Here is a 513,370-nt window from a genome sequence, read left to right as displayed (position 1 = left end):
TATCATTGATGGGCATTTGGGTTGGTTCCAAGTCTTTGCTATTGTAAACAGGGCTGCAATATATATACGTGTGCATGTGTCTTTATAGTAGAATGAATTATAATCCTTTGGGTATATACCCAGTAATGAGATTGCTGGGTCAAATGGTATTTCTGGTTCTAGATCCTGATGGACTATTATTTGGCCACAAAAAGGACGTATTGATTCATGCTACAATATGGACGAGCCTCAGAAACATCATGCTAAGTGAAAGAAGCTAGATGCAATAGGTCACATATTGTATGCTTTCATTTATATGAAATGTTCAGAATAAGTGATTCCATAGAGACAGAAAGCGTGTTAGTGGTTGCCACATCCTGGGGAGTGGGAGAAGAATGGAGAATGCCTGCTAGTGGATATGGGATATCCCTGTGGGGTGATGAAATGTCCTGGGGCTGGATGGAGGTGATGATTGTACAATATCACAAATGTGCTGGATGTCAGTGAATTGTACACTTTCAAAATGGTTAACAGTTAATATCACATTATGGGATTTTTATCCCAATAACATTAAATAAAAATAATAAGATCAAATTAAAATAAAAGTGAAGGGGCCAGGCTCAGTGGCTCACACCTGTAATCCCAGCACTTTGGGAGGCCAAGGCGGGTGGATCATGAGGTCAGGAGATCAAGACCATCCTGGCCAACATGGTGAAACTCCGTCTCTACTGAAAGTACAAAAATTAGCTGGCCGTGGTGGCACATGCCTGTAATCCCAGCTACTCGGGGGGTTGAGGCAGGAGAATCACTTGAACCAGGGAGTCAGAGATTGCAGTGAGCCGAGATCGCGCACTGCACTCCAGCCTGGCGACAGAGTGAGACTCTATCTCAAAAAAAAAAAAAATGGTGAAGGAATCACAACTGAGGTTTAGCAGACAGGTGGGAAATGGGGCAGAGCCAAATTGCCAAGGGTTTTAAATGCCATTGTTTTCGCCTTGTTAGTGATGAGGGGATCTTCGAACATCCAACCAAAGGAGGGATGTCAGCTCACATATGTGCATCAGTATCTCCTAGGGTTGCAAACAGGAGGGACTGGAAGCAGTTCAGTAGAGACGGTGAGACCCAGCAGGAGGCTGATGCCAGATGGGAGCGTTTAAAGGGAGAGTCCCAGAGGTGGGTGAATTACAGGCACATTTGACAAATGTGCACTGACGATTCCATAGGAATGAAGGCTTGCACCCAGAAAAAAGCCCTTCATGAAGCCTCAAGAAAGCAAGGTCCCTGCCTTAGGGGGGTCTTGGCAAGCTATTCATTGTGTCTCCCTAAAACCCTGGTTCCGGGTTCCTGGGGAGAAGAGATCAGGTACCTGAAGCCTGAGTCCTTTGCCTCAGTAGCCAGGCTGCTCTGGGAAGAGCCAAGACGAGTAGCAGCCAGGGTGTGTGTCCCAACATTAGCAGCTAACTCCAGGAGAAGTGTCCATCTCAGAGATTTCCACTCCCTCTGCGGCCGGCCTCCAGGTCTGTGCTTTAAAGATTTGTTTTAATTAGATCTGTCTCAGTCAGAGGCATTGAGAATTATCTCCACCTCAGCTTGCTCCTTTCCTTTGCTTCTTTCCTATTGACTTTCAGAAACTCTGCCAACTACATTAGGGCTTTGATTATTTTTTCATAAAAGAAAAACCAACGCAAGTTTTTAGAAGCAAGGAGCCTGCCCCTCTGGAGAGTCGAAAGGCGGATGCAGGGTAGGTCCTGGGCTGACGCATCTGATATTTTAGGACACCACTCCCAGCCTCCCACAAACTGGCCCTAACCCAAGTGTATCCTCAGCTTTGATCAGGACTGGAACTACTGGAGGTTCCTGGCATAGGCCAAATCTGAGGGTGGCAGGAACCAGAAACCAGGTACATCTGCCACCACACACCAGGCAGCTGCAGGGGGCACCAGGAAAAAGGATAGGGAGGTGGGCAGGGGCCTGGGACAGACTGGCTAGGGGTCAGAGGTAGCAGGGCAAGGCATTGGAGCATGACAGAGGGGGTCCTGGGGCTGCAAGCAAGCTGATCATTGCTAAAGTGAGCCCTATCTATCCATCAATCCACCAATGTACCCATCATCCGTCCATCAATTATCCACCCATCATTACTTTATCATTTCATGGACACTTCCAGCCATTCAACCATTCTTTTACCACGTCATTTCCACACATCTATCCAAATTACTATCTACCACATGCCCATGCTGTGCTGGTAACAGGGCCTTATCCTAGCAGGAGAACACCTTGGAAGATCAAAATACAAATAGTCTAGGACCATGGGATAAGAAGTTTCCAGGTGCCCAGAGGAGCTAAAAGATGCACAAACTTTGAGATCAGACAAAGACAGAAGAAGCCCAGAGTCTTAGAGGAAGTAGAGTTAGATTTCTCGCTCCTGAGGTGGGGCTGCAGGTCCTCACACAAGGTCAAACCTGGACCAGCAAAGAGTTCCCTGACATTGCATCCCAGAACAGGTGGTGAAAGCTCTCAAACCCCTCCTAGCTGGGCCCATCATTGATCCTCAACCCTTCACAGTTGCTGAGCTGCAGGTGGGATGAAGGCTGGAGTCCCGGCTGAGATGTGGTCAGACTTTGGGACAAGAGAGAGGCAGGGACTGAGGCTCAGGGGTGCCAGACTTGGAGTGCCGCCACCTTAATGGTGGTCAGTGCTGGAGCTTCATCCTCTGCAGCATCATGATGCTGGCTAGGGGCAACTCGGGGTTCAGAAGCTACTCACGTGCTCTGCTTGCGAGGGCCCTTCTTACTAACAGTGGAGGTAAGGCCAGCAGAAAGCCATGTCCAAGGTCTTATTTGCCCAGCTTGGGAGTCTTGGCCTCAATTTGCTTACGATTGAAGAAGTCAAAAACCGAGGAGGCCCTAAGTAGGTCCTTCCTGATTTCAATCTGTTCTTAACTCAGTATCCAGAGGGAAATGTCCTTCCAGAAGTGATGCAATGCTCAGAAGAGGGGCGACTCCCCAAGCTCCTCCGTGTACTCCAGGATAGTCTGAGTTCACGACAACTTGACAGAGTGCAGCCCGGGGGTCTGGCAGGGTGCGTAGGGTTGTGGGAGAAGCAGAGCCAGTGTAGAAAATGGAACCTGGGCTGAGCGCAGTGGCTCACACCTATAATCCCAGCACTTTGGGAGGCCAAGGTGGGCAGATCACGAGGTCCAGAGATCAAGACCAGCCTGGCCAACATGGTGAAACCCTGTCTCTACTAAAAATATGAAAAATTAGCCGGGTGTGGTGGCACACACCTGTAGTCTCAGCTACTCAGGAGGTTGAGCCAGGGGAATTGCTTGAACCAGGGAAGCGGAGGCTGCAGTGAGCAGAGATCGTGCCATTGCACTCCAGCCTGGGTGACAGCGGAAGACTCTGTCTCAAAAAATAAAATAATAAAATAAAATAAAATAGAAAATGGAACCTTGTATTGGATATGTTGCTTATTCAGAGCCATTTAGTTAGTGACCCAAACAGATGGAAACAGGAATCCTGACTCCAACCCCCTGCTCTGAGGTGCATTGTGCCACCTCCTGAGGATATATGTGAGCAGAGAGAAAACACAGAACTCTAGTGACTAGAAGGGAGTCCAGAGAGTGGGGCTGGGAGTCAGGTGGGTGGGGGCACCCACATCTCAGGCTTGAACAAGCCAGCAACCTCCATCTGGAAGGATGATGTATTCAGTATACTAATTTAGAGGTTTATCTGTTAGAGATTTACCAATAAATTCTATCTTTCCTTCCCTCTCGAGAATATTTGAAGCATCTTCTGTCCCCATATTCTCTCAAAACCAAGTGCATGGCAGCCATTCAATACCCCTTCGCGAATGCCACCCACGGTGTGGTCTTTAAATCAGCATCAAACTGAACACTTTGGCAGCTCCCTGCAGACCCCCTCCTGGCTTAGCAACTGCAGCAAAGAGAGCTTCCCTTCTCCCACAGTTCCAACACAACCGAATCTCATTGAGCCTCCTTGGATCACCTACCTGCCTGTTCCTGAGTGGCTCGTGGCCATAGGAAAGGAGCATACAAGAATCAGTGAGGGCTGAGCCTCAAGACCATCCCTGAAAGTGGGGGGAGATGTCACCCTAACTAATGTACTGAGAGAAGAGGGGGCAAAGTAAGGTGCTGTGGCCAGAAGAAAGGGGAGTGGGTGCAGGCAAAACTACCCGCTATGCCCCACAGAGGCGCACGGGTTTCAGGGTCCTGACCAAGCATCGGGAGCCCAGTGGAACTCGAGCCTCTGCCATCCTGGTTTGGTTCTGATAGAGTTCCATGAACCATCCCTGTCCTAAGTACAAAGCCCCAGAAGTGAGATCAGATAAAGCTTTAGGCGTGCTCAGAACCAAAAGGGAGCGAGGGAGAGAAAAGAGCTCCCAGATCCCTTGTGTGCCTCCTCTTTGAACAAAAACCTCAGAACCCATACAAGCCACCAGCTTACTCCCCACCAGCCAGAGGGCTGGCCACTGCCACCTACATTGCTGATGGGCAAGAAGAAACAGCCCTCCCCTTCCCAAAGAGAAGGAGTTGTTGCAATTCGGGAAGTCTCGGTGAAGCTATAAGAAAAGGTCACAGTGGAATAGATGATGGAGGTTGAAAGAATGCCCGTGTCTTTGGAGATTGGACCTGCAACACAGCCTTTTGATTTTCTTTTTAATCATCAGTCTCTAATTCTGGGACATAAAATTACAAGCTCATTGATAATGATCAGTGACTTACCGGAGAAAGCCCAGCGCTAATTAAGAGCAGAAAAAGCTGACACTGCTTTTCAACTTTCACCGAAGCCCAGCAATGAAATTACCTGGTTCTGCGGAGAAAATAACACCAGCAGGCATGGAGGGGGCCTGGGTTACCTGATTAACGTGTGCTTGGCCCAATTAATACACAGAGAGAATTCCTTTGAGTGTTAGCAGTTTGCAGGTAATTGGGGCATTGATGGACGCTGGGAAAAGCAGCCGAGCTCGTGCATGAACACAGAGCCTGTGTCTGCTGTTACATAAAGAGAGATTTGCAAAGTCCATAGACGACTCTCCCAGTAGCTGCCCAGGGGTCAAGAGTCAGTGTGTAGCCAGGGTCTCAGTCTTTGATAAGAGTCAAAGGTCAGAGCTCAGGGTTTGGTCAAGGTTAGAGATCAGTGTGTGGCCAGAGAGAGGTGAGTCTACATCCAGGATGGGGGACGGAGTTTTTCTGTGCCTGGGATGAGGGACTCAGGCTCGGTCTATCTCTCCCATCGTATCTTCTGTACCTCCCTGCCTGTCTTCTCATGCCGCAGCAGACTCTCTTCTCCTATGTGTTTCTCATCTCTTGGTGTAGCTTCTTTCCTCTGACTCCAGACATAAGAGGAGTTTGACATTGACCTCCCAGCCTTTGACTGTATAAAGAGACCGCTTAAGGCACTTTGAGTTAGAAGCTCAGACCGCTTGAGAGCTATGGCATCCCTGAAGCATGTCATGACCCTCCTTGGAGTCAATGCCAGGGAATGGCAGAAGGGCAGGTTGTATAGCTTCCACCGGGGAACTCCCTTCCCCAGTCCTGTAGCCCTGAGCACAGGCTACCAACAGGGCTCTTGGCTCCCAATGCTCCTTGTCAAGACACTGATGAGATCGACAGAGCTGCCTTTTGATCATGTCAATGGTTCAGCTCAGCCTAAGTGATGGACTCTTCAATGCCATCCTCATAGTGGTCTTCTCAGGACAGTTCTAGGGATTCATTCTAGGAAGGAGGACCTGGTGCTTTAAGCCAGACAAAATGCTAGGGAAGGAGTTGATGCTTTGCTCAGCACTCCTGATGCTCATTTTCTGGTGGAGTCTTCCTTGAGGTGCCCAGCCTGGAACTGAATGGGGTGCCACACACATCTTACACTAGCAGTAGGGTAACCAATTGTCCTGATTTGCATGGGACTGGGGAGTTTCCTGGGACAAGAGACTTTCAGTGCTAAAACTGGGAGAGTCCCAGGGAAATTAGGATGGTTGGTCACCCTAGATTCACGGGAATATTGGCTCATCTTATCCCTGGAGCCTTGGACAGGCTGGTGCTGAGGGTGTTGTCCTTCATTCTGTTGCTACCAAGGCTCACCAGTTTCAGCACCAGATGCTGGTGGTCTGGAGCCAGACACCATAAACATCTGTATCACTGCTTTCTCCTCTGAATCCACAGGATCAGAGATATCACCACAATGAGGAGAGAGTGGGAGGGAGAGAAATTCAGCTCCACAGGGTCTCTGAGAGGACTCACTGCAGAGCACCTGTAAGATACCCTCTGTGCACTTGCAGTTCACTAGGAGGAGCTGACCCCAGGGCTGCTGGAGTCCCTGCTCCATGAGTGGGAACTGATGCTTAATAAGAACCCAATTTTTACACTCTGCTGAAAAAGACCCAGGAAATATGAGGTACATTTATATTGCTTTCTTGCTTTAAAACACACATGCTGTCTTAGTCATCTCAGACTGCCATAACAAAATACCACAGACTAGGGAGGCTTAAGCAACAACAGACATTTATTTCTCACGGTTCTGGAGGCTGGAAAGTCCAAGATCAAGGTGTCAGCAGATTTGGATTTAATGAGGGCTCTTTTCCTGGCTTGCAGATGACTGACTTCTCACTGTGTCCTCAGATGGCAGGGGAGACAGACCACTGGCATTTCTTCCTACAAATACAATCACGTTCATTGGAGGTTAAGCTTCAACATATGGATTTTGGGAGGTCACAGACATTCAGTCCACAAAACACACACACACACACACACACACACACACACACACGACTCTCCTCAAATCCTAAGAGCAAGGCCAGGCAGGAATTACTGTCTCTACTTTGAATATAAAGTCACAGGCTCAGGAACCTTAAGGAACTTCCCCAAGGCCATTAATAATTACATGCTAATATTTTTTAAATATTTTTTTTTTGAGACAGAGTCTCGCTCTGATGCCCAGGCTGGAGTGCAGTGGTACGATCTCAGCTCACTGCAACCTCCACCTCCTGGGTTCAAGCAATTCTCCTGCCTCAGCCTCCAAGTAGCTGGGATTACAGGTGTGCACCACCACGCCCAGCTGGTTTTTGCATTTTTAGTAGAGATGGGGTTTCGCCATGTTGGCCAGGCTGGTCTCAAACTCCTGACCTCAGGTGAGGAGGCCTCCCAAAGTGCTAGGATTACAGGCATGAGCCACCGCACCAGGCCTTTTCTTATTATTTCTAAATTATCATGCTTGTAGCAGAGCCTGTCAACTTCCTACCTACATCTTCTCAGCTCTTGCCATTCCAGTCTCTGATGACTGTGTCCTGCTACAAGCACCTGGGCTCACCTCTCCCAGGTGCTGCCCTCAGCCATCACAGGTGGGAACTGGAGAATAAATACCACGGCTTCCTTGCCCCTCTGATATTTTACATGTTCTGTGCAGTCTTCTAGAGCTTCCCAGTGGGATGAACTGCCACTTCCCACGTGGTAACCTGATGAGTAACACACAGTTTGGCTCCCTTCCCTTCCCTGTGTCACCTCCCCTGTCCCCTATCTGAGCTCACCTCTTGGATAAACAGCTTGCACCCAAACCCTGTCTCAGTGTCTGCTTCTAGGGAATCACAAACTAAGACAATGTTTTTGAACAAAATTTGGAAATTATAAAATCCATACTCTGGTCGGGCGCAGTGGCTCATACCTGTAATCCCAGGACTTTGGGAGGCTGAGGTGAGTGGATCATGAGGTCAGGAGTTCGTGACCAGCCTGGCCAACAGGTGAAACTCTGTCTCTACTAAAAATACAAAAAATTATCCGGGCATGGTGGTGGGTGCCTGTAATCCCAGCTACTCAGGAGGCTGAGGTAGAGAATTGCTTGAACCCAGGAGGCGGAGGTTGCAGTGAGCCAAGATCGTGCCACTGCACTCCAGCCTGGGCAACAGAGCAAGATTCCATCTCAAAAAAAAAAAAAAATCCATACTCAATTCCACTCATAAAACATTTCAAGTGCTTGCCTACTATATACCAGTAGAGGATTAAATACCAGTACAGGATACCTAGTAAAGGATTAGAAATTAATAATAAGCAAGATAGACAATCTCTGACCTCATAAAGTTTATAGCCTAGAAGAAATAAAAAATCCTCTGTATCTTACTAACTAGAAATAATCATTGTTACTTTTTTCCATATATATATAAAATTCCAATCTTGCAATTATATACATGGACATACTTCTGGACATACTTACTAAACCTTTATCATACCAAATAGTTTTGAATCCAGTTTCTCATTACATTACAAGTATTTTTCCAGGTCTCTAATTACTCTTTTAAAACATTATTTGTAATGGCTATGAAATATTTTCGGATATGTACCACCATTTATTTAACCATTCCCCAATCGTTTCCAATGTTCCATGATTGCAGATAACATCACAATAAACCTTAAACAGTTTCCAGGCATGCTGTGGTATAATCAGATTAGCATTTTAGAAAAACCAGCTTGATATCTCTGGAGGCAGATTTGAGGCAGATGAAAGGAGAGAGACCAGTCAGAGCCATTCATAATATTTCAAGTCAGAGGCAGTGATGCCTAAATCAGGGTGGTGGTGGTGGTGGTACAGCAGGTGGAGGGGGATTTGGAAGTCAGGATAGGGCACCTGAGCAGCTTCTCCAGCTCCATTCACAATCTCTCATCATCACTTTGGAGCTTGTATGTTCTTTACTTGTCTCATTCGTCTTGACTTCCCTACTTAATTGGCAGTGCCTTTGTTACCAAGCAAAGGGGGCTCACTGCCTGATGCACTAGAAGTCAATACTATGACACCAGATTTTTGAGAAAAGAAAACCTTTTTATTGCAAGTGGACCAACAAGGAGACAGGAGTCCAGCTCAAATCTGTCTCCCTGGGCCAGCTTTAGGGCAGCAGTTTTGTTAGAAAAGGTTTAGGGAATGGATTCTAGGATTGGTGGGTGACTGGTGGAAGGAAATGGGAGGCTGGAAAGTCCTCTGGCATGCACAGTTATCTCTTCATACTACTTCCTGGATCGCACGTGCACATTCAGGGGGAGTAAGTATGAAGCATGCAGTGGAATTTGAGGTGGTGACATTAGCAAGCTCATTCTGCGCAAACTCCAGTCAGCCGTATTGGTTTTCACCGATTTCAGCCAGTTCTGTTATCCTGCAAGGGAAGGGAGTTTCAGCATTGCTGTAAGTTTTTTCTTTTCTTATCTGCAGTCCTGCAAATTCAAGGATATCCGTTAGTCACTGGTTTCTTACTCTTTGGGGCACAGTTCTGTTTCAGCTGTTAGGCAACTGGTTTTTCATCTGCTATCCTGTAAGCCCAAACATTTAGTCATTCGTTTCTCTAACCCTTTGGGGCACGGTTTCACCTTCAAAGGAAAAGCTTATCTTGCCCTCCCATCACCATAAGCCTCACTACAGGTCTAGACACATCATCCTGAGATGAAATGCCCTACTTCCTTTGGTAAAAATAATTCTGGAGACATAATTTGGCTTCTTTTTTTTTTTTTTTTTTTTTTTTTTTTTTTTTTTTTTTGGAGATGGAGTCTCACTCTGTCACCCAGGCTAGAGTGCAGTGGCATGATCTCAGCCCACTGCAAGCTCCGCCTCCCGGGTTCAAGCGATTCTCCTGCCTCAGCCTCCCGAGTAGCTGGGATTACAGGCACCCGCCACCACGGCCAGCTAATTTTTGTATTTTTACTAGGGACGGGGTTTCACCATGTTGACCAGGCCAGTCTTGAACTCCTGACCTCAGGTGACCCGCCCGCCTGGCCTCCCAAAGTGCTGGGATTACAGGCGTGAACCACTGCACCCGGCCTAGTTTATATTCTTAAACTAGCCTTTAGGACACAGAAATGATAGGAAGTCCACCAATTTGCCTGCTTGCAGGATTAGGAGTCATCCAAGGGAGCCTCATAAGGTGGTGAGTGGAGCTGGTCATTGGAGTAGGAAAGGACTTGATCTTTCATTGGACCCAGGATATGTCAATCACCTCCACTCTGCCAATGAGCCATGGTCTGGAGGATGCCCTGGCATTGGACCTAAGAGATGTCAATCATCTCCACTCTGCCAATGAGCCATGGTCTGGAGGATGCCCTGCAGGATATGTCAATCACCTCCACTCTGCCAATGATCCATGGTCTAGGGGATGCCCTGGGAGTCAGCAATGGAAATGTGGAGCTTGATGCTCCTGGAGCCACTGCCATCAAACTGACTCCAGGGTGGTGACAGTGGGCCAGGGCAAGAGCAGGCTTTCTAGAACCTTCCCAAGGGAGGCAACTGTGAGCTTCGGATAAGCATATAAAACCCAGACTGAGTAGAGATTTTCGGCCTCAGGGAGGCCAGGAGCTAAGGGGATTTTTGTCAAGAGCATTAAGTAGCAGTAAAGTGTAAGTTCAGCAAAGCCCAGAGCATCGAAGAATACCATTCATTTCCTGAGCGCCGACACGCAGCAGGCACTGTGCTGGGGGCTGGGGACACAGCGGTGAACGACAGAGGCATGCCCCTGCCCTCGTGGGGTTTACAGTCTATACAAGCAGGTTGACATGGAGAGAGGAGACCGGGGGGCAGGCACCTCCCTGTAAATGATCTCATGTCATTCCCTCGCAGCCGTCCTATGAAATAGTGCTATCATGGTTCCCATGTTACAGGTTCACAAGTTGAGGCTCAGAGAGGTTACGTTAACCAGCCCAATATCACAGCTGGTGAGTGATAGGGCCAGGATTTGAACCAAGATATAGCTAACTCCAGCTGTCTCCGCTGCCTTCTACTAGAATCATGGTTCTCCATTAGAGGCCATGTTTTCCCCCAGGGTAGTATTAGGTACAGCCTGGAGACATTTTTAGTTGTTCACAACTAGGGGAGGGGAGTGCTACTGTTTATCTAGTGGGTGGAGGCCCGGGATGCTGTCAAACAGCCTGCAATGTCCAGGACAGCCCCACGCAACAATGAATTACCAGACCCACGATGTCAATAGCACACAGGCTGGCAAACCCTGGACTACAATGTGAGCCATGAATACCCATGAGTGGGAGTTTGTGTCTCCCTGACCATTCTCAGAACCTGTCTGAATGCACAGCCAGTCAGACCAGTGGATCTGACTGCGATCCTCTGGATATGGTCAAGGCCAAGAGAAGCCAACTCCAGGCCCCAGGCCAGAACATGAGCCCAGGCAGACACAGAGAGGGCAGGCGCAGGATAAATGCCCCAGATGCCTGATAAGTAATGCCGGCGGGAGGGACAGGAGGTGGGGTGCCGAGAACAGCTTCCAGGGCAACTGCCCTCCTCCCACCCTCCCCACAAGATGCTTGTCCTCAGCAGCAGACGCACCAGCTCCTCGAAGGATACAAAATACAAGCAGAGCTTGGATCTGCTTGCTCTCCCTGGACAGCCCTGAACTAATATTTGTTTTAGCAAATGGCTGAGCTGTTCATCTTCTCTGGCAATAGGGATTTGTTTTCTTTTCAAAAACTCACTGGCATTCTAAGTCTAAGAAGCTGACCTCCAGAAGGCCAGAGTCTACGTTAAGGCTCAAAGCACAGTAGAGCACCCTCTGTGATGAAGAGGCAAGAGCAGAGGGACATGGAGGTGAAGCTGGCTGCGGTCCTACTGCGTGCCAGATTTTCTATGCATCATCTCATTCACAAGAGCCCTAAGAGAGAGAGGTTGATTTTTGTTGCTGTTGTTCCATTTTTGAGAGAAAACTTAAAGTAAGAGAGGGTGGACAACTTGTCCAAGGTCCCACAGCTTGTGAGGGATTTAAACACCCAGGTGTCTGATTCTAAAGCCCCCCACATCTGCAAGTCAATGCTGCATCAGCACTAGAGGCTTGTCAGCAGAGCAGAGACCTCATACCTCTCTTTGTTGGGACAGAGAAGCATCACTAGGGAGCAGGAAAGTGGAGAGCCAGGTCAGCAGAAGAGCCCCAACAGAGCCTGATCTGCCAGGACTCTTTATGGCACAAGTCAAAAAAAAGCAACTCAAACTGACCTAAGCAATATAAGAATGTATCAGCTCATGAACTTGGAAGTCCTTGAGGTAAGGCAGACTTCAGGATGGGTTGGATTTGGTCATTCGATAATCCCATCGAGGAGCTGGTGCCTTCTGCATCTCCCCTCTGCCTTCTCTAGTGTCAGCTTACCTCGTGGTGGCAAAGGGCTGCAGCAGCTCCAGGTCCCTTCTATATCCCAAACCTTTGAGAAAGAGGAGCTAGCCTTCTGTAGATCTCTCAGGCCCATGAGCAACCGTCTTTCCCATAACCCACCTCTCCTTAGAGTCAATGGTCTGATTTGGACCACAGGTCCATTCCTGAACCAATCTCCTCATCAGAAGGCCTGGCACCCACCAGCTTATGCCTGGGTTAGTAGAAGGAGACACTGTAGCAGGGAGAAACCAATCAGCTTCCTAATCTTAACCATCTTATTTCTAAAAAGAAATCAGAATCAATGCTTAGAACTAGGGTTGGGGTAGATAACTCAAAAATGACATGGCCTTTTCACATAACTGTTGCACCCACAAGCAAAGAATGGAGGAGCCGTCGGAGAGGGAACCACCTGGTCTACCACAAGCACCAAGTAAACCAGTTTCTGTTTGGAGTCAGGCTAGGGGATGGGCCAGTTGGCCAGTATATATATATATATATATATATATATATATACACATATACAGCGAGAGAGAGAGAGAGAAAGACTGTAGTGGATTATAATTCATAAAATAAAATAAGTATCCACAAGCTAATGCTGATATAATAAAAACATGAATAAATAAATAAATAGGAAAAAAAGGAAAGTTCTCCCTTACAACCTTACAATGAAATTCCAACTAATAAAAATAGAAGGAATGATGGAAATAGAAAATTACCATTTGGCAAACACCATAGTAATAATTGTTTCCATCAAGAATCATCCGGCCAGGCGAGGTAGCTCACGCCTGTAATCCCAGCACTTTGGGAGGTCAAGGCGGGCGGATCACCTGAGGTCAGGAGTTCAAGACCAGACTGGCCAAAATGGCAAAACCCGGTCTCTACTGAAAATACAAAAATTAGCCCACGTGGTGGTGTGCGCCTGCAGTCCCAGCTACTTGGGAGGCTGAGGCAGGAGAATTGCTTGAACCAGGGAGGCGGAGGTTGCAGTGAGCCAAGATTGCGCCATTCTACTCCAGCAATGGTGAGAGAGCAAGACTCTGTCTCAGAAAAAAAAAAAAAAAGCATCGTCCATGAATGCTAACATCAGTGGGAAAGTATATGAAGAGGGGCAGGATACTTACATAATCTCCAAGTATCAATGGAAAAATTGTAACTTGACAATGGAGAAACCTGGTAGACTTATTCTTATCAAATAATCAAAGTTAACATAAGCCATAAAGGGACATTCAATGTTAGGTTTCTCCTGATAGAAAGCACTGAGAAGGACATAAGATCACTTCTGTGGTCTTCTTGCCAAAAATGCATAGCCTGAATTCCTCACGAGGAAACACTATAGAAACCCAAACCAAGGAACATTGTACCAAACAGTTTGCCCGTATCCTTCAAAAGTGTCAAGGTCATGAATGACAAAGACTAATCAAAGGAAACTAAGGAGCTGTGACAACTAAAGGCAACGTAAGATCCTGAATTGTATTCTGGACCACAGTAAAGACATGAATGGAACCACTGGAAAAATTTGAATAAGGTCTACAGTTTATATAATAATACTGTATCAATCAGTGTTAATTGCCTGATTTTTATAATTGTATTGTGGTCGTGTATGATGTTAACATTTAGGGACTCTGGGTGAAAGGTTCATGGAAATATTGTGCTACTTTTGCAGTTTTTTTGTAAGTCTGGAATGGTTCTAAAATAAAAAGATTTTAAAAATTTAAAAATTAACTTTTCCCCAAATTATCAGAAATGTCCAATATTCAAACATATTTGCTATACAGTATCACAATTAAAAACTCCTCTATCACTCCCAGATGGTTAATAAAATGCTGTAACACCCTATTCCTTATGCTAGTGTCCTTTGGAGAAACCAGTTTTGGTCTGACAGGTATGAGAGTGAGATTGAAGGTCAGGACCGGGAGAAATGGAAGTTCTCCCCAAATCCCCAGAGATCTGGAGGCATGACATTTGTATTCCCCACCATATGTAGGATGGAGACTGAGCCCCCGTTTTTGCCAAATAAAGAACAGAGTGGCCCCATGGAAATGTGGAACTTGTATAGACCCAGGTGAGGAAAAAGTGCTAACATAAAGAATTGGTAGGACTTGGTGAGCAGGTGATATTGTAGGTGAGGAAGAGCCTGGCAGGGCTGTCCCCATCACCCATGAGCTGATGACTGAGCTGAGCTGACTTAGACAGAACTGCCACTTATGCAGAGAAGAAGAAACTGACTCAGTTTCATAGAAAGGGTTCAGTAAGCTGAACCCCTACTATAAGTCATTTACTGAAAAATAAGGACAAAAATAGGAAATTGTTTCATAAAAGAAGAGGAATAAGCCATGTTTCCTAGGATTCCGCAGAGGGAGGAGTTAGTACAAAAGGCGAATAGCAGAAAGGGGAAGGAGATCAGGGAAGATTGCAAGAAGGAAGTAGCATTTGGTCCAGAACTTGAAAAAAAAGATTCTGACAGATAGAAGGAAACACTAAGGTGGTCACTTCAGGTTCAAGAGACAGAAAATACACCTACCTGAAAAATAATCTCTCTCTCTCTCTTTCTTTCTTCTCCCACACCCCTCCCCCACCCCCCAGTCCAGGTATTCTTCTATTCCTTAAGGCAGAGAGACATTTCAGGAGGCTGCAAGGCAAAGGGCTGTGAGCCGAGACTCTCCCTCAGATGAGATCAGGAAAGCCCATTGCCTTTCTCCAGAAAATCCACTGTGGCAGCCAGGAGATAATTCCCAAGCCAACTAATATCCATCTCAGAGCAGATACCCTCAGGGACAATGAAAGCCTGTCCTTGGCCAGCTTCTCTGCAGCTCACCTCCAAGTCTCAAGCGCAGCTGGTTTGAGTGAGGGTCCCTGTAGGACGAAGCCAAAGTCCTGGAACCAAGGACTGAAGCCAGGACTCCTCACCCTGTCAGATTCCACCCACCCCCAATCCCCAGCTTCTCCCCAATGACTAAGAACCAAGGGCTGAGCTCTGACCTCCGCTCAGCCTTCCAGTAGGAAAGACCATGAAAGAGACAGGGACAAAGACAAAGACAGAACTGGGTGGGGGAGATAATGAGAGAGAGAGGACATGGAGGAGACAGGGAGAACCAGAGTGACCCAGGCAGAGCCAGAGGCATGGCAGCAGGGACAGAGAGCAGAGAAGAGCTACAGACTCTGACATATGGGGACAAAGACAGGGCCACCGATAAGGACAGAGATAGAGCAAGTGAGCAGAGGAGAGAGCAGGGGAGAGGAGGGTGAGGGAAGAGAGATGGAGGAGGAAGAGGGAGGGAAGCAGAGGGGAGAGGAGCAAGACAAGCAAGGTGATGGGGCAGAAACAGAATCAGACATCGAGGAAAAGACAAAAACTCTGAGAATGAAATAAAATGATGGGGGCCGGGGGATATTTTTTGAAAGAAGGGTGAAGTTAGACCAGGCAATCTGTAAATCTCTGTGTCCAAGCCAGTCTTTCTAGGACTTAAAAGGAGGGGAAAGAGGAGAAGACAAAAGAAAGTGTTAGAGAAAAGAGGAAAGAGGAAGGCAAGGGCTGAAGAGAATTAAGGAGGAAGAGAGGGAGGAGATGTCAAGAGAAGGAAGAGGCAAGAAGAGAGAGGAGAGGCCGGGCGCGTTGGCTCACTCCTGTAATCCCAACACTTTGGGAGGCCGAGGCGGGCGGATCACCTGAGGTCAGGAGTTCAAGACCAGCCTGGCCAACATGGCGAAACCCCCGTCTCTACTAAAAATACAAAAAAAAAAAAAAAAAAATTAGCTGGGCGTGGTGGCAGGTGCCTGTAATCCCAGCTACTCGGGAGGTTGAGACAGGAGAATCGCTCGAACCCAGAAGGCAGAGGTTGCGGTGAGCCAAGATTACACCACTGCACTCCAACCTGGGTAACAGAGTGAGACTCCATCTCAAAAAAAAAAAAAAAAAGCAAGGAGAATGTCAGTCCCACAGAGAGAAAGGGAGTGAGAGAGTGCAAGGTAGGGAGGTAATGATGTCCAATAGATGCCTTCAGGATCCCAGGCACTGGGATCTGCAATGAGCATTTTTCAGCGGCCACAGGCACTGCCTCCAAGGAGTTTGAGTCCCAGGTCCCCACATCACAGGTGGAGTGATGGGGTTTGTGGGCCCCTGCAGATGGATCTAGGGATCTGGCCGCTACGGAGGGGACCCCCGCCGGCTCTTCCAGGGACAGCAGAACGTGGTGGCTGGCTTCCTTTTCTGACTTCCTTCTGCAGCTTTTCCCCCACACAGTTCTGTCTAGCACTTATTATTTTTAAATGAAAATGTATCAAAATTAATTTTATTTTGAGAATTATCTGAGAATTTCACAGCCCCTCTTGGGAACATCGGTGGTATCCTAGGGGAGCTGCAAACAGAACTGGGAATCCTTCTGAGGCAGACATGTGCCATCTGCCAGCTCCAGAACTGCTGCCACTGCCAAGAGTCCATAGTGTGGGCCCCTGGGAGGGTAGGGGGCTCTGAGTGATGCAAACTTCCACCCAGAGATAACACTCGAAATGTGACTAGCCCAGACTGGCACTCAGCCTATGGCTGTAGCAGCTTCATCTGCTGCTTCATCTGTGGCCAGGGTCATAGTTCAGGCAGAGCCCACTCTCTGAGGTCAAATCATAGTGTCACAAAAATTCTGGAAAAGTCTCTTCCTGGCCCAGCCTTCATTGCCTCCCCATCATCCCACATAGCTCAGGGCCCATCAAGACTGGTGGCCAAACCTGCCCCTGATCAGGTTCACACCACCAACCCCTGCTTGCTCCCCCGAACCTCCCAGACAACTCCTCCTCCTTGTCCCTGCCTCTCCCACTGCCACCACCTCCTAGAAATTCTGTAGTTTTACAAAATCAGATTTTCCCATGTGGAGAGACAACTAAAGACACTGTCACCTACAGACGTTCAAAGAGGACTGTTGGCTGGGTGTGGTGGCTCACGCCTGTAATCCCAGCACTTTGGGAGGCCAAGGCAGGTGGATTACCTGAGGTCAGGAGTTCGAGACCAGCCTGACCAACATGGTGAAACCCCGTCTCTACTAAAAATACAAAAATTAGCCAGGTGTGATGGTGCATGCCTGTAATCCCAGCTACTCGGGAGGCTGAGGCAGGAGAATTGCTTGAACCTGGGAGGCGGAGGTTGCCGTGAGCCGAGATCGAGCCATTGCACTCCAGCCTGGGCAACAGAGGGAGATTCCACCTCAAAAAATACAAAAACACAAAAATACAAAAAAATTAGCCAGGCATAGTGGCACATGCCTGTAGTCCCAGCTACTTGGGAGGCTGAGGCAGGAGAATTGCTTGAACCAGGAGGCGGAGGTTGCAGTGGGCTGAGATCGTGCCATTGCACTCCAGCCTGGGCAACAAGAGTGAAACTCCATCTCAGGAAAAAAAAAAAAAAAAAAAGACTCTTGTCTTGGACTGCCCAGGGTGCTATGCATGAACAGTAGCTGAAAACAAGCAGGTTCAAGGGCAGATCAGCTCACCATGTGCAGGCTGCATCCTTCTACCCCTGACAGGACACTAACAGTGGACAGCTATCAAGTGCCAAGTTTGTGCCAGGTGCTGTGCAGAGCCCTTTGTATTCACCACCTCATCTGATCCTTGCAACAACTCTGGGAGGTAGATGCTATTCTACCATCTCCCTTTTACAGCATAGGAAGCTGCAGCTCAAGAAGATGCATAAACTATCCAGGTGGCAAAATAAGCCATACCACTGCTGACACTGGAGGGGTGCAAGCAGGGAATGGCAGTCACTTTTCAGAGACCAAAGAAGGAATCCAAGCATCAAATGGGGAGTTTAACTTGATAGATTCTGAGGTCTCACTCAGCCCAACCTTCTGTGAATCTATGACCGAACATATCCCAGGCAAAGGGAGAAAAGACGTGCAGAGCTGATCATTAGTTCTCACAAGGAGGAGAGTCTTTGTACAGAAACTAACCTTTGTATGTGTTTGGTTTTGAAAAGAAAACCCTCTGTGTGTAACCTGGAAGACCTGGACTCAGATAAAGCTATGTATGGCTGATCTGCTCTGTGTGAAATATCCGAGAAAATAGAGAGGGTTGGGGGCACAGAGGCAGAGAGGAAGAAGAAGTCAATGGAGCCAGGAGCCCAACAAAACAAAAATACCAGTGGAAGTTACTTACATCCGGGAACAACCAAGAGGTATTCGTGAGCAACAATTTCTAATACCTATATTATGTTATTTACCATGCTACTCTCCAAGAAACTTCTTCCGTTGCCCCAACCTTTAGTAAATCAGGCTTCACACACAGCCTTGACCCGCTGGTAGTCTGGGGAGTAAAGAAGTTGGGAAATGCCCAGTGAGGTAATGTGCTATGCAGAGAGGCAATGCAGAATAGATAAGGAACAGAACATTCAGAAAAGCCATAGGATTGGTCAAGAACTCAGCAGACAGGAGGCCAAGGTGGGAGAATCACTTGAAGCTGGGAGTTCAAGACCAGCCTGGGCAACATAGCGGTATCTGTCTCTACAGAGCAATTTTTTTTTAATTTAACTGGTCAAGATGGTGCATACATGTAGTTCCAGCTACTCAGGAGGCTGAGGCAGGTAGATTGTTTGAGCCCAGGAGTTTGAGACTGCAGTGACCTTTGATCACTGTACTCTAGCCTGGGTAGCAGAGAGAGACCCTGTCACCCCACAAAAAAAAAAAAAAAAAAGGAACTCAACAGTGGCAAGGCTTAGAAAGTGCATGGAAGAATCCTTGCAGTATTGAGAGAGATACCGAGTTTTCCATTGCACACGGGATGAATTTCTGGCCTCAAGATGCTAGACCACGCTGCAGATGACCTACCAATAGAAATCAATAATTTCTATTGATAATTAGCTGCCTAAATGAGTTCTTTTCATTTTCAGGAAATTCTTGACATAATGTTAGCATCTTCAGGTAGCCTCAAATGTGAAATGAAATTCTGGAAGTGAGCAGACCACAGCAGGGGAGATAATGGATCACATTTTCTAGATATCAGTTTCTATTAGTTGCAAGCAGAGGTTTATATTGCAAATGGGATTTGTCCATGAGGAGACAACATGCGGTGCAGTGAAATTGGGTTTTCTTTTTTTTTTTTTTTTTTTTTTTTTTTGATATAGAGTCTCACTCTGTTGCCCAGGCTGGAGTGCAGTGGCATGATCTTGGCTCACTGCAACCTCTGCCTCCCGGGCTCAAGCAATTCTCCTGCCTCAGCCTCCCAAGTAGCTGGGATTACAGGCACCCACCACTGCACCTGACTCATTTTTTGTTTTGTTTTGTTTTATATTTTTAGTAGAGACAGAGTTTCCCCATGTTGGCCAGGCTGGTCTTGAACTCCTGACCTCAAGTGACCACCCACCTAGGTCTCCCAAAGTGCTGGGATTACAGGCGTGAGTCACCATGCCCAGCCCCCACTGCAGTTAAGCTGAAGCGTAGTATTGACAGAGGCTTACAGAAAATAATCAGGCACTATTAGAGCAAAGACATTTGATTCATGCCGTTAGGTCCACTTTCCTCTGCCAGCAAGCGAGAGGAGAAGTGAAAACCTCCCTGGACTTTGCTGTCCTGCTCATTAGCACTATTCTACCTTAATGGCTTCCAACTCACAGGCCGTGGCACCATTGCAAAGGATCCTTGAATCCATATGTGTGCCAAGCTTTGTCTGCAACCTGCACAAACTGCATGCTTACAGATCAATGCACAACTGTGTTTCTAGTGGGTACAGATGCTTAAGAATTACTGAATTCAGCCAGGCATGGTGGCTCACACCTGTAATCCCAGCACTTTGGGAGGCCGAGGCAGGGGGATCACTTGAGGTCAGGAGTTCAAGACCAGCCTGGCCAACATGGTGAAACCCTGTCTCTACCAAAAATGTAAAAAATCAGCCAGTTGTGGTGGTGCATGCCTGTAATCTCAGCTACTACTAGGGAGGCTGAGGCTGGAGAACCGCTTGAACTCAGGAGGTGGAGGTTGCAGTGAGCCAAGATCAGGCCACTGCACTCCAGCCTGGGCGACAGAGCTACCGAATTCACGGTAGCTTTTTCAACATTGAGTATTTGCTCAGCCAATAAGTACTATGAACATTGCTGCTAACATGTGGAAATCCATAACATTTTTTAACATAACAAAGATTTTCTCATATCCTGAAAGATGACATCCAGCGCTGCATCCAGAGAGCCCTTTATTGCCAAAGGGAAATTTGATTTGGAAGAAACAAGACGAATGGAGTCTGCACAATTAGATGTGGTAGGCCATGAATAAACAGAACAGGTATGTCTGAATGGAAAAAACTCAAAATGTTTTTCCTCTTCTCTCACAACACAACAATCAACCCAGAAAACTTCTGTGACCAAAGGAGTAGGGGATTTTCCCCACACACCAAGCAAGCCATCGCTTCTGTAGTGGACACCAGCTGGGTGTCCTCCAATTCAATTCTGACACCATCTACCTGAAAGCACCATCAGATCCCACAGGTTTAGGGCTCAGTCCCCAAGACTTCCCCCCAATTCTGATGCCAATTGCCAGCCCTGGGTTGTTTTACCTATGCTTCTGACCAACTGGGATCCCACAGCCTCCTCCTTGCGTTTGATTAATTTGCTACAGCAGCTCGTAGAACTCCAGGAACACTGAATTCTGCATACTTGTTTATTGTACAAAGGATACAGATGAAGAGCTGCAACCATATGGGGGAAGGGGCGTGGAGCTTCCATGCCCTCCCTGGCTGGTGAAAGGAGGACGGGGGAAGGTCAGAGAGAGAGATTCTGTTTCTGAGGCCTAAAGTGCCCCACCATATAGCTAAAGACTGTAGTAAGGGCTATGGGAGTTATAAGCCAGGACCAGTAGGCAAAAACCAATCTATCTATCTATCTATCTATCTATCTATCTATCTATCATCTATAGCTATAGATATAATATCATGGCATAGGTGGAACAGTGGATGGGAGGTTAGCTTGGGGCATCAGTTGGGTTTTGCACAGATGGTTGGGTCTGAGTGAGCAAGAGAAGTTAAGGGTGAGGACCGATGGCTGTGGGTGAGACTGTGCATTGGTGGACATGAATGGGTATCCATAAGTGTGAATGGGTGTGATTGGTGTGAATGTATGTGAGTGGGTGTGAATGGGCTTGCATGGGTATGGGGCAGAGAGCGCTGCTCCCTCAGTTTTCCATCCATTCCTCCACACCTCCCAGCCACTCCTTGAAGTTAGACAGGAACTATAAGACTAGTTTGAGGTAATCAGCTATGGGCAAAAATGACTTGCGTCCCTTCTGGGCTAAAGCTTAGAAAAGCTGGTGTGTGGCCCTCTGGCTGTCTGTCCTGGTCCTGCAGTGACCAGCAACATTCTAGATGCAGAATATTATCACTTTAGGCCCCCGAGTGACTGTCAGTTTGACCCCCACTGCTAGCTGAGTTTGGACACATAGCCATGAATGAAAAGTAAACCTTAGCTGTATGAAACCCCTGAGGTTTCAGAGCTAACTTTTCTGCAGCATGACCTAACCCATTCCAGCTAATGCAATGGTGTCAGGAAGGATGACTGTCCAAGTCGTGAGGATACGCAGTGATACACGGGTATGGTTAGCCACTCATTAATTCATACAATTTATTCAACAGATGTTTATGTAGGAGGTACTGAGGAATTCATTAGTGAACAAAACAATCAAGAAGCTGGCCCTGCGGAGCTTGGATTCTAGTAGCGGACAGACAGACAATAAATAAAATTAATTGGATAGGCCAGGCATGGTAGCTCGCGCCTGTAATCCCAGCACTTTGGGAGGCCGAGGTGGGCAGATTACTTGAGGTCAGAAGTTCAAGACCCAGCCTGGCCAACATGGTGAAACCCCATCTCTTCTAAAAAATACAAAATTAGCCAGGCATGGTGGCACCTGCCTGTAATCCCAGCTACTTGGGAGGCTGAGGCAGAAGAATTGCTTGAACCTGGGAGGCAGAGGTTGCAGTGAGCTGAGATTGCACCACTGCACCCCAGCCTGGGCAACAGAGTGCGACTTCATCTCAAAAATAAATAAATAAATAAATAAATATTGGATAAATAGTATATTGGTGGATGATAAGTGTTATGGGAGAAAAAGGTGAAATATCTTCAATGTAACCCTGGCTAATAACAGTTGTATACTTAGGCCCCAATAGAGGTGGGCAAAAAGGACCCAAAACCTAACTCTGAGCTAAAGTTGTGGCTTCTCCCCTGGCCTACCCAGGAGAACCTCTGTACCTGTGTGAAACCCTGAGAGGAAAAAAGAAGGAGCCTTCAGGGGTCCTCAGTGCATTTTGCAGTCTGGCCTCTGAAGAGGAGTCAGTTCCGTTGAGTCATGAGGGGGCATCTGGGCCATATAAAATGTGGGCTGAGTAGAGGAAGGGCTGCTTTCTATCCAGAATGAATCTGCCATGGGTGACACGAATCTGCCTGGCACTTGGGACAGAGCAGTAAGCAATGAAATGAAAGTGTGCTGACTTTGGACCAGGTGCAGTGGCTCACGCCTATAATTCCAGCTACAGGAGGGAAGTGGGCACATCACAAAGTCAGGAGTTTGAGACCAGCCTGGCCAACGTGGCAAAACGCTGTCTCTACTAAAAACACAAAAATTAGCAAGGCATGGTGGCACGTGCCTGTAATCCCAGCTACTTGGGAGGCTGAGGCAGGAGAATTGCTTAAAACTGGGAGGCGGAGGTTGCAGTGAGTGGGGATCATGCCACTACACTCCAGCCTGGGCGACAAGAGCAAGACTCTGTCTCAAAAAAAAAAAAAAAAAAGAAAGAAAAGAAAAAAAAAGTGTGCTGACTTTGAACTGTGCCATTTTTTTCTTCCTAACTTTCTTCCCATTCCTAGACTTGGATGTCCATGTTTAGGGACTTAAATTCCTGGAGAGGGTATGATTCTGTTGTTTCTTCCCCTCTCTGCAGCCTGAGAGCACAGACTAGATGTCACCGTTTCCAGACTTTTATTTCATCTCTTCTAGGTAAAGATCTGCCAATTTGGTAACTAATGGCAGCATCTTCCTCCCCTTTCCAGCTCACCTTCTAGAACCTTATGCAGTAAATAAAAAGAATATTACTCAGCCTGGCTTAGCAGGAAAGCAGAAGGATGGGCGTATGGGGGGTTTCAGGATGACATTTGAAACCATGTGTCTCCTGCAGCACCAGACAGACTGTCTCAGACCCCTGGGAGGAAGATGTAACACAGACAGTCACTTGACCGTGCAAAAATTAAGTACGGTTCATTAAAACACAATATTTAGGTGTAGTAATTCTTCAGAAGCAGCTTTGAATAATTGAAGATGCATTTAATTTACTGTATTGCTCTGGTGTGAATACTAAGAGTGAGACAATAGCAATTTTTAAAGTTGAGTAAATATTGATTAATAAATTTTCAGCACAGAAGTTCCTTGTTACCAGACACATGGTTTAATTCTCTGTGCACAGGCCTTAGCTCATGCATGCTGACATTTGGCTAGTAAGTCTATTTTAAGCTCTGCCAGGCTCCCTGCTCTTATACTCACCACGTGCACCAGTTTCCAGCCTACCCACCAACCACAGACTTTGATCCCTACCTTTCTTTCATGATAGACCCTAAAAGCTCATAGAATCCATATTATTTCCAGATAATTTCTTAAATATCAACTTCATAGTAATAATATTAATGCAAAGAATGTATTAAACTTTTTAACGTAAAAGTTTACATTTTTCCCATATGCTGGGACAACTCCATAAAATAACTACTCTACCCTTCTTACTACAGAGACCTGGGTTGGTCCTAGGTCCAATCTCACTAATCAATAGCTTTGTGTCACACTAAATAAATGACCATGTACTGGCAATCTGGGAAATTCCAGTGCTTAAATAATGGCATCAGTGATAAAGAAAAATAGAAGCTAAAGAAATAACTCAGTGCACATGCATGAATAATAATTAGAATGAAAAAGCAATGGGACTATGTAAAACTTTTAAGAGGGCCCATGGAAAGAGTCCAGGACTTAGAATTTGGGGACCTGTGTTTGAAACTCAACTTTGTTACTTTGAGGGCAAAGGATATGAACAGACACTTCTCAAAAGAAGACATTTACGCAGCCAACAAACGCATGGAAAAAAGCTCAACATCACTGATCATCAGAAAAATGCAAATCAAAACCATAATGAGATACCATCTCACACCAGTCAGAATGGCGATTATTAAAGTCAGGAAACAATAGATGCTGGAGAGGCTATGGAGAAATAGGAATGCTTTTACACTGTTGGTGGGAATGTAAATTAGTTCAACTATTGTGGAAGGCAGTATGGCGATTCCTCAAGGATCTAGAATCAGAAATACCATTTGACCCAGCAATCCCATTATTGGATATATACCCAGAGGAATATAAATCATTCTACTATAAAGACACATACACACATATGTGTATTGCAGCACTATTTACAATAGCAAAGACATGGAACCAACCCAAAAGCCCATCAATGATACACTGGATAAAGAAAATATGGTACATATACACCACGGAATACTATGCAGCCATAAAAAACAATGAGATCACATCCTTTACAGGGACATGGATGAAGCTGGAAGCCATTATCCTCAGCAAACTAACACAGGAACAGGAAACCAAACACCATATGTTCTCACTCATAAGTGGGAGTTGAACATTGAGAACACATGGACACAGGGAGGGGAACATCACACACCACAGCCTGTTGGGGGGTGGGGAGTGAGGGGAGGGAACTTAGAGGACGGATCAATAGGTGTACCAGGGCACACGTATACCTATGTAACAAACCTGCACGTTCTGCACCTGTATCCCTTTTTTTTCTTTTAGGAAAAAAAAAAGAAATTCAAGTTTGTCACTTTGAGAGTAGACTTTTAATTACCAAGCACTTACTTGGCACTCTCACATGAATTAAGTTGGTTAATGTTTCTTTATCTTCTACCCTAGATGGGGCACTTCTGCTTTCATGCCTACATTTGATACTCAATATTCCAAAATGCTACACATTACTATATAATTATGTAGTGGCACATTCCAATATGACTATATAATAAATTATACAACATAATAGGAATAGACATCATAAATTATATATCATAATTTGTATGCTCCAACAGGATTTACAAAGCATTTGTCCATAAATTGTCTTACGTTTACATTGTGGATCTTCTCAACAACTCTTCAGTGGGTATCATCACCCACCTCTTTTTTTGTCAATGTGAAAGGAGAGTCTCAGAGAGCAGGTGCGGCTGCTCAGTGGTGGCCAGAAGACCAGGTCTACTGACCCTGACTCCAGAGGCCATGTGACCATAATGTCATTCATTGGTCTGTAGCCTCAGCACCAAGACCTTGGTTAACCTCTTACATTCTTTTTATGTCTTCCTAATACAAGTAAACAAGAATAATTGTCAGTGTACAAATACAAATTTTGAGCATCACAGATAAAGTAAAGCAAACTTCCCTTGACCATCACTTTTTATTTCAAGTTCTTTCCCCAAATATATCACTGACCTTAGTTTGGTAACTATGCTTCCAGAATTGTATGTATGTATGTATGTATGTATGTATGTATGTATGTATGTATGTATATACACATTTTTTAGTGTATAATACAATATTTGGAACACCCTATACTAAAGCAGTTATTTGTTACTTATCTGAAATTCACATTTAACTAGGTGACCGTATTTTTATTTGCCTAATCTGGCAACCCTTTCCTAAAGTATAGAGCCAGGCACTGCCAGGCTGGGTAACCAAAAAATTTACCTCACTCTCAAAATAGGGAATCTTTACCATTTCTGCCCAGAGACGTCATAATTACTATATAATAGTAACTTCTATGTGATTCCCTTTCTCCCCTTTTGTGGTACAATATTTTGGGTATATCTATGTTTTTTTTTCTCTACCACAGTTCACTGGGTATTCGTGGGGAAGAGCAATTGAGTTGAAATTGACAGGTCACTCGTTCATGAGGAGCAGCAGGCGACCTGAGGAAGAACCTGCTGCACATCACACAGACTGGACAGTCTGCTAGTTGCCTGCCCAAAATCCATTTGCCTTTTTTCTTTCCTGGTAGAATATCTTTAGTATTTGGGGTAGCAATGTACCCAGCTAAAAAAAATTTTTTTTGCTTCCAATGCAGATAGGGGTAGCCAATATCACACAAGCACAAGTCATTAAGTAGAACTCCCAGAAAGGCTGAGAAGGCAAAGAATCATGCGCTTTTGCTTTTCTCTGCTTTATTTCTTCTTCCTGAATGGAATGTAGATGTGATGGCCAGAGCTCCAAAAGCATCTTCAATCATAAGCAACCTTGAAAATGAAATCACTGCACTAAGGATGATGGGGCAGACAATAGATGGAACTTGGGTTCCTAGTGGTCATGGAGCTGCCATACTTGTTAAGGGCTGGTAGCCTCCAGCTCTCCTCTATGCGAAGGATCAATAATAAGGCTTCCTCTTATTTAAGCCATTGGTCTGAGTTTTCTGTCATGTTCAGCTACCACTAGTCTAAATTGACATATCCATCCTACCCCTGCTAATTTCAAATGCCTCCTTTATCATATATTGAATTCCCATGTATGATCTTTTGCTGGTTTCCCTGTTCTGGTTCATTTATCTATTTTTTTTTCCTGCACCAATACCACACTGTTTGATTATTAATGCCATATATTTTGGTGTTTAAAGCAGGGGTCCCTGACCCCCAGGCTGCAAACCAGTACCTGTCCATGGCCTGTTAGAAACCAGTCCACACAGCTGGAGGTGAGCAGCAGACTAGTGCACGTTGCCACCTGAGCTCCACCTCCTGTCAGATCAGCTGGGCATTACATTCTGACAGGCGCCCAAACCCTATTGTGAACTGTGTATGGGAAGGATCTAAGTTGTGAGCTCCTTATGAGAATCTCGCTAATGCCTGATGATCGGAGGTGGAACGCTTTCATCCGAAAACCATCTCCCCCACCCCCGTCCGTGGAAAAATTGTCTTCCACGAAACCGGTCCCTGGTGCCAAAAAGGTTGGGGATCGCTGGTCTAAAGGAGAAGATACTAGACATCACTGATGTCCTTTTTCAAATTTATCTTGTTTGTTCTTACACATCTGTTCCTTCGTATAAATTCTGGAATTTGCCTATGAAGTTCCATGAGGAATTTTGGTGACATTTTTATTGGGGTTATAGATAATTTAGAGTAAATTGGCTTATTTACAGTTGAGTGTTCCTATCTATGTAGATGGTATAATCTCTCCATTTATTTAGGTTGTTTTTGACATCTTTTGTTAAACATAATTACCTTGATAAAGATCTTTTGTGTTTCTTTTAGTTTTTTTCTATTTTATATTTTGTGGTTGCGATTTCCATTATAATTTGGAATTTTTATTACCTTTTCTAATTTATTACTGATAACCTATAGGAAATCTATTGATTTTTTATATTGAGTTTGTATTCTATCATCTTCTGAACTCTCATTGATTTTTCCAATTTTCCAGTTGATTCTCTGCCATATTCTAGGTACATAACCATATAGTTTTTTCTCTTTCTGGTATCTATGACTTTCACTTATTTTCTTTGTCTCATTTCATAGGCTAGAGGATTGTTTTTAAACCTATCACCCAGAGAGCTTTGTAACATACCAGTGCCTGAGCCCCACCCCCAGGAATTCTGACTCAGGTGCACTGAGATGGGATGCAGGCATATTGGTATTATTTTAGGACTCCCACATGATCCCAATAGACAAGCTGCTTTGAGGACCCCTGGACCAGGAGCTCAACCCCAGCATTGAGTAGGAGAGGCAATAGGCAGTATCTGCATCATGTTCCATATGTGCTAAGCACCTCAAAAACATTCAGTGTGACGTTTCCTAGGTCTCATGTAAATACCCATTACCAAATGCAGCACATTTTCTACTCTATCTAGTTCGAAGAGACTTTTTAAATAGGGAATGGAGTTTTCTTTTGTGCTTGTGTCTGACTTCTTGGCTGAAAGACACTTGATTTTAAGCTCTCTTTTATTTTTATAAAAGCATTTATGGTTATAGATTTTCCTCCGAATACCATTTTATCTATAACACAGAGTTTGCTCCCTAATGTTTTTTTAAATCAATATATAAAGAGATTTTAATTTTAATACATTTTGATTTCTTCTGTAACCCAAGAGTGGTTAGAAACACACATGGGATTTTCTAAACCTTTCAAGTAATAAGGTTTTTCAGTTATGTTTTTGTTATGAATATCTAATTCTATTGCATTTTGCATATGAAAATAGCCTGTTTGAATTCACCATATGAAAGTGGCTTGTTTCTGCCTTTTAGAACGTACTGTCATTTCCTTTGTGGCCCAACTTGAGCTGATTTTTAATCTAAAACATAATTACAAGTAATGTAGTTGAAAGCTATATTCTCTCTTAGGCACAAAACTACAAAATCAAACATTTTTATTCAAATTATCTTTTTTCTTAATTATTTTCATCTATTTAATGAGCCAATTTATGAGTGAAGAATAAGGCTTTGTCTATTTTTCCTTTCATTTCTGTTTTAACTTTATGTGTGGTTGCAGCTTTGGGCATTTCTCCTTGTATTTCTATCTGGTTTTGCTTTAATATTTCCATATCTATGCTGTTGGCATACAATGGTTCACAACTGTGATCATTACTTGATGGATTATTTCTTTTTACCTATAAACAGTGTTTCAGTTTGCCCTTTATAATGCTTTTCACCCTAAATTCCATTCTGCTTGGTGTTAATATTGCTATTCTAGATTTGTTTGTTAATATTTGTTTATATTTTTCACCCCTTTGTTTTCTTTTTTTTTTTTTAAGACAAAAAAAAGAAAACTTTTTTCTTTGTTGCCCAGGCTGGAGTGCAATCGTGTGGTCTCTGCTCACTGCAACCTCAGCCTCCTGGGTTCAAGAGATTCTCATGCCTCAGCCTCCCGAGTAGCTGGTATTATAGGCGCACACCACCATACATGGCTAATTTTTTGTACTTTTAGTAGAGACAGGGTTTCACCATGTTGGCCAGGCTGGTCTCGAACTCCCGACCTCGTGATCCACTTGCCTCAGCCTCCCAAAGTGCTGAGATTACAGGCATGAGCCACCGTGCTCAGACTCACCCCTTTATTTTCAACATTCCTCTGTCATTTTGTTTTAAGAGTTTCTTGTACAAATCACATATATCCAGATATTGGGTTTTTTACTCAGCTTAGAGTCTCTGTCTTTTAATAAGTAAATTTAACACATTATTATTGTTACTTGGACTTACACCAGCCAAGTGATTTTGTGTTTTTCATACTTTCTCACTGTTCTTGTTTTTCCCTTTCTGGCTTTGTTTGATTTGCTCAAACTTGCTTTCATTTTTCTTCTAAGTTTGAAATTTACATATTGTATTCATTCGCCCAATGTTTAGTCTTAGCTTTTTAACACTTCTACTTAGACTTGTTTTTTTTTTTTTTTTTTAATTTCTTCTTCTTTTTACAGCTCACTGGAGCCTCAAACTCCTGGGCTCAAGCAATCCTCCTACCTCAGCCTCCAGAATAGCTGAGACTACAGGAGTGTGCCACCATGCCAATTACTTTTTTAATTTTTTGTGGAGATAAGGGTCTCACTATGTTTGCCCAGGCCAATGTTATGTTTTGCTAACAGTATCCAATCTCAAGTCAGTATCTATAATCTTTGCCCAAACAAGACCAAAACCAACTCCCATTTATTTCCCTCTGCCTTCTTGTGTCACATTCATCACCACCACCTCCTTAGAATTTTTTTTTTTTTTCTGAGACAGACTCTCGCTCTGTCAGCCAGGCTGGAGTGCAGTGGCATGATCTTGGCTCACTGCAACCTCCATGTTCCAGGCTCAAGCAATTCTCCTGCCTCAGCCTCCTGAGTAGCTGGGATTACAGGCGTGTGCCACCACTTCCGGCTAATTTTTGTATTTTTAGTAGAGACGGGGTTTCACCATGTTGGCTGGGCTTGTCTCAAACTCCTGACCTCAGGTGATCCACCCACCTCAGCCTCCCAAAATGCTGGGATTACAGGTGTGAGCCACCGCGCCCAGCCCCACCTCCTTCGATTAAGCAATGTATTTAACTGGGTGTTGTCTGTGCTCATCGTTCCTTCTCACAGTTCAATGACTTTCGCTTGGATTCTTTCTGCAAGTTCTGGGAGATGATTGAGGAATCCTGATTTTTAAAAACCCAGAGGACTTGTGAGCATTGTGACAATTTCCCTGGGAAAAGACATAATTAATAAATTATACCTATTGTTACTTAAAGCATTGCAAGGTTCTGAAAATTCCATCAAGAAAAAAAAGCAAGAAGCCAAAAAGCAAAAAAGAAGAGGAAAATAAAAGCAAGAAGAGAAGGAAACATAATATCTATAAAATTCTTATAAGGAATCTGTGCCTGGGCCCAGAGAGTATGCTTGTTGGCTGTTCAGTGACTCTGTTAGTGAATACACAGAACTGGCCCCTCCATGCTCAGGTGAGAAAAGGAACAACTGTGATAAGATCATCACTTCCATCGTGTGTCCCCCAGGGAGCATAAAAGGAGGATGAGATCTACTCCCCATTATGAACCCACACTGAGTCTTGCCCAGCAAACTTGGCTATGAGCTGTCTTCATCTTGGGACCCTCTCGGATATTTGTTTGGGGACAAAAGAAATCTCACCATCGAAGGTGATAAACAATGTGGCGATAGCTGATTATTACTTAATATTAGAGAAAGGATCATTTTTCCTGCAAATGGTGCTGGAGCAATTGGATATCCATATGCAAAAATAGCAAACTTCAATTCATACCTTGCACCATGTATGCAAATTTACTCAAAATGGAGCATAGACATAAATATGAAACCTGAAACTGTGAAACTTACAGAGGAAATAGGAGAAAATCGTTGAGTTAGGCGAAGATTTCTTAGCTACAACCCAAAAGTACAACCTATACAAGAAAAAATTGTTAAATTGGATCTAATGGCTGGGTGCGGTGGCTCACGCCTGTAATCCCAGGACTTTGGGAGGCTGAGGCGGGTGGATCACGAGGTCAGGAGATGGAGACCATCCTGGCTAACACGGTGAAACCCCGTCTCCACTAAAAATACAAAAAAAAAAAAAAAAAATTCTCCGGGCGTGGTGGTGGGAGCCTGTAGTCCCAGCTACCCCGGAGGCTGAGGCAAGAGAATGGCGTGAGCCCGGGAGGCGGAGCTTGCAGTGAGCGGAGATCGCGCCACTGCACTCCAGCCTGGGCGACAGAGCGAGACTCCGTCTCAAAAAAAAAAAGAAAAAGAAAAAAAAAATTGGATTTAATGAAACCTAAAAATGTCTACTCTTTGAAAGACACTGAAAAAGCATGTAAAGACAAGCCACAGACTGAAAGAAAATATATGTAAATCATGTGTCCAGTGAAGGATGTTTATCAAGAATATGTAATGAACTCTCATTAAGAAGAAAAAAAAAAGAAACCTAAATAAAAGAAAAAGAAAAAGAAACTTCAATAAAAAGAAAATCAACAACTCAAATGATTGATTTCTATCTCTTGGTTTTCCAAAGCTTTCATCTATTTTTGTTGTTTAAGAATTAAAACAAGCTTATCCCAGAGAAGGAAGTCACCCTCAGTTTTGACAATCCTAAAACCTGGATGACATACTCCGGTAAATCTTTCAGTGATACAGTTCCTTGTATATTTTTAAATATTTTTTCACCTTTACTCTTGAATAGAAGGATACTAGGTTCTTAAATACAGAATCTAAGTTCAAATGATTTATTCATTCTTAGCTTTGAAGAAACTGCTTCTCTGCCTTGCAACCCTTGTTGATAATAAAAAGATAGACATCTTCTCAGTCTGATTCTCTTTTCTCTTTTTTTTTTTTTTTTGAGACGGAGTCTCACTCTGTCGCCCAGGCTAGAGTGCAGTGGCACAATCTCGGCTCACTGCAACCTCCACCTCCTGGATTCAAGCAATTTTCCTGCCTCAGCCTCCCAAGTAGCTGGGATTACAGGCATGTACCACCATGCCCAGTTAATTTTTGTATTTTTAGTAGAGACGGGGTTTCACCATGTTGGCCAGGCTGGTCTCGAACTTCTGACCTCAAGTGATCTGCCTGCCTCGGCCTCCCAAAGTGCTGGGATTACAGGCATGAGCCACCGCGCCCGGCTGATTCTCTTTTCTTTATAGAGAATTGTTGGTTGTTTTTTACTCTTTGGAAGTCTTTAGGATTTTTCTTGATCCTTGGTATTGTGAAATTTCACTACAATGTGTCCAATGGTCTTGCATTCATCCCATTTTGGTACTCAGTGGAGCTTTTCAGTCTGAGAACTCATATTTTTCTCCTATTCTGGGATTTTTTTACTTCTATCCTTATTTTGCATTTGTCCCCACTCTTCATTCTCTGTATTTGGGGTGCGGGGAGTGGATAGCTACTACCACTGGCTTCCCCAATAGCTATTCTCTCCTTTCTTCTTAGAAACAGAATACTGATTTTAGCAGGACACATTGCCATGAAGAATGTCTACTTCGAAGCTAACTGTGGCCACGTGTTTAAATTCTAGACAATGAGATCTAAGCAAAAGTGTTTTGCAGAATTCTGGGAAGCCTGCTTAAAGGGAGTTGAGTTAACTGGGCAGGTCTGGCTTTTCTCTTTTTCCCTGCCTGCAGCCATTAGGTGAGCTTCAAGAGCCCATGTGCTGGGCTGGCAAAGCAGGAAGACAGGAATCAGGGTCCTCAATGATACTTGTAGAGCCATACACCAGCTCTCCTTTCCTCTGTACTTTTCTTTGGTCGATAAGTAATCTCTATCTTGTTAAGCCACCATTTTTTGCATCCTATTATTCCTAAGTAATACTAATAATCCTTTAGAATCCTTCTGACGTTTTTATTATAGGAATGTTAGAAATTCTAAATTTATGCTACGTGCATCAGTCTTTTTTCCTATGTTTCTCTTGGTTGGTTCAGTGTTGCATTCTAAAGTTCTCAGTTCAGTCTTCTAAGTTACTAATTTACACTTCAGCTGAGGCCAATCTGCTCAACTTTCTATTTTGTCAGTTTCAATCGTGATTTTTTATTTCCAAGATATCAAGTTGATTTTTTTAATTATGATAAAACACACATAACACAAAATCACCACCTTAATTATTTTAAAAGTACAGTTCAGTAGCATTGAGTATGTTCACATGGTTGCAACCATCATCACCATCCATCTCCAGAACTTTTTCATCCTTTCAAACTGAAACTGTTTTCATTAAACACCAACTCTCCATTTTCCCCTCCCCCTGGGCTCTAGAAATCACCTTTCAACTTTCTATCAATTTGACCACTCTAGGTCACTTACATGAACAGAATCATAGAGTATGTGTCCTTTTGTGACTGACGTATTTCACATAGCATAATGTCTTCTTCAGGTTCCTCCATGTGATAGGATTTTCTTCCTTTTTAAGGCTGAACATTCTCTGGTAACATTCTCCTGGATGAAGATGGCATTTTGGTTTATCCACTCATCCATCAATGGACACTTGGGCTGCTTCTGCCTTTTTGCTATTGAGGATAATGCTGATATGAACGTGGGGGTAGCAGACTGATTCTTAGGGCAATCTCTTCTCATCTCCTTCTTTTTTTTTTTTTTCCTTTCACTTTAAGTTCTGGGATACTTGGGCAGAACATGCAGGTTTGTTACATAGCTATACTGTGCTATGGTGGTTTGCCGCACCTAACAACCCGTCACCTAGGTTTTAAGCCCTGCATGCATTAGGTATTTGACCTAATGCTCTCCCTCCCCTTGCCCCCCACCCACCAACAGGCCCTGGTGTGTGATATTTCCCTCCCTGTGTCCAATGTGTTCTCGTTGTTCAACTCCCACTTATGAGTGAGAACACGCAGTGTTTGGTTTTCTGTTCCTCTGTTAGTTTGCTGAGAATGATGGGTTCCAGCTTTATCCATGTCCCTGCAAAGAACATGAACTCATTCTTTTTATAGCTACATACTATTCCCTTCTCATCTCTTTCTAGGGATAATAACTACATGTACTCAAGGCCCTGCTCCACTTGCGTTTTTAATTTTGTTCTCAGATATAAGTTCATGTGTTGACTTTGATGTCCCTTTCACGGTGCTGGCTTCCCTCAAGTGTTGTTGGCTTCTGGGTGTATGCTCATCGTTGTTTGTAAGCTCATCTTTGTTTGTAAAAGTCTCTGTGCGCCAGGCTGGAGAAGTTACACTGATGTACACTAGCCTGAATATAGGAAGGGGTTGAATGTGCTACCCAGGCAGATACCTCAGCCTCTCTCTTGATTATGGCAGAGATGTGAGACATGTAGGAGAGAGGGGCATTAACTAACCTTCTGGGCACATGGGCTGTCTGGTTTTGCTGGGAGTTGTCAGCCACCCCAGATCCTAGTCTGCCTCTCTGACCCAAAAAACCACACTTATTGCTCCCTCTTTTTTTTTTTTTTTTTTTTTTTTTTTGAGACAGAGCCTTGCTCTGTCACCCAGGCTGGAGTGCAGTGGTGCGATCTTGGCTCACTGCAACCTCCACCTCCCAGGTTCAAGTGATTCACCTGCCTCAGCCTCCTGAGTAGCTGGGACTGCAGGCACCTGCCACCATGCCTGGCTAACTTTTTTGGATTTCTACTAAAGACAGGGTTTCGCCGTGTTAGCCAGGATGGTCTCGATCTCCTGACCTCGTGATCTGCCCACCTCGGCCTCCCAAAGTGCTAGGATTACAGGCGTGAGCCACCGTGCCCGAACTTGCTACTTCTTAAAACAAGACATTTCGTTGTTTGCTACCTGATAAAGGGGCGGCATCTCCCATCTGTGGCTCGATCAGGAGCATCAGGGTCCCATCTCATCCTGGCATCACAATCTCCAGGCCTGCCATGCCCTTGCCCCCTTGCCCATCTTTTGCATCCTTCCTCTCCTACAGATGATTTTTGACTGCAGTTTCCTTGCTTCATCTAAGGAGCTTCTTATAATTACTGTCCATCAACTGCCTCTCTCCTTCCTTCCCAGCATGGTAATGAGAACTTGTTACAATAATTATTTCTGTCACTCTCAGAAGTTAGGGCAGGAGGGGGAGGCTGCTGAATATACATTATCTGCTCTCTTGAACTGGTTGTCTAGTTGTTTTTAAAGTTTCTTATTCTCAAATCACCAGCGCAAATCCAACAGAGACTGTTATTTTGGGGAGGATCATAAAACACAGAACAGATAGTGCTGTGGCATTCACGCATCTGTCTCTGTGAAGCAAGCAGGAATTTTTTGGTGGCCAAATATTTTGACAAAAGCTTTGCAATTTCCTTCTTGTGCTCTCCCTAAGGAATAGTTAAGCCCAGAGATTCTGTGGATAGTGGTTGGCCTAAAAATGCAAATATTTCTTTGAGTAATGTGGGTTTATCCTGACCCCATCCATGTAATACCTGTGCAGCTAGAAGGAAAATTTTTCTTCTCTCATAATTACCGGTAGGCTTAGGAAACACGCCTTTCTGGGGACGATTCCTAGATAATCTTACCTGGGTTAGAAGCTGAGACTTTAGAGGAGGAGGCAGAAGATAAATAATATAGGAGAGGTAAACTTTTTCTCTATCTTTTTAGGTTTGGTGATTGGAGCTCTGTAAATTAAACTGACAAAAGACACATTCGCAAGAGAAGAGAAGAGTTTACTTACGCAAGCCTGAGTGTTCAGTGATGAGTAACTCAAAGTCGTGATTAGAATTTGGGGCTTAAATACCTAACCTAGTAGGGGAAAGGGAGGAGGGAGAAAAGGCTCCTATGGGAAATACAGATGGGCTTCTTTAGGAAATACATTTTTTTCAGGATAACAGGACATTTTTTGAAGAGTGTGGTGATGTCTTTCCATACAAATAAAGGTGGTCTTTCCATCTTCCTCAGGGCCATGAAACTCCCCCGGAGAAGGGATCTATGGTAGCTTCATTTACCAGAAGTTGCTGCTTTTAGTCAGATAAGGGAAGCTCTGAGGAGGCTTTTCTCTGCGTCTGTTGAACCTCAAATGTCTTCAGTTTAAAATAATCTTTATTCCAACTCTGGGCTTCTGAGTGGGTCCACACAGTAAGCTCATATGAGCTTTAGATGGTGGGAAGAGGGCTGGTGACCCTGAAAAAGAGAGGAAAAGAGAGAGGAAGGGGAAGAGGAACAGTGAAATGGATGAAGATTCTGGGGAGCCTGGCGAGACCCCTCAAATCTTGAGCAAGTCCCCCACACCCATGAATCATCTGTTGGGAGCACCCTTAGTGAAACCACTGCAGACTGGGTTTTTTATCCAAGATGGCAGGAGGCTGCACCCTCTAATGCCGAAAAGAACAGACTGAAGAATTAGGCCATCAGGAATTGTCCAGGATCATGAGGAAGACCCTCAGCTTTCGCAGGCTGTAACTTGGGAGGGTTGAACCAAGCTTACCTAAATTTCCAGGAGGCACAGAAGCCCCGTTTGAGAAGGGTAACATGTAAACGTCAAGCAGAGTCCGTCAGGGGTGTGAGCTTTGAGCTGAGTGCCCAGCAGACGGGACTCCAAGTCCCTTCTTTTCTGTGTCCCAGTCTCCCTGGGAACCTACTCCACCGGGAGCAACAGCCCTGATTCCAAATACCTTTAAAATGTCCTGGAAATGTTGTTTTTTTTTTTTTTTTAGCATCTAAATGATATGCCCCAGACTTCTTCTATTCCAACTGTTTCTTTTTTTTTTTTTTTTTTTTTTTTTGAGACCAAGTCTCGCTCTGTCACCCAAGCTGGAGTCCAGTGCCATGATCTCGGCTCACTGCAAGATCTCGGCTCACCACAGCCTCCGCCTCCCGGGTTCAAGCAATTCTCCTGGCTCAGCCTCCTGAGTAGCTGGGATTACAGGCACATGCCACCATGCCAGGCTAATTTTTGTATTTTTAGTAAAGCCAGTGTTTCACTATGTTGGCCAGGCTTGTCTTGAACTTCTGACCTCATGATCTGCCCACCTCAGCCTCCCAAAGTGCTGAGATTACAGGCATGAGCCACCGCGCCCAGCCTGTCACCTCTGTTCTATCTTCCAATTCTGTATTCCAAATTCCAAATTCTGCAGTTCAAACTCAAGTTCTGAATTCTAAGTTGTACCTTCTGGATTCTGTTACATGTCTGTCTCCTGCCCCTAAATCCTTCCTGGGTCCCATCCTTTTTCCCTGTCTTTTTGGATGGAATGTCTGGACATCCTCCTGACCTTGCCGATTTGAGGGGTTTTTTTTAGCAGTTCCAGGATTTTCCCCATCAGGAGGGACTTGGTTTAGACTAAACAGCAAGTGGGTGGCAGTGGCTCAGTGGAGATCAGGGAATTCCTGAGGACCTGGCTTGGCCTGACCTGACCTCCTTCCCTCCCATCCCACCTCTAACCACTGGACATACTTCCTTTTGTGCAATTAAGCTAAACCGAGGATTTCTGTGGTGATAGCTGGGGACTGAGAAATCTTAGGAAAAGATGTCAGCAGACCTAGAAGATTGCTATGTTTCATTCAGAGAAATTAGGAACTACTTCCAGCAGGGGGAAGGAGGGAGGAGGGGAAGGCAGGAAGGAGCTGAGCTGAGCTCTAAGTCCTCAGAATTTGTCATCCTTCAGTTCCCCGTTGTCTGAGCTAAGCATGGACCCTCAGAGTCCTCCCAGAGCCAAGAGAAAACCATGACAGTAGGACTGGGGTGCTCCTCTGTCCAGGGTTGCCCTGAGGGAGAAAGGGAAGAAGGTAGAAGTGTTGGGAGCATGACTGGAGAGGTGAGGTCTTCAAGAGGACCTCAAGAGGATCCTCAAGAGGATCCAAGACTCCACGTGTTGCCCGAGGGGAACTGTACAATAGACATTTCATCCCAAGCCCTCTTCCTGCAGGCAGCACTTCGGGTCTCCTCCCAAGACTGTGGGTCTTTATAGGACCAGAGATGATGCACAAGGTGGAGCTCTCCTATTTGGGAGGAGCCACGATCACCTCCTGGTTCTCCTGCTGGGACTTGCTGCTGGTACCTGCTGGCAGGACCCCAATTGTTCCCCTACTCCATCATGGTTCCTGGCTTCAGCTTGCATGTCCTCAGCTCATAAGATGTTGGGGTCCACGCTGGGCTATGGCTCATTCCAGAAGCTGAACTCAAGGAGCAATTGGTGTCTCCTGGACAACAGCATCCAGCTGCACTCCTTCCGGACCTCCAGGTACTCCTTGTCATGCAGTCCGCGAGGGCTGAGTAGCCACCTGAGAACCTCCACAGGTGCAGTGCCTGGTCCTGCTCCCTACAGCACGTGTTCCACTTGCCCATGAGGGAGCAGGGTAGTCCTCATCCTAGTGCAGTATGGACAGTGCTGCCTCCATCAGTGCCTACTATAGGCATCCGGGCACTCAGGCTTCTCACTGTGAAACTGGATCTTGTAGAGGTTGCTGGTCTCCTTCTTGGACAGCAGGGCAGAGTGGGCATCCTTCCAGGGATCCACTTTGTGAACAAAGAGGGAGCAGAACCAGTAGCCTTCGTTGTCCTTGGGATAGAAATGCAGCACAGCCGCAGCTGCAACATCCCCAGCACAGGCCTGGGCCTTCCAGTAGCCACTGTGACACTGCAGAGATGCTGCACAGCCACGAAGCCATGTTGGATCAGGGAAGGTTGCAGGAAGACCTCATGGTGTGTTTGAAGAGAATGTATATTCTGCTCTCACTGGGTGGAGTTGCACTAGGTTGGTGCAAAAGTAATTGCAGTTTTGGCCCATGAATTTTAAATCATTATAACTAGGTTCAAACACGTTTTTTTTACTTTTAATTTTTTAATTCAATAGGTTTTGGAGGGGGGGAACCGGTGGTGTTTGGTTACATTAATAAGCTCTTTAGTGGTGATTTCTGAGATTTTGGTGCATCCATCACCCAAGCAGTGTACACTGTACCCAATGTGCAGTCTTTTATCCCTCACCACCCCCGACCCTTTCCCCTGAGTCCCCAAAGTCCAATGTATCATTCTTACGCCTTTGTGTCCTCATAGCTTAGCTCCCACATATAAGTGAGAACATACAATGTTTGGTTTTCCATTCCTGAGTTACTTCACTTAAAATAATAGTCTCCAATTCCACCCAGGTTGCTGTGAATGCCATTAATTCATTCCTTTTTATGGCTAAGTAGTATTCCATTGTATGTATATACCACAGTTTCTTTATCCACTTGTTGACTGATGGGCATTTGAGTTGGTTCCACATTTTTGCAATTGCGAATTTTGCTGCTATAAACATGTGTGTACAAGTTTCTTTTTGGTATAATGACTTCTTTCCCTCTGGGTAGATACCCAGTAGTGGGATGGCTGGATCAAATGGTGGATCTACTTTTAGTTCTTTAAGGAATCTCCAAACAGTTTTTCATAGTGGCTGTACTAGTTTACATTCCCACCAACAGTGTAAAAGTGTTCCCTTTTCACTGCATCCATGCCAACATCCATTACTTTGATTTTTTTTATTATGGCCATTCTTGCAGGGGTAAGGTGATATCACATTGTGGTTTTGACTTGCACTTCCATTATAATTAGTGATGCTGAGCATTTTTCCATATGCTTGTTGGGGCCATTTGTTTATCTTCTTTTGAGAATTGTCTATTCATGTCCTTAGCCCACTTTTTGATGCAATTGTTTGTTTTTTTTTTCTTGCTGATTTGTTTGAGTTCATTGTAGATTCTGAATATTAGTCCTTTGCCTGATGTATAGATTGTGGAGATTTTCTCCCACTCTGTGGGTTGTCTGTTGACTCTGCTGATTATTCCTTTTGCTGTGAAGAAGCTTTTTAATTTAATTAAGCCCCATCTATTTATCTTTGTTTTTGTCACATTTGCTTTTGGGTTATTGGTCATGAAGTCTTTGCCTAAGCCAATGTCTAGAAGAGTTTTCCTGATACTATCTTCTAAAATCTTTATGGTTTCAGGTCTTAGATTTAAGCCCTTAATCCATCTCGAGTTGATTTTTGTATAAGATGAGAGATGAGGATCCAATTTCATTCTTCTACATGTGGCTTGCCAATTATCCCAGCACCATTTGTTGCATAAGGTGTCCTTTCCCCACTTTATGTTTTTGTTTGCTTTGTCAAAGATCATTTGGCTTTTTTTCTGGGTTCTGTATTCTGTTCCATTAGTCTATGTGCCTATTTTTATAATAGTACCATGCTGTTTTGGTGACTATGGCCTTATAGTATAGTTTGAAGTCGGGTAATGTGACGCCTCCAGATTTGTTCTTTTTGCTTAGTCTTGCTTTGGTTATGTGGGCTCTTTTTTGGTTCCATATGAATATTAGGATTGTTTTTTTCTAATTCTGTGAAGAATGATGATGGTATTTTGATGGGAACTGCATGGAATTTGTAGATTGCTTTTGGCAGTACGGTCATTTTCACAATATTGATTCTACCCATCCATGAGCATGAGATGTGTTTCCATTTGTTTGTGTCATCTATGATTTCTTTCAGCAATGTTTTGTGGTTTGTCTTGTAGAAGTCTTTCATGTCCTTGGTTAAGTATATTCCTAAGTATTATTTTTTGTAACTATTGTGAAAGGGGTTGAGTTCTTGATTTGATTCTCGGCTTGGTCACAGTTGGAATATAGCAGAGTTCCTGATTTGTGTACATTAATTTTGTAACCTGAAACTTTGCTGAATTCATTTACTAGTTCTAGGAGCTTTTTGATGAGTCTTTAGAGTTTTTCCAGGTATACGATCATATCATCAGCAAACAGCAACAGTTTGACTTCCTCTTTATCAATTTGGATGTCTTTTATTTTTCTCTCCTCTCTGATTGCTGTGGCTAGGACTTCCATTACTATGTTGAATGGAAGTGGAAAAAGTGAACATCCTTGTCTTCTTCCAGTTCTCGGGGGAGTGCTTTCAACTTTTCCTCATTTAGTATAATGTTCCTCATTTAGCCGTGAGTTTGTCATAGATGGCTCTTATTACCTTAAGGTATGTCTCTTCTATGCTGAATTTGCCAAGGGTTTCAATCATAAAGTGGTGCTAGATTTTGTCAAATATTTTTTCTGCATCTATTGAGATGATCATGTGATTTTTTTGTTTTTAATTCTGTTTATGTGGTGTATCACATTTATTGACTTGTGGGTGTTGTATCAGTCGGGGTTCTCTAGAGGAGCAGAAAAGTAGGATAGATGTATATATAAAGGGGAGTTTATTAAGGAGTATTGATTGGCTCACACAATCACAAGGTAAGGTCCCACAATAGGCCGTCTGCAAGGTGAGGAGCAAGGAAGCTAGTTCGAGTCCCAAAACCTCAAAAGTAGGGAAACTAACAGTGTAGCCTTCAGTCTGTGATTGAAGGTCCAAGAGTCCCAAAGCTGAAGAACTTGGAGTCTGATATTAGTGGGCAGGAAGCATCCAGCGTGGGAGAAAGATGTAGGCCAGAAGACTCAGCCAGTCTAGTCCTTCCATATTCCTCTGCCTGTTTTTATCCTAGCTGCACTGGCATCTGATTAGATGATGCTCACCCAAATTGAGGGTAAGTCTGCCTCTCCCAGTCCACTGACTCAGATGTTAATCTCCTTTGGCAACACCCTCAGGGCGCACCCAGGAACAATACTTTGCATCCTTCAATCCAATCAAGTTGACACTCAATATTAACCATCACAGATGTTAAACCATCCCTGCATCCCTGGTATGAAAGCCACATGAAACATATCTTTGTTAGTCAAAATAGGAACCATTACAAGCAACACATTTTTGTCAATGAGAAATAAGTTTGTTTATTCCTGTAGCGTAAAAAATCCTTGCTTCAGGATTGAAACGAACTCACGGAAAGCATTTTCTGCATCCTGCTGGTTGTGGAAGCCTTTTCCCTGCAAAAAATTGTCGAGATGCTTGAAAAAGTGGTAATCAATTGGCAAGAGGTCAGGTGAATATGGCAGGTGAGGCAAAACTCTGTAGCCCAATTTATTCAACTTTTGAAGTGTTGTTTGTGTAACAAGTGGTCGGATGTTGTCATGGAGAAGAGTTGGGCCCTTTCTGCTGACAAATGTTGGCTGTAGGTATTGCCGTTTTTAGTGCATCTCACCGATTCGCTGAGCATTCTTCTCAGATGTAATGGTTTTGCTGGGATTCGGAAAGCTGTTGTGGATCAGACTGGCAGCAGACCACCAAACAGTGACCATGACTTTTTTGGTGCAAGTTTGGCTTTTGGAAGTGCTTTGGAGCTTCTTCTCAGTCCAACCACTGAGCTGGTTATTGCCGGTTGTCATGTAAAATCCACTTTTAATCACACATCACAATCCGATCGAGAAATGGTTCATTGTTATTGCATAGAATAAGAGAAGATGATAGTTGAAAATGATTTTTTTTTTATTTTTGCTCAGTTCATGAGCTTATCGAGCTTTTTCACCTTTCCAATTTGCTTCAAATGCCAAACGACCATAGAACGGTCGACATTGAGTTCTTTGGCAACTTCTTGTGTAGTTGTAAGAGGATCAGCTTTGATGATTGCTCTCAATTGGTCATTGTCAACTTCCGATGGCAAGCCACTACACTCCTCATCTTCAAGGCTCTTGTCTCCTTTGCAAAACTTCTTGATCCACCACTGCACTGCCCGTTTGTTAGCAGTTCCTGGGCCAAATGTATTATTGATGTTGCGAGTTGTCTCCCCTGCTTTACGACCCATTTTGAAGTCAAATAAGAAAATCGCTTGAATTTGCTTTTTGTCTAACATCATTTCCATAGTCTAAAATAAACATAAAATAAACAGAATAAACAGCAAGTAATAAGTCATTAGAAAAAAAAATGAGAAATGCCCATTAAAGTGATGTATAACATAACACATTTATTTAAGAATGTATTCCAATATCAAAGAGCAAATTCCAACAATGCAAAAACCACAATTACTTTTGCACTCACAAAAGTAATTCACTAAATGTGAATTTAGTGAAATTGGCTCATGGTGTTCAAAACTTCTGTATCTTTATTGATTTTCTTAATTTTTCTATCAGTTATTGAGAAGTGAGAATTGAAACATCTAAGATTGTGGATTTGTCTATTTTTTCCATGAAATTACCTCAGTTTTTGCTTCAAGTATTTTAAGACTCTTATTAGATTCATAAAATTTTAGGATTATTATGTTCTCTTGATGAATTGATCCTTTTCCCATTACAAAATCATCTTCTTTACCCCTCATAATTTTTTTGGCTCTGAAATTTAATATAGACACATAAGTTTTCATTTAATTAATGTTAGCATGCTATATCTTTTTCCATCCTTTTATTTTTAATCTACTTGTGTATTTTATTTTTAAGGTGTGTTTTTTGTGGACAGTGTGTAATTAGGCCATGTTTTTTATTCAGTCTGAAATGTTTTAAATTGGGGTGTTTAGACCATTTACATTTAATGTGATTATTACTATGGCCAAGTTTAAATCTGTCATCTTACTATTTGTTTTCCATTTGTCCCATTTTTTTATTTTTTGCTCTTTTTCTGCCTTCATTTGGTTTAAGCAAGTATGTTTTATGATTTTATCTCCTTTGTTGGTTTATAAACCATCACTTTTTGTTTTGTTAATCATTTCATTAGTTTATTTTTTATATATGTATATATATATTTAACCTGTTATAGTCCACTTACAAGTGATATGATGCCATTTTAAGTATGGTATGGGAAACTTACGATAGCGTAGTTCCATTTATCCCCACCCAACTTTTGTGTTCATGTTATTATACATTTTCCTTTTGTATATGTTACAAACCCTGCAGTACATTGTTATTATTTTTAATTACACAAACATTATCTTTAAGGTTTAAGTGATAAGAAAATGTCATATATTTACATATGTAGTTACTATTTCTAGTGCTCTTTATTCTTTCGTGTAGATACTGATTTTCACTTGATATCATTTTCCTTCTGTCCAGAAGACTTCTTCTAACATTTCTTAGCATATGGGTCTGTTGGCAATGAATTTTTTTAACCTTTGATTTTGAAAGACATGTCTGTTAAGTATAGAATTCTAGTAGACAGTATTCATCTTTCAGTATTTTAATGATGTTTCTCTATTGTCCCCTTGTTTGCACTGTTTCTGGCAAGTCTACTGCCATCCTTAACTTTGTTCTCTGTATAGTAACATCTTTCTCTGTAGTTGCTTTTAAGATTCTCTCTTTATCATTGATTTTTAGCAATTCGATTGTCATGTACCTTGGTGTGGTGTTCTTTATGTTTCTTGTTCTTGGGATTTATTGAGGTTCTTGGATGTGAGTTTATAGTCTTAATCAAATTTGGACATTTTGTGACCATTATTCCTTAAAATATTTTTCTGCCCCACCCACTACTCTGCCTGTCTTTTCTTCTGGTGACTCCAATTACATGTATATAAAGCCACCTGAAATTGTCCCATAGTTCACTAATGCTATATTCATTTCTTTCTATTTTTTCTTCTGTGTGTTCATTTTTATAGTTTCTATTACTATGTCTTCAAGTTCAATAATTTTGTATTCTACAATGTTTAATCTGCCATTAATCCCATCCAATGTATTTTTCACTTCAACCATTATAGTTTTAATCTCTAAAAGTTTGACTTTGGCCTTTTTAAGTATCTCCCATATCTCTACTTATTATCATATGGAATACAGTTAAAATAACAAGTTAAATGTCTTAATCTGCCCATTCTAATATTTGTTGCTGTTCTGGATTGATGTCAAATGATTAATTTTTCTCCTCATTGTGGATAACATATTTCTGATTCTTGGCATGCCTGATAACTTCTTATTGGATGCCAGATTTTATAGATCTACCTTTTGGGGTGCTGGATATTTTTGTATTCCTATACATATTCTTAAACTATGTTTCTGTAATGCAGTTAAGTTACTTGGAAACAGAGATCCTTTCTGCTTTTGCTTTTAAAATCCTTTCTGCTTTTGCTTTTAAAATTTGTTAGGCAGGTTCTGTGCTCATTATTTCCACTAGTGAGGCAAGACCTATCTTAGTTCCATACTCCATGCCTTAAGAACCATGAGGTTTCAAATCTTTCTGGTAGAAACAGCTAGAGTGTGTTCTCAGCCCTGTGTGAACACTAGGCACTGTTACCTCTAACCTTTTTGAATGGACTTTCCCTGGCCCCAAGTAATTTTCTCACATGCAGGCCCTGATGAGTTCTGCACTGAGTTCTTGAGTGGGGCCCTCTGAAGCTCTCCAGAGTTCTCTCTGTGCAGCTGTCTCCTCTCCAGTATTCTATCTGCCCTGCTCTCCCAGACTCAGTCCATCTCCTCAGTTCAAGAACTCTCCTGGGCTTAGCCTTGGTGCTATGAACGGAATGTTTGTATTCCCCAAAATTCATATGTTGAAACCAATGTGATGATATTTGGGGATGGGTCCTTTGGGAAGTGTTTAGGTGTTGAGGGTAGAGCCCCCATGATGGGATTAGTGCCCACATAAGGAGAGATGTAAGAGGGCTTGCTTCCTCTCTGTGCTCTCTATCTACCATGTGAGGACACCATGAGAACTCAGCCACATGTAAACCAGGAAGAGGGCCCTCATCAGAACCCAACCATGCTGGCACCCTGGTCTCAGCCTTACAGACTTCAAACCTATAAGAAATAAATTCCTATTGTTCAAGCCACCCAGTCTATAGTATTCTGTTATAGCAGATTGAACTAAGACATTGGATCCCCGCTCCTTGTGCTGCATCCTGGAAACCCAAGTTTCTATCCATATGGATGGAAATAAAAGTAGGGAAATGCCGCAATTTATAGATATTTCAAAACATCATGTCATACACCATAAATACACACAAAAATAAAGTAGAAAAAATATTGGGGTAAGACAAGAGGTAGAGATGGGGTAAGGGATAAGCTCCAGGATATCAGGATATGATGCTAGAGAGATGGTCGGAGCCAAATTCAAAGGCCTATAAGGAGCCTGGATTCAATTCCAGAGGCAATGGGGAGCCACCAGAAGACTTTGAGCAGAATAGGCATCATCTGTTCTGGTCTGCTTGCATTGGCTAATAGTTATTGAGTGTCTATTATGAACCAAATCCATTTCCACATGCTTTATCCACATGCTATATCACATCATATAATTCACACAAACCCTACCAGGAAGGTTCTGTTATCTTCATTTCACTTACAGGGAGGAGGAGACACAGAAAGGTTAAGGGACTTGCCATGGGTGACAGCACATCACAGGTTCAGAGCCTGTGTCCTCTGCAACCACCACTCCAGCTATAGTATGGAGCTGGGCAGAGCAACACTAAAGGCAGGTAACCATCTGGGAGGAGGCACGAGGCCTGAACCAAGGCAGTGGTGTGGGGGTGGAGCAAGGGAACCATCAGAAGGAAAGACAGGATGCAGTCACCAAGTTGTTATTTATATGCTTGAGAGAGGAAAGGATTTGAAAAGAAAGGCTTTCAGAGGGTGCCATTCACTCAAATGGGGACCATTAGGAAGGGCAGGCAGGAGAAGGTGATGATTTCATCTGGCTGTGCTGGGTTCACATTCCCAGGGTCATCTGGAAAGAGCTGTCCGGAAGGTGAACAGGTAAAGGTCTGCAGCTCAGGGGAAGGGCCCGGGTAGGATTAGCATGTCATCTACAACCAGGTGTTAGTAATTGCCATAGGATAGATGAGGCCTCTTAAGAAGTGGTGGATGAGATGATTGGCTCTGGCAAAGGATCCAGCTGGGGACAGGAGCTAGAATTAGGGCTTGAGCCTCAGGACAAGTCATCCCTTCTTCCTGATGCCTAATCTCAGAAACTCCTAGGAACAACCTACAATGTGCACCGTGTAACGGTCCACCATGCCCCAAGCCTGGGAATACACCACACCACAGAAGAAGCAGCTAAGTAAGATGAAAAGTGTCAGGGCCGCTCTCCCTCTCCCCTCTCCCCTCTCCCCTCTCCCCTCTCCCCTCTCCCCTCTCCCCTCTCCCTTCTCCCCTCTCCCCTCTCCCTCTCCCTCTCCCTCTCCCTCTCCCTCTCCCTCTCTTTCCACGGTCTCCCTCTCATGCCGAGCCGAAGCTGGACTGTGCTGCTGCCATCTCGGCTCACTGCAACCTCCCTGCCTGATTCTCCTGCCTCACCCTGCCGAGTGCCTGCGATTGCAGGCGTGCGCCGCCACACCTGACTGGTTTTCGTATTTTTTTGGTGGAGACGGGGTTTCGCTGTGTTGGCCGGGCCGGTCTCCAGTTCCTAACCGCGAGTGATCCGCCAGCCTCGGCCTCCCGAGGTGCCGGGATTGCAGACGGAGTCTGGTTCACTCAGTGCTCAATGGCGCCCAGGCTGGAGTGCAGTGGCGTGATCTCGGCTCGCTACAACCTCCACCTCCCAGCAGCCTGCCTTGGCCTCCCAAAGTGCCGAGATTGCAGCCTCTGCCCGGCCGCCACCCCGTCTGGGAGGTGAGGAGCGTCTCCGCCTGGCCGCCCATCGTCTGGGACGTGAGGAGCCCCTTTGCCCGGCCGCGACCCCGTCTGAGAAGTGAGGAGCGTCTCCGCCCGGCCACCACCCCGTCTGGGAGGTGTGCCCAACAGCTCATTGAGAATGGGCCGGGATGACAATGGCGGTTTTGTGGAATAGAAAGGGGGGAAAGGTGGGGAAAAGATTGAGAAATCGGATGGTTGCTGTGTCTGTGTAGAAAGAAGTAGACATGGGAGACTTTTCATTTTGTTCTGTAGTAAGAAAAATTCTTCTGCCTTGGGATCCTGTTGATCTATGACCTTACCCCCAACCCTGTGCTCTCTCAAACATGTGCTGTGTCCACTCAGGGTTAAATGGATTAAGGGCGGTGCAAGATGTGCTTTGTTAAACAGATGCTTGAAGGCAGCATGCTCGTTAAGAGTCATCGCCACTCCCTAATCTCAAGTACCCAGGGACACAAACACTGCGGAAGGCCGCAGGGTCCTCTGCCTAGGAAAACCAGAGACCTTTGTTCACTTGTTTATCTGCCGACCTTCCCTCCACTATTGTCCCGTGACCCTGCCAAATCCCCCTCTGCGAGAAACACCCAAGAATGATCAATAAAAAAAATAAAAATTAAAAAAAAAAAAAAAAGAAAAGTGTCAGACCCAAGCGCAGTGGCTCACACCTGTAATCCCAGCACTTTGGGAAGACAAGGCAGGTGGATCACCTGAGGTCAGGAGTTCGAGACCAGCCTGGCCAACATGGTGAAACCCCATCTCTACTAAAAATACAAAAATTAGCCAGGCATGGTGGCATATGCCTGTAACCCCAGCTACTTGGGAGGCTGAGGCAGGAGAATTGCTTGAACCAGGGAGGCAGAGGTTGCAGTGAGCCAAGACCACACCATTGCACTCCAGCCTGGGCAACAAGAGCAAAACTCCATCTCAAAAAAAAAAAAAAAAGAGAAAACGAAAGAAAAGAAGAAAAGGAAAAGAAAAGAAAAAGAATAGGTAAAGAAAAGAAAAGGAGTCAGACTTCAGAGTCAGACAGACCTGAGCATGAATCACAGCTCCATCATTTACCAGTTGTGTGACTGTGAACAGATCATTTAGCTTCTCTAAGTCTTCATTTCCTTAACAACAACAAAAATGATGCAGCTAATAATGCCTACCCTGAAGAGTGTATGTGAGGATGAAATGAGAAAACGTATGGAAAGCACTACGTAGACACACAGTAGATATTCAGTAAGTGACCACGTAGCCATCTCTCCTGCAGTCCCAGCCGCTTACTTCTTCAGAGCACATTTGATGTCATTCTGGCCTTGGCAGAGCTCCCCTCTAGACCTTCTCCAACTCCTTCATTTGTGCTGATGGGAAGCAGGAAGGCTACAAACCACTTGGCAAAGAAGTCATCCTTAAAGAATTTAGCATGTTTAGTGGGAAATGTTTTAATCAGACAGTTGCAAGTTCCAAAACAGACTCCAACACTTGCTGGGTATGTGATCTTAAGCAAGTCATCCAACCTGTCTGAGCCTCAGTTTCCTGATCTGTAAATGGGGGTGATAACACCATCTCATAGGACTGGCCTAAGGATTGAATGAGATCCCAGATGCAAAACACCTGCCACAGAGTCTGACATATTGCAGGTGCCTAATCAATGTTAGTTACTACAACTTTCAGCTTTCTTTTTTTTTTTCCTCTGTCTCTCTCTGTCATCAGGCTGGAGTGCAGTGGTGCGATCTCAGCTCACTGCAGTCTCTGCCTCCCAGGTTCAAACAATTCTCCTGCCTCAGCCTCCCAAGTAGCTGGGACTACAGGCGCGTGCCACCATGCCCAGCTAATTTTTGTGTTTTTAGTAGAGACCAGGTTTCACCCTGTTGGCCAGGATGGTCTCGATCTCTTGACCTCATGATCCACCTGCCTCGGCCTCCCAAAGTGCTGGGATTACAGGCGTGAGCCACTGCGCCTGGCTACTTTCAGCTTTCTTTCTATTCTTTCTTCACTGAGACAAAGTCAGGAGTTACCTCCCCCTCCTCCTAAATCTGGAAGTCCAAATCACTATAAATCTCCTTCTAATGGAATGATCATAGTCTGCCTCCTCTGACCATTATTTCTGAGAAAATCTTGTCTTCCTTCTAGACAGGGAGCTGCCTGGGAAGCAGAGACCCACCTCTGCCCTCCCCACAGTGCCAGGTTCAACATGAGGTACGTAGTAAATGTGCACTGAATCAAAGGATGAATGAATGACTAAATGGATGACATTGCAGTTACATCAGAAGCCGTGAGTGAGAGAAAATTAATTTGCAGATGGAATTATTACATTGTGTACCCAATCTTGCAAAACAATGAGGCACTGCTTGTAGGAGTTTCAAACACTTTTTCAGAAATTTAATTGCTAGTTAATTTTCCTGCAAAACACAATAACCTCTATGCACTAAAGGAAATAAGACACAGCTCTGAAAACCTCATTAGGCTGTGCCTGAAACCACAGCGGCTTTTTCCAAGTTAAGAACCTGAGAATGCAAGCTGCCATAATTGGCACTGTCTTTGTTCAGATGCAGGATGCCTTTACTCTGATTCCCCCACTCCTCATATCCCACTGAGAGGGCACGGCTCCCGCCTGCGACTGCAGAAGTGAGGGTGGCCTGAACTGAGCCATCCTCAATCTCTTTCTCACTGTGTTCTCTTATGATCAGAGCTTAGTCTGTAGAGCTCAGTCTATGACCAGAATCAAGGCTCTCTCTGTGACCAGGAGGAAGGCTCAGTCCGTGACCATGATCAGAGCTCAGCCTGTGACCAAAATGAGGGCTCAGTCTGTGACCATGACTACAGCATGGTCTGAGGGCAGGATCCAGGCTCAGCCTCCATGCATAGCCACAGCTACAGTCACACATGCACACAGCTTCACCTGAAATTAGAAGTGGGCCAAAAGGACAGACATAACGTAAACAGCAGAGGTTTCCGCTACACCACTCAACAAATTATTGAATTGAATTCAATAAATGTTAGATGAATCCTCAGAGTTCCAAGATGTGGTAGGACGTGGGTAGAAGGGGAAGAATGGGAAGGAGATGTCATCAGCCCTGGTGAATAAGGGCCCAGAACTCAGATGTGCCAGAGTTAAATCCTGCCCTGACCCATTTAAGCAACTCTTGGCCAGGAAGCTGGAAGTCTCACCTTCAGCTTCACAGTAACCCACATAGAACTCAGAGAGCTCCAGACGGCCTGCCTGGAGATGTGTGCCCTCCAGCCAGATGCTGTCAGCTCCGGTAGCTGTCACCTGCTAGGATATCACTGCTAAGTGGGTTAGCATTTGCCAGCCATTCTGCTGATTAATGGTGTGTAAAGTGGCTGTCTCATGGTGGCTGGGTCACCGTGACTCAAGCTTGGGAAACGCTGCAGTAACAGCAGAGAGCTCATCTCATGGGCAGAGGTGGGACTCTGAGAGGGTTAAATCTCAGTTGCTACTGTTTGGGGCATCCATGAACTCTTCGCAGCAGGATGTCCATTGCCCGGTCTCCCCTCTCTGCTTCCTCCAGTGTCCCCTATGAAGGACACCTTTGAAATGAGGGATGAGATGTAATGAAGCTAGATACAAAATTAATCAAATATGACACGAGAATTGATGTGGAATGCAATCCCGTCAGCAGATGATTCACCTCCTTGGAGTGGAGTTGCTTGTTTACTGTTTGCAGCATTTCTGAAGGACTCGGGCAAAGAGCAACACCAGGGATTATTTTTCAGAAGAAGGACTACAGACACAGAACACAATCACCAAGGGCCAGGTGCGGTGGCTCACACCTGTAATCCCAGCACTTTGGGAGGCCGAGGTGGGTGGATCACATGAGGTTAGGAGTTCGAGACCAGCCTGGCCAACATTTTGTACTTTACCAAAAGTACAAAATTAGCCGGGCATGGTGGCGGGCGCCTGTAATCACAGCTGCTCCAGAGGCTGAGGGAGGAGAATCGCTTGAACCCAGGAGGCAGAGGTTGCAGTGAGCTGAGATCAAACCATTGGACTCCAGCCTGTGCAACAAGAGCAAAACTCTTTCAAAAAGGAAGGAAGGAAGGAAGGAAGGAGGAAAGAAGGAAGGAAGGAAGGAAGGAAGGAAGGAAGGAAGGAAGAAAGAGAAAGAAAGAAAGAAAGAAAGAAAGAAAGAAAGAAAGAAAGAGAAAGAAAGAAGAAAGAAAGAAAGAAGGAAAGAAGGAAGGAAGGAAGGAAGAGAAAGAGAAAACAGTCACTCAGGAGGGTGGGTCTAATATTTAAATGCACTGAGATTCTTATATGTTGATTTTTCTTGTTTTGATCTAATTATAAGAAATGTCTAGGCCGGGTGCGGTGGCTCACACCTGTAATCCCAGCACTTTGGGGGGCCAAGGCGGGTGGGTCACCTGAGGTTGGAAGTTCAAGACCAGCCTGACCAACATGGAGAAACCCCGTCTCTACTAAAAATACAAAACAATTAGTCGGGCATGGTGACACATGCCCATAATCTCAGCTACTCAGGAGGCTGAGGCAGGAGAATCACTTGGATCCGGGAGGCGGTGGTTGTGGTGAGCCGAGATCACACCACTGCACTGCAGCCTGGGCAACTCCATCTCAAAAAAAAAAAAAAAAAAGAAAGAAATGTCTAAAGATGACTTCAAAGAACTTGATTGCTATGTATTAGAGCAGAAGCCATTCATTTATTTGTTCATGCATTCAGCACTAAAACTAAGCACCTACTGTGTGCCTGACCCTGTACTACGCACAGAAGCAAGCCAACCAAAATAGTAATAGTCTGGCTTGGGCACAGTGGCTCATGCCTGTAATCCCATCCCTTTGGGAGGCCGAGACGGGTGGATCACCTGAAGTCAGGAGTTCGAGACTAGCCTGACCAACATGGTGAAACTCCTTCTCCACTAAAAATACAAAATTAGCCAGGCATAGTGGCATGCACCTGTAGTCCCAGCTACTCAGGAGGCCGAGGCAGGAGAATTGCTTGAACCCAGGAGACGGAGGTTGCAGTGAGCCAAGATTATGCCACTGCACTCCAGCCTGGGCAACAGAGTGAGACACCATCTCAAAAATAATAATAGTAAAAATAGTCATTGCAGTAACAGTAGCAGTTGTTGTTATTGTTGCAGTTGTTAGCTAATATTAATTGAAGATTTACCATGTGCTAGACTTTGGGCTAACCACTTTGTAACCACCATCTTATTTAAGTCTCACATAAACTATGAAGTAGCTGCTATGAGTGTCCCCATTTTACAGATGAGGAAACTGAGTCACAAAGCAGTGAAACAACCTTCCCAGAGTCAAGTAAGTAGTAAGTGGTAAAGTTCGTAGCACAGGGCCATTCAGATCTTCTCGCCTCGTGATTTAAATTTTGAACAGAATGACTAAAAGTTTCAAATATGGTTTGGAATTTATCCCCCAGGCGTGACTGAACAAGACTTCTTCTTGCACTGCCCTGGTCGTTTTTCATGCCAAGCCTGGATCTTCAGCCTTCCCTTCCATCCTTCAACACCCCCCACCTTGTGTCAGTACATCCTGCGTTGCTTAAGTTAGCCAGAGTGGGCTTCTGTTGCTTACACTCAAAGAAAATTAACTGGAACAAGTAGTGAACTCCCCATGATAGGAGTATAGGAGAGCGGAAGCTGCAAGGGCATGCAGTGGGCTACAAGGAAGGGATTCACATGTGAAATGGTATATCAGTTACATTCTCCAAGGTGGCTGCAAAGAGGCTTTTCCCACGTCCTCTTCTAACCTTGCCACTTCCCCATTGAGTGGTGAGATCAGTATCCTCTTCCCTTAAACCTAGAAATACTTTGTGGCTGTCTCAGCCAAAACAGCATGGCAGAAGTAACATTATGTAACCTCCAGTGCTATGTCGCAATTTTTTTTGTTTTGTTTTGTTTTTTGAGACGAAGTTTCGCTCTTGTTGCCCAGGCTGGAGTACAACGGCGCCATCTCGGCTCACTGCAACCTCCACCTCCTGGGCTCAAGTGATTCTCCTGCCTCAGCCTCCCAAGTAGCTGGGATTACAGGCGAGTGCCATCATGCCCGGCTACGTTTTGTATTTTTAGTAGAGACGGAGTTTCACAACGTTGGCCAAGCTGGTCTCCAGCTCCTGACCTCAGGTGATCCACCCACCTCAGCCTCCCAAAGTGCTGGGATTCCAGGTGTGACCCACCGCCCCCGGCTGGGATGCTTCCTCTTAAAACCCCATGGCTATGCTGTATACCATCCCAAACTAGCGCACGCAGAGCGATCACATGGGGAAGCCAAGTAGAGGCGCTCCGTCCATCTGGCTCTGTCTGATGGTCAGCTTCAGATGTTATATATCATATCAACCTCCAGATATAAGTGAAGACATCTCCAGATGACTCCAGCCCAAAGCTATCAAGTGACTCCCCCCGCCGCCAACACCTGCCTTCAAATCTTTCCAGCAGAGGCCCCAGACACTATGGGGCAGAGACACACCATCCCCACTGGGTCCTGTCCAAATTCCTAACCTACAGAATCTGTAAATGTAATAAAAATGGCTGCATGACACCCCTCAGTTTTGCAGCAATAGCGACTAGAACTGATGGATGAAGAGACCAGCCCAACCTAGAAACTGTTATCCCAGGAACTTCCCACAGGAACTACTCCTCACACCCACAAATATGCCGAGGCAGGGGTTCTCATTGCTGACAACTTCTCCACTCTGGGCAGCCTAAGGTTTCAGAGGCCAGAGTCTGGGTGACACATCAAGCCCAGGATCTGAAAAACTAAGCCCGTGTGCTCAGCAGACAACCCATCTGCTGGGACAAAGTTTCAGGTGTTAACTGGGAAAAAGCACCTTCTGGGGAAGTATCTCATTTAGAAACTAGAGGAACAAGAGGTGAATCATAAATCCCTCTGAAGGGTGCATCCTATTTGTTATTCAGGGAAGGATCATTTGTATCTAAGGAACATCAAACAAACCAACAGAGCCTCCCTTTTGGGCCAGGGAGAGACGGAGCAGGTGAAATAAACAGGGTATGCAAAAGTGATAGCATCAGGAAGTTATCTAGAGAGAAACAAAATGTCCTGAGCCAGCTGAGAATTTCATTAAAGTAAGTCTTCAGTAACGGCAATGCTCTGTTCTTGTCACCACTGCAATCTGGCCATCTCTCTCCTGAAAGCGGAATGGTGTTCATGCTGAGGACAAGGACAATCCAGATACTCTCTGTCTCTGTCGTGTGTGTGTGTTTGTGTGTATGTGTGTCCATCCCCAGACCTCTGTCACCGTGCCCTTGTCTGTGAGTTGTGGCTAAAAGGACAGACTCCTGAGTCGGGATGCCTGGGTCTAAATCCTATGTGGCCTTGGGAAAGTTACTCATCCCCTCTTGAACTCAGTTTTCCCATCTGTTAAAGAGAGAGAGAGAGAGAGAGAGAGAGAGAGAGAGAGAGAGAGAGAGAGAGAGAGAAGCAAGCCCTGGCAACATAGAGAGGCGTCATCTCTACAAAAATAAAATTTAAAAAATAGCCAGGCATGATGGCATGCATCAATAGTCCCAGCTACTTAGGAGGCGGAGGTGGGAGGATCACTTGATCCCAGGAGATCAAGGCTGCAGTGAGCTGTGATTGCACCACTGCACTACAGCCTGAGCAACAGAGCAAGGTCCTGTCTCAAAAATTAAAAAGAGAGAGAGAGAATGATAATAGTATCTACTTCGTAGGGTTGTTGTGGGATTTAATTAACTATTAGCACAGACCATGACATTCAAGGAATTTCGGTTTTATTGTTTTATCATTATTACTGAGTGATTTTCTGGGCCTGTATGGGTATCTTGGTTGAGGGGCCCCATGTATCCGTGTGTAGATATATCTCTGTTTCTGTATGACTGCCTTTCCTTCCTTCTCCACACTGAACAATTCCTCTTCTCTGGATGAACAGAGAGTTAGAAACCACCAAAATGCCGTGAAAGAACTAAGAAAAATATGAGCCCAACTGGTTTGTGGTAGGCCTGGTAAGAAATGCCAGTTTCTATAATTACCAACCTCAAAATTTCAGTGATTTAACTAACACACGGTGGTTTCTTGTTCCTATCACGACTTGAAACAAGATAAGACATTGTCCTGGGGTCGCTCCTCCAAGTAGGGATTCAGGGATTCAAGCTCCAGCTGTCTTAGAAAACCACCATTCAGGAAGCCTGGAGGGTTGAGTGGAATGTTTTTAGCTCAATCCTGGAAAAGACTTACATCAGTTCTGCCCATATTCCTCTGGTTAGAACTCAATGTGTGATGAACAATAACATTGACTTTGCCACAGAGAAATGTCACTTTCTGTTGGTAAAGAAAGGTAGCACCTATTAGGACTCAGACCCATTGTATTTAACATGCTGTTACTCCTGGGGTGGGAAGTGTTACTAAAAACCCTACTCTCCATCCACTTCTTCCTCTCTATCCTGCCCTAGACCAGGACACTATCCCCTCTTTCTAGAACTGCACAATATCTGCCCATTGTTCTCCCTGCCCCGTCTCCAGCCTTCTCTTTTCTAAAGCAGCTGATATCATTGGAATGTTGTGTCCTCTCCACATCTCATGTTGAAATGTGACCTCAAGTGTTGGAGGTGGGCATAGTGGGTGTTCGGATCATGGGGGCAGATCCCTCATGAATGGTTTTGTGCTGTTCTTGCAGTTATGAGTGACTTCTCTCTCTATGAATTCACATTAGATCTGGTTGTTGAAAAGAGCCCAACACCTCCTCCCTCTCTCTTGCTCCCTCTATCACCATGTAACACACTGGCTCCCCTTCGCCTTCCACCATGACTGTAAACTTCCTGAGGCCCTCACCAGGAGCATTTCCCAGCACTATGAGTGTACAACCTGCAGACCTGTGAGCCGAATAAACCTCTTCTCTTTATAATTTTCTTTAAGACGGAGTTTTGCTCTTGTTGCCCAGGCTGAAGTGCAATGGCATGATCTCAGCTCACAGCAAACTTTGACTCCTGGGTTCAAGCGATTCTCCTGCCTCAGCCTCCCGAGTAGCTGGGATTACAGGTGCCCACCACCCCATCTGGCTAATTTTTTGTATTTTTAGTGGGGCTTCACCATTTCTTTATAAATTACCCATTCTCAGGTATTCCTTTATAGCAATGCAAAGGGACTATAACAAAGCAGCCAAGTCAACTAAAATGGAGATGTGAGCCCTCCCTCTCATATACAATAGTTGGCTCTTAGAAGTAGAGTCAAACCCTTGAGCTTACAAGGCCTTTCCTGCCAACCCTCCTCCTGCTCATCTGTCTCCACTCTTCTCTTTGAACTCTGGGTTCCAATTCGACTTCAACAGTTCCTCAACTTCACTGTGCTATTCTCATCTCTGTGCCACATTTGGCGCCTCTGCCTGAAACACACCTTCCCTTCCCACCCACCTCTGGCTCCTCTAGCTGCATAATTCCTGCCCATTGTTCAAGCCTCACCTTGAAATTGGCTCCACAACCCCAAACTGGATTAAGTCTCCTCTTCTTCCCTCCCATAGCACTTTATCCTAAATTTCATCCCTCTTCATAGTTAAGCTACCTGGGATTCCCACTAAATTCCAAGCTCCAAGAGGACAAGCAATGTGTCTATAGCCCATTCACTGCTGTCTCCCCAGCAGCAATAACAGTGCCTAAGATATAGTGTCTCCCATGTCTTTTTGGTACCCAAACCAGGACTTTGCACACAGAAGAGGAAAAAGGAGGAATTGACTCATATTGACAAGTAACATAAAAAAATTATTTCTCACCTCCATCCATCAACTTCGACAGTACATGAAACCAGTCAGTATGTGAGTCAGAAATTAGGCAGAGGTGACGCTGGGATCCAGATTCAGTTGTGAGTTGTGTGGTGGGATCCGTTTCAGGCCCTGGGATTATCAAAGGCATCCCTGCGGAGCCATCCGCTCATTAAACAGACCGTAGGGAGAGTCAGGCATTTTCTTCAGAAATCCCACCCTCTGTGGTAGTTAATTAGTCTTAGCTTAAGGTAATTGGCTTTTCTCCTCAGGGCAATATTATCTGAGACCTAAACTAGCACCAGCTGCCCAGGAGCCAGCAGCCGCTCCAAGACTCCAGTGTCTTTCCAGAGGTAGGTGGGGAAGAAGCCGAAAGAGAGAGTTTCTTCAGATCACAGAGGGAAGAGAGATTGGGATTTCACAGAACATTTTCCAAAACATGAAGGGAAAGAAAGTCAAACAAAGCAATAGCTTGGCAACAGATGGTGAGCAATATCAGTTGGGAAAATCTCTTTTGGGGTTGAAAGGAAAAACTGCAGAGATGCCTCTATCAAGGGTGTCACTGACTCCCACCTGCCTGGGACGTCTTTATTTTCTAGCCTAAAATGTTTCATCTGAGGGAAGATCAAATCCAAAGAGCTGTCTCGCACCTTTCATCTGAACCAGCATGAACATGTCTCAGAAGGCACAGAAATGAAAGCTCAATAGAGTCTTAGCTCAGTCACCATTCAGGACCAACGTTAGGAAGCAGGGTGCTGGGGATGGGGTTGCTGGTTTCCATCATAGACACTTCAGAGCTGCACCATGAGTTTTGACAAGGGCAGAGGGTGGTCGGCCTCCTCATGGCAGGCCAGGATCGGGAGGACTATTGCCCAGACACAGATCCACATCACAGAAGTTACCAGAGGACAACCACAAACTGTCTCCACCTATGCAAGGTTTTCCCAAACCTCTGCCAAGCATGGGTCACCTAAGCCATATGACATCATGTACCTCTTCCTAAGATGTATTGAGAATGGCAAAACATCACTTCTGTGGTATGCATGAGAAAATACCAGACAAACCCAAGTTAAGTGATGATCTACAAAATAACTGGCCAGTTCTCTTCAAACTTATCAAGATCATGAAAGATAAAGACATAAGAACTGTCACAATGTGGGGGAAATTAAATAGCTGGGACTACTGTATTAGTCCACTCTCACACTGTTACAAAGAAATATCTGAGACTGGGTGATTTATAAAGAAAAGAGGTTAATTGGCTCATGGTTCTGCAGGCTGTACAGGAAGCATGGCTGGGGGGTCTCAAGAAACTTACAATATAGTAGAAGGTGAAGGGGAAACAGGCACATCTTCACATGGCCAGAGGAGGAGGAACAGAGAGGAGGAGGAGGTGCTGCACAGTTTTAAACAACCAGATCTCATGAGAACTCTATCACAAGAACAGCACCAAAGGGGGAAATCCACCCCATGATCCAATTACCTCCCACTAGGCCCACCTCAAACACTGGGGATTGCAATTCGACATGAGATTTGAGTGTAGACCTATCAATCAAACCATATCAACTAGTAAAGGCAATGTGGGATCTTGGATTAGATCTGGACAAGAAAAAGGACACTAGTGGGAAAACTGGCAAAATTCAAATAAGGTCTGTAGATTAGTCAAGAGTATCAAATCGATGTTAATTTTCTGGTTTCCATAATTGTCCTGCGGTTATGTAAGGTGTTAGCACTGGTGGAAGCAGAGTGAAGGGAATATAGGAAGCCCTGTACCATTTTTGCCACCCTTCTGTATGTCTAACATTACTTCCAAAAAAAAAGTAAATAAATCTGAGCACAAGCTTTTTGTAATGAAATAAATTTATTTTCAAAGGAAATTTGCAATCACTCTCCAACAAAGAAAAATCAGGAACATTAGCCAGTAAATAAAATTAACTGGTAAAAAATGAATACAGTGATTACCAGGAAATGAGGATTGGTCAAAGGATACAACATGTTAGTTAAATACGAGGAATGAGTTCAAGAGGTCTATTGTACAACATAGTGACCATAAGTATGTATTGTATTCTTGAAAATTATGCTAAGACAGTAGATTTTAAGTGTTCTTACCATAAAAAAATGGTAAGGATGTGAAGTAATGCGTATGTTAAATAACTCAATTTAGTCATTCCACCACATATACATTTCAAAACATCACATTGTACATGATAAATATATTTAGTTTTTATTTGTCCATTAAAAACAAATTAATTTTTTTTAATGAATCCAGTGAAAGCTAAGTACTACTGCCCACCGAAGGCTCTGAGTTCAAGGGAAAATTAGCAACTGCTAGAGAAGTGTTAAAATACATCAGCATCCAGCTGGGACTTTCTCCCTGATGGAATCAGAGGAGCAGTAGAGATTTGGAAAGTGAATCATTTTATCACTGCGTGATTCATTGTTCATTAGTATCTTTTCTGTGTACCTTTTAAAAATCGTCTCTGGTACCACCTAAAATCACATACCACTCTGGGAAAACACTGCTTTTTGAAACCTCATGGTGAGGTTTGAAGACTGTGGGGCTGTAGAACAAGAATCAGAACTTCTGCTGCAGTAAAGAGGCATCCTCAAAGTAATATCCCTATTGTGGGGAAACAACAGTTGTCATATACGGATGGTGAGAGTGTAAATTGGTTCAACAGTTTTGAACATACTCTTTGACCTGGTAATTTCTCCTTCCAGGTACTTGTCCTGCAATATAATTATGAGTCATTACAATATTGTTGTACAAGTTGAGCATCCCAAATCCAAAATCATCATTTAATGCTTCAAAATTCAAAACTTTTTGAGTACCAACATGACACTCAAAGGTAAATGCTCATTGAAATATTTCAGATTTCAGATTTCTGGATTAGGGATGCTCAACTAGTAAGTACATAATGCAAACATTCCAAAATCCAAAAAAATCTGAACTCCAAAACATTTCTGGTCCTAAGCATCAGATAAGGGATATTCAACCTATAATAGGAAAAGACAGAAGCAACCTACCCATCCATCAATAAGGAACATACTATAAGATGGAATATTATACAGCCATTAAAATTGAGAGACATGTACATGTACCAATACAGAGCAATTTCCAATACACATTATGTGAAGAAAGCAAGGTGCACAATATTGTATATATGTTCCCATACAGTTTAGAAAAAAAGTAAACATATATATTGTATCAGTTAGCAATTGCTACATGACAAACATCCCCAAAACTCAATGACATACAACAATAAGCATTATTTTCAGGCTCAAAGGTGTGCAGTCAGTTGGGACAGTTTTCTTTTTCTTCTACACTCCCACAGATAGGCTGGAGTGGCTCCAATCCACAGCTCTCATTCTTCTGGGATCAGCCAGCTAGCTAGGGCTTATTCCTCTCATGGTCATGGCAGAAGCACTAGAGGAGATTTCTACCAACTATATTTCAAATCTTTGTTCATGTCACACTGGTTCATATCCCATTAGCCAGAGTAAGTCATGGCCAAGTCCAATACCAATGGGGCCAGGGAGCATTTTCCTGGGAGGAAGAGAAGGAAAGTGGATATTTGCTGAACGGATATTTCTAAAAGTCCTAAAAATCATCTAAGTGAGATAGATAGATGGATGTATAAATACTTGAGATGTCACTCTTTGCACATATATATTGGACATATGGAAAGTCTCTAAGGAAGCGCACACAAGGAGTAATAATAGGTTGTATCTAGAGAGAAGAAGTGGGAGACAGGTAGGAAGGGAAGCTTATCTTTCATCATCTTTTTGTGAGATTTGATTTCTGGTATAATTTGCATATATCATGTTTTGCAAAAGAAAATCAAACACCACCTTTTCATCCACAAGGCATTTCCATATTGATTCTCTTCTTTGACACTCACACTGGAGTGAGGCATAAGGCAGGCAGAAGAGGGAGCTGACCCCACTTTGTGGATGAGAAGAAAACCAAGATCCAGCCAGGGAAGCCAACTTGCCATAGACCGGACAGCTAAAACAGGGCCAGGCCAGGGCTTGGACCCAGATCTGTCTTACACTGCAGACCCAAAGCGTCGCACAGCACCATGCGTCTTGCTGCATGGGCCACTGACCAGGGCAGGGTCCCCCTGTGGACCGCCATAGGGGTAAAACCCCTCAGGCCCAATGCACACCACAAGGGAGAGACTAAATGTGGACAGCCCTCAGAGATTGCTTTGTCCAACCAGGTCCTTTTTTTTTTTTTTTTTTTTTGAGACAGGGTCTCACTCTGTTGCCCAGGCTGGAGTACAGTAGCACGATCTCAGCTCACTGCAACCTCTGCCTCCTGGATTGAAGCAATCCTCCTGCCTCAGCTTCCCTAGTAGCTGGAACCACAGGTGCCCACCACCAAGCCTTGCTAATTTTTGTATTTTTTAGTAGAGACAAGGTTTCACCATGTTGGCCAGGCTGGTCTCGAACTCCTGACCTCAGGTGATCTGCCCGTCTCGGCCTCCCAAAGTGCTGGGATTACAGACAACCAGATCATTTTACAGATAGGCAAAGAAAGGCCAGAATCACAAAGCATGGCCCTTCCTCTCCCTGAATGTCCATCTCCCCATTGGCTCAGATAAGACCTTAACATCCACCTGAGAGGGTTGATGGAAGGAAAGCATTTTGCAGCCCAGGGAGTGTGAAGCATGATTTCAGGAACTGGCTTGCCCCACATTCATTCCCCACAGGACCGCCAGGAGGCAGCACCTTCTCCCTTTCTCTGGCTCAGGAATATGTAAACTGACCAACGCTAGAGCAGCTGGGTTCTCATGAGAGCCAAAGCACTGCTTTCAAGAAAAGCCAAAGGGCTTTGAGCCACTCATGCCTCAGAGAGCAGGTTGTTCTGCAATCGTGCATGTTAGTTTTGTAAGCAAATATGTCAGAGAATTGTTCTGCAGCGGATTTCATGCCTGAACCGGGATTGGGTTTATGTGGCCTCCTTTGCAGCTCAACACATAAATCGCTCCCTTACAAAAGCTCTGTCCCTGCGGGAAGGGCCTAGGTGGCTGCAGCACTAAAAACCTCCTCCTCCCTCTCCCACCCCAGATGGGTTTTCCTTGTGAGTCTCCTTCCCCACGGTGTCCCAGGAGGACAGCATCCTCTCTTGTCTGAGTGCCCTCCTCTCCCTTTGTCATCATCAGGCCCCACACCTGCTCAGAAGGCAGCAAAGAAGCAGGTAGGAGGAAACAAACCAAGGCACCAGATGCTGGTAAAGTAAGTGGGGCCCGTGGAGTCCCACTTAAGCCATTTTCAACTTTGCATCAAATGGAAATTTCTGCAAGCCGCACTGAAAGCTCCTACAATGACTAATGTCGCCAAGCAAGCTCTAGGAACGAATAGATGCTAATTATTTTGTGGAAGCCGAGACAAGTAGAGAATTTAAACAGAGGGCCTCACTAAGCAGATGGTGGGAAGTCTGAAGGCCCAGAAAGGCAGGCCTGCCCTGAGCACCGCCGCGCAATTGCTTAGCTCAGGGACCAGCTTGAAGTCCCTAGGTCGGCCAAGGTACCCCTCTGCCCAGCTCCCCATATGGCCTCCCAGCACTGGGCCCCCACTGGCTTTGCAGCTGGCCAAAGCTGGGCTTCTGGAGCTTCCTTCATAATGCAGGAAGGCCGGGAGGCTGGCATGAAGGTGAGCAACACCCAGGAGCTCATCAGGGAACCCCATCATTGACATCCCAGGGCTTTGGGAATAAGGTGTTTAATGCCACTTTTAAGCCTACCCCCTGCCCCCAGGAAGAAGAGGCACAGAAGAAGAGGTGTGTTTTCTTTTCCAAGATACACTGAAAAGGGCTTAAAACCAGAGAAGCAATGGGCTCAGCATCCCACCTTCCTCAGCCCAAACTGACCACAGGAATCCTGGCCGGGGCCTAGGTTCTCCCTCCCAGAAGTGATCCTCCCAGGCTAGGAGGTTGGAATCTGGCCATTTTCCACCCTAGCCCGCTGAACAACTGAACATGGCTAGCTTGTTCCTCTGTGGCCTCAGCCCAGGCCATTGTCTTCCTGGAATGCTCACCCTTAACCCTCTAATCACCTCCTACTGGACCTTCAGTATTCCCGGGTCACCTCCTCCCGACCCTCTCCTTGAGCCCCTCCCCTCCTGGCTGGGATCACCCAGTCCCCTGTGCTTGGCCTGCACTGCACTCGCTGCCCTGAAGTGTAAAGTGACTTTGAGTCCCTGGAGGACAGGGCCTGGCCTGGGGTCAGCATTCGGGAAACTACCTCCCTGGAGGTGAGCTGGCACCTGGAGAGCAAGGTCAGAGCCAGCCTCCCTCCAGATGGGAGCTAGCACGACCCCACACCCCACAGAGATAGTGGCAGCTCATTAAGAAGACGCAGGAGGTGGCAGGGAGCGGGGATGCTCTCAACTTCCCACTCCCTTTCATCTACTCAAGAGGCTTCGTCCCAAAGCAGTTGCAGAAGCCACAGAGAAGAGTGCTGCAGGGGCAAAGGAATTGCAAAAATCCCCAAGAACATGGAACCCACCCATCCTGCCCCCTGCAGGAGAGTTGGGGAAGGATAGCCAAAGGCAGAGCCAGACCAGGGCCACGTCCCCTGATTTCTAGTGCCAGGCCCTCTTGCCCACTCACAGACAAACTGACAATATTAATGGCAGAGGCACTCACATTAGGGCTCACTGTGTGCTTTACACGGGTTAACTCATTTAATCCTCTCATGTATATGGGAGTATATATATGCAGAATGTCACGACTGTTACAAAGACAGGTTGAGGCCAGATGGACCACCCCCCTGCCATCCCATATTCATATTTGTAACCCAAATGATACATATGAGGTCACAGCATCAATCCTCTCAATGCCTCAAGAGGCTAGAAACTATCACCATGAGTTGGTTATAAATAAGGAAACTGCGGCACAGAAGGGTTAGCTCATTTATCCAGGGTCACACAGCTCATAAGTTGCAGAGCTGGGATTTGAACTGTGGCTGCAGAGCCCACATGACTAAACAGGCATTCTTCCATCCACACCCTGACATGGAACAATGCCAGTGTACTCAGCTGATGCTTTGGGAGTCCTTACCCAACAGGACCTTCCTCGATCCAGAAGAGGATGCCCAAGAGTGGAGGTCAACTTTCTGGGGAAAGGACTAACTCCGATGTGTTTTCTGAATAGCACCCACTCGGTCATCTCTGTGGAGTATATATATTGACATATATCTCATATATATGTTAGACAGACAGACAGATAGATCAGCCATATCCATTATTTCTCATCACTAATCTATTGCCTGGTTCATTTCAAATGATTAAAGCATCCTGGGTTTTCCCTGCAAGTTGTGATACCTGGTGCAGAGAAAGCCCAGTGGACACTTCAAGGAAGAAGACCTGAATTCTGGTACTAACTCTGCTTATCTCATTAGCTGTGTGACCCTGGACAACATGGTGAACCTCTCTGAGCCAGTGCCTGATTACTCAGCAGTGTACGGAGATGTAATACCTTCCCTCCTATAGCACCATGCTAGGCACCAAAAACTGGGAGATGAGCAGAGCGTAGGCCCCATGCTGCTCCAAGGCTAGCAGCCAAGGGAGACAAGGACAAAAGCCATCACAGTGTCTGGCCAAAGTGAGGACACAAAGACAGGAGTGCTCAGACTGCATCAGAGGGGACAAGGAAAAGACATCATGAAGCTGGAGAACCCTGAATGGAGACTTGGAAGACAAGTTGGAGGTCTCCAGAGTGGAAGGGCTTGCAGGCAGGTAGGGCAGCCTAAGCAAGGCAGGCATGAGGCAGATGTGCATGGAGAAGGGGGAGTGGTTCTTAGGGGAGCTCTGGATATGAGGGGGTGGGATGGAGGACGGCAAGTGAGACGAGGGCTGCAAAGCCACTTTGTAACATGAGAGCTGGAAAGGCCCTTGGAGGACATCCACCCACAGGCTGCAAACTCACATACCTCCAGGGCTTAGGCAAGTGATAGCAATAAGTGAACTGGGCCAGGTGTGAGACAGTAGGAAGGGGTGGGGTGCATGGCAATTAGAAGGTAGGACCTGCCTAAAGGTACCCAATTTTTGACCTTCGTGAAACATGTCTGCAAGATGAATTTGAGCTTATAAACTCCTGCTCCATTCTGATCTTTTCACTATGCAGAATGCCATGACTGTTACAAAGACAGGTTGAGGCAGCTGAACCATCCCCCTACTATCCCATATTCATATTTGTAACCCAAATGACACATATGAAGTCACAGCATCAAGCCCCAAGACTGTTTCCCCTAGTTCCCTCCCTCTGTCTTCCTCTCTCAGTCTCAATTTCCACTGGGATCCTGGTCTCCAGCACAACACCCTGTTCTTCCCACACTTTCTGCTGTTGCCACTGAGCCAAGTCTGCTGCCCACTTCTCCACTGCCCCAGGCGCAGATCCCCCGGGATGCTCCCCTGTTCTTGCTCCATAATCGCCACTGCAGAGTGGCTGCAGACACGCTCCCTCACCACTAACTTCATACACCTAGATGGGCTCCCCAAGGGTTGCTTGGGCCCTTGGGAGTTATAGCTCTCTTTTTGACAATAGCAACTCTTCCCAGAGTAAACACAAGTTGCCATGGCGATTGGGTCAACAGGTAGCAAGGGAGGACTTTCAAGCAGCAGCCATTATGTTGTTTCTCAGAACAAGCCCTCCTCTGACTCCCAGGCCCCCTTTCTGAGCATTGTTTGCTCTGCTCCCTTTGTCCTGGGCCCCTTGCCATTTACATGGATAGAAGGAGCTGGGGCCCCAACCCAGGCTTGCTAAGCACATCCATAAATGCCTGTGTTCCCGTTGTCTTAGTCTGTTTTCTGTTGCTATTGCTATAACAGAATACCACAGACTGGGTGATTTATTTTTCTAAAAAAGAAGTTCATTTAGCTCATGGTTCTGGAGGCTGGGAAGTCCAAGTACACGGCACCAGCATCTTGTAGGGACCTTCATGCTTTGTCATAACAAGGCTGAAGTTATCACATGGCAAGAGGGCAAGAGCATGCCAGCTCAGGTCTCCATTCCTTTTCTTATAAAGCCTCCAGTCCCATCCCAGCAGCTTCACTCTGATGCCCTTATCTAATCCTAATTACCTCCCAAAGCTCCCACTCCTAATCAACATATGAATTTGGGGATTAAGTTTTCAACACATGAAATCTGGGGCACACATTCAAATCATAGCACCAGTCAAGGACAGTCTGCCGGCCCCTAGAGATCAATGGAGGTAAACATATCTGAGAGAGAGAGGTTGTCACCTCCACCCATCAGAGATACCCAAATCTCAGCTCCAGCCCAGATAAAACCTCTGCTATGTGTGTGCAATCCTAAACACACACACTCACAGTATGAAAAATTGAGGAAGGTGTTTAAAAATCACCCAAATCACCTCCTTTGAGAGGGAAAACACTATATACACTTCCCATGGTTTTTTTCTTACCCTTCTTTCTAAGATTATGTGGAGAAAGAGAAATAAACATATAGATTTAATGGTTGAAACATATGTACATGCAGTTGTATACCCTACTTTTTTGTTTGACATTATATCATAAGCATTTTCTTATTTCATTAGAATTCTTTACATCATTTTTGAATGATTCATAATAATTTACCAAATGGATATACTACACTCTACCATTGTCTTAATGGTGGGATATTAAGATTAGATCTAATTTAATGCTGTAACAAACATTATTGTCTCTATCTCTGATTATTTTCCTAGGCTGTATTTCTAGAAATGGAATTCCTAAGACAAAGAGTATAAATATTTTAAAGTTTTGATAACGCTTGCCAAATGCTCCCTAAAAAATTATTTTTCTATCATCTACATTTGAAAACTCCTGTCTTAGAACATCCTGTATACTATGCTGTTTAAAAAATTAAATATAGGTATATGTATACACATGTGAAATTGCAAGACTTCGATTTGCAATTAACATAAATTGAGAAGCACTGAATTTAAGTGCAATTTATATTAAAAGGATGTTCTTCACCTGGCCCTGGTCTTTAGGACAACAGGCCTCACGTTTGAAGTGCTGGTCAGCCCTGGATGGCAGTCCCTGCCAGTAATGAGTTAGAGAACCCATAGCCTTTACACCCCCCTGTTCTCTCTGACTTCTCCACTGCTGGCCGAGTCACTGACTGGGAGGTGGATAAATGGCTCTGTTGGCTGCCCTTGTTCCCAGAACCCACTTCCTAGCAATACAAGGGGCCCATTTGTCATTCTGCCACAGAGCTCAGCTCTGCCAGATATCTCATTCTGCCTCCCCTGCCAAGGACATGGTTCAGAAGGGCCAACTCAGATCTCAGGCTTTATGGAGCACTGGACAGAGCACCTGAGTGAGTACCGGGAGGTCCAATGTCTAACTGGCTGTGTGACCTTGGGCCAGCTATTGAGTCTCTCTGGGCCTGAGGGTCTTCAGCTGGACTCTACCATCTCCAAGGCACCCCACCCCCATCTCTCTGGGTCCCAGATGAGAAAATGGCCACTTTGGTCCTACTGATGGGCAGAGCCTGGCCACCTCCCTAAAGTCATCAATGAACAGAGCTGAAATAATATTCCAGGTCATGTAGAGGTAGGCAGTACCACATGGAGTTGGAGCAGAGACTGGAGACATTGGAAAGAATCAGGGAAGCTCCAAGACCATTCTCTATGTCCTGGCAGGATAAAGCCAAGTCTGGGGGAAAGTCAGCATGTGGAAAAGTGCAGCAAAAAAGGAAAGAGCTAGAAGACAGAGGCAGCTCCCAGCGCTGCCATGACCTGCTGGGCTCTGAGCGCCAGCCTGCTGTGGCTAACAGTGGCTCCCTACTGCCATGTGAAAGGCACATCTCCATCAGCTGTGGGTGAGAACAAAGCCCAGCCTGCTGTCTTTTCCATGGAAACCTGTGTTGCCAGATGTTCAATTCCTGTGGAATATATCCTGAGAAAAAGTAGGGAAAAGGTTCAGAGGATGGGAGGGGAAGTCCACAGATTTAAGAAATAGGAACAGTTGGTTTCAGACTCCAGGAAGGAGAAAAGGGGCTTTTGCTTTCTGTCTTTTCCCCTGTCCCTGAGTTTAAATGAAAGCGGCTGATTGATCAGCCGCCTCTCTTTAAAAGGAAGCAAACAAGGTGCTTTCAAGTTGTACGTGGGTGTGTCTCCACCGTCTTGACGCCAAGTGAAAAATGCAATTCTATTTATTTCATTGCTTTTAAATCTGACTAGGGATTTTATTTTGTTCTAGTAAATTGCCACTTGCAAGAGCCTCGGGTGCCAATGCAGTTCCTGGAAATGAGGGATAAGATTGAGCACAGAAGACTCAAAAATAACCGGGCGCTCCTCAGAGGGATCTGTGTCTTGGCAAGGAGGAAAATCACCCCAATGCTGCCTGTGATTCCAGACCCAGGGCTAGTCAGTGGGACCCAAGACCATGAACTCTGCTCACACTGCAGAAGATGCGGAGCAAGGGGCCTGGGTTTCTAGTCACCATGCTATCCAAGAGCTGCTCTGTAGACGTTTCAGGCCATTAGTACAAAAATAAATAAATAATGCAGGAGTCCCCAGTAGCTGGACGTTGGTGGAATGTTAAATACATTTGTGCTAGCCTCAGGAGTTTAGCTGTGCCCAAGCTGTGACCCTCACGCAGCTCCCAAGCAGAGAACATCGTGGCTCGCTGCCCAAAGAAGATGCACCCAGGACCTCTCAGCCAGGAAACCCCACCCCCTCTTCTGACACTGCCTCAGTCTCTTGCCTTGCCTTGCATCCCGATGAATATTTTACCATATGGGTTGGGCGATTGCTCTGAGGCTTTGTGAGTGCAGAGGGCAGAGGCAGCTGGAGAGGAGGAGAGGGAAGGGGTTCCTATTGGTGTAGACTCAGGGATGTTGACCTGCACAGCGGCTAAATCCGGCCTTTGTGCTAGTCCTCCAGGGCCCCCCCTCCTTCTTTTCTTGCAGCTATTCCTTTCCCCCATCCCACTTGGGGGTGTCCACCCCCTTCCCTTTTCCCCCAGGAGGTGATACCCCTCCCTGAAGGAATAATCTAATCTCAGCCCCCATCAGTCTCAGCTGTTGTCTTGCAAATTTTGCAGCCTCAGAGCTTGAAGGTTAGTGGCAATGAATTCTCCCTGGAGGAAGCAGAGAGGCCTCATTCACCTGAGTGCTTCTTCAGCTCACCATGTCCCTGGCTTTGGTTGTACATCTCCGGGGATGTGCACCTCATGGCCCCTAAAGGCAGCCCTGCCCAGCAAAGCTGGTGAGAAAATGTATTCATTAAACCCCCAAATGTTTCCTGCTGCCTATCAGTGCCAGGCACTGTGCTGGGAGCTGAGAGTATAGCAGTGAGTAAGGCAAGGGTTGTTTCTGGTACCATTAGAAGTAGACATTAAATAATTATATGAAAAAATTATGACTGTGGTAACTGCTACAGAGAATAGGATACTATGAGGATATATAAGAAGGAGGACTGGCCTCACTTAGAAGATCTGGAAAAGTTTCTCTAAGGAAATGATACTTAAGTTGAAAATTGAAGGGTTGGCAGAGATTGGCCAGGAGGAAGATAGAAGATTGTTCTGGGCAGAAGAAACTGCATGTGCAAAGGCCCTGAGGCTAGAGGCAGGGGGCATTGTGCATACAAGAAATTCCAAAGGATGACAGATGGAGTACAGTGAGCAAGGGACCAAGGAGTGCAAGATAAGCCTGTTGTAACCACCCAAGGGGTTCACCTTGCCCACTGCCTGGACAGAGCCAATTCATCAAGACAGAGGAATTGCAATAGAGAAAGAGTAATTCATGCAGAGCTGGCTGTGCAGGAGACCAGAGTTCTATTATTACTCAAATCAGTCTTCGGAGCATTCGGGGAGCAGAGTTTTTAAGGATAAGTTGGTGGGCGGGGAGAAGGAAGAGAGCCAGGACTGTTGATTGGTCAGAGGTGAAATCATAGGGAGTTGGAGCTGTCTTCTTGTGCTCAGTCAGTTCCCGGGTGGGGGCCACAAGATCAGATGAGCCAGTTTATTGATCTGGGTGGTACCAGCTGATCCATCAAGTGCAGGGTCGGCAAAACGTCTCAAGCACTGATCTTAGGAGCAGTTTAGGGAGGGTCAGAATCTTGTAGCCTCCAGCTGCATGACTCCAAAACCATAATCTCTAATCTTTGCTTATGTTTCTAATCTTGGCACATTTCTAATGTGACACTTGTTAGTCCTACAAAGACAGTCTAGTCCCCAGACCAGAAGGAGATCTGTTTTGGGAAAGGCTGTTACTGTCTTTGTTTAAACTGTAAACTATAAAGTTTCTCCCAAAGTTAGTTCAGCCTACGCCCAGGAATGAACAAGGACAGCTTGGAGGTTAGAAGCAAAACAGAGTCAGTTAAGATAGATTTCTTTCACCGTCTCAGTCATCATTTTGCATAGGCAGTTTCACTGTTACAAGTCAAGGGCCGCATGAGCAGGACCGTGGGGGTCACGTTAAAGATTTCTGCCTTTCTCCTAAGGGTAATGAAGTGGAATTGAAAAGTGTTCAGCAGGGGAGTGAGGCAAAAAGTTCTCCCCTACACAAATAAAAACCCCACTTTCTGTAAGTTACAGCGTTCAGCTCCATTTTACCTTTAGGGGTCACAGGATGATAACGACAACAATGGAAATTTGTCATAGTACGTGTTGGGTGCTGGCTACCACTGTGAGTGCTTTCTAGCGATAATCCTGTGAGATGGGTGCTGTCGTTGTCTCCATTTTACAGGACAGGTGCTGAGAGAGGGTGTAGCTTGCCCAAGATCTCACAACTAGCATGTAGTGGAACCAGGAAAGGAACCAAGGCAGTCAGTTTCCAGGGGCTGAGCTGGTAGCCACCAGGGTATTGACACAGGCAGCACCTGCTTTATTAAGATGGAGCTTCACACATTGGGAGACAGCAATCCTGCCTCTTCTTTGCCTGAAGGAAGAAAGGAAGGGGAAGGAGCATTAAATGAGCATCTGCTTTCCTTAAGTAATTTGCCCAAGGTTCTGCAGCTGGTCTGATTCCACAGCCTATGCCCTCTCCAATACATCAAATATTCTCAATTATTTTCTACTCAGTTCTCCCAACTAGTGGATTAGCTGTCCTTTCCAGCACTGTGTCATCAAGAAGTCTGACAAACACTGCCGTGTCTCATGGAAGTCGTCCCGGACAAAAGGGCTGTGGCAGGTGTGCACCAGAGAGCTCTTCATTCAGCCATCAAACAGGCTTATAGCCATCAAATGGGCCTCCATGTTTAACCCACCATGCTTATTCATCACATCGGGAATGCTTCTCCCTCTGGTCCTCAAGGAGATCATGCCCATTGTCAAGTGTTTTGCAAAAATCAAAATACAGCATGCAGAGTTATAGAAAGGGTCCCAAAGCAGAGATAGAAGAGATCAATTTGAGTCTACATTGCATAACTTAGCTGCGTGCTCCGGGGTAAATCCCATTTTCTTTCTGTTTCCTTGTCTGTAAAATGGGCATGTTATACTTCCCTGCCTATTTCCCAAGGCTGTTATGAAAGAGGGGGGAAAATAATAGTAAAGGAAAATGCCTTGAAAACCAGGAAATATTTTCTAGCTATGAGATTGTTTTAGAGTGTTTTCATGCTAGAATGGGCTAATAATTCTCTCAGGGAAATCCTTGGGTATGACTTTTTCTCAGGGAACCCACATTGGCTCCCTGGCTTCACTATTTTCTTTTTCCTTGCTCACAACTCAGCTGTTGAGCTGGAGGTTGTCATCTAACTCACTAGCTGTAGTCTTTCATCTACAATCTCCCTTTAGATTTCCATTCTAAATTATGGAATCTCACGGTGAGAAGAGACTCTACAGGTGAAATCATCTGGATTTCACCATGGGCCTCTATAATACACCTCCCTCACTGGCCACACAGAATTCCTGCTGCCCCATTGTGGTGGACATGATTGTCCTGGTGAAGTTTGGCCTAGTGCCAGTGCAGCCTCACGGCCACACCTATGGAAAATGAAGAAAGCCCATGCTTACAATTCCAACTAAGCTCAAAGAGGTCAGGAATTCACACTAAGGATGATAGAGCAGGACTGTCCATTGCCCCCTCAAGACAAGGGGGCTCCAGGGCACTGGGTTCATGCTGAGCCTCAATATTCCAGAAGCCTGGGCAGGTGCATGGGGGCGGGGGTAGGCCAGAAGGGAGACATTGGGGCCCCCTTTGGACCAATATCAGAAAGGCATGAAAGAGACAGCTGGTCTATAGAGTGAGTGACTAAGTCCAGCAGTGTCTGGATGTCTGCAAGGACCAGAAACAGATATTGGCAAGGAGATTCTCAGAATCTCTCAAGGAGGACCCAAATGCTGAAATTCAGGCTGGGATGCTACATTCACCAGCTGGAATATCACCAGGTATCCAGGATCAGAAGCACTTCCTGGTCACACACAGTCATCTTAGAGATGTACCTCAGCCCAGTGTCTGTGTTCAGGCCACCTTGCCTCCTCTTTACTGAGCCAAGCTTCCCCAAAGTTCTCCAGGAGAAAGTCTCTCCCTTGCAGATCTCCAGACCCAGGCGTCCTTCACAGGGCTGCCTTCCCTGAGTGACAGGGGCCTGCCTCAGCTGCCACCACTTAAACAGCTCCAGCGGAAGCCTCTCATAAGACTTGACCAAATGTGCTTTAAGGTGGAGATTACAAAAACAACCCACAACATACCAGCCCAGCAAACAGACATCCTGGGAATAACCAAATTGGTGGCTCCCAGCAGCTCTGCCCTCTCATTGCAGCCTGGGTCCCTGAATCCTCCCAGAACGAGGGTATATTCGTCTGTTTTTATACTCCTATAAAGAACTGCCTGAGACCGGGTAATTGATAAAGGAAAGAGGTTTGGTTGACTCACAGCTCATCATGTCTGGGGAGGCCTCAGGAAACTTACAATCATAGCTGGGGAGGCCTCAGAAAACTTACAATTATGGCAGAAGGTGAAGGGGAAGCAAGGTACCTTCTTCATAAGACAGCAGGGAGGAGAAATGCCAAGCAAAGGGGGAAGAGCCCCTTATAAAACCATCCGATCTCTTGAGAATTCACTATCGTGAGAACAGCACAGGGGAAACCACGCCCATGATCCAATTACCTCCACCTGGTCTCTCCCTTGACACATGGGGATTATGGGAATTGTGGGGATTGTAGTTCAAGATGAGATTTGGGTGGGGACACAAAGCCTGATCATATCATAGGGTAAATGGTAAAACTAGCCTTCTTGTTACAGCCATATAGCACAAAGTTTATGAGCCCTGTTGCTGGGTCAGGCTGCCTGGGTCCACAGGCCAACTCCCCCAGTCACTGGTTGTATGAAAGTGGGAAAGTTAATATCTCTGTGCCTCTGTTTCCTCATCTATAATATGGAGAACATAACAGTACTAGGGTTATTGTGAAGATAAATGGAGTTGATAAACGCAATGTGCTTAGGACAGCAGTTGGCCTAAGGTAGGCTCATGGAAGCGTTGGCTGTTCTTATTATACAAGAGTCTTGGGGAATGCCTTGGAGTGCAGTTTGGTTCTCCTGTTTTTATTGGGCCAAGCTTGACTATGTCTAGACCACGCGTTGCTGGCGTTACATTCCAAGTGTGCCTACTTACAGGATCGCATGGGATGCAGCTACAGAAACTGTGCTTGGCACAGCCATGATTCCTGCTCCCAGGGATGTCCCAGACCAAAGAAAGACAAAACTGCCTCCTCTCATATTTATCTGAAGAACCAGAGTAAGCACGTATCATTATTTGTTTTACAGTCGAGTTGAGTCAGACAAGAGAATACACATATATTTATTCTGAAAAAGGAACAGACTTCCTTGAAGGGTCCACCAGAGCCAGTAAAAAAGACTGATGTGTTAGGTATTTGGAAGAAGAAAGGAAGCTGGAGATTAAGTGCAGCAAGAGGCATTTTAATGTTCCTAGTAACTGATTTATAAATTCCTTGTTAAGGCTCTGCTCGCTTGATTCTTTGCCGTGAATATAGCATCACCATTTTTCCATTTTATAGTCTTGGCGGGAGATGGCCTTTTGCGGAGCTGCCACTTAAAGCACTTAACTGTGCCCCGGGGCATCTTGGGAAAAGGCTGATGGTAAGAGCCTGTCGTTGCCCCAGGGGAAGAGCTGTCCCCAGTGCAGTATGGGCTTAGACAGGCCCCTCCCTCTCTCGTTGGGCTCCAGCCCCTCCTCCTCCCCTGCTCTTCCCTTCCTCCCTTCCGCCTCTTCAGAGCTTACCTGCACTCCTGGGAGTCTGGAAACTGCTCCTGCAAACCCCCAGCCCTTGGCTTCTTCCTTGAATAACCAGAATTTCATTCCCATCTTTGGGAAATACCATTTCAGGCTGCTTAAGTTATGATTTAAAGCAGGATAAACCCAAGCCGATGACAACTTTTGGAGGGTTTTTCATTGATCATTTCTTCTGTTACTCTCTTGGCCTGAGTGATGACAAATGAATAGTTCTCCAGGATCCTTTTCTACAAGCAGCGCCTCCCTAAGCACGCTTCTTCTCAGAGTGGAGAGTGGAAGTTCAACTTCGAGGTCAGACAGACCTGGCTCCAACACTTACTCACAGATGGGAGCTTCTCCAAGTCTCAGCGTCCTCACCGGTAAAATGGGGACATGATTAACACCTGCCTCAAAAAGCTCTGATGTTATTCCATAACTTCTTGCAAGGAAGGCGAGGCCGGCAAGCCGGCTGTTACCATCATGGGTCACCTGGCTGAGTCCAAACAGGGCGTGTTAGCCCGAGCCCTTGGCGGAGACCCAGGCATCAGATCTGTAGCTCAGCGTGGCTCATGGTGAGGGTAGCAAGGGCCCCTGGGGGAGCCACCCACCTTGTGCTGGGCACTGAGTCAGTGACTGAACCCAGGCTGGGCACACAGAGGGCCTGCTTCTCCCACCTGAAGGCCAGCTGGTAAAGCAGAAGCACATGGATATTTGAGTCAAAAAGACCCAGGTTCTTATTAAAAACAAAAATAAATATAATAAAATCAAAATAAGAGAGTTGTCAGGGTGTGGTGGCCTGTAATCTCAGCATTTTTAGAGGCTGAGGCAAGACAATTGCTCGAGTCCAGGAGTTCAAGACTACCCTGGCCAACATAGCAAGACCCCATCTCTACTGTTGAAAAAATGAAAAATAAAAATAAAAGCCAGTCTCAACATTTCAGCATTACTTTTACCCCTCCCTTCCCCTCTCCTTTCCTCTCTTCTCCCTCCTCCCTTCCCCTCCCACCTCTCTCCCCGACTCTCACTCCCCTCAGTGCCCCAGCAAATAGAAGGGTCATAATATTATTGGGGTCATCAAATAAGATAATGGATATAAAGGGACTCTGTCAACTCTAAAGCACTTTATGAATATTCACTTTGATGGAAGAGTCCTCTGGGGATTTCTATGGTTGGGGGAGCCTGGTTGGCACTAAACAAGAAGAGCAAAACTCTCTCTTCCTGCTCTCGAGATGACAGCATTGGGGCCTCATCATATTAGAAAACAAAACCCAGGCTGGGAGGTGAGAACCAAATCCCAGTCACCACAGCAATTGGGCTGGTCAGCTGAGGTCACCCTGTCCTTTCACATTGGAATAAGATTGGCCCAAGCACTGAATCCTAAGATGTCTCTGAGTTCTCAGGGGCTCAAAGTCTGGGGATTACTTTCAACTCTGCATTGTAGCTTCAAATTCCGGCTGGCGTTCGTCTCAAAAGTAACAGCTAACATTTATTAAGCTGTTCAGAGTGCTTTGTGCGTATTAGACCATCCACTCCTCACAACCCCCTGTGAGGTAGAAATTATTAACCCCATTTAACAGATGATGGGAATGGGGCACAGAGAGGCGAAGTAACTTGCCCGAGGACACAGAGCTAGGACACTAACTATGGCAGCCAGGCACCAGCGCCCAAGCTCCTAACCTCCAGTGCCTCTATCTCATCACAATTTTTTTTTTTTTGAGACAGAATTTTACTCGTGTGACTCAGGCTGGGGTGCAGTGGAGTGATCTCAGCTCACTGCAACCTCCACCTCCCAGGTTCAAGCGATTCTCCTGCCTCAGCCTCCAGAGTAGCTGGAATTACAGGCATCTGCCACCACACCCGGCTAACTTTGTATTTTTAGTAGAGACGGGGTTTCACCATGTTGGCCAGGCTGGTCTTGAACTCCTAACCTCAGGTGATCCGCCCGCCTCAGCCTCCCAGGGTGCTGGGATTACAGGTGTGAGGCACCACGCCGGGCTTCATCACATTTTAACTCCCATGCGCTACTCCACTCCAACCTGGGCAACAGAGCGAGACTCGGTCTCAAAAAAAAAAAAGAAGCAACTCAAGTGTCCATCTTTATCCAATGAACGGATAAAGAAAATGTGGTTAATACATATGATGGGATATTATTGGATGTAATTAATTAATTACTTAATACTAATGGAATATTATTCACCCTCCATTCAGTGCACCTCCTCTCACTTTATTATGCCAAGCATTCAGTCCTAGCCCCGTCAGGACCCAGCGCTTGCCCTTTCAGGCCAAAGAGGCAAAAAATGGCATGACTGTGGCCTCTGCAGGAGTCCTCCATCCACATAGAGCCTGGTCTTGAAATTTCATTCTTCCCCTTCTCCCTCCCTGACCTTGTAAGTGGAAGATCAGGATTTATTTTCCCACTGAGATAGACTGTGCCCACCCCATCAGAGGTTCCTACAGTGGGATTTGGTGTGAAATGACACATTTTTTCACCCTTTTTCACAAGATATCATGTCTGTCTACAAAACTGTCTCTGGACTGGGCAAAATGGATTAAATCAATGGGGTGTGAGCAAACCAGTAAATAGTGTGGGAGGAAAATATTAGAACATTTATATTTTTATATAAAAATAAGAAATTAAACTATGTGTTAAATATTAACATAGTTTAGGAATGTACTAATATTCTGCAGATTGGTAATAGTATGATTTATAAATAAATGTGCCTGTTTTAAGACAGGGTGCTCAAAAATTATGAGCATTCTCTCATACAAAGATGGGGGAGCAACTAAAACGCTTGGTGACCATGGAACCAGGTGACAGTCCGGTTAGGTGACCATCAAGCTGGCAAACAGGTAATCTCAGAGAGAACTGACCAATCAGAAACCTGGTCTCTAGTGATCTGCCACAGAGCTCTACCTGCTGCCCTGAGCTGTTTGCAAAAGCTAATATTTTGGAGAATAGAAAAGTAAAATGGGTATTGCATTATTCTAAATTTTCTTTTTTCTTTTTTTATTTTTTTGAGACAGGGTCTTGCTCTGTCACCCAGGCTGGAATGCAATGGTGTAATCTCAGCTCCCTGAAACCGTCACCCCCTGAGCTCAAAAGATCCTCCCATCTCAGCTTTCTGAGTAGCCGGAACTACAGGCACCTACCACGATGCCCAGCTAGGTGTTTTATTTTTTGTAGTGACAGGGTCTCCTCGTGTTGCCCAGGCCGATCTCGAACTCCTGGGCTCAAGTGCTGGAATTACAGGCATGAGTCACCACCGTGCATGGCCTAGCCAAAGTTTTCTTGTCACATAATAACACTATATAATTGTCTATATATTCCAAAACCTCTAAGTTCTTTATTTTCTGCTTCACACAACTGAAACACCCTCTCCTTTTGAAAAAGAGTAAACAGAAAACATTCCAAAATACTAAGTGCTTATATTTAAGTGGTACGTATGTGAGAAATTTCTCTTCTTTTCTCTATTTTTCGTATTTTCCGTATGTGGATATATTGCAAAGAGCAAACGCAGGTATTTCTTTTGTTTTTCAGAATTTTTCCCGCCCTAAGCAAGTTGTGTTTTCATATACTCTGCCAAGAACCACACAGGAAACTGAGGCCCACAGGCCTTTATTTTTAAGGATATCAGCAAAAGAGGGCCCGGTGTGGTGGCTCATGCCTGTAATCCCAACACTTTGGGGGGCTGAGGTGGGAGGATTGCTTAAGCCCAGGAGTTCAAGACCAACCTGGGCAACATAGTGAGACTGCATCTCTACAAAAAATCCAAACATTAGCCAGGCGTGGTGGCACATGCCTGTGATCCCAGCTACTCTGGAGGCTGAGGTAGGAAGATCTCTTGCGCCCAGGAGGTAGAGGCTGCAGTGACTACACCACTGCACTCCAACCTGGGTAACAGAGCAAGACCTTGTCTCAAAAAACAAGGAGGAGGAGAGGGAGAGGGAGAGGGAGAAGGAGAAGGGAATATTGGCAGAAGTGGATAGCATGCCACTGGTTTGAGATGTTTCCTTCACATTCCAAAGAAAATGTCGGTGACAACATTTCACATTTGCCTTGCACTCTGCAATCTGCACACACCATCCCCCACGGTAAGCCCGGCTTGGGACTGAGCTTATCCGGCCCTGCCTGTCTGGGACATGGTGAGAGTGGTTAGGATTGTGGCTGTGCAGGCCATGCCATGAGGTTCAAATCCTGAGACCTGGCCAAGCCACCTAACTCCGTGCCTCCGTTTTGCCACCTGTAATGGGGTGTAATGATAATGGTGCTTGGCTCTCATGGTGTTCAAGGGTGGAATGAATTAATCCAGGCAAAGGTTTCAGAGCACTTCCTGTACTTAGTACATCTACCGAGGGATCTGCTGTAATGTTTATTTCCCATGAATCCCACACAGCTCACTCCCCCTTGTCATTTGTTCAAAGGTGCCCTCCTCTGAGAAGCCTTCCCTGACCATCCCATCCAACCCCCAACCCCACTGTACCCTGCCACCCTCTGGCCCCTACCCTGCTTGATTTTTCTTCATTGCACTTATGAGGTGTTCCCTGCTAAAGTGTAAGCCCCATGAGGGCAGAGACTTGATCTTCCCCATATTCTGAATAATCCCCAGTGCTTAGAATAGCACCTGGCCTATAGCAGCCACTCAGTAAATATCTGCTTGAATGAATGAGTACATTCCGTCTCTGTCCTCACATGAAACCTAATTTATAGGGATGGAAACAGATGCAGAGAGGTAAAGCGAAGTGTCTGGGGCACACAGCCAAGAAGTGACCCAGTGCAGCCTTGAAGCCAGGTCTTCTGACTCCAGGAGGACTCACCTTTCCCAATTAGCCTTCTCTGAAGGCCACTTGAGTCTCTCTGCTGGACCCACTCACTCTTCCCTGTCTCAGAACACTCATCTCTGCACTCCTTGCTCTGGCAACACTGAACACCCTGCAGTGTCTCAATCCTGTGACACCTCACTCACCTCACTCACCTCCAGGCCTTACCCATGTCATCTCCTCACCTGGAGCCCTCTCCCTGCTTCTCTTCACCTGGATACCAACTTCTAGTCATCCTGTGAATCTCAGCCTCTCAGAAGGCCCGTTCTTCCAGGAAGTCTTCCTGATTGACTGCCAGTCAGCCACCCCCTCTCTGTGTTCCCACAGACCACGTGTCAATCCGTATTTAATCCTCTTTACCTGCACTGCACCCCCATGTTCTAAGATCCATAAGGACAAAGAGAGACATTTAACTCACAAAACACCCCTGAACGATGGGTGTCATCACCCCCATTATGGGGGCTCAGCTTATCGGGCTCAGCCTGGGCTTTGGGTTCAAGCTAGTCTTACTCTAGAGCCAGAGGGGCCCCTCACTCATGCCATGCAGAGGCCCAGTGCCCACTTCTCCTCTGCACTCTTCACCCTCCACTGGGCACCCAGCAGGGGGGTTCTGGTGTGGGTCCTTCAGAACCACCCATCCTCTTGTCTAAGGGTCTCTCTTCTGCAGACCCCATGACTTGGGCCACACCTCCTCTGACTGACCCCATGGGACCTCCCCCTCAGCCCCTCCTCTGACTGACCCTGTGGGACCTCCCCCGCTGAGCCCCCAGGCTTCCAGTGCGTAACTCTACCCTTAATGTAGAGTCTCTCTCAGGACCACCCAGTTGGGCTTCCTCCCTAGGGCAGAACAGGCCCCCAAAATCCACACATCCTTTGCATCCCTGGACACTGCAAGTACGAGTCAGAGCCTCAGCCCCTCACCCTGACATTCAGGTCCTTGCCCACCTTTTCCTTCTTCCTCTTCTTTTCTACTCAAGCCTCAGCAAAATGAGAACAGGTCACAGCTACTAAGCAATTTTTGGCACTCCAGGCACTGCTCTGGCCTCCTTATGCATTTCAACCCATCGACTCTTCACAATACCCAGTGAGGGAGTTACAGCTTCTCTCCCCATTTTATAGATGGTCGCATAGCAAGGAAGGGGCAAGGCTGGGATTTGAACCCGGAGCCCAGAGGCTTATCTCCTCTACTACATGACCTACCTGGTGAAGCCCAACTACACTGCAGCCTCGCCCACCTCCCCTCATCTGACGATGCCATTCCTTCCGTCAGAATCTTCCCTCTTTGTCCTCCTTGGCTGGCTGGTTCCTCCTTGTCCTTCCAGGTTAAGTTCCTCCATGCTACTTGACAAAGCTCCCCGGTCCTGCTCAGTACCCCACACCCTTTGTACAGGCCTCTGGCATTTATTTCCCCTGTAGATTGCAAACTCCCTAAGGGCAGGGATGGTGCCCTCTGACATGGGCTCTGCGTCCCCAGCTCCTGAAGCCAGGCCTGGAAGGCAAGAGATGCTCAGTAAATATTTAGTGAATGAGCCGCTGAGTGAATGAGCAAAGGGGCCCGACTCTCGATTTTCCAATTTGGAAAGCTTGCTGCTCTCCAGGACAAAGACTTCACATCACTCATGGATATAAATCGACAGTTTCAAAGGCTTAATCCTTCCACACTTACTGCAAACCCATACACACATGAAAATAAATAAGTTTCTTTTCTAGGAGGAAAAAGAAAGCTTTTTCATGGCATCATAAAAACAACGGTTTATTTTTCATCTCCCAGAGTCTGTCTGGGTTTAGTTATGCTCTGGAGCCCGCGAAAGACTCTGAGCTAACACTTACTTGAAAAATTACTGTCTCCACGGCTGCCCAAGGCGCGTGGAAGGAGTAGAAATTTCTCTGTGTGTCCATCTGTGTGTGTCCAAGGGTTATCAATCAACCTCAGAATGGGGCCTGTGTGGGTGGGGTGGCTCTGTCATCCACAGTAAATGGCAAACAGATTTGGTGAAAGAGAGGACATGTAGGCAGGGGAGCTGGAAACGATGGAGAGGAAAAAACACGCATACATTTTCAAGATGCTTAAACCTATTATTAGGACCCAAGGAGTTCCAATGCCCTTAAAGTGGAGCAGTTGCAAGTCTATGCTGTCTTTTCCTGGGTCCGTCAATAACCACTAAACTCAGATGGAGATTCTAAGTGCATTCATTCATGCATGCACGCATGCATTCTGACATGGGCATTAATGCTGCCCCCATAATACTTGCCCCCTCTGCCTGCTGGGCACACCAGGGTGAATATTCTAGCCCCCTGTGCATTCAGCTGGGGAGCTAGAATAACTAGACTAACTCTGGCCAATAACTAACTCCGGTCAGTGAATTTGAGTGGAAATGATGAACGTCACTTCTGGGTTGGGGCATTGAATTGCCAGTGTGAGACCCTTGGGAGATCCATCCATATTGGAGTTGGTGGCCACTCTGCTGGCCTGGACTCGGAGTGACGAGATAAGGGGCAGCAGCACCAGCCACTAGGATGGATGTGGCATGAGTGAGAAAAAGTTGTGTCGCTGTAAGACAACAAAAGATCTGGGTGTTGTTGTTGCTTGTTACTGCAGCATAATCTAGCCTACCCAGACTAATACCAAGTAATCAACTGACCCCAAATCCAGAGGCCTTCAGCTTCAGTCCTGGTTCCTATGACATATTAGTAAAGCATTGTTGAGTAAGTCTCTGAGCTTGAGTCCCCCCAGCTGTAAAATGGGGATAACAGCAAAACCTTCCTCTCTGAGCATCTGCACCAAATGAAAAGCACTTCTGCTGTCCCTTTCCTGTACCTGGGTCCCTACCCCATCCTCTCCTTTCTACCCTGGAGTCTCCACAACAAGAGCAGTTCACAGTCCTGGCATGAGACAAACAAGAAAAAGAAACATCGGCTTCCTTCACCAAACACCAGCCCCAGAGCAGACACATGGCTACTGCATGTTTTCCACTGGAGGAACCCGTCACCCAGCCCAGCCCCAGAACTGACACCTACCGAACAGTTAGCCCCTCAGGAATGTGAGTTTTTTCAGTGTATAGGCCATGTATGTCTATGAAGCTTTGCAAAGAGAAAGAGGGGCAGCACGCTGTCTTCGTCAGCTCAAGCTGCCATAGCAAAATACCAAAGGCTAGGTGGCTTCAACAACAGACATTTATTTTGCACAATTCTAGAGGCTGGAAAATCCAAGATTAAGGTGCCAGCCAATTGCATCCCAGTGAGGGCTCTCTTCCTGGTTTGCAGACATTCCGTCCTCTTGTTGTATCCCCCCAAGGCAAGAGAGCCAGCTGTCTGGTGTCTCTTGTTATAAGAACATTAATCCTGTCACAGCAGATCTCCACTCACATGACCTCATCTAACCCTAATTATCTCCCAAAGGTCCCATCTCCAAATACCATCACATTAGGGGTTAGATTGCTGACAAACGAACTGGGGGCAGGAGGACACAATTCAGCCCATGCTAAATGCATAGCATGACTCATGAAATCTCTGAAACAATTACCATCTGCCCAGCACTTTACAGTTTACAATGCACCTCCCATACATCAACACATTGGATATCCGGAATCAGCCTGTGACGAAGGCCTTGTAGGTGAGGAGATAGAGACATATAAAATCTAAGCAGTGGGGCCCAAATTTACTCAGCAGGAGGTCAAAAACCCAGGATTCAAGCCCAGATCTTCTGCCTCCCAAGCACACTCTCCCTTCTTTACACTAAACTGCAAAACCTAATACGGCCATTATTCAAATAACCAGGGGCTGGGAGTGGGCCATGAACGACCTAGCAGATGAGTGAGGTGGGCATGACGGTTCAGTTCAAGGGCTCTGGACAGGCAGCCCTGAGTTCCAGTCCTGGCTCAGGCTGCTGCCTGTGTTCTGACCCTGGGCAAGTCATTTACCTCCAAGCTCAGTCCTCCACCTGTAACACTGAGGTCACCATTGTTCCTACCCTACAGGGTTGATATGGGGATTCAGTGAGATAAAGCATGAGCTAAGCACAGAGCCCAGCACAAAGAAAGTCCTTGTATTAGTCTGCTAGGGCTGCCTTGACAAAATACCACAGGCAGGGTGGCTGAAGCAACAGAAGTTTATTTTTCACAGTTCTGGAGGCTGGAAGTCCAAGGTGGAGGTGTCAGCAGGGTTGTTTCTTCTGAATGTCTCTCCCCTTGGCTTACAGATGACTGCCCTCCAGCCTCCTCTTCACCATGTCCTCACAGGTCTTTCCCCTATGTGAGCTCACGCCTGCTGTCTCTCCTCTTCTTTTTTTTTTTTTTTTTTTTGAGATAGAGTCTCGCTCTGTTGCCGAGACTGGAGGGCAGTCGTGCAATCTCGGCTCATGGCAACCTCCACCTCCCAGGTTCAAGTGATTCTCCTACCTCAGCCTCCCGAGTAGCTGGGATTACAGGCTTGCACCACCACACCCAGCTAATTTTTGTATTTTTAGTAGATACATGGTTTTGCCGTGTTGGCCAGGCTGGTCTCGAACTCCTGACCTCAGGTGATCTACTCACCTCAGCCTCTCAAAGTGCCAGGATAACAGGAATCTCCTCTTCTTATAAGGACACCAGTTGGATTGGATTAGGGACCACCCTCAAGGCCTCATTTTAACTTACTTAACTCTTAGAAAGCCCTATCTCCAAATGCAGTCACCTTCTGAGGTACTGGCAGTGAGGGCTTCAATGTATGAGTATTTGGGGGAGACGCAATTCATCTCATAAAGTATTCAGTGCCTATTCGCTCTTAGAGGGAGGACTAGAGCATAACTCTCTCTTTCTGTGTCTCCCATCACACTGCCAATGGCATTGCAAATTTGTCTACCCGCTTTGGGTGGACTGCGCTGCTATGCAGTATCTACTCAAGGTGAACATGCACATACCTTATGACCGGGCAACTCCACCCCCACCAGAAATGCATCCATGTGTTCACCCAAAGACAGCCACCCGAATGAATGTTCATTGCAGCCCTATCCATGATAGCCCCAAACTGGAAGACACCCAGACACTTAGAAACTGTTAAATGGATAAATAATGTGTGGTGTCATCACACAATGGAATACTCCACCCTGCCGTGAGAATGAAGAAACCACAGCAACCTGGGTGAACCTCACAGGTAGAAGGTTGAGCAAAAGAAGCTGCACACTGGCCGGGCGTGGTGGCTCACACCTGTAACCCCAGTGCTTTGATAGGCCAAGGAGGGTGGATCACCTGAGGTTGGGAGTTCAAGACTAGCCCGGCCAACATGGAGAAACCCCTTCTCTACTAAAAATACAAAATTAGCCGGGTGTGGTGGTGCATGCCTGTAATCCCAGCTACTCGGGAGGCTGAGGCAGGAGAATCGCTTGAACCCAGGAGGTGGAAGTTGCAGTGAGTCAAGATTGCAGAGCGCCATTGCACTCCAGCCTGAGCAACAAGAGAGAAACTCTGTAAAAAGAAAAAAAAAAAAAAAAAAAGGCTGCACAGAGAAGAGCAAATGCTTCTGATTCCATCTATATAAACAGGCAAAACTAAGGAGTGCATGGTGTTGAAATCAAGACAGTGTTTACCCTTGTGGGGTGGGGAGTGGATAGGGGTACAAGAGGCTTTCTGTGGTGCTGGAAATGCCCCATCTCTTTTTTTTTTTTTTTTTCCGAGCTGGAGTCTTGCTCTGTTGCCCAGGCTGGAGTGCAATGGCACAATCTTGGCTCACTGCAAATTCCACCTCCGGGGTTCAAGCGATTCTCCTACCTCAGTCTCCCAAGTAGCTGGGATTACAGGCACGTGTCACCATGCCTGGCTAATTTTTGTATTTTTGGTAGAGATGGGGTTTCACCATGTTGCCCAGGCTGGTCTCGAACTCCTGATCTCAGATGATCTGCCTGCCTCGGCCTCCCAAAGTGCTGGGATTACAGACATGAGCCACCGCGCCCGGCTGGTGCACCATCTCTTGATCTAGAACCTGGTTAAACTTGCATAAACTCTGTGAAAATGCATGGCGCTATACACTAAGGATTTGTGCAGAACTTTCTGCAAGTTATACTGGAATTAAAAGTGTTTCAGGGAGTGGGGGGTGGGAAGAGAGTAATACCTTCTTGGGGGGAAAATGTCTTGCTCTGAGAGACTCCTCAGTCCACCCAGGTAAAATCCATGGCTCTCCCCACTTCTGCCTTCTGACAGCTCCACCCAGACTTCTGCTCTGTCTAGCCCCAGTCCTCAGGCAGCCCAGCCCTGATCTTTGCTTGGTTTCCTGCAGCCGCCCACCCCCTGCCCTCCACGGCCCCAGAATGCAAATCTCCCACTTCCAGGAGCACAGCCCTTTCGCCTGTTCTCAATCAGTTCTCACCTGCCTGACCTGCTCGCCCTGGACAGAGTGGTTTGCTAGAGCAGGTTTGTGAATGGGAGCACCTTCTCAGTCCCAAGCCAGGAGGCAGATGGTGTGTCTCTGCCCCTCCCTGACCTCCTTTCTAATTTGTCGTATTGACACCTGTTCGTTGACCCCACTCCTCAGGAAAAAAAACAAAGCATTTTCTGCTGACCCAGATTCTACACCTTTGACGGTGAATAAGAAGTTGGACTTTTGCCTCCAGAGAATGAAGCTTTGCAAAATGCTAGCTCAAATCAGGTTAGAAAAAGAAAACAGGTCGGCTCAGGGTCGGGGGCTTCTCTTTGTGGAAAGAGTGCTGGCCAGAGGGACAGGAGGGAGAGGGGCTGGTTCCTGGGCAGCCTCAATAGGTAAGAACAGGAAAGACCCTTCAGCTCTTCTTGACCAGAGGTAACAAAGTGTTTTTCTATTTTGTTTTAAAAGGTTTATGGAGATATAATTTAACCACCATAAAATTCACCTTTCTTTTTTTTTTTTTTTTTTTGCGATGGAGTTTCACTCTTGTTGCCCAGGCTGGAGTGCAATGGCGTGATCTAGGCTCACTGCAACCACCACCTCCTGGGTTCAAGCAATTCTCCTGCCTCAGCCTCCCGAGTAGCTGGGATTACAGGCATGCACCACCACACCTGGCTAATTTTTTCATATTTTTAATACAGACAGGGTTTCTCCAAGTTGGTCGGGCTGGTCTCGAACTCCTGACCTCAGGTGATCTGCCCGCCTCAGCCTCCCAAAGTGCTGGGATTACAGGCATGAGCCACTGAGCCCGGCCTAAAATTCACCTTTCTAAGGGTTCAATTCAGTGATCATTGGTTTATTTACAGAGTTACACAGCCATCACACAACCTCATGTCAGAACCCCTCCATCACTCCCAACCATCACACAGTCTCATGTCAGAACCCCTCCATCACTCCCAACCATCACACAGTCTCATGTCAGAACCCCTCCATCACTCCTAACCATCACACAGTCTCATGTCAGAACCCCTCCATCACTCCCAACCATCACAGAGTCTCATGTCAGAACCCCTCCATCACTCCCAACCATCACACAGTCTCATGTCACAACCCCGCCATCACTCCCAACCATCACACAGTCTCATGTCACAACCCCGCCATCATTCCCAAAAGCAGCTCTGCCTACTCAATGGGCTGCTTTGGGAAAAACCACTGCACACGAACACTTTGCATGTGTTCAGTACTTTACAGTTGGCAAAGTGCTTTCCCATGGACTGTCTTAGTTAAGCCCCATTTCTAATATGATTACCCCCATTTTATAGATGAGGAAACCGAGGCTCTGAGAGGTTCAGTGACTTGCCCAAGGTAACAGAGCTAATAGGTAACAGAGCTTGGATTCAACTCAGGTCTGTCTGAAATCAAAGCCGTTGTTCTTAACTATTCTGCTTGTATTTCCACAGCCTGATAGCTACAGCGTAAGTGCTCTCACACTGTCTCATTCAGAATGAGATTTAGAGAACAGCGAAGGTTTGTAAGGCTCTATTCTAAATGCTTTACAGAGAGTAACTCATGTAATCCCCATAACTAACAATGTGTGGGGTTCTATTCTTGCCCTATTTTCTCAAGCTCAGAGAGGTCCGATATCTTGTTCAAGGTCACTCAGCAGAGCCCATAATCAAACCAGGGAGTCTGGTTCCAGAACCCGAGATCTTATCCCTCCCACTGTCGGTTTTATAATGCAAACAGTTCCAGAGCAGAAACTTAGTTTATCTTCGTTAAATTAAGTAGAGTTGTGTTCCCCGTCCTCTATCTCCCACGCCCCAGTTCTGAATTCATATTTCACCCCCTTCCTATGAGAACAACAAGCTCTTCCTTACAATCAGAACAAACTCTAATTACAAGGAAATATGGCCTGGATGGAGCCTCCCTCGCTCCAGGTAGCCTAAGTCCTAAGACCCTGGGTCCTATCTTCAGTGCTGCTTTGCATCACCAGGGAACTGGGTAGAAATGCATCATCTTGGCTTCACTCCATGCCTGCTAGGTTGGAATCTGTAGTTTGACAAGATCCCCAGATGATCTATGCGCTCATTAAAGTTGGAGAAACACAGCCCCAAGAGTTTATGCCCACAACACCGTCTCCAGCCCTCTCCTCATACCCTCACTACCACTTGGGCACACCTTCCTGGGGAGGCTCACCTGCTGAGCAACCACACCCCACCTGCAGGTGAGCACCTCCCAGGTCCTTCCTCGTGTGTCCCTTGTCCAGGCTTATCCCAGGGTTCCTCTCTTTTGCTTCTGGGAAAGTGCCATTTCCAGAGGTCTCAGCAGCCATGAGTCAAATTTTTTAATTTGCATTCAGAAGCCCAATTCAAACAGGAAGACATAGACCAAAATTTCCCCCAGTCCTCAAGCCTCCCTGTTGCTGACTCCGTTTGCTTTCATCAGCAGCACTACCTGCCTGGCTCCTGAGGGCATTTGACATTGTAAGTCCTGGTTTAACATTCCCTTTTGCATTCACCAAATAATTTACATTCCACAAAAAAAAAAAAAAAAACTGATTCCCACAAGATGCTTTGGGGTAAAGATATTCCAAGGTTAAGTGCATTTTGGGAAATAGTATTATTTCCTCTCTGGTAGATTACAAAGCATTTTAAAGGCCCTGAGAAGCCCTCAGTAAGAAAAAAAAATCCTAATTTACCCAGTGTTCCCTAAATTTATTGGTTTACAAAATCCCTATTCTCAAGTAATCTCTATAAATATTCAATGAATATAGTGTTGCTAGGAACTCATCTTAGGAAAAACTGCTGTGCTGCTGTGGGTAGAGTCATATTATCACTATATAAGGCTAGTGGGCCCCAGGAAATCTGCACTTTCTCACATTATCTACCTTTACCAGGTAATTTTGATGTAGAGGCACAGTGCATCAGAGCATGTATGACTCATGAAGTCACTGATGATTACCATTTGCCCAGTACTTTACCATTTACAAGACACATTCCCATATATCGTCACATTTAAAATGTTATCTTATTCAATTTGGGCTGCCATAATGAAATACCATGGCTTAAACTACAGACATTTAGTTCCACAGTTCTGAAGACTGGGAAGTCCAAGTTCAAGGTGCTGGCAGCTACACTGTCTGAGAAGGACCCACTTCCTAGCTTGCAGATGGCCATCTTTTCACTGTGTCCTCAAATGGCAGAGAAAGAGATAGTTCTGATGCTGCTTTCTCTTTCTAAAAGGGCACTAATCCCATTATGGGGGCTCCACCTTGATTACCTCATCTAAACCTAATTACCTCCCTAAGACTCCCACCACCAAATATCACATTAGAGTTAGGTTTTCAATATATGGATTTGGTGGGGACACAAGTCAGCCCATAATAGATGTGCAATTAACACCATAGAGAGTCTTTGTAGATGTATACCCTTCCTTGAACCAAAGGAACAGACCAGGCATTACATGTTTCTCTGCTGTCTTTTCATCATGGCTAAGCCAAGGCTTCTTCCTCTTTGCTCCATCCTCAACCAATATGGCAGCAGAGCCCATAGGGATGTAAGGCCCCCAACTGGCACCAAGCTGATAGGCTCCATGAGAGGGGTGCAAAGCCAGGCTTGAGAGTCTCGATGGCCTGTTCTTCTTGGAATAAGAACCCCTCAAGAGAAAAATGGAATATGCCCCATTATACTGATCACCAAAAATAGATCAAGTCTCCCTACAGTTGAACATAGTGGCTAGGAGAAGTAACCTTGGGCTGACTGCGTAACTCTCCAAGGCTTCATTTTCTCATCTATATAAATAATAGAGAGCTATGGTGAGGGCTAAATAAACTGACTTGATTAACAGCACTTATCATAGATCTTGGCACATAATGAATGCTTAATAAATGTTAAATGAAGATTACATTTTCCCATCTTGGCTGTCTTAGTCCATTTGAACTGCTGTAACAAACTACCATGGACTGGGTGGCTTATAAAAACAGATATTTATTTCTCACAGTTTGGAGGCTAGAAAGTTCAAGATCAAGGTGTCAGCAAATTCGGTGTCTGGTGAGGGCCCATTTCTTGGTTCATAGAGGGCCATCTTTTCTCTATGTCTTCACATGGTGGAAGGGGTTAACAAGCTTTCTTGGGTTTCCTTTACAAGAGCACCAATCCCATTCATGAGGGTTCTGTCCTAATCACCTCCCAAAGTCACCACTTCCTAATACCATCACCTTCGGGGGTTATAATTTCAACATATTAATTTTGAGGGGATAAAAACATTCAAACCATTTGATTATGCCTCTGGACCCCCGAAATTCATGTCCTTCTTACATGCAAAATATCTTCATTCCATCCCAATAACCCTAAAAGTTTTAACTCATACCAACATCAATTCAAAACCTAAAGTCCAAAGTCTCATTCGAATATCATCTAAATTAGATATGGGTGAAACTCAAGGTCCAATTCATCCTGAGGCAAATTCCCCTCCTTCTCTGAGTCTGTGAAATCAAAGTTAAATGCTTACAAAATACAATGGTGGTTTGGGCACAGGACAGACATTCCCATTCCAAAAGGGAGAAATAGTGAAGAAGGAAAGAGTGACAGGTCCCAAGCAAGTCCAAAACCTTAGGCTTGAGAAAAATCTTCTTTGGCTCAATGCTCTGCCCTCCGGGCCCACTGGTGTGGAAGTCTCATCCCTAAAGGCTTGCAGGGTAGAAGTTGGGCACCCAACTTCTAAAGCTGCCCTCACAGCTTTGCTGGATACAACCCCTGCCACAGCTCTCACAGGTTGGAGTTGCGTGCCTGTGGCTTTCCAGTGCTGGAATCACACACTGATGCCTCTACTGTTCTGGGGTCTCAGGGTGACCTTTCCACCTTGGTACTACTAGGCATTGCCCTACCAGCGGCCCTCTATAGTTTTCTGCCTGGGTGGCACACCCATGACTTCAGGTGGCTCCATTCTTAGAAATCTAGGTGAAGGTAGGCTTGCCCCCACAGCTCATGCACTCTGAGCACCACGCAGACACAGCCAAAGTCTGCTGCCTGTGCTTTCTGGATGGGCAGCCAAGCAGCAAAACCCTGGAATGCAGTGGAGTGGAGCCTGTGATATGAGGGATGCTACACAAAGCCTGCAGGGGTCCAGCAGGCACCTGCAGCCCGTCCTATGAAGTTGTTCTGATGATCTCTGGAGCACCTTGCTATGGAAGGGGTTCATTCTTCCATCGTCTTGAACAATAGCCCCTGGCTTCTGTTCAGATGGCTGACAAAACTCCATGTAAGATGTGGCCATTGGGCCACACCCTTAAAGTTCTTTAGGAACAGACCTTTTCATTCTTTACAATATGGAAAGGCTGAGAAGTTTCCAAATCTTTAAGTTTGGCTTTCTTTCTGATTAAGAATTCCATCTTTAAGTCATTTCTCTCTTTTTTCATTTTACTATAAGAAGTCAAGAGAAGCCAAGCTGCTCTTTCAACACTTTACTTAGATATTTCCTCAGCCAAATATCCAATTTCATTACTCACAAGTTCTACCTTCTACAAACTACTAAGACACAAACACAATTCAACTAACTTCCTTGCCACTTTGTAAAAAGGATGACCTTTCCTCCATTGTTCAATAACATCTTCCTCATTTCCATCTGATGCCTCATCAGAATGGCCTTTACCATCTGCTATGGTTTGAAAGTGTTCCCCAAAGTTCGTGTGTTGAAAATTTGATCTTCAATGCAGTAGTGCTGGGAAGTGGAGGCTAATGGGAGGTGTTTGGGCTATGGGACCACTGCCCTCATGAATGGATTAGAGGACTTTTATTATCCTGGAAGTGAGTTCCTCATAAAAGGATTAATTTGGCCCTTTCTTCTCTCTCTCTCTCTCTCTCTCTGTCATCTTTCACCATGGGACGACACGGCAAGAAGGCCCTTGCCAGATGTCAGCACCTTGATATTGAACTTCCCAGCTTCCAGAACTGTGAGAAATTCTCTTTTCTTCATAAGTTACTCTGGCATTTTATTGTAGCAGCACAGAATGGGCTTAGACACCATCCATATTTCTACCAGCATTCTTGATTACTTAGGTATTCTCTAAGAAGACTGAGACTTTCCCTACAGCTCCCCTCTTTTCTTTCTAAGCTCTTACCAGAATCACTCTTAATAGTCTCTTCACAGCAATGTAGGCTTTCTCTAGCATGCACCTTAAAACTCTTCTAGCCTTTCCACATTACCCTATTCCAAAGCTGCTTCCACAGTTTTAGGTATTTGATACAGCAGCACCCCCACTTCTCCGTACCAATTTCCTGTCTCAGTCTGTATGGGCTTCTATAATATGAACTAAAAACTCCATTAAAGCAAAGTCTGTGGGTATTTTGCTGACCCCAGTGTCCTAGAACCCAGCAAAGCCTTTCACATAGTAGACACTCAAATAAATACCTGTGAGTGAATGAACGAAGGTGTTCTCACAGCTGTCTGCCTTTGCCCACTCATACAATGGCTCACCCAGTACTGAAATTTACTGTTGAGCTCTCAGCCCCAGGAAGCCAGAGACTGTGTCTGTAATGTTCAGAAAATGTCTGAGGGACACAGCTCATGGCTAAAGAACAGAAAGGCCCTCATCATATTGACTGACTGAATGAACGAAGAGGAAATATAACTCTGCATACAGGCTTCAGAGTTAGATATGGGTGTTCTGGGAGTGACCTCGAGCAAGTTACTTAATCTCCCTATGCCCCAGTTTCTCATCTACAAAATGGGAATGATAAGACAGCTTTTACCCGTAGAGTTATTTTACGGATTATATTAACTAGCAGTTGTGAAACCCTTAACACAATGCCTGGCACAAAGTCATCACGTAACTGATGCCTAATAGTAACAGTTGTTGTTATTATTAGGCTCATTAATACTCGTCAAGAACAGGTGCTCAGAACAGGCTAGCATCCCTTTAGGCAATGAAGAGCATCAACTTCTGTTGAAGCTCTTGTTGAAGCATGAAATTTCCTTCCTTCCCTTTATGCAAAAAGACAAAAAGCATGTTCGATTTAGGCTCGAGCAAAGAGCTCTATATGAGACTACAGGAAGGTGAAAATGACTTCATTTTCATTCATCTTCCCTGGGCTTTTTCCTCTGAACTGGCAGCAGAGCTTTAAGCATTTGACATTGGCTTGTCCTGATTCATTACCCTGGCCATTTCCTGCACACCCTCCTCTGCCAGCTAAGTTGTAAAGCACGGCTCCAGATGGTCCCCATCAGAACTTGAGGGCTCACCACACAAATGGAAAGCACCTGGGTTGCCTCTCTGCTACTTCTTGCCTTGCAAAGCTATTTCCTTCCCTGATATGCTTTTTTGTCTGCCATCCCCAAGAAACACTACCAGCCCTCCATTGTCATGTGGAAATGACCTCCAGGTAATGGCTTTTAAAACACCAAATTGCATCAAGTACAAGGGATGCTGAGAGTCCCATCTTCAGCAAGGAATTTTCCCCTGTTTGGTTTGGCCATCCAGTGGAGCATTAGACAGCAGTTTAATCATTATTACCGGTGCTGCACTGCGACTCTCTGGAGAAGCACTAAACTGGAATGAAAAGGAACTGACATAATTAGTCTGACACAGTTCAATAGGGAACTATTACACCAAAGGTAATGAGCTCCCATGATATGTTAATGTTATTGTAAGAAATTATGCTGGTGCAACAAAGTGGCTTTGAGTTGGGGGCGGGGAGGAGGAGACAAGCTATTCCCAGGCAATACACCAATGCAAAACAAAACTTGAGAAGGCTTATAAAATGCCCTTTCCTTTGACCCTGAGGAGCTGTGGTCTCCTAGAGCTGAGAATCTGTTATCAAGACTACAGGATGCTGCAGAGGCCACATAGGCGACGCTGCTAGTGTCCATATGCATAAGTAGCTGGGTATTTCTGCAACTAGGGAAATTTAAAACTCAAGAAAATTGCTCTGAGCACTAATAACAAATCTCTTACAGTTGTTCAACCCTGCACAGCTCACAAAGTGTTTTCATGTCCCTTATTAGAAGCAAAGGGGTACAGTCAAAGGGCAAGAACCTTGCCACTTAAGAAATTGTGACCCTAGTCAAGTAATTTAACATCTATGGGCCTCAATTTTCTCATCTCTATAGTGGAAACAATAGTACCTACCTTGCAAGTTGAAATCATGCCCATAAAGCTTGCATTCTACAGCATGTGTGCAATAAGACATAGTTGGATTATGCTTATTAATTGTCTTTATATTGGGGCGATACTGACAAGGACCAACTCTGTGGGACATCAACATTCACTAGATCCTCCTGATTAACTTTCGGCCTCAGAAGAAGGAACGTGGGCAACATTGTGATGGTCCCAAGCCAGCAAATGTCAACATTTCCAAAATACGATTGACCATTTCCCAAACCCAAATAATCAACTAACCCCCATCTTTCATGTTAGTGGGTGTCCTGGCTAAAGTTGATATGACAGCTGAAGTGTGGACTTTTGTCTCATGTAATTTTTTTTTAATTTTATTATTATTATACTTTAAGTTTTAGGGTACACGTGCACAACATGCAGGTTTGTTACATGTGTATACATGTGCCATGTTGGTGTGCTGCACCCATTAACTCGTCATTTAGCATTAGGTATATCTCCTAATGCTATCCCTCCCCCCTTCCCCCACCCCACAACAGGCCCCGGTGTGTGATGTTCCCCTTCCTGTGTCCATGTGTTCTCATTGTTCAATTCCCACCTATGAGTGAGAACATGCGGTGTTTGGTTTTTTGTCCTTGCGACAGTTTGCTGAGAATGATGGTTTCCAGTTTCATCCATGTCCCTACAAAGGACATGAACTCATCATTTTTTATGGCTGCATAGTATTCCATGGTGTATATGTGCCATATTTGCTTAATCCAGTCTATCGTTGTTGGACATTTAGGTTGGTTCCAAGTCTTTGCTATTGTGAATAGTGCCGCTATAAACATACGTGTGCATGTCTCATGTTATTTTTAATCTGAGTTTTCTGAACATAAGGAGAAAAAAAGAGGAAATGAATGCCTGGGTCCCAATGGAAAGTAGTTGCTCTCTTCATGACTGTTCCATTTCTCCTTTCTCCTTTGATTCCCTTGCAAACTTAAAACAGTGTTAGAATTCACACAGGTACACAATTTATAGCTCACATATCAATTTCACATCCACTGCCTCATCCTCCCAAAACAATCCCAGTGAGCAGTAGGACAGACATTTTCATTGTTCCCATTTTACAGATGAGAAAATCAGGGCTCACTAAGTTAAGTTCCCCCAGGATCACACAGCAGAGGAAGGTGAGGTGGGACGTGAGCTTGAGCTTTGATGTCAATGCAAGGAACAAGAAGGTTCTGTCATGGGGCTGCTCTCCTTTCCAATCCACTTCCACTTCTGCAAACCTCAACGCCCCAACACAAGGCACTCTTGAGTAACTATCATAGCAGGGGCCCTTCTTTCCATCCTAGAAAGGGGTGTCCTTTGTCACTTGGGGGAGTGGGTAAATCAGAGGAATTGGCCGGATGGCCTCAGGCTGGAGAGTGGCCTCTAGTCTCTTATCCCCGGGGAAGGAAAAATCAGTGCCCAGCCCCATTATCTGGGGGAGTCCGCTCCACCCCGTCCCCCGCCAGCACTCTTCATCTTCTCAGACCAAACACACACTGAACCTGAGGGAGGTGTAGGCAGCTCCCTGGTGAGGAATTCGAGTAAGCACCAAAAAATTGTACAATAGAAGCCGGCCACATCTAGACCAGTGGCTCTCAAAGTGTGGTCCTCTAACTGGCAGGATCAGTGATACCAGGAGCCTCTTAGAAATGCCAGTTATCAGTTCCAATCCCGGACCTACGGAATTAGAAGCTCTGGGGTGGGGCCCAGCGGTCCATGTTTTTGCAAACCCTCCCAGTGATTCTGATGTGTGCTGATGTGTGAGGACCACTGCTCTGGCATCTCATCCTCACGTCACAGGGTGGAGAAACAGGAACTAGGTCTCACTAGGGACCCCTCTTCCTTCCCACTCTCCAGCTCACAGCCCCACTGCCTCTTCCACCTGCAGCCCCCTGGCCCCCACCTGGGTACCCCCACCCTTCCCTGGAGACTTTTCACCTTTCTAAACAGTACTGGAATCTCGCCTCTTGCCCTGCACTCTGCCCGCTCCATCTTCAGCCTGATATCATGGGACTTCCCCTGCTCTGTCCCAGAATGACTGGGACCTGTGGGCCGGGGTGGACCAGGCTTCAATTCCACGTCAGGCTCTCCCCACCAACCACAGCCATAACCAGTGTTTTCTCCTGATGACTTAAGGACAAACTCACCTTTCAACCAAAGAATCGAGTTTCCCTGGAGACATCATATTTTAGTTTACAAGAGAAGTGTGACTTCTTCCTGGTCATGTGACTGATCCTACACTTTGTGAAATAATGGCCTGCTCTTATCACATCAGAGCAGCATCTGCTGACTCCCTGTTCCTATTTTCACATCAAGGGGCCAGTACTTAACTGAAAGTGTCTCTGAGTCACCCAGGATGACCCTGACTCCCCATTTCTCCCCTGGTAGAGGAGGGGCACAATGCATCCCATCAATGGGTCACTCTCAGGATAAGGAGCAGGCCTGGGAAGAGCCAGCAACAGGGATGCTAGCACCACTCGACCTCACTGCCTCAGGGGGTGGAGGCCAAGCTTCATTCCTGCCCCCATCAGCACCCACTGGGGCTGGACCTTGTTGGACTGCCCCTGTCACCAGGAAGAGCTTGGTAAGCAGAAACAAGGACCCTAGGAGGGTGCTGGGTTCTACTTCCCTGAGTTTTCCTTAGGTAATCCACAGCACAAGGAATGCCTAGATTCATGGCCCCTAATTTCTGCTCCTCGTTGCCACACCATGATAGCATAGTTCGAGCTCCAGTGCCTCTGGGAGGAGGAGGCCTCCAGCCAGGATACAGCCCCTCTGGCAGACACAGCTCATGGAATTCCTGCCCAGAACTTCTCCCTCGCACAGTTGCCAACTGTACACACTGCAGGGCCTCCCCCAACCCCAGGCAGCCACCCACAAGCCCCAGGTGGAGCTGGTCCCTCATCAGTGGAGGTGGGGAAGCCCTGGCCATGTGCCGATGCCACCTGTGTGGGCAGCAGCATCACTCGTGTGAGGAGCATTGAGGTCAGGCCCTCCTTCCCACCTGTGAGCTGCTTGTCTGGGCCCTGCTCAACAGTCAGGTAATCCCATGAGCTCTCAAGGGACCCAGCAGAGGTTTTGTTCCCAACAGGCTCCCCATGGCCACCAGCAGGGGCACCTCCCAGGAAGCCCAGAGCTTGGACACAGGCAGATTGAGCGGGGCCCCCAGATACCACCTTGTCAGATGGCAGCTCTGACATTTCCCCACAGGCCCCCCCACCATGAGGCTCCTGATACTATCTCTTTCAAGCAGCAAATAACACAACAGTTAGGAGCCAAGGTGTCAGACTCATTTGACCCATGATCAAATCCCAGTCCCACCATTCCTATTTGAGCCTCTGGGAGGCTACTTCAGCTCTCTGGATCTCCATTTCCTCATTTGTTTGATAGGAATAACAGTAATACCTACTTCAGGGTCAATAGCTCACAGTACCTACTCACTTCAAACATTGAAATAAGGTTTTTATTTTTATTTTACTGTTGGCAGCAGCCATAGGATGGGAGGGTACACAAGTGAAAGTTACAAGAAGGGAACCTCACCCTTAAAACAGCCTGACCTGCATCCTGAGCTGTGTCCAGCAATGGAGAGGGGATAAGCTGAACAACCACACTCTCGAAAGCACCCTAATGGCCAAGGGAGTTTTTTCATGGCAGAGTCTGAGGCCTAAGCCATGGCAGGGTTTGATTTCTGCACCAATGATTCTTCTGCAGCTACCAGAGCAGGGCCACCTCAGGTAGGGGGCACTGGGACCTTGTATTTCCTTCAAAGGGCAAAAAGGCCTCCTTGTGCCCAGTGCATGACCAGGAGCCCTCATGCACAGAGACCCCCACGCTGAATTTCAGGCTGCGTCTACACAGCCAAAGCTAGACCAGTCCACAGCAGCCCCTTGCCCTGGGCTTTGCACAGCCTTAGAGCAGCCCCTTACCCCGCCCTAACCTCTCCAGGCTCTTGCCTTTAACCTCATGCCCTGTTTGACTTAAGGCTGTTTAGGGGCAAGTGATCAAGCTGGCTTAAGTAAAAGAAGGAGTTCAGAAAGAGCTAGCTCCAGGCATGGCCGTATCCAGGGTCTCAAATATGTATTATTCAACAAATATTTATCAGTACTTCTATGTTCCAGGCACTGTACTTGGCATACAAACCAAACACCTGCCCTCATGAAGACCAAGACTGCATAAGAATGTGCATTCTCACCTATGTCTTCCAGTGGGCACAGCCAGATGGCCCCTCTGGCCACAAGTGGCTGTAGCAGCAGCTCTTGAGATACTATCCTTCCAGGTTCAAATCCACCACAGAAGAGTGAGTCCCAACAAAAGTCCTTAAAACACTAATTAGACATCTAAGGGTCAAGCTCCCACTGCTGAAGCAATCACTGTGGCCAGGGAAATGGGATGTGGTGATTGGCTGGGGCCCTGGCCTCATGATTCATTCAGACCATTGAAATGAGGCTGGAGGACAATGTGGCCAAGGAAGGGAGTGAGTGCTGGGGAGCAACAGCAGATGTCTTCTCCATTCCCCCTGCCCAGGGTCTCCTTGCCTGAGGCTCATTCTCCTCTCCAAACGAGCTCCTCTGAGAAGCTGAGCAGGCTGCATTGTGCTCTCCTTTCTTCTCTGGTTTCCTCCCAAAAATAATAATAATAAAAATGTATACGGGTGTGCAAGCTACAGTTTACACACTAATTTCACATCCATTGTTTCACCCTCTCCAAATGATCCCTGTGAAATTGTAGGTGCTATAAACTGAAGGCTTGTGTCCCCCTAAAACTCATATGTTGGAGCCCTAACCCCCAATGGGATGGTATTTGGTGGTGGGGCCTTTGGAAAGTGATTACGGTTAAATGAGGTGATGAAGATGGCACCCTCATGATGGGATTGGTGTCCTTTTAAGGAGAGAGCTTCCTCACTCTCGCCTTCACCCTGCATGCACACAAAGAAAAGGCCAGGTGAGGATGCAGAAGGCAGCCATCTGCAAGCCTGGAAGAGAGCCCTCACCAGAACCCAGCCATGATGGCACCTTGATCTCAGCCTTCCAGCCTCCAGAGATGTGAGAAAATAAGTGTTTATTGTTGAAGCCACACGATCTGTGATATTTTGTTGGGGCAGCCTGAGCTGACTAAGACAATAAGGTAGGCTCTAACCTCTTCCTGTCCCAAGCCCCTCCAGGACTGTCTAGAAAGGCAACAGGGTTTTGAGAAAAGGCTTCTGTGCTATGTAACCTGGAGTAGGATGACATAAAGGGAATTCCAGGCTGATGGAAGGGAGGCAGGTGAGGGATACGCCCATGTCTCACTCTGCACCCTACTGCCTTGGACTCTGATGCAGGGACAGGAAGGACTTCCCATCCCCTCCCTTTTTTTTTTTTTTTTTTTTTTTTGAGACGGAGTCTCACTCTGTGGCCAAGGCTGGAGTACAGTGGTACAATCTCAGCTCATTGCAACCTCTACCTCCTGAGTTCAAGCGGTTCTCCTGCCTCAGCCTCCCAAGTAGCTGGGATTACAGGCGTGAGCCACCATGCCCAGCTAATTTTTGTGTTTTTAGTAGAGACCAGGTTTCACCATGTTGGCCAGGCTGGTCTCAAACTCCTGACCTCAGGTGATCTGCCTGCCTCGGCCTCCCAAAGTGCTGGGATTACTAGCGTGAGCCACCGCACCCAGCCCCCATCCTCTTCTCAGGCTCAGCGCAGGAGTGAGAGTCAGGACTGGCCACTGACTTGGACATCGGGACACCTGATCTCTAGTCTCTGCTTTGTCCCTGACTTGCTGGGTGACCCTGCAGGTGTCTTCCCCTCCCTGAGCCTGTCTCCACTTCTGTAAAATGATGAGTTGGGATGTTGTACACACAAGGTCCCTTCCAGCTTGGAGTGCTGGTCTGTGCTCTGGAGCCTCTGAGGAACTGGGACAGCAGAGAGCCATGCAGAGCAGATGGGTGCCCAGGTACCTGACCCTGGCATGCTCCTCCTTCCCTTCACTCAGGGCTCAGGGGAAGGTGCAGCCCAACAACACCAGCGAGCTCAGCATCCATTTGTCCCCCACAGGTTCACCCAGCCTGACCTGGGTCGAGCCACTCGTAGAATTTCCGATGGTTAGTCATACTTTTTTGAGTAAATATCATGGTAAAAAGACATGACATTTCCGGGGCCAGTCTTCAGCATTAATAAAAGATTCCAAGAACAGGGTGACCTTTTCACAAAGGATTTGTAAATGCCAAAAACTATATAAAACCTCTCTTTCTGAGGCAGGCAGGATTGTCACAGCTCAGCATTTATTCCCCCACATGTGAGGCTGGCTCTGGTTTCTCCCAGTTCTATGTGCTGGCAGGTGAGAAGCTGTGAGCACTGTCTGAGGGAGGAGGAGCGAGGAGGAGCAGGAGGGAGGAGAGGAAGGAGAAAGAGAGGAGGTGAAGGAGAGGAAAGATGGAGAAGAGAGAAGAGGAAGAAGAGAAAGAGAAGAGGAGGGAGAAGGAAGGAAGGAGGAGGAGAGGAGAAGGAGGAGGACAGAGGAAAAAAGGAAAGGAAGAGGAGAGGAAGAAGAGGATGAAGGAGAAGGAAGAAAAAGGAAGAAGAGGGCAAGGAAAGAGAAAAGGAAAGAGGAGGAGTAGGAGGAAGAAGAGAAGAAAGAGGAGGAAGGGAGGAGGAGGAGTAAGAGGAGAAAGAGAAAGAGGAGGAGAAGTAAGAGGAGGAGGGGAAGGAAGACGAGGGAGAAGACTAGGAGGAAAAAACAAGGAATAGCAAAGTGTAGGGCAGGGCCAGCCCTGGAAGCAGCATGGGTGGGTGAGGACCTCTCAGTTGCTTAGGAGGCCACTGAGAATGAAGCGTCTAAAGTGCCATCCTTCAACCTCCACCACAGGACTGTCTGTCACATCTGAGCGGGTCAAGCAAAAGGTGGCTCCTGACAGCAACCAACCAACGCAGTGAGAAATAAAAAACGTGTCTTCCCATGGAAGTCCTAGGCTATGCTCCTCCCGATGTGCATAGGATCCCAAATACTCACTCTGTTGCTAGCCTTCCCCCATCCGTGGTCCACAGAACCTCAGGGGAAGGCAGGCAGCACAATGTCTGCAAAGAACACAGGCTTTGGGGTCACACTCACCTCGTTCTGGGCTGGACTCTTTCCAAGCTTCAGTTTCCTCATCTAGAAAAAAGACCTCCCTCTTAGTAGTAGACGGATGGTGCCAAAACATTACCAGGTGCAAACTGAACACTAGGAGGAGCCGTCCCTACTAGGGTGCCCAGCTCCAGCCTTCCTTGTGGTCCTTCTCATTGGTACAAATCTCCAGTGCGTGGGCAGGCATGGAAGCCTGAGTGCCTTCAGAAGCGGATTTTGCTTCTCAGGCCAGAAAATTACATCAAACTCTCCCCACTCCCCTCTCTGGGGCAGGGACCTGGGAGGAGAAGGAGACTTCCCAAGCAGGGAACCCTCCATGTGGAGTATTGCCTCGGCAATGAGCAGCTCTAGACAACTGCTCCCCATACCACTTGCGGCCTCTGCTTGGCTGGAAGCTTGGCTGCCCCTTTGCTGGGTTCATTGTGTAATGGTGCTTGACAGATCCTAATTTTCTTTTTAAAAGACATGCATTATAGCAGAGGACAAAATAACACCCATCAGTGACATGAGGCAATTGTCCAGTTAGTGAGGATGGAGTGGGTTTCCCTGCCCGGCTCAAGTGCTTGACTGATGAAGAATTTTAGAAAGGGGTCCGCAAAGAGCTTTTCAATTTAATGATCATATTTTCAGGGCTATTGATGGGCCAGGCCCTGTGCTGAGCAATGGGGAAGTCCACATAGAGAAGCCTGGTCCCTGCCCTTTATAAGCCCTGAAGTAATGAAAGATGAGTCCTTACCACAGCCCTGTGGATTAGGTCCCATGAAATGAAAGCCCAGAGAAGGTTAGAGATTTGCCCCAAGTCACACAGCTCCCTAAGGCAGAACGAGGACTAGAGTTCAGATCTTTGCCTGTTGGACCACCACTCTTTAGCCCGTCCTGTGGGAAGTGAGCTCCAGACTGATTCCCAGTTGTCTTTCAGGTAGGATGGCACAGTGGTTAAGAAAGCTGATCTCTGGAATCAGACAAACTCAGTGTTTTCTGACAATTGTTATACCAAATCAAGCTCATTTCCTGTTCTGGTGGAAGGAATGTCACTTGATTCAGTGAGGCGGTTGGCAACATCTCCCACGTCATCTTTGTGGACAAGGTGGAGACATGGGGACTAGGTGTTGCTAGAGTTGGGAAGATTCCTACAGTCGATTCCTTGCTCACCCGGCTAATTCAACTTCCATGGGGTGTGGCTAGAGAGAGGCAATTAAAGATGACTCTGGGCCAGAAGCGGTGGCTCACGTCTGTAATCCCAGCACTTTGGGATGCTGAGGCGGGTGGATTACCTGAGGTCAGGAGTTCGAGACCAGCCTGGGCAACATGGTGAAACCCCATCTCTACTAAAAATACAAAAATTAGCTGGGCGTGATGGCAGGCGCCTGTAATCCCAGCTACTTGGGAGGTTGAGGCAGGAGAATTGCTTGAACCCGGGAGGCAGAGGTTTCAGTGAGCCAACATTGCACCATTGCACTCCAGCCTGGACGACAAGAGAGAAATTCCATCTCAAAAAAAAAAAAAAAAAAGATGATTCTGGATGAACCTGGAGAAAAGTCTCTGCCTGCGTGGGCTTTCTTTGCTCTTGGCTTCATCATCACTATCATTCATTCATTCGATATACATTCATCAAGCACTTGCTACTCCCAGCCTTACACCAGGCGGTGGGGGTATAATGGGGTGCAAAACAGATGGAGTTCCCGCCTTGAAGGAGTTTATAGTCTGGTGGGAAAGACAGATAACTCAGTAAGCAGTAATCACTGAGGGAGGCCAGTTACCCAGTGCCATGACTGGAGGTGGGTCTCATAAGAGCAAGAGATGGAAGCCTATCCTGGGGGTGGTGGGGTGGCAGGGAAGCCATAATCATATGTGAAAGGTGAGTTAGCCAGAGGAAGGGGGTGGGGTAAGAGCGGGTTCCTGCCAAAAAGGATAACGTGTGCAAAAGTCCAAGTTTCAGAGGAAGCAAGCGTGCTGCAAATGGACCAGTATGGCCAGAACATGGACTGGGGGATGGATGCGGGGAGCCATGAGGCTGGAGGAGAGAACCGGGGCCAAGTCTGGAACTGCCTGGAACTCAGGCTTCATCTTGAAATCCGGAACGATGCATTGAAGGATTCTGGACAGAGTTGCCATGGTCAGGTTTGTCCTCTGAAGAGAGCTCTCCGGCTGCTGTTGGAAAGTGGGCTGGAGGCGAAAAGCCTGGAGGCAGGGAGTACAGGTCAGAGGCTCTGGGAGCAGCCAGGTGAGAGATTGGGCTGGACACGCATGGCACTGGGGGTGAAAGAAATGGACAACTTCGAAGATATCAGAGAGTAAAAAAGACAGACTTTGGTGACTGAGGGGGGCGCTGCGGGGGCTGGGAAGGGGTCCTGGCCGTCACAGTCCCCACATAGCACGAAAAAGGGAGAAGCTGTTGGGCCTGGCAAAGGTGCATAAGTCCAGAGGTCAGAAGCAAAATCATGTCCACTGGAGTGAGCCTGAGGAGGGAGCACCAGGAAGACACATCCAAAACAGAGCATGGGGGGGGGGCCTGCATGTGCTGAGGGAGGAAGCCAAAAAGGGTCAGAACACCAGGGAAGGGGATGTTAGCAGGGAAGGCCAAATTGGGGAGCAGGGAGCATTGCTCTGAGCCCCCTAGCCAAGATCCCGCTGCCCTTTTGTGTAGGGGTTAGGAAAATGCCAAGGGGCCAGTGCAGGGGACAGCTGAGGATGCCACTCACAGGAAAGGCTGGCAGCTAAAGTGACAGTCCACACTGACAGAGCCAGAGCGTGAAGCCTGCACTGAGGCTGGATACCCAGGCGCGGAAGTCTTAGCTCACAGCTGCTCCCACGGGGCGGTCCTGGTGTCTCCATCTGACTGCAAGGTCTGTGCGAGCCGCCAGCCGCATGTGGCTGCCAAGAAAGCAATTGCTTTCTCTGACTACATTAATAGGAGTTTAGTGTCCGGATCAATGTGGCTAAGAGTCCCGCTGCACTCAGCACTTGTCAAGTTAAATCTGAGCTCAAGACTGTAAGGAACCTGCGTGGTTCAGACACTTCCCTTGGGGGCTCCTCAGGCCCCGGTCTAAAAAGCCGATGCTCCTCCTTTTGGGTGACAGTGACCCCACTCCCACGTCTGCAGGGCCTACCTCACCTGGGAACGTTCCACCTCCAGCTGGAATTGCCTAGGAGGCTCTGAAACAGGCAGGAGTATAGGTCCAATTGTTGCCGGATCACCCTATATTTTAAGATAAAATTCAGAACATCGGATTTATATGTGAAATCTAATGATTTTAAAATACCGGTCCAAATGTCTTTTGTTGTTGTTTTTGTTTTGTTTTGTTTTGTTTTTGAGACAGAGGCTCACTCTGTTGCCCAGGTTGGAGTGCAGTGGCGTGATCTCGGCTCACTGCAACCTCCGCCTCCTGGGTTCAAGTGATTCCCGTGCCTCAGCCTCCCAAGTAGCTGGATCTACAGGTGTGCACCACCACTCCTGGCTAATTTTTGCATATTTCATAGAGATGGGGTTTCACCATGTTGGTCAGGCAGGTCTCGAACTCCTGACCTCAGGTGATCCACCCACCTTGGCTTCCCAAAGTGCTGGGATTACAGGCATGAGCCACCTTGCCCGGCCTTGTTTTTGTTTTTGATAGAGAAAGGGGCTTGCTATGTTGACCAGGCTAGTCTGGAACCCCTGGCCTCAAGTCATCTTCCCACCTCAACCTCCCAAAGTGCTGGGACTACAGGCGGGAGCCACCATGGCTTACCCATCCAAATGTTTTTAAAAACCCAGTATAGGCTAAACACGTCTGTGAGCTGTATCAAGCCTATAGCCTCCAGTCTGTGACCTCTGAGCTAGCCAAGACCTCCGTTTTGCAGGTAAGGAGAGCAAATCTCAGAGCACACAGCTCAGCACCAAGCTGAGCTTATCAGAAGCAGGCCCTTCCTTTGTTTTTCTCCACAGCCACACCCTGTACCCCATCCTCAAGTCTTAGTCCCTCATACCTGAGCCCCTATCTTTGTGTCTAGGATCTTAGCACCTCTGAAACATTGTTGAGCTCCATCCTCCAGAGACCTCTAGCATTGTTCTGATCCCAGCCTACTTCTGAGGCCCTTTCCAGCTCCCAGATCTGTCTCCACATTCTGCCTACGGTGTGAGTCTCTTGGTGTGCCTGGAGAGCCCAGGCACCCACCCACCCCATGCCTGAGCTCTCCTGATTTCTCATGTTAGTTCCTTATTGCTGCTATAACTTAGTGGTTTAAAATAACACAGACAGATTATAGTTCTGGAGGTCAGAAATCCAAAGCAGATCTTACAGGCTAAAATAAGTGTCAGCAGAGCTGCACTCCTTCTGATAGTTGTAGGGGAGAATTCGTTTCCTTGTTTCTTCAGCCTTATAGATACTGCCTGAATTCCTTGGCTCATGGCCCCTGCCTCCGCCTTCAAAGCTCCTCACTGGAGCCTCTGCCTCCGTCATCGCATCTCCTCTCTGATGCTGAACCTTTGCCTCCCTCTTACAGGGACCTTTATAATTACATTAGGACCACCTGGATAAGCCAGGACGCTCTCATCCTGAGGTCCTTAACTTAATCATATCCGGAAAGTCGCTTTTGCCATCCTCACGGGTTCCGAGGGTGAGGATGTGGACATCTTTGGGGGCCATTATTCTGTCTACCATACTCCTCATCCTTCAATCTGAATGCTTGCCCTTCCCAAAATATCTGTGACTCATCTGCTATGGTGGATGGGTCTACTCTCTAGATCCTGGTGAGCTGTGGTTCTAACAGGCAGAAAGACACGTGGACAGACATTTCAGCAGAGGAAGTATTTGCTAGTGTGGAGACAACACTGGCCCTTGTTCCTGTCATCGTAACGAATAAGCAAACACATGTGCGTCCACGAGTAAGGAAAAAATAAATAAATAAATAGAATAAGTGAATACCACATTTCTCAACTAGGAAAAAATATACCAAAACTAACAGGATCACCCTATCGAGTTCTGCCCCCAACCCCACCTCAAACAAATGAAATATTGAGCCTTCCCAGTCATTGACTGACTTTGTAACAAAACAAACTTTGTCTCTGACTTTGGCAATGCTGATATCTAAGAGCCAGAAAGGAAAGACAGCATCCACATACATGCAAGTGTGAGTGTTTGTGCATGGGTGCATGTGTGTGAGTGCATGTCACATGGGAAGGGGACAGGAAACCCTGACGCACAGGTAGGTTCTCCAGCCCCTTCTCCTGCTCACAGTCCCGCTGCGTGTCACTGCCTACACCCCTTGCTCTGAGTCCATTCTCTGAAGTGTTGGGTCAGCATTTTCCCCCACCCCCCAAATCATTTACCAAATTAGATTAGCTGTGGACAGAACCCATTAAACAAATGCACCTCCCAGCCTTGATTTACTGGAAGAAAACAAGAGATGTTTTTCTTTCTGGGAAGGCATCATTCTTATGTGCGCTCACATGCAAAGACTCCACTCCTGCAGGCCTTTTGAGTCATCTCTCTCAGTTAGGTGGCGGGGGGCTGCTCCTTAGAACCAGAGCAGCAGAGCTGAGAAGAGACTGAGAATTCTTTCAGCTCAGTGAGGGGCAAGGATTTGAACAGGCAGCACCACTTGTGAGAAGAACGGGCACAGACAGCCTGGCTCCTAACTCCAGGGAACCAAGAGCCAGGGGACACTTGGAAGTTGAGACTGTCAGAAAGTGACATCAACAGGTGACAGGTCCTTAGGTGCCTTCCCGCCCCACCCCACCCCCAACTAGTTGCTCAAAGTGGGACTATACTGGCCAGGGAGGAACAGCACTGCAGCCCAATTGTATGAACTGAGCTCACTGAGTCAGGCTGCACGCATGTGGCTGGGAGAACAAACTTGGGATTCAGACAAAACTGAGCTCAGCTCCTGCCTCCGTAAACACTCACTAGTTCTAGAACTTCAGGCAAGTCACTTAGCTGCTCTGTTCCTCAGTGTACCCATCCACAAATTGGACATAAAACCACCTGCTCATAGTTGTTAGAGAAATAGATGTTACATTATGTACAAAGTCATTAGCACGATGCTTGCACTGACCATTGCTATTGGTAGTGGTATTTGTCATATCAGGCTAAGAGGGCAGGGCCAGACTAGCAACCTGGAAAACTTGCCATGGAGTCCTCTGAGCCACGTGGAAAGTGACTCTACCCCTCCTGCCTGGGTGTGGGAGGGCCCTAGCATCTGAGCTGGGACTGAACCTGAACCTGAAGTGGGGTTCAAAAGGCTCTGCCTGTGGGGAGCTAAGCCAAGCTGCGCATTCAGCGTTATCACTCCCATGGCAGAATGAACATGATGGTCACCCAGGACAGGAGACCAAGAACACCCGCAGAGCCTCTCTCTCTCTCCGTCTCAGGGGCTAGAACACTGGAGTTCCGTCCCAGGCCTTCTGGTCAGGCCTGAGTGACACAGAGGACACTTGGACCAAGAGAAGCAGGGAAATCCCAGGAGCCGTTGGGTAAGCAACATTCTCCCCTCTGGGCCACTGCTCCCTCGTCTGTAAAACATAGGAGTTGCACTCAGTGACCCTTGGGGCTCTTTCAGTCAGTTGCAAGCAATAGAATCTGCCATCTGGATTTTATCAGGAGAGGAGGTGTTTATCAGTGTGGAGACAACACTGACCCTTGTTTCTGTTGCCATTAAGAATAAGTGGCGGCCAGGCGTGGTGGCTCAAGTCTGTAATCCTAGCACTTTGGGAGGCCGAGGCGGGTGGATCAACTGAGGTCAGGAGTTCAACATGGCCAACATGGTGAAACCCCAGTTTCTACTAAAAATACAAAATTAGCCAGGTGTGGTAGCACATGCCTGTAGTCCCAGCTACTTGGGAGGCTGAGGCAGGAGAATTGCTTGAACCTGGGAGGCGAAGGTTGCAGTGAGCCAAGACCACCCCATTGCACTCCAGCCTGGGCAACAGAGTGAGACTCTGTCTCAAAAAAATTAAAAAATTAAAAAATAAGTGGGGGCCAGGCACAGTGGCTTATGCCTATAATCCCAGCACTTTGGAAGGCTGAGGCAGACAGATAACCTTGAGGTCAGGAGTTCGAAACCAGCCTGCCCAACATGGCAAAACCCCACCGCTACTAAAAATGCAAAAATTAGCCGGGTGTGGTGGCGCATGCTTGTAATCCCAGCTACTCAGGAGGATGAGGCAGGAGAATGACTTGAACCTGGGAGGCAGAAGTTGCAGTGAGCCAAGATGGTACCACTACACTCAAGCCTGGGCAACAGAGCAAGACTCTGTCTCAAAAAAAAAAAAAAAGCCTGGGATCAGGCATGGCATCTCATACCTGTAATCCCAACACTTTAGGAGGCCAAGGCAAGAGGATCACTGAGCCCAGGAATTTGAGACCAGCTTGGGCAACATAGCAAGACCCCATCTCAAAACAATTTAAAAAATAAAGAATAAGTGAACACACCATGTCTCCCAACCAGGAAAAAAGAAACCAAAAATAAGAAGATCATCCTATCTAGTTCTGGCCCCCCAAAACAAATGAAATCTTGAGCCTTTCCCTTAGTTGGCTAACTTCATAACAAAACAATTTTTATCTCTGACTTGGGCAATGCTGATATCTAAAAATTTGTCACGACTTTTATGGGTGTGATAATATGTGAGAAAATTGCTATTTTCCGCCATGAATGGACTCAAAACAAACTCAGTGACCTTGGAAGGTTTGTCGTGCTTTTTTCCTTAAATTCCTGTTGTGTTTTATTTGATAAACCAGAGTCTTTATGAATTCTGACTCTCTTGAGCTTCTTTACAAGTAAGCTCTTTCTTTTTTTCTAAATGCTATTGTCTCTGAGCCTTACTTTCACATTAAGTAATACACAGAACTATTGAGCAGGACAGAGAAACAGATTCAAGGTTAAGTTTCCATAAGGAACATCTAAAACTTTGTCAAAGAACCAGTCTGAAGTGGAGTCATGTGGCTGGCCCTGGCGTGCACTGAATGTCTGGCTCTCAGCAAAACAGCACAAACAGGAGGTTCCCAGGACGGGGAATACATCCCCCTGGAAATCAGACCCCTGCAGGCGTCAGGCAGGTGGGTGACTGCACCAAGACCCAGCACAGCCTTTGAATCCCTGTGGATGTGGATTGGAATCTTGTCTCTACCATTCATGTTACCTTAGGTAAGTCTCTTAGCCTTTCTGAGCCTCAGTTTCCTCCTCTGTACAATGGGAATAATTAGAATCCACTTCTTTGATCTACTTAGGTTTAAAGGGCCAGAAGCAAAAAAAGGCCCTCAACACACAGAACTTTGCTTCCTATCCTGAGCTTAGAGGAACCAATGTTGGGCTGGGGTCCAGGGATGGGCCACTACCCCTAAGAAGGGGCAGTTAGAAAGGATGAGGAGGGAAACAGGGCCTCATAGCGACTGAAAGAAGTAGAGCTGGGAATGGACCCAGCTGTTAGAAGTGGGAACCCTGGCCAGGCGCGGTGGCTCACGCCTGTGATCCCAGCACTTTGGGAGGCCGAGGCGGGTGGATCACCTGAGGTCAGGAGTTCAAGACCAGCCTGGCCAACATGGTGAAACCCTGTCTCTACTAAAAATACAAAAATTAGCTGGATGTGCTGACAGCCACCTGTAATCCCAGCTGCTCCGGAGGCTGAGGCAGCAGAATCGCTTGAACCCAGGAGGTGGAGGTTGCAGTGAGCCGAGATCATGCCACTGCACTCCAGCCTGGGCGACAAGAGCGAAACACTGTCTCAAAAAAGAAAAGAAGAGAAGAGAAGAGAAGAGAAGAGAAGAGAAGAGAAGAGAAGAGAAGAGAAGAGAAGAGAAGAGAAGAGAAAAGAAACGAAACGAAAAGAAAAGAAAAGAAAAGAAAAGGGAATCCCAGCAGTTGGGGGAAGGAGAGGAGAGGCTGGGGCTCTAGATGGAGGCCGAGGCCTGGTTAGCATAACTCAACCCTAGCATCAGCGGCTGACGGGCTGACAGTAGGACTTGATGCTGAGCCCAGAAGGGGAGGCTAGAACTCTTCCACATCTCCAACCTCAAGTGAGGCTTGATCCTGCACCTGGGCTCTGGCCAAGCCTACTTCCGGGCCTGATGGCCCCTGCTGTGAAAAGAGGAGGGTCTCACAGTGTTGCTGCCGAGGAAGAAAGGGCTGCCTAGGGGTGAGGGGTGAAGCCTCCCTGGGCTACATCCCTGACTCCCACTTCTGTCCGTGGTGAATGGGGATGTGGCTGTTTCCAAACTCAGCTACATTTATTATCTCTGAGCCCTGCTCCCTGAGCAGCTTTTACGTAAAGCACGACGTGACTCTGCAAATGGACAACCTTGGCCACGCCAGTGGAAGAAGTCAAGTTGCCTTTTAGTTCCAGCCTTCGCATGCACTGCCACTCCCTCTCTTCATAGCCATACTGTAGTGTGTCCTCTTTGCACCCAATGGCCCATCTTCCTGCCATTCAGCAGATGTGAGGGGCAAAAGAGGGCAGGTGTGGCAAGGCATTGCCAAGCACAAGCATGGGCCAGCGTGTATCCTCTTCCCTAATCCCTGGCTGGCCCCCTAGACCAGAGGCCTCCTTAAGGGAAAAATCACCAACATGGCCCCTGAATGGCTGCAAACTCTGAGCCAGCTCCACCCTCCCCAGCCCCAAACCCATGGCTTCAGAAGTCAGCCTTGCCTTCTGGGCCTCAAGAATATCAAAGCCACATAGCTCTTGCATGGAGGCTTGGCTTGACCTTATGGGCTTACAAAAAGCTTCCATGTTTCCAATCTTATTAAATCCTCACAGCAACCCTGATAGGTAGGCCAAGCAATAATTAACCACTGCATTGCTCAGCCAGGAAGCTAAAGCTCAGAGAGGGCAGGTGGCTTGTGCATTGCTCAGCCAGGGAGCTAAAGCTCAGAGAGGGCAGGTGACTTGCACAAGGTCACAAAGCTAGTAAGTACCAGAAGCGAAATAAACATCCAAGTCTCTGGCCTCAAGGATCACACTTTCTGTTCTCTGCTTCAGCCATGCCTTTCTAGGGGTAAGCTTCCCATCAGTCAGATGGGCAAGCTGAAAGTGTGGAGGGTCTTTCTCGGGAACTGGCATCTAGAGGGTTGCCCAAAGCCCAAGGTCAGGTCATGTGCAGATTTGTCGTCAGTGCTTTGGGCAACATGAACCACAGACCTAAAACAGTAGCCAAAATCCTTCCCCATCACAAAAAGGAGACACAGAACATCAGGCAAAGGCTTCTTTCAGTTCTCCCTCCACTTAAGCAGCGAAAAGGACACCGTGCTCCCCACCAGGCCCTCAGGTAGAGTCCAGGTTCTGCCACGTAAGTCATGTGGCTTTGGGTAAAGCAGCTCAACTCCCTGAACTCAATGTCTTCATCTTTAAAGTGGGAATGATACCTCCATCCCCAATCTCGACACAGCCCAGCTCCCTGCTTCAGACCTGGGGACTGTGGATTCTCACCGTTCCCTCTCAGGCTCCCCTGAGAAAGAGAAGGCTCACATGGCATCCCCTCCCTCCCTTCCTGATCCCCAACCTCCACCTCCCAGCCCCAGATCAAACCCAGTTTACCAGGAGCCAAAACAAGGAGCTCAGTGCAATGGAAAAATCAGCCCAAGCAATTGTCTGACCAAATTGACTTGTCAGTCACCCTGCCCAGACAGGGCCTGGGAGAATCACCTGATCTGCACACAGGAAAGAATGATTTGTAAGCGTTGAGGCCAGGAGGAAAAACACCCAGGAAAGCCCCGACACAGAGACAACAACTCAGTCTGGGTTTCCATAGCAATCCCAGGAGGAACAGGAGGAGCTCATGCCAGGATCATTCAAGAGATGGCAGCCAGCAATCACCTTGCTCCGCCATCCACCGCTGAGCCATCTGCCCCACGTCACTGAAGCAACAGGTTCCCTCTGCAAAGCCACCAACCCACGTGCCCAATCATCCAGCCCCAGAAAAATTTGAGATCTCCCCACCCTCTCTCCAGAGTCTGCTATGGTTTGGGAGAGGAACCCTAAAGCCATGTCCATACAATAATACATGGAAAATATGTGCAATCTTTTTTTGTTGTTGTTGTTGAGACGGAGTGTTGCTCTGTCACCCAGGCTGGAGTGCAGTGGCACGATCTTGGCTCACTGCAAGCTCCACCTCCTGGGTTCACACCATTCTCCTGCCTCAGCCTCCTGAGTAGCTGGGACTACAGGTGCCCGCCACCACGCCTGGCTAATTTTTTTGTATTTTTAGTAGAAACGGGGTTTCACCTTGTTAGCCAGGATGGCCTCGATCTCCTGACCTCATGATCCGTCCGCCTTGGCCTCCCAAAGTGCTGGGATTACAGGCATGAGCCACCACGCCTGGCCAATATGTGTAATCTTAAGTAAAAACATTACATCTACATATTTGTTCTGAGAGTCTAAGAAGAAAGAGCTCAAGACAGCAGAGCTTGCCCCCCTAAAGACTAGCATGTTTTTATGGCAGACACACACCTCAAAATCAGGACCGTGAAAAGTGAGTTACAAATAACTCACTTTTCTTCCTCTGAGAAGTATTAACTACCTCTGAGATTTCAGCATTTAAAACGGTTCTTTTCCTTATGCACTTTGACTTGATCTGTCTGTAGCATTTCTTATTTGGCAATAGGTATTTCCTACACCACCTGCTCTGGAAATAATACGAAATATACTCCAGGTGTGGCAAAGTCCCTCTGTTCTGTTCCAAGTGTGTTTTTGATTGCTCGTGGTACAGGCTGAGGGAGGGAAGTTTGCTAAAAATTTGGGAAATTCAGTAACTGTCGCTGCCTCCTGCACCCGCGGTTGGGGTCTTCTCTACACCTTCTCTTCCACCCTTGCTTCTTTCCAGCTTCTATCCCTTCCTTTGGTGACCCATTGGGTCCTTCTGTTTTGTTAAGATGCTCCCGCTGGGTGCCAGCACAGGCTCTCCCCAACTCCATCCTTGCTGAGTCACAAAGTAGAAGGTGTGTATGGGAGAAACTGGGTGTGGGGTATACGGGAACTCTCTGTAATATTCTTGCAACTTTCCTATACATCTAAAACTATTCTAAACTGAAACAGTTATTTTAAAATAAAATAACCAACCAAAGAGGAGGGTGCGGGCTCTGCTCCCAGGAGCGAGGAGAAAGCGTGGCCTGGAATCCTCATTCAGAGTTTACGTAAGGCCCAAAGACACCACATCAGAGCAAGTCATAATGTTTCCCACATGAGAAAAGGTTATTCCTCCTGTTAAGACAACATTGACCTTGTCCTTTAAGAGAAACTATTCCAGCACATTGTTGTGCTAAGAAACATTTGACTCTGCATTCCCACTGTGAATGACACCCTCTCTGAGGGCATGGCACCAACTCTGACTGGCGTGTTTGTTTCAAATCTCTCTCTCTCTCTTTCTCTCTCTCTCTCTCTCTCTCTCTCTCTCTCTCACACACACACAAACACACACCCCTACTCATTATAATGGAGGGGGCAATGCATCTTGCCACATCATAAAAATTGAACTTGCATGGGGTTAATAATTATTTGAATAGTGTTACATCATAGTGTGTTATTATAATTGTTTGAATGTCTTGGATATAACAGAAGTGGAGGACCTATCACCTCGCTGAACCTGCACAACCTCTCCCTGAGGCAGGCATTGTGACCTCCATTTCACAGCTTGGGAAGCTCATTCAAAGAGGAAGGCCGTTTGCCCAAGCTGTGAGGTTAGTCCATGGTGGAGCTGAGATCCAGCCCCAGGCCTCTCTGCCTCCAGGGCCAAGACGGTTCTCCCTTATTCCACAGCTACTCCAGGCACGGTTTTCTCTTTCGACCAAACAAGACCCAAATTTCAGCAGAGACTCCTGAGACGTGCTGAGGATGGGGGAGATTCCCTGTGTCCATCATCCCAGAGCCAACGCTCTTCATTGAACAACTGTTAGAAGGAATCCCATGTGCTCAGATACATTTCACCTGATATTCTAACACAAGACAGCGGGGGCATCTTGTAGATATTGCTGAATTGGGCAGGAGAAAGCTCCTACCTGAAGTAATGTAACCAAAAGCCTTGCCTGGTTGGTAGGAAACACATCCGGGTTCAAGGAAATGCACCTGCCTGTTCTGACCACCAAGTTCTGTGTGGCCCAAGCTTCTCATCATTTAAGCATGAGCTTAAATGTCACCTCTCAGAGAGGCCTGCCCTGAGTCCCTGATCTCATGCATGTCCTCCTGTGAATCTGAATAGCTTCTAGAGCTTTTTCATAATAACAGCTACCATCATTTGTGAATTTATACTTATTGGTGAGCTCATAAGATTTTTTTTTCTTTTGAGATGGAGTCTCACTCTGTCGCCCAGGCTGGAGTGCAATGGCCTGGTCTCGGCTCACTGCAACCTCTGCCTCCCGAGTTCAAGCGATTCTCCTCCCTCAGCCTCCCGAGAAGCTGGGATTACAGGCATGCACCACCACACCTGGCTAATTTTTGTATTTTTAGTAGAGAGGAGGTTTCACCATGTTGGCCAGTCTAATCTCGAACTCCTGACCTCAGGTGATCCACCCACCTCAGCCTCCCAAAGTGCTGGGATTACAGGCATGAGCTACCATGCCCAGCCATATGCTCATAAGATTTAATGTCCTGTCCCCCCATTAGGAAAATGGACTCAGAACCTGTCTTGTTCATCCCTGTATTCGCAGGCATCCTTCTTTCCCAAAGTAAGCGCTCAATAAATATTTCAAGAAAGGCAGTTTAGAAAGCTGCCTTTCTAACACACAGAGGGTGTTCCTAATGCTTTTAACACAATGGAAGAGCAACGTACTTGAGCATGAGAGAGTCTGGAGATGGACAAAGGACAGAGAATGGAACACTGCTGCCCAGTGAGGTGGAAGCTACCCTGCAGTGCTCTGGACACTGACGTGGAGGGGAGCTGTCACGGTGACGAGGACCTTCACCTCGGGGGGAACTCACCCTCCAGGATGCCAAATCTGATAAGTCCTTTAGAGGCCTCCAATCAGATTCTGACCACACGCCACCCCTTCCAGTAACCTTGCAGACTCCAGGGACAATCATCTGCTCCTGGGGTCACTCTGTTCATTTTCCATAGCTGCTGCAACAAGTTATCACAGATTAAGTGGCTTAAAACTACACAAACTTATTAGCTTATGGTTCTGTAGGTCAGAAATTTGACATAAGTCTCACTGGGCTAAAATCAAGGACAGGACTATGGACAGGACTATGTTCCTCCTGGAGGCTGCAGGGGAGAATCCATGTCTTTGCCTCTTCTAGCTTCTAAAGGGTACCTGCATTCCCTGGCTCACGGCCCCTTCCACTACCTACAAAGCCAGCAGAGGCTGGTAGAGTCTTTCTCACAACCCATCGCTCCAACCTTCTCTTCTACCTCCCCTTTCTGTTTTTAAGGGCCCTTGGGATTGCATTGGTTTCACCAAGAACAATCCAGAATAATTTCTTCTTCTTAAGTCATCTGATTAGCAACCTTAATTCCACTTGCAACCTTAATTCCCCTTTGCTGTGTAAGCTAACAGATTCAGAGGTTCTGGGGATTAGGTTGTGGACATCTTGGGAGGGACATTATTCTCCCTGCCATAGTCAAAAATTTTGATGGCCACCACTGTCTCTAAAACCCAATGGGCTCCTGTGTACTGTGCTAACATGATGGAGAGGCCGTTTCCCTACTCACTGGCCTGACTAGAGCCCTGGCTTTCTTGGAAGCTGCCTGGGTGGCTCCCTGTGCTTTTCTAGAAACCTCCCAGGGTCCTGAGCAACCCCCTGTGTTTACTGCAATGCTGTGGTCAGCCCAGTAGCACACATCCTTGTATTTGCTTTGACTCCTTTTCTGCTTCACTTTCCCTTTTTCTCAGACATGATTCCTGGGACTTGCACCATCTTCCCCTAAATAAACCATCAGCAAGGAAACTTTTGTCTCAGGTTCTGTTCTCTAGGAAATGCAGACAACCACTGTCAAGTGTGACCCTAGAAAGCTGGAGCTCAAGAAGGGACTGTGGAGTTGGGTTGACCACACCACTTGAGTAGTAGGCACCGGTGGCTGGGGTAAAAGGGCAGTGGTAACCTTTGGCACATAATGACATCAATGCATTCACCTGTGTTTACGAGGATGAGTTTGGTGAGGAAGGTGACGTAGTAGAAGATCCACTCAGCCCTACCTATCCAACCTGGGTCTCTGCTATGTGTCTCATGTCCTAGCCAGGGCAGACCCAGTGACATCTCATCCTACTCCTATGGAAAGTCCCAGTGGCTGCTGCTGCCACTACCAACCAAGCTCCCACTCACAGCACCAGTGAATGAAGAGAGCTGGCCACATCAGCACAAGAGCCAGTCTGGGCCTTGGAGGCTCCAGCTTCCCAGAGGCTGCCTAGAGTTGCCCCCTCATGGTGTTTGGGGATTAATACCCATGGTTTTGATCCACGGGGAGACAGAGATCCATGGTTGATCCATCAGTGAGAAAGAGATTATGGGAAAGGTACAGTAAACACCTACCTTGCCCTTCCTCCCTCCCCATATACTGTTCTGAAGAGCAGGAGTCTCATACAGCCTTTCTGGAAGCGTTTCACAAGCTCAACACATCCTCTTGTATGTGCTCTCTCTCCTTTCTCCTTCCCTTGCTTTTATGTTGCCTCATTCTTCCTTCCCTGGAATTACACCATTCAACAAAGCATTGGATGTAAGTTTTTGCCTCTAGGATCTTGCTCTCTAGGGAAACTGAACTAAGATACACTTCTATTTCTCTTCCCAAGAAACAGAGAAAACAGTCAGAGCAGCACCTTCCCCTTGCCTATATGTGACCCAAAAGGAAATGATGGTTGATGGAATGGAAGTGGCAAAAAGGAGAGAGGAAAGGTCTGTGTCTTCTTGAAATCCAAAATTCATAGCAGAAGAGATGTGGCCTTACAAGGTGTTAAAAAGGGAGACCACAGGCAATATAGCAAAAATAGAAGGGTAATTTCAAGACCAGAAACTCTAAAGGGGAATTTATCTTAGAATGATAAGAAGTAAAGAGCAAGGTAGAAGGTAAGGAACAGAAGGAGATGAGTTTAGAGGTTTACAGCCAAATCTCATTTGCATTATTCAGTAAATAAATTGCTTCATCAGGTTACTATACTTTTCTAAGACTTCAGCCTCTAAAACAAGAATAAAAAAATGGTTCTGTATAGAAAACCATTATTATGAAGGTTAAATCATACAATACAATGTTTAATAAATATTAACAATTATTCTCCCTCAAAGTACACAGAATTTCACAGTTTGCAAAGAGCTCCACATCACTGAATTCTCACAACAACCCTGTAAAGTGGACAAAACCATCACCACCTCCGTTTGGCTGATGGAGAAAATGGGGCTGAGAGCTTAGAGATTTTCCCAAGGTCCTGCAGCTAACAGCATGGGTGGGGCTTAAATCAATAGCTTAGGTCTTTTTGTTAAGTGGTCTTTCCAGACTATCATTTAGAAGTTGGGGGGTTGGAATCATTCTGAAGAAGCAAACATGGAAATGCATGTTAAGAAGAAAAGACAGAGAGTGAAACCAGTGTGTTTGACGGAGGAGGAGGCATATGCCCAAAGACAGAGGCAGCCCAGTTGAAATTTCCACATTATGGTTCTGCTGGGCTGAACCCAGAGAAAGCAGAAGTGTTACAGCTTTTGGTTGTGCAGGAACAGACCAATATGCTGAGACAGCACGGTTTGCAGCAGAGAAAGAGTTTAATGATCACAGGGCAGCCAAGCAAGGAGATGGGAAGAGACCCTCAATCCATCTCCCCAAAGAGTTCTGGGCTGGGGCTTTTAAGGGGATCATGGAGGGCAAGGGGCTGGGAATTGGGGTCATTGATTGGTTAGGGTAAGGGCGATGAAATCTTCAGGATGTGGAAACTGCATTCTCTGGGGAGTCAGCTCCTCGTGGGGTCCTTCAGGCCAGCTGACATTGATAGTTTCACTGGTATGCAGGGTCTGAAAGACTGTCTCAATGGGAAAACTTAATATTCTGTAATGTTCAAGTTGTTACCTATGGAGCAGTTAAGGGAAACTGTAATCTAGGGTCAGTGTGATTCTAAGACAATAGGCACCAAACAACTATGAGGAAATGGGTCAGAGAGCAGCTGATCTCATGTTAATGCCAAATGTGCTGCAAGCTGTGTTTATTTTCATTTCTTTCTCTCTCTTCTTCCCTGATGAACTTTACAAAGTTTATAGGGACAGTTTCAGAAACACATGTGGAAACAGTAGACAACAAAAGCAATTAAAGTAATAGCTGCCTTTTATTGAGCCTTTCTCAATGTCAGACACCATTCAGAGTGTTCACATTGGAAAATCCCACTTTGTCCTCAGAACAATCTTATGAGATAAGTACTTCTGTCAGTTATGATGTTTTAGGTTGTAAGTAACAATTTTTTTTTTTTGAGACAGAGTCTCGTTCTGTCACCCAGGCTGGGGTGCAGTGGTGCAATCTCAGCTCGCTGCAACCTCCGCCTCCCAGGTTCAAGCGATTCTCCTGCCTCAGCCTCCCAAGTAGCTGGGACAACAAGCACGTGCGACCAGTCCCAGCTAATTTTTGTATTTTTAGTAGAGACGAGGTTTTGCCATGTTAGCCAGGCTGGTCTCAAACTCCTGACCTCAGGTGATCCACCTGCCTCGGCCACCCAAAGTGCTGGGATTACAGATGTAAGCCACCACACCTGGCCACAACAATATTATTTTTAACTACAAATGGTTTGAACACTAATGGAGCCTCCCAGCCAAGATGATACTGTAAGTTCATACTTCAAGCTCTCCCTCTGATCCCAACACGTAGCACTCATAGATAAAATATTAACAACAAAAGCTAAGAAGACATAGCCACCTTCAAAAGTAAGATAAGTATTTTTCTGGACTAGAAATGGTAGAAAAGAACAAAGAAAAAAGCTGACTGAATTGCAGGTCTGCTGGACTGGGGCCAAGATGCAGGAAGAGGTGGCTGGAGCTCTATCTTGTGGGGTGGCTGGAGCTCTATCCTGTGGGGTACAAGGAACTAAAAATGTAGGGATATTGATCCAGACTTACTGGGCCTGGGATAGGATTTCCCTGGTCAGGGAAGGAGTTTGAAACCAACTGCAATGTATCTGGCCCAGGGTTGTGGTTTATATGTAGCTCAGTGATGACGAAGGTAGGAGTGGGGATGTGCAGCCTTCCAGCCAGGACCTATAGGCAAACCAGCCAAGTTCTTGGATCTGCATCTTCCTCTGTCTCCTTAAAGAACCAGAGCCCCAACCACCAACATGAGACCAGTCCTTGGACAGAAGCCTCATGACTGGGTTGGAGATGACCACAAAAGTTGAATTGGGGGTTGAGGGAGTTGAGTGGATTCCCATAGTAATCATACATAATTATCCTACAAAGCTAAGTTCTGAAGCATATGAGGAAATCTAATGCTAAGAAAAACAGCTGACAAAACCATACTCAGAAGGTTGATGCAGCCCGGGAAAGTAAAATAATAAAGCAATCAGAAAATATTTTTTATTATTTAAGATCCACAATGGATAAAGGAAGAAATAGCATGACTAATAACAATGAGAAATTGTGAAACAAAAGCAAGCAAAAATATAACAAGGTAGGGTGGACATTTAAAAAAAGAAACAGATGTAAAATGCTGAACACAAAATAGGCATTTCATTTACAATACTTTTCAATAGAAGGAATCAATGCTAGAGAATAAAAGAAGGAATCAATGCTAGAGAATAAAGTCAAAGAGAGAATAAGTACATTGGATGATGGTGCTAATTTAATCACTAAGAACACAGCCTAAAGAAATAAAGAAAAATAGGAAAGAGCTATTAAACAAAAAAAAAAAAAACTCTGGCTCAAATATGTGTTGAAATAATAGCTCCAGAAGATAATAGAGGGGGGCTATGAGGAAGGAATTTCCAAAGAGGTAAGGGCTGAGGATTTTCCAGAATTGAAGAAAAATGTGCATCCTCAAAGACGTATACTAAATAGAATAAATGTCTTAAAACTACACCTATTTATATACCACAGTGAATCTATAGAATATCAGGGTAAAGAAAAAGTTATTTTAAAAAACTATCAGATAAAGAAAAATCAGACAGATTAGCTGCAAAACAAAACAATCTAATGACTGTAAGTTTCTCAGACTACAATAGAGGATAGAAGGCAATGAAGTCGTATCTTCAAAAGGCTGAGCAAAAATAACTGGAAGCCGGCAGGGCTCAGCGGCTCATGCCCATAATCCCAGCACTTTAGGAGGCCGAGGCAGGTGGATTTCCTGAGCTCAGGAGTTCAAGACCAGCCTGGGCAACACAGTGAAACCCCATCTCTACCAAAAATACAAAACCAGCTGGGAGTGGTGGCACATGCCTGCAGTCCTGGCTACTTGGAGGCTGAGGCAGGAGAACTGCTGGAACCCAGGAGGTCGAGGATGCAGTGAACCATGTTTGTGACACTCCACTCCAGCCCAGGTAAAAGAACCAGACCCTATCTCTAAAAAAATAATAATTAATTAATTAATTAATTCAAGTAACTGGAAGCCTAGAATAATATCCTCAACTAAACTGTCATTCAAGACTGAAAGTGAAAATAAGACATTTTCAGACATAAAACTGTTTGCCATCCAGGGAAACTAACTGAAAGAATTGGCAAAGAATGTACTTTAGCAAAAAGAAAAGTGAATCCAGAGGAAAAGTGTCATGCAAGAAACAAAGGTAAACTCAGAAACTGGTAAAATGTTAATAAATTTAATAAATTACTAAGTAGTGCTCTTTTATTACTATATAATTACCAAACAATAATAATGTCTAGAACAAAAGTCTGGACAGCAATAATGAGAAAGATTCAAGGTTTTATTGTACATGAAAGATTCAAAGGTTCTATGGGTAAAGTATGCTAAAGTCTTACCTGAAGGAGAATATAAATAATGAATAACCTTTGACTTTATTTAAAAAACTTAATAGTTTTCTTATAAATAGAAATAAAAATAGAATTTCTTAAAAATAGAAATGCTAAAAATACACATCTCATTGCTAAAAGAAGACTAATATAATGTATAGTCTCTGAGTCAGCAGGAGAAATGGAAAAAATAAAACTTTATCAATCTAACAGCAGCTAAAAAATGAAGCAGAAAAAATAAAGAAAAACACAAAATGGGCTGGGCGCGGTGGCTCACGCCTGTAATCCCAGCACTTTGGGAGGCTGAGATGGGTGGATCATGAGGTCAGGGGTTCGAGACCAGCCTGACCAACATGGGGAAACCCCGTCTCTACTAAAAATACAAAAATTAGCTGGGCGTGGTGGCGGGTGCCTGTAATCCCAACTACTCAGGAGGCTGAGGCAGGAGAATTGCTTGAACCTGGGAGGCGGAGGTTGCATTGAGCCGAGATCACGCCACTGCACTCCAGCCTGGGCGACAGAGTGAGATTCCATCTCAAAAAAAAAAAAAGAAAAAGAAAATGGTAGGCCTAATACACTAATAAGAACCAAAAAATGTAAATAGACCAAAATAATCTGGTAAAGAATAGATGATCCGATTGAATTTTTTAAAAAACTATATGTTACTTACATGTGACAGAGAAACTTTGAAATAAAGGGACAAAAAAGAACCCATCCTTAGCGAATATTTAAGCAATGCTAATGTAGCCAGAATTGGAGGCAAAAAGCTATAAGAGAAATAATGAGGCATTATTATTAAACATAATGATAAAAAGGAACACAGTCCACCAAAGAGACAGAACAATCATAAACTCCTGTGAGTCTAAATATCCTGTCTTAAATATATAAAGCAAAAACTGGTAGAGTTCCAAGGAAATATTGACAAATACCCAATCACAGAGGAAGAGTTTAGTGTACCTCCCCAGAGACAAATAAATCAAGCAGTAAGGATATTGATTATTCGAACCACATAATTAAAAGTCTTGATGTAATAGATAAATCTGGAATCTTCCTCCCAATAAGCATGGAATATTAATTCGTTTCAGACACGCAAAGCATGTTATAAACATCGACAATGCACTGGGTCACGAAGACAGTACCAACAAATTTGAAAGAATCCGTGTCACACAGACTATGTTCTCCAACCAATTCATTTGTATTACAATTCAACAATGAAAGTAGTTTAAGATGCATTTGGAGAAGAAAAAATATGCTCCCAAATAACATGGGTTAAAAAAGAAATTCACAATGAAAACTTATGAAATATTTAGCGCTAAATGACAATCACTATGCTTGATGCAAAATCTGCAGGACATGATTAAAGCTCTGCCTAGAGGAAAAATTTAGCCTTCAATGTATTTATTAAAAATGAAGAAAGATTAAAAATAAATGAGTTCCTTGTTCAACTGAAGAAGCTAGGAAAAGAAAATCAGGGTAGAATAAAAGAAATAATAAAAATGGGAGCAGAAATTAATGAAAGGGAGAAAGTCTTAGAGAGGATTGACCAAAAACAGACTCTTTAAAAGATCAACAATATAGACAAACCTCAAACAAGGAAAAAGGATACAATAAATACTTGAAACCACACAAGAAAAATATGAACTTCAAGTCAATGAGACATGAACAATTTTCTGTAACAACATAAATCCTAAAAACTAACTGGAAGATACATAAAAAACTTAAATAAACCAATAACGTCAAGAAAATATAATGGGGCCAGGCACAGCGGCTCACGCCTGTAATCCCAGCAGTTTGGGGAGGCTGAGGCGGGCAGATCACTTGAGATTGGGAGTTTGAGACCAGTCTGGCAAACATGATGAAACCCCATCTCTACTAAAAATACAAAAATTAGCCAGGCATGGTGGCGCGTGCCTGTAATTCTAGCTACTCAGGAGGCTGAGGCAGGAGAATCGCTTGAACCCAGGAAGCGGAGGTTGCAGTGAGCCAAGATTGCACCACTGCACTCCAGCCTTGGCAACAGAGTGAGACTCTGTCTCAAAAAAAAAAAAAAAAGAAAGAAAGAAAGAAAAAGAAGAAAGAAAATATCTCCCTTTCCAAAGACACCAAGCCCAGACAGTTACAGAAGCAAGTTTTACCAAACCCTCAAAAACAAGTAATTCTTATTTTACAAAAGCTTATTCAGAGAATTGGGGGGTGTAGGGTGGATAACGCTTCTCATTTTATAAGGCTAGTATGTTCTTGCTACCAAACTGGACAAGGACAGTATAAAACAGTAAAATCAGACTTTTAAGTTTATTAACAGAGATACAAAAATCTTAAAGAAAATAGTGGCAAATCCTCTCCAGCAGTATGCAAAATATAATTATGTCCAAAAAATATAATTATGTCCAAATACCTTCCAGAAATGCGAAGGTAGCTCAAAATTAGGAAATATTTTGACCTAATTCAACATATTAACAGATTATGGAGAAAAATTATATGATCATTTCAAAAGATACACCAAAACCACTCAATAACATTTACCACATTCATGATTTTTTAAAAGAGGGAAGAAAACTCGGCCGGGCGCAGTGGCTCACGCCTGTAATCCCAGCACTTTGGGAGGCCGAGGCGGGCGGATCACAAGGTCAGGAGATCGAGACCATCCTGGCTAACACAGTGAAACACCGTCTCTACTAAAAATACAAAAATATTAGCCGGGCGTGGTGGCGGGCGCCTGTAGTCCCAGCTACTCAGAAGGCTGAGGCAGGAGAATGGCGTGAACCCGGGGGCGGAGCTTGCAGTGAGCCAAGATCGCGCCACTGCACTCCAGCCTGGGCGACAGAGCGAGACTCCGTCTCAAAAAAAAAAAAAGAGGGAAGGAAACTCTTAGCAAAATACAAATAGAATGTCATTTCCACACCAAATAAAGCATAGGTATCAAAAATGTCCAGTAAACATTATAGTTAATAATAAAAATTTAGGCTGCTTCCCAATTAAATCAGGAAAAAGACAAGGATGTCTGCTATTGACAGCACTATTAAAAATTGTACTGGAAGTCTAGCTAGTGTGCTAGAGAGTAAGGACTGGAAAGATTGCACAGGATCTGGATTTTATAAAAATTAATCAATTAATTAAAATTTAAACTGTAAAAAGAACTGGAAAGAAAGCTATTAAATACAAATTTGTCATTCTTTTCAAATGATAGGCTTATCTGCACTAAAAATGCTTAGTAGGGCCGGGCACGGTGGCTCACACCTGTAATCCCAGCACTTTGGGAAGCTGAGGCAGGCGGATCACAAGGTCAGGAGTTCGAGACCAGCCTGGCCAAGATGGTGAAACCCCCATCTCTACTAAAAATATAAAAATTAGCCAGGCACAATGGCCAGCTCCTGTAATCCCAGCTACTCGGGAGGCTGAGGCAGGAGAATCACTTGAACCCAGGAGGTGGAGGTTGTAGTGAGCTGAGATCACGCCACTGCACTCAAGCCTGGGCGACAGTGCGAGGCTCCGTTTCAAAAAAATAATAATAATAAAACTTAATAGGCACTCAGGGACTGAGTGAGTGACTGACTAAATAAATAAATAAATAAATGAAATGCAGTTTGGTTCCATGGGGTCAAGGACAAACACAGCAGAATGTCATAGTTCCCTGGAGGCTCAGAGCTTTGGGAGGCCAGCTCACCTGTTCATTAGACCACATAGCTGTGCCTCAGAATTCATAAAAGCCTTCTGTCCTATTGATCCTGCCTTGATTTAAAATGTTGCTATTATTTCATCATGAGTATTTTGTATTAATTGGGGTTTTCAGATATCATTAAAATACTGCTTATCTTCATTACCGAGTTGTTTGGTGCCCCCTTAAATTTTGTGGGTGCCTCACTTGCACTTGCCTCGCCCCAGTCCCGGCCCTGCAGAGGCTGATGAAGTTTTATGCACTGATGCTGTCTGCCCAAAAAGTGGAGCTGGAGCCTCAGGGCTGAGAGGCGTCCGATCTATTAAGGGATCCCCTGCTTTCCCGACTCCTACACATTGCTGTCATTCAGTCAGATGAGACAAGCAAAGCTGACAGCCTTCCAGTCTGAGGCTGAGGAGGTGGGAGTTGTGCCCAGGAGCCATTTTCACTGCCAATGCCAGGCCTGGTTTCTTTCCATAGCTGGGGAAGGCCCTGTTTACTGTTCAGCTGAGCAGCCTTCTGGTTTATTGTGCCCCAGCAGGACCCAGCCCTCTCTGAGGACCCTGCAGTCCAGAGAGCTACCATCCTACCACCCCTTGAAAAACAGCCACCTGCACACAGCCCCACAGGATCCCCAACTCACCCACTCTCAGGTCTTAGTCCAGGGAACCTGCATTTATGCTCCCCGCCTTATGCCAAATAGGCAGGCCATAGATCTTAGAGGTTAAGAGCAGCCCTCGCTGAAATTCAAATCTTACTCATATGTGAGAGATTAAAAAAAAAATTGATCCCCTGGAGGTAGAGAGTAGAATAATAGTTACCAGAAGCTCGGAAAAGGAGTGGGGATGGTGGATAAAGAGGGGTTTGTAATGGGAAAACACTGCTGGATAGAAGGACAATATCTAGTGTTCAACACTACAGCAGCGTCACTATAGTTAACAATAACTTACTGTATATTTCAAAACAGCTAGAGGAGTGGATTTGGAATGTTCCCAACACAAAGAAATAATAAATGTTTAAGGTGATGCAGAGCCCAAATACCCTGATTTGATCGTTACAAATGGTATGCATGAATCAAAATATCACATGTACTCCATAAATATGTACAATTATTATGTACCCATTAAAATTTTTTTTAATTCCAGCTCTGCCACTTACTACCTGTGTGCCACTGGTAACATTATGGTGAACCTTTCCAAGCTTCCATTTCCCATCTATAAAAAGGTCATGGAAACACCTGCTCCCAGGGCTTGTGAAAGGATGGAATGGAGGTGATGCCATAAAGTGCTTGGCACAGTGCCTGACACCTGCTTTGTCCTCTGCACACATCCATCAACAGACATGTCATTGACAGTATTAAAGAAAGCTTTAACAGGCTGGGCGCGGTGGCTCATGCCTGTAATCCCAGCACTTTGGGAGGCCGAGATGGGTAGATCACCTGAGGTCAGGAGTTCAAGACCAGCCTGGCCAACATGGAGATACCCCATCTCTACAAAAATACAAAAATTAGCCGGTCTTGGTGGCGCCCGACTGTAATCCCAGCTACTCAGGAGGCTGAAGTGGGAGAATAACTTGAACCCAGGAGGCGGAGGTTGTAGTGAGCCAAGATCATGCCATTGCACTCCAGCCTGGGCGACAGAGCAAGACTCCATCTCAGAAAAGATAAGAAAAGAAAAGAAAAGAAAAAAAGAGAAGAGAAGAGGGGAAGGGAAGGGAAAAAGGAAAGGGAAAGGGAAAGAAAAAAGAAAAGAAAAGAAAAGAAAAGAAAAGAAAAGAAAAGAAAAGAAAAGAAAACTATAAGCCATAGGATGTGGGAGTGAACCATGAAGAGGGTGAGTGCTTTGCCATGAACTTGGGGGTCTCATGCCAGAGGCCACACTGGAAGAATGAGAGGACTTCAGTAGGGAGAAGAGCTGAGGTGACGTGCTAGGCTGCGGGGACACATCAGCATGTCAGGCCTTAGAGGACAGAGCAAAACAGGGGAGCACAGGACAGGTGGAGGGACACCTGTGAGTAGTTAGGAGGCTAGGAGCCGACGTGAGAAACTTAATGCTCTGTGCAAATGAGCTGGGCGTGTTGTGGGGAGCCACTGCTGTTTCTGGAGCAGTATGGTGGGGTAACATCACCTGTCTGGATGGAGGAGCCTGGAGGCCACTATCTCCTCCTACTTCCCAGCCTGTCCGCTCTTCCTCTATAGGTTGTGAGTTCCTTGAAGGCAGGGACTGGTAAGATTCATCTCATGGTCCCAGTGCCTGGCAGGTGGCCTGGCTCAGTACTCAGTGAATGAATGGAGTCTGACTTGCAGAAGACCTAAAGCTCCTCTTTCTTCATCCTTCTCTCCCCACAAGGATGAATGGGAATCAAGGGTGAAGAAGAAGGATGTTCATTCTGTAAGGAGGAAGAGGCACGGCCTGGTTAGTTGGATTTCAGGACACTGGTTGGACTGATGTTTGTAGGGGCAGAATTTTCAGTGGATGGAAAAGCTTCTCTTTCATGGTGGCCAGCTTGCTTCTGCTCTTTAACCCCTCTCTCCTACACTGTAACGTGACAGCTAATTTTATGCGTCAATTTGACTGGGCCATGCTAGGCCACGGTGTGCCCAGATATTTGATCAAACACTATTCTGGGTGTTTCTGTTAATGACATTAACATTTACATCTATACACTGAGTACTGCAGATTTCCCTCTCTACAGTGGGTGGGGCTCATCCAGCCAGGTGGGCCTGAATAAACCAAAAGGGTGACCCTCCTCCAATTAAGAGAGGATTCCTCCTACCAGACTGCCTTCCAACTGGAGCTTTCTCTATCTTTGGACACAAACTCAAGCATCAGCTCCTCCTGGGCCTTGAGCTTTCCAGCCTTCAGACTGGAGCTACACCATTGGCTCTCCCGGTTCTCTCCTGGTTCTCAGGTCTTCGAACTTGAACTGGAGCCACTTCTTCAGCTCTCCCAGGTTTCCAGCTTGCCAACTCACCCTGAAGACCTTGGGACTTGTCAGCATCCATAATCACCAAAGCCAATTCCTTATCATAAATCTTGACTTTTGTCCTCTGGAGAACCCCAAGAATTACAAGTAGCCAGTCCCAGGGACACTGTCTAGGTCTGGAAGGGCAGGGGGAGGACAGCTAGGGACAATTATGCCCTAGGCCTTAGGGAAAATGCTTTTTTTTTCCCCCCCAAGACGGAGTCTTACTCTGTCATCCAGGTCAGAGTGCAGTGGCGCAATCTCAGCTCACTGCAACCTCCACCTCCCAGGTTGAAGCAATTCTGTCTCAGCCTCCCAGGTAACTGGGATTAAAGGCACCTGCCACTGCACCCAGCTAATTTTTGTATTTTTAGTAGAGACGGGGTTTTGCCATGTTGGCCAGGCTGGTCTTGAACTCCCGACCTCAGGTGATCTGCCTGCCTCGGCCTCCTAAAGTGCTGGCATTACAGATGTGAGCCACTGCACCCAGCCTGAGAAAATGCTCTTTCTCTTCCTCCCTAGATCCATTCCCCCTCGTGTTGGCTTTTCCTTGCATTGCAACAATAAGATTTAAGATTTGGGTTTGAGCAGTAAGAGGTGAAACAGAAAAGTGTGAACCTCCTGGTCTTGGTCCTAAAGCTGTTTAGGCTTAAGAAGTGTAGAAGAAAGAAGCTGTTCACAGGGTGCAACCAGTCCACTTGAATTCCACATCAAGATTTGAGCATCAAAACCTCAGCTATTTTTGAAAAGATTCCTTTGCCTCTGTGGCAGATGGTATTTTCCTATATGATGCAGCAATATCTCTCATGTTACATGCCTCTCATGCAATGTGACTTCAACATTCCTCCCACTGAGAAGTGGGATCTTTGCTCCCTCTCCATGAAACTGGTCAGGCTTGGGATCGCCCCAACCAATAGAGCTCAGCAGAAGTGATGTTATGCACCTTCCAAGGCTAGGTCATAGAAAACACGGCACTTCCACCTGGGTCACACTGTTTTAGGGAGTCTTGCTCTGCAGAAGCCAATCATTTTGCTATGAGGAAGCTCAAACTAGCCCACACAGAGAGAGCACACGGAGAGAAAGTGAGCACCCCAACCAACATCCAGCAGCAACCACAGACATATGAGCGAATGAGCCTTCAGATGGCCTTGGGAACTTTAAGGACAGAATGAAGCTCCTGGGTCCTCTGACTGTAATACCATCTCATAGCATGCCAATCTCACCATGACTCATTCACAGAGAAAAGGAGAGATGATGACAGGAGGAGAGAAGGAGTGAAGGAAGGAAATTGCAGGCAGTATTGCAGCCCAAAGCAGCTGTACATTTAAAAAAAAAATGTTCTTTGCCTTCTTAAAGGGTATTCACCCCCTACTTGCCTCCACCATTGTGTGAGGAATTAGCCCCTGCTGGCCCTAGTGAGAAGGTCAACTTGGTCAGACAGAAGCACCAGGGTTTGTAGGAAAGGTCTTTGTATTCTAATGGCCGTCCTCCAGTGCCAAAGCCAAGCAAGACAGGGAGTGCCGGTAGCCTGGCCCAGAGTGCTCCACTGAAGGTTTGTGCACTGAGAAAGCCCTAGACAACAAGCCCAGAGCCCAGCAGGGACAAAAAATTGTTATTGGAACCTGAGAGCAAAGGGTCATCACAGGAGGACTGCAGCAGATGATTGAAAGCCAAGTCATCCAGAGACACAGGTCATGAAGCAGGTGGCAGGTGCCAGAGTGTGTGGTCTGAGAGAAGCAGCTCTGCCCACGTCTCCAGCAGCCCTGCTTTGACCAATTTATGCAGCCATGCTGGTGAAGAAGTACCTGCCATGCGGCAAGTGGCATGGGCATGCGTAACCCTTGTCATCGCTTGATGTGTGACACGAGGAGGAATGACCCAGCAATGGGAGGCGTTTCTAGTTACATCAATGAGGAAGAGAGTGAGACACACCTGAGATATGGTCATGTTGGTTGGCTGACCCTTCCTGCCTCCTTTTCAGCCCTTTCCAGGGCCCCTTCCTCAGGAACTATCTCACCCACCCTTGCCTGCCTGGCTCAGACGCCGGTAAGGAGACCAGCTGGGCAAGGTCATGCTTAACTGAAGCCACTCAGCTCAGCCCCCAGCTCAGACACTGGAGCAGATATTGGTCCATCTGACTGAGCTCACAGCCAAACAAATGAAGACCTTGTCCTTGACTGCCCTGAATCTGACAACCTCCAGTTTGGCAAAGCTGGCAGGACCCACAGAAACCTTGGCAGGTGCTGGCAAACAAGCCGAGAGCCAGCCCATCGGGAGGAGTCAGAGAGCCTGCTCACATCCAGCTGTTGAGGGGAGGCCAAGGTGCTCACAGCCAATTGGTGCTCATATCCAATTGATGGGGGGGATGGGTGACTGTACCTCCATGAACCGCACACCCACTTCTGCCCTTACCAGTGGTACTCAGCTGGCCCATCAAGGAAGACTGCACTTGCTGATTCTGGATCTCTCCATGAAGGAAGTTATTCCTGGATTTTCCTTCCCCTTCACTGCTTCAGCTCAGACACTTTGTCATGCCTATGGGGTGTCCCAAAAAAGACTAATTTAGGTACCCCTTAGTATGAGATATCATCCCACTTCTTCATGCAGAAGCCCAGTGCCAGAAAGCCCATCTCCAGGTTCTGGATTGATGGCAAAGGCAAAGTGTTGGCACAGGAGGCCCATCCCTAAGCCCTGGCTGACTGATGTATGCATACACCCATCTGAACACCCACCTACAGAGAGACAGCAGCTAGCACTGGAACCCACCAGGCCTAGAGACAGCTGCATGACCCAGTGAAGTCCACATCCAGTCTCACATCACGTCTTGGAGGCAGGAAAGGTGAAGTGCTATGTCAACTTAGCTCAGCTAGAGCTATGGTTCTCAGAACTCCCTTTCAGCTGCATGACCCAGTGAAGTCCACACCCATGACCCAGTGAAGTCCACACCCAGCCTCACATCATGTCCTGGAGGCAGGAAAGGTGAAGGGCTATGTCAACCTAGTTCAGCTAGAGCTACAGTTCTCAGAACTCCCTTTCTGTCATGCTTCCGGTTTCAGGGTGGCCCTAAGAGAAATTTGCACAGGATTTGGGAAGCAGAAATGAAGCACCAGCCATTACTCTCAGAAGGTCAGTGAAAAGCACCAGGCAATGTCACAGTTTACACACAATGTCTCTCAACTGCTAGCTCACCTTTCTGGTGGGGAGCTGGTATGGGAAACACCTGAGCTGTAGCTCCTCCAGTTCCTTCTGGGTCTCCTCCTTCAATTTTTCCAGGTCTTGGGCCAGGTATATGGTCAGCTCTGCAATAAAGGATGCCAGCTTCTCCTTCAAGTCACCTGTGTCAACATGATTGGAGGCAGTGAGGAACAGACATAGGTTCTGATTGTCCTTATGGGATCCTGTCAATAATGTTCTGGTAACTGTTTAGCAACCAGCTCACGAGGTATAGTTTCAACAAGAATGTCAGTTGGTATTTTTGTTATGTGAATAAGCAAGACAAAAGTGAAACAATGAAGATGTATGTTAGCACTTCACTTGTTCATCAATGTTGTAAGCTACTTCTTTGCTAAATTGAAAAATAGTTCTGAATGCCAAAAGACTATTTCCTATATTCACAATGTAACTGCTACAAATGGGTCAAATTTTTAAGTTTAATTTGCTTTATTAACATTTTCTTCATCGCCTTCTTAAGTCTAGATAATCAGCAAAATCATAAATCAAGCTCTGATCTATAGTGTTTGCCAGTCTCTGTGGTGTAAATAACTCTCTCTGGGGCTACGTTAAAGCTGTCAACATGATATCATTGAACATTGTATGGCATTTCCAACATACAGATGTAATAGACATGAATAACCTCAAGGGCATAGGTAATAACAAGACATTGCAAAATGATTAGGAAGGAATGAGTCTTGACTATTACATTTGTTTTAATGTAATTTATTTAATTGGATCTTTATATAGTTTAATTTTTTTTTAAGACAGAGTCTCGCTCTGTTGCCCAGGCTGGAGTGCAGTGGCACAATCTTGGCTAACTGCAACCTCCACCTTGAACCACAGGTTCAAGTGATTCTCATGCCTCAGCCTCCCAAGTACCAGGGATGACAGATGGCTGCCACCACGCCTGGCTAATTTTTGCATTTTTAGTAGAGATAGGGTTCCACCATGTTGGCCAGGCTAGTCTCAAACTCCTGACCTCAAGTGATCCACCCACCTCAGCCTCCCAGAGTACTGGAAGCCACCACACCCAGCTTTTTAATTTTTTAATAATGGCTGTGCTTAACAGCTTGATCACAAAATTCCTAAAAATTTAATAATCAGCTCTTGCAAGTTGGTACAAGCCAGCTCTGGTTGAAGTGTCTTCATGGTTTCCAGCTTGTGTTTGCTCTCCCCAAGTTCACATCCAGCCTTCCTTTCTAGCAGCCAGTTTTGCTGAACTATAGCGACATCAGGCACAACATCAGACACAGAAGCAGCAACCTTACACAGAGGTATGAACCTGCTCCTACAATTATATCACTTGTAGTTCCTATAAAACATCCCTTATTCTGTGAAACTCAATATGTTTCTGCTTCTATGTTCAAACCCTGACTGATACAGAAATAAAGGGATTTCTTGAGTCCAGAAAGGATGCTGGCCACCCCTGTAGTAGGCTCCAGAAGTTTGTTTCCATTTCTCAATAATGCAAGCACACAGCCGTCTTCCAAGCTGCTCCTAAATTACACACATCAACATAAATGTGCACATGCTTCCTGCGGACGCGGAATGGCAGCATGCAGAACCAGGGCTTGGACCACTATTCCCAGCCTGGTGTGACAGCCAGAGTGATAGAGTCAGGATTCATCTAAGAAGGGCACTGAGGGGCTGTCCCAGCAGCAGGGTTGAGAAGGTGTCAGGTGAGTAAACTTGCAGGAACCACTAGAGTATCTCAGCATGTATGGAACATAGCCACGAATCCTAGTAGCAACCAGTCAGAGTGGAAGGCCTGTCCTTTGTGAGCACTTGCTCACTCATTCATTCATTCACACATTGCCTATTCTATGCCAAGTCTTACACTGAACTCTGGAGCACAGTGATGAAAGCAGAGGCTTCCTACATAGAATGTTTATTTGCTTAAACAAAAATATCAACTGACATTCATGTTGAAACTATACCTGGTGAGCTGGTTGCTAAACAGTTACCAGAACATTAGTGACTGGATCCCATAAGGACAATCAGAACCTATGTCTGTTCCTCACTGCCTCCAATCTTGTTGACACAGGTGACTTGAAGGAGAAGCTGGCATCCTTTATTGCAGAGATGACCACATACCTGGCCCAAGACCTGGAAAAATTGAAGGAGGAGACCCAGAAGGAACTGGAGGAGCTACAGCTCAGGTGTTTCCCATACCAGCTCCCCACCAGAAAGGTGAGCTAGCAGTTGAGAGACATTGTGTGTAAACTGTGACACTGCCTGGTGCCTTTCACTGACTTTCCGAGAGTAACAGCTGGTGCTTCGTTTCTGTTTCCCGAATCCTGTGCAAATTTCTCTTGGGGCCACCCTGAAACTGGAAGCATGACAGAAAGGGAGTTCTGAGAACTGTAGCTCTAGCTGAGCTAAGTTGACATAGCCCTTCACCTTTCCTGCTTCCAAGACATGATGTGAGACTAGGTGTGGACTTCACTGGGTCATGCAGCTGTCCCTAGGCCAGGTGGATTCCAGTGCTGGCTGCATATAATGTGGTACCTACAATAGACTCTCAAACAGAAAGGGGGCATGAGTAGAAAGACTGGTGAAATCTGAAGAAAGTCTCTAGTTTAGTTAGTAGTGTTGTACCAAAGTTAATTTCTTAGTTTTGACATAAGTACCATGGTTATGTAACATGTTAACATCAGAGGAAGCTGGATGAAGAAAATACAGAAACTCTCTATCTTTGTGACTTTATGCAAATCCAGAATTATTTTTAAAAAAAAATGTTATTTTAGAATGTTAAAAAGCGGGGAGAGAATCTCCAGTTCCCCATCAAGGCCAGGGCCAATCACATGGGAAACAGGCAAAATCTAAGCAAGGCATTCCTTCCAGGAAGGAGGTGTGAGGACTGAGCTATTCACCAGAACTTGAGGAGAAACCAAGCCCAAAGCTTGAAGAAAGACTTAGAAACAAAGACTTGAGGCCAGGCGTGGTGGCTTACACCTGTAATCCCAGCACTTTGGGAGGCCGAGGTGGGCAGATCACCTGAGATCAGGAGTTTGAGACCAGCCTGACCAACATGATGAAACCCTGTCTCTACTAAAAGGCTGAGGCAGGAGAATCACTTGAACCTGGGAGGCGGAGGTTGCCGTGAGCCAAGATCACACCATTGCACTCAAGCCTGGGCAACAAGAGCAAACTCCATCTCAAAAAAAAAAAAAAAGAAAAGAAAAAAGAAAAAATAAAGAAACAAAGACTTGGGTCCCCAGTTCTGAACTTGTCAGAGCAAGAAGATGAAGTTCCAAAGCCTCTTCTTTGGGTCTTATAAATACAAAGAGATACCTGGTTAGGCAGAATTTAAACCTTTATAGGGAATTTATAAGCTGCCATTTAAATGTTGCAGCTAGTTTATTCCATAGATGAATTGTTCTAGAAAACCTCATCTGGTCCTTACGTAAAATGACAAATAGCCCCCTAGTGCCTCGCAAGGGAGGGCTGCAACTGGACATTTTCCTAGCCAACCTATTGGCTGCTCCTGCTGATACTCCTTGGAACGCAGAAGTGGTACCAGAAGGAGGAGATTGAGTCCTCTGGCAGCTTCTCAGCAAATATGCCAATGTTGCCCTCTGCCATTGTTAAGTTCAAACCTATTGGAATTGCTGGGGCACTGTGAGGATCCCGATTGAGAACTATCAGCAGGAAAAGATCCCTCTGGGAGGCTGAGACTCACCCTAAAGGGAGGGGAAATCTGGAGAAGGGACCCAAGCTAATCTCAAAGAGAGTTGGTCTTGAGGCCATGCATGCTGAGGCCGGCAGAACCCCCGTGGCTGCTCCATCACATGACAGGGCGTGGCTGGGAATATACTCATGAACAAGGAAGCTATTGGTTTAGGAATCCCAGTGTGCAGCACCCTGTGCCAAGTGTAACACTGAGGAAATAGAATCCCTGTCCTCCAGTGGCAGCTTGGGTCTGGAGCAGTGGCTCATGCTTGTAATCCCAGCACTTTGGGAGGCCGAGGCAGGTGGATCACCTGAGGTCAGGAGTTCAAGACCAGCCTGGCCAACACGGTGAAACCCCGTCTCTACTAAAAATACAAAAATTAGCCAGGCATGGTCGTGGGCGCCTGTGATCCCAGCTATTCAGGAGTCTGAGGCAGGAGAATCACTTGAATCTGGGAGGAAGAGGTTGCAGTGAGCCAAGATCGCACCACTGCACTCCAGCCTGGACAACAGAGCGAGACTCCATCTCAAAAAATAAATAAATAATAAATTTTAAAAAATAGCAACATGGTCAGTGCAAGGATGTGAGCCAGCAAGCACATCCTCACAGCCAGGGATAAGAGGGGACCACGTTGTGCTGGATCAGTTTTCAACAACCATCCCATGTGGCGGCAGCAGCATTGATGGCAGCTGAAGCCAGCCTGCCTACTGGTGGACTAGACATATTTCCCAGTTTTACCAGCATGAGCATATGGAAACCGGACTGACCACTTAGGACTGAGTGCACACTAAGGGGTTTTTTAAAATAATCTAAAAGCCCCAAGAAATTTCCTGAGATTTTTTAAAATATGGCAAGTGAGGGGCTTAGCCTATTTTTATTCAAAAATACAAAAGGTGACCAAATTCACTCTTAATGAAGCTGGAGAGTCTAGTTGTAGAAACTCGGTTCACTTCAGAATTGTTCCCTGATTAGTCTCTCTTAAATCCAACTTATTTATGCCTCCCAGAAGGGCTGTGCTTAGAGTTCTGAACCCAGGATTTTAAAAGCAAATTTCGTTTCGTCAAAACAGAAACAAGGGCCATCAATTGATGAACGTGGCTTGGAGCTAAAAGTTGAGGCTGCAGATACAAGAAGGCAGAGAGAGAGAGCTCCAACTATTTGTAAAATCCTCAGGCTGGGCTCTTGTTGCCAATGAGATGGGCCTCTTGGACCCTGAGAAGCCCAGTTCTGCTCTCACTGGATGAATAAAGCAGCAGACACTTGGTCTCCTGAACCTCTGCTGCCCAAAAGTCACAGATTCTGGAGGTCATTAATCTTAAAGAGCAGAAAGCAGAAAGTCCCTTCTCTAAGATAAAAATCTCAAAAATATCCTGTTTCCCCAAGTGTCTGCAGGTGTGTTCAAGGTGAGCCTCTTGGACAACTCAGGATGTGTCTGACAACTCGAGCCCTGCCATCTGCCTGTGTCTCCGTCAGTCCGTCAGGACCAATCTGCCTGTGTCTCCATCAGTCCGTCAGGACCACTGGGCTGCAGGGACATCAGCCACAGCTTGTCCTGCAAGACAGAGATGGGGGTGGAGCACAAAGGAAGAGAGAAGAACTTCGGAGTCAAAGAGACCAGAGTTAATTTCCAAGCACTCTCTCTCTCTCTCTCTCTCTCTCTCTCACACACACACACACACACACACACGCACACACACATGCACACACACAGAGTAGATAAAGACACATCACTCCTCTGAGGCCTAAATTTTCCTGTCCCTTAAGTGAGACAATAATAGTGTTATCTACCTTATGAGGATTAAGGATTCCATGAGATGATGCACACAGAATACCTCGCACAGAGCCTGGCCTTAAAAAGCACTCAAAAAACATGAGCTGTTGGAATGTGCACTACACCTAGTTTCCAGATTCTGTCATCCCATTTGCTGTTTGATCCTCAGAACAACTCTATGAGGAAGCTGGAGCAGATATGTTTGCCCCCGGCTTTGGGTGAGGAAACTGATCAATCCTTTGCCCAAGATGACACAGAGTTAGTGATGGGGTCAGGTCTGAAACGTGTGCCTGGCTGCTTTAAGTTCTGTGACATTTCACCTCCTCAGAGCACCTTCCCCATTTCCCCAAGCCCTGAGCCCTCCCTGCTGCCGTCCTTCACCTGCTGAAAGGGATCAGGAGAGATGAAATCTCAAGGCCCTCATCATTTAATTCACTTTAAGTGATATTAAAGAAAGCTTCTTTGAGGGATAAAGTGGCACCGCATTTTGCTACCATTCTCCTTGACAAGGGTTTCCATGGAGAAAGTGCCTGTGTCTCCAGAGGGGCCATCCCCCAGCTCCCTCACTGGGGAGCTGCTATATGCCACTAGAGCAGGAGAAATAAACCCCTTCCAATCTGCTTTGCTACAGTCCAGAGACCAGCAAGAGCCTGCTTCTCCAGCCCCCGTGGAGGCCATATGGGCATGTACAAGGCAAGATTAAGTGTGTTTGTGGGAAGGGGGCAGAAAGACAGCTGCTCTCATGACCAAGAAGGTTCTACATGCTCTAGGGAAGCTGGTCCCATTAAGGGAAGTTGCTCTACCTGCACTAGCAGATGGAGAGTCCCTGCTGACTGGCTGCTGGAGGAAAATCACTGCCATCCATTTCTGTTCCCTAATGAGAGATGGAAGTCTGGGACCTACACACCTCGTCAGCACCGTGGAGAGTTGCCTGCTCTTGGGCCTATAGAAGACAGTGGGGCTCTCAGTCTGGTAGGAAGAAAGGAAGCAGAGAGAGAGAACAGAGAAAGGAAGAACAGACAGAGTGAAAGCCAGAGAGGGAGAGAGAGAGAGAGGAGTGAAGAACAGAGACAGACAGATAAGCAGAGATGGAGTACAGGAGTCATAGAGATAGACACAAAGAAAGACACACAAGCAGACATACAGAGACTCAAACTAAGAGAGAAAGAAACAGCAACATTGCATAGAACAAGGACTTTGATAGAATTTAAACCCTAGATTCAAGCCCCAGCTCTTTAGCTCTCTTGAGTTATACAGCACAAATAAAAGCTAACATGTATCAAGCACTTATTATGAGCCAGGCTCTAAGTTAAGTACCTCCACACATCACAGTCTTTGATCCTCACAACAGCCCTACAGAGTGGGTACTAAAATCATCTTGATTTTTCAAATGAGGAAACAAATCATGTCAGCTGGGTTTCCACTGCCAAGGAAGCACTCTGCAACAGAACTGGGGTCTTCTCTCCTGAGAACCATGCGTGGTTTTTGGCTACTAACATCGAAAATGCCTTTTACATCCCCTAATGCAGCTGCCTCTTTACTAAGGCAGGTTCTCCCTAAAAACTGAGGTTCATCTTCCCATACTCTACTTAGTTAAAAGAAGCATGAAAACACCAAGGCTGTCCTTACCTCAAGACTTTCACACTTGCTGTTCCTCTTGCCTGGAACCCTATTCCCCAGATCTTCAGACATCACTACTTCATATCATTCAAATCTGCTGCAGTGTCACTCCCCAAGGAGGCCTTCCCTGAATTCCCAATACAAACATCACATACACACATGATCACTCCACCTCTCCTTACCAGGATTATTTTATTTGTGTATTGTTTTCTAGCTCTCCCACGAGAATATAAGTCCCAGCAGGCATAGGACTTTATCTTCTTCATAGTTGTATTTCTAACTCCTAAAAGAAGGCACTCAATTAATATTACTGAATGAAATTTGAATGAATGAACTCTTCTTCCTGGAACCAAGGAGTATTGGTCGGATGCTGCCCAGGAGCCAAGAGCTTTAAGCTAGAAACTAAGGGAGATGTGCCTCTGACTCCATCCAGGATCCACACTGGAGGCCCCATGGGGAAACAGTCAATAAACTGAGTCTTATCTGGACTTTATGGTATTTCGTTAGAGAATGTGAACACTGGATCATGAGAAGTCACACAAGGGGCAGGGTGTCACAGCATCTCCATTAAGCAGCCATCTCTAATGGATGCTGTGGGATGCTGCCCAGATCCTCCTTTAGGACAAAGGCACTCATCCCTCCAGCTCCTGGAAATGTTGGTGGCTGATGACTCCCAGCTGAGTTGCTCTCCTGGAATTGCCCTCTACTGAAGAGCAGCCTCATCCACAATCCCTCCTCCTACTTCCCTGGGGGACAGCTGCATCCGATGATTGGTCAGTGAAAGGTTCCAAAGGGCTGACTCTCCAGCCTCAATTCAGGACCATGCCAAAGGGCCGCCTCCACTCCAGGGCTCCCCAGGGGAGTAGCTGAAGCTCTTTTGCAGTTTTGTCATAGCTCAACTCCTTCCTCTGCCTAGTCATGCTTCCTTTACCAGATATTGATCATGGAGGCACTTCCTGATAAACTTTGTGCATTTGGAGATTCATCTCAGAGCTATGTGCCAGGGAACCTGACCCAAGGCACCATAAGTACTCATGCCTTCTATCCTTTATCTGGACAGCAACAATGAGGAGAAAGCTCTTCCTTACACTCACCCGAAATATGCCTCCCTAATGGTGTCCTCTCATTCATAGCCATCAGTTCTTTCCCTCAGGGACACACAAAACAAGTCAAATCCCTTCACCCCCAATAGACTCTCAGATATTTAAAACTGGTCATCGTGTCTCCTGAGAGCCATCTGCTGCCCTCTCCAATCTAATCAACTTCACTTTCTTCAACCTTCTAATATGGAACATCCACATTTTCCTGCTTGCTTTTACGAAATTCCCATTCCCCTATTGAAGTGCATCAATTACAAAAACAGAACACGTGCCCCATGTTTATGTAATACCCCTTTATGTAACCACCACAAGCACCGGTCGGGGCCACCTTGATGCTAGAGGCAAGGACCCCTTGGGTTTGGGCACACTTGGAATTATTTTTCTATTTTGGTCACTTCTCCTGAAACTTGAGTTCTTTCCTTTGGAAAAGAGCACATGTAGGCAGACCATTCCCCCAACTTGGGCACAATCACTGATCATTCTTTTCATCAGAGACTTTGCTCTTTTGTTCTAAACTACAATTTTTGACCAAAATGAATCTAGCTCTTCTGTCACCCCACAGGGGTAATAGCTAAGAATCTCGCTGGTGGCAGAGACAATCTTTCCTTTTTATAACTGGCTTCGGTCAAGTTGCAAATCGAATGGATACTGCTCTGTTGGGGGACTAAGAACACACTGTAAAACAGGCTGTTGTCTTTAAGAAGAAAAAAAATCTCATATTAATGGGCAAGACACATGTTACTATGACTACGGTTTTTAAAAGATTATGAGCAAGCCAAATGTCTTCTATTATTCATAAAGAAAAAATAATGTTTTGCCATCACCCACTGATGTGCCCTGCATCAAGATACACTGCCTTTTATTTGAATGTGTGGAAGAGAACAGCAGTTCAATGTATTTTGTCAGCGTCGTTAGCTTCTCCGGAGAGAATATTGGAACACTGTTGATGACGGAGCATCCATTACGCTGCAGACAACTTCTTCTGAAGCACTAATTTTCTCAGTATTGTGCAATCTAACTTGTGGATCTGCACTGCACATCAGCTCCGCAGTAATGCAATAATCAGCTGTAAGCATCCTGCTTCAGCTAAAACAACAGGCTTGGAGAGGCACGCATCTCTGAGTAGATTTACACACTTGAATCAGAAGGGCTTTTGACTAGCTCAGGCTCCAAACAGGAGTGTAGTGGGGAGATGGGAAAGGGGAAGCTTTCAGAGTGTGGAGAGCTGATTCGGAGGCACGTAGCCTGGAGAAGATGAGAGGGGCAACCTCGTGAGGAAGGAGGCAGGGCTCAGAGCCAGTTCGGGCTGACACTGTGGGGAAAATGTGGAGGGCAGCATCTAAACCCTCATGTCAGAGACCAGGGCTGCGGAGACCTTGGTACTGACTGAACAAACAGCCTCTTCAGCCTGTCATGCATCCAGTCCTATGCTAAGCCCTGGGGTTACAAAGGTGGTGAACACAGGGGCCAACCTTGCCCTTGGGGAGTTCACAGCTATGTGCCCAGTTTATAAAATCCTTTCTATAGAGTCTGGAAAGCTCTCTAGAAACACTGTGTGGGATGTGTCCAGGTGAGAGGTGCCTAACAGGGATTTAAGGCAGGGATGGCAAGCTGGTGGCCCCAGGCCAGAAGCAACCTGGCTTGACCGGCCTACTTAAAGGTTTTAAAATCAGGAGACTTTATATAAAAACTCAGCCTTGTCTTGAAAAATCAGAAGATCTATCCACATTGAGTCCACGGTCCAGGGAGGCGAGAATTATCTGGGGCCAGGTAGCAACAGCCCCCATGGATGGACACAGGGTCTCCCACACCTACATCCAGCTCTGACTTCACTCCATAAGCATCTGAATCCGGAGCCTTCTGGAGTCTTTTTTACAGGGAAGAAACATTTAGGTTGGGCATTGAAGGGTGAGTAGGAGTTCTCCAGGTTGAGAAGTTAAGAGGTGAGGAAAAAATAAAATGTGGCCAGACAAGAAAAGCTACACCTGCAAAGGCACATGGACATGAAACAGTCCCTAGTGTTTGAGTCTAACCTCAGGGTGGCTTGAGAATGGGTGCATGGTGTCTGGTCTGGCTCCTCTGATAGGCTGAAGTAAGGTAGTTGGGGTGAGAGGAGTGGGTCAGTATAAGAATACACAGTTAGGGGTGGGGCGCTGTGGCTTACGCCTGTAATTCCAGCACTTCAGGAGGCTGAGGCAGGTGAATCACTTGAGGTCAGGAGTTCGAGACCTGCCTGGCCAACATGGTGAAACCCCGTTTCTACTAAAAATACAAAAATTAGCTGGGCATGGTGGCACAGGCCTGTAATCCCAGCTACTCGGGAGGCTGAGGCAGAGAATCACTTGAACCTAGGAGGTAGAGGCTGCAGTGAGCTGAGATCGCACCACTGCACTCCAGCCTGGGCAACAGAGTGAGACCTTGTCTCAAAAAAAAAAAAAAAAAAAAAAAAAAGAATACACAGTTAGGAAGAAGATTGTGTCTAAAGTAAACTCAAGAAAAGGAGCTGTAGAGGAGGGGGCAGGCCTCCCTGAGTCTGAAACTGGAGGGTAGACACAGGCCGAAGGAAGGCCTAGTACGACAGTTACTACTGCTGCATAACAACCCCTGAAACTTTGTGTCAATCATTTTATTCTGCTCATGGACTCTACGAGTCAAAAATTCAGACAGGGCACAGCAGGGACAATCTGACGCTTCTCTCAATGTCTGGGGCTTCAGCTGGGAAGATGTGTCAGTTGAGGGTAACTCAATGGCTAGAGGCTAGGATCATCTGGAGGTGTCTTTATTCCCATGTCCAGTGGCTGAAGCTGGCTATCAACTGGAACTCGGCTGGGCTGCTGGCCAGAATACTCACAAGTGGCCTCTCCATATGGTGTCTTCACGTGGCCTCATTTGGGCTTCCTCATAGCATGGTGGCTAGCTTCCAAGAGTGAGCATCTCAAGACAGCGGGACAGAACTGCATGGCATATTGATGATCGAGCCTTGGAAATGACATAGCATCACTTCAGCCATACTCTATCCGTCACAACAGTCACGGAGGTCTTCCCATCTTCAAGGGGAAAGAACATAGATCCCACAGGGGAGGAATGTCAAGGATACACTGTAAGAAAATCATGAAAGGCTGGGCCTGGTAGCTCACTCCTGTAATCCCAGCACTTTGGGAGGCCAAGGCAGGAGGACTGCTTGAACCCAGGAGTTCTATACCAGCCTGGGCAACATGACCTGATCTCTACAAAAAAAAAAAAAAATCAAGAAAATTAGCCTGATGTAGTGGTGCACTCCTATAGTTGCAGCTACTTTGGAAGCTGAGGTGGGAAAATTGCTTGAGGCTGGGAGTTTGAGGCTGCAGGGAACTGAGATTGCACCACTGCACTCCAGCCTGAGCAACAGAATGATACCCTGTCAAAAAAGAAGAAAGGAAAGAAGAAAGAAAGAAAGAAAGAAAGAAAGAAAGAAAGAAAGAAAGAAAGAAAGAGAGAGAGAGAAACAAAGGGAAAGGAAAGGAAGAAAAGAAAAGAAAGAAGGAAAGAAAGAAAGAAAGAGAAAGAAAGAAAGAAAGAAAGAAAGAAAGAAAGAAAGAAAGAAAAGAAAGAAAGAGAAAAAGAAAGAGAGAGAGAAAGGAAGAAAATGAAAGAAGAAAAGAAGGAGAGACTGGATTCATTCAACTTTTTTCCCCAAGAAAACTGGATATATAAGCCTAGGATTAGGGAAGATGTCTGAGTTAGAAGCAGAAATCTGGAAGTCCTCAACAAGTACATGTTGTTTTAGGACACCAGGAAGGATGAGATCATCAAGAGTGTGAGCATAGGCAGGGAAATAAAGAGGAGGGACAGGGACTGAGCCCTGGGGCACCCCAACATTTCAAAGTCTGGGAGATGAAGAGGAGCCAACAAAGAAGATTAAGATGGATCCGTTGGTGAGATAAGAGGATATATAGATGAGTGTGTATCCTGAATACAAAGAGGGAAAAGTGTCTCAAGGAGGGAAGAATAATCAACCCATGATCCTTGCGGCCACTGGAGCCTTTGCATTTGCTAGTGATAGGGTCTGAGCTATGTTTTAGAAAAAAAAAAAAAATCTGGAAGTAGTATGTAGGACAATTTGGAGACAAAGCAAAGATGGAAGCAAATCGATGATGGCCAAATATAAACCCTGTATCTCGGTCCTTAGGGAGTTGAAGGAAGACTGCACAGGGTTGCCCCCAAAGCCTTCCTAAGACAGTTGAATTCAGAGTCAGGAATGAGAGGAAGTGATGAGCACAGCCTTGGAGAGCAGCCGGGGAGCCTCCCTTGCAGGTGAAACAGCTTGGCAAAGGCTTGCAGGCTGCAATGATGTGGGGCCACTGGGCCCAGGGGCAAGTCTGACCCCGTGTGAGTACCCAAGGGCTTCTTCGCTGTTCCTTAGCCCTGGATTAACCTATAAACCCACTGAAGGTTTATTGAAGGCAAGAATTATCAGAAAAGAAACAGTAAGGATTGAGTAAGCCACTCACCACTGCTGAAGAAATAACTACCTTCATATACAAAGTGCACGTCATCGTTACAACCCTAGGAGGATCCTGGAGAAATAAAACTCTGAAAACTAATATATAAAAACAGTTTTTTGGCCAGGCGTGGTGGCTCCCACCTGTAATCGCAGCACTTTGGGAGGCCGAGGTGGGCGGATCACGAGGTCAGGAAATCGAGACCATCCTGGCTAACATGGTGAAACCCCATATCTACTAAAAATACAAAAAATTAGCCAGGCGTGGTGGCAGGTGCATGTAGTCCCACCTACTCGGGAAGCTGAGGCAGGAGAATGGCGTGAACCCAGGAGGTGGGGCTTGCAGTGAGCAGAGATTGCGCCCCTGCACTCCAGCCTGGGCTACAGAGCGAGACTCCGCCTAAAAAAAAAAAGAACAGTTTTTTAAAAGGACGATGGCAACTTCCTTAGGGCCTCTGTTTGGCCCTAACTCATTCTTGATAAGCATTCTTTCTTCTGCCCTGTACATTTGTCAAAAAGCCTTCCATGCTGAGTTCCCTGAAGGAAGGATTAAATAAGCCTCACTTCCTTGGCTTCTGCCACCTGGTTTTTGTACCATGCACATGGCAAGAACCCTATTCCTCCTTTGATGCCTCCTCTTTCTTCTTGTAATTGATTTGGTTCTTACATTGTTTGCTCTGTGAGCTGTGAGGAAGATATAGTCTCCTGGACAATCAAGCCTGGGATTTCACTGCTGCAGGTCCTCCTGGAAATGCAGTTTTATGTCATTGTTAAAGTAAGAGTAGTGTGACATCTGTGTGTCCAGGGATGTCACACTGGCTGCTGATGATGTTGGCTGATGTTTCAACCCTTGTCTGGGTATTTGGCATCATAGACATCATCAAAGTGATTTGGATATTGAAGATTTGACATTTCCATACTGAGTAGCAAGACCTGGTTTAATAATATTCTTTGTGGCTTATTAATAGATATGTTCAGTATATTAAGCATATGCATATATATATAAGTGCATGTATAACTAATAAAAATATTAATATTTCTCTGGGAAGGTTTTCTCTCTTGGTGCGCACCACAGAATGGTCGTAGGTTCTGGAGGGAGTGAGATCAGAGGTTCAAGCCTTAGCTCTGCCATTTACTAGCCTCAATTTGCTCAACTGCAAAATGAGAACAATATGACTCTTTGTAGGATTAATGAGAATGTATGCAAGGCATCTGCACATATCAGAGGTCTAATAATTGAAAGTTGTTATTATTGTAATCATTACTTCTTCCCCCAAAACTTACTCCCTCGTCTTACTCCCTCTCCTTAACTTGTTCATTTATACTTTTCTTCCTTAGAAACGGAGCAGTATCTTCTTTTAACTGCGAATGGCATCCCCCATCATTTGTGTTTAAAGGAGTTTCTCAAGGCAGCTGGTATGTAGGTGGGGAATTTCCCAGAAACTGAGGAAAGGTCCCGGGACAGGGAAGCCACATTCACAACTCAGTCTTGCATTAATCAGAATCCAACCAGGAAAGAGAAACCACCAGATTGTTCAAGGCAAAGGGACTTGAATGCAAGGAATTGGTTACATGATTGATGAAAAAGCTCAGAAGCCCAGGAGGACAGTGAGGCAACCAGATGTTAGCAACAGCAGGAAGCCACTACCATCTCCAGGCCACAGGACAGAGAAAGAAGCCCAGGAGGGGCCCAGGGTCACCCTGAAGAAGCTGCAACTATAAAGGAGGTATAGCAGCTACTGGAGACTCCACCCAAAGCAGACAAAGAGGGAGAAATATCCTGGTTTCTCCCTTCTTCCCACTACCTCCCTCTTCCATCAGAGCCTCCCACTGGCTGCTATTGACAAAAGGCTGGGAATGCTGCCTGCAGAAGTCAGCCCCCTTCCATACAGAGCAGGGCACAGAAAGCTAGGGGATAGATCTGAGAGCAAACAGACCCGGAACCCATACAGACTTCTAAATCTTTCATTCATTTCTTGGTTAGCCACAGTCATCAGGTGTCTATACCAGCCCTGGGATGAGATGGGAGAATGAATCCCTGCCTCAAAGAGCAAATGAAAAACCAGACATAGCATGCCCTGCAGAACTTCTCCCCAGGGAAAATGCCCTCATTCAACACCTCTGTTTTTAGTACTCAAACTTCACAGAACATCAAGTATCTCTCAGTACAATATTTGTGGTTGATATTTGCATAAGAAAAAATATTTGTCCCAAAAATTCAATACCAAATTTGTAACAAAACACTCTACAGGACAGCTAACTATACCAGCCTCCTATATTGTCTTCCCACCTCGCCGTTCTCCTCCTCCCTAATCAATCTTTTCAAAACTCAGATTTGATCATTTACTTCCTCCCTAAAATGATTTGATTGTTTTGAGGAAAAATAGTAAAGTTTCCCAACACAGCCCTGGACAGATGGCCATTACCATACCTCCCATCTCCCCCTGGGCTGCACTCCCCTGGAAAGCATTCCAGCCACACCAGCTGCCTCTCATTCTGTGAACTTATTGTTTCTCTCGCTCTCTCTCTTTGCTCTCACCAAGTCCACTCCTCTTCTTCTAGATCTCAGCTGAGAAGTCTTCCTTGCCTCCCTGACTAGGTTCCATCTCCCATTACAGGTTTTCATGGCACTGTGTACCTCTCCTTTACAGCAATTTTCTCCATTGCAATTTGGTATTTGCCTGTGTTAATGTCTACCTCCTAGATAGTAAGCTCCCTCAGGGAAGGAACTGTTTCTGTTTTTCTTGTCATTGCACTTTCAGCACCAAGTATGGTGGCTGCATCACGATAGGCATTTAGTAAACATCTGTTGTATGAATGAATAGATGGGTAGATGGACAGATAGGAGGGCAGATGGATAAATAGGTAGGTGAGTAGATGAATAGATAGATGAGTGGCAGGTGTGTAGATGCATCAGTAGGTGGGTGCATGGATATACAGAGGTGGAAGATAGATGGGTAAAGGGCAGACACATGGGTATGTGGGTGTATGGACAGGTGGATGTGTGGAAGTATGGATAATGCAAGGGTGGATAGGTGGGTGAAGAGTGGATATTTGGATATGTGAGTGGATGGATGGGTGCGTGGGTGGATGGTTGGGTAGGTGGGTGGATGGTTGAGTGGAGAGAAGAAAGTGGATGAAGGTGACATGATAGCTCCCACATGTGAGTGTTAGAAGGATATCTCACTCACTGGACAAGCTCTGGGGGGGAGGTTTCTTTAGAATCTGTTCTCTGTCAGTGCTTGGTGCCCAGGAAATGGATGCTTTCTCTCATTTTTGCCCCACCTAACCTTTTCCCACCACCTGAAGGAGACACTTGTTCTTGTGGAGACTGAGGATGCTGACACTGGTTTAGCAGGAGTGTGGTCTCTGCTCGAGCTATTGAGGGGAGTCAGTAGTCACCTCCTCCAACAGTAAGCCATTTTGATCAGAGATATGGGTTCCAACCCATGGGAATCCCTTTTTCCTCTTGCTTCTTGCTTTACATACGCACAAAGAGACTAAGTTGGTTTCTTCTTCCTCCATAGATCCAAGAAGTGAATTTGGGGAATGTGACGGTCAGTTTCATGTGCCAATTTGGCTAGGGCACAGCCCCCAGTTATTCCATCAACACTAATCTAGATGTTGCTATGAGGGTATTTTGTAGATATACTTAACGTTTATAATCAGTTGACTTTAAGTAAAGTACAGTATCCTGGATACTCTGGGAGGAACTGATTCAATCAGGCAAAAGCCGTAAGAGCAGAACTGATGCTTCCCTGAAGAAGAAGAAATTCTACCTGTGGACAGAAGCTTCTGTTCTGCCTGAGAGTTCCAGCTACCCTTCCTGATGGCCAGCCTAGCCCCCATCCCCCAAAATGCATAAACCAATTCCATAGAAGCACACATATGCACATACATATACATATGACATATGTATCTACATATACATATACATATACACATGCACATCTGTATGCCTGTGAATCCTGACGTTTTGTCTCTCTGTTGGAATCTGACTGATACAGGGGAGGAAGAGGAGAGGCAGCCGCTGGGTCCTAGAATAGATGCTAGAAGCAGAACCAGTTGTGTGGTAGCTTCCTCAGATGAGGTTGTGGGAAACCTTGACATAGAAGCAGTGAACACCCTCTTCTTTTATGATATGAGAATACCCATAATGTGGGTGACTAGCCCCATCCCATCAGTCCCCACATATGGCCTGAGGTGTTGTGCAGATGCCAGGGTTCACTCTCAGAGGCTCAGGACTCCTTAGCATGACTTGTTCTACAGAGTCAAAAAACACCAATGGCCTTTGCACCATGGCAGGGCTGGACCTTCCCTCTAGAACACTCCGAGCCTTCCTGACCCTTAGTTTCTCCTCTCCCAGCCAGCGGGGGACTGAAGTTCAAACTCACTTGTAATTTTGGGTCACCAGTCTTCATGACAGTCAACTCTTCCCCCAGACTGTGCCCTTTCTGGCAGAAACCTTATCTTCTCTATTCTCAGCAGAGCAAGACCAGAGCTGAGCACCAAGCATGGTCTGGAAACCCCGGCTGGCGTAGCAAGTTCAGCCCTGGTTTTGCAGAAGATGTCCTGTGGTTACTGCCTTGGGGCTGCTCGCAATCAGTGGATGAGACAGATGATAAACACAGGAGGACTATGCCATGTGGTCAGGGAGATGCCAGGGGAAGCTCCAGGGTCGAGGGAGCCCAGGAAAAGGGGAAATGCTGACTTCCTAGAATAGTTAGAGGCAGCTCCTCAGGCTTAAGCTGGGTCTTGAAGGATGAGTAAGACTGTATCTAGGGATTTTTTTTATTGTTTTGAGAACTTATTCTGGACCTCACATTTGTCTAAGTTCTTTACAAGAACTATCTCATTTGCTCTTCACGACCACCCTAATAGGGAGCTTCTGTTATATCTTTTCCACCAGTGAAGAAACTGAGATGCAGAGGGAGAAGTTAAATAATTTGCCCTGAATCACATAGCAGCTGAATAATGGTACCAGGATTAGAACCGAGGTAGCCCGGTTTTGTTTGTCATTTGTTGTTTGTGTGTATGTTTTGAGACAGGGTCTTGCTCTGTCACCCAGGCTGGGGTGCAGTTGTATGATTATGGCTCACTGCAGCCTCCACCTTCCAGACTCAGATGATTCTCCCATCTCAGCCTCCTGAGTAGCTGGAGCTACAGGTGCACACCACCACACCCAGCTAATTTTTGTATTTTTTGTAGAGACAGTGTTTTACTACATTGCCCAGTCTGGTCTCAAACTCCTGGCCTCAAATGATCTGCCCACCTCAACCCCCCAAGTGTTGGGGTTATAGGTGTGAGCCACCGTGCCCTGCCTGGTCCAGTTTTAAGATCTTCTTCTTCACCAGCACCCTACACCACCTAGACAGGAGAAGTGGTACCCCATGTAAAGAGGACACGATTGCATCAGCACCATGTGAACCCATAGTGAAGCTAGACTCAAAGTCTGCCCTTTCCCAAAACTAGATTTTGAAAATATGACTGATGCACTTGCTTCTACTAAAGCCAGGAACATGAAATTATAATAAATTCTGGTCTGGGTAAAAATAAAATATTTAAACTTAAAATAACGTTGTGAGTGTTGATACGTCTACTTTTCTGTTTTGCAATACTTAAATTAACCCTTTAAAAATACATAAAAACACATTTGTTAGGATGCACCTTTTCCCCTTGCCTCAGGCTCCAAATAACACTGCACAGCACTGTCAGAGCCTGTCTTTACGTGAAATTCTGATATTACGTTAGTTGTGGGTTTTTGGCACTCATTTTGATTTTTTTAAATATTGATTTAAAATTTTGGTTATAAGTTTTTGACACCTATAGTAACGGCCTCCTTTGTTTGCCCCAGACCTGAGGCAAAGAGCTATGACAGCCCCCTGCACTAGCTGGAGTCAGGGGTGGACGTGGGAAAATCACATGAAAGGGCCCTGATGAGGAGACTGTGGGCCAGGGCACAGGAGACTTTCTAGGCCATGATGAGGAGCTTAGATTTATCCTGTGGGCAATGGGGAGCCACTGAAGTATTTTAATGAAGAAAGGGGCAGGGTCAGACTTGTGTCTTAGAAAGATCACCGTACCCTGCCTGCTGGACCATCAAGAAGGCTGATGCACGGGTCGGATGAGAAAGGACAAGGCCTAATCTAGGGCAGGGGCCGTGCAGATGAAGTTCGGGGTCATGGGGTGGGTGGCATCGTCAGAGCCCCCAGGCTGAGCAGCAGGAAGTTGAGTCTGGGAAGACTCTGGAAACCACCCTGAAAATGTTCGGTTCTGTGTCCCCACTTAAATTTCACCTTGAATTGTAATAATACCTACGTGTCAAGGGCAGGACCAGGTGGAGATAATTGAGTCACGGGGGTTGGTTTTCCCCATACCGTCACATGTCTCGCGATAGTGAGTGAGTTCCCACGAGATCTGATGGTTTTATAAGGGGCTTCCCCGTTACTCAGCACTTCTTCTCTCCTGCCGCCATTTGAAGGACGTGTCTGCTTCCACTCCTGCCGTGATTGTCAGCTTCCTGAGGTCTCCTCAGCCATGCTGAACTGTGAGTCAATTAAACCTCCTTCCTTTATAAATTACCCAGTATCGGGCAGTTCTTTATAGCAGTGTGAGAACAGACTAATAAGCACCTGGAGTCTGGGAGCGTGCCCTGCGGCTGCCATCATGGCGAGCGTCATCAGGGAGAGGGGCCAGGAAGGCAGGTGACTTCACCCACACAGAAAAAAAAAAAAATGCTGCTTCTGCAGCCCTTCTTCCCTGTTACCTAGAGTGGGTTTCAGCGAGAAGACTCTGACAAGACAACACCTGAAATCGAACGTGTAGTCTTCTAAATTGTGTGGGACCCTCAAAGGAGGGTTGGTCACGAACCAGAGGGCATAAGAGACAAGTAAACAGTAGACCCTTCATTTTTTATTTCCCGTCCCTGGCGTCCAGCGACACACTTTTCATTCCCAAGGACTTCCAGGGACCCAAAGTCCTCCCCTGGCTTGCTTTTGTGAAGCCCATGATCTTGCATGGAAACCTAAAAAAAAAAAAAAACTTAAAAACAAATGTTCATAGCATCTTTATTTATTATAGGCAAAAACTGGAGACAACCCAAATGTCCATCAACAGGTGAATGGATAAACAAATTGTGGTATATTTATACAATGGAACATGACTCAGCAACAAAATAGTGCAAACACCACATGCACAGTGTATGCACACCATGAATGAATCTCAAAAGCATTATGCTGAGGGAAAGAACTAGATGCAAAAGATATATACTGTATGACCTCATTTATGAATTCAAGGACAGACAAAACTAATCTATGGTGATAGATTTCAGAGCATGGTTACCCCGGGGATGATGGGAGAGGGTGAGACAAAATACTGGCTGAAAGGAGTACGAGGGAGTATCCTGAAGTGATGGAAATATTCCATATATTAATTTGACTGGTAGTCACGCTGGTATATACATATTAAAAATTCATCGACCTGTACACTTAAGATTTGTGCATTTTACTATATATAAATTATGCTTCGATTTAAAAATATATAAAAACAAATAATTTGTAAAAGAGGAAGTGATTGATGTGTGTATATGTGTATAAATCTATGTAATGATGATAAAATGCAAGTTTCGGCTGTAACCTATTGCCATAGATCAACACTGTCCAATAGAATTTTCTTTGGTGATGTAAACTTCTGTATCTGCACTGTCCAATATAGTAGAAACTAGCCACATGCAGCTATTGAATACTTGAAATAGCACGTGAGTGGCTAATGCAACTGAGGAACTAAATTTGTTGCTTCATTTTAATTAATTTAAATTTACATTTAAATAGGCACAAGTGGCTAATGGCTACCATTTGGGACATTACAGCATAGATTTAGTAAGATGCCAAACCAAGATGTTTAAATTTTCCACTTTGAGCCAAGCGTGAGGACCTTCAGCAGGACCACTTAGGAAGTCTGATATGTTCAGGGACAGGGTGAATGCTTTAGAGACAGGAGTTTTTTTGGAAGTTCTGTTCCCTATCATCCTGTTTCTTCTGCAACCAATGTCCCATTTACCTTACTTTGTCTCTTGATTAATTCAGATTCTCCTCAAATGTTCGGGGATCCATGGCCATTCATTCATGTTTATAAATGAACTGTTCTGACCAGGAGCTCTCTATCCAAGGGCAGGACTGGCCACTGGTGGCTTCATGCCACATGAATGATCAGAAAGTCAAAATCACACAAAACTTTCCCCCCTCAAATGCCAGAAGGCAGAGGACGTTACTCTCAGACCCCAACTCACGCTCACTGCCCAAATTCTTCCCGGACATTTATGGAATTTCTTAAGAAATAATCATTCTGTTTTGTCCTAGGGGTAAATTCTGGACTGTCATCTAGTCTGCATTTTGGGAAAGAGAGTGAGGGTTGTGACGGTCAACTGTTTTTGTACACATCTTCGATTATTCTTCCTGTTTTCAGCCTCATTCTCTCGTTCTAGGCCATCCTAAAGTACCTGTCATCTCTACGTCTGTGGCATTCTCTGGGCTCCACTAGGCATGTCCCCTTTGCATGTATTCCAAGCTGGGAGTTTCTCCACTCTGCTTTCCAACCAGCATTTCTTCATATACTTCCTCCCTTCTGGAAATCTGTTAAAATGCCTCATTCACTGCCCCTCCCCATTGTCTACCTTGTTAGAGGACTATACTATTGTATCCTTTACTGTCATTTTAGTGGAAGGAGGGAATATAATGTGCTCAGTGCAGCATCTTGAATAGGAAGTCCTCCAGGAATATCTTTAAACTCTCATGGACATAGACAGGTCTCCAATCTCTGCTACCTCTTGAAGAAAATTCCCAAGGTCTCCTCATTATCATATGACCTTGAATTGCATTCCTCCTCTGGGGTGGGGTGAAGGGAATAGGATCTGTAAGACCAGGGTGGAGCAGAAGGGATGAGCAGCACAGCTCAGTATTAGAAAGGATGGAAACTTCCACTTCCACCCAAGATGAACTAGTAAAAGGACGCCTAAGGACCCAGGCCCCAAAACCACTTTAGGGAATAGGCAGTGGTAAGGGGGCCTGAACTCACCCTTGGTTAGATCCCTGAGCAACCTTCCCAAAGGGCTTAGGGAGGGAATAATGTCCTGAGCTCCCAGGAAGCTAGGCACCATGACAGTGAGGTGAAGAATTACAACCGCAAGTAGTGGGAGCCATCCCATGCCCCTGGTAGGCTGAGCACCTCCAGGTTAACTGCTAAGGGAGGGAGCAGACTGGCAAAGGCCCAGGAGCTGGCACTTGCCCGTGCTGAGTGGGAATCTATTTCAGAAGGCGGAACACTGCTTGAAGAACACAACAGCATCTAATGGTGGCTATGTTTGAAAGTAAAGAGCTTGTCATTTTTGACACACAGAAAAAGGTGGCTGTGCAGCTGGAATATGATTAATTCCCCTTCAAGGTATGTCTGTACTGATCAAAAGACAACCAGATAGAGAATTGAAGAAAACAACAAAAAGAGTTTGAGGATGGTCCACTTAGAGGAAAGGCCTCTGTTGTCCTTTAATATGCACACTCACTGACCTCCTCTTTCAATATTACAGAGTTGCACATGTGTAGAATTAATCATTTATTGTTTGAATATACAGGTTGAACTCCAGTGCATTCCACAGTCCTTGGGTGGACCTGGAGATGAAGTAGTCCATCATCAAGCAAGGAGGTTGTCAGGTTTTAAAAGCCTTGTACTACGCAGGGGTCATATTCAGAATAGTTAACTAGTGTAGGCATAGGCACTGACCAGTCAGAATCAACATTGAACTTAATAACCCATCCAGTCAAACCAATACTGACAGTCAGCCTGCATACATGCACACACAGCCTCTGCAAAGTGGAATGAGCTCTGCTGAGCTGCACTACCTGGCTGCTTGGCCGAGCCTGGAACCTTCAGCCTGTGTTGTACCTTCAGCTCGTGTTGTTTGCTACTTTACTCTGGATATCTGTATTGGAGGAGCCTCTGGGAAAATTCCCTTTGGAGCCTGGGCTCCCCTTACATCTGCCACTTTCTCCCTTAGTCACATAACTATCCTCAAATTAGCAAGATGCCTGTATGCCTTAAATTAAGAGCAGACTGGTGCAGCATCAGGATGCACCAGTCTAAATTTAGACCCAGTGTTCTGTGGAAATGAAAGAGCATGTTTGGGTTTTAATAATAGAATTTTAAAAGACTGGTAGATCACTTGTGCGTGGGTCACCCAGCTCCTGAACACCTGGGTATTCTCAGTAACAGCTATAACTATACAGTCTGATACATCAGGAGTTGCATTAAGAAACTCGTAACAGAAAATGGCAATAATTTTTTTTCTCTCTTATATACAAGAAGCCCTGGGATAAACAGAAGAAAATATTCTGTAGTAAATAGAAGCCAGGATCTTCCATCTTTATGTTCTATCACCCTTAGAACACGGCTTTCATCCTCAAGGTCACTTCCTGATGACTTTTGGGGCTCCAGTCATTATGTCTGTGTTCTAGGCAGAAAGCTAACAGGAGAGAAAAGGCCGGGCGCGGTGGCTCACACCTATAATCCCAACACTTTGGGAGGCCGAGGTGGGCGGATCACAAGGTCAGGAGGTTGAGACCATCCTGGCTAACATGGTGAAACCCTGTCTCTACTAAAAATACAAAAAATTAGACGGGCATGGCGGCGGGTGCCTGTAGTCCCAGCTACTTGGGAGGCTGAGGCAGGAGAATTGCTTCAACCCGGGAGGCAGAGCTTGCAGTGAGCAGAGATCATGCTACTGCAATCCAGCCTGGGTGACAGAGTGAGACTCTGTCTCAAAAAATAGAATAAAATAATTAAAATCAAAATTTAAAAAAAAAAACAGGAGAGAAAAGAGGGGGCAGAAGTCACATACCATTGCCTGCCCTTTGTTAAAGCACTTTCTCAGAAGCTCTACCCAACCACTTCTGCTCCCAACCTGTTGGTCACCTCTAGCTGAAGAGAGGCTGGAACACTTGGTCCTTTAGTTAGACCCATTGCCACACGAAATAGAATTGGGGCTCTGTTATGAAGAACAAAGAAGAGAATGGATATTAGGGAGGCAACTAGCATTCCTGGCTTCAGCCTGTATAAGAAAGTCCCATGAGTCTCTGTCTCTCTCTCTCTGGGGCCATATGAAGAGATAGGAGATGCCCCCCAAAACCTGCCACTGCTGTTGCACCAGCTGAGGCCTCCTGCAAGAATCAGGAGCAACCCTCCCCTGAGCAGACAAGGTTGACCCAGTTGCTCAGGGGCTCACAGGCAGCCAGACTGGAGCCTACCCTGCAGGGGCAGTGGGAAGCTGTAAGCCTTTCAGCCCGGACCTTCCCTTCTCCTCCTCACTGGGTTGCAGGATGTGGCACCAAAGCTTGGAAATCTGAACTGTCCATGAAGGGGTCACCCATACAAGAAAAGAAATTACTGTTCTCAGCACCACTTTCAAAAAAGGAAAATTAGCCTAGAGTCACACTGAGAAGACCTTAGAGAGACCACATCAACCCAAGGGTGGGCGTGGAGGGTCAGTACTAGAAGTCCAGAAAAACAGAGAGCAGGGCTGGGAGTGGTGGTCACCACTTTCCATCCCAGCTCCTTCTCTCGGGATTTCACAAGTCCAGGGAATGAGGGTGATCCAACTGTATGGGTAGCAGCACTGGAAACTCCCCTGCGGAAGCTGGAGAGACGGTGAGGAAGGGGTGGCTTCTGACCTCAAAGAAATTACATCCCAAGGAACTCACGTTGAAACCCAAATCAGAACGTAAGGAACGAGGTTCAGATGCTGACCCTGGGGGAGATGGACTGAGGAGGGAGGTGTCCTTCCAGTTTGGGGACTCAGAGAAGCCTGAGGGGGGCTAAGCTATTTTTCAAGCATAAGGATGATTGGTTATGGATGATTGGGCAGCATCCTTTGAAAAGTCAGTGTGACATGAGCAAAGCTAGGAGAGGGGACCTTGACAGCTGGGGGCTTTGACTCTGTCCCTCCCTCTTCCTCCTGCTTTTCCTTGAGCCCGTGAATTTCCTTACTGCTTCCTAAGGTGGATGGAAGGAAGCACTTCCGTCTGAGGCTAGCACTTCAGGCCCGACTGATTGCTTCAGCAAGCAAGGACCCACTAGTGCTCCTCTACCCCAGCCCACACCCACTGCCTAGATTCTGTCCACACAGCACTGGCGCTCAGTGCAATCTTTTGGACAAATTAATGTGTGAACAAATACAATTGCAAGGGGGCCACCAGAGCAGCTGAACCTGCTCTTTGAGGGATGTTCTCCATGCAGAGAAACACCAGTCTACAAAATGGACTTGTTTCAGGTCCACCCAGGACTATGGCTCAAAGGGAAAAGTGACCCGTAAAATATGTTTGTGCAGTAAAACGAATGATCGTAGTGTCAATTATTTAGAAACAAGCCCCTAATGTGAACAATCAGAAGTGAGGAAAAATCGATACACTTCTTCTCATTGTGTAGAAATGGAAAACAAGCTTCATTTTACTCCAGCCCCAGGGAGAAAAGAGCAAATTAATGATTCCTGTCAAGGGCTCCTGTGCTACGTCTCTACCCAGGGCCTGGCTCAGGAAGGTGCCAGATAAATGGGTTAGGAGGGTTCTAATCTCAGGCCCAAAATGCCCAAGTGAATCCAGGGTGCACGCATGTGCACACAACACACATAACACACAGAGGTGTACATATGTGTTCTCAAGTGCCTTATGCATGCGCACCCATGTACACACATGCCTGCACATAGTCATACACATACATAGACACATCTGTCTACACACACACGAGCAAAGATGACATGTTCACTCACACAGGTGCACGTATGAATATTCACACACGTGTGTGAGTACCTGAACACGGATGGCTATACCACTCACTCACATAGATACTTACCTGTGGGTCTCAGGCATATCATGCTTGCTGAGTTCAATTACAGTGCTGTATGTGTTGTGGCCAACTAATAAAGGAATAGCTGAAGCTTGCAGCCGTCCTAGGAATCTGCTGGCTTCTTCACCCCTATTTCGCCACCAAAAGGGCTCCCCTTACCCAAGACATGTAGACTTTTATGGAGAGGTATACACTTAGAAAGTCATGTTGGGCCGGGCACAGTGGCTCACGCCTGTAATCCCAGTCCTTTGGAAGGCCAAGGCAGGCTGATCACCTGAGGTCAGGAGTTCGAGACCAGCCTGACCAGTGTGGTGAAACCCCCGTCTCTACTAAAAATACAAAAGTTAGCCAGGCTTAGTGGCACGTGCCTGTGATCCCAGCTACTCCAGAGGCTGAGGCAGGAGAATCACTTGAACCCGGGAGGCGGAAGCTGTAGTGAGCTGAGATCGCGCCACTGCACTCCAGCCTGGGCGACAGAGTGAGACTCTGTCTCAAAACAAAAGGACATGTTGTGCATACACATAAAGCACACATTTAGGAATACTCGTATTGGTTTCCTGTTGCTATTTGTAACCAACTACCACAAACTTCGTGACTCAAATTTGTCATCTTAGAGTTCTGGAGGTCAGAACTCCAAAATGAGACTACGAGGCTAAAATCACAGTGTCAGCAAGCCTGCGTTCCTTCTGAAAGCTCTAGGGGAGAATTTGTGTCCTTGCCTTTTCCAGCTTCTGAAGGCTGTGTGCATTCTTTGGCTCATGGCCCCTTCCTCTATCTTCAAGGCCAGCAGCATAGCAGTTCAAAGGTCTCTCTGATCCTCTCTCTTCTATTTATAACGACCCTTGTGATTACATTGAGCCCACCCAGATCATCCAGGATAATCTCCCTTTCTGAAGGTCAGATGATTAGCAACCTTAATTCCATCTGCAACCTTAATTCCTCTTTGTCATTTCCAGGGACTGGGATGGGGACATATTTGGAGGTCCATTATTCTGCCTACCACACTCACACACATTCAGAGTAAGGAGAACGGCAGCGTTTGCAGGATGAGAGGCAGAAAAGCTTGCTGGTAAGAGTATGGGTTTTAGGGTCAGATCCACCACTGAGGTTTTTTTGTTGTTGTTTGTTTGTTTTTTGTTTTTTGTTTTGAGATGGAGTCTCCCCCTGTCGCTTAGGCTGGAGTGCAATGGTGCCATCTCAGCTCACTGCAATCTCCCCTTCCCAGGTTCAAGCGATTCTCCTGCCTCAGCCTCCTGAGTAGCTGGGATCAGAGGCGCCACCACGCCCAGCTAATTTTTGTATTTTTAGTAGAGACAGCCTTTCACCATGTTGGCCAGGCTGGTCTCAAACTCCTGACCTCAGGCAATCTGCCCGCCTCAGCCTCCCACAGTGCTGGGATTGCAGGCGTGAGCCACCGAGCCCAGCCTCCACCACTGAGTTCTAACTCTGGCTCTGCCTCACATAGCTGTGTGACCTTGGGCCTGTTTCAGAACCTTTCTACACCTCAGTTTCAGCATCTGTGAAATGGAAATAATCACATCTACATTCTGGGATTATTATAAGGGTTAAATGAGATAATGCATGCAAAGTGACTGGTAGAGTACCCATCAGTCAGCTTTGGCTGCAAAACAAACAACAAAAATCTTACAGAGGAAACCCCTAAATTTTATCTCCCAAGGCTATATCGTAGTGGCCACACCTCCGGTTTGGTAAGACATTGTTTTGTTTTCCCACCGTGCAATTTCTGGCCTCTTTATAGTTCCTTAAAATTCTGCTTGCAAGCCGGCCACTTCCTCCTTGAGCTTAATGCAATTAGCAGTAGTCAGCACATACTTTCAACATCCTGCCCCAGATTTTTTTCATCCAATGTGACAAATGCTTCAGGCACATTCTTTACCTTCCAGACTATTCCAAGTGACAGCTTTGCCAAACGTTTTGCCATTACATAACATGAGTGCCATTTTACTAGCCTCCTACAACACTTCCCTCACCACCTGCCACCCAGTCTCAAAACCAGTGCCACGTATTTCAGGTTTTTGTTATGAAAGCATTCCACTTCAGATACCAATTACTGTATCGGTCAGCTATTGCTGCATGACAACCACAAAAGCTCAGTGTCATACAACAACAAGCACTTACTTTCTCACTCATTTGCCTGTGGATTGGAGATTCAGGGGGAAGGAATGAGTGATGAACAATAATTTCGTCTACCACACATAGCGAGGATATAGTGATTTTTCAATAAATGTCGGTCATTGTTAGCTATTCTGCCAACTCCTCATACAGTGACATTCCATAGTAAATATGCAGAATTGGCTTCTAATCCCAACTCCACCATTACCTCACCGTGAGGCTTAACGGAAGTCACTTAACCTCTCTAGGGCTTGGTTTCCTCATGTAAAAAGTGAGGACGCTGAGTGCAGTGGCTCACACCTGTAATTCCAGCATTTTGGGAGGCCGAGGGCGGTGGATTTCTTGAGCCCAGGAGTTCAAGACTAGCCTGGGAAACATAGTGAGACCTTGTCTCTATGAAAAATACAAAAATTAGCCAGGCGTGGTGGTGTGCACCTGTAGTCCCAGCTACTAGGGAGGCTGAGGCAGGAGGATTGCTTGAGCCCGGTTGCAGTAAGCTGAGATTGTGCCACTGCACTCCAGCCTTGGCGACAGAGCCAGACCCTGTCTCAAAAAATAAATAAATAAAACAGTGAGGACAGTGGAACTAGAATGTCAGATGTCTGTTGTAACTTTCACTTTTCCCCCTCCAAAGTCTGTGGTAGACTCACAAATAGATCAAGCCACCTTTTCCTCTGAGCCTGAACTTGAATTCGGAATTAATCTCCAGAAGGTACACCTTGTGGCCACCACTAAAATGATCTGAAGTTGGTTCATTAGATGAAATGATTGTTGTATCCTGAACTAGAATTGCCTCACTTAGAGCAAGATGTAACATTGGCTATCATCCAGCTCACCCTTCTTCTGAAGATGCAGGAATTTAGGTCCAGAGAAAGAAACAGCATGGCTGAGAGCACACAGCTAGTTAATGGAAGGCCATGCCAGAATCTGGGCTGGTATTCCTTTCACACCACACAGCTGGAAAGAGAGGGCGCTGGTCCTCAAATGCAGGTCTTCCAGTTCCAGGGATGTCCTCTCCCTCTGCTCTCTCATAGACACAGAACTGGGGGAAATGATTCCACTGGGTGGAGGGAGAGGGGGCTCTTCTTATTGCTTGGTAGGAGTAGAAAACCCTATGAAAGGCGCAGCCCTCTGTCAGCCCTCTCTACAAAACTCACCGTCTTCATTCACACTGCTTCACTTGACATCTTTTCTGTATAGTCTTTGAAACGATTATGTCAACATAGGAAAGGAAAGAGGTTAACACACTACAAAAAGGCCAGAGAGAAGAGCAGATGAGAGCTCATACTGGATGGAGATCACCTGGGTTTGCATCTTGACTCCAACACTTACCAGCTCTGTGATGTTGGGCAAGTCACAAGTCACTTATCTCTCCGTGCCTCAGTTTCCTCACCTGTAAAGTGGAAATACTAATAGTAATTACCTCAGAATGGTTATGAGGAGGCTGTTTAATATATATGTTAAATGTATGTAAAATATACATATAGGACTTAGAAGAGTCTCTGACACTTAGTAGAATTATACAAACATCAATTGTTACCTATTCCAGTTTTATTACCTTAGAGTTGTAGAAAATGCAGCAATTTGGAAAGCTCTGCTCTCTGCAGCCTTGCTCTCACCTGGCAGCATTCTGTCACCAACCAAATGAACCTGAAAGCCCCTCAGCCACCTCCAAGACATCACGACTTCACATACGTCATATGGACATAGGTGGTGAGAGATGCCCCTAAGGAAAAGTTCTTTTTCCATTTGATGAGAAACTAGAACTCAATTTTCAAGAAAGTCCGCATGCTTTTAGAGCTGCTTTTAGCAGAAAGGAGCCACTGAGTTGAAAGTTTCAGGGCCTTTTCTATTGGTGTGTGTGACTCATTTAGAGCAATGGTGATAAATGAGAGAAGGTCATGGGAGCTGGGGCAAGGCGGCAGGATTTGGTGGGGGGAATCGGAGCTCCATTGTTCGCAATGGATTGCTGGAGGAAATGCTGTTTGCTTGGGAGTCATTTGCAATTAACTCCACCTAGGATGAAAAATGGTGTGGGTATGAAAATGTTATACTACCCGTGTAATAATAAATCGTTAGCAGATGCTGTGGGCATGAAGATTGTTATTAGTGACTTTGGGGAGAAAAAGGTTTGTGGGAAATGTTTGATTCGAAGGGAGGACATGGTTCTTGCTCCAGCCCTGCCTGTTTGGTTGGCCACAGCACTGGGAGTTTATAGAATGGCTTGAAAAGGAGAAAGGCGTCATGTGCAGAGGGACCTGATCTGGCTCGTCCAAGCTGATGAGAGCTCTCTGTCCAGATGTGGAGGCCTGGAGCTCACCGTGCCCCTCCCGTAGGGAGACTGTATCTGGGCTTCTCGCTCTACTTTAGGTCCTGAGTCCTTGGAGGTCTGGGGCATTGCTGCTCTTGTGCATACCTGAGGGCCTCTGGCTGGAAGTGTCACACTCCAGGAAGAGCCACAATTTGGTTCAGCACAGCCATCATTTTTGGGGTGCTCTCTCTGTGCCAAATTCTCAACTCAACTCTCACCAGAGTGTTCCAAAAATTCAATCGTAAGAAGCAACAAAAATGTCTGACCCTCCCTCTCCCAAGAGTCTTCTGGGTAATCAAAGCTTGCAGCACATCCCACAAATATCTGCCTTTGCAGCCTTGTCTTGCACCCAGCATGGGCCCGGATAGTGCAAGGCTGAAGCACTCAGTGTTGGATAGCAAAGTGCTGGGTGGTGCAGTGGTTAAGCGTGGGCTTTGAGGTTAGCCCTGACCAGATTTGCCTGCAGCTTTGCCTCTTCTTAGTAGTAGTGTGGTTTTTGGCAAGTGAGCTCACCTCACTGATCCTCAGTTTTCTCACCTCTCAAATGGGCAAACAAGTAATATGTATCCTCAAGTACTTTTTTTTTTTCTTGAAACAGGGTCTTGTTCTTTCACCCAGACTGTAGTGCAGTGGCATGATCATACTTCACTGCAGCCTCAAACTCCTAGGCTTAAGCAATATTCCAACCTCAGCCTTCTGAGTAGCCAGGACCACAGACACATGCCACCATACCTGGCTAATTTTCTCTACCTTTTATAGAAACAGGGGGTCTCCCCATGTTTCCCAGGCTGGTCTCTAACTCCTGGCCTCAAGTGATCTTCCCGTGTTGGCCTCCCAAAGTGCTAGGATTTCAGGGCTGAGCCACAGTGCCCAGCCCCCACGTAATTTTTGAGGATTAAATAAGATATAGAAAACACTTAATCCAGGCCAGGTGCGGTGGCTCACGCCTGTAATCCCAACACTTCGGGAGGCTGAGGCAGGCAGATCACCTGAAGTCAGGAGTTCGAGACCAGCCTGACCAACATGGTGAAACCCCATCTTCACTAAAAATACAAAATTAGCCGGGCATGGTGGCGCATGCCTGTAATCCCAGCTACTGAAGAGGCTGAGGCAGGAGAATCACTTGAACCCAGGAGGCGGAGGTTGCGGTGAGCTGAGATCGCGCCATTACACTCCAGTCTGGGCAACAAGAGCAAAACTCCGTCTCAAAAAAAAAGAAAAGAAAACACTTAGTCCAATCCTGGAGAGTAGTAATAAGTCCTCACATGTTTTCAATGGTGACGTGTCAAACCCCTCACCGTGAGGGTTTCCATATCCAGGCTCTCCCCCTCCTGCCACCCTTCCCTTTGGTGCACTGCTTCCTCCCTGAGGCAGCCTAGCCAGCACTTCAGAGCATGAACTTTGGGCTCCACGGCCCCATCTTTAAGCCCTGGCTTCTCTACTCACTAAGTCTGCAAACACAAAGACGTGTCTTAGTTCTCCAGGCCGTGGTTGTCTCATGTGTAGAATGGGGATAATAGTGGCATATGCCACATCCGTGCTGTTAGGAGGGCTAAGTGAGACAGCGGCAGTAAACCACCGGGCACATGGGATGTGCCCCTCAGTGCCGAGTCTCAGAACTCTGCTAGATGCTGTGGGCAGGAGGACTAGAACAGGAATGAGGTCCATGCCCCAGGAGCTTGCAGTCCAGAACTCCATGCTGGCAAAGAGGCGTCTTGGTCCAGGCTCACTCTGCTCAACATTGGGGTGAGCTGGGGCCACAGATCTCTGCACTTCAGCACTCCTTTACCCCATTCCCCTCCCCCTCCTTCACTGCCATCGTCAGCCAAATCCTGTTTCCTTCACACCTGAGATCCACAGACAATTGGGCTTAAATCCGCACTTTCTCACTGTGTGACCTTGACCTTGGGCATGTTGCTTAACCTCTCTGAGCCCATTTTCTCACCTGCAGCTGTAGGGACCAAATAAGATGGAGCAGGCAGCATTCCTAGTCCAAAGCCTGGCACTGTTTCCAGGTTGAACTGTTCCCTCCATCCTTACTTTCGGTCCTAAGTGCAAACTTCTCTCTCTGCCATCTCCTCTCCAGATATATACTGTGCCCAAACACTTCTTCCAACACAGTGTGCCCTGTGGCTCCTGTTGTATTGGAATCAGAGTCTTCTGCATTCCACATCTTCTCTAGAACCACTCTTTCCATTTGCATCTTAGGGTAGAAACAGTGGCTCTCTCCCAATGTTAGCTCTCCTCACTGGGGTAGATTATTGTGTTTATGGCTCCAACTTTGTTCACTCTTTCTTTTTTTTTTTTTTTTTTTTTGAGACAGGGTCTCACTCTGTCACGCATACTGGAATACACAGGTACAATCACAGCTCACTGCAGCCTCAACCTCCCAGGCTCAGGTGATCCTCCCACCTCGGCCTCCTTGGTAGCTAGGACTACAGGTGCCTGCCACCACACCCAGCTAGTTTTTGTATTTTTTTTTTTTTTTAGAGATGGGATTTTGCTGTATTGCCCAGTCTGGTCTCAAACTCCTGGCCTCAAGTGATCTGCCCACCTCGGCCCCCCAAGTGCTGGGATTACAGGTGTGAGCCACCACACCCAGCCCTTTCTCCATCCCCTTATCTTCCCCTTACCTGATTCAGTACTTGCTGTGTGACTTGCTTCAGCCAATGGGACAATAGCAATGTGTGGCAAGAAGATATTTGGAAAGTGTTTGTGCCCTGGGGCTTGTTCTCTCTTGTGGCTCTTGGAACCCTCAGACAATCAGAGGAAGAGCGGCTCCAGTCATCCCAGCCATCTCAGCAAAGATGTCATAAACCCCACAACCCGAGCTGACCTATGAGCTGACCAAAAATGCAGGAGAGATTTAGGCCCAACAGAAGAACCATCCTGCTAAACACAGCCCAAATTGTTCACCTACAAAATCTGAACGTAATAAACAAATGATAGTTTAAGCAACTAAAATTTAGGTGGTTTGTTACACAACAAAAGCTAACTGAGGCCGGGCACAGTGGCTCATGCCTTAATCCTAGCACTTTGGGAGGCCAAGGTGGGTGGATCACCTGGGGTTAGGAGTTCAAGACCAGCCTGGCCAACATGGTGAAACCCTGTCTCTACTAAAATTAGAAAAATCAGCCAGACGTGGTGGCAGGAACCTATAATCCCAGCTACTTGGGAGGCTGAGGCAGGAGAATCGCTTGAACCCAAGAGGCGGGGGTTGCAGTAAGCCAAGATCATGCCACTGCACTCCAGCCTGGGTAACAGAGCAAGACTCCATCTCAAAAAACAAAAAGAAGCGAAAAAAAGCTAACTGATACACCCATGCCTACCGTGCAGCACTCAGGTGTTTTGGATGGCCTCTAATTAGTCTAATCCAATCTGGATAATCCCAGTCTCCTTGCCACAGGCTCTGGGATGAATAGAATTGAGCCAGTCAGCACACGAAATCCACCAGCCACCAACTTGTTCAGGAAAGGGCATGGGATCCAATTCAAGCCAATGAAACCACAGAGAGGTTTGCTGGAAGATTCTGAGAATAAAGCTTCCTTTATTATGAAAAATCTTTCAGACAATTTCTCTTCCTCTGGATTTTATGTGTGGATGTGGAGCCAGAAACTGCTACCTCTTTTTTGCCTCCAAAAAGGAAGCAGTCTGAAGACAAAGACTAAGCAAAAAGAGAGTACAGATGAGGGAATTGCAGAAAAAAGGACACTGGAGCCTTTGGATTAAGCTAACCTAAGACCATTGTACACATGGGCTTCACATTATATGAGCCAATAAATTTCCTTATTATTTAAACCAGTGTGAGTAAGGTTTTCTCCTATTTGCAGCCAAAGTCATCCCAATTGCTGTATCTCCTATCATAAAATGAAGAATGTCTCTTAAATGAATACACTTCCCACAATAACTTCACTCTGCAAGCGCTTCCCCCAACCTACCTGGTGACAAATTGAGGGCCCTAGTCAAGGAATGAGCACCTCACTCCCTCTGAGATAATGGATCTCTTCCCTGGGAATTTTTAAAATGTGTGTCCCAGAAGGTCAGTCTCTTTGGTGATTAAAGCTATAAGAAGTAAACCTCAGAACTGCATTGTGTCCTGCCACATGAAGAAAGTGATTCATTATGGAAACGGCAAATGAAACAAACATGTCCAAGAAGCAAGATATGGACAGAGAAAAGGACAGAGACACACATACAGTGAAAGACCTGTTGGCGTTAAAATCCCTGGTTCCAATAGTTCTTGAGACCCAGTTGCTTCCCTGACTGTCCCATAGCTTGACTAATCTACCCTTCCTAGGATACTCGAAGCCAACAAATTATCCTTCTCTTGCTTAAGTGTTTTTGAGGTTGGACCATTCTGTAATTTTCAGTCTGAAGTGATCTTTAAAATGTGCTCTACACTCCATCCCTTGATATCATCCTTGATGAACTCAGCATCCAAGATGATATCACTCTTGACATCCTGCTCTTACAGTTCTCCAGCCTCCTTAACTCCAGCAACATTCTCCTCTATATCACTGCCCCCAGGCCAGGGACCCTGCCATAACTCTGAACTCTTCCACCTCCAATGTCTCAGACAGAGCTGTGATGTCATACTCAATGCACAGATCTAGAGTCAGAAGCTCTTAAAGCTCTTGAAGGATGATTGAAGCTTAGAAATCAAACCTGCCTATTTTCGGCCAGGCATGGTGGCTCACGCCTATAATCCCAGCACTTCGGGAGGCCAAGGCGGGTGGATCACCTGAGGTCAGGAATTTGAGACCAACCTGGCCAACATAGTGAAACCCCATCTCTACTAAAAATACAAAAATTAGCCAGGCATGGTGGCGTGCACCTGTAGTCCCAGCTACTCTGGAGGCTGAGGCGGGAGAATCACTTGAACCTGGGAGGAGGAGGTTGCAGTGAGCTGAGATCGCACAACTGTACTCCAGCGTGGGCGATAGAGTGAGACTCATCTCCCTACAAATTCTGGACCAAGTGCTGCTCTTAGTGACACCCTGAGATCCCTTGAACCCATGCCCTACAGTCTTGTCCTCTATAGACAAAGACCTTGTCCTTTGACCTGTCTCTAATTCTCAGACCACTGAGCTCTGAGGGAAATTATGTGCCAGAGCTTCTCAGTCATTCAGTCCACAAACATTGATTGAGCACCAATGATATGGAGTTCACTGGTTGATTAGAGATCAAATCCAGCCCCTGCTTTTGCCAAGCTCTCAGTTTTATGGGGGATCCATACTATATATCACACATATTATACTGTGTGAATGCTATAAACAAATAGCATTCACACAGTGTATTAAGTCCTATGTTTTAAATGAGAGTATTATAATAGCCCAGTGGGGAAGTAGCCACTAGAGAAAGTGCCCTACAGTTGGTTAACTTCTGAGTTCAATTTTGAAGAACTAGTAAGAATTTGGGCTGGACACAGTGGCTCACGCCTATAATTCCAGCACTTCTGGGAGGCCAAGGCAGGCAGATCACCGGAGGTAAGGAGTTCAAGACCAGCCTGGCCAATATGGTGAAACCCCGTCTCTACTAAAAAATACAAAAATTAGCCAGGTGTGGTGGCGGGTGCCAGTAATCCCAGTCAGGAGGCTGAGGCAGGAGAATCACTTGAACCCAGGAGGTGGAGGTTGCAGTGAGCTGAGATCGTGCCACTGCACTGCAGCCTGGGCAACAGAGGGTCTCAAAAAAAAAATTTGGAGGCATAGGATACTGCAAGCAGAAAGTAAATGCAAAGTGACTAGAGTATTCATTCATAATTCAACAAATATTTATTGTGAACCTACTAAGTGGTAGGCATTATTACAAACACAGAGGATTCAGTGACTCAAACTCTACCTATTCCTGCTTTTTCCCAGACAAAACCCTAAGCTTCCCCTCACCAATGGGTATGAAAGACCGTGGCATATGTGGAGGACTATTTAATACCCTGGTCACCTGTGAATCTTCTCCCTCACACCAGCCACCAACTGCCATTGATTCATAGACCTTTATATTGGTAACACCTCCACTGTATCCATATTCAGTGGCATCTTGTTAATTTCAGTCAAGTGTGCCAAACTATCCACATTTTTTAAAATACCGAATAGCCATTCAGTGTGTTTATTATCACTTCCAGGTTTGCATTACCTGCAGTCAGTAAAGCATCTTCCTCAGCATCTTGATCATAAGATCAAGTATTATTCTGTGATGATAATACTCACAGAAGTATTAGACACATTGTGCTTGAAATTAAATTATCATCGCATGCCAGACACGTGGTGCTGACCAAGAAGGGTTGTCTCCTCACTGACATCAAATGATCCCCTCATTCGACAACCCAAATTTTGACTATGTGCTTGACACTGTTCTAGTGACAGATAGGTAGACATAACTAACTATGCTCTTGAAGTATTTTGTATCTAGACAGACTTAACAGAGAAGGCAGCTAGTAACCCTGACAAGAGAAGGCAGGAAATATTTCCGAAAAAAAAAAAAAGAGGTGGGGACATTTAGGCTAGCTCTTGGCAGATGCATAGGAGTATGCAGGGTGGCTAAGAAGAGAGGAACATCCAAGGAGAGAAAACAGTGTGTGCAAACGTGATGTTTCAGGAATCTGAGTGCCTGGGTGAGGCTGCAGCTTGGGGCATATGGGGATTGGAAATGTGGGCAGGTACCAGATGCTAAGAAGCCCCATGTCTAATTAATTCTTTAAATCCATGTCATCCTCCATCAAGTCCACAAAGACATCTTGAGAAGCCACTCAGTTTTGTTGTGGAGCTGAGTGTGCCTGAAGTTCCAAGTAGCACCACTTCTTGATAAATAATTCAAAGCCCTGTCTTCATGAATCCACATACATCTTCTCATTCAAGGAGTCTGATTTATAGACACTTAGCTTTTGAACACAAAAGGCACTGATTCTATTTTGTTGGGTTTTTGTTTTTGTTTTTGTTTTTTTTTTAAGCAGAAGTGTTCAGGATTTACTACACTGATAGGCATGTATGGAAAATGAGCACAAGAGGAGCTGGGGGCTATTTGTATAAATATATGGGAATGCTAATGCAGTCCAACTGCAGATGAACCATCCTGCTGCCTGCCTCCCAGTCTCTCCATCCCAAGGCGCAGAGAGGGACAAGATGCTCTCTGTCCACCCCAGTGATTCCCTATTACAGCTCAGCCCCTCTGCGTCACAGATGGGAAAATCATCTAAAGCCATGCAGAATGCATGGAACCACTCGGAGCTCTGCACCTCGAGCTAATGAAGTTTCCACTTCCTTGAAGCCTCTTTAGTTTCTTCCAGTCCAAAGCACATGTGGACCTCTACAGGGAGGTAGTGTGGCTGACCGGAGAGCAGGTCCTGACATGAGGGAGGTTCTGCCATGCACCAGCTGCATGATCTTAAGCAAACTACTTAATCTCTCTATGCCTCAGTTTTCTCACCTCTGAAATGGGGGTAACAATGAGTAGATGTCGTAAGGATTAAATAATGTTGGGAGTGCTCCCTAAACACGCTCATCTGTAGTTCAAAATTGTGCTGAAGGGACTTTATGTCTTTTGCCATATTTTTTTGTGGGGTTGGAGGGTTTATTTTTTGGTTTTTGTTTTTGTTTTGAGACGGAGTCTTGCTCTGTCACCCAGGCTGGAGTGCAGTGGCGCGATCTCGGCTCACTGCAACCTCTACCTCCGGGTTCAAGCAATTCTCCTGTCCCAGCCTCCTGAGTAGCTGGGATTACAGGCACACGCCACCATGCCTGACTAATTTTTTTGTATTTTTAGTAGAGACGGGGTTTCACCATGCTGGCCAGGCTGGTCTCGAACTCCTGACCTCGTGAGCCGCCCACCTCAGCCTCCCAAAGTGCTGGGATTACAGGCTTGAGCCACTGCACACAGCCTTTTGTTTTCTTTTATATCATGTCTGCACATCTATGGTGTAAAGTAAGAACTTTACTTCCATCTGTATAAATATCTTCATCTTGTGTGAAGTTATTTGGATATTTCTTTAACCCAACAGCTGTAAAGTGAGTAAATCCAGTGTTCTTGAAGGTTGAGGAAACAGGTTTTCTTTTTATGCTGTTGAATTGTAAAACATGTAATCAAATTTAAAATACAAATACCCTAAAATCTTATGATCTTGCTCCAGAACTCTATCTTACAGAAATATTAGTAAGACCATGTGAGGCACAAAGTGTAACATTGGTTGTAATGGTAAAAAAAAAAAAAAGTGGAAATAATTTCCATGTGCATTCACATCTGAATGAATAAATTATAGTATATCCCTGCCAATAAAATTCTACACAACCAGTTAAAAGGTGCCATATGTACAGACTTGGAAAGAAGTCTATAACATATTGTAAAGTGAAAAAGGAAGTTGCCACACAATCTGTAGAGTGTTAATACTCATTTTGGATTTTAAAAGCCATGTTTAATAAAAATCACTAATGATTTATTAAATGCTTATTCTTTGCCAATTATTTAAATATTTTACCCTTACAGCAACCCCTTGAGATAAGTACTATTATCCCATTTTGTAGATGAAGAAACTGAGGCACTGAGAAGTTAAGTAATTTTCCCAGGGTTGTGGAGTTAGCAAGTAGTGGAGCCCAGAATCGAACCGGCCCATCTGGCCGCTGAGCCCACCCCTTCAGCTCCACGTGTCAGAAGCAAAGAAAAAGGTCTCAAACTGGAATGGGGAGGACAGTCCTTCTCCACCTCCTTTATCCACTTTTATGTTGTTTGGATTTGTTGCAATGAGCATGTAATTGAAAAATAAAAATTTTATAAAAGCACCCAACCATGTGGAATCCTTGCCTGGGATAGGAGCCAAGAGTGGGTGGAGGGACCACAGACACTTTTCCCAGCCAGGCTAAGCTCAAACCTGACGTCCACAGATCCCCAATATACACCTTGCCCGTCGGCAAGGAGAGGTGTGTGGGGAAAGGCACCAGTTTGGGCCTAAGACAATCTGAGTGCAATCCCACCTTCACCACCTTCCAGCTGGGTGGGCTTTCACAAATGTCTTAACCTCTCTGAGCCCCCACTTCTCAGCTGCAAAAGACTAATGCCACCATTACAGGCTTGCTATGAGGATTAGAGAGAATGACTTATGCACAGCAGGTGATCAGGAAGAGGAGCTTGTTGTGGCTACTGGGTCCCATCTCTGCAGCCATGGCTCCTGGGAACTTAGCATCATGTGAATAAAGACAAAGTCCGCTGGCTGACATCGTCTGGGAAAATTTTCTTGTCACACAGCGTTCATAACCAACTCTCAAGTCCAAACTCAATTCAGAGAAAGAGGATTTCACAATTATAAATTCAAAAGCCCAATAACTTCCCAAGTCTCCCCCTAGCTTCAAGGCTCCTCCCATTCCAACGAACAAAAGGGATGGAAAAAGAGATTTCTGTTCCCACTTTACCCAGTGATCTAGTCTCAGCCTCTGGTGTTCCAAATCTGGTCAGGCGTTTGGAAGAAACAGTTTGCCTCGAGTCTGCCTGTCAGTGGGTCTGGGAACCACCTGGACAATCGGATGCAAGGCTGCAATACAGAAAGAACAAAGCCTTTAGACTTGGGTCCTGCCTTTAGAAACCTCAATTTGAGGGTGCTCAGCACACGGGAGACAGAGAAGGGCTAGAAGGTATTGTGACCCCTTTAAAGTTTATATTTCAACTTTAAAATGACTTTAATATTCTAATATTCTCCCTCCCAATATTATGCAGCATTACCTGCATTGATTGGATTATCCAGATAATGACTGGAGTCTCTACTACCCCTACTCCCAGCCCCTAACTGGGTACTGACCTCAGAGTGAAAGCACTCCCCCTTCTGAAAGCCCTTGTGAAGCCTGCGTGATGCTGTGTAATCTCCCAGGCAGCTTCGTTTATCACTATTCTACGTTCCTACAGATTCTTAGTGTAATGACACCCTTTCTGAGGCAGCAGCGATGGTGCCAAATGGCACTTGCATTTCCAGGAAAGCAGCCAAACTCATTAAGTTAATAAAGGAATTTAGCTGTATAGAGATGCCTCCTTCACATACATTCCCGAAAAACCCTCACTCTCACAACTCAGCAGCAGCAGCCGTTAAATCTCTGCCTCCACCTGCAAAGCACTGGCCCCACTGAGTCAAACCGCATTGGCCCTGCGGTCAGCTGCAGAAGACAGGGCACATCTCAGAGCCTGGCCAGCTGACTTCTCTGCCACTTCTGCTCCCAAAGCAGCTCCCCAAGGTCCCTCTCTCCGTGCCAGAGTGAGCCCCATTAGGGCCCACAGATCCTGGTCAGGGATGGGACAGGCTCCCTCTGCCTGGTTGTTATAGCTGGACTGTCTGGAGTCACAGCATAGCCTGGGCTGGTAGGAAGCAGTTGTCACATGAACCATCACAAGTGCCACCTGTGTGGTCTTCTTGCCTCGGTCTTACCCTCTCTGATCACACTTCCCCGTTGCAGCCAGGGGAATCTTTCTAAACTATAAATCTCCCTGTATCACTCCTCCAGCATATTGTTTCAACAGCTCCACATGACTCGCAGGAGGCCAGTCCAAACTCCTAGTAGCATCAGGCCTCCCAGGGTACCTCCACCACCACTTGCCTCTCCAGCCTCTGCTCACATCATCACCCATCCAGCTCCCAAAACACACCCAGCTCTCCCTCACTCCAGGCCTTTGGGTACCACTCTCCAGATGCTGTGATGCCTTCACCAGCCCCTCTGCTTCCTCTTCCTGCATAACTACAGTTTTTCCTTCAAGACTCCATGCAGAAATCTCTTCCTCCTGGAAGCTTTACCTGGCATCCCAAGTTTCCTTAACTCAGGTGCTCCTCTTTTAAACCCCACAGCAACTGGTGTGCCCACACACCTGAGCCCATACCACACTGAATTGTGGTCATCTCCTTTATTCTCAGTCTCCACAGTTGTGGAGCACACAAAGAGCAGGCACTGTCTTTTTCACCTCTGCATTCCCACGTACCTGGCACACACAGGCACTACATAAATGAAGCCACAGGCTCCTGTCTTGTGGAATGGGCCTCAGTGTCCTGCATGTTGAATTCCTGTCTCCTGCCATCCTATCTCCTCAATGACCTTTATAGAAATGTCCACCCTTGGCCGGGCACGGTGGCTCACACCTGTAATCCTAGCACTTTGGGAGGTCGAGGCAGGCAGATCACAAGGTCAGGAGTTTGAGACCAGCCTGGCCAACATGGTGAAACCCCGTCTCTACTAAAAATACAAAAATTAGCTGGGCATGGTGGCACACACCTGTAATCCCAGCTACTCGGGAGGCTGAGGCAGGAGAATCACTTGAACCTGGGAGGCGGAGGTTGCAGTGAGCCAAGGTCACGCCACTGCACTCCAGCCTGGGTGACAAAGTGAGACTCCACCTCAAAAAAAAAGACAAAAAAGGAAAAGAAATGTCCACCCTTTTTCTAGTGCCCAGATCTCTCTTCCTTGCCCTCTCTTAGCTTTTTCTCTTCTCCTCTATCATACATACTTGTCAAACTGAAGCTTTAAGTATTTTCATTTCTCCACTCTTGGGAAAGGTTTCACCTGGTCCCATCTGCTGCCTTGGAGTGACCCATCCATCTCTCCAGCCCTGGTTCCCTCACCTCAGTTCCTACACCTTTAACTCCACCAAGGGTTGGGGAGTCCCTTCACCCTCCTGCCATCCTGCAAAGGGATGTGAGAGCCACCAGGGGGTCAGCCTCTGGTCCACTCAGCCCCGGTTCTGGCTCCAGCCAGGTCCCCTAAGACACATTATCACTGCTCCATAGTGGGGGGTGGCTGCATGACAGACTCATTTCCCTTAATCATCCTACACTGATCAATTGTTGAGTTCAGCCAAGCCTCTCAGGAAGGGTTTATATTTCCTATTGGCACCAGCTCTTGGCATAATGAATTGCTGGAGTTTACTAGCATCTGAATGTGTTTCAAACACTCTTCTTCCAAGTGTCAAGGCACAGAAGGTAATTAGCATCCTGGAAGTAGTGGCCACATGTGGGTTGTGGTCTTGCACAAAGCCTCCTACCCCACTCCGCCAGGATTCAGAATCCTCCTCCATAAGAACCAACAGAAGCATTGATTCAGCCAAGGATCCAGATCACCGAAATCTCTGAAAGGGAATCATAAGGCAAATAGCTGCAGGAGGCAACACTGGTGCTTATAAGGGCCACCAATGGCTGGCTTGCAGGAACACTGTGGCCAAGACAAGAGACCCCTATGGGTAGAACCCAGGGCAGAGGCTGGTCTAGGAACCCCAGGACTGAACCTTCAGCTGACTGATGAAAGAAGACTATGATGATCAGGATCTAGTCGGGAAAACCGAAACCACTCTAGTATTTCCATCACAGGGAATTTGATAGGAAGGACGGGCCACAGTGAGGATAAAAAAGATGAAGAAGCCACGCAGAGATGGTAAAGCCACCCAAATATGAGCAACAGCAGGGGCTAGTTTCCCCTCCAACAGCTGCAGGACACGGGGGTGACAATATTACCAAAACCGAGAAGCCAGGGCCACCCAGCCCGAGCTAGAACCATAGCAGAGATTGCCAGGAAATGCTGAGACCGTGGTGTGAGGGGCCATCCAGCTGGGACCTGAAACAGCTGTCCAGATGCAGCCATGGCCAGAAAATGCCCTCCCCCACCCAGAGCAGAGAGAAAAGGAGAAATGGCCTGACCTCTCCCTTCCTCTCATGCTCCAATCTCCTGCCAAACCTAGACAAACACCCGTGGCAAGGGAACCTGGGAAACACAGCTTGCAGGAGAAAGACGGGGGATGGATCTAAAAGCCAGGGGCAATGACCAACCGAGGGACCACTGGAAAAACAGACACCCGTAGTTCATGTGCCCCTCTCTGTTCTCCTTAGCGTTTTATAGCGTTCGGTTGTGTCCTTTCTCAGCTTCCATCCTTCTAGACTGAAGAGTTTGTCCCCACGAGGCAGACTTCTGTGTCCATCCTATGGGCTCAATTAATTTTACAATTCTCCAAATACTTACTATGCATCAAATATGTGCCAGGCACTCTGCTGGGCAATGGGAGGAAGGGGATGCTGATAGAAATAAGCTATCACTCTTGCTCTCAAAGTACTCGTGGTCCAGGGGACAGGGGTAACAGATAGTGCACAGCTCGCTATAACAAGAAGTAAATAATTTATGTGTGGCCAGTGAAGGAACTGTGCCTGGGGACATGGGAGAAGGCTTCCTGCAAGAGATGACATCTGAACTGGAATAGAGGAGGAGGAGTTTATCAAGTCGGAGAAAGCCTCCCAGATAGAGGGAGCAGTCTCCCAAAGGCACCCAGTGGGTGGCAGAACGCAGTGGTTCTGGAGACGCCGAGAAGGCAAGGCTGACACGGAGACCATGTCGGGAGAAAGATACAGACAAGGCCTGAAGCTTGTACCAGAGCTAAAGGACCTGGAGCACCACACAGCAGTGGGGAGTCATAGAAGGGGTTTATTGAAGGGTGTGATACGATGAGGTACGAGTTCCAGAAAGGTCTCTCTGACTACCTACATGAAGGATGTGTTGGAAGGGGTGTGATCAGAGACAGGGAGAAAGTTTAAGAGGCAATTACAGGGTAATGCATGGTAGAAATGATGATGAGCAGAGAGGATGGAGAGGAGGACCAGGGACAGGAAATGAGCTGTCTTAGGGACAGAGCACTGTGAGGGAGGATGAGGGTTGCAGGCCCCTGATACGTGGCCTGGCATTGAGCTTTGCAGTCTGTGTGCATTTCCAAGGTGGTGCTGAGGTCAAAGCTGAGCCCAGAGCCCTGAGGATGTGCAAAGAGAGAGAATGAGCCCAGAGCCCTGAGGATGTGCCTGGTGGTGCCAGGCCTTGGGGACTGTTTTTGCTGCAGTTGTACATTGGGCACTGACATCAGAGTTCCCTGAATCATACCAGAGCAAGGTTTGAGTCATTTTCCCAAATGGCTCCCTGTATCCACTTCTTGGTTCATCTATTTTAATGGCTCTGAAATTTTATCTCTTTACCCACTGATTTCTGAGCTGGGGAGCAGAAACTTCAGTTCCCCAGAGCCTGTTTGAGAGACTGAAATCTTGGTCTTAGATTGACTCCCCTAGTTTCTCCTTTTTTTCCCCCAGTTCTTCCCTCCCTCCTCCCTATCTTAGCCTTGTATTATATGATAGTCTGAGATACTAAGAAGCAACATAGAAGAATCAAGAACGGGGTTTTTTTTAGCCAATCCAGATGTGAGTAAACAAATACAAAGAAGAAATAAATGTAAACAGCAATCCTTCGTCTTCTACTCCTCAGAAAATATCAACTGAGACATTTCAGGGGGGTGAGTTTAGAGCCAGGTCCACATGTGCCATATCCTTGCACAGTCCTGCACGATGAGAAATTATGCGCCTTTTATTGAGAGCTGACTTTGTGCCTGGAACTGTGCAGGACACTGAGCACCCAGAGATGGGCAAGGCACACTCCCTGCCCCATGAATTCATGCCCTAAGCCCCTGCAGACTGGCCCCAGCTCACCCCTCCAGCAACCTCTCGTGCCACTTCCTACCACACATCCTTCAACCGTAGTGACATGGAAGGGACTGGGATTCAGAACTAAAAACTCCATAGACACAGATGAAGAATGAGGCATTTAACCCGAGTGGTTCTGTGCAGAGAGAACCACTCTTTCGGAGTTAGCTCAGCAGGCTGTTTGGGGGCCGCCACAGACACAGTGAGACTGTCAAGGAGGTGCGTGATTCCGTGAGTACATGCGAGGAACAGGTTCTGTGTCGTGTTGCCGCAAAGCCCTGGGAGGAAGGCAAGAAAGCAAAAGACCAATCCGTCGAAGGAAGTCAGGGACTGGTAAGAACCCTGGACAGCTCCATGAAGGCCAGCTCTTGTCCTAACCTTCATTCATTCCTTTGTTCAACACATAGTGAACTTCTACTTACATATAACTAATCCACTGCATTAGGTGCCGGTTGTATGGTGGTGTGCAAAATGGACATAATCCCTGCCCTCAAAAAAGTTATAGTGTAAGAAATAGGCAAGAACACATCAAGAATCAGTGGCCTCTCCCCTGCAGCCGGAGAGCTCCCTAGTCTGGGGGAAACTGCAGATGGGCCTTGGTCTGATTGTTCCAGGCCACACCTCCTTGAAAAGGGGGACTTGGGGCCGGGCGCGGTGGCTCACGCCTGTAATCCCAGCACTTTGGGAGGCCAAGGCGGGTGGATCATGGGGTCAAGATATCGAGACCATCCTAGCCAACATGGTGAAACCCTGTTTCTACTAACAGTACAAAAATTAGCTGGGCGTGGTGGCAGGCACCTGTAGTCCCAGCTCCTCGGGAGGCTGAAGCAGGAGAATCCCTTGAACCCAGGAGGCAGAGGTTGCAGTGAGCAGAGATCACGCCACTGCACTCCAGCCTGGCAACAGAGCGAGACTCCTTCTCCAAAAAAAAAAAAAATCTGCCCAAGATCCATTGGGCAGCAGAGCCTTGTCCTCCAGTCTAAGGAAAAATGATCATAGGCTGGGCATAGTGGCTCACACCTGTAATCCGAACACTTTGGGAAACTAAGGTGGGAGGATTTCTTGAGCCTAGGAGTTCAAGACCAGCCTGGGCAACATAATGGGATCCTGTCTCTACAAAAAAGTTTAAAAAAAAAAAAAAAAAGACAGGTGCGGTGGCTCGAATCTGTAGTCCCAGCTACTTGGGGGGCTGAGGTGGGAGGATCTCGAGTCTGGGAGGTCAAGGCTGCAGTAAGCCGTTATCACACCACTGCCACTCCAGCCTGGGTGACAGAGTAAGACCATGGCTCAAAAAAAAAAGTGATCACGGTGGGAGCCTAGGAGATCCTTAAGAGTCAGGAGAGGCATCCCGTTAGTGGATCTGCTAATTGCACCTCAATCAGCACTGGATTCACAGAAAGGTTCCTCCTCTTGCTCCCAGAAGCAACCTTCCAGATTGCTTTTAATGCATTCTCTCATGATTAGAAGAAGCCCTGTTTAATCAGCTGTTTAATTATCGCCACCTACTGGCCTAAATTAAATTTTGTCAAGAAAAGAGAGCCTGGAGTAATGGAGTTTAACGACCAGTTGACATCATGGATTTGTAGTTTTCTAGGGAGGTTTAGCAGGGCTGTCACAAGGGGCGTCATTAATTCTCCGCAGTAAGCCCCAGACAGTTGCAAATTTAGCTTATTCTTAAAGGCTTCTGGAAGGGAATTCCACGCTAACCTCCCCTATCTCATTCCTACAACTTAGCATCCCTCACTGGGCAGAAGTCCTACCCCAGGGCTAATCCTAGTTCCTCCTGCTGCACTTAAAGCCCCCTTGCTTTGATTGTCATCCATGGAGCTGGATGTTCTCAGCGGCCATCATCTGACCTCTGTATTTTCTAGCTCAGAAGCCTCCATAGGGAGGGGTAGGCAACAATCCACTTGAGGTACAGATACGTTCTGAGAGGCTCGGGCTTCCCCCATGTAATGGCCAAGGCAAGCGCGGAGCAAGCCGAAAGCAGCCTCGGGAGTGAGAGGAGGACAAGCCTATTGGAGAGGGATCTGCTGGCTGGTCACTCGGCGAGCACACGACTCAGCATATCAGTGCCATTGCGATGCATGGGAAGGAGGAGGCTTTGGAGTCTTATAGATCTGGTTCTCATCTGCAAAATAGGGACAATAATTTTAATCTTAAAAAAATAGTTGGGAAAATGAAATGAGCTAACTCTACAAAGTGCCTGGTATGAAACAGGTCCCATTCAACAGACGTGTCATCTGCTTGTCTCCCAACTCCCAGGACTGTCATTAAGAAAACTCCATTCAGGCCAGGTGCAGTGGCTCATGCCTATAAACTCAGCACTTTGGGAGGCCGAGGTGGGCGGATCACCTGAGGTCAGGAGTTCAAGACCAGCCTGGCCAACATGGTGAAACCCTGTCTCTACTAAAAATTTAAAAAATAAAAAATCAGCTGGATGTGGTGGTGCATGCCTGTAATCCCAGCTACTTGGGAGGCTGAGGCACAAGAATCGCTTGAACCGGGGAGGTGGAGGTTGCAGTGAGCCGAGATCGTGCCGCTGCACTCCAGCCTGGGGGACAGGGTGAGAGAAAAAAAAAAAAAAAGAAGGAAAGGAAAGGAGAGGAGGGGAGGGGAGGGGAGGAAAGAAAGAAAACTGGATTCAACCATTTTGTGTACTCACAGCACATTGTTCTGGAGCGACTCAGTGAACAAATTTACATACATATAAAGATACATGATAAAATTAAAATGTTATTACCTTAGTATGTACAGCAAGCAAAATTAAAACAAGAGTAGGGAGAAAATAAGATGAAACCAGGAGTTAACACTGTAGACATATCATGTGCTTTAAGATTGAACTTGGCATGTACATTTTTAAGAGATGGGCCAAACCTCTGACTTGAAAACCTCCCAGAAGACAAATAAAAGATGCATGAGTCTAGTTGCTTGATGCCGTGGTTGAAAGACAAAAATAATGAACTCTCAAGAGAAGCATATTTCTTTTTTTTCTTTTTTTTTTTGAGACGGAGTCTCACTCTGTCGCCCAGGCTGGAGTGTAGTGGCGCAATCTCGGCTCACTGTAACCTCCGCCTCCCGGGTTCACGCCATTCCCCTGCCTCAACCTCCCGAGTAGCTGGGACTACAGGCACCCGCCACCATGCCCGGGTAATTTCTTTTTGTATTTTTAGTAGAGATGGGGTTTCATCATGTTAGCCAGGATGGTCTCAATCTCCTGACCTCGTGATCCGCCCACCTTGGCTTCCCAAAGTGCTGGGATTACAGGCATGAAGCACATTTCTGAACCCAAATTTTTATATGTGTGATCTCTTCAACCCAGAAATTCCTTTTCTGGGACTCTGTCCCTTGGAGGTACTCACATGTGTGTGATAAGATACACTTGTGTACGAAGTTGGTTATCACCATGTGGCTGGTAACAGGAAAATGCAAATGAAAGCCAGCTAGATTTCCATCAAATTTGACTAATCAAATAAATTATAGTAGATCCAAACTATGAAAAACTCAACAATTACAAAAAGAGAAGAAAGAACGACTTAGATCCATATGTACTAACATGGAGGGATCTGCAAAATATTTTAAGAGGAAAAAAATTCACTCCTAAAAAACTTAGATCCTATATATTTGGCACATAGAAAAGTAACTGTGTTCATGTAAAACTGTGTTTTTTTTTTCGTGGAACACTGAAACATTCATGTAACATTGGTTATTCCTGGGAAGTAGATCTGATGGTGCAGAAAGTCAAAAGAACATTTTTATTTTTCCCCCTACATATTTCTGTATTATATTTTTATAATCCTAATAAATCTAAACAACAAGATGAAAATGTCATTTTAAAAGTTACATGTAATTGGATAGTAGTATTGCATCAATGTTTTAAGCTTCCTGAATTTTATCATTGTACAGTGGCATATAAGAAAACATCCTGATTCTTAGTAGATACTGCCAAAGTTCTTAGAAGTAAATGTTATGGGCCAGTTGTGATGGCTCATGCCTGTAATGCCAGCACTTCGGGATGCCAAGGGGGGGGGGGGTGCAGATCACCTGAGGTCAGGAGTTCGAGACCAGCCTGGCCAACATGGCAAAACCCCATCTCTACAAAAATACAAAAATTAGCCAGGCATGGTGGCAGGCACCTGTAATCCCAGCTACTAGAGAGGCTGAGGCAGGAGAAACGCTTGAACCCAGGAGGCAGAGGTTGTAGTGAGCTGACAATCGTGCCACTGCACTCCAGCCTGGGCAACAGAGCAAGCTTCCATCTCAGGGGAAAAAAAAAAAAAAGAAGTAAATGTTATCATATCTGCAACTTACTCCCAATAATCAGCAAACACAATTAAAAGATAAAACAATAGTAAATGTTAATAATTGGTGAATGTAGGTTAAGGTTATATGGGAGTTCACTGTACAACTCTTGACATTTTCCTGTAAGTTTGAAATGTTTTCAAAGTAAAAAGGGTCTCTGAAAAGTTATGCATGACTTCCTCCGTTTAGCATAGAGACCTGGGTGTGCCTTGCCTGGTTTCTAAGAGGACCTTATTGGTGGGTGTTTTAGGCCTATAAAGCAGGAACAAGTCATTGTTCTTTACTGAGATTTAAATGCAGTTAAGATCAAATGAGAATACTCAGAGTGAGAGATGCGTTCTGTTGTAACCGATGTAAATTGACTGTGACCTTTGGCTATCGTGTGTTCTTGGAAGATGGTGATGCGGGTATGTGTATTCTTGTCCAAGTTCACAGGACATTAAAGCAGACCATGGTAGGGGCAACACCAAGTCCTAATATTTCCTTCACTTCACACTGGAGGAAAGACTAGAAGGAGGAAGAGGAGTAACAGGGAGAGGAGGAGGGCTGGATGAACTAGACTATGTTTTTTAACAAAAGATTTCACCTGTTGATGTTCAAAGCACCGTTTTATCTAAGCCTGAAACACACCAACTTGGGGGAAATGAATTGTCAAACTATTGAGATGATCTTGTTGGGTCCATAACACTGTTGGATACAGTGAGTTCCTTTTCAAAGGTTCCGCTTGTTCAATTCTCTCATTCTTTGTCCTCTATTTTCAAAGCCTAACTGTTCTGCCTCCTTGCCCCTAGTTACAGTAAACAACCTTCCAGCCGTTCCCAATCTGTAACTCACATCCATTCCCAGTCTGTAACCCACATCCATTCACAATCTGAAACAACCCACATCTGTACCTTATTTGGCCAAAACTGCTCTTCCCGCTGCTGTAGCCCCCACCCCTGCTCCATTTGAAGTAGCCAATCAGGATCAGCTTAGACTGCGCAGTCCAACTCCAGCCAATGGGGCCCGGACACAGCATCAGGGACTGACTGGGTCAGGGATAAAAACCCCTTCCCTCCTTTGTTCAGTGTGCTCTTGCAGTGGCCAGAAGGGCAAGCGAGACCCTTCTCCAGAAGTAAATTTGCCTTGCTGAAAAAATCCTTTATTTGAGTGCTCATTTTCTCTGTGACTCCGAGCTTTTATTTCCAACAATACCAAGCACACACCTGAAGGGACTAGATATTTCCATGTCGATCATCCTGGAAGGAGGATAATCCTGGGGCCTGTGCTAGGAGTGATGTGAATGTAGGACAGCTTGTTCTCTTTCTAAGTATTAGAGCCAGAGGGTCCTGGCCTCCAAAGGGCAGAGGAGGCTGCAGAATCTTGAGGCTGGGCAATGACCTGCCTGTGTGTAATGGAAAGCACCAGAGCTACAGAGGGCTCCAGCTGGAAAAGGGATAGCAGGGATGATCCTGGACCAGAGAGGGCTCTGAGGACAGTGTGAGCCACAGCTACAGAGAGTGATGCCCTGATGTATTTACTATCCTTCATCCCTGAACCTTGGGGAAGTTCTTGCTCAAAATCATATCCTCATGTCACGGTCTCAGCTGTGCCGTAAATTGGGAAAATCTTGTCCCACATTTCAGGAATGGGCCAGAAAAGAGCCGTGCCCTAAAATGGTGGTGACAGAGAGGACACCTGGGCCCAGCAACTTCAGGAGGATAGAAATGGGGTCTGAGACCAAAGGGACGGCAGCAAGGTAGTCAAGACCAGTCGATCAGAGGGGAACCAAGAACTGACTTCAGAACCCCATGAGGCAATGCCTGGGACACGCTTAGAAATAGGTGGGAGGAGAGGAATTTCAAGGAGGCTGATTTCAAGTTATCCAGATCTTGATTCAAGTCATAGTAATTTGAACCTAAAGAGAAGGCCTCACTGTACTCTGCTGGAGTACTGGCCATACAGATATTCCTCATGAGTTAAGTTTTAATTGAAAATAGCATGACTTGAATAAAAGTGAGTTTTAATGTGTTCCTAAAATGCCTCAAGGAAAGGAAACAAAGGCCCAAAGCACCAGAAACAGGGATAATTTTAAAAATTCAGGCTCAGAGAGCGCCAGTGGGTCCTCTCCACCAAACCCATGAGGCTGCTTCAATTCTCAGAAAGTACTTGAGTGCCATCTAGTGGCCAGAGTGAGTAGCTGTTTGGAAGGATAAGAAGGAAAGCATTAAAGGAAAGCGTTCAAAAGACATTCAATGTCTGTGGTATTGATTGTGCTGACATTGTGGGCCAGGCACTGATTTAGGCATAGCGGATACAACAGCGAACAAAACAAGCCAAGTCCTGTCTCCAGGGACCTAACATCCTATTGGCAGGAGGGGGTGACAGAAGGTAAACAAATAAACAAGTCTGTAACGTCAGGCAATAATAAGTGTCATGCGGAAAAATGAAGCACGGAATGAAGGAATTCTACTTTACAGAAGGTTGGATAGCACACCTCTGAATATCTGGGGAAACCATTCCAAGACAATGGAAAGACTAGTGCAAAGGCCCTGGAGTGAGAGTATTCTTGGTGTATTCAAGGAACAGGGAAAAGACTAAGAGGATCCAGTGAGGGAGGGGGATAGGGTAGGATATAATGCCGGAGAGATATCAGGGGCTAGATCATGCAGCCCCCGGGAACCATTGGGAGGGCTCTGGGAGATTTGGGGAGTTGTTGTTGTTGTTGTTGTTGTTTGGTTTGGTTTGGTTTGAGACTGTGTTTTGCTCTTGTCGCCCAGGCTGGAGTGCAATGGTGCAATCTCGGCTCACTGCAATCTCTGCCTCCCAGGTTCAAGCAGTTCTCCTGCCTCAGCCTCCTGAAGGAATACGGCGTGCGCCACCACACCCGGATAATTTTTTTTGTATTATAATTATTAGAGATGGGATTTCACCATGTTAGCCAGGCTGGTCTTGAACTCCTGGCCTCAGGTGATCTGCCCGCCTCAGCCTCCCAAAGTGCTGAGATTACAGGCATGAGCCACTGTACCTGGCCGGATTTGGGAAGTTTTTTAATATTATGTCATAGGGACAGGGTCTTGCCATGTTTCCCAGACTGGTCTTGAACTCCTGGACTCAAGCGATCCTCCCACCTCAGCCTCCCAAAGTGCTGGGATTACAGGCACGAGTCACCACACCTTTGGTTGGACTTTGGTTTTTACTCAGAGTGAGATGGAGTATGGGAAAGTTTTGAGCTGAGAAGTGACCTGACCTAATTTATGCTTTAAGTGGATAATTCTGGCTTCTAGACTGAGAGTAGACAGTAAAGGGGAAGCATCAGCATGGGTGGAGAACATGTGGAAGGCTAGCACAGTGATCCCAGTAAGAGACGACTGAAGGCTGGACCAGCAGCCCCAGTGGGCGTGGTGGGAAGGGTCAGGTTTCTGATCTATTTAACAGGTTGAGTGGATCTCCAGCGGCCAGTGATTTAATGAATTATGCCTGTGAAGTGAAACCTCCGAGAAAACCCCACAGTCTTGTTTGTTTGGGGTTTGGAGAGCTTCCAGGTTAGTGAAGCAGGGAGGGGCAGGGAGAGTAGGGTGCCCGGGAGGGCAAGGAAGCGCTGTGCCCCTCCCCCACCCACACCTTGACCTCGGCATCTCTTCCGTTGGGCTATTCCTGAGTCGTATCCTCCATCATGAACCGATAATAATAAATAAAGTGCTTTTCTCAGTCCTGTGAGTCATTTCAGCAAATTATTGAACCTGCCGGGGACTGTGGGAACCCTTGAATTTGTCACCAAGTCAGACAGAGATGCCAGTGGTCTGGGCACCCCATTTGCAACTGGCATCTGATATGAGGCCAGCTCTTCACTGAAACCCTAAACCTGTGAGGTTTGATGCCAACTCCAGGCAGTCAGTGTCAGAATTGCACTGTAGGACACCAGTTGGTGTCTAGAGAGTTGGTGCCAGAACTGGCTGGTGTGAGGAGGAAAAAAAGCCCACACAGCCCTCCTCCAGGCCATTCCTCCCGCTACATGGAGTCTCACGGTCCTTCACGGAGTGCTCAGAGCCTCCCGATCATCCCACTTTTAGCACAGCACTTTTCCACTTCTGGTCAATCTGATATTAGAATGTCCTACAATGTGCTTATTAGCCATTTTTTAAAACTAACATTTATAAAATTTATTTAGGCCAGGCACGGAGGCTCACACCTGTAATCCCAACATTTCGGGAGGCCGAAGTGGGCGGATCACCTCGGATCAGACTGGCTAACATGGTGAAACCCCATCTCTACTAAAAATACAAAACAATTAGCCAGGCGTGGTGGTGAGTGACTGTAATCCCAACTGCCCAGGAAGCTGGGCTGATGCAGGAGAATCGCTGGAACCCAGGAGGTGGAGGGAGCTTGCAGTGAGCCGAGATCTTGCCACTGCACTCCAGCCTGGGAAAGAGAGAGAGACTCTAAGACCTTTTGCTGAATTGAAGCCTCTTGGTAAACCTATGATGTCCCATTTAATAGATGGGCAAACTGAGGCTCAAAGAAATAAATCAGGCACATAAGGAGTCCTTGTCCAAGCAAGCCGTGGGTTGAAGCCTGGGCTCTGCCAGTCCAAGTGAAACCAAAGCATCTCCAGAAATTCCTGGTGGTGTGTTACATCAGCAAATGAGTAGGCAATGTCATTCCTCAACCTGAAGTCATTGGCATCTTGCAGATTCCACGAAAGAGGAAGTCTGCCCCTGGCTCCCCGAGGCCTGCTTGCAGGAATGAGGAAGGGGCTGTTCTGCTTTCAGGTGGAAATGTTCACCAGCTAAGTGCTGGGCTGCCCAGAAGGCAAACAGCCCCCTGGGCCTGGGACACATGCTTTAGTGCCCCTGGTAGCATGGCAGGACATGCAGTGCAACTCAAGAAGCTCCCAAAACCATGAGAGGCTGGGAAAAATGCTCCCTGGCCCAGTTCTAATGTTTCCCAATAAGGAGCTGCCCGGGCAGACACAGGGGGCCCCACCCATCCTGAGAGGCTGGGCCTGGGCTGCAGACACAACTGCTCGGAGAGTCTGCATCCTGGCTCTGCAGACAGGCTCTAGATGATGGGCTGGCGGAGTGCCCATGTGGAGGTGCACACACCGTGTTTAGTATGGGCCTGTACCTGCTGCAGCGTCAGCTGGTCTGGGCCTGTGCTCCTGGTCCGCCTATAGATGCCATGTGGCCCATCTGAATCTGTGACTCTGAGTCTGGCCTACCCAGGCCTGGTTTGATCCTACCCCCTGGCCACGCCCCTTGTGGGTTTCCTCTGGGTGACGTTTCCTTCCTGCTCTTGTTGACTAGGCGCTGTTCTTGCTGGCTGGTGCCCCAGGGCCTGGAGAGGTCTGAAGAAACCTGGGAGCCAGCAGCCCGGGGCTCCACTCTGGGTTCTGAAAGCCCATTCCCTGCTCTGCGGCTCCTCCCACCCCACCTCTTCTCAGCCTTGCAGCTCAAGGGTTGATCTCAGGAGTCCAGGACCCAGGAGAGGGAAGAATCTGAGGAACACAGAACAGTGAGCGTTGCCCACACCCCATCTCCCGTCACCACATCTCCCCTCACCCTCACCCTCCCTGCCTGGCCCTGGACCCCATCCCAGGACCTCCCTATCAGCTGACTTCTTCCAGTGTCTTGCAGGCCCCTCTGGGCTCCTCCCTCCCCTGGCTTTTCCTACCACTCCCCCTCTATCGGCGTCTATCTGTAGGTGCCCTGGGATTTATAAAACTGGGTTCCGAATGCTGAATAAGAGACGGTAAGAGCCAAGGCAAAGGACAGCACTGTTCTCTGCCTGCCTGATACCCTCACCACCTGGGAACATCCCCCAGACACCCTCTTAACTCCGGGACAGAGATGGCTGGCGGAGCCTGGGGCCGCCTGGCCTGTTACTTGGAGTTCCTGAAGAAGGAGGAGCTGAAGGAGTTCCAGCTTCTGCTCGCCAATAAAGCGCACTCCAGGAGCTCTTCGGGTGAGACACCCGCTCAGCCAGAGAAGACGAGTGGCATGGAGGTGGCCTCGTACCTGGTGGCTCAGTATGGGGAGCAGCGGGCCTGGGACCTAGCCCTCCATACCTGGGAGCAGATGGGGCTGAGGTCACTGTGCGCCCAAGCCCAGGAAGGGGCAGGTGAGTGGACAGAGGACCCCACTGCCCGCGGGACATCCCCTGGCCCTCATGCCTGCCCTGCCCTCTTGGGACCCCACCACTGAGCCCTCCCTGCCAGGCCTTCCTCTGAGCAGTGACATGGAACTGCCCTCTCAAAGGGGGATCCAGGCCCCAGACTATGCTGGAGCCAGGAGGCTTGCTGGGGGGGCCCTTGCTGCACCTCAGAGCCCCACACCCTCTTCTATTCAAGTGCATTCCCGGTACTCGCCTGGCATTGTAGTTATGAGCACGGACTTGGGAGTCAGGCACTATCACCAGTCCTGGCACTATCACCCTGGGCCAATCACTTCACTGCTCTCTGCCTATTTCTCTGTCTGCAAAATGGGAGAGTGAGAGCCCGCCTCCCTGGGCTGTGTGAGGGTTAAAAGAGATCATCCAGGTTAAACATTTAGCACAGAGTCTGATATACAGTAAGTGCTCAATAAATAAGATCTCCCATTGCTGTTGTTGCTGCTGCTGCTGCTGCTGTTATTATTACTATTAGCCACCCTGGGTTGCAGATGCCGTTGGCCCAATAAAGCACAGCTGAGGCTCAGTAGGAGTAGTGATTTACACAGGGAGATAGTCAGGACCAAGACAGATATGCAAATTTCCTGATCCTAGATGAGGATTTTTTGCCTAGCAGTATCTATAAGAACATCATTCTTCAGACAAGCCTCTAGAGGAAGTTGTAGAGGGCTGCAGCGGGTTCACTGGTGTATCCTGACCTCTCTTGGTTGAGAGAGGAGACCAGCTCAGTTCCCTGGCACCTTGCCCCTGCCCCTCTGATGTGTCTCCAACCTCTTTGTCTCTTTCCTGTAGGCCACTCTCCCTCATTCCCCTACAGCCCAAGTGAACCCCACCTGGGGTCTCCCAGCCAACCCACCTCCACCGCAGTGCTAATGCCCTGGATCCATGAATTGCCGGCGGGGTGCACCCAGGGCTCAGAGAGAAGGGTTTTGAGACAGCTGCCTGACACATCTGGACGCCGCTGGAGAGGTGAGGCTTGCTGAGGCAGGCTGACAGCCCTGGGTGGAGCTGTGAATCAGCTGGTGGGCCCCACCCAGAGGATCATGTCTGTGCATGGGGACCTGACATGGGGGACAGCAGAGGAAGGATAGGGGAGCCAGGATGGGCTGTGAGAGGTAGGCCTGAAATTGATCTTTCAGGGACCTTCCGGTGCTGAGATTGCATCCCTCCCCATGTGGCAGATGGGGAAGCTGAGACCCATGTGGGTCAGGCAATGAGTCTTCCCCAACTGGGTGCCCAACTCGTGACATGGTCCTTGCCCGAGAACTCAGCTCATAATATTGATGGGCTCTGAAGATCCTTAGGGTCAGGGTGGTCCAGAAGTTCCAAGGAGGACTCTGTTTTCCAGACAGACCCCAAGAAGAGGCTAGGCTTAGTCCTCGGCCCAAGCCAGCTCCCTCACATGACTTCTCTCTTCACTACTAAGAGAATAAAATTGCCCCTCTACTTCAACATGGTTTTCAAAATAATATTATTAAGACCCATCTCTCAGGACTGTTGTGAGAGTTTAAAATATATGCACCTAAAAGAAAATAAATGTTCAGTAAATGGTTATTTTTCTTTTCATTCCCCCCAGAAATCTCTGCCTCACTCCTCTACCAAGCTCTTCCAAGCTCCCCAGACCATGAGTCTCCAAGCCAGGAGTCACCCAACGCCCCCACATCCACAGCAGTGCTGGGGAGCTGGGGATCCCCACCTCAGCCCAGCCTAGCACCCAGAGAGCAGGAGGCTCCTGGGACCCAATGGCCTCTGGATGAAACGTCAGGAATTTACTACACAGGTGAGACCCTACTGAGCTCCTGGCGGGGTGGTGAGGTGGGAGAGGCAAATGTATGGACAAAGAGTCCCCTGGGGACCAGGTTGGCAGGCTAAGCAGAGGTTCTGGAAAACATCTGAAATTTCCCTCAGGAAATCCCACCCTTGGAGCCTCTCCACTGGTCCAAGGCACTGTTTCCAGGAGGCACCTGGACATTAAAATACAGATGTGTTACCCAGCACATCTGGGGGACAACAGAGCAAGGAGAGGGGAGCCTGGATGGGGTTACACATCACCTGGTTTACTGGACAGGGCACTGGCCTGGGGTCAGGAGAGCTGGGTTCAATTTCCACTGAGCTCCTCACCCCACAAGTGGCCTACAGCTAGTCCCATGCCCATCAGTGCTCACTGGACACTCTCTGGGTTAGACCATGTCCAGGGCTTTACGTGTACATTGGACTTAAATTTTACAACCACTCCGTGAGATAAATATTGCTATTATCATACCCTGGAGATGAGAAAACCAAGGATTAAAAAGATAGTCTCACAGTTAGTACTAGCAAAGATGGAATTCAGCCTTCACTCTCTCTCACGCAGCAATCCACACTTTTAACTCTTACACAGGGAGTGCCCTCATCTGGGCAATAAGGACAGTCATACTAAAGCCACAGGTACAGAGGCTCCTGATGCCACAGGTTCCTTAACCACTGAACCATGCTGCCTCTCAATGCCGGAGGATGCCTCCTTTGAAATCTGAGAGGTTTTAAGTTAAAAGGATTTCTTCTGCACCCAGCAAGGAGTGAACTTGTAGATTTTGTGGTCGTATATGGCCTAGGCTCAAAGTATATCAGTTTACTTAATTACTCACACCACTTGCCATTCAAAAAAAGAAGCCATGTAACAAACCTGCACATATACCGCGTGAGTCTAAAATAAAAAATAAATAAACTCATGTTTTAAAAATCTTGATAGGGTATATAAGGAAAGATCAACATTCGAGTTAAACTAAGGAAAACAGAAAGTCAAGAAAGGAAGATTCTAATACTTTAAGTTGTTTCTTTCTATATTTGAGAATCACAAAGATAACTTTTTCTCAGAATTATTTTGTGAATTAAAAAATCCAAACAATAAAGACAATTAAAACTGAAAAACAGAAAAGAAGGAAGATAGGAAGAATATAAAGACATATCAGAGCCATCTATAGAAGCATAAAAATGCAGTAACTTTAAAAGTGAAAAAAACAAGTATGAAAACCACAAAGACTACCTCATTGCTATAAATAAAGTTTCCATCAATTGTGGGCATTCTAGCAACACTGGCAAAAGGGGAAATATAATGGGTTACACAATACCTGTTACTCAATAGAAAAGACCAATGCAAGGGAAATAACATTTTTCCCTGATTCTAAATTCTAAGGGAATTCTTCAAATAGGGAACTTAAAAAAAAAACAACAACAAACTTTTATTTTAGTTTCAGAAACACATGTGCAGGTTTGTTATATAGGTAAGTTATGTGTCACAAGTGTTTGGTGTACAGATTATCTTGTCGCCCAGGTAATAAGCATGGTACCTGTTAGGTTGGGTTTTTTGTTTGTTTTTGTTTTTGTTTTTTGTTTGTTGTTTTTTGTTTTTTGTTGTGTTTTGTTTTGAGACAGAGTCTTGCTCGGTCACCCAGGCTGGAGTGCAGTGGCGTGATCTCCACTCACTGCAAGCTCTGCCTCCCGGGTTCACGCCATTCTCCTGCCTCAGCCTCCCGAGTCGCTGGGACTACAGGTGCCCGCCACGAAGCCCTGCTAATTTTTTGTATTTTTAGTAGAGATGGGGTTTCACCATGTTAGTCAGGCTGGTCTCGAACTCCTGATCCGAGGTGATCCACCCACCTCAGCCACCCAAAGTGCTAGGATTACAGGTGTGAGCCACCGCGCCCGGCCCGGTAGTTTTTTAATCCTTACCCTTCTCCCACTCTTCACTCTCAAAAGGTCCCAGTGTCTATTGTTCCTTTTATGTGTCCATGTGTACGCAATGTTTACCTCTAACTTATGAATGAGAACATGCGGTATTTCATTGTCTGTTCCTGTGTTAGTTCACTTATAATGCTCTCCAACTCCATTCAAGTTGCTGCAAAGGCATGACCTCATTCATTTTTATGGCTGTGTAGTATTCCATGTGTAAATGTCCCACATTTTCTTTAGCAGTATGGTTGATTCCATACTGGTGCTATTGTGACTAGTGCTGCAATAAACATACATGTACATGCATCTTTATGGTAGAATGCTCTACATTCCTTTGGGTATATACCCAATAATGGGATTGCTAGATTGAATGATAGTTCAGAGTTCTTTGGCAAATCGCGAAATTCCTTTCCACAGTGGCTGAACTAATTTACATTCTTACCAGCAGTGTATAAGTGTTCCTGTTTCTCTGCAATCTCACCAATATCTGTTATTTTTTGACTTTTAAATTATAGCCATTCTGACTGGTGTAGAATAGTACCTCATTATGGGTTTGATTTGCATTTTTCTTTTTTTCCAGAGAAGGTCTCTTTTTTTATTCTATTCTGGCCTTCAACTGATGGAATGAGAGCCACCCACATCAGGGAGGGTGATCTTATTTTTTTTTTTTTTAATACTTTAAGTTCTAGGGTACATGTGCACAACATGCAGGTTTGTTACATGTGTATGCATGTGCCATGCTGGTGTGCTGCACCCATTAACTCATCATTTACATTAGGTATATCTCCTAATGCTATCCCTCCCCCCTCCTCCAACCCCACGACAGGCCCTGGTGTGTGATGTTGCCCTTCCTGTGTCCAGGTGTTCTCATTGTTCATTTCCCACCTATGAGTGAGAACATGCGGTGTTTGGTTGTTTGTCCCTGCGATAGTTTGCTGAGAATGATGGTTTCCAGCTTCATCCATTTCCCTACAAAGGACATGAACTCATCCTTTTTTATGGCTGCATAGTATTCCATGGTGTATATGTGCCACTTTTTCTTAATCCAGTCTATCATTGATGGACATTTGGGTTGGTTCCAAGTCTTTGCTATTGTAAATAGTGCCACAATAAACATACGTGTGCATGTGTCTTTATAGCAGCATGATTTATAATCCTTTGGGTATATACCCAGTAATGGGATGGCTGGGTCAAATGGTATTTCTAGTTCTAGATCCTTGAGGAATTGCCACACTGTCTTCCACAATGGTTGAACCAGTTTACAGTCCCACCAACAGTGTAAAAGTGTTCCTATTTCTCCACATCCTCTCCAGCACCTGTTGTTTCCTGACTTTTTAATATTCACCATTCTAACTTGTATGAGATGGTATCCCATTGTGGTTTTGATTTGCATTTCTCTAATGGCCAGTGATGATGAGCATTTTTTCATATGTCTGTTGGCTACATAAATGTCTTCTTTTGAGAAGTGTCTGTTCATATCCTTCACCCACTTTTTGATGGAGTTGTTTGTTTTTTTCTTGTAAATTTGTTTGAGTTCTTTGTAGATTCTGGATATTAGCCCTTTGTTAGATGAGTAGATTGCAAAAATTTTGTCCCATTCTGTAGGTTGCCTGTTCACTCTGATGGTAGTTTCTTTTGCTGTGCAGAAGCTCTTTAGTTTAATTAGATCTCATATGTCAATTTTGGCTTTTGTTGCCATTGCTTTGAATGTTTTAGACATGAAGTCCTTGCCCATGCCTATGTCCTGAATGGTATTGCCTAGGTTTTCTTCTAGGGTTTTTATGGTTTTAGGTCTGACATTTAAGTCTTTAATCCATCTTGAATTAATTTTTGTATAAGGTGTAAGGAAGGGATCCAGTTTCAGCTTTCTACATATGGCTAACCAGTTTTCCCAGCACCATTTATTAAATAGGGAATCCTTTCCCCATTTCTTGTTTTTGTCAGGTTTGTCAAAGATCAGATGGTTGTAGATGTGTGGTATTATTTCTGAGGGCTCTGTTCTGTTCCATTGGTCTATATCTCTGTTTTGGTACCAGTACCATGCTGTTTTGGTTACTGTAGCCTTGTAGTATAGTTTGAAGTCAGATAGCATGATGCCTCCAGCTTTGTTCTTTTGGCTTAGGATTGTCTTGGCAGTGCGGGCTCTTTTTTGGTTCCATATGAACTTTTAAGTCGTTTTTTCCAATTCTGTGAAGAAAGTCATTGGTAGCTTGATGGGGATGGCATTAAATCTATAAATTACCTTGGGCAGTATGGCCATTTTCATGATATTGATTCTTCCTATCCATGAGCATGGAATGTTCTTCCATTTGTTTGTGTCCTCTTTTATTTCATTGAGCAGTGGTTTGTAGTTCTCCTTGAAGAGGTCCTTCACATCCTTTGTAAGTTGGATTGCTAGGTATTTTATTCTCTTTGAAGCAATTGTGAATGCAAGTTCACTCAAGATTTGGTTCTCTGTCTGTTATTGGTGTGTAAGAATGCTTGTGACTTTTGCACATTGATTTTGTATCCTGAGACTTCGCTGAAGTTGCTTATCAGCTTAAGGAGATTTTGGGCTGAGACGATGGGGTTTTCTAAATATTCAGTCATGTCATCTGCAAACAGGGACAATTTGACTTCCTCTTTTCCTAATTGAATACGCTTTATTTCTTTCTCCTGCCTGATTGCCCTGGCCAGAACTTCCAACACTATGTTGAATAGGAGTGATGAGAGAGGGCATCCCTGTCTTGTGCCAGTTTTCAAAGGGAATGCTTGCAGTTTTTGCCCATTCAGTATGATATTGGCTGTCGGTTTGCCATAAATAGCTCTTATTATTTTGAGATACATCCCATCAATACCTAATTTATTGAGGGTTTTTAGCATGTAGGGCTGTTGAATTTTTTCAAAGGCCTTTTCTGCATCTATTGAGATAATCATGTGGTTTTTGTCTTTGGTTGTGTTTATATGCTGGATTGCATTTATTGATTTGCGTATGTTGAACCAGCCTTAGCATCCCAGGGATGAAGCCCACTTGATCATGCTGGATAAGCTTTTTGATGTGCTGCTGGATTCGGTTTGCCAGTATTTTATTGAGGATTTTTGCATCAATGTTCATCAGGGATATTGGTCTAAAATTCCTTTTTTTTTGTTGTGTCTCTGCCAGGCTTTGGTATCAGGATGATGCTTGCCTCGTAAAATGAGTTAGGGAGGATTCCTTCTTTTTCTATTGATTGGAATAGTTTCAGAAGGAATGGTACCAGCTCCTCCTTGTACGTCTGGTAGAATTTGGCTGTGAATCCGTCTGGATTGGTAGGCTATTAATTATTGCCTCAATTTCAGAGCCTGTTATTGGTCTATTCAGGGATTCAACTTCTTCCTGGTTTAGTCTTGGAAGGGTGTATGTGTCCAGGAATGTGTCCATTTCTTCTAGATTTTCTAGTTTATTTGTGTAGAGGTGTTTATAGTATTCTCTGATGGTAGTTTGTATTTCTGTAGGATCGGTGGTGATATCCCCTTTATCATTTCTTATTGCATCTATTTGATTCTTCTCTCTTTTCTTCTTTATTCGTCTTGCTAGCGGTCTATCAATTTTGTTGATCTTTTCAAAAAACCAGCTCCTGGATTCATTGATTTTTTGAAAGGTTTTTTGTGTCTCTGTCTCCTTCAGTTCTGCTCTGATCTTAGTTATTTCTTGCCTTCTGCTAGCTTTTGAATGTGTTTGCTCTTGCTTTTCTAGTTCTTTCTATTGTGATGTTAGGGTGTCAATTTTAGATCTTTCCTGCTTTCTCTTGTGGGCATTTAGTGCTATAAATTTCCCTCTACACACAGCTTTAAATGTGTCCCAGAGATTCTGGTATGTTGTGTCTTTGTTCTCATTGGTTTCAAAGAACATCTTTATTTCTGCCTTCATTTCGTTATGTACCCAGTAGTCATTCAGGAGCAGGTTGTTCAGTTTCCATGTAGTTGAGCGGTTTTGAGTGAGTTTCTTAATCCTGAGTTCTAGTTTGATTGCACTGAATGGTCTGAGAGACAGTTTGTTATAATTTCTGTCCTTTTACATTTGCTGAGGAGTGCTTTACTTCCAACTATGTGGTCAATTTTGGAATAAGCGCAATGTGTGCTGAGAAGAATATATATTCTGTTGATTTGGGGTGGAGAGTTCTGTAGATGTCTATTAGGTCCCTTGGTGCAGAGCTGAGTTCAATTCCTGGATATCCTTTTTAACTTTCTGTCTCGTTGATCTGTCTAATGTTGACAGGGGGGTGTTAAAGTCTCCCATTATTATTGTGTGGGAGTCTTAAGTCTCTTTGTAGGTCTCTAAGGTCTTGCTTTATGAATCTGGGTGATCCTGTATTGGGTGCATATATATTTAGGATAGTTAGCTCTTCTTGTTGAATTGATCCCTTTACCATTATGTAATGGCCTTCTTTGTCTCTTTTAGTCTTTGTTGGTTTAAAGTCTGTTTTATCAGAGACTAGGATTGCAACCCCTGCCTTTTTTTGTTTTCCATTTGCTTGGTAGATCTTCCTCCATCCCTTTATTTTGAGCCTATGTGTGTCTTTGCACGTGAGATGGGTTTCCTGAATACAGCACACTGATGGGTCTTGACTCTTTATCCCATTTCCCTGTCTGTGTCTTTTAATCGGAGCATTTAGCCCATTTACATTTAAGGTTAATATTGTTATGTGTGAATTTGATCCTGTCATTATGATGTTAGCTGGTTATTTTGCTCATGAGTTGATGCAGTTTCTTCCTAGCATTGGTGGTCTTTACAGTTTGGCATGTTTTTGCAGTGGCTGATACCGGTTGTTCCTTTCCATGTTTAGTGCTTCCTTCAGGAACTCTTTTAGGGCAGGCCTGGTGGTGACAAAATCTCTCAGCATTTGCTTGTCTGTAAAGGATTTTATTTCTCCTTCACTTATGAAGCTTAGTTTGGCTGGATATGAAATTCTGGGTTGAAAATTCTTTTCTTTAAGAAAGTTGAATATTGCCAGGCGTGGTGGCTCACACCTGTAATCCCAGCATTTTGGGAGGCCGAGATGGGCAGACCATGAGGTCAGGAGATCGAGACCGTCCTGGCTAACATGGTGAAACCCCATCTCTACTAAAAAATACAAAAAAAATTAGCCGGGCGTGATGGCGGGCACCTATAGTCCCAGCTGCTCAGGAGGCTAAGGCAGGAGAATGGCATGAACCTGGGAGGCGGAGCTTGCAGTGAGCCGAGGTTATGCCACTGCACTCCAGCCTGGGTGACAGAGCGAGACTCCATCTCAAAAAAAAAAAAAAAAAAAGAATGTTGAATATTGGCCCCCACTCTCTTCTGGCTTGTAGAGTTTCTGCCGAGAGATCCACTGTTAGTCTGATGGGCTTCCCTTTGTGGGTAACCCGACCTTTCTCTCTGGCTGCCCTTAACATTTTTTCCTTCATTTCAGCTTTGGTGAATCTGACAATTATGTGTCTTGGAGTTGCTCTTCTTAAGGAGTATCTTTGTGGTGTTCTCTGTAGCTCCTGAATTTGAATGTTGGCCTGCCTTGCTAGGTTGGGGAAGTTCTCCTGGATAATATCCTGCAGAATGATTTCCAACTTGGTTCCATTCTCCCCGTCACTTTCAGGTACACCAATCAGATGTAGATTTGGTCTTTTCACATAGTCCCATATTTCTTGGAGGCTTTGTTCGTTTCTTTTTACTCTTTTTTCTCTAAACTTCTCTTCTTCCTTCATTTCATTCATTTGGTCTTCAATCACTGATACCCTTTCTTCCAGTTGATCGAATTGGCTACTGAAGCTTGTGCATTCTTCACGTAGTTCTCGTGCCATGGTTTTCAGCTCCATCAGGTCATTTAAGGACTTCTCTACACTGGTTATTTTAGTTAGCCATTTGTCTAATCTTTTTTCAAGGTTTTTAGCTTCTTTGTGATGGATTCGAACTTCCTCCTTTAGCTCGGAGAAGTTTGATCTTCTGAAGCCTTCTTCTCTCAACTCATCAAAGTCATTCTCCGTCCAGCTTTGTTCCATTGCTGGCGAGGAGCTATGTTCCTTTGGAGGGGGAGAGGCGCTCTGATTTTTAGAATTTTCAGCTTTTCTGGTCAGTTTTTTCCCCATCTTTGTGGTTTTATCTACCTTTGGTCTTTGACATAAAGATGGGGTTTTGGTGTGGATGTCCTTTATGTTTGTTAGTTTTCCTTCTAACAGTCAGGACCCTCAGCTGCAGGTCTGTTGGAGTTTGCTGGAGGTCCACTCCAGACCTTGTTTGCCTGGGTATCAGCAGCAGAGGCTGAAGAACAGCGAATATTGCTAAACAGCAAATGTTGCTGCCTGATCCTTCCTCTGGAAGCTTCGTCTCAGAGAGGTAGACGGCTGTGTGAGGTGTCAGTCTGCCCCTACTTGGGGGTGCTTCCCAGTTAGGCTACTCGGGGGTCAGGGACCCACCTGAGGAGGCAGTCTGTCTGTTCTCAGATCTCAAACTCCATGCTGGGAGAACCGCTGCTCTCTTCAAAGCTGTCAAACAGGGACATTTAAGTCTGCAGAGGTTTCTGCTGCCTTTTGTTTGGCTATGCCCTGCCCCCAGAGGTGGAGTCTACAGAGGCAGGCAGGCCTCCTTGAGCTGCGGTGGGCTCCACCCAGTTCAAGCTTCCCAGCTGCTTTGTTTACCTACTCAAGCCTCAGCAATGGTGGGCACCCCTCCCCCCGCCTCACTGCCGCCTTGCTGTTCAATCTCAGACTGCTGGCTAGCAATAAGTGAGGCTCCGTGGGTACAGGACCCTCTGAGCCAGGCACGGGATATAATCTCCTGGTGTGCCGTTTGCAAAGACCGTTGGAAAAGTGCAGTATTAGGGTGGGAGTGACCCAATTTTCCAGGTGCCATCTGTCACAGCTTCCCTTGGCTAGGAAAGGGAATTCCCTGACCCCTTGCACTTCCCAGGTGAGGCAATGCCTCGCCCTGCTTTGGCTTATGCTCGGTGGGCTGCACCCACTGTCCTGCACCCACTGTCTGACAAGCCCCAGTGAGATGAACCTGGTACCTCAGTTGGAAATACAGAAATCACCTGTCTTCTGCGCTGCTCACCCTGGGAGTTGTAGACCGGAGCTGTTCCTATTCGGCCATCTTGGAACCACCCCAATTTGCATTTTGCTAATAATAAGTGATGTTGAGCATTTTTTCATATGCTGTTGGCCATGTGTATGTCTTCTTTTGAAGAGTCTATTGGTGTCCTTTGTCCACTTTTTTTTTTTTTTTTTTCTGAGACAAAGTATCACACTGTCATCCAAGCTGGAATGCAGTGGTGAGATCTCTGCTCATTGCAACCTCCACCTCACGGGCTCAAGGGATTCTCCTGCCTCACCCTCCCAAGTAGCTGGGATTACAGGTGTGCACCACTACGCCCAGCTAATTTTTGTATTTTTTAGTAGAGATGGTCTGTTGGCCAGGCTGGTCTCGAATTCCTCACCTCAAGTGATCTGTCCACCTCAGTCCCCAAAGTGGTAGGATTACAGGCATGAGCCACCATGCCTGGCCATTTGTCCACTTTTTAATGGGATTGTTTTTGGCTTATTAATGTGTTTAAGTTCCTTATAGATTCTGGATATTCCAACTTTGTCAGATGGGTAGTTTGCAAATATTTTCTCCCATTCTGTGGGTTGTCTATTTACTTTGTGGGTAGTTTCTTTTGCTGTGCAGAAGTTCTCTAGTTTAATTAGGTCCCATTTGTCAATTTTTGTTTTCATTGCAATTGTTTTTGGCATCTTCCTCATGAAATTTTTGCCAGGACCTATGTTCAGAATAGTATTTCCTAAGTTTTCTTCAAGGGTTTTTAAAGTTCTAGGTTTTACGTTTAAGACTTTCATCCATCTTCCATTGATCTTTGTATATAGTATCAGGAAGGGGTCCAGTTTCAGTCTTCTGCATATGGCTAGCCAGTTATCTCAGCATCACGTATTGAATAGGGAATGCTTTCCCCATTGCTTGTTTTTGTCAACATTATCAAAGATCAGATGGTTGTAGATATACAGCTTTATTTCTGGGCATTTTATTCTGTTCCATTGGTCTATGTGTCTGTTTTTGTACCAGTAGCATGCCGTTTTGGTTACTGTTGCCTTGTAGTATAGTTTAAAAATAGGTAATGTGATGCCTCCAGATTTGTTATTTTTTACTTAGAATTGCTTTGGCTATTTGGGCTGTTTTTTGGTTCCATATTAATTTTAGAATTTCTTTCTCATTATGTGAAGAATGTCATTGGTTGCTTGCTAGGAATAGCATTGAATCTGTAAATTGCTTGGAGTAGTATGGCGATTTTAACAATATTGATTATTCCTATTCATGAGCATGGAATGTTTTCCATTTGTGTGTGTATCATCTCTGATTTCTTTCAGCAGTGTTTTGTAGTTCTTGCTATAGAGATCTTTCACAATCCTGGTTAGATGTATTCCTAGGTACTTTTTTGTGGCTATTGTGAATGGGATTGCATTCTTGATTTGGTGCTTATTGCACAATGTTACATAATACTTACTACCCAATAGAAGAAATTGATTTTGTATCCTGAAACTTTGCTGAAGTTGTTTATTAGATCTAGCAGATTTGGGACAGAGACTAGGAGGTTTTCTAGGTATAAAATCATAACATCTGCAAACAGAGATACTTTGACTTCCTCTCCTCCTATTTGGATGTCTTTTACTTCTTTCTCTTACCTGATTGCTCTGGGTAGGACTTCTAGTACTATGTTGAATAGATGGTGAGAATGAGCATCCTTGTCTTGTTCTGGTTCTCAAGGAGAATACTTCCAGCTTTTGCCCATTCAGTGTGATGTTGGCTGTGGTTTTGTCATAAATGGCCCTTATTATTTTGAGGTATGCTCCTTCAATGTCTAGTTTGTTGAGAGTTTTAACATTGAAGGATGTTGAATTTTATCAAATGCTTTTTCTGCATCTATTGAGATGATCATGTGGGGGCTTTTTTACTTCTATTTATGTGATAGATCACATTTATTGATTTGCATATGTTGAATCAAACATGCATCCCAGAGATAAAACCTATCTGGTTGTGGTGAATTCGCTTTTTGACGTGCTGCTGGATTCAGTTTGCTAGTATTTTGCTGAAGATTTTTGCAGCTATGTTCATCACAGATATTGTCCTTAAGTTTTCTTCTTTTGTTGTGTCTCTGCCAGGTTTCGGTATCAGAATGATACCAAACTCATAGAATGATACCTAACTCATAGAATGAGTTAGAGAGGAGTCCCCTCCTCCTCAATTTTTTGGAATAGTTTCAGTAGAAATTGTACGAGCTCTTCTTTATGTGTCTGGTAGAATTCAGCTGTGAATCTCTCTGGTCCTGGCCTTTTTCTGGTTGTTAGAATTTTTATTACTGATTCAATTTTAGAACTCGTTATTGCTCTGTTCAGAGTTTTAATTTCTTCCTGGTTCAGTCCTAGGAATTTATTTCTTGTAGGTTTTTCTAGTTTCTGTATATAGAGGTGTTCGTAATAGTCTCTGAGGGTTTTTTATATTTCCACGGGGTCAATGGTAATGTCCTCTTTGTCATTTCTGGTTGTGTTTATTTGGATCTTCTGTCTTTTTTTTTTCTTTATTAGTCTAGCTAGTGGTCTATCGATCTTATTTATTCTTCCAAAGAATGAACTTTTGGTTTTGTTGATCTTTTGTATGGTTTTTTCCATCTCAATTTTATTCAGTTCAGCTCTGATTTTGGTTATTTCTTGTCTTCTGCTAGCTTTGGGATTGATCTTGCTCTTGTTTTTCTAATTCTTCTATTTGTGATGTTAGGTTGCTAATTTGAGATTTTTCTAACTTTTTGATATGGGCATTTACTGCTATAAACTTTCCACTGCTTTATCTGTGTCCCAGAGAATTGGCATATTGTATCTTTGTTCTAATTGGTTTCAAAGAATTTCTTTATTTCTGCCTTAATTTCATTGTTTACCCAAAAGCCACTCAGGAGCAGGTTGTTTAATTTCCATGAATTGTATGGTTCTGAGCTATCTTCTTAGTATTGATTTTTTTTAATTGTGCAGTGGTCCAAGAGTGTGGCTGGTATGATTTGGGTTTTTTAAAATTTGCTGAGAACTTTTTATGGCAGATTGTGTGGTTGATTTTACAGTATATGCCATGTGCAAATGAGAAGAATATATATTCTGTTGTTTGGGGTGGAGAGTTCTGTAGATGTCTCTTAGGCCCATTTGGTCAAGTGTCGAATTTAGGTCCCAAATATCTTTGTTAGTATTCTGCCTTGATGATCTGTTCAATACTGTCAGTGGGTGAAGTCTCCCATTATTACTATATGGTTATCTAAGTCTCTTCATCAGTCTCTAAGAACTCGTCTTATGAATCTGGGTGCTCCTGTATTGGATGCATATATATTCCTGACAGTTAAGTCTTCTTGTTGAATTGAACCCTTTATTATTATGTGATGCCTTTCTTTGTCTTTTTTGATTGATGTTGATTTGAAGTCTGTTTTGTGTGAAATTAGAATGGCAATCCGTGCTTTTGTTTGTTTTCCATTTGCTTGGTAGATTTTTCCCCATCCCTTTACTTTGAGCCTATGAATGTCATTGCATGTGAGATGGATCTCTTGAAGACAGTATCCAGTTGGGCCATGCTTCTTTATTGAACTTGCCACTCTGTGCCTTTTAATGGGAGCATTTAGCCCATTTACATTTGGATTAATATCGATATGTGTGAGTTTAATCCTGTCATCATGTTGTTAGCTGATTATTTTGCAGACTTGATTTTGTAGTTGCTTGATAGTATCAGTGGACTGTGTACTTTAGTGTGTTTTATGGTGGCCAGTGATGGTCTTTTGTTTCCATATTTAGCACTCCCTTAAGAACCTCTTGTAAGGCAGGTCTGGTGGTAATAAATTCCCTTAGCATTTGCTTGTCTGAAAAGGATCTTATTTCTCCTTCGCTTATAAGGCTTAGTTTGGCTGTATATGAAATTCTTGGTTGGAGCACAGTCATAGTGGTAGGTGGCCACGGGGGTGCTTGTGTCACTTTCTAATGAGGTTAAAGGTGGCTTTAGGTGGCTTAGAAGAGACAGAGACTGTATGTTTGGCAGAAAGTAAGGAAAGAGAACAAGAGTCTCTGCCTGGTAACCTAGATAATTCAACCAGATTTTGTCTAAGACTATTAAGGTGGTACCTCTATGACTGTGCAAGAACCACAGCATTACTGGGCTTAGGGTGCCCTCTAAAGCAGAAATGCCTTAGATCACAAAACTCAAGTCCTTTCAAATCTGGAAAGCCTTTCCAAAAAGGCTGCCTATAAATAAGCCTGGACAGTGAAGACTACAATAAATGCTCAACTCTTCAATGCCCAGACACTGAAGAACATCTACTAGCATTAACACCATCCAGGAAAACATGACCTCACCATAAGGCATCAGGGACCAATTCTGGAGAAAGAGAGATATGTGACCTTTCAGACAGAATTCAAAATAGCTGTGTTGAGGAAATTCAAAGAAACTCAAGATAACACAGAGAAGGAATTCAGAATTCTAGCAGATAAATGTAATAAAGAGATTGAAATAATTAAAAATAATCAAACAGAAATTCTGGAGCTGAAAAAATTCAATTTGCATACTGAAGAATGCATCAGAGTCCTTTCATAGCAGAATGGATCCAGCAGAAGAAAGAATTAGTGAGCTTGAAGACAGGCTATAATTGAAAATACACAGAAGGGACAAAAGAAAAAAGAATAAAAAAAACAATGAAACACACCTGCAGGATCTAGAAAATAGCCTCAAAATGGCAAATCTAAGAGTTATTGGCCTTAAGGAGGAGGTAGTGAAAGAAATAGGAGTAGAAGTTTTATTCAAAGGGATAAGAGAAAATTTCCCAAACCTAGGGAAAGATATCCAAGTACAAGAAGGTTTTAGAACACCGAGTAGATTTAACCCAAAGTAGACTACCTCAAGGCATTTAATAATCAAACTCCCAAAGGTCAAGGATAAAGAAAGGATTTTAAAAGCAGCAAGAGAAAAGAAACAAGTAACATACTATGGAGTTCCAATACATCTGGCCGCAGACTTTTCATGGAAACCTTACAGGCCAGGAGAGAGTGGCATGACATATTTAAAGTTCTGAAGGAAAGAAAACTTTTACCCTAAATAGTATATCTGGTGAAAATATCTTTCAAACATGAAGGAGAAATAAAGATTTTCCCAAACAAAAGCTGAAGGATTTCATCAATACCAAACCCATCCTACAAGAAATGCTAAAAGGAGTACTTCAATCAGAAAGAGAAGAACATTAATGAGCAATCATCACCTGAAGGTAAGAAACTTACTCATAATAGTAAGTACACCGAAAAACACAGAATATTTTTACACTGTAACTGTGGTGTATAACCTCTCTTACCCTAAGTAGACAGACTAGATGATGAACCAATCAAAAATAATAACTACAACAACTTTTCAAGACACAGTCAGTAAAATAATATATAAATAGAAACAACAAAAAGTTTAAAAAGCTGGGAAATGAAGTTAAGTTTTTATTAGTTTTCTTTCTGCCTGTTTGTTTATTTGTTTATCCAAATAGTGTTGTTATCAGATTAAAATAATAGATTATAAGATGGTATTTGCAAGCCTCATGGTAACCTCAAACCAAAAAACATAAAATGGATACACAAAAAATAAAAATCAAGAAACCAAATTATATCACCAGAGAAAATCATCTTCACTAGAGGAAGACAGGAATAAAAGAAAGAAGAGAAGATCACAAAACAAGCAGAAAACAAATAATAAAATGGCAAGAGTAAGTCCTTACTTATCAATAATAAGTAATGTAAATGGATTAAACTATCCAATCAAAAGACATAGACTGGCTGAATGAATGAAAAAACAAGAACCAATGATCTGTTCCCTACAAGAAACACATTTCACCTATAAAGACACACATAAACAGAAAATGAAGTGATGGAAAAATATATTACATGCCAGTGGAAAACAAAAAAGAGCAGAAGTCACTATACTTGTATCAGACAAAATAGATTTCAAAACAAAAACTATACAAAGAGAGACAAAGAAGGTCACTATATAATGATAATGGAGTCAATTCAGCAAGAGGATATAACAATTTTAAATATATATGCACCCAACACAGGAACACCCAGATATGTAAAGGAAATATTATTAGAGCTAAAGAGAGAGATAGGCCTCAATACAATAATAGCTGGAGACTTTAACACCCCACTTTTAGCATTGGACGTATCTTCCAGACAGAAAATCAGCAAAGAAACATGAAACTTAATCTGCATTACAGACCAAATGGATCTAATAGATATTTACAGAACATTCCATCCAAGAGCTGCAGAATACACATTCTTTTCCTCAGCACATGGATCATTCCCAAGGATACACCATATATTAGCTCACAAAACAAGTCTTAAAACATTCAAAAAATTGAAATAATATCAAGCATCTTCTCTGACCACAATGCAATAAAATTAGAAATTAATAATAAGAGGAATTTAGAAAACTACATAAATACATGAAAATTAAACAATATGCTCCTGAGTGACCAGTGGGTCAATGAAGAAATTAAGAACAAAATAAAGAAAGAAAAATTTCTTGAAACAAATGATCATGGAAACACAATATACCAAAACCTATGGGATATATTAAGAGAGAAGTTTATAGCTATAAGTGCCTATATCAAAAAAGAGGAAAAACTTCAAATAAACAATCTAATGATGCATCTTAAAGAGAGAAAAGCAGGAACAAACCAAACCCACTATTAGTAGATGAAAAGAAATAACAAAGATCAGAGCAGAAATAAATGAAATTAAAAAGAAAAAATACAAAAGATCAATGAAACAAAAAGTTGATTTTTTGAAAAGTTAAAATCGACAAACCTTTAGCCAAGCTAAGAAAAAAAGAGAGAAGATCTAAATAAATAAAATCAGAAATGAAAAAGGAAACATTTCAGCTGATACTGCAGAAATTCAAGGGATCATTAGTGGCTGCTATGAGCAATTATATGCCAATAAATTGGAAAATCTAGAAGAAATGGACAAATCTCTAGATACATACAGCCTACCAAGACTGAACTAGGAAGAAATCCAAAACCTAAACAGACCAATAACAAGTAACAACATGGAAGCCGTAATAAAAAGCCTTACAGTGAAGAAAAGCCAAGGACTGGATGGCTTCACTGCTGAAATTCTACCCAACATTTAAGAAGAACTAGTATCAGTCCTACTGAAACTACTCCGAAAAAATAGAGGAGGAAGGACTATTACCACACTCATTCTCTGAGGCCAGTATTACCTTAATACCAAAACCAGACAAAAACACATCAAAAAATTGACTAAAAACTTAAATCTAAGACCTCAAACTATGAAGCTACTACAAGAAAACATTGGGGAAAATCTCCAGGACATTGGTCTGCAAAGATTTCTTGAGCAATAACACACAAGCATAGGCAACCAAAGCAAACATGGACAAACAAGATCATGTCAAGTTAAAAAGCTTCTGCACAGTGAGGGATACAATAAACAAAGTGAAGAGACAACCCACAGAATGGGAGAAAGTATTTGCAAACTACCCTTCAGACAAGGGATTAATAACCAGAATATATAAGGAGCTCAAATGACTCTATAGGAAAAAATCTAAAATTCGATCAAAAAATAGTTAAAAGATTAGAATAGACGTTTCTCAGAAGAAGATATACAAATGGCAAACAGGCATATGAAAAGGCATTCAACATCACTGATAGTCAGAGAAATGCAAATGAAAACTGCAATATCACCTCACCCCAGCTAAAATGGCTTTTATCCAAAAGACAGGCAAGAACAAATTCTTGTGAGGGTGTGGAGAAAAGGAAACTCTCATACACTGTTGGTGGGAACGTAAATTAGTACAACCACTATGGAGAACAGTTTGGAGTTTCCTCAAAAAACTAAAAATTGGCTGGGCGCAGTGGCTCATGCCTGTAATCCCAGCACTTTGGGAGGCCGAGGTGGGCAGATCATGAGGTCAGGAGATTGAGACCATCCTGGCTAACACAGTGAAACCCCATCTCTACTAAAAACACAAAAAATTAGCCAGGTGCAGTGGCGGGCACCTGTAGTCCCAGCTACTCGGGAGGCTGAGGCAGCAGAATGGTGTGAACCCAGGAGGCGGAGCTTGCAGTGAGCCAAGATTGCGCCACTGCACTCCAGCCTGGGCAACAGAGCAAGACTCTGTCTAAAAAAAAAAAAAAAAAAAAAACACTAAAAATTGAGCAATCTCACTGCAGGGTATACATCCAAAAGAAAGGAAATCAGAATATCGAAGAGATACATGCACTTCTATGTTTGTGGCAGCACTGTTTATAATAGCCAAGATTGGAAGCAACCCAAGTGTCCATCAGCAGATGAACAGATATAGAAAACGTGGTGCATATACATACTATTCAGCCATCAAAGAGAATGAGTCCCAGTCATTTGCAACAAACATGGATGAAACTGGAGATTACGTTATGTGAAATAAGCCAGGCACAGGAAGACAAACATCACATGTTCTCACTTATTTGTGGGATCTAAAACTCAAATCAATTGAACTCATGGACATAGAGAGCAGAAGGATGGTTACCAGAAGCTGAGAAAAGTAGTGGGGGGCAAGAGGGAAAGGTGGGGATAGTTAGTGGGTACAAAAAAATAGAAAGAATGAATAAGACCCACTGTTTGATAGCACAATAGGGTGACTATAGTCAATAATAAATTAATTGTATACTTTTTAATAACAAAGAATATAGTTGGATTGTTTGTAACTCAAAGGTTAAATGTTTGAGGAGCTGCATACCCCATTCTCCATGATGTGCTTATTTTACAGTGCTTACTTGTATCAAACCATCTCATGGATCCCCATAAATACATACACCTACTACATATCCACAAAATTTTTAAAAAATAATTTTAAAATTTTAAAAAAGAAAAGAAATTATTGGCTGGAATTTCTTTTCTTTAAGGATGCTGAATATAGGCCCCCAATCTCTTCTGCCTTGCAGGGCTTCTGCTGAAAAGTTCACTGTTAGCCTGATGAGGTTCCCTTTTTAGGTGACCTGCCCCTTCTGTGTCTAGCTGCCTTTATTGTTTTTTCTTTCATGTTGGCCTTGGAGAATCTGAGGACTTGGGGAATCTGAGAACTATGTGTTTTAGGGATGATTGTCTTGTATAGTATCTCACAAGGATTCTTTGCATTTCCTGAATTTAAATGTTGGCTTCTCTAGGGAGGTTGGGGAAACTTTTGTGGACAATATCTTCAAATACGTTTTCCAAGTTGCTGGCTTTCTCATGCTCTTTCAGGGATGCCAGCGAGTCATAGATTTGGTCTCTTTCCAAAATCCCATATTCCTCAGAGGTGTTGTTCATTTGTTTTCATTCTTTTTTATTTTTGTCTGACTGAGTTAATTTGGAGAACCAGTCTTCAGGCTCTGAGATTCTTTCCTCAGCTTGGTCTATCCTGTTGTTAATACTTGCTATTGTATTATGAAATTCTTGTAGTGAGATTTCCAGCTCTATCAGATCAGTTTGGTTCTTTCCTAAAATGACCATTTCGTCTTTCAGCTCCTGTATCATTTTATCATATTCCTTAGATTGCTTGGACTGGATTTTGACTTTCTCCTGAATCTCAATGATCTTCATTCCTACTCATATTCTGAATTCTATGTCTGTCATTTCAGCCATTTCAGCCTGTTAAAATACCATTGCTGAGGCACTAGTGCACACATCTGGAGATAGGAAGACACTGTGGCTTTTTGAGTTACCAGAGCTCTTGAGCTGGTTCTTTCTCGTGTGTGTGGGCTGATGTTCCTTTAATCTTTGAAGTTGTCTTCCTTTGGATGGGGTTTTTTTTGTTTTGTTTTTATCTTGTTTGAAGCCCTTGGGGGTTTGATTGTCGTATAAGGTGGGTTCAGTCAACTGGCTTCGATTCTGGAAGATTTCAGGTGGCCAAGGCTCAGCTCAGCACTCCTGAGCTGCCTGCTCTAACTCTAGAAGGCTGGTACTGGGTCCCCAGCCTTTTCCTCTGGCCTCCTGGGGTTCAGAACCTGCTGCATTAGAGGGGCCAAGGTGTTCCCAGTCCGCTGGCCTCAACAGTCCAGTGGGGGTGCAGGCCAAAGTGCTTCCTTGTGGCAGTGCCAGCAGGATCTGTGCTCACTCACACATGGCACCAGCCACAGTGGCATGGCAGGGTGCGTGTGTGTTGGCTGGGGCAGGGCACTGGTGGGAGCCTTTGCCTTAGTTTTCATGGCACTGAATACTGCAAAACATTTTGGTGTTGTATTTTGGGGCCGCCATCCAGTAGGCAGTGCTTAAGAGTGATCACCAGGAGATACACTCTTACTCTGCTGCGTGGTTCTTCATGTTTCAGTACAGTTGGCAGTAGTGTTCTGTGTGTGTTGGGGACAGGGGGGTGACCTTCTCACTTAGTCCACTCCTGGGCCTTAGACAAGACCCTTCTGATTACTGGCTCCACACCTGCATTTCTTTTGTTGGGTGTTCTGGTAAACGGGGTTCCTTCAGGCAGGGGCCGTGGTTGGCAGACAGGCCGTATCCTTGCTGGGTCCGCCCTGCAGAGAGAGGCATACCTCCTCCACCTCACTCCTCCACCAGCCTACAAACTCGGACATCTCACCTCTGTCAGTGATAAGAGAATGAGGGCTCTTCCCTGCTTGGGCATTGTCCAAACCAGCAAGTCCTGCTCAGCTAGGATCTGCAGAAGTGGGTGGGGTCACGTAATCAGCTGTCTGGGTGCTTCCCAGAGGAACAGGGGATGGCACCCACCCACAGAGTAGCGGGACTGCTGGGCTGGAAGCTCTAGCAGGTGTGGCCCATCTGGCTACCACAGGCAGAGGTGGTTGGAGTCACCCACCCTGCCATCTGGGTGTTTCCCTGGGCAGTAACAGGAGGCTGCACCCCTCAGCCGGATTCAGACAGAATTAGGACCACTGCGCTGGAAGCTCTAGCAGACATGGCCTGCATGGCTAGGAGAGGCGGTGGTGGGTGGAGTCACCCACCCTGCCTTCAGAGTGTTTCTCGGGGAACCGGGAGTTTGCCTCTGCTGGCTGAGTTCAGACAGAAGCAGACTGCTAGCAGACATTGCCCGCCTGGCTACCAGTGGCAGGGATGGGCAGAGTCACCCCCTCTGCTGTCCAAGTGGGGAACCTGAACAAAATAATATCCCAAAGAACAGTTTCATGGCAAGTATAAAAACCACATGGGGCCGGGCGCGGTGGCTCACGCCTGTAATCCCAGCACTTTGGGAGGCCGAGGCGGGTGGATCATGAGGTCAGGAGATCGAGACCATCCTGGCTAACAAGGTGAAACCCCGTCTCTACTAAAAATACAAAAAATTAGCCGGGCGCGGTGGCGGGCGCCTGTAGTCCCAGCTACTCGGGAGGCTGAGGCAGGAGAATGGCGTGAACCCGGGAAGCGGAGCTTGCAGTGAGCTGAGATTGCGCCACTGCAGTCCGCAGTCCGGCCTGGGCGACAGAGCGAGACTCCGTCTCAAAAAAAAAAAAAAAAAAAAAAAAAAAACCACATGGCATGCTTTTTGATCTATCAAGAGCAAAGGTAGGAAAACTTGTTTGAGTAAAAGACAAGATAGTAGGCTGGGTGCAGTGGCCCATGCCTGTAATCCCAGCACTTTGGGAGGCTGAGGCGGGCAGATCACGTGAGGTCAGGAGTTTGAGACCAGCATGGCCAACATGGTGAAACCCCATCTCTACAAAAATACAAAAATTAGCTGGCGTGATGGCGGGTACTTATAATCCCAGCTACTCTGGGGGCTGAGGCAGGAGAATCGCTTGACCCTGGGAGGCGGAGGTTGCGGTGAGCCGAGATCGTGCCACTGCACTCCAGCCTGGGTGACAAGAGAGAAACTCTGCCTCAAAAAAATAAATAAAATAAAATGAAATTCACCTAAGGAGAGAAGGGAGAGGCACTGAACATATTGTGAAGAAAAGAACAGAAGAGGTTGTAACTGTTGTTCTATTTGGAATCTGACTAAGATAGGAGCCTGAGGTCCCTCCCTGGGAAACAATGGTGTATATAACCTCAGCTTCTCACAGGTCATGAGGTATCTTCCATCAGTCTCAGGTCGGGCTCGCCCGGAAGCCTGAGACCGGATTTGGTTGCAGGTGGCTTACTGGGGAGGTGATTTCTTGGACTCATCAACAAGAGAGAATGGTGAGGCGGGGAAACCCAGGAAAGGTAGATTATGGAACAGGTTACCTTGTGAGCAACTGAGGCTCCATGCTGCTGCGGTTGTCTGGGAGACGGTGAGAACATGCCTGAGTGTTATCTGTCCTGGGGGCAAGGGACCCCACCTGTCATCCACTAAGGGCACCTCCTGGACTGGAGAACTATCCTCCAGTATTTCTGGCCCACCCGGCTTACAGGCAGAGAAAGAGCCCTCAGACAGATGACCACAGCTGTTGCCGAGGGACACCATTGGCAGGTACTGCAATAGCAGGTGCTTGGGATGCTGTCAGCATCTGCTACACACTCCAGTGTCTCCTCCAGTCCTCCATGACCTACAACCCCCAGCTTACAGATGAGAAAACTGAGGCTCATAGGGGCTAATGGCCAGCATCATAAGCTTAGTGAGGACTGAGAGTTGTGTCTGTTTTGTTCACTCTTTATCCCCAACCCCTATAGCAGCACCTGGCACAGAGTAAGCCCTTGATAAATATTCAGTGAAGGAAAGTCATTCAGGGAGTGTGACTTAGTTGAGTCAAGACTTGAACTGGGATATTCTACCCCAAAGCACATGTCCTTCCGCCGCATGGCAAGAACATACCAGTGTCTGCAGACAGCGCAGTGTGTGGCTTGGAGTAGGTGCCTAAAACAGTTGTTTAATTAATTAATTAATTCTTCTATTCTCTACCTTTATGTTCCTTCTTTCCCTCCCTTACTTAGAAATCAGAGAAAGAGAGAGAGAGAAATCAGAGAAAGGCAGGCCCCCATGGGCAGCGGTGGTAGGAACGCCCCCACAGGCGCACACCAGCCTACAGCCCCACCACCACCCATGGGAGCCTTCTGTGAGAGAGAGCCTCTGTTCCACATGGCCCTGGAAAAATGAGGATTTTAACCAAAAATTCACACAGCTGCTACTTCTACAAAGACCTCACCCCAGAAGCCAAGATCCCCTGGTCAAGAGAAGCTGGCCTGATTATGTGGAGGAGAATCGAGGACATTTAATTGAGATCAGAGACTTATTTGGCCCAGGCCTGGATACCCAAGAACCTCGCATAGTCATACTGCAGGGGGCTGCTGGAATTGGGAAGTCAACACTGGCCAGGCAGGTGAAGGAAGCCTGGGGGAGAGGCCAGCTGTATGGGGACCGCTTCCAGCATGTCTTCTACTTCAGCTGCAGAGAGCTGGCCCAGTCCAAGGTGGTGAGTCTCGCTGAGCTCATCGGAAAAGATGGGACAGCCACTCCGGCTCCCATTAGACAGATCCTGTCTAGGCCAGAGCGGCTGCTCTTCATCCTCGATGGTGTAGATGAGCCAGGATGGGTCTTGCAGGAGCCGAGTTCTGAGCTCTGTCTGCACTGGAGCCAGCCACAGCCGGCGGATGCACTGCTGGGCAGTTTGCTGGGGAAAACTATACTTCCCGAGGCATCCTTCCTGATCACGGCTCGGACCACAGCTCTGCAGAACCTCATTCCTTCTTTGGAGCAGGCACGTTGGGTAGAGGTCCTGGGGTTCTCTGAGTCCAGCAGGAAGGAATATTTCTACAGATATTTCACAGATGAAAGGCAAGCAATTAGAGCCTTTAGGTTGGTCAAATCAAACAAAGAGCTCTGGGCCCTGTGTCTTGTGCCCTGGGTGTCCTGGCTGGCCTGCACTTGCCTGATGCAGCAGATGAAGCGGAAGGAAAAACTCACACTGACTTCCAAGACCACCACAACCCTCTGTCTACATTACCTTGCCCAGGCTCTCCAAGCTCAGCCATTGGGACCCCAGCTCAGAGACCTCTGCTCTCTGGCTGCTGAGGGCATCTGGCAAAAAAAGACCCTTTTCAGTCCAGATGACCTCAGGAAGCATGGGTTAGATGGGGCCATCATCTCCACCTTCTTGAAGATGGGTATTCTTCAAGAGCACCCCATCCCTCTGAGCTACAGCTTCATTCACCTCTGTTTCCAAGAGTTCTTTGCAGCAATGTCCTATGTCTTGGAGGATGAGAAGGGGAGAGGTAAACATTCTAATTGCATCATAGATTTGGAAAAGACGCTAGAAGCATATGGAATACATGGCCTGTTTGGGGCATCAACCACACGTTTCCTATTGGGCCTGTTAAGTGATGAGGGGGAGAGAGAGATGGAGAACATCTTTCACTGCCGGCTGTCTCAGGGGAGGAACCTGATGCAGTGGGTCCCGTCCCTGCAGCTGCTGCTGCAGCCACACTCTCTGGAGTCCCTCCACTGCTTGTACGAGACTCGGAACAAAACGTTCCTGACACAAGTGATGGCCCATTTCGAAGAAATGGGCATGTGTGTAGAAACAGACATGGAGCTCTTAGTGTGCACTTTCTGCATTAAATTCAGCCGCCACGTGAAGAAGCTTCAGCTGATTGAGGGCAGGCAGCACAGATCAACATGGAGCCCCACCATGGTAGTCCTGTGAGTACCCAAACCACCCATGTCTGCAGCTCCTCTGTCAGTCCATAAGCCCGAGTGACCTGAGCACCAGAGGCATGCTCACTGAGCCTGGCCGGGGGTGGGGGTGGCTAAAGGATCAGGGTCTCCAGTGACTTCTAACTGCCCAATCTGACCACCATGCTCTGTCTACCTAAGCTCCTCTGCAGTGCCCGGCTGTGGGGCAGGCCCTGCTTGCTTCTGGAGAGGCCACTGGGCCCTGCCGTGTCTGCCACCTCTCCTCCTACCCTTAGAATGACCGTCCATCTTCTCTCCTGGACGTGCTCCCACCTTCCTGCTGACCTTAGCTACCCCCACACTCCCCAAGGATCAGGCAGCCCCCCTACCCCTGCTCCTCTCTCTGGGCATTCATTCTCTCGGAGAAATTGCTCCTCCAGCTGCTTCAGGAACCCTTTCCATGACAACGACATTGGCCCTGAGATCTTCCCCATCAGCTCTCAAAAAGAGTTTCCTATTTTTCCCTGCAAAACTGACTTCATAATTATTTGTGACCGTGGTGCCACCATTGCCCCACGCACTCAACCTGAAACCCACTCTCTGGCTGTGCAAGAATAGCTTCCTCCAACCATTCTCCAGCCCGGCAGTACTGAGAACTTCCCCATCCCGGTTCCCCGACCTCTGTCGTGGTATCGATCACATGCTATTGGTATGTGTCTATGTCCTGCTTTAGATGATTCATTCCATAAGTATTTATTAAGCACTGATTCTATGCCAGGCCCTACAGATCACAGATTAAAAAGCACAATACGTGCCTTAAGGAGCTCAAAAAATAGGGGAGAAGACAAACATTCATTTAATGACAACAGAGTGTGATGTCTACAACAGTAGAGGTATGGACAAGGTACTGTGGTGGCCCAAGGAAGGGAGTGATCACACGAGTGGGTAATAAAGATTCTCAGAGGAAGAAATGTTTGATGTGGGCCTTCATATTTATATTTTTAAAACTTTTTCTCACAATAAAATTCATGTTCATTATAGGAAAAAAAAAAAGATATGTAGGCTGGGTGAAGTAGCTCACACCTGTAATTCCAGTACTTTGGGAGGCTGAAGCAGGAGGATCACTTGAGGCCAGGAGTTCGAGACCAGCCTGGCCAACATGGCAAAACCCCATCTCTACCAAAAAATACAAAAATTATCTGGGCATGGTGGCACACGCCTGTAATCCCAGCTATTAGGGAGACTGAGGCATGAGAATCACTTGAATCTGGGAGACGGAGTTTGCAATGAGCTGAGATCGTGATACTGAACTCCAACCTGGGCAACAGAGCCAGACTCCGTCTCAAAAAACAAACAAACAAAAGATAACGTAGATAAGCAAAAAGATGAAAAATAGTATCAATAAGAATTCCATCATTCTGTAATAACCATCATTAAAAATTGGCTGGGTGTGGTGGCTCACACCTGTAATCCCAGCACTTTGGGAGGCCGAGGCAGGTGGATCACCTGAGGTCAGGAGTTCGAGACCAGCCTGGTCAACATGGTGAAACCCCATCTCTACTAAAAATACATAAATTAGCCGAAAATGGTGTCAGGCGCCTGTAATCCCAGCTACTCAGGAGGCTGAGGCAGGAGAATCACTTGACAGGTCAGGGGCAGAGGTTGCAGTGAGCTGAGATTGTGCCACTTCACTCCAGCCTGGGAAAAAGAGCAAAACTCAGTCTCAAAAAAAAAAAAAATTAGTGGTCAATTGTAAGAACCCCAGTCTTTTTTCTGTGCACATGTCTATGGCGAAATCGAACCATATTGTACATTTTATTTTATAGTCAGTTTTATTTTCTTTATATATCAAGGCTATCTTCTTGTGAGTGGGTGTGGGGTATTTTTTTTTTTTTTTGGTTTGTTGTTGTCTGAGACGGAGTCTCGCTCTGTCCCCTAGGCTGGAGTGCAGTGGTGCAATCACAGCTCACTGCAGCCTGGACCACCCGAGTTTAAGGGATCCTCTTACCTCAGCCCCGCTAGGAGCTGAGACTACAGGAGCATGCCAACATGCAGCGATAATTTTTGTATATTTTTTGTATAGAGATGAGATTTCACTGTGTTGACCAAGCTGGTCTCAAACTCCTGGGCTCAAGCAAGCTGCTCACCTTGACCTCCCAAAGTGCTGGGATCACAGATGTGAGCCACCATGCCCAGCCCTTCATGTGTGTGTGTGTGTGTGTGTGTGTGTGTGTGTGTGTGTGTGTGTGTAGAGAGAGAGACAGAGACAGAGACAGACAGAGTCTTGCTCTGTCACCAGGCTGGCATGCGGTGGCACGATCTCTGCTCACTGCAACCTCTGCCTCCCAGGTTCAAGCAATTCTCATGCCTCAGCCTCCAGAGTAGCTGGGATTACAGGCACGCACCACCACACCCAGCTAATTTTTTGTCGTCTTAGTAGAAACGGGGTTTCACCATGTTGGCCAGGTTGGTCTTGAACTCCTGACCTCAAATGATCCTTCTGCCTCAGCCTCCCAAAGTGCTGGGATCACAGGCATGAGCCACCATGCCAGCCCTTTATATATTTTTAAGTAGTCTGATACAACACCATTTTGAATGACCACATGCTATTCCATAGGGAAAGTGCCATGGCTGATTTGACCATTCTCCTGTTCTTGGCCATTTTAAGCTGCTTCTAGTTGTTCATAGTTATAAATGTGAGGTAGGCTTTAAAGGACCTGGATACAGGTACTGCAAGTAGCAGTGGACAGGTGGGAAATCTTCAAAGAGTTCCAAGCAGCTAGAGGCAGAGACCAGATGGTGGCTGGCCGGGGGATGGGGGCTGGGATAGGCAAAGGGAACCAAGAACACCAGGCCAGAGAGGAGAGTTTGGGATGGGCGGGAGCAAGTGGAGCCTTAAGAGAATGCCGTGGGAAAGTCAGAGGCTTCAGCCACAAGTGGGAGGAGAAATTTTCAAGGAACTGAATCAGCTAGACAAGGCAGAGAGAAGAATAAGGAAGCTACTATAAAAAAAACAAGAAAGTTCAGGAAGAAAGGGTGGAGGTTGGCCAAGGGCTGTGTGAAGGAAGAGGAGAACCAACCAGAGATATTAAAGAAATGAAGATGACAGGATGGGAGCTTCCAGGTGTTTGGCATGTGATTAAGCATTGTGCATTTTCAAGTATAAATTTTTAATTTTTTTTCAGTCACCTTGATTAAGGATGGCAAATGCCAACGGAAATAAAAAATTTAAAATGTATTTTTCAAGTTTCACAAAACTAAGTAAGTGTAAAAGAAATTCAAGTAAGCTTTCATTTATGGCTTTTTTTCGTGTGTGTGTGTGTGTGTGTGTGTGTGTGTGTGTGTGTGATGGGATCTCACTGTGTCTCCCAGGAATAGTGCAGTGGCATGACCATACCTCACTGCAACCTTGGCCTCCCAGGTTCAAGCCATTCTCCTGCCTCAGCCTCCTGAGTAGCTGGGACTACAGGTGCACACCACCACATTGCCTAATTTTTTTTATTTTTTGTAGAAACAGGATCTTACTATGTTGCCCAGGCTGGTCTTAAACTCCTGGGCTCAATCGATCCTCCTGCCTCTACCTCCTCAAGTACTGGGATTACAGGCTAGAGCCACTGCACTCAGCTGGCTTTTTTTATATGTTTGTAGTACTTGTACTTTCACAGTTATTAAAACTTAAAACTGCTCTAGGACTTTTGGGATACTCTTTAGTAGCTTTTAATTCTCACATACCCCTCTGCAGCAGGTGCTATTGCTGTCCTCTTTTTGCAGCGGAGGAGACGGAGTGAGGGATAGAGAAGCAGAGCCCACATGCAGGCAGCTCCTTGCCTCTGCTTCTTGCCCCCACATGGCTCTGCAGACTTAGGGGAAAAGATGAATTCAGGTTGGGGACTTGTTGGGACAAATTAGATCAAAGAATTACTGGGATGTCAAGGTGGGGATATCCAACCAGAAAATAGAAAACTCAGTCTGAAACTTGGAATAGAGATTTGAGTAGTTGAAGCCTTGGAGGTAGATGAGGTCACTAAAGTAGTGTGTGAAAACAGATTAAATGGGTGGAAATTCCATGAGTCGGAGTCTACTCTAACACCCTCAGACAAAGCCCGTCATCTCTTCCCCTCAGGCTGCAAATATTCTCTCCTAGGGCACTCCCCACAGCCATCCCTCTCCTGCAGACCCTCTTGTTATCCTGGGAAGGGGATAGGGTCCCATGTGAGCCAACCTGGACAGCAGTGCATATGATCATATACAGTCTTCCATCACAACATCCTCAGGCCATCTCTCCCAGGCTCTGCTACTGCCTCCCGTCTTCTTTCCTGGGCACTGGGACTCCAGAATGTCTGTGCCAAAGGAACACAGGTGTGTCTGCATCAAAGGGAGGAAGGCTGTCAAATTTTTTTTAAATTAAAATTGTCAAATTTTTTTAAAAAATTTTTTTCTTATCTGCAGTGCTCAGCACCGAGGCCAGGCCCTATGCTGAGCAGTGCAGATTTAAAAAAAAAAAAAAAAAGACAAATGTCTGTCCCTGCCCTCAAGGAACTCCCAGACTGAGGCAGAAACAGACACACAAGGTGAACACTTCAGTGTGCTATGGTAAGGGCTGTAGAATGAGGAGCCACATGGAGGAGAGGGACCTAGCCCTGGGTGACGGGCAGACAGGCAGGGAGGGCTGGTCAGTACTGGAGATGGCACTACCCGCTGTGGCCTGGTGCTCAGGGGGACAAAGCCCAACTGTGTTGTGCAGGGCTGGGCACCTCAAACCCCTGCCAGACACATCACATCTCTCCTGTCCTTCTCTCTCCCCCTCAGGTTCAGGTGGGTCCCAGTCACAGATGCCTATTGGCAGATTCTCTTCTCCGTCCTCAAGGTCACCAGAAACCTGAAGGAGCTGGACCTAAGTGGAAACTCGCTGAGCCACTCTGCAGTGAAGAGTCTTTGTAAGACCCTGAGACGCCCTCGCTGCCTCCTGGAGACCCTGCGGTGAGTCTGGCCTGGGTTCTGTTCTGAAGCAGGGATGGGGAAGAGATCCAAGGCAGAAGCTGAGTCTGGGCTGAGGGATTTGTCTTTGTATTTATCAAATATTCGTTGAGGCCTTCTCTGGCCGGGATGACTTTAGTAAACAAACACAGATAGGATTTTTTGCTCATAAAAAAAAAAAATTCCTTCATGAAGTGAGGTTTGAGGGAGGTCTGAAGAATACAGAGGATTTAACTAAGCAAAGCAGGAAGGAAAAAGTTCCAGGAAAAGAGAATAGCATGTACAAAGGCTCTGTGGAGAAGGCAGGAGGAGGCAGTCAAGAAACTGAAAGCAGGCCAGTGTGGCTGGAGGGCAGATAGCAAAGGGTTGAGATAAGGCTACAGATACCAACAGGAAGTAGACTATGCCAGGCTTGTGCACCATGTTGGATTTGGGTCTTTTCCTGATGGTGTGGAATTTTAAGCAGAAGGTTGACAAGATCAGTACATTTTCAAAATAGAAACTGGCTGCAACATGAAAAATGGATTGGAAGAGTGCAAAAGTAGAGGCTGGGAAACCAATTAGTAAGAAAATTGCAGTAGTCCCTGCAAAGATGGTAATAGTTTGGACTAAGGAAAATTATAGTACTTTTAAATGTCACAGATAGTCATAGCTTGGACTATGGTATTGGCAATGGATATGGAACAAAGTGGCTAGATGTAAGAGAGCTATAAAAGTAAAATCAACTGGGCTCAGTAATGGATTGAATTTAGGAAAAAAAGGAAGAGGAAGATATCAAGGATGATTTTAGGTTTCTGACCAAAGCAACTCATGGGATAGTGGCATCTTCATCAAGATGGGGAATACTAAAAGAAAAGTGATTGGGGGGTGGAATGTCATGAGTGTGATCTCGTGCTTGCTGGTTTCAAGATCCTTTCAAGGTATCCAACTGGACCTGCCAAATAGGTTTCAAATAAAGCTCTATCCAAAGATAAGATCGCCCCATAAAACAAATCTCAACAAATCTGCAAGGACTGAAATCATACAAAGTATATTCTCTGACCATGATAAAATGAAATTAGAAATCAACAATAGAAGGAAAGTTGAGGAGTTCATAAATACACTGAAATTTAAAAACACACTCCTAAATAACCAAGGGTCAAAGAAGAAATCACAAAGGAAATTAGAAAACACTTTGAGAGGGATGAAAACAAAATCACAACATGCCAAAATGTATTGGATGCAGCTAATGCAGTGCTTAAAGGGAAGTTTATAGTTATAAATACTTCTATTTAAAAAAAAAAAAAAAAAAAAAAAAAAAAAAAGGAAAGATAGAGCCAGACATGATGGCCCATGCCTGTAATCCCAAATCTTTGGAAGGCCAAGGCAGGACAATTGCCTTAGGCCAGGAGTTTGAGACCAGCCTGGGCAACATAGAGAGACTCTGTCTCTACAAAAACATAAAATAAAAAATTAGTTGAGAATGATGATGTGTGCCTGTTGTCATAACTACTTAGGAGGCTGAGACAGGAGTCTCACTTGAGCCCAGGAGTTCAACACTGCAGTGAGCTGTGATTATGCCATTGCACTTCAAGCTGGGCAACAGAGACAGACCTTATCTCTAAAAAAATTACTCAAAATTTTTTTAATTAATGAAAAAAAGAAAAGATACCACTACATACTTATCAGAATGGCCAAAATCCAAAACACTGACAACACCAAATGCTGACGAGGATGTGGAAAAACAGGAACTCTCATTCATTGTTGGTGGGAATGCAAAATGAGACAGCCCCTTTGGAATACAGTCTAGCAGTTTTCTACAAAACAAAATATACTTTTACCATAGGATCCAGCAATCGCATTCCTTGATATTTACCAAAATGAGTTGAATACCTCTGTCCACACAAAAACCTGCACATGAATGTTTATGGCAGCTTTGTTCATCATTGCCAAAACTTGGAAGCAAGCTGCCCTTCAGAAAGTGAATGGACTCATAAATTGTGGTACAAACAGACAATGGACTATTATTCAATGCTAAAAAGAAATAAGCTATCAAGCTACACAAAGATATGGAGAAACTTTAAATGCATGTTACTAAAAGAAGCCAATCTAAAAAGGCTACATGCTGTATGCTTCCAACTATATGACATTCTGGAAGAGGCAAAAACAAGGAGATAGTAAAAAAGATTAGTGGTTTCCAGGGCTTGGGGGAAGGGAGGAATTAATAGAGCACAGTAGAGTTTTAGGGCAGTGAAACTATTCTATATACTGTAATCGTTCATACATATTATTTTACAGCAATCAAAATCCATAGAATGTACACCACCAAGAGTGACCCCTAATGTAAACTATGGACTTTGGGTGATGATGTGTCCATGTCAGTTTATCAATTGTAACAAATGTCACCACAATATACTAGTGTGGTACAGCATGTCAGCAGTGGGAAAGATTGTATGAGGGATGTGGGGACAGGGAGTATATGGGAACTCGCTGTACTTTTTGCTCAATTTTACTGTGAACCTAAAACTACTCTAAAAAATAAAGTCTATTGAAGAAGAAGAAAAAGAAGAAGCAGAGAAATCTCAAATAAGTAACCTAAACTTACACCTTAAGAATTTGTTTTCCTTAGGTCTTTCATGTTAGTAAAGAAATTTTTTTAAAAAGCAAACAAAACCAAAAGCAAGCAGGGGGAAAGAAATAATAAAGACTAGAGTAGAGATAAATGAAACAGAGAATAGAAAACAATACAGAAAACCAATGAAACTAAAAGTTAGTTCTTTAAAAATACCAACAAAATTTGACACCTTTTAGCTAGACTAACTAAAATGTAAGAAGATTCAGATTACTAAAATCAGAAATAAAAGATGGGGTATCACAATTGAACTTACAGAAATAAAAGGATTATAAGTGAATATTATGAAATATTGTAAGCCAACAAATTAGATAACCCAGATGAAATGAGCCAACTTCCAGAAAGACACGAATACCTAAACTGACTTAATAAGAAATACAAAATCTTAATAGACTTATAACAAATAGAGATATTGAATTAGTAAGTTAAAAACTTTCTATGAAACAAAGCCCAGGCCCAGATGGCTTTACTAGTGAATTCTACCAAATATTTAAAGAAGAATTAACACTTATATTTTCAAACTCTTCCAAAAATAGCAGAAAAGAGAACACGTGCCAATTTGTTCTATGAGACCAATATTACCCTGATACCAAAATTAGACTAAGATAACCAAAAGCATCACAAGAGAAAAAAAAAAATCTGCAGGCCAACATCCTTTATGAATATATATGCAAAATTACATAACAAAATACTGGCAACATATAAAAAGGATTGTAGACCATGACCAAATGGGATTTATCCCAAGAATGCAAATTGGGTTTAACCTAGGATAATTGATCAATGTAATGCAAGATGTTAATAGAATAAAGAACACAAACCAATGATTATCTCAAAGACACAAAAAAAGCATTTGACAAACCCTCAACACCTTTTCACATTGGAAACACTCAGCAAACTAGAAATAAAAGGGAACTTTATCAACCTGATAAAGTTGTTACCAGTAAAAAAACCCACAGCTAACATTATACTTAATGGTGGATGACTGAGTGCTTTCCCCCTAAGATTAGGAATAAGACAAAGATGTCTGTTCTTGCCATTTCTATTCAACACTGTACTCAAGGTTCCATCCAGAGTAATTAAGCAAGAAAATGAAATTAACAGCTTCCAGATTGAAAAGAAAGTAATTAAACTATTATTTGCAGGTGACATGACATTGTATGTAGAAAATCCTAAGGAATCTACAAATATTAAAATTAGGGCCAGGTGTGGTGGCTCATGCCCTGTAATCCCAGCACTTTGGGAGGCTGAGGTGGGTGGATTGCTTGAGTTCCGGAGTTCAAGACCAGCCAGGGCAACACGGCAAAACCCTGTCTCTACCAAAACTACAAAATATTAGCCGGGCGTGGTGGCACACGCCCACAGTCCCAGCTACTCAGGAGGCTGAGGTGGGAGAATCGCTTCAGCCTGGTAGGCAGAGGTAGCAGTGAGCTGAGATTGTGCCACTGCACTCCAACCTGGGTGACAAAGGGAGACCCTGTTGAAAAAGAAAAAAAAAAAAAACTAATGATTTCAGCAAGGTTTCAGGAAACAAGATCAATATACAAAAATTAGTTGTGCTGCTATACACTAGCAATGAACAATCCAAAAATTAAATTAGGAAAACAATAAATTTAACAAAAGAAAACTTGTATACAGAGAACTACAAAAAATGGTTGAAAGAAATTATGTAAGACCTAAACAAATGAAAAGATGTCCCATGTTCATAGATTGGAAGACTTGATATTATTAAAATGACAATACCCCCCAAACTGATCTATAGATTCAACACAATCCCTAGCAGAATCCCAGCTGCCATTTTTGCAGAAATGGACAAGCTGATTCTAAAATTCACGGGCAAAAATAAGATTGCATGTCAAGCCTGGGGAACACCCCCACCCCAGTATTTAATGGCCAAAGAAGAGCCAACAAACAAGCCTGAGAAGGAGGGGCCACATAGATGAAAGGGACACCAGGAGAGAGAGGTGTCATGGAACCCAACAGAGCAGAGGGTCTCAAGGAGGTCAGCAGGGACTACTGCTGCTGGGAGGTCAAGATAAGGACTGAAATTTGTCCATTGGATTAGTGATAGGAAAGTCATGAATAACCTCAGCAGAAGTACCTTATGTGGCATGAAGAGGCGAGAATGCAGACTGGAGTGCATTAAAGAGGGAGAAGGAGGTAAAAAATGAGACCACAAATATACTTTCTTCAAAGACTTTGATAGTGAAAAGGAGGAAAGCACTAAAGCAGAGGGGATGGTGGGCTGAGTAAATGTGTGTGTCTGTCCATCTGCTTACTTGCATTTAAGAAGGAAAAGATCTCAGTTTGAGAATCAGTGAGGAGGAGTGATAAAAGACACAAGAAGGAGAAGGAGTCATTGATGGCTCTCTATCCTCAGAGGGAGGAGGGAGGAGAAAGATTGGCCTTGGAAGAGGGAGGAAATGTCTCCTTTACTGTAACAGGAGGGGAGATGAGGACAGGGAAGAGAGAGGTAGGAACATAGGTTTCACTCTGAGAAGCTGAGAGGTTCCCATCTGATGGCTTCATTTTTCTCTGAGAAATAGGAATTGAGTTGTTTGCTAGGAGTGAGTGTGAGGGTTGAGGTGTTGGATGTTTGGAAAAGGCAAGATCTTCAAATGGCCATAGTAGAGTGTGAGATCTCTGCCAGTCAGGCATTGCTGTGGCCCATGTGAGGGTCGTGGTCATGATTCAAGATGGCAGCCACCTACCCTGTTGCACAGGTGGGAGTTTGGGTGGAGAGTGGAAAGATAGCAGAATTCAGGGTTAGCCAGAGGAATGTGATGGAAGGTCAGAGGGTAAGAAATTCAGGATACTGCCAATGAAGGATCATGGAATCTAACCTACATTCCAAGGAAATTGAAGAAAAGAAAGTGATAAGAGATTGAAAGAAAGGAGATTGTAAGAAAGGAAAGCAATCAAGAGATTGTTCATTAAAAAGGAGTTACAGTGGGAGAAGTTGAGCAGGCAGAGTAAGGAGGCAAGCCCAGCCTCGTGCTGTGACTTTCTGTATCCTTATGAGGCTGCTCTACCCACTCCTAAGACCTATCCAAGGAGAACCACCAGAGTCCAGTAAAAATGCTTTTGAGCAGGACTAAGGAATCCTGGTTCTACCTCAAACTTCACACCCCAGTAGGAAGACACCAATCTTCAATGTACTCTTTTTACATTGGCATAAAATTTCACTATCTCAAACCCAAACAACTCCATATCTGTTAATTCCTTGGGCCTTCCAAAAAACACCCTGCAAAAATGGCAGAGCAGGGACAACTATTTCCATTTTCCATATATAAAGAAATGGGCTGGGGAAGGACATTCCCTGGAGCCAGACACACACAGGTTCAAATCTTGCCTCTAACGGTTACAGATTGAAAACTATGGGTAGGTTTCTTTAGCAAGTTTCAGTTTACTCATTAATAACATGGATTCACCATGTCTGTTGCACAAGGTGGCTGCAAAGTCAAAGGAGATCATGTATGCTATGTACTTAGGGTCATGTGTGCTATGTATTTAGGGTTATGTATGCTGTGTACTTAGGACATGTATGCTATGTACTTAGGGTCATGTATGCTATGTATTTAGGGTCATGTATGCTATGTACTTAGGACCATGTATGCTATGTACTTAGGTTCATGTATGATGTGTATTTAGGGTCATGTATGCTATGTATTTAGTGCCTAAGTTGTCCTAAGAGGCTCAGAGAAATTAACGACTTGCCAAATTCACATAGTTAGCAGTGGGAGAGCTGGACACAACTCAGTGAGGGCAAGACCCAGCACCAACACCTACCTCCTCTGTATCAGGTAAGCCGGGGCCTGATTAATTCTGGCTCACTGGGGGTAGCACCATAAAAAGAAAGAAAATCTGGATCAGGCAAATGTGAATATTTCCCACAATAAAAACATCTCCATATGGAAGAGTGTACAGCCTTACACACGCTTGGATGCCAGACTACCCAAGACCCGCAAGCAAAGTCCTAACTATTGTATTTCTCTTTTTTTATTTACCTACATCTCCTCATTTCCTCCCCCTCCTCGCCCCTGATAACCACCATTTATTCTTTCTTTGTATGTATTTTGCTTTTTTAATATTTCACCCACAAGTGAGACCATGTAGTGTTTTTCTTTCTATGTCTGGCTTATTTCACTTTTGGATTTATCTTGAAATGCATTGAATAAGCTGGTGTCAGGAATTCTGGGGTTTTGTCACTAATGGCCTGTAAAATTGAGCACATTACGCAGACAAAGGAGAAATTGGCGGGAGTGGGGTTGGAGAGCTCAAAAAAGGAATGCCGGAAAGAGCAAGGTCAGGGGAGAGACCAGACAGAGGGTGTGGAATCGAAGACACATGAGGGTGGACCCTTGGCCTCCTCTGGAACAGAAGAGAAAGGACTATGTGATGACACAGGCAGCTGAGGACGGAGAGGTGGAGGGACATTGAGGGTTTTGGTTTCCACAGCAGCAGCATCCTTTAAGCACTAACCTTCTGCCAGGGGCTTCCCTAAGAACATGGCATACATGATCTCCTTGGATCTTGCAGCCAGCTGGTACAATAGACATGGCAGATCCATGATACTGATGAGTGAACTGAAACTTGGTAAAGACATCTGCCATAGTCTTCAACTTGTAACTGACAGAGGCAAGATTTGAATCCATCTCTGTCTAGCCCCAAAGCCTGTGCCCTTCACCTGCCCACTGGGGTCACTGCTGCCCAAGGTCAGATGGCCTCAGCCTCCTCACAGAGGTCCAATACCAAGTGTCTTCACTGGGGCTTGGGAGTGGGTAGGATTGGAGGAGGGAAGTCCACACAGCACAGCTTGTAATGGTAAGTTGTTTAAAAATAAATAAAGCCCCAAGAGAGGCACATTTGTTTATGCTGAGATGAGTCCTGGGGGCAGGAACATGCCTAGTGAAAATGAGCTTGTCAACAAGCAGGAAATCAGATAAGCCAGGTGGGTAGAACCGACCACCCAGGGAGAGAGTGGGCTGGCAGGAGACAGCCATCTGGGAAGTAGGCCCTCAGCTGTGAGATGCCAGCCACAGGCAGTGAGCACAGAGCCACATCTGCCAGCTGCGTCTGGACTTTCTTGGGCCACACTCTGCAGCTCAGGGTTGGAAGCAGAGAAGGAAGACAGTGATTGTCCAGGGAGACGTTACCGAGGGCCTGGTGCACTCTAAAATCCAAGTGCTCTACAATGCCACATACTGAGTCGTGTGTGTGTGTCTGTGTGTGTCTGTGTGTGTGTCTGTGTCTGTGTCTGTGTGTGTATGTGTGTGTGTGTCTGTGTGTCTGTGTGTGTGTGTCTGTGTGTGTGTCTGTATGTGTGTCTGTGTGTCAAAGTGTGTGTCTCTGTGTATGTCTGTGTATGTGTGTGTGTATCCGTGTGTGTCTGTGTGTGGGTGTCTGTGTCTGTGTGGGTGTCTGTGTGTGTGTGTGTGTGTGTCTGTGTGTCTGTGTGTAAGAGAGACAGGGGGAATTGGGGTTTCGCTCTGTCACCTAAGCTGGAGTGCAGTGGTGTGATCATGACTCAATGCAGCCTCAAACTCCTGGATACGAGCCATCCTCCCACCTCGGCCTCCAAAAGTGTGGGGATTACAGGCAGGAGTCACCACACCTTGCCAGGATGTGTGTTTAATGCAGCTGACCTTAAATTCCTGGCTGGATAGGAAAGTCCAGAAGGAAGCCAGAGAAAAACAAAGGGGAAAAGTAGGTCTTATGAGAGCAAGGAAAGACAGAGATTTTTGGAGAGGATGGAGAGTGGTATTTGAGTCCAACCAGAAGGATAACCAGGCCCCACCTTCAGCCTCCTTCCCCCTCACACACAGCCGCTCCCATAATCATATCAGATGGCCGCTCCCACAGTGTCTGCCAACCCTGCATCTGCAGCTCCAGACCCAAACCCAACACCCTCCTCTGAGGTGTCCCAGAGGCTCCTGAAATTCAGCCTATTCTTACCTAGACTATCCTCCCTAACTAAAAACAAACTGTTCCTCCTCTCAGAACCAACTGCATCATTTTCAGGACCCAATACAAAATGAAAATGCAGTGTCCTAGCTCAAAAGTCAGGATGAAAGTGCTGTTAAAGGTACTACGATACAGAGCTTTTTCTTTCTTCCATAGTTTCTCTCTCAACCTATCACAGTGTATTTTATTTGCTATTTAACAATGCATTCCCTTGGGCACTGGGACACTAGCAGTGTTTGTCCAGACCCTCAAAGGTGCTCGGAGGCCTCTCCACAGCTCAGCATGTGCACATGGTGCACCAGATGCAGGGTGCCTCTCCCACAAGTCACCAGATCCAGGCACCATGCCCCAGAGTGGGTAAAATGTCAAGCCAGACATGTCTCCTTCCCATGGGCCACCACCCCAGCCTAAAGCAGATGGGAGACCCTCCAGGGTATTGCCAGGATGCATTAGGTATCTAGATCAGTGGTGGGGGAGATTTGCCCCCACCAAATCACCAAATGTGCCATGATGCTGCCAGCCCAAATCGAGAAAGGCTGCCACCTGCCCTACCCCAAGATGCCCCACCCCAACCTACCCATGCCTGATCCAGGCCCCCACCAGAGATAAAGCGTGGCAATAATCACTGGGCTGAGGTTGAGTGGGGGCCCCACAACACTCAAATGCAGGATGACCAAGAACTATTTCCCCTAGAGGGAGGGAGGGAGGTGGCAGGAGATGGCATCACCTATGAGCTGAGGCTCCATGGTCCCATCAGACTTCACCTACAAAACACAAATTTAAAGACAAAATTATTAAGAAATTCAAGATGGCCACCACAGAGCATTAACCCCCCCAATCTAGAAGGGTCCTTCTCACACCCCTGCCAGTTCCGGGTCCTTCTGAGCACGGGGCCCTGTGCAACCACCCTGGTTGTACACCAATGAAACTGACACTCTTCTAACATCTGCTTTCTCAGTAAGTGACAGCAGCTTCTACTCTGAATCCAACCTTGAGGCCTCCCTGGACTCCACTGAGTGCCACAGGGTCTGCTCCAAACATCTCCCGAAGTCGCTGCTCTGACAGTTGCTCATCCTCCCCCACAGACCCCTTGCCTCCTGCCTTTCCCCACCCAGCCACCTCCACTTCCTCAGGGATCTTGCATTTTTTTTTTTTTTATTTGAGATGGAGTCCTGCTCTGTCACCCAGGCTGGAGTGCAGTGGCATGATCTCAGCTCACTACAACCTCCCTCAGGGATCTTTCTAAAGCAATGCAGAGACCACATCACTGCTGGCCTCAGGAACTTTCATGGGCTCATCACTGCCACAGGGAAATAGGTCTAAACATCTTATAATGACATCCAAGACCTACTACTATCTTGATATTTTCTAGCTTTACCCTCAGACTTTCTCTCTACCTGGGTAGCCTTTACGCTAACATCACTATACTAACCGCGTGCTGTGATTTCACATCTGCCCTACCAGCCACGCGTGCCCCTGCCTCCGCCCTCACCTCAGTGAATCACTCATTTAAGTTTCACCGTTTCCACCCTGCCTTGGCAATCACTCATTCCTCTGCCTTCAGCTGCACCTGACTTGCCCCTCTTTTGAGGCTATTTCATTCATTTATTTACTACATACTTACTAAGCACCTACTGTATGCTAGACCCTGCTCTGGGCACTGGGATATGACTAGTAATGAAAATGGGGCTGGGCACGGTGGCTCACGCCTGTAATCCTAACACTTTGGGAGGCTGAGGTGGGTGGATCACCTGAGGTCAGGGGTTGAAGACCAGCCTGGCCAACATGGCGAAACCCCGTCTTTACTAAAAATACAAAAATTAGCCGGGCATGGTGGCAGGCACCTGTAATCCCAGCTACTCAGGAGGCTGAGGCAGGAGAATCACTTGAACCCAGGGCGCGGAGGTTGCAGTGAGCCGAGATCACGCCACTGCACTCCAGCCTGGGTGAAAGAGCGAGACTCCATCTCACAGAAAGAAGGAAGGGAGGGAGGGAAGGAGGGAGGGAGGAAGGAGAGAGAAAGAAAGGAGGGAGGGAGGGAGGAAGGAAGGAGAAAGAGGAAAGGAAGGAAGGAAGGAAGGAGAGGGAGGGAGGGAGGGAGGGAAATGGGCAAAATTCCTTCCTCAAGGAGCTTACATTCTAGTTGGGAGGGAGGACAAGAAGCCAAATAAGTAAGTAAAATATATTGTGAGTGACATGAGCTATAGAGAAAAGTAAAGCAGAAAGGAGCAGGGAGTCTGGGGATGGGTGTGCAATTTTAAGTGGAGAGACGAGGCAAGATGTCACCAAAGCGACTTCCTTCTGAGCAAAGACCTGACGCAAGTGGAGGAGCACCCCATGAGGTGTCAGCACCAGAAGATTGTTCCAGGCAGAAGAAGCAGCAGAAGCAGCAGGTGCAGAGACCTTAGGTGGAACTGTGCCTGGGGTGAGGAAGGAAGAGAGAGAAGGGCAGTGACTATGGACCTAAAAGAGATTAGAGATGAGGACAGAGATGATGAGGATCCAAGTCCCCAGAGCCCTGTAGACCAGGAAAAGGACCGTGAATTGTATTCTGAGTAATGTGGGAAAACATTGGAGGGTTTTAATCAAAAAGGATCAAAAAACTAACTATTATGTGTTTCTATGTCTATCCCCAAGTACCATGTGCATTTCTGGGGCCTGGGAGGGTTTTCTAGACCTCTGCCTGGCCCACAGGCCTGGTGCATAGTAGGTGATTAATGGTTGCTTATGGGTGTCTGTTGAATCAACAGGTGAGTAACCTGAAGACCATGGGTGTGTGTCTTCCACAGGTTGGCTGGCTGTGGCCTCACAGCTGAGGACTGCAAGGACCTTGCCTTTGGGCTGAGAGCCAACCAGACCCTGACCGAGCTGGACCTGAGCTTCAATGTGCTCACGGATGCTGGAGCCAAACACCTTTGCCAGAGACTGAGACAGCCGAGCTGCAAGCTACAGCGACTGCAGTAATTGTTCTTGGTGGGCAGGGGGAGGTGGAGGGAACTGCCTGCCACCATGAGGCAGGCAGAGGGTAAGAGCAGAGAGAAGGTGAGACCTGCTTTGTGGGAGTGGGAGGAGCCTACAGGATCTCAGCCAGGCAGTAGAGGCTCAGGAGGAAGCTCATCCACCCTTGGACAGAGGGAGGGGGCCTCCAGGCTCCAAATACAGCAAGAGAAGCCAAGTCGAGTCAAGGGACGTGAATGCAAGGTGGGGACAGGGGGCAGAATTTGTGGCCATTTTCACAGACTACCACAGAGGATGATGATAATCGTGCCCACTTCATAGAGCTATGAGGATTGCAGCAGTGTTTTTCTATTCTTCTCCTGTTCCCACGAGCTGTGATCTGCCTAGTAACAGGTCCTCTTACTTGGCATGGGGTTCTGCCATGGAGAGCTGAAATCACTGGTGTCCACTTAGTTCGATTTACTATCTCATCCGAGGGGACAGAGCCATCCCCCCCGCCACCATGTAGAAACAAGTGAGGCGCCCTGGCTCATGCCTGTCATCCCAGCACTTTGGGAGGTCGAGGCAGGCAGATCACTTGAGGTCAGGAGTTCCAGACCAGCCTAGCCAACATGGTGAAACCTTGTCTCTACTAAAACTACACAAAGTAGCCAGGCGTGATGGTGGGCACCTGTAATCCCAGCTACTCAGGGAGCCTGAGGCAGGAGAATTGCTTGAACACAGAAGGTAGGCATTGCAGTGAGCTGAAATCACCTCATTACACTCCAGCCTGGGCAACAGAGCGAGACTCCTTCTTAAAAAAGAAAAGAAAAGAAACAAGAGTGCATAGTTACCTCTCCCTGGTCCTGCTGGGCCTCCTCCCTTGATGCACAAAGTTATACACACCCCTCTGTGCACCCGCTCAGGGGGCTGCCTTCAGGGTCTTCTTTTGTTTCTGCCCAAGCCCTGAAATATCCTTGTTTACACCTTGCGAGATCTTTGTTCACACATCACACGTCCCTTCCTTCTTCCCAAGGCCAAACCTCTGCCCTTCCCAAGGCTATTGCCTGCTTCCCCATTCAGTAATCCTGATCAAGAGTTGATGGGAAGGGGGCATGGGAAGGGGAGACAACGAGGATCCTCTCCTAGTATCAGGGGTCGGCGATCCCTGGTCGGCTAGGAAGTCGGTAACACTTGTCAGATTTAATCCTCGCTACATCTACAGAAGACAAGATTGGATCTCGGAGAGATTCATTATTTTCCCAAGGCCACATAGCCAGGAAGTAGCTGCACCAGGATTTGAAGCCAGGTCTGACCTCAAAGCCTGGTTTTCCATTCTCCCTGTTCCCTCTCTTAGCGAAGGCCCTGGAATGCTTTGTGACATTTACAAGCTTGGACTGCAGCTGGGTCTGAGCAGACCCAGCTGGGAGAGCCAACAGTTCTAGAAGCAGGGCTGAGACCCCAAGAGCAGAGGATCCCCAGACAGGAGAACCCCCAGAGAGAGCCTACATATATACAACATACAGCAGGTACATAGCCCTTTTCTGGCATAAATGGTAGCACAGCACAAACTCTGCCCTGCACTTTGCTTTATCAGTTAAAATATATCTTGGAGATGGTCCCACATCCGTACGTACAAAGTCACATCATTCTTTTTAATCACAGCATGGAATTTCACTACATGGACTTACCATCATGTTTTTATCCATCGCCTATTATGAGCAGCCAGATTGTCTCCAGTGTTTGCTGTAAACAGGGCAGCAGTTAACATCCCCCAGTGCGTCCTGAGACCCAGCATATTATCTGTAGCTTAACTTCCGAAAAATGGAACTGCTGGGAAAACGATATGTTGCTAATTTTGCCCTCTAAAAAGGCCCTACCGGCCGGGCACGGTGGCTCACCCCTGTAATCCCAGTACTTTGGGAGGCCTGGGACACAGAGTGAGAACTCGTCTCAAAAGAAAAAAGAAAAAGAGAAAACAGATAGACCCAGGTGTACAAGTGGGACATTGAGTAAGTTACTCATCAATGTGGACAGAGTGAGGGGACTGGATCAGTGTGAATCACACAGGATTGAGAAAGGGTAGGTGCTGGCATCCTGAGGGGTTCCGTGGCTGCAAGAGGAAAGTGAAAATCTCTCAGGTTACCGCAAGCCAGGAAAGTTTGTATCTTCTCTGCATGTCATCCCAGACCCTCAAAAGGCCACAGATGCTGAGAAGGAAGATCAGACCCTAGTTACCCTGAAGAGCGAGCCCTTAGGACAATGACCTGGGCTGGCGTGTATCTTTCCTGCAGGCTGGTCAGCTGTGGCCTCACGTCTGACTGCTGCCAGGACCTGGCCTCTGTGCTTAGTGCCAGCCCCAGCCTGAAGGAGCTAGACCTGCAGCAGAACAACCTGGATGACGTTGGCGTGCGACTGCTCTGTGAGGGGCTCAGGCATCCTGCCTGCAAACTCATACGCCTGGGGTAAGGCCCTGTGGGTCCCTTCTGGGCAGAGGGAAGAGGGTTGGGGGGGTATCGGACAGGGGATGGAAAAAGGACTGATAAATGCATAGCCAACCCAAGTTTCTTACCAGCTCTACCACTTACACTGTGTGACTTGGACAAGTCGCTGAATTCTCTGGGACTCTGTTTCCTCATCTGTGGAATGGGAGTATCATACCCACTTCATGGATTGTAATGAAATAAAATGTATATAAAAACAAGGACAGGCAGGGCGTGGTGGCTCACGCCTGTAATCCCAGCACTTTGGGAGGCCGAGGCGGGTGGATCACTTGAGGTCAGGAGTTAGAGACCAGCCTGGCCAACATGCTGAAACCCCATCTCTACTAAAAATATAAAAACTAGCTGGGCATGGTGGTGTGCACCTGTAATCCCAGCTACTTGCAGGGAGAATCACTTGAGCCTGGGAGGCAGAGGTTGCAGTGAGCTTAGATCACAGCACTGCACTCCATCCTGGGCAACAGAGTGAGACTCAGTCTCAAAAATTAATTAATTAATTAAACAAATAAAATAAAAACAAGGACAGTGCTGGGAAGAGAGTCGGGCATGATCAAATGATAACTATTACTGAGGCTGCATGCTCTAGGGGACGCTCAGGTTCCCCTCACTCCAGGGCAGCGCTTCATTCATTCATTTACTCATTCATTCATTCACTGAGTGCCTCCCGTGTGTAAGCACCAGACCAGGCCTTGGGGTACAATAGTGACCAAACAGACATGGGCCCTGCCCTACTGAAGCTTCTACTCTAGTGGGGAAGAGACGGACACTGGTCACCTGTAAATGCACAAGTCTATATTTATGAGCTCTGTGGAGTGAAAGGAAAGTACAGGGTATTATGAGAATGTAATATTGAGGGAGGATGGGATTTGATCAAAGGGCCAGGGAGGACTTCCCTGAGACAGTGACGTCAGGCTGAGGTCTGAAGGAGGAATAGGTACCCAGGCCAAGTTGGGGAGAGTATTCTAGGCCTAGGGATGGTGTGGGGAAAGGCCCAGAACAAAGAGGCACTTGAGCCCCGGAGAACTGAAGGACCCTGAGTGGAGTGAGCCCCCAGCCCTCATTTCCCATCCCGTAGGCCCCAGAGATTCTTGCCCTTCCCCGAGGAGCCACCCCCACACTATCTCTGGGCCACTTCTGCTCCCCTCCACCTCCCTGGGAGCAAGCCCATGAGTGGCTTCTGTCTTGACACTTACCCACGGCTCCTGCCAGGGGCCCTGCCACATCTCAGGGAGCAGACAGGGGCTCCAAACCCCCACATCCAGAGCCTTCTCAGAGGGGGTCCGGGAAGCCTGGGCCTCGGGCTTTCCTCAGCCAGGCCTCCCAAACCTAAAGAAGTGGTCAAGGCAGAATAACAGAAATAAATAGTCTACATTTGGGTTCTCCTGTAGCTGACACTGGCTATCTACAACCATGGGAACTCCATCCCAAGGGGGCAGCACCTTTGCACCCCAGCCTGCTGCTCCCCACTGAGTATTTTTGGCTATCACTACCTCCCTTATGCTGAAGAGCCTTTCCCCAGAGCTTGGCCATGGCAGGCAGATATGGCTTCAGGCCCCAGCTCAACACTTACCTGTCAAACCTGGGCTGCTTCTGAGGGGGTTTGCTCTCTAGAGTCCCGAGTAGGTTTCCACCTCCTTCCCTCCTGGAGCCGGGACTTAGTTGAGAAGAATAACCTTCTACTTCAAGGTCTGCGCTCCTCCCCAGGGGCAGAACAGCTCTAACAGCAGTAGGGGAATGAATGCAGAGCCCTTCGCAGAAGACAGGGTCTTTTCACCGCCTCCTTGTCTGGGCCTCAGAACAGGCAGGGCAGGATTGATTCATCCTACGTGGTAGATGGAGGACACAGAGACCCAGAGAAGACAATCAGCATCTCACATCTGGCAGAAACCCCAGACCACAAGGCCTGGGAGGATGGAACCAGGACTCTCTCTTCCCAGCAAAACTTCCGACCACTGGGAAGAAAATCCCAGGACCCAGGCCTGAGGTGGTCATTTTGAGGCCATGGGGAAATCCCTGGCAGCCGGCTGTAGAGACAGCCTCTGCCAGTGAGAGCCACCTCACCCAAGGCCACATCTCCTTCCTGGGGAGGCCCACATCCGATGACTGGCCAATGTTGGGGTAGAAAGGCCCAGCCCCTCAACCCAACTCCTTTAAACAGCTCTAAAGGATCATCTCCCAGAGTTGGCTGAGGCCTCCATTGGAGACTGCCTCACAGCCCACGTCTCCCCGATTCCCTCCCTTCCCTTGCCCTGGCATTGACCCAAGAACACACCCTAATGAATCTCCTCACTGTACCCTCCTCCTCAGAGCCTGGCTTCCAGGGAACCCACCCTGCGGCCGCTGCCTCAGAAGGTGACAGGTCCCAGGATTCTGGGCCCTGGGGACCTGGGGACCACATGGGGGATCCCAGGAGGACCCGGCTCCCTTTGTGCTTTCAGGCTGGACCAGACAACTCTGAGTGATGAGATGAGGCAGGAACTGAGGGCCCTGGAGCAGGAGAAACCTCAGCTGCTCATCTTCAGCAGACGGTAAGGGGGGACCCAGAACTCCCTCTGGCTGACCCAGGCCCAGGGCTGAGCAGGAGACAGGGAAAGAGCCATGGGGTGAGAGACAAACACAGCCAGGGAGAAACCCAGACACCACAGCAGCCAGAGTGAGGTGCACTTGTCAGTGCAAGTAGAATCAAATCCCCCCTTGCTTCAACTCTTAACGTTAGACAAACAAGGAAAGGAAAACATGAAAAAGTAAGTGGGCTAAAAAATTAGCCAGGCGTGGTGGCGGGTGCCTGTGGTCCCAGCTACTCAAGAGGCTGAGGCATGAGAATAACTTGAACCCAGGAGGTGGAGGCTGCAGCGAGCCAAGATCGCGCTACTGCACTCCAGTCTGGGTGGCAGAGCAAGACTGCATCTCAAAAAAAAAAAAAAAAAAAAAAAGCCGGGCATGGTGGCTCACGCCTGTAATCCCAGCACTTTGGGAGGCTGAGGCAGGTGGATCATGAGGTCAGGAGTTCAAGACCAGCCTGACCAACATGGTGAAACCCTGTCTCTACTAAAAATACAAAAATTAGCTGGGTGTGGTGACGCACGCCTGTAGTCTCAGCTACTTGGGAGTCTGAGGCAGGAGAATCACATGAACCCAGGAGACAGAGGTTGCAGTGAACCAGGATCACGCCATTGCACTCCAGCCTGGGTGACAGAGCAAGACAACATCTCAAAAAGAAAAAAAAAAGAACAAGAAAAAGTCAGTGGGTGGGTGAGCCAGCGAATCCCCTGGACCCAGCACAGCATGATACCAAATGGCCTCTAGTCCAGGAATCCTTCCATGAAGAACAGAGAAGGTTTGGAACAATGAAAGCGATGATCACAAGAGGGAGATAAAGACAGAGAGAGAGAGCGCCTGTGCCCTGGGAAAAAGACCATCCTCGCCATCACCGTCACCCACCACCCTCACCACCACCACCACACACACCCCTGACTTGAGGGGCAAGCCCCGGGGCCAGGAAAGTCCATCTTCCCTTCCCCGAGGAATCTGCTGCAGCTCCCACATTCTCCCAGTTGGGTGCATTTCCACCTGACCATGAAGCTCATCTGTCCCCAGGTTCCTGGCTGCTGTGGCTCACCTGAAATGGAAGGAAAACAGCTCCTAGGCTTAAGAGGAGCCATTTATTCATTGAACAAACATTCCCTGCAGACCCACTATGTGTCGGGCACTGTTTGGGGATCTAAGGACACAGCAGTGAACAAGAAAGACACAACCCAACCTCCAGGAGCTTAGTCCAGCAGGGAGACAGGCACAGGTTATCCCAGAAGTGTCTGCGCAAATGCACCTGGGGTCAGTGTGAGTGCACCTATGGGCCTATTTGACCTGGTCAAGAGGATCTGGGCTGAGGTCTGAAAGACAGGACAGGTTGGCTGGGCCCAAGAAGGGGTGGAGTCCAGGCAGAAGTAGAGGCTCTGAGAGAGAAAAGAGTTTAGCCTCCTGGAGGAATGGGAGGCCAGGCGTCAGGAGCAGCTACTCAAACTGTGGTCCGTGGACCAGCAGCATGAGCATCACCCTCACTGGGAGCTCGATAGAACTGCAAATTCTCAGGCCCCACTCCAGACCCACTGAATCAGAATCTCTGGGGTGGGGCCCAGGAATCTGTGTCTTTTTTTTTTTTGAGACAGAGTCTCGCTCTGTCACCCAGGCTGGAGTGCAATGGCATGATCTCGGCTCACTGTAACCTCTGCCTCCCAGGTTCAAACCATTCTTATGCCTCAGCCTCCAGAGTAGCTGGGACTACAGGTGCATGCCACCACACCCAGCTAATTTTTGTATTTTTAGTAGAGACGGGGTTTTACCATGTTGGCCAGGCTGGTCTCGAACTCCTGACCTTGTGATCTGCCCGCCTCAGCCTCCCAGAGTGCTGGGATTCCAGGCGTGAGCCACCGCGCCCGGCTGAATCTGTGTCTTAACAAGCCTTCCAGATGATTGTTAAGCGCACAGTTTGAGAACCGATGGACTAGAGGTCAGTGAGCCAGGAAAAAGTGGCCCAGGTGACATTGGAGGGTGACAGAGGCCCTGGCAAGCCCTTTTGGACTATGTTAAAAACTTTCCATTTTCCCCCAGAAGCAATGAAGCGACATTACAGGGTTGCAGCAGCCAAGTGATGGGTCAGGTTCCTATTTCAAGATTGGCTGCTGTGTAGAAAATGGGCGGCAGAGGGACCCGAGCAGAAGCAGGGAGACCTTTCAGAGGATGCTGCAGTGGTGCGGGCCACAGAGGCCAGGGCCTGGGACTCAGGTGGAGGTCATGGAGGTGGAGAGAAGACAATAGAAAGAAGAGCTATTTGAGAGGTGTTGTCAAGGTGATCAGCTCTTAGGGTGGGCGAGGAAGGAGTTGGGATGACACCCCAGCTCTAGCCTGGATGCATGGGTGGATGGAGGCTGCTCACAGAGACAGGGACCACAGAAGAACCACAGGATTGAGTTCAAATTCGGATGGAGTTTTTTTGTTTGTTTTGTTTTGTTTGAGACAGGGTCTGGCTCTGTCACCCAGACTGGAGTGCAGTGGCACAATCTCAGCTCACTGCAACCTCTGCCTCCTGGGCTCAAGTGATCCTCCCACTTCAGCCTTCCAAGTAGCTGGGATACAGGTGCATGCCACCATGCCCAGCTAATTTTTGTATTTTTGGCAGAGATGAGGTGGGGAGGTCTCACTATGTTACCCAAGCTGGTCTCGAACTCCTGAGCTTAAGCTATCCACCCATCCCGGCCTCCCAAAGTGCGAGGATTACAGACATGAGCCACTGCACCCGACCCGAGGAGGAGTTGAATTTTTAGTGGGAATGTCATGTGGACAGCCCTCGCTTCCTCCAAGATCTTAGGCAGAATGAACAATTCTTTGTCCAGGAAACCAAGTGTGATGACCCCTACTGAGGGCCTGGATACGGGAGAGATGAGTAATAGCACATCCTCACTCAAGCGGCAGAGACTCGGATCAGGTAGTTTGAAGGGGCAAGGCTGGGAGCATCGTGACAGGGGTTGGGGGAGGTCAGCTGTGGGAGGTCATTCCCTCCATCCCTCTGCCCCTGATGTGGGACGGGGCAGGTTTCCTACCCAAGAGGGTGCTACCCCCACGAGAGAGCTCCCACTCCTAGGAACTGGCTGGATTTCCGTTACCCTCTCTCCGAGACCCACCGGCTGGTGCTTCCCCTCTCCAGAACGTCTATGGCATGTATCAAACCCTGAACCGGGGTCCGGCCTCTTCCATTCTTGGCTGCTAAGGCCTGGGAATCACATCTCCATCTTTGCCCTGCCATCTAAAAAAAAAAAAAAAAAAAAAAAAACAGAGTCTCACTCTAGTGTTCAGGCTGGAGTGCAGTGGCATGTTCATGGCTCACTGCAGCCTAAACCTTCTGAGCTCAAACAATCCTCCCACCTCCGCCTCCTGAGTAGAACTGGGACTGCAGATGCTCACCACCATGCCTGGCTGATATTTTTCTTTTTTCTGTAGAGAGGGCGGCTTCCCATGTTGCTCAGGCTAATCTCAAACTCCTGGACGTGAGCAAGATCTTCCCAATTGCTGAGATTGCAGGCAAGAGCCACGGTGCCTGGCCCCTTTCATCTTTTGAACCATGTTCTCTCTCAACCTGCCCACCTGGGCATGCTGGGGAGAGTGGCACTTCTATTCCAGTGGGGAAGGGGAGATGGGCGGAGGCTGGGCTGGAGGCACTGGAGTGGGGCTCCCCAGACAGCAGGCAGGCAGCCATGGAGCAGGAGCAGAAGCTGCAGACACACTCCCTGCCATGGTCCAGGCAGGCCAGCCTTGGGAAGGGCCCCTTACAGTGCAGCCATAGGGGCTAGGGGAGGCCAGGCGGGAGAATCTGGAGCTGACCGCTGCCTTGCTGTTTCAGAGGAAAGCTCCCCAGAGGTAGTACCGGTGGAACTCTTGTGCGTGCCTTCTCCTGCCTCTCAAGGGGACCTGCATACGAAGCCTTTGGGGACTGACGATGACTTCTGGGGCCCCACGGGGCCTGTGGCTACTGAGGTAGTTGACAAAGAAAAGAACTTGTACCGGTGAGTGAGGGGGCTCTGCTGGTCCCAGGCTGGCCTCCCGCACCCCACTGCCCATCCTGGGTCCCCACAGACAGTCAGCGCCACCCCCTACCCCCAACTCACACTCACCACTGGGTCCCCTCCTCTTGCCAAGACAACAGGCAGAGACAGGGCTGAGACACTGGGTGTCTGCTTTTCATATGGAAAAAGATGTTTTCTTATGAAACTTAAAATTTTCAAACATATACAAAAATAGTACAAGGAGCTTCCATGTACCCATCACCCAGCTTCAGCCACTGTTTTGCCAAATTCGTTTCAGCTGTTCACTTTCCCCCTCTTTGTTATTGTTACAGTATTTTAAATCCAAGACATCGGGTGATTTTACCCTTAAATATTTCATTACGCATCTCAAAAAACAAAAATAAAAACCTTTTCTTCCATAACATAACTACAATGCCAATATCACATCTGACAAAGCTGGCAGTAAGTCTTTCATTTCATCTACTCCCCAATCCATATTCAAATTGCTCAATTGTCTAAAACATGTTCTTATAGTTGGTGTTGTGGTTTGGTTGGGTTTGGTTTGATTTGGTTTTGAGACAGAGTCTTGCTCTGTCACTCAGGCTGGAGTGCAATGGCACAATCTTGGCTTACCTCAACCTCCACCTCCCAGGTTCAAGCGATTCTCCAGCCTCAGCCTCTCTAGTAGCTGGGACTACAGTCACATGCCACCACGTGTGAAAAATGAAAATTGTATTTTTAGTAGAGATGGGGGTTTCACCATATTGGACAGGCTGGTCTCGAACTCCTGACCTCAGACGATCCACCTTCCTCAGCCTCCCAAAGTGCTGGGATTACAGGCGTGAGCCACCGCGCCTGGCCAGTTGGTGTGTTCTTATCAGGATCCAAACAAGGTCCACTCATTTTATTTTCTTTGTTATATTTCTTAAATCTCACTTAACTCTCTTAATCTGTATGCTCCTGTTTTATTAACAGCCACTAATGAGCTAAGGACTGTACTAGTAGCTGGGGACCCTAAGATGAATATGGCAGCCCTGCCCTCCCAGGGCTTACAGTCGCACTAGTAGTAATTCTCTATAGTCATACTCATGATCTCTTATATAACATGTTACCACTCACCAAACACTGCCACAGACATCATCTCAACCAGGAGACAGCGTCACTCCCAGCTCACACCTACAGAAGCTGGGGCATCCCGGGACCCACTATTAACCCACCTGAGGAGCCTTGGGAAAATCACTTCTGATCTCTATAAAAGTGTTGTTTCCAATTCTAAGGGTTTAGCATTAATATTAGCACATACGGCCAGGCATAGTGGCTCATGCCTATAATCCCAGCACTTTAAGAGACCGAGGCAGGAGGATCACTTGAGTCCAGGAGTTCAAGGCCAGCCTGGACAACATGGCAAAACCTTGTGTCTACAAAAATTACCAAAAAAATTAGCTGGACGTGGTGACATGTACCTGTAGTCCTAGCTACTCAGGGAGCTGAGGTGGAAGAATTGCCTAAGCCAGGGATTTCGAGGCTGCAGTGAACCAAGATCGGGCCACTGCGCTCCAGCCTGGGCAACAGAGTGAGACCATATTTCCATAGATTAGATAGATAGATAGATAGATAGATAGATAGATAGATAGATAGATAGATAGATTAGATAGATTAGATAGATAGATAGATAGACAGACAAGACAAGACAGATAATCTTAGCACATATATTGTTATTAATTATTGCTAAATAGGCCCCTTACATATACGAACACTTGTTATTTCATCATTACCATCATTGCCATCATCAACATAGTAGAAACAGTTCACAGCTCCCAGGCGTGTACTAAGCTGTGAGCATGCATTAAGTCACTTATTCTCGTAACTAGGAGATGGGAGCTATAATTACTCCTACTTACAGATGAGGAAACCAAAAACAGGAAGGTTAAATGACTTGCTCAGGGATCCACAGTCAAGAGCAGAAGAGCCAGGACTAAAATGCAAGTCCATCTGATTCCGAAGTCTGGGCTTGAAGCCACTGTACCGTATCCGCAAGCCCCTGCATGGGGTCTGGCATCCAGCAGGTGCTCAGTGAGTTCGTGCAGTAAGTGTCTGCCTCTCCCTCTTCTTCCCAGAGTTCACTTCCCTGTAGCTGGCTCCTACCGCTGGCCCAACACGGGTCTCTGCTTTGTGATGAGAGAAGCGGTGACCGTTGAGATTGAATTCTGTGTGTGGGACCAGTTCCTGGGTGAGATCAACCCACAGCACAGCTGGATGGTGGCAGGGCCTCTGCTGGACATCAAGGCTGAGCCTGGAGCTGTGGAAGCTGTGCACCTCCCTCACTTTGTGGCTCTCCAAGGTAAACAACAGGGAAGGATAGGGAGGAAGGTGGTGGTAATTATGGGCCTGAAAGGGAGTGTAGAATGATAATCTCCTGGGAGAGGGTGTTGTGGCTTCCTTAGAGGGGCCGAGGGGGGGTTATGGAGATGGGGACTAAGATTTTCCTGCATTCCACTCTTCTCTGGACTTATCTTTTTGAAACACATCTCCCAGCCTCATAATTATATCTGCCTAAACTTACTTGAAAGTTTTTATTAAGTGTCATTTATATAGACTGTATCACTCAAGGTCCCAGCAGGAAAGAGATGATATGCTCAGTTGAGATTTTTGAAGAAGCTTTTCAAAGACAGGACCATTTACAAAGTAAGGCTAAGTGAACTAACGAAGAATGTTGGGGCAACAGGGACTAGCAACAATAGGAAGCCATCACTACTCCTACAGGCAGGGAGAAGAAACAGTGTCATCAGACGCCATCTGAGAGCTGGAGCCATGAAACAGGGGCTTCCCATAGAAGATAGTAATCACAAAGTATGATTTTATGTCACCTCCAAAGACTTCCCACAGAGTTCCAAGAAATATCAGCTAACAGTCAAAAATCTCACAAAGGGGAAACAAGGCACCAGAAGTAAGAGCCAGCAGAAACGACAGATACCAGAATCAGTCCCTTAAATCCTTCAGATGCTGAAATTATCAGAAAAAGAACATAAAATAAGTGTGTATAATATGACCAAAAAAAAAAAAGTAACCTTAAAACTATCAGCAAAAAGCAATGAACCATTAAAAATGACAAATCAAAGTTGGAAACTAAATTGACTAAAAAAAATGAAAAAACAAGGCCGGGCGCAGTGGCTCACGCCTGTGATCCCAGGACTTTGGGAGGCCGAGGAGGGCGGATCACGAGGTCAGGAGATTGCGACCATCCTGGCTAACACAGTGAAACCCCGTCTCTACTAAAAATACAAAAATTAGCCGGGCGTGGCGGCAGGCGCCTGTAGTCCCAGCTACTCGGAAGGCTGAGGCAGGAGAATGGCGTGAACCCAGGAGGTGGAGCTTGCAGTGAGCCAAGATCGCACCACTGCACTCCAGCCTGGGCCACAGAGCGAGACTCTGTCTCAAAAAAAAAAAAAAAAGAATAAACAATCAAGTAACTTGTAGGATACCATGATAAGTCCTAATATATATCTAAATGGAATTCCAGAAAGATAAGATAGAAGGGAAAAAAATAGAATATTCAACAAGACAATTGCAAACAAATTTCTGGAAGTATTGAGACATATGAGACTTCTCAGAATGAGAATCCCCAAAACTGCAATGCAGGAAAGAGAGAGAGAAGGGAGAGAAAAAATCAAGATTAGTCTCATTAATGTGAAACTACAGAATAAGAAAGTATGAGGGAAAGCCTTGACATCAGCCAGAAAGAAAGGGTTATAGGTGTGAGCCACTGTGCCCAGCCAATGTCTGTCAATTTAGTGAGCAAGTTAGAAGAATCTGATGTGTCCCCATGTCAAATCATGACTCCAATAGAAGCTTCATTTAATTGCTGATAAAATGATTTGATAAACAATTTATGTTATAGCTTACATCAGTTATAAGCACTTTTATGATTTGTACAGTTTAGCTAGATATTAAATGGGTTTTTAATATTTTTTCTTGTCTTAATTTCTTTATTTCCCAGGAATAGAGGTAAATGAGAATTTATTTTTAATTTCTCATTTGTTAGTTGATATGTTGTAGTATCATCCCAGTAGTTCAATGTATTTTTAGTATCACCTCAAAATAAAGGTATTAACTTTACAGTATGCATATATTAAGGTAATCAAGGCATATATATAAGAAAAATTATTTAGAAGCTAGTAGAAAGAGAAAAATCAAATGAGAAAAATAAAAAGCAGGGAACTGCTCAGTACCCAGAACCAGGAAAGTCTTGTTTGTTGAGGCCACAAAAGTTCAGTAAACAATTCAAGCTGCACACCAGGAGGAGAGCATGGGGCAGGGAAATAGAGTCCCGGGGGCCTCAGGATCCCTGGGGCACCTGGTTGAACAGTCAGGGTCATATGGGCATTCCCTAGGGAAGGTCCCAGACTAAAACAGAATAGAGGGAAGAGGTGCAAGACAGCTCTGGAATTGTAGAGGTCCATTTAGAAAGGAAGAGATTGAGGAGAGGAAACTGATGGCTGAAACAAGAAGCTGGGACAAGTTACTTGTTCCCACCGGGCAATCTATAGAGTAATGAACACAGCCACTACCACAACCAGCCTGCCTCTTCCACAAGTGAGACCGTGGCCAGGGATCCCCAGGTACTCTATCAAGAAGAGAGGGGCCTGGCTAATAGAGTCAGTGGGCTCAGCTCTGTCGTAGCTCTGCCCATGACCAGCAGCAAAAGAACTTGGCTTGCCCCAACCTGGGATGCTCAGGGCTGCACCACCACTCCCTGCTCTAACCAGGGTATTCCAGGAGAAACCTCATGCAGCTAAGGTCTGGAGCCAGAATGTACCACCAGGGCCCGAGGGGACAAAGTCTGCCTTCAGGTCCTGCTCCAGCGCCCCCTCATTCCCCACTCTCAGAGGTGGATGAGCTGGCCCTCCCCATTGTGAGGACTCCCAGGCCATGCCCTGCTCAGTCTCCTGCGTGCATCAAGTGGGCCTGGGAGACGGGATTTGTCCAAGGAATTGGGTGACCCTCCGAGTGCACAGGCATCTAGCTGAAGCCTGCCAGGCTGACAGCCAAATCAGAATAGGAATGAATTCACTGTGCTTGTGGCACTGTCCTTTGTGGCACTGGAACTTGGCCAATAAGAACTGTGAACAATAACTGAGCATCCTGTGCCTGGAACCATGCAAGGTAGTTCCGTATATATTAATATCATCTCTTTTTTCATAATGAACCGGGAAATTAGGCACTACAGTTTTCCCTTGGTGTACCAGTGAGGAAACTGAAGCCGAGAGAGGTGAAGACCCTCTTCCAGAGTTGGGATTCTATCCCAAGTCCTGTTTATCCCAGGCTAAGAGCTACACCCCTACCCCTCCCCAGTCCTGCCCAAGCCCATGTCCCACTAGCCTTCTCTAGACCAAATTCTGAGCCTCACCTTGTGGCCAGATAGGATTTACTCCCTTTGGACTCCGTACACAAGCTTGTACAACCTGCGGCCTGTGGGCCACATGCGGCCCAGGATGGCTTTCGATGAAGCCCAACGTGAATTCGTAAACTTTCTTAAAACATTATGAGACTTTCTTGCGAATTTTTTAAAGCTCACCAGCTATCATTAGTGTTAGTATATTTTACATGTGTGGCCCAAGACAATTCTTCTTCTTCCAATGTGACCCAGGGAAGCCAAAAGATTGGACACCCCTGCCACAGAACAAGAGGCAAAATGCACAGAGGCTGCTTTTAGCTAGCTGTGACCAGCCAGGAAACCAATCCCTGGGGCCGGGCAGGGCCCCTTCCAGAAATGCTTGCTGCCTGCTGTCTGGGCTGCAGCTGTTCATTGCCCTGGAAACGATGACCTCACTGCCTGACACAGGGTCTGATTTAGGACTTGGGCACTGGTGCTTCATCACTGTCGTCGCTGAACGGGTGATGAGTCATTAACTTTCCATGGTGAGTTTTCTCCCACTATAGCTAGAGCTTGAGGCTTTCAGCCTCTCAGCTTCATCACCGTGGCAATGGGCATTCTCACCCTCCTGCAGGACCAGCTCCAGCAGTCATAGGGCCCAGCACAAAATGAAAGCGCGGAGCTCTTCATTCAAAAATGATTAAGAATGTCAAGACCACCAAACATGAAACCAAGCACCAAGCCCTGCTGAGCTCAGGACCCTGTGTGACTGCACAGGCCACACATCCATGAAGCTGGCCTTGTCCTTCGGGTCCTTCGTTCCCCCACCCACCCATCTCCTTCAGCACACACAGACCTCTGCTCTCCACACAACCCTCCCTCCAAGAGGAAGTGAGTTCCCTCATTTTTGTCACACTTGCTCCTCTCTGTGCTGCCTGTGGGAACAAGAACACTTCACACAGACACCTGAGTGGGGTCTCGCCCCATTCCCACTCCCTCCCCCTGCCCACCTACTCAGGAGTTCAACCAGATGAGATGGCTGGAAACCACAGTGGTATCCCTCAGGCCTCAAAACTGTTGTCTTCCTGGAACCAACACTTACTGAATCGTATAACAATATAGAGTCCCAAAACTCAGATTAAGCAAAATGGATATTCAAAATACCTTAGTGGCTGGGTGCAGTGGCTCACACCTGTAATTCCAACACTTTGGGAGGCAGAAACGGGAGGATGACTTGAGCCCAGGAGTCTGAGACAAGCCTGGGCAACATAGTGAGACCCCATCTCCACAAAAAAATATTGAAGAATTAGCCAGGCATGGTGGTGCGCACCTGTAGTTCCAACTACTCAGGAGGCTGAGGTGAGAGGAGCACTTGAGCCTGGAAGGTCAAGGCTACAGTGAGTCATGATCGTGCACTGCACTCCAGCCTGGGTGACAGAGCAAGACTCTGTCTCAAAAAAAAAAAAAATTTAGTAGCTTTTTCTTCCCAGACCCCAAGAGTTACCAAGAGGACTGGGCCGAGTTGTTTGAGGAAGAAACAGAAGGAACCACCACAGCCAGGTGGATAGATTGGTCAAGCTGCATTTTATCTGTAATACGAGCAAGTGGTCCTTATTATCCCCAGGGCTTTATAGACACAAACCCAGTCAATCTGCACAGTGACACCGGGAGGGGGATGCTGTTATCAGCCCCACTTTACAGATGATGCACAGAGAGGGCAAGTAATCTGCTCAGAGTCCCACAGTTGGTAAGAACCCTTGCTGGGAGTCAAAGCCAGGCAGTCCCTATCATTTAGCTGCTCTGCTAGACAACCCTCTAGTGCCCTACCTTCATGTGATGTGGGTCCCACTGTCCCTGCTTGAGTAGGAGAGCCACTGTGCCCCTCAACAGCTCACCTGAGCCTGGAAGGTGCTGACCACACACACTCAGCAGGAAGGGCACGGCCAGGCATCAGGCCACAGGCCCAAGGGCAGCATCTAAAGGAGGGAGAGTCCCCAGGCTCCTGGACAGCAGGAGCAGCAATGTCCCAAGGCAAACACCGGGCATGCGGCTGGGAAAGGAGGAAGGAGCTGACAGGCTTCCATTGGCGGAGCACTTGTCATGCTTTGAGCCATTGTTCTATTTGCTGTCTGTATTCCCCATTGGGCCACAAGCTCTGGAATTGCAGTGCCCATGTCTTTCCTGTTCACAGCTACATCCACAGGGGCTGGCACATTGTCCGTACTCAGTAAGCTTTTGTGTAATAAGCAGATGCAAAGCCCTGGACCCCAGACCCACAGAAACATGCCTACCTCATGATAGCTTTTTCTAAATTTTTCTGGTGCAACCAGCCAAAGGCAGCGTAGGTCTTTCTGCCAGTGAGACTTCCTCCAGTCAACACTCAACCTTCTTCTCCTTCAGACCACAGTCTTCCCCATTGCTTCCCTTCTCTCTCCAATCTATCAGCACAAATATACTGTCAGGTTTGGATGAGGTGACTCTACCACAATCTATGGAAAGGGCAGTATGTGCAAGAAGGGGGGTGACCAGCTCATCTTAACACTGACAGTCCTGCACCCCCAGGAGCCCTCTCGGTCCTGGGCAAGCATGGACAGTTGGTCACCCTAGCAAGAAGGTAAGTTGGAGACACCCAGCACCTTCTGGAATTCAGCAAAAATTCAAGTGGCACCGAGCGTCTGTTAGTGCTCCAGACTGTGGTCAGAATCCTGGGATCTGGTCCTAGGACCATGGCTGGTTGTGTGGCCTTGGAAAAAGCACTTTCCTCCCAGGATTTCAGCTCCCTCAACTGACATGTGAAGACATTCCAGTGCTTTGGAGGTCAGGATGAGACCATCCATTTAGTGCCAGTGATGGCAACGCAAACCAGCATCGCCTCTTGGAGAAGCAACTGGGGAGTGAAGGAGGTCATACCATCTCACACGCTTTCCTCATCCCTTGGTACTGATTGATTTCAAGGCAATAACACAAGGGAAATAGAAGCTTTCTGCAGAATATGTGCATTGCAGGTGCTATTTATCATGGTGAAAAGTTGGAAGCAAACTCAACACTGAAATGAGAAACAGGCTGAATCACAGGGTGGTGCATCCACTAGCAGGGATCATATACTGTGGTAATTAAATGGTCTGACATCCTTGCAGCAAGTTAAACTGTCACAGGAAACAAGAGACAAAGTATCATGGACTACAATAAAAATAGGAAAAGGTGTTGCCGCAGAGAAAGACTGTAATGCAGGCGTCCCATGCTAAGAATAGTTATACTGTGGCCAGGCGCGGTCTGGGAGGCCGAGGCAGGTGGATCACCTAAGGTCAGGAGTTCAAGACCAGCCTGGCCAACATGGTGAAACCCCATCTCTACTAAAAAGCCAGGCGCAGTGGTGCATGCCTGTAGTCCCAGCTACTCGGGAGGCTGAGGCATGAGAATCACTTCAACCCAGGAGGCGGAGGCTGTGGTGAGCCAAGATCACACCACTGTACTCCAGCCTCGGTGACAGAGCTAGACTCCGTGTCAAAAATAAAAAAAGAATAGTTGTATTGTTTGATTGGTAAGATTCATAGGTGAATTCTTCCTCATTTTTTCAGATGATAGATACCACTGTGACTTTATTTTCATCCCAAAAACGCAGTTAAATGACAAAACTTAAGTAATGGTCTTCATGGACCCTTCTGGGATTGACATCTGACTAAGGGCTTTGTCCAGCTTGCTGGATGCCTTGTTGCCCAGAAACCACTTGCATTGCAGCAGTTACCAGGCAATGCAGGGATGGAGCTGGGACCTCTGATCCCTAGGCCAGTGTCTCTCCCATTACCAGTATTCATCCCTCAAGCTCTCTTGTAACTTCAATGTCCTTGCCTGGCGCTGGTCAGAGACTGCAATCAAAGGTACCAATTCTGGCTGATTTAAGCAGAAAAGGGATACATTGAAAGGTTATTGACTAACTCATAGACTTAGCAAAAGGTTATGCAACAAATCTAAGCGGGGGGGAAGATAGTGACCCAATGACTCAGAGAAACCAAGGGCAGAGCCAAGGTCACATCAGGAAAATACGGAGACAGGCGGCAGAAAATACGGAGACAGCTACTGTAGGACCCTCCTGCCCAGGAGCCACTGGGCTCTTTTTCTTTCTTTCTGGTATTTTGTTTTTTGTTTTTTGTTTTTTGTTTTTGAGACAGGGTCTCACTCTGTCACCCAGGCTAGAATGCAGCAGCACACTCATAGCTCATTGCAACCTTGAACTTCTGGGTTCAAGTGATCCGCCCACCTCAGCCTCCTAAGTAGCTGGAATTATGAGTGTGCACCACCACACCTGCCTCTCACTGGACTCTTCACCCAACTGCTACTGCCAGAATTCTCTCTCTCTGCATCTGTTTCACCCCTCTAGACTTGAGGTCCCAGTTAGAGACAACCACTTAGTCAAGTCTTGGTCACACACCTGTGTCCTTGCTGCCAGGGAGTAGTAGCATCCTGAGTGGGGGGCTTGGCTTGCCTCCTGCCAAGACCCACACAGTGCTGGAGGAGGAGGCTCTTCCTAAAAAGAAGAGTTTGAATAGTGAGTGGCCAAACACCTTGGTCACTCTATGTTCCTACTGCCCCTTCCTCCTCCTTGTTCTCTACCTGCCTAGTCAAACCTTCCAGCATCACTCAATGGTCTCTCATAGAGAATCCACACCAGCACAGGCAACTAGAGGTTCTATATCTTTCCCAGCTCCAGGGCCAGGGGCTGGGTTTGCGTATAAGTTTGGCTCAAGGGTGATCCTTGAGCTCCACTTAGGAGTTCAGCACTGCTAAGTGCTCCCACCTGGTGGCACAATTTCCCACAGCCTCCAAAGGCCCCAGGCCTAGAAATGCCCTCTTCCCCATGCTGGGTGTCTTAGCCTGTTCAGGCTGCTATAACAAAATACCATAAACTAGGTAGCTTGTAAATAACAGAAATTTGTTTCTCACAGTTCTGGAGCCTGGTAAGTCCAAGATCAAGGCGCCAGCAGATTTGGTGTGTTGGTGAGGCCCATTCCTCATACATGGAGCCTTCTAGCTGTGTCCTCACAGGGTGGAAGGGACAAGCAAGCTCCCTTGAGTCTCTTTTGTAAGGGCACTAATCCCATTCATGAGAATTCCACCCCCATGACCTAATCACCTCCCATAAAAGCTTCACCTCTTAATACCATCACCTTGGGGGTTAGAATTTCAACATATGAATTGTAGGAGGACACAGACATTCAAGACCATAGCACTGGGCTCCCCCAAGAGGGTACCTGAGCCTAAGCCCTGGGATCCTACAGTGCCAGCAAATCCTGACTCAGTAACAACACTAAATCTAGGCCTCTTGGGCTGGATGCAGCGGCTCACGCCTGTAATCCCAGCACTTTGGGAGGCCGAGGCAGGCGGATCACCTGAGGTCAGGAGTTCAAGACCAACCTGGCCAACATAGTTAAACCCCATCTCTACTAAAAATACAAAAATTAGCTGGGCATGGTGGCAGGCGCCTGTAATCCCAGCTACTCGGGAGGCTGAGGCAGGAGAATCGCTTGAACCCAGGAGGCGGAGGTTGCAGTGAGCCGAGATTGTACCATTGCACTCCAGCCTGGGCGACAAGAGCGAAACTCTGTCTCAACAAAATAAATAAATAAAAATAAACCTGTGCCTCTTCAATCCATTCTTTTACAGGGGGCCATGTGGACACATCCCTGTTCCAAATGGCCCACTTTAAAGAGGAGGGGATGCTCCTGGAGAAGCCAGCCAGGGTGGAGCTGCATCACATAGTTCTGGAAAACCCCAGCTTCTCCCCCTTGGGAGTCCTCCTGAAAATGATCCATAATGCCCTGCGCTTCATTCCCGTCACCTCTGTGGTGTTGCTTTACCACCGCGTCCATCCTGAGGAAGTCACCTTCCACCTCTACCTGATCCCAAGTGACTGCTCCATTCGGAAGGTGACACTAAGAGCCAGAAAGGCTGGGCCACGGTGGGTTGACGGTAAACACAAAATGCAGCCAGAGAGCCCCCTAGAGGGTCTTCAACTGGGACCAAGGATGGGCCTCTTGTACAGGAGAACCTTGAAGTGGGCAAACAATTCGTCCCCTCTCAGTCTTGGACTGGTCTCCTGCCTCTCCAAGGTATCCCCCTGCTAGGTTCATTGATCAATCACTGATCTTTGGACAGTTTCTTACGGCCCCTGTCCAGGAATCAAAGGATTGGAGTCCTCCATGCCTAAAACTGTAGCCTTTCCTCATTCTAACTTCCCTAACAATAACCCTATTCCTATCCTGAAGACATCAAAGACCAAGTGCGGGCTGTCTCTGTAGCAGTGCATGGGGGGAGGGAGGCAGGGGTGATATAGCCCCACTCTGTCCACACAAACACACAGATGCACCATCCCCCCTATTCAAACCACATTCCACGGGGCAGAAGCCTCCCTTAATCATTGTTCCCTATGTTCTGTAGGCCATAGATGATCTAGAAATGAAATTCCAGTTTGTGCGAATCCACAAGCCACCCCCGCTGACCCCACTTTATATGGGCTGTCGTTACACTGTGTCTGGGTCTGGTTCAGGGATGCTGGAAATACTCCCCAAGGTGAGCAGCCCAGTGTCTGCCTCTTCACTGCGAACAGAAGTCCTACCTGGGAATGAATGCCTGTGGGGCAGGTCTCAGGGCTTTCTCAGGGACAGGATAAATCGAGGTTGAACAGAAAGTGAGTGGGATTTAGAGAAAGTGGGAATGCTTCCAAGACTAGGAGAAAGAAAGTTCGGAGGAGGGAGGATCACATGCAGGATGTGAAGGATGATGGGGTTTGACTTGGGGGCACTGGGAAGTGTTTGGGCTATAGGTCATCAATGTCCTTCAGTCCAGACCACCAGGAACAAACCTGTAGTTGAACATACTGGCTTTATTAATCATTGCAGTGGCAGAACACATATTATGGGGAACCATGGGGTGTCTCAGTAAAGGGTGTTTGAAAGAATCTGCTATAGGATTTGGGCCTTGGTTGCATACATTTGAGGAAGATCTAAGGAAACGAAGATTTTCTTTAGATTGGGTGTTGGTTCAGGCCACACGGAGATTTGTGGAAGAACATTTCAGGCAGAAGGAATGTGTGCAGAGGCATAGAGGTGGGAGCAAGCTTGACGCCTCCAGATGACAAAAAAGAGGTCAGTATAGCAAAAGATGAGTCAGATTAGAGGCAGGGTCTTACCAGGCCTCATCTGCCCTGTTGGCCCTGGTATGCACTTTGCACTTTGTTCTAAGTGCAATGGCAAGCTTTTGAGGGTCATAAACAGCTAATACAAGACCTGATTTACAGCCAGGCGCGGTGGCTCACGCCTGTAATCCCAGCATTTTGGGTACCGAGGTGGGCAGATCACTTGAGGTCAGGAGTTCGAGACCAGCCTGGCCAACATGGTGAAACCCTGTCTCTACTAAAAATACAAAAATTAGCTGGGTGTGGTGGTGTATGCCTGTAATGCCAGCTACTCAGGGGGCTGAGGCAGGAGAATCACTTGAACCTGGGAGGCAGAGGTTGCAGTGAGCCGAGAGTGCACCACTGCACTCCAGCCTAGGTGATAGAGCAAGACTCTGTCTCAAAAAAAAAAAAAAAAAAAAAAAAAAGACCTGATTTACTTTCATAAAGATGCCTCTGGCTGCTGGGTGAGAACGAATGATAAGCAGGCAAGAGTGAAAGCAGAGAGACAAGTCAAAAGGCCATTATGGGCCAGGCGCAGTGGGTCACGCCTATAATCCCAGCACTTTGGGAGACCAAGGCGGGTGGATCACCTGAGATCAGGAGTTTGAGACCATCCTGACCAACATAGTGAAAACCTGTCTCTACTAAAAATACAAAAAATTAGTGGGGCATGGTGAGAGGCACCTGTAATGCCAGCTACTCGGGAGGCTGAGGCAGGAGAATTGCTTGAACCCGGGAGGCAGAGGTTGCAGTGAGCCAAGATCACCCCCCCTGCACTCCAGTGTGGGCTACAAGAGCAAAACTCTGTCTAAAAAAAAAAAAAAAAAAGGCCAGGTGTGGTGGCTCACTCCTGTAATCGCAGCACTATGGGAGTTCAAGGCAGGCAGATCACCTAAGATCAGGAGTTCCAGACCAGCCTGGCCAAGATGGCAAAACCCAGTCTCTACTAGAAATACAAAAATTAGCCGGGAGGGCCGGGTGTGGTGGCTCAAGCCTGTAATCCCAGCACTTTGGGAGGCTGAGGCGGGCGGATCACAAGGTCAGGAGATCGAGACCATCCTGGCTAACACAGTGAAACCCCATCTCTACCAAAAATACAAAACTTTAGCCGAGCGTGGTGGTGGGTGCCTGTAGTCCCAGCTACTTGGGAGGCTGAGGTAGGAGAATGGCATGAACCTGGGAGGCGGAGGTTGCAGTGAGCCAAGATTGTGCCACTGTGCTCCAGCCTGGGCGACAGAGCGAGACTCCGTCTCAAAAAAAAAAAAAAATTAGCCGGGAGTGGTGATGGGCACCTGTAAACCCTGATACTCAGGAGGCTGAGGCAGGAGAATTGCTTGAACCTGGGAGGTGGAGTTTGCAGTGAGCCGAGATCGTGCCACTGCACTCCAACCTGGTCAACAGAGCAAGACCCTGTCTCAAAAAAAAAAAAAAAAAATGCTGTTGTGGTTGGGTACAGTGACTTTCGCCTGTAATTCCATCACTTTGGGAGGCCATAGTGGGAGAATCACTTGAGGCCAGTAGCTCAAGACCAACCTGGGCCATGTAGGGAGACCTCATCTCTATGAAAAATGAAAAAATGAGTATGGTGATGCACGCCTGTAGTCCCAGCTACTCAGGAGGCTGAGGCACTTGAGCCCAGGAGTTCAAGTCCAGCCTGGGCAACATGGAAAAACCCCATCTCTCTTTAAAAAAAAAAAAAAAAGAAACAAAAAAGAAAAAGAGAAAAAAACAAAAGGCTGTTGCAATACTGCAAGCTACAGTTGAAGGTCACTTGACTAGGAAGGTAGCGAGGGAGATGGAGAAAAGTATATGAATTCAGGGTTGATTTTGAAGGCAGAGCCAACAGGACCTGCTGGATTGCCTGTGTAGGGAAGGACTTAAGCATGATTCCGAGTTTGGAGCCTGCATGCTCAGTGGATGGTCCTATCCTTTACTGAGTTTGGGGAAACTGGAAAGGGAGCATGTTTGGAAGACAGTGGGGAATCAAGAGTTCTGTCTTAGCTGGGATTTAGGAAAGGGGATGGATATAAATTTTTGTCAATCGACAGTGGGTGGAGTTTAGGGTCCATTGGGAAGACAGGCTTTGGGCTGGAGAAATGAGGGTTTGGATTCAAGATGGGGGAGGTGAAGGAAGAAGGATCTGGCTTAGGATTATGAGCACTACGTTTAAGGACAAGCCCTGACTTACCCGTGAGGTACTCAGTTGTGTCCTCATCCTTCTGTGGAAAATTGGGAAAAGAGCAATGTCTGAAGGTGATGGTTGATTTCAGTACAGGGATCATCAGAGTGTCCTTATGGAGCCAAGCAGGGCCAAGAAGGTGTCAGGTGGGGAAAGACCTTCCATGCAAGATGAACAGGGTGGCAACTCAACTCTTTGCCTCTTCAGGAACTGGAGCTCTGCTATCGAAGCCCTGGAGAAGACCAGCTGTTCTCGGAGTTCTACGTTGGCCACTTGGGATCAGGGATCAGGCTGCAAGTGAAAGACAAGAAAGATGAGACTCTGGTGTGGGAGGCCTTGGTGAAACCAGGTAAATCCAGGACAATTCCAGAGAACTCAGAGGTGGGAGGAGAAAGAAAATCAATGAAGGAGCTGGGCACAGTGGCTCACGCCTGTAATCCCAGAACTTTGGGAGGCCGAGGCAGGCAGATCACAAGGTCAGGAGTTCAAGACCAGCCTGGCCAATATGGTGAAACCCCATCTCTACCAAAAGTACAAAAATTAGCCAGGCGTGGTAGCGCGTGCCTGTAGTCCCAGCTACTCAGGAGGCTGAGGCAGAAGAATCGCTTGAACCCAGGAGGCGGAGGTTGCAGTGAGCTGAGATCGCACCACTGCACTCCAGCCTGGACAAAAGAGCAAGACTGCAATCCAAAAAAAAAGAAAAAGTCAATGGAAGAAAGTCTGTGTATGTGGGAGGGGGGGGGGTGCAGAGTGCACTATCACAGTTTATTGATGAGAAGAAATAGCCCACAGGAGGTAGGAGGTAGGTGGCTTTCTCAAGTTACATAACAGTTGTTATGACTAGAATTTAAACTTGACTCAATCTGACCCTCTAAAATTTATGTTCTCTCCCATGCACAATGGTGTCTTCACAGTGCCCTTGAATTAACAGATGTCGACATACACAAAGCTTTTAGCTAAGTTTCTCATGATAGTTTGGGTGTGAGGTGGAAGAATAAGACCTAGATAGTCATATGGTCGTATGGGTTAAACCGATTTGGCAATTTCAGATACTCTCCCCTGTATCGCTCAGTATTTTTGAGGTAGGCAAGAGGAAATCAAATAATAAATTTTCTGGGATAGAGAAAATTTATGGACTCTTAGTCTAGTACCAACAATCTAAGAACCCAAACCCCCAAACAGTCCTTCTAGGACAACCATCCCTAGTCAGCTCTCAAAAAATGGTGAATCTACCTCTGAGCTGCAACAAGCTGGCTTCACAGTGTAGTGGAAAGAGGATGGGCTTTACTGAATCCTGGCTTGGGTGCAACCACAGATGGAGAACTAACCAGCCCCAGCTTCAGACCTGGATTCAAATCCCACTCTGGCACTTACTTGCTGAGTGACCTTGGGAAAATTACTTAATTCATTTGAGTCCCTCGTCTGTAAAAAGAGGATCATAATGACTAATTTGTAGGAATGCTGGAAAGATTAAACAAAGCGATGTCTATACATGCCTCATGCAGTAATCCTTAACAAATCGTAGCAATGTTATCTTTTTCCTCATGTTAAGCCAATCTCTGCCTCTTATCAGTCTTAATTCTGTCCCTTGGAACTCATAGAAAAAGTCTATCTCCTTCCCCTTAAATCTAAAAAGCCATTTAGATTCTCAAAGACTGTGGTCATAGCATTCCTGATGACTCTTGTTATGCAAGTTAGACATCTCAGCTCCTTCCATCATTCCTCTTCTATTTTGGTTTGTAAATTCTTTGCCATCCAGTCACCTCCCTCAGTAGATGCTCCAGTGTGGGAATGAGTCAGAATTGACCCCTGGACTGTCCAGTCAGCAGAGAGCATGTAAACACCCTCCTTTCTCCACCTACATGGACCCGGTGCTCCTGGTACCACAACCTGAACTCCCTCCCCTGTGCCCACCTCCCTGAACTGTGAGATCACACTGAACTTAGAGCCTGCTCAGACTCTCAGGCCTTGTACATGCGAGCTGCTGTGAACTTCCCCTTTCTCTCCTTTGCAAAGCAATTTTTAAGTCCCTTCATTTTTGTCGTTGTCTGTTTTTTCTGTTAAAATTAATTTGTTATTCCCATGTCCTAAGATTGCTTGATCTTGATTCTAGATTCTGACATCCAAATCCAGAACGTACACCTTTGGTTGGTGCCAGTCTAGAAGGCTAAACAAGAACAAGGAAGTAGATTTCTGCTCAGACAAGGAGGTGCTAAATAGTTCAAGCTATCTAGCAAGGGGTTTGGTTAGTTCACCAGGGATACAATTCAGGCCAACACGGGATTAAAACCAAGTCTGGGATGTTATAGGAGAAATTGCTATCGCTCATTTGGATGTCTTCTATTACTGTATGATCACAGCTTCTGAGCCTCAGTTTCCCCATATGCATAAGGAAGGGATTCACCTAAATAACCTCTAAGGACCCTTCCAGCTCTTACTCCAGATTCTACCAGAATTTGTCTGTGGCTTTTTTCTAAATCAAAGAATCTCAGAAGTGAGTGGGAGCTTGGAGGTGTACCATGTGTGTTAATAACTTAGCACTGTTTCAGATGCATCTTCATCTCTGTTTTCCTCCAGGAGATCTCATGCCTGCAACTACTCTGATCCCTCCAGCCCGCATAGGTCAGTAACAGCTCTCAGAGACCACAGGAGGCGGTGGCAGTTCTGGGGTACTGTCTGGTTCTGGGGGAAGGGAAGAGAGAAAGGAAGGGACTCATCACTGCAAACCTCACAAAGAGTCAGGCCCTGGAGAGCGGTGCATGGTCGCTCCCCATACCCCCTTGTCCTATCCACAGAGACCCTAGAATTCCTTATCTGACAGCCTCCAATGTGCCCAGCAGGAACCCCACTCCCGATCCCCACTCTGGCAGAATGCCAAGCTAGATGCTGCCATGAGGGAGGACACAGGTGCATTTCTGGAGGCAGAAGGAAGCGAGGGATGCAGAGATGAGAGAGGAAAGCACTGAAGGTGGGGATTGGAGGTGGAGGCTGTGGTTGGAGCCCTTCTTTGTTCGTTGCCAGCCGTACCTTCACCTCTGGATGCCCCGCAGTTGCTGCACTTTGTGGACCAGTATCGAGAGCAGCTGATAGCCCGAGTGACATCGGTGGAGGTTGTCTTGGACAAACTGCATGGACAGGTGCTGAGCCAGGAGCAGTACGAGAGGGTGCTGGCTGAGAACACGAGGCCCAGCCAGATGCGGAAGCTGTTCAGCTTGAGCCAGTCCTGGGACCGGAAGTGCAAAGATGGACTCTACCAAGCCCTGAAGGAGACCCATCCTCACCTCATTATGGAACTCTGGGAGAAGGGCAGCAAAAAGGGACTCCTGCCACTCAGCAGCTGAAGTATCAACACCAGCCCTTGACCCTTGAGTCCTGGCTTTGGCTGACCCTTCTTTGGGTCTCAGTTTCTTTCTCTGCAAACAAGTTGCCATCTGGTTTGCCTTCCAGCACTAAAGTAATGGAACTTTGATGATGCCTTTGCTGGGCATTATGTGTCCATGCCAGGGATGCCACAGGGGGCCCCAGTCCAGGTGGCCTAACAGCATCTCAGGGAATGTCCATCTGGAGCTGGCAAGACCCCTGCAGACCTCATAGAGCCTCATCTGGTGGCCACAGCAGCCAAGCCTAGAGCCCTCCGGATCCCATCCAGGCGCAAAGAGGAATAGGAGGGACATGGAACCATTTGCCTCTGGCTGTGTCACAGGGTGAGCCCCAAAATTGGGGTTCAGCGTGGGAGGCCACGTGGATTCTTGGCTTTGTACAGGAAGATCTACAAGAGCAAGCCAACAGAGTAAAGTGGAAGGAAGTTTATTCAGAAAATAAAGGAGTATCACAGCTCTTTTAGAATTTGTCTAGCAGGCTTTCCAGTTTTTACCAGAAAACCCCTATAAATTAAAAATTTTTTACTTAAATTTAAGAATTAAAAAAATACAAAAAAGAAAAAATGAAAATAAAGGAATAAGAAGTTACCTACTCCATAGGCACAGCAGTCCCGACTGGCTGCTGGTTGGCTATTTTTGTGGTTATTTCTTGATCGTGTGCTAAACAAGGAGTGGATTATTCATGAGTTTTCCAGAGAAAGGGGTGGGAATTCCTGGAACTGAAGGTTCTTCCCCCTTTCAGACTACTTAGGGAAACTTCCAGATGCTGCCATGGCGTTCGTAAACTGTCATGGCGCTGGTGGGAATGTCTTTTAGTATGCTAATGTATTAAAATTAGCATATAATGAGCAGCGAGGACAACCGGAGGTCCCTTTCATCACCATCTTGGTTTGATGGGTTTTGGCTTCTTTACCACATCCTGTTTTATACGAGGAGTCTTTGTGAAACCAGTCCTGCCAACCTCCTATCTTATCCCCACCTCAGACATTACATACTCGTCCTTAATCTTAAGAGGTTGTAGAAGGACAGAGATCTATCTTCTGTCACTGCTTCATGCTGAACAGGGGCCATCATCCCTACCTGCTCTGGAGGCATAGAAATGTCTTCGTACCTGATCGAATGACTTATAGGGACTCCATCTTTTCTGCAGTGGCACAGGCTGGAACACTGGACTAATTATTTTTCTCTGAAACTGTTGTAGCCTGGAAGACATAAACTTGAACCGTCCGAACACCTGATGAATATAACAAATATTTTTAAAATCAAATAGCACCTAGTGATAATTCATAAAATACTTAAGCCCAGTTTTAAAGAAGAGATCAAAGCCAAGCATGGTGGCTCATGCATGTAATCTTAACACTTTGGGAGGCCAAGGCAGGAGGATCACTTGAGCTCAGGCTTTTGAGACTAGCCCGGGCAACATAGACTTTGTCTCTTTAAAAAAATAAGAAAGAAAAAAATAAGAGATCAGATGCCATTTGGAATCTAAGTGAATAGGCTGGAAAACTAGTCTTCTGTTGTCTGAAATACAAAGCCAAACAGATTTTTAATAAGAGAGATTTTTATGAGAACAGAAGAAAAAAAGGTTAATGCTGGACACAGTCTATCCAGGTATTAGACTCAAAAGCATCTTTAGTTATAAAGCAGGAAAGTGGTGGCAATCTGACACGCCTGTATCACAAGGTATAAGCTTTAGCTTGCAGGGCCTCAGGAGAAAGCTAGTAGTAATTTTACTGTATGCAGATCTCTAAGCTGGGGGTGACACAGGAGGTGGGCAGGACTGGCTTCACAAGATGCAGGTCACAAAGACTCCACTGATAAGATGCGGTAAAGAAGCTGGCCAAAGCCCACCAAAGCCAAGATGGCAATGAAAGGGACTCCTGGTTGTCCTCACTGCTCATTATATGCTAATTTTCACCCTCCTGTAGGACCAGCTCCAGCAGTTGTGGGACCCAGTGCAAAATGGAAACACAGGGCCCCTCGTTCAAAAATGATAAGAATGTCAAGACGGTGACAACAGAACATGAAATCAAGCGCCAGGCCCTGCTGAGCTCAGGGCTCTGTGTGACCGCACAGGTCACACACCCATGAGACTGGCCTTGTCTTTCGGGTCCTTCACGCCCCACCCACCCATCTCCTTTACCACATGCAGACCTCCACTCTCCACACAACCCTTCCTCCAAGAGGACAGTCAATGGGAAGTAAGAAGATTTAAAAGACAAGGGGCAAAGAAAAATGCAATGGTGTGTTTCCATTGTAGAAAACCTGGTCGTGGAATTGCGGATTGCCCTGCCGCCCTTGAAAATCAAGATATGGGCACTAGAAGATGTTACAAGTGTGGGTCCACAGATCACGAAATAACCAAGTGTAAGGCTAAAGTAGACCCGCCTCTTGGCGAATGTCCTTTTGCAGAATGTTTTGTCTGTGGAGAAATGGGGCACCTGTCTAGATCTTGTCCTGATAATCCCAAAGGACTCTATGCTGATGGTAGTGGTTGCCAACTTCATGGCTCTGTGGAACATTTAAAGAAAGATTGCCCTGAAAGTGAGAATTCAGATCGAATGGCCACAGTTGGTCTGTGGGCAAAGGGAATAAGTGCAGACTATGAAGACATTGTGGATGCACCAAAACCACAAAAACCCAAAACAAAAATACCTAAAGGTGTTAATTTTTGATAACAACTAGTACTGTCATTAGTTACCACCTCATTGTTACTTTCTAAACCAGGCCCACTTCACAAGTTACAGCTGGGCTCCCTTGTAGCCAGGACTATACTGTAAATATCAGTATGATCTGGGTGTGGTCAAAAACAATTTTCAACAGAGAGAAAGAAGAAAGAAGAGAGAGAAAGAAAAAGGAAGAGAAAGAGGAAGAGGAAGGAATGAAGAAAAAGAGGAAGGAAGGAAGGAAAGAGAGAAAGGAAAGAGAAAGAAAGAAGAAAGAGAAAGAGAAAGAAAAAGAAAAGAGAAAGGGAGGGAGGGAAAGAAGGAAGGACCTACGCGAGGAGGGGCTCCGCCAACCCTCTAAGCCCCGCAACCCCCGCATGCCCCGCCTCCTTCTGCAGACCTCCCCGTCCCTCATCCCAGCAAGTCCTCACGTTAGTTGCCGGAAGCCTAGGAAATGTATTCCTAAATCTGGAGTCGTCTCCATGGCAGCGAGCCCCGAAGTGGAGCCAGTCTTGGAGTAGGAGAAAGGCCAGACACAAACAAGTGTGTGGGGATGGGGGAGACACACATGCATGTCCGCTTTGGATCCAGATTCTCTTTTTTTTTTTTAGACGGAGGCTCGCTCTGTCGCCCAGGCTGGAGTGCAGTGGCGCAATCTCAGCTCACTGCACTCACTGCAACCTCCACCTCCCGGGTTCAAACGATTCTCCTGCCTCAGCCTCCCGAGTAGCTGGGATTACAGGCGCCCACCACCACACCCGGATAAATTTTTGTATTTTTAGTAGAGACGGGGTTTCACCATGTTGGCCAGGCTGGTCTCGAACTCCTGGCATCAAGTGATCCGCCCGCCTCGGCCTCCTAAAGTGCTGGGATTACAAGTGTGAGCCACCGTGCCCGGCCTGGATCTGGATTCTAATAGCAACAGCTAGAATTCTGAGGGACAGGCAGTGAGCTGGGAATCAAATTCTTGGCTCTACCACCCATTAGATGTGTGATCTTGAAACAGGTTTTCAGATGTGTAAGAAGGGAATAGCAAAGCTTGCGTCAAACGGTTGTTTGACTAGGTGAGCTCATGAGTGGGAAGTTGTTCTGGGCGAGCTGGTACACAACACTAGGCAGACAGTAAATCTTAGCTTCTTTGAGCCTGAGGCTGTTGTAGGTGCCAGTGATAACAGAGGCCAGAGTATCTATTCTCAAGCAATTTATATTCTAGTGGCAAGGAGATACGAAATACGCACCCATGTCTGTAATCCCAGCACTTTGAGAGGCGAAGGCCTGAAGATCTATTGAGACCAGGAGTTTGAGACCAGGAGTTCAAGACCAGCCTGGGCAACATAGCAAGACCCCGTCTCTTAAAAAAAAAAATTTTTTTTCATTTTTTTGGCCAGATGCAGTGGCTCATGCCTGTAATCCTAGCACTTTGGGATGTCAAGGCGGACGGATCACCTGAGGTTAAGAGTTTAAGAGTTCAAGACCAGCCTGGCCAACATGGTGAAACTCTGTCTCTACAAAAATACAAAAATTAGCTGGGCATGATGGCAGGTGCCTGTAACCCCAGCTACTCGGGAGGCTGAGGCAGCAGAATTGCTTGTACGTGGGAGGCACAGGTTGCAGTGAGCCGAGATCACGCCATTGCCCTCCAGCCTGGGCAACAGAGCGAGCCTCTATCTCAAAAAAAAAAACCAGTTTTTTTAATTAGCCGGGCATCGTGGTACATGCCTGTATTCCCAGATACTCTGGAGGCTGAGGCAGAAGGGTCCCTTGAGCCTAGGCTCCAGTGAGCCATAATCATGCCACTGCACTCCAGCCCTGGAGACAGAGCAAGATCCTGTCTCTAAATAAAAATAATTGGCTGGGTGCTTACCTATAATCCTAGCACTTTGGGAGGCTGAGGCCAATGAATTGCTTGAGTCCAGGAGTTTGAGACCAGCCTGGGCAGCATAGTGAGACACTGTCTCTATTTAAAAAAAAAAAAGAAGAAGAAGAATAGAAGAAAGATCTTTTTGAATAGAGATAGATGGCAACTTCCTCAGAATGGATGTGACGGTTGAACAGCACATGGAGATGATGGGAATGAGAAGTGCAGGGCAGCAGGGATCATTCTCAACAATGGTGGAAAATTGGAGTCTTCCAGGATCACTGTGTTCAGACTAATCCACCCTACATGAAGTTTTCTTTCTCTTTAAAGTGGGCCACTTGGAACAGGGACCCCTGTCAAAGAATGCATTCAAGAATCATGGATTTGGCTGGGCGAGGTGACTCACGCCTGTAATCTCAACACTTTGGGAGGCTGAGACGGATGAATCACCTCAAGTCAGGAGTTTGAGACCGGCCTGGCCAACATAGCAAAACCCCATCTCTACTAAAAATACAAACAAAATGAGCTGGGCGTGCTGGCTCATGCAGTGAGCCGAGATCACGCCATTGTACTCCAGTGTAGGCAACAAGAGTGAGACTCCATCTCAGAAAAACGGAAGAATCATGGAATGCTTCCACCAGGCACTCTGATGGATGGTGGGAGCCCTGGGCTGAGCTTAATGCCTTTCCTGAAGGAGTCACTCTCCCAAGGAGTAGGATTTGCCAGGTGCTAGAATCCGATAGAGGCCATGAGCAATACTTGTCTCAATGGTGGGATAACTACAGATTTAAACTTTGAGCCATGCACACACTCTGGTCCAGGCCCCAGTCCTGGAGCAAGAAGGAAGCAGGGGAAGGAAGAAGGTCCTCTGGAACCTGTGATTACCTGTGTTGTGTCAGGTTGTATGATTGTGGGGACCCCATTGAGTGCTACTCACAGGTTAGCCCCAGGCAGGTAGGAATGAGAAGGAGGAGAATAGGAGAAGAAGAGGAAAGGCTAGACAGGAGCATGACTGTTGGAGAGAACTTGAAGGGAAGTCTAGCAGTAGTATGGACGCTGTGCTATTGGTCAGGAGTCCTGCTGTGTTCTTGGTTTCCTAGCAACTGCTGTTAAGCAGGTAGTTGCTAGGCAATGCGGGGCCATCTAGGCGGTTAGGTAAGGACCTTTGTCTGCGTGGGCATGAATCAGACCATCACAGAGTATTGTTAATCCTGAAAATGGCCACTGGGTCCATTACTTAGATTTTTTTGGCCTTGTTGCACAGAAACTAATATAACCATGGTGCACAAGTTCTGGTCAAATGAGAAAGAAGTCACCCCATGATCTCATTATCCAAACAATACAAAAATTCTGTCTTTCCTCTTTCCATTCCAGTCTTTCTCTGCAGGAACACATTTTCATCTTGTTATCATCCTAGTACATGGGGTTTTAAACCTTGTTTTTTTGACTTTGATTTAGATCATCACAAGCATCCCTCAAGCTACTTAAGAGTTTTCAGGATAATCTTCCCCTGCATGACTCCTTGCAGTAGATATATCATTTACTTAACTATTCTCCTCTTGTTCTGACATTGAGTTTGCTTCCAATTTTTTGCCACAATAAGCAGTACTGCAATACACGTCTTTCTGCAGAGAGCTTTTCGTTATCCTTTAGATCACTGTCTTGAAGTCAATACTAAGGGATAGTATCAAAGGGCATAAATAGTCTCATGACTTTCTATATTTTGCAATAGCTTCCCTCATGCTGGGTGCAGTGGCTCAAGCCTGTAATTCTCACACTTTAAGAAGCCAAGAAGGAGGATCACTTGAGGCCAGGAGTTCAAGGCCAGCCTAGGCAACATAGCAAGACTCTGTCTCTACAAAACAAATTTATTTTAATTTTTATTTTTCTTTTGAGACAGAGTCTCGTTCGGTCACCCAGGCTGGAGTGCAGTGGCGCAATCTCAGCTCACTGCAACCTCGGCCTCCTAGGTTCAAGTGATTCTCCTGCCTCAGCCATCTCAGTAGCTGGGATTACAGGTGCACACCACCATACCCAGCTAATTTTTTTTTTTTTCTGAGACCGAGTCTCGCTCTGTCCCCCAGGCTGGAGTGCAATGACACGATGTCAGCTCACCGCAACCTCCGCCTCCATGGTTCAAGCAATTCTCCTGCCTCAGCCTCCTGAGTAGCTAGGATTACAGGCGTGCGCCACCACGCCTGGCTAATTTTTGTATTTTTAGTAGAGATGGGGTTTCACCATGTTGGCCAGGCTGGTCTCGAACTCCTGACCTTGTGATCCGCCCACCTAAGCCTCCCGAAGTGCTGGGATTACAGGTGTGAGCCACTGCGCCTGGCCGCTGGCTAATTTTTTTCTTTTTTGAGACGGAGTCTCGCTTTGTTGCCCAGGTTGGGGTGCAGTGGCGCAATCTCGGCTCACTACAACCCCCGCCTCCCGAGTTCAAGCGATTCTCCTGCCTCAGCCTCCTGAGTTTCCAGTAACTGGGACTACAGGCACGTGCCACCATGCCTGGATAATTTTTTGTATCTTTAATAGAGACGGGGTTTCACTGTGTTAGCCAGGATGGACTCGATCTCCTGACCTCGTGATCTACCCGCCTCGGCCTCCCAGTGGGATTACAGGCGTGAGCCACAACACCCAGCCAATTTTTGTAGTTTTAGTAGAGGCAGGGTTTCACCATGTTGCCCAGGCTCGTCTGGAACTCCTGGACTCAAGCAATCTGCCCACCTCGGCCTCCCAGAGTGTTGGAGTTACAGGCTTGAGCCACCATGCCCGGCTGAATTTCTTGATTCTTTAATGGCTGGTTTTTGTTTTCTTTTGATTTTAGAAGGCCTTAATTTGAAGACCTTTAATTTAATTTAATTTAATTAATTTAATTTATTTGAAGACAGTTTGAGGGAGAACAAAATGTCCTCACAGTTATTTTTTCATTATTTTAGTTGAATATATCTATAATATAGTTTATGATTACAACCATTTTTAAGTGTAAGCACATTCACCTCGACGTGCAACGATCACCACTGTCCATCTCCAGAATTTTTTCATCTTCCTTAATTGAAATTATGTACCCATTAAATAATAATTCCCCATTCCTGCCTCCTTTCAGCCCCTGGGAACCACTATTCTACTTTCTGTCTCTTTAAATTTGACCACTCTAGAAACCTTATATAAGTGGAATCATACAATCATTGTCCTTTTGTGCTTGCTTCTTTCACTTATCACAAAGTGTTCAAGGTTTATCCATGGTATTGCATGTGTCAGAATTTTTTTTTTTTTTTTTTTTTTTTTGAGATGGAGTTTTGCTCTTGTTGCCCAGGCTGGAGTGCAGTGGTGCAGTCTCAGCTTACTGCAACCTCCACCACCCGGGCTCAAGCCATTCTCCTGCCTCAGCCTCCCAAGTAGCTGGGATTACAGGTGTCGACCATCATGCCCAGCTAATTTTTTTTTTTTTTTGTATTTTTAGTAGAGCTGGGGTTTCACCATGTTGGCCAGGCTGGTCTCAAACTCCTGACCTCAGGTGATCCTCCCGCCTCGGCTTCCCAAAGTGCTGGGATTACAGGCGGGAGCCACCTCACCCAGCCAGAATTTCCTTCCTTTTAATGTTGGAAAACATCCCATTGTATGTCTATGCCACATTTTGGTTATCTGTTCATCTGTTGATGGACACGTGTGTTGCTTCCACCTTTCGGCTATTGTGAGTAATGCTGCCATGAACATAGGTGTACAGATATCTCTTTGAAACCTTGTTTTCAACTCTTTTGGGTATATACCCAGCAGGGGAATTGCTGGATTATCCTCACAGTTCTTAACCATTTAGTGTGGGTCAGCTTCTGGGTGGATAGAGTAATGGAAGGAGAAGAATGATGTTGCTGAATTGGCTGTTTGATGATTTTTTTTTTTTTTTTTGAGACAGACTTTTGTTCTTGTTGCCCAGACTGGAGTGCAATGGTGCCATCTCGGCTCACTGCAACCTCCACCTCTTAAGTTCCAGCGATTCTCCTGCCTCAGCCTCTCGGGTAGCCGTGATTACAGGCGCCCACCCCCATGCCCAGCTAATTTTGTATTTTGAATAGAGACGGGGTTTCACCATGTTGGTCAGGCTGGTCTCGAACTCCTGACCTCAGGCGATCCACCCTCATCCGCCTCCCAAAGTGCTGGGATTACAGACATGAGCCACCACACCTGGCCCTGTTTGATGATTTTTGTTCTATAGGAGCGGCACAAAGAGAAGAGGACAGAACAAAAGTAACCAAATCTATTCTCTCTGAGGAAGATCATATGTAGAGAGCAGAGGTCTGTGTGTGTGAAAGAAAACGGGGAAGAGGATGAAAATGTCCAGAGTGGTGAGCTCTGCTAGGCCCTGGAATGAAGCTGAGATGCTGGAAGCGCTAAGTTCTCTCTAGTGGGAGAAAACCCACTGTGGAAAGCTAATCATTTGATGTAGAACCTCACCAACGACCAGGAAGAAGCAATCAGTGCCCAGCTAGGCTAAACTGGGCCTGCGATAGGGTGTGAGTAGGGCCAGCTTCCTGGAAGTGCAACCTGTGCAATGGCAGTAGGCCCCCATGCTTGGGGTTTAATGCGTGGCAGTCAGTGCCTTGAAACTCTTAATAATTGTATCTTTGAATTTGTGCTTTGTAAGTGAAGTTTGATGGGACCTGGAGCATGCATAGGGGCAGGAAGGGAGGGTAGGGGGGCTTGGAGCCACAGCTCATGTGGAATCCCACCTGCCAGGTGCCACCTCACAGCGCCCAGACAGGTTCTTAGCTTCCCACTGTCTGCCCCGTGGAGCCCCAGGCTTTACTCAGCCTCCCCTTCTCTGCCTTGCTCAGCAACCATTGCTACCCCTAACCCCAGCAGGGGATTGAGTGGAGCACGGGGATGATCAGCATTGGATGTGAGCTCCCAGAAGCCTCTCAGGGTGGGGCAGGCAGCTGACCCTGCATTGGGCTAGAAGTGCCACAGCACCTTCAGCAGGTGACTAGGCTTATCCAGGCACATCCTAGTGTAGAGGTTGCAATACACTTGCAGGTTTCCCATCAACTGTGGGTTTGGGTAGAGGACCTGTGGAAAGGGGAGATTCCTGGCTTGACTTCCCTTCTCCCAGCCAGGGCACGCATATAAATTAGAAGTTGGCAGGAGAGGAATTCGGCAGCCATGGTTTCCAGGATAACAAATAGCTATAGCCCAGGCAGCAGAGATTCCCAGAAGGTCCTTCTCTCCCACCCACCCACTGACACATACACCCCACCACCACCACCACCACCAAAGCCTGTTTCCTCAGCTGGGCATGAACACTTCGAGCTAAAAGTGGCCTTTGTGAATTTTGCCTCTTGCTCTGTGTACACATTCTAAAGGGAACAAGTCTGTTTTGCTGCAGGGTGAGGCCCAGAATGCGGCCTGGGAAAGGCTAACAGGGCACAGTCTTTGATGGTGAGCAAGCCTGGGGTGGGTAGCTGAGGGGATTGGGAGGTATACCTCTTACCCTTGGGTCAGAGAGATGTGGGTTAGAACCCCAGCAGTCAGTGTTTTATTCTATTCTATTCTATTCTATTCTATTCTAATTTTTTTGAGACAGAGTCTCAGTCTATCACCCAGGCTGGTGTGCAGTGGTGTGATCTCAGCTCACTGCAACCTCCGCCTCCTGGGTTCAAGCGATTCTCGTGCCTCAGCCTCCCAAGTAGCTGGGATTACAGGCATGTGCCACTATGCCCGGCTAATTTTTGTATTCTTAGTAGAGAGGGGGTTTTGCCATGTTGGCCAGACTGGTCTCGAACTCCTGACCTCAGGTGATCCACCTACCTCAGCCTCCCAAAGTGCTGGGATTACAGATGTGAGCCACCACACCCGGCCCCCAGCAGTCAGTATTAGTGGCAGATTTTAGATTCCTTCACCTCTCAGCCTCAGTTTCCTCATTGGAACATTGGAGAAAATACTGGTGCCTAATTTAGGGGGTCATGAAAATTAAGTGAGACCATCTCTGCAGAAATGTTGAGCACAGTTCCCAGCACACAGTCGGTGGCCAGTGATTGGCTGCTGCTGCTGCTGCTGCTATCATCCATGTGTGTCCTAGGATTCCTCATAGAGGGGGTCACCAACATGATCAACTGGCCATTGTCCAGATCCAGGCTTTGGCCTGGCAGACTCAAATCTCTGATTCCTATTGACTCAGACAGTGTATCTTTCTTCCAGAGGCAAATACCCCTAAATGGATGAAGGAAACCTATCAAAGTATAGCACCGGAGAAAAGATCCCCCTAGAAGAGGCCTCTCTCACCTCTGAGAGGGGTATGTACTCTGGGCAGGTCCCAGAAGCAGGAGCTAAAGGTAGCCTTTGTCCATTCAGGGTTTTTTTTTGGTGGATTCTGGCTCCAGGCCCTGGACTCATGAGGTTTTTCCTGGAACGCTCTGGTGTCGAGCAGAGTGTGAAGTTGTAGCTTGGGATCTTCCAGTATCTGTCCTGTCAGGGATGTCTAGTGGTCCTGAAGTCCCTGGGCTGGGACGAAGTTAGCTCTTGTTGCTGGGCATAGGCATAGCTTGCACCAGGATGAGGCCATGGAGTCAGCCAAGCTCTCTCAATTCCTGACAGACAGAGCCCCCAGGGGTCACCTGGGCTGGGACCAGCACTGTTTTGTGATATATTCATTTCTGTACAGGTAGACCAGGTAAAAAATAATAAGGTGTCCTAGAGACACCTGGGCCTCTGCTGTCTGAGCTCCGGATTTAGCCTCACATCTTCTCAATATGCAAAGGACCCTGCAGTTACTAAAGCATTTTTAACACCTGCACTCCTCACTGACACCCAGCTCCTCCCCAATAAGCCTTTGCATGGTTCTGCCCGAGACCCTCTTGGTTACTGAGACTTCCCCACTACCTACTCCCACTTAAGCTGCATAGGTAGGTTTGGGTGACTTTCTCAATGCCACAGCCTTACATAAAGCTCTTCCATCCCACTCTACACACCCTTCCATTCCACCTTGAAAACCCTCTCATTGCACCCTACACACCCTTTCATTCTAGCCTCACATCCTTCCAATCATCCATCACACAATTCCATTTCACCCTTCACACCCTTCCATTCCACCTTGAAAACCCTCCCATTGCACCCTACACACCCTTTCATTCTAGCCTCACATCCTTCCATTCATGCATCACACAATTCCATTTCACCCTTCACACCCTTCCAGTCCATTATTCATTCACACCATTTCATTCCATTCTTCACGCCATTCCATTACAACCTTCATATTCTTCCACTCCACCTTACACACCTTATATTCCACCCTTGACACTCTTCCAGTCCACTACATGTCCTTCCGTTTCTCTCTTCACATCTTCCATTTCACCCTAAGCAACCTCCCATTTCACCCTTCACACCCTTCAATTCCACCCTTCACACCCCTCCATGACATCCTTCAAGCTCTTCCGTGCCACCCTTAACATCCTCTCATTCCACTTTTCACTCTCTGGTCCTTCCATGTCCTTCCATTCTGCCTTCTGCAACCTTCCATTCCATTCTTCACATTCTTTCACTCCACCTAAACCATCCTTCCATTCCACCCTCCACACCTTTCAATTTCACCCTTCATATACTTCCACCCGGCTTGGCGCAGTGGCTCATGCCAGTAATCCCAGCAGTTTGGGAGGCCGAGGCAGGTGGATCACTTGAGGTCAGGAAGTTCAAAACCAGCCTGGCCCATGTGGTGAAACCCTGTCTCTACTGCAAATACAAAAAATTAGCTGGGCATGATGGTGTGGGCCTGTAATCCCAGGTACTCAGAGGCTGAGGCAGGAGAATCGCTTGAACCTGGGAGGCAGAGGTTGCAGTGAGCCGAGACCGCTCCACTGCACTCCAGCCTGGACAACAGAGCAAGACCCCGTCTCAAAAAAAAAAAAAAAAGGAACTGCACCATTTTACATTCTCAACATCACGGATGAGGGTTCCATCTTCTCCTCATCCAGCCAACTGGAAGCCCTTTTAGCTGAGGTGGTTAAGCTGTGAGAACCAGAGTTTGCTGCTGCCGTTATTCACTGCATCATTCATTCAGCAAAAACCTGAGTACCTACCACTACCTAGTAGGCTCTGGCCATGCAAGAAGTCCCTGGCAACGCTGTAGGATAGAGAGGAACAGCACCCTGGTTACAGCGTTTCAGCATCCTGGCCTTGGTTCACCCCGGGGCCTTTCACTTGCAGGAGGCAGGGAGTTCTCTGATGGCAGTTTGAGTTGGATTTGCTGCAACTAACAAAGCCGGCCAGTGGACCTCTCCAATCTACTGGGACTCAAATAAATCCAAGTGATTGTTCTCCCTCCATTCCAGGAAGGAACACCAGCCAGCCGTGGAACCTCAGGTGCAACAGAGACGCCAGGAGATACTAGTGCCCAGCAGCCTGCGGCAGTACCAATGAAGCCAGAGAGGGCTTGGTGGATGACAAGGAGGCCTGAGTAGACCGCAGGTGGGTCTGAGAAATGGGCTTAGGTGAGGCAGGTCTTTGAAGGATTTGTTCTTAATCATATGCGAGATGCTCAAAAGGCTGGATGCCTGCTTTTGTGGGTGAAGAGCAAGAAGAGAAAACAGGTTGTACACATACAGATGCAGATGGAGAGACAGAGAAAAAAAAGGAAGAAGGCAGAGAAATGCACCAATTCTTGAGCTGTATTATCTCTGGACCTTGGGATTGTGGGAGGCTTTATTTTACTACTGATTTTGCCTACACTGTTTTCTCAATTTCTAGTTTTCTACAAAGATGATGTGTTAGCTTTTTCACGCATTAAGATTAAAATTTAAAACAGACCACACAATAAATATTTCTTTTAAAAGGAGAAATATGCCCTGGGGAAGCTCCCCACGCAGCTGAGAGCCTGGCTGGTTGCATTTCGGCTTCTTAGGTGCCAAGCCTACTAGTGCCCCGGGGTCCCAGCCAGCGGCTCGCGTTTCCTCCCCCTTGCGCCGCCAGTCTGGTTGCCATGGAGACAAACCTTGCTGCGCAGAGACTGCCGAGCCGCAGGCAGCGGAGCTGGAACCCGGCGAGCCAGCCTCTGCAACAGGCTGGGGGCGGAAGGAGGAGCCAGGCGAAGCGGCGCCTCAGCTGAGAGGACCGGCGGACCCTGCAGAGGCCCCCTGCCCCTCTGGCTCCGCCCCCACCCGGGTCGCTAGAAATACAGCCGTAGCCCCGCCCACCGCCCACTGCGCTCTGACCCAGACCCGGCTGACCCACCTACCCGCGATCCTGCCCATGGCTGACGGGCTCTTTCGGCGCAGACCCTGGGGTCTCGAGCAGATTCGCCCGGACCCCGAGTCCGAAGGCCTGTTTGACAAGCCTCCCCCGGAAGACCCTCCCGCTGCCCGCGGGCCCAGGTCGGCGTCGGCCGCGGGCAAGAAGGCTGGTCGGCGCGCGGGCGGGAGGGCGCAGGGGGGCCGCGCCGGGCAGCCCCCGAAGGCCGCATCGCGCCCCCCGCCCAAGAAGGAGGCGCCTCCACTGGACGAGGGCTGCTATCTCGACCATTTTCCGCACCTCTCCATCTTCATCTACGCAGCCATCGCCTTCTCCATCACCTCCTGCATCTTTACCTATATCCATTTACAGCTTGCCTGAGTGGCCAGCGCGGGACGGGGTGGGCGCAGGACCGAGCGGGGAGGGAAAGGGAAAACGGGGCTCGGCATTTTGTGTTTTAGAACAGCGCTGCACCCCCTTCATGTAGCTTTCGATGCTTGTTTCTTTCCGTCTTTGTTGTCACTATCTTTGTCTATCAGTACGAAAGTACAAAGTAGCTGCCGGCAATGAAATAGGGGTGCTGTTTGCACCTGCAGGTTAGGGGTGGAGGCGTTTAGAATTTTGGGGTGTGATTGAGCCCCGTTTATAATTAGAATGCCCCTGGACCCCTACCACTCTGTGACGTGGGGGCACGCGCAGGGATCCCATCATTTTGTGTTTGGGGAGCTCAGAGTGCGCCCAATCTTGGAATCTTTAAGGGATGAGCCAGACCCAGACCCGCGGCCTTCTAGAGAGGGTCCGGCAGGGAGGGTCGGCGCCCTGGCCCGGGGTGGGCCGGAGCCCTGTGATGCTGCATCGCCCCCAGGAGGAGCCAGCTGTGCCCCAGAGTTGGCGCGGCCGAGAGAGGACAAGAGCGCGCAGCAGGCGAAGCTGGAGGGCGGGACTCGGTAAGTGGCGTTCGTCGGGGTGTCGTGCTGCGCCCCCAGGGGCTCCGGCTGACCACGACTGTGTGTTTTTCCTGCCTTAGACTTTGTTGTCGCTGCCCGGAGGAGTCGAGACTGGTACCCGGAGGAGCTGTCTCACCAGGAGACCACGTCCTGGAAGTGTCCGGGACTCGCGGGACCTGTGGCTGCAGACCCCGCCGGCACGCAGGCCCAGAGCTGGCGCACTCCTGAGGATGAGACTCTGGGGGCCCTAGCCGGGGTCCACGGGAGGGCTGTCCTTGGGGACTCTAGGATGGCTTCGTTCTGGCCCGGCTCACTTCTGGAGCTGTGAGACCCAAGACAAAAGGGGCTGAGGGATTTCTCATTGACAAGAGTTCGTGCGGGAAAACCACCTGATCCCTAGGGATTTGTCATCTTAAGACTCAAAAGGCTTAATACCAGGAACCACCTTGGCAAGATATTTACCCACCGGCCATCTCTGTTTACTCATGAATGTTAAATGTTAAAACGCAGCGCTCTAACCCTGCATATTATTTACTTGCAAATGTCTGTAATCTGTAATTGTGATGCCTCTGATGGAATAAATTATCTTTTTCAGTCTCCTCTATATTCAGTTCTCCATTAATTTCCAACTCTTCTAACTTCTTCTGCCAAACTTCCTAGTCTGCTCCACAGCATCCCCACTGTCCCTCCAAAACAGACTTAATCCTGTGACCCAGCATTCCAAAATATAGCCTCTCCCTCCACTAAATAGCTACAAGGCCCTTCAATGGCATCTTTCTCCACGTCAGGTCCTCACAACATGCCAGTATCCGAGTCTACCATCCCTTATGGCAGATCAGCCACTATCCCATTGTGGCATTACCTACTGCCCCTCAGTATTTCGTTTCCACTTGCCTCCATTTTGAAGACCGAGTACGGCCCCCCAGCTAAGCTCTGGAATTTTCCCCCTGGGTCTTTACAAACGCCCTGTTTTCCAATATCAGGGCCTTGCCATTTCTCAGTTCTGACTTCCCATAATCCCATATCACTCTGTGCCTTGATATCTTGCCCCCGGACACTTGTTTCGGTGCCACAAGTATGACATCCACGGTTCCCCAATGTCAGCCTGTGCTTTACAATCACACTTTACTACAACAATTCCCCCACAGCAATCGGTGGCACTATTTCCCAAAATTAGGTCTCCAGGCCGGGCTCGTTGGCTCACGCCTGTAATCCCAGCACTTTGGGAGACCGAGGCGGATGGATCACGAGGTCAGGAGATTGAGACCATCCTGGCTAACATGATGAAACCCCGTCTCTACTAAAAATACAAAAAAAAAAAATTAGCTGGGCGTGGTGGTGGGCGCCTGTAGTCCCAGCTACTCGGGAGGCTGAGGCAGGAGAATGGCATGAACCCGGGAGGCGGAGCTTGCAGTGAGCCGAGATCGCGCCACTGCACCCCAGCCTGGGCGACAAAGCGAGACTCCGTATCAAAAAAAAAAAAATGTCTCCAAAGGACCACAATATTTATCCCTCACTGGTTTCCACCTTTCAATCGTGGATATTCGATCTTCTGCTATCGCTTAGTATTGAGTACTCACGGACTCCCAATATATAGCCTAGCGCTCTCCAAACATTTGATCTCATTGTTTCCCTTTCATACATGCCCTGTTCTCTCTCATACAGTCCCTTAGTGACTACTCAGTATGTGATCCCCCAGCTTCCTTTCCTCCGTCAATCTCCTGATAGTAGACTCCTCCTCCTGTTCCCAAAACCAAAGGTCCCTGTTCCTCAATATTCAGTCACTGTTCCACAATATCATGGCCCTTTTTGTGCCACAAAATCTGGGCCTCCATTTTCTCTTTTTTTTTTTTTTCTTTTTTTTTTCGTGCAGTGGCATGATCTCAGCTCACCTCAACCTCCGCCTCCCAGGTTCGAACAATTCTCGTGCCTCAGCCTCCCAACTAGCTGGGACTCCAGGTGCGTGCCACCATGCCCAGCTAATTTTTTTTTTTTAGACTGAGACTCACTCTGTGCCCCAGGCTGGAATGCAGTAGCCTGATCTTGGCTCACTGCAACCTTTGCCACTGGGTTCAAACAACTCTCCTGCCTCAGCCTCCCAAGTAGCTGGGATTACAGGCGTGTGCCACCACACCCGGATAATTTTTTTGTATTTTTAGTAGAGACGGGGTTTCACCATGTTGGCCAGGCTGGTCTTGAACTCCTGACCTCAAGTGATCCACCCGCCTCAGCCTCCTAAAGTGCTGGGATTACGGGTGTCAGCCACTGTGCCTGGTCTGGGCCTCCATTTTCTACCCCAGATTCCAACACCTGGTTCCCATGACTATACTGTTATTAGATCTTATTGCCTCTACAATATTAATATTGGCTTCAATATTCTCCTAAATATCCAGCCCCATTTGATCCCCTTATTTCAGTATTTATTGCGTTGTTCCCCAAATACTTGATTATTGTCTCAATATTGTACTCCAGTCTTCCTTGACACTCACCCCATCACTGCTGTCTCCAATATTAAACTCACTCCAGCCCCCAAATTCATTTTCTTCCCATACCCCCATATTCTCTCCTATCAGCCCATCTCTCTTCCCCATACTTCTCCCGATTTCACTCTCCTTCAAATTCCTGGTTCCATAGAGCTCCAGTACCTGGCCTGTATTTTCTAATCAATATTAAATTTCCATTACTCTCACGCCATCTACACAATGAGATACCACTTAATCCTCACTAAGTATTAAGTGTACACTTAATCCTAAGTATTAATCCTAAGTATTAAGTGTACACTTAATCTGTACACTTCAATGTGTACACACAATAAGCGTGTACTTTTAGTATCATCATGCATCTAAGGTGGCCAATTTTCCTCTTATATAGTTTGAGTTATAGTTTACGTATCCCAGGAATATGTGATGACATATCTCCCTACTGCCCACCTAATTTCACAGTTACTGCTTACCTATATTGAGCTTGCAACTGTCCTCCAATTTCTGGGAGTCCAGTAAGAGTTTCCTTTGTCCAAAATATCAAGCCTTTCCCTGTCTGCTTAGTATACACGGACAGCCTTTTAGACCATAAAAACAAATGGGCCCCCAAGCCAGGTGCAGTGATGCACACCTGTAGTCCCAGCTACTTGAGAGACTGATGCAGGAGGATCCCTTGAGGCCAGACATTTGAAACCAGCTAGGCAACATGGCAGAGACCCCATCTCCAAATAAAACAAAAGGAAAAAACAAACAAACAAGGACCCATTTTTGGGGTCCTTGTGCTGTGCTGCTCAAGAATCGAATTCTAGAGTCTTATTAGCCTGGCTGGGGTCACATGCCCATCTTTGGCTAAAAGGCAGAAGAGTTATCTTAATAGGCAATCCTGTGAAAATAGCATGCAATAGGAAAGGAATAGTTCCCAGAGGAAAACTGAAGAGCCATGGATGCTAGGCAGGTGAAAATATCAGATATCCAGTAAACTGACTTTCGGTAAGTCACAAAGGATGAAGGTAAAGCCAACTGTTTCGGGCAATTTGGGTTGTCAGTGGTAGGTAAATATATGGAGACAGTGAAGTAAGCAGTGGTTCTGAATATCATGGAACAGTAGTAAGTTTAAGTTGTTGAGAAACAGTTGAAATTTAGCTATTTGAAACAGTAGAAACTGATACTGGGAAAATTGATTTTTTTTTTTTTTTTTTGAGACAGTCTCGCTCTGTTGCCCAGGCTGGAGTGCAAAGGTACAATCTTGGCTCACCACAACCTCCACCTCCGCCTCCCAGGTTCAAGCAATTCTCCTGCCTCAGCCTCCGGAGTAGCTGGGATTACAGGTATGCACCACCATGCCCAGCTAATATTGTATTTTTTTAGTAGAGATGGGGTTTCTCCATGTTGGTCAGGCTGGTCTCGAACTCCTGACCTCAGGTGATCTGCCTTCCTCGGCCTCCTAAAGTGCTGGGATTACAGGCGTTAGCCACCGTGGCTGGCCAGATTAATTTTTTAACTATGTCATTGCTTGTTAGAGTCCAAGCACTGGAGATAATTATCAGCAAAACAGAGACAACCCTTGCCTTCATGGAGCTCACTTTGTTAATGATAGAATTTAAACATGTGGCGGCTTAGTGTTTTATTTAGTGTGAGTTCATTGAATTCTCACAACCCTATGAGGTAGGTTCTATTATTCTTCCCATTTGGCAGATGAGGAAACAGGCATAGGTGAAATGATTTGCCCAAGGTCACAGCAATGGAGCAAGATTTTGAACCCAGGCATTGTTTCTGGAGTGTGTATTCTTATTTTTACCAGCTATATTAAGACATAATTCATATAACTCATAACTCACTCATTTAAAGGGTACAATTCAATGGCTTTTAGTATACTCAGAGTTGTGCAACCATTACAATTGATATTGGGACATTTTTTGTTTCTTTTGTTTGTTTTTTTTGAGACTGGGTCTGGCTCTGTCACTCAGGCTGGAGTGCAGTGACCCAATCTTGGTTCACTGCCACCTTCACCTCCTGGGCTCACACGATTCTCCCACCTCAGCCTCCTAAGTAGCTGGAACTACAGGTGAACGCCACAATGCCCAGCTGATTTTTGTATTTTTTGTAGAGATGGTTTGTTTGTTTGTTTGTTTTTTGAGACAGAGTCTCGCTCTATTGCCCAGGCTGGAGTGCAGTGGCACCATAAACTGCAACCTCCGCCTCCTGGGTTCAAGCAATTCTCCTGCTTCAGCCTCCCCAGTAGCTGGGATGACAGGTGCACGCTGCCATGCCTGACTAATTTCTTGTATTTTAGTAGAAACGGAGTTTCACCGTGTTGCCCAGGCTGGTCTTGAACTCCTGAGCTCAGGCAATCTGCCCACCTCCGTCTCCCAAAGTGCTGGGATTACAGGCGTGAGCCACCGCGCCTGGCGTCTAAGGGTTCTTTATATATTTTAGATACAAGTCCATTATTAAATGATTTACAATTTATTATCCCATTCTGTGAGTTGTCTTTTCACATTTGTGATGGTGTCTTTGAAACACAAAAGTTTTAAATTTTGATGATATCCAGTTCATCTATTTTTCCTTTGTTGCTTATGTTTTTGGTGGCATAGCTAAGAAACTACTGACCCACAAAGATTATGAAGATTTAAACCTAATACATGTTTTCTTCTAAGAGTTTTATAGTTTTAGCTCTTAAATGTAGGTCTTTGATCCATTTTAAGTTCATATTTGTACATGGTGTGCAGTAGGATCCAACTTCATTCTTTTGTATGAGGGCGTCCAGTTATCCCAACACTGTCTGTTGAGAAGACTCTTCTTCCCCCATTGAATTATCCCAGCACCCTTATCCAAATCATTTGACTGTAAATGTGAGGGTTAATTTCTGGTTTTTGTTGTTTTTTAAAAATATTTGTGTGTGTGTGAGGGTTAATTTCTGGATTCTCTTTTTTTTTTTTTTTTTTTTTTTTTTTTTGAGATGGAGTCTCACTCTGTCCCCCAGGCTGGAGTGCAGTGGCATGATCTCGGCCCACTGCAACCTCCACCTCCCAGCTTCAAGTGATTCTCCTGCCTCAGCTTCCCAAGTAGCTGGGATTAAAGGTTTGCGCCACCATGTCTAGCTAATTTTTGTATTTTTTTTTTTTATTAGAGACAGGGTTTCGCTATGTTGGCCAGGCTGGTCTTGAACTCCTGACCTCAAGTGATCCACCTGCCTTGAACTCTCAAAGTGCCAGGATTACAGGCATGAGCTATCTCGCCTGGCCTGGATTCTTACCTCTATTTATCTATATGTCTATCTTTATTCCATTAACACACAGTCCTGATAACTATAGCTTTGCAGTAAATTTTGAAATTGGAAAGTATGAGTTCTCCAACTTTGTTATTCTTTGTCGAAATTGCTTTTGCTAGTCTAGGTGTTTTGAATTTCTATATACATTTCAGGATCAGCTTGCCAATTTCTACAAAGAAGTCAATTAGAATTTTGATAAGGATTGTGTCTTTATTAGCATCATGAAAACAGACTAATACAATGAGTTTTCTACATTTTCTGTTAAATTTCTTCAAAGGATTTTATTTTTGGTGTCTTCAAAATGGAATTGATTTCTCAATTTGATTTCCTGTTTGCTCATTGCTAGTGCATAGAAAAATAATTGAGGCTTGGTACAGTGGCTCGTGCCTGTAATCCCAGCACTTTGGGAGACTGAGGCAGGAGGATCACTTGAGCCTGGGAGTTTGAGACCAGCCTGGGCAACATAGCAAGACCTCATCTCTACTAATAATTTAAAAAATTAGTCGGGCATGGTGGCAAGCTCTTTGTGGTCTCAGCTACTCTGGAGGCTGAAGTGGGAGGATCACTTGAGCCCGGGTGGTTGAGGCTGCAGTGAGCTGAGATCTTGCCACTGAACTCCAGCCAGGGCAACAGGGCGGGACCTTATCTCAAAAAAAGAAAAATAATAGCTTTTCTTACATTGATATTATATTCTGAATCCTTGCTGAAACTCATTTATTTGTTCTAATAATCATAACTATTAGTTCTAATAGTTTAAGATGACAACAGAATGGTCTTCTACAAGATTATATCATCTGCAGATACGATCTGTCTTTCCAATCTGGATTCCTTTTATTTCTCTTTCTTGGGAAACTTTCCTGGGTAAGATCTTCAGCAAATGCTGAATAGGATGCTGAAAGTGGGCCTCCTTTGCTTTCTTTCCTGATATTCAGTATTTCACCATTAAGTGTGATGTTAGCTGTGAGTTTTTCATAGATGTCCTTTATCAGGTTGAGGAAATTCCCTTCTGTTCCTAGTTTGTTGAGTGTTTTTGGCATGGAGGGGTGTTGAATTTTGTCAAATGTTTTTATGTGTCCATTGAGGTGATCATAGGGTTTTTGTTCTTTATTCTATTGAGGTGGTGTATTTCATTAATTCATTTTCAGCAGTTAAACCAACCTTACATTCCTGGGATAAATCCCACTTGGTCATCGTGTATAATCCTTTTTATATACTACTGGATTTGATTTACTTATATTTTGTTGAGTATTTTTTTTTTTTTTTTTGAGACAGGGTCTCACTCCGTCACCCAGGCTGGAGTGCAGTGTTCATAACCATGGCTCACTGCAGCCTCAACTTCCCTGGCTTGAGCTAGCCTCCCACCTCAGCCTCCCAGGTCTCTGGGACTACAGGCATGCACCACCATGCCTGGCTGATTTTTTCTAGTGTTTGTAGAGATGGGGTCTCACTATGTTGCCTAGGCTGGTCTTGAACTCCTGTGCTCAAACAATCCTCCCACATCAAGTCTCCCAAAGTGCTGGGATTACAGGCGTGAGCCACCATGCCTGGCTTTGTTTGTTTGTTTGTTTGTTTGTTTTTACAGAGTCTCAGTCTGTTGTCCAGGTTAGAGTGCGGCAGCAGGACCTCGTCTCATATTGAAACCTCTGCCTCCCGGGTTCAAGTGATTCTCGTGCCTTAGCCTCCTGAGTAGCTGGGATTGCAGGTGCACGCCAGCACACCTGGCTAATTTTTGTTTGTTTTTTGCTTTTTGAGACAGTCTCACTCTTATCACCCACGATGGAGTGGAGTGGTGCAATCTCGGCTCACTGTAACCTCCACCTCCCGGGTTCAAGCAATTCTTGTTCCTCAGCCTCCCAAGTAGCTGGGATTACAGGAGCGTGCCACCACACCTGGTTAATGTTTGTATTTTAGTAGAGATAGGGTTTCATCATGTTGCCCAGGCTAGTCTTGAACCCCTGAGCTCAGGCGACCTGCCTGCCTCAGCCTCCCAAAGTGCTGGCATTACAGGCATGAGCCACTGCACCCAGCTATGTTAAGAATTTTTTTTTTTTTGCATTTACATCCATTATGTAATGGTGAATAGGCATGACAGTAGAGAATAAATAAAACCAGGGAAGGTTTGGTATTACAGAACAATGGGATCTCATATTGGGGTGGGGGGGAAAGTGAGAAATTGGGTGAGATTGATGCTGGATGGGAGATGGGACAATTTTATCCTTTATTCTATAGTGGTTCTATTTATTCTGTTCTATTGATGCATTTTCACACGTTAAAACAACCTTGCATTCCAGGGAAGCAGAGAATGGGTAAACAACTGTATATAATTCTGATTTAGTCATAAATTTCTGAAGGGAGAATTTACTTTTTAGAGGATGATAGGGTCAACTATATTATTTCTGCAGAGACACCACCATAACAAACAGCAACAGTAATGTCCAGCAATTATTAAGCATGTACTCAACACAAAATGGACCCGAGTTCAAACACTGGATTTCACCCTTCTATCCAGGTCATGACCATACTTAACTGTATTAAGATGAACCATATTACTGCATATAATAATGTCAAGGCCTCAGCAGTAGTTTCCTTAATAGATAGCTTATATCCTCATGAACATCTCAATATTCTGATTTCACTAACATGCCTACTAATAGGTATATTGTTTCCTGTGACTGCTGTAACAAACTGATGACTTAAAACATATTCTCTCACAGTTCTGGAAGCCAGAAATGCAATCCACCTGTTGGCTCTAAGGCAGAATCTCTTCTTTGCCTCTTCCAGCTTGTGGGGGCTGCATTACTCCAAACTTTTTTTTTTTTTTTTTTTTTCTGAGATGGAGTCTTGCTCTGTCACCGGGCTGGAGTGCAGTAGCACGATCTCTGCTCACTGCAACCTCCGCCTCCCGGGTTCAAGCGATTCTCCTGCCTCAGCCTCCCGAGTAGCTAGGATTACAGGCATGTGCCACCACACCTGGCTAATTTTTTATATTTTTAGTAGAGACAGGTTTTCACCATGCTGGCTAGGCTGGTCTTGAACACCTGACCTCAAGTGATCTGCCCACCTAGGCCTCCCAAAGTGCTGGGATTACAGGTGTGAGCCACCATGCCCGGCCCCAACCTGCTTTTAGGTCCTAATACCTCCTCCTTTTCTGTCTGAAATCTCCCTCTGCCTTTCTAAGGAGACTTTTCACTGGATTTAGGGTCCATCCAAATAATGCAGGATGATCTCCTTATCTCCATATCCTTAATTATACCTGTAAAGACCCCTTTGCTGAATAAGGCAACATTCACAGGTTCCAGGAATTAGGACATGGACCTATCTTCGGAGGGATCACTGTTCGACCCACTACAGCAGATTCTGAATAAGCTATAAATGTGAAAAAGATAGTGTTTTCAATTGAGTAAAAAGTCATACTGGAAAGAAATATACCATGGCATTATAGACAGCAGAAAATAAAAAACCAAACCCTTTAAAACACATATATTTAATGTACAGAATTGGAAAAAGGACTTCTTGATAATAAACATATTTCATGTAAACACAAGCTTTCAATATCTATGAATATTTCATTGCAAATACACCCTAAGTTACTTCTTCTCTACATAAAGGAGAAACTCCAAGTTCTGCTCTTTAGGAAGACATGGAGGGCAAGCAATACCTTAGGAACAACCATTGCTATTTCTCCCCTTTCCTTGGGTGACCTAACATTTTACAGGGACTAACGACATAAAGAAATATTAGATTCCATTGAGTTTAAACACAAATTTCCCACTGAGGGCATTAAATATTTGATGCTTATGAGTGTGAATAAATAAATATTAGGTATAAGGCAGATTCCAAAACCAACTGAAGTATGAAAACAAATTGGCATAGATACCTAACAGTCAGTAAAATTAAATTTCACTACTGAGTATATGCTACATGCTTCCTTTTCTACTCCAGTGGGTTCTGCTTTTTTTGTCTAAGGTCTTCTGCTGGACTCTAAGACAGTCAATTGCTTAACATCACCAGGTTTTTTGTCAGGGGATTTATTTTGGAAATAAACCAACTTCTTTTTTATTAAAGATCAAGGTTGTCTTTTTTGCTACATGCTTCTTTCCACTACATATTGACTCCCTCATGAAAGAAAATTCACAGGACGAGAGCAAGTACTCTATGTTGGCTGTTCCGCAGTGTAATGACTGGTTAATAAAAGAGCCACTCAGCCTGGACAATATAGTGAGGCCTCGTTTCTGCAAAAAAATTAGCCAAGCATGGTGACACGCACCTGTGGTCCTAGCTACTTGGGAGGCTGAGGCAGGAGGATCACTTGAGCCCAGGACACAGAGGTTGCAGTGAGCCAAGATTGTGCCACTGAAATCTACTCTAACCTGGGTGACAGAAAGGGACCTTGTCTCAAAAACAATAATAATAATATTAAAGGAGCCACCCGTTTAATCCTTTTCTTGTCTGGTCTCATCCAAAGAGTAAGCCAAAATAATCAAGGTCACAAAGGACTTATGACCAAGGTGTAACTCTGCAAATATCTTTAACTGGTCATGGCTTCTTTGTTGGATCCCTTCCCACTTATTAGAAGACTCAGATGCTTCAGCCTAGTTCAAAGTAGTACACTTCATACCTCAGCAAAGTGGACCAAAAAAGAGGAAAACACAGAATACAAGAAAGAGTTGACAAAGCAAATCTAATAAAAAGTATGGTTGGTTTGAACAGTCACTGGTATGATTTGAACAGTCCTTATGGTTTGAACAGTCCTTATGATTCTACTTTTTGACAGGCTCCTCCTTTTGACTACTGAGCAATTAAGATATTTTCAGTCGTTTCGATTCCTTTTCCACATTGTCTCTAATGTTCTGTAGTTTTCTGGAGTTCTGAACCAGGGATACTAAACTCTCCCTAAAATCACTAGTCCCATGATCTCTGCCAACATTATGAAGCTCATCAAAGAAAGTCAACGTCTGTTTGAGTTTGGCCTGAACAATTTTTTGCTCTTCTAATTCTGCAAGAAGGGCCTGCTTAGTACATAATTCAGTCTTGTACTTCTCCTGTAACTGTTCAATTTCTTTCTGGAGATGCTGAAAATCTTCCTCACTATAAGGTGTCTCCTTACATTTATCTTCAGGAAGCAAGATGTTTGAGGGAATACGTAAAATCAGCTGCAAAAACAGTTGCTCCATTTTGCTAAAAAGGTTATCAAAATGTCCTTTCATGAAGCAAAGAAACTTCTCTGTGCATTTGCGAATCTGCACTGGGCTAATGTCACAGTCTGGGATGCCATCCAGCTTCTTCAGAATAACCTGTTCAACGGCCTGCATCACTTCAAATAGGTAGTCTTGAAATGCAATGTAGATCCGAAGCATGCACGTTTGTGGCGTGAAGCCAAAGAACTGGGCCTCGTAGGTCATTGGATCCACAGACATCTTGGCTTATTTTGCTATGTTGTTTTCAGTCGTGAAAAACCTGCAAATGTAAAAAGGAAATAATTCATTTGGAAAAAAAAAATCTTCTGCAGGAAGTAACCAATCACATTACAGATAGCAAACAAAGAAGCAAATCAATAAAAAATAAGGAGTTTGTGTTCCTTTATACCTGATGCCACTCCCACAACAGGATATAAACTCTTTGCCTCTCTGAGGCTCCTTCCATCAGCCTATACCCTCCCTTTTCCCCTCCTCGTTGTTCACTTCCCTTACCTGTGACTTTGGCACAGATCAGTCTTCTGAATTATCATCCTAGACAACTTTGAAGTCTAGACAGATGACTTAACCAATGCCCTAGAGACTCAGTTTCTTGAGCTTCAATGACCTATAGCTCCACCTTTTAGCCACCTGGCTCTTGATATTTGTAACTACTCTTCCAAACTGCTTCTACTTTTTGACTACTGCCTCCTACACAATTCTTCCAATTCTTACCCATATACTCATATTATACCCTAATCTTCAAGATTTACAGCCCCTCCACCCTCTCTTTCTGTTCTCAGCCTCTGCCACTTCTCTTCTTTCCTTATTCATTTTAGGCCTCATGATCTATCATTTTGATCACTCCGTTGCCAATGTCCTCAATTTGCTTGTCCTCCAGCCAAGCCATCTGAAAAAAACCCAATTAGAAGATGAGTAAGTCCCTTGTCAGCTTTATAACCCTGACATGTTTTTTCAAGGGTCTGCGAGTAATTCCTCTCAAATATAAACATCTAGGAAAATAAAACCCCTATCTCCTTGTCATTGTGGGAATTCAACCTAGGCATCTTTTTCTGAGATGAAATGATATTGCTTGTCATAGAAATAAGAGAAATTTTATTATTCCTTCAGATAAAGGCAATTAGCTAAAACAAACTGCTACTTCAATTATCAGGTGAATTTAGGACGCACTTTATGAAATAATTTGCAATAAGCAGTACAGTCAAATCTTATGGGAAGATAAGATGCAGCCAATCTTAAGAATTTATGTTTGTAGGCTGAGCACGATAGCTCATGCCTGTAATCTCAGCACTTTAGGAGGCCGGATGGACGAATCACCTGAGGTCAGGAGTTCGAGACCAGCCTGGCCAACATGGCGAAACCCTATCTCTCCTAGAAATACAAAAATTACCCAGGCGTGATGGTGGATACTTGCAATCCCAGCTACTCGGGAGGCTGAGGCAGGAGAATCACTGGAACCCGAGAGGCGAAGGTTGCGGTGAGCCGAGATTGTGCCACTGCACCCCAGCCTGGGCAACAGAGCGAGACTCTGTCTCAAAAAATAAAATAAAATAAAAATTTACGTTTGTAATGGTTAAATATGGAGTGGTTATAACTGTTTGGCTGTATATGTAAGGTAGGATTTCTTTCTGTTTTTCTTTTTTTCTTTTGAGACATGTTGTCGCTCTGTCGCCCAGGCTGGAATGCAGTGGCACGATCACAGATCACTGCAGCCTCAACCTCCCGCGCCCAAGCAATCCTCCCACCTCAGTCTCCCAAGTAGCCGGGACAACAGGTGCAGGCCACCATGCCTGGCTAATTTTCTTGTTGTTGTTGTTGTTTGAGACAAAGTGTCACTCTTTCGCCCAGGCTGGAGTACAGTGGTATGATCTCGGCTCGCTACAACCTCTGCCTCCTAAGTTCAAGTGATCCTCTTAGCTCAGCCTCCCAAGTAGCTGGGATTACAGGTGGGCGCCATCTCAAACAACAACAAAAAAATACACTTCCTTGATTAACTCCTTTCTTCGAATTCCCATTAGGACCTCTCTTCGGGCACTGACTGATGAACTTCTACCGCCTCATCTTCTCTGCTAGACTTAGAGTTCCTGAGAGCAGAATAAATGCGGCTTGATCAGTATTTGCCGATTCAACGCAGAGGTGCCCAGGTCATCTCGGCGAGTTGAGCTGTCTAAGACCCCGCGATCGCGCAGGACAGGACCCAGAAGCCAGAGCGCAGGAACTGCTTCCGGCCGGCTCCCGGCTTCCGTCGGGCCCCGCGCCCGCGCTGCATGCTGGGATCTTCAGGTCGGAGGCCGGGGTGAGGCCGACCCACAGGCCGCCTTGCTCCCTCGCGAAGACGCTTATGCCAGTCTCGCCCGTCCCCGCTCCTCCTCAGAGAAAATGCTGCCCCGCAGCACTTACCGGAGCGACCATGAGGGTGACGATTTGAAGCACACACAGGCTTCCCGCCACCTCCTTTAAACCGCCGCTGGCTTGCCAGGGACAGACGGCGCGGTTGGCTCCCCAAAATTCCGACTGATACGCGCCTCGGCGAGCGAAAGCAAACGCGGGATACTCTCGCGTTCCTGATTGGCTGGTTGTGGACACCTCAATTATGACAGAAAGGGGCCGGGCGGGAAAGTTAGCTGTGGCCGGCGGGGATTGGCAGAAGGAACCTGTACTTACTCGTTTTTCCCGGACGTTGGCTGGTGGAGAAGAGAGGGTGGGGAGATGGGGCGCTGGGGGGGGGCGGTGGCGACGCAACTCGTGATTGGCGGATGTGCGTTCCTTAGGTCTCTACGGATTGCGGTTGCTTGGCGTTGATTGGGCAGTCGCGGGAAAACTAAAGTGGGCGGGGGGCCTTTGGGCCCGCCCCGCCGCCGGGGCCTGCTGGCGGAAGGGGAAATGGGGTGGGTGGGGGGTGGGGCAGGCGACGGTGGGGAAGATGGCGTACCAGAGCTTGCGGCTGGAGTACCTGCAGATCCCACCGGTCAGCCGCGCCTACACCACTGCCTGCGTCCTCACCACCGCCGCCGTGGTGAGCAGCTGCAGTGCCACCTTCTCATTATCTGGGCTGGATATGACTGGGTCTTCAGGAAACTGGGGTTTGGGCCTCGGGGAGGCCCAGAGGGGCTGGTCCCGGGGATGGGTGGAGGCGTACAGGGATTACTCTGGGGTTCGAGTTGGCGCCAAGAATGCTTATCCAGTGACGCGAGAAGGGAGTGCTGCTTCATGGGGGGTCAGGTCAGTTTCTAAGAGATGAGCGCCGGACCTATAGCGGGTTAGGGTTGCGGGAGCCTCCCACCCAAGAAATGTGTCCGAGAGCTCTGCCAATGGCCAGGTGGTACCATGGTGACTAGTGAGAGGAAGGTCCGTTTAGTGAAGAAACAGGAATGGGGAAAGCAAGCTGGAAACTGTCGAGAGGGGAATGGCTTATAATAAAAAGGGTCTCTGGATCTAAATAAGGGGCTAGCTGGAGGTACCCAGCCCTAACGGTGGCAGGGTCTCCAGTCTCCGTTATTTCAAGTGAGTTTTGTTGTTTCATACAGCTGTTTCAGGTGGTGCCCATGTGGTGGGTAGATTCATAGCAGCTGTTTTTATTTGTCCTGTGTCTAAAATATCACCACCTGTCTGCCTCATTTCTTCATGTCAGCCTCAACTATTGCAACATAAAACAGACTTTTTTGTGTTAGGTATTGAGGATACAAAGAATTCTACCAATCCTAGAGAATTCTTTACCAACCTCTTCCTCTGGCCTAAGAAGAAAGGCTTAAAGGAAATCACGTCTAAGTGACCGAGAGTTGGAAATTGCTAGACCTACTAATTCTTTGTTGTAAATGATGAAATTTTGTTTCTTGATTTGCTTTAAGAAGCTCTTTTTCTATTTCAGCAGTTGGAATTGATCACACCTTTTCAGTTGTACTTCAATCCTGAATTAATCTTTAAACACTTTCAAGTAAGTGGTTCATCACAATAGTGATTAATGCTTCAGTTTCTTCTTTTTCTTACTGTTTAGTAGCAAATCCTGTTATACACTATCCTAAAAAAGAACCCAGTGGGGACCTTTGATTATAAGTTGCCTTGTCAGGATATAAAGCAGTGATTCTGCAGCCTGGTTGGACTTGAGAATCCCTTAGGGAACTTTGAAGAGATTCTCAAGCTCCTCAACAAGTACCAAATCAGAATTTGCAAGGGTAGGAATTAAAATCTGTGTTTTATTTTTAAAGTTCCCTGCATCGTTTTGATGTGTCCAGTTCCTGTATTTGGAAATCACTGGTTTAGACTTAACGTTGTCCTATGAGAGGAGGCTGACTAGCTAGCTGCTTAGGGGTTGTCTCACAGGGATGGCCTTATTTTGTCCATTCAGCACCTAGGCACACCCACCACCTTGGTGTTATCACCATGGTCCAGAAACTCAATTCTGTTAGTGCTTTTAAATTGTGATCTGTCTTCCAGGGATCAGATCATACTAACCAAATTCCAAACATCTAAAGCTATATGGTGGTTTATTAGATTACAATGGGAGATGGTCCTTTCCAGTGATTAAAATGCCAAAAGAGGCTGGGCACAGTGGCTCACGCCTGTAATCCCAGCACTTTGGGAGGCTGAGGCAGGCAGATCACCTGAGGTCAGGAGTTCAAGACCAGCCTGGCCAACATGGTAAAGCCCTGTCTCTTACTAAAAATACAAAAATTAGCCAGGCGTGATGGCACATGCCTGTAATCCTAGCTACTGGCGAGGCTGAGGCAGGAGAATCACTTGAACCCGGGAGGCGGAGGTTGCAGTGAGCCGAGATTGTGCCATTGCACTCCAGCCTGGGAGACAAGAGCGAAACCCTGTCTCAAAATAAAATGCTAAAAGAGAGATGGATTTTTCTGTTCCAGGATGATCTTACCATAGTTGGAGTAGGGGAGAGACCCAAAAGCCAATAACTGTGCCTCTACACATGCTGTTCTGTCTGTCTCAAATGTGTTTCATTCACTTTATATCCATTGAACTCTAGCTTGCCTTTCAAAACGCAGCTTTTGTGTAACCTTTATGTACTCATCCTCCTTTGTTTTAGAACATCTCTCACTTTTACTTTGCAGTTATGCGTATGCTTGTCTCCTCACTAGGATGAGGACTCTAAAATCTGGATAATTAATATGTAGAACTGAATTGTTTCAACTTTAATAGTTAACAATTCTCAAGAATTTAGTGGTCTGTAAAGCAGTCCTGTCATCTCTTGTCACTGTGTTCGCACAATACTCACATGGCGCTGTAGTTCCATCCAAGTAAGTCTTGCTTCCTACTTGGCTTTACTCTGCCTGGGGTTAAACTCTTGATGACACTGTGCATTTGGAGTTAGGAGTTCTAGATTTGCCATCAGAGTTTCCATCTACTCCTGCGGGTCCTTGGTCAGGACATTTAAAAGTTCAACTTTTAGCTGAATAACTAGTATTCAGCTAGTCAGTCAACTTTTAGTCTCCTATCTGTGAATTGGGGGTAGCTTGCTTGTCTGTGGATCACAAGAGATAGTAGACATTTTAAAACGTTAAGCACTCTACAATTGAGAGTGGTTACTGTGGGTGTGGAGATGTTGGGTAGGGAAGGGTCTATCAGGGTTTCCAACAAGAAAATAAGTGTTTGGCAGGGTGCAGTGGCTCACGCCTGTAATCCCAGCACTTTGGGAGGCTGAGGTGGATGATCCCCTGAGGCCAGGAGTTTGAGTCAGCCTGGACAACATAGTGAGAACCTATCTCTTTTTTTTTTTTTTTAAGTTTTAGTTTAAAAAAAAAGAATTTTCCTTTCTTTTAGATGTTTCTGACTGCCTAATGTAAACATTTCTCAGCAATTTATATTAGACCCTGAAGTTTTTCTCTGATATGTCAGTTCTATTTATTATATGATGATACTACATATGAAAGCACTGTTTTCTGTTCTGCCGATTAACCTAGTCTTTCCAGCAAACTTTCTCCATACGACGATCACAATTTAAAATTTTCTTTCCTATTATTATAAATGTCACAGTCCCAATGATGTCTTTCAGACTTTGAACTAAAAGCAGCAAAAAAAATCTAACATCAGATTATATGCCCCCGTTTTTGTTTCAGAACAGAGTATCACTCTGTCCAAGGCTTCTCAACCACCGCAGTCATAGGATGTTTCTTTTGTATTAATATGGAACTGTTTCCTGGTAATTTATTTTACTTAATACATCTTTCTCTTGATTTTTTTTTAACAGATATGGAGATTAATCACCAACTTCTTATTTTTTGGGCCAGTTGGATTCAATTTTTTATTTAACATGATTTTTCTGTATCCTTTATTAAATGGGGTCAGCATCAAAACTTTTTCTTAGGAAGTAAAAAATTAAGTTGAAACTTTTCATCCTGTTACTTGTTTTTGGTACCATCTTAGCTATGATTTCTGGGTCAGTGGTACATAAAGTAGTTGCTTAGGTAGTAATGTTTTGAAAATGTCTGTAGGTCACTTTGTTCAAATGGGAGGTTTTAACCATAAAAAGATAGCACTTCTGCTCTTTTGTTACTTACAAATCTGATCAAGGGAGGGGAGAATTGATTTAACTGAGGCATACCTCCACAGTAACCAACAGGTTCGAAGCCGTAAAACAACCTGAATGCAATGGTAATTCAGCAGAATTTGGGCATAAGTTTTGGAATGGGTTCATGAGGAGTGGGAACCTGAGATCTCCTTGGGTCCTGGTTGCTGGAACTACTGGCTGAAAGACAGTGGTTGTGTCTGCTGGGCTTGTCAAGTTCCGGTTTGTTGAAAGGAAAACCCCAGCTCTGATCCAATGGTAATTGGGGCCACAGAGCAGGGCATTCCTCTTCCACCCCTGCCCTCTGTATTAAGAGGGAGTTACAGTTCAACTCATCTGCAGCTGCATTCCTTCCTGAGGATGGCAGGAATCCATTTTATATCCTATGTAGGATATCATTCTGATAAGTTTCCATTAAAGTTTTTTCTCATCGTAATTCATCTTTATTGACTGAGGTGCTCAACCTGCCAGGCTGGAAAAGTAGTTGAGCACACAAGGCTTCTTGCTGCGGATTTCTTCCAAGTTAGGATGTGGGAAAGCAAAGATGGTGCATATTAAGGTGTGGCTGAGCACAGGAAAGACAATACAAATTTTTAAAGGTTTAATAGGGGACTGGAGGGCCGGGTGTGGTGGCTCACACCTGTAATCCCAGCACTTGGGGAGGCCAAGGCAGTGGATCACGAGGTCAGGAGTTTGAGACCAGCCTGGCCAACATGGTGAAACCTGCTCTCTACTAAAAATACAAAAAATAGCCTGGCATGGTGGCACACAACTGTAATCCCAGCTACTCAGGAGAATGAGGCAGGAGAATCGCTTGAATCTGAGAGGCGGAGCTTGCAGTGAGCCGATATGGCACCATTGCACTCCATCCTAGGTGACAGAGCGAGACTCTGTCTCAAAAGAAAAAAAAAAAAGAATAGGGGACTGAAAGCATGTCTGTGTGTCATCTGGATTAGTTCCCAGCCAGGGACAGTTTGTAAAAAATGATGCTGGTCTTGACCTTTTCTCAAATGCTTGGTAAAAAAGTAATCACATTACCACTCAAACATTCTTATACAAATGAAGACTTGACTAATTACAAATAATATGGAATCCAAGTGTACTTACAAGATAACATTAAATTTTTACTTTGTTCATATTCGTGTGCTTAATATTTTCTTAACTTGGAACTTAAGATATCGTTACTGTCGAATGCTAGAAGAAGGCTCTTTCCGAGGTCGGACAGCAGACTTTGTATTTATGTTCCTTTTTGGTGGATTCTTAATGACCGTATCCTTCAACAAACAACACGGGAAAATGTTGAAGAACACCCTGGCTCTTCCTAAAGCTTGTCATCTGTCTCCCACAGTTCTCTAGATCTTAGCTTCAGGGCACTATCATTTATTTTACAGCACATTTTCTGTGACAAGTTTCCAAACCTAGCAGTCGGACAGGATGAGCAAGTCAAAGGAACTTTTAACCCAGGTGGGTTACTGTTAAGCAACTCAGTTATATCATTACTGCTTGGCGTACTTCACTTTTAAACTAAGTTGGTAAGACATTTACTTGGTGGCTACCAAAACCAATAAATTATTTTTTCAGAAAAAGAATTTTCATCTATACAATAGACTTAGATATGGTACGGTCTGACAAGATGGTTTTGTTCCAGCTAGCTTTATTCATCTCTGTAAAGGTGCTAATCGTGAGCAAGCTTTAATATAATTATTGACTGAAGAATTAACACATTTTCCAAAGAGGCAAGAACTTCACGAAAGCAGAGTATTTGTTTGAAGTAGCTGTAAATCTCGATAATTTAGCCTAAGCAGATTTTTGCCTGATTGCTCTGGGTAATTATTTTCTGGGTGTTTCTCCTTCTATTCTAAAGATGTAACAACTTGACTTTTCCAATTCAAACTTCTGTTAGAACACAATCTTTAGTTCTCCTGCTCAGTCTTTCCTATTAAACTTTTAATGTTGATATTTTCCTTAATGCCATCTGCTAGCTTTTTGGTCTGTTTGTGAGCTTAGTTTTCTTGGGCCAGGCCTTTACAATAATGCTCGTCTATGTGTGGAGCCGAAGGAACCCCTATGTCCGCATGAACTTCTTCGGCCTTCTCAACTTCCAGGCCCCCTTTCTGCCCTGGGTGCTCATGGGATTTTCCTTGTTGTTGGGGAACTCAATCATTGTGGACCTTTTGGGTAAGGCTCTTCTCACTATTTTTTAAATTATTTTACCTGTAAAAGTATTTTGTTACTATTTTTCATGTTTATTCTGTTTGGCCTTCACGTATTACCTATTGTAAAATACCACAATATTAGTTCATTAATTTTTAATAATTATGTTGACATTCATCCTAAATATAGGCAATTTGTGTTGGTAGGTCTACCTGCAATCTAAATTTTAATTCTCTCCCTCATCCTTTATTTCTGCTTGACTCTAGGTATTGCAGTTGGACACATATATTTTTTCTTGGAAGATGTATTTCCCAATCAACCTGGTGGAATAAGAATTCTGAAAACACCATCTATTTTGTGAGTATTTAACACCAGGTTACATACTCTTACAGGCAAACCAGGACAGGGGCATGATCTGTGTTTTCTTTGGCTCCCCTAGCTCCTAGTACACATAGCTCAGGTCAGTAACCATTTGCAGATTGAGCATTCTGGCTACAGTTGAAGAGCACTTGGACTGGGTAGGAGCAGACAGTGCCAGGGTTGTGGCAAGACCAACGTCAACAGGCTCAAGATATCTTGGGAGTAACCTGGTAATTGTTAGAGATGACCACTAGAACTTCTATTCTGGTAGGAGCCTGCTGGTTTTATGAAAGCTGCTGTCCACGTTTAGTGAAGTAAGGTAGCAAAATGGGCAAAACTGATGAAAGTTTCTGATGGTGGACTTTGTGGCCTGCCAAGCAGGTGGTTGAGATAAGCAGTGAAGCAGAGTGGAAATAGCTTTGGACTGGAAACCAGGTGTAGCTGTCCCACTGACCAGCCATAGAGCAAGTCCTTTCTTTTTTGCACTTCAGTTTCCTGAGATAGAACTTTGATTTCTTTCTTTCTTTTTTTTTTTTTTTTTTTTTTTTTTTTTTACATGGAGTCTCACTCTGTTACCTAGGCTGGAGTGCAGTAGAACTTTGATTTATGAGACCTCTTTCTACTCTGGAATTTGGTATCCTTGGGAGATGCCATATTAAAAAGGGCTCAATTGAGAAGTAAAATGTGAGTTTTTGTTATAAAATGTTTGTTGTAGAATAGTAAGCAAAAAAGAAGAAAGTGAAATTGTCCACTATCCCGACACTTGGGTATAGCAGTGGCCACCATTGTTAACTTTTCAATGTGTATTCTTCAGTCTTTGTGTACTTTTTAAAAAACGCTGAGCCAGGCAAGGCTGCATACACTATGATTGCGCCTGTGAACAGCCACTGCTCTTCTTGGGCTAGGCCTTTAACATAGCCACTGCATTCCAGCCTGGACAACATAACACATTCCTGTAATCCCAGCACTTTGAGAGGTGAAGGCAGACGGATCACTTGAACTCAGGAGTTTGACACCAGCCTGGGCAACATGGCAAAACCCCATCTCTACAAAAAATCCCAAAATCAGCTGCATATGGTGGCATGTACTTGTAATCCCAGCTACTCGAGAGGTTGAGGTGGAAGGATTGCTTGAGCCCAGAGGGTTGAGACTGCAGTGAGCCGAGATCGCACCACTGCACTTCGGGCTGGGGGACAGAGTGGCACCCTGTCTCAAAAAACAATTTTTGTAACCTTGTAAACTTAGTATGCCATAATTGTTTTTTCCACCCTGAAGTGTTATAAAATTATAACAGGTGATATTCCATGGTATGGATATGGTGTAATTATACTAATCCCTTGTTGATGGACATTGACGTTAGTGCTTGGTTTTCTCTTCTGTAATTGGAGTGGTGAATGTCCTTGTAGCTAAATCTCTGCACACATCCATGATTATTTTCAAAAGATAATTCCTAGAAGTAGAATTCCTATTTTGTTGCCAAACGCCTTCCAGAATGGATGTTCAGGTTTACATTTCAACTAGCATTTATAACTGTTCATTTCCCCACATCCTAATCAAACAAGGAAGGCATTTTATTTACCCTTTCCTAGTTGAATAGTTGTAGGATGATGTCTCATTGTTTATGATTTTTAAAAAATGTTTTGAAACAATTTCAGTCCTACAAGAAATTACATATGCAGTACAGGTCTCACTCCATTGCCCAGGCTGGAGTGCAGTGGTATGATCATAGCACACTGTTAACTCAAGCCCCTGGGCTCAAGTGATCCTCCCACCTCAGCCTCCTGAGTAGCTGGGACTACAGGTGCACACCACCAAGCTCTGCTTATTTTCTTTCTTAAATGTTTTTTTTTGTGGAGACAAGGTCTCTCTATGTTGCCCAGGCTAGTCTCGAACTCCAGTCCTCAGGTGATCCTCTTGTCTCTTGGCCTCCCAAAGCACTGAGATTACAGGTGTGAGCCACTACACCCCACTTTTTATTTTTTTATTTTTTTGCAATTGTTTTCTGGCACAACAAGATATACCAGGCTCATCCTGTGCTCTCCTTGATCCAGTCCTAGAATCAGCTGTTTCTTCAAGGAGCCCTGGTTCCTTTAAAGTGGAGAATGGTATTTAGAAGCCAAGATCTGGGTGCTAGATGTGCTCATTGCTATTGGAGTGTTGCTATTCCCAGATCCTCTCAGTGAACAGAGCAATGGAATTATATGTATGTATGTATGATAATGTATACATGTGTATATTTTTAGATCTATGTATTTTTTAAAACATGGGTTTATACTATACTCCCATTTCTAGTACTACCTCATGGTTCATTCTAGCTTTTTTCCTATTGGTTTCCTCCAATATTTTATTATGAAAATTAACAAACTTATAGGAAATCAGAAAAAAATTGGAGTGAGCTTCATGTAGCCACCACATAGATTCTGTAATTAATAGTTCCCTATTCTTATTGCACACCTATCCCTACATCTAGCTTTCCAATCCAAAATGTATGTGCCATTATATGTATACTTAATTCCTTGTATACTTGAGTGTGCATATCAGTAACTAGAGTTTAGTATTTATGTGCAACAAAATACACAAATCTTGAGTGTGTCAACTGAGTTTTTATAAATGCACACATCTGTGTATCTATCAAGACAGAAAATTACCATCAACCAGAAAGTTCCCTGATGTCCTTCCCTGTCAATCATTGTACCTGTCCCCCAAGAAGCAATTGCTATTCTGGTTTTGTTCCTCTGTAGATTAGTTTTTCATGTTCTACAACTTCATGAGTAGAATTGTACAGTATGCATGTACTCTTTGGTATAAGGCTTCTTTCATTCAACATAATGTTTTTGAGACTCATCTGTGTTCTTGTATTTATTGGTAATTTGTTCCTTTTTATTGCTGAATATTATTTGGTTGTATGAATGTACCACTCCTTTCCATCTGCCCTTTCCATCTGTCCTAACCTGATTCTTATTATGATTAATGTTTTACCTACCTAATTACCCCTCATATGTAACCAGTCTTTCGGGATAGTCTCCACCTCTCCCATATGGATGCCTTGCTTATCTCACTCACCCTCAGATTCCCCAGACCAGGCTGCCCTCTTACAGGGATGCCTCCCCATCCTACTCGGGCTAACATCTCGTCAGGCCACCTCCATGTGTGCATGGTCTGATGGGGCTCTTGACTCCCTATACCAGGCTGTGCCCCCACCCCCATCCTGCTAATGTTTGGGCAGTAGAAGGGATCTCAGTTTTGTTTTTGTTGTCGTTGCTGTTTTTTGAAACGGATTCTTGCTCTGTCACCCAGGCTTGAGTGCAGTGGCTCAATCTCGGCTCACTGCAACCTCCGCCTCCTGGGTTCAAGCGATTCTCCTGCGTCAGCCTCCCTAGTAGCTGGGATCATAGGCATGCGCCACCACACCCGGCTAATTTTGTATTTTTAGTAGAGATAGGGTTTTGCCATGTTGGTCAGGCTGGTCTTGAACTCCTGACCTCAGGTGATCCACCCTCCTCGGCCTCCCAAAGTGCTGGGATTACAGGCATGAGCCACCACACCTGCCGGGATCTCAGTTTCTAATATACTTTCCTTTGATTATTGTGAGAGCAAACATTCTCACGTTTATTGACCACATGGATTTCCTTTTTGAATTGCATATTCAGCCCTTTGCCCATTTTTTCTGTTGGTATGTTTGTTTTTATTGTTAATTTGTAAGAATTTTAAAAACTCATTTTGAATTATACTATTTTCTGACTCCAGTATAAATCAGAAGTTTTCAGATACATTTCTAATTTTATCAACTGTGGAGGATTACAAGTAGAAATATAAGTGCAAATTGAGGATGCTGCTTTAATGGTTCCTTCTTTAGTGAGGTTTTGAATTACTACATCATAGTACTTAGGGAGTCTTTTGGACATTTACTATCCCCTCCTATGTTCTGCAGTAATTTTTCTTGGGATACCTTGTTAATTTTTTAAAAATTTTGTGGTAAAATAATACCTAACATAAAATTCACCATCTTAACTCATTTTAAATGTTCAGTGGCATTAAGTATATTCATACTGTTTTGCTGCCATCACCACCATCCATAGAACTCTCTTCATCCTACAGAACTACAACTCTGTACTCATTAAACAACTCCCCACCCCAGCCATCACCATTCTATTTTCTTTCTCTGAATTTGACTACTCTGTACCTAAGTGGAATCATACAATATTTGTCCTTTTTTGTCTGGCTTATTTCTTATTTCATTTAGCGTAAAGTCCTCAAGGTTCATCCATGTTGTACCATGTGCCTGAATTTCCTTCCTTTTTTTTGAGACAGTCTTGCTCTGTCGCCCAGGCTGGAGTGCAATGGAGCAGTCTCAGCTCACTGTAACCTGTGCCTCCCAGGTTCAAGTGATTCTTCTGCCTCAGCCGCCTGAGTAGTAGCTGGGATTACAGGCATGCGCCACCACGCCAGGCTAATTTTTGTATTTTTGGTGGAGACAGGGTTTCACCATGTTGACTAGGTGCAGTGGCTCATGCCTGTAATCCCAGCATTTTGGGAAGCCGAGGCAGGCAGATCACCTGAGTTCAGGAGTTCGAGACCAGTCTGGCCAACATGATGAAAACCTTCCCTCCTAAAAATACAAAAATCAGCCGGGCGTGGTGGCGGGCGCCTGTAATCCCAGCTACTCGGGAGGCTGAGGCAGGAGAATTGCTTGAATCCGGGAGGCGGAGGTTGCAGTGAGCCGAGATCGCACCATGGCACTCCAGCCTGGGCGACAGAGTGAGACTCCCGTCTCAAAAAAAAAAAAAAAAAATTCTATTATATGTGTGTACCGTATTTTGTTTATTCACCTGTTGATGCACACTTGGGTGATACCTTGGTTATGGGGAAACATTAATGATAAATATGTGAAAGTCAGGTTACAAAACATGTAGTGTGATCTAACTTTTGTAAAATGACATAATGTAAAAATTCCCAAAGAATAACTAAAACATTGACAATAGTTACCTCTGGAAATTGAGGATATTTTGCTCATCTCTATTTCCTCCTTCTCTGTAATTATTATGATTTGGATTGCTTTTGTAGTAAAAATCAGTAAAAGATAAAAGCTAATGTAAATGTTAATAATTATAGATGCTCTTACAATATGTTAACTGTTTAATTGGCAGGCAGGTGTAATGCTTACCTATTGGTGGAAACCCTATGGGGCCTGAACTGACCTTGTAGTACTTTGGACCTGAGATGACTCTGGGACCAAATTATATCTGTTGCTTGTCTTTTAGGAAAGCTATTTTTGATACACCAGATGAGGATCCAAATTACAATCCACTACCTGAGGAACGGCCAGGAGGCTTCGCCTGGGGTGAGGGCCAGCGGCTTGGAGGTTAAAGCAGCAGTGCCAATAATGAGACCCAGCTGGGAAGGACTCGGTGATACCCACTGGGATCTTTTATCCTTTGTTGCAAAAGTGTGGACACTTTTGACAGCTTGGCAGATTTTAACTCCAGAAGCACTTTATGAAATGGTACACTGACTAATCCAGAAGACATTTCCAACAGTTTGCCAGTGGTTCCTCACTACACTGGTACTGAAAGTGTAATTTCTTAGAGCCAAAAAACTGGAGAAACAAATATCCTGCCACCTCTAACAAGTACATGAGTACTTGATTTTTATGGTATAAGGCAGAGCCTTTTCTTCCTCTTCTTGATAGATGAGGCCATGGTGTAAATGGAAGTTTCAGAGAGGACAAAATAAAACGGAATTCCATTTTTCTCTCACTGTATTAAAGCTTTTGTGTGTGATCTTTTAAATTCTGATAATGTATTGTAGCCCTCCTGCGTAGATCTGAGCTCAGAACAGTTTACACAGCTGTTCTTCCTGTGTCTTCACAACTTTTAACTGGATTTCATTTCAGGATTGGAAATACGTGGCTGTCATGCTGTGGTTGTGTACATCTTACTAACTCAGAATGCAAGATTCAGCAGGAAGATGATTTATTTCTGTCATCTGGATAGGTTGTTTTGCATCTGGGTTTTGCCAAACTTTGTCAGACAACATGAAAAAAAAGGAGGGAGGATGGTTCTTGTAGCAGTAGGAATTCAGCTATAGGAAAGTCAGCTGTAAGCTAATGTGGCATCTTATTTGCTTTACTTACATTTCTCCATTAAGAAGTATCCAGGGAAAGATTGGTAAGGGCCACATTTTTGTAAAACTAGGAAGATTTTCATTAGACTTTTTTTTTCTTTTATTTTTAAAAAAGTTTTAATTAAAAATTTTTTTTTAAATACAGATGGGGTCTCACTGTGTTGCCCAGGCTGGTCTTGAACTCCTGGACTCAAGCAATCCTCCCACCTCAGCCTCCCAAAGTGCTAGGATGACAGGCATGAGCCACCATGCCCAGCCATTTTTTTTTTTTTTGCCTTTTTTGTTTTGTTTTGTTTTTTGTTTTTTTAATTAAAAAAAAAAAATAGAGACAGGGTCTCAGATTTTCATTAGATTTGGAAACCAAGTTAGAATGTTGACTTTGGAGCCAGACGAACAGATACCAGTTAGCTAGGCATATGTTCTTCCAGGGTCTTTGGCTAGTTAACATTAGTCATTTGCTTCGTGAAAATTCAAGAACCTTTTCAGAGCCAAGTACCTGGATTACCTTCCCAATCAGGTAGAAATTAGACAGGGTCCACAGAAGTAGACACTTAATGCTGTGGTTCAATAAATACTTCCCCTAAATATTAAGTCTTCCCTGAGTCTCAGCAGGTTTGCATTCACACTGCTTAAGTAACTTCCAGAACCTGGAAGAGTCGAAAGAGCACCCCTAGGAAAGAGATGATTCCAAACAGCTTTCATTAACGGCATGTAGGCACAGGTCCCTTTCCCAAAAGTGGATTGTTAGTAGTAGTTCATTCAACCTTTGTTAAGGGGTAGCTTTCCAGAATGTGACATTGTCCTCAGAAAGATAGACATAGGCTTAAACATAATGGACATCCTAAATAGGAATTTTCAGATTGTTTTTGAAGTGAAAAGTGTTTTAATGTCTTTAAATGGAATTGCATAACTAATGGTATTTAAGTATTTTACATGTTGCTAATAACTTTGAATATGATTGTTGCAATTTTATGGAACCTGGGTCTATGGGACTGCTTTTTAAGCAGTTTAAAAAAGGTTTTCAAAGTTTAAAAGCCAATCTTAGCATGTATAATCCTTATGGGATTCTTAAGTTTTATCCTATCTTGTTTTTGCTCAAGAACGCTTTATCAGTGACGTTTGTTAGAATTTTGTTTTTTGTTTTTTTTTTTTAAATTGTTTTTGGGCTAGAAATGAGTTTCTCTAGTTTTATTTGTTCTCCCTGAGTTGGAGTTATGCAATGAATGGCATTTTTGTGGTAAAATACTAATCCTAAAATCTGTTAACTCACTGTTCATTTAAGTAGGGAATATCTGTATACATTAATGACTAGGTAAAACAGGAAATACATTTTGAATATACAGCCTAAAGGCAGGCAGTTACAGGGTTTTTGATTTCTCCGATTTTATAGGGTGCAAGTTCCCAGTGGCAGGATGCCCTGCTGTGTGACTGACTACACTGTGTCCTGAGCAGTGGTAATTTCAATCACCTCTCATCAGTTTGGCCAGCCCTACAACCACCATTCCTAGCCCTGTGTTGCTTGACAGGATACCTGTGCTTGAATGGACATAAGGAAAAGTCCTTACTTTCTCCCCAATTTACCTCTCAATCTTAGTTCTTCCAGAACACACTTCCCTTTCACAATGCAAATAAACTGAAAGTGAGATTTGATACATGGAATTTTGAGACCAACCAACTAACCTTACACATAATTTGAGGGATTCCTGGATTCTTCTAGTGATACTGAAAAGCACACTTGACTAAAGCATAGTGTTTTTTGTTTGTTATGGAAATACGGTATACGTTCATTTAAAAATAAATGGACATACAAATTGCATCTCCTTAGGAGATACATTTTATATACATTTCGGTGCGTTTTTTTCCAGTATGGATTTCTATTTGTTTCTCTCTTCCTCTTGTTTTTTCTGTGTCACTCTTGTATGTCCTCATATCTTTCATACCTCTTGTGTAGTCTCTAGAAGCAGAACACCTAAGTCCTGGGTCTGGATAATGAAACCCTCAGTCTCTGGGGCCTCTGAAAATAAGGAAGCATTGGAGCTATTGCCATGTTGAGTAATGGGCTTCCTAGAACTATTGTCATCTATCCTGCCAGTGTTTTATGTTGTAGCTGTTTTTCTTTGACAGGTGAGTTCCAGCTATGTTGTTAGTCATGATCCTGCCATTATTTTCTGTGTTCTGTAGGATGTCTCCAGGCTACTTAAACATATTTTATGAGTTTGCAATAAAATTGTTGAATCTTGTATGATCAAGTCACTCCTCTGCTCAGAAATCCACAGTGACTTCTTAGTAAGCCCCTACATTATATGCATACTTGTTTTTTTCTTAACTTTACTCCCACTTCTACCTAACAGGGACCTCAACTTAAGTCTCTTCAGTTCTTCAAGGCCTGGCCTTGTTCCTGATTCCTCAAAAAATCTTGACTCTAAGGCCTATTTTATTGTCTGTCTCTGAATCCCTATAAAGCTTCAAGTCTGTATGACATTCTTAACGCCAAATTATATATTGTCTTGTACTGTTCCTAGCTGGTACATGTATATTAGTCTTGTCTCCCTCATGAGAATGTAAGCTCCTTAAGGGCAGGGACCATGTCTTAATTTTTGTATCCACCACAGTGCCTAGCACAGTGCTTGGCACATGGGTGCTGAATAAATACCTTTGTTTATTGATCAGCAAAGTATTATCTGGTATTTTTAATTATAGAGGGATTAAAGTGTATGCATGCAAGCTTGAGCCTAGTTGCTGAAGCTTGTGGTTGTCTCTGAAAGTGGGATAGAGGGAAACTGAACATGATCAAGGGCAGTAATTTGGTGGTCGGAAAAGCAAAGGTGACCACCAGCTGTTATGGTCGTGATCAGACCAGTTAAGTCCACAGACCATCCCAGACAAGTTAAAAATGAAATGTGTCTGACACTTCGTCGTTTGAAGGAAGAACCAGGATATTCTCTGAATAGTTATTAGCTTGTCAGTATCTACATATGAAAGCTGGTGAACCCCAAGAGACTTCTTCAGGAGAAACAGCAGATTTCAGTCTACCAATGGGAGAAATGTGAGCAGCATGGCTTGATGCATATATAGGACTTAATTTTTCCACTCTTTGGTCCTCTTAGCTTTGAGGCTATAGAATAGCTGGATCATTAGGCCAGAGATTATGGATGAGTTACCTACAGATTTGTTACCTACCTATGTGCTTTGTTTTGACAGTACTTTTTTTTTTTTTAAGTTTAAACCTGTATTTAACATTGACAGATAAAAATCTTCACTTTTGGCTTTTCTTGAGAAAATTGGAAGATCTGGCAATAATAGGTCTACATGACAGCCATTGCCTAGAAATGATTAGGGGCTGCATGTAGAGGTGGAATGTGCTCCATCAAGAAATAAGTCCACCCATTTACATTACCTAAATTATTGTAATCATTTGGAACATCGGACTCCTACCTTAAGTTACTCTGGAAAGCACACTGGGAAAAAGGACTGGGATGTCTTTACTCAAAGTCCATAATTTGAGAGTTAACATTTATTATCCCTTGTAGTTTTGGGTTGCCTTTCTAAATATTTCAGGGTAGGAAGTGAAAATTTGTCAGTTTATTCTTAAACACAAATCTGCTGCTGGTTCAACGTGCACATTTTCAGTAATGCCTGGTCACCAAACTGTCAGCAACTAGAGGAAAATTATCTCCGACCTGGAGCAAAGGGGAGGTTTTTTGTTTTTAGACTAGCTCTCTCACGAATCACGGGAAGGGAGATATTTAACAGGGCGAGTTTCATGGAAACGAGCTTCAGAAGATACCCTTCACATGAGCTGAAGCTTACGGTGTATTCTCTGGAAATCACATTTCCTGTAAGAGCAAACAGCTACTTGGCATTCTCCGTGGTAAATTAGCAAATCATCTAAGAACTTTTAGGAGGGTAAGGAAGAACTAGTTATAATCCTACTTTTTTCTGCTGCAGTTCTGAATCTTCACTGAAGTGTCTGTGATGGGGTTGCACAGCCATGTAGAGAACTTGAGAGTCTGGCTGGAATGGTTGGGGGAAAGGAAAGATAAAAGACAATTTTAATTTCATTGAACTCCCTCCTTTCTCTGCTTGTATTACTGGAGGCGACCACATCCGTTGGAGGAGTCATTTTCTGAGTTAAATTCATGTATATCAGAATTGGTTTTCCTTTCTGTAACACAAGATGATCACAAAATTATGATTTGGGGACATCTGAATGACTAAGATGACTCAATTTCTTAATCTGTAAATTAGAGATAATCTAATAACCAGTATATACCACATAACTTATAAGTTGTTTAGAGGATTAGACAATGCACGTTTGCGCTTCTCATTGATTTTACAGAATTAAGTACTTTCCTTGAAGAGTGACTGTTATTTGGACAGAGAAGGGGAAAACGCGGGTTTACTGAAAAGAAGTAATGCTACTAGAACAAAACAATGGGCGGGGCGCGGTGGCTCACGCCTATAATCCCAGCACTTTGGGAGGCCGAGGCAGGCGGATCACCTGAGGTCGGGAGTTCAAGACCAGCCTGACCAACATGGAGAAACCCTGTCTCTACTAAAAATACAAAATTAGACGGGCCCCGGTGGCGCACGCCTGTAACCCCAGCTACTTGGGAGGCTGAGGCAGGAGAATCGCTTGAACCCAGGAGGCGGAGGTTGCAGTGTGAGCCGAGATCGCGCCATTGCACTCCAGCCTGGGCAACAAGAGCGAAACTCCATCTCAAAAAAAAAAAATAAAACAATGAGAAAAACCTCGTTAACCAAGACTACAGTCCCACGGAACCTTACATCCTGTGTTTCCCGGTTGTAGCTCCGGGCCTTTTCCTGGTTGTACCTCAGGCCCTGCTTTTCCCACCCCCAGGAAGTGAAAGCCTTCCCAAGCCCCCAAGGCATGCTGGGAGATGCAGTCCCTTTTTCTAAAGACTGGGGCGGCCGTGAGGTCATCGGTGGTCGCCGGGAGCCGCCAGCACGTGGCGGCGAGGAAGGGGCGGTGTGCTCCTGTTGTCTGCACCTGAGAGGGGGCAGGAGCTCTCGGCGCTTGCGCCTCCCGCCGCGGTGCCCTCCCGACATGCCGGAGGAGGCGGGCTTCCCGCCGGCCAAGAGATTCCGGCCAGGCTCTGGACCTCCGAGCCGCGCTGGGTCCTTCCCTCCCGGGAGGCAAGTGGTGATGCTGCTGACTGCGGGCAGCGGCGGCAGAGGAGGAGGAGGAGGCCGGAGGCAGCAGCCGCCCCTGGCCCAGCCCTCGGCCAGTCCCTACCCTGAAGCTGTGGAGCTGCAGCGCCGGAGTCTGCCCATCTTCCAAGCGCGGGGGCAACTGTTGGCCCAGCTCCGAAACCTGGACAACGCGGTCCTCATCGGTGAGTGGCCGCGCCGGCGGGCTCTTCCTTGCACTTCGTCCGTGGCTTAGCTAGAGCAGTTTTTCTTACATGCCTCTCAATCCCTTTCGTTCGTGGCTTCAACAAACCTGAATACCTTTTCTGGGCCAGACCTGGAGAGGGGCCTCGAAGAAGAGTCCGGCAGCCCTGCCCTGGAGGCGCTGGACAGCCCGGTGAGAGTGACCAACGTGTGTAGGCAAAGACTCACCTTCCGCGTAAAAGGGTAGAGAAACGTACCGGGGGCTTGCGGATCTTAGAAGAGTGGATCTGACCCGGTTTGTGAGGAGGCGGCTGGGGAGGTCGTGTGGGAGGGAGGGCATTCTAGGCAGGGGGGAAAGCCCGTTTGAGAGATGGGAACCTGAACACATTCCGGTCGAAAGGGAAGGTGTAGTTTCTGGTGCATGAAAAGAGGCAGAGTTGTGGGGCAGGGACTGATTTCATGGGGCTTATGATCCCCAACGTGTTAGAGGAGATACTGAAGGACGGAAAGGATGAGCAGCCAAAGAGAGGAAGGAGACCCATGAGTGCTGCTAGTCAAAGGAATAGAGAGTGAGCAGATGCAGCAGTCAAGTCCGGTTATACTGGACTTGGATGTGATGCCCACTGGATTTGGATGTGAGCTATTTGTAAGAGTTAAAGAAAAAGGAAAGAAACACGAAACGCGGCTGGCAGTTAAAGACAGCTTTTCTTTAGTTAAAACCTGAGAGGCGCTCCTGGCCGATTTCGGTCAGGAGCCCTTTCTCTTACAGACTAAGAGTATATATTGGTGTTAGGGTGAGGGGGCTTATCACAAGCTTGGAATGTTTATATGTGTGGAGAAGTTTTTGGCAGGGTTGGACTCTTTGGGAGCAGGGGATGTTATCTTGGGGCAGACATTTTTCCGGCCCGAGGGGGTTTATCTCCCGGCTGGCATATTCCCGGCTGGCATATTCCCGGCCAGAGTGGGGTTATCCCTTAACATGTCTCTGGTCGGGGAGGAGTTTGGAATGTTTCTGGCTGGAGATGTTATTTGTGGTTTATGGTCGTGCTGACCTTAGCCATTAGGCTGATACCTTTTGGATTTAGGCGGTTTTTTATTAAGGTGAACTTTTGAATGAGGGGCTTGTCCAAGATGGTGATGTTCCTGCTTTGTCAATCCAGACCCTATAGTTATAAAAAGGAGGAGGGACGGCATGTTCTTTCTGGCTACTTCCTGCAACGAGGGGATGGAGAGTTTCCTGGTCTCGGGTTGACTAGGAGCAATGCCGTCTGTAGATGTTTTTGGGTAGTTGTTTGTGAAATTGCCATGATCCTGTCAGTTAAAAATCTTTGAAAAAGATTAATTAGGCAGGGTAAGAACATTAGTTCCAGGCATATTATTAGGAGAGGGCCCAGGAATGGGATGACCCATGCTATGATTTTGTTTTCAAACCAAGAGTCCATTTGGTGGTTTTGGTACTCCCTTAGCTTTTTAGCCTTTTCTTTACGTTTTTTAGCAGCGCTTTTTACTAGGCCCGATTGGTTGATATAGAAAGAGGCGTGAGCCACCGCACCTGGCCCCCTCAAAACAATTATTTAACCTTTTAACGTAGGTAAAAATGTGCATTCTTATCCCTCCTGATAATCTTTTTACCGAAAGTGTACTTTACTTTCCTTACACACCTTGCACATAAAGTGTCTCTTCAATAGTTTTAAATACATGTTACACTGTTAACTTTTAGCAACCTTTACCTTTGTTGAAAACCTTGGTAAGTTCGGGATTTTAATTATGTGCTAGGTGTACAGCCTAGGACTTAGACAGAAGTGCAGTTAAGGTCTGGCTTATTTCAGCATTTAGCTCCATGTGTCCTAGGTTTTACCTAGCTGCAAAGCAGGCAAGTTCTACAGCTAAGAGTTATGGTGACATTTTATAAAGCATTCAGGAGGCCTAATCACTTTTAAATTGTAAAACATTTCTTGCATACATTTCCTCTCATAAAATTTTTCATGACTTTCACAGACTATCTCTGACACTATTGATCGTGGATCCATCCCATCGAGAGCTATTTCAACAAAGCTGTGTGGGTAACAGCTGATTTGTCATTGAGCTGAGGGCTGAAAGCAGGGGGAAGAGGCTTCTGTTTTGAGGAAAAAGGAGGGAAGCTGAGAGAAACTTTATGGATGCTGCTCGATTTAGGATGGGGTTATGTGTGGATGAATCCACCCATCCTCATAAGTTGAAAATATCCTAAGTTGGAAATGCATTTAATATGCCCAGCCTACTTTCAGTGTGCTCGGAACATGTACATTAGCCTATGGTTGGGTGATATTATCTAACATGAAACCTATTTTATAATAAAGTCTTGAATATTTCATGCAATTTATTGAATACCATACTGAAAGTGACAGTTGTGTGGGTACTCAAAAGTACAGTTTCTACTGTACGATTTTGACTTTTGCTCCATCCTGAAGTCAAACAGTTCTAAGACAGGGACCATCTGTATTCAGAGGTTGAGGGGAAGAACTCAGTAGGGAGGGAGGCAGAAGATAGAATCGAGCTAACAGAGCAAAGATCAGGAGGCATGGGGGACGGGGGAACTTGGCCACAAGGGCTAGATGCAGGGCTGGTCTGGAAGAGGAGGAAGGCTAAGAGGCTGCAGGGCTAGAGAACGGATGTAAGGATGGTGCACTGCAGAAGGGCTTCTAGGGGCAGTTAGGGAGAGACCACATTTTAGAACCCCACTTCTGTGAGACAGGTTCAGGAGCCCTGCTCAGAATGGGAGTCACTGGGCTTCAAGTGGGCCCTTGGGGAGGATGGAGACGAGACAGGCTGCAAAAACAAGAAAAAAGATCGATGGCAGTAGTGGTGCCTAGGTGCATTTCGGCTACACTATAAACTCAGGTTTGCTTCTGCACAGCCAGATTATAGGTGGAACATCCCAAATTTGAAAATCCGAAGTCAAGAATGGGCTCCAAGGAGCATTTCCTTTGAGTGTCATATCAGATGCTCAAAAAGTTTTGGATTTGGGAGCATTTAGGACTTCAGATTTTCACATTTAAAATGCTCAGCCAGTAAGTATAATGCAAATATTACAAAACTTGAAAGAATCCAAAGTTCAAAACACTTCTGGTTCCAAGCATTTTGTATTTTACTTTAGCAACGCTCTGTTGCCCTGGTATAGGAGCATGAAAGATAGAGACATGGATCAAAGTTTGGGGTTTTGCCTAGTGGATTCAGCAGGAAGATTGCAGAATAATCAAATCCTTTGTCTGATTCTTATCTGGGTCAGGAAGGATGAGCAGTCAGAGGGGGCTGACAGACTGACAGGGAAAAAAACCCACAAATCATGGGACTGGAGGACTTTTTGAAGTCAGAGAGGCCTGGTGGTAGCTAGAGGGAGGGGAAGGAAGCGCAGGTTTACTGAGTTCTTTGCTCTAATCAGGCACTGTTAAAGGAATTCACACAGGGTAGGAAGTAACATTTACTGCGTGCTTATTGTATGCAAAATACTCAAGTACACGAGAGGGACATTCAGAGCACTGCCCTCTGGGAGCTTCCCTTCTGGTGTTGGAGGAGGACGGACACATTTAAACGCTTCTGTACAACACAGGATGGTCAGTGCTGGAAGAGAGATGAACAAGGCACTACGGAGCCCAGAGGAGGGCCACTGTGCAGCCAGGGGAGCGTGTTTGAGGCCTAACTCATCTTAGAGTTTGCGAGGCAGGCAGTGTGAGGGCAGGTGTTCTGCCCATAGTGTGGGCAGAGGCAGAGGGTTTGAAGGGAGGCAGCAGGCTGGGGAGTGGCCAGGAGTTGAAGGCAGCAGTGCATGAATGGATGTCTCTTCATGTCAGTCAGTATGCAGAAATCTATGTAACGGTTGTATTTTATTTTATATTTTAACTATGTAAATTACCTTTTGAACATTTATATTGTTTCCAATTTTTTTCTGTCAGGAGCAAAATTGAATAAAATCTCTTTGAAGCTGTATCTTTATACACATGTTTACTTATTTTGTTAGAATCAATTTCTGCAAGTAGAATTGTGGGTCAAGGGATATAAACATTTTAAAGATTTAAAAAACATAATTTGACCACCTGAGAAACAATACCAATTAACCAGCTAATTTCACCAGCAGTATACATACCTGAATGCCCATTCTCCTGAGGCTTTACCAACACAGGGTATTTTATCTTTTACTTCTGACTTTGAGCTGTTTGTTTGGTGAAATTTATGTCAATTTGCTTTTTGTTGTTGTTGTTTTTCTAAGACAGGGTGTCATTCCGTTGCCCATGCTGGAGTGTAGTGGTGTGATCATGGCTCACTGCAGCCTCAACCTCTCAGGCTCAAGCAATATGCCCACCTCAGCCTTCAGAGTAGCTGGGACCACAGGCGTGCACCACCACGTCCAACTAATGTTTGTATTTTTTGTAGAGACGGCATCTCCCTATGTTGCCCAGGAGCAACTCCTGGGCTCAAGTGATCCTCCTCCCTTGGCCTCCCCACGTGCTAGGATTACAGGCATGAGCCACTGTGCCCAGCCGATTTGCATTTCTTTTTTTATTTTTATTATTTTTTTTGAGACAGTGTCTCACACTATCTCCCAGGCTGGCATGCAGTGGCACAATCATGGCTTACTGTAACCTTGAACTCCTGGGCCTCATGATCCTTCTGTCTCAGCCTCCCTAGTAGCTGGGACTACAGGCACATGCAACCACACCAGGCTAATTGTTGTTGTTGTTGAGACGGGGTCTTGCTATGTTGCCCAGGCTGATTTTGAACTCCTGGGCTCAAGAGAGCCTCCTACCTCGGCCTCCCAAAGTGCTGAGATTATAGGTGCCAGCCCTGGTGCCGAGCCCCAGTTTGCATTTCAGTGAGCCTTTTTTTTTTTTCCCCCTCTCTCCTAGGGGAAACTGGCTCTGGGAAGACAACTCAGATCCCTCAGTACCTGTATGAAGGAGGGATCAGCCGCCAGGGCATCATTGCTGTGACCCAGCCTCGTCGAGTAGCTGCCATCTCTCTTGCTACTAGAGTCTCAGATGAGAAGAGAACTGAACTTGGGAAGCTGGTACCTGGTTCCTTCTTGACTATTAGTACTTCTTGACTCAACAGCTCTCTCCCCATGCCCACTGCCTTTTATTTTTCTAAACAAGACTCCTTTTACATAGTGAGCTGCTTTCTTGCCTATTCTTCCGAGAGTTCTTTACCAGCTCCTGAGAGATCAGGGGCTCTATTGGTCCCATGTGCTTTGCTTTCAAAATCTGTCGTCAGGTTGGATAAATTAGTTGCTTTCCTTGAACATCTTAAGCCTTCAGTAACCTCTCTTAACTCTCTTATCTATATATCATTCTAGAAAAATTGTAAGCATTATGCCAGTGTATATGTGAGTATTGAGAATGAGTCTCAGAACTGTATATAAGACAGATTTATTTGTGTGTGTGTGTACTCATTTCACTTAAAAATACCTTAGACGTCTTTTCATATCTGTACATAGCTTCACATGAAACTTTTTTTTTTTTGGAGATAGTCTCGCTCGGTCGCCCAGGCTGAGGTGCAGTGGCGCAATCTTGGCTCACTGCAACTTCCGCCTCCAACCAAGCAATTCTCCTGCCTCAGCCTCCCGAGTAGCTGGGATTACAGACACGTGCCACCACACCCAGTGGCTAATTTTTGTATTTTTTAGTAGAGACGGGATTTCAGCATGTTGGTCAGGCTGGTCTCAAACTCCTGACCTCGTGATCTGCCTGCCCCAACCTCCCAAAGTGCTGGGATTACAGGTGTGAGCCACCACACCCGGCCCACATGAAACTATTAAATAGCTTGAGGTAGAAGGTTAATTTTAAATATTCCTTGTAATAGTTACATTAATTGCGGTTAAAGTAAACTTGACCATTGTCTCTCTCAGCAGCTAGACTGCATGCTTCCCAAGGGAGTGGGAAGCGTTGGTGTTGGTCTTGTTCACTGTGGTAGTGCAAGTGCCCAACTTAGTGCCGGACACAGTGGGCGCTCAAGAAATGTTTGGTGACTGAATAAATTGTTTCCCTGCACAGGTTGGCTATACAGTGCGCTTTGATGATGTCACCTCAGAAGACACCAGGATCAAGTTTCTGACAGATGGCATGCTTCTGCGTGAAGCAATTTCAGACTCTTTGCTTCGGAAATACAGCTGTGTCATTTTGGATGAAGCTCACGAACGGACTATCCACACAGATGTGCTCTTTGGAGTGGTGAAAGCTGCACAGAAGAGGAGAAAGGAACTCGGGAAACTTCCTCTGAAAGTATGAGGGAAACTTCCCCTGAAAGTATGAGGGAAACTTCCCCTGAAAGTATGCGTAACACACAGAAGGAAACAGGCCTGGCTGGGCGCGGTGGCTCACGCCTGTAATCCCAGCACTTTGGGAGGCCAAGGCCGGTGGATCACCTGAGGTCAGGAGTTCGAGACCAGCCTGGCCAACGTGGTGAAACCCCGTCTCTACTAAAAATATAAAAATTAGCTGGGTGTGGTGGCACACATCTGTAATCCCAGCTACTTGGGTGGCTGAGGCATGAGAATCGCCTGAACCCAGGAGGCGGAGGTTGCGGTGAGCTGAGATCACACCACTGCACTCCAGCCTGGGTGACAGAGCGAGACTCTGTCTCAAAAAAAAAAAAAAAAAAAAAGTGAAAGTTCATTAAATAGCATAACTTTATAGACAACTTGTATTTCAGGGAGTTGGCAGAAATATGATCTGAAAGTATCCAGATAATTGGCCCGGCACGGTGGCTCACGCCTGTAATCCCAGCACTTTGGGAGGCCGAGGCCGGTGGATCACCTGAGGTCAGGAGATCGAGACCAGCCTGGCCAACGTGGTGAAACCCCGTCTCTACTAAAAATACAAAAAATGATCCAGGCATGGTGGCACATGCCTGTCGTTCCAGCTACTAGGGAGGCTGAGGCAGGAGAGTCACTTGAACAAGACTGAAATTCCGTCTTGATTTTTTTTTTTTTTTGCACTCTGTTACCCAGGCTGCAGCGTGGTGACGCGATCTCAGCTCACTGCAAGCTCCGCCTCCCAGGTTCACGCCATTGCTTACCTCAGCCTCCCAAGTAGCTGGGACTACAGGCGCCCACCACCGCACCTGGCTAATTTTTTGTATTTTTAGTAGAGACGGGGTTTCACCGTGTTAGCCAGGATGGCCTCGATCTCCTGACCTCGTGATCCGCCTGCCTCGGCCTCCCAAAGTGCTGGGGCTGGGATTACAGACGTGAGCCACCGTGCCCGGTGAAACTCCATCTCAAAAAAAAAAAAAGAAGGAAAGGAAAGGAAACAGACCTGTGTGCTCTAGCAGGGTGTTTTCCTCTGCCTGTTCTGCTCAGAGCCTTGGAAGAAAGTAAACTGTGATGGGGGTGGCACAGGCCTCAATCATCTGCTTTTGGGGCTCGAGAGGGACACGGAAAGGCCTTCCCACTATTTGTTTCTGGTCCTCCTCTTCGTTCTCTTATGCAGGTGATTGTGATGTCAGCTACGATGGATGTGGACCTGTTCTCTCAGTATTTCAATGGCGCCCCCGTCCTCTACCTAGAGGGTCGGCAGCATCCGATCCAGGTGTTTTACACCAAACAGCCTCAGAATGATTACCTGCACGCCGCGCTTGTCTCCGTCTTCCAGATCCACCAGGTATGGTGCTGGGGGCAAATTCCTGAAAAGTTCTCTTTTATCTTGCAGTTGGTAGTGAGAACATTGAGCCTTGAAAAGAAAAGCTACTGAATAAAACAACTTTGTGAGTTGTGTCATCAAGATGAATAAGGAGGCCAGGTGCGGTGGCTCACGCCTGTAATCCCTGCACTTTGGGAGGCCGAGGCAGGTGGATCACCTGAGGTCAGGAGTTCAAGACCAGCCTGGCCAACATGGTGAAACCCCATCTCTACTAAAAATACAAAAATTAGCCAGGCATGATGGCGGGTGCCTGTAATCCCAGCTACTCGGGATGCTGAGGTGGGAGAATCGCCTGAATCCGGGAGGTGGAAGTTGCAATGAGGCGAGATTGCACCACTGCACTCCAGCCTAGGTGACAGAGGGAGACTCCGTCTGAAAAAAAAAACAAAAAAAAAACAATGAATAAGGAGTTCATTTGCTGTGTCTGGATTTTTATCCTTTATTTATGATATCTCTAATTTTCATTGAAAAGAAAAATAATTCAGTTCTGACCAGCAGCTTTCTTACACTGAGCCAGAAAATTTTCATGTTAAAGCAGTAGCTTACCAACTTTCCTTGATTATAACCGCCATTAAGAAGTACTTTTGGCTGGGCACAGTGGCTCACGCCTGTAATCCCAGCACTTTGGGAGGCCGAGGCGGGTGGATCATGAAGTCAGGAGATCGAGACCCTCCTGACTAACATGGTGAAACCTCGTCTGTACTAAAAATACAAAAAATTAGCCGGGTGTGGTAGCGGGCGCCTGTAGTCCCAGCTACTCGGGAGACTGAGGCAAGAGAATGGCGCGAACCCAGGTGGCAGAGCTTGCAGTGAGCCGAGATCGCGCCACTGCACTCCAGCCTGGGTGACAGGGCGAGGGTCTGTCTCAAAAAAAAAAAAAAAAAGGTACTTTTTCTTTTGCAACCCCGTACGCTATACATATAACTGAAATAGGTCTATGAAACACTGCTTCTGGCCAGGCATGGTGGCTCACACCTGTAATCCCAACGCTTTGGGAGGCTAAGGCAGGAGGATCACTTGAGTCCAGGAGTTCAAGACCAGTCTGACAACATAGCAAAACCCTGTCTCTATAAAAAAAATTATAAAAATTATTTTTTAAAGAAGAAGTACTGTGTCTTTTACTACATGTAGGGTACTCTGATATTTTGTGCCTCATTTAAAGAAAATGTTGGCTGGGCACAGTAGCTCACACCTGTAATCCTAGCACTTTGGGAAGCAGAGGTGGGTAGGATTGCTTGAGCTCAGGAGTTTGAGACCAGCCCGGGCAACATAGCAAGACTTGTCTCTACTAAAAATCAAACAATCAGCCAGGTGTGGTGGTGCATGCCTATAGTCCCAGCTACTTGGGATGCTGAGGTAGGAGGATCACTTAAGCCTGGAAGATTAAGGCTGCAGTGAACTATGATCACCGCACTCCAGCCCGGGAAACAGAGCAAGATCCTATCTCAAAAAAAGAAAAAGTTGACATTAGCCCAATAATGGGTTGCAACTTAGAGTTTCTTTTTTTTTTAAACTATATTAGGAGAATATTTAAAAATATTTTCTCATTTTATTAAACATTTACTTCAAAAATTTGAATCATTAAGTCACTTTTGTTTAATTTGTATAAAATTTAATGTTTTTACCTTCCTATTAGCTTTCTGAGAAAATCCAGAGGCAAACTTTTAAAATAACTTTTTATTTAATTAATTTACTTATTTAGAGACGGGGTCTCATTCTGTCACCCAGGCTGGAGTGCAGTGGCATAATCACAGCTACTACAGCCTCGATCTCCTGGGCTCAAGCCGTCCTCCTACCTTTGCCTCCTGAGTAGCTGGAACTACAGGCACACACCAGTACACCTGGCTAATTTTTTTTTATGTTTTGTAGAGACAGGGTCTTGCTACGTTGCCCGGACTGGTCTCAAACTCCTGACCTCAAGTGATTTTCCCGACTCAGCCTCCCAAAGCACTGGGATTGCAGATGTGAGAAACCGTGCCCAGTCAATTTTTATTTTAAAATAAGTGATGCATATGGGATTTAAAGTTTTAAAAAGTCAAGTAGTTTATAGTAAAAGGTTTATAATAAAAGAATAGCAGTTGTTTTTACTTCAACATCCCAGATTTCTGCTGTTTAGGGCACCTACTTTCAATCTCTACATATTGCTTTCATGTTTCTAAACTACCTTGCTTTGACCACTATTTTTTGAGTTATGGGTATCAGGCATCATATGCTAATTTCTTACCATGGTGACAAAAGTTTAGAATGCCCCTCCCCAACCCCCTTTATCTCCAACCTCTTGACAGTTCTATCATGTTTTTGTTTAGGTTTTTGTTTTTGAGGCAGGATCTTGCTGTGTTGCCCAGGCTGGTCGTGAACTCCCGGGCTCAATCAGTCCTCCCACCTCAGCATTGGGAGTAGCTAGGACTACATGCTTGCACACCTGTGTCTGGCCTATTATGATGTTTTCTGAGTCCAGTATCAATACTAAGAATATTATGACCACACATTGCTAGTAGCACACCATCATCCCTGTACCTTGTTTCTTGAACAACACAGTTGTGCAAGCTTTCTGGGTAGCTCTGGCTCATTTTCTCCCAAATATTCCAACATCTCATATGCCAGTCGTGTATAGTTCTGTGTTCAAGCACAGTCTGTCTTTTCAGAGTCCTTTATGCTGCTGTTCCAGTTGGGGCAGGTGGCTCTCCTGGGCCTTTGTGCAGCTGTCATCTTGACTCTTCACTTTGTCACCATTTTCCCGTGGTGAGACCCATGGCTTCCCAGTCTCCTGGCCGTCCTGGGTAGGAGAGGGAACTGAAGGCTTTAACTACTCTATACTCAGACTTTGAACCAATCCCTGAGTTTTCACTCTCCCACAACATAATTTGTAGTTTCCTCCCTCTAGCCAAGTCATCCAGCCCCTTTCCCCTCTCTTCCAAAATGAGTTGAGACTCCTCATCTCTCATTGCCTTTTCTTTCTAAGACAGTGGCCTTTACTGTCGTTTTCATAGTGTTTGGGGAAGAAGTCTGCCTTGTTCAGCTGCAGAAAGCAAACGAGAATTTTTCATGAATGATGGCTGCTGGTGCATTAGGTTACCACTGGCTTTGATGAATTCTCCCACTCATGAGGTTTTGACTGTTTTAGATTTTATCCTGTCTGTGTATCCCTCTGCACATTTGTTCTGTTAATACTGGGCTGAAAAAAAATACATATTAAAAAATACGTATTTTTACATATATACATAAATATACATATAATTATTAAAATTTTTTTCTATTTATTTTGCCATTAGGCACTTTTTTTTTTTTTTTTTGAGATGGAGTCTCACTGTGTCGCCCAGGCTGGAGTGCAGTGACACGAGCTCGGCTCACTGCAACCTCTACCTCCCAGGTCCAAGTGATTCTTGTGCCTCAGCCTCCTGAGTATCTGGGATCACACCTAGCTAACTTTTGTATTTTTAATAGAGATGGGATTTCACTGTGTTGGACAGGCTGGTCTCAAACTGCTGACCTCAACCCATTTGCCTGCCTCAGCCTCCCAAAGTGCTGGGGTTACAGGCATGAGCCACTGCGCCCAGTCCATCAAGCACTTCATTTTATTTATTTATTTTTTGAGATGGAGTCTTGCTCTGTCGCCCAGGTTGGAGTGCAGTGATGCAATCTCGGCTCACTGCAACCTCCGCCTCCCATGTTCAAGTGATTCTCCTGCCTCAGCCTCCTGAGTAGCTGGGATTACAGGCGTGCGCCACCACGCCTGGCTAATTTTTTGTATTTTTAGTAGAGACAGGGTTTCACCATGTTGGTCAAGCTGGTCTCGAACTCCTGACCTCAGGTGATCTGGCCGCCTCGGCCTCCCAAAGTGTTAAGCACTTTACATCAAACAAATTAATGTATCTGATCAGAAATCAAAGAAAAATCAGGGCATTAGGTATGTCATTCACACTTGGGTGTTGTTCCATTTGAAAGTGAGGAACCCCATTAACCTCAGTATCTCAAGCAGTTGTCCGAGTATAGTGTGTGTTTTGGGGCGTGTGAAAGCGCTTTCGACGGCGTCATTCATTAAAGGCTCCTTCTCCAGCATGGCTGCGCCTGTTCATTTCCATAGATTAGGATTTCCCCAAGTTTCCTTCTGTTTTGTCAACTTCATTTTTCAAGATGCTTATAAAAGAAAGGAAGCTTCATGCAGATTTTATTTGCTTGCCTGATTATGCTTTTCATGGTATTGTTCTTGTTAGAAAAATCAATCTGATGATTTCCCTTCAAAATTTCATCACTTGGCCTATAAACATAGCTGGCTAACTCCTATATATTACAGTTTTGTTTTTTGTGTTTTTGAGTCAGGTTCTCGTTCTGTCGCCCAGGCTGGAGTGGAGTGGCAAGCAGCTGGAACTATAGGCATGTGTCACCACCCCTGACCAATTTAAAAAAAAGTGTTTTGTAGAGATGGGATCTTGCTGCGTTGCCCAGGCTGGTCACAAACTCCTGGCTGCAAACGATCCTCCCGCCTCAGCCTCCCAAAGTGCTGGGTTTACAGGCGTGAGCCATCACACCCAGCCTGTTACCATTTACACACTGCTGGTAAGGGTTCTCTCCAAGCTAGACATCAACTTTTAGGCTCATTTACATTTCTATAGTTAAGAGAAATAACTCTGGGAAACATCATCAATCACCATTGTCTTTTTCTGTGCAAGCTGCAATTCTATCAATGCCTAGTAAACCCACTCTACTTTTTTTACAGGAAGCCCCTTCTTCACAGGACATCCTGGTGTTCCTCACTGGGCAGGAGGAGATCGAAGCCATGAGCAAGACGTGCCGAGACATTGCAAAGCACCTCCCAGACGGCTGCCCTGCGATGCTGGTCCTTCCTCTGTACGCCTCCCTGCCCTATGCACAGCAGCTCCGAGTCTTCCAAGGGGCCCCAAAGGTGAGTGCACCACCTCTTCTGTCCAGCCCTATTCTGGGCACCCAGACGGATCCACCAGCGAGGTCTGTACCTGTTACCAGGCTCCAGATAAGGTGTATGGGATGGGATACCCAGGTGCCAGATCAGCGCACTGAGGAGGTGCAGGAATAAAATGCGCGGTGACACACGCAGCGCTCCTGTGACAGGAGCAGGGAGACAGTTGTTGGGATGAGGGAGAGTATAAACCAAAGCTGCAAGGTAAACGAGTGACTTCTAAGGACCAGCATAAATTGCATTTGTCCATAGTGCCATTTCTTGTGTGCCTTTGCCGTGCCAGGCACTGTGCTAGCATTTATATCCACTGTCTGTCATCCTCGTGGGAACCGGCAAGGCAGGTTATGATCCCATGGGGATCCTGAGGCCCCAAGAAGGGAAGTAACAATTGCTCAAGGGGGCGCATAGTAAGTCACTGGCAGGGCCACGATTCCAACCCACATCTACTTGCTTCTGATTCCTGTGCTTGTTCCACTGCATCTCATTGCCTCAAATTGACCTTTAAGACTGCAGCGTCCCCTTCCCCTGCCCGGTTTAATGACCAACCATTAATATTAATGACTGCCATTAATAATGGAGTCATCTTCTGTTGGTCAAGAGTGAATTGTGGAAGTTAATGGTGAGAATATGTTTGAAGACTTCTGAATCATCCGTGTGTCAATGCGGCTTTTTGGTTTTCTTCCTCCTTTTAGGGCTATCGCAAAGTGATCATTTCAACCAACATCGCTGAAACCTCCATAACCATTACAGGAATAAAATATGTAGTTGACACGGGCATGGTTAAAGCAAAGAAGTATAACCCTGGTGAGAATTTGTAGTTCATGAATGTCTCTCCTGTGTCTAGTGAGCAGCCACTGAAACTGTAGTCCCACAGTTTTCCCCTGAGTGTTTCATGTTTGTAACTAACAAATTCAGGTGGCAGGCGCCATGAGTGAGATCACCTACACTCCAGGTCCGCGAAGGAGTCCTGAGGCGGGTATGTGAGACAGGAAGTAGAGGCAGGAAAGAAGAGCCCAGGTTGAGCAAACTTGGGCACACAGGGTCAGGGACCTGGGCAGAGGGTCTGGTACCCCATCAGAAGTCGGCTCTAAGGCCAGGGACAGCTGGGTGTCAATCAAAGGGTGTCATCAGAAACTATATATATATGGCTGGTTTGAGCTCCCAGGTTTCTCAGGAAGGAACCAGATCTCCTGGCTGAGGTGAGGCATGGAAGGAGCACTGGCTTCTCCTAAGAAGGTGCAGTGAGAAGCTAACTTAAGGTCATCTTGACTCATGTCTGTTTTATACTTTGCTTTATTCCACAGAGGATTTGAGACCACTGAAATTATTGCTCCCAATTATTGAACTGAAATGCTCTAGTAAACATTTGAGGGTCCTGGCTTCCACAGGTGTATCTTTTTGTGATGACGTAGGTGAAAGAGCTTGGGTCTCCAGTGCCAGGCTAATGATACACCTTTATCAAGAAAATGAACCTCATTTACTGCTAGAAAACAGACATCACATTATTTCTGTCTTACAGCAGAACTGGGAGGGAGGATAAAGCACACAAGTGATTTGAGGCATTTAATTTCGTAGTCATTGATTGATAGTATGACCCCCATCCTAGTTTGCTGAAACTCCCAGTTTTAGCACCCAAAATCCGACATCCCAGGAAACCCTCTGTCCCAAGCAAACTGGAGGGGTTGGCCATCCTACCATCTAAGGCAAGACCTCGGAAACTACTCTTCTCGCCCCTTGCTGCATGCGTGAGGTTTTTCTGATGTTTTTGTAACAGATTTCACAGTGGGCTTATGGCAAAGCCTTGTTTCACTAGGGCCAAACCGCTGCGGAGCAGTCTGGTTTTGTGCTGTCCATTGTGCTAGCCTTGAGGCTTTCTGGACCCCCGTGTTGCTGAAAGAACCACTGGTGTGCTTCTTTTTATCGACACTGTAGAAAGAGTTTGTTCATGTGATGAAGCACTAATGGGGCTCACTCTCCATCCAGACAGTGGTCTTGAGGTGTTAGCAGTGCAGCGGGTATCGAAGACGCAGGCTTGGCAGCGCACAGGGAGGGCTGGCAGAGAGGACAGTGGCATCTGCTACCGGCTCTACACGGAGGACGAGTTTGAGAAGTTTGATAAGATGACCGTGCCAGAGATCCAGAGGTAGGCACCAGTTGCTCCTGCACTGCTGCTGTTTGTCACCATGTCTCTCCTGCTTGCCCAGAGCTGCAGTTTTTACTCACACTCCACCATGAGGGGTTCTGACTCAATGGCAGAGGGATCAGGTCATGACCCTGGTCTCATGCTCTTCACAGGTGTAACCTGGCCAGTGTGATGCTTCAGCTTCTAGCAATGAAAGTCCCAAATGTGCTCACCTTTGACTTCATGTCGAAGCCATCTCCAGGTAAGTGAAATCCACAGTTTTGCAGAAGGTGGGTGAGGAGACAAACAACAACAAATGGACACTTCCAAAAAAATAAAGTATATTGGTCATCTCCTTTTGTTTATTTAATTTTGTGGATGACAACATTAGTTATTAGAGAAGCATCTGAAAATCATGAAATGATAGATAGATACATTGATTGACTTTTAAAGAGACAGGGTCTCACTGTGTGGCCCAGGTGGAGGTGCAGTGACTATTCACAGGCTCCATCACAGCCTCCAACTCCTGGGCTCCAGCGATCCCCCCGCCTCAGCCTCCCAAGTAGCTGGGACCACAGGCATGCGCCAGTGTTCCTAGCTATGAAACGATAGATTCTGTACTATCAGCACCATCAATAAAGTTCCTTGACCTCTGGAACCAGTGAAGGTCATCATGCGAGTCCTTGGGATACTACAGAAATGTAATGAAATTGTACTTTTATCAGCACAGGGACTGCAAAGATCACATTTCTTTGCCTTTAACTGGAATTTGATCCATCTCTCCTGTTCATTAGTAATTTCTCTACAGAAGAAGAAAATAATTGGAAATATTTATGATATTGGCTTTGGCACCTGGCCTCTCATCAACGCACCATTTTCCTTTTCTTTTTATTGCCCCCCCTTTTCTTAAGAAATGCAATTGGTTTAAAAAAGAAGGAAAGAAAACACAAAGTCACCAGTTGATGGGTATACAAGGGTCCTGCCCTGATCCTCAGGTTCACAGTTTCCTTCCCCTAGAACAACCACTGGAACCATTTTCTAGTAGACTTCTAGAGCAAATGTATGCATATATGAGTATATGTAGTGTGTTTGATTTTATTTATGTATTTATTTATTTATTTTTGAGACAGGGTCTCACTCTGGTTGTCCAGGCTGGAGTGCAGTGGCACATTCTCAGCACACTGCAGCCTCAACCTCCCGGGCTCAGGTGATTCTCCCACATCAGCTTCCCAAGTAGCTGGGACTACAGGTGTGAGCCACCAAGCCCCTGCTGTAGTATGTTTTTGTTTTTGTTTTTGTTTTGAGACAGGGTCTCACTCTGTTGCCCAGGCTGGAGTGCAGTGGTGCGATCCCAGCTCACTGCAACCTCCACCTGCCGGGTTCAGGTGATTCTCCTGCCTCAGCCTCCCGAGTAGCTAGGACTACAGGTGTGCACCACCATGCCCGGCTAATTTTTGTATTTTTTAGTATAGATGGAGTTTCACTATGTTGACCAGGCTGGTCTTGAACTCCTGACCTAGGTGGTCCGCCCACCTCGGTCTCCCAAAGTGCTGGGATTACAGGCGTGAGCCACCACGCCCAGCCTGTAGTATGTTTTAAAACACAAATAGCAACACACATTGAGTATTGTTCTGTGCTTGATTTTTTTTCTTTCATTGCTAAATTCTTACATACAAATGAAGAAGATACATAAGGTGTAAGGAATGGTTAAAATCTAACACCTGTGTACCCAATTGAAGCCCCCAGGAGTCCCCCCCACCCACTTGCCCTCGCCTCCTTCCACTCTTTTGGGGTACCCACTCTTCCATATTTTGTTTGTAATTGCCTTGCTTTTCTTCACTGTTTTACTATATGCGTATGTATCCCTAAACCACCTGTTGTTTGTAAGTTTATGTTAGTTATTCTTGAGTAAGCGGTTTTCATTCAGCTTGTTCCGTATAGTATATTTGTGCTGATGCTTTTTCACACTAAGTGCTATTCCATTCTGTGAATAAACCAAAATGCATTTATCCATCCTTCAGTTGATAAATATTGCTTTAAAAAAGCAATGAGAAACACACTGCTTTTTTTCATTTAATACATTTTACAGATCACTCCTTATTGGGATGTATATATTTACTACATCCTTAGAAATGCTTTTTTATTCTTTAATAGGTACTATATTTACATGGTTCAAAGTTTAAAATATATAAAATAGTAAATAGTAATAATGTCCTTCTCATCCCCTTGTCTCCCAGCCTCCCCAGCTGGCCCCTGAGACAACTGCTATTTCCACTGTTATGTGTTTGGTTCTGGCGATATGGTCTCTGTGCGATGTGTATCTGCAGGTGAAATTCGTAAGTGTAACATTGCTGGGTCAGATGTTACACTTTTAATGTGTATATTCAAAATCTACATACATATTGCCAAATTACAGGTCATTTAAAAAGAAAATTGAGGCTGGGCATGGTGGCTCACACCTGTAATCCTAGCACTTTGGGAGGTCAAGGTGGGCAGATCACCTGAGGTCAAGAGTTTGAGACCAGCCTGGCTAACATGGTGAAACCCCGTCTCACTAAAAATACAAAAATTAGCTGGGCGCGGTGGTGGGCGCCTGTGGTCCCAGCTATAGGGGAGGCTGAGGCAGGAGAATCGCTGGAACCCAGGAGGCAGAGGCTGCAATGAGCCGAGATCACGCCATTGCACTTCAGTGTGGGCAACAGAGCAAGACTCTGTCTCAAAAAAGAAAAGGGAATTGAACTAAAGACAGTGATGTCGTTCTTTGACAAGTGTGTCAAGGGGGCAGTGGCGGTTATGATTTTTGCTGTTGTTTGATGTAGAATTATCAGAAGCTCCCAGAAATACTGAACTAGCTGCAACTTCATTTTTTTGGACTTTTGGCTCCTTTTTATGTCTCTGTTTCTTTAGATCACATTCAGGCGGCCATTGCCCAACTGGACCTGTTAGGTGCTCTTGAACATAAGGATGACCAGCTTACCCTGACTCCAATGGGAAGAAAGATGGCAGCATTTCCTTTAGAACCCAAATTTGCCAAAGTAAATGATACCCTCTCCTCAGTCCTCTTTCTGTACATTACAGTTAACCGTCCCAAAGTAGTACCATCTACCCAGTGCTTCTAGATTAATCTCACTTTTTCTCTTACATAATTACCAACCCCTAGTTTGCAAATAGCCCTGATTCATGTTCAGTGTGGGATTCAAAGAGATGAAGTTAAGAGCCCCTACCCACAAGAAATTTGGAACTCTGTAGGGAAGGCAGTCACCTGTTTTATTGAATATTAAAGAGTGAAATAACACTAATGTACATCGCCATGGTTTTAGAAATACCTGCCCTTTAACTCCTTAGAAGGGAAACTGCAAAAGCAATGTACAGAAATAGTGCATTCTAAAGCTAGGAGAAAGCTGGGTTTACACAATTTTAAATTTTGCTTTGCAGACCATCCTCATGTCCCCCAAATTCCACTGTACAGAGGAGATCCTGACCATTGTCTCCCTGCTGTCTGTGGACAGCGTCCTCCACAACCCTCCTTCCCGGCGAGAGGAAGTGCAAGGGGTCCGCAAGAAGTTCATATCCAGCGAGGGGGATCACATGACCCTGCTCAATATCTATCGGACCTTCAAAAACCTAGGCGGAAATAAGGTGAGCCTTGTCTTGCACCTGTTCTCCAGCGATAGCTGCTTGTCTCTGCTATGTGCTTCCCTTTTTCTACTGAAGCCGTGCAAAAAGTACGCTTTCCCTTTTTGGCTAAATTATCTAAAGAATCACAAAAAGAAAGCCAGACAGCATTTCAGAAATGCTTCAGTACCGAAGCAGTGTCATTCTGGTCTCTGTTCCGAATGTGTTTAAGTCAACAAGACTTAAGTGACTCCCAACCCATCAAAACTTAATTGGAACTTGATTAAGTAATATGTCTAATAATGATAGTGCGTACCAATGAATGAGTACTTACTCTGTGCCAAGCCCCATGCTAAGCACTTCTTAATGTAAGATCTCATTTATTCAGTAAAGTAATCCTAAGAAATGAGCACTATAATTATTATTTTTTATATTCATGAAACATGTAGTCATGGAAACGAAGCTTCGTGCAGTTGAAAAACTTGCCCAGGGCCAGGCACAGTGTCTCAAGCTTGTAATCCCAGCACTTTGGGAAGCCAGGGCAGGTGGATCACTTGAGCCCAGGACTTCCAGACCAGCCTGGCCAACATGGCAAAACCCCGTCTCTACTAAAAATACAAGAATTAGCCGGGCGTGGTTGTGCATACCTGTAATCCCAGCTACTCGGGAGGCTGAGGCATGAGAATCATTTGAACCTGGGAGGCAGAGGTTGCAGTGAGCCGAGATCGTGCCACTGCACTCCAGCCTAGGTGACAGAGCGAGACTCTATCTATCTCCAAAAAAAGAAAAAAGAAAGAAGTCTTACATAAATTGACTGGGCATTTCTGTTTTGTTTTCTGTGTCTGTTCATATCCTTTGTCCATTTTTCTACTGGGTCGTTGGTCTTTTTCTTAATGACTTGTAGAACTTTTAAAATCAATTCTAGAGATTCTAATCATTTATTGGGTATGATGAGACAAATATCCCAATCTGGGAAACTTCAAGTTTTTCTTTAGTTTAAATTATTAACACTTTTCTTATAGTTCATGTTTTTTGATATAAAGATATTTTCCTACGTTTCTTTTTGGCACCTGAAGTTTTTTCTCTGAATTCAACTGTGTTCTAAAAATGTTGTTATATTTTCTCTATAGAGATGAGAGGATTGTTAGCTGGGCATGGTGGCATGTGCAGATAGTTCAAGCTATCTGGGAGGCTGAGGTGGGAGGATTGGTTTGCAGTGAGCTATGATTGTATCACTGCACTCCAGCCTAGGGAACAGAGCAAGACCCCGTCTCTGTGAACATATAAATGGTGAATGAGTGGATTGTGATATCACTCTTTCTCCTATTCAGGATTGGTGCAAAGAGAATTTTGTCAACAGCAAGAATATGACGCTGGTAGCAGAAGTCAGAGCACAGCTGAGGGACATCTGCTTAAAGGTATCGTCTGGTCCTAGTGTTCTGTGGGTGACAAAGCTGTCACTTTGTTCAAGGTAGAAATTTTGAAGTTGCTTATTGCTAGTGATTATAAAAGGATTTCTCATTGTAGCAAATTTCACAAATAAGAAAAAAGGAAGTTACCCACAATTCCACAATTCAGTAGTTTAGCCTATTTCCTAATAGCCTAGTTTTTATTGTATTTTTTTACATAGTAAATTATATGTATAATTTATATTTGGTTTTATAATCTTTATAAGCATTTTCCAGTGTTAGAATTCTTCATAAGATTTTTTTTAAGTATGAATATCTGCATTATTTCCTTTTAGATTACCAAAGTTGTGTATAGTATTTGACACAATGCAGAAAATAGTGATTTATAATGTAGAAAGTTTAAAAGTCTCCCATAATCCTGCCCCTCCAGAGATAACTACTGTTAACAGTTTGGGGTAGCTCCTTCTAGAATTTGTTTCTGTGTATGTATGTTTTTGTGCATGTCTCTGTGCCTGTGTGTGAGCACACACATAACGGATACGTGCATATGAGGTACATGTTCCACAACTTCCTTTCTTCCACATGGCATATTTCTTTCTTTCTTTCTTTCTTGTTTATTATTTGAGACAGAGTCTTGCTCTGTCACCCAGGCTGGAGTGCAGTGGTACCATCTTGGCTCACCACAGCCTCCGCTCACTGCAACCTCTGCCTCCCGAGTTCAGGTGATTCTCCTGCCTCAGCCTCCCGAGTAGCTGGGATTACAGGCGTGCGTCACCACGCCTGGCTAATTTTTGTATTTTTAGTAGAGACGGGGTTTCACCACGTTGGCCAGACTGGTCTCGAACTCCTGACCTCAGGTGATTTGCCCGCCTCGGCCTCCCGAAGTGCTGGGATTCCAGGTGTGAGCCACTGTGCCTGGCCTCACATGCGTATTTCTCAAATCCTTCCTGTGGCTGGGCTTTCAGTGCTGCATGTGTCTAGCTCATTCATTTTAGTGATTTCATAGCATTTCATTGTATTCAGTGCAGTTTATTTAAGCCTCTAATAATGGTCATTTAGATTCTGTTGTAGTGACCATCCTCCGTATGTGCTGTGGTGCACACAGAATGAATTTCTAGATGGGGGAATTTGGATTTTGTTAGATATTGCCAAAGTGTCCACCGCAAAGTGTTTTTTTTCCTTTCTTTTTTTTTGAGACGGAGTTTTGCTCTTGTTGCCCAGGCTGGAGTGCAGTGGCGCGATCTTGGCTCACCACAACCTCTGCCTCCCGTGTTCAAGCAATTCTCCTGCCTCAGCCTCCCGAGTAGCTGGGACTACAGGCATGACCCACCACACCCGGCTAATATTTTGTATTTTTAGTAGAGACGAGGTTTCACCATGTTAGCCAGGATGGTTTTGGCCTCCCAAAGTGCTGGGATTACAGGCGTGAGCCACCACGCCCGGCCTAATTTTTTGTATTTTTAGTAGAGACGGGGTTTCACTATGTTGGCCAGGCTGGTCTCGAACTCCTGACCTCAGGCGATCCACTGGCCTTGGCCTCCCAAAGTGCTGGGGTTCCAGGTGTGAGCCACTGTGCCCGGCCCACAAAGTTTTATATTAGCTTTTTATTCCCTCTTAGAGTACATGGTGTTTTAAAGAGCTGTCATGGTATATTTAATGCTCGCATGACACTCCACATTTTATGTCAGAGATAGAGGGTAGCGGAAGTGTTCTTTTGCTGTTGATCACTGAGACAGTGTCCGTGTGTTTGCTGCTGTCCTGAGTACTCTGTGGTGAATGTCTTGTGCCCCCTCAGTGCGGACGCTGCTGGGAGACAGTCACAGCCTGTACCCAGGCCTGTGTCTGATGCCAACGGCCTACGGTTGGCACTAGAGCTGTTTCTTCTCATAGTAGCCTATTGTATTCTGTCTTTCACACATTTTTTTAAACTGCTTTTGTATTTGAACAGTTTCCTGCCAGTCTGTCTCTTGGCTTCATAAGTTTTCTCAATTTATCATTGACAGTAGAAACGGTGCTTCTCTATTAGTTGTGAATTTAGGACCCTGTAGTGGCCAGGGATACCTCTCATTATATGTCAGGCACTGGTAAGGTCCTGAGACTTTACAGACATGCCTACTCAGTAACTAAGTAATAATCTAGATGGTGACCTGACGTACATACACTCATGCCAGGAGGCCATCAAATTAAAATAATCACTATCATTCATGAAGTGTTTGTTCAGCACTGTTCTGAGTACTTTTTATGTGGCTGCCTTATTTAAACTCCTCATTTCTTTTTTTTTCTTTTTCAACTCAGACCTTAACCCAAAGGATAAAATCCTCATTTCAACCTATAAGATTGATTCTTTTGTTATTCCCATTTTACAAATGATGAAACTAAGCCTAATCAGGTTAAATAATTTGCCCCAAATCACTCAGCCAGTGAGTGGTAAAGCTGATAGTCTGGAAGGAGAGACCACCAGTTAGCCTCTGGGGCTTCTTGGAGGTGGTGACAACTGAGCTAGATCTTGACAGATAAGGAGATAAAAGAGTATCTTCCAGGCCAGGTGTGGTGGCTGGCTTATGCCTCTAGTCCCAGCACTTTGGGAGGCCCAAGCAGGTGGATTGCTTGAGGCCAAGAGTTCGAAATCAGCCTGACCAACATGGTGAAACCCCATCTCTGCTAAAAATACAAAACTAAGCTGAGCGTGGTGGTGCATGCCTATAACCCCAGCTACTCAGGAGGCTGAGGCACAAAAATCGCTTGAACCCAGGAGGCAGAGGTTGCCAGCGAGCTGGGATTGTGCCACTGCACTCCAGCCTGGGCAACAGAGTGAGACCCTGTCTCTTAAAAAAAAGTATCTTCTTCAGGCATAGATCAGCTGATTGTCAACAACAGAAACCCTAGAGCCATCATAAAGGACAAAATAAAGATTCTTCCAAGGATGGAAAGGTATCTCTGAGAACCGATAGGCAGGAAATAGAGTCACAGGAACCAGAAAAAGCCTGCAGGAGCCAGGCCCGCCACTTTCTCTGGACCTGCTGCTTCTCTTGCTTTGAGTGCCCTCTGCGTGCCTCCTTCCCTTTTCTCACCTTTACCTCCGCATGGAAGTGATTTCTCTGCATGGCCCCTCCACTCAAGAGCCCAGCAGAGATTGACAAGTTTTCCAGTTTCAAACCTAAAAGATGCCTGGAAGAGAAAAGCTGGCCAGCTTAGGTCCAGCGTGTGTGTACCACTGGTTTGTTCATCTGTGCCCAGGGGCGTAGGTTACATGCCCCACTCATCAAGAGCAGTAGAACAAGGACATTGACTGGTGACTGACATTTCCTCTGATGAGACAGGCAGCATTTCTACTAAGAGTAGCAAATGTGAAGGCACAGATAGGAATCATGAAACGGGGCGAGGAAAGAGAAGGCAGCCAGCTATGGGGGACCATGGAGTGTCTAAAGAAGAGTGGTGAGGCCGGGCGCGGTGGCTCACGCCTGTAATCCCAGCACTTTGGGAGGCCAAGGCGGGCAGATCACTTGAGGTCAGGAGTTCAAGACCAGCCTGACCAAAATGGTGAAACCCCGTTTCTACTAAAAATACAAAAATTAGCCAGGCGTGGTGGCAGGCGCCTGTAATCCCAGCTACTTGGGAGGCTAGGGCAGGAGAATAGCTTGAACCTGGGAGGTGGAGGTTGCAATGAGCTGAGATTGCGCCATTGCACTCCAGCCTGGGTGACAGAGGGAGACTCAGCCTCAAAAAAAAAAAAAGAAAGAAAGAAAAAGAGCGGTGAGAGGAAAGACAGGCGAGCAGCTCAGGGTGGCTCCTTCGTGGCTTCACCACGGGAAGTTTGCATTGTTTTGCAAGGAGCAGTAGAGACATTGTTGAAGGTATTTGAGTGGATGAAGAGTGATTCGAGTTGTGCTTTAGGTAGATTAGCTTGGCAGCAGCAGGTGGGTGAATCGGAGTGAGGAGATGGTGAGATGGTCAAAGCGAGAGGGAAGGGCCTTTCCTTTCCGGGCCGTCCTGATGGAATTTAGGTGAGGGGTGGGTCACCCAACCTGCCTGTGGTCTGGTGGCTAATGTGAGCACCTCCCTCCCAGCCCTACCTTCACAGGCGGTAGTTTCCCTGTTTCTGGTCCGTGCTCCTCCAGCTGGGCCTTCTTCCCCTGACCTTGCTGATCCTTGGTGACCACCTCCGAATGTCAGAATCCACATCGTTAGGCTCACAATGTGGGCTGCTTTTGCCCCAGTGGGTCCAGTTGCCCCAACACGCTGTGTAGTGCTGACCAGTGTTTACGTGTGGGGTCGGCTCCATTCCTCGCTTTCTCCCGAAACAGATGTCAATGCCAATCGCATCATCCCGAGGAGACGTGGAGAGTGTCCGCCGCTGCCTGGCTCACAGCCTCTTCATGAGCACCGCCGAGCTTCAGCCAGATGGCACCTATGCCACCACGGACACCCACCAGCCAGTGGCCATCCACCCGTCGTCTGTCCTCTTCCACTGCAAGCCGGCCTGCGTCGTGTACACTGAGCTGCTCTACACCAACAAGTGCTACATGCGGGACCTCTGCGTCATAGATGCACAGTGGCTGTACGAGGCTGCCCCTGAGTACTTTAGGAGGAAGCTGAGAACCGCCAGAAACTGAGCCGCCCCAGGATGCCGCCAGAATCACTGGTCCCTGGGAGCTTGGACTACAGTTGTCCTTACAGCAGGCTTCCAGGTTGGCGCTTAGAGAAGCCTTGGAATCAGCTGAAGGTGCCTGACTTCCAGGAGCGTGAAAGCATCTTTGCTCAACTCCTGGGACTGAACCATATAGACATGGACATATCATTTGTACCTGGAAACCTCAAAATTATGCTTTTGGTTCTTACTGGGTGACTTTGACTTAATTTAACACCTGAGCCTCAGTTTTCTCATCTGCCAAATGGGAGTAATAATAATAATCCTTATAAAATTGGGTTCATAAAGTTTAGAGAAAAGGAATGGAAAGTACCCAGAACTATGCCTGGAGCACGCACGACACACGTACAGTGAGTTGGGAGCCGTTAGGCTGAATGTTACTGCTTGCCATATGATGTGAAGTACAGCAATATCCCAAGTTCTTGTGACTGAGGGAGATTTTCTGGAAGGGCCACAGGAGGTTGCGGAGCTTGGATGTTGCCCTTAGTTCTTGTTTAATGTCTCTCTGAATGCAGTTTTAAAATAGAAAACAAAACTGACTTCTGTAGAAGTTTCCAGAGGGAGGTGCTGTTATCTCGTACCTCCTGGGATGGCGATCCCTACTGAACGCTTGTGTCTCAGGGTGGACCACTCTGTGTCTGTCTCCAAGCAGAGACCAGTAAAGGAGCCTCCTGGTCCTCAGTGCGTGACCCTGTCAGTGCTTTCAGGAGACATGTAAGCTTCCTGGGTGAAGGTTGATTTGTACCTTCTGAATCCTGTCACGTGTAGACATGGGAAACTGACCTATCAGTGTTTTGTGTGTGTAGGTGACTCCCACATACACAGTTGCCATTTTTCTCTCTAACTGGGCACCAGTGAACATGCGGGCATGAGGAGTGACTGTGTACCATTTCAGCTGTTTCTTTTCGGGCAGTCCCCTGGTCAGAGGGGGTGGGGGTGGGGGAGGGGAGAGGGGTACCTAGAACCCAGAGAACATTGGCTTATGCCAGATACCACACCACATCTGGGCTTACATTCTTGTATCTTTTTTGGTGTGTGGGCGGGGGGGGTGGGGGGCAGTTCAGTGAAGTCTAGAAGACCTGCTGGACAAATTCTAAAAGAGCTAGAGCTGTAACACTTATTCTTGCATCTTATTAATTTTCTATGATATTTTTTCCTTCTTCGTAGGGACTTGGGACAATCTGGCTTTGCTGCTTTCTAACTGCTAGGCACCTCTCTCTAACCCTCATTGTCAGAGGGAATTGGAGGATATCCACAGTCTGTTCCTGTTCTGATATTCTGAGCAGAGAAAAGGCACTAACGGTTCCTCTTAGCTATTTAATTATCAGAAGCAAGTAATCTTTCCCCAGATAATATTTTGCCCTAGAAGAAGCCGTGATTTAGCTCTTTTATTGTGCTTACTTGGTCCAAATACATCTGTGGGGTGTTTTGTCATTTCTTAATGAATGAATCATAGTTATAACCAGGGGCCAAGCTGCCCAAGAGGCTCTTCAGAGATCATGGATGCTCTCTTTCTGGAAGCTGTGGCCTGATGGAGCAGCCCCATTCCAGGGTCCCATCTGTCCGGAGTTGTGTATGTCAAGTCCGGCTCAGTCTTTATTTCCAACACTAGCCGTGGTCCTGTGCAGTCAAGCTCTCAGCTAGTGTTTAGGGCTGTCTGTCAGAAATGGTTATACGTGGGCAAAAGAAGATCTGACAGCTCCTATATACCTTATCTTACTGAATTCTTAAACTTTGAACCAGTTCTTCCACTTACTGACTTGTTACCACTGCTGACTTTCTGAAAAGTTTTCCAGTTTTTGTTTTTTGTTTTTTGTTTTCCAGTAGGGGATTAGAATGTTTAGTCCTACTTAGTAAGAAAAATATTGTATTTTTAATCATTCATAGTGCTGGTAAAAAAAAAAAAAAAAAAAAAAAAATTGGGGGGTGGCCGGGCGCAGTGGCTCACACCTGTAATCCCAGCACTTTGGGAGGCCAAGGCGGGCGGATCACCTCATGCCTGTAATCCCAGCATTGGGATGGGAGGCTGAGGTGGGTGGATTGCTTGAGAAGTTCAAGACCAGCCTGGCCAACATGGCAAAACCCCGTCTCTACTAAAAATAGAAAACTTAGCTGGGCATGGTGGCACACGCCTGTAATCCCAGCTACCGGGGAGGCTGAGGCACAAGAATTGCTTGAACTTGGGAGGCAGAGTTTGTAGTGAGCCAAGATCACGCCACTGCATTCCAGCCTGGCCGACAGTGTGAGACGGTCTCAGAAAAAAAAAGAAAGAAAGAAAGAAAAAGAAAAAACTTGGGGTAATTTATGTCCAGCTTAAGTACCTGAACAGTTTCCGGAAATGTATATTTTTTTTCTGAGAGGCAAAGGATGTAAACAGCTTCTAAGTAGCTTTAATGTTTCTGTACAGAAATAAGTTTATCCCTGTAACATTGTGGTAGAGTTTTAATACAGTATTTAGTTTTTTATTGGGCTTTTTTAAAAAGTTAACTTTTAACATAGCTGCTCAGGGATTAAATCAGATTGGAAAACCCATTCTGACTCCACATACTGCTACAAAGAAATACATCGTTGTTTATATTGAGCTGCAGGAGATAGTACACTTTAAACTTAAGAAAGTTAAATGTTTCACAATAACATTGCAATATAATCTTCAGCTACTCTCTTTCCATTGGTAAAATCTCTGATGGTGTGATAACTCTTTGCCAACCTACGAAACCCATATCTGGAAGAATCACCAGCTCCCGTGAGCAGCTTCATGTAAATAGATGCACTCCAAGCAGATTGCATGCCTCAGGTGTTTGTCTTCTAGTAATCATGGAGTGTGCAACACCCAGAGTAACACTACAAGGGGCAGGACTGCAAACAGCAGGTCCTGGCTAAAAACCCTTAATGCTGCATTGCTGCCAGTTGTAAAGAGATGCCTGAATGGAGGCAAGTTCTGCCCTGTGGGTGAAACTGATGATGTACTGTACTGTCATATATAAATCCACTAAATCCAGCTACCAGGAACTGCCTGGAACTGTGGCCATGCATTTTTTTTTTTCTTTAAAGACCAGTGTGATAGTAGGCCATGCATCTGAGATACGATATTCCTTGGTAACTAGAGGGAGAAAAAAAAATCAAGTAGGTTCAGGCTTATGTTGTATTTTGAGAGTCTGGTTTTATTTGAACAGAAATAACTCTACAGAAAGCTCTTGTAAATAATGCTCAAATTTGCACCCGACGATCAAATCCATTAAAAATGAATCTTGTATATGATGTGTGTGGCTTGTTTCTTGCATCTCTTTTCCATTATTCATAGAAAATTATTTAGAAAATATTAAGTGTTAGTCTTACCATGAGTTAGTAAGACATACCTTCTTAGTAGCTTATATGTCCTGTATATCCTGGGAAGGTAGGATTGTTGATTTTTAATAAATCTGAACCCTGTCTTTGGGTTATATTAATTTACTGGAGAAACTCACAGAACTCAGGGAAACACATTTACCGGTTTCATACAAAAGATATGACCAAGGATACAGATAAGGAGATGAGCAGGGTGGGGAATGGGGAAGAAGCTCCCAGCCTCCATGCCGTCCCTGGACCACCACCCTCCAGGAACCTCCATGTATTTAGCTATCAGAGGCTCTCCAAACCCTGTCCTCGGGTTTTTATGGAAGCCTCTGGACTTATCTAAATGATATAAGCTGGCTTCTTGTCCCCAGAAAAATGATGTTCCATTAGAACTTGGATGCAAGGTTGGAGGTGCAGAGAGGGAAGGTCACAAAAATTAATCATGGATCCTGCCCTTGAGGATGTCACAGTCTGGTTGGGTTTAACCTGGTTAAAGCAGCAACGCTAGGAGGTTCCTGTTGAAAAGAGAATGAAGCATATGGGCTGGGTGCGCACAAGCATGAGTTCCGAGCCGGTGGAAAAAAAGGTTCTAGAAGGCCTCTTTCAGGAAAACCCTCAGACTTTCCTTTGCTCTCACAACACAACAATCAACACAGAAGACTTATGTGGCCAAAGGTTTGGGTTTTTCCCCTCCACACTAAGCAGCAGACACCAGCTGGGTGTCCTCCAATTCAATCCCAACAGTATCTACCTGGAGATAGTGTCAGATCCCATAGGTTGAGGGCTCAGTCCCCAAGACCGCCCCCACCTTCAGACAGCAATGGCAAGTCTGGGCCTCTGAAACTTCCGACCAACCCGCTTCAAGTTGGGGTTCCCACGACCCCCCTCTTTGGATTATGTTAACTCACTGGAGCAGTTCACAGAACTCAGGGAAACACATTCACCGGTTTCATATAAAGGATATGACCAAGGATACAGATGAGATGAGCAGGGTGGGGAATGGGGAAGAAGCTCCGAGGTTCCTTGCCTACCCTGGGCCACCACCCTCCAGGAACCTCTACGTATTCAGCTGTCAGAGGCTCTGCAAACCCTCTCCTCTTGGGTTTTTATGGAAGCTTCTGGACATCAGCATCCCTTCCCCCAGGGTATATGGTGGGACCTTCTCTGGGAAGGGACTTAAGACCCATAATCAGAAATGTGGAAGGAGATTAGAGTCCTGCTTTGGGGCAGGTAAAAGGAGGGCAGGAGAAGGGGAGAGTCTGTTTCCTGAGGCCTAACACACCCAACATTATCACAGAACATTGTAACAAGGGCTATAGGAGTTACGACCCAGGAACTGTGGATGAAAACCAATACATATATATATCATAACACCACAGCCTCCTAGAGGAAAGTGACCGTGGAAGGGTCTGGTGAGAGCTGGCGGGAGACAAGAGTGCATTCCACGCAGCCCAAAAGCCTTGCGTGCTTTGAGAACAGCAGGTGGAAAGTGGGTAAGCGGCCACTAGAGGGAATTAAACAGCTTCGGACAGCGGACTCGGCAGCGCAGCAAGAAAGCTCCGGAATCCGGATTCGAGGCTTCCCGGGCTGCACCGGAGTCTCCAGCAGAGGGCGCGATTCCGCCCGCTGGCCTTAGGTCGTCAGAGCGCCGGCGCGGGAAGCGCTTCCGGGCAGGGGCGGGGCTTCCGGCGGCGCCTCAGGTCGCGGGGCGCCTAGGCCTGGGTTGTCCTTTGCATCTGCACGTGTTCGCAGTCGTTTCCGCGATGCTGCCTCTGCTGCGCTGCGTGCCCCGTGTGCTGGGCTCCTCCGTCGCCGGCCTCCGCGCTGCCGCGCCCGCCTCGCCTTTCCGGCAGCTCCTGCAGCCGGCACCCCGGCTGTGCACCCGGCCCTTCGGGCTGCTCAGCGTGCGCGCAGGTTCCGAGCGGCGGCCGGGCCTCCTGCGGCCTCGCGGACCCTGCGCCTGTGGCTGTGGCTGCGGCTCGCTGCACACCGACGGTGAGGTTTAGCGGGCCGGGGGTGTGGTTTGCGTTCAACAGAGGGAAAACGTAGACCAGGAATAGGGCCTGCAACCGACCTCTGAGGTCTGGGACATTTTTCCATTGATTGGCAACCAGCGGGCTAAACCCACGTATGATCATATTTCCCCCACCTCCCCTATCCAGCAGTTTCGTTTTCTTTTGGTAGGGGGTGAATAAAATTAAATACTAGGGTACCTTTTTCCTTAGTCTTATTCTATCGAAAGTGGACCTTTGGGAAGGCCCATGGTCGTGGTTGAAAATAGCATAGTTATATCGTTTGGCAAGTGGAAGAGGATTGGAAATTCTCCTGGTTTATAGCGGAAAGTGGTAATGCGTTCATTGTTGGAAATCACTTTTCCAGAATCAGGCTCAGCTTCCTACTACTATTATGGTATTTTTACCGATAAGGAAACAGGCTTCTAGAGTAACCGTAATAGCAGAGAGATTAGAAACAGTCCAGGTTTCTGGCTGCAATAACCTGGGTAATAGTTTTATGTTTTAGACTAACTGGCTTTCCTTTTTATGTATCTGGATTTCTTTTCTAGGAGACAAAGCTTTTGTTGATTTCCTGAGTGATGAAATTAAGGAGGAAAGAAAAATTCAGAAGCATAAAACCCTCCCTAAGATGTCTGGAGGTTGGGAGCTGGAACTGAATGGGACAGAAGCGAAATTAGTGCGGAAAGTTGCCGGGGAAAAGTAAGTACTGGTCTGGGGATCCCAGGGCAGCAACTCCCTTAACCTTGCAGGACCCATCCTGGGTCATCCCCAGAAGAGCCTTGAGTTCAGGTGTGGATACTTTGATAAATGGGTTTCAAGAGAGTGAAGGATTCATTTGGACAACTTCGTAAGCCCCAGGCAGTCCATTCACCGAACACAAATTTGCTGTGGGCTGGTTACTAAGGAGACAAAAATGTAGTGCAAAAAAGTACTGGCAGAATCAGTTTGATCTCTGATTTACAGCCCTGATAAAATAGGACACTGCTCTCTAATGTTTAGTATGGGTGAAAATGAAAAATATGTAACTTCTATGTAACAGGATGGGGTTACACTGTAGTAAGGGCTGCCATCAGAGGTGGGGAGTTTGTGACCTAAGTCAGCTCCCCCATCATCTCCTAAACTGTTAAAGTGTTTACACTTTTCTGCATTATAGTCATCCATAATCTCATTACACAGATAAACATTTGGCATCTTCCAGGTTTTTAAATTGAGCCTGGGCGCGGTGGCTCACACCCATAATCCCAGCACTTTGGGACGGGCAGATCATGAGGTCAGGAGAAAATCCTGGCTAACACTAAAACCCTGGCTCTAGTAAAAATTAACCGGGTATGGTGGCACGTGCCTGTAGTCCCAGCTACTCGGGAGGCTGAGGCAGGGGAATCGCTTGAACCTGGGAGGTGGAGGTTGCAGTGAGTCGAGATCGCGCCACCGCGCTCCAGCCTGGGCAACAGAGCAAGACGCCATCTCAATAATAAATAAATAAATTGAATTTCCTTCATAATTGACCTTATGATGTGTATGTAATTTTTTTAAATCACAGCTTTTATGAGATTTAATTGAGATGGCATACGATTTACCCATTTATTGAAGTTTATTAAATTAAGTGGTTCTTAGTCCTCGCAGAATTATGCATCAGTTATCACTACCTAATTCTAGAACACTGTTGTCATCCCCAAACAATACCTATTAGCAGTCACTCATTATTCCTCCCTGTAGCCACCCCAGGTAATCACTAAGCTACTTTCTCTATGGGATTGCCTCTTTTGGACATTTCATATAAATGGAGTCATACAATTTGTAGCTTCCCCCCCCAACCCCACGGAGTCTTGCTCTGTCACCCAGGATGGAGTGCAGTGGTGCGATCTTGGCTCACTGCAACCTCTGCCTCCCAGGTTCTGACAATTCTCCTGCCTCAGCCTCCTTAGCTGGGATTACAGGCGTGCGTCCGGTTAATTTTTGTATTTTTAGTAGAGACAGGGTTTCACCGTGTTGGCCAGGCTGGTCTCAAAGTCCTGACCTCGTGATCCGCCCGCCTTGGCCTCCCAAAGTGCTGGGATTTCAGGTGTGAGCCACCCTGCCCACCCTATTTACCTTTTTAATTGTTGGGTTGTAAAAGTTAAGTTTTTCTGGGTACAACTATCTTATCAAATTAATGATTTGTAAGTACTGTTTCCCATCTTGTGGGTTTCCTTTTCACTTTCTTGGTAATGTCCTCTGACACAAAAGTTTTTAATTTTGAGGAAGTTCAGTTTACCTATTTTTTTGGTCGCTTGTGCTTTTTTATTTATTTTTTACTTTGCTTCTAATTCACCAAGTGCAACTTGTGCTTTTTTAGTGTCACGTCTAAGAAACCACTGCCTAACCCAAGGTTGTGAAGATGTATGCCTTAATTTTTTCAAAGTTTTCTAGTTTTAGCTCTTAGTTTAGGTCTGTGATTCATTTTGAATATGGTGTGAAGTAGGGTCCTGATTCTCTTGCCTGTTGCATAGTGTGTTTTTGCCCTACACAGGTCAATTGTGTCTTCTGTAATCTCACCTAAACACCATTTGCGCAAGGTTTTCATAGCTATTTGGGGGCCATTAAAAATAATGCTCTGATGAACGTCATTCAATTTCTGTGCCCAGGAGCTCAGCTTAGTCAGCACAGTTGGAATTAGACAGATTTTGTCAACCTCAGACTGCCTCTGTTGCCATGGAAAGGTGGCTTCCTGGCAGAGCAGCTAGTTAGCACAAGTGGAGGGCGGCACTTCATGTACTCTTTTTTTTTTTTTTTTTTTTCTGACAGAGTCTTGCTGTGTCTCCAGGCTGGAGAGCAGTGGCGTGATCTCGGCTCACTGCAACCTCCACCTCCCAGGTTCAAGCAATTCTCCTGCCTCAGCCTCCTGAGTAGCTGGGATTACAGGCGCGTACCACCACGCCCAGCTAATTTTTTTTTTTTTTTTTTTTTTGTATTTTTTAGTAGAGATGGAGTTTCATCGTGTTGGCCAGGATGGTCTCGATCTCTTGACCTCGTGATCTGCCCACCTCGGCCTCCCAAAGTGCTGGGATTACAGGCGTGAGCCACTGCGCCCAGCCTTCATGTACTCTTGTGTGGAATGGTGCCTGCCAGAGTTGCATAGCCCAGCAGTTTTGGTTCTAAACCTTATGTCCCAAGAATTTTGACTCAAACTTTGGAACATGATTTGTCAGGTGTGGATTCTTGCACCTTAAAATTGTCACTAGTTGGTGTGTCTGGCCTGCTTTGTGATTATGAAACTTCCCACAAGTACTCTAAGGGATGAGTCTCTACTACAGCCCTTGTTCTTTGTGAGGCATTCCCTTCCCCGTTCCAGGGCTGCTCTCGGTGTTTAGCAGAGGCACCCTCCATCGCTTCTTCCTTTCCTTGCAGGGCAAATTTTCTGACGGGGAAAGTCTCTTAAAGGGGCTTCTGTTCCATCTCACCAGCCTCTCAGGTCCTTACTTTGACCAAGGGTTCCCTGGAAAGACCAGGGTGGGCAGTGTCAGCTGGCTGTGGCCATGAGATGCCCAGTCAGCACATGGCAGTGAGCCCTGGGGTACTGGCCCTGTTGGGAGTAACCCATGCATGACTTGTTTGGCTGAGATAAACTGAGGCCAGCTTTGGCTTCCAGCAGCTGGTACATGGTAGGCACACTTCAGACCTGCTGAGTCACTCAGGATTGGATGTAGGCACCCAGCCTAGTTTGAAGTTCTGCATATAATTCAGCCAGCTAGGACAGAGACATTGTTTCAATACGCCTTTTTAACTGTAGCAGATTTCCATGTTTATGTGTTAACCTGCTCGGTTAAAACCATGCCTTGTCTGTTTTGCCTTGTCTGTTTTCCCTTGCCGTTTTAGAATCACGGTCACTTTCAACATTAACAACAGCATCCCACCAACATTTGATGGTGAGGAGGAACCCTCGCAAGGGCAGAAGGTTGAAGAACAGGAGGTAAGCTAATACTATAATCAGCTTTTACCTCAGTTCTGACAGGCTGTGCCTGGGGCTTAGAGGAGGAGCGTTTTTCTTTGGTCTTTCAAAAAAAAAAAATTCCTCTAAGTCCAGTCGCATGGCTCACGCCTATAATCCCAGCACTTTGGGAGGCCGAGACGGGCAGATCACGAGGTCAAGAGATCGAGACCATCCTGGCCAACATGGTGAAACCCCGTCTCTACTAAAAATACAAAAATTAGCTGGGCATGGTGGCAGGTCCCTGTAATCCCAGCTACTCGGGAGGCTGAGGCAGGAGAATCGCTTGAACCCGGGAGGCAGAGGTTGCGGTGAGCCAAGATCACACCACTGCACTCCAGCCTGGCGACAGAGCAAGACTCTGTCTCAAAAAAAAAAAAAAAAAAAAAAGAGAGAGAGAATGGCAGGGGCATAAGAGACTTTAACTGGATCATGCCTACTCTTCAAACATTTCAGGAAGTGCTGTGCCCAGCCTAGTAACCAGCCAGTATGAGGGCCACAGAGTCCCTAGACATTCTGCCCAAGAGCCATCAGTACAGTGTTGGGTCATGACCTGGTGTGGACGGCGCAGCTCTCTGGTGTGCTGCTTTCCCAGCCACCCCAACTAGCATCTCCCTGACGTTGGACCCAGTCTGCTCCCAGAGCTCCGCATCAGAGGAAAAGCTGCTGCTGTTATTCAGCCATAAGGATGGCCAGGTTCCCCAGCCTTTGACCCTGGTCCCTTATGAAGACTCCTGGAACAGTCAAGCTGGAAAGAGATCTTGAAACTTTAGGAAAGCTTTGCAGTGTACGGGTGGAGGAAAAGGCTTGGAATGTTAAGGGACTGATATAAACTCAGTTAATTGGCACATAGCTGAGGCTGGTATCCACATTTCTTAACTGAAAACCCAGTGTGTTATTTAACCAAGCAGGGTGCCAACAGAAGTGAGATCAAGCTCTTCATTTGGGAATAGTATGGCATAAGACTATTCAAATGGCTACATAATATCCTAATAGTGGTGGCCATCAGACACTCTGAACAGAGATCCTTGATCCAGCCATCCATCTCCTTCCAGCAGCAGCATGTATTGACTTCTTGTTTCCCCAGCCTGAACTGACATCAACTCCCAATTTCGTGGTTGAAGTTATAAAGAATGATGATGGCAAGAAGGCCCTTGTGTTGGACTGTCATTATCCAGAGGATGAGGTATGCAGGATGGAGTGCTAGCCTCTTGGCACCCCTGGGGAACAGTGTGTCCCTTGGGAACTTCCTGTCCCTATTTTAGCAGAAATTTAAACACTTTTCTAGCTTAGACCAGCCCAGCAGGGGGAGAGAGGTGGGGAGTGAGGGAAGAGGGTTAAAACCTGATGAGTTTCATGCTGTCAGTGGCCCCCTTTCTTCCCCTGAGTCTAGCTTGTCCTGGAGAACCCTTCAGTTTCCCAATATTGTTTCTTCTCAGGTTGGACAAGAAGACGAGGCTGAGAGTGACATCTTCTCTATCAGGGAAGTTAGCTTTCAGTCCACTGGCGAGTCTGAATGGAAGGATACTAATTATACACTCAACACAGATTCCTTGGACTGGGTGAGTGCTTGATAAGGTGGGGGAACCTTTTGGGCCTTGGAAGGAAGGGTCCTAGTTCAAGGGGAGAAAAAAGCATTTTAATGTTCATTACAGATTTTTTTTTAACTAGTAAATATTGTTCTTTGCAGGCCTTATATGACCACCTAATGGATTTCCTTGCCGACCGAGGGGTGGACAACACTTTTGCAGATGAGCTGGTGGAGCTCAGCACAGCCCTGGAGCACCAGGAGTACATTACTTTTCTTGAAGACCTCAAGAGTTTTGTCAAGAGCCAGTAGAGCAGACAGATGCTGAAAGCCATAGTTTCATGGCAGGCTTTGGCCAGTGAACAAATCCTACTCTGAAGCTAGACATGTGCTTTGAAATGATTATCATCCTAATATCATGGGGGAAAAAATACCAAATTTAAATTATATGTTTTGTGTTCTCATTTATTATCATTTTTTTCTGTACAAATCTATTATTTCTAGATTTTTGTATAACATGATAGACATAAAATTGGTTTATCTCCTCCAAGGCAGTTTGTCTTTTTCTATTCCTCCCCCTTCAACCTGCGTCACAAAAGACCAAGAACAGATGTCGGAAAAGTTTTTTTTTCTTCAGTATTGTTTAAAAGTTTCAATACAAAATAAGTTATAAATAAAAGGCTTGTATGTACAAGGCTCCTCAGAGGGAATGAGTTGTCTTCAACCCCATAGAATGATGTGAGTCCAAGCTGGCTCTAGAGGATCACAGCCCAAGTATCACAGGCCTAGGTTTAAACAGGAAAATAATTAGCTTAAATTGTATTCTAGTCATGAAAGATATCTGATAAAAGTTGTAATCAATGAGAATTCTACACATTAGATGAGGTCTCCTGAGTCCAGTTTCAATTAGTTCAGTAGTGTAGTTTGTCATGATGACCGCCCCTCTTTGGCATTGCTGGACCTCTGTCCTGCAGCCTTCAAACAACTGCCCTGGGAACCATCAGCATCAATAGTCTTCAAGCTAAGATCAAATCCTGTAGATGAACTAATCAAACATCCTCACCATCAGGAAACCACTGACCAGAAAGATTGTATTCAAACTCTTGATAGCCTGGAGCTTTTAGAGCCCAGCAGGAAGATGAGACTCCAAATCTACACAAGATTGAAGCAGGTATGTATCATAGGGGAGGTGCAAACCATGCATGATCAGTACGGGCAGAAAACATGTAAAGACATGATCAGTAAGCACCTGAGTGTAAAACTGCCTCCCGACTCCTGGGTGGCTCAGCCTCTCCACTATGCTAAGGAATCCAGTCTGTCCTTAACCCATTTATGCCAGAGGTTGCAAATTTTTTTGTGTGAAAAATCAGACCTTGGCGATGACCTTGAGCAGTAGGGGATCAATAACTCCCACAGGCTTAGCGTTCCAATAATTAAACAGTAGGCATAAGTGGGTTACTCTTGTTTCTTACCACTTCCACAGGTAATATGTTTGGCTTTCTCTAAAAGACACTGTAACTCTGCTAATAGGCGGTTTGGCATATTCCATCCCAGGACCACCACTTGAGCACCGCCACATCCGAAACATTCCTCGTCTTGTGATAGAGTGCAATCTTCTGTAACCCACCCCTATCTTTCAACACATCCTCAGCCATCTGTCCTGAGCGTCCCTACGTCCTGACCTCACTGGATTCTAACACAATGGTCCTTGATTCCCCCTTAAGTGAAAACCAAAGGTCTAGTGGAACTAGAGCATTCCAAATGTCTACCTTTCCAAATGTTGAACTCAAGACCTACAGAATACAATTTTGTCTTTCCCCCTCCTCTTTTTTTTTTTTTTTTAAGGCACAATCTCGCTGTCACCCAGCCTGGAGCGCAATGGCGCCCTCTCAGCTCACTGCAACCTCTGCCTCCTGAGCTCAAGCCATCCTCCCACTTCAGCCTTCCGAGTAGCTGGGAGTACAGGTGCGAGCCACCACACCCAGCTAATTTCTGTATTTTTAGTAGAGACAGGGTTTCACCATGTTGCCCAGGCTGGTCTTGAATTCCTGGCCTCAAGTGATCCTCCCACCTCAGCCTTCCTAAATGCTGGGGTTACAGGTGTGAACCACAGTGCCTGGCTGTGTTTCTCATATTTGCTGTGACCCCCACCTCCCCTCACTTACCCAACAATGGTCTTCCTGCCCACCCCAGAGCCGGCACTGTCAACTATGATCTCCAAGACTGCTGCACAGCACTCACCTTCCAAACCTCACCTCCTACTTAGCTTCACTGCTGCTCTGAGCCACAGGGCACTGACGGTTAGGTGAGTGGATAACTGGGGTCCATAACAATTATATGCTGAGCTGAAGCTGTACACTTGGCAATTAGGCCATCTTCCACTTACCTTTTAATTCCCCTTCTCTTCCCCCGACCAGCATTTTGTCTTTCACACTCAAGGGGACTTTCATACTCAAGGAGCTGTAGACTCCAGCTCTGCTACCATTATAATCTGTGTGGATGACTCACTGTTCACCTTACTAAGAAGACAGAAGCCAAAGCCAGCTGACCTGTGCCTCAACTCTCCTCCCTCCACCTTAACTCATTTGTACAAACATCTTAAGCACCTCTTTATTAATATATGCCAAGCACTGGAAATAAAAATAAATATGGGCCTTGCCCTCAAGGACAAAGACATAAGCAGGTAACTACAACACTGTTACAGGTGACATGGCATGAGGTACGGTGAAAGCCCAAGGAGAGACTGGCCAGTTCCCCTCTGCCAGCCCTCATTAGGTTTATTGAGAATGGTAACACAGACTCCAAAGGAATGGACTTCCCAGGCTGGCCAATTCTTTTTTTGTTTGTTTTGCTTTTTTTGAGATGGAGTTTCACTCTTGTTGCCCAGGCTGGAGAGCAGTGGCGTAATCTCTGCTCACCGCAACCTCCGCTTCCTGGGTTCAAGTGATTCTCCTGCCTCAGCCTCGCGAGTAGCTGGGATTACAGGTGTGTGCCACCATGCCTGACTAATTTTTTTGTATTTTTAGTAGAGACAGGGTTTCATCATATTGGCCAGGCTGGTCTTGAACTCCTGACCTCAGATGATCCGACCGCCTCAGCCTCCCAAAGTGTGGGGATTACAGGCGTGAGCCACCGCACTCAGCCACCAATTCTGTTTTTGAGACAGAATCTCACCCTGTTGCCCAGGCTGGAATCCAGCAGCACGATCTCAGCTCACTGCAACCTCCGCCTCCCGGGTTCAAGCGATTCTCCTGCCCCAGCCTCCCGAGTAGCTGAGATTACAGGCACCCACCACCATGTCCAGCTAAGTTTTGTATTTTTAGTAAAGATGGGGTTTCACCATGTTGGCCAGGCTGGTCTTAAACTCCTGACCTCAGGTGATCTGCCCACCTCGGCCTCCCAAAGTGCTGGGATTACAGGCGTGAGCCACCGTGGCCAGCTGAGACTGGCCAATTCCTTGTGAGGAATCAGGCTGAATGAAGTACACGGCATATTGTAGTGCTTGGTAAATATTTGTGCAAATGATCCTTAAATGTAGTGGGAGGAGTCAAAGTCATTCAGACAGAACAGCCTAAACAACAGCACAGAGGCCTGAAAGCACTGCATATTTGAGCATCTGCTACCAGTGCTGGATAGCTGGAACAGAAGGGAACATATGCTTGTAGTCAACAGGAAGTAGTGAGGGGTTTTATTTAAACTTTCACCTGCTATGTCTCTTTCCATACAAGCTGATGGAAAATGGCATCCTTCCACCAAGGCCTGAGCCTGGAGCAGGAAACAGCAGGGGCACTGGAACCACAAAGACCTGGGGTCTAACACCAGCTCTATCGCTTATTAGTAGTAAAATTTTGGCCAGATTACATCACTTCTCTGAATCTGTTTCCTATTCCTAACAGGAACTATCCTCTCCCTCATGAACCTAATGCTCCAGCTAAGTAGAACAAGATGCTCTTTGTATATACTCCAGTTTCCTGCTTCTCTGCCTTGTTCTTCTATGTGGGGATCTTCCACTTAAGCTCTACCCCCACAACTCACCAGATCTCCATGTCTGTCCAGATCGATTCCATGCTTCAAGGCCAAGTTAAATGCCTCCTCCAGGAAGGTGTCACCATAAAGGAGATCACCCTCCTCTGAACTCCCATAAGCCCTCCTTGTACAGCTCTCCAGGGTACTGCCTGTTTATTCTGTTCTCTTATTACCAACCCAAGGCTTGAGCTCTGTGAGAGATGTGTATTTCTCAATGTTAATGAGTCCTCAATTCATTTTTTTTTTAATGAATGAGTAGAATACCTATGGAAGAAACTTGATAAAGGTGAAATGGCTGTTACCAGGCAATGCTGCTTATAATAAAAATGACCTCTGTAGGTTAACTGCATTTGGAATGACAGGGCCATGAAGGAATTCTAAATTCCCAGTAGAAAGCCATGGCTATGAACTTCCTGAAGTACAGTGTGCTCCTAATCCCAAGGCTCCCCCTGCCTGGGATCTAAAAGCAATAATAATACGTATCATATTGGTTTTATGTGTGTTTGTGTGATATATATACACATGTACATACATACATACACATATATGGAAAGGACATGGATTATAAGAGATATTGGTTCCTATAGCACGCTTCTAAGACAGGTGGTTCCCTTACCCACTTGTGTTCCTGGCCCTCACACCTCAGTTGTCACTCAGGTTAGCGAATAGCCCTTGGACCTCTGTAAAAACTCCACTGACAGACAAACCTAATGCTGCCCTGCTATGCTTCTGCCCTGTTTCCTTCCGCAAAAGTGGTGCCAGCATGGCCTATCTGGGTCTTATGACTATGAAATGACCAGCTGAATCCAAAACCACTACTACTGATCAAAGAAGAGCAGGTGTGGAGCCAGGCGTCCTAACTCCCAGACCAATCCTCTTGCCGTGATCCCATGCTGCCTCTTCCCTTCTTTCTGACTGGCCTTTGAGTCTAAATGACTTGTTACCTTCACTTTTCTATGCAGGTAAATTCCTCAGATAATAAACTGCATTAAACATTTACCTGTTTATAGGTCATTATTTCTATCAAGGTGGGAATAAAACCAACCACAGGTCCCTCTTACCACAGAGTGGGTCCCAGGAGACGCTTACCAGACAGCTCATGAGAAGACTGGACTTTTCTTCTGTTCCTCCAGTGACTGAAAATTCAGGTGTGTGGGGACAATGTGCACTGTGCTCATTTATACTACCCTCTAAACAGGCACGAAGCTTCTGCTCTGTCAACTCAGAAGACTACAAAATAAAAAAGTTCAACCTCCTCTCAGTGACTTGATAGCCAACAGATGGAAAATCCTCATTCCTCATGCCAACCAATATAACCGTGGCTCACTGTGATGGCTTGACTCCTTGGAGCCTTAAAGACACTCGGGCCCATGACTGTACCAAGATCTCTTAACCCATCTCCATTTAACTGCCTCTCCAGATTAACCAACGCCCTCTACTCCTGCTGTCAAACACACTGATGGCCACTCATGGCAGGAAGAACGCTCAGAGATTGTAGGCTACTTTCCAGCCTCCCTCTGCCTCTGCCCCCACCAGCTGAGTGCATCCTTACCAACAACTAGCAGTATATGCTCCCGGGTCTGCTTGGGTTACTTGAACTTCCTACTGTAACTCAGTAATGCTAATTACTTATTATGTAAATAATAAGTTTTATTTTTATAGTGATAAGTAGAATGTTTAGGAAACAAACAGATGAGCTGCTTAAAAAAAAAAGAAAGAAAGAAAAAGAGCTATAGAATTAGGTAAAAGATGGGGAGGAAAAATTCCTAAGTTGTATACTCAGTTTCTTGATCCACTTTATGGAATTAAAACCGGAAACTCTGGACTATGTATTATAGAAGTTGTTTATGTAAAAAAGGTGACTCAGCGAGGCACAGTGGCTCACGCTTGTAATCCCAACACTTTGGGAGGCCAAGGTGGGCAGATCACCTGAAGTCAGGAGTTCGAGACCAGCGTGACCAACATGGTGAAACCCCGTCTCTACTAAAAATACAAAAATTAGCCAGGCATGGTGGCACGTGCCTGTAATCCCAGCTACTCAAGAGGCTGAGGCAGGAGATTCGCTTGAACTCGGGAGGTGGAGGTTGCAGTGAGCAGAGATCACACCACTGCACTCCAGCCTGGGTGACAGAGTGAGACTCTGTCTCAAATAAAATAAAAAATAAAACAGGTGACTCAGCTCTCCAATCAGCAGGGCCCCACTCAAAGGCTGGCAAATAAATTTATGTGTTTGAAACTTACCATAAAACATTTTATTTTTATAATTTGCCTCTTTAACCAATCGCTCAATTAACTGGCAAACTTGCAGTCCCCATCATGCCAGATAAAAGGGCTTTTTCTGTATTTTAAGATTACTGAAGGCCGGGCGTGGTGGCTCACACCTGTAATCCCAGCACTTTGGAAGGCTGAAGTGGGTGGATCACGAAGTCAGGAGTTCGAGACCAGCCTGGCCAAGATGGTGAAAACCCATCTCTACTAAAAATAAAAAAAAAATTAGCCGGGCGTGGTGGCAGGCACCTGTAATCCCAGCTACTTGGGAGGCTGAGGCAGGAGAATGACTTGAACCCGCAAGGCAGAGGTTGCAGTGAGCCTAAATCACGCCACTGTACTCCAGCCTGGGCAACAGAGTGAGACTCCGTCTCAAAAAAAAAAAAAAAAAAATTACTGAAGCTTAAATTCTGAATTAGGTATGTCTTCATATATAGAAAATTTTTATGAAACGTCAGATACAGGCGTTACCAATCCCAAGCTGAGGTCTCCATAAAAACGTTAAGCGGTGATGGCTCTCCAGGGCCCTAAAGGCTCTGATGTGTACTGTTTGCCAATTTTCATGCCATAGATATTCTCACCATGGCTGATTTGAAGCTACCAATGTGACACCACTGAACATAAAACTGGGAAGAAATATGCACAATGGGCTCCAAGTCAGCACTGGAGGATCTTCAAGAAAGTAGATCCATGTGGGAAGAAGTATCATGAAATCTGTGTGTGGAACACTCACATGAGATGGGATGGACAGGCCACACTGACACACCACCACACCGCTTGTGATTCTCAGGTTGTACCTAGAAGCAGAATTAGGATCCCAGAGCATCATGGCCACCAGACCTGGATCTCCAAACCTTGAATTTCAGGCAACAAATCTGGGGGGAGATTCCACTCACCTTGGAGTGGGGAATGGGAACGAATAATGCTGAAAAGGTTTTAAAAACTCTTACTTTGTACATACAGGACAGATGAGTGGGTTTGCCTCCCACTCAGCCAGCATGATGCTGAGACACTTTTCATCAAACTGCAAGCTCTTCTCATACTCGCTGATGATGGACTGCTCTGCAAGGCAAAGGCAGTTGGAGGGCTTCACCATGCTTCAGCTGGCCCTGTATTTAATTCTAAACTTCACTGTCAAAGGCTTCCTTCACACGAGGGAAAGATTTGGGCAAGACCACAATACCAATGACTGGTTTTTATGCTCTCTCAGGCTGGCTTCATCTTGCTGGATTCCTCTCCCTCCTCTCTGTCCCCTTTTTGTGAGCACAAGAGGTGAAGTAGGCTAAGGGCCGAGGAGACAATTTTCACACACATCTCCAGAGGCCATAGGAGCACAGATACAGAATGTCAGGGTCCCACAGGCAACTAAATAAAGTTGACAAAGAGAACTGATTGCTGGCCGGGCACGGTGACTCACACCTGTAATCCCAACACTTTGGGAGGCTGAGGCAGGCAGATCACTCGAGGTCAGGAGTTCGAAACCAGCCTGGCCAACATGGTGAAACCCATCTCTACTAACAAACACAAAAAATTAGCCAGGCATGTGGCGCACGTCTATAATCCCAGCTACTCGGGAGGCTGAGGCAGAAGAATCACTTGAACCCAGGAGGCGGAGGTTGCAGTGATCCGAGATTGCGCCACTGCACTCCAGCCTGAGTGACAGAGCGAGACTCTGTGTCAAAAAAAAAAAAAAGAGAGAACTGATTTCTGATGCCAGGACGACCCTGCTGATTCCACATACTTGGAATCTGTGTTGTTCAGAATCTGTGTGCTCATTCATTCAGCAAACATACAACAGTACCTAGTATCTGCTAGTCACAGGGGCACAAAGATGAAAAAGACTGTCATTGTTGAGCTCACAGTCTAGACATTAGGGAAGGGGTCAAAAAACTACAGTCACGCTTATTTGTTTATGTAGTGTCTATAACTGCTTTTCCACTAGAACTGCAGAGCTGAGAAATTGTGCCAGAGACCACATGGTCTGTGAAGTCTAAAGTATTTGCTATCTGGCTCTTCACAAAAAGTCTGCCAACTTCTGCTTTAGAATGTTCCTTATGGCTGAGTACAGCACAACACAGTAAATCCTTGTCACTTCAGACTTATTAGTTAAGTATGCCCCAAAATAAAACATTTGGTCAGGCTTATGTTTCACCACTAAGATAGGTTTTGTAGGTGGGGGAAGGGAAAATCAATAAAAAAAGATGATAACTTAAGGAATTTACAGTCTAACCAGAGTCGACAGCAACAGTCATTAACAACTAACACTTGCATGGCACTTATGTGTCAAATGCTATTTTAAATTCCTTACATATATTAACTTCTTCACTATTATTATCCTTATTTCAAAGGTGAAGAAACTGAGGCACGGGGAAATTAAGTGCTTTGGTCGGTGCCACACAAATTAAAGTAGTAAAGCCAAGTGAATGTTAGAGGTATGACTCAAGAGCTTGTGCTCTTGCCTCACCATAATAATAGCTGTTGATTATTGAAAGCTCTCTATATGCCAGACAATGCACTAAGTCTTCTACACACGTTATTTAAGCCTTACAACAAATTTATAGGGTATTCTCTCCATTTTATAGGTCATAAAAATGAAGCCTAAGGCTGGGGGCCATGCCTCATGTCTGTAATCCCAACACTTTGGGAGGCTGAAGTAGGAGGATGGTTTGAGTCCAGCTGTTTGAGACCAGCCTAGGCAACATAGTGAGACCCTGCCTCTACAAAAAAATTTAAAAAATTAGGCTAGGCATTTTGGCTCATGCCTGTAATCTCAAAACTTTAGGAGGCTGAGGTGGGGGGATCACTTGAGACCAGGGAGGAGTTCGAGACCAGCCTGGGCAACACAGTGAGACCCTGTCTCTACAAAAAAATAAAAAAATTAGCTCGGTATGGTGGTGCACACTTGCGGTCCCAGCTACTCGGGAGGCTGAGATGAGAGGATTGGTTGAGCCTAGGAGGATGAAGCCACAGTGAGCCATGATTACATCACTGCACTCCAGCCTGGGCAACAGAGCAAGAACCTATCTCAAAAAAAAAAAAAATACATAAATAAAATAATTTTTTGTCTTGTTTTTATCATCTTTAGCTAAAAAAAAAAAATTAATAAAAAAAAATTAGCCAGGGGTGGTGGCACACGCCTATGATCCCAGCTATTCAGAAGGCTGAGGTGGGAAGATCGCTTAAGCCCAGGAGGTCAAGGCTGCAGTGGGCCGTGATCACGCCACTGCATTCCAGCCTGGGCAGAGACCCTGTCTCAAAAAAAACAAAAACAAAAACCAAACAAGGCCTAATCAAATCAGGGCTACATGGAATAAATGACTTAACTATATAAGGTACAAAATTATGCTCTCTACACCATGCTATGGACACCTCCCTCAAGGAGTGGATGCTCACAGGCCCTGGGGAGTTAATAGAGAATGTGGCACTTAAAATGAATAGGGCAAGGGATCAGACCATGCACTATCACTGTATCCTGTAAAATGGCAGGTTTACTTTTTTTTATTTTATTTTTTAAAGTGACAGGGTCTCCCTCTGTCAGCCAGGCTGGAGTGAGGTGGTAAAATTATAGCTCACTGTAACCTTAAACTCTTGGGTTCAAGTGATCCTCCTGCCTAAGCCTTCTGGCTGAGGGAGGCTACAAGTATTTGCTACCACACCCAGATAATTTTTTTTTTTTTTTTTTTACTTCTGTAGAGACAGGATCTTGTTATGTTGCCCATGCTGGTCTTGAACTGGCCTCAAGCAATACTCCTGCCTCAGCCTCTCAAAATGCTGGGATTACAGGCATAAGCCACCACCCTCAGTGAACTATTAACCCATTAATAGAGAGGCAGGATGGTAGAAGAAACATGGGAACTGGATTCATACAACTGATTTTGCTTCCCATCTCCTCCACTTACTAGCTGTATGACCTGCACGAGAACACCAACCACCTTCTGTTCTAATACTACTATCTTACAGGGCAGTCACATGGAGAAAACAGCATCATTAAATGAGAAGTTCTTAGCACAAGGTCTAGCACCCTGGAGACCCTTATTATTGAGAAGCTAGACAGCCAAGATGTCAGAGTACAAAAGGAGTCTTTTGGACACTTGACTGATGGAGGTAGACAAAGGGGACTTATAAACTAATCCTGATTGGAGGAAAGGTCACAGTATTCCAGTAGCTAAATACAGGTAAGGAAGGACTACCACTAGGGGTTACCTTGGTTGATCAGCTCCTGTTGAATTTCCTCCAGCACAGCCATGTCTATCAGCTCCTCCAGCTGGAAGAGAAAGGAGCGGCATCAGAAGTTTGAAGTATTAATCACCAACCAAGCCCCACAGTGATTCATACTTGGAGGCTGGCTTGAAGAACCCAGATTTATTGGACAAAATCAGTCCAGTCCTCCTGCAGAATATGCTGACAGTGGGGTAATGCTGTCATGCTGACAAGCCATCAACAAATGATCCAACTATCCAGTGACAAAATAATGGTACCCAATTTTGGAGAGACGATATAGGGTAGCAGTTAGGTACATATTCTTCCAAGGCTACGTAACCACATGAAAAGTTCCTAATCTCTGCAAATCTCAGTTTTGGCCTCTGTAAAGTGGGAATAAAATCTATCTAAGAGGGTTACTGTGAGTACTAGTTGTGGTGATATAAGGCAAACATTGGTGTACTGCAGGACACACAAAAGCCACTGAATAATGCATCATTATTACACAGGGTGTTGATGGTTTCAAACAGTTGCCCACATTTTCTTACACAGTCCTTACAATGCTGAAAACATTATCTTCTCATTTTATAAATGTGAAAACTAAACCTCAAAGAGGCAAACTGAAGTTAACAGTCAATAGCCAAACCAGGATTTGAATTCTGGAACTCCTGACTTCGAATCCAGTGTTCTTCCTGATACACTATAAATGGTTTTCCCTTCCACACATGGCTGCCAACGTTGGCTGAGATTAGAATCGGAAAGTTTCTGGAGACCTTTTTAGAAAGAGATTCCTGACGTGGGCAGATCACTAGAGGTCAGGCGTTCAAGACCAGCCTGGCCAACATGGTGAAACCCCATCCCTGCTAAAACAGAAACAAAATTAGCCGGGCATGGTGGCACACATCTGTAATCCCAGCTACTTGGGAGGCTGAGACAGGAGAATCGTTTGAACCCAGGAGGTGGAGGTTGCAGTGAGCCGAGATCTTGCCACTGCACTCCAGCCTGGGCGACAGAGCAAGACAGAAAAAAAAAAAGAGCGAGAGAGAGGGAGAGAAAGAGATTCCTAGCCTATGCCTACTGAATCATAATTTCCAAGGGTGGAGGCAAGAAATGAAATTTCTTTCTTTTTAGTTTCATAAATGATGATGTTGCAGTGATGAGCAGGTCTACGGTCTGGTATTTCAGACCATTTCATCTAGACAAGTCTAACATTAAGTGTAGAAAAGCCTGGGTTAAAGGCTGTTGAATTCTAAATGGGGTTAGGGGAATGGTGGGTTTAGAGGACTCAAGTAAACAAATAAAAGAGGACACGAGCCGTTCTTGGTGGTGCAGTCCCCCTCCCTGAAAACACATAGCCCAGCCTGACCTGAGCCAAGTCTTCTGGACAATTCTCCACTGACTGCAAAGCATTCCACTCTTCTTCCATCACCTCTTGAACTAGAAAGCTGTTCTGAGAATTCCCTGGCCCACTGCTTCCAGCCTGGCGGTACCTGTTTAGGAGCCTGTCCCGGCTGTTTCTCATTCTCTCCAGGCATCTCTGGGAAAAAAGAGCAAGATTGGGGGGGAAAAAAAAAGCATTTCTATTTTTAAAAAACACTCTTACATTAGTTGAGAAAACATTAAAGAAAGTTTATAGACACAAAATTTCAATGATAATACTAACTAGTGTTACTTTTGCATATTCCTCTGTAGAGATACATAAAATTACAATGCTTTGTACACGTATTTACAAAGAACCATATTTTTTATTCTAGCTTGCCAGTTTCCTTAATGGTTGTGTGCATAATATCTCAGCATCCAATGTCCTATTACAGAACATTTATATTCCTTCCAAATTCTTGCTACTCTAGATATGGCTGGGTAACGGCCTTCCTGCACAGCAGCGTTTCTGAACTCAGGGAGGTTTTGTCCCCCAAGGAACATTTGGCAATGCTTGGAGACATTTCTGGTTGTCACAATTCTAGTTATAGGACTATTAGCATCTAGTGGGTGGAGGCCCGAGACGTGGCTTAAACAACCCTCCACAACATATAAATATCTCCCTCAAAATGTCCATTGTCAAGGCTGAGAAACTCTGCTGTATCTGCTATCTTTCTTGCGTCGGGTTACTTTCTTGGACATTACTTACTAATAACCACACTGTGTTCAGAAGAGGCCAGAACTGAGGTGGAGCCCTCTTCTAAGCCTCATTTTACTACTCTCTAGAATAGAAATCATCTCTATCTCACAAGACGAACGTAGACAAAGTGCCTCTCTCGGTGGCCACCTCCGCAGCAACAGTAGGTAGTGTTATTGCAGAGGTGCAAACGGTGATGTCCTGACCACAATTTAAATTCAAAACAAAATCGAATCCAAAAACAAGGCTTTCTAGGACTTGACCGACCCGGGCTAATCCCACACTCTACAGTCAGCAGGCCTGGGTTTGACCAGACCAGGCGCGCTGCGGCACCTGCTCCACGGAGCAGGGCTAAGGCGAAGGCAGGGAAGACGGCGGTCACCGGGACGATCTAGGGTAGACCACTGCACAAACCCCATACCCACCTGCCGGAAAGCCTCTTTCCAAGGCGGCGAGCCCACCAGTTTGTACAGGGAGCGGCGCGGAGACCTCAACGACTCCGCCATCTCCTCTTCGCGGGAGACAAAGCCACAAGACCCGTTCCCTGGAGGCGCGCACAGACCCCTGGGAGGTGTACTTTCCGGGTGCAGACCGCGAATGGATCGCAGCGTATTCTGGGAAGTGTTGTTTTATCGACCGGCCCCACGTGGAGACAGATTTAGGCATCCAAGCGAAATGCGTGAGGCCAGCCCGACCTGCACTGAGGGAGGTAAGTCTTGAGGGAAAGTTCTGGATGCCTGGGTTTACCCAGATGGAGGTGTCCAATAGGCAATTAGATACACAAGTCTCAGGCTCTCCCCAGGTGCTAGATTTCCAGCAGCACCACCATTATGTTGACTTCTCGTCCCGCCCCCTTGGGCTTCAGAAATAATGGTGATTGGCTTTCCCTTGGTGACGCCCCTGCTTGGTGGGCTGGCCTCGCCTTCGCCCCCCGACCTGGCACGAGCCTCTCGAGCTTCCGGGCCGTCTGCTCGGTGATTGGCCGAAACAGTGAGTGGACGGCCGCGGATTGGCTGTGCTCAGCGGCGGGCTGAGCAACTGGAGTGAGGGGAGCAGTTGGGCCAAGATGGCGGCCGCCGAGGGACCGGTGGGCGACGGCGAGCTGTGGCAGACCTGGCTTCCTAACCACGTCGTGTTCTTGCGGCTCCGGGAGGGACTGAAAAACCAGAGTCCAACCGAAGCTGAGAAACCAGCTTCTTCGTCGTTGCCTTCGTCGCCGCCGCCGCAGTTGCTGACGAGAAACGTGGTCTTTGGCCTCGGCGGAGAGCTTTTCCTGTGGGACGGAGAAGACAGCTCCTTCTTAGTCGTTCGCCTTCGGGGCCCCAGCGGCGGCGGCGAAGAGCCCGCCCTGTCCCAGTACCAGGTAATGCCAGGCCGATCTTGGAAGTGACCCTCACCGGGATCGGAACCAGTCTTTTTTGTTCCTTGCTCCTCTTGGCTGTTTTTCATCTTGTGGCAGGCGTTCCAGCGGATTGACTCCGACGCTGCCATACGCGGTCGCGGGGACTCAGGCTCTCTCGATGCTTACGGCCTGGAGGCCTGGGAGGAAGGAAAGGGTCATTGAATATTCAATAAAAATACTAGTGACGGATGAGTGCTCTGGAGAAAAACAAAGCGGGCTAAAGGGGTTGAGAACGAGTGGGCGGAGTTGCTATTTTTAGTTTCGTCGAGAGAAACCTGTTTCCTGATGTGACGCTTATAATAGGTTAGATCGTAACTTTCTCTTGCGTTGTGCACAGCAAGTCAGGTTGCAGGTTTCAAAGCACCACGCTTCATGCTTGACATGGAGGAGGAAGTCTCTGTTAATTCTTACCCCCGTAACGCCCGCTTTAGAAAATAAAGCCATACCCAAAATGGGGATTTTTGTTTTTGATTAGCCGACAGCATGTGAAAATGGGTGTGATCCAGAAAGTATTACACACTTGCCGTGGTCAAATATTGGTTTATGGAAATGTTTATTTGTAATACACAGATTCTCTTAAAGATGAAAAAGAGCTTGGTACTCATTCTAAGGTATGACATCTGTTGTGTGCCCGGTCCAATTCTTGTTACCGAGAAGTGATTTAATTTTAATAAGACGCTAGCAATGCTTCTGCAGTTTTGAAAATAGGGCAGGAGTCTACAGTCTACTTATTTACCCAATTTCAGTTAAAAAGAATTATGAAGGCCGGGCGCGGTGGCTCACGCCTGCAGTCCCAACACTGGGAGGCAGAGGCAGGTGGATCACCTGAAGTCAGGAATTCGAGACCAGCCTGGCCAACATGGTGAAACCCCGTCTCTACTAAAAATACAAAAATTAGCCAGGTGTAGTGGCGCGCCCTTGTAATCCCAGCTACTCAGGTGCCTGAGGCAGGAGAATCGCTTGAACCTGGGAGGAGGAGGTTGCAGTGAGCTGAGATCACGCCCCTGCACTACAGCCTGGGCAACAGAGCAAGACTGTGTCTCAAAAAATAATAATAATTACCAAATGTGCAGCACGCAGTATTCTAATAACATTCTATACTGCTGTGTAGCATTTGACATAATCATAACTTAATTATTTATAATTATTTTGTGTCTTTTTTTTTTTTTTGAGATGGAGTTTCGCTCTTGTTGCCCAGGCTGGAGTGCAATGGCGCCATCTCGGCTCACCGCAACCTCCACCTTCCAGTTTCAAGCGATTCTTCTGCCTCAGCCCCCCCCGCGAGTAGCTGGGATTACAGGTATCTGCCACCACGCCCGACTAATTTTTGTGTTTTTAGTAGAGACGGGGTTTCGCCATGTTGGCCAGGCTGGTCTTGAACTCCTGACCTCGTGATCTGCTGGCTTTGGCCTCCCAAAGTGTTGGGATTACAGGCGTGAGCCACTGCGCCCGGCTGTTTTTGTTTTGTTTTGTTTTGAGGCAGGATCTCGCTCTGTTGCCCAGGCTGGAGTGCAGTGGTGCAATCTCAGCTAACTGCAACCTCCACCTCATGGATTCAAGCGATTCTCCTGCCTCAGCCTCTTGAGTAGTTGGGATTACAGGCCCACTCCACCGTACCCGGCTACTTTTTGTATTTTTAGTGGAGACGGGGTTTCACCATGTTAACCAGGCTGATCTGGAACTCCTGGCCTCAGGTGATCCACCCGTCTTGGCCTCCCAAAGTGCTGGCATTTCAGCCGTGAGCCATGGCACTCTGCCTCTGTCTTCTTTTCTAGACTGTAAGCTCCAAGGCAGGGGCTGGGTCTGCCCTTGTCATTTTTTAAAAACGTATTTTATTTTTTATTTTTGAAATGGGGTCTTTCTCTGTTGCCCAGGCTGGAGTGCAGTGGTGTGATCACGGCTCATTGGAGCCTCTACTGTCAGGGGTCGAGTGATCCTCCCACCTCAGCGCCTGGAAGTAGCTGGGACTACAGGCATGTGCCACCACGCCTGGCTATTTACTTATTTTTGTATGTCCAGCATACAGAAATGCTGGAGTGCCCAGAATTTATAAGCTTTCAGTAAATATTGGTGACTATCTCAATAACCTTCACTCCTCCAAAATCTCAAAACCTTAGAGATGGGGAAGAAAGCAGCTTATCATGAGTTGTAACTTTGGATGTTAAAAGCAAGCATGAGTAAGCTGGGTGTGGTAGCTGTAGCCTATAATCAGCACTTTAGGAGGCCAAGGTGGAGGCAGGTGGATCTTGTGAGCACGGGAACAGGTGTTCAGACCAGCCTGGGCAACATGACGAAACCCCCATCTCTACAAAAAAAACCTTTTTAATTAGCTGGGAGTGATGGTGCACACCTGTAGTCCCAGCTCCTCTGGAAGCTGAGGTGGGGAGGACACTTGAACCCCCATAGTAAAGTCTGCAGTGGGCTGCCACTGCACTCCAGCCTGGGTGACAGCAAGACTCTGTCTCAAAAAAAAAAAAAAAAATTTGTGAGTTAATGGTACAAGTGTGAGTACTTATCCAGAGTTTTATTATCCTATAATTGTAGTAAACTAAGTATTACTGTGATTTCAAGTAACTGCCACCTATATTTAAATTAAAATTAACTATGTTGACTGGTTTGCTCTAATTTTCAGAGATTGCTTTGCATAAATCCACCCCTGTTTGAAATCTATCAAGTCTTGTTAAGCCCAACACAACATCATGTAGCACTTATAGGAATAAAAGGACTTATGGTATTAGAATTACCTAAAAGATGGGGGAAGAATTCTGAATTTGAAGGTGGAAAATCAACAGTGAATTGTAGGTAAGTTGTATACTATTTATCTGTATAATTTATTATATATACAGAAAATTGTTCAAGACTAGTGGTTCTTAAGCATGTTTAGTATACTACTCTTAAAACATTAAAACACTCCTCGTGGTCTGCAGACTGGCTTCTGTGTTATCAATGTTCATAGTATATGTGTAATTGATTGTACTTTATTCTGCCTGAAGTACCACGTTGCTGTCTCATTTGAGGCTAGGCCATTCTTTCGATTAGGTAGAAGTAAGATTTTGTAAAACCAGTTATCTGTCAGCCAGAAGTTTGCCAGAAGTGTAAGTATTTTATGTGTGTGTGTGTGTGTGTATGTGTGTATATATATATATACTTTTTTTTTTTTTTTTTTTTTTGAGATGGAGTCTTGCTCTGTCACCCAGGCTGGAGTGCAGTGGCACAATCTCGGCTCACTGCAAGCTCCGCCTCCTGGATTCAAGCGATTCTTCTGCCTCAGCCTCCCGAGTAACTGGGATTACAGGCAAGCGCTACCATGCCCAGCTAATTTTTGTATTTTTAGTAGAGACGGGGTTTCACCATGTTGACCAAGCTGGTCTTGAACTCCTGACCTCAAGTGATCCACCCACCTTAGCCTCCCAAAGTGCCGGGGTTATAGGTGTGAGCCACCGCACCTGGCCTATTTTTATATAATTTCTTTTTCAACAAATCCAGAAAAGTGAATCTGAAAGATCTACTGAAAAGAGTACAGATGCTTTTCAACTTACGATTGGGTTATGTCCCGATAAACCCAGTGTAAGTTGAAAATGGATTTATTGCTGACAACACAGCAGAGGATCCCCGATTTAGGATGGTTCAACGTAGGATTTTTCAACATTATGATGGGTAACCCCATCATAAGTCGTAAGGAGCTCCTCAGTTTATGTTGGCTTATGTACTGGTAAACCCATTGTAAAGTTGGGGATCATCTGTATAAGGTAGAAACTGCTTTTAGCTCCGCAACTTATAAGTTGAGTCCCCTTAAACTGTTTACCTTCTAAATCTGTTTCCTCATTTTAAAAATAGGATTGATAATATCTGCCCTTGTAATTTCCTTACAGGGTTAGTAAAAAGATCAAATGAGATACTATATCTGAAAACACTTGTACTGTATAAATATGTATCAATCCTAAGTCAAACCATCCTAAAATGTATATATACGTATGAAATATGCTATAATTTGGAGCCAGGCACGATGGCTCACACCTGTAATCCCAGCACTTTGGGAGGCCGAGGCAGGTGGATCACCTGAGCTCAGGAGCTTGAGACCACCCTGGGCAACATGGTGAAACCTCATTTCTACTAAAATACAAAAAATAAGTGGGGTGTGGTGGCACACGCCTGTAGTCCCAGCTACTCAGGAGGTTAAGGCACAAGTATTGATTAAATCCAGGAGGCGGAGGTTGCAGTGAGCAAAGATCACGCCACTGCACTCCAGCTTGGGCCACAGAGTGAGACTTCATCTCAAATAAATAAACAAATAAAATTTAAATAAATAATTTAAATTATTAAAATAAATAAATTATTTATTTATTTTGAGACAGAGTCTGGCTCTGTAGCCCAAGCTGGAGTGCAGTGGCGTGATCTCAGCTCACTGCAACCTCCTCAGCCCGGGCTGGAGTGCAGTGGCACAAGCTCAGCTCACTGCAGCCTCCACCTCCTGGGTTCCAGCGATTCTTCTGCCTCAGCCTCACGGGTAACGGGTTACAGGCATGTGCCACCACACTTGCCTAATTCTTGTATTTTTAGTGGAGACGGGGTTTTACCATGTTGGCCAGGCTGGTCTCAAACTCCTGACCTCAGGTGATCCACCTGCCTTGGCCTCCCAAAGTGCTAAGATAGGCGTGAGCCATTGCGCCCAGCCAGTGTGCTATAATTTAGAAGATATTTTTATTTCAATTCTTTGATATTGATTGAATAGATGCCTTGAATGTCCTCTCAGCATGATTTCAGGGAAATAAATCTGAAGGAAAGAGAATCAAAGAGTGTTAAAATAGAAATTTCTTCAGGGCCTGGCGTGGTGGCTCATGCCTGTAATCCCAGCACTTTGCGAGGCCGAGGTGGGCAGATCACCTGAGGTCGGGAGTTTGAGACCAGCCTGACCAACATGGAGAAACCCCCTCTCTACTGAAAATACAAAGTTCGCTGGGCGAGGTGGCAGGTGCCTGTAATCCCAGCTACTTGAAAGACTGAGGCAGGAGAATCACTTGAACCTGGGAGGCGGAGGTTGCAGTGAGCCGAGATTGTGCCGTTACACTCCAGCCTGGGCAACAAGAGAGAAACTCCATCTGCAAAAAAAAGAAGTTCCTTTAGAAGATTTTCATCCAAGTTGTACAAAATGTTTTGGAAAATTATTATCTTTATTTTAGTACCACTCCAGTTGCGGAGAGATTTTTCACCAGTTCCACCTCTCTGACTCTAAAGCATGCTGCATGGTATCCAAGTGAAATCCTGGATCCCCACGTAGTGCTGTTAACATCAGACAACGTAATCAGGTAAATTTTATTTCTCTCTCTTGAAGCCTTGCGAGTGGGAAAGCTCTGTTTCTGTTTGCCAATTAACAGCTCAACATAGAACGAAGTGAGTCATTGAATGAGTCAGTGCTTTTATTGGATGGCTGTTGTAACCCATTCTCAATCATAAGAATTGCCTAACTGCTCTAACTTACCACTATTCCTTCTCAACTAGTCTTCCTGCCTCCAGGTATCTCCTCTCCTAATCTGACACCTTAGAATAATCTTTCCAAAACTCTTTCATCATTGTCACCCTTTTGGTAATAATGTAGCATAAAGGAAAGAGAATGTAAGTGTAAATTTAGAGATTTGAATTATTGTCCCACCTCCTTTTCTGTTATCTTTGAGATCTTGAGCTTTTTAGGGGTTGGGGGGCTCAGTTTCCAATCTTTTAAATTGAGCAGGTTTGATTCAATAGTTTCTAACGCCCCTTCCAAGCTTTGCACTCTATGATTAAATGCCCTAATGCTACGTAGATTTCTACTCTATTATCAGCTAACTTTCTGGATCGGCCTTATGTAAAAAGTTATTGGGGGGACTCAGCAGAGGTACAGATACCTTCAGTTTTATTTTTCGTAATCACTGCTTTTAACTGTGCTCTACTAAATCTTCCTTCACTGCTGAATGACTCACCCCTTAATGATGTCTTATACAGATCCCCATAGCTTTCTCGTTACTTCTAGTTATGAAAACAGTGTGTCCAGTTTAAAACTCATCTTGGCTGGTTGCAGTGGCTCACACCTGTAATCCCAGCACTTTGGGAGGCCGAGGTGGGAGGATCATTTGAGCCCCTGAGTTCGAGACCAATGTGGGCAATACAGTGAGATCCTGTCTCTGCAAAAAAAATTAGCTGGGCATAATGGCATGTGCCGGTAGTCCCAGCTACTCAGGAGACTGAGGTAGGAAGATTGCAGCCTGGGTGACAGAGTAAAACCCTGTCTAAAGAAAATAAGAATGTCGAAAGCTATTTGATCTCAAATCTTTCACAACTATGTCCTGGCCCTTTTGTAGGTCAGACCTGTGTTTTGTGGGATCAGAAGTGATTGGAGAGTGTGCGGTCTGCTCTTTCACTCTTCCTGTTATCCCAGCACTTTGGAACATAGGGTGAAGTGTAAGGAATGGGCTGCCCCCTCCTTCCTCCAAATCTAACTCCTTCAGTGTGGGGTAGGGGAGTGGGACAGGTGAGGTAGAGATCTTACCGAACTGGTAGCCTGTGAGTGATGGGGAAGTATGCCTGATCTTGTTTGAATCTCGTTCCATCTGTCACTAGTGAACTCTGTTGATGTGGTAGTCTCTGCATAGATGGTGTGTTTGTGTGTGTGTATGTGGGGGGGTGGGGTGGTGTTGGAGGGCAGTGTTGAACTTCCAGCTCCCCCCATCACTGAGGAGCTCTGGCTCCCATTGGCTCCTGTCAGTTCTCTATGCCCTGAATCTTCTCTCAAGATGGGGTACAGTATACTTTATCTGCAGGGTGTGTGTTCCAAGACCCCCCAGTGAATGCCTGAAACTGTAGATAGTACTGAACGTGATACGTGTGTATTGCTATGTTTTTTCGATCTTATAACTGAGACAGCTACTAAGTGACTAAGGGGCATTCAGCTAGGAAATGCACCAGTCTCCCTTATTACAGGTACCTCCACATCTGGCTGTTTCCTAGAGCCTTCCCTGCCCACCCATTTGGCTTTAGAGTTCAGGGCAGAGAAAGAGGAGAGGGAAAATCTTCCCATTACAAACATTATACTGTACTCCTAAGGAATCTTTGACATCCTCTCTTCTTAGTCTTCCTTTTATATGCTATGATGGAAAAGGAGATGGTGGGAAGATAGCATAGGTACAGTTCTTAAGCCCCAAAGGAAGTATCTGGCCCCAAATATTGAAGGTTCTTTTTTAAAATATGTGGTATTTAACACTTCTGTTTTCCTAAGCTTTGGAGATTTTGGGCAGTTTCAGAGCAAAAGGAAATTTTCACCGAATGCCCTGTTGCACCTTCTTTTTCTTTCACTGTTCCCCAGTACAACATTATTGCCTAGTATTTATGTGTATTTTGAAGTTAGTAACGCTTGTAGGAACCTAGGAAGACTGTAATAAATGTGTATTCAAATGGATCAAGTTATCATTAAAAATTTATTAAATACTTAATGTGGCATTTTATTGATATTGGAAGAAACCAAGTTAAAAAATTCTTAGTGGCGTCAGACAAAATAAGTGATTATAAGGGACACTGGATTTCTAAAATGACATTACTGGCCTTTTGAAAATTCCCTTTTTCACAATAGCCTTATATGCTGTGAAATGTAGGTTACTTTAAATTAAAATAATTTTGGTTAAAAAAATTCAGTATTATACTTTCCCTTGAAAATAGAGATGATACGATACTGGGTTTGTTTGTTTGGTTTTTTTTTTTTTTTTTGAAATGGAGTCTCGCTCTGTCGCCCAGGCTGGAGTGCAGTGGCGTGATCTTGGCTCACTCCAGCCTCCAGCTCACCGCAACCTCCACCTCCCAGGTTCAAGTGATTCTCCTGCCTCAGCCTCCCGAGTAGCTGGGATTACAGGTGTGTGCCACCACACCCAAATAATTTTTGTATTTTTAGTAGAGACGGGGTTTCATCATGTTGGCCAGGCTGGTCACGAACTCCTGACCTCAAGTGATCTGCTCACCTCGGCCTCCCAAAGTGCTAGGATTACAGGTGTGAGCCACCGTGCTTGGCCAATATTGGGTTTTTATATAACAAACACATAAGTAGATTTGCAGGCTAAATATCACTCACTCTGTCAGCCAGTTGGCATATAAAGAATAAGATACAGTTCTTTCTCTGGTGGGATTTGGTGTCCAATAGGCAGAGATAGATGTGTGTAGTTGAAGGAAAACTGGCAAGCTTAGGGGCAATAGTGAGATGACTGGACAAGGCGAGTATAGCTAAGGGCTCAGGACGGAAGTGACAGAGGTGCGATGTTATGGAATAGGCTGTTAAAGGGTATTGGTAAGGATAGAGAACATTTCTTCAGGCCCCAATGAAACTCCCTTATGTAGTTAAAGAATAAATGAACTAGACTACTTTGCAACAGCAAGATTTTTGCAAAGAAATAGTTGTGATAAGTGTTAGAAAATTCTCAAGAACTGACTAGATGGAGAGGAAAGTGCAGTTTTGGGAAATGAAAACAGAATTTTAAGTGCTGGTTTTCTTCTCTTTTGGTTGCTAGAATTTACTCACTACGTGAGCCGCAGACACCCACTAACGTGATAATACTTTCAGAAGCCGAAGAGGAAAGTCTAGTACTCAATAAAGGGTAAGTTTTTATTTGAGTCTTGAAATGGTTTTTTAATTAGCTTATTGGGATTATAAATGCAATTTTAACAGGTTGCAAGGTTTTTCAGAGGTGACTAGCATGCTTTTGGTAATGTGAGAAGTAAGTGTATTTTTAGTAGAACAGGGATTCGTCGTGTTGGCCAGGCTGGTCTGGAACTCCTAGGCTCAAGTGATCCTGCTCGTCTCAGCCTCCCCAAAGTGCTGGAATTACAGGCCTGAGCCACCATTCATTTCTTTATCACCTTTCTATGTGATAAAGAAACTAAGATAATATCTTGCATTGATGTTTGCTCTCTCAACTATATGAAATTGTGATTTCATTTTAACCATATTTGTTAACTTTGTATTGAACTAGAATCTTCCTGAATAACTACAGTAAATTTTAAATATAAAAACAGCATGGTTTTATGATTTGCCTTCTTGATATACATGTAATGTATATTTGCTGTAGAAAATTGAGAAAAATAGATCAAAGTATTAGGAAGAAAATGAAAATCTTTGTAATCTCCTATAGCTATAGCCTGTTTCAATACAGCACCCAAAGTTTAATCACATCATTCTACTTTAATCTAAGTTTAATCAGATCAGTTTAATCAGATCATTCTACTTCCCTGCTCTCCATACCCCATTGATTTCCCAGAGTCTTTACCTATAAAGGGTCCACAGGTATGCCACCTGATTGCCTTTCCAGCTTCATTCCTCCCTCTGTGCCCTGGCTCTCTGGGCTCCAGGCACCTTGGCCTCCTTGCCATTCCACAGACATTAAGCACTTCTACCTTAGAGCATTTGCTCTCCACCTCAACTGCTCCTTCCCTAGTTAACCACAGACTTGCTCTCTTACTTCCTTCAGATCTTTGCTCAAATATCTTATCAGAGTCTTTCCTATACCAAGTAGTCTAAAGTAGCACCTCCATCAATACCCTCTTACCCTACTTTATTTTTCATGATATTTTCTGAGTTTATGTTCCATCTTTATTTCTTCTCTTTTTGTGGTATTTCTCTCTCTAGAGGGCAGGACATTTGTTTAATTCACTGACATATTCCCAGACCCTAGAAAAGTACCTGGCACAGAGTAGGTGCTTTGCGAGTATTTGTAGAACTTACGGATCCTGCTGCTCAGAGACAACTGTTGATGTTTTCATGTGTTTTCCTGTTTCCTTTTTGCATTTATGTGTGTGTATATAATAAATTTTTGCTATTTGTATATCTGTGTATTTAAACTATTTAAGATGAGAGTAGAACCAAATAATTTTATGGCCAGCTTTTTTCACTTAATTTCATGAGAATTTTTTTTTTTTTTTTTTTTTTGAGACGGAGTTTCGCTCTTGTCGCCCAGGCTGGAGTGCAATGGCACAATCTCGGCTCACTGCAACCTCCGCCTCCCAGGTTCAAGCAATTCTCCTGCCTTAGCCTCCCAAGTAGCTGGGACTACAGGCACCTGCCACCACGCCCAACTAATTTTTGTATTTTTAGTAGAAACGGGGTTTCACCATGTTGGCCAGGCTGGTCTCGAACTCCTGACCTCAGGTGATCCACCCACCTCGGCCTCCCAAATTGCTGGGATTACAGGCATGAGCCACTGCACCCAGCTGAGAATTTTTAAATGTTAACATTCTTCATAATCATTTTTTGTCTTTTCAGTCCATTGCCTACAAATTCCATACATACCCACCTCCTGTTATTAGACATTTTGTGTTTTTGTTTTGTTTTGTTTTTCTTTTTACTTTTTGTTGTTTTTGTTTTTAACAAGTTGGTTTTTACATCTCTTTCCAGAAGGGCGTATACCGCATCTCTAGGAGAGACAGCAGTTGCATTTGACTTTGGGCCATTGGCAGCAGTCCCAAAGACTCTATTTGGACAAAACGGCAAAGATGAAGTAGTGGCATACCCACTGTACATCTTATATGAAAATGGAGAGACTTTCCTGACATACATCAGTCTGTTACACAGGTAAGTTGAGGTGGTCACCCACCTGAAATGAAAACTCAGTTTGGGCTCCAGTAGATATCATTGAGGCTGGACTTGGGAGCCATGTTTTTGAGTCTGTGGAAATGTTGCAGCCTTCACATGCTTGGCTTGCATATTTTTGAGAAAGAGTTAGTACAGGTCATTTGGCCTTTCATTTCTTCATATTATTTGGGTAAGTTCTATAGAATTCTTGGATAATCACTTATGATAGGCCTGGATTTGTGTTCACAAATTCTAGTTATCCGAACAAGTGCTTATTGTTTATCTTATATGAACAAGACACCACGTAGGCGTGGTAATCTGGTATCTTATGTCCCAGTTGTGGGGAGAAAGATACATACACATGAAAAAATACTATCCATACCACAGTATTGGTACACAGACAGTAAGAACCCCGAGGAAGGAGAGATCATTCTGACTGGGAGGTTAAGGAAATTTTCGTAGAGAAGGAGTGGTGTCATGTGTGACTTAAAGGTCTCATTCAGGATTAAATGAAGTATCAAGGAAGAGTGAGACCATTTCTGTCAAGGGCAGCATAAAGTAGCGTCTGAAAATAAGCAAGTGCAAGTGTCATTCAAGCTTAATTTATTAGACATTCTGGGCTAGAGCTGAGGATTCATGTAGGGAGCATTAAGTGATAAAGCTGGAGTATCTGTCCCGAGAAAATTTGCTGGAATTAAAAATACCTCGTTAAAAGAGTGAGTGTGGGTTTTTTTTCTGTAGGAATAGGGTAGTAGGAAGCCAGTGATGGTTTCTGAACAGAAGGACAAAACAATTGGTTAGGGAGGGGACTGGGACAGAGACTTTTAAAGAAGCTTTTGCAAAATTGAGCTTGTCATTTATGAGAGTTTGAACTTGGGTGGTAATAGAACAGAGGGAAAAATGAAACACAGTAGATAACAACAAAGGAAGGATAAATAAGACTTAGTTACTGTTTGGATAAGGGAGTATGCCATGAACAGAAACAGGTCAGTAAAGGCTGCTAATTGGGGGAGAAGATTTATTTCTAAGTAAATCAGTGTAAGATAGTATTGGACCAATAAAATGGAAATATTCCATGGACAGTTGGAAATACAGGATGATGACAGACAAGAAGAATTAAAATAGAGGTATGAGAATCATCTTTCATGGTGAGAGAGTCTATACAGGATAAGAATTTGAGGGAAAACTGCAGAGGCATAAGGCTAAGGGCTGAGCATTAGAGTTTATTCGCTTGTAAATCGACTTAACAGATACTTATTCAGGACCCACTCTGGCAGAAGATGGAAATACAAGATTGAAGGCAAGGTTCCTGCCATGTGGTTCCTTAACTACCAGAAGGGCATACAACTAAACCAGTAACTATAGTACAGTGTCATGTGCTCAGGGCATCACCGGGTTCTTCAGGAGTGTGATGGAGTAAATGAGTAGGCCTGCTCATCTTGGAAGACTTTAAGGAAATGCTATTACAAAAGCTTGAACTTGAAGGATTCACTAGACAGAATCAGAAGTGGGTACAGGAGAGAGAAGAGAGTACGCAAAACCATAAAGATTAGAAAGATGAAAGAGCTCGGTAGGTTACAGAATGGTGAGGATTCACTGTTGAGTGCATTCTCCTTGGCAGAAATGTTCTCTGCCTTTCACACATGATCTCAGGAGGATTTTGTGGTAACTTTAGTACCTTCCCTTACCCTTTCTCCTCTTGCTGCTGAGCCCTCATTTGTCCAAACCATGATCTGCCTAGTAACGTTAGCCCAAAACCCAAAAGTTTTCTTCATCCTTACATTTCATCAGTCCCAAATTTCTATTGATTTTGTGATTTAAATTTTTCGAAAGTATACACCAAGCTTGTCCAACCCACGGGCTGCGCGCAGCCCAGGACAGCCTTGAATGCAGCCCAACGCAAATTTGTAAACTTTCTTAGAACATTATGATATTTGTTTGCGATTTTCTTTTCTTTTCTTTTTTTTTTAAAGCTCATCACGTATTGTTAGTGTATTTTCTGTGTGGCCCAAAACAATTGTTCCAGTGTGGCCCAGGGAAGCCAAAAGATTGGACACCCCTGATTATACACCCTTCTCTGCATTCCTCTGTCCCTGCTTCAGAACTGCATCATCTGCCTACTTCACCATCTGCCTGGCTTATTTTCTTAAATAGTTTCCCCAAATCCCATTTTGGACCCTTCCATGTCTTCCTCCCTAATACCAGACTGATTTGTAAAGTGAGGCTCCATCGCTTGATTTAAACCTCTAGTGATATACTGTTACCCGGCAGATAGATTTCAAATAGTTTAACATAGCACACAAGACTGTGTACTTCATAAGCCAGTCCTGGATGTCTGTCTAGCTATTTTGCCGTTGCCTTCCACCTTGTACTTTGCCTCCCATCATACTAAATAAGTTTTCTTGTTCTTAGTTCTTTGTCTTTCATGTTTCCAGGACTTTGCATAAACTGATCTCTAGCTTGGAATGCTCAACAATCCCCTTCCCAGAAATCATTCTTTCTCATTTTTCTCATTTATTTTTTATAGCTTTCTTCATTATCTTTGTATCTTTTTGTCATTCCTTTGTACACCATAAATCCTTCTGTTGTTGCACTTATCACATGGTATAGTAATTCTGGTTAAATGTCTGCCTCATCAACTAAACCATCATTCACTGGGAGTATCATCTAGCACTCAATAATAAGTATTTGTCAAATCAAATTTAATATGGGGATCCAAAGCCTTGAAGAGAAGCTACATTTTAGAAGAAAGGATTTGGTAGTCTTTGAATATAGATGGTAGTTAAAACGAGGCATAGTTTAACAGGCTCTCATTTAAGTGTGTATTTTGAAAAAAGTCAAAGCATACAACAGAATCCTGGAGAACACCAATATTTAAGAGACAGAAATTAGAAAAGGACGTTAGAAAATTGTGTTTAAAGAGGTAGGAAGAGAGAACTACAAGAAAGAATTGTTACAGCTGTTGAGTAGCAGTAGTCGTTAACCAGTGATAAATGCAGCAGAAGGTTAAGTGCATTTTGGATTTAGCAAATCTCACAGGTGACCTTTGCCACAGTAGCTTCAGTGGAGTGGTGAAAGCATAAACCATAGTAAATTTAGGGCAAGGGTTTTCAACCTTTGTACTATTGACATTTTGGTCTGAATTATTGTTTGTTTTAGAGGTGCTGTGCTGTGCGGGAATGTTTAGCGGCTTCTGTCTAGCCTCTAACCACTAGATGCTAATACCTCCCCCCACATTGTGACAACCAGTTGTGACAAGCCAAAATGTCTTCAGACATTGCCACTGTCCGCTAGGGCAAAATTATCTCTGGTTGAGAAACACAGAGTGGTGGGATCTGAGTGGGAAAGCGAGAAGATGGAGTATTGGGAATACACTACATTTATAATGAAGGTATGATAGCTGGAGGAAAACAAAGTCAAAGAATGGTTTTATGGGATGAGCATGCATACTGTCAACATTTCCCAAATATGTTTTTACTCCTTCTTTAGCCCTGGAAATATTGGAAAGCTGTTGGGTCCATTGCCCATGCATCCTGCGGCTGAAGATAACTATGGTTATGATGCGTGTGCTGTACTCTGCTTACCCTGTGTCCCCAATATCTTAGTGATCGCTACTGAATCAGGAATGCTGTATCACTGTGTCGTGCTAGAAGGGGAAGAAGAAGATGACCACACGGTAAGTGCAGGCTGCTGTGGTTGTTTGTATCTTCAACACCTGGCATAGTTCCTGACCCAATATGAATGCTTAATATATGAGAAGGAATTTTAACTTACTTATGGAACTTCTGATATTTTGGAAATTAAACAGTTAAAAAAGTAGCTGAAGCACACTTAGCAGTCTAAGTGGAAAGAAGTTAGAAGGTTGCCCAACTTACTTGGTCCACCAGTCTGCATGTTACTTTCTGGTCTCTATATTGCAATCTTCAGGGACAGATACAAAGAGCCTTGGAATCACTGAATTGGCTTTTTTCACAAACATCTTCCTAAAGGAAGAGAGACGTTTTGTCTTCAGAATAACAGTGCACTGTTAGGATAGAGGTGGAATTAAGAATTTGAAAGTACTGTTTGACCCAGCTTTTTTTTCAATTTTTTTATTTATTTTTTATTATTATTTTTTGGAGACAGAGTTTCGCTCTTGGTGCCCAGGCTGGAGTGCAATGGTGTGATCTCGGCTCACTGCAACCTCTGCCTCCTGAGTTCAAGCGATTCTCTTGCGTCAGCCTCCCCAGTAGCTGGGATTACAGGCACCCACCACCACGCCCGGCTGATTTCTTGTACTTTTAGTAGAGACAGGGTTTCAGTATGTTGGCCAGGCTGGTCTCGAACTCCTGACCTCAGATGATCCACCTGCCTCGGCCTCCCAAAGTGCTGGGATTACAGGCAAGAACAGCCGCACCCGGCCCTGACCCAGCTTTTTGCCTGTTTTTAATTGTGTACATTTTCAAATTAACATGCAAGATCAAAATTACAACACTTTTTTTTACAGTCAGAAAAGTCCTGGGATTCCAGGATTGACCTCATTCCTTCTCTGTATGTGTTTGAATGTGTTGAGTTGGAGCTTGCTTTGAAACTGGCATCTGGAGAGGATGACCCTTTTGATTCTGACTTTTCTTGTCCAGTCAAACTTCATAGAGGTAAGCTCTTCAATAAATGTAGTGCTTTTTTCCCATGATTTTTATACTAAGACTATCATAGACTGTTCCTATGTAATGTATTTGTTCTGTGGTTCCAGCCTTTAAAAAGTTGACTGGGTTTTTTTTAGCTTTTTAGTCACTATAGTACACTTTTTGTCTAAGGCAGACTGAGCAAATTTCCCAAGTTTTAAAATAGTGGTCTTTGGTCCAGATCACCAGATTCCTAATAGTGAATTTTTCCTGGTCCTTTCAAAAGTAGAACTACCATGTTATTCAGTAGTTCCACTACTGGGTATGTCAAAAGGAAAGGAAATAATAGGTTGAAGGGATACCTACACTCCCATGCCCATTGCAGTGTTATTCACAACAGCTAAGATGCTGAATCAACCTGTGTCCATCGACAGACCAAATGGATTTTGTTGTTGTTGTTGTTGTTGTTGAGATGGTGTCTGGCTCTGTCACCCAGGCTGGAGTCTAATGGCGCAATCTCGACTCACTGCAACCTCCATCTCCCAGGTTCAAGCGATTATTTTGCCTCAGCCTCCCAAGTAGCTGGATTGCAGGTACCCACCACCATGCCTGGCTAATTTTTATATTTTTATTTCATTTATTCATTTATTTTGAGATGGAGTCTCGCTCTGTTGCCCAGGCTGAAGTGCAGTGGCACCATCTCAGCTCACTGCAACCTCCGCCTCCTGGGTTCAAGCAATTCTTCTGCCTCAGCCTCCCTAGTAGCTGGGACTACAGGCATGTGCCACCACGCCCTGCTAATTTTTGTATTTTTAGTAGAGACGGGGGTCTCACCATATTGGCCAGGCTGGTATCGAACTCCTGACCTTGTGATCCGCCCACCTCGACCTCACAAAGTGCTGGGATTCCAGGCGTGAGCCACTACGCCTGGCAATTTTTGTATTTTTAGTAGAGGTGGGATTTCACCATGTTGGCCAGGCTGGTCTCAAACTCCTGGCCTCAAGCAGTCCACCTGCCTCGGCCTTCCAGAAGTACTGGGATAACAGATGTGAGCCACCGCGCACCTGGCCCCAAATGGATTTTTAAAATGTGGCATTGTATACACAGTGGAATACCATTTGGCTTTTGTGTGTGTGTGTGTGATATGATCTCACTGTGTCATCTAGGCTGGAGTACAGTGGCGTGATCTTGGCTCACTGCTTTGCCTCCCAGGCTCAAGCAATCCTCTCACCTCAGCCTCTGGAGTAGCTGGGACTACAGGTGTGCACCACCACGCCTAATTTTTGTATTTTTGGTAGATACGGGATTTTGCCATGTCGTCCAAGCTGAAAGTCCTGAGCTCCAGTGATCCTTCTGCCTCAGCCTCTCAAAGTGCTGGTCCACAGGTGTGAACCACCATGCCCAGCCCTATTTGGCTTTAAAAAAGAATGAAATCGTGTCATTCACTGCAACATAGGAGGATTTCAATCTTGTAGCAGTTTGACCTACTCTCCTTACAGTTCTTGTTAGCCAGTTTGCCTAGTTCTGGTAATAACGGCCTCAACTCTGTACTAAAGTATAGGCAAAACATTTAAGGGGGCAGAATTCCTTACATAACAAACCAGCAAAGAGTGTACATTGGGTTTGTCTAATTAAGGTATTTTGAGATTTATATTGTCTAAGAATTTTATAGATGAGGAAACAGACCAAATGAAGTAAAGTGACATAAACTAATTGGTTTCCTCATATAGATACGTATATCTTTGGGAAATCTTAAGTGTAGACGTGGACGTTTTGTTCTTGGGTTTTGTTTTTTGTATTTTGTTTTTTGTTTTTTTTTTTGAGATGGAGTTTTGCTCCTGTTGCCCAAGCTGGAGTGCAATGGCACGATCTTGGCTCACTTCAACCTCCGCCCCCTGGGTTCAAGCGATTCTCCTGCCTCAGCCTCCCAAATAGCTGGGATTATAGTCATGCGCCACCAGGCCTGGCTAATTTTTGTATTTTTAGTACAGATGGGGTTTCACCATGTTGGTCAGGCTGGTCTCGAACTCCTTATCTGTCCACCTTGGCCTCCCACAGTGCTGGGATTTTAGGCATAAACCACCATGCCCAGCCTTTTCTTGGTTCTTCTAATGAGAGTAACATTTTCATATGTGAAACTAAGAAATTTTTGACTTGTTCCTAATTGTGCTGAACAAGGCATATTATAATCACTGAGGCACACCAGATTTCTTAGTGACAAAGTGAAATGGCTACAGTATAGCATAGGGTGGTATCTAACAAATTTCCTGTTAAGTAAATGTTGGCTCTTTTTAGTAATCAATTTGTTTTACACCCCAGTGTTAAGACTTTTCTGTTGATGTTAGCACTACAGGTTTTGAAAAGCCATTTTAACAATGTTAGATTTAATGAGATGATTTGAGCCTTAAGTCTTAAAACATACGCAAATGAAAAGAAAATTTTCAATATTTTAATTATGCAAACAGATGATTCCCATAGATGAGGGTTTTTTAAACTTTTTATAGCAGAATGCTGTTTTCTAAGATGTTTTATGGAACCTCAATATATAAGACAGAAAAATAATATATCAGCTTTAGAATATTAATTTATGATAAAGTCACTAACCACAAAGTGAGACTGTTAGATTAAAGGAAAATTTAATTTAGGGGTTTTATGGGTTATTGTTGCCATTTTATCAGCTTTAATATATACCTTATCTCTGTATTTTGTTTTAGTTTAATAACATTATTATTTTGTGTTTTTTTTTGAGACGGAGTTTCGCTCTTGTTGCCCAGGCTGGAGTGCAGTGGTACAACTCGGCTCACCGCAACCTCCACCTCCCAGGTTCGAGCGATTCTTCTGCCTCAGCCTCCCGAGTAGCTGGGATTGCAGGCATGTGCCGCCACGCCTGGCTAATTTTGTATTTTTAGTAGAGACGGGGTTTCTCCATGTTGGTCAGGTTGGTCTTGAACTCCTGGCCTGAGGTGATCCGCCCACCTTGGCCTCCCAAAGGGCTGGGATTACAGGCGTGAGCCACCACACCCGGCCAATAAGATTATTATTAATATTAATAATAAAAATATTGAGTTACAGAGATAAATATTTATACATAATAATAGGTATTCAGTAGTTTATCTTTTAGTCTCAGGATTGTCTTACTGATACTGGGGCTCAAAGGAGGTACAGAAATTTTTGTTTCAAAATCAGTTAATTAAAATTGTATAACAACTACTCATACTTCTTAGTTATAAATGATTGTCAAACAAAAAGAGCATCCAAAACTGAAAATAACCTTTGAAACTATCTGTAAGTCAACATTATGAAGACATACGAAACTTCACTTCTCATTTCACACCTTACTACACTGATAGAACTGTTCCCTGAGCCGTTGTGTTAAAGTCTTTTGTGATAACTATGCTGTAGAAGTGCATTTGCTTCAACAATTTTATTTAAGTCGATGTATGCAAGCATAAGCATAGGTTTTCTACAGAGCTGCTATTTTAACCACCATTTTCTTTTGAAGAACTAAATAAATGCACAGAGAAAAGCATAAATGAGTTACTTGCCAGCAAGTATTTATGTTTTGGTGAACCTCATTGTGTTCATATTTAGAAAATAACATTTGGATTGAGTTTTTTTTTTTTTTTTTTTTTTTTGAGACGGAGTTTCACTCTCGCCCACGCTGGATTGCAGTGGCGCAATCTCGGCTCACTGCAACCTCCACCTCCCGGGTTCAAGTGATTCTCCTGCCTCAGCCTCCCGAGTAGCTGGGATCACAGGTGCATGCCACCACGGCCAGCTAATTTTTGTATTTTAGTAGAGACGGGTTTTCACCATGTTGATCAGGCTGGTCTCGAACTCCTGACCTTGTGATCCTCCCACCTCGGCCTCCCAAAGTGCTGGGATTACAGACGTGAGCCACCACACCCAGCCATTTTTTATACTTTTTAAAACATAGGCATACCTCCTCATTTTATTGTGGTTCACAGTGCTTTTTTTTTTTTTTTTTAACAAATGAAAGATGTGGCAACCCTGCATCAAGCAAGTCTATCGGCACCATTTTTCAAACAGCACGTGCTGTCTCTGTGTCAGCATTTTTTAGCAATAAAAAATGGTTAAGGTATGTACATATTTTTTGACGTAACACTATTGCGTACCTACTAGTATAAACATAACTTTCTGCATAGTGTAAACATAACGTTCTTATGTACTGGGAGACCAAAAGATTTGTGTGACTCACTTTATTTCTGTATTCGCTTTATTGCAATGGTCTGGAACCAAACCCACAGTATCTCTGAGGTATATCTGTACTTAAAATATATTTGAAATTTGAATTCAAATTTTAAAATTTCAAAACCCCTAACAATATGAAAGTCTTTTATAAAACCTTCCATCAACAAATGCGTTTGTAGGCTAATGTGGAGTAGCCAACAAATTTGAGGTAAATTTTTTTAGTTATCCACTGGCTACCTTTGTATCATTAATCATTCCATTTGCAGATCCCAAGTGTCCTTCAAGATATCACTGTACTCATGAAGCTGGTGTACATAGTGTTGGGCTAACTTGGATTCATAAACTTCACAAATTTCTTGGATCAGGTGAGTTTACTAACTCTCTGCACTTTTAATAGATTTCAGAGGAAAAATAGATTTAATAGATTTCAGAAAAGTAGTTTGGAATAGAAAAATGATAGAGAAAATCAGTGAAACCGAAAGGTTCTTTGAAAAGATCAACCACATTTCACAAGCCTTTAGCTAGACTAACTATAATCAAGAATAAAAGCAGGGATATTACTATTGACCTTACAGAAATAAAAGATTATAAAGGAATATTATGAACAAATGTATGCCATTTACATAATCTAGATGGAATGGACAAATTCCAAGAAAAAAAAAAACTACCAAAACTGACTCAATCAGGGTCTGGGATAATTTGCTTTAAAAAAAAAAAAAAAAAAAAGGCCGGGTGCGGTGGCTCACGCCTGTAGTCGCAGCACTTTGGGAGGCCGAGGTGGGTGGATCACAAAATCAGGAGATTGAGACCATCCTGGCTAACATGGTGAAACCCCATCTCTACTAAAAATACAAAAATAAATTCTCCGGGCGTGGTGGCGGGCGCCTGTAGTCCCAGCTACTCGGGAGACTGAGGCAGGAGAATGGTGTGAACCTGGGAGGCGGAGCTTGCAGTGAGCCAAGATCACGCCACTGCACTCCAGCCTGGGCAACAGAGCGAGACTCCGTCTCAAAAAAAAAAAAAAAAGGCTGGGTGCAGTGGCTCATGCCTTTAATCCCAGCACTTTGGGAGGCCAAGGCGGGCGGATCATGAGGTCAAGAGATTGAGACCATCCTGGCCAACCAACATGGTGAAACCCTGTCTCTACTTAAAATACAAAAATTAGCTGGGTGTGGTGGCACACACCTGTAGTCCCAGCTACTCGGAAGGCTGAGGTAGGAGAGTCGCTTGAACCAGGGATGGAGGTTGCAGTGAGCCGAGGTCATGCCACTGCACTCCAGCCCAGGCGACAGAGCGAGACTCTGTCTCAAAAAAAAAAAAAAGTTAGGCCAGGCACAGTGGCTCACGCCTGTAATCCCAGCACTTTGGGAGGCCAAGGCTTGTGGATCACCCGAGGTCAGGGGAGTTTGCGAACAGTCTAGTCAACATGGCGAAACCCCGTCTCTACTAAAAATACAAAAATTAGCCAGGCATGGTGGTGTGCGCCTATAATCCCTGCTACTCTGGAGGCTGAGGCAGGAGAATCGCTTGAACCCAGGAGGCGGAGTTGCAGTGAGCCGATATCGTGCCACAGCACTCCAGCCTGGGTGACAGAGCAAGACTCCGTCTCAAAACAAACAAACAAAAACTGACACAAAGAGATTGATTAGTAATCAAAACTATCCAAAAAGAAAAGCTGAGGACCACATGGATTCACATTTAAAGAATTAATACCGGTCAGGTGCAGTGGCCTACGCCTATAATCCCAGCACTTTGGAGGCCGAGGCACTTGAGGTTAGGACTTCAAGACCAACCTGGTCAAAATGGTGAAACCCTGTCTCTACTAAAAAAAAAAATACAAAAATTAGCCAGGCATAGTGGCGGATGCCTGTAATCCCAGCTACTCGGGAGGCTGAGACAGGAGAATCGCTTGAACCTGGGAGGTAGAGACTGCTGTATTCGAGTCGAGATCACACCACTGCACTCCAGCCTGGGTGACAGAGCAAGACTCCATCTCAAAAATGAAAATAAAAAATAAATTAAAAAAAAGAATTAATACCAATTATTCACAGAGTGAGAGCAGTTAAAAAAAATCTAGCAGCCTTTCATGTTAAAAATACTCAACAAACTTAATAGAAAGGAACTTCCTCAAACTAGTGAGGAAACTTTTCATCTACAAAAAACTTGGAACCAACACAATGCTTAATGGTAAAAAGACTGAATCCGTTATTGGCTTTCTACTGCTACTGTTGTAAATCATCACAGACTTAGTGGCTTAAAACATGACAAATTTGTTATCTTATAGTTTTGTAGGTTAGAAGTCCTGCATGGTTCTCACTGGGCTTAAGTTGGCACAGCAGTTTTCCTTTCTGAAAGCTCTAGGGTAGAATGCATTTCCTACCCTTTTTCAGCTCCTGCCACATTCCTTGGCTTGTAGTCTCTTCCTCTATCTTCAAAGGCAGCCAGCAACAGTGGGCTGGGTTGAGTCCTCATGTTGTATCACTCTGTTTCACTTTTAAAGAAACTTGTGGTAACATTAAGTCTGCCCGGATAATCCAAGGTAATGTCCCTATTTAAAAAAAAAAAATTCTTTTAAGAGACAGAGGGTCTCACTCTGTTGTCTGGGTGGGAGTGCAGTGGTGCAGTCATTGGTTGCTGCAGTCTCGAACTCCTGGGCTCAAGCAGTGCTCCTGCCTCAGCCCCCAAAGTATCTGGGACTACAGGAGTGAGCCACCATGCCCAGCTAATTTTTGTGTTTTTTGTAGAGATGGGGTTTTACCGTGTTGCCCAGGCTGGTCTCAAACTCGTGGGCTCAAATGATCCACCCACCTCAGCCTCCCAAAGTGCTAGGATTACAGGTGTGATCCACCGCACCTGGCCATCAAAATTTAAATCTTTTTTCTTCAAGAATACTATTACAAAAGGGAAAACAGCCCACAAAATGAGAGAAAATATTTGTGTGATAATGGACTCGTATGGAGAACAATATAAAGAACCCTTAGCATTTGATACAGTTGGGCAAATAGCATATATATAAAAAGATGTACAACATTATTAGTCATTATGGAAATAAGATACCACAAAACCACAATGAGGTATCACGTCATATCCACTAGTATAGCTAAAATGAAAAAGATGGACATTAACAAGTGTTGAGGATGTGGGAAAAAATGGGGACTTTTATACAGTGCTTATAGAAATGTAAAATGGTACAGTCTTTGGAAAACAATCTGGCAGTTCCTCAAATGATTATTCATAGAGTTACCATGTACCTGATAGTCCAGTCCTGAGTATATTTCCAAGAGAAATGAAGACCTGTATCCACACAAATACTGGTACATGAGTGTTCACAGCAGCATTATTCATCATAGCCCAGAAGCCACATACCCAAGTGTCCATAAGCTGATGAATGGATAGATAAAATGTGGTGTGTCTATACAACAGAGTATTATTCAACAATGAAAAGGAATGAAGTACTGATACATGCTCCAATATGGATGAACTGTGAACAGATGCTAAGTGAAAGAAGCCAGTTACAAACAACTGTATGGCTGTTTATATGAGATGTCCAGAATAGACAAATGTACAGAGACAGAAAGTAGATTAGTTGCCTAGGTCTGGGAAGTTTGGTAGAAACTGAGGAGTGATTGCTAATGGTTATGTGGGTTTCTTTTGGGGAAATGAAAATATTCCAAATTGTTAATGATAGGTATACAATTTTTTTTTTAGACGGAGTTTCACTCTTGTTGCCCAGGCTGGGGTGCAATGGCATGATCTTGGCTCACCACAACCTCCACCTCCTGGGTTCAAGCGATTCACCTGCCTCAGCCTCTCGAGTAGCTGGGATTACAGGTGCCCACCACCACGTCCAGCTAATTTTTGTGTTTTTAGTAGAGACGGCGTCTCGCTATGTTGGCCAGGCTGGTCTTGAACTCCTGACCTCGGGTGATCCACCCACCTTGGCCTCCGAAAGTGCTGGGAATTACAGGCATGAGCCACCGCACCCTGCCAGGTATACAATTCTTACACTAAAAACTTACTGAATTGTATACTTTAATGGGTATACTTTAAATGGATGACTTGTATGGTACTGTGAATTACGTTTCAAAAAGCTGTTACAGGCCAGGCGTGGTGGTTCACACCTGTAATCCCAGCACTTTGGGAGGCTGAGGCAGGTAGATCACCTGAGTTCAGGAGTTCGAGACCAGTCTGGCCAATACCGTGAAACCCTGTCTACTACTAAAACCTGGGCGTGGTGGCGTCCACCTGTAGTCCCAGCTACTCAGGAGGCTGACGCAGGAGAATCACTTAAACCCAGAAGCCGGAGGTTGCATTGAGCAGAGATTGGGCCACTGCGCTCCAGCCTGGGCAACAGAGGGAGACTCCATCCAAAAAAAAATAAAGCTGTTATAAATTGAGTATCCCTACTCTGAAAAATTTGAAATCCAAAACTTTTCTTTTTTCCATCCTTGAACCTGAGTGAGCTACAAAAGTTTTTGAGTGCTGTCATGACAACAGAAATGCTCATTGGAGCATTTAGGATTTTAGATTTTCAGATAAGAGATGTTCAACTACTAAGTATAATGCACATATTCCAAAATCCAAAAAAAAAATGTGAAATCCAAAACACTTCTGATCCCAAGCATTTTGGATAAAGGATACTCAACCTTTATGAAAATAAAATCAGTGTGGGTAAGCAGCACCCTAGAAGAGAATGATTTCACTGTTCTTAGTGAAACATTTTTGCATTCAGAGACATTACGAAGGAAAATCCTACTTCTTGGGGCGGAAATCTAGACCCCCTGGGAAAGCGTATGCCTATGTCAGAAAAGCATAGTACTTGAGAAGCAATGTTTTCAGACAAGAACCTCACTGCATTTAACCCAATATCATTAGCATTTTAATTTGGAGACTTGTCTAAGCATCATTTCATTTATGTAATGTCTTCCATGGTAGATGAAGAAGATAAGGATAGTTTACAGGAACTCTCTACAGAACAGAAATGCTTTGTTGAACACATCCTTTGTACGAAGCCATTGCCCTGCAGGTAAGGACTCTCCCTCCCTTGTATATCAGAAAACAATTGTTCATTTCAGCAGTTCAGATACGTTTGTATCCGTTACACTCACATCCACAGTATTCACTGCTGAGTCATTTGAAAGTTGCAGACGTGATACTTCTCCCCTAAGAGTGTCCTGCTCATCAGAAGCTTTCTCCTCTCCAGGGCCACTCGACATACTGTTTCCTGACTGGAAGGTCCTTCCCCAGCCCCAGCCCCAGCCCCAGCTTGCTGTCTTCTCTTGGCTAACTCCTACCCTTCTTTCTGATCTTAATGTCACTTCTTCACAGAGAACACCCTTGACTCCCCAGTCTAACTTGGGGCTCTCCTATTCTCTTATCCATTGTAGCACATATTACACTATTTATATTTGCATTTTTTTAATGTCTGTCGCCACTACCGGAATGTATATGTTTCATGAGAGCAGAGACTGTGTCTGCCCTTCACTGCATTGCTGTGTTTATTTGATGTGGTTGCCCATGTCTCCTCTTTGAAACACATTCTCCTTGGCATCCTTGACGTCTGTCCCTCCAGGTTCTCCTTCAGTCCCGCCAGCAGCCCTTTTCTCAAGTTTCCTTCTTGGGCGGGTTCCTCTGCCTCTACTCACTGCTTATAAGTAATGCTCACAACTCTTTCCTTGGGTCTTCTCTATTCTTTCTAGGTCCTTTCCTGAGTAACTTCTGCCGTAATCATGGCTTCAGTGCTGACAGTTCCCGCATCCATATCGCCCTAGCCCAGACCACTCTGAACTCCAGATTCACATACCCAGCTGCCTACTGGGCTCCTCCACTTGGATATCCTATAGGAACATAAAACTCCAGATGTCCCCTTAACTCATCTTCTGTCTTTCCAAATCTGCTCTCTCTCCTGTGTCCCATTTTTCTGAAGGGTGCCATATCACCCCAGTTATCCCCAGTAGAAACCTGGAAGGTATTCTAGATACCTCCCTTTATTCTGTTCATCAATTACTAGATATCTCATAAGCACTCTGTTAGACATGGAGTATACACAGACATGAGACAAATAGCATACACTAAGAAATAGACATAATCTAGGTTTGGCAATACAGAGGACCACAGGGAAAACGCTTGGTGGGGAATGAGAAGGATAGCAAACTGTACCAGCTTGAAAAGTGAACAGTGAAACCAGGCACTGTGGCTTACGCCTATAATCCCAGCATTTTGGGAGATCGAGGTGGGTGGATCACACGGTCAGGAGTGCAAGACCAGCCTGGCCAAGATGGTGAAACCCCATCTCTGCTAAAAACTACAAAAATTAGCCAGGCATGGTGGCAGACACCTGCAATCCCAGCTACTCGGGAGGCTGAGGCAGGAGAATTGCTTGAACCCGGGCAGCACAGGTTGCAGTGAGCTGAGATCATGCCACTGCACTCCAGTCTGGGTGACAGAGTGAGACTCCATCTCAAAAAAAAAAAAAAAAAAAGAAAAGTGAACAAGGAAAATACATAATAAAATCCCATGTAGGCTGGGCATGGTGGCTTACACCTATAATCCCAGCACTTTGTCAGGTGAGGCAGGAGGATCACTTGAGGCCAGGAGTTTGAGACCAGCCTGGGCAACATAGTGAGACCCTTTACAAAAAAATTTAAAAATTAGCTAGGTGAGGCCAGGCGTGGTGGCTCACGCCTGTAATCCCAGCACTTTGGGAGGCTGAGGCAGGCGAATTACTAGGTCAGGAGTTCGAGACCAGCCTGGCCAACGTGGTGAAACCCCGTCTCTACTAAAATACAAAAAAAAAATTAGCTGGGTGTAGTGGCGGGCACCTGTAATCCCAGCTACTCAGGAGGCTGAGGCAGGAGAATCGTATGACCCTGGGAGGTGGAGGCTGCAGTGAGCCAAGATCATGTCACTGCACTCCAGCCTGGGCAACAGAGTGAGACTCCGTCTCAAACAAAAAAAAAAATTAGCCACTGTGGTAGCATGTACCTGTGGTCCCAGCTACTCAGGAGGCTGAGAAGGAAGGATTGTTTGAGCCCACGAGGTCAAGGCTGCAGTGAGTCGTGATCGCACTATTGCACTCCAGCCTCGGCAACAGAGTGAGACCCTATCTCAAAAAAACCCCAAAATCCCATTTATATCAATTTCAGAAACAGGTAAAATTAAACAGTCTTGCCTAGGAGTGAATACATAGATAGGAAAACTATAAAGCAAAGCAAAGACATGATATTATGAATGTCAGAGTAGCGGCTACTTCTCTGGGGAGTGAAAGGCTATGACCAGGGAAGGTCGCATGGGAACCCTGAGGCCCCCTGCAGTGTCCTGATTCTTGACCTGGATACTGGTTACATAGTGTATAGCCCAGTAGTGTGTAGATTTCACACTGATAATAAAAAGTTAAAGTTTACAACCTTCCAGATATCGTCTCCATGTCTTGTCCAAAAAGGTAAATGGGAGCTATGGAAGGGGAACTAGTGTTTTCAACTGCTGTTTAAAGACTGCTGGTTCTAAAGGGATGGCGAGAAAGAATAGGTTAAGGGGAACTGGACATTATATTGAAATGAGAGTATTTTAAATGGAAGAGACATGAGTTTGCAAGCTGAGGGGAAGTAGATAATAGGGAGATTTTGAAACGACACAGTTGATGGTACAATTTTCAGAAGGTGTGAGAGGAGGCGGCATCCACATTCGGGGGCAGATGTGTGTTGTAGGCATGCAGGTGGGATGGGCATGGGAGCCGCTAGGAGAGCATGTTGGCAGAATGACAGTTCCCATCTGAGGTCTCAGTTTCCAGTGTCTTCACTGAAGTGGGAAGGAAGACTGAGAGAGATACACGCTGTGCGTGCCAAGTGATTTCCTGTGACATTGACATTGGGCCTCATTGAGAGAGACTCGGTAGTTCTGTTCATTCAACAGTTTCTAAGCACTTAATTTGTTAGCACTGGGCTAGGCAAACAAAGATAGCTGGGGCTTATGTGCAAGTTGGAGAGATCTTCAGTGTAACGTGTAACTTTTGAGATTACAGTCAGCAGCACGCTACAGTTAGGGATTCCTGAGTGACTTAGTCACATGGGCTCTAGACTTTAGTGTGGAGCTGCATTAAAGGTTTCCAAGCCACCACTTTTGAGGTTATGGTACTGATAGGATGTCCCAAGCAACTTCAGCCCAGGCCTGAGAAGGCCGCGGACCTGTCATGTCTTTGCTCTTGGTTCCATTGCATTTGCTGCTTTGTAATTTAACTATGACTGTGTTTTTCCAGGCAGCCAGCTCCAATTCGAGGATTTTGGATTGTACCTGACATTCTGGGACCCACGATGATCTGCATCACCAGTACCTATGAATGCCTCATATGGCCGTTATTGTACGTCCCATTTTATATTCTCCACACAGCTCTTGTTAATTCTGCAATATCTAAGTTGGGAAAATGCACTCAGTAACCAACTTGAAGCTATACATGTGTGGTTTATACTTTGGCTTCTGACTTGAGGGTTGGAAGGATGGATATTTCTGTTCCTGCCATCATCTCTATAAGGTTTCATTGTAGGTATAGTTTCTGGCATCCCCTGCACCTAGCTGAGAGTCAGGAGCTTTTCTTCAGAGTGTGGAGAAAAAATACTAAAATTGAATACCAAATTCCATTATCGATATGAGTAATAATTATCAAGCTGTGACCATACGCCAAGCTCAGAAGTAAGCCACGTACCCGCACTGCCTCCTGGAATCATCAGGGCAGCCCTGTAAGGAAGGCACTGTCATTTCCATTTTATAAAAGTGGAAACGGGGATCGAGAGGTTAGTAAATGCTGAAGTCACAGGTAACAAATAGAGCTGGGATACAGATGCAGGTCTCATTGACTCAGAAGTCCATACTCATACTCTTTAATTTCTCCATCTCTGCCAGCCTGAGGGACACTGTAGACTATGTAAACTGGAATAAAGCTGAACTCAGGCTGGGTGCAGTGGTGGTTCATGCCTGTAATCCCAATGCTTTGGGAGGCCCAGAGTTCGAGATCAGCCTGGGCAAAACAGTGAGACCCCCATCTCTACAAAAAACAAAAAAATTAGCCAGGCATGGTGGTACACATCTGTAGTCCTAGCTGCTCAGGTGAGAGGATTGCTTAAGCCCAGGAGTTTTAGGCTGCAGTGAACCATGATCATGCCACTGCACTACAGCCTGGGTAACAGAGCAAGACCCTGTGTCTTTTAAAAAAAAAAACAAAAAAGCTGAACTCTTAGTCTTTGCTCCTTTAAGGAACTCAGATAATTAAGCTGTAATCACTATGTTCCTTTTCCAACAGCCCTGGAAGATCATTCTGAGTTACATAAATGTAGGAATATGAGTACCAAAAACAAAAGTCACTGGAGCTTCAAACACTAGACAACACCCCCACCCCTTGTCCGTTCAAAGCTTGCACCTCTGGATGCTGACATAAATTCCTAATACTGGCAGTAGTTTACTGTCCTTAGAGGATCTTCCATAGTCTTTGAAGCTTGATTAAGTTGTACTATCTGGATGTAAAAATAAATATAAATTTTGTGTTATTTACACTGAAGGCACTAAAAGCTAGCAAGACCAAACAAAAATAATAAAATCACTGGAGAAAAAATTACCTGTAAGTTACCTCAGCATACTTTTTAAACACCCACAGTACATTTAGTAAAATAAAACCTAGTCACACTAGCTTACTTCAGAATAAATATGAATCCCAAAGGGGAAAAATAAACATTAATTGTCTGGATATTTTTTTTTTTTTTTTTTGAGACGGAGTTTGCTGTGTTGCCCAAGCTGGAGGGCAGTGGCACGATCTCAGCTCACTGCAACCTCTGCCTCCCGGGTTCAAGTGATTCTCCTGCCTCAGCCTCCCTAGTAGCTGGGATTACAGGCGCACACCACATGCCCAGCTAATTTTTATATTTTTAGTAGAGATGAGGTTTTGCCATGTTGGCCAGGCTGGTCCTGAACTCCTGACCTCAGGTGATCCACCCACCTCGGCCTCCCAAAGTGCTGGGATTACAGGCATGAGCCACCGTGCCAGGCCAATTATCTGGATACTTTCAGATCATATTTCTGCCAACTCCCTGAAATACAAGTTGTCTATAAAGTTATGCTATTTCATGAACTTTCACTTTTTTTTTTTTTTTTTTTTGAGACAGAGTCTTGCTCTGTCACCCAGGCTGGAGTGCAGTGGTGTGATCTCAGCTCACTGCAACCTCCGCCTCCTGGGTTCAGGCGATTCTCATGCCTCAGCCACCCAAGTAGCTGGGATTACAGATGTGTGCCACCACACCCAGCTGATTTTTATATTTTTAGTAGAGACAGTTTTACCACGTTGGCCAGGCTTGTCTTGAACGCCTGACCTCAAGTGATCCACCTGCCTCGGCCTCCCAAAGTGCTGGGATTACAGGCGTGAGCCACCACGCCCAACCAAACATTCACGTTAGAATTGTTGCCTTCAGAGTAAGTCACTTGCCATGCTGCCGAAGTCTGTGAGATCTTTTAAGCTCTTTTTGAAGTTTGAGTATTTGCACTTGACTGAATAGTTTTTAGAAATGAAATTATATAGAACCAATATGGTATATACAGCAGTTTCTTGGCTTAATATTGGTTTTGATCAACTCTAAACCTAACAAATAAGTAATTTATGTTTGTGGCTCCGGCTTATAAACTGGCTTTCAAGTCCTTTGCCAAGAATCCATGCTAGGTGTTTGTGCTGCCTTGATCTTTTAGAAAAGAACTGGAAATGGCAGTCAGAAATGCTTTCACAAATCAGGGGCATTGGAATAATAAGGGTGTAGCTTCCCAAAGTGACCTTTTCAAGGTGGAAAACATGCATTCTTGCACTTTTACAAAAGTTACACTTTATTTTATATTCTGAAAGTTCTGGATTAATGTGGTTTCTGCTTTCCTGTAATACAGTAAATCACTCCATGGTAGAATTCAATTTACTTACTTATTTTGCAGAAGTACAGTCCATCCAGCGTCTCCTCCCCTGCTTTGTACTCGAGAAGATGTTGAAGTGGCAGAGTCTCCCCTCCGTGTTCTGGCTGAAACCCCAGATTCCTTTGAAAAGCATATTAGAAGCATTTTGCAACGTAGTGTTGCCAATCCAGCATTTTTGAAGTATGCAACCTTGGGCATAGCGGTTTTATGAATGGGTTCTCTTCTGTCTTCAGAATTACTGTGCATCCTTTCTGTCCTCATCTGTTTCATATACTTTTTACTGTGATAAATTTGGAAGAAACTGGATATATTTGATCAGCTAGTGAATGGGGAGCAGGAGGGAAGTGGCACCTGAGAATGATAAACAGGAAGTGTTTAAAAAGAAGTTAGGCTAGGCCGGGCGTGGTGGCTCACACCTGTAATCTCAGCACTTTGGGAGACCAAGACGGGTGAATCGCGAGGTCAGGAGATCGAGACCATCCTGGCTAACACAGCAAAACCCCATCTCTACTAAAAATACAAAAAAAAATTAGCTGGGTGTGGTGGCAGATGCCTGTAATCCCAGCTACTTGGGAGGCTGAGGCAGGAGAACCGCTTGAACCTGGGAGGCAGAGGTTGCAGTGAGCTGAGATCCCACCACTGCACTCCAGCCTGGGCGACAGTGAGACTCGTCTCAAGTTAGGCTGGGCACGGTGGCTTACAGCTGTAATCCCAGCACTTTGGGAGGCCCAGGCAGGCGGATCACCTAAGGTCAGGAGTTCAAAACCAGCCCGGCCAACATGGTGAAACCCTGTCTCTACTAAAAATGCAATAATTAGCCAGGCGTGGTGGTGGGCACCTGTAATCCCAGCTACTCGAGAGGCTGAGGCAGAAGAATTGCTCGAACCTGGGAGGTGGAGGTTGCAGTGAGCCGAGATAGCACCAATGCACTCCAGCCTGGGTGACAGAGCGAGACTGCATCTCAAATAAATAAATTAAAAATATAAAAAGTTTAAAAAGCACCTGTGACTTGAGTCTATTTATTTTCAGTTGTTTTACTCAGCTAAGGAAAATAAAGGTAGAAACTTTGTTTTTAAGAGCTTCTGAAAAGGACATAGCCCCTCCTCCTGAAGAATGCCTTCAGCTCCTCAGCAGAGCCACCCAGGTGTTCAGAGAGCAGTACATTCTCAAACAGGACTTGGCAAAGGAGGAGATTCAGCGGAGGTATGATGTCCTGTGTTCACAAACCATCGATCCCTGGCTGGTAGCTGATGCTGTATGGTAGCCTAGACCTGGCTTCTGAATAAACTCTATTTCTTTTTGTTTTTAAAGGGTCAAATTATTATGTGACCAAAAAAAGAAACAACTAGAAGATCTCAGTTATTGTCGAGAAGAGAGGTAAGTGTCAAAAATAAGAAGAATACAATAGGTCAGTAAGACTGGAACCATATTCTCACCCTAAGATGCTGAGCCACATTAGGTGGTTTCAGCATCAAGGGGTGGACCTCAAGAGTCTCTTGTGTCTTACATCATTAGGAAAAGTCTGCGGGAAATGGCTGAGCGTTTAGCTGACAAATATGAGGAAGCTAAAGAAAAACAAGAGGATATCATGAACAGGTCAGTGGGCTGTATAACATTTAGTTACCTAGTCAGGTACTAACAACGATATTTAAGAAAATGGGCATTGGCAGGTGCTTACATACCTACGGAACTGAACTGATCCCCCTGCCTCTCCTCTGAAGTATATGTTGGGGAAAACATGAGGCTCTCCCCTAACCCTTCCTATGGGGCCTACTTCAGAAACACCAGATTCATGAATTATGAGCTTGTGATTATGTTTCTCCTAATTAGTAGAGACCTTAAATTGAGATGTTTGCTTGCCTTTTCTAAAGGATGAAAAAACTACTTCACAGTTTTCACTCTGAGCTCCCAGTTCTCTCTGATAGTGAGCGAGACATGAAGAAAGAATTACAGCTGATACCTGATCAACTTCGACATTTGGGCAATGCCATCAAACAGGTAGGAATAGATCCAAACTAGCTAAATTTGGTAATTTTTCTTAAAGCACTTATTCTACAGAAAATTTTACAAAAATGTAAAAAGAACAGATTCAAATAGATACTGTGAAAATGTGTGGCAAACCACTGCCAAAATATCTATTATTTTAATACTTAAGGTTACTATGAAAAAGGATTATCAACAGCAAAAGATGGAGAAGGTGTTGAGTCTTCCAAAACCCACCATTATTCTCAGTGCCTACCAGCGAAAGTGCATTCAGTCCATCCTGAAAGAGGAGTAAGTAAATACTTCCAATCAGCTATTATCGTGAGATAGTTTTTCCTTTACAGTATGCCAGAATCAACCTGTCTTAATAGAAACCTGAATCTTGGTATTTGCATGTCAAGTAATTACTGGGATGAGAGCCACATGATACATAGGGACTTAAGAAATGACTATGGTGGGAGGATTGAAAGGGATGACCTTCTAGTAACATGATTTTGTTGTGTGGCCAAAGGTATTTTACAGTAATTATGTTCAAAAATATTTCCAGTACTTGCACCGTTTGCCACCTTAAATGAATAGTGAACACTATTGCTATCCACCTGAAACCTTCAGCTGTTAATTTTAGCAAAGCAGTTCTTAGATGTTTCAACATTACCAGTTTAAATTCTTAAGAATCCATATAAATGGTTTATTATAATTCCAAAAGTGAGTGACTTTACAATTTTACAGGGGTGAACATATAAGGGAAATGGTGAAGCAAATCAATGATATCCGCAATCATGTAAACTTCTGACACCACCAGGAGCTGACTCACACCTGAACTGAACACCATTGAAGGCTTAAACCCATATTGTAAAACAGGTAGAATTATCTAATTTATAAAAAGGTGTTTTGATGACCTTTGGTGTGGTTCATCTTTTTAAATATGTTGTTTTATAATAATTGAGTAAATGCTTTTATTTAAAATTTGGAATGTGCTTTATAACTCAAGCCTACAGTTGTGTTCAGCAAGGACTCAGGATTATTTCACACTGCACACTGCCAGAACCTCCCTGAACCCTATTGAGTTTTCTCCATATTTGAGCAAGTTAGTTATTCTTGTGAGCTGTGTTTTAAAGTAGCAGCACCAGAAACATGACTCTGAAGAGGGATAGAACCCTAGGATTCAAAGGAGAAGACCACACAGTGTACTTGGCAGCAGCTTTTTTAATTTGAACACTTTCTTCTTGAGGACACACCTTCAGTACAGTTAACAAATGGTTACACCTGAAATCTGCTGAGAGCAGAGCTCAAGATCCACAATTGCAAAGGCCACTGCTGGCTCACTTCCTCACAAGCTGTATTACCTTTCAGAGCTGAGTGAGGCTGTGCTCTACGTCCCAATACTTGTTACTGAGTGGACATGAGGTGCAAGTTTAGCACCTTAAAGGGAGAAAAAAATAGGTTAGTATGCAGAATGTGATTTTGTCCTCACTTCACCTTAAGTCATCTTTTTACACTTGCCAATGTGAGTTCTGAAAGGTACTACTATATCTGCTTAGAAATGGCTGAGTGACTGTCAATTAAAAGCCACATGATAAGGTAGGTTACAGGTAAGAGGTAAATCAGGTTAGACATGCATGAGAACATGTAGGCACAGACTGAATATAAGCACAGGAACACTCGTGAAACCCAACTGAGCTTTTCTTTTGCCTAGAAGGGCTAAATCCTGCCTTCTACATCAGTTCCCATTTATGCTGAAAACCCAGTTGAAAGAATTGTTTCCTACCTGGACAGTGACACAGTAGTTTGTTTCATACCAGAAACACATTGCTAAACAAAACTTAAGAGTCTCAGTTTGGGTTTTTCTACAATAAAGTGAATTCCAACAGTTGGCATTTGCCACAGTAGAGACCACTAACCATTCCCTAATTGTGATGATTTTATTACCCAGCACCATCTTCTGGAGAAAAATATCTGTAAGGTGCTCAGTCTCAGCAGAACACTTCACTGCAAGCTCTAGTTCAGTCAGTTCAGAAAGGCTGTGAATTGCCCACCCTGATTTACAGCACTAATTTTAATAATCTGAAGACAAATTCGCTTGGGGCTTATCCAAGGGACTAGTCTTAAACCTACGTAATTTAAATTGATTGCATTTTATAATTAATAAAATCCCCTGTAACTCAATAGTTATATGTTTCCTTTATCTAAACCATGTAGCACTCTTTATAAAGGGACTTTAAACCAATTAAAATAATGTTTCATGTGCGGCAAGCCTTTAGTACTATTTCCATAATTGGTATTTATTTTTAAATTCATAACCATGAATGCAAGACTACAATAATAACCCAAGAGATGAGGTATGTAGTACTTATCATTTGTCCTATGGAAGACAGAAGTACAGAAGATCTTTAGGGTAAGTCCATAGTGACCTCATTTATAACAAAGACAATTCACTTTAAGTTGATGGTGGCGTTATGTGAACAAAACAATCTACCTAGTTCACTAACTCCCAGAAGGCTCTTTCAGGTACCCTGCTGTTATGCAACCAGTCTCAAAAATGATTTGAAAACCATCTTACTTTTGAACCTCCTGGATGATGAATCCATCCACTGGATATTCCTGGGACAGTACTCTCAGCAGGTATTGATGAACATGAATCAATTCTTTGTGCTTTCTGTAGCACTTCATAAAGTTATGGCAAAGACCTGTTTCACTGAGGCTTTCTTCACACAGGAAAGGAATCTAATGCTTGTAAAATGACAAGACAGATTTCCAATTCTAACTAACTGGCTTTCCATAAGCATTGTCACTTACTTACATTCCAGGTCTGAATTCAAAAGAAAAATACAAAGTATCTGTCAACCTAGTTACCATTTTTGTATTTGACACATTTGAAACAAGTAGTACGTAAGCCTAATGATCCAAGTTGAAAAATTAGCCTATTTAAAAACGTATACTAATGTTTTTCACTGATCCAATAACTAGACTAAAACACTTCAAAAGAGTAGATGGTACCAGTTCGGCTTTATCCTGGTACCCTGTGGGCCCATGAAGATCATCTAAGTATGCAGAAAAAGTGCTTCCAAAGTTTCTTGTGCTTTTCCTTTAACCTTCAACTTCCAGTATATATAGCCCCAGCCAAGTTTTCAGATCCTCATCATTAATTCACTTCATGAATTGGTTTTGTTTGCCACAGTCCTATGGTTCTCAGGTAAGTTTCAGTAGCATTTAAGGTCCTCCAAAGCAAGATAAGATAAAATGGTAAAAGGAAAACAAAATACAGTCAGTAGCCAATGGCCTGCTCTCAAACCTTCATATTTTAATATAAAATATTCATACAGCATACTACACTTCTGTCTGCTAACTGAATACTGTTACTGATGAGCTCTAGACAACAGATAAAGCAAATTCTCTCTTCCAATATCTATGAACAGAAAATTCCAAACACTACTGGGATGTCGCTTTAGGGTAGGGAAATGTGTTCCGAAAATCTGTCTTGGAGAAAGCAGGCAAGGAAACAGCGCTTTTTCCATCACCAAATCTGATCCCACGCCTGTTGGAATCAAGCCTGGAGTTTATAGTGTTCGCATTTGAAGGTCTCTGGGCTGCAGATCACCCCACTGTTTGCTGTTTCCTGTGCCGCACAGTCTTCTCCCTCTAGAAGTAAGCATTTCTCCAGTCTTCCTTTTGTTGTGACTTCTCTTTCTTCAGTTAAGAGTTAAATAATAATTACTGTTGCTCTAAAGATGAGTTAAAAACCCAAAGTGCAGGCTAGAATCCTGCCATGAGGGTGTCATGTCTCAGGAAGCTGGTTAATGTCTGTCAGTTTAGTATCATTCAGAATTGCCCGGATTCTCTCCAAGGAGTCAGCTTGCCGGATCCGCTCTAACTGCACCTGGAGAAACAATGGTGAGATAACTACAGGTGGCTCCTGCCTAGATTTTCTGAACTTTGACTGGTTTAGCTGAGATGTAGCAGATTAACTCACCAGAGTACTAGTCACTTCAAAGGGAGACAGCAAGAACAATTAAAAATTTTAAAAATAATTCCCCAAAGCTACCGTGTAACGGACTGGGATTTTTTTTTGGGGGGGAGAGTTTTGCTCATCATCCAGGCCAGCCCAGGCCAGAGTGCAATGGTGTGATCTCGGCTCACTGTAGTCTCCACCTCCCGGGTTCAAGTGATTCTCCTGTCTCAGCCTCCCGAGTAGCTGAGATTACAGGTGCCTGCCATCACACCTGGCTTGCTTGCTTTTTCTTTTCCTCCAGATGGAGTATTGCTCCGTCACCCAGGCTGGAGTGCAGTGGCATGATCTTGGCTCACTGCAACCTCCACTTCCCGGGTTCAAGCAATTCTCCTGTCTCAGCCTCCCAAGTAGCTGGGATTATAAGCACACGCCACCATGCCCGGCTAATTTTTGTATTTTAAGTAGAGACGGGGTTTCACCATATTGTTGGTCAATCTGGTCTCAAACTCCTGACCTCAGGTAATCCATCCATGTCAGCCTCCCATACTGCTGGGATTATAGGCGTGAGCCACCATGCCTGGCCCAGACTAGGATTTTAAAGTGTAATGTGTTGGGATTATGGAGACAAATGAGACCTGACTCCCAATCCTGAAGAATCCACAGTTCCAGTCCGGGCACGGTGGCTCACGCCTGTAATCCCAGCAATTTGGGAGGCTGAGGCAGGTGGATCACCTGAGGTCAGGAGTTTGAGACCAGCCTGACCAACATGGTGAAACCCTGTCTCTACTAAAAATACAAAAATTAGCTGGGCTTGGTGGTGTGTACTTGTAATCCCAGCTACCCAGGAGGATGAGGCAGGAGAATCGCTGGAATCCAGGAGGCACAGGCTGCAGTGAGCCAAGATCACACCACTGCACTCTAGCCTGGGCAACAGAGCATGACTCCGTCTCCAAAAAAAAAAAAAAATCCGAAGTTCCATTGGGAAAAAAACTTAGTTTTAGCACAATATTCTAAATGTCATTGTGTCATTACAGGCATTCATAGAGTGCCCGAGGGAGCATGGCAGAGGGAGGGGCACTTTAGCCCAGCTCAGGGACCTAGAAGAGCTCCACAGAGGGGACAGACCTACGCTGAGCCTTGAAAGAAAGGAGTCAGGAGGGGATGAGATGAGGATGCTTACCAGACAGAACACCACGCTGTGGGCGAGGAACCACAAGCAGTTAAACATGTAAAACAAGGCAGAGAGATGAGCAAAATACAGGGGTGGGCCTGGTTGGGAAGAGTCTTACATGGTATGCTAAGGAGTCAGTACTTTACTCATAAGGAGGCAAAATTGGCAAGGCATACAGAAAAAGAAAAATGGGCCAAGTGTGAAGAACACACCAGGTTTCTGGCTTGAATGATGAGTCAGACATTTGGGGTGGAGGTAGGAGCAGCCAGTCTCTAAACCTCTAGCTACTGCCAGTGGTCAAGTCAGGGATCGGCAAGGTTCTGTCCCCCAAAACTGCCTTCGTGCTCTGTATGTGGTTCCCCAAATGCCTCACCTGAAGGGTCTGTGAAAGCTTTACAAAATCCCTCTGGACTTGCTCACTGACATCTAATTCTGTCTGTAATCTCTGAGCTTTATTCTTCTCTTCAAACATTAGTTGTTCAACGGTAGCCTAAAAAATACAAGTTTTGAATGAAGATTAATGCCAAAGGGCCGAATTACTTAGGAAATCCAGTAACTTGTAGTTACCTACTACTAGGGCAGAAAGGTGGGTGGATATCCGTCGCACTCCTATACACGACCAATCTCTTTATCTATAGGGCAAGCGTGCAGGCCATCTAGACTACTTGCTCTAAGTCCTGAGATGAACTGGGTATGAAAAGCCAAAGGAAGAAATGGATTAAAGTGCTGCCCTCCCCCACCCCCAGCAGCTGGTGACAGTGACGATAATCACCAAAACAGCTGCTAAGATCGGTGTCTGTCACACCAACAGGGATACATACAGGACTTCCTCTGACAACCTCCACAGTCAAGCATCCACCAGGAAACTTAGTGAATACGCCCCAGCTATCCCCAGTCTCTCTTACAGAAAACCAGCAGGATGTGTGGGAGCCTTTCCAAAAACAAGCAGTTCAGCAACACTGTCTGCACTTTCAGGTCTGACCACTCAGCTCACTAAGACCATTTCTAGGAAACTACCCCCACAACATGCACGTTTATTCTAACGGAACTCATCAAAATTTAGGCAGCAAACCTGGTTTGATGCAATCTCTCTTAGGATTTGATACATCAGTCAAATGGAATGACATTTTCAAAGCAGTGCTTCTAACTGGGCAGTGCCCAGGCTTGGTCAATGGCCCTGACTGCCTACTATCTGAAGCTAGCCTATGACGCAGGCCTCCAGACCTGGCAGAAAAGATTTAACCCAGCTGGAATAGATCAATTCGTTTAAGTTTTTTCTTTTCACAAGCTGTCAGTTTTGCCAACTTTTTAAAAGGTGACACTTCAAAGCACCAATATTTTTTTTTCAACAAGCAAGATGTGATCCTGCATTCTTAGCCCTGCTTTTTAAAATTAAATGACTAATGAAAACACTACCTTAGCAGCAGTCTCTTTCTTTAACTGCTCTTCCAAACTGATCTTTATTTCCTGAAGACTCTCAAGCTGTTGAGACTTCTCTCTTAATGTGGACTCCAACTGTGAAAAAGGAAAAAGCTGAAACTCACAGAAACTCCCTCTGGGCCCCAGTGCACTACCTAAAAGAGCCTAGAGCCTGGAGAATTACACCAAGACACTCGGGCTACACTGGGAATACTCCTCTCACCCTTTCAGCTCTGTGGATCCCCTCTGTATTCTTCCTGAACTATTCTTTCATTAACCATTATTAGGTGCCTACTATATTCTAAGGCCTCAAAATGGAGAAATCAGGGTAAACAGACATGTAAAGGATGAAGAAAGAAGCATTTAATTCTGCCAGAAAAGTTACAAAGGACTTCCTAGAGGAGATGACATTTGACTCCTACATTTTTACAGGGCAAAGACAAGGGTGACAAGGGGAGAAGATGGAGAGATACTCCAATAAGAGGGAATGGATGGCACGCACTAAAAACACATGCAGCAACAGTGGCATGTTCGGCTGGCCTACAGCACAGCACGTTGGGAGCCACAGGCACTGAGGCAGAGAGGTGTGAGGCAGGAGAGCTCTGGCTGGGCTAAGGATATGGACTTGATCCTGTAAAATAAAGGGAACTACGGGAGGGCTTTCCACTAGACTGGGACGCGAACAAGTTTCTAATGTTTAAATATCACCTTGATTTCAATATGGAGATGATTTAGGGACAAATTTTGGAGGCAGGGAAAGTTAGGCTGTTACAATAAGCCAGGTGAGAGTGAAGTCTGAACTCAAAGAGTGGCAGCTAGAATGGAAAGGATGAGATGTTATTTCGAGCGCTGGTAATTTCTGCTGGTGCAATATCAGTAGCAAAGTGGAGGCAGGAGGCAGACTGCAGCAGGTGGAGGGATGCCTGGGAAGTCAGGCAGTGATGATGATCAAGACTGTGGCAACAGAGGGAGGAAGAAAGAGTGGTAGCTCGGGAGAGGAGTGCAATCCAAAGACAGACTTTTTCCTTCTGAATATGAGACACCTGAGCCTGTTCATGCATAATGGAAAAGATCAGTCAAGAGGCAGAAGTTCAAGGCCCGGCACTGCGCGGGGACATCTGGAAAAGTCGGAGATACTCAGTCAAAGCACCTATGCAATGACACTGTGGTCAGAAGCAGGTCATGATATTCTCTGAAGAAAAAGAAAAGACTGGGAATAAAAGGAAAACCTGTAATTGAGGAGCCCAGTAGCTGAAGGTGGCCCTGCCTGATGCCTGAGGAGTGAGGCCAGCATCTGCTGAGAGTGAGGGGGCTGAGGTGAGGTGACTCTGAAACTGCCACTGTGAGGAATGGAAGAGACGCAACTTAGGACACATGAAAGGCTGCATGAGGAACACTGGAGGCCCATCTGGCAGCTTGAGCATGCAGTGTCACCAAGTCTCGTGGCATCAGCAGCTGGGGACAGCAAGACTAGTCCAAGGTTGGGCAGTGGTCAGGTGAGGGCAGCAGCAGGACAAGGAGTCAAAGACCATAGGGACAGGTGTGGTGGGAGATGAAGGGAAGAGGCAGGCCAGTAAGATGCAACCTAGGGGAAAGAAAGCAAGCCATGAAGCTGCTGAAACCAGAATGAAAGGGGAAGTTCAGAGAACTGGAGGTCTGAATGAGGTACTCCGATGGAAGAGCTGGAAGGATGGCAGATTGTGGTCAAGGAACTTAAGGCTGCAGTGAGATGTCACAGTTGGGCAAAATGCAGCCCAGTGTGTGGAAGGGGAGAGCAGGGTGGAGGTGAAAATCTCTAAATCAAGGAACAGTGAGGTCAGGAAGTTGAATGGGGTTACTATGAAAGGAACTAATGATGTCTAAGAGGACTAAGCCAGCTAGAAAATGTCATCTCTTGTTTGTAATGTTTTTTATACATATTTCTACTGTACCTCTAAGCATATAACATGTTATGACCATGCCTTGCCTATCTTCTCACTACACTGGAAACTCCAGGCCACAGTCACATCTTAGCCTTACCTCCTCCAGTTTAACGTAGCCTGACACACAGGGCACTCTCAATAAATCACCAGCACACCCTTACCCCGTGGTTTTCTTCCCACAAGACAAAAGTTCCTTAAGGCAGGGCCCATGCCTTAACTATTTTTTATTCGTTGGGTGCAGCATAGTAGGAGTCAGTAAATAACCACTGGTTGCTGATAGAATTAATTTGAAACTCACGACTTACCTGTCCTTTTTCCACTTTTATTCTTTCTAATTCAGCTTTTAGGCTAGAAATAGAAGCTAGAAGGAAAAAAATGAGATGTATTAGCATTCATCTATTATTGTGCATGAACATTTTTTTCTTTAAAATTTTAGAGCACCCCCCAAAGGATTCAAATGTATGCTGAACATGGGTTCCGGGGGCTGTCTCAAAATTACCACCAAGCAATCAGCATATTTAGGCTCAGGGAAAAGCAGGATCCATGCAAATGGACACTGTGTCATAAACTACCTCTAGATCATGTATCACATCTCTGCAGGGAAATGCCACCCATTGAATCACGTTCCCCTGGTTCTGGGTTCAAGTACTGAGAATCCTATCTATGAATAATTGCCAAAGAGGCCACAGAACTCCTAAAAAGACGAGTTTTCGGCCAGGCGCGTTGGCTTACAACTGTAATCCCAGCATTTGCAAGGCCGAGGCAGGCAGATCACCTGAGGTCAGGAGTTCGAGACCAGCTTGACCAACATGGAGAAACCCGTCTCTACTAAAAATACAAAATTAGCTGGGTGTGCTGGCACACATGCCTGTAATCCCAGCTACTCGGGAGGCTGAGGCAGCAGAATTGCCTGAACCTGGGAGGCAGAGGTTGCGGTGAGCCAAGATCGCGCCATTGCACTCCAGCCTGGGCAACAAGAATGAAACTCCGTCTCAAAAAAAAAAAAAAAAAAAAAAATTTTTTAAATAACCAGAATTTCTGATTATTTGACTATATCAGAATATATATTCAGAATCTGAATATATCAGAATATCTACAAAAAATGGACTGAGTCCTTACTAAATTCTTTCCTAAGCTTTTCTGTGTTCCAGACTCCATGGCCATGTATTGCTTCTTTTACTAAAGTTTTATTTAGTGACTCTAATTCTAAACTACATCACTTTTATCTTCACCTATTTCCTCCTTGCAGTTTTCTATTTCTAGTTGCAGAGTTTCTTCAAGATTTTCTTTTAAACACTGTTCTGCTTGGATCTGCTCTTTTAGGAAAAGTATCTCAGCCTTCAGCTTTTCTTCTACGTGGTCTGCTGCTGTCCGCACATTAATGATGTCCTCACGGTATTTTAATACCAACTCCCGCAGTGCCTGGATTCAAGAAACAAATGATTATTGGGTTTGTGAGAGTGAAAGGAAATAAAGAAGCTAAAGATTTTCTGTAACCAGAATCTCAGATGTTGTTTTAATGGTTCAAAAATTAAGACTTTGACCATTAAGCCACTTAGAGCTTCAGGGCAGGTGCCATGTCAGGTTAACATTCAGTATGTTATAGAAAAGACATTTCTGGCCAAGTCGTATCTTGTAAGCCACATACTCTTCCCTCAAAACTGTTTCATAAGCAGAAAAATAAAAAGATTAAGTGACTTACAATATGCCATTCAATAGAAATAATACCTTAGAATCCTCTACTATTACTTGCAGAAATTTGGGAGGAGTTAGGAAATGAAGACAAAACTGAGTAGCAAGTTCACACTCAGTAGCAAGTGTGAACTAAGAGGATAACATTTATTTACTTACTCACTTATTCATTCATTCAAACATTTACTAAACATCTACCAGAGGCAAAGTACTACCTTAGGCCAGAGGTAAATAATGGCAAAGGTGGCTTTCTAAGGTGGTAAGCTGTTTTTCTGTAATAAATTCAGTATAGAATTTATTTTTCTTCCTAAATTTTAGTTCTGTCTTCTTTTAGAAATCCTTCCAATTATATCCTAAAGCAACTCTAAAGTAAAAACGAGATTCTCAAATAACAATATATATAAAACAACAGTTTTTAAAATTTCCTAAGATTTATTGCTGAAGCAGGTCCAAGAATCAAGGATTACACACTGACTACATTCTTCAAGGATTCTTGGAACTTTTTTTTTCTTTTTCTTGAGACAGGATCTTCCTCTGTCACCCAGACTGGAGTATGGAGTGCAATGGCATAATCATATCTCACCACAGACTCAAACTCCTGGGCTCAAGCAAAACTCCCACTTCAACCTCCCAATGTGCTGGGATTACAGGCAAGTGCCACTGTGCCCGGCCTGGATTCTTGGAACATTTTAAGATCTAGGACTAGGCAGGCGCGGTGGCTAAAGCCTGTAATCCCAGCACTTTTGGGAAGCCGAGGAAGGCGGATTCCTTGAGGTCGAGAATTCGAGACCAGCCTGGCCAACATGGTAGCCAGACATGGTGGCACACACCTGTAGTCCCAGCTACTCAGGAGGCAGAGGCAGGAGAATTGCTTGAACCCAGAAGGCGGAGGTTGCAATAAGCTGAGATTACACCACTGCACTCCAGCCTGGGTGACAGAGCAAGACTCTGTCTCAAAATAAATAAATAAATAAATAAATAAAATGAAATAAAATCTAGGAATAAAGTCTCTAAAGAACATGGAAGACAGGATTCTTTCCTGACAAAAGAGAAAAATCTAACAGGTGGAAGGTGGTAAACAGTGATTTTAAGCTGATAGCAAAAGTAGACAGGTTCCCAAAACCTTTTTTTTTTTAATTGAGACAGGGTCCTCACTCTGTCTCCCAGGCTGGAGGGCAGTGGCGCGATCTCAGCTCACTGCAGCTTTGACCTCCTGGGCTCAGGCGACCCCTCCCACCTCAGCCTCCCAAGTAGTTGTAGCTGGGACTACTACAAGTGTGTGCCACCATCCTTGGCTAATTTTTTTTGTTTGTTTCAGTAGCATCGGGGTTTTGCCATGTTGTCCAGGCTGGTGTTGAACTCCTGACCTCAAGCAATCTGCCTGCCTTGGCCTCCCAAAGTGCTAGGATTGCAGGCCTCAGCCACCATACCCTGCCCCCGATACCTTCTTTTGATGACAGCAGTCACCAATTCAGAAAGGAAAGAAGGCTCTGCCAAGAGTGCCTGTAACATGAGCTGAGACGATAAGAAGTTGGGGAAAGGTGGGAGACAGCAAAGAGCTAATGGCAAGATAGGCAACTGGTTTTTTGTAAATGATGAAATAAACATAAAAAATAACAGTCATGTTAATACATATATAGGAAAAAAGAATGAGGTCCAAATTATAGAGATTGAATCTGTAGGGTATAATTAGGGGAAACTTCTACTTACTAAGATTTCCTTAAAAAGGAAAAAAAAAAAAAAAAAGAAACAGGTATAAAGATTGGATAGGACAGGCACGGTGTCTCATGCCTGCAATCCCAGCACTTTGGGAGGCCGAAGCAGGCTAATCACCTGAGATCAGGAGTTCGAGACCAGCCTGGCCAACATGGCGAAACCGCATCTCTACTAAAAATACAAAAAAAGGCCAGGTGCGGTGGCTGATGCCTGTAATCCCCGCACTTTGGGAGGCCAAGGCGGGCGGATCACGAGGTCAGGAGTTGGAGACCAGCCTAGCCAATGTGGTGAAACCCCATCTCTACTAAAAAATATTTTAAAAAATTTGCCAGGCACAGTGGCACGCGCCTGTTGTCCCAGTACTCAGGAAGCTGAGGCAGGAGAATCACTTGAACCTGGGAGACAGAGGTTGCAGTAAGCCTAGGTTGCGCCACTGCACTCCAGCCTGGGTGACAGAGCAAGACTCCATCTCAAAAAATAAAAATAAAATAAAAAATAATAAAAAAAATAAAAATACAGAAACAAATTAGCCCAGCGTGCTGGCGCACGCCTGTAATCCCAGCTACTCGGGAGGCTGAGGCAGGAGAATCACTTGAACCCAGGAGGCGGAGGTTGCAGTGAGCCAAGATCACACCACTGCACTCCAGCCTAGGGGACAGAATGAAACTGTGTCTCAAAAAATAAAAATTAAAAATTAAGCTTGGATAAAGTTAAGGAGAGAATTATGAATGTCTCTGGGAAACCAGTTTTGTAGCCCAGGTTTACCCAACCACAGAAGAATGTAAGTGACCAAAAGTGCCATCTTTGGCTGGGCATGGTGGCTCACGTGAGGTCAGGAGCTCAAGACCAGCCTGGCAAACATGGTGAAACCCCATCTATACTATAAATGCAAAAAATTAGCTGGGCATGGTGGCAGGCGCTTGTAATCCCAGCTACTGGGGAGGCTGAGGCAGGAGAATCGTTTAAACCTGTGAGGCGGAGGTTGCAGTGAGCAGAGATGATGCCATTGCACTCCAGCCTGGGTGACAGATATTATCTGTCTCAAAAAGAAACAAAAGTGTCATCTTTATGGACAGCATGATGGTGAGTGTGTTATAACTTTTCAAGTACTAGATACAAAAACAAACGTCATAAGCAGCCAGCATGGTAACCCCTTCAAACATTTAATTTCTGGCACACTCTCAATCTGGGCCGACAAAAATAACATAGATCTTCAAAACATTAAGGCTACGTGAAAGAACATGGACACAAAAGACCACATATCGTATGATTCTATTCATAGGAAAGTCCAGAATAGGGAAATCTATAGAGGCAGAAAGGTTAGTAGTTGCTTAAGGCTAGGGGAGGAGGGGGAATAAGGATGGTAGCTAAAGGGCGAAGTGTTACTTTTTCGTGTGTGTGTGTGTGTGTGTGTGTGTGTGTGTGTGTGTGTGTGTTTAGCTGGTGTAGTCGGGTCACAGGGAGTTACTACTTGAGGTGATGAAAATGTTCTAAAATTGATTGTGATGATGGTTGCACACATCTGTGAGTACAGCAAAAACCACTGAATGGTACATTTTAAATGGTTGAATTGGCACGTGAATTATATCTGAATAAAACTGTTTACATAAAGAACATACGGCCATTTCAGAAAACGTACTTGTTGACATTTTTGATCATGTGGAAAGTAAGTTACCTCTGTAGTGTCTGGGAGGATGAAGTCTTCTGCTTGCTGTAATGACACATGCAGGCTGTGCTTTCCCTGGAGACTGTCATTATCTTTCTGTAACCTCACCAGCTCTTCTGAAACCTGTTCCCGTGACTGCATCAGCACCGCCTAAAATAGAAGTAGATACTAATCACAGCCAGAAAGGTAGATCCGGTCTGGTGATAGCTACACCAGAGAAAAACAAGTCCAAACTAAAGGAGTGCTGAGGATGGACGGGGTATGGTGAAGTTCTGCTAGACTTAGAAAAAGCTGCACAGAGATTTTCTGGTTTACAGCATATATTCAACAAGGGACAGGCAATGAAGCAAGTATCTGAGGCTCATTCTCCACTGTTTCTACAAACCGCTTAAAAATTCTATCTTTTGGTTGGGTGTGGTGGCTCACGCCTGTAATCCCAACACTTTGGGAGGCTGAGGTGGGTGGATTGCCTGAGCTCAGGAGTTTGAGACCAGCCTGGGCAAAACAGTGAAACCCTGTCTCTACTAAAATGCAGAAAGTTAGCTGGGTACAGCGGGGTGCCTGTAATCCCAGCAACTAGGGAGGGAGGCTGAGGCCGGAGAATCGCTTGAACCCAGGAGGCGGAGGTTGCAGTGAGCCGAGATTGCACCGTTGCGCCCATCCTGGGCCACAGAGCAAGACTCCATCTCAAAAAAAAAAAAAAATTAATATTTTCCCTCCATATCCCTGTACTACAGAAGGACCAGGATCTCTAGTTCAATGGAAGTGGCTGACACCATCAAGACCTATATCAGACAGAGCATGTACTCTAAGACAACTCCCATTTCCCCATGGCGTGCACTGGACAGAAAGGAGGGAGAAACAGAGTAGTGTCTTCATTTCCTATTATGTATACCTCTGTTTAGGCTCGGAATCACTGTGAATGGCCCAGCAGGCCCAGATACTGGAAGTCATCAAGAGCATCTAAGCTCAGGAATCACAGAGCACTTGAGAAGCTTATTCTTTTTTTTCTTTTGAGACAGTCTCGCTCTGTAGCCCAGGCTGGAATGCAGTGGTGTGATCTCGGCTCACTGCAACCTCCACCTCCCGAGTCCCGGTTCAAGTGATTCTCCTGCCTCAGCCTCCCAAGTAGCTGGGACTACAGGCACGCACCACCACGCCCAGCTCATTTTTTTGTATTTTTAGTAGAGGCAGGGTTTCACTATGTTGGCCAGGCTGGTCTCAATCTCCTGACCTCGTGATCCGCCCACCTCAGCCTCCCAAAGTACTGGGATTACAGGCGTGAGCCACCGCACCCAGCCAGAGAAGCTTATTCTTAAAATGGGACACACTCCCACTTCTGCTTGTTGATGTGTAAAACAATTTTAGGTATTTCATATTATTTGTATCAATATAAAAGTTATCCACCAAATCCGAGTATCAGATAAAGCTCTACAAAAGCACGTGACTCCTGCTAATCTGTAGTACTAAAGTCACTTACCTTAAGGGCACACATACATGTAGATGATGCTCTCATACGATGTTTATTGTGCAGCTACTACTCTATGCCACGTGTTTTGCTGCCCACAGGAAATACAGAGATAAAAGACAAAGACTTTGCCCTGGAGAAGCTCATGGTCCAATAGAGGAGAAAGACAAGTAAACCAAAAACTACTCTACAATACCATAAACTGCTATGACAGAGATTGGGTACTGCAGTGATAAAAGGACAAAGGGGTACCTAATTTGGGGCAGGAAATTGGGAAGAGGGTTAAAGAACACTTCCCAGAGGAGGCGATGACTGAGCTGCATTCTGAAGGACAAACAGGCCTAAGACAGGCAGTCACGGCCATGCATATGCTCTGGCTAAAGCCCACTGGCTCTTATTGTCTTCAGACTAGAATCCACTGTGCTTTATGATCACTGTCACCCATTTACAACAAAATCTTAGTATCCCACCACCTTCTGGATATGAAAGAAGGGAAAAAAGAATATGTATATATTTGCTTGTTTTTGTAAAGAGAAAAACAGAAGGATAAGCCAAAAATAAATTAAAATAATTACGTATAAGAGTGAGTGGAAATGGGGTGAAAAGGACAGGGAATGGAAATGGAGCTGAGTATTTATTTTTATACTTTTGATTATGAACCATGTTACATATTCAAAATATAAATCAAGAAAGAAAAATCAAATCTGAAAATGTAATATAAAGAGAAACAGCCCAGGCGCAGTGGCTCACGCCTGTAATCCCAGCACTTTGGGAGGCCGAGGCGGGTGGATCACGAGGTCAGGAGATCGAGACCATCCTGGCTAACACGGTGAAACCCCGTCTCCACTGAAAAAACAAAAAATTCTCCAGGCGTGGTGGCGGGCGCATGTAGTCCCAGCTACTCCAGAGGCTGAGGCAGGAGAATGGCGTGAGCCCGGGAGGCGGAGCTTGCAGTGAGCCGAGATCGCGCCACTGCACTCCAACCTGGGCGACAGAGCAAGACTCCGTCTCAAAAACAAAAAAAAAAAAAGAGAAACAAATGGAGCTAACTATATATCAAATTCCTAATACAACCACAGAGAGAAAAACTAACATTTGAACACAGTACTTAAACTGTAAACCCTTATCTGAGATACAGTCTAAGGGCAGAACTACAAAGAAATGTTGGCCTTTACTTAGTAGATTTGCTGTTGGTAGTAATATTGATATAGTCATTCTGAAACTATTTTGTCCCCACCTTAACCGAGTGATCAAATTTAACATCCCCAGTAATGGAAGCACCCATCATTAACGTGCCTCATTATGTTATGAACCTCCCATTGAACCATTTCATCTGTGCAGTATTCTTGCCAAGATGTCTAACCTGAATCAAATCACAAGGAGATAATCAGACAAATGAATTCTACAAGACAGATGGCCTGAAACAAAGCAATTGGCCGGATTCTTAAAAATAAAAAGAGAGTGGGAGACTGTTCTAGATGAAAAGTGACTAAAGCGACATGGCAACAAGATGAAATATGTGATCACTGATTGGTTCCTGGATCAAAATATAGAAAATATAAAAAGGAAAACCACCACTAAAAAGTAATCAAGGACTTACTGGGACAACTGGTTAAATTTTAAGGATGTAATAACAGTACTGTAGCGATGCAGAACAACTCTTTGTTTTAGGAAATACATACTAAAATACTTACGACTGTCATGTCTACAATAACTCCAAACAGTCCAGCAAAAAACACAAACCAAGACATACGTACACACACACATCATATACCTACAAACATACACAGAAAGACTAAGAACAAGGGCAAGCATGCACTAACGTGGTGAGTTTCTCTTCTTTATGGTAATTTCAACAAAATGGTCATGTACTGGAGTTCATAGGACCTCAACCTTAATTTCAACAGTTCTCCAGTGTCACTGACACACATTCATTTTAAGTGAAACCAGCTTGAAAAGTGTCTGCAAGGGCTGATGGTTTTAAGAGACAAGAAGGAGGCCGGGCACAGTGGCTCATGCCTGTAATCCCAGCACTTTGGGAGGCCAACGCGGGTGGATCACCTGAGGTAGGAGTTCGAGACCAGCCCGACCAACATGGAGAAACCCCGTCTCTACTAAAAATACAAAATTAGCCGGGTGTGGTGGTGCATGCCTGTAATCCCAGCTACTCAGGAGGCTGAGGCAGGAGAATCACTTGAACCCAGGAGGAGGAGGTTGCAGTGAGCCGAGATTGCGCCATTACACTCCAGCCTAGGCAACAAAAGCAGAACTCTGTCTCAAAAAAGAAAAAAAAAAAGACAAGAAGGAAAAAGATGCAAGGGGTCGAAGGAGTGTAGGAGGCTCACCGCTATGAAACTGTCAGTATTTAGCAGTGATTTTTACGCCAGTGTTATATTGTATTTTCTAATTAGAGAAAACACATGAAACTATGGGTCAATGATTAGGATGAGATGCTTCCCAACAGACCAGGTTTAAGATTTAGGGATCAGCTCATAGGCCATTCAGATACTGACCTAATAATGCCAATTAAAAACATTCAATGACCATTCCACCCAAGGCTTTTATTTTTAAACTGTCATCCCCGGGTAAGCATCAGCCTTGTAGAATCACCCCAGCAGAGCCACCTCTACTTTAATTTAGTTGGAGGCATCAGATGTAGGCTCCAACTTTGAGAAAGGAAAAACAAAGCAAATGCAGCCAGACTAGTGAGGAGGGAGCCCAAGCCTGGGGACTATCTGCAAAGGCTCTAGCCGGCACTTGCTCATAACACTCTGCCCCCATCCCTCTCAGCATAGATGGCCTTCTGGAAGGTCCCCAGCACCACAACAGTTACATGTTTTTTTTCATAACCCCTGTGAAACTAATAAGGTTATTTTTTTTTTCTTTTGAAAGAGAGTCTTGCTGTGTCACCCAGGCTGGAGTGCAGTGGCGCGATCTCAGCTCACTGCAACTTCAGCCTCCCAGGTTCAAGCGCTTCTCCTGCCTCAGCCTCCCGAGTAGCTGGGATTTGCAGGTGCACACCACCACGCCCGGCTAGTTTTTTGTATTTTTAGTACAGATGGGGTTTCACCATGTTAGACAGGATGGTCTCAATCTCCTGACCTCGTGATCCACCCGCCTCAGCCCAGCCCTAATAAGGTTATTCTAAATAAATTAGCCATCCAGGAAAATCACAAAATGACTGGTCAAAAGCTGTACCAGCTAGGGCTCTCAGACATTCAATTTTTTAGCTTTTATTTGGAATTAAAAATTAAATTAGGTCCATAGTTTATTCTGTTTAGGTTTCCCAAATCAGAAAAATAAGTTAAACGATGAGAAAAAATTTTTGTTTGGCCAGAAAGTAGGTTTAAAAAAGGAATAATGTCTTTACAATATTTTGTCCATTATTAATGTTCTACAGTCCCGGGAGAAGACAACAGTAACTACTTTGGACAGGATGATAAATTCCTATCAAAGATGATGTCAAGATAGAACAAAAAAGGAATATATAGTAACATAGTTGTCATTTACTTAAAATGTAAACTTACCATCTGTTCCTGAACATCCCTCTTTGCCTGGGAAAGCCCCTGCTGTAACTCTTCAAGTAAGATCTCGGAGGCCTGGGCTCTTAGGACGAGTGCAGAGATCTTTAAAAAAACACATGTATAGAAACATAGTTAGGAAATCGGTTATTCTGAAACTAACTCTTCCATCTTCTAACTATTTAGTGTCTGGAATTGACATTTTATTTGTTCATGGGAACCACTGACCATCATCCAACAGCTGCATGCACATCTGCTATGTGCAAAGCCTTGGCCTTTCAGATAACACAAGGCAGTGCCAAAACCCGAGTCACATGCAGCCATACATTAACAAAGAGCATTCTATGGGTTTCTAGGCAGACAGTAACTCACGTGACCTAGTTGTAGCTATGTTTAAAGATGTTTAAAAAAAAAATCAGGCTGGGTGCAGTGGCTTATGCCTGTAATCCCAGCACTTTGGGAGGCTGAGGCGGGCAGATCACCTGAGGTCAGGAGTTCGAGACCAGCCTGGCCTGCATGGTAAAACCCCATCTCTACTAAAAGTAAAAAAAAATTAGCTGGGTGTGGTGGCGGGCACCTGTATTCCAGCTACTCGGGAGGCTGAGGCAGGAGAATTGCTTGAAAACCGGGAGGCAGAGGTTGCAGTGAGCCCAGAACGCACCCTGTACTCTAGCCTGGGCAACAAGAGCAAAACTCCATCTCGGGTTTAAAAAAAAAAGAGAGAAAATTTTATTTCACATAAATCACAGTGCAGAATTTAGCACAAAAAAAAGGCAAACAGACCAACTGAACAGAAGATAGTTCTGAAACTAATCTACACAGAGCAATGGGGGAAAGGTGGATCTTTTCACCAAGTCATACAGAAATTGGCTATCCATACTTTTTTTAAAAAAAAGTTTTACCCTTGGCTGGGCACGGTGACTCACGCCTGTAATCCTAGCACTTTGGGAGGCCGAGGCGGATGGATCACAAAGTCAGGAGTTCGAGACCAGCCTGGCCAAGATGGTGAAACCCCGTCTCTACTAAAAATAAAAAATTAGCCGGGCGTGGTGGCGGGTGCCTGTAGTCCCAGCTACTCAGGAGGCTGAGGCAGGAGAATCGCTTGAACCTGGGAGGCAGACGTTGCAGTGAGCCAAGATCGTGCCACTGCACTCTAGCCTGGGCGACACAGCGAGACAAAAAAGTTTTACCCTTATCTACACTGTGTGTGTGTGTGTGTGTGTGTGTGTATCTAAGTTCTAGAGGAATTTTAGATATAAATGTGAATAAAACCTCTATAATATAGGATATCTTCATAACTCCATAGGAAAAGATTCCTTTTTAAAAAGGAGGAAAATCACAAACCATAAAGAAATAATTAATAAATTTGATTTTTTTTTTTCTTTCAGACGGAGTTTCACTCTTGTTGCCCAGGCGGGAGTGCAATGGCATGACCTTGGCTCACTGCAACCTCCGCCTCCCGGGTTCAAGCGATTCTCCTGCCTCAGCCTCCCAAGTGGCTGGGATTACAGGAATGCGCCGAAACACTCGGCTAATTTTGTATTTTTAGTAGAGACAGGGTTTCTCCATGTTGGTCAGGCTGGTCTCAAACTCCTGACCTCAGGTAATCTGCCCGCCTCGGCCTCCCAAAGTGCTGGGATTACAGGTGTGAGCCACCGTGCCCGGCCAAATTTGACTACATTATTAAGGACTTCTGTTCATTAAAAGACACCATTAATGAAGACATAAGCTACTGATGGGCCAGGTGCATGGCTCACACCTAGCACTTTGGGAGGCCGAGGCAAGTGGATCACCTGAGGTCAGGAGTTCAGGACCAGCCTGGCCAACAACGTGAAACCCCATCTCTACTAAAACTACAAAAATTAGCCAGGTGTGGTGGTAAGTGCCTGTAATCCCAGCTACTCAGGAGGCTGAGGCAGGAAAACTGCTTGAACCCGGGAAACAGAGGTTGCAGAGAGCCGAAGTTGCACCACTGCACTCCAGACTGGGTGACAGAGCAAGATTCCATCTCAAAAACAAAACAAAAAATATAAGCTACTGAGTAAAAGACACCTGCAACACCTATCACCAAAAGATTCTAACATTATATAAAGGACACCTAACAAATCAGTTTTTAAAGACCAAAAAAAGTAAAATAAACAGACCACCCAATAAAAAGATGAGGATAAGACTTGAGCAGGAATCTCTCACACACAGAAAATCCCAATGGCCAAGAAACATGAAAAATGCTAAGTAACTTCAGTGGTCATTAGAGAAATGCAAACTAAGCCACAGTGAAATACCATTATACATCCACCGAAATGGCTATAATTAAAATAACAAAATGACATTTTTCCACACCTTGGAACCACAGGAACTCTCATACATTGCTGGTGGAGGTATAAACTGGTATAACCACTCTGGAAAATTATTTGGCATTTTGAACATTTGTACCCAAGCATTCCACCCCTAGTTACATATCCTGCAGAAACATGTCCACCACGCCCTATACAAAAATTTCAAAGGAACATTATTCATAATATCCCAGAACTGGAAACAACTGAAATATCCATCAACATTAGTCTGGATAAATTGCGGTATATCCGTATAATGATATGACTATTCAACAATGAAAATGAACAAACACTCCGTGCATCACGAGTAGGAATAGTACACTGTTGAACGGAGGAACACAGACGCAAAAGAACACAGAACGTATGGCTTCATTTTCTAAAGTTAAAGCACAGGCTAATCTAATGGTGTTACAAGTTAGGACAGTGGCTGCCTGTCGGGAGGGAGTTGTAAGTGCGGGGAAAGTGAGGGCTTCTGGGGTACCAGCTAATATTCTATTGCTTGATCTCAATGGTGGTTACACAGATGTTGGTTCTGGTATGTTTGGTGTATCTGTATATGTTTTTTTTTTCTTTCATGTTGCTATACTTTTAAAAAGTTTAAAAGAAAATAATTAGTATCTTTGTCAGCAAGTTTCCAGTGCAGCAGGAAAACCTAACTAATACAAATAAAGGAAAGGAGAATCAGAACCTCCTGGCATTTACTGACCAATTATTTTGAAAGTTATTCTTTAAAAATCTGTAAAACAGAGATCACAGAATGATCAGTAAGAAATCTTTTTACCTGAGGGAAAATAAAACTGCCAAATCTTCAAGGCAAAAAAAAACATGACTATATTTTTTGAATCTTTCATTTAAATAACCCAGTCATCCCTCATGGGCCACAGTCTATAAACCCTCCCTTACCTGGTGACTCGAATCTTCGCTGCTTTGCTTTATGAAGTCTTCCAGCTCCTGCTTATCTTTCATTGTCTTCTCTAACTGGTCATTAGCTTGCCTTAGCATCAGCTGTAGTTTTTTCACCTGTATCATTTTAAAAGTCAATTAGAAAAACCAGAATCCTTTTATAATTTTTTTTTTTTTAAATCTAACTCCAGAATTTTAAAAAAAAATCTCTTATGTCTTTTTCTGGGAAACACCACAGATTTTCTAATTCAGACAGAAATTAGATAAATGACCTCAAGAGACAACTGTACTGTGGTTTACAGTTAACAAATCATTTTTCACACACATCTCATCTGAAAACATCTGCTTCTCCCTCAGATCCTCTAGACCATGACACTGTTCTCCCTAACTAGAGTGTATCCTCTGTCTCCAGTCTACAATCCACACTAACACCAGAAATTTTATAAAAGTGAAATAATATAATTTCCCTACTTAAAACTCTAAATGCCTCTCAAAGTCTTCAGGGTAAATTTTTTTTTTTTTTTTTTTGAGACAAGAGTCTCTCGCTCTGCAATCTCGGCTCACTGCAACCTCCACCTCCTGGGGTTCAAGGGATTCTCCTGCCTCAGCCTCCCGAGTAGCTGGGATTACAGGCATGCACCACCACACCTGGCTAATTTTGCATTTTTAGTAGAGGTGGGGTTTCTCCATGTTAGTCAGGCTGGTCTATGAACTCCTAACCTCAGGTGATCGGCCCGCCTCGGCCTCCCAAAGTGCTGGGATTATAGGCGTGAGCCACCATGCCCGGCTTCAGGGTAAAATTTAAATCTCTTCAATCATCACCCCTCCCTAAGTGATGTCTTCATGGCTTTCCCTTGTAGCTTACATTCCCATTATTTCGTAACAGTCACCCCCTGTGCCCAGCCACATAACTACTCATACTTCCTACAATACATCATTTTCTTTCCTAACTCTGTTCTTTGTATATTTTTTCTCTCCATGAACACCCTTTTCCCACTTCTTTTTCTGACTAATTTTTAGCCAGGCTTTAAAACAGTCTACTGAAATGTTTATGAAAACCATTCCTACACCACACTATCAGGGGCCAACTACATTAGTTTTGCAAATACATTTAGAAATTTACCTTTGAAACATCTATGCGTAAAGCACACAGTGTATGAAGGAACTCAATAGCAATGACATTTGAAAATATTAAACCATCATTCTAATTGGCTTGAAGTTATTTTGAAGGCTAAGGGAACAATCTTCATAACAACCAAAGAACAATTTGGAAATATGAGGGAAAAGTATCTTTCTTACGTAGACTTTGACAAGCCCACTCTCATGAATTTCTACATTATTTCCTAACTGCTATCAAGGTGCCCATTATTAAACACTGCACTTGAAAAAGTACTGAAGATTTATCAATCTCAGCATACCAAATCTACCAAAGCTTAATTTCTGGGAACTTATTAACCTTAATTCAACAAATTTATGACAAGAAATGAGTAATATGCACTGAAGGACACAAATTCTGATTAATATAACATTCCATTAAGCCTTTATTCTACTGGAGGCAACAATCAACCTTTTATCTCCCTGAGATCTCCATATCATAAAGTACTTGCCATGTACTTAAAATCACTTTTAGGCCTTAGGCGGAAGGGGCAGGGTGGAAGAGATTAGGTAGTGTCCCTTTAAGAGTTGGGCAGACCTGTGCAGATATACAAAAACAGAGTCCTGGCCGAGCGCGGTGGCTCACACCTGTAATCCCAACACTTTGGGAGGCTGAGGCAGGTGGATCATGAAGTCAGGAGTTTGAGACCATCCTAGGCAACATGGTGAAACCCCATCTCTACTAAAAATACAAAAAATAGCTGGGGGTGGTGGCGTGTCCCTGTAATCCCAGCTACTCGGCAGGCTGAGGGAGAAGAATCACTTGAACCAGGGGGTCGGAAGTTGCAGTGAGCTGAGATCCCCCCTGCACTCCAGCCTGGCAATAGAGCGAGACCCCCTCTCAAAAAAAACAAACAAAAACAAAAACAAAAAAAAAAAAAGCAGAGTCCTAGTGAGCTCCCACTGGAAATGTAACTGCCATTGCATGTACCAGGTTATTTCATAACTTAACAAGATGGATATGCTTCATAATGTAAATGGGGCTGGGGCCGGAGAGGGGGGCAATTAATTCTGCACCTCCAATGAAAACGACAATATCCAATTTGGCGCATCCAGAAGAAACTCACCTGGTCTCTCGTTTCAGCCTCCTGAATCTGAATTCCTTGTAACTGTTTTTCGTAATTGGAACACATATCACAACGTCTACCAAGTTTATTTCCAGCATTATGTACCTGAAGGGCACCAAAATTACCTCTTATCAGGCAAAACAATTCTACATCACACACTTGAGGTACACGTGCATAGTCTTACCAATGGTAGTCAGTAGAACATGCAGTAAACACTTTCTTCAGGGCCTTACGGCAAAAAGTTACAATATAGGGTCAGATTCTAAAAAATCAAACTCTCCAGTACAAGTATGATAGGACACATGGGACACAATTTATCGCCAAGAGGCACAAAACATCACATGTGAGGAAAACACAAAGCAAGCAAAAGGTACTATCCCATGGCACTCATGGTATAATACTAAACAACCAAAGGGAAGGAAAGACAAATAAAAACAGTGCCAAGTCACCGTTTCACCAGCTCCAATTATAAAATAGGTACCAAACTAGTAAATAGCACCTTCTCACGTATGTGTTACATAAGACCAATGAGAATAGTTTCTTTCAGGCCTCAGTAAGCTGTTCCACTTACTGACCGGTGGCTTCCTTAAAGGGAAGCAGCCCTCAGTCAAGGAAAGCACCAGGAGTCAGGTTTTGCGACTAAGTCAAAGGGAACACTTGAGCAACTCACTTTATCTTTCCCAGCCAGTTTTCTCACCTGTAAATGGGAGATAACCATGCCCCACTTGCCTCATTATAATGATAAAGCTTAAAGAGATCAGGTATGTGAAAGGCCTTTGTAATCTATAAAGCATTAGGCAAATATCGAAGTGTTTATCTCCTAATCTTACCTGTGAATTTACAAATTCTCTAAGGAGGAAAATCAACTTCATTAAAGATTGGTTTCTTTTCTCTCCCATATTCCCAACCCCTCTTTAAACCCACTCTCAGCATCAACAGCAGACCGGCAATTGCGCTTTTGATCTAAAGGAAAGATGAAAGCCTGGATCCTGCAATACACTGAGATTATAGAAAACTGCAAAGCAAACCAAATCCAGGTTGCTCTAACTTAAATTCCGCAATGCTAGTCAGGCAGATTGCTCCAACCTGAGAGCTGTGAGTTCAGGTGGGGAGGTTCACATTCACTGTGATTAACTAGCTAGCTCCTTTCTCTGTCACAATTACCTGGAATACCCAAGGCAGACTATGACAAGGGTCAGGTGACACACGTTAATATCCACTTGCTGGCAACATGTGCCTGCACTGACTCCAGGAACCGTCTGTTGAATGAACGCTAAATCCCAGAGCTTCCCAGTGTGCCTCAGCGTGAGCAAGAGGAAAAACGTGAGAAAGGTAACTCACCTCTTTCTGCAAGAGATTCCATTCTGTTTCACTAACTAAACGATAACCACTAGGGGACACATAGGCACTCTCCATGCCCTGGGTAACGCTGGAGAGGAGGGACGCTGTCTCTTCTTGTTCTGGTGTCATCGCCTTGATTGCTCTTTCCTGATCTTTGGTTAACATAAACCCACTTGGCATCTGGAGTGACCCAAGGGATGCAGTATCAAAGTTCTCAGACACTGAATCTGCTCCTACCAGTGGTCCAAAATCTGACTCGTCCAGGTTTCCAGCAGATTTTGCTTTGTAGTTATAGCCTAAAGCTTTGGATTGCAATGAGCCCGAGGTTCCCAAGCTGTCTGTAGACTGTGCTCTCCTGAGTCCATCTTTAAACATGTCATTGTCCGATTTACTGAAAGGATCTCCAGATGGCAACAGCAAGCCTGCATCTAAGGAATGAACTGAGCCACGGGTGCTGTCTAAATGCTCCTGAAATGTGAAAATACATATGGCCAAGTTAGACAATTCTCTGCGTTTTTAAAGACAAAAACTATAATAAATGTATTCCGCCACTCATTACACATGATAATCATTAATGTGCTACCTTCACAGACTCATTGAACAAACACTAAGTGTCATTTCTACATGCTGGACACAAAACCAGGCCCTCAGGATACAACTGTGAGCAAGATATAATCCCTGACCTCGAGATACATACGGCTTCAAAAAAAAAAAAGATAAGTAAGCAGACTGTTATAATACTGTGATAAAAGGATGGGCTGGAGCTATGTGCTGAATGCTCTGGTAGCTCAAAGAGCTCCCAAATACGAACAGTTGAGGAACGTCACCTGCAATTCAGTGTGGCGTGTGTCAAGCGCGAGGTGCCTATCATGAATCCAAGCAGAGATATTCCCTTGACAGAGGGACACAGAAGTCTTTCGATAGAGACTTGAGAGTAACTATCGTATAATGATAATTAAAGTCACAGCAGCAAATCAGAACACGTAGGATGAGTGTGTAGGCAAAGAGGGCCAAGGGCAGAACCCTGAGAAAGATTAACATCTTGGGGATGAGCAAAGGAGAAGCCAGAGTAGTGGAAAGGAAATGACGAGAACGTAGTATTTTCTTTTTTTCTGAGACGGAGTCTCGCTCTGTCGCCCAGGCTGGAGTGCAGTGGCGCGATCTCCGCTCACTGCAAGCTCCGCCTCCCGGGCTCACGCCATTCTCCTGCCTCAGCCTCCCAAGTAGCTGGGACTACAGGTGCCCGCCACCTCGCCCGGCTAATGTTTTCTATTTTTAGTAGAGATGGGGTTTCACCATGTTGGCCAGGATGGTCTCGCTCTCCTGACCTCGTGATCCCCCGACCTCAGCCTCCCAAAGTGCTGGGATTACAGGCGTGAGCCACCGCACCCGGCCCAAGAATGTGGTATTTTCCAGCAAGGTGTAATCAACATGTTCAATGTTGTATACTATGCGAAAGCAGATGCAAAAAGTCACATATTATGTAATTCCATCTATTTAAAATGTCCAGAACAAGTAAATCCATAGAGCCATAAAGCAAGTTAGTGGTTACTAGAGGCTAGGGCAAAGGGAAAATGGCGAGTGACTCTAATGGGTTATGAGGTCTCCTTTGGGAGTGATAAAAATGTTTTCAAACTAAAAACATTTGTGTATATATGCAATGCCACTGAATTGTACACTTTAAATTTTATGTTACATGAATTTTATCTCAATTTTTAAACAACGTGGTACAGCACATTCCTGAAGGCAAAAAGCAAACCAGTGCCATTACATGAAGCAGTTGCATAGTTAGTGGGAAATAAGAAAAATGATTTAAAGAAAAATGTAACAAGTTTTCCTTCCAACTAAATTTATTCCATTTAAATGACAATGTTTTAAGATAATATCCTTTCTACGTTTTGTTGTTAAACGCCCTGTTTTAAATGAACCAGAGGAGACTGTGGAATACAGTTGTTGTTACTGGCAAGCTCATGTAACCTATTTTTTTTAATGTTTTAAAAATATTCTTGGTGTAATAAAAAGGTGACAAATTTTGAGTTAATGCCTCCATTTCTTTCCTTTTAAAGATTGTTACTCATCTGAAACTGCAATGGCTAAGAACACAAATCTCGTATATATTAAGCTTACTATGGCAAAGATCCCAAGTAAGTATCCTAATAAAAACTGGGATAAGCCATTCTGTTAGTTTACAAATAACCCTAACACCCACTGCTATGTATCATATACAGTGCTGCTGTGATACTGAAGAGGGAAGGGGCTAGGGATAGAACAGTTGTGAGGGCCATTTGAAAAACATCAGACTGGCTGGGCGCAGTGGCTCACACCCGTAATCCCAGCACTTTGGGAGGCCGAGGCGGGCAGATCACAAGGTCAGGAGATCAAGACCATTCTGGCTAGCATGGTGAAACCCCGTCTCTATTAAAAATTACAAAAAATTAGCCAGGCGTGGTGGCAGGTGCCTGTAGTCCCAGCTACTTGGGAGGCTGAGGAAGGAGAATGGCGTGAACCCGGGAGGCGGAGCTTGCAGTGAGCCGAGATCACACCACTGCACTCCAGCCTGGGCAACAGAGCGAGACTCCGTCTCAAAAAAAAAAAAAGAAAACATCAGACTACAGGCCTGGCGCAGTAGCTCACGCCTGTAAATCCAACACTTTGGGAGGCTGAGGTGGGAGGATAGGTTGAGCCCAGGAGTACAAGACCAGCCTGGGCAACATAGAGAGAACTCCTTTCTACAAAAAAATTTAAAAATTAGCCAGGCATGGTACCACACGCCTGTAGTCTCAGCTACTCAGGAGGCTGAGGCAGGAGGATTGCTTGAGCCCAGGAGATCGGGGCTGTAGTGAGCTGTGATGGTGCCACTGTACTCTAGCCAGCCTGGGTGGCAAGAACGAGACCCTGTCTCAAAAAACACAAAACAAAAGACCCCACATCAGACTACTACATTGGCAATAATATCTTAAAAATGTTTACATCCTTGAATTCAGCAGTTCTTTTTTTTTTTTTCCTGGAGACAGTCTCGCTCTGTCACTCAGGCTGGAGTGCAGTGGCGCATTCTCAGCCCATTGCAGCCTCCGTCTCCTGAGCTCGAGGGATTCTCATGCCTCAGCCACAGTGAGTAGCTGGGACGACAGGCGCCAGACACCATGCACGACTAATTTTTGTATTTTTAGTAGGGATGAGTTCCGCCATGTTGGCCAGGCTGGTCTCAAACTCCTGGCCTCGAATGATCCGCCTGTCTCAGCCTCCAAAAGTGCTGCGATTACACTTGTGAGCCACCATGCCCGGCCAGGCAGTTCTTTTCCTAAGAACTCACACTAAAAAATAAAATAAAATAAAATCAGATGCATCCATAATGATTTTTGTACAAGGAAAAATTATATATAACATTATGACATTACTTATAACGAAAAATTGTATAGTAGTAAAAAATGGAACCAACTTGACTATCAGTGTGTTAATCACGCTTTTCATTTTCTGTATTTCATAATGTTTTGATTTACTGGAGGCCTTGCTGGCTGTGAAGAAACTGCTTCCCAGGACTAGCTAATTTCTAGAGATAATAAACAACTCACCTAACTGTAAACATGCCTTTCACACACAAACCATTCAATCCCAAACCCATATCCCAACCACCTCCCTTACCTAAGTCACACACCGAGCCAGTATTTCCCCTGCCCTAAATGAACCCAGGGCCAGTTCCAGACAGCTAAGAACAGACCCTATACCCCAAAGGCTGCTGGAATTAATTACCAGCCAGTCCTAAACCCTCTGCTCTGCTCCACTTTGCTTTTCCCAAAGAAACCACAATAATAGCTATGGCCCATGCTTTTCTCTCGCTCCTGCTCCTGCCTCCTGACCACCTCTGGTGCTTCCCTGCTGTGGCCATGCAAGGTGTGCTGTACCTCTGCTTCCAGGAGAACTGTGAGTAACACAAAACTTTTTTCAGGGGCATTGAACTCCCTATGTCATCACTCAGTCACCATTATGAATTAAAAACCAGGCAGAAGCTGGAAACGGTGGCTCACACCTGTAATCCCAGCACTTTGGGAGGCCGAGGTGGGCAAATCACTTGAGGCCAGGAGTTCGAGACCAGCCTAGCCAACATAGTGAAGACTTGTCTGTACTAAAAATACAAAAATAGCTGGGCGTGGTGGTGTGCACCTGTAGTCCCAGCTACTCGGGAGGCTGAGGCACGAGAATCGCTTGAACCCAAGAGGTGGAGGCTGCAGTGAGCCAAGATCACGCCATAGCACTCCAGCAAGGGTGAGACAGCAAGACTGTCTCAAAAAAACAAAAAAAGTCACAAATCAATTAGTAGGGAATTGGTTAAAAGAATTATGGTACATTGACACGCTGAAATTCTGTCAGCCACTAAATATCATTTCAGGGAAAAACATTTAATGATGTGCCAAAACCTTAGAGTAGATTTAAGTTGGGGAAAAAATTTGCACAAAACACTATGTAGTTATAATCTAGATTATGTTTTAAAAGTGCAAATAGAGCCAGGCATGGTGGCTCAAGCCTGCAATCCCAGCACTTTGGGAGGCTGAGGTGGGTGGATCACGAGATCAGGAGTTCAAGACCAGCCTGGCCAACATGGTGAAACCCCATCTCTACTAAAAATACAAAAATTAGCCTGGCGTGGTGGCTCATGCCTGTAATCCCAGCTACTCAGGAGGCTGAGGCAGGAGAATCGCTTGAACCTGGGAGGCAGAGGTTGCAATGAGCTGAGATCACGCCACTGCACTCCAGCCTGGGTGAAAGTGAGACCCTGTCTCAAATTTAAAAAAAAAAGTGCAAATAGAAACACATGTGTTCCAGCCGGGGCAACATGTTGAAACACCGTCTCTACAAAAAATTAGCTGGGCACGATGGCGGATGCCTGTAGTCTCAGCTACTCAGGAGGATGAGGCAGAAGGACCGCTTGAGCCCGGGAGGTCAAGGCTGCAGTGAGCCAAGATTGCACCACTGCACTCCAGCCTGGGTGAGAGTGAGACCCTGTCTCAAATTAAAAAAAAAAAAAAAAGAAATATGTTAACATATGTTAACATATATATTATCTCTGGAAAAGAAAATAAGGAAAGGAAGAAAGAGATACATACCAAAATATTAGTTGTTACCTCTGGGTAGGATGATCTATCAGTTATTTTTATTTTGAATGGTGTTTTCTATACTTCCCAAATTTTCCATAATGAACATTTTGTAGAGAGAAAAGCATATTATAAGCATCAGGTTAAAGAAAATGTGAGGTCTACAAATTTCAAATATCTTTAGCCATAAATCCAACTCTCCAAAGCATCTCAGATTAACTTTTGTGTGTGTGAGACAGGATCTCACTGTCATCCAGGCTGGAGTGCAGTAGCAAAATCTCAGCTCATTGCAACCTCCACCTCCCGGGTTCAAACAATTCTCATGCCTCAGTCACCTGAGTAGCTGGGATTACAGGGATCCACCACCTCGCCCAGCTAATTTGTGTATTTTTAGTAGAGATAGGGTTTCACACCATGTTAGCTAGGCTTCAGATTAACTCTAAACCAAGAGTTGTGTCATTATTCTCAATACAAAACAATTATATTCAACATTCAAACTGCAAAACACCAGCTCTGAAAGTCTACGGATCTGTTAAGAGAGAATCAAAAATAAAAATACTTCTCTGTAAATCACAACAAATGTCCCTTTCCTGTTTTCCCACTTTTCAAACATTCCTGGATAGATTACTGCATGATGAAAACACTATGTAATCATTGGCTGTACCCAAAACTTGAGACATTCTCTTGGGAGTCTAAATATTTTTAAAATGCACAGCAGAATTAGACCAAGTGGTTCCCAGTCTATGTCCCAGAACAAAGAATGAACAAAACAACTTCAATATACAGCACTTTTTAGTGTCTACTAAAATTTTTTTTAAGTTTTTCTTAAACATCAAACAATCTGTAAGCATGGGCATATATATAACCACCAGGATGTAGATTATGTATGGCTCAAAGTAAATCTGCAAAGTAAATAGAAACATGATACCCCTGAAAGTAAAGACAAGACCTGTATCCAATTTAAGTGCAATTCATTCACCAGGCCAGGAAAGGAGGTGCCGCAGGGAAGTGAGTGTGATTCTAAGCCGCAGGGACAGGCCACATGAGCATGAACAGTAAGTGCACAGGTCTGGCTACAGAGAGGTGGAGAGCAGTAAGTGAGGCTGGAAGGGCCATTCAACTGTGAATGCCCTTGTATGCCATGCTAGGGATCTTGGGGGATCTTAGTTTTTATTCTAAAGGCAATAAGAGAAGCAGTTCCTTCACTGATAACAAGATGAGCTTTGAAAGATGAGTAGAAGGATTTCAATACTCAGAAAGGCAATGGGAGGAAAGTACTCCAAATGAAGGAACCAACAGACCAAGTGGGAATACAGCCCAAGATGATGACCAACATGGCTAAAATGTAATCCAGATGATGAAGGGCCTTAATTGTCAGAGTGAGGAATGTGTGCTTAATTATATAGGTAATGGGAGTCAATGGTAGTTTTTGAGTAGGGGAGTGGCCTGACTGCAGCTGCACTTAAGAAAATGAATTTGACAGTAATGCTGAGGACGCAGTGGAATGGGACAGGTTGAGGCAGGAAACCCAATGAGGAGGCCCTTGCCACACTGTAGGTGAGAGGTGACAAGGCCACAGAACACCTAACACTTCCAGGTCTCTCTACTCTACCCATTCCTAGTACCTGAAACATTTTACCCTGTGGTGTTATCTGCCAAACCTCACCCATGGCCGTCAGGGATGAAAACCTAATACTGGTTAATACTCTCATATATGCTACAGGGAGTTAAGCATTTCAGCGCTTTAGATAATCTCTTTTTAAACAAAAAAGACAAGTATTAGCAACATGTACTATTCACATCAAAAAAGATTTTGCAGACATTATTTAAAGGTTTATTCTAATGTATTAAATTTTGGAAATACTGGAAAAAAGAACATCTATTTCAGACAGCGAATGAAGCTGCAACATGTTTCAAATAGTGCTACCTATAATGCCATAAAAACAACTGAAAATACTGTCATTTTTATCTAACTTTCACCTCGTAGCTATGCACTTCTCACTTCTCATATGAACAATGTAATTAACTGATGTATGAGTAAGCTAAAATTGTTGACATTGTGTATTTAATGACTTTAATTATAGACTCACTATACCTCTTCATTTGATAACTGGGCTGAAGATTCTTCTTGAGTTAAAGCACACACTACTGGTATTTTTATTTCTTCCTCAACATCTGCTTTTTTGTGATCCTTTCTCTTATTGAGTCTTTGTTGTTCATCATCCTCCTAAAAGGAAGAAAAAAACATATATATGACCCAAGTAACCTACTTAATAAGTGACACAGTTCTTTAACCATTCAAAACAAATAAAGAACAGAGCGTTATGATAAGAGAAAACTGGATACTTACGCTTCTTTGTTTTGTAATCCCATCTAAGGGCCTCTGGCCATTACAAAATATTTTAATATTATAAGCACAAACTAAGAACACTGGTATAAAGAAGAAATCAGGAAGCAGCTTCCAAGAAAAGTATACTGTATAAAGTAAGGCAAAATAAAAGAAAGCAAAACCGCCTCTTCAAATGATCCTTGAAAAAAAAAATTTACACAGAACATTCCTTGTGATTACTGTAGAAAATAAATATGAAAAAGTTTGTTTTTGAGACAAGGTCTTGCTCTGACACTCAGGCTGGAATGCAGTGGTGCAAATATGGTTCACTGCAGCCTCAACCTCCTGGGTTCAAGCAATTCTCCCACCTCATCCTCTCCACATAGCTGGAATCATAGGCATGTGCCACCACGCCCGCCTAATTTTTTTATTTTTTGTAGAGACGGGGTTTCACATTGTTGCCCAGGCTGGTCTTGAACTCCTGGGCTCAAGCAATCCTCCTGCCTCATCCTCTCGTGTAGCCGGGATCACAGGCATGCACCACCATGCCTGGCTAATTTTTTGGTTTTTTTGCATAGATGGGGTCTCACGCTGTTGTCCTGGCTGGTCTCAAACTCCCAGGCTCAAGCGATCCTCCCACCTTGGCCTCCCAAAGCGTTGGGACTACAGGCATGAGACACCACACCCCACCCAAAAAAGTTTTTATAATGTTACACATCCATTAGAAACATTAACAAATGTATATGAATACAAAAGGAATGATTAAAGTTGATAGAATAATTCACTCAACAAAGATGAGTAAGATACCTTATACCTTCAGTGTCACGTAAAACAGCCTAGGGAGGAGAGACAAACAATTACAATACAAGTATGTACAAGGTTCTAAAGAAGGAGAAAAACAATGACTGATTTCATCTGAAGGAACCAGCAAAGGAGGCCCAAAGGAGTAACACTTCAGCTGAATCTTGAAAGATCAGTAAGGTAAGTTTGCCAGTTGCATGAGAAGAGACAATTAAGGGTTCCAGGGAGAAAGGAGGCACATACAAAAGACAGAAACATGGAAAAGCAGGCCTGTGGAGGAGTTCTGTGTAATGTTATATGGATGAAAAATGGGCAGGCACATGAGAAGTAAAGGACATGGAGAAAGAGGTGGTGAGTAAGCACTTAGACTCTGGAATCAGAGATTGTTCAAGCCTCAGATGGGCCATACATGACGTCTCAGCCTGTTTACTATTCTAGAACACAGGAACCGTATAATTGTAGTCCCTACTGCTTATGGAGAGTTTTTGATAACCACTTGACATAAAGATTTATACATAAAGCCTTAGCACAATGCTAGCACATAGTAAGAGCTCAATAAATGTTGAAAAGTTTTAAATGATCATCTTAGTAAAGTTTAGACTCTTTGTTTTTGTTTTTGTTTTTTGAGAGGGAGTCTCACTTTGTCACCCAGGCTGGAGTGCAGTGATGTGATCTCGGCTCACTGCAACCTCCGCCTCCTGGGTTCAAGTGATTCTCCTGCCTCAGCTTCCCAAGTAGCTGGTACTACAGGCACATGCCACCACACCTGGCTAATTTTTGTATTTTTAGTAGAGGTGGGGTTCCGCCAAGTTGACCAGGCTGGTCTCAAACTCCTGACCTGAGGTGATCCACCCACCTCGGCCTCCCAAAGTGCTGGGATTACAGGTGTGACCATCCGCGCCCGGCCAAGTTTAGACTCTTTTAATGGGCAGCAGGGAAGGCAGGATAAGATCTGTACTTTAGAGCAGGGCATGGTGGCTCATGCCTGTAATCCCAGCACTTTGGGAGGCCGAGACGGGCAGATAACTTGAGGTCAGGAGTTTGAGACCAGCCTGGGCAACGTAGTGAAACCCTGTCTCTACTAAAAATACAAAAGTTAGCCAGGCATGGTGGCACACGCCTGTAGTCCCAGCTACTTGGGCGGCTGAGACAGAAGAATCACTTGAGCCTGGGAGGCGGAGGTTGCAGTGAGCCAAGATTGTGCCACTGTGCTCCAGCCTGGGTGACTGGAGTGAAATCCTGTCTCAAAAAAAAGAAAAAAAAAAATCCTTATGTTGGCTTTGACTACACACAAGACGAATGAGTCCAAATTAAGAGACAAAAAGGAAATTTAAAAAAGAAGAAACTTTGCAAAACAAAATCTAACCTAAGTCACATAAAGCAATTTGAAACGTTTGACAAGATACTTAGAAAGGCAGTGAACACTTTTACATAGCTATCCTAGGGAAGTATCTGCACATATACACAATACGGTCAAGGATTTAGCTGCAAGATTATTTGAGATGACAAGAAAAGGGGGACCACCTAGATACACGCTACAAGGAGAAAGGGTAAATCAATATGGTGCATCCATCTACACTCAAGAACAAAATACAACGTCGATATGAAAATACATCCAGGATAATGCTTATGGGAAATATATATACTTTTTTTTGAGATAGGATCTTGCTTTGTCACCCACAGCTGAAGTGCAGTGGTGTGATCACAGCTCACTGCAGCCTCCGCCTCCCGGATCAAGTGATCCTCCCACCTCAGCCTCCCAAGTAGCTGGAACTACAGGCACGTGCCACCATGCCCAGCTAATTATTCTTCTTATTATTATTGTAGAAACAGAGTCTCACTATATGGCCCAGGCTGGTCTTGGCCTTTTGGGCTCAAGCGATCCTCCTGCCTCAGCCTCCCAAAGTGTTGGGATTACAGACATAAGCTACCATGCCCTGCCTAGAATACATACTTATAGTATAACTATAGTTGTGTAAGAGGAAAACTACACCCTAAATGTATATCATAAACACACAGAACTGGTTTAGAAGGCTCTCTACCAAATGGTAAAACAATCTTCTGACAAGGGGAGGTGTGGGAGATGTTAAGGAAGACTTTTCACTTGATCACTTTATATTTATTTTTTCACTGTATTTAAAACAAAAAATTTATGATAATGTATATAAATATATATATTATTCATGCAATTTCAATAACTAAAAGATAAGGAGAAAACAGGAACCTGAATATGCAGTGCTCTGAACACCTGCCACCTCCTATTACTCAGCCTCTCCATTCATATCATGTCACCTAGTAGAGCTCTTAGAGCAGGTGTCCAATCTTTTGGCTTCCCTGGGCCACACTGAAGAAGAACTGTCTTGGCTACACACAAAATACACTGACGCTAACGATAGCTGATGAGCTAAAACAAACAAAAAAGATTGCAAAAAAAATCTCATAATGTTTTAAGAAAGTTTACAAATTTGTGTTGGGCCGCATTCAAAGCCAAGAGCTGCAGGTTGGACAAGCTTGACCTCAAGACTTGGCCTGGGAGAACTGGTCAGCACAGGAGAGAAAGATTTTCTCCGAAATACGCACTGCTGCATCCTGCAGTCACTGAAGATCATTTCCAAATCAGTTTCCCCACCCCCGAGAGGAGGCCATTTCTAAAGATGAAAAACAAAACCCCTCAAATGTAGCTGTTATGTTTTTAAAAGTGGCACATATCACCTTTATCACCTTGTTGCAGCTTAAGTCAGTCTCTAATACACATAAGGTAATGCAATCACATGTGGTGGGGGACATTACTGACAAAGCAAATCAGTCCTAAAAACTTCTATTCACCTGATCTTTCTTCTTCAGTTCTTCAACTTGTCGGAGCTGTTCTGAAGTTAGCACAATCTCCATTCGCTGCATGTCTCTCATCAGTAAACGCTGAGATTCCAGAAACTGGTCATTGGCCTTCTGCCACGTATGTTTTAACTGGTTGTGTTGTTGTCGCTCTTGCTCCAAGAGATGGCAAACTGTTTAGGAACCCCCCCACCACAAATCAAAAACACTGAATTTTAATGGTAGGCAATTTCTTTTTTTTTTTGAGATGGAGTCTCGCTCTGTCGCCCAGGCTGGAGTGCAGTGGTGCAATCTTGGCTCACTGCAAGCTCTGCCTCCCGGGTTCACGCCATTCTCCTGCCTCAGCCTCCGGAGTAGCTGGGACTACAGGCGCCTGCCACCATGCCCGGCTAATTTTTTGTATTTTTAGTAGAGACGGGGTTTCACCATGTTAGCCAGGATGGTCTCGATCTCCTGACCTCATGATCCGCCCGTCTCGGCCTCCCAAAGTGCTGGAATTACAGGCGTGAGCCACCGCGCCCGGCCAATGGTAGGCAATTTCTTTAGCACAGGGCTCCTAGCCCAGGTCTGACCAATGGTCCACATCTCTAGGATTCTGTCCTTGGCTGGACCAAGGGGCAACCTATCCCCACACCATCTCTTTAAAGCAGAGTCTCCCAAAGTGCACTCCTAGGAATACAGCAAAGAAAGATTTCTGTTCTTAGTAAGTCTTAGAAACTTCAAGTTAAAGGGAGAAATTTATTATTATTGTTATTTTGCAAAGGCTCCTCCATAATTAAATAAATTTTTAAAGATTTCTTTACTGCAGGACTTTGAACTCGGGGTCTTAATTATGTCTATGTTTTCTTGGAAGGTAATATATAATATAGCCTTTCCCAAATTTATTTGACAAAAGAAAAAAAAAAACTTTTCACAGTACAACTCAAATAACAAGTACTCTAGGGAATATACTTTGGGAAACATTGCTCCAAAGGCCAAAGGTGGAATAAACACTCCTAATTGTGTTTAATACATTCTGATAAATCTGTTATCCAGAAATCCTCGTTGGGTCCGGTTAATATAGACTTCTTATGACAAGTCAAGGAATCTTTGTAAAATGTATGTGTTGTTGATACTCATCAGCTCAGCCATCTTCTGCTAAAAAGAGAATAGGTAGCATGATCTATCCACCCATCTACCAAGCCACCCAAGCCAACTCATACTTCTGATTTTTCCTCACCCCAACATATTCAACTATGACAGAGACCTGCTAACTCGGCCTTCTCTGCAATATGATATATCTATCTTCTGGCTTCTGCCTTAGACCAGCACTTATGACTTAAACAACTACAACAGAGGCCCCTTTTTTATTCTTCTGCCCTCAGTCTTGCCCTCCCTATTCTATTCACCACAGTGCTATGAGACTGAACTTTCTAAAACGCAAAACTAATATTACCGCTCTCCAGTCTAAAACCCTTCACTGAAGCCAGACACAAAAAGGCACATATTATAAAATCCCATTCACATCAAAGTCCAGAATAGGCAAGTCCACAGAGATAGAAAGTAGATTAGTGGTTGCCAAGGGCTGGAGGTAGAGACATAGGAAATGACAGTAAATGGGTACAGGATTTCTTTTTGAGGTAATGAAAATGTTTGGAATTAGACAGTGGTGATGGGGCACAATTTTGTGAATATATTAAAAACTACTGAATTGTATACTTTAACGAGTGAACTTTATGGCATGCAAATTTTATCTTAATAAAACTATTATTTAAGAGAAAATAGGCCGGGCGCAGTGGCTCATGCCTGTAATCCCACCACTCTGGGAGGCCGAGGTGGGCGGATCACGAGGTCAGGGGATCGAGACCATCCTGGCTAACACAGTGAAATCCCATCTCTACTAAAAATACAAAAAAATTAGCCAGGCATGGTGGTGGGCATCCGTAGTCCCAGCTACTTGGGAGGCTGAGACAGGAGAATGGCGTGAACCCAGGAGGCAGAGCTTGCAGTGAGCCGAGATCGCGCCACTGCACTCCAGCCTGGGCGACAAGGGCAAGACTATCTCAAAACAAAAAAAAAGAGAAAATAAAAAACCTTCAGAGGATCCGAACTGCCCAGATGATCAAGTCCAATATTCTTAGCATAAGACCTCTATGTCCTGGCCTGTTTCTACTGCTCCAACCTCACATTTTGCCCATTGCCTCTTGTATTCTAATTGTGCTGAACTGCTTTTCTTAGACTTCCTTACCTAGCTGCATCACATGCAAATGGCCTTGAATGCCATGCTTCTCTCTGACTACCTGACAATCCCCTACCCACCTTCCAAAACTCCATTTAAGAACAACTTCTTTTAAGAAGCCTATCTGGGCTGGGCGTGGTGGCTCACGCCTGTAATCCCAGCACTTTGGGAGGCTGAGGCGGATGGATCACCTGAGGTCAGGAGTTCAAGACCAGCCTGACCAACACGGAGAAACACCCCATCTCTACTAAAAATACAAAATTAGCCAGGCATGGTGGCGCATGCCTGTAATCCCAGCTACTTAGGAGGCTGAAGCAGGAGAATCACTTGAACCCAGGAGGTGGAGGTTGCAGTGAGCCGAGATCACACCACTGCACTCCAGCCTGGGCAACAAGAATGAACCTCTGTCTCAAAAAAAAGACTCTATTTTTTATTGTGAGTGTTTCAGTATGGAAATTACTCCATGTCCTTCCTCATTTTAATTAACCTTCTCGGATACTTTTCAAGGTTTATTAGGAAGGTTGGTAGTCTCAATAATTTACATTATTTCTGGAAGTGTTAGAGGGACATAGTTTAAACTGAACTAGTTCTTTTGGACACCTTTAAGAATATGAGTGTCTTTTTATTGCAATAGCACACTTGGAAATTGTTTCCTGAAGGCCAAAACTTCACTCAAAGTTTGGGTTATTTTCATAATATTTTAGTGGGGAAAGAATGTACCCCTGGAAAATAGAGTCAATTTCTGTATCACTGAGCTACCAGACTAGTGAAATCAAAATTGTCCCCTTAAAAACAGAGTGTTACTTAGGGCCTCCAGAATACACTCTCTGCCCTCTTCCATTTTCACTTTTGCTAATACACCTCCATCAAAATGAGTGTGGGGGGAAAAGTAGTTGAAGCAGAAATTCCCAGCTTTATTATCTCTCTGCCCAGAGCTCACGCCTGGTGATGTTTTGTTTGTTTGTTTGTTTGTTTGTTTGTTTGTTTGTTTGTTTTGAGATGAAGTCTCGCTCTGTCGCCCAGGACAGAGTGCAGTGGTGTGAGCTTGGCTCACCGCAACCTCTGCCTCCTGGGTTCAAGTGATTCTCGTGCCTCAACCTCCTGAGTAGCTGGGATAACAGGTGCGCATCACCACACCTGGATAATTTTTGTTTTTGCAGTAGAGACGGGTTTTCGCCATGTTGGCCAGGCTGGTCTCAAACTCCTGACCTTAGGTGATCTGCCCACCTTGGCCTCCCAAAGTGCTGGGATTATAGGAGTGAGCCACTGTACCCAGCCACCTTGTGAAGTTATTACTGAGCTCACGAAGGAAAAACCATAATTTCAGCTTTGCATGAGTACATTTAAACCAACTACAAGGCTTAAATTGAATCACTAACATGTTGCATTGTTATTTTAAGATTTGTCACTGTTATTAGTCAACATCAATTTAACTTATATGGTTCTTAGAGACAAAGATAAAAATATACAGTATATTTACCTTCATGCAATTCTTTCCGCAGTTTCTCAGCATCTTCCTGTAGAACAGATTTCTGAGTATTCAAAACAGCTACATACATCTCTAGATCAGTCCTACAAGATTTCTCAGCTTCCAGATAATGATTCAGTTCTTTAACCTGAAAGAAGATGCAATTCCATTAAACTGAAATTTACAACAGTTTCTATCTTAGATACAGAATGATGGTAAGTTCTGGCTATGCCTCAAAAAAATTTACACTTACTTTTACATCTACATAAATTAACATTTATAATTTTTAATTATAAAATATGTACTATAGAAAACTGGGAAAATAACTTAATAGATGTTATCCATAATCACACCACCAGAATAAAATATACAATTGAGATTTCACATAACAGCTTTGTCCCTTGCTTTTCAAAAAGGCGGCTCCAATTTGTATTCCCACATCAACATATGCATGTATCTGTTTCAGCCATAACAGTAACACCAGGTATGTTTTGCTTTTTTAAATCGGTAGTTAATTTCTAAGGACAAAAACGATACCATACACTTTTAAGTTTGCTTTCCTTTTACTTCTGGTGAGGGAATTCCAAATGCTTTAAATGTATAAAAAGAAGACATTTTCACAGATACATATACTCATGGAAGTAAAAAAGAGGAAATTATAATGGAACAAATAACTAGTCTCACACTGTAATGACTTAAAGGCAAATGCAGAATACTTTTTAAAATCACATCTTGCCCAGGTGTGGTGGCTCACGCCTGTAATCCTAGCACTTTGGGAGGCAAAGGTGGGCAGAATGCTTGAGCTCAGGAGTTTGAGACCAGCCTGGGAAACACGGAGAAACCCTGTTTCCAAAAAATAACAATAAAATAAAACCACATCTTTAAAAAAAATACTTTTTTTCTGTTGATCAATTAAGTGTAATACTCAAAATAGTAACAATATAGTCTAATATAGGAAAGTTATAACCAAAAAAAATACAATTCTTCCCCAGAAAATCAAGGATTACGTCACTTTAGACTGTCACATAAATTGTCCATTCTAAATTCTAACCCTTTAGTTAACTTTCAACTTTTTCAAATGGTTATATCTAATATCACATTCAAGGTCCTTTTCATGCCTTTTATCTTCCTATTTCTTCAAACTTAAAGTGGCTTATCTGTTTTCAGTTATCTTTACTCCTAGGCCATCATGCAATAATAGTCAAAGACTTAAATGACCATTTAAGCAATCATTTGATGCTTCACTGAAGGTTGACAGTCCAGCACATGATATGAACAAAGAATGGTAAAGTTGCAACTATCATGAAATACTTTCTCTAACACCTGAGGACGGTGGTAATTCAGCTGATGGTAAAAGAGTCCGTATGGCAGATTTAAAATGGTGGTATATAACCCACTAATTCTACCAGTTATTACTTTTTGGAATAAACATTTGGTTTAATTAATAATGAATTTCTAATATTTGAAAACTACTGAGCAGGACCCTGGGAAGATGATGGCAATAGTGACATACTATTTGAATTACTTTGAGTTCCATACCCTGGAATGACCAAAACCAACAACAAATGGACATCTACAAAAAGCCAGGTGACAAGGAGAGGGTACAAACAAACCACTGAAAGCCACCTATTCAGAAAAATGTACGTGGTATCAGGATCTATGCAGGAGAAAATACAGAGAAGCAATGAGGGTCATGAGAAACCAAAAACAGTCAACTGGGAGGACAATGTGACAACAGTGCCTTAAACGGAAGAGTTTCACATACACCAGTAGTCGGTGAATGCAACCAATTTCTCTATAACCCTTACAACCTGGTTAGGGTAAAATGATGTCCCACTTTCATTTACATTTCCCCAATTTCTAGTGTGGTTGAATGTTGACTATCTTTTCACACTCCTTGACTATTCTGGTTTCCTCTTTTGTTAACCGACAGCTCATACACTTTACCTGTTTATTTTTTTTTATTTTTTTTTCTGAGACGGAGTCTCGATCTGTCGCCCAGGCTGGAGGGTGGTGCCGCGATCTCAGCTTACTGCAACGTCAACCTCTGGCTCCTGGGTTCAAGCAATTCTTATGCCTCAGCCTCCCAAGTAGCTGGAATTACAGGCATGCGCCACCTAGCTATACTTTACCTGTTTTTCCTTTTTTTTTTTTTTTTTTTTTTTTGAGACAGTGTCTTGCTCTGTCACCCAGGCTGGAGTGCAGAGGCACGATCTCGGCACACTGCAAGCTCCGCCTCCCGGGTTCACGCCATTATCCTGACTCAGCCTCCCAAGTAGCTGGGACTACAGGTGCCCGCCACCACGCCCGGCTAATTTTTCATATTTTTAGTAGAGACCGGGTTTCACCGTGTTATCCAGGATGGTCTCCATCTCCTGACCTCGTGATCCGCCCGCCTCGGCCTCCCAAAGTGCTGGGATTACAGGCACGAGCCACTGCGCTCGGCCACTTTACCTGTTTTTCTTCAGAATTATCTGTCACTTGTGGACTTGGCAATTTTGAGAGAGAGTCTCACTCTGTTGCTCTGGCTGGAGTGCAGTGGCACAACCTACGCTCACTGCAGCCTCCATCTCCCGGGTTCAAGTAATTCTTGTGCCTCAGCCTCCCAAGTAGCTGGGATTATAGGCGTGCACCACCATGCCCGGCTAATTTTTGTATTTTTAGTAGAGACAGGGTTTCTCCATGTTGCCCAGGCTGGTCTCAAACTCCTGGTCTCAAGCAATCTAAATACTGGGATTACAGGTGTGAGCTACCACGTCCAGCCAACTTAGCAATTTTATTATTTTGGATATTAATATTTTGTCAGTTATGAGGTATTGATATCTTCTTATAGTCTGTAGCTTCTCTTTTCAACTTTTTGTATTAATAGTATCTTTTAACAAAGAACTTTATATTATAATGTAGCTAAACTTGCCAGTTTTCCTTTCACAGTCAATATTTTTGTCTTATTTAGGAAACCTTGGGCCAGGCACAGTGACTCATGCCTGTAATCCCAGCACTTTGGGAGGCCAAGGTGAGTGGATCACATGAGGTCAGGGGTTCGAGACCAGCCTGGCCAACATGACAAAACCCCGTCTCTACTAAAAATACAAAAATTAGCCAGGTGCAGTGGTGCACGCCTGTAATCCCAGCTACTTGAGAGGCTGAAGCAGGAGAATCGCTTGAACCTGGGAGGTGGAGGGTGCAGTGAGCCAAGATCATGCCACTACACTCCAGCCTAGGCAACACAGCAAGACCCTGACTCAAAAAAAAAAAAAAAAAAAAAAAGAGAAAAGAAAGAAAGAAATCTTTTTGAAGACAACAAGGTGGAGAGAGTGGGTCTACCTATCAGATAGTACGACTTGAAGTAAAGCTACTATAATTAAGATAGTTCGTTACCGGTTTAGAAATAAACCTGTCTCCCGGGCTGGAGTGCAGTGGCCCAATCTCAGCTCACTGCAACTTCCACCTCCTGGGTTCAAGTGATTCTCATGATTCTCATGCCTCGTCCCGAGTAGCTGGGACTACAGGTATGCACCACCACATCTGGCTAATTTTTGTATTTTTTGTAAAGAAAGAGTTTCACTATGTTGTGCTGGCTGGTCTTGAACTCCTAAGCTCAAGCAATCTGCCCACCTCAGCCTCCCAAAGTGCTGGAATTACAGGCATGAGCCACCGCACATGGCCAGATAATAATTTATTTATTTTGAGACGGAGTTTCACTCGTCGCCTAGGCTGGAGTGCAATGGTGCGATCTTGGCTCCCCGCAACCTCCGCCTCCCAGGTTCAAGCGATTCTCCTGCCTCAGCCCCCCAAGTAGCTGGGATTACAGGCGGATGCCCAGCTAATTTTTGCATTTTTAGTAGAGGCAGGGTTTCACCATGTTGGCCAGGCTGGTCCCGAACTCCTGACCTCAGGTGACCCACCTGCCTTGGCCTCCCAAAGTGCTGAGATGGCAGGCGCGAGCCACCACACTCAGCCAAAAAGGGTATTTTTTAACAATCCATTCTTCACCCACTGATTTGTAATGCCACCTGTCATATATCAAATTTACACATATATAGGTCTGTTTCTGGGCTTTCTGTTTTATTGATCCATTTGTTTATCCCTAAACCAGTAACAAACTACCTTAATTATAGTAGCTTTACTGTGGTCCTGCTATCTGGTAGGTAGGCCAAGTCTCCTCATCTTGTCTTCAAAATTTTGCTAAGTATTTTCCTGTTCCTTCACTTCTCTATATGAAGTCTACTTCTAGAACTGAATTATCAAGTTCCTAATTAAACCCTATTGAAATTTAAGTAAAATTTAAAAATTTGGGGATACAATGTCTACTTTATAATGCTGTGTGTGTGTGAGACAGAGTCTCGCTCTACTGCCCAGGCTGGAGTGCAGTGGCACGACCTCAGCTCACTGCAACCTCTGCCTCCTGAGAGATTGGCACTACAGGCTTCCGCAACCATGCTCGACTAATTTTTGTACTTTTAGTAGAGACTGGGTTTCACCATGCTGGCCAGGCTGGTCTCAAACTCCTAACCTCAGGTGATCCCCCTACCTTGGCCTCCTAAAGTGCTGGGATTACAGACGTGAGCCACTGCACCCGGCCCAATGCTCTATCTTTTCATTCAGGAAAATACAGATTCAGGTCCTCATTTATTATGTAGTCTATAAGGACCCTGCCCATCTTTATTTAGCTATATTGGTAGCTAACTAGTTTTTCTTTTTCTTTTTTTTCTTTTTTTTTACTCTTGTGAATAGGATCAATCTTTTTTCCACCACTGCATTCTTCAACTGGTTATCACTGGGGCATAGAAAAACAATTATCTTAGTATGTTGATTTTGTTTGAACAACTTTCAAATTGTTGAACTCTTATTAGGTCTAACAATCTGTTGTACATTCTCTGGTTTCTTTATACAGACAATTGAATCAGTCTCGTTGCTTTCTTTCCAGTTCTTATGCCTCATTTCTGAATTACTGAGCATGGGTCTGCCCCAGAATGTTCCCACCATTAATGGTAAGGCTGCTAAATATTCACCCTTAACTATGTTTGCCAAAGGTTTGATAAATAGCCCTTTACTAAGTTATTGAGTGGTCAAATTTCTCAAATACCTCTCTGAATCCAAAATGAATATAATGCTGTTCTTCTACAATCATTTCACGTGTACACTGCAATGATAGATTTTCCGATAAATTTCTGGGAATACACCCTACTTGGTCATGATGTATTTCTCCCCCTTTATTTTACCTACGATGTTGAAAATTTTAGCTTCTGTATTCCTGAGACAGATCTATAATTTCTTCTCATACTACCTTTCTATGTGTTTGCTCACTTGTAGTGAAGATCTACTAGTCTCATAAAAACAGTTGGAGAGCTTTCTCTCTTTTTGTATTCCCTGAGAGTTCGTAAAATATAAGAATTTGCTCTTTCCAGAAAGTCTGGAAAAACTTACCTGTAAAATCAACAGTTTAATATCTTTTGGTGAGAGGAGGCAAGAGACAATAAGATTTTTTACTCTAGATCCACTTTCTTTAATAATTACTGACTACCTTTCCTGTTTTGGAATAATTTGGGCTAATTATCTTTTATTAGAAATTTTTTCATCTGTTTTCAAATTTATTTGTGTGACAGTTTATAGTATTTGTTATTTTTAAATTTCTACTGATTTGTAGTTATGTTCTTTTTTTTAAGACAGGCTCCCTTGCCCAGGCTGGCGTGCAGTGGAGCCACCATGGCTCACCACAGCCTCAACTCCTTGGGCTCAAGTGATCCTTCTGCCTCAGCCTCACAAAGTGCTAGGATTACAGGCATGAGCCTCTACACTCGGACTCACTTCTGATTTCTCATTTTTGTTTTCATTTTTCCTGATCAGTCTTACCAGAGATTTGTCTATAGTTTTTCCATTTTTTCATTATATTGATAGTCTCTATTGTTCTTTTGCTTTTCTATTTCACAAATTCCTATGTTTATATTATTCATTTCCATTTATTTTGTTTGTACTTTTTTTTTTTTTTGAGACGGAGTTTTGCTCTTGTTGCCCAGGCTGGAGTGCAATGGCAAGATCTCAGCTCACTGCAACCTCTGCCTCCTGGGTTCAAGCAATTCTCCTGCCTCAGCCTCCCCAGTAGCTGGGATTATAGGCGCCCGCCACCACGCCCAGCTAATTTTTTGCATTTTTAGTAGAGATGGGGTTTCACTACGTTGGCCAGGCTGGTCTCGAACTCCTGACCTCAGGCGATCCACCCACCTCAGCCTCCCAAAGTGCTGGGATTACAGGCATGAGCCACTGCGCCCGGCTCAGTTTGTACTTTTTTTTTTTTTTTAAAGATCTGGCATTATTCACATCATTCTAAATATTTTGTAATTACTTTTTCCATGAGTATTTTTTTCATGTCCAAGCATTTTAACTATCATTTTAGCGTAAATACCTGAATAACCCATAGTTACAGAATTGGGTCTGTGTAACCTCAATTCTAAGATAATGTATCTAAAAATAACTATACCTTGTCCCAGGTACTATCCTAAAGGTTTATAGGTATTAATTTATATGTTCCTCATAATAGCCATACAGTGGCTACTATAGGGATTAATTTATATGTTCCTCATAATAGCCATATGGTGACTATTAAGGTGGGCTTATTATCCCCATTTCACAGTTGAGAAAATCAAAGCACAGTATGATTAAGTAATTTGCCCAAGGTAACCCAGGCTACTAAATGCTGAGCTCTTAACTATTATGTTCTAGTACTGTATGCGATACCATCTCACTCTTGGATACCGAGTTCTGTGTGTCAATTACAACTAAATAACTAACCTGATAGTTCAAAATGTCTATAGCTCTACTAATAATTTTTTCTGATTGTATTCTGTAAAGGTCAATTTTAATCTGCTACTATATTTGTGAAAGTCAGTTTCTCCTTGTAATTGTCATTATTAGTTTATGCATTTCATGACTATGTAAGGTGCATTCAAGTTCATGACTATTATATCTTATTGATGAACTGTTTATTAGATAGGATCCCTCTTTATCTCTATTAGTGGCTTTTCCCCCTTATCCTATCTTTGTGATACTACACTTGGTATATCAGCTTTCTTTTGGTTCGAATTTACATGGTATATTTTTATCCCTTTATTTTCAGTATTTTTTTCTTTCTTTTTTTGAGATGGAGTCTCACTCTGTCGCCCAGGCTGGAGTGCAGTGGTACAGTCTCAGGTAACTGCAACAATCTCCACCTCCTGGGTTTGAGCAATTCTCCTGCCTCAGCCTCCCAAGTAGAAGGGACTACAAGGCGCGTGGCCACCACGCCTGGCTAATTTTTGTATTTTTAGTAGAGACAGGGTTTCACCATGTTGGCCAGGCTGGTCTCGAACTCCTGACCTCAGGTGATCCACCCACCTCAGCCTCCCAAAGTGCTGGGATTATAGGCATGAGCCACCGCGCCCAGGCTTCTTTTAAGACAGAGTCTCACTCTATCACGTAGACTGGAGTGCAGTGGCATGATCATGGTTCACTGCAACTTCAACCTTTTGGGTTGAAGTAATTCTCCCATCTCAGCCTCTCAAGTAGCCGGGACCACAGGCACACACCACTATAACTGGCTAATATTTTCAGTCTTACCTTGTGGTTTGATTTTAGGCATAGCTCTTACAAGTAACATAAAGTTAGATTTTTACAATCCAATGTGATAATCTCTTTTAAACATAGGTATCAGTTTACATTTACCAAGACTATTGATAAATTCCCATTTATTTTCATATTGTTTTTATTTTCTTATGCTTCTTTTGTTCCTACTTTCTTCCTTTTTTTCTTTGGGTGTGGGGGACAGGGTCTCACTCTGTCACCCAGTCTGGAGTGCCAGTTCACTGTAGTCTCAAACTCCCGGGCTGAAGTAATCCTCCCATCTCAGTCTCCCAAGTAGGTGGGACAACAGGCATGCACCACCGTGTCTGGCTTTTTAAAAAATTTTTGTAGAGACAGGGGTCTCACTATGTTGCCCAGGCTGGTCTCAAATTCCTGGGCACAAGCAATTCTCCCGCCTCAGCTTCCTGAAGTATTGGGATTACAGGTGTGAGCCACAACACCTGGCCTGTTCCTACTTTAATTCTTTTGCTGTGTCTTTATGGCCAACAAATTCAGCAATACTATAGCTACATTATCTCTAAAAGATCAATGCTGGAGCTGGCATCAGAAAACAAGGTCAACTTCGAACAGTTTATTTTCCTTAATAGGAAAATGAATGAGACGGGGTCTCATTTTCTTAAGAAAATGAACATTAACTTTGTGACAAAGCAGCCACTTGTGATAAAACATCATTATTGTGATTATTTTAAATGTCCATAAGAGCAAAACCATCTCAAAGCAGTTTTTTGCATTTAAATTTATTTTTTATTATTGAGACAGAATTTCGCTCCTGTTGCCCAGGCCGGAGTGCAAAGGCACAATCTCAGCTCACTGCAACCTCCGCCACCGGGCTTCAAGCGATTCTCCTGCCTCAGCCTCCCGAGGCTGGGAGCAGCCGGGATTACAGGCATGCGCCACCATGCCTGGTTAATTTGTATTTTTAGTAGAGATGGGGTTTCTCCATGTTGGTCAGACTGGTCTCCAACTCCCAACCTCAGGTGATCCGCCCGCCTCAGCCTCCCAAAGTGCTGGGATTACAGGCGTGAGCCACCTCGCCCGGCAGTTTTTTGCATTTTAAAGAAAGATTCTTAAGATGCATAGTCTAAATTACAGGTTTTTTTCCCTATTACTGATTCTAATTTTGTTCATGGCATTGGGGCAGAAACTTGGGTTTCAAGCAAATGGATTACAATGTTTCATAACCTTTGAGGCCTCCAGCTCTTTAATTTTGTCTTCAGCCTCTGTCAGTTTATCCTTCAAAGCTGCAATTTCCTTTTCCATTGGCATCACAACGGACCGAAGTTTCTCAGCATCCTCTTGGGCCTATGGTTAAAAAGAATTAAATGCTACGACTTATTCATTTACTGCTTTTCTAAGAAACTCTAACCCTTCCATTTGCTAAAAATTATTATAACAAGTAACTTGACCAGACACTATATTAATATTCGCAAAACTGAACTAATGTCTAACTTTCAAATAGTGCATTACTTTGAATGTCAAGGTATAACTGAGTTTTCCCAAATATTCCATTTAGAATTCGGGAGTAAATGGGAAAATTGATTCACTAAAACAAATTTGACTTCTTAATCAATTAAGAAAATATCCCATATATAAAAGGAAATACACATAATAAATAAATTTTTTTTTTTGAGACGGAGTCTCGCTCTGTCACCCAGGCTGGAGTGCAGTGCCACGATCTCCGCTCACTGCAAGCTCCACCTCCCAGGTTCACACCATTCTCCTGCCTCAGCCTCCCGAGTAACTGGGACTACAGGCGCCTGCCACCATACCCAGCTAATTTTTTTTTTATTATTATTTTTAGTAGAGACAGGGTTTCATCGTGTTAGCCAGGATGGTCTCGATCTCCTGACCTCATGATCCGCCCGCCTCGGCCTCCCAAAGTGCTGGGATTACAGGCGTGAGCCACCGCGCCCAGCCCATAATAAATAATTTTTAAAATTCCTGGGTTAGTAAGTTCATGAGACAATAATTTCTTATGAATAATGAAAGGGCTGATTACATTTTAAACACCCAAAATAGAATAACGTGTTTTCTAAAATGTTAGAAAATTATGTTGCTATAAAAAGGCTTCCATCCAATTAAACAGAGTACTTTAAATACTATTTTACTTTTACCATCTAAATGAAACAAACACAAAGAGTGACCCCTTAAAACTATCATTGCTTTCCCAAGTCCATTCTCAAAAACATGGATTAAAAGGAACCAACTTACATAAACTAGTAAACTGGTGAGAAAATGAATTTTCATTTCTTATATACACATACACTTACACGCAGAGAAACAAAGGCAGGCTCAAAAAGTTGGCTTTTTTCCTTCTAGAGAAACTGAAAACCTAATTCACTGAATTTAAATGAGTGCAAAGTTATACTAAGTTGTGCACGATAGGGAAAAATATCATAAATGCCCAAACGTGAGGGGGATTTTCCCCAAATAACATACCCCTCAAAAAACAGGTTCAGATTCACTTTGTTTTCAGGTCCTTACACAAAGCCATCATTTATTTTATTTTGAATTAAATACTATTTGGAAAAGACAAGTTAAAATATCTCAGTCAAGGCTAGTTTAGGATGCTTATAAAGGTCATCTGATAAAAAACAACAGGAAAAAAAAGGAGGGAGGAAGCAAAGAACTGATCACAAATCAAGTTATTTATTAATATAAATATGACTTCACAATTCCAAGTGCTGAATGTCATCATAAACAAAACCTTTAAAAAGCACTTTAAAAAATGACAGAAAGGTCATTAAAAACAAGAAAAATCTGAGAAACTGTCACAGCCAAGAGGCATCTAAGGAGACACAACTAAATGCAATATGGTATCCTGGATGGGATCCTAGAACAGAAAAAAAAGGACATTAGGTAAAAACTAATGCAATCTGAATACAAAAATGGACTTCAGTTAATAAGAATAAATTGATAGAGGCTTATTAGCTGTGACAAATGTACCATGCTAATGTAAAACATTAACAACAGGAGAAACTAGGCATGGAGTATATAGGAACTCTGTACTATCTTCCCAATTTTTCAGATAATCAAAAACAGTTCTAAAATTGAAAGACTGTGGAAATCATGAATATACATGCATTTGAAGAATGAACTAAGAATTAGGAACCAAAAAGGCATGATCAATTCAATTGAAAAGAAAAATCAATTACTAATTATTTTATACAATGTGATTTTAAATGTGTATGCATATAAAATAATGTAAAAGTTTATTTAAACTAGCTAAAAAGCTTTTAATATTTTCTCAATGATAAAATGTCTCAATTTACATTTAGTTGCCCTATGTTCAAGTATTATATGGTATTATGTTCAAGCATATGTGGTACATAATATGTGGTACACAGAAACCAAAGGATACCGAGAAAGAAGGAAAACTAACATCTATTCTAAAACTTTGCTTTAGACACAATCATCAAGCAACAACACCCACTCAACTGGTATTTAGGAGTTCAAGCACCTATCTCCTAGACACTATGCTAGGCATTTAGGATATACAAATAAAAAACAAGCACATGTACCCCTGAAGCTATTAAAAAAAAAGAGAGAAAGAGAAACTCCTGCCTTCACAGAGCTTATATTTTAGCAAGGAAAGAAAGACAGTAAACAATAAACACAATAGGTGAACTCTGTGTAGTATAAGGAAATATGTGCTATGGAAAGAGAAAAACTAGAGAAGGATAAGGGAGAGGAGAGTAGTGACAGGTGGCAGAGGGAAGTTGGCAGGTTGCAATGTTAAATGGCGGGTGGTCGGGAAAAACCCCATGAAGTAGTGATATTTGATCAAAAATGTGAAGAAGGTGAGAGAGTTAGCCATAGATATAACATTATTTAGTACTATGTTTAGGTCTGTGTCCAAATAATTATTCTCACAGGAAATATCAAAGTACTTCTATTACTTTCTATTACACAACAATATTAAAGCATTTTGCATTTGAATTCAAATATTTCTACAAATGAACACATTCCTTCATACCTTTTTCATTTCATTTTCTAAATTTTCCTCCTCTTGACCTTCAGACAGCCTTCTTCTTAAATCAGCTATTTCCCTCTCTGCGGATTCTCTATACTGTGCCCACTGTGTTCGCTCCTGCTCCAGCCTAAGGTGGAACTGGTGCTCATAGTCACGAACTGTTTCTACAAAACATCACCACATATTTCACATCTAAGCATTATGAAAAAAAAATAACCTGGCACACTAAATTTTTTAAAGTTATATAAAAAGCTTACGTCTAATTTCTGGAAAATGTTTAATTCACTAAAAAACAAGACAAACTAGTTGTAGTTCTTATTATATACAGAAATAAGGGCTTTAAATCATCACTTCTAATCTTCACAATAAACCTGTGTCATATATTATTTTACGAAGGAGAAAACCTTAGGAAAGATTAAATAGTCTGGCCAATGTTTCATGCCCAGAATGAAGCAAAGCTAGAATTCGAACTTAAGGCCAACTCCAAAATCTATGTTCTTAGACACTATACTATGGCTCCCAAGGCAAATATAACATGTCGCCCCAATCCCACTACCTGAAAGTATACGAAAAGGGATATATTTCTGGAATAGTTTACCAGAACCCAAGATTGTAAGTTGAGGCAAACTCTATAAGGTCTTTAAAAAAATCGCTTTCTCTTTAATATAATCTTAAAACGTGGCCGGGCATAGTGGCTCACACACACCTGTAACCCTAGCACTGTGGGAGGCAGACGGGCAGATCACTTGAAGCCAGGATTTCAAGACAAGCCTGGCCGACATGGCAAAACCCCATCTCTACCAAAGATAGAAAAATTGCCGGGTGTGGTGGCTCATGCCTGTAATCCCAGCACTTTGGGAGGCCGAGGCGGGTGGATCACCTGAGGTCAGGAGTTCGAGACCAGCCTGACCAACAAGGTGAAACCCCATCTCTACTAAAAATACAAAAATTAGCTGGGCGTGGTGACAGGCACCTGTAGTCCCAGCTACTCGGAAGGCTGAGGCAGGAGAATCACGTGAACCCGGGAGGCAGAGGTTGCAGTGAGCCGAGATCATGCCACCGCACTCCAGCCTGGGTGACAGAGTGAGACTCTGTCTCAAAAAAAAGAGAAGGAAAGGGGAAGGGAAAGGGAAAAAAAAGAAAAGATTATTTGGGTGTGATGTCGCCATGTCTGTGGTCCCAGCTACTTGGAAGGCAGAGGCACGAAAATTGCCTGAACCCAGGAGGCGGAGGTTGCAGTGAGCCAAGATCACACCACTGCACTCAAGCCTAAGTATCTCAAAAAAAAAAAAAAAAACCACTAGGTAACAGACCCTGTTGATTGCCCATTAATTTCCACTCCTTCTTCCTTACCAGTAAGACTCCAATTTTGTTTAGGAAATCAATGTGCGCAATTTTAAAACTACATTGTCCAGTTTCCCTTGTAGTTATGAGTGACCACACACTTGGTCAACAAAGCGAAAGGGATATGCTGGGTACTTCTAGAAAATTTTTGCTTTTCTGATGCAGACTGAAGGAGAAGCAGCTATTTTTCAGCTGAGGCAAAGATTAAGTTGAAAACCATATGCTAAGGATGAAAGAACAGAAGGGCTGAAGGAGTTTGAGGCATTGTTGACATCATGGAACCAATACAAAACCAGGCCTAGATTATCTACCTTTGGATTTCGTGTTCTGGGAGAAAAAGGAACTCCTAATTTGGTAAGCCACTGTAGTTGGGTTTGTTATATGAAGCCTAGAGTAATCTCTAGGCCATAGCTATACACTCAGAAATAGGGCTAGCCTCACCTGCCTTTTTATAAAGAGCACTAAGGCAAAAAGTGATACACAATTGCAAACACGGTGGAAAAAGTCATCACTATTTCACATTTAGAATATTAACTAATCTGGGCCAAGCATGGTGGCTCACACCTGTAATCCCAGCACTTTGGGAGGCCGAGGCGGGCAGATCACGAGGTCAGGAGATCGAGACCATCCTGGCTAACATGGTGAAACCCAGTCTCTACTAAAAATACAAAAAATTAGCCGGGCGTGGTGGCGGGCGCCTGTAGTCCCAGCTACTTGAGAGACTGAGGCAGGAGAATCGCTTGAACCTGGAAGGCGGAGGTTGCACTGAACCGAGATGGTGCCGCTGCACTCCAGCCTGGGCAACAGAGTGAGACTCCATCTCAAAAAGTAAAAAATAAAATAGAATATTAACTAATTCCAGGAACTCAAAGATTCAGTGACCACTTACTTTGTTTCATCATCATCTTCTCAGAAATTTGGGAAGTAATTCAGCACTAGTGCCAAAAGGAGTCTGAGACTAAACTACGTCTCTTCTTTTAGACGAAAGGTCATAAGCTGGCAGCCCATGAAGCCTACCTTAGCCCATAGGCCATTCTACCCAACAGAGTGCAGTGAAGATTTCACATACAAAGTTTCTTAAAAAATCTAAACCAGGCCAGGCGCTGTGGCTCACACATGTAATCCCAGGACTTTGGGAGGCCGAGGCAGGTGGATCACCTGAGGTCTCAGGAGTTCAAGACCAGCCTGACCAACATGGCGAAATCCCGTCTCTACTAAAAATACAAAATTAGCTGGGCGTGGTGGCACATGCTTGTAATCCCAGCTACTCGGGAGGCTGAGGCAGGAGAATCGCTTGAGCCCGGGAGGCAGAGGTTGCAGCGAGTACAGTGAGCTGAGACTGCGCCACTGCACTCCAAGCTGGACAACAGAGCGAGATTCCATCTCAAAAAAAAAAAAAAAAAAAAATTCTAAAACGTATGGCCAAACTACACTGGAAGGGCAATAATTAGCTGAAGCTCATCAATGTAAACAGTTACTTTACCCTTTGCATGGCAGCTCTCTCTACTCCAGCACATTCCCTGTGCCCATACAGCTTAATTATTTGAGATTACTAGCCTGCCTCCTAGAAGAAATCGACTTTTAAGCCTTACAATGAACTATAGTCCTCATTTAATGCATTATCTCTATAACATCCCTATTATAACTCTCCATTATTAAGTTAGATACGATTGATATATCCATTTATGTTATTAGTGACTTCTCTTTTATCTGAAAGTATATCTTGATGATGACAGTACATAAAACCACAAATGAAACTCTGTATATATTTTAAGATTCTCTGAAAATATTCTCAATCATCAGAATCGGATATCTTAGAAAATCACAAAATTGATCTTTCTCTGTCTTTACCTTTCATAACAGCCTGAAGTGAAGCAACTTCTTCTCTCCACTGTCTTTTCACTTCATCTATAGCTTCTTGCTTGGTGTTCTCAGAGACTGTGGCAATCGCCTTAATATTCTCCATCTCTGCTTGAGCTTCCCACAGCTGGGTTCGAAGGTGTCCCAAATCATCTTGTGCAGCTTGTAATACTGCATTTTGCCTCTTCAGATCCTCTGGAGAGAAAAGTAAAAGATAGTCCATTAATGTTCACTTTGATCAGACTGGCATTCCAATAAAGAAATAAGGTATTAAATTTTAAAATATAAACATACAAAATGACACCCTTTTAATAGAGGTGAGATTTAAGGTAAGCTGGGTATCACAAATCAATTGTTACTATCTATCTAATGATCCAGTAGTTACAGTCATGGTTTTAGAGCTCAATTTACGCATTCCCGTCTGCTGACTAAATGAACTTGGTCATGTTATTTAATCTCTCTGGCCTAAGTTTCCACATCTGCAAAATGGAAGTTAAAAACAGCCACCTCACAAGGTTGTTGTAATGATAATTTATTGGAAACGCTAATTAGTACATTACCTTCCACAAACATTCAAAAAATGTTTAATAAAAGAGAAAAGAAAGCCAGAGCACATGGCAGTGACTAGACGTATGTTCTTTAAAGTTAGCATTAATTTCTCGGCTCCCTCTTACCATCTTTTAAATACTAAGTTGATGTAATGTGCCTACTACATGGTTTAAGCCCAGGCAGAACATATGTTTGGCCAAACTAACTTCAAAAAAAAGATGAACTTATCAACAGTATACAGGGATGTGTGATTGTTTTCCCATACCCTTAACAACAGTCACTATTTTCCATCTTTTAAAAATTCTTGTAAATATCATGGGTAGCAAATGGTCACTTTAATCTACATTTTCCCTGTTAATAAGGAGTTTGAGCATCTTCTCATATATGTACTAGTGACTCATTTCCTCTTTGGTGACATTCTTTACATTTGCTTCTAATGAATGATTTTCCTTCTGATCTGTAAGAGCATTTTATATATTCTGGATATTAAGTCTGTCTTCTCTTACAAAACTTTTCCCAGTCAGCCGCTGTGTTTCTTTAAAAAAAAAAAAAAAAAAAAAAAAAAAAGTTAAGAGATAGGGTCTCAATTGTCGCACAGGCTGGAGTGCAGTGACGCAAACATAGACCACTATAACCTCAAATTCCTGGGCTCAAGCGATCCCCCCACCTCAGCCTCCTGAGTAGCTAGGACTGCAGGCATGCACCATCACGCCCGGCTAATTTTTGAAATTTCTTGTAGAGACAAAGTTTCACTACGCTGCCCAGGCTGGTCTTGGCCTCCTGGGCTGAAATGATCCTCCCGCCTCAGCCTCCCAAAGCGTTGGGATTACAGGTGTGAGCCACCGCGCCCGGCCTTAACTTACGCCTTTTAGCATCTAAAGTTGTAAGGTATTTATGAAAAAAAAAATTCTTCATCTTTGTAAAAGTATCAATTTCCTCTCCAAAGCACAATAACTGAGCCAAACTGACCATGAAAATAAACTGATTTAAGGTCTAATTCTACCGCTAACCAGCTGTATGACTTTAAGGAAATCACAAGATTCTCAAGCCTCAGTTTCCTCATGAAGACAGTGGCAATACTTTCTTGCATAAATTTCTAACTACTTATAAAAATCCAATAGTAAAATAAGAGAACTTTTAAACGTTGTGAAATGTTCATTGTTATCACAGGAGTTAATGATTTGGTAGTCAAAGTCACAGAGGGAAACACCTAGTCATGCTAAGTTGTTTTGAAATCTTTACTCTCTCAACATCAGTTTCCATCACTCTTAAAATATTTTGAATCTCTAGCCAAAGACAGTTTTAAGAACATTAATTAAAAAAGTAATTGTGTGAAGTCCCTTAAAGACAGACACCTGGGAAGTTGTGGTAGGCATGCAAATAGACAGACCCAGAAAGATGTAAACACGTGAAACCACAAAGGAAAAGTTTATGTGTGTCAACTCTGTATTCTGAGTGTTAAACTGTTTCATAAAATGTGAAAAAAGAAAAAGCATTATTTCTGGGATACTTTATTCATTTTTGGGTACTACAATTTTATCAAGGCTCAAGTTTATACACTTAACAGGTCCTCATGCTAATTACCTCTGGTACTTTTGATTTGCTGGAGATTACCCAGAGCTATTCACTACCATGTTGTCATTATGAACAGAAAAACTGTAAACAAATACCAAGCCTAAATATCCATTTTTGGCACTTAAAAGTGAAATAGAGAGCCTGGAGGAAGACTTGGTCAACAGTAACTTTAGTTATATATATATATATATATATATATATGAACATATATATGAATGTTATATTTATATATATAAATACAAAAAAACAGGAGACAGAAATTTAAAATAAAGTTAGAAAATCTTAATTTTTTGTAGTAAAGCATTTCAAACATTATGTTTGCCAACAGTAGGAGTTCTAACATTCGTTTATTGCTTTTACTGCTGTATATGTAATTATTAAGATTTTCAAACATATTCAAAAGTTGAGGGTATACTACAACAATCCTTCATATAGCTTTCACCAAGACTCAAAAGGTATTAAGATTTGCCATGCTTATTTATTTTTTTGAGACGGAGTCTCGCTCTTGTTGCCCAGGCTAGAGTGCAGTGGCACGATCTTGGCTCACTGCAACCTCTGCCTCCCGGGTTCAACAGATTGTCCTGCTTCAGCCTCCCAAGTAGCTGGGATTACAGGCGCGTGCCACCACGCCCAGCTAATTTTTGTATTTTTTAGTAGAGACGGGGTTTCGCCTTGTTGGCCAGGCTTGTCTTGAACTCCTGACCTCAGGTGATCGCCCGCCTCAGCCTCCCAAAGTGCTAGGATTACAGGCGTGAGCCACCACACCCAGCCTGCCATGCTTATTTAAACTATCCTTTTTCTTTCCTGTAGTATTTTAAAGCAAGCCCCAGAAATACTACATTATCTAACGTACTGTACAGATGCATCTCTAAAAATATGGACAGTTTCTTATATAAACAAAGTACCACTGTCACACAAAACAAAATTAACAACTGCCTGATAACTAATACCAAATCTCTGGTAAAACTTCTCCAATTGACAAAAAAAAAAAAAAAAAAAAGTCTTTCTGAATATTTGTTTAAATTAAGATCAAAACAAGATTCAAGTACTTCATTTGGTTATACTAATAATTTATTTTTTTTTTTTTGAGACAGTCTCACTCTGTCGCCCAGGCTGGAGTGCAGTGGCGCAACCTCTGCCGCCCAGGTTCAAGTGATTCTCCTGCCTCAGCCTCCCGAGTAGCTGAGATTACAGGCGCCTGCCACTGCGCCTGGCGAATTTTTGTAGTTTTAGTAGAGACAGGGTTTCACCATCTTGGCCTGGCTGGTCTTGAACTCCTGACCTCGTGATCCACCTGCCTCGGCCTCCCAAAGTGCTGGGATTACAGGCGTGAGCCACTGCGCCCGGCTTTTTTTTTTTTTTTTTTTTTTTTTTAACACAGCGTCTCACTCTATCGCCCAGGCTAGAGTGCAGTGGTGCGACCTCAGCTCACTGCAATCTCTGCCTCCCAGGCTGAAGTGATCCTCTCACCTCAGCTTCCCACGTAGCTGGGACTATAGGCACATGCCAATACACCCAGCTAATTTTTGTATTTTTTTGTAGAGAGGGAGTTTTGTCATGCTGCCCAGGCTAGTCTCCAACTCCTAGGCTCAAGTGATCTGCCCACCTCAGCCTCCCAAAGTGCTGGGATTACAGGCATGAGCTACTACGCCTGGCCTATACTAATGCTATAAAGCATTATAAACTACTTCAAGCATAGAAACAATATAAAAAATCCTATAATGGGCACCTATTACCTATCACCTAGATCCATCATTTTTAATATTTTGCTACATCTCCTTCCATTTCTTTTTAACTTCAGGAAACAAAACATCACAAATACACTACCTTCCTCTGAGGTAACAACTGTCAGGAATTTGGGTTTATCATTACAGTGCGTATATGTTACATCTTTACTTACGTCGCAGGTTTTGAAACCTTAATGTTCTTTTGCAGTTACTTCTTAGCCCTCAACATTGTTGACTGTTGATAACTACTTCACTCATTAATTAGAATATCACAGTCTCAATATATCATATATTATGTTCACAGGTATCAGGTGTGAAACTGAAACCTGCTTTATCTGTATAGACGTTCTCATTGTCCTATGCCCATTGTCCCAGTCTTTTCCCATTTTGACAATGTCATCTTTGTCATATTTCAAATTTTCACATTTGTGAGGGTCCCATTTGGGGAACTCTGTTCTATAAAAATTGTCTATTTTCATGCCAATACTTTATATACTGTCTAACATAGCTTTATACTGTTTTGCCTACTTTTGTCTATTTTTAAATGTTTACATAAGAAAAAGTTTAACAAAAAGGTAATGATCATTTTGAGTAAGTGGGGAAATTTGCCCTACCAGATACCAAAAATTATTATAAAATTCATGTATGCACCAGCCAGCTCCAGTAACCATACACTCATGGCAAATCATCCCCAATCCATCCATATGCACTCCATATATACTGTGAGACAAATCTCAGACACATAGTCACATGCAAAATAATCACGTTTTAGTCAACAACAAAAAACATACACAACAGTGGTTACATGAGATTATAGGGGCTGAAAAATTCTTACTGCCTAGTGACATCTAGCCATGGTAACATCATACTGCCAAACATCTTGTCTATGTTTAGCTATGTTGCTTTTTGGGTTTTGTTTGTTTTTTGGGGTTTTTTTTTTTTTTTGAGACAGAATCTCACTCTGTCTCCCAGGCTGGAATGCAGTGGCATGATCTCGGCTCACTGCAACCTCCAACTCCCAAGTTCAAGCGATTCTCCTGCCTCAGTCTCCCAAGTAGCTGGGATTACAGGCATGTGCCACCACACCCTGCTAATTTTTGTATTTTGGGTAAAGACGGAGTGTCGCCATGTTGGCCAGGCTGATCTCGAACTCCTGACCTCAGGTGATCCGCCCACCTCGGCCTCCCAAAGTGCTGGGATTACAGGCGTGAGCCACCGTGCCCAGCCTGTTTAGCTATGTTTAATACAAAAATATCACTGTGTTGTAACTGCTTACAGCATTCAGTACAGTAACGTGCTGTACAGCTTTTCAGTTTAGTAGCAATAGGCTATACCATGTAGCCTACATGTGTAGTAGGCTATATAACATCTAGGTTTTTGTCAGTACATTCCGCGTTCGCACAAGGACAAAATCACCAAACGATGCATTTCTGAGAATGTATCGCCATCACGAAGCAATGCATAACTGTATTTTCTTATTTTTTTAATAAACGTTTTAGCAGTTTCAGGTTCTCAGCAAAATTGAGCAGAAAATACAGAGGTTTCCCATATGCCCCACACCCCTGTACATCCACACTCCTCTACTACAGGCACCCTGTACCACAGTGGCACATTTGATACAACTGATGAACCCACACTGGCACACTATCATCACCCACTTCGTTTACACTAGGGTTCACTCTTAAATGTGCTACATTCTATGGGTTTTAACAAATGTGTAACGACATGTTCCCACCACCACAGTATCATATAAAATAGTTTCACTGCTCTAAAAATTCTCTGTACTCTACATATTCACCCCCTCTTCCTCCTACCCCTGGCAACCACTGATCTTTTTTTTGTTTCCACAGTTTTGCTTCTTCTAGAATGTCATATGCTTGGAATCATACAGTATATGGCCTTTTCAAATTGCCTTCTTTCACTTAGTAGTTTGCATTAACATTCCTCCATGTCTGTTCATGACTTAATAGCTCATTCCTTTTTAGCATGGAATAATATTCCACTGTCTCAATATACCAGTGTATTCATCCATTAACCTATTGAAGGACATCTTCCATGCTTCGAAGTTGTGACAATTATGAATAAAGCTGTTATAAATATATTTGTGCAAGTTTTGGGACAAAGCTTCTCAAGTCATTTAATTGCATACCAAGGAGCATGACTGCTGAATCAAAAGGCAAGAGTATGCCTAGTTTTGTAAGAAAGCACTAAACTTACATCCCAAAGTGGCTACGTCATTTTGCATTCCCACCAGCAATGAATGCTGCTGTTGCTCCACATCCTCACCAGCATTTTTTGGTATCGGCAGTATTTTGGATTTAGGCCATTCTCACAGTCTAATAATCTTTTCATATACTTACTTGCCGTCTGTATAGACTCTTTAGTGAGGTGTTTGGGTCTTCTGCCCATTTGGTAATGTGGCTGTTCATTTTGTTACTGTTGCATTTTATTTTTATTGATGCACATGTACATAGTTAAAGTACATGTGATAATACATTAATGTAACTTGTAAAAATCAAACTGGGTGTAGTTCGGGTATCTATCACCCTAAATATTTGTCGGTTTTTTTTTTCTTTCATCCCATGGACACCAAGGGTTGTCTTTTCTTTATGCTAGAACCATTCGAATTCTTCTATTTTGAAATCTAGAATAGATTACTGTAAACAAGAGTCACCCTATTGATCTGTTTAACACTAGGTCTTATTTCTTCTATCAAACCACATACTCATACCCATTAATCAACTTCTCTTCATCTCCCCAGACCCCCGCTTTCCCTGACCTTCGTACCACCAATCTAGTCTATCTTCTCATGAGATCCACTTTTTTAGCCTCCACAAGTGAGACCATGTGATACTTGTCTTTCAGTGCTTGGCTTATTTCATTTAACATAATGACTTCCAGTTCCATCCATGTTGCTGCAAATGACAGGATTTCATTCTTTCCTTTTTTTTTTGGACGGAGTTTTGCTCTTGTTGCCCAGGTTGGAGTGCAGTGAGTGGCACGATCTTGGCTCACTGCAACCTCCACCTCCCGGGTTCAAGCGATTCTCCTGCCTCAGCTTCCCAAGTAGCTGGGATTACACGCAGGCACCACTACGCCTAGATAATTTTTGGGTTTTTTTTTGGTTTGTTTTTGCTTTTTTAGTAGAGACGGGGTTTCACCATGTTGCCCAGGCTGGTCTCGAACTCCTGAGCTCAGGCAATCCACCTGCCTTGGCCTCCCAAAGTGCTAGGATTATAGGCATGAGCCACCATGCCCAGCGATTTCATTTCTTTTGGATATATACCCAATAGTGGAATTGCTGGATCATATGGCAACTCTTATTTTAGTCTTTTGAGGAACCTCCATACTATTCTCCACAGTGGCTGTACTAACTTACATTCCCACCATCAGTGGATGAATGCCTGTCTTTTTGATAAAAGCAATTTTGACTGTGGTGACAGGATATCCCATTGTAGTTTTGCTTTGCATTTCTCTAATGATTAGTGATGTTGAGCATCTTTTCACATACCTCTTGGCCATTTACGTCTTTTGAAAAATGCCTATTTGAATCTTTTGTGTTTAAATAAGATTTGCTTCTTTAACAAATCTTCTTCATACATTGTAGTTATTAATCCCTTATGAGATGGGTAGTTTGCAAATATTTTCTCCCATTCTGTAGCTTGTCTCTTCACTTTGTTTCCCTTATTGTGCAGAGGCTTCTTAGCCTGATGCAATCCCATTTGTCTATTTTTGCCTATGCTTTTGAGGTCTTACACACACACAAATCTTTGCTCAGACCAATGTCTGTTTCCCAAGTGTTTTCCTCTAGTGGCTTCATAGTTTCAGGTCTTAGATTTAAGTCTTTAATCTACTTTGATTGTTGTGTATATATGGAGAGAGATGGGGCCTAATTTCATTCTTCTGCAAATGGTTACCCAGTCATCCTACCACCATTTATTGAAGAGACTTTCCTTTTCTCATTGAATATTCTTGGTGCCTTTGTTGCAGATGAGTTGACTGCAAAATGCATGGATTTGTTTCTGGGTACTCTATTCTGTTCCATTAGTCTACGTGTCAGTTTTTATGCCAGTGCCATGCTGATTGGGTTACTATAGCTTTGTAGTAAATTTTAATGTTATATAGTGTGATTCCTCCAGCTTTGTTACCTTTGCTAAGTATAGCTTTGGCTATACAGGGTATTTCACAGTTCCATATAAATTTTAAGATTTTTCTGTTTCTGTGAAAAATGTCATTGGTATTTTGATAGGATTTGTATTGAATCTGTAAATTGCTTTGGATAGTATTGTCATTTCAACAATATTAATTCTCCTAAATCCATGACCACGGACCATCTTTCCATTTGTATGTGTGTCCTCTTCAATTTCTTTCATTGGTGTTTTACAGATCTTTCGCTTCTTTGGTTAAATTGATTCCTAGATATATATATATATTCCTAGATATATATATATATTCCTAGATATATATATATATTCCTAGATATATATATATATTCCTAGATATATATATATATTCCTAGATATATATATATATTCCTAGATATATATATATTCCTAGATATATATATATTCCTAGATATATATATATATTCCTAGAGAGAGATATATATATATATCACCAATGAAAGAAATTGAAGAGGACACACATACAAATGGAAAGATGGTCTGTGTTGTGTGTGTATGTGTGTGTTTTGTAGCCATTGTAAATGAGATTGCTTTGATTTCTTTTTCAGGCTGTTCACTGTTGGTATATATTAATGCTAATGATTTTTGTGTACTGATTTTGTGTCCTGTGATTTTACTAAAGTTATCAGTCAACAGTTTTTTGGTGGTGTCTTTAAGTTTTTCTAAATATAAGACTGTGTCATCTGTGAACAAGACAAACTTAACTTCATGCTTTCCAATTTGGATGCCCTTTATTTCTCTTGCCTAAGTGTTCTGGCTGCAATTTCCAATACTATATTAAATAAAACTGGCTGAAGTGGGCGTCCTTGTTCCAGATCTCAGAGGAAAGGCCTTCAACTCTTCCCCATCCAGTATGATGCTAGTTGTGGGTTTGTCATGTATGGATGGCCTTCATTATTTTGAGGTATGTTCCTTCGACACACAATTTGATGAGGGTTTGTATCATAAAGAGGTGCTGAATTTTACTGAATGCTTGTGCAGCATCTATTGATATAACCATACAGTTTTTGTTGTTGTTGTTGTTTGTTTTTTTTGAGACAGTCTCTCACTCCATCACCCAGGCTGGAGTGCAGTGGCATAATCTCAACTCACTGCAACACCATCTCCCAGGTTCAAGCAATTCTCATGCCTCAGCCTCCAGAGTAGCTGGGATTGCAGGTGTGCACCACCATGCCCGGCTAATTTTTTGAATTTTTTGTAAAGACGGAGTTTCACCATGTTGGCCAGGCTGGTCTCAAACTCCTGGCCTCAAGTGATCCACCCGCCTCGGCCTCCCAAAGTGTTGGGATTACAGGCATGAGCCACTGCACCTGGCCAACCATATGGCTTTTGTTCTTGGTTATGTTAATGTGATGTATCACATTTCTTTATTTGTGTATATCGAACCATCCTTGCCTCCTCAGGAGTAATCTACTTGATCGTGGTGGCTGATCTTTTTAATATGTTGTTGAATTCAGCTTGCTAGTATTTTTTTCAAGGATTTCCGTATCTACTGTGTAGTTTAATTCTGATGTCTCTTTGTTGATTTGCTGCCTGGATAATCTGTCCATTACTAAGAGTGGAGTGACAAAGTCCTCTATTATTGTATTGCAGTCTCTCTCACCCATCAGATTGGCTAATTGTTTTATATGTACTTGGAAGTACCAGTGTTAGGTGCATAGATATTTATAATTGTCCTCTTGCTGAATTGACCCCTTTATTATTATATGACCCTTTTTTCCTCTTTTTACGGTCTTTTCTTTTTTTTCTTTTGAGACAGTTTCACTGTCACCCAGACTTGGCATGCAGAGTGGCACAATCATAGCTCACTGCAACCTCAAACTCCTGGGCTCAAGGAATTCTCCCACCTCAGCCTCCCAAGTAGCTGGGACTACAAGCATGTACCACCATGCCTGGCTAATTTTTTTTGAGATGGAGTTTCACTTCTGTTGCCCAGGCTGGAGTGCAATGGCGCAATCTCAGCTCACTGCAACCTCCGCCCTCTGGGTTCAAGCGGTTCTCCTGCCTCAGCCTCCCAAGTAGCTGCGATTACAGGCACCCACCTCCATGCCAGGCTAGTTTTTTGTATTTCTAGTAGAGATGGGGTTTCACCATGTTGGCCAGGCTGGTCTTGAATGCCTGACCTCAGGTGATCCACCCGCCCTGGCCTCCCAAAGTGCTGGGATTAGAGGCGTGAGCCACCGCACCCAGCTTCCTGGCTAATTTTTAAATTTTAAATTTTGTTTTAGAGACAGGGTTGCCCAGGCTAATCACAAACTCCTGGCTTCAAGTGATCTCAACTAGGCCTCCCAAAGCAATGAGATTACAGGTATAAGCCACTGCACCTAGCTGTTCTTAAGTCTTAGATTTGTAGTCTATTTTAATCTGACGTAGGTGTACTTACTTACTCCTGCTCTTTTTTGGTTTCCAGTTGCATGAAATATCCTTTACTAGCTCTTCACTTTCATTTTATGTGTATCTTTACAGGTAAAGTGGGTTTCTTTCTTGGGTTATTTTTTTGAGACATGGTCATGCTCTGCTACCCAGGCTGGAGTGCAGAGGCACAAATACGGCTCACTGCAGCCTCAACCTCTCAGGCTCAAACAACTCTCCTGCCTCAGCCTACTGTGTATCTGGGACCACAGGCACATGCCAGCATGCCCAGCTAATTTTTGCTTTGTTCGTTTGAGATAGGGTCTTGCTCTGTCACCCAGGCTGGAGTGCTGTGGCACAATCACAGCTCGCTGCAGCCTTGACTTCCTGGGCTTAAACGATCCTCTCACCTCAGGCTTCCAAGTAGCTGGGACTACAGGCACATGCCACCACATCTGGCTAATTTTTGTATTTTTTAGTAGAGATGGGGTCTCAGTTTGTTGCCCAGGCTGGTCTCCATCTCCTGGGCTCAAGCAATCCTCCCACCCTGGCCTCCCAAAGTGCTGGGATTACAGGTGTGAGCCACTGCACTCAGCCAGTTTTATTTTTTGTAGAGCCAGGGTCTCACTTTGCTGCCCAGGCTGGCCTCAAACTCCTGGGCTCAAGTGATCCTCCCACCTCAACCTCCCAAAATATTGGGATTACAGGCATGAGCCACTGCACCCAGCCAAAGTGGGTTTCTTGTAGGCAGTATATAGTTGGGGCTTGTTTCTTTAACCATTCAGCCACTCAGGCTTTAAATTGGAGAACTGAGTCCATATACATTCAGTGTTGTTATTATCTATAAGAAAGGACTTACTACTGCCATTTTATTGCTTGTTTTCTGGTTGTTTTGTAACTCCTCTCTTCTTTCTGTCTTTGGGGCTAAGTGATTTTTTCTGGTAGTATGTCTTAATTCATTGCTTTTTATTTTTAGTCAATCTATTATAGGTTTTTGTTTTGTGTTTATCACAAGGCTTACAAAAAACATCTTGTAGATAACAAGTTACTTTAAAGACAACTTATCTTAAAAAATAGAAACAAAGAAATAAGTGGGAAAAAAACTTCTACAACTTAGCTCCACTTTCCCCACATTTTGAATTTAGTTGTCTCAACTTACATGTATCTACATTACCTATCTCTGAATAGGCTGCCATAGCTATTACTATTCTTGGTAGATTTGTCTTTTGGGCTTTATACTAGAGTTATCAACTGCAGTATTAAGAGTCTAACTCTGTCCATGTACTTAATTTTACCAGTGTGTTTCTTTTTCTTTTTTTTTTTTTTTTTTTTTTTGGTGTGTTAGCATTTTTTAAATTTCAAATGGAAGAACTCCCTTTAGCATTTCTTGTGGGATGGGTCTGGTAGTGGTCAATTCTCTCAAACTTCTGTCTGGGAAAGAATGTATCTCTCCTTCATATTTGAAGGATAACTTTGTTGGATATACAATTCTTAGATGTTAAATTTTTTTTTTCTTTCAGCACATTGAAGGTGTCATTCCACTCCTTCCTTACCTTTATGGTTTGTACTAAGAAGTCTGTTGACAAACTGACTGAAGCTCCATTAGGGTTATTTGCTACTTTTCTCTTGCTACTTTTAGGATCCTCTCTTTGTCCTTGACCACTGAGAGTTGGTTATTATATACCTTGGGGTGGTTTTATTTGGGACAAATCTCTTTGGTGTCCTCTGGCCTTCCTGCATGTGGATATTTATATCCTTCTCAAGTTTTGGAGAGTTTTCTGCTATTTCTTTGAATAAGCTTTCTACCCTTGCTCTTGCTCAACTCCCTCTTGAAGACCAACAATTCTTAGATTTGGTCTTTTGAAATAATTTTCTACATCCTGTAGGTCATCTTCACTGCTTTTTATTCTTTTTTGTCCTCTTTGTATTTTCAAACAGCCTGTCTTCAAGGTCACTGCTTCTTTCCTCTGCTTGATCCATTTTGCTACTGAGAGCCTCTGATGAATTTTCCAGTTGAGAAAATCTATTTATCAGTTCTAAGACTTCTGTTTAATTTTTTAATTATTTCAATATCCTTGTTAAATTTCTCTGGTAGGCTGGGTGTGGTAGCTCACGCCTGTAATCCCAACACTTTGGGAGGCCAAGGCAGGCAGATTGAGGTCAGGAGTTCGAGACCAGCATAGCCAACATGGTGAAACCCCATCTCTACTAAAAATACAAAAATCAGCCAGGTGTGGTGGCGGGCGCCTGTAATCCTAGCTACTTGGGAGACTGAGGCAGGAAAATCACTTGAACCTGGGAGGCAGAGGTTGCAGTGAGCCGAGATTGCGGCACTGCACTCCAGCCTGGGTGATGAAGTGAGACTCCACCTCAAAAAGGAAAAAAATATATATGTTTTTTTTTTTTGTTTTTTTGTTTTTTTTTTTTTTGAGACAGAGTCTCATTCTGTCACCAGGCTGGAGTGCAGTGGCATGATCTCAGCTCACTGCAATCTCTGCCTCTGGGCTCGAGCAATTCCCCTGCCTCAGCCTCCCTAGTAGCTGGGATTACAGGTGTGCACCACCACACCCGGTTAATTTTTTGTATTTTAGCAGAGACGGGGTTTCACCATGTTGGCCAGGATGGTCTGGAACCCCCGACCTCGTGATCCACCCACCTCGGCCTCCCAAAGTGCTGGGATTACAGGCATGAGCCACCACGCCCGGCCTAAACTTTTTAATTGAAAAATAGTAATTGTATATATGTATTGGGTACAAAGTGGTATTCTGATACATCTATACATTGTGAAATGATCAAATCAGTGCAATTAACATATCCATCACCTCAAATATGGTAAGTTACACATTGATTTTTGAATGTTGAACCAGTCTTGCGTACCTACACAAATGCCACGTGGCTGCAGTGTATAACTTTTATACATTGTTGGATTGGATTTGCTAAGATACTGTCAAGGAATCTTGCATCTATGTGCATGACAGATGTAAGTCTGTAGTTTTCATTAAATGTCTTTGTATGGTTTTGAGATTAGGATTATGCAGACCTCATAGAATGAGTTAGGAAGTATTCCCTCTGTTTCTATCTTCTGAAAGATTATAGAGAATAGAGACTCAGAGAGATTCGTATAACTCATGGTATAGTTTCTTCCTTAAATGGCAGATAGAACTCACCAGTAAACACAACTGGGCATAGTGCTTTCTTTTTTGGAAGGTTATTAATCATGAAGTTGTTCCATAATTTTCTTATATTATCCTTTTACTATATATGGGACCTAGAGTACAGTCTCCTCTTTCATTTCTGATACCAGTAATTTCTCGTTAGTAATCTTTTTTTACTTACATTGGCTTACTGTACTTTTTTGTAACAACTTCATTGAGATATAATTCACATACTACTTTTCGCCCACCAGTAACCAATCAGTAATTTTGATAGCATACTCCCATTGGGTGTCCTCTAATTTAATTCTGACACTATCTACCTGGAAATAACTCAGATCATACAAGCTGAAAATTCAGTCTAAGAAGACTGAAGTCCACTTCTGATATCAATTGTAAGCTTCAAAATTATTTTACCTGTGTTTCTCACTGACCAGCTATAAATCGAGGTTCCTACAACCATCTCCTTAGGTTTGATTAATTTGTTAATGGGCTCACAGAACTCAGGGAAACATTTATTTGCATTTACCAGTTTATTATAAAGACTATTACAAAGGATATAGAGAAAAAGGTGCACAGGACAAGGCACGTGGGAAGGAGCATGGAGCTTCTACGCCCTCTCTGGGGCACCACCCACCACGAACCTTCACATCTTCAGTTATCTGGAAGCTCTCCAAACCCTATCCTTTTTAGTTATTAGAGGCTTTATTACATGGACATGATTAAATGGCCACTAATGATCAACTTAACCTTTAGCTCCTCTCCTCTCCCTGGAGGTTGGGAGGTAGGGTTGGAAGTTCCAACCTCTAATCCTGTGTTGGTCTTTCTGGTGACCATCCCCTATCCTGAAATTACCTAGGGGCTGCCAGCCATCAGTCAGCTCATTAACAAAGACACCTATCACTTTAAAATTGTTAAGGCTTTTAAAAGTTATATGCCAGCAAACAGAAAACTACATATATATATATATATATATATCCTTTCCAGTATGGATTCCTTTCCTTTCCTTTTTCTTTCTTTCTTTGGGTAAGTGCCCTACATAGATCCTCACTTCTAGATGTTGAACAGAAGTGGTCAGAGTGTACATAATTGTCCTGTTTCTGATTTTAGGGGAAAGGCATTTGGTCTTTAAACATTAAGTGTGATGTTAGCTGTAAGTTTTTTGTAGAAGCCCATTTTCAGGTTGACAAAGTTCCCTTCTATTCCTATTTTAGTGTTTTTATCATGTAACAGTGTTAGGTTTTGTCAAATACTTTTTCTGTGTCTAGTAAGATGATCATGTGTCTCTGTTTTTTATCCTACTGATTTTCAGGTGTTGCACCAACCTTGCATTCCTGAGATGAATCCCACTTTTCATGCTGTGTGATTCTTTTTACCTGTAGCTTAATTTGATTTGCTAGTTCTTTTGTGAGAATTTTTGCATCTATATTCCCAAGTAATACTGGGCTAAGTTTCTTGTGATGTCTTCCTTGGTTTTGAGGTCAGGATAACACTAGCCTCAAAGAATAAGTGGGGATGTGTCTCCTCCAAAAATTAGCCAGGCATGGTAGCAGGTGCCCGTAATTCCAGCAACTCAGGAGGCTAGGGCAGGAGAATCGACTGAACCTGGGAAGCAGAGGTTGCAGTCAGCCGACATAGTGCCACAGCACGCCAGCCTGGGTGACAGAGCAAGACTTCATCTCAAAAGATAAACATTAAAAAAAAATTTTTAAATTTATCAATTTCTGTATTTTGTATTGTTTCTTATATTTTTTTTTTTTTTTTTTTTTTTTGAGACAGAGTCTTGCTCTGTCACCGAGGCTGGAGTGCAGTAGCGCGATCTCAGTTCACTGCAAACTCTGTCTCTTGGGTTCAGGCAATTCTCCTACCTCAGCCTCCCGAGTAGGTGGGATTACAAGCGCCTGCCACCACGCCCAGCTAATTTTTGCATTTCTAGTAGATACGGGGTTTCACCACGATGGCCAGGCTGATCTTGAACTCCTGACCTCATGCAATCCGCCCACCTTGGCCTCCCAAAGTGCTGGGATTATAGGCATGAGTCACCGTGCCCAGCCTATCCTATTTCTTACATCCTATATATTTCCTCTATGTTTTCTTTTTGCGAATGTCTATCACTCTACCAGCAGTTCTTTTTTTTTTTTTTTTTTTTTTTTTTGAGACAGAGTCTCACTCTGTCGCCCACGGTGGAATGCAGTGGCAAGATCTCGGCTCACTGCAACCTCCACCTCCCGGGTTCAAGCCATTCTCCTGCCTCAGCCTCCTGAGTAGCTGGGACTACGGCCCACACTGCCATGCCCAGCTAATTTTTTGTATTTTAGTAGACACACGGTTTCACCATGTTTCCCAGGCTGTTCTCAAACTCCTGAACTCAGGCAATCCGCCTGCCTCGGCCTCCCAAAGTGATAGGATTACAGGCATGAGCCACTGCAGCCGGCCTACTAGCAGTACTTTTAGTGATTATGTAGATGGCTAAGTGCTTAGTTTTTATATGCCTAAAATATCTATTTTGCCCTCACTCTTACATAATTTAGCAGCATATAAAATTTTAGGTTGACAATTATTTTTTCTCTGCACTTTGGAGATCTTATTTCATTGTCTTCTGGCATCTATGGTGTTTATGAAGTATCTCCTGTCATTGTAATTGTTTCTTTTCTCTGGTAGCTTTTCACATTTTCTTTTGATTCTTGATGTTCTATCTTACAAAAGATGTGTCAAGGTATGAATTTACTACTTTTTGTTTTGTTTTGTTTTTTGAGATGGAGTCTCACTCTGTGGCCCAGGCTGGAGTGCAGTGCTGCAATTTCAGCTCACTGCAACCTCCGCCTCCTAGGTTCAAGCAATTCTCCTGCCTCAGCCTCCCAAGTAGCAGGGATTACAGATGTGCACCACCATGCTCGGCTAGTTTTTTGTATTTTTAGTAGAGATGGGGTTTCATCATGTTGACCAGGCTGGTCTCAAACTCCTGACCTCAAGTGATCCACCCGCCTCAGCCTCCCAAAATGTTGGGATTACAGGCGTGAGCCACCATGCCCGGCCTGAATTTACTATTATTTTTCCTGTTTGGTACTCAGTATTTATGTTAAGGACTCACATTTTTTATTAGTAAAAATCTAAGTTATTATCTCTTCAAATATTCTTTACTATTCCTTCCATTCTCTTGCCCTGGAACTCTTTTCAGATGTGTGTTGAAGGCTCTTAATTCATCCTCTTTGTCTTTATATTCTTTCATATTTCCCTCTTTGTCTCACTAGGAGGAAGAACTCAGTACTGGTTTCTAATTTACTAAAACCTCTGTATCGTCTCTACTGGTTAAATCTATTAGCAAACACTATTTTAATTTCTAATCGTTTGTTTACAGTATTACTAATGGGTTTTGTTAATTTTATATACTCTGTTTTCATTTCCCTATCTAAGTGCAAGTTTATGGCACTGGAACCACAGATAGCTTCCTAAATCTAGCTTTTCACTATTGAAATTCTGATTAGTTAGCGTAACAGCTTTATATAAATTACAACCATGTATAAAGACCTTCTGAACACCAGTAGAAAATTTCAGTGTCCTCTGGTGATTAGCTATAAGCTCTATTCCTACTATTTTTCGTCAAATTGAAAACTATATGGCCTTTTGTTCTGTGTTTCACGTAACCGTCTCTTACTCATTGCCAACACTACAAATTTCCAAAGCACAAAACATAAACACTGCTGTAATGCCAAGCTCTGAAGTTAGTTTAGGAAAAGCTGAATCAGAAAATACTTCAACAGAAAAGCAATAAAACTTTCAGAAATATAGCCGGGCATGGTGGCTCACACCTGTAATCCCAGCACTTTGGGAAGCTGAAGTGGGCGGATCACAAGGTCAGGAGATCGAGACCATCATGGCTAACACGGTGAAACCCCGTCTCTACTAAAAATACAAAAAATTAGCCAGGCGTGGTGGCGGGCGCCTGTAGTCCCAGCTACTCGGGAGGCTGAGGGAGGAGAATGGCGTGAAGCCAGGAGGCGGAGCTTGCAGTGAGCCGAGATCGTGCCACTGCACTCCAGCCTGGGTGACAGAGCAAGACTCCATCTCAAAAAAAAAAAAAAAACTTTCAGAAATATTTATAACATTCCCAGTTGAAGTCGGCTTGGAAAAGAAGGGGTACTAAGACCAGCCTGGAAAACGTGGTGAAAGCCCAACTCTACTAAAAATACAAAAACTAGCTGGGCGTGGTGGCACCCGCCTGTAGTCCCAGCTACTTAGGAGGCTAAGGCAGGAGAATCACTTGAACCTGGGAGGCGGAGGCTGCAGTGAGCCAAGATCGTGCCACTGCACTCCAGCCTGGGCAACAGAGCAAAACTCCATCTCAAAAAAAAAAAAAAAAAAAAAAAAAAGAATAGGTACTAAGAAAAGAACAGGCAGTAAGAGAAGTAAAAAGGTGCATTTCTCATTACCATTTGCACTTATATTTCAGCTATTCTCCAAACAAGTGCAAACACAGCTATGACAACACTAAAGCAAAAGCTGGACCTATTGGGGAAAAACCAATGTTTGGACTTTCAGGGTTACCTTGACCTGGTTTTCCTGAAAGATAAAACAAAGACTGCTGTCCACATCAAAATCCTGGTTTATACTGTAAACACCTGTGGCAATCATTAAAGACTAGATTTAGACTTCACAGTAGATACAATAAAAGCTGCTGTCTCAGGGGAAATCTTCACATTTGATTTTTATTATGATATAGGCTAACGGCCAAGACAAAAACTAATAATCAGCATTGACCTTTTATATACTATGCATTTTCTTTAGGAACGCCACCAAAAACTCAAAAAGGATCACAGTATTTTTTTTGAAATTTTGTAAAAAGCTACCCCAACTGTTCGCTGTGGCCAACTGAGTTTACTGAGCGCTCTGGACAGTAAAGATACAACAGTACACAAAAAGCCCATTTACCGGGTTTAGATGCATCAATGCAATCTTAACAAACCAAGCATGTTTTCTGAACCAACCCATGTTACAAGCTCTTTAATTCACAGATCTAAAACTGCAGTTGATAATGCATTTCAGAAATGGGAGGTTCTTAGTCATTTTCATTTCTTCAGAGTTTTTGGGAAAATTCTATTTTATAATTTCAAAGAAAATAAGAAAACAAAGGAACCCTAACAGTTTTATTGGGGACAGAGAAAAAGAAAGCAAAACAAACAAGGTTTAGACAAGACTGACTTCAATTAGCTGTAGACAGGATGAACAAGCTACAGAGGTTTTGGTATAAGAGGTAAAGGAGAAAATGGATATCATTAGCCAGCATCATACTGCTGGGTTTCAACTTATCACCAGAGAAAATACTACCACAACCTTTTATATATACATCAAATGTATTACAGGTCATCTTGACAAGAATATAGCATTTCAGAGTTGACAGTGGTGCTTGATTAATTCAAAAACATGAACAAATTTTAAAAGGGAGACGATAAATTCATGTAAAGATACTGAATAACCAGATAGAACTTATTTCTCTTGAGACAGAGTCTCGCTCTGTCGACCAGGCTGGAGTGCAGTGGCGCGATCTTGGCTCACTGCAACTTCTGCCTCCTGGGTTCAAGCAATTCTCCTAACTGAGCTCCCCAAGTAGCTGGGACTACAGGCACACACCATCACCAGGCCCAGCTAATTTTTGTATTTTTAATACAGACAGGGTTTCACCATGTTGGCCAGGCCGGACTCTAACTCCTGACCTCAGGTGATCCACCCGCCTCAGCCTCTCAAACTGCTAGGATTACAGGCATGTGCGACCGTGCCTAGTCCAGACAGGACTATTTCTTGTGACACACAATACATCTTGAAATGATGATACTGTGCAAAATGTATTATCTACCACAGTAGACTATTCTTTCTTGGGAATAGAAACCATATATCTCATTCATCCCAACCTCCACAGTGTCTTGCAGAGTGCCACCATGACTAGACATGAACATCAGCTTTCCCACCTACTTACCAGCCTATAAAAGAAAATAAAAAACAGCCCTCCTGAAAGCCATGAAAAAATGGAACTCCATTCCATACCACAGTCAGTAATCCTTTCCAAGCCAGGGCTAAATTCTACAAGGCCTAAGAACCTTCCATCATATAGTATTTTACTATGGTTCATTGTCCTGTTGTATTAAAAACTCCTCTATGAGGCCAGGCACGGTGGCTCATGCCTGTAATCCCAGCAGTTTGGGAGGCTGAGGCGGGCAGATCATTTGAGGTTAGGAGTTCAAGATCAGCCTGGCCAACAGGGTGAAACCCTGTCTCTACTAAAAATACAAAAAAATTAGCCAGGTGTGGTGGCACACACCTGTAATCCCTGCTACTCGGGAGGCTAAGGCAGGAGAATCACTTGAACCGTGGGGCAGAGGTTGCAGTGAGCCAAGATTGTTGTGCCACTGCACTCCAGCCTGAGCGAAAAAGTGAGACTCTGCCTCACAGAGGGATAACTAAAATTAGTGTCAATAATTAAAAAGTGAATGACTAATAACAGTGTAACAAATCTTTTGGCAAGTCAGGTGGACGCAAGTCCTCTTTCAACAAAATTGAAGACAGACCTAATTCAGTTGTTAGCTGATAGGATAAAAACATTTTGATGCTAAAGAACTATGTAATTTAACATATAATTTAGAAACAGCTAAGAGAATTGAATAATAATTGCTGTAATAAAACTCTGTTTCTATTTACTCACTCATGAGACCAAGGGTTCTTGGCATTTATATGTTTAAAAAAATAAAACTACAATAGAATTGATGCTGACAAGCTATCTTTTTCTAGCAGTAAATAATATGCATCCAGAGATTAACGATTTAATGAGAACCAATATATCTCAAAAGAGCTGCATTTCCAATGATTTTTATATTTTCCTATTTTTTAGTCTGTTTTTTTTTTTTTTTTTTTTTTTGAGATGAAGTCGCTCTGTCACCCAGGCTGGATGGAGTGCAGTGGCACAATCTCAGCTTGCTGCAACCTCCGCCTCCCAGGTTCAAGCGATTCTCCTGCCTCAGCCTTCTGAGTAGCTGGGATTACAGACCCATGCCAACATGCCTTCTAATTTTTGTATTTTTTTTGTAGAGACAGAGTTTCACCATGTTGGCCCAGCTGGTCTCGAACTCATGACCTTGTGATCCGCCTGCCTCGGCCTCCCAAAATGCTGGGATTACAGGTGTCAGCCACCGTGCCTGGCCTTATTTTCATAGTAATATGTAAAATATCCATAATGTGATCAACTGTGTATTTATAATAAATTTTAATAATATCTCCGTAAAGAAAACATTTATATGCATATTTTAAGAGTTCCAAGCACAAGATGTTACTTTAGGCCAGTAGTTTTTAAAGTATGGTCTCTGAACAGTAACATCTCCGCCAACTGGTAACTTGCTAAAAACACAAACTCTGGATCCCAGTGCCCTAGTGAGTCAGCGTCTCTGAGGGGGGAAGCCAGTAATCCTTGTTTTAACGAACCCTATTAGGTAATTCAAATGCACACGCAAGCCCATTGTGGTGGCTCACGCCTGTAATCCCAGCACTCTGGGAGGCCGAGGCAGGCGGATCATCTGAGGTCAGGAGTTCGAGACCAGCCTGGCCAACATGGTGAGACCCCGTCTCTACTAGAAATACAAAAATTAGCAGGGCGTGGTGGCACACACCTGTAGCCCCAGCTACTAGGGAGGCTAAGGCACAAGAGTCGCTTGAACCCAGGAGGCGGAGGTTGCAGTGAGCCAAGATCACACCACTGCACTTCAGCCTGGACAACACAGCGAGACTCGGTCTCAAAAAAAAAAAAAAATGAATGAAACAAATGCACACTCAAGTTTCAAAACCATTTTTAAGAAAAAAATTCTAAAGGAGATGTAAAGAAGAAAACCCAACGCAAGGAGGAAAACCACTGTAAAATTTCGGCTATAAAGCTATTCATGTGTTTGTTAAACAGATAACAATGGATAAATCACTGATATTTTCATTCCACTGGATATGTTTAAAAGCAGGAAGTTGGCCAGGCGTGGTGGCTCACCCAGCACTTTGGGAGGCCGAAGCGGGCGGATCACAAGGTCAGGAGTTTGAGACCAGCCTGACCAACATGGTGAAACCCCGTCTCTACTAAAAATACAAAAATTAGCCGGGCATGGTGGCACACACCTGTAATCCCAGCTACTCGGGAGGCTGGGGCAGGGCAGGAGAATCACTTGAATATGGGAGGCGGAGGTTGTAGTGAGCTGAGATAGTGCCACTGAACTCCAGCCTGCGTGACAGGGGAAGATGTCGGGGGAGACTCCCATCTCAAAAAAAAAAAAAAAAAAGGACGAAGCTTTCATTTAAATTGTAAATATCAACAATATAAAATTTTATCCTTCACATCTTTTCAAGCAAAAAATTTTAAACATCAACTTTAACATGTATGAAGGTTGTATGTAAGTATATATTTTACAGAGTTCATAAGTTAAAAAAGGTGCATGATCACTAGTCCAGAACAGGATTTTTCAAACTGTAGTACTTGAACTAGCAGTAACTGGAATCATCTATGAGCTTATTAGAAATGCAAATTTCTGGGCTCCACCCAAACATACTGTGGTTTAACAAGCTCTCCAGGTGATTTTTATCCACATTTGAATTTGAGAGCCACTATTCTATTATAGACTAGAGCAGTTTTCAAAATTTAGTGTGCAGCTGGACCCAAATCCCACAGTTTCTAACTCAGTAAATCTGGGTGGGACCCAAACATTTGCATTTCTAACAACTTTCCCAGGTGATGATGACGATAATGATGCTGTTCCACAATCACACTTTGAGAATCACTGGTCTAGAGAGCTGTGGAAACTACATTCACATTATTCTAGGTCGATACTCAGAAGGTAAGCCCCTTCCCTGATCCTTCAAATCAGGTCCCCCAACATGTTCTCTCATGTATTTTCCTTATACAGTTTCTTTTTCTTTTTTTTTTTTTTTTGAGATGGGAGTTTCACTCTTGTCGCCCACGCTGGAGTGCAATGGCGCAATCTCAGCTCACCTCAACGTCTGCCTCCTGGGTTCAAGCAATTCTTCTGCCTCAGCCTCCCGAGCAGCTGGGATTACAGGCATGCGCCACCATGCCCAGCTAATTTTGTATTTTTAGTACAGACAGGGTTTCTCCATGTTGGCCAGGCTGGACTTGAACTCCCGACCTCAGGTGATCCGCCCCCGCCCGTTGGCCTCCCAAAGTGCTGGGATTACAGGTGTGAGCCACCGCGCCCAGCCTGCAATTTCCTGTTTTAACGACTCATCACACAATTACTTAACATCTGTTTTGCTCATTGAGTTCAACCAAGTTAAAGAACCACATGAATTTTCCTCTTTCTGTATACCCAACACAAGTATAATGTCTGCCTCATAGTAGATATTAAATAAATATTTATTGATAAATAACTGAATATTTGTTGGGTAAAACTGATGTTTCATGGAATTAAAGATAACATAGCTAAAGCTGTTATTAGAATGCCAACAATCCTAGTTTGCCCACAACTGTATCCCAAATGTTAAGAGCAATAACATTCTCTTATCTCAAGGCTATGCAACCTAAATATGAACAGTAAGATCAAAAAACAAGGCAAAATCTGAAGAAGGCATTTTTCAACTTGTTTTTCAATCCCATTCTTAACCTAGCCTTTAAACAGTATTCTTTTATTATGCAAGTACAAATAAAATCAAGGTTTATTCAATGATAAAATTAACACTACTACCAAGAAACTCAACACTTTAAGGCAGTTTTCGCATTGAAGTTGGTGCGAGACTTATGAACTTACCCTCTTTAGCCAAATATAACTCCTTAAATTTTGCTCTCTTTTGATTAAATTCTTGTTCAAGCTGCTGTTGTGCACGTAAAAATTCTGCATTAATTTTTTCCAATTCTGCTACCCGTTGCTGAAGAGAAACTGGGGGAAAAAAACACTAGTTAACAAGTAATAACTTTTATTCATAAATTTATAAAACAGTAAATTAGTATTCTAGCTGTACATTGCTATACGTGAAACAAGTAGTCAAGCTTCTTCCAAAAATCCACCATATGCTAGGATATTCTAATGTTTAAAAAAAGTAAGACAGACCAGGCATGGTGGCTCACGCCTGTAATCCCAGCACTTTGGGAGGCCGAGGCGGGCGGATCACCCGAGGTCAGGAGTTCGAGACCAGCCTGGCCGACATGGAGAAATCCCATCTCTATTAAAAATACAAAAATTAGCCAGGTGTAGTGGCAGGTGCCTGTAATCCCAGCTACTCAGGAGGCTGAGGCAGGAGAATCGCTTGAACCCGGGAGGCGGAGGTTGCAGTGGGCCGAGATCGCACCACTGCACTCTAGCCTGGGTGACAGAGTGAGACTCTGTCTCAAAAAAAAAAAAAAAGATCCTTGTATTAGACTTAATACACAACTGTAAATGAGTCATGTAAAGTGAAACCACAAATATACAGAGAATCACATAAGGCCAACTTCCCCACAAAAAAAAGAGCTTCTAAAGTGCCTTTGTGCAACTGAATAGCAATTTAATTTTAGAACTGTTAAATATTGGATTATTTGAACTACTTATCCCACAAATGAACCTACTGCCAATCTTGCTATTTCCCATTTCTCTCAAGTGTCACAAGCAAAATCTAATAGGTTCCCTAACTAGTGTAGCCATACCAGACTGAACTATTCTTCCAACTTCAAAATGATCCATTACCATTATACTGAGATCATAATCAAAAACCCATTCATAGAGAGGATACAGAACTGCACATTCTATATAAACTCTCAATTACTGGGAGATAATCTGGTTTTCTTCCATGTTTTCAACATTGATCATGGTGTGCGGAGATTAGCAGACTTTTTACTTTATGGACTCTATAATTTGGACACAGCTGGTTAAATGATTGCCTTCCCTGACCAAACCCAGGGGTTCCTTTGATTGAAGCATAAGATAGGAGGTCCAGCTGTGCAAACCCCTGATCTCCCCTTTTGCCCCAACAGCATCCCAGCCTTAAAGCTATGACCATAATCCCTTTAGGGGATATCGGTTAGTACTAATCAACCACTAACTACTTAGGCCAGCAGAGGGCCAAGTTTCCTACTGCAAGTCACTCCAGATAATGATGATTTGCCTAGAATTTTAATCAAGATCTGAGATTATCTTTGAAGGCTATCCCCTCTCCCAATCACTCAATTTAATTGAGAGCTGATTTTAAAATGTATAGAAAAAAAGACTGGAAAAAATGTACCAATGATTTATCTATGAGTAACAGAATTATGGCTCATTAATTTCTTCCATATGCTTTTGAGACGGAGTCTCCCTCTGTTGCCCAGGCTACAGTGCAGTGGGGCGATCTCGGCTCACCGCAAATTCTGCCTCCCAGGTTCAAGCAATTCTCCTGCCTCAGCCTCCCAGTTAGCTGGGACTACAGGCATGTGCCACCACGCCTGGCTAATTTTTGTATTTTTAGTAGAGACGGGGTTTCACATGTTGGTCAGGCTGGTCTCTAACTCTTGACCTCAAATGATCCACCCACCTCGGCCTCCCAAAGTGCTGGGATTACAGGCATAAGCCACCGCACCTGGCCTTCCATAAGCTTCTCAAAGTTCTCTTCTATGCAGATATGTATTCCTTTGACAATGAACTAAAACCAACACAGATGGTTCAAACTGATGGTTTCACTTACAATTTTTCCACTTTATTATGGTACTCATACAACCATTCTCTTTTTTACTTTCAACTTTCACTAGAGGATTCAATAAATTACATGAGATATACAACATTTTACTATAACTTGATAAATGTTAGCTGTTAGCTGTCATTATTAAATTGGTGGTATTTATTTAATGAGTAACAAAAAAAAGTAGCAATCAAATGACCTTGTATATAGCCAGAAAAGACCAGAAGTCACTTCCAACCTCATGATTCTGACTCAGTTCCATGCTTAGACTTCCAGCTTATACCCTCCTCTATTATCATGTATCTTTTTTTTTTTTCAGACAGAGTCTCACTCTGTCACCCAGGCTGGAGTGCAGTGGTGCAATCTTGGCTCATTGCAACCTCCGCCTCCCGGACTCAAGCAATTCTTCTGCCTCAGCCTCCCGAGTAGCTGGGAGTACAGGCACATGCCACCACGCCCAGCTAATATTTGTATTTTTAGTAGAGACAGGGTTTCACCATGTTGCCCAGGCTGGTCTTGACCTCCTGACCTCAGGTGATCCACCCACCTCGGCCTCCCAAAGTGCTGCGATCACAGGCATGAGCCACCGTGCCCGGCCTACCATGTATCTTTATAGCATCGTGAACAAACTAATTACCATAATGCCAGCCTTCAACAATATTAAACCTTCTGAAATTTACAAGGCTGAGAATGTAAGTATGCCAGCCTTTGTCAACAATAGGCTTTCTGTTAGAAGATTTTGCCCAGCTGCAGGCTAATATAAGCATTCTGGGTACATTTAAGGTAGCTAGGCTAAGCTATGATGTTCCGTAACTTAGGTATATTAAATGCATTTTATGTTATTTCCAATTTATAATGGGATATAGCCCCATGGTAAGTCGAGAAGCATCGCTATGTGTTCATTCCCATGAGACCTTGAAACTAGCCTCACTATAGATTTAATAGTGTAAGTGCAATCATTGCCGAAAGAGGATGACTGCTGGTTTGAGTTCCATGTCACTAATGGTAATTTTTGAGGAACTAACATGTAGGGTCTCTAAGTCAAAGCACTGACTTCTGGTCAACTGAAGGTTTGATAACTTTGAGAAAAAGAGGGATGAGAAATCCACTGGAAGGAAAATGTGCAATTATCTCATATTACCCTTTGAAATCATGAAAGAAATCTGTTCTCTGTGCTAATTCTGCTGGTATTTTTATTGTTAAATCCACATTGTTTAATAAGTTAAACAACTTTTCCACTTAACACTTTAGTATTACTGGTAGCTACTGATTAGTACAGAGGTAACAAAGGGCTCTGGGGAATCAAGGAAAGAGAAAAACCAAAATCCCTCTGTTCTTATTTTTCTCTAATAAGATGTATCCCCTCCTATCCCTACCTTCTACCAAAATGCACACATAACCGAAACACCCATACCCCTCAACATTAATATATTTATAATTAGGAAATGAGGCAAATGAATCAACAAAACAAAAATGCAGCTGTTAAAGATGCAGCCAAGATTAAGTATGTTTCCATTACTCCCAACCCCTTCATGGCTCTGACCCACAGTTTAGACCCACTCTATACCCACAAAGCCTGGCTCTCTCCAGGCTTCAGGACAGTGTTCAGTTCTAGAAATCATGATCTTTTGAGAGTATATCGAGTAATTGTCTTATTTTATTTTTAAGAAGTGATCATCCACCTCAAGTACTTCTAACATACTGCAATTCTACAATATAGAAAGACAAAAAAAACTGCTTTTTACAAGAATGCCTTTACTACAACATCGAGACAAATCGATTCACTCTCAATATGAGAAAGTTTACAAATAAGCATATCCTAATGCATTAGCAACCAACCACAAATCAAGGAGAAAATAGCTCTCATCACACAAAATGCTGTATTATTTTTTATAACATGGTAACTAATAGGTCACTATCATTAGCTAATAGTTCATGTAAAAAGTACTTAGTGTGGCATATAGAACAAACTTGATAAGTGTTAGCTGTCATTATTAAATTGGTAGTATTTATTTAATGAATAAAGAAAAAAAGTAGTGATCAAATGACTTTGTATGTAGCCAGAAAAGACCAGAAGTCACTTCCAACCTCAAGATTCTGACTCAGTTCCATGCTGAGACTTCCAGCTCATATCCTTCCCTATTACCATGTATCTTTATAGCATCATGAACAAACTAATACTAATTACTGTAATGCCAGCCTTCAACAAAATTAAACCTTCTGAAATTTAGAAGGCTGAGAATATCAGTATGCCAGCCTTTGTCAACAGTTCCACACATCCCGTATTTGTTGCCTTCATTTGAGCAATAAGAAAAAGGGAGAAATTATCTAATCCATTGCCTACTTTTTTTTTTTTTCCTTGAGACAGAGTTGTTGCTTTGTTGCCCAGGCTGGAGTGCAGTGGCGCAATCTTGGCTCACTGCAACCTCCATCTCCTGGGTTCAAGCGATCCTCCTGCCTCAGCCTCCCAAGTAGCTGGGATTACAGGAGCCTACCACCATACCCGGCTAATTTTTTTGTATTTTTAGTAGAGACAGGGCTTTACCACATTAGCCAGGCTAGTCTCGAACTCCTGATCTCAGATGACTCACCCGCCTCAGCCGTCCAAAGTGCTAGGATTACCGGTGTGAGCCACCACATCCAGCCATGCAATGGCTACTTATAATGCTTGACATCCAAAGGGAAAAATGACTATGTCACTCAATTCAGAATGTCTCAAATAGCAACAGCAATACAAAACGAAAAAAGAATACAATAAATAAATGGAGTAAAGACCTAATAATAATTTTGATATAAACAAGAGAACACGCAATAACTTAAAATATTTCTAAGACTCAAGCTGTGTCCTACTACTACGTTCCTCTTACAAGTAAAACAATATAATAAATTTTTATTTATTTTTTTTTTTTGAGATGGAATTTCGCTCTTGTCGCCCAGGCTAGAGTGCAATGGTGCAATCTCGGCTCACAGCAACCTCTGCCTCCTGGGGTTCAAGTGATTCTCCTGCCTCAGCCTCCCAAGTCGCTGAGATTACAGGTGCCCACCACCACTCACAGCTAATTTTTGTACTTTTAGTAGAGATGGGGTTTCACCATGTTGGCCAGGCTGGTCTCAAACTCCTGACCTCAAGTGATCTGCCCGCCTTGGCCTCCCAAAGTGCTGGGATTATAGGTGTGAGCCACCACACCTGGCATCTTTACACTAAATTTGATAAAGACATAAGCAATGTGAAATTTACTACGACCAAAACCTTTTTGTTTAATGATGTTCAAAATCCAAGAAAACACCTATTTCAATCAATTTACAACAAAAAATAACTCCAGTGGGATCAAAGAATCTGAACAGTTCCTAAAACTCATATGTCTTATCTTGTTTCTCACTGGATTTTAAAATAAAACTATTGGACAGGCACAGTGGCTCATGCCTGTAATCCTAGCACTTTCAGTGGCCAAGGCAAGTGGATCTCTTCAGGACAGGAGTTCAAGACCAACCTGGTCAATGTGGCGAAACCCTGTCTCTACCAAAAATACAAAAATTAGACGGACGTGATAGTGCGTGCCTGTCATCTCAGCTACTTGGGGGACTGAGGCACAAGACTTGCTCGAACCTGGGAGGCAGAGGTTGCAGTGAGCCAAGATCGCACCACTGCATTCCAGCCTGGGTGACAGAATGAGATCCTATCTCAAAAAAAATAAAATAAAATAAAATAAAACTATTAAGTATGGTAGGTATATCCTACCCATCCTACATATTCATTCAGTGAAGTAATACCAAGCCAGAAAAAGTTATATTAAGTAAATACATTATACATAGCACAGTATGAGCTACACAAAAATTATATAGAAAAAAAGACTGTAATGAATATCCAAAATGGCATTCAGAGTAGTAAAAGAATTATGCTGATGAGATTTAAATCAAAAGGCAATGAGATGCTTTATCTTTCTTGTTTTAAGAATTATTTTATTGCTCTACCTCAATCTATTTGCTCATAAAAAAGTATTCATAATTTAATGGTCTTAAAATATTTCAACACAAAAAAAATCATTTTTTAAATTTTGCTCTTAAGAAACTCACAGTCTATAAAATCATTTTTTAAACTACACTTAAGATTTTCCTAGCCAGGCCCAGTGGCTCACATCTATAATCCCATTACTTTGGGAGGCCAAGGTGGGAGGACTGCTTGAGGCCAGGAGTTTGAGACCAGCCTGGGCAACAGAGTGAGATCCCATCTCTACTAAAAATACAAAAATTAGCCAGGTGTGGTTGTGTGTGCCTGTCGCTTGCGCCTGGGAGGTTGAGGCTGCAGTAAGCCAAGATGGCACCACTACACTCCAAAAAAAAAAAAAAAAAAAGTCTAAAAAATTAAAAAGCTTATAAGGTAACTTTATAGACTAAGGTAAGCTGGCCGGGTGTGGTGGCTCATGACTGTAATCCCAGCATCTTGGGAGGCCGAGGGGGATGGATCGCCTGAGGTCAGGAGTTCGAGACCAGCCTGGCTAATATGGCAAAACCCTATCTATACCAAAAAAACAAAAATTAGTTGGGCATGGTGGCGGACGCCTGTAGTCCCAGCTACTCGGGAGGCTGAGGCTTGAGAATTGCTTGAACTGGGGAGGACAAGGCTGCAGTGAGCTGAGATCGCACAACTGCCCTCCAGCCTGGGCAACAGAGCAAGACTCCATCTCAAAAAAAAAAAAAATGTTTTCAGTAACATTCCCCTAAATCTGCTCCCTTAGAGATTTTGGTTCTGCTCTCCAGAATGAGAGCAGATTTTCTAGTATCTGAAATTTCACACCCACCGTTTTCTTCTCCAGATTTCTCCTAATCATGATTTCTAAATGCTTCATTATCCAAGTTGCTCACCCTTCAAACTAAACTTAGTCAAAGTTCCACATAAAATATGACAGTCTGATCTAAACACAAAACCAGCATAGAGTCTAATAGAAATATCTCCTTTCTTCAGAGGACCATACCCTTAACAATGTATGGTAAATCTACTCTAGCTTTTTTGCCACAACCCCATACTGTTATTGTTATCCCATAAGATTAATGTAATCCAACACTGTCCTTAAACCCTTCCCACTTGAACTGCTATTAAACCAAGGCTCCTCTTACAACCTGAAGCTAGTGCAGTTTTAACCATGGCGCAGGTGGTTGATTTTTTTTTTTTTTAAACAAAGTTATTGGTTAGGCCTAAGAGACCCTTGGTATATCACCTGAAATCTTGGTGGAGGTTGATATTGATTTATTACTCTAAGTTTGGTATGCAGACTGTTACTGGTCTAAGAATGAGATAAGGAGTTTGTGCCACAACGTAAAATAAACTAAGACACTAAGCACATTGCTTAGTTCTACTGACATTTTTCAATGAAGAAAGCAGTACATGGATTTATATTCTGGTTCAGGTTCCTTGTGCCCTAGAAGACCATTAAAAACAGTTTGTGGACAGGTTACTTTCAGTAGTACTGCTATAGTTGACAACTGCCATATCCATGGCTGTCTATCAATCCTTTGCATAGTCTTCTTACATTTAAAGAAATTTCCATTTTATGAGTTTCAGCTTCCCAAAATAGAAGTCAAATACAAATCCCCAATCTCCCTTAAAACCAGAATGCAGGCATGTGACCCAGCCTCCTCCAATCAAACACACTCAAATGCAACTTCAATTCAGAATAGAGCAGTGTAAAGAAACGAGGTTCCATTCTCATTGCTGTAAGACTTTTAGTCGTGTCCCAGTGGTATAGGTCTAGCTCCTGAATCAGAAATGGTATCAGTCCAAGCAGCAGAGACAACAGCATTAAAGTGAATTTCTATAGGCCAGCAGCACCAGAGGCAAGTTTCCTGTAAGGTCAGTTCTAGAGCAGCTTTTGGGTATTCCTTAAAGTTTAGCATAAAGGAGTGATTCTCCAAGTGTAGCTCTGGGACCACAACATCACCATCACCTGGAAACTTGTGAGAAGTTCTCAGGCCCCATCCCAGGCTTCCCGGAATCAGAAATTCTGGAGATGGGGCCCGGTAACATGCTTAACAAGCCCTTTTAGATGCAGGCTAAAGTTTGAGAATCATCTAGAATCTCTCTCCCTTGCCCTCCCAATGACTCTGTAAGCAACTTCATATCTTCTCAAAAATACCTTTTCTGCTTAGACCAGACAGGACAAATTGTTTTGTTTGCAACCAAGAAGCTTGGGCAAAACATACTGTCACTCCCACTACCATACTCTTAAAGACTGCTCATAGGGTGCTAAGCAATGATTAAACAATAATAACAAACATCTACAAGGAATTAACAAGAGTTAGAGGGTAGGAAACACTTGAAAAATCTGCTTACGATCAACCTGGCTGATTTCATAACATCATACGGGGATGGGGGAGCACATACTGACTTCCTTCTCAAGAGTACAGTATAGAAAGGTCCCCCCGCTTGCACCCCAAGAAAGAGAGAGAAACTTGACCAATACTACCTCAGTAGGGGTGGTCAAGGCTACACATCACTGATAAGCCATGTATGTAACCTTGATGTGACACAAAGAAAACGATACTTTACCCATGTGCTCTTCCTCCCAAGACGCTATGTCAGTCTAATCATGAGAAAAACATCACACAGATCCCAATTTAGGGACATTCTGCAAAATACCTGACCAGTACTTCTTAAAACTGGCAAGATCATCAAACCAAAGTCACAGAAACTTTCACAGTCTAGAGAAGCCTAAGGAGGCCTGGCAACAAAATGTAATGTAACAGCCTTCAAGCTTAACAGAAATGAAAAACTCATGCACTTGAATGCTTAGCTGGGTAGATTTTCCTTCCCATCTAACTGCATATTATACTCTATAAGACCCAGTCATATCTCCTAATATAACCCTCAGTTTTGCCTGGAGTCCAATCAGAGAGAAAAAGCAGTTTAGAAATGAGTGTAGGCCAGGCACGGTGGCTGATGCCTGTAATCACAGCACTTTGGGAGGCCGAGGTGGGCAGATCATGAGGTCAAGAGATCAAGAGCATCCTGGCACACATGGTGAAACCCCATCTCTACTAAAAATACAAAAATTAGCCGGGCATGGTGGCAGGAGCCTGTAGTCCCAGCTACTCAGGAGGCTGAGGCAGGAGAATCGCTTGAACCCAGGAGGCAGAGGTTGCAGTGAGCCGAGATCACGCCATTGCACTCCAGCCTGGCGACAAGGAGAGACTCTGCCTCCAAAAAAAAAAAAAAAAGAAAAAGAAAAAGAAAAGAAAAAAAGAAAAAGAAATGAGTGCAGAGAGCAGCTTGAATAGCCCTGTAAATGAGAAACAAACCCCAATGACAGCAGAGAGGACTGGGTCACAAGGCAAAAATAAAACCGTGACTAAAAATGAATTCAGAACCACGTAATATAAGGGCAAACAAAACTAACTGAAAACACACTTCAGTGGCCCTAGGGACTCATTAGCTTACCGCTCAGTACCAAAACTAACTTCCATAATACTAAGTCCTCAATAAAAGATTAAATGATGCCCAGTGTTCTCTGTTTAAGGATAATAGTGATAATAGTGATTTAAGTAAAACTGCTTAAAAAAAAAAAAAAAACCTGCTACACACCTAGTACCCAGACTGTGTTCTCTAAATGACATTCCCCACTAAAAGGAACTAGGGATCCTTAGGAAAAAGGACCAATTCCAGGTCCAGGGCAGGAAGTGTACAAGATAAGCCTGGAACATCTTGTCTGTTAAGGTTATATAAAAAGATTTAGGAGTCAATGTAAAGAGGCCACACACTGGCCAAAAATGAGACAGTTTGGGTATCAGTGTGGTAGGCTGAAACTTCCTCCCACCACACCCCCTCCACACACACACAAGTGCGCACGACAACTGGGGAATATGTGAACACAGAATGGATATTTGGTGTTACTGTTAACTGGTTTTAGGTGTTATAATAGCATTGTGGTACGTTTACACATACACTGAAATATTTCCAAATAAAATCACAGATTCCTAGTTTAAAATCCTGGAGGAGGCCGGGCACAGTGGCTCACGCCTGTAATCCCAGCACTTTGAGAGGCTGAGGCGGGCGGATCACGAGGTCAGGAGATCGAGACCATCCTGGCTAACACGGTGAAACCCCATCTCTACTAAAAATACAAAAAATTAGCCGGGCGTGGTGGCGGACGCCTGTAGTCCCAGCTACTCAGAAGGCTGAGGCAGGAGAAAGGCATGAACCCGGGAGGCGGAGGTTACAGTGAGCTGAGATCTCGCTACTGCACTCCAGCCTGGGCGACAGAGCGAGACTCCGTCTCAAAAAAAAAAAAAAAAATCCTGGAGGAGGTGGGAGTTATACGTGAGACTGGCCATACATTAAGAATCATGACACATGGAAGGTGGTGACTCTACATACTAATATTTTTAAGTGTTTAAGAAGCTCCATATGAAGATATAACGAGGCATTATGCACATACACACACAATTCAGAGTGGAGAACTATTCATAAAGAATATCATAATCTCTGGTTATTACCAGTTCCTCTAATATAAACAGTAATTGGTTTAGAATAGTCTTAAGATTTCTATCATTTACAAGAAAAAAGCCTAATGCAACAAAAAACACCTCTTAGAACCATATTTAATTATACCGTAAAACGAATCAAATTCCCTATATATACTCTTCCCTTGATTGTAACATAGAAAATTTTAAAATGTAGATGTAATTCCTTATCTCCCTACACTTGGGTTATAAAAAGGCTACACATTAGCTATAAACTCTACAGTGGGGGTTACTTATCAGAAGAAAAGTTCTTCTAAATAAATAATAAAAACACAGGGTTATATTTTATTTACAAGGAAAGTTGGCTGCATTATTTATGGGCTTTTCCGAAATAGCAAGGTCATACACAGAGAGGGAACAGAATTTTTAATAAATAGCTATCTGCCTACATGTGGATGAAGGAGATTAACTGTATGTCTCAGGAAGGGAACACAAGAACCAAGAGGAAAGAGAAGTCTTAAGGAAAGAACGCTGATGTTAACACTTGGGAGGAAACTCTTGATTAAAGCTACAGAAAATGAAATGTGTAATTGAGCTAACAATCAAGTATCCATTGCCTATTTATCAACTATTATATGAGAAGCCATAGAGCATAACAGCTGAGAGCACAGGCTCTGGAATTAAACTAGGGTTTGAATCCCAGCCCTCCCACTAAGCTGGTTCCTTCTCTCCATCTGTAACAAGGGGGACTAATAATAGGACTATCTTCTAGCTTTGTAGTAAGGATTAAATAATTCACAAATAGCTCTTCATGGAGTATCAGGCAAGTTATTTTATACACTGGCTCATTAAATTTTCAAACCAAACCATAAAATAGGCATTATCACCCCAGTTACAGATGCAGAAACATTCTAAGATTAAGCTAACCTATTGATATACAGCTAGTAAGTAGCAGAGCTGGATTCAAACACTGACCTGCCTGGTTCCAAGGCCTAGCTGGATTTCCCCATGATTACAGGTGTTTAATAGAGGAGATTCATGAGTCACATGAGCAGAAGTTGTAAACGGTGTAATACCACCTCCTAGGGATGTTCTTCTTTTATGCAGTCACACTGTTCATTTATACGTTGAAATCTGTAAGCAATCTGTATTAATTACAAATTATTTTCCTTTACAATAAAGGCATTATGCTGTTAGGTTTTGGGGTTTTTAAAAAAGTCTTGTGTACAATTTTATATCAGAATGGTAAAGGGGGTATCCTAAAGCATTTTGTCATAAACCAGTGGTTCTCAACTAAAGGTCATTATACAATTTCACCACCAAGAATTTATCCTAAGGAAATAATCATAGATATGTATAAAGACATAATTGCAAGAATATTGACTGCAGTATCAGTTAAAATTCCAAAACATTCGGAAAAAGTCAATATCTAACAATAGAAAACTAACAAAAAGCTGGGCACAGTGGCTCACGCCTGTAATCCCAGCACTCATGGAAGCTGAGGCAGGCAGATCATTTGAGCCAAGAGTTCGAGACCAGTCTGAGCAACATGGTGAAACCTCTTCTCTACAAAAAATAAAAAATTAGCCAGATGTGGTGGTGCACACCTGTAGTCCCAGCTGCTCAGAAGGTTGAGGATCAACTGACCCCACGGGGTCAAGGCTACCGTGAGCCATGACTGTACCACTGCACTCCAGCTGGAGCTACAGAGTGAGACCTTGCCCACCCCAACCAAAAACAAAAAGAAAATAAAATTGACAAAATAAATTATGCAATAGCTATACAAGTTAAGATGAATCTTGAAAGAGAACATAAATTCTATCAAATGTTCAGAGAATATTTTCTATACTACTTAAACTGTCCTCAACATAGAAAAAAATGAAATGTTTCCCGTTTTACCAAGCTAGTATAATCAAGATACCAAAACCAGGCTGGGCACGGTGGCTCACACCTGTAATCCCAGCACTTTGGGAGGCCAAGGCGGGTGGATTACCTGAGGTTGGGAGTTTGAGACCGGCCTCATCAACATGTAGAAACCCAGTCTACTAAAAATACAAAATTAGCCGGGTGTGGTGGCACATGCTTGTAATCCCAGCTACTTGGGAGGCTGAGGCAGGAGAATCACTTGAACTTTGGAGGCGGAGGTTGTGGTGAGCTGAGATAGCACCATTGCACTCCAGCCTGGGCAACAAGAATGAAACTCTGCCTTAAACAAACAAAAAAAAGATACCAAAACCCAATGCAGTACCAAAATGGAAAACTACAAGCCAATCTCACTTATGAATATAATCGCAAAAATTCTCGAACCTTAGCAAATCAGATCTAGCTACATACTACAATAACAATCCATCACAACCAAGTTGAGTTCATCTGAAGTGCGCAAAAACAAACATCCAGAAATCCATTAATGCAATCCGTTTTGTTAAACACATCAAAAAGACCTGAGATAATCTCAGTGAATTTTAAAGAAAAGTAAAGGAATTAGAGAGGAAACAGCTATGAGAAACAGACTATCCAATATAAGGATGATCCATGTGCCTGAAGTAGAGAACCCAACAAATGTAACTAAGAAAACAGTAGAAGATTTAAAGGAATAAATAGTCCCAAAAAGAAATCAGAACTAAATCTACAAAAAATAATGATGTGGCAAACAGGCCCACAGAGGAAGAAAGCAGAAAACTGAAGAAACTCAGATCTTTGACATCCTTGAGCAGCTGAACCAAATTTAGAATGCTCTACTTGTGAACGTGTAACACACAGAAAAACTGAACCCTTCACTTTTGAAGCTACTAGGGGTTGGCTTTCCAGTTGGTCTCAGACAGTTATTCCTAATGACACAAAAGAACATATAAAAACTTAAATGTATCAAAAGTATCAAATTTTAAATGTATGTAAACTTTGACAGAACAGGGATTTAGCAGAGGGAAGTATTTGGCTAAATATTTAGAGACACATGTATCAGGATGTTTGCCGCAGTGTCCTTTGAAATAGAAAAAAATAAAAACAATACTTACTAAGAGGGTTAATTAAACCTATTATGGAATCCATACATTAGAATACTATTGTTACATACCATTAAAAATAACTTTTTTTTTTTTTTTGAGACGGAATCTTCCTCTGTTGCCCAGGCTGGAGTGCAGTGGCATGATCTCAGCTCATGGCAACCTCCACCTCCTGGGTTCAAGGGATTGTCCTGCCTAAGCCTCTCTCAAATAGCTGGGATTACAGGTGTGCACCACCACGCCTGGCTAATTTTTGTTATTTTTTTTTAGTAGAGACGGGGTTTCACCATGTTGGTCAGGCTGGTCTCGAACCCCTGACTTCAGGTGATTTGCCCGACTCGGTCTCCCAAAGTGCTGGGATTACAGGTGTAAGCCACCGCATCTGTCCTCAAAAATAACATTATTTAATAATACATCATGAACATCTCTTCATTTAAGTGGGAAAAAACATGCTATAAAAGTACTGTAATTTTCTATCAAATTTTTACGTTTTTTTTTAAACATATTTTATACATATGAAACTCTAAAAAGACAATACCGTTGGCCGGGCACGGTGGCTCACGCCTGTAATCCCAGCACTTTGGGAGGCCGAGGCCGGCAGATCACAAGGTCAGGAGATCGAGACCACCCTGGCTAACGTGATGAAACCCTGTCTCTACTAAAAATACAAAAATTAGCCTGGCGTGGTGGCAGGCGCCTGTAGTCCCAGCTACTCGGGAGGCTGAGGCAAGAGAATGGCGCAAACCCAGGAGGCAGAGCTTGCAGTGAGCCGAGATCGCGCCACTGCACTCCAGCCTGGGTGACAGAGCGAGACTCCATCTCAAAAAAAAAAAAAAAAAAAAAAAAAAAAAAAAGACAATACCGTTTTCCCTCAGTATCTGAGGGAAATTGGTTCCAGGACCTCTCAGATACCAAAATCTGATGATATTCAAGTCCCTTATATAAAACAGTGTAGTATTTGCATATAACTTATGCATATTCTCCCATGTACTTTAAATCACCTCTAAATAACTTATAATACCTAATACAATGTAAATACTATGTAAATAGTTGTCATACTGCATTTTTTAATTTGTATTCTTATTGTTTTATTGGTTTATTTTCTTGAGTTGGAGTCTCACTGTCACCCAGGCTGGAGTGCAGTGGCGCCACCTCAGCTCACTGCAACCTCCGCCTCCCGGGTTCAAGCAGTTCTCCTGCCTCAGCCTCCTGAGTAGCTGGGATTACAAACGCGTGTCACCACGCCCAGCTGACTTTTGTATTTTTAGTAGACAGGGTTTGTCAGACTGGTCTCGAACTCCTGACCTCATGATTCCCCCGCCTCAGCCTCCCAAAGGGTTTATTTTCAATCCCCAGATGGTTGAATTCATGAAAGTGGACCCCGCAGATACAGAGGGCTAACTGTATACCAAAGTGTTAATAAACTGTCTTTGCTGACTGTTCACTTTACACTTTTTTTGCATTTTCTTAGTTGTCTGCAATGGGCAATATAAATTTTATCTGTAATTATAAAATAATTATAGAAAGAAAATTAATGACAAGTGCAAGATGTGGAAGATCCAACTTGACAAACAGCTCACATAGAAACAACTTAATAATTGAAATGATGTAGAAAAAAATTGGCCACTGTTTAAAAATAAATTTAAACACTAACAACATAAGTTATGAGCAGCTATCTAATTGATTTTGCGACAGAGAACATCTTTGAAAATGTCAAAATATTACCAATAAGTTTGTCCAAGTGAAATTTTAGATTTCTTTATAACAAAAATTATCCCAATGGCCAGATGCAGTGGCTCACACCTGTAATCAAAGAACTTTGGGAAACTGAGGCAGGTGGATCCCTTGAGCCCAGGAGTTTGAGACCAGCCAGGGCAACAAAGGGAGATTCTGTCTGTACAAAAAATACAAAAATTACCTAGGCATGGTGGCATGTGCCTATAGGGCCCTCAGGAGGCTGAGGTGAGAGGTCAAGGTTACATTGAGCCGTGATCACACCACTGCACTCCAGCCTGGGTGATGGAGAGAGACCCTGTCTCAAAAAAATAAATTACCCCAAAAGCCAAAATAAGAAAAAACATGGAAAATACCTGTAAATATCTGTAACAAATAAAAAACAAAGGCCAATGTCTATGAAGATATTATATACAAAGAGATATATATAGAGAGAAAGATATACAGATTTTTTTTTTTGAGGGGGGAGACAGAGTTTCCCTCTTATTGTCCAGGCTGGAGTGCAATGGTGCAATCTCGGCTCACTGCAACCTCTACCTCCCAGATTCAAGCGATTCTCGTGCCTCACCCTCCCAAGTAGCTGGGATTACAGGCACGCACCACCACACCCAGCTAATTTTTGTATGTTTAGTAGAGACGGGGTTTCATGTTAGTCAGGCTGGTCTCGAACTCCTGACCTCAAGGGATCCACCTGCCTCAGTCTTCCAAACTGCTGAGATTATAGGCATGAGCCACCACACCTGGCCAATATTTATAAATTAATAAGAAAATGAACAAGGCACAGCAGCTCATGCCTGTAATGCCAGCACTTTGAGATGCCAAGGCAGGCAGATGGCTTGAGCCCAGAAGTTCAAGACCAGCCTGGGCAACATGGAAAAACCTTATCTCTACTAAAAATACAAAAACTAGCGAGGCATGGTGGTGCATGCCTGTAGTCTCAGCTACTCCAGAGGCTGAGGTGAGAGGATCACCTGAGCCCGGAAAGCAGAGATTGCAATCGGGCAAGATCGCACCATGCCACCAGACTCCAGCCACAGAGCAAGACCCTGTCTCAAAAGCAAATAAATAAAGGCCAGGTGCAGTGGTTCACACCTGTAATCCCAGCACTTTGGGAGGCCAAGGTGGGTGGATCACATGAGGTCAGGAGTTCCAGACCAGCCTGATCAACATGGTGAAACCCTATCTCTACTAAAAATACAAAGTTAGCCAGACACAGTGGCACACACCTGTAATCCCAGCTACTCGGGAGGCCGAGGCAGAACTGCTTGAACCCAGGAGGTGGAGGTAGCAGTGAGCCAAGATCGCGCCACTGCACTACAGCCTGGTAACGAAGCGAAACTCCATCTCAAAAAAAAAGTAAATAAACTAAAAATTTAATAAGAAAGGGGTAAAGGACATCATGAGGCAATGCACACAAAAAAATGGCCAATATATATATTTTTTAAAAAATCAAAAACAAAAAAAGGAAAAAAATGAACAAAAGCCAATCATACTAAAACTGCAACTAAAATCAGTCAGATACCATTTTTAGGCCTTGCCTATTGGCAAGAACACTTTAAGTCTATACTTCACGTTGACAAGGATGAAGTGAGACTAACAGACATCGTCAGCACTAAGAAGAAGAAATGTAAACTAGAACTGGCTTTCTAGAAAGCAATTTGGCAATATATACCAAAATGTCATACTTCAGATCCAGAACACTCTAGGAAATAAAGATGAGATCAAAGATTAATGTACGAGAATGTTGTTTCCTATGTAATTATTAATAGCGAGAATTTACAAATGATCAAACTGGCAGTAATAGGAAAATGATACATTTATATGATGAATCAGACTTATCACCACTTTTGAGACAGAGTATCGCTCTTTCCCCCAGGCTGGAGTGCAGTGGCTCAATCTCAGATCACTGCAAACTCCACCTCCCAGGTTCAGATGACTCTCTCCTGTCTCAGCCTCTGGAGTAGCTGGGATTACAGGCGCACACCATCAGGCCTAATTTTTGTATTTTTAGTAGAAACGGAATTTCGCCATGTTGGCCAGGCTGGCCTCAAACTCCTGACCCAAGTGATCCACCTACCTCAGACTCCCAAAGAGCTGAGATTACAGGCGTGAGCCACCGCAACTGGCCAAAACCACTAATAAAACAAAACAAAACAAAAAAACTTACAACACAGGGAAACTGTTCACATCATAACCAAATGAAAATGGCAGAATGCAAAACCACATGTGCAATATGATCAATTGTTTTAAAATATTTTTATTTGTAGATATAAAAATTAATTTAAAATGTAGAATAAAAAAATAAAGGACAGAATTATGTGTAAGTCTAGTTTTCTTTTTTTTAAACGGAGTCTCGCACTGTCGCCCGGGCTGGAGTGCAATGGCACGATCTTGGCTCACTACAACCTCTTAGCCTCCCAGGCTCAAGCAATTCTCCTGCCTCAGCCTCCCAAGTAGCTGGGGTTACACGTGCCCACCACCACGCCCAGTTAATTTTTTGTATTTTTAGTAGAGACGGGGTTTCACTCTGTTGGCCAGGCTGGTCTCAAAGTCCTGACCGCGTGGTCCACCCACTTCAGCCTCCCAAAGTGCTAGGATTACAGGTGTGAGCCACCACGCTCAGCAAGTCTAGTTTTCTTTTACACTTTGTACTTTATGATCAGAAAATTGGAGCCTTAATTTTGCCTTTTTAAAAATGATCAAAGTTTACTAAGCTAAAACTGGCCTGAGGGATAGCTAGAATGAAAATAGTCACGGCAACCTGGATTCTAGGCAAGTTACTAATTTGTATAGCCTCAATTGTGAAAGTGTTAATACTACCTTTAAAGAATCAGAAGGATTAAAAAATATAATTAATGCATCCAAGTCTGGTGGCACACACCTGTAATCCCAGCACTTTGTAGGCCGAGGTGGGCAGATCATTTGAGGCCAGGAGTTCAGCACCAGCCTGGGCAACATGTTGAAACCCACTCTCTACTAAAACTAGAAAAAAATTAGTCAGGCTGGGTCATGAGCACGGAGTAATTCCAGCTACTCCAAAGGCTGAGATGAAAGGATCACTTGAACCCGGGAGGCCAAGGTTGCAGTCAGCTAAGATAGCGGCACTGCATTTTAGCATGGGCAACAGAGAAAGACTCTATCTCAAAAAATAATAATAAATATTATTATTTAAATTAACATGCACTTAATGCATTAATTTATCTTAATTGTAAAGATGTTAATGATATATGCTCTCTTAAGCTTATAAACGCAACAGATATTTTTTAAGTCCTTTTTTTAAACAAGAGAGGGAAGCACAGTGGGTGCACTTAACGTACTCATTCCAAATTTTTTCTGAATGAATAAATACTTAAGAATAATCAAGGAGGACGGGCGCGGTGGCTCACGCCTGTAATCCCAGCATTTTGGGAGGCCAAGGCGAGTGGATCACGAGGTCAGGAGAGCGAGACCATCCTGGCTAACACGGTGAAACCCCGTCTCTACTAAAAATACAAAAAAATTAGCCGGGTGTGGTGGCGGGCGCCTGTAGTCCCAACTACTTGGGAGGCTGAGGCAGGAGAATGGCGTGAACCCAGGAGGCGGAGCTTGCAGTGAGCTGAGATCGTGCCACTGCACTCTAGCCTGGGCGACAGAGCGAGACTCCATCTCAAAAAATAAATAAATACTTCTATAAAGACAATATTCAAATTAATGACTACATAAGAAGAGAACATCAAACTTCAGTGGATAAAAACCTAGCATATGATAAATGGAGATATTTTAGAAATTAGAGCCCTTAAGATTCAAAAGCAATTCTCTCCACAGAAAGCCAGGTAAGACATGAAAATTAAAGGCCATTACCTAATTCCAGGCTACTGTGTGTTGGGATATCAGAGTGACAAAGACAGTGGATAAGTGCAGGGCTTTTGTTTTTCAGATTAAGTATCTCTGCTAGTTCAAAGGTTGGGAGATTTACCAAGTTATAATTTACAAACAAAAACATGAACTATTGAATAAACGTTAAGACAACTATCTATCTATTCAGAAAAAAAAATAAAGGGTGCTCTGCCTCAGCCCTGGAAGCGAGACTGTTCCTTATGTCTACTAGTCTTGTATTCTTTAGGGTTTTCTTTTGTCTTAGTGGGTGATCTCCAGTTTAGTTAATAATTCTTTATATTAAACTTCTCTAATTTAAAAATAAATAAATTGCAAATGGATTGGACTACAAAATATAAAAAACCACAAGTGTTGAAAATGATAAGGTTTTTTCTCTTTAAATAAACATGAGAGTTGGGGAGGTCTTCCTCAGCAAAATAAGAAACCCAGAAACCATAAATTTAAAAAAAAAAAAAAAAGGTCAGATCTACATAAAAATTAAAGCTTTCTGCATAACAAAAAATTTTTAAAACGAGGTAAATGACAAACTGTGAGACCAAAATTTGCAACACATACCAAAGGGCTAATATAATTTACAAAGAGCTCCTCCAAATTACTGAGAAAAGGACAACCCAATGGAAAAATGGGAAACAGATATAAACAGACAAGCCACAAAAGAAAGATGTGAAACAGCAACTCATAGTAGAAGAGAAAAGGAAGAGGAAGAAGAAGAAGAAAGGGAGGGAGGAAGGGAGGGCAAGCAAAAAAAGAAAAAAATGAAAGAAAGAAAAAAATGGATGAAAGGAAGGAAGCAAGCCAGCCAGCCAATAAACAAAGAGGCCATAATTAATATAATTCCTATCCTGGAAGTGCAAATTAAAAAGCCACACTTCAACCAGGCACAGTGGCTCACTCCTATAATCCCAGCACTTTGGGAGGCCAAGGAGGGTGGATAAATTGAGAACAGGAGATCAAGACCAGCCCGGCCAACATGGTGAAACCCTGTCTCTACTAAATATACAAAAAAATGAGCCAGGTGTAGTGGTGCACGCCTGTAATCCCAGCTACTTGAGGGGCTGAGGCACGAGAATCGCCTGAACCTGGGAGGCAGAGGTTACAGTGAGCAGAGATCACACCACTGCACTCCAGCCTGGGCAACACAGCAAGACTTGGTCTCAAAAAAATAAAGAAAAGAAATAAAATAGGCCAGGCGCAGTGGCTCACGCCTGTAATCCCAGCACTTTGGGAGGCCAAGGCGGATGCATCATCTGAGGTCAGGAGTTAGAGGCCAGCCTGACGAACATGGCGAAACCTCATCTCTACTAAAAATATAAAATTAGCCGAGCATGGCAGCACATGCCTGTAATCCCAGCTACTTGGGAGGCTGAGGCAGGAGAATCACTTGAACCTGGGAGGTAGAGGTTCCAGTGAGCCGAGATAGTGCCACTGCACTCTAGCCTGGGCGACTGAGCGAGATTCCATCTCAAAAAATAAATAAATAAAATAAAATAAAAAGCCACACATCATCTACCTGCTTAAAACCCTTCAGTGGGTTCCCGTACACCTCTAAGGAAAAAGACCCCTCAGGCCAGCCCATACCTACTCCTCTACCCAGGCACAGTGACCTTTCTTCAGTTATGTTACTCGTTCTGCATCCTCCAAAACCAGGAGTCCTGCTCATCCATCAGATCTCGGCTCCAGGACTACTTCATCAAAAGCCTTTACTGACCTCTGTATATTGGTCAAATAAGTCAGTTATAGGCATTCATAGCATTGTGTTCATCTAGTTGCTCAGGCCAAACACCTTTGAGTAATCCTTGACTACTCAGTTTCTTTTGCATCCCATATTCAATCCGTCAGCAAATCCTGTTGGCCATACTTTCAAAATATAACCTCCATCCTGGTCCAAGCTTCAACATCTTTTTTCTGGATTCATACCTCCCTATTACTCCACTGCCAATCCAGCAGTCAGAGTGATTTTTTTTTTGAGACAGGGTCTTACTCTGTCACCTAGGTGGGAGTGAAGTAGCAAGATCACAGCTCACTGCAGCCTCGACCTCCCAGGCTTAGGTGATCCTCCCACCTCAGCCTCCTGAGTAGCTGGGACTAGAGGCACAGGCCATCACACCCGGCTAATTTTTTGTAGAGATGCGGTTTTGCCATATTGCCCAGGCTGGTCTCAAACTCCTGGGCTCAAGCAATCCACCCACCTAGGCCTCCCAAAGTGTTGAGATTACAGGTATGAGACAACACCACGCCCGCTCAGTGTTTTGGGTTTTTTTTTTTTTTTTTTTTTTTTTGCGACAGAGTCTCACTCTGTTGCCCAGGCTGGAGCACGGTGGCATGATCTTCGCCCACTGCAACCTCCACCTCCCAGGTTCAAGCAATTCTCCTGCCTCAGCCTCCCAAGTAGCTGGGATTACAGGCGCGTGCCACCATGTCTGACTAATTTTTGTATTTTTAGTAGAGATTGGGTTTCACCATGTTGGCCAGGCTGGTCTGGAACTCCTGACCTCAGGTGATCCACCTGCCTCAGACTCCCAAAGTGCTGGGATTACAGGCGTGAGCCTGTATACTGTTTGTCAGGCACAATTCTAGGCATGAGCCACCTCGCCTGTAATCCCAGCACTTTGGCCCAGAGTGATTTTTTTAAAACATAAGTGAGATCACATCATTCCTCTGTTCAAAGCTTTTCAATGGTTCCCCATAGTGAAAACCAATCTTTGCAATACTTCTAGGGCCCAAGAAGATCTGCCTCCACCTCGTTACCTCTCTGACCTCATATCCTACTACACTCTTGCCCCAGGCCCCGTAACATCATTCCAGCCAGACTGACCTCCATGCCATTACTCAAACATGCCAGACATGCTTCCGCCCTCAAGGCATATGCAAAAACTGATCCCTGCCTAGAACACCCTTCCACCAGATATCCTCAAGGCTAACTCCTCTATCTACTTCAAGTCTTTGCACAAATGTCATCTTCTCAATAAAGCTGCCTGACCAGCCTATTTAAAACCAGCCCCACCCCCTTCCCTTTCTCCTGCTCTGTTTTCTTTTTTCCATTGCACTTATCATCTAACAACCCGTATCATTTGCTTACGTTTGTTGTTTAATATCCGTTTCTCCCACACTAGGGCAGGGTTATTTATTATCTATATTGCCTACTGATGTATTCCAAATGCCTAGAATTGTGCCTGACAAACAGTATGCATTCATATTAGATGAATAAATAGTTTTGTGTGTGTCTATAGGATTATCTAATTAATGGCTGAATGATTCACTACCTGGGAAAGGGACTGGGTCTGGTTTTGTTCATCACTGTATTTCCTAGATCCTAGCATAGGATTCGGCATAGAATAGGCACACAAATACTTGTTAATTGAACAATACAACTCTTTTTTTTTTGAGACAGAGTCTCACTCTGTCCCCCAGGCTGGAGTGCAGTGGCACGATCTCGGCTCACTGCTCACTCCACCTCCCGGGTTCAAGCGGTTCTTCTGCCTCAGCCTCCTGAGTAGCTGGGACTACAGGTGCGCACCACCACACCCGGCTAACTTTTGTATTTTTAGTAGAGATGGGGTTTCACCATATTGGCCAGGCTGGTCTTGAACGCCTGACCTTGTGATCCATCTGCCTTGGCCTCCCAAAGTGCTGGGATTACAGGCATGAGCCACCATGCCCGGCCAAACAATATCACTTTTTTTAATCAAAAGACACAAATTTAAAACAAATGACATCATCCAGAGCTTGTAGGATTACAGGGGAAATCCACCTGCCATATATCGTTGGCAAGTATGTAAATTGATGCCTTGGAGAGTAAGCTAGCAACAGGTATTAAAATTTAAACCACTCGGAACTCATGCCCTTTATTTAATTCACTAGTCTTACAGAAGTAAAAGAGTACCTTAAAAAATATGCACAAGGACATCCATTACAACACTGCTTATAAAATAATTAAAATTTGAAAACAATCTACTTGCCCCACAATAGGGAAATAGGCCATAAATCATGCCTGGTACATGCATATGATAAGATCGTCTTTAAGAAGAATGAAGAAGGCCTACAACACTGACCTGGAAGTAGTCCATGATCTAGTACATAAGCCAGATGGCATGGATTTGAATCCTGCTCCCCCACTTAATAGCTGTATAACACAGGCACGTTTCTTTAACTTCTGTGTGCTTCAGTTTCCTCATCAAGAAAATAGAAGCAGTAATATTCAATAGTACCATTGCTATGAAGATTTCCTAAGATAATGCCTATAGTGTTTGCAGAACATTACATGGCCATATAACCATGAGTATATAATATGATAGCTAACATTTATTAAGTGAGATAGGGAAGTTGCAGACTTATGTATGTAAAGCATGTCCTTCAGGGGTAAAAGGTAGCATGTCTGTGTAACTAACAGGAAACAATCAGGAATCCAGCCTGGCCAACATGGCAAGAATAAAAAATAATGAAGTAGGCTGGGTGCAGTTGCTCATGCCTGTAATCCCAACACTGAGAGGCCAAGATGGGAGAATCACTTGAGCCCAGGGGTTCAAGACCAGACTGGGCAACACAATGAGACCCTCTCTACAAAAGAAAAAAAAAAAAAAGAAAAAAAGTGAAGTAAAACCAGAGCAAATGCTTCAAAGATATAGTTGAACTTAGATTAAAAGAAATACTAAAATTAGAAAATTTTCATTTTTAAATTCTCAAGGGAAAACAGATCAACTGAAATTTCTTTAACTATTAAAATTACCTGTATTCCAAATAAGTAAACTAAGATGCAGTATCAAAAACCCAAAACTTTTTTTAACTTACAAAATAATTACAATGAATAAAATGATTACATTTCATCCCTTCGATTTACACACAAATCGATTTTCCTAATCTACCATATGGCCATGAAAAACAGACAATATTTTTTTTTTTTTAAAAAGTCATCAAAGACAATCGCTTCTGAAACAGGATAAAACAAGATAAAGTCAAAGACTAAGCAGTTAGTTATCTTTCACCACCAGTTTGACACAAAAGAATTCTGGCGATTTTTTTTTTTTTTAATCAGCAGGACTAGGAAATTCAAACGTGCCTAAAGCTAAAATGGTCTACATGAGTTCAGCTAAAGACACAAATTAAATCCCCAAAAGCCGGACTCACGGGCTCACACCTACAATCCTAGCACTTTGGGAAGTGTAGGCAGGTGGATCCCTTGAGTTCAGGAGTTTGGGACCAGCCTAGGCAACATGGCAAAACGCCGTATCTACAAAAATACAAAAATTAGCTGGGAATAGTGGCATGCACCTGTAGTCACAGCTACTTGGGAGGCTGAGGTAGCAGGATTGCTTTGACCCCAGGAGGTCGAGGCTGCAGTGAGCCAAGATCGCGCCACTGCTCTCCAGCCTGGGCAACAGAGTGAGATACTGTCTCAAAGAAAAAAAAAAAAATTAAAATCCCCAAGATGAACTTCTAAGGCACTGACACAAGGCACTCAAACGTACCAAATTATCTCTCTCCTACTGTAAAAAGTAGCCATGGCTACCTACATTAATTTAAAATAAAAATTGCAATCTATGCAAACTAAATCTCATCCTAGAGTCACAAGATTTGAGAAATAGGAAAGAAACCTGAACTAAAATACCAAGAATACAAGATTTCCTAAAGCTAGTTTTCCCTAGCCTCGTTCAAGTGCTTAGTCACTTCTGCCTATTTACAAGGAAGACCATTTCATATCTTCAAAGAGGCAGGGAATTTTGATTCCAGACGGTCATGTCACCTGAGCTGCCCTAGACGTTTCTTTCCATGCAACTCAAGAGAAGGCAGCAGCCAGCTATGCATACCTACCACTCCTGTTCAGAACCACAAGCTCTCTGTATCTTGCCTCTGTGTGCAGTAACAAAGTGGGATTGTGGAAGAACAAAGTTTTCTTGCCTGACACCAAATGCAAAAGGTGATCATTAAAATGCAGCCTGAAGACATCCCAGTTTCCTCTCTCTGACAGCCCACCAAAAATGCTTCCCTTCCCTTCTCCTGGAACAGAAACAGCAAAGCAGGTTCTTATAAAAGTCTAAATGCTTACTGGACATCTCCCCTTAGGCAAGCAACAACACCCAAAACTACAGGCTAACAGGCTCTGAAGCACATTTCCCAGAGAGCAGCCAGAACCTTAAAATCTGATAACATGGTTTCAAGTTCCCCAAAGGCAAAAATAAAAAGTAAGGGTTTCACGAAAGGTTATTTTGAGACAACCCCAAGGAAAGCCAAGTTTTAAAGTACCTACTCCGTACCAAGCCCCTTTTCCCAACATTCTACTCTACTCACACTTAAAGATGCTAAGCACACACGCTGATTATAGAAATACACCAGAAAGTACTTTCACAACTAGATACAGTGGGACCTTGGAAAAGCCCAAGCACACTATTTCCAAACATCTATTCTAGGTGGTAAAACCTGGAACCATGTAGTCAATCTGTGAAGCACAGCTTAGTCCAATTTCCCAGAAGGTCACGAAGGGCTCTGACAACCAACTTTGATTATTTAGGATGGGGCCCTTTTTTCCTTCCAAGAATATAAATGACACATTTCTTCGACTTCACTTTTTTTTTTTTAGTTCCACAAGCAAATATCTTCAAGTAGTGCAAGTAGGCCTCAGCATTCTCAAACACTATTCTCATTATTCCTAATACCTCCATAATACTATTATTGTATATACACATTCGTGTTGCTATTTTTATAGATAAAATATAAAGGCATGAATTAACCTCTTGGTTAATTCGTGGGTGAGAATACTGAGGCTCAACGAGGCTAAGAAATGAGCCCAGAGCTTGCTGGTTAAGAATACAGGTCCTCTAGACTCCCAGGCCCCAACACTTAACCATTAAGCCACACTGCCATTCAGGGAATGCTACTAAATCCAGTTACTGTACACAACTACTTTCAGGTCACATAACTGGGTGCAAAGAGTTCTATAGCAAGGATTGGGGCGGCAGGGAGGGTACACTACCTAAGCTAAGATTTTTTTTCTTTAACGAATATAGCACATGTTCCCGATTTCCATCCTCCCCCACGGGCAGAACCCACGTGCCGGTCCCCCGCTACCCAGAACCGCTCCCTCCCCACACTACCCCACGCTACCCAGCAGCCTCCCCACGCCCTTCCCTCTGCCCTCCCGCAAGCGCTGCACCCGCGCCTCCCGCCCCCTCCCCAGCGACGGCAGCCGGGGCGCCCGCGCCGCCCTCGCGCGCCGCAGCCCGCGCGCCCCCGCCTCCGCCCGGCGGGGTCACCCCCGGGGCCTGCGCGCGCCCTTGCCGCCGCCTGCCCGCCCCGAAATCCTCCCGCGACGCCGACGCCGGGCAGGCCGCGCCCGCCGCGCCTGCCATGGTGGGCGCCTCACCGTCAGGCTGGGAAGCCGGGCCCGGCTGCGCCATGACCAGGCGGCCGGCCTCGGGGAGCGGGGATGGGCGGGGAAGCGGCGTCCTGGGCTCCCGCGGGCTCAGCTGGCGGAGGAGGCGTCAACCGAGCCGCCGCCGCCGCCGCCCAGAGAGAAACCGCTAAGGCTGGATCCGCCGGCGCCGCCACAGCCGCGGGCAGAGACGGACCCGACCGCCGACCTCCGCCTCCTCATCCTGACAGCGGGAAATAAGCAGTGCGCAGGCGCAGGGGGATGGGGCGGCACGTGACGTTGGCCCGAGGGGAGGGGCGGGGCCTCGGGAGCGCGGAGGGAGCGCGGAGGGAGCGCGGAGGGAGCGCGGAGGGAGCGCGGAGGGAGCGCGGAGGGAGCGCGGAGGGAGCGCGGAGGGAGCGCGGAGGGAGCGCGGCGGGAGGGGAGGGTTTCGGCGGAGCTGGGCGCCTGACCCAGCGGCGCGGGGAGGCTGAGTGCCGAGCGGAGCTGGAGAAGAGGGGCTGCAGCAGAGGCCTGGCCTCTCGAAGGTGCCGGTCCCGGTTCTCCACCCCAGCACAGTGAGGGGAAAAAAAAAAATGAGTAAGAGAGGAGGACCGATGGCGGGGTGCAGTTCCAGCCTCTACCTCTTCTAGCTTTGCGACCTTGGGAGAGTCACTTCACCTCTTGGAATTTTTATCAATATAATGGCTAAGAAAAGTTTAAACGAGGTAATAAAGTATGAAGAACTGTTTCCGACAGTACTGGGCCTGGACCCCAGGTCTTCTGGTGCAGAGGCCAGTATACTATCCATTCAGCAAATACGTTTGGGTTTTCAGTCGTGATAGATGCTGGAGATACAGCCAGGTACAGACCCTGCACTCATGGCAGGAAAGGAGAAATCATATACACAAAGTGTGGCCCTTATACTTGGGCCCCTGGGCCCTATACTTTAGGAACTCCCCTCTAATCACCACTCCCCGTCTGATTTCGACACCTGGAGTGCCCCATGCCAAGGAGGTAGTTTAAAAAGCTTTTTTTTTTTTTTTGGAGATAGAGTCTCACTCTGACACCCAGGCTGGAGTGCCATGGTGCGATCTCGGCTCACTGCAACCTCTGCCTCCCGGGTTCAAGCAATTCTCCTGCCTCAGCCTCCCGACTAGCTGGGACAACAGGCGCACGCCACCACACCCGGCTAATTTTTGTATTTTTAGTAGAGACGGGGTTTCACTATGTTGGTCAGGCTGGTCTCAAACCCTTGACCTCGTGATCCGCCTGCCTCAGCCTCCCAAAGTGCTGGGATTACAGGCGTGAGCCACCGCGCCCGGCCTAAAAAGCTATTTTGAAATCAGAGAGGAGCATCAGGAATTATGTACATTTTAAGACCCAGCAATCCCACCCCAGGATGAGGGAGTCCACAGGGTTTGGCACTTCAGGACCAAGTTCTGAATACTTGTGGCCCCAGAATTCCCTTTCCAGATGGCTGAAGCTGTGGTCTCTTTCCCAGATCCATTCTCTCTATGGCAGAGTCTAGACATCCCTAAAAGAAGCTAAAGTGAAAGCATAAAGAATGAGTTCATGTCCTTTGCAGGGACATGCATGAAGCTGGAAACCATCATTCTCAGCAAACTAACACAGGAAAAGAAAACCAAACACCTCATGTTCTCACTCATAAGTGGGAATTGAATAATGAGAACACATGGACACAGGGAGGGGAACATCACACACCGGGGCCTGTGGGGGGTGGGGGGAAGGGGAGGGAGAGCATTAGGACAAATACCTAATGCATGCGGGGCTTAAAACCTAGATGACGGGTTGATAGATGCAGCAAACCACCATGGCACATGTATACCTATGTAACAAACCTGCACGTTTAGCACATGTATCCAAGAATTTAAAGTATAATAAAAAAATAATAATAGGCCGGGCACAGTGGCTCACGCCTGTAATCCCAGCACTTTGGGAGACTGAGGCAGGTGGATCACGAGGTCAGGAGTTCAAGATCAGCCTCTCCAAGATGGTGAAACCCCATCTCTACTAAAAATACAAAAAATTAGTCGGGTGTGGTGGCAGGCGCCTGTACTCCCAGCTACTCGGGAGGCTGAGGCAGAGAATTGCTTGAACCCAGAAGGCGGAGGTTGCAGTGAGCCAAGATCGCACCACTGCCAGCCTGGGCGACAGATCGAGACTCCATCTCAAATAATAATAATAATAATCAGAAAATCCACTAATTAGAATCAGTTTCTACTTTCTTTAAATCATTTGTTTTAAATAAGGTATACTTTTATTAAAATGATTATTTCTCACTGAAAAAAAGGGAGGCTAAAGGGCAGCTTTGTTTTATTTTAAGGGGGTGACACGACACTTGGGTGTTTGAGCTCCTATGTCCACAGATCCCTCATGGTGCAGGACAGAGGTGAGAAAAGAAGGCAAGTGAGCCAAGAGACAATAGTTGGGCCAGGGCCTGTGCTGCTTTCGCCACCTCATTCATGGGCATAACTCCCAGGAGCCCAGGAATTCTAAATTTAAACCTGGTCTTCCAGGTCTTAAACAGGTAGATTTGTCCAAGTAGAAGGATAGACTGTATTAAGGTTAGCGGTTAATTGGAGTAGTTTGTAATTTTATTTTATTTTATTATTTATTTAATTTTTGGAGACGGAGTCTCTCACTCTATTGCCCAGGCTGGAGGGCAGTGGCACCATCTCAGCTCACTGCAACCTCCACCTCCCGGATTCCAGTGATTCTCCTGCCTCAGCCTCCTGAGTAGCTAGGATTATAGGCGTGTGTCACCACGCCCAGTTAACTCTTGTAATTTTAGTAGAGACAGGGTTTCACCATGTTAGCCCGGCTGGTCTTGAACTCCTGACCTCAAGTGATCTACCCACCTCGGCCTCCCAAAGTGCTGGGATTACAGGTGTGAGCCACCACGTCCAAACTGGTTTGTAATTTTAAATAATTTAGGTATCTATTTGTACTTTTGCCCCAGGTCCTGCCATCGTTAGAGGAGAGCCAAAATACAGACTCGAGTTTTTTGAGCAGTTAATGTCTCCCAAATGGCTGGTGTGCATTTGAGAGAGCAAGCAGGGTCTCCCCAACACCCTGCCCAACCCCCCATAAATGATTTTCCTGGATGAGCAAATCCATGCTTACCAGGAAGACCTTTGGCCAGGATAGGGCAGCCCAGTGCATCCTCTGTATTGTTGTGATGACTAACACGAGGCATAAGCCATAAAGATAGCAGATGCGGCCAGGTGTGGTGGCTCACGCCTGTAATCCCAGCACTTTGGGAGGCCGAGGCGGGCAGATCATTTGAGGTCAGAAGTTCAAGACCAGCCTGACCAACATGGTGAAACCCTGTCTCTACTAAAATACAAAAATTAGCCAGGCGTGGTGTTGGGCACTTACAATCGGGAGGCTGAGGCAGAATTGCTTGAACCCAGGAGGTCCAGAGGTTGCAGTGAGCCAAAATTGCACCACTGCACTCCAGCCTGGGCGACAGAGCAAGACTCCCTCTCAAAAAAAAGAAATAAATAAAAATAAAATAGAAGGGGCTCCTTCCAGTGAGAGAGTGGCAAATTTGTTGCCATTGATAATGAGGCTTGAAGCCAGGCCCTCAAGTCAAGGTCCCTCAGAAATGGTCAGGCATATGATTTGGACACCTAGGGCTCTCCATGTGAGGGAAGTAGTTAAAAAGCCATTTTGAAATCAGATAGGAGCATCAAGAATATTGAACATTTTCGTATTTTTAGGTAAACCTTAAGACCCAGCAGTTCCACCCCTAGGAATATATTTTAGGAAAACAAATGTATGCTCAAAGTCTTTACTAAGTATAAAAGATGTGATTCTTATGTTCTGAAGGAAATTGGGAATAAGACATAAACACATGAAATAATTAGTTACCAATGACATTGCCCATGTGCCCCAGGAGACACACGAATATTCACAGTGGCATAGTTCATAATACGATAAATAAAGGACTCATATGTTCATCAACAGTGGACTAGATTTTTAAAAAGTTTTAACATACAGGGCATCATGGCGGGTGCCTGTAGTCCCAGCTACTGGAGAGGCTGAGGCAGGAGAATGGCGTGAACCCAGGAGGCGGAGCTTGCAGTAAGCCAAGATCACACCATTGCACTCCAGCCTGGGCGACAGAGCGAGACTCTGCCTCAAAAAAAAAAAAGTTTTAACATACAATGGAATATTCTACAGCAATGAAAATGAACAAACTGGCCAGGTGCGGTGGCTCACGCCTGTAATCCCAGCACTTTGGGAGACCGAGGCGGGCGGATCACGAGGTCAGGAGATGGAGACCATCCTGGCTAACACGGTGAAGCACCGTCTCTACTAAAAATACAGAAAATTAGCCAGGCGTGGTGGCGAGTGCCTGTAGTCGCACCTACTTGGGAGGCTGAGGCAGGAGAACGGCGTGAACCCAGGAGGTGGAGCTTGCAGTAAGCGGAGATCGCGCCACTGCACTCCAGCCCGGGCAACAGAGCGAGACTCCGTCTGAAAAAAAAAAAAAAAGAGCAAGTTCTGTGGAACTGATAGAAAGCATTCACTCTATGTTTCATTAATATAGTCACACAGTGTAGATTATAGGAACGGACGCATCTCCTGCACATTATCCTGATTGGGTCACATCAGCAATGTTGGTTCTGTGCACCATTTTTTGCAGGGACACTGACCAGCTGCAGTGGATGGAGACCCAAGGAATGAAGTATCTATCCAAAAGTTTCTGTGCAAAATACATGGAAATATCAAAGAAAGTTACACTAGGGGTAGGAGGGTAGATGACTTGGGCCATGAAGATTGTCCTCAAATCCCTGGAATACAGTGCATACAGATGGGCAGGGATTGCAGCAAGAGAGTCTTCAGCTCTTCAACTAGATTTCTTCAACTAAAGAAGAACTTGCTCTCCCTCAGAGCTGACCAGAGCAAGAAGGAACTGCCCTTCGGGCAGTGAGCTTGTCACTGCAAGTGTACAAGCAGATCTGGCTAGCAAGTGGTCAGACATGCTAGAGAACAGACTGCTGCATTTTAATGTTGACTACATGTTTCCCATAAATATTATTTCCCCAACTGACAACCCAAAAGGTGGGCAATAGGCACAGAGTAGGCCGGGTGTGGTGGCTCATGCCTCTAATCCCAGCACTTTGGGAGGTAGAGGCATGCAGATCACTTGTGGTCAGGAGTTCCAGACTGCCCTGGCCAACATGGCAAAACCTCATCTCTACTAAAAATACAAAAATTAGCCAGGTGTGGCGGCACGCACCTGTAATCCCAGCTACTCGGGAGGCTGAGGCAGGAGAATTGCTTGAACCTGGAAGATGGAGGTTGCAGTGAGCCAAGATCTCGCCACTGCACTCCAGCCTGGACAACAGAGCAAGACTCCAAGTCAAAAAATAAAAATTTTAAAAAAAGTGGGCACAGAGTAGATAAATCAAAATATCCTCAATGAATTCTGTTTCAAGGATTCTGTCCTGTGGTTTCCAATAAATACAAATGGCTGTCAGACCAGGTGTATCAATTCAGGGTTCAGCTGATAGTACTCACTACTGTTGATAGTAGTACTCACTACTGTTGATAGTACTCACTACTGTTGGTTTTCCTCTCCCTCTGGAATCCAGATTCTCAAGAGCAGGAAGGGACCAGGGAGTGGGGCCAGGGCACCATACGTCCCTGGCCTTCAATAAGGGACAGGTTCAGTACCTGTTATAGGGGAAGGACCAGAAGCAAGGACTTCTGCTTCCCAGACACTTGTCACCTTCCAGGCAAGTGGAAACCCTTGGAAAGTCACAAACTGAGTACTAGCTTCCTCACTAAAGCTTCCCAGGAAGAGCTCATGAGGTACAGACACCCTTGTTGTCTTTAGCCAGGGTGATTCCCCAGCCTGATTTCTCGCTCTCCAAGTATCCCCTGGTTTATTTGGCCATGAGCAACTACTTTCCCCTCCTGGGACCTACAGAAGGAAAACTAGAATCATGATCATTGCTCCATTGCATCCTTGCTCCACCCCTCCATCCCTCTCCCACGTAAGGCCTATGTGGGAGAGTACCGCAAACATAAGGCTGAGGCTGAGTTCTTTTTTTTTTTTTTTTTTTTTTGAGACAGGGTCTCACTCTGTCGCCCAGGGTCGAGTGCAGTGGTGCAATCTCAGCTCACTGCAACCTCCACCTCCTGGATTCAAGCAATTCTCTTGCCTCAGCCTCCCAAATACCTGGGACTACAGGCATGCACCACCATGCCCGGCTAATTAAGGCTGACTTCTCTATCACAGTCTCACAAGATGTAGATTGATATCTAGGGAAGAGCTCCAGGCTTTGAATCAGAAGACCTAGAAATTCTGGTACATGGTGGCTCGCACCTGTAATCCCAGCACTTTGGGAGGCCCAGGTGGGTGGATCTCCTGAGGTCAGGAGTTCGAGACCAGCCTGGCCAACATGGTGAAACCCTGTCTCTACTAAAAACACAAAATTAGCCAGGCACGGTGGCTCATGCCTGTAATCCCAGCCCTTTGGGAGGCCGAGGCGGGCAGATCACGAGGTCAGGAGATCAAGACCATCCTGGCTAATATGGTGAAACCCTGTCTCTACTAAAAATACAAAAACAAAATTAGCCAGGCATGGTGATGGGCACCTGTAGTACCAGCTATTCGGGAAACTGAGGCAGGAGAATGGCGTGAATCTCGGAGGCAGAGCTTGCAGTGAGCCGAGATCGCGCCACTGCACTCCAGCCTAGGCAACAGAGCGAGACTCCATCTCAAAAACAAACAAACAAACAAACAAAAAAACACAAAATTAGCCAGGAGTGGTGGCACATGCCTGTAATCCCAGCTACTCAGGAGGCTGAGGCAGGGGAATTGCTTGAACCTGGGAGGGGGAGGTTGCAGTGAGCCAAGATTGCACCATTGCACTCCAGTCTGGGCAATAGAGTGAGACTCCGTCTCAAAAAAAAAAAAAAGAAATTCTGGTACAAATTACCTTTTGACCCAAAACACATTGTTTAACCTCTCTGAGTTCTTGTTTATCTAAGTTCCTTATCTCTAAAATGGGAATAATAAATCAGCCTTTCAGTACATCAGGAGGCTAAAGAGATCAAATACCTAACCTCTAACACATGGTAGTTGGTCTATAAATATCAGCGTGCCCCTCTACTCATTTCTTTCTTTCTGTCCTTTTTTCCTAGATAGGTAGTTTCCATCCTGGGAAGAAGGGTCCTGGACCATAGAAGTCAGTCTGTGAAGGTATCACTAGGGATCCAGGGCAGAAATCACCAATATTTGCAAAAGCCTAACGGAACCGTCACATTTATTCTAGATAAGGTTGCAAGGCTAAAATGTCAAGTTTCTTTGCTTTGGACAGAAATTATATCATATTGCTTATCACATGCTGATTAAAAGTTCTTTTTTTTTTTTTTTTGAGACAGAGTCTCTGTCACCCAGGCTGTAGTGCAATGGCACGATCTCAGCTTACTGCAACCTCTGCCTCCTGGGTTCAAGTGATTCACCTGTCTCAGCCTCCTGAGTAGCTGGGATTACAGGCACCTGCCATTATGCCTGGCTAATTTTTGTATTTTTGCAGAGACAGGGTTTCACCATGTTGGCCAGGCTGGTCTTGAATTCCTGACCTCAGGTGATCCGCCTGCCTTGACCTCCCAAAGTGTTGGGATTACAGGCATGAGCCACCGTGCCCAGCCCTTATTAAAAGTTGTTATTCCAGTTATTTTATTTTATTTTATTTTTATTGAGATGGAGTCTCCCTCTGTCACCCAGGCCGGAGTGCAGTGGTCCGATCTCGGCTCACTGCAACCTCCGCTGCCTGGGTTCAAGCGATTCTCCTGCCTCAGCCTCCCGAGTCGCTGGGAATACAGGCACACGCCACCACACCCGGCTACTTTTTTTTTCTTTTTTTAGTGGAGACGGAGTTTCACAATGTTGGCCAGGCTGGTCTCAAACTCCTGACCTCAGGTGATCTGCCTGCCTCAGCCTCCCAAAGTGCTGGGATTATAGACATGAGCCACCGCGCCTGGCCTGTTCTTATTCCAGTTCTAATTGGAATTAATTGTTGATTAATAATACAAAGAGGGATCCATTTTTACTTTTTGTTTTGTTTTGTTTTTTGAGACAAAGTCTAACTCTGTCACCAGGCTGGAGTGCAGAGGTGTGATCTCAGCTCACTGCAGCCTCTGTCTCCTGGGTTCAAGTGATTCTCCTTCCTCAGCCTCCCAAGTAGCTGGGACTACAGGTGCACCCCCATGCCTGGCTAATTTTTTTTTTTTTTTTTTTTTTTTGGTAGAGAGAGGGTTTCACCAGGTTGGGCAGGCTGGTCTCAAACTCCTGCTCAAGTGATTCGCCCACATTAGCCTCCCAAAGTGCTGAGATTACAGGTGTAAGCCACCATGCCTGACCCAGTATTACTTGATAAATGTAGTTTGCTAGATATAGTTTCTTCAGAGCTGGTGGATGCACCACTCTCACAGAATTCCTCTTCTGTAACATCAACCACGCCGTGGCATAATTGGCTGGAAATAAAAATAGCTCATATTTACTAGTGTAGACCATGTGCTAAGCAGTGGCCTAAGTGCCTTACCCTTGTGTTGACTCATGTAATCCATTAAAAACAATATGATGGAGATATTGGTTGAGGGAACCTGTCGTCTATTCATAGAGGCAGAGTGGTTTATTTCTTCTTTCTTTTTTTTTTTTTTTTTTTTGAGATGGAGTCTTGTGCTGTTGACCAGGCTGGAGTACAGTGGCGTGATCTCGGCTCACAGCAAACTCCCCCTCCCAGACTGAAGCTGTTCGCCTGCCTCAGCCTCCCAAGTAGCTGAGATTACAGGTGCGCACCACCACACCCAGCTAATTTTTGTATTTTTAGTAGAGATGGGATTTTGCCACGTTGGCCAACGCTGGTCTTGAACTCCTAACCATCTCGGCCTCCCAAAGTGCTGGGATTACAGGTGTGAGCCACCACGCCCAGCCAAAGCTGGCATTTTTTTTTTTTTTTTTTTTTGAGACAGAGTCTCGCTCCATCACCCAGGCTGGAGCGCAGTGGCTGGATCTCAGCTCACTGCAACCTCCACCTCCAGGTTCAAGCAATTCTTGTGCCTCAGCCTCCCAAGTAGCTGGGACTATAGGAGCTCACCACCACATCTGGCTAATTTTTTGTGTTTTTAGTAGAGACAGGGTTTCACCATGTTGGCCAGGCTGGTCTTGAACTCCTGACCTCGAGTGATCCACTACCTTGGCCTCCCAAAGTGCTAGGATTACAGGCATGAGCCACCATGCCCAGCCTGCAGACCATAAAATTAACTGTTAGTAATACGTACCACTTACTGAGCACCTACTATTCACTAAAGATTTTTTATGGAGCGGGCTCGGTGGCTCACGCCTGTAATCCCAACACTTTGGGAGGCTGAGGCAGGTGGATCATGAAGTCAGGAGATCGAGACCATCCTGGCTAACACGATGAAACCCCGTCTCTACTAAAAATACAAAAAAATTAGCCGGGCGTGCTGGCAGGCGCCTGTAGTCCCAGCTACTCCGGAGGCTGAGGCAGGAGAATGGCGTGAACCCGAGAGGCGGAGCTTGCAGTGAGCCGAGGTCCAGCCACTGCACTCCAGCCTGGGCGACAGAGCAAGACTCTGTCTCAAAATAATAATTAATAATAATAATAAAATAAAGATTTTTTATCTCCTCAATCCTTTTAACAGTCCTTTGAAGTAGGTTCCATTATTATCCCAGAGCTCAGAGAGATTAAATGACTTGCCCAATTCACACAGTCAACGGGAAGAACCAGAATTTAAATCCATCTCTGCCTGACTTCAGAGTGTATGCTTATTTGCTGTTGGTGCTGGCTAGCCATATGTGTCAGATACCGCGAATGTAACCGCCCAAGGGGTTCCTTCACCTTGCCCGCTGCCTAGACAGAGCCGATTCATTAAGATAGGGAAATTGCAATAAAGAGTAATTTATGCAGAGCCAGCTGTGTGGGAGACTGGAGTTTTATTATTACTCAAATAAGTCTCCCTGAGCATTTGGGGAGCAGTATTTTTAAGGATAACTTGGTGGGTGGGGGGAAGCCAGGCCAGTGAGTCAGGATTGCTGATTGGTCAGGGGTGAAATCACAGGGAGGTCGAAGCTGTTTTCATGCACTGACTCAGTTCCTGGGTGGGGGCCACAAGATGAGACAAGCCAGTTTATTGATCTGGGTGATGCCAGCTGATCTATCAAGTGCAGGGTCTGCACAGTATCTCAAGCACTGATCTTAGGAGCAGTTTAGGGAAGGTCAGAATCTTGTATCCTTCAGCTGCATGACTCCAAAACCATAATTTCTAATCTTGTGGCTAATGTTAGTCCTACAAAGACAATCTAGTCCCCAGGCAAGAAGTAGGTTTGTTTTGGGAAAGAGCTGTTATTGTCTTTGTTTTAAACTATAAACTAAGTTTTTCCCAAAGTTAGTGCAGCCTACGCCCAGGAATGAACAATGACAGCTTGGAGGTTAGAGGCAAGATGGAGTCGGTTAAGTTAGATCTCTTTCACTGTCTCAGTCATAATTTTGCAAAGGCAGTTTCATGAATATCCCCAAACTTCCATGCTGTAATATTATCAAATGAATTGATTTTTGTAGTTTTCATGGGTATCTCTAAAAGTTACCCTCCCTTATATTTCTTCTTTGTTTTAAAAACTAAGGCCGGGCATGGTGGCTCACACCAGTGATTCCAGGACTTTGTGAGGTCAAGGCTGGCGGATCACCCAAGGTCAGGATTTCGAGACTAGCCTGGCCAACATGGTGAAACCCCGTCTCTACTGAAAATACAAAATTAGCCAGGCATGGTGGGATGTGCCTGTAATCCCAGCTACTTGGGAGGCTGAGGCAGGAGAATCGCTTGAACCCGAGAGACAGAGGTTGTAGTGAGCCGAGATCTAGCCATTCCAGTCCATCCTGGGCAACAAGAGTGAGACTCTGTCTCAAAAAAAAAAAAGCTCTTTAAACATGTCAAAAGATGCTTAACTTCACTCAAAAGAGAATTCAAACTGAAACTCCACTGAGATACTGTTTCTTTTTGTTTTTGTTTTTTGAGACGGAGTGTCGCTCTCGTTGCCCAGGCTGGAGTGCAATGGTGCGATCTCAGGTCACCGCAACCTCCACCTCCCGGGTTCAAGCAATTCTCCTGCCTCAGCCTCCTGAGTAGCTGGGATTACAGGCATGCGCCACCACGCCCAGCTAATTTTGTATTTTTAGTAGAGACGGGGTTTCTCCATGTTGGTCAGGCTGGTCTCAAACTCCCGATCTCAGGTGATCCGTTTGCCTCGGCCTCCCAAAGTGCTGGGATTACAGGTGGGAGCCACCACACCCAGCCTGAGATACTGTTTCTTACTCACTGACTGACAAAAATTCAAAAGGTGGCAACCTACTATATTAATGAAGCTGGAAGGAAAATAATAACTCTTATTACATTGCTGTTGGAAGTACAAACTGGAACAAATACTAGAGAGAGAAAATTTGGCAATGTTTAACAATCATACATTCACATGTATCTATCCTTTGACACAATAATCTCTTTTATAGGAAGTTACCTTGAAGATACATCTGTAAAAAATGAAAGAACAAGTGCACAAGGTTATTAATTGTGACATTTTAGCAAAATGTTATGAACAGCCCATATGCCACGTACACAGGAAACTCATTGAATTATACATGGTAGAGCTACACAGTAGAGTACTATGTGGCATAAACGAGAATGAACAGAAGTTCCATGTATTATTATGAAGTGAATGTCATTATATACTTTTTTTTTTTGAGATAGAGTTTTGCTCTTGTCACCCAGGCTGGAGTACAATGGTATAATCTCGGCTCACTGCAACCTCCACCTCCCAGGTTCAAGCGATTCTCCTGCCTCTGCCTCTCTCTTTTTTTTTTTTTTTTCCTGAGACAGAGTCTCGCTCTGTTGCCCAGGCTGGAGTGCAGTGGCACCATCTCGGCTCACTGCAACCTCCGCCTTGCAGGTTCAGGCAATTCTTCCTGCCTCAACTTCTTAAGTATCTGGGACTACAGGCGCCCAAAGTGCTAAGATTACAGGTGTGAGCCAGCACACCCGGCCATCATGATATATTTTTAAGTGAAAAAAAAAATCATAGTTCAAAAATGTATATAGAGTATGCCACATTTTGTTAAGAAAAGTGGGAAAGGCCAGGCGCGGTGGCTCATGCCTGTAATCCCAACACTTTGGGAAGCCAAAGGGGGTGGATCACCTGAGATCAGGAGTTCAAGACCAGCCTGGCAGACATGGTGAAACCCCATCTCTAGTTAAAGTACAAAAATTAGCCAGGCGTGGTGGTGCTCAACTATAATACCAGCTACTCAGGAGGCTGAGGCAGGAGAATCGCTTGAACCCGGGAGGCGGAGGTTGCGGTGAGCCCAGGTCACGCCATTGCACTCCAGCCTGGGTGACAAGAGCAAAACTCCATCTCAAAAAAAAAAAAAAAAAAAAAGAGAGAGAGAGAGAGAAAGAGGAGGAAATAAGACTATATATTCTGTATTTCCTAAATTTTTAATAATGGCTTTATTGAGATATAACTCAAATTTTAAAATCTACCCCTTGAAAGCACGCACTTAAGTAGTATATTCACAAACATATGCAATCATCACCACAATTTTAGAACAGTTTAAACATCACCAAAGAAACCCTGTACCAATTAAAGTCACTGCCTAGTCTCCTTTTCTGACAGACACTGGCAACGAGCTACTAATCTGTTTTCCATGTAGATGGATTTTCCTATTCTGGACATTTTATATGAATGGAATCACACAATATGCTGGCATTTGCATCTGGCTTCTTTCACCAAGCATGTTTTCAAGGTTCATTGTCTCATAGCACCTATCAGTAATTTGTTTCCCTTTGTGACCAAATAATGTTTTTTTGTGTGGCTATCCCACATTTCGTTATTCATTCATCGGTTGAGGAACATTTGAGTTATTTTCATATAACACTGCTGTGAACATTTGTGTGCAATTTTTATGTGGACATATGTTTTCATTTTGCTCAGCTATATAACCAGGAGTAGAATTGCTGGGTCATATGGTGACTCTATGTTTAGCATTTTGGAGAACTGCTAAACTGTTTTTCAAAGTAGCTGCACCATTTGATGATTCTACCAGCAATGTTTGAGGGCTCCAAATTCTCTACATCTTTGCCAACACTTATTTATTGTCTACTTTTTTTTTTTTTGATGGAGTTTTGCTCTTGTCACCCAGGCTGGAGTGCAATGGCACAACCTTGGCCCACTGCACAACTTCTGCCTCCCGAATTCAAGCAATTCTCCTTCCTCAGCCTCCTGAGTAGCTGGAATTACAGGCACCTGACACCATGCCTGGCTAATTTTTGTATTTTTAGTACAGACGTGGTTTGGCCATGTTGGCCAGGCTGGTCTCGAACTCCTGACCACAGGTGATCCACCTGCCTCGGCCTCCCAAAGTGCAGGGATTACAGGCGTGAGCCACCGCACCTGGCCTATTGTCTACTTTTTTAATTTTAGCTATCCTAGTGAATGTCAAGTGGTAACTTATGGTTTTGAGTTGCATTTGCCTGATGGCCAATGATGTAGACTATCTCTTCATGTGCTTATTGTTCATATATATATATCTTTTCTGGATAAATGTCTATTCAAATCCTTTGCCCATGTTTAAATTGGGTTGTTTTTCTTTTCATTGTTGAGTTGTAGGAGTTCTTTTTGTATTTCGGATTCAAGTCCCTTATCAGATATATGACTTGCAGATATTTTCTGCCATTCTGTAGATTGTCACTTCACTATCTTGATGTGCTTTGAAGAAAGACAGCTTTTATTTTTATTTTATTATTATTATTTTTTGAGATGGACTTTCGCTCTGTTGGCCAGGCTGGAGTGCAATGGCATGATCTCAGCTCACTGCAGTCTCTGCCTCCCAGGTTCAAGCTATTCTCCTGCCTCAGCCTCCCGAGTAGCTGGGATTACAGGCATGTGCCACCACACCCGGCTAATTTTGTATTTTTAGTAGGGATGGGGTTTCTCCATGTTGGTCAATCTGGTCTCAAACTCCCAACCTCAGGTGATCCACCCACCTTGGCCTCCTAAAGTGCTGGGATTATAGGTGTGAGCCACCACACCCGGCCAAAGCTTTTGATTTTGACAAACTCCAATTTATCTATTTTCCCTTCATTGCTTACAGTTTTGATGTCATATCTAAGAAAACATCAACCAATCCAAGATTATGCCTATGTTTTCTTCTAAGAGTTTAATACTTTTAGCTTTTACATTTGGGCATTTGATTCCTTCTGAGTTAATTTTTGTCTTTTATCGTGAAGGAGTGCAACTTCACTCCTTTGCATATAGGTATCTATTTGGCCCAGCACCATTTGTTGAAGAAGCTATTCTTTCCTGCAATGAATTGTATTGACCACCCTTGTTGAAAACCAATTGACAATATGTATAGGTTTATTTCTGGACCTCGATTCTATTCCATTGATCTTTATGTCTGTCTTGTGTGAGTACCACGCTGTTTTGATAACAGTAGCTTTGTAGTAAATTTTAAAATTAAGAAGAGTTAATCCTTCAACTTTATTCTTCTTTGTTAAGATTGTTGGCCGAGGCCAGGTGCCGTGGCTCATGCCTATAATCCTAGCACTTTGGGAGGCCACAGCAGACAGATCACTTGATGTCAGGAGTTCTAGACCAGCCAGGACAACATGGTGAAGCCCCATCTCTACTAAAAATACAAAAATTTGCTGGGCATGGTGGTGGGCACCTGTAATCTCAGCTACTCGGGAGGCTGAGGCAGGAGAATGACTTCAACCTGGGAGGTGGAGGTTGCAGTGAGCTGAGATCATGCCACTGCCCTCCAGCCTGGGTGACAGAGGGAGTCTTTTTTTTTTTTTTTTGAGACGGAGTCGCCCAGGCTGGAGTGCAGTGGCGCGATCTCAGCTCACTGCAAGCTCCGCCTCCCGGGTTCACGCCATTCTCCTGCCTCAGCCTCCCAAGTAGCTGGGACTACAGGAGCCCGCCACCACGCCTGGCTAATTTTTTTTGTACTTTTAGTAGAGACAGGGTTTCACCGTATTAGCCAGGATGGTCTCGATCTCCTGACCTCGTGATCTGCCCACCTCAGCCTCCCAAAGTGCTGGGATTACAGGCGTGAGCCACCGTACCTGGCCGACAGAGGGAGTCTTAAAAAAAAAAAAAAAGAAAGATTGTTTTGGCTCTTCTGGGTTCACTGAATTTACATATGAATCTTAAGATCAGGCTGCCTTTGGGAAGTGGAGATGGGCGGATCACCTGAGGTTGGGAGTTCAAGACCAGCCTGACCAACATGAAGAAACCCCGTCTCTACTAAAAATACAAAAATTAGCTGGGCTTGCTGGCGCATGCCTGTAATCCCAACTACTCAGGAGGCTGTGGCAGGAGAGTCGCTTGAACCCAGGAGGCAGAGGTTGCGGCGAGCCACGATTGCGCCATTGCACTCCAGCCTGGGCAACAGGAGGGAAACTGTCTCAAAAAAAAAAAAGATCAACTTGTCAATGAAGTCAGCTAGGACTTCGAAAAACGTTGGGGTTGAATCTGTCATTCTGAAGAGTGTTGTTCATTAAACAATATTGTCTTCTAATTTATGAATATGGCGTGTCTTTGCATTTTTTTGGTCTTAAATTTCTTTGAACAATATTTTATACGTTTTCTCTTTTTTTGTTTGTTTTTTTGAGATGGAGTCTCACTCTGTCGCCAGGCTGGAGTGCAGTGGCGTGATCTTGGCTCACTGCAACCTCCGCCTCCCAAGTTCAGGTGATTTTCCTGCCTCAGCCTCCTGAGTAGCTGGGATTACAGGCACGCGCCACCACGCCGAGCTAATTTTTGTATTTTTAGTAGAGATGGGGTTTCGCCATGTTGGCCAGGATGGTCTTGATCTCCTGACCTCCTGATCCGCCCACTTCAGCCTCCCAAAGTGCTGGGATTACAGGCATGAGCTACCGTGCCCGGCAGTTTTTTTGTTTGGTTTTTTTTTTTGAGACAGAGTTTCGCTCTTGTTGCCAAAGCTGGAGTGCAATGGCGCAATCTCAGTTCACTGCAACCTCTGCCTCCCGGGTTCAAGCGATTCTCCTGCCTCAGCCTCCTGAGTAGCTGGGATTACAGGTGCCTGCCACCATGCCCAGCTAATTTTTGTATTTTTAGTAGAAACAGGGTTTCACCATGTTAGCCAGGCTGGTCTCAAACTCCTGACCTCAGGTGATCTGCCCACCTTGGCCTCCCAAAGTGCTGGGATTACAGGCGTGAGCCACTACACCTGGCCAATATTTTATTGTTTTTAGAGTATAGATTTGGTACTTCTTTTGTTAAATTTATCCCTAAGTATTTCATTGTTTTCAGCCCTTTTAAACAAAATTGATTTCTGAATTATATTTTTAGATTTTTTTTTTTTTTTGAGATGGAGTCTTGCTCTGCTGCCCAGGCTGGAGTGCAGTGGCGCAATCTCGGCCCACTGCAAGCTCCGCCTCCCAGGTTCACGCCATTCTCCTGCCTCAGCCTCCCGAGTAGCTGGGACTACAGGCGCCCCCCACCACACCTGGCAATTTTTTTGTATTTTTAGTAGAGATGGGGTTTCACCATGTTAGCCAGGATGGGCTCGATCTCCTGACCTTGTGATCTGCCCACCTCGGCCTCCCAAAGTGCTGGGATTACAGGCATGAGCCACTGCGCCCGGCTGAAACAAAATTCTTTAAAGACAGAGTCTCACTCTGTTGCCCAGGCTGGAGTGCAGCAGTGTGACCTCGGCTTACTGCAGCCTTGACCTCTTAGGCTCAAGCAACCCTCCTATCTCAGCCATCTGTGTAGCTGGGACTATAGGCATGTGCCACCACATCAGGCTACTTTTTGTATTTTTTGTAGAGATGGGGTTTCACCATGCTGCCCAGGCTAGAAAATACAATGGATTTTTGTTTTTTGTTTTTTTTTTAGACAGAGTCTCGCTCTGTCGCCCAGGCTGGTGTGCAGTGGCGCGATCTTGGCTCACTGCAACCTCCGCCTCCCAGGTTCAAGCTATTCTCCTGCCGCAGCCTCCCGAGTAGCTGAGATTACAGGCATGCGCCACCACCCCCGGCTAATTTTTTTGTATTTTTTGTACAGACAGGGTTTCTCCATGTTGGTCAGGCCGGTCTCGAACTCCTGACCTTAGGCGATCCGCCCTCCTCGGCCTCCCAAAGTGCTGGGATTACTGGCGTGAGCTACTTTGCCCGGCCAGATATTCTTAATTGCCTTGAACCAATAAGCTTCACAGCTTTTGCCAAGGGGCTCAGTGTGTATGTTGGATCACACCTGCAATGCTCCAGGAGACAGTTTATGACTCTCTCCTATCCCTCACTTCCTGTTTGTGCATAGCCTCAAGGCCGATCAGAGATGAGATTTTGGGGCCTTCTCAGGGCTTTCTTGGGCATGTGCACAGCCCTGTGTGTACATGTGTCCTTCTAGAGTCCTAAGAATAAGTCAGAGATTATCAAAGCCCTCTATGGACATCTCATTCCCCAGCTTTTCCTTTTAAACTCTTTGATCATCTTCTTGTTAGCCCCAGCTGGCATTACCACCTTGGGTAGCTGCAATGTTAAGCAATTGCAGCTGTTTTTTTTTTTTTTTTTTTTTTTTTTTCAACAAATGCCATAGGATAGGATCGTTTGCATGGAGCCTGTTCTGAGTCTGTTCAAATAAAGACAAGCCCTAGGAGTAGAGATTTTCAGGGAGCTGACAGATAGATCAAATAGTGACAGTTCTCTGCATTAGGAGTTTGATGATCTCTGACTTATTCTTGAGACTGGAAGGATACATGCGTGGGCAGGGCTGTGCACATGCCCAGGAAAGACCCGAGAAGGCACCAATCTCTCACCTCTCACTGTCCCCTCCAGTGGCTGCTAGGCTGTTGCTTTTTTTTTCTTCTTTTTTTTTTTTTTTTTGAGACGGAGTCTCACTCTGTCACCCAGGCTGGAATGCAGTGGTGAGATTTCGGCTTACTGACACAGCCGCCTCCCGGGTTCAAGTGATTCTCCTGCCTCAGCCTTCCGAGTAGCTGGGATTTTTTTTTTTTTTTTGAGACGGAGTTTCGCTCTTGTTGCCCAGGCTGGAGTGCAGTGGCACTCCATTATCAACGCGATAGAATCTCGTTCTGTCACCCAGACTGGAGTGCAGTGGTGCAATCTCAGCTTACCGTAACCTCCTGCCTCAGGCTTCTGAGTAGCTGGAAGTGATTCTCCTGCCTCAGCCTCCCGAGTAGCTGGGATTACAGACCTGCGCCACCACCACTCCCGGCTAATTGTGTATTTTTAGTAGAGACGGAGTTTCTCCATGTTGGTCAGGCTGGTCTCGAACTCCCGACCTCAGGTGATCCACCCACCTAGGCCTCCCGAAGTGCTGGGATTACAGGTGTGAGCCACCTCGCCTGGCCTCGGCTATTGCTTTTTTTTTTTTTTTTTTTTTTTTTAAAGACAGTATCTCTCTCTGTCACCCATGTTGGAGTGCAGTGGCACAATCTCGGCTCACTGCAACCTCCACCTCCCGGGTTCAAATGATTCTCGTGCCTCAACCTCCTAACTGGAATGACATACACGTGCCACCACGCCCGGCTAATTTTTGTATTTTTAGTAGAGACAGTGTTTCACCATGTTCGCCAAGCTGGTCTCAAACTCCTGAGCTCAAGTGATCCACCCACCTGGGCCTTTCAGAGTGCTGGGATTACAGGCCGTAATATCATTCGGGTAGTTTTCTCAACCAAAAACGTTGAATCTGAACCTAATCATGAACAAACAATCAAATAAATCTGGACTAGGTTTTCTCAACCTCAGCACTACTGACATTTTGGGCTGAGTCATTCTTTGTTTTGGGAACTGTCCTGTGCTTTGTAAGATGTTTAGCAGTATACCTGGCTCCTGCCCACTGGATGCCAGTAACACCTTTCCAGCTGTGACAACTAAGTATCTTCAGGCCGGACATGGTGGCTCGCACCTGTAATCCCAGCACTTTGGGAGGCTGAAGTGGGTGAGACTCTGTCTCAGAAAAAAAAACAAACAAACAAACTGGCCGGGGGCGGTGGCTCATGCCTGTAATCCCAGCACTTTTGGAGGCCGAGGTGGGCAGATCACGAGGTCAGGAGATCGGGACCATCCTGGCTAACGCAGTGAAACCCCATCTCTACTAAAAATACCAAAAATATGAGCCGGGCGTGGTGGCAGGCACCTGTAGTCCCAGCTACTCGGGAGGCTGAGGCAGGAGAATGGCGTGAACCCAGGAGGCGGAGCTTGCAGTGAGCCGAGATCGCACCACTGCACTCTAGCCTGGTTGACAGAGTGAGACTCCGTCTCAAAAAAAAAAAAAAAAAAAAAAACTAACTTGATTTCAAATGTTCCAGTAAAAAGTAAACTCTGTGGGACAATGGGGAGAGGTGAGGAAAAAAGGAAGAAAGAGGATGTGCACAAATGTTGGCAAATTAGCAATTTATGAATTTTATGGAAGAGTATATGGGTGTTCATAGTTATTATTTTTCCTACTTTTTGTTAAGTTTGAGATTTTTCAAAATAAGAGAAATATGATAAAGGTGAAATGTGATAAAATTCATGGAAAAAGTAAATTAAGCAAAGGGGCTGGAAATCACTTAGGGAGTGAATGTAGATAGAGGAGAGAAGGCTGCTAAGGACAGAGTCCTGGGAAGCCAAGTAGATTGACAAGGAGAAAAACCAGGGAGGCTTGAAGCCATGGAAGCTCAAAAAGAATGTATTTCATGAAGGACAAAGTTTTCAACTGCTTCGAATGCTGCTAAGAAGTTCAATAAGATGCCAACAGAAAAATTAAACAAGCAAACATTGGTTTTGGCAAGATGTACAGGTCATTAAAGACCTTGATTAAATAATGAGAACAAAAGCCCAATTGAAGTGGCTTGAGAAAAAGTTGCAGATGAGGAAGAATGAGAACAGAATAGACCACTGTAATGACAAGGTTGATTTGGAAAGAGAACAGAGTCGAGAGTTGAAAGAGGACATGGGCTTGAAGCAGGTTTTTGTTTTATGTCTTTGGAGATGAGTGATATTAAAACATCTTTTTGTTGTTGTTTGTTTTTTTGTTTTTTGAGACAGGATCTCACTCTGTTGCCCAGAGTGCAGTGGCACTCCTGGACTCAAATGATCCTCCCACTTCAGCCCCCCAAGTAGCTGGGACTATAGACACGCACCACTACACTGGCTAATATTTGTAGTTTTTGTAGAGACAGGGTTTCACCACATTGGCCAGGCTGGTCTCGAACTCCTGGGCTTAAGCGATCCTCCTGACTAGGCCTCTCAAAGTACTGAGATTACAAGCATGAGCTACTGCACACAGCTAAGATATGTTTCTATACCAATGGGAAAGATCCACTGGAGTATGAAAGAGGGAAGATTGGCCGGACGCAGTGGCTCACGCCTGTAATCCCAGCACTTTGGGAAGCAGAGATGGGCAGATCACGAGGTCAGGAGTTCGAGACCAGCCTGGCCAACATAGCGAAATCCTGTCTCTACTAAAAATACAAAAATTAGCCGGGCATGGTGGCACACACCTGTAATCCCAGGTACTCAGGAGGCTGAGGTGCGAGAATCGCTTGAACCCAGGAGACAGAGGTTGCAGTAAGCCGAGATTGTGCCATTGCAATCCAGCCTGGGTGACAGAGCGAGACGTCTATCAAAAATAAAAAGAGGGAAGATTACAGGAGCAAATTCTGAGTCAGTGAGAGGGGATTGGATTCAGAGCACTAGTGGAAAGGTTGCATTTGTGGAAAGAGAAGATCAATAGACCTCCTCTGATTGCATCTGTTTTCTCTAGGGATCACTAACAAAAACACCATTGAATTGAGGAGGAAATGTTGGAGATTTGTGGGGGGAGTAATATGAAATAGTGCCTCAGAAAGTAGAAAAATTAGTTTATTAGAAAGTGGATAGAAATAGAATAGTCTGGCTGTGTTGCAGTTCACTTGAGACTTGAGGTCATAAATTTAAAATGATTTAATCTGCATGGAGAAGTGATTTTGCTTACGACATTCACTTGTTTGGGCACAGGTGCAGAGTAAGGATAGTTGGGCTTAACCAGATATATTAGACTCGTATTACTCTTGTATTACTCTTACTGGCTGCTCACACTCAGAACCCCTGTCTTTTTCTTTTCTTTTTTTTTTTTTGAGACAGAGTCTCACTCTGTCACCCAGGCTGGGGTGCAGTGGCATGATCTCGGCTCACTGCGACGTCCGCCTCCCGGGTTCGAGCAATTATCCTGCCTCAGCCTCTTGAGTAGCTGGGATTACAGGTGTGTACCACCATGCCTGGCTAATTTTTGTATTTTTAGTAGAGATGGGGTTTCACCATGTTGGTCAGGCTGGTCTGGAACTCCTGACCTCGTGATCTGCCCATTGGAACCCCTTTCCCCATCCTAACAGGCCTGGTGAATGGCATAACTGTCCTCCCAACATCAATGCTGAAACTGCCAGATACCTACTTTCCCAACCTTCTTTGCAGCTAGGACTGAGCACATGACCTAGGTGTATGTAATCAGATGCACTATCTTAAATTTTGCATTTGGAGCTCAGGAATAAACAGGAGCAGTGGAACACCTCCACTGGCAGCGGTAGAGATGGTGGCAGTAGTGGCAACAGTGCCAGTGGTGGCCTGCAGTTCCCAGTGCCATCAGCAGCATCATTCCAGCACCTACCCCTCTGGAATGCAGCAGAGATATCCTCACCAGACCAGTTCTACATCATAATTTTGGTTGTGGTTTTTACTACATAACCTCAAACCTGGTTCTCCAGCTATCCCAGCCATTCACTGAGCCCATCAATGTCTATGCAATGTGAATACCTCCTTATAAAATGACACATGAATTATCATAAAACCACTGAATTCATTTACAAGTTGAGTGGGCAAGTTCAATTTTTTACAAGCATATTTTGGGGCCTAAATGAGCAAATACAATTTGCCATAATAAATATATTTTACAAGTTTTTTGTTTGTTTTTTTTTTTTTTGAGACGGAGTCTCACTCTGTCGCCCAGGCTGGAGTGCAGTGGCGCGATCTCGGCTCACTGCAAGCTCTGCCTCCTGCGTTCATGCCATTCTCCTGCCTCAGCCTCCCGAGTAGCTGGGACTACAGGCGCCCACCACCGCGCCTGGCTAATTTTTTGTATTTTTAGTAGAGACGGGGTTTCGCCGTGTTAGCCAGGATGGTCTCGATCTCCTGACCTTGTGATCCACCCACCTCAGCCTCCCAAAGTGCTGGGATTACAGACGTGAGCCACCGCGCCCGGCCACAAGTTTTATGATTCCCAAACTCGTGGTTAAAGCTTGCATTCCTGTGAGATTAAACAAAAACAAAAAACCTCTTGGACTCTAACAGATTAATATCTCTTGGAGCCTCTTTACTTCCTTCTCCCTGAAGACGAGTAAACATGCTGAGAGGAACTGTCATCGCAGTGACAAAGAAGCAAGCAAGTATAGTTTAATTATAAATCAGATCTTTGGTGACACCTGGCTAATCCCCAACAGTGCTAACCTTTTCTTTTTCTTTCTTTTTTTAGACAGGGTCTTGTTCTGTCACTCAGGCTGGAGTACAGTGGCACAATTATGGCTTACTGCAGCCTTCAGGCTCAATCTATCCTTCCACCTCAGCCTACTGAATAACAGGTGCATGCCACCATGTCCAGCTTACTTTTTAAATTTTACATAGAGGCAGCATTTCACCATGTTGCCCAGGCTGGTCTTGAACTCCTGGGCTCAAGTGATCCGTCCATCTCAGCCTCCCAAAGTGCTGAAATTATAGGCGTGAGCCACTGTGCCTGGCCTAACATTTTCTTCCTTCTCTTGCCAACATGATAACAACCAGAACAACACTTGCATTCTCAAATAATTTTGGCAAAAATAGGTTTCCTCTCCAGGCTTCTTATCAAATATTATTGTGACCAATAGTTGCTGTTGTTGTTTTAAACCAGGGTTGGATTAAAGTTTTGAGTCTTATAATTTTGAGTCTACATTTCTAGCAAATGGACCTCTTGTTTGTTTTTCTTGTCTCATTGCATATGATAGCACCTTAAGATCGTTATTGAATTGGAGAGGTGAGATGATTGTGGTCATCCTTTCCGTCATGCAACTACGCTTTTCCTTCAGTGATCAGTGTCAATTCATTCTCCAGCATATAGTTGTGGACTATGGAAGAGAGTAAAGCGGGTGGAATCTGAGGTGTATACATTAGCCTAACCTCTCATTTTATTTACCTTGGCTCATTATTCTTCCCTTCACTCTCAGCAATCCCACCTTTGTTTTTCAGACCTCATGCATTAGTGGTTTTTTGTTTGTTGTTTGTTTTGTCTTGTTTTGTTGTTTTCTAGTCTCCATTTTGCAAATGAAGAAAGCAGCCTCCAAAAGCTGAAGGCTGGACGCAGAGAATGAGTGACTGCCAAGTCTATAATCAGAATTTTGTGGCAGTAAGTCCAACCCTTTTTCAGAATACTATTATTCTGCTACTGCTGCCGCCGCTGCATTCTGTGAGTTTGGTTTTTCTTCTAATTTAAGTTCCTACAAGGCAGTAATGAAATTTTTCTATGTTTACATAATGCAAATCACTTAGCCAATGAGGATGGACCTTCATTAAATTCAGTAATAAATTAGTTAAGAAAAAGTTGTTAATTGAGCTTTGAAAAAAACAGAAGTTTTTTTTTTTTTTTTTTGAAATGGAGTCTCGCTCTGTTGCCCAGGCTGGAGTGCAGTGGCTCAAACTCAGCTCACTGCAACCTCTGCCTGCCAGGTTCAAGCGATTCTCCTGCCTCAGCCTTTCAAGTAGCTGGGATTACAGGCCCGTGCCACCATGCCTGGCTAATTTTTGTATTTTTAGTAGAGACAGGGTTTCACTATGTTAGCTGGGCTGGTCTTGATCTCAGGTCATCCACCCGCCTCGGCCTCCCAAAGTGCTGGGATTACAGGCGTGAGCCACCGCGCCTGGCCTGGATGTGGATTTTTTTCTGATGCAATGAGAGGCCATTGGAGGCCATTAGGCAGGAAAATCAAGGATCTCATGTTCAATACCTGCTATAGGCTACATCAGAGCTTTTTCCACCTCTGACATAAGAGATAGCAGCTGCCAAGGGCCTGGGTTCTATTTCCAGAAATCCACGAAATGACCCACTAGCGTGTGATTTTGTATTAAATGTAGCAAGACTGACATACATCAAATCGGGCTGATATATATTTTGCAGTTTGGCACTGACATCCTGGTGTGTAGCTCAGATCACCTCGGGTAGGGCCAGGTGCACAGTGTCTGATGGAAGAGGGGAAGCCTGCCTGCAGGTAGGGGACACAACAGCAAGTGGGGTCATTGCCTTTACCATACTGTGTTGCATTGCAGCTTAAATGGATGCAGCTAAACAGCTTTTTTTCTTCTTTGAGACAGAGTCTTGCTCTGTTGCCCAGGCTGGAGTGCAGTGGTGCGATCTCGGCTCACCGCAAGCTCCGCCTCCCAGGTTCACGCCATTCTCCTGCCTCAGCCTCCCAAGTAGCTGGGACTACAGGCGCCCGCTACCACGCCCGGCTAAATTTCTGTATTTTTAGTGGAGACGGGGTTTCACTGTGTTAGCCAGGATGGTCTTGATCTCCCGACGTTGTGATCCGCCTGCCTCGGCCTCCCAAAGTGCTGGGATTACAGGCATGAGCCACTGCACCTGGCCTTTTTTTTTTTTTTTTCGTTTTGTTTTGTTTTGTTTTGAGACAGAATCTCGCTTTGTCACCCAGGCTGGAGTGCAGTGGCACGATCTTGGCTCACTGCAACCTCTGCCTCCTGGGTTCAAGCGATTCTCCTGCCTCAGCCTCCCGAGTAGCTGGGACTACAGGCTCATGCCACCATGCCCGGCTAATTTTTTTGTATTTTTAGTAGAGATGGGATTTCACCATGTTAGCCAGGCTGCTCTTGATCTCCTGACCTCGTGATCTGCCTGCCTCAGCCTCCCAAAGTGCTGGGATTACAGGTGTGAGCCACTGCGCCCGGCTGAGCTTTTCTGATTATATTATCGTTACCACTAACCCAACCCTCAAAAACTGGACATGGGGCTTGCAAAGATAGACAGATTGAATATAAACTAATAAAGCCAGCACAAGCCACAAAAAAGGAAATAGCAGACCTGATGCTTCTTCTCTTCATAATAGAAGTCCTTCGTTAGCCACATTATAGGTAAAAACATGATCTCATCAGATCTGCCAAAAATCTGGCAAATGAGCAAGAGGGAGTGAGAGAAATTATCAAAAAGAGTGTTTGCAATACATTTGTACATCCCTTATCACTAACAATGCCTTTCACCTTCAGTATATAGTCTGTCCTGAGAAAAATAATAATAGTCGTATGAGTAATTATAAACAAATAATTGGAATAGTTGGCAGCGTGTGCTCAAAAATGTTTTGTTGTTAGTGGTAAAATCACCTAACTCAGGAGATCATTCCAATGCCTGCAAATTTCTTAATGAATCCAGGACTATTTTTTAAAACATTTTTTATTTTTTGAGATAGGGTCTCACTCTGTTGCCCAGGCTGGAGTGCAGCAACTTGATCATAGTTCACTGCAGCCTCCAACTCCTGGGCTCAAGTGATCCTCCCACCTTAGCCTCCTGAGCAGCTGGGACTACAGGTGCATGCCACCACACTCAGCTAATTAAAAAAAAAATAGAGACAAGGTCTCAAAATCCTAGGCTCAAGCAATCCTCCTGCCTTGGCCTCCCAAAGTGCCAAAACTATTCTTGATCCCAGCACAATGTGTGACCCAGAGTAGGTCCTTAATAAATATTTGTTCAGGCCGGGAGCGGTGGCTCACACCTGTAATCCCAGCACTTTGGGAGGCCGAGGTGGGCAGATCACGTGAGGTCAAGAGTTCGAGACCAACCTGGTCAACATGGTGAAACCCCATCTCTACTAAAAATGCAAAAATTAGCTAGGCGTGGTGGCAGGCACCTGTAATCCCAGCTACTCAGAAGGCTGAGGCAGGAGAATCATTTGATCCCAGGAGGCGGGGGCTGCAGTGAGCTGAGATCACGCCATTGCACTCCAGCCTGGGTAACAGGGTGAGACTTTGTCTCAATCAATCAATCAATCAATCAATATTTGTTCGGTGAGTTAGTGAGTGAATGAAGGCATTCAAGATTAGGAACTTGCCAGTATGCCCAGCCTTGCCTCACCTCATCCCGGCCCCCAATGCCATTTCACCCTAAGTGCCCAATATCCAGACTGCTTACTGCTCCCTCAGAGTCTTCCCAGCCCATCTGTCCGACCCTGGCACACCTCTCTCAGCTTATTCCTACAAACCCTTTGGGACTTGAGTGTGAATGGAATCTTTTCTAACAAACCTTCCCTGACCCAACCTCTGCCAGATCTGGGCTGAAGACCCCTTTGGAGCCCTTTTCATATTGTTCGTAATTTTTAGTTTTATTTTTTGGGGCCCACTCCTTGAAGGCAGGATGTAGGTCTGCCACCAGAGTTTCTTTTTTTTTTTTTTTGAGACAGAGTCTGGCTCTGTCCCCCAGGCTGGGGTGCAGTGGCACAATCTCAGCTCACTGCAACCTCCACCTCCCCGGTTCAAGCGATTCCCCTGCCTCAGCCTCCTGAGTAGCTGGGATTACAGGCATGCGCCACCACACCCAGCTAATTTTTGTATTTTCAGTAGAGACGGGGTTTCACCATGTTGGTCAGTCTGGAGCCACCAGGGTTTCAATGAATATTTGCTGGATGAATAAATAAATGGAAGAAAGAATGAAACAGTTGGCTTGGGCATGGTATTCAGGCACAAGTTTACTATTATGATGTCAATCAAAGGCTCGCAGATTCCTCATTAGGTAGAATAAAGTTTACAGGAACCCATCCCTTACTGATGTTAGTCATTTTTCAAGGCTCTAAACTTTGCCTCTGGCCTTGGTTTTGGCACCCATCTTTCTCTGGACCAAGCTGTCTCCTACCACACACCCCTCTTCTCCCTTCCCCTTCT

At 44.7% G+C, this 513,370-nt stretch overlaps 11 protein-coding genes, 5 long non-coding RNA genes and 2 pseudogenes across 67 annotated transcripts, besides 36 other annotated features; 11 read left to right on the top strand and 7 right to left on the bottom strand.

The window, feature by feature from the left end:
• Positions 35,164 to 36,363: an enhancer, noted in NCBI's record as "MED14-independent group 3 enhancer chr17:5635830-5637029 (GRCh37/hg19 assembly coordinates)". NCBI's record gives its function as "activates an origin of replication core promoter dependent on BRD2, BRD4, P300/CBP and CDK7 cofactors, and independent of MED14, by STARR-seq in HCT116 cells {active_cell/tissue: HCT116}" and the evidence as "EXISTENCE:reporter gene assay evidence [ECO:0000049][PMID:35650434]".
• Positions 37,065 to 38,677, bottom strand: LOC100128284 (nipsnap homolog 1 (C. elegans) pseudogene; annotated as a pseudogene).
• Positions 47,743 to 48,663: an enhancer, noted in NCBI's record as "NANOG-H3K27ac hESC enhancer chr17:5623530-5624450 (GRCh37/hg19 assembly coordinates)". NCBI's record gives its function as "activates a minimal SCP1, AML or CMV promoter by ChIP-STARR-seq in naive H9 embryonic stem cells {active_cell/tissue: H9 hESC(naive)}" and the evidence as "EXISTENCE:reporter gene assay evidence [ECO:0000049][PMID:30033119]".
• On the top strand, positions 64,772 to 68,639 carry LOC124903903 (uncharacterized). The gene is made up of 2 exons (XR_007065592.1): positions 64,772 to 64,856; positions 68,328 to 68,639. It is a non-coding gene; the product is annotated as an uncharacterized LOC124903903 (long non-coding RNA).
• Positions 183,827 to 185,026: an enhancer, noted in NCBI's record as "CDK7 strongly-dependent group 2 enhancer chr17:5487167-5488366 (GRCh37/hg19 assembly coordinates)". NCBI's record gives its function as "activates an origin of replication core promoter dependent on BRD2, BRD4, P300/CBP, MED14 and CDK7 cofactors, with strong dependence on CDK7, by STARR-seq in HCT116 cells {active_cell/tissue: HCT116}" and the evidence as "EXISTENCE:reporter gene assay evidence [ECO:0000049][PMID:35650434]".
• Positions 183,976 to 184,275: an enhancer, noted in NCBI's record as "active region_11581". NCBI's record gives its function as "activates an Ori minimal core promoter by ATAC-STARR-seq in GM12878 lymphoblastoid cells {active_cell/tissue: GM12878}" and the evidence as "EXISTENCE:reporter gene assay evidence [ECO:0000049][PMID:35858748]".
• Positions 184,296 to 184,555: an enhancer, noted in NCBI's record as "active region_11580". NCBI's record gives its function as "activates an Ori minimal core promoter by ATAC-STARR-seq in GM12878 lymphoblastoid cells {active_cell/tissue: GM12878}" and the evidence as "EXISTENCE:reporter gene assay evidence [ECO:0000049][PMID:35858748]".
• NLRP1 (NLR family pyrin domain containing 1) lies at positions 184,364 to 267,477 on the top strand. 5 transcript variants are annotated; one of them, NM_033004.4, is made up of 17 exons: positions 184,364 to 185,186; positions 186,027 to 186,203; positions 186,811 to 187,014; positions 208,830 to 210,534; positions 215,317 to 215,487; positions 226,846 to 227,016; positions 229,288 to 229,458; positions 231,933 to 232,022; positions 234,885 to 234,976; positions 235,489 to 235,569; positions 235,889 to 236,051; positions 238,169 to 238,392; positions 247,087 to 247,349; positions 247,861 to 247,992; positions 250,986 to 251,127; positions 253,356 to 253,400; positions 253,800 to 254,755. In NM_033004.4, exons 1-17 carry the CDS (start codon positions 184,916 to 184,918, stop codon positions 254,117 to 254,119), a joined length of 4,422 nt encoding a protein of 1,473 aa, NP_127497.1. In that variant the 5' UTR covers positions 184,364 to 184,915; the 3' UTR covers positions 254,120 to 254,755. The 5 variants fall into 5 exon arrangements, with proteins under 5 accessions (NP_127497.1, NP_001028225.1, NP_127499.1 ...); NM_001033053.3 differs by lacking the exons at positions 253,356 to 253,400; positions 253,800 to 254,755 and adding an exon at positions 267,001 to 267,477 and having other exon boundaries at positions 235,489 to 235,581; NM_033006.4 differs by lacking the exon at positions 231,933 to 232,022.
• Positions 206,773 to 207,274: an enhancer, noted in NCBI's record as "H3K4me1 hESC enhancer chr17:5464919-5465420 (GRCh37/hg19 assembly coordinates)". NCBI's record gives its function as "activates a minimal SCP1, AML or CMV promoter by ChIP-STARR-seq in naive H9 embryonic stem cells {active_cell/tissue: H9 hESC(naive)}" and the evidence as "EXISTENCE:reporter gene assay evidence [ECO:0000049][PMID:30033119]".
• LOC105371507 (uncharacterized) lies at positions 214,275 to 224,843 on the bottom strand. 2 transcript variants are annotated; one of them, XR_001752775.2, is made up of 4 exons: positions 224,784 to 224,821; positions 221,882 to 221,925; positions 214,730 to 214,872; positions 214,275 to 214,367 (listed from the first exon to the last, which is right to left on the bottom strand). It is a non-coding gene; the product is annotated as an uncharacterized LOC105371507 (long non-coding RNA). The 2 variants fall into 2 exon arrangements; XR_007065589.1 differs by lacking the exon at positions 221,882 to 221,925 and having other exon boundaries at positions 224,784 to 224,843.
• On the bottom strand, positions 230,729 to 251,037 carry LOC124903902 (uncharacterized). 2 transcript variants are annotated; one of them, XR_007065590.1, is made up of 4 exons: positions 250,788 to 251,037; positions 235,173 to 235,294; positions 231,065 to 231,316; positions 230,729 to 230,820 (listed from the first exon to the last, which is right to left on the bottom strand). It is a non-coding gene; the product is annotated as an uncharacterized LOC124903902 (long non-coding RNA). The 2 variants fall into 2 exon arrangements; XR_007065591.1 differs by lacking the exon at positions 250,788 to 251,037 and adding an exon at positions 237,953 to 238,055.
• Positions 252,507 to 252,695: a silencer, noted in NCBI's record as "fragment chr17:5419498-5419686 (GRCh37/hg19 assembly coordinates)". NCBI's record gives its function as "represses an EF-1alpha promoter that drives an FKBP-Casp9 reporter gene in an ReSE screen in HepG2 liver carcinoma cells and K562 erythroleukemia cells {active_cell/tissue: HepG2 | K562}" and the evidence as "EXISTENCE:reporter gene assay evidence [ECO:0000049][PMID:32094911]".
• Positions 254,603 to 254,663, top strand: RNU7-31P (RNA, U7 small nuclear 31 pseudogene; annotated as a pseudogene).
• On the top strand, positions 256,147 to 256,921 carry LOC101928044 (zinc finger CCHC domain-containing protein 9-like). Its single transcript, XM_047437231.1, has one exon. The coding sequence runs from the start codon at positions 256,246 to 256,248 to the stop codon at positions 256,831 to 256,833; it is 588 nt and encodes a 195-aa protein (XP_047293187.1). The 5' UTR covers positions 256,147 to 256,245; the 3' UTR covers positions 256,834 to 256,921.
• Positions 267,551 to 267,970: a silencer, noted in NCBI's record as "silent region_8072". NCBI's record gives its function as "represses an Ori minimal core promoter by ATAC-STARR-seq in GM12878 lymphoblastoid cells {active_cell/tissue: GM12878}" and the evidence as "EXISTENCE:reporter gene assay evidence [ECO:0000049][PMID:35858748]".
• Positions 267,867 to 269,446, top strand: LOC728392 (uncharacterized). Its single transcript, NM_001162371.3, has 2 exons — positions 267,867 to 268,842; positions 268,923 to 269,446. Exon 1 carries the CDS (start codon positions 267,917 to 267,919, stop codon positions 268,274 to 268,276), a length of 360 nt encoding a protein of 119 aa, NP_001155843.1. The 5' UTR covers positions 267,867 to 267,916; the 3' UTR covers positions 268,277 to 268,842; positions 268,923 to 269,446.
• LOC124900388 (uncharacterized) lies at positions 267,867 to 269,446 on the top strand. Its single transcript, XM_047437232.1, has 2 exons — positions 267,867 to 268,842; positions 268,923 to 269,446. The coding sequence occupies exons 1-2, from the start codon at positions 268,550 to 268,552 to the stop codon at positions 269,068 to 269,070; spliced, it is 441 nt and encodes a 146-aa protein (XP_047293188.1). The 5' UTR covers positions 267,867 to 268,549; the 3' UTR covers positions 269,071 to 269,446.
• Positions 268,303 to 268,869: an enhancer, noted in NCBI's record as "H3K4me1 hESC enhancer chr17:5403324-5403890 (GRCh37/hg19 assembly coordinates)". NCBI's record gives its function as "activates a minimal SCP1, AML or CMV promoter by ChIP-STARR-seq in primed H9 embryonic stem cells {active_cell/tissue: H9 hESC(primed)}" and the evidence as "EXISTENCE:reporter gene assay evidence [ECO:0000049][PMID:30033119]".
• Positions 278,062 to 282,499, bottom strand: MIS12 (MIS12 kinetochore complex component). 10 transcript variants are annotated; one of them, XM_047436696.1, is made up of 4 exons: positions 282,189 to 282,307; positions 281,810 to 281,872; positions 280,284 to 280,677; positions 278,062 to 280,050 (listed from the first exon to the last, which is right to left on the bottom strand). In XM_047436696.1, exon 4 carries the CDS (start codon positions 280,008 to 280,010, stop codon positions 279,393 to 279,395), a length of 618 nt encoding a protein of 205 aa, XP_047292652.1. In that variant the 5' UTR covers positions 280,011 to 280,050; positions 280,284 to 280,677; positions 281,810 to 281,872; positions 282,189 to 282,307; the 3' UTR covers positions 278,062 to 279,392. The 10 variants fall into 10 exon arrangements, with proteins under 10 accessions (XP_047292652.1, NP_001245148.1, XP_016880523.1 ...); NM_001258219.1 differs by lacking the exons at positions 281,810 to 281,872; positions 282,189 to 282,307 and adding an exon at positions 282,453 to 282,499; XM_017025034.2 differs by having other exon boundaries at positions 281,179 to 282,307.
• Positions 281,688 to 281,797: an enhancer, noted in NCBI's record as "active region_11579". NCBI's record gives its function as "activates an Ori minimal core promoter by ATAC-STARR-seq in GM12878 lymphoblastoid cells {active_cell/tissue: GM12878}" and the evidence as "EXISTENCE:reporter gene assay evidence [ECO:0000049][PMID:35858748]".
• Positions 282,038 to 282,137: an enhancer, noted in NCBI's record as "active region_11578". NCBI's record gives its function as "activates an Ori minimal core promoter by ATAC-STARR-seq in GM12878 lymphoblastoid cells {active_cell/tissue: GM12878}" and the evidence as "EXISTENCE:reporter gene assay evidence [ECO:0000049][PMID:35858748]".
• On the top strand, positions 282,056 to 297,619 carry DERL2 (derlin 2). 13 transcript variants are annotated; one of them, XM_047436186.1, is made up of 8 exons: positions 282,056 to 282,363; positions 282,560 to 283,010; positions 283,660 to 283,722; positions 285,991 to 286,064; positions 287,484 to 287,577; positions 288,291 to 288,486; positions 288,729 to 288,819; positions 294,084 to 297,619. In XM_047436186.1, exons 2-8 carry the CDS (start codon positions 282,672 to 282,674, stop codon positions 294,187 to 294,189), a joined length of 963 nt encoding a protein of 320 aa, XP_047292142.1. In that variant the 5' UTR covers positions 282,056 to 282,363; positions 282,560 to 282,671; the 3' UTR covers positions 294,190 to 297,619. The 13 variants fall into 13 exon arrangements, 11 of the variants coding, with proteins under 11 accessions (XP_047292142.1, XP_047292141.1, XP_047292143.1 ...); XM_047436185.1 differs by having other exon boundaries at positions 283,657 to 283,722; XM_047436187.1 differs by lacking the exon at positions 294,084 to 297,619 and adding an exon at positions 290,874 to 291,024 and having other exon boundaries at positions 283,657 to 283,722.
• Positions 282,311 to 282,478: a silencer, noted in NCBI's record as "fragment chr17:5389715-5389882 (GRCh37/hg19 assembly coordinates)". NCBI's record gives its function as "represses an EF-1alpha promoter that drives an FKBP-Casp9 reporter gene in an ReSE screen in HepG2 liver carcinoma cells {active_cell/tissue: HepG2}" and the evidence as "EXISTENCE:reporter gene assay evidence [ECO:0000049][PMID:32094911]".
• Positions 282,311 to 282,587: a biological region, named in NCBI's record as "ReSE screen-validated silencer GRCh37_chr17:5389715-5389882".
• Positions 282,428 to 282,587: a silencer, noted in NCBI's record as "silent region_8071". NCBI's record gives its function as "represses an Ori minimal core promoter by ATAC-STARR-seq in GM12878 lymphoblastoid cells {active_cell/tissue: GM12878}" and the evidence as "EXISTENCE:reporter gene assay evidence [ECO:0000049][PMID:35858748]".
• Positions 282,758 to 282,817: an enhancer, noted in NCBI's record as "active region_11577". NCBI's record gives its function as "activates an Ori minimal core promoter by ATAC-STARR-seq in GM12878 lymphoblastoid cells {active_cell/tissue: GM12878}" and the evidence as "EXISTENCE:reporter gene assay evidence [ECO:0000049][PMID:35858748]".
• Positions 282,858 to 283,037: an enhancer, noted in NCBI's record as "active region_11576". NCBI's record gives its function as "activates an Ori minimal core promoter by ATAC-STARR-seq in GM12878 lymphoblastoid cells {active_cell/tissue: GM12878}" and the evidence as "EXISTENCE:reporter gene assay evidence [ECO:0000049][PMID:35858748]".
• An 893-nt stretch (positions 297,620 to 298,512) lies between the features above and the next one.
• DHX33-DT (DHX33 divergent transcript) lies at positions 298,513 to 299,781 on the bottom strand. The gene is made up of 3 exons (NR_135644.1): positions 299,734 to 299,781; positions 298,879 to 298,959; positions 298,513 to 298,781 (listed from the first exon to the last, which is right to left on the bottom strand). It is a non-coding gene; the product is annotated as a DHX33 divergent transcript (long non-coding RNA).
• Positions 299,798 to 299,867: an enhancer, noted in NCBI's record as "active region_11575". NCBI's record gives its function as "activates an Ori minimal core promoter by ATAC-STARR-seq in GM12878 lymphoblastoid cells {active_cell/tissue: GM12878}" and the evidence as "EXISTENCE:reporter gene assay evidence [ECO:0000049][PMID:35858748]".
• Positions 299,891 to 327,956, top strand: DHX33 (DEAH-box helicase 33). 4 transcript variants are annotated; one of them, NM_020162.4, is made up of 12 exons: positions 299,891 to 300,302; positions 305,184 to 305,344; positions 306,327 to 306,554; positions 307,764 to 307,934; positions 312,691 to 312,876; positions 313,602 to 313,713; positions 314,893 to 315,052; positions 315,205 to 315,293; positions 317,939 to 318,066; positions 318,467 to 318,670; positions 319,978 to 320,064; positions 324,360 to 327,956. In NM_020162.4, the coding sequence occupies exons 1-12, from the start codon at positions 300,014 to 300,016 to the stop codon at positions 324,666 to 324,668; spliced, it is 2,124 nt and encodes a 707-aa protein (NP_064547.2). In that variant the 5' UTR covers positions 299,891 to 300,013; the 3' UTR covers positions 324,669 to 327,956. The 4 variants fall into 4 exon arrangements, with proteins under 4 accessions (NP_064547.2, NP_001186628.1, XP_047292374.1 ...); NM_001199699.2 differs by lacking the exon at positions 305,184 to 305,344; XM_047436418.1 differs by lacking the exons at positions 317,939 to 318,066; positions 319,978 to 320,064; positions 324,360 to 327,956.
• Positions 300,248 to 300,467: an enhancer, noted in NCBI's record as "active region_11574". NCBI's record gives its function as "activates an Ori minimal core promoter by ATAC-STARR-seq in GM12878 lymphoblastoid cells {active_cell/tissue: GM12878}" and the evidence as "EXISTENCE:reporter gene assay evidence [ECO:0000049][PMID:35858748]".
• Positions 300,248 to 300,839: a biological region, named in NCBI's record as "H3K27ac hESC enhancer GRCh37_chr17:5371354-5371936".
• Positions 300,257 to 300,839: an enhancer, noted in NCBI's record as "H3K27ac hESC enhancer chr17:5371354-5371936 (GRCh37/hg19 assembly coordinates)". NCBI's record gives its function as "activates a minimal SCP1, AML or CMV promoter by ChIP-STARR-seq in naive H9 embryonic stem cells {active_cell/tissue: H9 hESC(naive)}" and the evidence as "EXISTENCE:reporter gene assay evidence [ECO:0000049][PMID:30033119]".
• Positions 329,322 to 329,501: an enhancer, noted in NCBI's record as "active region_11573". NCBI's record gives its function as "activates an Ori minimal core promoter by ATAC-STARR-seq in GM12878 lymphoblastoid cells {active_cell/tissue: GM12878}" and the evidence as "EXISTENCE:reporter gene assay evidence [ECO:0000049][PMID:35858748]".
• Positions 329,561 to 329,743: a silencer, noted in NCBI's record as "fragment chr17:5342450-5342632 (GRCh37/hg19 assembly coordinates)". NCBI's record gives its function as "represses an EF-1alpha promoter that drives an FKBP-Casp9 reporter gene in an ReSE screen in K562 erythroleukemia cells {active_cell/tissue: K562}" and the evidence as "EXISTENCE:reporter gene assay evidence [ECO:0000049][PMID:32094911]".
• C1QBP (complement C1q binding protein) lies at positions 329,718 to 336,096 on the top strand. Its single transcript, NM_001212.4, has 6 exons — positions 329,718 to 330,031; positions 330,600 to 330,750; positions 333,907 to 334,000; positions 335,106 to 335,204; positions 335,458 to 335,580; positions 335,709 to 336,096. Exons 1-6 carry the CDS (start codon positions 329,800 to 329,802, stop codon positions 335,856 to 335,858), a joined length of 849 nt encoding a protein of 282 aa, NP_001203.1. The 5' UTR covers positions 329,718 to 329,799; the 3' UTR covers positions 335,859 to 336,096.
• Positions 329,722 to 329,891: a silencer, noted in NCBI's record as "silent region_8070". NCBI's record gives its function as "represses an Ori minimal core promoter by ATAC-STARR-seq in GM12878 lymphoblastoid cells {active_cell/tissue: GM12878}" and the evidence as "EXISTENCE:reporter gene assay evidence [ECO:0000049][PMID:35858748]".
• Positions 330,002 to 330,051: a silencer, noted in NCBI's record as "silent region_8069". NCBI's record gives its function as "represses an Ori minimal core promoter by ATAC-STARR-seq in GM12878 lymphoblastoid cells {active_cell/tissue: GM12878}" and the evidence as "EXISTENCE:reporter gene assay evidence [ECO:0000049][PMID:35858748]".
• Positions 335,996 to 348,691, bottom strand: RPAIN (RPA interacting protein). 12 transcript variants are annotated; one of them, NM_001033002.4, is made up of 7 exons: positions 348,582 to 348,691; positions 347,407 to 347,577; positions 346,044 to 346,104; positions 342,791 to 342,902; positions 342,574 to 342,637; positions 340,662 to 340,802; positions 335,996 to 336,331 (listed from the first exon to the last, which is right to left on the bottom strand). In NM_001033002.4, the coding sequence occupies exons 1-7, from the start codon at positions 348,660 to 348,662 to the stop codon at positions 336,302 to 336,304; spliced, it is 660 nt and encodes a 219-aa protein (NP_001028174.2). In that variant the 5' UTR covers positions 348,663 to 348,691; the 3' UTR covers positions 335,996 to 336,301. The 12 variants fall into 12 exon arrangements, 7 of the variants coding, with proteins under 7 accessions (NP_001028174.2, NP_001153716.1, NP_001153738.1 ...); NR_027682.2 differs by lacking the exon at positions 342,574 to 342,637; NR_027683.2 differs by lacking the exon at positions 342,791 to 342,902.
• Positions 348,420 to 348,639: an enhancer, noted in NCBI's record as "active region_11572". NCBI's record gives its function as "activates an Ori minimal core promoter by ATAC-STARR-seq in GM12878 lymphoblastoid cells {active_cell/tissue: GM12878}" and the evidence as "EXISTENCE:reporter gene assay evidence [ECO:0000049][PMID:35858748]".
• Positions 348,420 to 349,036: a biological region, named in NCBI's record as "NANOG-H3K27ac-H3K4me1 hESC enhancer GRCh37_chr17:5323157-5323694".
• Positions 348,499 to 349,036: an enhancer, noted in NCBI's record as "NANOG-H3K27ac-H3K4me1 hESC enhancer chr17:5323157-5323694 (GRCh37/hg19 assembly coordinates)". NCBI's record gives its function as "activates a minimal SCP1, AML or CMV promoter by ChIP-STARR-seq in naive H9 embryonic stem cells {active_cell/tissue: H9 hESC(naive)}" and the evidence as "EXISTENCE:reporter gene assay evidence [ECO:0000049][PMID:30033119]".
• Positions 348,650 to 348,769: an enhancer, noted in NCBI's record as "active region_11571". NCBI's record gives its function as "activates an Ori minimal core promoter by ATAC-STARR-seq in GM12878 lymphoblastoid cells {active_cell/tissue: GM12878}" and the evidence as "EXISTENCE:reporter gene assay evidence [ECO:0000049][PMID:35858748]".
• Positions 349,037 to 349,574: an enhancer, noted in NCBI's record as "NANOG-H3K27ac hESC enhancer chr17:5322619-5323156 (GRCh37/hg19 assembly coordinates)". NCBI's record gives its function as "activates a minimal SCP1, AML or CMV promoter by ChIP-STARR-seq in naive H9 embryonic stem cells {active_cell/tissue: H9 hESC(naive)}" and the evidence as "EXISTENCE:reporter gene assay evidence [ECO:0000049][PMID:30033119]".
• Positions 349,037 to 349,849: a biological region, named in NCBI's record as "NANOG-H3K27ac hESC enhancer GRCh37_chr17:5322619-5323156".
• Positions 349,210 to 349,849: an enhancer, noted in NCBI's record as "active region_11570". NCBI's record gives its function as "activates an Ori minimal core promoter by ATAC-STARR-seq in GM12878 lymphoblastoid cells {active_cell/tissue: GM12878}" and the evidence as "EXISTENCE:reporter gene assay evidence [ECO:0000049][PMID:35858748]".
• NUP88 (nucleoporin 88) lies at positions 349,211 to 384,040 on the top strand. Of its 3 annotated transcripts, none has more exons than NM_002532.6 (17): positions 349,211 to 349,519; positions 352,191 to 352,360; positions 354,739 to 354,864; positions 358,084 to 358,170; positions 359,964 to 360,140; positions 363,630 to 363,816; positions 364,627 to 364,774; positions 369,223 to 369,321; positions 373,892 to 373,982; positions 377,211 to 377,312; positions 379,913 to 380,071; positions 380,969 to 381,094; positions 381,203 to 381,268; positions 381,407 to 381,487; positions 381,763 to 381,889; positions 382,047 to 382,165; positions 382,604 to 384,040. In NM_002532.6, the coding sequence occupies exons 1-17, from the start codon at positions 349,223 to 349,225 to the stop codon at positions 382,665 to 382,667; spliced, it is 2,226 nt and encodes a 741-aa protein (NP_002523.2). In that variant the 5' UTR covers positions 349,211 to 349,222; the 3' UTR covers positions 382,668 to 384,040. The 3 variants fall into 3 exon arrangements, with proteins under 3 accessions (NP_002523.2, NP_001307582.1, XP_047292111.1); NM_001320653.2 differs by having other exon boundaries at positions 380,921 to 381,094; XM_047436155.1 differs by lacking the exon at positions 349,211 to 349,519 and adding an exon at positions 350,825 to 350,858 and having other exon boundaries at positions 380,921 to 381,094.
• Positions 354,370 to 355,569: an enhancer, noted in NCBI's record as "CDK7 strongly-dependent group 2 enhancer chr17:5316624-5317823 (GRCh37/hg19 assembly coordinates)". NCBI's record gives its function as "activates an origin of replication core promoter dependent on BRD2, BRD4, P300/CBP, MED14 and CDK7 cofactors, with strong dependence on CDK7, by STARR-seq in HCT116 cells {active_cell/tissue: HCT116}" and the evidence as "EXISTENCE:reporter gene assay evidence [ECO:0000049][PMID:35650434]".
• On the bottom strand, positions 382,533 to 486,589 carry RABEP1 (rabaptin, RAB GTPase binding effector protein 1). 9 transcript variants are annotated; one of them, XM_047437039.1, is made up of 20 exons: positions 486,353 to 486,589; positions 471,359 to 471,528; positions 460,051 to 460,179; positions 436,721 to 436,924; positions 433,529 to 433,689; positions 430,735 to 430,854; positions 421,948 to 422,083; positions 418,244 to 418,422; positions 414,383 to 414,514; positions 412,300 to 412,365; positions 407,198 to 407,665; positions 405,857 to 405,961; positions 403,635 to 403,751; positions 400,405 to 400,503; positions 395,419 to 395,559; positions 391,568 to 391,757; positions 390,641 to 390,696; positions 388,411 to 388,509; positions 387,368 to 387,484; positions 382,533 to 385,751 (listed from the first exon to the last, which is right to left on the bottom strand). In XM_047437039.1, exons 4-20 carry the CDS (start codon positions 436,833 to 436,835, stop codon positions 385,650 to 385,652), a joined length of 2,403 nt encoding a protein of 800 aa, XP_047292995.1. In that variant the 5' UTR covers positions 436,836 to 436,924; positions 460,051 to 460,179; positions 471,359 to 471,528; positions 486,353 to 486,589; the 3' UTR covers positions 382,533 to 385,649. The 9 variants fall into 9 exon arrangements, with proteins under 9 accessions (XP_047292995.1, XP_047292994.1, XP_011522362.1 ...); XM_047437038.1 differs by having other exon boundaries at positions 471,359 to 471,517; XM_011524060.3 differs by lacking the exon at positions 471,359 to 471,528.
• LOC105371505 (uncharacterized) lies at positions 405,961 to 408,266 on the top strand. The gene is made up of 2 exons (XR_934178.3): positions 405,961 to 407,188; positions 407,789 to 408,266. It is a non-coding gene; the product is annotated as an uncharacterized LOC105371505 (long non-coding RNA).
• Positions 406,296 to 406,991: an enhancer, noted in NCBI's record as "OCT4-NANOG hESC enhancer chr17:5265177-5265872 (GRCh37/hg19 assembly coordinates)". NCBI's record gives its function as "activates a minimal SCP1, AML or CMV promoter by ChIP-STARR-seq in naive H9 embryonic stem cells {active_cell/tissue: H9 hESC(naive)}" and the evidence as "EXISTENCE:reporter gene assay evidence [ECO:0000049][PMID:30033119]".
• Positions 469,343 to 469,392: a silencer, noted in NCBI's record as "silent region_8068". NCBI's record gives its function as "represses an Ori minimal core promoter by ATAC-STARR-seq in GM12878 lymphoblastoid cells {active_cell/tissue: GM12878}" and the evidence as "EXISTENCE:reporter gene assay evidence [ECO:0000049][PMID:35858748]".
• Positions 483,784 to 484,302: an enhancer, noted in NCBI's record as "H3K27ac-H3K4me1 hESC enhancer chr17:5187866-5188384 (GRCh37/hg19 assembly coordinates)". NCBI's record gives its function as "activates a minimal SCP1, AML or CMV promoter by ChIP-STARR-seq in naive H9 embryonic stem cells {active_cell/tissue: H9 hESC(naive)}" and the evidence as "EXISTENCE:reporter gene assay evidence [ECO:0000049][PMID:30033119]".
• Positions 486,150 to 486,869: a silencer, noted in NCBI's record as "silent region_8067". NCBI's record gives its function as "represses an Ori minimal core promoter by ATAC-STARR-seq in GM12878 lymphoblastoid cells {active_cell/tissue: GM12878}" and the evidence as "EXISTENCE:reporter gene assay evidence [ECO:0000049][PMID:35858748]".

The sequence above is a fragment of the Homo sapiens genome, chromosome 17, assembly GCF_000001405.40.
Source record: "Homo sapiens chromosome 17, GRCh38.p14 Primary Assembly".
Taxonomy (NCBI): Eukaryota; Metazoa; Chordata; class Mammalia; order Primates; family Hominidae; genus Homo; species Homo sapiens.
The sequence above is the reverse complement of the archived record's forward strand: the minus strand, read 5'-3'. Positions and strand labels throughout refer to the sequence as shown.

Bases quoted from the DNA above. Each gene is read 5' to 3' on its own strand.
- NLRP1 (NM_033004.4), top strand. From the start codon at position 184,916: ATGGCTGGCGGAGCCTGGGGCCGCCTGGCCTGTTACTTGGAGTTCCTG. The intron at 247,350-247,860 runs GTGACACTAAGA...TATGTTCTGTAG, and splicing joins GTGACTGCTCCATTCGGAAG to GCCATAGATGATCTAGAAAT. The intron at 251,128-253,355 runs GTAAATCCAGGA...GTTTTCCTCCAG, and splicing joins GGAGGCCTTGGTGAAACCAG to GAGATCTCATGCCTGCAACT.
- LOC101928044 (XM_047437231.1), top strand. From the start codon at position 256,246: ATGAGACTGGCCTTGTCTTTCGGGTCCTTCACGCCCCACCCACCCATC.
- LOC728392 (NM_001162371.3), top strand. From the start codon at position 267,917: ATGGCTGACGGGCTCTTTCGGCGCAGACCCTGGGGTCTCGAGCAGATT.
- LOC124900388 (XM_047437232.1), top strand. From the start codon at position 268,550: ATGCCCCTGGACCCCTACCACTCTGTGACGTGGGGGCACGCGCAGGGA. The intron at 268,843-268,922 runs GTAAGTGGCGTT...TTCCTGCCTTAG, and splicing joins AAGCTGGAGGGCGGGACTCG to ACTTTGTTGTCGCTGCCCGG.
- MIS12 (NM_001258219.1), bottom strand. From the start codon at position 280,010: ATGTCTGTGGATCCAATGACCTACGAGGCCCAGTTCTTTGGCTTCACG.
- DERL2 (XM_047436185.1), top strand. From the start codon at position 282,672: ATGGGGTGGGTGGGGGGTGGGGCAGGCGACGGTGGGGAAGATGGCGTA. The intron at 286,065-287,483 runs GTATCCTTTATT...TTGGAACTTAAG, and splicing joins TTATTTAACATGATTTTTCT to ATATCGTTACTGTCGAATGC. The intron at 288,487-288,728 runs GTAAGGCTCTTC...GCTTGACTCTAG, and splicing joins AATCATTGTGGACCTTTTGG to GTATTGCAGTTGGACACATA.
- DHX33 (NM_020162.4), top strand. From the start codon at position 300,014: ATGCCGGAGGAGGCGGGCTTCCCGCCGGCCAAGAGATTCCGGCCAGGC. The intron at 305,345-306,326 runs GTACCTGGTTCC...TTCCCTGCACAG, and splicing joins GAACTGAACTTGGGAAGCTG to GTTGGCTATACAGTGCGCTT. The intron at 307,935-312,690 runs GTATGGTGCTGG...CTTTTTTTACAG, and splicing joins CCGTCTTCCAGATCCACCAG to GAAGCCCCTTCTTCACAGGA.
- C1QBP (NM_001212.4), top strand. From the start codon at position 329,800: ATGCTGCCTCTGCTGCGCTGCGTGCCCCGTGTGCTGGGCTCCTCCGTC. The intron at 330,751-333,906 runs GTAAGTACTGGT...TTGCCGTTTTAG, and splicing joins CGGAAAGTTGCCGGGGAAAA to AATCACGGTCACTTTCAACA. The intron at 334,001-335,105 runs GTAAGCTAATAC...TTGTTTCCCCAG, and splicing joins AGAAGGTTGAAGAACAGGAG to CCTGAACTGACATCAACTCC.
- RPAIN (NM_001160243.2), bottom strand. From the start codon at position 348,662: ATGGCGGAGTCGTTGAGGTCTCCGCGCCGCTCCCTGTACAAACTGGTG. The intron at 342,638-342,790 runs GTAAGAGTTTTT...TTCTGCTTCTAG, and splicing joins ATCTGTCCTGTATGTACAAA to GTACAACCTGAGAATCACAA. The intron at 340,803-342,573 runs GTGAGTGTTCCA...TTTATTTTGTAG, and splicing joins GCCTGTCCATCCCATCTCAT to TCTTCTGAGTTGACAGAGCA.
- NUP88 (NM_001320653.2), top strand. From the start codon at position 349,223: ATGGCGGCCGCCGAGGGACCGGTGGGCGACGGCGAGCTGTGGCAGACC. The intron at 352,361-354,738 runs GTAAGTTGTATA...TCTTTATTTTAG, and splicing joins AAATCAACAGTGAATTGTAG to TACCACTCCAGTTGCGGAGA. The intron at 381,095-381,202 runs GTATGATGTCCT...TTGTTTTTAAAG, and splicing joins AAGGAGGAGATTCAGCGGAG to GGTCAAATTATTATGTGACC.
- RABEP1 (XM_011524060.3), bottom strand. From the start codon at position 486,386: ATGGCGCAGCCGGGCCCGGCTTCCCAGCCTGACG. The intron at 433,690-436,720 runs GTAAAGACAGAG...GATGTTTTGTAG, and splicing joins ACTTCAGGCTGTTATGAAAG to AAACAGTTCGTGACTATGAG. The intron at 418,423-421,947 runs GTAAATATACTG...GTTCCTAAACAG, and splicing joins GCGGAAAGAATTGCATGAAG to TTTGCCATCTCTTGGAGCAA.